Source organism: Hylobates moloch, unplaced genomic scaffold, assembly GCF_009828535.3.
Source record: "Hylobates moloch isolate HMO894 unplaced genomic scaffold, HMol_V3 SCAFFOLD_24, whole genome shotgun sequence".
NCBI lineage: Eukaryota > Metazoa > Chordata > Mammalia > Primates > Hylobatidae > Hylobates > Hylobates moloch.
Genome location: NW_026652299.1, coordinates 26,106,023 through 26,682,738, shown reverse-complemented (window position 1 = coordinate 26,682,738; position 576,716 = coordinate 26,106,023). Strand labels below are relative to the sequence as shown.

The 576,716-nt window shown below is 50.7% G+C and overlaps 1 protein-coding gene and 2 long non-coding RNA genes across 5 annotated transcripts; 1 reads left to right on the top strand and 2 right to left on the bottom strand.

The window, feature by feature from the left end:
• Nucleotides 1-118,067: 118,067 nt before the first annotated feature.
• On the bottom strand, nt 118,068-373,903 carry GLI2 (GLI family zinc finger 2). Its single transcript, XM_032145841.2, has 14 exons — nt 373,834-373,903; nt 312,941-313,118; nt 183,692-183,797; nt 159,983-160,185; nt 156,011-156,196; nt 141,795-141,996; nt 139,740-139,956; nt 138,282-138,404; nt 135,256-135,390; nt 131,784-131,933; nt 127,528-127,692; nt 125,679-125,951; nt 123,804-124,140; nt 118,068-122,210 (listed from the first exon to the last, which is right to left on the bottom strand). Exons 2-14 carry the CDS (start codon nt 313,086-313,088, stop codon nt 119,743-119,745), a joined length of 4,713 nt encoding a protein of 1,570 aa, XP_032001732.1. The 5' UTR covers nt 313,089-313,118; nt 373,834-373,903; the 3' UTR covers nt 118,068-119,742.
• Nucleotides 373,904-501,412: 127,509 nt separating this feature from the next.
• LOC131382420 (uncharacterized) lies at nt 501,413-517,636 on the bottom strand. Of its 2 annotated transcripts, none has more exons than XR_009211887.1 (4): nt 517,458-517,636; nt 517,225-517,290; nt 516,919-517,096; nt 501,413-501,500 (listed from the first exon to the last, which is right to left on the bottom strand). It is a non-coding gene; the product is annotated as an uncharacterized LOC131382420 (long non-coding RNA). The 2 variants fall into 2 exon arrangements; XR_009211886.1 differs by lacking the exon at nt 501,413-501,500 and adding an exon at nt 516,420-516,646.
• Nucleotides 517,637-546,921: 29,285 nt separating this feature from the next.
• On the top strand, nt 546,922-552,283 carry LOC131382446 (uncharacterized). Of its 2 annotated transcripts, none has more exons than XR_009211946.1 (5): nt 546,922-546,990; nt 549,703-549,852; nt 550,426-550,584; nt 551,319-551,513; nt 551,738-552,283. It is a non-coding gene; the product is annotated as an uncharacterized LOC131382446 (long non-coding RNA). The 2 variants fall into 2 exon arrangements; XR_009211947.1 differs by having other exon boundaries at nt 546,925-546,990; nt 549,700-549,852.
• Nucleotides 552,284-576,716: the final 24,433 nt, after the last annotated feature.

Below are 576,716 nucleotides of genomic sequence, written 5' to 3'. Positions count from 1 at the left end.
TGAGGTGTCTGTTCAGATCTTCTGCCCATTTTTTAAAGAGATTGGGATTTCACTCTGTTGCCCAGACTGGATTCAAACTCCTAGGCTCAAGTGGTCCTCCCAACTTAGCCTCCTGAGCAGCTGGGACTATAGCCGCACCTTATTGCACCTAGCTTCTTTTGTCCATCTTAAAATCTGGTTGTTCTTTTTTTTATTGTTGAGTTTTAAGAGGTTTTTTTGTATATGTTGGATAACAATCTTTTACCAGATTTTTTTTTTTTTTGCAAAATTTTTTTCTGGTCTATGGCTTGTCTTCTTATTCTCTTGAATAATTTATATTTCCCTGGAAAATAATTCCAATTCCTTTGGTGGAATTGTTTTCTCACCTCCTCTGAACCTGCACCACCAATTCACCTTCTTGGGCATTTACCTACTCTATATACACAGCATGCTAGACTTTCATTGGTTAAGTGCCTAGGTTAGTTCCCTCTTGCCCAACACATGCATAATTTCTTTTGAGAAGCTACTGTTCACCATGATGTAACAACTTCATGGTTTGGGTGGGATTCAAACATATCCAGCATCAGGATAGGCCCAGACTGGGTTAATCCAATCAGTGCAACTCATTCCCCCTGCTGAAGTTTGAAGGCCCATAGTCCCTGTTGTTGACAGTCACCTTGAGATCAAGAGGAAATCAGCCTGAGGATAACATCAATAGAAAAGAGCAGAGCTGAGAGTATGGCAAAAATAGTGGGCTGGAGCCCTGATCAAACCATGCCTGAAGCCTGTGTGATTCTGGAATTTTTGGTTTTTGCCAGCCAATAAATCTCTTTTATTTTATTTTAATGTTTTGGTAACTAAGTAACTTTTTTATTTTAAAAGTCTTAGACGTTCATAAAAGATACAAAGAACTCCTTCATAATCTATATTCAGATTTCCCAGTTGTTAACATTTTACTGCAATGCTTCATTGTTCCACCTCTCTCTCTCTTTCTCTCTCCCCACCCCCACCCCTTACATAATCCCTAAATACTCCAAGGTGTAGCTCTCCCAACACAAAGATGGTTCCTTACATTAAAATGATTCCTCCCAATCAGGAAATTAACATTGATACAAATCTCCCATCCAATCCAGAAATCTCATTCAAATTCCATCAACTCTCCCATAAATGTCTCTTGAGGGCAGGGGTTGGGTCAGGATCTGTTTCAGAATCTCACACTGTGTTTAGTTGCCCTGTCTCCTCAGTCTCCTTCCATCTGGAAGAATTCCTCAGCCTTTCCCTGTGTCCCTTGTCTGGAGAGTTTTAGAGAACCGAAGTTGTTCATTCCGTAGGTCAATCTCACCCCCAGACCCCCCAGTGTTCACTCGTACCCAGACTCTGGCTGTCTGGTCTCGAAGGCGGCTACGGAGGCAATGCCACGCCCTTCTCAATGCCTGCTCAGTGCCTCCCCAGGGCGCTTTACGTCCTCCCATCCCATGCCAGGTGATGCTCTCTTTCATCTCCTGGTCACACCGGTGCCTGCCAGGTTTCTCCACAATGAAGTCATCATTTCTCCTCCATATTTGATTAGTATTTTGTAGGAAGATAGTCTGATATTATGCAAATATTCTGTTCCTCATCAAACTTGTGCCCATCAGCCTTATGGCTCCTGCTGATACCAACTACCGGTGTAATGGCTGCCAAATGTGAGTGCTTAATTCTGTCGGTCCTTCTACTTTGTTAGTTGCCTTCTCTTATAAAGAAGACCTTGCCTCCCATTTTGTTCATGCACATATGTATTTGTATCAGTGTGGACTCATGGATGCCTATTTTATTTGGTAGGTTGAACTTTGAACCTACTTTGGTAGGTTGGGGTCACTGCTCCTGGGTGTCATTGCTTCTCAGTTCTCTCAGGGAACATATGCGTAAAGCAGAATGCACCTATGCATGTATCTCTGACTGTTTCTATATCTATCTGTGCCAATGTATTTAAACACCCAGGAGTTCATCTGACCCTTCCAATGCCATTCCAAGCCCTCACCATTCTTTCCAGCCTTCCCAAATCCCATGTTTCTAAATGCCTCTTCAGACAGTAAGAAAACTGGCTCCCATTATCTTCAGCATGTTTACTTATTTGCTTAATCGATTCACTGTTTGCTCAGGTAACACAACCTTCACAACCTGTCACCTCTGCCCTGGGTCCTCAGAGCTCAGGGAACGCTGAGGCCGAGGCAGGCCCCCTCCCTCCTGCTCAGCTTTCGTAGGTACAGTCGTCTCCATGCTTCTAGGGGAAGGAAAGGGATATGGGAAAGAAGAGAATGACATGAAGGCAGGCCTCCTTTTTTTTTTTTTTTTTTTGAGATGGAGTCTCGCTCTGTCACCCAGGCTGGACTGCAGTGGTGCAATCTCAGCTCACTGCAAGCTCCGCCTCCCGGGTTCATGCCATTCTCCTGCCTCAGCCTCCCGAGTAGCTGGGACTACAGGCGCCCACCACCACGCCCGGCTAATTTTTTTTTTTTAGTAGAGACAGGGTTTCACCATGTTAGCCAGGATGGTCTCGATCTCCTGACCTTGTGATCCACCCGCCTTGGCCTCCCAAAGTGCTAGGATTATAGGCAGGAGCCACTGCGCCCAGCCAGCAGGCCTCCTTTTTACAAAACAATTTTAGGATGGACTTTCTGTTATCGCATAGCCCTTGTATCTGACACTACTGGGACTAGTAACTGGGACATTTTTTTTAAGCTGGCTCAAGTAGGGATTCATAAAACATGGCTTGAAAACCACGAGCATGTGTGTATTCTTTAAATCTTTTATTTAACTTTCAAAATACAGTTGTACCTTTATTTCTTAATATTCTGAAGCAGGGCTAAGGCCTTTTATTTGACGTGGGTCTGTTATGAAGTTTTTTTGTTTTTTTGAGATGGAGTCTAGCTCTGTCGCCAGGCTGGAGTACAGTGGCATGATCTCGGCTCACTGCAACCTCCGCCTCCTGGGTTCAAGTGATTCTCCCGACTCAGCCTCCTGAGTAGCTGGGATTACAGGCATGCACCGCCACGCCCAGCTAATTTTTGTATTTTTAGTAGAGACGGGGTTTCACCATGTTGGCCAGGCTGGTCTCCATCTCCTGACTTTGTGATCTGCCCACCTCGGCCTCCCAAAGTGCTGGGATTACAGGCACCAGCCACCGCGCCCGGCCTGTTGTGAAGTTTTATATCATCTTTCATACACAGACCACACTTATTGGACACTGTATACAACTTCCAGTTATATTTCCTTAGCATGATTGTTAAAGATGTTTACAAATTCTCTGAATGCAAAGTTACTCTAAATTTGTACAATGCCTCCCAGCCCAAGCCTATATATCTCTCTTGCCTATACTCAATTTAATGGCAATGGTTTTTACTGACTTGTGTTTATTGAGCTTTTCTAGGGCAATCTAATTTTCATAGAACTAACATTTATTATCACAATCCTATTTCATTGACCTAAACACTAATTAATTAAATCATATGCTTGCAATAATAAACACAATTGGCACAACCAGGCTTGGAGACATACAGCTCCTCAGGTAGTTGGTAATTATAGAACTTAATGGGTAGGAGCAGAAGGATGTTATATTCTAGAGTAGACCAGGACACTTTTTTCTGAGGGTCACGTAGTACATATTTTTGACCTTTGTAGGTCCTGTGGTCTTTATAACAATGACTTCACTCTCACGGTGGTGAGAAAGCAGTCACAGGCCATATGTAACTGCGTCCAAGAAAACCAAATTTGGCCTGTGGGCTAACTAGGGGTAGGAGTTTGATGACCCCTACTCTAGAGAGTGGCCTATCAGCTATGACATTTGGTGTGTCCTGGGCATCCACTGCATGTTTTGGGGGTGGACATGGAGGATATTTGTTGGTTAAGTAGATTTCAGGCAAGATAATTTTTCCTGCCCTGTGCCAGAGAGAATCCTAACTTAAACTGCCCAAATCATCTTTTTGAACTCACAGACCTTCTAGTCCGGATTTTTCTGAGGACAAATATACATATATATTTATAATAATTTTTTTTTTTTTTTTTTTTTTTTTTTTTTTTTGAGACGAGGTTTGCTCTGTCACCCAGGCTGGGTGCAATGGCACGATTTGTCTCACTGCAACTCTGCCTCCACAGTTCAACGGTTCTCTTGCCTCAGCCTCTAAATAGTGGAATTACAGGCATCACCACCATACTCACTGATTTTGTTTTTTAGTAGAGACAGTTTTTGGCTTGAACTCCTGACCTCAGGTGATCCACCTGCCTTGGGCTCCCAGAGTGCTGGGATTACAGGCGTGAGCCCCCGTGCCCAGTCCTCTTTTATTTATATTTTAAAAAAACCTTTTATGATAGAACATTTCAAAGATATAGAAAAGTAGAGAGAATAGTAAATGAACCCAATGTAGCCATCTCTCAACTGAAACAGTCACTAATACATGGCTGATTTTTATCTGTCGGAACAGGGTAGCCTCTTGCTATCCTAGAGGTCTCCTGGTAGCTAAGGAAGGATTGTCCTGGGAGGGCAGCCAGCACAGGCACACTTGAGAATCCTTCACTATCAGGGTAAGCGGCCTGAGAGCCTGGCAGCTAAGAGCAGCTGAACCCCAAGTTCTCAGGGTCTACTGAGCTAATGCGTTTCTCCTCTTTGGGGTGGGGTGCTGTTTGTCTTTCAAGGACTCTCTCACTAAGAGGATTGATATGGTTTGGCCCTGTGTCCTCACCCAAATCTCATCTTGAATTGTAATCCCCACGTGTCGAGTGAGGGAGGTAGTTGGATCATGGGGGTGGTTTCCCCCATGCTGTTGTGGTGATAGTGAATGAGTTCTCATGAGATCTGGTAGTTTTATAAGGCAGTTTTCTCGCTCTTGCTCACTTCTCTCTCCTGCCGCCTTGTGAAGAAGGTGCCTGCTTCCCCTTCCACCATGACTGTAAGTTTCCTGAGGCCTCCCCAGCCGTGCAGAACTGTGAGTCAATTAAACCTCCTTTGTTTATAAATTACCCAGTGTTGGGTATTTATTTCTTTATAGCAGTGTGAAAATGGACTCATACAAGGATCAAAAGCTAAACATTTCCAGGTGGACACTTGAAACCATCCACCACCTTTGCCTTCACAAAATTCTTTCCTGCCTTCATTCCTTTTACTCTCTGCAAATATAAAATCTCAAGCAGGGCCAGGCGCAGTGGCTCATGCCTGTAATCTCAGCACTTTGGGAGGCCAAGGCAGGCAGATCACGAAGTCAGGAGTTTGAGACCAGCCTGGCCAGCATGGTGAAACCCCGTCTCTACTGAAAATACAAAAATTAGCCAGGTGTGGTGGTGCACACCTGTAGTCCCAGCTACTCAGGAGGCTGAGGCAGGTGAACCACTTGAACCCAGAAGTCAGAGGTTGCAGTAAGCCGAGATTGTGCCGCTGCATTCCAGCCTGGGCGACAGAGGGAGACTCTGTCTCAAAAATAACAAAAGCTTCAGTGTGCACCCTGGCCTTTCAAACAAAGATTTCTGAAGAGGCCAAACAGTGCAGTGGTCAAGAGGGGGCCCTTGGAGTCAGACTGCCTGTGTCTAGGTCCCAGCTCTGCCACTGACCAACTGAGGAGAAATCACATAACCCCTTGTGCCTCCATTTCCTCATCTGGGAAATGGGGATGGTAAAAACTCCTGCCTCAGGGATTTTTGAGAGGATGAAATAAGTTAGATAATACACATGAGGCACCTAGAACAGGCGCCGGCACAGATTCGGCACTCAATAACATTAAAATGAGAAAAAGATACAGAAAGATCCTACCCATTGGCCACTCGTGGTAAAAATGTTGACATCTAAATCTGGACTAACCACTGTCTGTAGAGAGTGGGCTACCATAAGGACGAGATCTGACCCTTGGCCATACTCTTAACCAGCTTGGTGACCATGGTTAGCCCCAATGCCTTTCAGGGCCTCCCAGCTCCCATCAGCAACAGGAGGTGTTTGAACAACCTGTCCCTTTCACCCTTTTATATTACTTTAGTCAGAAACTTGGAATCTCTTTGCATCAAAGAGACATTCCCACCCCACTGTGGGCCTCCTTAGGCCCTGGGGCTTATTTTTAATTAATCAACCACGACTTCAGGAATGCAAATGCTAACAGGTCAAGCACGGCAATGGGCAGCGGATCTCCCCGGGCCCCCAGCCTGCTGCTCCTCCTGCTATTCCTCCTCCGGGTGCAGATCTCCACTGACCAGCCACAGGCCTTCTCCAGCTGGCTGACTCAAGGTGGCCGCCCCTGCGGTTCAGCAGACTGCTGGCTGGACAGTTCCCAGGCTCTTACAGGGGCCCTGGCAGCTAAGAGGAGGGCGGGGACATGGTCCCCAAGAGAGAGGCAGAGTGGAACATCCCCAATCCTGGGAGCCAGCCCCCTTCACCTGAGTTTCCTCCCTCCCCTTAGACATGAGATCCTAGAACCCCTCAGTCTAGAACCCAAGGCCCCTAGAACCTGAGGCCCCATGGGCTCCAGAATCCTGAAGTTAGTCTGCAGGCCCTGGTCCTGAATAAACAAGGGCCTCTGGGCCCTCCCCTGACTGAACTCCTCTGTCTTTGGGGGTGCCCATGGAATAAAATGATGGTGCTAGGCACAGGGCAGGTGCTTGGCTGAATACATCCAAGAAGAAGGGGAATGACCAGATGCCAGGAATTATGAGAGCCATCACTGGCCAGGGGCATGAGCCAAGATGGTAATGATCATGGGCTCCAGTTTTCTCCAGGGGACTACATCTTTAAGGTCTGTGCCAGCTTTCCCAGGATGAGTCTGATCTGCAGAAGAACGAGGCACAGAGACCAGAGCTTCTAAATGATGCATTTCTGCAGCCTGGTTTTGTTTCAAGTTGAACCCGGGCCTTCCCCTTGCCCACTCCTGCACCCTTCCCTTTCACATGCTCCTCCCGTGAAACTGGCCTGACCACCCACCCATCCACCCAGCATGTTCCTGACATCATCTCTGCCTCTTGCAGCTTTAACGCCTTACATAGTGCGGTAGGAGGCAGTTAGGCAGAGTTCACTCCCAGGCTCTGTACATGCTCATGGGTCTCAGAGTGACCAGGAAGCATTTGAGGCCCACAGAACAGAGCTCTGTCTTTCACCCCAAGCTCTGAGGCTGAATGGGGGTGGGGCTCAGCCATCCCTCAATGGCTACACAGGATGACGCTCATCAGGTGGCCCTTGAGGGTCAGCCAAGATGAACTGGGAGGATCTCCTTGAATAAAAGTTCAAGACAGTCTTCATGTGCCTGGCTTGGGCACCCTTTAGAAACCACATATCCACCTAGAATCCCCCAAACTGGGCTCTCTCCATGCCCCCGAGTTTTTGAACATGTCATCCCAGCTACCAGTCGTTGGCAGCAGCCCACTTAGCACTCGGCTGTTCACTTCTCTCTCCCAAGGCCCTTGCCATAAAACCGGCATAGTTCTCAGTTTCACCTTTACCCACTGCATTTTCCAGCCAATCAGTATTAGCCCATCAAGCCAACAAACCACATTTGCATTGGGCAAATGGATTGCTACCCTAGCACAAGGGTCCACCCTTCCCCTCATTCTCTCTACCCGCACAAGGGTCCATCCTTCCCCTCATTCTCTCTACCCCAAAGATGCAGTATCCAGTGGTTCTAAGAGCCACATGCACTTAGACTTGAATTCCGCCGCATGACCTTGGGCTAGCTACATAAATCTTTCTAAGCCTCAGTTTCTTTATCTATAAAATGGGAATAGCAATAGTAATAATCGTTGGGTTTATTAATTGTATGGGTTTATTATAATAACCCCAGGAGATAACGTGTAAGATGTAATTTGCACAGTGCTTGGTTCAATGTATTTTATGTATTATTATTTGTATTCAGTTGCTCCTTCTCTTATCCCCAACCAAGTAGTGAAGTAAATAGAACAGCTTAAATTATGCTTCTGGCAGCCTATATTTGTAGAATGATCTATTTCTTAAGTTACACATTAATTCAAGGTTTCATTAAGTAGCGCAATGCCTTAGGCAACAGATTACTTATAAATAGCAGAATATTTAGTGGCTCCTTAGTTTTGCAGTCAGACATTATTAATGGTCCATGACTTCGAATCAGGAAGGAGTCTGAACACACATCCTCACACGCATACACACCTATGCACACACTGAATGAGAGAGAAAGGTGCTCCCAAAGCTGCAAGCAAATCTCACCATTATTTTTGGAATAAGAAGGATCGAAAACAAAGAGGGTGTAGACCCAGGTTGTCCTTCACCTAAGAATGTAGAATGGCATAGTCTAAGTGTTGTTAGTACAGCCAGTTTTGCTTAAACCTAGTTAGGGCCAAAGCACCATTTCAGGACACTTTTTTGCAAATGTTATGAGATATCATGGGTAATTTTCTTTGCCAACGTTTCACTTGTTAAAGAAAGTAATAAATTTCTCACAGCGAATTGAATCATTAGGTAATTTGGGTAGGAAGGAGATCACAGCAATTGAGTACATTCAACAGGATCATTCAGGCCATCACCCATCTTGGTGCTGCTGGTGTGTGTGATTCATCATGGGCGGACTGCTGGAAGACAGTATCGGTGGAAGAGTGTCACAAAGAGATTGTCACACAACCACGTGGAAAATACTTGACGCAGTGCAGCACCTGAGCAGGGGCTTTGAAGATGGCCTAGGTGTTCAAACTGAATCTTGGCTAAAGCTCTTTACACTATGCATGTTTTTTTGTTTGTTTGGTTTTTGGTTTTTTTCACTAAAAGGTCTGGAATGATTAGATTCCAGATGATTAGAGATGTGTTTATTCATGGGCTTCAAGCCCCTGGAAACTCTGTGAGCCTGAAGACCTCACCCCATCACCCTGCATCCTCCAGTACTGCCCCTTACACATGACCAGTGTAGCTCACGCTCCAGCCACCTGCCAGAGAACCAGCAACATGATCTTGTAGGAGCCAGGTCCACCCACAAACCATTCGCTTGCTTGCTTCCAGGTACAGATGCTATTTCCAGCTTCCAAGATAAGGCATACGGAAAAATCCCCAGCCAGAAGACCTCATTGCATGGCTTTTTGTAGAGCACACAGCTCAGGGTATCTTCCCAGGCTCTGGGGAAACCTGAGAATTTTGATCGTTCTTGCATCAGTTGTGCTCCTGGGTGATTCTTGGCTCACCTTCTTTCTATCTGCTTCTCAGTGATTCCCCAATTCACAGAACTTTACAGCTGGCAGAAACCTTAAAGACCATGTGGTCAAATCTCACAGAACTGCAGAAAGACAACAAAAGCTGCAGCTGTGGGCAGCACAGTGACCAGCAAGCAGGGCAGAGGCCATTTCTACCCTTCCTCATCCCAACCTTCTTCACCAGTTCCTGGAATCAGTTCCTTCTCCACCACACCCTGTGTCTACCTTTGTGTCTGTGACCAGAGTCAGTAAGAAAGTCTTGAGAGATGTGGTACCCCGTCTATTCCACCTCATCAATGATACTGAACAAATGCGGGAAAACCTGGATAAACCAAGTAAGCAGATACTGTTGGTGCTGCAGCTCCTCAGCATATCCGTGACTTTTTCTCTCTGCTTTCTGGGAGGTGGTGGCAAACGACAAATCCAAGCAGATGTTCCTGGCCCATAGCCCCACAATGCATCCAGCTGCATCTCGGCTGGAGCTCTCCCCACCCTGCGATGCCCAGAGAGCCTACCCCTCATGCACCAGCCGGCCCTTCCGTCCAGTGTGTCCCAGAATGCAAAGTGACTGGTGCTAGCTCTCCCCAGCCCTCTGCACCATAGCTGGTTTCCCCTTTTTCATACTGGGAAATAAAACAATGGTAAACAGTTTTGTTCAGAGATGATAATCCCTGATTATTCCCTCAGGGTTGACCAGGGCCTGGGAGTGAACATTTACAGGAGCCCGAGCCTGTGGCAGATAGGGTGAGGGCACAAAAGAAGGAAGAAGCCTGGACTGGACATCTGTTAGAAAAATTGAGCTTCTCCTCGGTTTGCCCTGTGAATCTCCAGGCACAGCTTCCACAGGGTCTCAGTTCCACCGACCCTCCACACTGCGGTGCTGGTAGGGCCAGAGAAATGCCTACCAACCAGGTCCTGGCGTCCCCGGGCCTCTCTGTGGAAGTCACCCCCATGGGAATAGATGGCTGTGTGTGAGTTCCCTGGAGGCAGCACCAACTTTACATCCCAAACACCGCCTGTCATGGTCTGGGTACACAGGGCTGCTAGAGAGCACAGGTGAATTCTCCTGCTGGAGATCAGGTGGAGGGTGACAGCTCCTCATCCACAGATGTTGCCCTGCCTGCTGTGGCCCCAGCCCCCACACCCAGCTGCCACCATGACTCCCTCAGGACAGGGAGCCAGTGTTTGCTGAGCCCCTGAGATGCACAGCTGGGGCTGGGGCTTCATGTCCATTGCTCCTGGTGACTGTCCTGTGAGGTAGGTATCATTGCAGCCTCTTATGGAGGAGGAAACAGGGGCTCAGGGGACAGCGGGAGCACTTTCCCAAGATTGCACATGTAGCAGGGCCAAGCTGAGAGAGAGTGTGAGGGGGATTTGTATAAATTTAGAGCTAGAAAGTATCTCAGCCATGCCTACCTTTCAAGGAGGGTTTGCTGTGTTTGAATTTGGGGCAGGCGACTTAAGAGTGACAGAAAGTGAGATTAGGATTGACAGAGACAGACAACGAGAGAGAAGAGAGAAGAGAAAGCGGGAGAGAGAGAGAAAGGAGAGCCCGGTGTTGTTGTAAAGGGAGGGCAGTGTGGTGTTGAGATAGCAGGATGATGCCGAGAAGGACACATCCCCAGGTGATGGGCATGCATGGGGAGCTGAAGGATGCTAGCTTCAGAGTCAGATGTCCTGCACTTGACCCAGACTGCGGGAACTTGGACCATTAACTTAACCTCCCTGAGCCTCATTTACTCATCGACAAAACAGAGCTATGAATACCTCAGTCACAGGCTAGTCAGCAAGAGTAACTGACGTAATATACAGGAAGGTGCTCAGCACACAGCCAGTGCTCCATAAATACTTGCTTCTTTCCGGCTGAGCAGAAGAGACCTGGCTAGCTTCACTTCTCGTGACAACTAGCAAGTGTTAGGACAGTGCCCCTGCCAAGGGCTCCCAGACCAACCCTCCAGGGCTTTTATGCCTCAGACGGCTCGTTTGCATACCCTGGTTGGAAACTGCTTAGCTGAAGAATGGAATGTTCTGGCCTCACCGATTTGATTTTCAAATCATTTCCCTCTGAGCAATAGCCTCCCCCAAGGGCAGAACCCCAATCCTCAGTTACACCCATGGACTCGGCCTAGTGATTTTGGGACACTGAGATTGGAGGGAGGGAAGGGGCTCACCCCACCCTTTCCACACCCTACTCCCAGTATGCGCATTTCTAGAAACCAGGTTAAGAAGCTGTAGATTTGGCGAGATGTCAGGGCAGGCTGAATGGGTGGCTGTAGGGAGAGGGCAGGATTCCTGCTCTGGCAGGGAAGGATGTTGTGTGTGCTGGTGGAGTCTCGGTCCCTATTTCTTACCCCAGTTGGCTATCTCAGGCTTCTGTCCCGGGGGAAAAGAGCTGACCGTGTCAAGCCTCAGGAACTCTCCTTTGACCCTAAACTGCCAACCTGCCTTCTTCTTTCCTGATGATGCCAGCAGAGGGCACCAGGAGCCAGGCAGAAACTGCGAGATGTCCTGGCCTCAGTGCTGCAGGGATGCTGCCCCCAGCCAGCCTCACCTGCAGACGGAACAGGGAGCCGCCTGGCTGGAGCCATCCCTCAGAGAGTGGTCCCTGCTACCTTGCACAAACCTTCCTCTGAGATCAGAAGCCCTTTCATGCAGGTCTCAATTTCCAGTTCTTTTCGGAACAGGAAACAGAGGGACTTGTGTGTATTTATACAAAATTGCAACTGAGAAAGTGGAGGCTCAGAGAGTTTAAGCCACTCGCCTGACACCATCCAGCTAGTAGGTGACACCACCAGGGTTTGCGCCCTGATCGGCCTGACTTCAGAGCTGCACTACTGTTCTATCCGATTATAAATGGTGCGTCTTAGACGGCAGGCTCACCAGAGAGGGTAGTAGGCCCTCTGGAAGGATGCGCTGGGGCTTGTCTGCCAGCCTGTCCCTAGCCCCTCTCCCAGGCTCCGCCCATGCCCTCCTCTCCAGAGGCCGTCTTATAACCGAAGGTCTGAACCTCCCTGACGATGCCATCCTGCTCCCAGCCCAGAAAGCCTCTTTGAACAGAGTCACCTTCCTCTCCATTCAGAGGCTTCTTAGCTCTGGAAGAAGGAAAAAATGTAAATGATTCCCAGAACATCGTGTGCAATGGAGGCACCGGGTTAATGTTGGAAACCACCGCTCCATGAAACCACAGTTTGATGCTGTGATCCACTGTTCCCCGAGAGCGAACGCTGGGCCACCAGGATGTGGGTGGCAGATGTGACGATCCTGCAGATGGGCTGCCACAGTAGGAAATCCAAGGGCAGCTCTGTCAACGTGCCCCTAGCGCACCCCTGGGCAAGGTTGGGGCCGAGGCTGTGTGCTGGGTCTGAGGTCTTAGGAAGCCCTGTCTTCCTTATGTCTCTCTTCAGGGCACTTTGGGTCTCAGGTGGGTGAAAAATGAGTTGGAGGTGAAAGTTCTCTGGGTAAACCACTTAATTCCCAGACGCAGGGTGTCATGTGGATGCAATGACCATCTCCGTTTTACAGATGGGGAAATGGAGGTTCATAGAGGAGAAGGACTTGCTTGAAGTCACACAGGGAGAAGGGTGTGAGTGAGGGGGCCCTGTGGCTTCTAAGCGGCTGCTATTGTTGCTGCCTCCCAGTGTTCACATACTCGGCAGGGACAATAACGAGAGCAACCTTTTCCAACCAAGTCACCATATGAGTTTCCGGTTGTTCATGTGACACATAACCACCAACTCACTAGTTTTAAACAACACACATTTATTATCGTGCAGTTCTTTGGGTCAGAAGTCTGAATGGGATGAAATCAAGGTGTTACTGGAAAAAGGGGTCTCCATCCGGACCCCAAGAGAGGGTTCCTGGATTTTGTGTAGGAAAGGAATTCAAGGTGAGTGGAAAAGTGCAGGGAAAGCAGCAAGTTTATTAGAAACTGCTCCGTCACAAAGTAGAGTGCCCTCAGGAAGCAAGCAGAGGCATGCACCATCTTTGCTTTAAGTTTTTCTTATATAGGGATCTTGTGTCTGTAAAGACTAAACCAAAGCTGTGCCTACCTGCCGGTGGGCTGACAGCATGACATTTATTACTCCACTTATTGAAAGAAAGCTATCCTTGACATTTTCCTACATCAGCACATGAGAGCACAATTATAATTATTTTGAAAACCTATACTGTTAAGGGTATTGGGACATCTGGACTTTCTGTTGCTGGAGGAGTGTGTCCTTGCAGGCACTACCAAGCTGCTTCCTTAGCTGTAAACATCTTAGGACCATGGGTAACGGCTGGCAAGGAATGTGCCTTGCTAGTTTTAAGATAGAGTTGATTTTATTTATATGTATTTATTTTTGAGACAGGATCTCACTCTGTCGCCCCAACTGGAGTGCAGTGGTGCAATCTCGGCTCACTGCAACCTCCATCTCCCAGGCTCAAGCGATTTTCCTGCCTCGGCCTCCAGAGTAGCTGGGATTATAGGCTCATGCCACCACCGACCGACTAATTTTTGTATTTTTAGTAGGGAGGGAGTTTCACCATGTTGACCAGGCTGGTCTTGAACTCCTGACCTCAAGTGATCCACACACCTCAGCCTCCCAAAGTGCTGGGATTACAGGCGTGAGCCACTGCACCCAACCAAGATGGAGTTGATTTTAAAATGGTGTCACTCTGGCTCTCCTATGCTCCTGCATCCCTAACAAAGGTGCTGGCAGGGCTGGTTGCTCCTGAAGGCTCTGAGGGACAATGCATTTCCTTGGCTCTGGTGGTGCCAGCTTCTAGGGGCAAGAAAGGCCATATCCCTTGGCTCACAGCTCCTTCCTCCATCTTCAAATCCAGCAGCGTGATGTCTTCAACTCCTTCTCTGACCCTCCTGCTTCCCTCTTACGAGGACTCTTGTGATTAGAGGGCCCCCCTGAACAATCCAGGATACCCCCCCCTCCAGGTCCTTAATCTAATCACACCTGCAAAGTCCCTTTTGCTCTGCAAAGTAACATATGCCAGGACCTGGGGATTCAGACAGGGATAGCTTTGGAGGCCATTATTCCTGTGGGTTAGGAAAAAAGGCCTCAGGCAAGCAACCTGACCACAGGGGCCATCAGAGTCCTCGGAGCTTGGCAAGCTTGGTCTCTCAGGTCGTGGGAAGAGGCAGGGAGACAGCGTGCCAATGCAGGAGCATGCCAGTGCAGGCAGGGGCTGTGGGACTGAGACTCGTCCACCAAGACCTACCTCCTTCTTTCCTGAGCTGGCTCTGAGTCTCCATTGGCAGCCTCTGGTTAGGTTATGTGGACATAAAGCCCCCACAGTTCCAGGCTCCCTCTCTTCCTTCATCTTCTAGGTGGACGTGTCCCCAAGCTGACCTAAGCATAAGAGTCACGTAGGGCGCTTGCCAGACACTGGTTCCCAGCTCTCCCCTGGAATGAGAATGTGAATATTAACATGCGCCCAGAGATTCCCATGAGCTGAGTTTGGCAGACACTGCAGCAGATCATAGTGTTGCTGCATCATTCCTTGCAGCAGGGTGGGCATGGGGAATCCACAGGGAGGCAATGTGGGGGAGCACATCCCCCACCCCTGCGATGGAGTCAGAGGGTTGCATGTGCAGTCCTTGGGCTTGGCCTCTGTGGGCTCCCTGAGTTGATGGAGTCCCGTTCCTGCAGAAATGGAAAGTGTCTGCTTTCCTGTATCTGATGGAAGTAACTTCTTCGAGCAGCTCACTTTTCTCCCTTGCCCAAGAGGGTTACCTGGGCCAGGTGAAGGCAAGGGAGGGAGCATGTTGCATGTGTCGGTACAGAGCCAGGCTACCCATTGCCCTGCAGCACCCTGGAAGCATTAACAAGTCCCCCAAATAGGAAGGGATGGGAGGACTTCAAGTAGGGTGGGAGGACTCTGGAATGGGATGCATGCAGCCTTGCCCCTCTGAACTTCAAGCACACCTCTGCAGAGCTACATCGGCTGGGGATCAGTCCCCCAGGAGTGCTCACAGCTATTTGACAGGGCTGAGAAGCAAGGCTTAGAGAGTGAAGGGCTCTGTCACCCAGCCTCAGACTGGTTCCCCAGGCTGAGCTGGACCCACGCCACCTCTCCACTCAATGAGCATGGCACTGTGCCCAGACAGAGCTCAGGGGCTACACCTGCACTCCAGGGTCTCTGACACATGAAGCTGTCTGCCCCCTCCAGCCCCCGCACCGAGCATTGACCTTCACAGGGGGCAGCCCCAGGAAGGTTAGGGACACTTCCACCCCAGACGTCTCATTTCATCCTCAAATGTCCCCTCACCCTTAGTCAGGCAGGACAAGCCTTGAAGGTGCCCCATCTTCCAGGCAGCCCTCCCAGTCCAGCAGCCTGGCTTCTGGGGCCACTACCAGGGTCAGACTTACAGAGGCTTGGGCAGAGCATCCCACATCCCGCTGTCACTGCTGTCTGCAGCCTGCCTCTCCAAACTGAGCACCGAGGCTGCCAGAAAAAGAAGCCATTTGAACTCCAGGAGCTCCTGGGAAATCCAGCAGAGACTCGCATTTTTGTCCGTGCACTGCCGCCTGCTGGCCAGCAGGTGTTGAGTTGTGGAGAGGCTGGAGGGAGGCGGGATGGTCCAGGCTGTGGAAGGTTCACCTTCCAGCTCCACCTCTCCTGCGCTCAGGACTGGGGCCCAGTCCCTGAGGGTGTGACTGACCTACCACATTTCCCCTCTGCTCCTCCTGTCAAATCCATCTCACATGCTGTGACCTTGTTGAAAAGACTGTTAAAATAACTCACATGGAGGTGTTGTGACTGATGATGACTTTAATTTTATCCTTTACCCAGCCCCTCTGAGAAAAAAAAAATTTGGAATCTAATTAGGACGAGGTTTACCTCCAGATAAATGACTCTGTAATTGTGGAGTTTCAGGCTGTGCACTGAAACTGTGTTTTGGACAGGCAGGGCTCTTCCCAAGCATCTCTGGATCTCTGAGTATAGAGGTGAGTCAGTAGGGCACATATCGTACCTGTCACCGCAGGATGTCATCACAGAATAGAATATTAGAGTTGGCAGTGACCTTAGAGACCCAGCTATTGCACAGATGAATCCAAGAGGGGGAAAGGATTTGCCCACAGGGAACAAACTGGAAACAGAATCTCTTCCCAAAAGGCTTAGGTTGAGGAAAATTCCTGGCTGATGGACATTCTGATAATTTTTTTTTTTTAGACGGAGTCTTGCTCTGTTGCCCAGGCTGGAGTGCAGTGGTGCAATGTCGGCTCACTGCAACCTCCACCTCCCAGGTTCAAGCGATTCTCCCGTCTCAGCCTCCTGAGTAGCTGGGATTATAGGCACGCGCAACCATCCCCAACTAATTTTTGTATTTTTAGTATAGACGGGGTTTCACCATGTTAGTCAGGCTGGTCTCAAACTCCTGACCTCATGATCCACCCAACTTGGCCCTGAAAGTGCTGAGATTACAGGTGTGAGCCACTGTGCCTGGCCCATTCTGAGAATTTTAAGGGGAAGCATGATATTGAAATCCCAGAGAACAGCCTTGCGCCCCCTAACCCCACCCCATTATCCCCTATTCCCTCTCAAGGACGATGCAAGGGCTGGGCAGAGGGAGGCATCGTTTGGGCAGAGGGAGCACTCCTGCCTACTCCAGCTCAGTGTCTGTTCTTCCGTCCATATCTGCCTGCGGGACATGATCCAGCTTACGGCTCTTCTCCAGAAGGGCTGGAGAGGAATTTATTTTCCATCTCTTTATCTCTCTGAGCTACATTTATGGATGATTCCCTCGACTTTTTTTTTTTAATTTATGAATTCCTTTGCAAATGTGCCTAATTGATGTTTATGCCATTTTTTACTTTTAAAAAGTTTAATAATTATATATTTCATTTTGAGATGTATTTGGTGTCAAATCTGTTAGGTCATCTTGGATACTTTTATGTTCCCTGCATGTGTGTTTAATTTCCCCTTTTATTCTCATAAACATTGAAAACACAACTTTGAATCCTGTTCCTGATAATCCCATAATGTGACATCTTTGGTGGTCTAATTCTGACATCTGCTGCTCCTGCTGACACTTGCTCATGACGGATTGTTTCTCTTGTGCAGGCTCAGTTTTTATGGTGAGCTCATGTTTTGCAGATCTCAGTCTGTGGGAATCCTGACAGGCCTGTGCTGAGGGTTAGTCCTCTGGAGAGATCTGTCAGGAGCCATGGAGTGCTTGTTTCCATCTTGGAAACACATTAAAATATTTCTCAGCTTGGATATTCTTCAGGGAGTGTAAATCCAGACCCAAAATCCATGTGAGGATGGCCTTTCCATTTTCAGGGGGAGGGAAGAGTGAAATCTCTCTTTTCTTTTTCCTCTTCCTTCTCTTCCCCCTTCTCCTCCTCCTCCTTCTTTCTCTTTTTTTAACCCAAAGCTGAAGCCAGGACAGACACACTTTCTTGTTAGCTTCTTTTTCTATGCCACCTTTTTACCAAGAGTTAGCTCTTCAAGGATTCTAGCTTTTCCAAGAGTCTCAGTCCTGACACTCCCTCCTGCCTGCATGGGTACAGGGCCCTGCCTTCTCTCTTTTGTATGGCTGTTAAAACCAGTGACTATAGGTTTCAGATATTTCCAGGTGCTTCTAGGGCAGCCCACAGCATCAGGGGTCATTTCCCATTCTGGTTTCAGCCTCTTCTTCGGTTTTGGCCTTTGTGAGTTTCCTTACTTTCTTATACATTCAGGTAGTCATTTAAAAGATGTTTGTTTAGTTTCAATCAACATGTCTAGGTATTTGTAGTGGAGTTTATTTTTTCCCCAGAACATCTAGCCTAGAAGTGGAAGTCCTAATTTTATATTTAAATGTTCAGATGTTTGCCACATGTGAAGAGTTTAACCAACTGTGAAGGTGGAGGGAACACAGCCCACACAGAAGACCATGCTCACTTCCAACACCAATTACAAGTTTAGGGGTTCCCAAGACCACCTCTTCTGATACCAAGTGCAAGGTTGGAGAGACTAGTTCCCCAAACCACTATCAGTTTTGATAACTTGCTAGAAAGACTCACAGAGCTAACTGGAAGCTGTTAGACTCATCCTTTTTGTTTTGTTTTGTTTTGTTTTTTTGAGACAGAGTCTTGCTCTGTCGCCCAGGCTAGAGTACAGTGGTGCTATCTCGGCTCACTGTAACCTCTCTGCCTCCTGGTTTCAAGTGATTCTTCTGCCTCAGCCTCCCAAGTAGCTGGGACTACAGGTGCATGCCACCACGCCCAGCTAATTTTTGTATTTTTAGTAGAGACAGGGTTTCACCATATTGGACAGGCTGGTCTCAAACTCCTGACCTCACGATCTACCCACCTCAGCCTCCCAAAGTGCTGGGATTACAGGTGTGAGACACCACACCCAGCAAGACTCATCTTATACTTCTGGGTGCAGATGAGCATCAGCCAAGGGAAGATGCCCACAGGGTGTGTCTAGGGACTACCCCATGCACAGCTGCTGTGGTCCTCCCTGTCAGGTCAGCCTCCTGTTCCCAGCATCCATGTGTAGCAGAACATAGGCATGCTGGCAACCAGGGAGGTTCACATGAGCCTCAGTGTCCAGAGTTTTTCTTGGGCTTCATTGCATAAGCATGGCAGATGGTTCACATGCTGGTCTCCATCTCTAGCCTGCAGCCCCACTGGGTGTGACTCAAAGCCACCACCTTACATTATTGGACTTCCCGGTTTGACCAGTCCCTACCCAAAATCACATTGTTAGCTATTCAGTGTGACCCACAGCAAACAAAGACACTCCTATCAGGCCTGATAGTCTTAGAGCTTAGGGATTCCCTCCCACAAGCTGAAAGCAAAAACCAGACCTCTTTTTGGACAAGGTGAAATTATTTACTACATATCACAGGAGTTTTTTTGCTTTTTTTATTTGGTTGGCTTTTGTTTTGTTTTGTTTTGAGACAGAGTCTCTGTCGCCAGACTGGAGTCAGTGGCTCACTACAGCCTTGACCTCCTTGGGCTTGATGGATCCTCTCACCTCAGCCTCCCTAGCAGCTGGGACTACAGGCGCACCACCATGCCTGGCTGATTTTTGCATTTTTGGTAGAGACGTGGTTTCACCATGTTGCCCAGGCTGGTCTCAAACTCCTAGGCTCAAGTGATCCACCTGTCTCAGACTCCCAAAGCGCTGGGATTATATGTGTGAGTCACCACCAGACTATAGTATTTTGTCAAGCTTCTCTATTCTAGAATTCTTCATTTTGATTCACTTCTTTGGTTAAATTAAAAAAAAAAAAAAGAGAAAGGGTATCACTCTACCCCAGGCTGGAGTGCAGTGACATAATCATAGCTCACTGCTGCCTCGAGCTCTCAGGCTCAAGCCATCCTCCCACCTCAGCCTCTTGAGTAGCTGCCACCACAGATGTGCATCCTATGATCAGCAGCCTTTTTTTTTTTTTTTAAAGAGACGGGGTCTGTGTTGTCCAGGCTGGTTTTCAACTCCTGGCCTCAAGCTGTCCTCCTGCCTCTGCCTCCCAAGTACTGGGATTGCAGGCATAAGCCATTCCCCCAGCCCCTCTCTTCTTTTCCTTTCCAGAGCTCTTCTTGCTCACCTTGCCCCTCTTTGGGATGTAATCTTATATCTCTGCTCCAATCTCTTTCATATCTACTTTAAGCCTCCTCCCCTAAGGAGCCATGTTATCTTTCCTGGTTTTAAATATGAACAACTACGTATCTGATTTCTCCTTTACTCTGTTTCCCAGGGGTCACTGGGAGGTTCCTCTTCTGATGTGGTGTTTACTTGTCTTTTGCTCATCCTCCCGTCCTCTAGCTATGGTGCAGCTTTTTTGTTTGTTTGTTGCTTTGTTTTGTTTTGAGACAGGGTCTCACTCTGTCACCCAGGCTGGAGTACAGTGGCACACTTGCAGCTCACTGCAGCCTCGATCTCCCAGGCTCAAGCGATCCTCCCACCTCAACCTCCCGAGTAGCTGGGACTACAGGCATGTGCCACCACACCCAGCTGATTTTTGTATATATATTTTTTTGTAGAGACAGGGTCTTGTCATGTTGCCCAGGCTGGTGTTGAACTCCTGGGCTAGAGTGATCCGCCTGCCTCAGCCTCCCAAAGTACTGAGATTCCAGGCATGAGCCACTGTGCCTGGCCTGGTGCAGCATTTTTGAATGGGAAGTGCTCTGGCCTTCTTCACCCTTGAGAACTTTGTAGACCCCATGCCATTGTTAGTGAGATTCCTCCACCTGGACTTGCCTCCCCCGACTTTGAGGCTGGTCACAGAGGATTAACGGGGACACCAGTGCCCTTGCAGACACTGCAGTTGGCCCTCTTGGTCTCTTGGCAGCACTGCTCACGTGTGCCCACTGCGCTCTCCTGGTCCTTCCCCCTTCTCTCTGCCTCTCCCCACCCAGCTTCCTCCTCAGAAGGCTACGATCAGGATATAATGAGGGCAAAAGCGAGGCGTGCGCGATGCACTGCTGTTACAGGTAGACAGGCATGAGTGGGGCAGGAGAGGGCTCTCCCCACCCCCCAGGAATGTCGGGTAATCGTTCCACAATGATCATATTGCCTCTCTAAAACTGACAAATTGGCAGCCGGTGCCAGGGAGAGGCCATTTCCTGATGGTCCACACCTGTTGCACTAAAGCATTAATTTAATGTAGACGCTCAGGAGGCAACTTCCCAGGCATGCGCATTAAGAGACAAAATGGCAGAGTGTGAGCTTCTAGGGGCACGCCACCGGAAGAGGGAGGAAAGCCTCAGATAGGCATGCGTACACCTCCCAAGGGAAAGAAGGGCACTGTGCATGCAGGCAGCCCACCCTAAGGGAAGAATCATGGGAAAGGGGCCAGTCTATAAAGTCCTAGGGTCAAGGTTAAAAGTCGCACTTGACCTTGGTGCCTGCTTGGGTCTCTTCCAAGCGCACTTTCTTTTCTCTCCTGTTCTAAAGCCTTTTTTTTTTTTCTTTGAGACAGAGTTTCACTCTTGTTGCCCAGGCTGGAGTGTAATGGTGCAATGTGGACTCACTGCAACTCCACCTCCCAGGTGCAAACGATTCTCCTGCCTCAGCTTCCCGATTAACTGGGATTACAGGCACTCGCCACCACACCTGGCTAGTTTTTGTATTTTTTTAGTAGAGACGGGGTTTCACCATGTTGGCCAGGCCGGTCTCACACTCCTGACCTTAGGCGATCCGCCTGCCTCGGCCTCCCAAAGTGCTGGGATTACAGGCGTGAGCCACTGCACCTGGCCTCTAAAGCCTTTTAAAGTAAACTTCCACTCCTGCTTTGAAACTTGCCTCTGTCTCTTTTTCTGCCTTGTGCCCCTCAGCCGACTTCTTTCTTCTGAGGAGGCAAGAATTGAGGTTGCGGCAGACCTGTACTGGCTGTCTGGACCCTCTATTTGATCTCTGATTTCTAACGAACTGTTCGTTCTGTCCTCTACTTTTTCCTGCATGTGAACTTCTTATGAGCAATGACCCTGCCGTATGCACCCCAGGGCCCATCTCCATGCCTGCTGCCGAGGCCTCCCTGGGTATTGCCAAGTGGGCTGACTCAGAGGCAGTTCTGGGGCGGGGAGGTGCCCACCGTTTCCCACTCTGGGCCAGAGCCTGCGCCTGCAGGGATGCGCTCCGGTGGCTTCCTGGAGGTGCCTCCTCACTCAGGCCTCACCGCAGCATCTGGTAGGACCCCCAACACCTCCTTCCCCAGTCTCTGCCCCACCTGCCTTCTCAGCAGGGCTGTCTGCATGGCTTTGCCTGAGCTTCAGGCTCCAGGCTTCTGTCAAGGGGGTGGAGGACCCCTGACTGCAGGATAGACACAGGCAGCTATGGACAGCTCACTGGTGTTAGGTCGGCTGTTCCCTGAGCCTGGGCCTCTGAAGGCAGCGCTCAAGCCCTCCCCTCCCCTCAGTCTCCCACAGCAGCCTGCACCGGGGCCTCTGGCCTAGACAGCCCCGAGCCTGCGTCATGGAGTGGCATGATGAATGAAGCTACAGCCGGCTGAAATCTGGCTAAGAGTTGGGCTGACTCCAAGGAGCCCCTTGAGAGTTCCTGGGGGTGGCCAAAAGTTGCAAACAGCTGCCCAGACATCTGTGGGGGGGCACAGGTAGGCTCAGGGAGGCAGGGGGAGGGAGCCTGACTGGCCGTGGTGTGTGCCATTCCCCCTGCCAGGAGCTCACCGGCTTCACCCAAGCTGGCAGCATTGTGCCGGCAAAGGATGTTCTCGGCTCCGGCCTCTTTCCTCCTCTTCTGGGGAGAGAACATGGATCCTGGAAGGCATTGAGCCGCCTGTGCTCAGCCCCTGCCCATCCCTTCCACCACTTATCTGTCCTGTAGGCATACTGACGTGGCTTTCACAAAATTGGAGGCTCCGAGAGGTAAGTGATGTGCCCACCCCGCACAGCTGGCAGGAGGTGCCGCAGGGCTCCCACCCAGCCTGGTCTCCAGGGCCCTGGCCGCGCTCATCACTCCTGCCTCTGTTCCTGTCCTTCACAACTTAGGGCCTGGCCAGCTGGGCACCCAGGCCTAGGACTGTGACCCCTCTAGGGGCCCTGAAAGTGGTTTTGTTTATTTTTTTCCCTAGAAGGAGTGTCACTCTGTCTCTCAGGCTGGAGTGCAGTTGTATGATCTCGGCTCACTGCAACCTCCGCCTCCCAGGTTCAAGCAATTCTCCTGCCTCAACCTCCCAAGTAGCTGGCTCTACAGGCCCTCTCTACCATGCCTGGCTAATTTTTGTATTTTTAGTAGAGACGAGGTTGGCCAGGCTGGTCTCAAACACCTGACCTTGTGATCGGCCTACCTTGGCCTCCCAAAGTGCTGGGATTACGGATGTGAGCCACCGTGCCTGGCCTAAGTGTTTTAATTTTAATATATTTTAAAATCAAAGGAAAAAAGAATATGACGATGAATATATGCAACTGAACCCAGCCTAATTATATTTGTATTTACACCAATACAGTCATAAAATGTGATATTTGTTACTTAAAGTTCCTGGGGCCCATGAAGGTGATAATGGGACCCTGGTCCCAGTGCCCAAGCCTCACTGAGCCCCTCTCCACTGCCACCACTCCTCCAGCCCACCCTCCCTCAGCCTCAGAATGGGGCTTGTGAGACCTTGGGGTTGCCTGGGCTGTGGGTGCAGCCCTTGGGGCAGCTCACACCTGAGCAGGAAGCAGTTTGGGTTTTGTGATGGGGTCAGCCCTGCCGGGAGCAGCTAGGATAAGTGGAGAGAGATTTGTGGCAGGAGTCCCAGCTTTGGCTTCTTATATGTCCCTCCTCCTCGGGTTTAGGCATGTTCTGGGGTGTTTAAATATGAATGGGTTGTCCCCACCAAGAATCAACTTGCATAAAGGATGGAGGACTCTTCTGGGAAATAACTGACCCTAAGGGGAGAGAGAGCACCCTGGCCTTGCTTGGTTGGAGAAAAACAGGCTGGGCAGATTGGAGAGGATAGTGGGAGACAACAGCTCCAGGTCACCCGACTCGTGACCCTCCTGTGTGCGCTCATCTAAGAGAGTGGTCAGTGGCGGCCAATCCTTCCAAGCACCCATGGTGGCTCTGGTACCTCACCCACGCTTGCCCACGCCCTGGAGTGTGGCTTCAGGAGCTGGCATCCCATTGAGTTGCCATGTGATGTGGGCCTGGTGTTGGAAGATGTGGTGCCTTTTTCAGGGGCAGCCCCAGCTCTGGCCAGAACAGCCTACAGAGGTGACCTCTTGGGGGTGGGGGCTGGGACAGACAGATGGACAGATGGACAGGGGGAGGAGGCCCAGATCTGCTGCATCAAGGAGCCTCCTGGGGAGCATGGCACCATTCAGTTTCCCAGGCCCGCTCCAGATCAGTGAGCAGAGCCTCAGTGAAGGGCCAGGTGCCCCTCTAAGTGTGGGAAACACTGCTTTGTGCCACCTTACCCATCTTCCCTCTACATCCCTGACGCTGTGGGGAGGGCCCCTGTTCCTCCCATGACTCTGATAACAAAACTGCAGCTCCGGGAAATGAAATGCTGGGTCTAGAGGCCACAATTGGCAAAAGACAAAATGAGGATGTGACCAGGTCTGGCCAACTCCCAAGTCCATGTACCGCAGGGCACTGGCCGTGCCCAGGCTGGGAGAGGAGCATGTGAGCCACGCTTTGTTGGTGACTGTGGAGTCGGGCCATTCTGGGGGCTGCCTCAGGCAGGAACCCATGGGGATGCACTCAGGCCACGGGGGACGGGGAGCTACAGCATGCAGATGAACCCTGCTTTGGTGTCGTCAGCCAGCTATGTGACCTTGAGCAGGTAATAACCCTTCCTGAGTCTCGGCCCTCCATCTGTAAAATGGGGGCAATACATCACCCGGTTTTGGGGAGAGGAGCTCAAGCCCAGAGCCCAGCTCACTGCCAGCCATCAGAGGGTCGGCGAGCAGTAGCTGACACGCTGGGGAGCAGGACACTGTCTTCTTCAGGACCCTCCTCCTCTACTCTGGCATCTCTTCCTTGCCTTTTATTCATTCCCTTTCCTGAAATCCCTAGTCCTTCTAACCTTATCCAAATCCAAGATGCCTGGAGTGGGGAACGGGGTGGAGGGGGAGCTGAACGTCTCCCCCGACTCTGCCAGCTCCCCCTTCCTTCTGCCCCTCACCTCGTGGCACCAGGTGGGTCAGACCCAGCTGGAGGGGCAAGGCTGTTTTTAACAGAAACAGGGACCCCTTGAAGAATTCTGAGAAGAAGCCTTAAAGGGGAATTCCCTCGCTCTGATGTCATTTCAGTATTTCCTGGGGGAGCGGCACCCGCTCTTTTTCTGACACCTTCTATAAGAGGCTCAGCCTTCACCCTTGATGAGGGGAAAGGCAAGGCAAGGGCGACTGCCATATGTAGTGCACAGCGCAGTCTAAAATCCTTGCGCACAAAGCCAGTGGCACTTTGGCAGAGTTCCAGTGGGCTTGCTGGGGGAGAAAAGCCCGGGAACTGCATTTGCTTCCCTTGGTCAGAGAGCAGCAGCCCACAGGGTGCATGTTGCTGTGGCTTTCCTCTGTCCTCAGGGATCTGCTGGTTCTACCAAGCTGGGCCCTGGAGTCAGGGGCCCTGGGGTCAGGTCTCCGCTTTGACCTCGACCCTGAAGGCAGAATGTCCTGGTAATGAAGAGCTCCAGGGTCAGCGTCTGATACACCTGGGTTCAATCCCCAGCTCTGTCAGTCACTAGCTGAGTGACCTTGGGCAAACCCCTGAACTACTCTGAACCTCCAAATACCTTCCTCATGGGCTTGTAAGGATGCTTAGATGAGATTTTAAAGCTTCTGGTGGGCCGGGCGCAGTGGCTCATACCTGTAATCCCAGCACTTTGGGAGGCCAAGGCGGGCAGATCACGAGGTCAGGAGATTGAGACCATCCTGGCTAATACGGTGAAACCCCGTCTCTACTAAAAATACAAAAAAATTAGCTGGGCGTGGTGGTTGGTCCATGTAGTCCCAGCTACTTGGGAGGCTGAGGCAGGAGAATGGCGTGAATCCAGGAGGCGAAGCTTGCAGTGGGCTGAGATTGTGCCACTGCACTCCAGCCTGGGTGACAGAGCGAGACTCCGTCTCAAAAAAAAAAAAAAAAAAAAAAAAGCTTCTGGTGCCCAGATGAAGTACAGCTGGTATCCAAGATACTTTACCCACGTCCCTCCTTCAAAGATCCTCCAATACCCTGCCACCCCCACTAAGGACGGCAGGGTGAGACATTAGGGTTATTTATCCTGGCTGATGCCACCCTCTAGTGGCAGGGCACAGCAACACAAGCCACCACAAACAGGAGCATTTCACCTCCTCCTGGAAGTGTCTGAACAATGGTTTGTGGTCCAAAAAAACCATGATTTCTTACTGGAGTTAGGAATATTATATGCAATACTACATGAAGGAAATAATGTGCTTTCCTTTGAAGGCCCATTTTTAAAACATTTCCAATGCATGCACATTGACTAGTTCTTTTTTTGTTGTTTTCTCTCCTTTTGCCCAGGCTGGAGTGCAGTAAGTGGCACAATCACGGCTCACCGCAGCCTCAGAATCCCAGGCTCTAGGGATTCTCTTGCCTCCCTCCCAAGTATCTAGGACTACAAGCATGCATACCACGCCCAGCTTATTTTTAAAACTTTTTTTTTTTTTTTGTAGAGGTGGGAGTCTCACTTTGTTGCCCAGGCTCATTTCAAATTCCTGGCCTCAAGCGACCCTTCCACCTTGACCTCCCAAAGCGAAGGGATTACAGGTGTGAGTCACTGCACCTGGCCAACAAGTTCTTAATATTGATATTTTTTTCCCCAAATACTTCCATGTGAGATTGACTTGCTGTTACACCTCGAATTTCTTACATACTGGAAAACCCAGCAGCTTCCTCTCCACCATTTAGAGCCAACGTGGCCCCCTGGCTAAGTCACTTCATTTCGCTGAGGATTGATGACAGTCGCAAGAAGGGCGAGGAGGATGGGGATCGGCTCATCCACCATGTGCGGCCATTTTGAAAAGTCTGTTTTGGGCCGTGACCAAGTGCTGAGGCAGCAGCAGTGTGCCCCTTGGCAGTGCCACCGCCCTCATAGCTCACACTCCCCCTTCTCCTCCTGGGGATTTAGAGCTCCCACTCATCATTTGGCTGAAGTGTCAAGGATTTCCTTTCCTGGAGGAAATTAACTTGCACTTTACACTTCACACCTATAGAAATTTAATCATCCGCCAATTGTTGGCATGACAGAGAGATGGCTGCCGGCCCCACTCCCATCTATAAAATATGGCCTTCCCTACAAATCTAGGGGGGCTGGAAGAGGGGGGCTTTGACCTCAGCAGAGGGTGGCTCCTTCTTTTTTTTTTGAGACAGAGTCTCACTCTGTCACCCAGGCTGGTGTGCAGTGCCATAATCTTGGCTCACTGCAAACTCCGCCTCCTGGGTTCAAGTGATTCTTCTGCCTCAGCCTCCTAAGTAGCTGGGATTACAGGCAGGTGCCACCATGCCCGGCTAATTTTTGTATTTTTAATAGAGATGGGGTTTCACCATATTGGCCAGGCTAGGGTGAGGGCGCATCCTTCTAAGTCTGCCTCTGAATACAAGCCCCGGAGTCAGTCGGTAGGTAGAAACTTACAGCCAGCAGGCATGACCGAGGGAAGAGAAGACTAGCAGCATGCATTGGTGTCCATCAGGCAACCCCAGGTGTCCCCAGTGCCCCTGTGCTTCATCTCAGTGGACTCTGGAGTCAGGCACCTGGGGTCCAACCCTGCTCCACAGTTGGGTAGCTTTGGGCAAGTCACTTAATCGTTTTGTCCTTCAATACAACAATATCAGGGCCAGGCGTGGTGGCTCATGCCTGTAATCCCAGCACTTTGGGAGGCTGAGGTGGGTGGATCATTTGAAGTCAGGAGTTCGAGACTAGCTTGGCCAACATGGTGAAACCCCATCTCTACTAAGAATACAAAAACTAGCTGGGCACTGATGGCACGTGCCTGTAATCTCAGCTACTAGGGAGGCTGAGGCAGGAGAATCACTTGAGCCTGGGTGGCGGAGGTTGTGGTGAGTCAAGATCGTGCCACTGCACTCCAGTCTGGGTGACAGAGTGAGACCCTGTCTCAAAACAAGAACAAAAACAAAGCAAAAAAACATCAGGTTGTTGAATGTATTAAATGAGTTAATGGAGTTAATGTATTGAACACAGTAAGTGCTCAATAATTGTTAGCATTTCTTTTTTTTTTTGAGACAGAGTCTCACTCTGTTGCCCAGGCTGGAGTGCGATGGCACAGTCTTGGCTCACTACAACCTCCGCCTCTTGGGTTCAAGCGATTCTCCTGCCTCAGCCTCCTGAGTAGCTGGGATTACAGGTGCGCGCCACCATGCCCAGCTAATTTTTTGTATTTTTAGTAGAGATGGGGTTTCACCATGCTGGCCAGGCTGGTCTCGAACTCCTGACCTCATGATCTGCCTGCCTCAGCCTCCCAAAATGCTGGGATTACAGGTGGGAGCCACCATGCCTGGCCAGCATTTCTATTAATGTGATTTCTTCATCACCATCAGGTCTTCATAATCTGTCTCCAAATAAGTGCTGCCGCCTCCCTGTTGGCCCCTGCCTCCAGCCTCCCTCTTGTCCATTTTGCACTCAGCAACCACAGGATGCTTTCCAAAGGAGCTGTCTGAGAGGCAAACCGGACCCTGCCCTACCCTAGGCCTCCAGACTGCCATCCCCCCCTCGCCCTAGCCTGGCCCCTGCCTCTCCCTGTTTCTCAACCCCTCCCCAAGCTTCCTGTGGGTCCCAGCTTGCCCCTTCCCACCCTGGACCTCTGGCAAGCTTCTCTTTGAACTTCACATTCTCACTTTGGTGTTGCACTTCTGCAGGGAACATCTCCCTGGATCCCCTCTCTTCCAATGGACCTGTGCTATGGTCTGAAAGTTTGCGTCTCCTGGAAATTCACAGTAAGCGCTCAATAATTGTTAAGAACTAACTAATAAATGTTGAGAACTAACCCCCAAGACAATGGTATGAGGAGGTGGGGCCCTGGGGAGGTGATGAGGTCATGAGAGATCCACCCTCCTGAGTGGGATTTGTGTCATTATAATAGAGGCCCCAGAGGCTGCCTTGTCCTTTCCACTTCATGGGACACAGCAAGAAGGAGTCGTCTGTGAACCAGGAAGCAGGCCCTCACCAAACCTGCTGCCATCTTGATTTTGGACTTCCAGCTTCCAGAGCTGTAATGAAGAAACTTCTGTTGTTTATAAGACACCCGGTCTATGGCGTTTTGTTCTAGCAGCTGAACAGACTAAGACAAACTGTGTGCCTTAAGTGTGATTGTGTTACTGCTCAGGTCACCCGGCGTGTGGGGCAGTCATGAGTGAAGGTTCTGTCTCCTCTACTGGCAGGTGAGCTCCCCGGAGACAGGACCAAGGTCTGCCTTCATCCTGGGGTTTGCAGGGCAGAGGCCCAGATCCCGCAAAGGTGATATGCTCAGGAAGCCACAGCAGAGCCCCAGATGCACCATGTGAGTCACGCTGGTGCCACAGGCTTGAACTCAGCTGGACACAAACAGCCTGGGGGGTGTGGAAGTGTGCTTTACCTCTGTGCTGTTCTTACTTGGGGCAGTGTCTCCAATATCCCTTTCCCATTCAGCAACTGTGCAACACCTGACTTCAGAAACAGATGTCTAGAGCCCTGCCTGAGGGAGCCAGGACCAGCTTGCCTGGTGGATCTGTGCACTGGGGACACGTTTGGGCTCTAGCGCAGCACGTGCTGTAGAGCCAAGCACACATGAGGTGCACTGCCCTGCAGACCACAAATGCAGCCCCAGCTCACCATTGGCATATGCCCGCAGTCAGAACTCTTTATGCAGCACTCCAGCCTCGCGTTCTCTGCCACACCCATTGCCCCACTCACCCGGCCCTCTCCACTCACTGCAGCTGCCCGGCATCCTCATCCCTCTCCTAAGCCAAGTGCCTTCCTCCCCACATCCAACATCTTTGCCTGGAATGAGTTTTCCTTGCCCAACTCTCTACCTATCCCTAAGGCCCAAGTAAGGGGAGAGGGAGAGGAAGTAGGGGGTGGGGGAGTGTTAGATAGTATTGATGACCTACGTTCCAACCCCTCAAGAGGCACTTGACATCTGGTCCCTCAAGGACTCTACTCTGTGGGACATTCCTTGGCTAAACTTGTCCCCTAGACTAATTTCTCCCCCACACACAGATCCACCAGTCAGGCTTCCCCCATTACCTCCAGGCACCCCTGGAGAAATTTGTCCCCACCCACCCATCCCCAAGACTTGAGTCTTATTCACCAGTGATCAGTGACTCACTTTAAACCACCGCTGTCCGAGATATAGGATGCCAGCAATCGATGTCATTTAAAATTTTCTAGGAGCCATATTTTTAAAAGGAAAAAGAAACTGATTATTCAACAAAGAATATCCAAAAATGATCATTTAAACGTGCATTTAACATAAACACTTATTAATGTGGTCCTTTACTTGTATTTATACTGTCTTTGAAATGCAGCGCACATTTTACACTTTGAGCTTATCTCCATGTGAACCAGCCATTGTTGGCGGCACCTGGTCAGTGGCCACCGTCTGGAACAGTGCAGGTCTAGACTTTCTGTAATTCCCCTGGATGCAGGGCACCACGTTCATGTGGGAAGTCTCAGGTTCCTCCTCAGTAGAAGGGTGATGGCAGCGTGCCTACATCATAGGGCTGTTTGGGGCAATGTAAGTGTTCCATGAATGCTGGCTGCTGGTGGGCATGCGTGTCTGTATGCTCACACTGGGGTGTGTGTTAAGCATTGCCCTTGTCAGGTGAACTACTTTCAGACTGAGTTTCCCTTGCTTATTCACTCAAGAGAGTATTGCACATCTAGGACATGTCAGGTGCTATTCTACGTGTTGGGTCACAGTGAACAAAATGGACACACTCCTCGCCAGGAGCGGGCATAACACTGAAAGTTTGTAAGCCTAGAGATTCTGCTCAGCCCCCTCCCTGCACAGCTGCCCTCAGGGTTTCCAGAAGTTCTCACCTCGGCCACCTCCTTTCTGGATGTAATGTGGAGGAACGTACACTAGGTGGCGCTATTTGGCCACATTCAGCTTTCAGCTCCCAGCTCTCGTCCGTCAGATCCCAGACCTTCCAACTGCCAGAGCTCCAGATTTCCCAAGACCACCAAGACTGAGACTCCAGACTCTCCCCAAATTCCTGTCTCCTAGATTCCTCATCTCCCAATTCTGCACCCCCCCACCCTGTGACTTTCCATATGCTAGATTTCTAAGTTCTCAAACCATCCCAGAGTCCCAGAGCCTTAAGACTGAATCCCAGAAAGCCCCAGACTCCATAACCTCCAAGCCTCCAAAACTCTCAGAACCAGATCCCCCAGGCCCCAGCACCTCCAGCTTCCCAAACCCTAGTTCTTGGACCCCAAACCGTTTATCCTTCCTACCCTCCAGACCCTCAGACCCCTAGACTCTACAAACCCCTACAAACTGCCCCCAGTCTTCAGACCCTTCTAGACTCTTTACACTACTAGGAACCATCACAGCCCTGAAGCCCCCGCAATGTCCTAGACCCCTGGACTCTGCACACAGATACAGATCCTCAGGCATCAGGCCTCCCTAGACCCCTCAGATCCCCCAGATCCCCCCATCCCAAGATCCGGGACTCAAGACTCTCTCTACTTTCCAAAAGAGTAGAGCTTAGTGAGGAGAGAGTGGGCGCTGATCACCCTCTGAAATGGAGAACGGGGCCCCTGCCTCCACTTGGCAAGGTCCCAGACACCGAAGCTCATGAATGCCACAGCTGTGAGGGACCCCTATCTTGCACAGATGAACAAATCCGGGCCCAGAGAAGGCAAAGCCCCCAGCATGTGAGTAGCTGAAATCCAGACCTGTGATTCCTGGGCTCACAGTAAATGCTCAACGAACGCTGGCCATGATCAGTGCATTGCTATTACCCACGCACTAAAGCACCTGTGGCCTAGCATCAGCCCAGGCTGACCCCTCGGAGGCCTGACGTGGGACCATTCTATCTTCCGGGGACTGAACGATCAGAACACCACCCAATTTAGCAACATCTGCAAATTTAATTAACAATCTGTTTATCTTCCTGGCTGAGCGATTAATAAAGGCGTCAGGCAGAACAAGGCCCTACACAGCTCCCTGCAGTGCACTGAAAATGCCCCTCCTTCTGCTCAAGGGGCCTGGCCATTTATCAGAGGTATGGGGAGGGACGGGCTTGCAGGGACCAGAATGCAAAGGGGGGGAAAAAAACAGGGAGTTTCCCGGACTCACCACCCAGGCATCTTGCCCTTGTTCAGCCACGCAGCCAGTGAGCACCCAACCCCTACCGCATGTGCCTGGCACCGTGCCGCAGAGACATTCAGCAAACACAGCACGTGGTTAATTGTCCCACCAGAGCTGTAACCAGTAGCAGGGAAAATTGAAAGTGCAAACTGAAGTGGTCTGTTTCTTTACCAGAATTAATCAGACAGACCACTCACCAACCATGACCAGTCAGGCCGCCATCCCCAGGACAGTGAATTGTGACCTGTGGACCTGCTGCATTCGGAGCCGGACACACATTCAATGAGGAGCCACAGGAAGCTGCGGCCTCCGCTGTCAGTGGTGGCATCTTGTCAGTCCCTACACATTGGAACTTTGCAGCTACAATCACCCTAAAATCTAATAGATTCTGTTTTTTTCTAGAAGCGTCTGAAATGAGAGGAATAGGTCCTGTGCAGCTGCAGCTGGCTGCAGTCAGCATTGCTCATGATCAGACTAGGGCGGTATCTGGACATTCTGTCTCTGTAGCTTAAGGAAGAGTCTCCTTGACATGTAAAGATGGAAACAGACTTACTCAGCCCAACACATGCCTCTTGCAGGAAACAGGGGCATCTGGAGGTGAGTTGGGGCTTATCCAAGTTTACCTGGTGACTTCGAAGTGCAGTCGCATCTAAATGTCACCCTAGATGCTCACTCTGGAACGAAACGCTACCCTTGAGCCTCGTGATAATGCCCTACCTCCGCCCTGACCCCAAGCCTGGGCTGTGCTCTAGGCCTTGGCTGCTCACCCTGACGCGTGTACATCCTGGGGAGCCAGGGTGTGCCTGAGCAGGTGGGACGCCGGAACATATGCTCAGCCTGATTGAGGGAAAAAAATCCCGAGACGCCCCCATAGTGTTCTGGGAGACTTTTCCTCATCTTCACTCTCCCCACAAAGGCACGGCAGCCTCTTCTTTCTCCAAACTCTCAGGCTGATGCCTTTGCTTTCGAGTGCACTGGAGAAAGAGCAATCCGAGCAAATATGTCCATGGAGGGGCCACGTCTTCCCTGCTGTTGGGATGGACAGACTGTCCAGGCTCCCTTCCAAGGCCCTGCCTGCAGTCTAGCCCATCCCATGATCTGCCACGCCCCTGGTTTCCCTCCCATCCCCACAGCGCCGCCTTGACCTCCTTGATTTGTTCTTCCCATCTCTCTATCTTAAGAGGGTTCTCAGGGCTCCATCCAAACACCTCTTCTCTTTTCTGCCCTTAGGTGAACTCATCCAGGCCATGGCTTTTCATGTTGTCCATAAGCAGGTGGTTCCCAAGTGTATGTTTCCAGCCCGGCAGCTCCCTGAGCTACAGGTTGGTAACTATGCATCCTTCTGCGATTGGATGTTTATATAAGACCTCAACTTTAATGGGGTCCCCAAACAAACTCTCGATGCTCCCGATTCCTCCACAACCTGCTGTCTCCCATGTCTGTCTGCTGCGTGACCAGTTCCACGTGGCCTTGGCCAACCTCACACAGCTGGGGTGGACAGCACCTTGCACCTGGCCCATGTGGGGTATGGTGAAGCTGTTCAGACCCCACGCCTGTGTCTCTGGAAGTGTGGGGCCACACCACGGGGCCACCCTCGAGCGGCAGGGGCAGAAGCAGCTGGGCAAAACTCCCTCCTTCATCCCCAGGCCGATGGTTCTGAGATGCATCCCAGACTCTGGAAGGTCTCCCCCAGCTTTCTTCCCTGATGCCTGTGTCAGGCTTTCTTCTCAGGGGAACTCAAGCTAAGACCCAAGGAGATGGCCGCTTAGACTTCCCTTCAAGAAAGGACTGATGCCCAGCTGTGAGCAGGGGTCCAGCTGTTGGCTTTGCCTGTTTCCGAGCTGAAGGCACACTATTCTGGGGTGGCCCCAGCAAGGACTGAGCAGGGCAATGATCCCCATCCTGGCCCCTTCCGCGGCCGCAGGCCTCCTGAGATGGAACGGGCGGGCTTTGCTCCGGCGCCCTCTGCTGGCGGGTTCAGGTTGTGCAGGGAGGATGCATCAGGATGGCCGGCCCCGCCCACCTGGCTTCTTCCCTCTCGTCTTACAGGTGGTGCTCCCCGATACGCTATTGCACCCCTCACTCCCTCTCAGCGTCTGCTTCCCAGACAATCCCACCTGAGACATAGTTTGATAAGGAGTTGGAGAATGAGGATGCCAGTGAACTGGACTGAGTGGGGAGAGAGTTCAGACTTGGGGAGGGGGGGCGGTCACCTGAAGACAATGTTTAAATATTTAATGCCCCAATATTATTATTGGGCTCCTGCTCGGCTGTGTCCCAGGACAGATGGAAGCCAGACTGTGACCACCTGGGATTTGGGAATCTTGAAGAGACGCCAGGGGACTGCTTGGGTAGGGCTTGGGCTAGAGGCTCCACACCTGAACGAGCCAAGAGTCTGAGCCAGCGAAGTTAAGAGGCAGCGTCTGACCCTGCCTGACAGTGCAGGTCACTCTTCCTGTCTCCTAGAATAAGCAGACGTTGCGATGGGACAAGCCCCACTGGCAGGGGTGGACTTGGAGCCATCTTTCCAGGTGGAATACTGTGTATCTTAAATGAGGTGGCCCCTGGATTGAATGCTCCTCTCTGCCTCTCCAGACCTGCCTTACAGCAGGTGGTCATCCCGGGCTGCCAGGTCTCCCTGGGCTGGCGCAGAGCCTGTCACGGGATGCAGGGAGCTCATGGGCCTTCTAGCAATCAACTCAACTCAGTGTGCACTCACTAGATGCTAGCCATGTGCCAGCAGGCACAGGGCATGGCAGGGAAGAAAACAGCTCCTGTGCCAAGGAGCCCTAGGTCCTGGGAAGAGGGGTGACAAATCCACAAACACATACATTCTTTGTCACACCCAAGAGAGGTGCCAGATCCAGGAATCACGAAGGCACCAAGGAGGTCTGAGGGCTTCCCTGAGGAGGCAATGAGCCCTGAGTCCTGAAGGGTTGGGGAGCCAACCACGGGAGGTGGGAGGGAAGGCTCCAAGCAGGGGCACTAGGATTCCCCAAGCCCAGAGGAGGGAATAGCAGGTGTGTGGTTGTGATGGGGCAGGGAGGGCCCCAGGGCAGGGGGAACAGGAGGCAGGGTTTAGACTGGGTGGTAGGTGGGAGTGGTGCCCGGGACCCCAGGAAAGGCTGCAGCCAGGAAGGCTCTGGATTTGTGCCCGAGGCTCCTGCTAGCAGCTGACGGAATGGAGAGGGCAAGGAGGTGGGCAGGGAGGCGAGCTCGCAAACGCCAAGCTGGGCAGAGGCAGAGGCAAAGGAGAGGAGAGAAACTGAGGGGGCAGGGTTGGCAAGAGATGGGGAGGACTGGGTGGGTGCCAGGAGATGGGGGAGAGCAGCCATGCCTCCCCTCCTGGCTGGGGTTTTTTCATGCTGGAGTTGGAGTTGGGGCAACTTTTGTCCTCTCTGCTCCTTGATCCAGGGCAAAGCGGGGGGTGGGAGGGGAGCGGTGAAAACAAGACCTAGCCCCTCTCAGTTTTAGAATCAGCCACTATCTTTTCTGGTTAGAAATCGATGGCGGGAAGCGGCTGGGAGAAGTAAGATTTAGCCTCCCAAACAGGCGGCAGGGAAGGAAGGGACCAGAAGTGCTCCCAGCAGCTCATTTGCATTTCAAACAGCCCGTTTGTTTTATCTCCTAATTAGCATACTCACCCTCAGCTGAAAACGAGTCCATTAAAGGAGACTCTGCTCCAGGCTCAGCTCCCCCCCCCCTTTAAATATTTTTAAAATGCATGATTAATACACTTGCTTGGGGTCTACGTGGACTGTTCTGGGGGGTCAGAGGGCAGGTAAATGAAAGAGAATGGCTGCACTCAGCATTGACTGGCTGATTAATCACTGCCTCTTTTCTATAAATCATGGCAGATGGCAGGAGTTGGCTGCAGACCCTCATGGGGAATGAGGTACCACAGGCAGGATGAATGGGGGTCGTGGGAGACCCTGGAAGGCCCCAGTTGTGTCATGTTTTTTTCCTCGGCCCAACTGACCTCGGTGTCCACCCCACCCCCTGCACTTCGTGGCAATTCGCAAGTTCAAGAGCAGCGGTGTAGCTGCTGGAAGACACAGGAAATCTCATTTCTCTCAGATTTTTTAGGACCTAGATAACGACACTGTCAATTTTGGGAATGGTCAACTTTCGGGTGGGGAGAGTCAGGTCCAGTGCAATACTTGTATATATTTTATCTTCAGTTCTCCCAACAACCCCATTTTCTAGACAGGAATTGTGAGGCTTGGCAAGGTCAAGGCCTCGCCTGAGATTCAAGGCAGACACAGGTATTGTTCCCAGCTGGTCCCACCCAAAGCCTGCTCCTCGAAAGCCTCCCTTTTGCCCTCCCCAGGGGAGCATCATCAGCCCAAGGCCCAGAAGTGAAGGCCCTGGAGCTGGCACAGCTGCCCCCTCCCCGGGACTTCAGCCCTCCCCATCCCTGGGGGCCACTGCAGTCTTCCCCGGGTACGGGGACACATTCTCCCCATCAGGCCTGCGTGGCTATTGCCCACCTCACCGTGCATATTCAATGGTGTTTTTGTCTCTTGACTTGTCTTTCCCAGGAGATGATGGATTTCCTGGAGGCAGGAAGTGTGGCCACCACCGGGAGTAGCCCCAGGACCCGGCATGGGTCAGGCTCTGGGGTGGTGTGACAGATGTGTGTCCGGTCAGCCTAGGTGAGCTGAACTGCAGCACCCAGAACTCCCTTCCCCGCACAGGCTTGGGTTATCTGGGGCCCCAGGGGAGGGTCTGCATACAATGCTGGGGCAGAGGGAGCAGCAGTCGTGTCTTCCTTTTACACTCAGAAGGCGAGAGGGGCCGGTGCCTCCCAGCACACAGGGGACTCGCAGGTGCTGCTGATTTCAGGAGATGGATTTGGTGTCCAGGCAGCTGGGGCATAGCTCTTCCGGCCCAGCCAGAGCCTCATGTGGCCTTCCTGACTCCCAGGCCAGGTGTATGCTTAGTTCATGAAGGTGCCGGCTTCTCCCACGGGGTGCCCATCCTCGAAGGTTGAGGCTCAGAGCAGGGGACAGATTGACGTGGGGTCCGCTACTTCCTGGTGGGAGTTCCAGCTCAGCCTGTCAGGTTCCGTGTGTCCTCCTACCCCACTTCATGGTCATCCCCTCTTCCCCACGCCCGCCCTGCCAGCTCCACGCACCAGAGAAGCAGCAGCTGCCTTACACCGGGTGGCCAGCCCCCAAGGTTTCACAAGGCCAAGTCCCTGTAATAGATCGTGTGTGTGTGTGTCTCTGTGTGTGTGTCTGTGTGTGTGTCTGTGTGTATACGTGTCTGTGTGTGTCTGCGTGTGTGTCTGTGTGTCTGCATGTGTGTCTGTGTGTCTGCAGGTGTGTCTGCGTGTGTGTGTCTGTGTGTCTGCATGTATGTCTCTGTGTGTTTGTGTCTGTGTGTGTGTGTCTATGTGTGTCTGTGTCTATGTGTGTCTGTGTGTGCGTGTGTGTGTCTCTGTGTGTGTTTGTGTCTGTGTGTGTGTCTATGTGTGTCTGTGTGTGTGTGTCTGCGTGTTTGTGTGTGTGTCTGTGTGTGTGTGTGCACACGCATGTCCTCTCGCGTCCCAATGTTCCACTTCTCTGAACTCTGACTGGTGCAGGTGGCAGAGCCTGTAGGAATGGAACAGGAGGAGATGGGAAACCCTTGCGGGATGGGAGCTGTCTAGTCGGGTTCTGCAGACTACGTGGGAAAGTGGAGCCCAGTGATCCTGGCAGAGGGAACAGCATGTGCAAAGACCAGGGGGTAGTGGGGCACAGTGCCTGAGAAGCCGTGAGTTCCTGTCCCACCCAGAAGAGAAAAGATCTGCAGAGGAAGCAGCGGCTGCCTGGGTGGAGCCTAGCCCAGCCATGGGCAGTGGGAGCCAGGCTGGGCTTTCCTGCAGGAGGCACCACATGGTTGCTGCAGATGAGAGAGGGTGATGCCCCCGGGAACTCCAGGCTGGCAGGGGTTAGGGACGGAATTGACGTGGGCTGTACGGCGTTGACCTAGTTCCTTGTTGGGCATACTATCAGGCGGGAACGGCCTGTCCCTTAGGATACAATGACTGGGCTGTAGCAGTCATGCTCTTGATCGAGTTAAAAAGTGGCTGCTGGTATCACTGGCCCCCACCGAGTCAGGGAAGCCCCGCTCCCATCACTCTGGAGAGCTGTGTATTTTCCCAAACTCCAAGCATTGGTGCTGAGACCGCCCCCTCCCAAAAATGCCAGAGAAGGATAGCTGGGCTTCCCCCAACTCCAAGGGGTTGAGCTAGTGACCCTCCAGGAGTCTCAGAAGACCCCCATTGTGCATTCAGGGAAATGGGAGCCCAGGGAGAGGATGGGCCCTGCCTGAGGTCACCCAGTGAGTTGCAAGAGCTGGTGAGAGCCCAGGTCTCCAGATGCCTGCCCAGCAGCAGTGCCAGGGGAAGGGGACGTGGGGCCAAGGCCTCACTTTTGCAGAGATCAGGAGCAAGTGGTACCTGGGAGAGACTACCCACAGGGGAGCACCTTCTCTGAGCTCCAAGGAGCCACGGGCCCTGAGCCTCTCTCCCTCTTTTGGGAACTCACCACCTTGAAAGAGATGGACCCAGAGGTAAATGACAAGATGACACCATAAATGCCACAACGCAGGCACTGGAGGAGAACAGGGGAGGCAGCCACCAATCCTCCCTCATAAGTGTTCAAATTCCACTCATTCCTTCATGCAGTAACTAGCTACTGAGCACCTAGGATGTGCGGGGCTGGATGGGGCTGGGGACACAGAACTGAACAAGACAGCCCCCCTGCCCTCATCTTGGAGCTTGGCATCCTCGCACATACTAATATATAGTATTCGCGCACGGTGTAATGTGATGCTGGTAATAACTTCCATAAAGGTCCCTCACAGCAGTCTGAGAGGGCGGAGTGATGGGGACCAGGGACCCTTGGCCCAAGAAGACAAGGACAGCCTCTTAAAGCAGTTGCCATTTGAGTCAAGAACTAAAGGCTGAGAAGGAGGAGGCATGTGGACATTTGGAAGCAGACTTTTTTAGGGAAAGAAAACAGCGAATGCAAAGGCCCTGGGGTGGGATGAGCTCAAAGCTTTGGAAAGAAGGCCCAGTCAGCTAAAGCGGAAGGAGCAGAGGAGGCCCTAAAAGGTGACCTGGGGACATAGGTGGGTTGGACTGCAGAGCCCCGTGGCCATGGGGACATGTCTGATGTGCATTCCAGGGAGCTCCTCTGGCCGCTGTAGGACAATGGGCTGTGCACCTACCTGGTGCTGATGGGCACCAGGGCTCTGTTCCATGTTTGGGTACTCAGTTGGAAACCCAGAACTTCTGAGGTGTTACAACCTGGGGCGCCTGTGCCTTCAGCCTGTCTAGCAGTGTGGCCTGGGCAAGGCCCTTCCCAGAGCCCAGTCTCTGTCAGGCTGGAGGGTGGGTGATCCAGCCACACAGTCACAGTAACAGCCTGTTCCCTCCGGAAATGGCCTCTGTGACCAGGGACAAGCCGCTTTCCCCGCTGTGTGAAGTGCTGAGGCTGGATGATCGGCAGGAAATGGGCGGGCGAGGGCTTTGACGCCTCTGGGCTGGAAGCCCTGGGCTGTCTTGGGGAAGCCCTGAGGGAAGGGGAGGGGAGGTGGTGCTGGGACTGGGACCCCTCCTCTCCCCTTTGCCCTATGCCGGCAGTCGGCGCCGGGCACCACTGCCCTTCTCTCACCAGGGGGCGCTGGTGGGCTTTTCAGTCTATTTTCCTACCTCTCCTTATCCTTTTTTTTCTTTTCTTTTCCAATTAAAAATCATCCTTGTAGGGTCCATTTTCAAACAGATTTTGGAACAATCTCTTTGAGAAAACCAATGCACTTTTTTTTTGAGACAGGGTCTTTCTCTGTCACCCGTGCTGGAGTGTGTGACGTTTGCTTACTGCACCCTCAACCTCTGGGCTCAAACAATCTTCCCACCTCAGCCTCCCGAGTAGCTTGCACTGCACCACTGTACCCAACTGATTTTTTGTGTTTTTTTTTGTAGAGACAGGGTCTTGCTTTGTTGCCCAGGCTGATCTCAAACTCCCGGGCTCAAGTGATCCCGCTACCTCAGTCCCCCAAAGTGCTGGAATTACAGGCGTGACCAATGTACTGTTAACTCTGGGATTCAGAACTAACTCAGGAGTCCAGGAAGGTTCCAGCCACCCAGCTGAAGGCCAGGCCTGGGTCTCACCCGGTAGCCAGATCCTGGCAGGGGGCGGGTGCAGGGGCGGTTCTGGGATCCCTGTGGTCTGGGCCCGCAATGCTGACTTCTGACATTTGTTGGTTTTTTTTTTTTTGAGACGGAGTCTTGCTTTGTCAACCAGGCTGGAGTGCAGTGGCACAATTTCAGCTCACTGCAACCTCTGTCTCCTGGGTTCAAGCAATTCTCCTGCCTCAGCCTCCTAAGCAGCTGTGATTACAGGCGCCTGCCACCAGGCCCGGCTAATTTTTGTATTTTTAATAGCGATGGAGTTTCACCGTGTTGGCCAGGCTGGTCTCGAACTCCTGACCTCGAGTGATCCACCCACCTTGGCCTCCCAAGGTGCTGGGATTATAGGCGTGAGCCACCGTGCCTGGCCTGACATTTGTTGGTTTTAATAAGCATGAAGGAATTCCAGGGCACCTGTCCTCCACTCTGCCCAATTGGCTGGCCTTGAACCCCAGCGGAGCCAGAGTTGGACAGTATTTTCTGTGAAAGATTTCCTGAGTTTCGGGGACACATTGGGCTACTCTCAGGAGTAGGAGACAGAATGGGGTGCGAGGCGGGGGCAGGGGGCCTTCCTCATTCTACTTCCTGCTCGGAAATATTTTAGGGACTTGCTATTTTAGTAAAGGCATTAATTGGGCACATATTTACCATCCTGCTGTTTTTAATCACAATGTCTGTGAATTTCCCTCAGTGTGAGGCCCAGACTTCGATTTCCTGTCCCTTCAATGCTTGCAGAAGAGGGAATATTCCAGCACAGGTGCAGGATCCATGCTAACTAAAACATAGTTATCCTCCACCATGGAACCACAGACAGGGCACAAGGACAGGGGCAGCTGAGGGTGGGTTCCTGATTCCCAGCGTGGGATGGGCATACCCCACCCCCTCCACCAAGGCATGGGACTGTGTTTGCAGCTGACAGTATGGTCATGCGAAGGAGTTTTGCAAATGACCTTGGCCCTGGAGGCGCAATGACTGAATGAAGCTTGAACTTCATCACTGAACTCTGCAGGACCTGCAGGAACAAGTTGGAAGCTCAGTTTCCTCATCTGCAAAATGGGGGAATAATAGTGACTGCCCCATGAGATGACGGTGAATGTTAAATGACATCGCCCATTGTTATCAGGGTTTTGGCTGTCACTATTCATCGAGTACCTCCCTCCTGTCCACTAATGCTTTACACACCCCGAGAGAAGCTCTTGTGGATTAGAGGTGTTAAGGGAGCCGCCTAGGTTGGCACAGCTTGGCAGAAGGGTGGAGCCAGGGTCCACCTGGGTCTGTAGAATTCCTCTGCTCTCCTTGGCCTGTCCTCTGAACTCCTGGGGATTTGGCAGATTCTCCTTTCAGGAGAGAAGTTAGAGGTTGAGTCTGCGCTTTGCATTCTGCCAACCCAGAACCCTGGGGCAGGTTGTGCCTGGGCCTGGCTGCTGGCTGGCACTGAACAGCAAAACAGTCCCAACCAGAGCCGGGCACCTGGAGGCCGGTGGTGTGCAAAGCCCTTCCTCCTGAGAAGTGCAGGTTCACTGGCCCAGCCCACCCAGCCCTGCTGCACCAGGCAGCGGGCTCCAGAAGAGGAGGGATGAAGCCTCAAGCCCTGCCTACTGAGGAGCCCAGTATTCCCCCTGGGATGGCAACAAATCCTGCCTGCCACGGAGGTGCCAGGACCCACCGCAGAGAGGGAGATGAGAGAGGGCCCTAGAGAGGACTACAGAGACCACTTGCAAGGAGTAGGGGATGGATGACAGGGATGAGTGGGACTGGGGCGAGGAGGAGGGAGGGAATTGCTCAGCAGGGCAAGGACACAGGATTGAGTGCTATGTGGGGTGGGGGCACCTCAAGAGACAGAAGAGAGGAATGGGTACCGTGGCAAGGGTCAGGGGGCATTCACTGACAGAGAGAAGAGCCTGCCAGGTTATGCATGGTTTGAAAGCTGGAGTTTAGACTTGATGTGATAAAAATGGGGAGCCACGGTAGCCCCTTGAGTGAGGGAAGGCTAGGGATGGGCTGAGGAAGGGGTAGAAATGAAAGAGACAGGTTACAGATGCCAGTCTCTGTGCCCATTCACGACTGGTCTCTAACCCACTTCATCCCCTGGCTTCAGTTCATTTACTAAGTTACCCTTGGGAGCTACCCTCAGAAATCCCATTTTCAAATGACGTGAGAAAACGCTCCTGGCATAACACAGAGTGAAAAGCTAAGAAGCAGCTGAAGCTGTGCTTTGTAATCTCGATTTGGTGAAAGAAGTCTGCACGTGTGTCTGTGTTTGTCAGGACACCACTGCCCCGGGCTTTCTTGGTGATGTTGGTTTTTTGTCCTTTTTCTTCTTCTTTGACAAAATTTCCTTCACCTTGGGAGGGTTTCTCGCCTTAGCCCTCTTTGCCTTTGGGGTAGGAGGCGCTGGCTTCTGGTTACAAATGACCCAGGCTCTGGATTTTGTGGTGTTCCAAGTCCATTAGGGAAGGACAAGTGTGGCAGGGAGAGGTAGAATGTCAGGAGAAGCAGGTGCTGGGGAGGGCTCCCCCAAACTTTCAGGAGTTTCTCTGTGCCTGGGCTGGCCTTGGGGAAGAGGGAGTCAGTGGGCCTCTGGGGGCTGCTCCACAGGTGCCAGTTTCCAAATTCTCCTGAGACCCCCATGCCTGAGAGAGACACACACCACTGCAGAGCCGCGGTTCCTCCTGAAGTCACCTATATGGACAAACGCAAGTGACAGATGACCCAGGACCCCTTGACATCCCTCCCCGTCCAACACACCTTGGCACTGTGTGGGATTCAGAACCAGGGACCATCCAGGGGTTGGGGGGAAGCTCAGAATCCACACTCAATGGATTCCAGGCCAGAGTGACGTGCTGCTTCCTACAGGCCCAAGCTGGTGGCCCGAGAGGTCTCCGCATTAAAAGTGCTAAAAACAAAAACGAAAAAACAAAAAAAAAAACAGAGCCTGGAGGGATTGCACCAACCCTTACTAGCAATTCTCTCTGCAGGTCTGTAGGTGGCATGATGGTAATTTTTCTTTTCTTCTTAATAATGAACTATATTTTTCTAATTTTCTACAATGTGCAGATGTGAATTCTAAAATTAGAAGAGAAAAGGGAAACTAAAGCAAAACTAGTCAGAAAGACTAGCTCTGGTGAAGCCAGGCTTAGGGGGACCAGGACAGAGAGGTTTTGCGGGAGGGCCAGGTTCCCAGTGTGGCTTCCGCACTGGCCCCAGGGGCAGAGAGACTCCAGAGCCCCACGTGGCATGTACACACTCCTTGCCCCACTGCTCAGCTGCTTCTCCCCACCATCACTCGCTCCTGGAGGCCAGACAGTGCTGCCACCATGCTCCCAATTAGAGCCATCCCCATTACTGCCCAGTGGAGGGGCACCAAGGGCTGTGCTGTGCACCCCCCACCAGCCCTGGCCAGGCCTCATTCTTCAAAGTGCGTTAGAGCCCCAGGTTTCTTCTGAAGACACAGAACATCTTACCCCTCGTAGACCCCTCTGCCCCACCTCCTCTCCACCCTTCTCCTTCAGGGTCTCCTGCTCATAATGTCATCCACATCCTTCCAGTGTCTTGATTACAAGATTTGTTCCTGCTAGCCAACAAGACATTTAGTCCTAAGAATCTGACCTCACAATCCCTCTCACCAGCCTCTTCATCGCCTGTGTTTCCCCATCTCTGACCTTCCTTTTGTTCATTCCAGTGGGCCCCTTGCTTGTCTCCTTGTCTCCTCTCCATCTACCACCCACAAAGCCACACCAGGAAAGAAAAAGTACTGGGATTGAACTTCTCTGTTCAGAATGACTTTGATGATATTTTCCTTCTATCAGTGCTTATAGGATCAGATCCAAGTTCCCTTTCCTGCAGCCCGAAGGCCTCCGTGATCAGTCCTGGGAGAGTGGAATGCCTGGGGCTTACTACTCCCAGCCCTGGCTTCCAGGGCAGACATTACTAATCAATGGCAGCACACTCCCCCTGCTAATCCAGGATGTGGCTTCCAAGTCCTCTTCAGCAAAGGTATCAGGCACCCCGTAACTGATCAAAGTTGGCCATCTCATATCCGGTTATAACCCACAGGCCTACACTTCTTTCTCTTCCCTATCCCATTCCCCTACTGTTCAGCCACATGGGATGTATTGGCACTCTCACATTGGGATACTTGAGGAGGTTTAAGGATTTGACCAACTACAGGTACTGGCAGGCGAGGGGTGATGTGAGGGATGGTGCAGTGCTGCATGACTAGCTTTGCTGCTACCACCCCTCTGCCTAAAGGGGCAAGGATCCCAGAAGGGGAGAGTTGCTTTGAAAAGAGTCATCTGGCTGAGGGACACAGTGAACCCCAAAGCAGCCCCAAATGGTCAGAGTCAGGGAATAAGTGCCCTGGCCTCCTTCTCCCTCCCCTGCCTGTGGTCCCATTGTCTGAGTCCCGCTAAAGCTGGAGGGCGGGAGAGCCTCTTGCAGTAGATGTCACAGGGCGAGCACGGCTTGGGGGAACTGGGCACCCCCAGAAGCGTCCAGCCCACAGCAGGATACCCTGCTCGGCCCCACAGAGGAGACAGAAGGGACAGGCCAGGCTCACGGACAGGCTGTCAATGTGTTACCCATTCCATACCACCGTACTCTTGCCACCAAGTTCCGTCTACCTGTCTGACTGTCCTGCCGGGTTCATTTGCCAAAACCTACTTCTCCTTCCAGCCAGCCTCGGAGCCACCTCCTCCTTGAAGCCTCATGGATTGCCCTTTCCCCAGTTACAGGTCATCATTCCTTCCTCTGGACTTCAAAAGCAGTTCCGCAGCAGGGGACATCTGCGGGAGCCAGGCCTGTGCAGTGGGAGAGGAGAAGCCATCCTCCCACGCGATGGACGAGGACTCAGAAGCTGAGAGAGTGTTTCTGGTGTGGTCAAGGTGGCTGGCCCCAAATCCAGCATCCTCTCTCCACAGAGCCCTCGCCCCTGTCTTCAGCCAACGTCCCTAATATGGCTTCCCACCCACCTGGCTGCTGGGCACACCTCGCACCATCCCACCTCCAACCCCGTCTCTCCCCCACAACCCCACTGCCACCCAGACCAGGAGAGCAGGTTTGAGAAACGCCCCTTGGCTGCTGGTGGCACACAGACTTGCAGCAGACCCTGAGGCTCCTCAGCTTTCTTCTGGTGTCCTTTGGGGACCTTGTCCTATCGACTTGGGGATAAGTCACAGAACTCTTGCAGCCACCTTGAAGAAGTACATGAGCCAACCTCTGGTGAGGCCGACTCTGCCACCGCTGGACCTGTCCCTGGGCCATTGCCTCGTGTGCTCACTCTGAAAGCCTGCCTGACCCTCAGTCTCTTCTTTTGCTGCCCCCTAGCCTCTGTGACCCACCTGTGGACAACTGGTCGTGATCAGCTGTATGTGAGTGGACCCGGGCTCAAGTCAACTGAACTGAACAAACATCTGAGAATCTGGCATGTCAGGCTGTCCTGGGCACTGGGAGTGTCAAGGTGACCAGGACACAGTCCTTGCTCTCTGGGTCCTCACATCTAACCAGAGGGACGGCATGTGACATGTAAAGGATACTAGCATATGCCAAGAGCAATAGTACTAACAGTTACACAGATAGAACAGGGAGAATGGATGTTAATGTGCATATTATCAGGGAAGGCTTCCTGTAGGAGGTGGTAGGGCTGGGTTTTCCAGTTAAGATAGGGGTCTTGTTCTATAGCTGCTCTAGTCTTCATATAGAAAAATAATTTCTTTTCTCTGGATGGCTAGAGTGGGCAGGGTGATGTCCTGTATGAATCAAGGTCTGGGGCTCAGCCACAATCATCCTGCACAGCTGGTGGGAACTGACCCCAGGAGTGGCATGGCCACCTTCCTCATTATCAGGGTGGAAATTACCAGTGTCCCCACATCATGGCCTTCATACTCATAACAAATTGTAGTGTCTCAGCCCCCAAAGCCCAGAGCGGCTGGGCATATTAACAAGAACCTCAGCTAGCAACAATATGCTGCCTCAAATACAAGCTTGGCCCTAAAGCCCCCTGCTCCAAGCAGCCCTCTCCTGTTTATTTCCATTCCTTACCTAAGCCAACCTCATTAGTCTCCCCAAATATTCCCCCTAATTATGCTCCAACGGAGGTGGGGGGCACATGTCCTTATGGTCTGGGCAGCCGGGATTCCTAATAAAAAGTCATCATAATAATTAAGAACAACGATTAGGCTCCTTTCCGCTGCCGGGGATCATTCCAGCCCCATCAAAACTGGCTCCAGACCAGGTGCTAAGCTCTGCAGCGCTGCCCAGGCATTTATTCCGAGCATGCTGCCCTGGCAAGCGACTCCAGTCCTCCTGCTCCCCACCTGATAACGAACATCTGCTGGTGCTTCCTGGGAGTTCAAGGACTTTGGGAGAGGCGGCTTAGAGGTGGTGTAGTCAGAAACCAAAACTACTTCCATCTCTACTCCCAAAAGCATGAAGGAACCCCATCTGTGCCTTTGGGTCCATGCTGTCCTTACCCCAGGGATGTCCTTCCTTCCCACCCCCCCGTTCATGTGGCCCAGCCCTCTCGGTATTCCCATACTCAGCTCTGGGCACCCTCCTCTGGACGCGTATCCTGGCAGCCCTGGGCGGCCTGGTAGGCACCTCCCCTGGGCTCCCACAGCCTGCCTTGCAGCCGCTCCTATGGCGCTCTCGCTGCGGTTCACTTGTGTGTCTCAGAGGTGCAGGCGCACTCATTTCTGCCTCCCAGGGCTGAGCTCAGTGCCAGGCAGTGAGTGGGCCTCATTACGAGTCCGTTGAATGAGTGACGAGAGCTATAAGATGCCCAAGAAGGAATTTCAGAAATAAACAGAATTTTAACATCTTCTTCTTCTCTCCCTTTGGATAAAGGTTCCCAGGATCTAAGCTGAGCTCCTAGAATTAGCAAGGTGGAGGGTAGTCATTCATGCTCTCCCTCTGAAGACATTAGTCACACTTGGCTTTAACCACAACAGACACAGCCAAAGTCTTAATACTCTCATGACGATGGCCACAGCCCAAGGGTGACTGCTGCAGTTTCAGGCTGATGATCTTCCAGCCCTGCAGGCCGGGGCAGCCGTGTGGCTGGGGGTAGATCAGCTGGGCTTTCTGTAGCATTTCTCCGTCTGCACAGTCTTTGAGTGACAGCAGGTGGTGGGATAGGGGTCAGGGCTCCTTCTTCACTTGGGATATCCCAAGCGAAGTGGGGAGGGTTTGAATCTTCCCTTTCCTCCCCACAGGGAGGCAAGTGGGGAAGAATCCAGAGAGGGTGCTCTGTTTCGTGCAAGCAGCCAGAAACTTGGAGAAGAGGGCGCTTTCGAAAGTCTGGCAGGGTATAAGGGGCCAGGCTAGCCCTGGGTGAATAGAGTGCCTTCCCCCTTGGGATTCCAGAATGACCCGAACTCTCACCACCCCTCCCCAGCGGGATCATGTGGTGAGGGGCAATGCCAGGGCTGTTTGTCCTGGCTGTGTCATCTCCATCCCAGGGTCAGTAGAAGCACATGCATGCACACACACGTGCACACAAACGTACACACACACGTGCACACACACACATAGCAGGAACTTTGGAACTAAAAACATTTTAAACACTCACTATTATCCTGCGGCAAAGCACCTGCCCTCCTAGAGAACAGGAAGAAGTTCATTCATCGGCTCAGCAGGCATTCTCTGAGCATTTGCCCAGGCCAGGCAGCAGGCTAGGGGCTGGTGCAACTGTGAGCAAAGTGCACCCTGGCTGGGCCTTTGTGAGCCTTGCAGGGTGGAGGGAGAACCAGGCCTTAAACAAGTACACAAAGCAAAGTATCGTTAGAAACCAGGAAAAGTGCCATGGAGGAAAGTGCCGGAGCAAAGGGAAAGCTCGGCATGGGCCTGGCCTTGTCCGGGGTCAAGGAAGACCATCTCTGACAAAGTGACTTTGGATGTAAGAGCTGAAGGACGCTCGGGTTATCCAAGTGGGCGGGGAAGGGGCGGCAGTGGGAGTAGGGAGTGAGGTTCTGGGATGAGAGAACCACCTGGGCAAAGCCCCTGGGGCCAGCTAGAGACGCATAAAGTGGAGAAGCCGGTGGGATGGGCAGCATGGAGAGACAGGAACCAGAAGGGTCGCAGGGGTCATAGCACCAGGGCCCGTGGGTGACAAGTGACTGCTGGTCCTTGTTGTGGGTGCATGGGAAGCATGATTGAATCTCCTGGCTGTAGGGCAGAGAGCGATGGGAGGGCCAAGAGTGGATGTGGAGGATGAGTGAGCGCTCTTTACCTGACCCTGGGGAGAGGCCAGGGTGGCAGTGGCGTTGCCTCACTGGGGGATGGGTTGACCAGGGAGATTCCAGAAAAGGTGGCATCAGGGATGCTCCCTGACATGCTGACTTCCATAAGGGATGGATGGGAAAGCCGAGGCAGGGGTCTGTGGGGCTGCTCAGCATCTTGAGCTGAGGCTGGGAGTTGGGAAGAAGGCAGAAGGGGTTCATGGAGAGAGGGTGCTGGGGGCTGGGCTCCAGGGGCACCACATACTCCCCGCCTGCTCTCCACCTCTCCGTGAGCCCCGTCCCCACCTCCCTCTGACCTCCAGAAAGAGGGGAGAGAGAGGAGCACATCTTAAACCAGCTCTAAAAGCAAGCAACCCTGTTTAAAAAACACTTCCATAAGATATGGCCCTTTTTAAGCCAAAATATGAAGGATATTCAAAATAAGTAACAAACTATGAACAGAAACGTGGAATGAGAACTTGAAAGGGGAATAAACATAGCCAAAAAGTATGAATGTGAGGCTGTGGCTGAGCCCCTCCCCGCGAATGTGCTGTCCCAGAGCCCTCCTTCAGCCTCCCGCTGGCAGATGGCTCCAGCCTGGGCTTGATCCCGGCGGGGCCTCCCGGGGGTTCTGGTTACCTCCTAGGGAGTTCTTGAAGTGTGTTCCCGGCTCCAGCGGCAGCAGCACCTGGGAACTGGTTAAAACTTGAATTCCGAATCCAAGGCTCGGGGTGAGCCCAACAAGCTGTGGGACTTTCTCGTTATTTTGGTTTGTTTTGCTTTTTAAAAAATTGAGGTGAGTTGGCCAGGTGCGGTGGCTCACACCTGTAATCCCAGCACTTTGAGAGGGAGAGGTGGGCCTCAGGATCACCTGCAGTCAGGAGCTGGAGACCAGCCTGACCAACATGGAGAAACCCCGTCTCTACTAAAAATGCAAAATTAGCCGGGCGTGGTGGCACATGTCTGTAATCCCAGCTACTTGGGAGGCTGAGACTGGAGAATCGCTTGAACCCAGGAGGCGGAGGTTGCAGTGAACCGAGACTGCATCATTGCACTCCAGCCTGGGCAACAAGAGCGAAACTCCATCTCAAAAAAAAAAAAAAAAATTGAGGTGAAATTCACATAACATAAAATTAACAATTTTAAATTGTCCAATTCAGTGACATTTAGTGAATTCACAATGTTGTACAACCACCAGCTTTCTAGCACCCAAACAGTATTCTCACCCCAAAAGAAAACCCATCCCTATTAAGTGGGGCTTCCCCAGGTCCCTACCCCTAGCCCCCCTCAATCAGCAATCTGCTTGCTGTCTGTATGGATTTGCATATTCTGGATATTTCCTGTAGATGGAATCATGCACTGTGTGGCCTTTTGTGCCTGGCTTCTTTCTCTTAGCATCATGTTTTTGGGGTTCACTCATGTTGGAGCCGCATCAGCACTGGTAGTTTGTGTGGCTGAATAATAGTCTATGGGTTTTATAGACCACATGAATCTGTGTTTTTACTAGTCCTCTGGGTGATTCTGATGCACACTCAAGCTTGGGAACCACCACCCTACGACACCAGAACTGAAGCGCCAGGAAGGCCCTTTCTCTCCCCTAGCAGGCACTGCCCACCCCACCACCTCCATCCACACACCTTGGACACCTGCAGAGCTCACCCACGAGTGCAGCTCATGACAGAGCATCCGGACCTGCAGATTCACATCCAACACAGTACCTCTCAGGGCTCTGCTCAGAAACATTTTGGATGTGTTGTGATTAAACTTAAATGTAGTAAAAATGAATCATTTTGAAAATGTTCCCCTGGGTCAGACCACTTGTTAGTTGAGAGTGGACATTCTTTCCCCCACAAAGCCAAATTAGCCAGCAGGGGGTCCGTGGCAAGGAGTCAGGGGGCAGAGGGACCAACAGCTTTAGAGCCCTGCTCTGCGCTTGAAGCCTGGCTCTGTCACTAACTAGCTATCTGTCCCTGGGCAAGTCTGTATCTCTCCAAGTATCAGTTCCCCCATCTGGAAAGGGCGGCAGTGAGGAGTACCCAGAATGAGGCTCTACAAATAGAAGCTATTATTTGCCATTTTCATAGCTTCAACAAAGTTGCACGCACACTGGGACAAACTTGTGTGGTTAAGAAGCTGGGATTTTATCCTGAACACAATAGGAGACAATGGAAGGCTTTCGGCTTTAGGCGAGTGAGCAACAAGAGCCCATTTACCTTCTAAGACGATCCCTCTGGTTTCTGTGGGGATCATATTATAGTTCCCAGTGTCATCCCCTTAGCTCACGCCCACTGGCACCCCCCACCTCCACAAGGCCACTGCACCTCCCAGAGCTGTCTGAGCCTGGGGAGGACCCAGCTGAGACCCGCATAGACCCCCTACCCGCAACCCTCACTGATCAGCCATCACCTCTGTGAGATGGTTGCTTCTCTGACCCTGAGTTTACAGATAAGGAGACCAATGGCTCAAGAGACAGACTCAGACCCAGGCCCATCAGCCTGCCAAGGCCAGGCACTTCCCCCAGCACACTGTGCTGGCCTGCGGTATTAGAAGGGGATGCCCAGAATCTCTGGTCCAGGCCTCCTGGTACCCAGACCTCTGCAGGCCTCCACAGCGAGGCACCTGGTACTCAGGTCCTCCAGGCTACCGTCAGGGCTGGGCAGGCACCTGGTCACCATCAGAGAAAGAGCTGGGAGCCAGGGGTCCCCTCAGGCACTTCCATAGCACCCTATTAAATGCTTCCGGGAGTGAATCTCAATTTGGACACACACTAGCTGTGTGACCTTGGCCAAGCCACTTAACCTTTCTGAGCCTCCACTTCCTGACCTGCAAAAACAGAATAATAATAGCTGCTAGCCTTCAGCATTATGGGGAGAATTAGGTATAAGAGTGTATTTTCTACTCCAAAAGGCTGGTGAGGCAGGGTGCCCCTCTGCTGCCCCCTTACCCTCCCACCTACTGCCCGGCCACTTCCAGCCGCCCAGCCTAGGTTCCTTCCACACAAGATGAAAACAGTCCGGTCTGGAGGCTGCCAACAGCATCACTCCCAGCTGCAGCCACCTCTGCCCCAGGAGCCCGGGTGAAGGGCAGGTGGTGACTTGAAGGGGAAATTGTCCTGCACGTTGTCCTCGGAACCTCAAGGAAGCTGGGGACACACCGGAGTGTGGACATTAATGCAATCGTTGGGTAATTCAATCACTTTATAGAAGTTGATCTGTCCTTTTTATTACAATTACTGTCGGCTGGGGTGTTTCGTTCCCTCACTGAAAATAAACATCATTTATCATACTTGTAAAGATTAGCCCCCGACAGCTACAGCTCTTGCTTTGCATAAATGTGTATTAATGTTGGCCCTGCCCGCAGTGTGGGGAGAAGTCTATATTTCACAAGACTGATTAGGCCCTGTCACCACTGCTTTAAGTAATGTCTTATCATGACTGATACTCCCCGACTGCAAAACAGGGGCTGGGGGAGGGCGGGGGCTGCTCCAGGCAATTTATGGTGGCACCAGAATGAAAAACAGGCCTGGGAAGGTGGGCATCTGTTTCTTCTGGGCCTGAGCCCATCCCCGCAGCTCGGTCTGCGCCTTCTCCCAAGGCCCCTGCCTCAAAAGCAAAGGCTGCCCATAGGGGTGTCGGGGCCCAAGAGTTCCACGCCCACGGGGGAGTCTCATTCCAGCCTTGTGTGTCCTCCTCTGACACCACTGAGGTTCTGTCTCTCCTTTCCTCTGCTGCAGGGAGGCGCATCTGTGAGGCAGTTATCTGTCAGGAGCTCCTGTTGCATCGATTGCCCTCCGCTCTGCCATGCCCGCTGTTGGCACCCAGATTGATCCCAGCCCGGGCCTCTCTCCTGTGCTCAGCCTGGTACCCACAACCTCCTACCTTGCCCATTTGCCCTCCACATACACTCCGGGACTCCATGCCACCCATAGGACAGTGCCCAAGCTCCTCAGGAGCCAAACAGAATCAGGCTTTTGGGACCTCCAGGGGCTGCCTCCTGCCACCCTCCTCCTGCTGCCAGACCCTCCCTGGCCTCAGGCACACCGGGCTCCTCCACTCTCCTTCGTGCTCGAGCCCACCCTGTGGTTTCACATGTGCGTGCTTCTGGACCTGAGCGGACGCCTTCTCCCTGCATCCACCCAAGCACCCACTCAGAGTCATGGCTCGGCTCCGGGCCTCCTTTTCCCCCCCGCTCCTTGGCTGGGAATGTCAGTCCCTGTAAGTATTCCAACCAGGAACGTGGGCAGAAATCCTCTTAGTCATCCCCAGGTCCCAGCACCCTGTACAGTGATTGGCACAGGGTGGGTGCTGAATAAATCGTGGCTTCAAACAAAACAAAACAAAACGGTATAAATGATTAAGAACTCGTTTTGCTGAAGAGACTCTTTTTTTTTTTTTTTTGAGATGGAGTCTCACTCTGTCATCAGGCTGGAGTGCAGTGGCGCAATCTCGGTTCACTGCAACCTCCGCCTCCCGGGTTCAAGCAATTCTCTGCCTCAGCCTCCCAAGTAACTGAGATTACAGGCACCCACCACCACGCCCAGCTCATTTTTGTATTTTTAGTAGAGACAAGGTTTCATCATGTTGGCCAGGCTGGTCTCGAACTCCTGACCTCATGATCCGCCTGTCTCAGCCTCCCAAAGTGCTGGGATTACAGGTGTGAGCCATGGTGCCCAACCTCTTCCATCTTTTTAAGAAGGCTGACCTAGATCCTGTAGAGCTGTGCTGCCCAGTAAGGTAGCCATGAGCCACAAGTGATGATTTACACTTAAACTAATTACAACTAAATGCAATTTAAAGTTCAGTTCCACAGCCCACTAATGACATTTCTAGTGTTCAATAACTCCCGTATTAGACAGCACAGACATAAAGCACTTCCATGGTCCTCGAACATTCTGTGGGTCAGTGCTGTTGGACGGGGTTCCGGGGTGCCTGGAAGGAGTGGACCGGAGTGTGGTGGGGCTGGAGAAGGGCCCCTGGTGGCACATTCTACCTGAGGATGTCAGCAAGCAGATTCAGGTCACTCACGGAGCACGATCTGAATCATGTGGGAGGCTGGACTCAAAGCTAAGTGTCACCTCGAGATTTTGGTGCACAGATGGGTGCTGGTGTGAATGCCAAAGTTGGTTTTGAGTGACACCACTGTTACTGTCATGAGCTGACAAAAAAAAAATAGGATGAAATGACAAAGCCTGGCTGGTGTGTCCAGCAAGGAGAGGCATGTGCCACGTGAAAGCCTGAGCACCCCATGGAGCAGGATTTCAGACAGAAACTGTGGAGGAAGGACTGACTTCGGAGTGTCCACGCTCTGCAAGACAGAACATAGGCACAGAACACTAACATTTTCCTTGATTTTACGGTGTACTTGATTACATTTGTAAACTCATCTGGGCTATACAGTTCTGTAAGAAAAAATTTATGTCTTGTTTGATGCTCCCCTATTTTAAAAACATAATAACTGTAATGTAAGATACTTGAACGTTTTTCCTTTAAGGTGTCCATTGCTGAGCAGGCAGAGATTCTTGTCTGTGCTGTCCACCTGCACCCCAGCACCTGTTGCAGTGTGTGGTGCATAGTAGATGCTCATTAAATAGCTGGGAAATGAGTGTACAGAATCATGAGAGGACAGCCACGTGGAGGGTGAGTGAAAATCTTGGAAGCACAAAGTAGATATCAAATGGATGTTTGCTAAGTAAGTCACTGAATGAATGAGCAAATTTATGAACAAATGAATGAATAAATGAATGGCTGTCAGGCAATGGGAGCACGGTTGAGGGAGGTAGGAGCAGGGCTCAGTCAGGCATCTGGCTGCATCTGTATCTCACCTGGACCTGGAGACCTTGTAGAGTCTGCGGCTGCCTCAGTGTTCCCAGCCTCTGCAGGACATTGCCCTCCCTTTGTGCCATCCTCTTTCCATCCCCACTTGCCTCCTGCTGGCTCCTGCTGGCTCCTGTGGGCTGTTAGGAAGAGTCTGGGCCTGTTCTACATACTTACGCCACCTTATAGGACAGAGCAGCTGCTCCCCTGCCAGACAGTAGCAAGGGCATTCACACACCAAGCAATTCATCCCTTTAAAATGTACAACTCAATGGTTTTTAGTGTATGCACAAGTACATGCAACTATCACCACAGCAAATTTGAGAAGGTTTTCATCATTTCAAAAAGAACCCCTATACCCTTCAACTATCGCCTCTATGGCACCTTTCTCCCCCTAACTCCCTGCCCCTAACAACCGCTAACCTACTTTCCGTCTCTCTAGCTTGCCCTGGCATGGGTACTCATGTGAGCAGGGTATACGGCATGCACCCTTTTGTGAGTGGCTTCCTTCAGTCAGCACCATGTTTTCAAGGTTCATCACATATAACATGTTGGTTCCTTTTTATGGCTGAATATTGTATGGATAAAACACATTTTACTTCTCCATTTGTCTGTTGGTGGACATTTGGATCATTTCCGCCTTTTGACTATTATGAATAGTGCTGCTATGGATGTCTGGTTCTGGTGGATGTCTATTTTCAGTTGTCTCAGACCTACCCCTTGTAGTGAAATCACTGGGCCCCGTAAAGGAAAAATAGTTTCCCCAGTATCCATGTCTCAGCATCCCTTCCTCAGCCTGAGAGAGAGATCTGCTGTGGGATGACCCCAGGGAACCCTCCCCAGGCCCCAGGAAGCCACGACCAGGTAGGAGTGGGGCGCACACTGCCTGCTGCTGCGGGAGGTGGGAGGCTCATATTCACAGACACAATTTTGGAAGCTCCCAGTTTTCTCTAGCTAGGTCCCTCAAGCACCCTGGCTTCAGATCTTCACTTACAACGACTGTGTGTTGCTGAAGCTGTTAGTGGTTGGGTTGGTCCGTACAAACCATTTTGCCCGCTGAGCTGTCTGTGGGAGTCAGGTGTGTCACTGCGGGCTGGAACCCTTATTTGCTGATGGGAGACCCCTCCCTCACTCTCAGTCTCTCTTTCCATCTGCCACCATGAGCGGTGATGTTGGAGACGGTGGCTTCTTTATCAGCTTGGGTTCCTAAGTGACTCAGGAGCAGATGCAACAAGAAACAAACCCTTGATGTTGTAAGCCACCGCCATAATGGGGTTGTTTGTTATTGCAGCATAACCTGGCCTTTTCTGATGGAAAATCCAGATGCCTGGACCTCCTTCCTCCAGTCCGTGGGCATCCTTGCCAGCAGCTGGTGCAGAGCACTACCTCATTCCCAATTCCAGATGTGTGCAGACCCCCTAACTCCTCGACCCAGGACTGGGTGGGATGGGGCTCCATCTCAACATCTGGAGCACGTGGACGGGCCAAAGGCATTTCTTGCCTGGGTTACTCATCACAAACAGACCCCTCCCTGTGAACATCATGGAATCCACAAAAAGTCCTCCCTTTGGAGGGTCTTGCATATTTATTCTTTTTTTTTTTTTTTTTTGAGACAGTCTTGCTCTGTCACCTAGGCTAGAGTATAGTGGCATGATCTTGGCTCACTGCAACCTCTCCCTCCAGGGTTCAACCAATTCTCCTGTCTCAGCCTCCCGAGTAGCTGGGACTACAGTGCATGCACCACACCCAGCTAATTTTTTTATTTTTAGTAGAGACAGGGTTTCGCCATGTTGGCCATACTGGTCTCGAACTCCTGACCTCAGGTGATCCACCAGCCTCAGTCTCCCAAAGTGCTGGCATTACAGGCGTGAGCCACTGTGCCCAGCCAGATCTGGACTTTCTACCTCCTTTCACAGATTCCATGGTCTGTGAAACAAACAAACAAACAATAAAATCCCTATTTAGTTGAGGCTCTGCAGTCCAGTTTCTGCTCCTTGGTCCTAATTGAAAACATAAACTGAAACTCTGATCAGGCCACTTCCTTGCTCAAGAGGCAGCACAAGGACGCCTGTCTTCCACCACATGAAGTCTAAATGCATTGGCCTGACATTCATGGCCATCTGCCACCCTTCCCCACAATCCATTGTGTCTCCAAGTTGGATGGTTTCCCTTGCTCCTGGCCCCTCTCCGTTCCCCAGGTCCACTTGGCACCTTCTCCCCACGGGAGCTCCTCTACCATTTCATCTCCTCCTTGGAAAACTCCCCTCAAAACTTTGACCAGCTGAAATGGTACAATGCCTCCACTCCCCATTCAGGATCAGCTTCCAGAGGGCACAAGCCAAGTCTCTTCCTCTCTGCAACTCCTGGGCCCTGGGTGTCATAGGTCACCTATGTCATGGCCCATGCATGTCATAGGTACTCCACAAATGCTTTAGGGATGGGTGGTATGTTAGGCTGTTCTTGTACTGCCATAAAGAAATACCTGAGGCTGGGTAATTTATAAAGAAAAGAGGTCTAATTGGCTCATGCTTCTGCAGGCTGTACAGGAAGTATGGTGCCGGCATGTGCTTGGCTTCTGGGGAGGCCTCAGGGAGCTTTTGCTCATGGAGGAAGGTGAAGTGGGAGCAGGCAGGTCACATGACCAGAGCAGGGGCAAGAGAGTGGGTGGGGGAGGTGCCACACACTTTAAACAACAGGGTCTCCTGAGAACTCACTCGCTATCTCAAGGACAGCACCAAGCCCTGAGAGATCCACCCCCATGACCCAAACACCTCCCACCAGGATCCATCTCCAACACCGAGGATGACATCTCAGCATGAAATCTGGAGGGGACAAACATCCAAATTATATCAGGTGAACACCAGTGATTCTGTAATGCTGTATTATATATGATATGGAACATACTTTATGTTATACATAAAGGTATCAGTAAGTGTTACTTATTGGTCAACTATTCTGTAAAAAATACTGTAGTAGGCATTTAATTTTTTAAAAAAATTATTTTCTTTTGTATACCAAAAGAATAAATGTTATCTGTTGAATATAAAAAAATACATTAAATCATGTATCCAAGCCCCTGCACTGGTAACATTTGGATAAATATCTTTTAAGATAGACATGGTATATTATATATAGACAGACAGGAAACGATAAAGAGGGAGAAAAGGGATTGCTATATAATAATTTTTTACTCAAATTTCAAAGTGCCGGCTACCCTTTTACTAGATATTTTAGATTCATAGCTTCATGCATATCCACATTTTACACATGAAGATACTGAGGCTGAGAGAAGCAAATTCACATACCCAAAGTCATGCAGCTAGGGTAGTAGCAAAGTAGAAATTTAACAGAGATCTGTGGAACTCCAAAGTCTGTGTTCTTCCACTCCACTCAACTTACATCACTTTACATATATTTGACATCAGGTATTCAAACAAAATCAATCACATAAAATGCATGCCACACCATTTATACACTAATGTAGCTGTTGGCAGGTTTTGCTTGCATCTATACGCACAAACCTGTGTACCTTTTGCCTGGAGTTTTAATCTGGAGTCTATGGGCCTCTCAGGACACAGACGGGCTTTGGTGGCCCATGAGCCCCCTGAAGAATTGTTTAAAGTTTTCTGTGTAAGTCTGAATGGCAAGTTTTATAAGGGAGGATTTATAATTTCATGAGCTTTTTACAGGGCCTGTGACCTCATCCTGGCCAGGAAACACTGACATATTGTATGCAGGTGTTCATACCAGGTTAGAGGAGGCATAAACAAAGGCACTTGTCACCCAAGTGTGCAACTGTGTGCTGTGCCTGACACAGGCCTGCGAGTCCAGCCCCCAAGCTCTCACATCCGGTGGGACTGGCCTGGCTCAGCGTATGGAAGTCCCAGAGGTCCCAGAGTGAGTGATCAGAGAAAACCAGTGCATTTGGAGCTGCTGCACGGGCCAGTGGGGACAGGACAGGGGACATGGAAACAAGGTGGGGCTTGTCACAGGTGAGACACAGCTCTGAGAGGGGGTCCCCTGGAGACTGAGCCACTGACCCAGGGCCAGTGCTTCCTGGGAAGAGGGAGGTTTTCCTTCTGGCTCTAGCTGGGCCTCAGAGGGGGCAGGACATGGAGACTGGGCATCTGTGGGCTTCAGCACTAGGTCTGGTTCTAGCATGAACTACCCCAATCTTGGGCATCTCTTCAGGTCCCTAGGCCTCAGTTTCCCCATACATAAAATTAGCTGCCTTGGTTAGAATCAAAGCACAACTAAAATATCATGCTCTTAGCTAAAGAGCCAGGCGCTGCGGCCAAGGTCCCAAATCAACAGTGCTGGCTGGCCACGATTGATTAGCTTGTTCATTGGTTTCATAACCCAGAGGCACTGATAACGCCAGCCCAGTCGTTCCCCAGAGGTTGAGAAAGGAGGCTGCAGGACGACGGGAGAAGGACATCTGAGAGGGGTGGGTATGCTGGGGGAGGCTGTGAACTTTTCAGATAGAGACATACCTGTTTCTTTCTCCACTGTAACCTCAGCTTCGAGAATCCTGCTTGGTGCAGTCGGTGCCTGTGTTAGTTCCTAGGGCTGCTGTAAGAAAGTGCCAACAACTAGGTGGCTTAAAACAATAGAAATGTACTCTATTACAGCTCTGGAAGCAAAAAGGTCTGAAATCAAGGTGCCTGCAGGGCCTCACTCCCTCTGAAACCTTTGGAGGAATCCTTCCTTGCCTCTTCCAGCTTCTGGTGTGGCCAGCAATCTTTGGCCTTCTTTGGCTCGCAGTGGCATCACTCAATCTCTGCCTACATATTTGTCTGGGATTCTCCCTGTGTGCCTGTCTTTGCATGGCGATCTTCTTATAAGGACACCAGTCATACTGTATTAAGGGCCCACATTCAGATTATGGCCTCATCTTAACTAATTATATCTGCAATGATCCTATTTCCAAATGAGGTCCCATTCTAAGGTATTGTCAGGTTAGGACTTCAACATATCTTTTTTGAAGGAAGGACAACATTCAACCCATAACAGTACTCAATAAATATTTAGTAAACAAGTGAGAGAGACAGATGGGCACAGGCTCTGTTCTTGGCAAGTCTTTGCTATGAGAAGATTGCCAAGGAGATAAAAATGAGCTTCTTGGGATATAATATCAAATAATTGCTACTCCTTGGGAAGAAGCCACAATTTGCTGTGCTGGAATTATTGAATCACGAGTGGAGAGTAAGGTGCATGTGAATGAAGAGAAGCAATGCTATGCGCGTATTAACCCGAGCACTTGACTTTGAGGACAGGACAGCAGGATGTGGCTGAGTGGAGGTGGCAGGAGACACATGGGACCATAATAGTCGCTGTCTTATTGCTGTGGCATTCTTAGTGCTGTTATTTTTGTCATTTTCCTAGCTTGATGCAAAAAAATTCTTTTTTTCACTTCTGCAGAACAAAACAGCTTGTGTTTTGTAATTTGATGTAGCTGATTTTGTGTACCTTTGACAATTCAGTCACACTTTGGACATAACATTTCACCTTGTAACTCATTTTTTTTTTTTTTAAAAACCAGCCTTAATAAAAAGCTATTGTTTTAGTCAGCTGTGGCGTTTGAAATTATCTAGGCTCCTTAAACCCTTTATTCTGGGGTTCAAGAATTCTGAACAGCTGCTGTATAAAGACCATCGCATAAAATGAAGGCAGGTGTCACTTGGTCCAACTCTGTAGAACAGTGGTGATTGAGGTCGAAAACTTCTACTTCCAGGACAACTCGTTTAGACCATGGGGCTATTTATATTTTAGAGATGCCCAGACAGTTGCTCTGATTTAGGATTTACCTGCTCCAGCTGTTACTGACTCCTTGCTAGTCCAGGTTGAGTGTAGGGAACCATGCCAGGTACTTTAAGCAGGAGGGGATTTAATACAGGCACTTAAAGATTTACAAAATCATCTGAAGAGGCTGGTGGCTCAATTCCAGTCTGAGTCTCCAGGAATGACTACCAGAATACCAAGGAACAGGAAATTAACTTGAGGAACACACCGTCATAGCTGTGACCCAGGGAATCGGGAAGCTGGGATTAGGGAGCTGCCAGTGCCCATGGGCCTAAATCCTCAATCATAGAGACAGCTGCCTTTTGACACAGAAAGCTGATGGCTGGCCACGGGGATGCTGAATCCAGCCACTGCTGCAACTGGAGCAGGAGGCTGGACACTGGTCTTTCCTGTGTGCCTTCTGTCTTCTAACGTCATGTAAGTGCTTCTCTTGCAGAACTGATTTTGTAACCAGGACCCTAACTGCAAAGGAATATGGGAAATGTAGTTCAAGCTTTCAAATCTCTGTAGTAGGGGGAGGCACTCCAGAGAGGAAGGAATAAATGCCGAGGCTCATGACTGTGTCCTGCTGATGACCCTTTCTTTGTTATGGGCCAGAAACAGCCATTCCCTAGACAGAGAGGAGGCATAAAATACATGACGTGCTCCAAGGAGAGAGAATGCAAGGATTACAGCCTCCTCACACCCACGTGGAACTGCACATAGGAGCTCCTTTCTCTAAGCTGGGCAGGGCTGTAAGGGCATTAAAAGGATGGAAGAATGCCTTAGAGCACAGCTGTCTGATGGAACTTTCTGCAATGATGGAAATGTTCACGTCAGTGTCATCCAATACAGTCATCATTAGCCCCAGGTGGTGCTAAGCACTTGACATACGGCTAGTATGACCGGGTAACTGAATGTTTACTTATCATTAATTTAAATTTAAATTTACTTAGTCTCATCCTAGTCCCATGGGGTAGTGGCTAGCATACTGGACAGTGCACTCTGAGGGGTGTCCAGAAAGGTGAGGCCAGGCGCCCTGACTTCCCAGCTATACTCGAGGTTGGATCTGGTAGGGCCTGGAGAGAAAGCAGCAGAGACCGGCAGAGCCACCTGAAGAGGGAGCAGGACTCCTAAGGCAGGGGTGTCAGAGGCGTCTCTGAAGTGGCTGGTGTGTTAGACGCAGGGGCAAGGGCTCACCCTAGGAGACCAAGCAGAAGTCAAATCTTCAGTCTGAAGAAGATACTGGGGTCCAGGAGGCTGGAACGTCAGGAGGAGAAATCAGGGAAGAGTGAGGCGGGAGCATAGCAGGAGCAGAGTCTGGGGGACCCACAGCCAGGCCTGTATGACATCAGCAACGGGAGGGGACAAAAGATTCACATTAGGCCACACCCTGGTGGCCTGCAGATGTGGCAGGAGAACTCTTTAATTAGTCACTAAGAGTGCCAGTTTCCCATTGCTGCTGTCACAAATGACCACAAACTTGGCAGCTTAACCAGCACAATTGGATTCTCTTACTGCTCTGTAGGTGAGAAGCCAACAAGGATCTCACTTGGCTGAGTGCAAGGCGTCTGCAGGGCTGTGTTCCCTCTGGAGGCTTCGCAAGAGAATCCATTCTCTGGCCTTCTCCACATCCCACCGGCGGTCTGCATTCCTCTCCCGTGGTCTCTGTGTGCGTCCTTAAAGCCATCACTGTGACCTCCGCCTCTGTCGTCACATCTTCTCTAACCCTGCCTGCTACCTCCCCCGTGGTTGGACCCCATGATGCACTGATGCGTGATAATTTAGAATAATCTCCCATATCAAACTCCTTAATTCAAAAAATACTTCTTTCTTTCTCTTTCTTTCTTTCTTTCTTTCTTTCTTTCTTTCTTTCTTTCTTTCTTCTTTCTTCTTTCTTTCTTTCTCTCTCCCTTTCTTTCTCTCTTTCTTTCTTTCTTTCTTTTTTCTTCTTTCTTTCTTTCTCTCTCCCTTTCTTTCTCTCTCTCTTTCTTTCTTTTTTTCTTTCTTTCTTTCTCCCTTCCCTTTCCTTCCCTTCCCTTCCCTTCCTTCCTTTCATTTTTTGAGACAGGGTCTCACTCTGTTGCCCAGGCTGGAGTGCAGGGGTGCCATCACAGCTCACTGCAGCCTCGACCTCTTGGGCTTGAGCCATCCTCCTGCCTCAGCCTCCCCAGCAGCTGGGCCCACAGGCGCATAGCACCATGCCTAGTGAATTTTTTTTTTTTTGGCAGAGACAAGGTCTCACCATGTTGCCCAGGCTGGTCTCGAACTCCTAGCCTCAAGTAATCCTCCTATCTTGGCCTCCCAAAGTGCTGGGATTACAGGTGTCAGCCTCCGTGCCTGGCCAAAATCCTTAATTTGGTCACATCTGAAAAGTCCCTTTTGACATGTAAGGTAACATTCATAAGTCCTGGGGATTAGGCCCCAGGACATGGTCATCCTTGGGGGCCTATTATCCAGCTGGCCACTCCCCATTCTCCATCCCATGCTACCCCTGGCATTCCTCTTCCTCCCCTGCCCCAGTCAGCCTTCAAGAGTTGCCTCAGAGAAGGACAGCAGGACAGTAGAAGAAGGGGAGTCATTTATTGCCTTTCAAGTGTTGGAAGCCCAGGCTTGAGGCAATGGACAACAGGCTAGGAATGGAAAACTGATGGCAAGAGGCAGGCCGGCATCAAAGAAAACTCCCCCTGGTTGGGAGGGCAGGTGTCCCGAGAAGACAGTCTTCCACTCTGCTCCTTCTTGGCTGAGCAATGGGGCATATTAGACCTCAGGTTGATCTGGAAGGTCAAGAGTAGAAGAAACTCGTGTCTCTGTAGCAGTCAGGGTGGTAGGGTCGGCTGCAGTAACAAACAACCCCACCTTGCAGCGGCTTAACAAGGTAAGGTGAATTTCTCACTGTCACTCCACATCCATCGTGAATCAGCAGGGCCTCACCCTGTCTGCTTACTCTGGGAGCCCAGCTGACAGAGCAGGTGCCACCTAAAGCTTCACACTGATCACCATGGCAAAAGAAATCACACTCTGGCTTCCAAAGCCTCTGCCAAGAGATGCCCCTTGTCACTTGTTTCCTTTCACTGGCCAGAGCAAGTCACAGGACACAGTGAAGTCTTAGGGGGTTCAGCCATGGTGCTCTGAGCCTGGAGGGAGAATTGGAAATGTTTGGCTATCAGAGCCAGAGACTACCAGGGCTCCCAGTCCTGAGCAGAGCTCCAGGGAGGTGGCAAGGCCGAGGAAAGAAGTAGCCGCTCAGGAGGTCACAGGGGCAAGGGAGCCCTGGGTAAGCCTAGGGGGTTTCCCGGTCCCTGGTGACAAGGTGGCATTAGAGAAGGGATTTGAAGGGGCTGGATAGAGGCCAGGCCAGCAAACCATCAGCAACCAGAGTGAGGGTGTCCCTGCCAAGGCTGGAGTGGGCCTGTGGCAGCTTTGGGCTCCCAGGAAAAAGCTGGGAGATTCTGCATAAACTGAAATGACCACAGTGGAGTAGGGGCTCTAAACGGAAGTTGAGTTTAGATACAGGAGAGTCCAGGTATGTTTCATTCGTAGCCTGAACAGTGAACCAAGATTCCCACCACCCTGTACCTGGAGAGAGACAATGGCTGACATTATGGGTCAGGTAGGTAATGTGGCTGACTTAGGCCTATGCACCACTTGACATGCTGGTAATGTTACCGAATGTCAGGGCTTTGATTTTGGTCCTGTAGCTCACCACACAGAAAGCCAATCACTGAGACTACGGCCAGAGAAGAAGGCTTTATTCAGGTGATGCAGTCAGAGAGATGGAAGACAAGCCTCAAATCATCCCTCCCCTCCAATAAAGTTAAGGGTTTCTGTAATCCCAACACTTTGGGAGGCCGAGGTGGGAGGATCACTTGACGTCAGGCATTTGAGACCAGCCTGGCCAACATGGTGAAACCCCATCTCTACTAAAAATGCAAAATATTAGCTGGGCGTGGTGGCTCATGCCTGTAATCCCAGCTACTCAGGAGGCTGAGGCAGGAGAATCGCTTGAACTGGGAAGCAGAGGTTGCAGTGAGCTGAGACCACATCACTGCACTCCAGCCTGGGCAACAGAGCAAGACCCTGTCTCAAGAAAGATTAATTAAAAAAATAAAGTGAAGGGTTTATATAGCTGGAAGGAAAACTGGAGGAGCAAGGAGGAGGAGTTGGTCAATAGGCAACAGGTGGTCAAATGAGGGGCGTAGCATCTCACTGTAACCACAAGCAGGAAAACAGGAATGAGGGAGCAGCCGGGAAGAGGCGTTGGTTAACACGCAGTGGGAGCGTAAGTTTCTCAAGCTTCAGTTCTGTGGGCATCTGGCTTGTTGGAAAATCATGCCAGTTCCAGTCATGCCTATGATGACCAGCACTTAACCACATCCTTCTGCCATTTTAACAACTATCCTTAGTGAGTAAAAGTTTTAACAATGATTTAAATCAGTTAAAATTCAAACACAACTGACTCAACACTATCCTTATTTGGGTTGCTTTGGGGAATCTAGACCAGAGAAGGAGATGAGATAAGGGGCAGAAAACGGGGTTGTGGAGGTTCCCGTATGTGCCAGGGACTGTGCTGGGCACCTTGGTAGACCCAAACTCACGTAAGCCTGTGAGGAAAGTGGGGCACAGAATGTTCACGAACTAGCCCCTCCTCACTCAGCCACCAGGACCAAAACCAGGCTCCATCTTACATGGGTGTGCTCATCGGCCCTCCACTGGTGCGGACCCTCACTACAGCTGTGCCCTAGAAGAATGTGGCTGGCCAATGCCCTCCGCCCACAGACTCCCCAGTGTCAGGGTCAGAGCAGAAACCCCTGGCAGAGCAGTCAGGGTGAGGACAATGGGAGGAGTAATAGGGTGACGGCCCAGGTCTGCCCCACCTCCCGTGTGCCCTGCACTTTCTGCAGACGATTGGTGGTGCTCCCATGGGAGGCTGAAGAAGGATGTCCACAGTCAGAAGCAGAACTTTCCAGTGCAGAAAGGTGGATCTAGGTTAACATTTTGCAGAGTGGATCTCAGGCAGCCCTGTGCAGAGGGGCCCTGAGCTCCCCACAGGGGGAAAAGGGAAAGCCAGGGAGGCCAGCTCCACTCTGCTCCAGGCGTGCATGCTCCCCACTGTTCTGTCAGGAGCAGAGGGGGTCTGTGGCCTAGCGTGCCCTTGCACCACCACTCTGTCCATGCCAGGCTTGGGAAGAGTAGGAGCACCAGCGTCCCAGCACTGGGGAGTCATATCCAGTGGCCTGGCGCTCCCCAGAGGTCCGGATGTTCTGCCAGTGGGCAGCCACCACACAGGAAGCCCTTTAACTCAGGAATGAATCTGAGGTCCTGGAGCCTGACGACCAAGAGAGCTGACGACAAACCACCCCAAACCCCGTTGGCCACGGGGTGGAAGGAGGCCCTCGAGTCCATCCTGGTATTCTGGGTGCTGTGGTCCCTGCAACCCTCACCACAGCACTGTCTGGTGGGTTGAGCAGGTGTTTCCTTTTTGTGTTCACTGATTTTAATCCTGACTGTTCAAAGGTTAAATCCAGGCACAGAAAGTTGGTGGCCACATTACAGAGACAGCTCTGTGGAGCTTGGAGGTCCTGGGACAAAGGATTGCTGATTCCCTGTGGCCTCAGTGCTCCCCTCTAAAGTGTAACTAGAATATATATGGGGCAGGAATACTTCTCAGGCCTGGCAGTGGGGCCATAAAAGAGGCCCCGCTATGCCCATGGTGCATTACCACATTGGTCTGGAGGCAGAGGTGGGCACCCACGGTTGGGACCTTGGCCTTGTCTGGTCCTATAGATCCTCCAGTAACAGAATCAGCTGGAAGAGCCAGCCCTCAGTGGCACACTCAGGGCTGGGCTGGGGGCCTGCAGCTTTGGCATCTCCTGGGGGCCTGTCCCAAAGACAACACGGAGGAAGCCCACTTGGCCAGGAGGTGACAGAGTCTCTCTTCCCATCAGAGAATGACAAGAAGGAAGCCTTTCCTGTCTCCCCTTGGAAATTAGCTCCCATGCCACACAGCTTCCCCAAACAATCCACTAAGGACAACAAATTTTTCCAGGCACTATTGTTTTCCAGGCACTATTGTTTTCCAGACACTGTGAGATCCTTACCTGCGTGGGCGTTAATGCTCACATGTCCCAGTGCCTCCTTCACTGGGGCTTGTGTGGCATGGGCATTTGTGCATGGCAGGGGCACCCTCTCTTTCTTGTCTCGTGAGTAGTATCTCTAGCCACCTGCAAGGGAGGTGAAGGTCAGGCAATGATGGCGCCATCTGTGGGGAGGGCTTCTAGCTGAGAGGGGTCAGCTACTGCCCTGCTGTGCCCAGGCAGGGGGTACACCCCTCCTCCACCTGTTCGGGGTGCTTCCTGAGCCTTTTCCAGAAGCCAGTGCTCGGTGGACCCAAAGGAAGGAATGTGTGAGTGGCAGAACCAAGGCTGTTCCAAGCTACGAACTTTTCTCTTTGGGGCTATGCAAGTGTAGAAGCCTCTCTCACTGTCCTGGAACTCCTGGGGCCTGGGAGTGCTGTCCCTTAGAAAGCCCCTTTCCTGGCCCCTTCCCCTTCCCTCTTCCCTTCCTCACTTCCTGAGTGCCTCTCTTTATACCTCTTCCTTTCTGGGGTCTCCTGCTCAGCCCTCTTCCCCAGGCTCCCAGAGGCTTCCCCAGAGCCTGCTCTGGTCGGGTGGAAAGTGTGCCTTGCAAGTTGGACAATCTTGCATGACTGTGGCTGCTCTCTACCATAACACCGAGGCTAAAAAAGCACTTGCTCCATCCTCAGCCCCTGGTGGTGGTGGTGATGGGGCAGTCCACCACATACAGATGTTCTGGTTGTGTACTGCACAAGGGCTTTACACCTAATATGATGCCATTCTCATCAAAGGCATATACTACCTTGTATGAGAGATGTGGGGGGGTGTTGGGAACCCCAGCCTCCCATTCGGGTACTGAAGCTGTGCGGGGGAACTGACACGGGGCAGTCTCTCTCCCAGCCCCAACAGTGTGGGCCAATTCAAAAAAAGTACTCTTCCTATGTCCTTTACCACCACCTGCTGGGGGAGGTTGCAGCACCCAGTATATTGGTTGGCTCAGGCTGCTGTAACAAATACCACAGACAGGGAAGCTTAAACAACACACATTTATTTTCTCACAGTGCTGGAGGCTGGAAGTCCAAGATCAAGGTGCCAGCAGGGTTGGTTTCTGGTGAGGGCTCCCTTCCTGGCTTGCGGATGGCCACCTGCTCGCTGTGTTCTAACCTCTGTGTGTACAGAGAAAGAGAGGGGTAGAATGCAAATGAATGTTCTGGTGTCTCTTCCTTTTCTTTGAAGGACACGAGTTCTATCAGATTGGCACCTCAGCCTTATGACTTAATTCAACCTTCATTACCTCCTTAAAGGTGCTATCTCCAAATATTGCCACATTGGGGGTTAGGGCTTCAACATAGGAGTTTTGGGAGGGACACAATTCAATCCATGGCCTCACTATACAAATGTAGGATGGCCAACGTCCAGGATACCCCTGAGGAGTGCGAAGCACAGCCTGCCTGGGGCCGGCCCCTCTGGGGCTGCAGGCACATACTTGCCTGCATGTGCACACGCTTGCCACAGCTGCACTTGCCTCCCAACCTGCCCCTCAGGAGTCATCTGGGGTCTTTCTCTCCCTAGACCCCCGGGCTCCTGGAATCCAACTCACCTGGTGGGGTGGGGGTGTCATAGCCAATCACATTGCAGGTTACACACCTGAGGGTGTGAGAAGTCTGAGCCTATGGCCTTGGTATCCCCACCCGAGACAGCTCTGGAAATGTCCTGTGAGCCCGACCAGGCAGAGCCAAGGCCCCCCATACAACAGTCACTCTGCCCAAGTCCTGGCAGGGTGCAATAACTTAAAAAGGATTTTGATTTATATGACTGCTGTTCTGATGATTTAAGCAGCATCCTATGGATAAAACCCCACAGCCAGCATCCCAGCCCTCACCCCCAACTCATCTTTACTAGAGGGACCCTCCCAGCATCACCTCACCTGGCCGGAGGGGAGGCCACCTGTGGTCCCCCAGGCCTAGTGACAGACAGGCCTTCCCATGTATGCACACACTCCTCTGGGCCAGGGCAGCATCCTTGCTTTATCATGTAGGCTCTGTTGCAGCGGCCCCAGGCCTCTCCCGCTTCTCTTGCAGAAATCCTATCCTCTTCTCTAGAAGGTTCCTCTTCTGTTTGAGGCCCCTGCCTCCCAGGCGGATGCTGCCCCTGGCAGGCAGGCATGCTGCTTGGTGACACAGGCACCAAGGTGTGGCCCACTAGTTTATCTGAGACAAGACATGACATGGTCCCAGGTATGGCCCACTGGTTAATCTGAGCCATAATGGGTGTTCTCTCCGTCTGCGTTACACTCAGGGTTCCATGCGTTTCAATTCTTTCTGTCTATACACAAGCAGCCGTTTTCCTAGAACCTACAGCAGGAGGTATGGGAAGGTTGGGAGTTGCCATAATCACCCACAGACCCATGGCCAGCCCCAGCAGTCTCCCCCGACCCGCAGACCTTGGGCTCCTCTTTCCCCTAAGGTGGGTTTCCTTCCTAGGCTTCATGCGGGTTCCTGGAAGCTGGCTTTGAGCACAGCCACCTTAGTCAATCAGGCATGTTTTTGCCTCTTTAAAAGCCTTTGGAGAAGGGTCAGGCTCCTATGCCCTTTCTTCTCTGAGTAACATCAGGGAGCAGGTGTGTATCTTGAAGAAGGGGCACAGCTCCTCCACCTGGCTGCATTCAAATCCCAGCAGGAACGACTGTGACAGGCAGTAGTGACACCCAAGTCCTCCCCAACCGCACACAGCCCAGGCCCCTCCACAGTGGCCTGTCACATTCACCACATTCCAGAAGAATAAACTTGGTAGGTCTCCTTCATTTACTCAACAAACTTGCTTTGTAAAGGCTGTCCATGCTCAGCACTGTGGGTATGAGATGGAAAAGACCCAGTTCCTCCTCTCAAAGAACTGACAGCCTGCAAGGGGAGACAAAAGGGTGAACTGGTAATTACAGCACATGAGGCTGCTGCTGAGCTTCCTGAGGGAGTCAAGGAGGACTTCCTGGAGGAGGACACTTTTAAACTGATTCTAAATTTTTTTTTTTTATTTTGACATAATCTCAGGCTTAAAGAAAATTTGCAAGAATAACAAGAAAAATTTCATACAGCCTCATCTAAATTCCCCAAATACTAACATTTGACCACATTTTCCACATCCTTCTCTCTCTGTCTACCTAACCACAACTAAATACAACAACTAACAACAAAAATATTCCTTTACGTAATCATGGTACAATGATCAAAATCAGGAAATAAACATTGATATAATATTATTATCTAATCTACGGACTTCATTCAGATTTCTCCACTGGCTCCAATCATGTCCCTCAAAGCAAATGCAAATCCAGGACCACGTATCCCATCTCTGTGGTATTCTTTAACCTGGAAGAGTTATGCAAACTGTCTTTGCATTTTGTGACATTCTCACCCTTGTAGAGTACAGGCCAGTTATTTTGTAGAAGGTTCCCTGATCTGAGCTTGGTGATGTCTCCCCAGAGTTCCATCCAGGTGATGTCAGGAACCCCACACAAGGGAGATACGTTCTACTCAGCACGTCTCATAAGGAGGCATGGGCATCCATTTGTCCCGCTGAGGGTAATGTTCATTCTGATAACTTGGTTAAGATGGTATCCTCCAGAGTTTTCCACTATAAAGTTACTGTTTTCCCCCTTGAAATTTTTTTTTTTTTTTGAGATGGACTCTCACTCTGTCACTTAGGCTGGAGTGCAGTGGCACGATCTCAGGTCACTGCAACCTCCACCTCCCAGGTTTAAGCAATTATTCTGCCTCAGCCTCCCAAGTAGCTGGGATTACAGGTGCCCACCACCACGCCGGGCTAATTTTTGTATTGTTAGTAGAGATGGGGTTTTGCCATGTTGGCCAGGCTAGTCTCAAACCCCTGACCTTAGATGATTCACCTGCCTTGGCCTCCCAAAGTGCTGGGATTACAGGAATGAGCTACTGCGCCCGGCTCCCTCTTGAAATTAATCAGTGGGTGCGCTTTAAAAAAAATAAAGGCTGGTCCAAGGGCAGAGGTGTTTACAGCTAACTGATCACAGCCAGTTACAGATTTCCTTGTTCCTTTTCCACTCCCACTGCTTCATTTGACTAGCCTAAAAAGAAACAAACAAACAAACAAAAACAAGACATAGTCCTGGTAACAAATCCAGTTAATAAAATAAAGCCATCTTCTCTAATCCTGTGTCTAAAAGGTAACTCTTAACAATTTGGTGTGCATCTATATTTTTTCCAGAATTTTTCCCAATAGGTATGCATTTTTTAACAAATAAGAGTAGTGTCATCTTACATGAATTTTTGTTTTTGCAACTTAGCTATTCTACTGTTAAAATTATAGTATTATTTATTGTTCATCATTGCTTTAATTTGTCTTTTAATTATGACTAGTGAGGCAGGGCACGCTGGCTCACTCCTGTGATCCCACACTTTGGGAGGCTGAAGTGGGTGGATCATTTGAGGTTAGGAGTTCGAGACCAGCCAGGGCAACATGGTGAAACCCTGTCTCTACTAAAAATACAAAAATTAGCCAGGCAGTAGTGGCACACCACTTTAATCTCAGCTACTCAGGAGGTTGAGGCAGGAGAACCACTTGAGCCTGGGAGGTGAGGTTGCAGTGGGCTGAGATCACGCCACTGCACTCCCATCTGGACGACAGAGTGAGACTCTGTCTTAAAATATATATATATGACTAGTGAGAGTGAAACTCCTCAAATAACCCTTGACTACCAGCATTTCTTCTGTGAATGAATGCCCTGCTCATCTCTGTTTGTTAATTGGCCAGTTTGTCTCAGCCACACTGTGCTGCAGGCATCATCTGGACAGTGCCAATAACCCAGCCTTAAAGGACAAATGGGTTAATGAAAGGACTTCGTCCTGCAGGAAGTGGAAGGTTCCATGCGTGGGATCTGCTCAGGTGGCCTTGACTTCTAGAAAGATTGGTGTGCCTCCTCTGGAAAAGGATGAGGTACGGAGGAGACCCTGTCTAGTGACATGCTTGCAAACCAAGAGGTGAGCAGGCTTTTCAAAGCCCCTTTCAGTTGGGGGGAAGTTTGAGGTGGTAGAAAGCAAAGTTCTGGAGAGCTCCAGGAAAGTGGCCATTGGAGACGAAGCTGGACCCCAGCCCTAATGGGCGTCTTTCATTATCACTGCCCTCATTAGTGCTTTATTGTATTAGTTATAGCTAATTTACATTTTACCGAAGCATTGAAAACAGATTGCAGATGTTTGGAAACAGATGTTATCCTAATGTTAAGGCAAAACCATGAATATTTATGACGATTATTGCCCAGATCAAATTACCTCGCTTAACCAGGGAGGCAGGCATGTTCTAACAGCTTTGGCCGGGACCTGGTGAGGGAAAGACAGAAAAGTATTGATGAAGTTTTGGTTGCACTTCAATTTTCCTTCACCTGGGATTCATTTTTTTTCTGTCTTCCTGTGGACCTGAAAACAGAGATTGGTTGTTATGGAACCAATTTAGGGATTTTCCTGCTGCTCATATTAATTGGCCAAGTCAGGATTTTCCATCTATTTTTTTCCACACTGTGTCTTAGAGAAGGGCCTGCCAAGGCCTCTCCAACCTAAGCAGCCACGGGTACTTCCCAGGCTGTAGGGGGAAGGCTGGGCTTCACTGCCTTTCTCCCCGCCCACCTGCCAGGACCCAGGGAGCCAGCAGAGGCCAGGTGGGGCCTCAGGGGCAAGTGGAATTGGCAGATGTCCCCACAGGAGATTGAGAGGGCTCCAGGCTGACTCACTGCCAAGCAGAGCTCATTTTTTTCCCACCAGCCACCCCGGCAGAAATGCCAACAATAGAGCTATTTCTCTGCCGTCGTCAGGAGAACCCATCTTGGATTCTGGAACAAAGTTGAGGAGCCTTTGCTGAGTGTAGGGGATAAGGATGCTTGATCCAGGCCTTTTGTGCCCCCTGCCATGTGCTTTCGAGACTACCCTCACAACTACAGCTCTTTTTGGGGAGGTGGCACCAAATGCAGAGAATCAAGTGCCTGGAACTGACTCCCTACCCTGCCCTCCACCCTTGAGGGCTGGTTGGAGGGAAAGCCCAGCTCTTCGGCTTTAGGAGAGGCAGGTGTGAGGCACTGCTTACTTTCCACAGTCCCCCATGACCAGAGTCCCTACAGGTGAGGTTGAACCTCCAGCCTGGCTTGGCCCCCTCCCCTTCTATCCTTCCTTGTCCAGCTTCTTCATGGGAAAATGCCAGGAAAGCCCCTGCTCTGGGGCTCTTGTCCCAGGCCTGTTTCTGGGGAGCCCCAGCTAAGACACTGAGGGTCTCTTCTGTGCCAGCCCCATACCCATGATGGACATGGGGAAATGATGAAGGGACAGAGCTCATGTGTGAGAAGCTTTATGGGCAAGGGATGGAGACAAAGAGGCCCGCAGACCCTTTCAGCAGCGGAGAGGCAGGACCCTAGGGTGGGATGCATGCAGCCTGTGCGGTCAGCCCATGGGTGACTGCCAGCAGCACCCGCCGTGCCCCTGTGCACCCACTGCGGGCCACACACGGGCCCAAGACCCTCCCGCCTCATAGGAGCGCTGCAAGGTGGATGTCATCAGCCCCACTTTCCTTCCGAAACACCTGGATCTCAGAGCTGTTGAGAGACTCACCCAGGGATGTTCTTTTATTCTTTTAATAAACTTGTATCAAGTGCCACCTAGGGGGTCAGCGACTGTGCTAGGCTCTTGGAAATGACGACCAGCCAATGGAGACTATCTCTGTCTTCATGAGTAGACTCGATGGAGAAGATAACTGTTAACATACATAGTTAATATGGAAATGTATAATAAATATGTAATTCCTAGCTGTGATCAATGATGTGGAAATGCATAGCACATTGTGAGAATATATGATGGGCACGGCCTGAGGAGGTGACCTCTGGGCTGAGAGTGCAAGATGAGCAGCTGGCCTGGGTAGAGGACTCGGAATGAGGGCCCCTGGGCAGAGGGACAGCATGGGCAAAGGCCTCAGGTAGAAAGAGCTCAGGGCATCCCAGGAACTACAAGAAGGACAACGTGACTGGAGATGGTGGGATGGGAGGGAAGTTGGAGAGGCTGGCAGGGGCCAGGCCATGCAGGGCCTTGTCATGATGCCACTGGGTGGCTATCACTCTGAGAACCAATGGGGCATCATGGGGAATCATGAAGGAAGAGAGGGAGGGGAGGATGAGGGCGGAAGAGAGCTAAAAACTCAGCCATCCTAACAAGAAATCAATAGGTAATGCTAAAATGGATAAATCGATAAAGTAGACATTAACATATTACTCCACAGCAAGGGTCAGCACGAGAAGAAACAGCTAAAAGAGTCAAGAATCAAAAACAAATCCAGGGCCAGTTGTGGTGGCTAATGCCTGTAATTCTAGCACTTTGGGAGGCCGAGGCAGGAGCATCACTTGAGGCCAGGAGTTCAAGACCAGCCTGGGCAACATAGTGAGACCCCATCTCTACTAAAAATTTAAAAAATTAGCCAGGTATTGTGGTGAGTACCAGTAGTCCAGCTACTTGGGAGGCCGAGGCAAGAGGATTGCTTGAGCCCAGGAGTTGGAGACTGCAGCGAGCTGTGATCGCATCACCGCACTCCAGCCTGGGCAACAGAGAAAGAATCTTTCTGAAGAAAACAAAAAAGCCATTGCTTGTGTATGTTGGCAGGGAAGGGATTTAGAGGGCTCCTGCATAAGCCTTTTAGTAATAGTTGATTCAAAAACTGTATGCATATACAGTATAATTTTGGTAAATAAAGTTAATTCTAAACAAGAAAATTAATTAAAACAAAAAGTTGAGGAAATGAAACATTGTGAGTGTCATATTGTAGGAGGACTGCCATGACAATATCAGATCATGCTAACACTCCTCCATCCCATGCAATTCTTCCAAGCGATCTTTCCTGCACCTGGGAGAATAGATGGACAGCTGAGAGCTGTCCCCAGAACAGGCTGCCAGCTCCAGTCAAAAAAACACAAAAAACAGAAAAAACCTTTTAGATGTTTTGATTGTTTGGGCAAACAGTCAATCTACGCAAGAGATAAGTGTCTTTTAAGAGATAAAGAAAGGCTTTGGTGGATGATCCCTTCCAAACACTTAAAATAACCGCCCTTGGTCAAACAGTCCCACGGCAGGGCCATGGATGTGTGATAGCAGGTGGCTGTGTAAACAGTAGCAGCAACTTGTAAAGTGGCTTAGTGCATGGCCTTTCCCTCTGCTACTTTCTTTAAAAAGCAAGCACTCTATTTACAGATTACGCAGCTAGAGGGCTGATTCAGGAATTTCATGTCATACAGGTACGAAATAGCCAGGCAAATATGGTGTCTTGTACAAAGTCATTTGTGTTAACACTGTAAATACATAACTAGCTACTATAGTTACATAGCAAGGTAAGGCTGCATGTTGATAGCTAGGCAAACAGAGTTCCTTATAAGAGGCTGTTTGTTCAGTTCTGTATTTATCTAGCTAGCCCCTGTATTTTGGTAGTAGGAGATTCTCTGAAATGTAAACGTAATATGAGTTTACTTGAAACAAGCCCTGGCAGCTCTGCAAATACAGCCATTAATTGGTTTTTACAGGTTGAATTTGCAGATTTCGTATTTGTGAATTTGACTACTTGCTAACATTTCTTTGTGACTTCCAACTCCATACACACAGTGCTGTTCCTGCCACGTGCAAACATGTGTATGGCGGCAAAATGTGGGTCCTCCCATGTGTCTTTTCCCAGCCGGGCCGAGCAAGGCGGTGCTCCACTTTCTTGTTCCAGCTCTCATACCGTAACAAGCGTCCTTTCTGCAGTCTATTTAGTGCCACATTTTCTACACTTTTTGTGTGTGTCTGTGTGTGTGTGTTTTGTCAGTGGTTTTGCCATTTAAAATTGCCCCAAACCTAGTGCTGAAGTGCTGTTTAGTGTTCCTAAGTGCGAGAAGGCTGTGATGTACCTTACAGAGAAAATTAGTAAGTTAGGTAAGTTTCGTTCAGGCATGAGTTGTGTGCTACTGGCTGTGAGTTGCACGTCAGTGAATCAACAATATATATTAAATAAGATGTCTTAAACAGAAGCACTCAAAGAACAAGGTTACATATTGATTAGTTGGCGAAGATGTTGTAACCAAGAGGCTCAAAGGAATCTAATCCTGTATTTTCCCTGAGGGGCAAAGGCTCAGTATGCGCTAATTTGGTGTCTGTCATGACATTGTAGGTGACAACTACTGAGTATCATGAATAAACTGTGATTGGTTATATTTAGTAAAAGACCATGTGGTTGTGTCCCCCAAATCCACACCACCCTCCTCATGTGAAGCAACCAGTGCAAAAGCCTGGGTGGACTTGACGGCACCTTCAGATCCAAGGTTGGACCTTGATTGATCTAATCAAATCCTTATCCTAAGACACTTGTCACATCACTGTGTGTAGGGACAAGACAGTGCTCTAAGTTGGTCCAATCAGAGTAAAGTTCATCTTAAATTAGGTTTCCTAGAGGTAGAGTTGCCAAAAACCAACAACAACAAAAAACATGCTGTCCAATTAAATTTGAATTTCAGATAAACCACAAATATTTTTTAGTATAAATATGTCCCAAATATTGCATGGGACATAGTTATACTGAAAATTACTTGTTGCTTCTGTAAGATTCAAATTTAACCAGGCTTTTGTTTATTGTTATTTAATTTTAATTTTTATTATTACATATTATTGTTAACTGTGTCTTTATTTGCTAAATCTGGCAACCCTACCCAGACAGACTCTGAAACAAGGATTCCCATTCAAGGGCCTTATTAAGGAAGTGCTCCCAGGGAGTGATCTTAGGTTAGGTCCTGCAGTGGATAGTGGTTCTATAGGGGAGTTCCAGGAGCTGTGCTGTAAGGGCTGCCCCTGGGAATTAAGATTTCAGATACTTCCAGTTCTTTGCATAAGCCTCTCCAGTGGCCTCAGGGCAATCCTCCAGACACAGTGTTAGGTGCAGGCAGTGAAAAGCAAAGGGACAGAGAATCAGGGAAAAGGATCCAAGGGCGTGAGGTAGAACAACACCCACAATAACCACCCTAGAGCTTGTGTTCAACAGTCGGGAAAGAGACTTGGATGTCAGGCAGGACCTGCATCCCGACTTGCCACTGCGGCCATCCTGTACCTCCAGGCAACCGGAGGAACAGTGTCCTCCAAAATTCATATCCACTGACACCTCAGGATATGACCTTATTGGGTGCTATGGACTGAATGTACCCCTCTGCCATCAATCTACATGCTGAAACCCTAACTCCCCAAGGTGATGGTTTTAGGAGGTGGGGCCTTTGGGAGGTGATGAGGTCATGAAGCTCTCATGGAAAGGGTTAGTGCCCTTGCAAGAAGAGACAGGAGCGAGCTGGCTTTTTCTCTCTCCTCTCTCTATCATGTGAAGATACAAGAAGAAGATGTCTGTCTGTAAACTAGGAGGAGGGCCTTTATCTAGAACCGTGCTGGCACCCTGATCTCAGATTTCCAACCTCCAGAACTGTGAGAAATAAATGTTTGTTGTTTAAGCCACCCAGGTCTGTGGCCCCATTAGATAGAGGGGTGGCTAGGTGGCAGGTCGGGGTCAGAACAGCATTCTCATGGCCCCAGGGCTCTCTGCATCAGACTCCTGTGGACAATACCACCCGGATGCTGCCACTTTCTCCTCCTGAATTCATAAGCAACATTTATTGGGAGTCTACAGCACACGGAGTCCTCAGTGAGCACTGAATTTAAACGCCATCTCTAAGTAACAGCCGCAAAGGGTCTTAGCAGGTAAGCAAGCCCCCCTCAATTCAGATTCAGCCCAGTGGACTACCTCAGTGCTTTCTGAGCCACCCCAGGAGACAGGGCAGGAGGCCCAGATCAATTGCTGACTGAGACTGTTCTCTTGCCTGGCAGTGTGCTCAAGTGAGAAGTCCCCAGTGTCCCTTCCATGGAGTCCCAGAACTAGTGTGGGAAAATACATGAAGGAGGCTCTGTTCCTCTTCCTTCTGCAGGCCCAGACAGTCTGAAATATTTATACGATACAAGAGCAGGAGACTTCTAGGGAGGAAAGGCAAAGAGGGCTGAATTCCAGATGTGGAAAAAAATACGCAGAAACAATTGAACTTTTGCACGTGACCAGTTGAAGTTTATCGGAGCTGATTTTGACACAGAAATCCCTTTGAGGTCCACAGAGTGTAATCGAAAGATTGTAAAAGTTCAATTTTCTGAAAATTTCCCTTTTAGAATGAAGATTATTTAAAGAGGCCTGGAGATGGGATTTAATTTTGATTCTGTTGCTTATTAACTGCATAACCTTGGGCAGGTTAATTACTGTTGTTGAATCTGTTTCATCATCTGTAAAATCAGGATAATAGTTTCATAATCTGGACTGTTGTGGTAATTGCATGGGCTAACTAGGGATTATTAATCCCCACCTCCTGCAGGGGCTCAGGGCTGGGGGTCACTTTAACTTTTTCATATCTGTAACTGGGAGCCTCCAGGGTCTCGTCTTAGATTTATTCATTCTTATTCATTCCTAGAGATGCACAAACAGGAGCTCAGTGTAAGTAGCTGTTGATCTCTAAGTTAGAAGAGGATATGAGAAGCCTCTTTGCTCAATCTCTAACTCTAACAGGGCATCTTCTTTGCAGCCCCTGACACATGGCCCTCCATCCTGGGGCAGGACATCCATCCAGTGGTAGAGAACGCAGTGGGCAGGAAACCCCTCTCTCAGCCGAGCTGAAGATGGCTCCTGTAACTGCTGACACCTGGATTCTCTGAAGAGGCAACACCTATTTCCTTTGCCACAAGCTGCCTCTTCAACTCTCAGAAGAGCCCCATGCCTCTGTGCAGTGGTCTCCTGCCAAGTACGGTTCACGAGTGTGATCTGAGGACCCTCCCCATCTTCCTGGGGGAGAGGGGATGGGGGGGTGCTGTGAAATGCAGGTCCCAGGGGTACACATCATGCCTACAGATTCAAATACGCAAAAGCAAATCTCTGTTTTGGGTGTCACTTGATTTAATTTCTGATGCTCAGCCCCTCTTCTGTTTGACACCAAAAAAGAATCCTAATTACTTATAAGTAAACTGAGTCAAATGCAGGGATTTCTTAGCTACTGTGGGCTTAAAACTCCATCGATTCAAAAACCCCTCCCCCATCCTCTACCCCCTGGGACAGAGATAATTGTGGAGGAGGAGGAGGGGGTGCTAGGCAAATGCCCTGAGAGGGAGTGTTTCCACTTCTCAGTGGTCACGTGGCATTTACAGAGCTAAGATGTGCAATGTCCCATCCAGCCTCGGCTTAGGACATGGGGAGCACTGCCTTGCCACTGTCTGTGGGTCCCAACTTGACCCTTCACTAAAGTCTTGGATAGAGCTGAGCCCCCATCCTGGCTCCCAGGCAAATGTCTCTGGGACATTTCCAGATCCAAGACCCCCAGTTCTCTTACAGGCCTGTTCCTACAGTCAAACTCAGCTACCCACTTCAGGCCCATGAAAATGTATAGGACCTGCCACACCACTGCACAGGGAGGACCTCCTCTGGGGCTGTCTATGGCCCTCTCAGACCCACTTGGCACCTGCCACTCTTCTGCATTCTGCTGTCCTGCCAGGCCCTGTGGGGTTACGCTTCTCTCAGCCCCGGCTGCCACAGCCTCCTGGCTTGTGAGTGGGTATACCGAGCAAATGCAGAGGCAAGCTTAGACTGCCAACCACAGGGCACCAAGAAAGCAAGGGCACCAGAGGGTCAAGGGCAAACACCACTCCCTCCCTCCTGCAACGGACTGCCGGCTCTCCGCTTCTGCCCAACTCTGCAACGCAGCTCCATTCTTTCTGTGGACAGGCTTTTCCATAACATGCATGGTGCCGACTCTGGCTGATCAGGCAGGAAGTTCTTTCAATCCCCTCCACATCACCCACATGGCCCAGCTGTTCTGGCTTCCCTGCCCATCTGGTTGGCCACGTTTGCCCATGACTGCACTCTTGGACAAACCTGCAGTAGCCAGGAGACAGGGCCCTGGCAGTGGATGTGAGTGTGCAGGGAGTAGTGAGCATTTCTACCACCCTGCTCCGGAAAGGCAACTGCATGAATCTTGCCCAAGGTCGCTCATCAGTAACCAGTGTCCTGGAGACAAATACCAGCACTTACACCATTTCCCGAAACTCCAGGCTGCTGCCCCTGTGACTGCTTTGCAGTTTTCGGGGAAGATCAGCTCTGGTGGCGATGGCCTGGTCTCTGTATCTGCACCTATCGGTGAGCAATTCACACTCCTACCCCATCACCTTTGCGATGACACTGCCCTCCAAGCCCGAGGATGAGCCCTTCCCAGGTTAAAAGTTGTTTATATGCACAGGCAAACCTTCCTCTCTGAAATGGCAGAATGGCACTGTCCAAGGGCCTCTAGAAAGGACAGTTCCCGGGGTTGAATGGCAGGTTAATTCTGATGCACAAATTAATTTTGTCTCTTTGTACATCAAGGGTGTGCGAGACTTATTTAATTTAATTAGAAATAAATGTAATTATAGAAATGAATGAGCTATCAAAATTTTAAACATATGATCCATCAATATTGGCATGATGTGAGTGGCTGGTTATTATAAATAAAGTGGGTCTTTGGCAATATGGAATTCAATTTCCCCCACAGTGTGTCTCATTACGTCTTGACATCTGGGTTAATGCTAAATTACAATCCCTAATTTCCAAATCGGAGCTTAATTTCTAAATAGCAGGTTAACATAAATAAACTCGCCAGCTGTGGGGCTTCTGGGAGCTCTGGGAAGAGGAACTTCAAGACAGAGCAGTCTGTGGTTTTTTTGCAGTTATCTACTCCTCTAAATTTTCTGCCACAAGTCAAGTACTGGATGCAGGGGCAGATGTAGGAACCATGGTGGCCAGTGCCTTCCAGGCTGGGTGTTTTCAGATGCTCCCTCTGTCTGGTGTGACTGGGCCTGAGGCAGTGGAGAAGAGCAATGGCATCCCAGAGAGATGGACAGATAGACAGTTGCTCTGGTGCCTGTGCATCCAGGCATAGCAAGTCATCCCAAGGGGATTTGTCCAGTGCTACAGCCCAGTGCTGCTATCCAGCCCACTGACTATTACACAAGGGGACTTCATAACCCACCCCCAAGGGTGAATTGAGAAAAGCAAACTTCTCCATGGAACCTATGGAAAATGCTGCAGAGCAAGAGGAAGGCAGATCGTTCTGAGGACTCAGAAGAAAAAGACTCCCGAAAATGGTTCATCGCAAGAGTCCGGATGAAACCTCAGAAAATTGTTTGGAAGCCTGAAGAAGATGCAAGAAGACAGGGTGTCCAGGAAACAAGGACCTGGAGGAGAAGAAGTTGGGCTGAAAAGCCAGAGAGGCACGAGGGAAATGGGAGGGAGGGTGATGAAGGTATCACTTGTAGGAGAAGAATTGAGGTCCTCACCACGGCAGTAAAGAGTCCCATGGGCTGTGACAAATCAAATTGATGATGTAGAGGGCATACTTGGCATGTGTTCCCAGATTGCTGAGAAAAAGGAAAAAAAAATAGATGCCAATGATGAACATTAATATACTGCACACTTAGGGCAGAGAACAGATCCACTTCCATCATAAACATCTAAAATAAGTGTTTCTGAGAAAGGAAGAGGGCACTGCCAAAATGCTCCCTACCCCTAAGTCAGGTCCTCCCCACCCACTGCATTCTCCATCCCCTCACATGGCTCTATTATTCTCCAGGGCCCTGCTAGCATCTGCTACAGAGTTCTAGTTTATTGTTTTCACTTGTTTATGGACCATTTCCCTTACTAATATGCAAGCTGCCTGAGGGCAGAAATTTTCTCTTGCTCACTACTCTATCCCCAGTACATGGCATGGAGGTTTTCAATAAAGATTTTGAATTAATGAAATCATGTAGAAGTAGCAATCGGATACAATATTAAAAAAAAGATTTCTCAGCTAAAGAGTATGTGGATCAAAAAGGATAATCTGAAAACAAAAACCAACCAAAAAAGACATTTATACAGATTGAGTATCTCCAGTCCGAAAATCCAAAATCTGAAGTGCTCCAATATCCAAAACTTTCTGAGTACCAACATGACGCTGCTCATTGGAGCATTTCAGATTTTGAATTTTCCAATTAGGGATGCTGACATGTTTATAATTACCAGTTGTATTTGAAATAACAATTCAAATTTCAAAAAAGTCAAAAATCCAAAACACTTCTGGTCCTAAGCATTTTGGATAAGGGATACTCAACCTGTATTCACACTTTGCAAAACTTTTGGGATTACATTATAAAGAAAAAAATTTTAAGCACCTAGGCAGAAAAAGAAGCCTTACCAGTTACATCTCGAGGAACAAGAATTGGGCTAGCCTCAGAGTTCTCTTCTGCTGCTTCAAATGCCAGAAGGCAATGAAGACACGAATAAGTGATTTTGGAGAAGTTGTAAAGCCCAAGTCATCACAGCTAGATCAATCACCTGCCAGGAGTAAAGAGTCCTTCTGATTCTCAACCGAAAGAGTCCTTCTGATTCTCAAGAGCTCCCGAACCTCCAAAGAGGTTCGAAGATAATTTGCTGAAAACACACTCTCTAGGCCACCCTAAAATTAGTTCTGAAAGAGCTTGTGTCAAATTAGTATTATTTCTTTCGCAATAATTTGATAGGATTCCCCAGCAAAACCTTCTTACCTAGAGTCTTCCTTGTGGAGAGATTTTTAAATTATAAATGTAATTTAAAAAATAAACATAGGGCTATTTAGATTTTCTATTTCTCAGTCAAGAACTCGAGTCAAGAACTCAAGAAAGTTTTGTTATCAGCAAACACCAGGCTGTCAGCTCAACAAGCCTAACGGCACCAGGCACACCATTGTGGCTTCACGAATATGGCAGGGCTGGTGCCTCCTCCATGGGAGCCTCTGCCTGAAATGTAAAGCAATTTAGTTATGAGGGTGAGAATAGACATCATGGTGAGAATAACTGTGACTGACTGTAAAATAGTCCACTAGAAACTCCCCTCCTGGGGCAGGCAGGATTTAATAGCAACCTCGGAAGTTCAGTTGAAGATGCTTGCAACTATGTAATAACAAAAATGGAAACAATAATGACTGTGGCCATAACAGATACAAAAGCGATGAGAAGAAGGAAGAGGAGGAGAGGGACATAGCTAACACTAAATGGACTTTCCACAAGCTAAGAGATTTTTATTTCATTCTCACCACAACCTTGTTAGATCAATAATATCGTCCATTCCTGTTTTACATTTAGGGAAACTGAGGCTCACAGAAATTATGTTATTTGCTTAACTCATATGGCTAGTAAGCAGCAGGCCTGGATTGATTGAAGTCTGGGTAGTCTGCAAAACACATGTTCTTCCTAAACGCATATCAAGTGTTTATGAAGACAGGCTGTGAAAAAGTTCTCAATAGACTTCAAGAGATTAAGACCTTATAGAATATATTTTCTGACAACAATAAAATTTATTTGGGAATAAAAAACCCAGAAAATCCCCAAGTATTGGATGTTAATATACTTGTAAACATCCAATAGCCTAAAGGTCAAAGAAAAAAATCATGAAGAGAAATTACACATTCTTGTAATGTGTAATTGAACTGAATTATAATGAAAACATTTATCATTATCAGAAATGAAAAGGGAAATAGCACTGCACATTTTACAGACGTTAACAAAATAAAAAGTAAATAGTATAAACAATTTTATGCCAATAAACTCAGATAACTTAGATTAAATGGGCAAATTTCTTAAAATAACATTCCTGATCAAAGCTGACTGACTGAGAAATAGAAAATCTAAATAGCCCTATGTTAATTTTTTAAATTACAATTATAATTTAAAAATCTCTCCACAAGGAAGACTCTAGGTGAAGACGGTTTTGCTAGTGAATTCTATCAAATAGTTGTGAAAGAAATTATACTAATTTGACACAAGCTCTTTCAGAAAATGGGACAGGAAACACTTTCTAACTTATTTTATGAAGCCAGAATCTCCCTGATACAAAACCTGACATTTTGGCATGAAAATAAGAGAAAATTACAGAAAAATATTCCTTATGAATTTAAACACAGAAATTCCTGTACCTGTTTCTAATTGCTGCTGTAACAAATCAGCACAAATTTGGTGGCTTAAAGCAATACAGATTTATTCTCTTGTGATTCCAGAAGTCAGAAGTCGGAAATCAGTTTTACTGGGCTGAAATCAAAGTGCCGGCAGGACCGAATTCCTTGAAGTTCCAGGGAGAGAATCTGTGTCCTTTCCTTTCCCAGCTTCTGGAGCCCCGGGCTCGCCCCTCCATCTTCAAAGCTACCCAGCTGAAGCATCTTGCTCCAGTTACCATGGTGCCTTCTTCTGCCATCAGATCTCCCTCTGTTCCCCAGGATAAGGACACTTGTGAGTACATTTAGGGTCTGTCTGGATAATCCAGGACTATCCCTCCATCTCAAGATCTCCAACTTATCACATCTTCAAAGTCCCTTTTGCCATAGAAAGTCATAATCAGAGGTTCAGTGGATTAGGACATGAGCATATCCAGGGTCACTATTCAGATAACCACAGTCCTTAATAGAATATTTAATATTAGCAAATTCAAGCCAAAGGTAATAATCACAATTAAGTGTAATTTATTTAATCACATTAAGTGTAATGTAACCAGGACAGCAAGATTGGTTACATCTGAAAAATCAAACAAGGGTCTGGAAGGGAAGATGAGAAAACTCTATGGGGGTGTTAGAGACATTCTATATATTGACTGAGGTGTTAGTTATACAGGTGTATGCATGTATCAAAACATATCAAATTTAACGTTTAATGCTACAATCTCCTGTAAGTGAATTTTACCAGAAGCAAAACAGAGCAAAATATCAAAACTGAAACTACCACCACCACCACCACAATTAAAAAAACCCAAACAGAAGCCAGAGAATCATTCACACCTTTTGGGCACAGGCATCTAGGTGAGTGATGGTATTATTTACACCACTGAGGACAGTTGAGAGGGAGCCAGGTTTGGAGGGAAACCAAGAATTCACTTGTGCACATGCTATATTTGAGATGAGACAGCCAAGTAAAATGTCAACTAGGCAGTTGCCTGTGGGGACAATGGGAGGGATGGATGAGCTTGTGACTGGATGTAGGGACAAGGATGAGGGCCAAGTTTCTGGCCTGGGTGACTGTGTGGCTGAAGGGGCCCTTCACTTAGATGGACTTAAGAAGGATGGTGAGCCGGGCGCGGTGGCTCACGCCTGTAATCCCAGCACTTTGGGAGGCCGAGGCGGGAGGATCACGAGGTCGGTAGATAGATACCATCCTGGCTAACACGGTGAAACCCCGTCTCTACTAAAAATACAAAAAATTAGCTGGGCGAGGTGGCGGGCGCCTGTAGTCCCAGCTACTCCGGAGGCTGAGGCAGGAGAATGGCGTGAACCTGGGAGGCGGAGCTTGCAGTGAGCCGAGATCGCGCCACTGCACTTCAGCCTGGGAGACAGAGAGAGACTCTGTCTCAAAACAAAACAAAACAGAAGGAGGGTGATGTGGTTCTCCCTGGGGCAGCTGCCAACCTCTCCGAGCCAGGGGAATACAGACAGTGACTGCTGGGCGGCATTCCCACTTCTCTGTGTCACAGCTGCCTTCAGCTGACATGTGGCTCTAGGCAGCCAGCTGCTGGCTCCACCAGGAGCCCAGTGCTCAGGTGTGTACCCTGATCCTTTGCTTCTCACCAGCTGCTGCTTGCCCACTCACAATGTGGCCACCACAGAGACCACTCCGCCTTTTCTCACCTGTCGACTCCCTGCTTGGGGCCTGCCCTGAGCCAGCTAGGCCCTTTTCCTAACACCAGTACCTCATGGAGTGCTCATCCACTAACTTGGTATGAGACATTCAGATGCAAGTGCTTGACACAGCCACTCTTTCTCTCAACATTTTATTTGAAAATAACTTCACACTTAGAGAAAACTTCCATGAATAATACAAAGAACACTCATAGGCCGTAAACCCAGACTCACATTTTCCCTTTGCTTTATCACTTGTGCCCTCTCTCTCCATATATATGCTCTTTATTCTCAGTAGCAACATCCTATAACTTCACCGTGACCTCTGAAGGCACATACAGAACCACTGCTCCTACGTGAAATATAGAGTTAGGTTCCCCTAAGCTTCTGGTCACGATATTTTGTCCACTGATCTATACATAACCTTATTTCTGTTTAAAAACACCTTTTCGATAGGTATTATTTATCCACTGATACATATTATTGATCACTGAACTCACGGTTGAGAACATTATAACTCATGCCAGAACAAAGCTACCTAACATACACAGTTTCTCTGTAAAGCACATCACAGCCTTCTTGTGCTTAGGGACATTAGAGAGCATGTTGGCATTATGTGCAAAATCACCAACAAAACACAGAAAAATGTTAAAAACATGGCACTAAATAGACCACAAAAAGGACACGTGTTTATAGGATGAGAGCTGAAACAAGAAGGCAGAGTGTCATCTTGCTCTGCCTCAGCTGGGAATGTGTGCGTCAGGTGACTTCAATTTTTTGACACTGCTGCACATGTTGGCAAATTGACCACAAAAGCACCATGAGCATTGGTTTTGGGGTTACAAAGAAATTTCACCAAAGAGGTAAATTTGCAAATATGGAATCCATGAACAATGATGATCAACTCTATGTGTGCATGTGTGTATGTATGTACTACCCCTACTACCATATACTACTATGCTACTACTGAATACACACACACATACACACACACACAAATACATATGTAGGAAATGAATACCTATGCATATACCTGTACATGTGTATATACATTTACAACATGTATATGTGTATATGCATAGGTATTCGTCTCCTATATATATGTGTGTGTGTGTGTGTATATACACACACACACACACGTACAGGTATATGCATAGGCATTCATTTCTTATTACTGCTATAACAAATTACCAGAGCCTTGGTGGCATTAAACAACACAACTTTACTCTCTTACAGTTCTGGAGGCCAGAAGTCCAAAATCAGCTTCACTGGGCTAACGTCAAGGTGTCAGCCCTTGTTTCTTCTGAAGCTTCCAGAAGACAGTCCATTTCCTTGTCTTTGTCCTGCTTCTGAGGGCCATCTGCATGCCTTGGCTTGTAGCCCCTCACATCCATCACTACGACATCTTGCTTGTCACATTTCCTACTGCTCACTCTGATCTACTGCCGCCCTTTGAGAAGGATCCTTGGGATGACACTTAGGACCTAGCTGGATAATTCGGGCTAACCTCCCAATCTCCCAATCTCAAGATCCTAAACTTAATCAGATCTGCAAAGTCCCTTTTGCCATATAGGGTAACATCCACAGGTTTTGAGGACTAGAATGTGGATATTTTAGCCTATATACACACATACACTATATTACATACACACACGTATACATACACATACACACATATATACACACATACATGTATATACTCACACACATATACATACAAACATATACATACACACACGTACACACACATATACTCACACATTGTTTTTTTTCCTGAACCATTTGAGAGTAAATTCCATACATCATGTCCTTTACCCTTAAAAACCTCAGCATGTATTTCCTAAGAATAAGAGCTTTCTCTTACATAACTATAGTATATTTAGCAACATCAGGAAATTTTAGATACAATACTTTAACCTATTGTTCTACCGTGATATGCCAATTTTGTTAGCTGACCCGATGCCACCCTTTATAGCTTCGTTTCCTTCAGTACAGGATCCTGCCTAGGGTCACATATGGCATTTAGTTGTCACATCTCTTTATCTCTAATATGGAAATATCCTCAGCTTTTATTTGCGTATTGCAATGTGGATTTTTTTTTTTTTTTTTGATACTGGGTCTTACTCTGTCACCCAGGCTGGAGTGCAGTGGCATGATCTTGGCTCACTGCAGCCTCGACATCCCAGGCTCAAGTGATCCTTCCACCTCAGCACCCCCACGTAGCTGAGACTACGGTCAAGGACTACCATCCCTGGCTAATATTTTTTTTTTACTTTTTGTAGAGACAGGGTCTCACTATGTTGCGCAGGCTGGTCTCAAACTCTGGGCTCAAGCAATCCCCCCAACTCTATCTCCCAAAGTGCTGGGATTATACGAGCCACTGCACCTAGCTAATGCTGACATTTAAAAAAAAAAAGTACAGAACTTTAAATAAAAAGAATGTACTCATTTTAGGATTAGCTTTCTGCAACTCTGGCTAGAATACTACATCAATAACTTTGTATCCTTCTCAGGACTTTTCATCCAGAGGATACGTTGTCCATCTGCCTCTCATGGTGACATTAATTTTGATCACCCTAAGATGTGGTCTCAATGCTCCCCTTTATAGAGTTTTCCTCCCTTGCAGCAAATAAGCATTTTGTGGGAGACACTTTGGAACATGCACATTTGCCTCCTCCTCGCTCAAATCCATCCCTTGGGTTTAGCATCCAGATCCAGATGATTCTTGCCTGAACCAGTCTCTATGATGATAACTGCAAAATGATAATTTTCCTTTTCTTTCTTTCTTTCTTTCTTTCTTTCTTTCTTTCTTTCTTTCTTTCTTTCTTTCTCTTTCTTTCTTTTTTCAGACCCAGGCTGGAGTGCAGTGATGCGATCTCGGCTTATTGCAACCTCCACCTCCCGGGTTCAAGCAATTCTGCCTCAGCCTCCTGAGTAGCTGAGATTACAGGCGCCTGCCACCATGCCCCGCTAATTTTTGTATTTTTAGTAGAGACGGGGTTTCGCCATGTTGGCCAGGCTGGTCTTGAACCCCTGACCTCAGGTGATCTGCCCGCCTTGGCCTCCCAAAGTGCTGGGATTACAGGTGTGAGCCACCATGCCCATCAAAATGATAATTTGCAGCTCAGGTGCACCCTCTATGTTTGCCAATCAATACCCACTGTTCTACTGTAAGCAAGAGCTCCCACTTAGTTACTTATCTGTTTATAGTTTTACCATCACTGTAAATGAGAGTTTCTCAACCTGGGCACTAGTGGGATTTTGGACCAGTGAATTGTCTGTTGTGGGGACTGTCCTGTGCACTGCAGCGTGTTTGGCAGCATCCCTGGGTTCTTCCCACTGGACGCCAGTAGCATACCTTCCTCTCACTTAACAACCAAAAATGTCTATGGACGTGGCCAACTATCCCCTGGGGACCAAAGTCGTCTCCAGTTGAGAGCCACTGGTATAGACTCAAGGATTCATATTTTTCTAGTGGTTTGTGACTGCTTTGGCGCTCGAGTTGTCCCAAATCTGGCCAGCAGGAGCCCCTTCAGGAAACTCCTGTGTCCCCGTGGCCTGCCCCTTCATTTTCTGGAGCCCTTTCTCACTTTCTGCTATAGCAAGTTATCCAGGCACAGCGTGCAGCTTTCCTGCCCCAGCCCTTACCTCAGCCATCTCTCCAGGGAGCCTGACACCACTGTTGTGACCCAGATTGATTAACAAAGCTGTGGCCAACTGTAACCTCGGGAGTTTTCAACTGCATCCAGTAACGTTCTGGGATCCCTGAGCTATGCACTCTTCCTGACTTCACCTCACCCTTACAGTTCCCCTTATCCCCTGGCTCTCCCGGAGTCTGGCTCTGTTTCCGGTTCACGTCTGTCCCCTGTTTTGTGGGTGGGCGTGGGCAAGAGGCTGCTGCCTGGGGGTGAGCCAATGTCTGTTTCCATCATGCTTGGTAATATTTTTGGAAGCTGCAAGTTTAATGTTTATTTTTCAGGGTGGATCAAAAGAACTCCATGAAAACAAGTGTGTTAAAATGCTTCCGTCTTCAAAATGGGAAGTAGCCCCCTAAGACTGCATGGAAAAGGCACCTACCCATTTAGCACGAGCCTCAGCCCAACACCCCTGCACTCAGCAGCCTGAGCCCACCCGGTGCGCATTTGCCCCCAGCACGCCCTGCCTCTGCCCTGCCCCTTCCATTTCAGTCTACTGCCATTTTCTCCCGGCTGGGGGCGTTTTGGGAGGAATTGATGTTTTTAGTGTTCTAAGGGCAAGGACTCACTCTATGACTCTCCTATTTCCCGGAGCCCTTCAAAGGGCCAACTAAACCAGGGCCTGGGTCCTTAGGGGCTGGCATCAAGACTCTCAGGGCCACCCTCAACCCTGGATATAGGGAAGAGCCTATACATTAGAGGACTCCCCTGCCCTGTGGCATCTCCCTTGGCGCCACATGGTGACAGTCCCTTCCCTTCCTTCTGGCCTATTAGACAGCACAGAATAGCCAACCCATAGAAGCTGCTATTTGGTATCCTAAACTTGGAGTGATGTGTCTGAAGTCAGAGAGAACCGCTGCAAGAGGGGCTCCTGGCCTCTCCACCAGGGCATCCGTAGGGAAAAGCGTACCGGTCCCTGGTCGTGTAGGTGTGTTTAACTAAACTCTCTAGACTGTGAGTCTCTTGATAGGGATTCTATCTTTCTATTTCTCCAACTTCTTATTATTAAAAATTAAAGGCCAGGTGCAGTGGCTCACGCCTGTCATCCCAGCACTTTGGGAGGCTGAAGCCCGAGGATTGCTTGAGCCCAGGAGTTTGAGCCTAGCCTGGGCAACATGGTGAAATCCCGTCTCTACAAAAAACAGAAAAATTAGTCGGGTGTGGTAGCATGTGCCTATAGTCCCAGCTACTTGGGAGGCTGAGGTGGGAGGATGTCTTGAGCCCAGGGAGGTGGAAGATCATTGAGCCCAGGGTGATCAAGGCTGCAGTGAGCCAAGATGGCGCCACTGCACTCCGGCTTGGATGACAGAGTGAGATCCTGTCTAAAAATAAAATTAAAAAAATTAAAAACAGAGAAAAAAGTTAATAGTACAATGTACTCTTGCAAACCTTCCATCTAGATTCAACAATTGTTCATAATTTGCCCTATTTGCTCTGACAACATGTATCCATAGATGGATTTCTTTTTTTTTACTGACCCTTTGAAAGTGAGACACAGACATAAGGACATTTTTCACTTGAATACTTCAGCCAGAGTGCATCTCCTAATGATAACAACATTCTCCTACAAAACTATTGTCACACCTAAAAAATTAATAGTTTCTCTAATATCTTCTAACACTCAGGCCATATTCAAATTTCACAGATTGTCCCAGGACTGTCCTTGATAGTTGTTTTTTTCTTCTGAACGAAGATTCAATCAAGGTTGACATTTGGTCACTGGGTCTCTTTCATCTCTTGTATCTAGAATACACTACACCCCCTTTTTTTCTGAGGCTACTAGCTTCCTGAGGAGCTAGGCCAGATGTCCTGCAGAAGGAGGGACCGTGTTTGTGTCACCCCTATATCCTCAGTGCGTGTTGGGGGCTCCAGAGACCAGGCCTGGGCTGATGAGCTGGGAGGCCAGCCCCTTTGGGGAGGAGCTTCCCACTGAGCTCGGCTCAGCCTGCCTCCAGTTCCCCATGCCCCGCTCAGATGCCTGCCTGACGGCTCCTTCCTACCCACGAAGCCTTCACGCCCAGGGCGACATGGGTTGATGGTCCACATACTCATTCCTTGGGAGGTTTAATCTGTTTTATTGAATTTTCAGATTCTCAAATCAATACCCATAATAATGCCCAACAGAAATAAAATCCCGCTCCAGGTATTTTGCCAGATGGTTGATATTTACACATAGCAGGTTTCCCCTGACGGCTTCAGATAGCTTAATAAGTCTTGCCACAGGCAGTATATCCCAGCAGTTGGCCAGTGCAGGGGCCAGGAAGCGGCCACTGCCTTCCAGGGGTCCCACTCCCCAGCCTCGGCGCTCAGGGAAACGCTTTCTGCAGGCCCTGGTGCACATCATTAGGCCTCTCCACAACCCCTCATTTGTAAAATGAGGGACGTAAGAAGAATAGGAGATTTCTGCATTAGACGGGACCTTTACTGTGCCAATCTGGCCCCAGTCTCCTAGAGGCACAGCCTGGGCACAGCAGGAGCGTGGACCAGGGAGACGGCTGGGTGGAAGGGGCAGGGGTTTCTGTCAGATTCTCTCAGTAGGAGAAGCTGCTGGTTAGCTGGGGGCCTCGAGGCAGAGAAGCTGTGCTGGGGGCATGCAGAGGGTGCAAGCAGACCGGGCTAGGCTGGAGCGCCTCAGGGTAGGGGAATCCCCCGCAGAAGAGCTGGCAGGAGGCCGCTAGGCTTCTGAAGCACAGCCTTTGTGGAGTTCCAGGCCCTTTGAGGGTGGCTGCTTGTTCTGAGAGTCTTACGTTCCTCCTTACGAGGCTTCCTTAGTGCCTGACTTGTTGGAGGGACGAGGCGCCTCTGAACCCACCCAAACAGGACGGCCTGAAAGGCTGCTGTGGGGTTGAGGTGAGGCGATGCCTGCGCAGGGCCAGCCATGAGGCTGGCGAGCACTAGGGCAGAAGGCTCCAGTCCCTCCCGCACCTCCCAGCCTCAGGGGCTGCTGCGGGCGTGAGCAGCAAACTCCACTCATCTGGAAGGGCTGGACGGCAGCCGCCAGGCCAATGGGGCGTTTGGCTGTCGTGTGATCTCCTATCGCCTGGTTGTGGCCCTCTCACGAAGGTTGACTGCTCTTCCTGCTACCTTTCCCCCCTCATTCAGCAGCCCTGAGGGACCAGAGTGTTCTGCTGGGTATGGCGGGAACAGAGCCGGAGGCCGAGCACCTCCCAAGATGCCCGTCATGACCGGGGCTGGACAGTAAGGACCCTCGAAGGGCCCAGCAGGACCCGAAGGCACACAGGCGGCTGTGCGTTACGCACCCCATTCTGGAGACGGAGGAGGTGGGCGGGCATCTTGGGGAGGTAGGAGGTGAGCTGGGTCTTAAATAGCGGGGGGAGGCAACGAGCTGAACGGACAGCCCAGGGGTCCTGAGAATGGTTTGTGCTGTGGAGCAGGACTCTCAGAAAGCTGATGCTTTTAGAAGACCAGGAAGGGCCCCTGCTTTCATCTTACCCCCTCCGCAGAAGACGCTGAAAGGCCACCTGAGGCCACCTCAGGACCGCAGGCAGGTGGCAGGAGGGGTCCACTCTCAGGACAGGCAGTATGCAGGTGCAGGAGCTGTGACAAATTTAAAAGTAGTAATAAGGCCGGGCGCGGTGGCTCACCCCTGTAATCCCGGCACCTTGGGAGACCGAGGCGGGTGGATTACCTGAGGTTAGGAGTTCGAGGCCAGCCTGGCCAACATGGTGAAACCTCGTCTCTACTAAAAGTACGAAAAAATTAGCTGGGCGTGGTGGCGCGTGCCTGTAATCCCAGCTACTCAGGAAGCTGAGGCACGAGAATCGCTTGATCACTTGAACCCGGGAGGTGGAGGTTGCAGTGAGCCAAGATCAAGCCACTGCACTCCAGCCGGGGAGACAGAGTGAGCCTCTGTCTCAGTTTAAAAATAAATAAATACAAGTAGTAATAAAACAGACTAATAATTGGTCTGCTTTTATTGGTAACCTGCACCAGCCATTCTAACCAATGTCAATAATAAGATTTTCCTCTGAGAAAAAAATCTTTTGCTGGTAAGTTGTAAATTATTGCTGTGGTTGAATTTTAATAATGCATATGTGTAAGCTCCAAATGAGCACACTTTTATTAATTACCCTTTAATAAACACTGGGTTCTACATAGAAGACAATTTGAGGGCTCCAAGTTGTACAATTGGCCTCTGTCACTCACTGGCCCAGCTACACCCATTGCAAGCCATGTTCAGATGTCCTGGAATCACTGGACTTCCTTTCAGGCACAATTGTGTTTCCAGCTGCCGCTGCAATACCCTGCTCAGACATGGTGGCTGCAAAGACTGACGCAGAACTTGAGGCGTCAATTAGTGTTCAAAACTGAGAACAGTGAAGCAGCGCAAACTGCTGGCTGTAATGTTTTTGTCTGGTAAGCGCAGGTTTTAGCTCATACATGAACTATTTGGCAGAATTTGAATAATGTCTTTAAAATCCGAATGTATATTTTTATGTTAGTCGGCTATTTTAAAACTCATTAAGTCAATAAAATAAAACACTACCTCATTGTACGATTTAGTAAGTGCCTACATTGTACACTTTGCAGATGTTTTGGTTTTGTTAAAATTAACTTATTAGTTATGAGACAATTCATTACACAAGTTAGTATTACCTCAACCTGGAACTAAAGGATTAAAGTTCAAACTGTTGGGTAGATATAAAAAGTGTTGAATAAATAGTTGAGTTTTTTCCTTTTGGGTACTGTAATTTTTGTTTTCTTTTCCTTTCTTTTTACTTTTTAAAAAATTGTCTTTACCTGAATGATTGTATGTATAAATATTATATTATATATAAATATATAGTTAATATTATATATTATATTAGTATATTATTATATAACATACCAAGTAATATATAAATATTATATACTACAATTATATATAATCATAATTGAACATTATATGTTTTTCACTAGGGGTGTTTCTTTTCTGGCTATTAATATTTTTCCATATTGAAAGTGATTTTTTTTTTTTTTTTGAGACAGGCTCTGTTGCCCAGGCTGGAGTGCAGTGGTGTGATCTTGGCTCACTGTAGCCTCAACTTTCTAGGTTCAAACGATCCTCCCACCTCAGCCTCCCGAGTAGCTAGGACCCTAGGCACACACCACTACATCCGACTACTTTTGAAATCATTTGTAGAGACAAGGCCTCCCTATGTTGCCCAGGCTGGTCTTGAATTCCCGGGCTCAAGTGATCCACCTGCCTCAGCTTCCCAAAGTGCTGGGATTACAGGCGCGAGCCAGTGCTCCTGGCCTGAAAGTGACTGTGTTGTTTAGGGGAGAGTGTGTTATAAATGACCTGCCATTCTCTCAATTCTCTCAGCACTTCTTCTTTGCCAATCAGGCTGTGCTCACCGTGGGAGCTTGGGCAAGCCAAGGGACCTTTCTGGGCCTCAGTTGATCTGTCTGAGCACTCAGAAGGCTGCTGGGAGCCCCTGGGTGATCAGTCTCCAAACTCCAGTTGGCCAAGTGTAACAAACAGGAACCCAGGCCTTGGCGGGAGAGCTGTGGTGTGGGGCTTGGGTTTTGACGTAAGGCAGGTCTGGTTTCTTCACTCTCTACCCAGGTGACCTTGGGCAAATATTTATCCTTTCTGAGCCTCAGTTTTCTCAGCTGTGAGGAGATCATAATAACTTTCTTTGAAGTTTGTGGGGAGGGTTAAATAGAATAACACATGCCAAGAGCCCAGCCCAGCCCAGCCCCAGGCCCATGACTGGTGTGCAGTCAAGAGAAGTCGGTTTCTGTACATCACACACTTTGTGGGGAGAAGCAGCCCTTGAGGAGTGATGGGAACCTTTGAGGGACTGGAGGAGTAGCAGAGAGGAAGAGAATCTGGCTTCCTGAGAGAAGGAGAAGCCAGGGCAGCTGAAGAACACAATCCAGCCACTTCCACATGCTGGCCCTCCCTGCCTTCCCAAACCCACCTCCACTCTCTGCACCGTGCTCCAGGCCCCAGTGACCCTGCACGGAGCACAGCCCAGACCTGGCTGCCCAGTGGAATCACGTGGGATCTTTCAAATCACTCAGATCCCCAGGCTAGAGAATCTGCTTCCACAGGTGTGAGCTGGGAACTGAAAGTCAGGCTTTTTCTATTGAGGTAAAATTCACGTAACATAAAAATAACTATCTTAAACTATTTTAAAAATAACTATTTTTAAGTTGTTTCACATAACATGAAAATAACTAGTGCACATTTAGTACATTTACAATGTGGGGCAGCCATCACTTTTGCCTAGTTCCAAAATATTTCCATCTCCTAAAAAAAAACCCATACCCATTAAGCAGCCACTCTGTCTCTCCTTCCCCTAGTCCCAGGCAGCCGCTAATTTGCTTTCTATCTCTGTGGATTTGCCAGTTCTGAATATTTCACATAAATGGAGCCATACAATGTGACTTTTTGTGTCTGGCTTCTTTCATTGAACATAATGATTTCAAGGTTCATCCACGTCGTAGCACATATTGACGCTTCCGTCTTTTTCATGGTGAGATTCTATTCTATTGTATGGATATGCCAACCTTCTTTACACATTCACCAGTAGAAGAAAATCTCGGTTGCTTCCACCTTTTGGCTGTTGTGAATAATGCTGCTGCGAACATTCATCTAGAAGCGTTTCTTTGAATACCTGTCTTCAGTTGTTTTGTGTATGTGCCTAATATTGGAATTGCTGGGCCACATGGTCACACTCTGTTCCACTTTTTGAGGAACGGCCAAACTGTTTTCCACAGCAAATTCCCCATTTTACATTCCCACTAGCAGAGTACAAGGATTCCACTTTTTCTATGTCCTTGCCAACACTTGTTATTGGCCACCTTTTTTATTCTAGTTGTCCTAGTGGGCATGAAGTGGTATCTCATTGTGGTTTTGATTTATGTTTCCCTAATGACTAATGACTTTGAACATCTTTTCATGTGCTTGTTGACTATTTGTATATCTTCTTTGGGTAAATATCTATTCAAGTAATTTGCCCATTTAAAAAATTCGGCTGTGGCCAGGCACAGTGACTCAAGCCTGTAATCTTAGCACTTTGGGTGGCCGAGGCAGGCAGATCCCTTAAGCTCAGGAGTTCAAGAACAGCAAGGGCAACATGGCAAAACCCTGTTTCTACTAAAAATACAAAAATTAGCTGTGTGTGGTGGTGCACACCTGTAGTCCCAGCTACATGGGAGCCTAAGGCAGGAGAATTGCTTGAGCCTGGGAGGTCGAGGTTGCAGTGAACCAAGATCACACCATTGTACTCCAGCCTGGGTGGCCGAGCCAGACCCTGTCTCAAAAAAAAAAAAAAAAAAAAAAAGAAGCAAAAACAAAAAACAAAACAAAAAAACCAAATTGGGTTGCTTGTCTTTTTGTTGTTGAGTTGTAAGTGTTCTTCATGTATTCTGGATAATAGAATATTATCAGATTTATGATTTGCAGATATTTCCCATTCTGTAGGTTGTCTTTTCACTTTTTTAATAGTATCCCTTGAAGCACAAACTTTTTTAATTTTGATAATGCTTAATTTATTTTTTTCTTTGGTTGTGTATGCTTTAGGTGTCATATCTAAGAGTCCAGTGGCAAATCCAAGGTTATGAAGATTCACTCCTATGTTTTCTTCTAAGAGTCTTATAGTTTTTGCTCTTCCATTCAGGTCTTTGATTCATTAGTATTAAGTTTTGTGTATAGTGTGAAGTAGAGGTCCAACTTGATTGTTTTCTATGTGTTGAAGACTCTATTCTTTCCCCATCTGACGGTCTTGGCACCCTTGTTGAAAATTTGTTTATTTCTGGACCTTACTTCTATCCCATTGATCTATATGTTTATCTTTATTACAGTACTACACTCTTTTGATGACTGTAGCTTTGTAATATGTTTTGAATCAGAAAATATGAGTCCTCCACCTTGTTTTTCTTTTTCAAGATTGTTTTAGCTATTTGAGGGTGCCTTGCAATTCCATATGAGTGATAGGATTAGCTTTTCTATTTTTCCCCACTTGTACTTCTGATTTTAGTAATTTGAGTATTCTCTTCTTTTCTCTTGGTCAGTCTAACTAAATTTTTTTTCAATTTTGTTGATATTTTCAAAGGACTAACTTTTAGTTTCCTTAATATTTTCCATAGTTTTACTATTTTCTATTTCATTTGTCTCTTATCTTTATTATTTTTTCCTTCTGGTACCTCAGAGTTTATCTTCTTTCTATGTTTCCTTAAGCTATAAAATTAGGTTATTGATTTGGGGTCTTAAAAATATATATGCATATACTATATATATAAATTTTTCGTATATATAGAATATATACATTTACAGCTATAGATTTCCCTCTTATCACTGCTTTCACCACATCTGATAGGTTTTGGTGTGTTGTTTAATTATCATTCATCTCATTTTCTGATTTATCTTGTAATTTCTTCTTTGACTCACTTGTTGTTTAAGAGTGTGTCGTTTAATTTCCAGGTACTTGTGAAGTTTCCGTTTCTCTTTCCTTTGCTGATTTCTAGTTTCATTCCACTATGGTCAACAAAGATTCTTTGTATGATTTTAATCTTTTTAACTTTACTGGAGAATGTTGCATGTGCATTTGAGAAGAATGTATATTCTGTTGCTGTTGGATGGAGTGTTCTACATATGTCTGTTGGGTCTAATTGGTTTATAGTGTTGTTCAGGTTCTCTATTTCCTCATTAATCTTCTGTCTAGCTGTTCTACCCTTTACTGAAAGTGTAGCATTGACGTCTCCAACTATTTTTGTAGAACTGCCTATTTCTCCATTCAATTTTGTTGATTTTTGCTTCATATATTTTGGGGCTCTGTTATTAGATGCATATATATTTATAATTGTTTTATATTCATGATGGATTGACTATTTTATCAATATATAATCTCTTTCTTTGTCTCATAATAGTTTTTATCTTAAAGTCTATTTTGTGTGATGTAAGTATAGCCACCTTGCTCTCTTTTGGTTACTATTTTTATGTAATACATTTTCCCATCTTTCATTTTCAACCTATTTGTGTCTTTAGATTTAAAGTGAGTTTCTTGTGGAGAGCATATAGTTGTATCATTTTAAAAATCTGTTTTGCCAAAGTTTGCTTTTCATTGGAAATTTTAAATTCATTTACATGTAAATAATTACTACTAAGGAAATACTTATGTCTGCCATTTTGCTATTTGTTTTTTGGGTGTATTAAACTTTTTGTTTCTCAATTCTTCCACTACTACCTTCTTTTGTGACTAATTTTTAGTGTACTATATATATACATATATATGTGTATGTGTGTGTGTGTGTATATATATATATACACACACACATATATATATACACACATATATATACGTTTGTTTTGTTTTGTTTTTTCTTGTTTTTTTGAGCTAGAGTCTCAGTCTGTTGCCCAGGCTGGAGTATAGTGGTGCAGTCATAGCCCACTGCAACCTCAAACTCCTGAGCTAAAGAGATCCTCCTGCCTCAGCCTCCTGAGTAGCTAGGACAACAGGTACACACCACCATGCCTGGTTAATTTAAAATATATATATATATATTTGTAAAGATGGGGTCTTGCTACATTGACCAGGCAGGTCTTGAACTCCTGGCTTCAACAAATCCTCCTGCCTCAGCCTCTGTTTTTGAGTCTTATTCTTAGTAGTTACCCTGGAGATTACAATTACCATCTTAACTTTATAACAATCCAGTTTGAATTAATACCAATTTTTTTTTTTGAGACAGAATTTCTCTCGTTGCCCAAACTGGAGTGCAATGGCACAATCTTGGCTCACCGCAGCCTCTGCTTCCCAGCTTCAAGCGATTCTCCTGCCTCAGCCTCCTGAGTATTTGGGATTATAGGCATGCACCACCACGCCCGGCTAATTTTGTTTTTTTAGTAGAGATGGGGTTTCTCCATTTTGGTCAGCCTGGTCTCGAACTCCCAACCTCAGGTGATCTGCCTGCCTTGGCCTCCCAAAGTGCTGGGATTACAAGTTACAATTGCACCTGGCCTAATACCAACTTTTAATTTTGATAGTACATAAAACTGATCTTTCACAGCTCTGTCTCCCCACCCCATGTTGTTATTTTCACAAATTACATCTTTATACATTGTGTACCCATTAACATAAATGTATAATTACTGACTTATGCATTTGTCTTCTAAATCATATGGAACAAAAGAGAAGCTACAAACCAAAATTGCAATACTATTAGCTTCTATATTTACCTGTGTAACGAGCTACCTTTACTGGTATCATTTATTTCTTCATGTGGCTTTGAGTTACCGTCTGGTGTCATTTCCACCTGAAGGACACCCTTTAACATTTCTTCTAGGGAAGATCTGCTAGTGACAAATTCCCTCAGTTTTTGTTTATGTGGGAATATTTTAATTTCTCCTTTATGCTCTCAGAATATTTTCTGGATATAGAATTATTGGTTGACTTTTTTTCACCTCTCAGTACTTTAAATATATAATCTTCTGGCCTTCATGATTTCTGGTGAGAAAATTGCTATTAATCTTATTGAGAATCTCTTGTCTGTGATGAGTCTCTTCTCTCTTGTTTCAAGATGTTTTGCCTTTCTCTTATGTCAACTTGCTATAGTGCGTCTCAATGTGGATCTCTTTGAGTTTATTTTGCTTGGTGTTTGTTGAGCTACATGTTGGATGTGTAGATTTATGTCTTTCACCAAATTTGGGAAGTTTTCAGTCATTATTTCTTCTAATATTATTCCTGTCTCTTTTCTCTTCTTTTGGAACTCCCATTATGATGTGTTTGTAAGACTGGTGGTATCCTACAGGTCTCCTAGACTGTCTCTGTTTATTTTTCTTCATTCTTTTTTCTTTCTGATCTTCAACCTAAATAATCTCAATTGACTTAACTTCAAGTTCACTGATTCTATCATTTGCCTGTTCAAATCTGCTGTTGGCCCCCCTAGCAGAATTTTTCATTTCATGTGTACTTTTCAGCACCCAAATTTCTTTTTTTTTTCAGAATAAGTGCTTAATTTTTTAAAATCTCACAAAAACTGAAACTATAATTTACATCAGTTGTAATAGCAATAAAAATTAGAAATCAATTTTCTATAACTCTTGAAAACACTTATAAAAACAAAACAAAATTAAACAAAAAGGAAAAACTATTCATTTTAAATTAAAGATAATCTCACTCCTTATGATATACCCACTTGCAGATGTATAAATAGCAGATGTATTCAAAACAGTGCAAGATTTAATTAATTTAGGAAAATATTCCAACCAATCCCAATGCAGGTTTTAAATTATGTGTGCACGTTTATATAGAATCATAAAAATAAACCTCTAATATGTGATCAGCTTATGCCAATTCAGAAAACTCCACACCAATACGACAACTGTGGAAATCACGAGATATGACTGGGGGGAGAAAAGCAAACCCTAGCATCAAAAGTCAGCACCTAAATTTCTACTTGATTCCTTTTATAATTTCTATCTCTTTAACAATATTCTTTATCTGGTGAAGCATTGCTCTCCTGCTTTCTTTTAGTTCTGTCTCCATAGTTTCTTTTAGCTTTTTGAGTATACTTATTTAAAATCTTTGTCTAGTAAGTCTAATGCCTGGGCCTCTCATGGACAGTTTCTATACATCTATTTTTTTCTATAAATGTACCATACTTTCTTGTACTTTCAATGCCTTATAGTTTTTTTGAAAACTGGACATTTTGAATATTATAATAGGGTAATTCTGGAAACCAGATTCCTCCCCATTCTCAGAATTAGTTGTTTCTGCTTGTTGTGGGTTGTTGTTGTGTGCTTGTTTAGTATATTTTCTAAACTATTTTTGTAAAGTCTGAATTCTTTGTCATGTGTGGCCACTGATAATTGTGTTCCATTACTTTGGTGATTAACTGATGTTTTCATAGCATTTCTTTAAATGCCTGGAGCCAAGAAAAAGCATAAAGTATAGTAATACTTGTAGACAAGATCCTCCAATGGATACTAAAGTTTGAAGAAAAAGAGGATTTGTACAAACTCCAAGTATATCTCCAAATATAATAATCACAAAGGGAAAGATAATAACTTTACAGTGGAAAAACCTGGCAGACACCAGCATAACCAAATGATCAAGGTTAACATGACCAGTAATAAGACATATCAACATCATGAATCTCTTGATGTGACACACTGAGAGGGACACATAATTTCTGCTGTGTCATTTTGCCAAAAATGCATAATTTAATTCCAATCATGAGAAAACATCAGACATGCCCAAACTGAGGGACACCGTTCAAAAGTGTCAAGGTCATGTAAGACAAGGAGAGACTAAGGGACTGACACAGATTAGAGGAAACAAAGGAGAAATCACAAATGCAACTTGGGATCTTGGATGAGATCCTGAAAGAACAAAAAGACATAGGAGGAAAACTAGTGAATTCAAGTAGGATCTGCAGTTTAGTTAAAAGCATTGTACTGATACTAAATTTTTGGTCTTGATCATTGTATTTTGGTTATTTGAGTTGTCACAAGTAGGGGTGAAGAGAATAATCTGTGCTATTTTTGCAACTTTTCTGTAAGTCTAAAATTGGTTCAATGGAAAAAGTTAAACACAAAGGTTATTTTAGTTAGCGGGAGTGAAGGGGTTGAGGGGTGCTAGAGAGGAAACCAGCAGTACAGGTGGGGCTGGATCCACAGGCAAGGAGTGTGGGTCTGCTCTGAGGGTGAAGATACACCACAGGAGGGCGCCACAACTGGCAATGATGCCACCTGATCAGTGTCTTAGGAGGTCGCTCCGTGGAGAATGGGTTGTAGAGAGGAAAAGAAAAGGCAGGGAGATTAGCGAGAAGGCTGCTGGGGTTGTCTTGACCTAGAGACAAAGAGAGGCAATCAGATTTTGTATAGATTTTTGGGATATAGGTGACAGAACTCAGTGGTGGATTGGTTGTAGAACGGGACTGAAAGAGAATAGTAAAGGATGGTATATTAATCTGTTTTCTCCAGAAAAACAGGACAGTAGTGTACAGTAGTCGCCCTTTATCCATGGTTTCAATTTCTGCAGTTTCAGTTGTTCATGGTCAATCACGATCTAAATATATTAAATGAAAAAACAAACAATTTATACATTTTAAATTGCACATTTCTCTACATAGTGTGATGAAATCTTGCACTGTCTGCTCCATCATCCCCAGGACATGAATGATCCCTTGGTCCAGCACCTCCATGCTGTGTGTGCTGCCCTCCAGCTTGGTCCCTTAGAAGCCATCTCGGTTCTCCCATCGACTGTTGTGGCATTGCAGTGCTTGTGTTCAGGTCACCCTTATTTTGCCCAATAATGGCCCCAAAGCACAAGAGTACTGTGCCTAATTTATAAATTGAACTTTATCATTGGTATGTATGTGTGTATGGTATGTATGGAAAAAACATAGCATATGTAGGGTTCGATAGGTCTCCAGTGTCAGGCACCCACTGGGGGTCTTGGAATGCATCCTCTGCAAATAAGGGGTACTACTATGTATGTATGTATATGAGAGAGAGAGAGAGGCTGATTATAAGGAATTGGTTCATGTGATTATGGAGGTGGAGAAGTCCTAAGATCTGCACTTGTCAAGCTAGAGACCTGGGAGAGCCAATGGTGTCATTCCAATCTGAGTCTGAGGATCTGAGAATCAGGAGAGCTGATGGTGCAAGTTCCAGTCCGAATCCAAATCCAAAAGCAGGAGAGGACTCTTGTCCCAGCTTGCAGATAGTCAGGTAGAGAATGAGAATTCTTTCCTACTCCATCTTTTTGTTCTTTTCAGGACTTCAATGGCTTGGATGACTTTCACCCACATTGGAGAGGGCAATCTGCTTTACTCAGTTAATCAAATGTCTCACCCAGAAACCAACTCTCACAGACACACCCAGAATAATGTTTAACCAACTATATGGAAACCTCATGGCCTAGTCAAGTTGACACTTAAGATTATTCGCCCCAACTGGCTCTTGGGTTCTTGCCTTAGTCAAATGCCAAATGGTGGTACCATTCACTAAGATAAGGAAGACTGGAGAAGGTGGTTTGGGGATGAATATTAAATTGGAGGTGCTGATGAGACCTCCAAGGGAGTGTCAAACAGGCAGTTGAATATAAGACCCTAAAGGTCATGGGGGAGTTATGCATTTGAGAGTGATCAGCACATAGTGGTATTAAAGCCTTGGGATTGCATGGGCACACCCAGGGAGAGAATGTGGAGGATCTGCTGAGGACAGAGAGCCTGGGAGCCTCCACCACTCAGCGGGCAGTGGGATGAGGGAGGGCCAGCAACAGGACCACAAAAGAAATGGCCTTGAGCCAGCCTATTCACCCATTCTCATTCTCAACACTGCCTAAGATGGGGTATCTACTAGCTGTAAATCTACTTACCTCGGCAGTCATTGATATGGTTTGGATCTGTGTCCCTGCCCAAATCTCATGTGGAATTGTAATCCCCAGTGTTGGAGGAGGGGCCTGGTGGGAGGCGATAAAATCATGGGGGTGGATTTCCCCTTTGCTGTTCTCCTGATAGTGAGATCTGGTTAAGAGTGTGTAGCACCTCTCCCTTCGCTGTCTTCCTCCTGCTCCAGCCATGTAGTATATGCCTGCCTCCCCTTCTGTCATATTTGTAAGTTTCCTGAGGCCTCCCCAGCCATGCTTCCTGTACAGCCTGCAGAACCATGAGCCAATGAGACCTCTTTTCTTATAAATTACCCAGCCTCAGGTAGTTCTTTGTAGCAATGCGAAAACGGACGATTACAGTCATCTAACCTTAGTTCTCTGCCTTGCTCAGTCCACACCAGTCCAATACCCATATCTAAGACCCTCCTATGTGTCAGTGCCTCAGTGCCTACCTAACAAAGACAGGGCCCTGCCAGCAAGAGGCTTCGGGTCTAACGGGGAGATGAACTCTTGGCGGACCCCTTTGGTGCCCAGGTAGCTAACTCTCACTTATTCAAGCATTCATTCCACAACCAGAGACTGAGCCTGGCCATGGTGCCGGCTGAGGTCAGGCAGCCTAGGAATGCAGTCAGATGAAACATGGCCCCGCTCTCCAGGAGCACAGAGTCTACAGGGAAGACAGACTGAAAACGGGCATTTCAGTAAAATGTTGCAAATTCTCTCATGGGAGGTGTTACCATTTGTTCTGCTGAGAGCTAGACCTACCCAAGGAGAAAGGAATCCATGTGGATTTGACAGGACTGACCACCCCTGGTCACCTGCCCCTTCCTCCAAAACCTCGTTGTCAGCATGTGTTGCAAAGGCCATACCCGGAAAGAAATGAGTCACTTTATTTCATTTCATTTTGGTAGTCAGCCTATTTAATGGAGCTTTTCTTGTTTTTCAATACTAGTAAGTCAGGCAGACGAAACTGAGCACACACAGAGTTACATGTGTGCATGCATGCAACACACACATACATGTGTGCACACATGCATACACACACACACACACACACACACAGACTCAGGCTGTTTTCTGGCTTCCAAATTTCTTAGGTATGAGGCCATTTTCCTCCCTGTCCAAATGGCTGTCTGCAGAGTGCTAGGGCGGCCCGTAAATTGTCCTGCCCGTAATATAAAACACAGCCCTTATTGACAGCTCATAAAGCAGGGCCCGGTGTCACTCCTGCCGAGCGGAGGCAATAAAGGGCACGGGGGAATTACCTCTAGCTCCAGCAGCTGGCCACGCTGCGGGGACACCGGCAGCAGGCCTAATGGGATCTCCTCCCTGCCTTGTAAAGCATTACATTTAGACATTATTTCTCCCCCGCCCAGGAACAATTTCTTTTAGGGAGAGAGGCAGCTCCTTGAAAGAGGCACTGTCTCTGGCACTCAACCTGGCGCTGGAATCACAAATGCCCAAATAAGAGGGCAGTGACGTCCTTGGATCCTCAGCCTCTTCTGTTTCTCTAAGGCTGCTGCCGCTCCCCAGTAACAACTGTCCCAAACTTTCTCCACCATTCTTGGGGCTCTGATTATCCCTCTCCCAGCAGACCACCTCGGTGCCTACATCAAGGGCTAGGATAGAAGCTCTCTTTTCTTCCCAGTCCCAAACCTACAAGCAATCTCCAATCATCCCTCTTCTCTTTCCTTCCCTCCTGTTCCAATAGGGGCATTTTCCATCCTGCTGTCTAAGGCCGACCCTCCCCAACCCCTTCCCATGTTTTGGCTCCCATCACGCACTCTGGTTATCTCACCCTCCACCCCCTATCTATTTGGCATCTCCCTCTCAGCTGGATCATCTCAGCGACTCTCCACATGCTTAAATCTTTCCCATTAAAAAAAAAACAACACAAACAAAACCCTCCTGCTATTGTTCTCTCTTCTCTTTCCCCTTCACTGGCAAACTTCTGGAAGGAGTGGTTGCTACCCGATTCTACTTCTGGCTCTTCCTGCCTCTCTCACACCTGACGCTGCTCCATCACTTGCCAACCCAGCACCTGCTTCTGTCACCAATGAGCTCATTTGGCAAGTGTGAATTACACAGTGATCTTGAAGCTTATTTGTGCGGTGAAAAAAAAAATACAGTAGGTAAGGAGATGGGGCTGGGGGGGTGGTATTCTAATTTTAAGTAGGGTGGTTAGGATAGCAAAGACCTGAAGGAGGTGAAGTGTCAGTCATGTGGATACCTGGGGAACAGCCAGCGCAGAGGCCCTGGGGCAGGGTGTGCCTGGAGTATGCCTGGGGAAGCAAGGAAGCCAAGCGAATGACGTGAAGCATAGCAGTGGAGCAGAGCACTGGTAAACCAGGAGGTGACAGGGGGAGGAAGGGGAATGAGGGCTGAGGGAGCCTGTTTGCTGGGAGGGACAGGAGCACAGCATCAGTGCTAAGCAGAGGAGTGACGTGACTTGGAAGAACTGCTTCGACTGGAGACTGAGCAAAGGCTATAGGAGACCAGCATGGGGGAAGGTGGACCCATAAGGAGGCTTGGTGAAGAGCTTAGAATAAGAGGGGGATACAGCAGGGGAGCAGAGGGCTGGTAAAACACCTATCCCAGAACGGGCAAGGAGAGTCCAGATCTGATCATTTCATGGTTTCAGGCTCCAGCATGCCATGGAGGCCCACAGGGTTATAGTGAAAAGTGAATAGACTCTGGATATTCTTTGAAGTTAGAGCCAAAAGGATTTCTTGACAGACTGGATGTGGGATATGAGAGAAAGCAATGGGCAAGGCTGACCCAAGGCTGCTGAAATGCATGGCAATGTGGGGTGCCAGCCGCTGTTGCCAACCCTCCTGGAAAGCCCTCTCCCTGGAGCCTGGGGCATGCCCCCCTGGTTCTTCTCCCCTTCTTCTTATGGTTTCCTCTCAAACTCCCTGGCAGCTGCACCCTTCTGGTCCTGGCCCTTCATTGCTAGTGTTTCCCAAGGCTCCTGAGCAGGCCCTCTCCTCTCTGGAGCTCTACCTTGCCCCAAGTGAGCTCATCTACAGCTCCCAGTATCTCTTCCATGCTCCAACTCATAGGTAAGTACCATGACCCCAGGCTCTCGTCTGAGCTCACTCCAGACCCACCAAACCTAATGCCTCTCAGGCCTTTCCTCTTGGGTATCTCAGAGGCACAGCAGACTCAACACGTCCAAATCGCAACTCACAATGTCCCTCCACCCACCCTGCCCCATATCATCCCCACCTAATCTCACTGGCCCTCGTCCAACACTCCTCATCACTAGGTCAGGCAAGTCAGAGACTAGGGCGTGCTCCATACCACCTCCTTCTCTCTTATTCCTCATGTGGAACCCTTGCTGAGTCTTGTTGATTACATGCCTTACGTAGCTCTTTTTAAAAAAAATCTATAAAGAAAATAGGTTTATTTGGCTCACAGTTCTTCAGGCTGTACAAGCAGCATGGTGCCAGCATCTGCTTCTGGTGAGGACTCAGGAAACTTCCAATCATGGTGTAAGGCAAGGGGGAAGCCCATATCCCATGGCAAGAGCAAGCAAGAAAGAGAGAAGGTAAGTGCCAGCCTTCTTTAAACAACCTCTGATGTGAGCTAGCAGAGGGAGAACTCACTCTTCATTATGAGGAAGGCACCAAGCCACTCATGAGAGATCCGCCCCCATGACCCAAACACCTCCGACCAGCCCCCACCACCAACATTGTGGATCACATTTTGACATGAGATTTGGAGGGGACACATATCCAAACCATATCATCCCACTCCTGGTCCCCCAAATCTCATGTTTTCTCACATTGCAAAATACAATAATCTCTTCCCAATAGTCCCTAGAAGTCCTAACTTGTTCCAGCCTCAAATTAAAAGTCCCAAGTCCCAAGTCCAAAGTCTTATCTGAGACTCCAGGCAAATTCCTTCCAGCTGAGCCTGTAAAATCAAAAACAAGTTATTTACTTCCAAGATACAATGGTGGTACAGATATTAGGTAAATGTTCTCACTCCAAAAGGGAGAAATCAACCAAAAGAAAGGGCCAACAGGACCCATGCAAGTCTGGAACCCAACAGGGCAGACATTAAACCTTAAAGCTCCAAAATAATCCTTGACTCCATGTCCTGCATCCAGGGCACACTGGTGCAAGGGGTGGGCTCCTAAGGCCTTGGGCATTTCCAAATCTGTGGCTTTGCAGGATGCATCCCCCATGGCTGCTCTCACGGGTTGAAGTTGAGTCCCTGCAGCTTTTCCAGGCTCAGGGTGCAAACTGCCAGTGGATCTACCATTCTCAGGTCTAAAGGGCAGCAGCCCCCTTCCCACAGCTCCACTAGGCAGTACCCTCGTGGGGACTCTGCGTGGGGGCTCCAACCCCACATTTCCCCTCCACATTGTCCTAGTAGAAGTTCTCTGTGAGGGTTCTGTCCCACAGCAGACTTCTGCCTGGGCACCCAGGCTTTCTCATACATCCTCTGAAATCTAGGTGGAAGCTGCCAAGCCTCCTTTATATTTGCATTCTGTGTACCTGCAGGCTTAACACTACATGGAAGCCAGCATATAGTGGCCTGAGCTGCACATGGAGCTCTTTGGGCTGGAGTCAGAGCTTCCAGGATCTTGACAGCAGTGTCCCAAGGCTGTGCAAGGCAGCAAGGCCTTGGGCCTAACACTCTCCCCCTCCCCCTCAAATTATGCCTTCCTCCTAGACTTCTGGGCCTGTGATGGGAGGGGCTACCCTAAGACTTCTGAAATGCCTTCAAGGCCTTTCCCCTTGTTGTCTTGGCTATTAGCACTTGTCATTCTTTCAGTCATGCAAATCTCTCTAGCAAGTGGTTGCTCTGCAACTCCCTTATATTCCTTTCTTGAAAATGATTTTTCCTTCTCTACATGGACAGGCTTCAAACTTTCCTTTATGCTCTGCTTCCCTTTTAAATATAAATTCCAATTCTAGGTCATTTCTCTGCTCTTATATCTGATCATAGGTCATTAGAAGCAGCCAGTTTACTTCTTGAACACTTCTGCTTAGAAGTTTCTTCCACCACATACCCTAAGTCATAGCTTTTAAGTTCAAACTTTCACAAATTCCTAGGGCATGGACACAATGCAGCCAAGTTCTTTGCTAGGCCATAGCATGGGTAACCTTCAGCTTCTAATAAATTCCTTATTTCCATCTGAGATCTCATCACACTGGACTTCACTGTCCATATTTCTATCAGCATTATGGTCACAACAATTTGACTAGTCTCTAGGAAGGTCCAAGCTTTCCCTCATCTTCCTTTCTTCTTCTGAGCCTTCCAAATTCTTCCAAACTCTGCCTGTACCCAGTCCCAAAGCCACGTGCACATCTTCAGGTCTTTATAGCAATGCCCCAATCCTTGGTACCAACTTTCGGTGTTAGTCCATTTTGCCTTGCTATAATATAAGGGAATATCTGAGACTGGGCAATTCATATAGAAAAGAGACCTATTTTGTTCACCGTTCTGCAGGCTGTACAAGCAGCATGATGCCAACATTTGCTTCTGGTGAGGCCTCAGGAAGGTTACAATCATTGAGGAAAGCAAAGAGGAAGCCTGTAGCACATGGTAAGAGGGAGCAAAAGAGCCCTAAGTGGCTCTTGAATCCACCATGACTCAATTTCTCCACTATCCCTCCCTGGATGCCACATGCCAGGTGGTGTTCCCTTGTACATCCTGCCAAGTCCTTCTCTGCCTTGCAGTTAGAGCTTTGCAACACGCAAGTCTTATCATGTCATTCCCATGCAAAAACTGCTCTAATGCTTTTTGATGCTCTTAGGAGAAAGCTTAAGCTTACCCTAGCCTACAAGGCTTTGCACTACTGGCCTTCTTCCCCACTCCTTTAGCCCTTTACCCTCTGCCGGCCATGCCTGCTTTTTTTACTTACTCACTGGCACCATGCTCTGCACTCCTCCCTCAAGGCCTTTACAGATGCTCTTCCCTTTTCCTGGAATACCTCTCCCTGCCCTTTTTGTATGGCCATCTCTCAGACCAAGGCTCAGTCACCATTTTCTCAGGTGTCTTCTCCAAACTTCCCAACTTGCTCAAATCTGCCTATTATGTTGTCTCATAGTACCATGAGCCTTCATGGCCCTGAGAGCTGCAGTTCTCCTTTATTTGCTTAATGCCACTTTCCCTCATTGTCGACGAGCCTCATTTTGCTCACCACTCTCTCAACACAGTGAGGTGAGGGCAAGGGGGTTAGACGGCCTGAGTCTAAATCCCCATCTGCCACTCAGTGGCAAAGTAATCTTGGACAAGTTAACCTAACTAGAGATAATATAGTTCCCACCTATTGTGTAGGGTTGTCGTGAGGATTACAGAACTCCATTAATGTAAACTGTCTATCACAGTGCCTGCCACAGACTCAATAAACACTGTGAGTGGTAGGCACAATCATTGGTCCCTGTTCATCACCTTGCCCGGAGTCCATGCCCTGGCCTTGCCTCCTTAAGTGTGGGATGAAATTCATTGCCTCTGTGACTTTGGGTCTGGCTATGTCACTTGCTTTGGCCAAGAGAAAGGGATGGAAGTAGCAGTGGACCAGTTCTGAACCTAGGCCTTAGGGGGCCTGGAAAATTCCTATGTCCTCTTAAACTTCTGCCATCACCACGAGAAGACTCTCCCTGAGGTCGCTGGTGACCCTTCAGTCTGAACTCCAAAATGTGGAGCTGGGCCATTGAGCCCAGCCTGGCATAGGTCAGCCCATTCTTGGGAAACCCATGGAGCAGTGAGAACAAATGATCATTGCTTTAAGCCTGTGAGTTTTGGGATGGTCTTTCTCCAACATTATTTCAGCAATATAATCTGCCCAAGAGAAGTAATGTGTATGGTATAGTGCTTCGGACACAGCAAAGACTGAGGGTAGCTCCCTGTCCACAGTAGCTCCGGCAGGTCACCAGGCTGGCCCTTGAGAGCCTTGCCAGACCTTCAGAGCTGCCTTCCTTCCCTGGTCATGTTATCAGCCACAGCTTAAGCAGGGACACAGGACCACTGTGATGGATAGATGGATGGATGGATGGGTGGGTGGATGGATGAATGGATGGATGGATGGGTAGATAGATAGATGTCAGACAGAGAAATCATGATAGATGATAGATAGATAGACAGATAGATAGATGATAGAGAGATCATACTAGCTAGCTAGATAATAGATAGGTGGGTAGGTAGGTAGATAGATGGATGGATAGATAGATGATAGATAGATAGATAGATAGATAGATAGATAGATAGATAGAGAGATAGATGATAGATAGATAAATGGAATGGATCTGCTGCAAGGACCTGGCCTTTCACAATCATGAGGGCTGGTCAAGCAGTCTCTGTAAGGCCTTTTTGCTCTGTCTGATGCTGGAACTCAAAGCCCACAGGCAGGTGGTCAGAAAGAGAAGATACCTGTAGACTGGGGGAGCAAGGACAAGCTGGAGCCCACGAGGACAGACTGAGAGCTGTCAGTGCTTGTTGCCTCTGGCCTTGGTGGTATGAATGTCTTCCTGAAGCCAGGGCCCCCACCATGGCACTAAATATACACACCTGGCCCCGAGGTGGGGCACCAGAAGGAGGAGGCCCAGATAGCTGCCCCACAAAGATGGGCAGAGCCTGTAGGTAATCGACTCCACAAATGGGCTGTGAAATGCCTGCTGCATCCCTCTGCCCCCACCCACCAAGTCTCCCACAAGAATCTCTCTTGTAATCCAACCTAATGGAAACACCCAGGAGCAGGAATTCTGAGAAGCATGGTTCAGCCCAGCCAAGTTGACATGTTGCAAAGTTACTGGGCCTCAAAAATACCTTCAGACCAATTTTTAGGAATGAAGTTACTGATGAAATGAGTTCTTGCAGTGGTGGGACTGAGGGTAATCTTTTCCAGGGGTATTTCTGTTCCAAGTCTATTAGCCAAAGGAATATTTCTGTGATGATGATATCTCTTGGCACAGAGAAAGAGGGGAAGCTTGTTGAACACCCACTAAGGCTGAGGAATATTACATATTTGGTCTCATTTCATCCTTGAAAGGGTTTTTGGGATGGGCAATTTATCAAACCTATATCACAGATAAGGACAGTGGCGTTCAAGGCCCCTTGTTAGTTCTCATAGGCCAGGCCTGGAGCTCTGTAAGGAAGTGAAGATTTATCCTCACAGTGTAGGGAAGAGTTGCTGCCATGCAGTTGCCTGGTGGCTGAATCTAATTGTGCTTAAATTCATATTGCCCTAGTGGCTAAAGATGGTGAGCAGCCTTTCCTGTGCTCATGTGCCTCCATATATCCTCTTTAGTGAAGCATCTGTCCAAGTTTTTTCCCCATTTTTAAGCTGGTTTATTTGTTTTCTTACCATTGATTGTGAGAGTTCTTTATATAGTCTGGATACATGTCCTTCATTGGATATGTGATGAAATAATATTTTCTCCCAGTCTGTAGCTTGTGTTTTCATTCTCTTGTCTCTTTCAGAGAACATATTTTTAAATGTTATGCAGTCCAATTTCCCAAATTTCTTCTTTTATGGATCATGTTTTTTGGTGTCATGTATAAGAACTTTTTGTCTAACCTCAAGGCATAAAGATTTTTTCTGCTATGGTTGCTTCTAAAAAATGTTGTGGTTTTGTATTTTATATTAGCTGTATGGTCTATTTTGAGGCAAGTTTTGTGAGGTATGAGGTTTAGGTCAAGGTTCATTATTTTTTTCTGCCTATGGATATCCAGTTGTTTCAACATCATATGTTTTAATCCTTTTCCTATTGAATTGCCTTGGCACCTTTGTTCAAAATCCATTGTTATATTTTGTGGGTCTATTTCTGGATTCTCTATTCCAAGGGTTGGCCAATGTTTTCTGTGAAGGGTAAAATAGTAAATGTTTTAGGCTTTGTGGGCCATATGATCTCTGCTTCATATGCTTTCATTATTTAAAAAAACCCTTTAAAAATGTAAAAACCATTATTAGCTCATTGGTCATACAAAACGATACCATGGCCAGTGTGTATTAGTCTATTCCCATGCCACTATGAAGAGATACCCTAGACTGGGTAATTTATAAAGGAAAGAGGTTTAATTGATACACGGTTCGGCATGGCTGGGGATGCCTCAGGAAACTTACACTCATGGCGGAAAGGGAAGCAGGCACTTCCTTCTTCGCAAGGCGGCAGGAGAGAGAAGTGCCAAGCAAAGGGGGAAAAGTCCCTTATAAAACCATCAGATCTTGTAAGAACTCACTCACTGTCATGGGAATGGCATGGGGATAACCATTCCTATGATTCAATTACCATAAAATGTTTTGGTTTTATATTTTATATTAGCTCTATGGGAACCACCGGATCCCTACCACAACATGTGGGGACTATGGGAACTACAATTGAAGATGGGATTTGGGTGGGGACACAGCCAAACCATATCAGCCAGATTTTGCCTTTGGGCTACAGTGCATGATCCTGCTCTGCTCTGTTCCATTGAGCTGTGCCTTCCCATCACCAATACCACCCTGTCTTGATGATGCCAGCTTTACAGTACATCTTAAAAGCAGGTTGTGTGAGTGCTTTATTGTCTTTTAATTGAGGCTTTTAGGCTGTTTTCATTTTATGTAATTATTGATACGTTTGGATTTAGGTCAACCATTTCATTCTTTGTTTTCTCTGTTGCTTCTTTTTGTTGTTATTATTCCTGTTACCCTTTTTTGCCCTCTTTTGGGTTATTTGAACATGTTTTTAGTATTCCATTTTGATGTCTCTATTGTGGTTTTGCCTACATCCTTTTGTATAGTTTGTTTGGTCTTTTTCTGATTGCACCAGGGATTAGAATACATATAATTTTGCACAGTCTGCAGATGAATACTTGCCCACTTCAAGTGGAATGTAGTTCTAGAACCCCATACAGGTCCTTAACCCTCTCCACTTATGTAATACTTGTCTTTGTGACACCTACATACATGGAAAACTCCATCAAACAATGTTGTACTTTTTTCCTCTTAACTGTTGAACGTATTTTAAAGAACCCAAGAGGTAGGAGTAGTCTACTGTATTCATGCAAACACTTACCACTTCCGCTGCTCTTCCTCCAGTCCTGATGCTCCACGTTTCCTTCTGGGATCACTTCCCTTCTGCCTTCTAGGGCAGGTCTATGGGCAATGAACCCTCATAGTTTTCCTTTATCTGAGAATGTCCATTTATCTCACAGTGTCTATTTTACCAAGGATATTTTCATGAATAACGAGTTCTGGGTTGACAGTTCTTTTCTTTCAGCACTTTAAAAATATTTCACTTACTCCTGGCTTTCATGGTTTCTGATGAGAAATCTCCAGTCCCCTCAGATGAACTCCTACTAATCTTTCAAAATCTAAATCAGATCTTTTTTCTTTTTTTAACTTTTATTTTAAGTTCAAGGGTACACGTGCTTGTTTGTTACATAGGTAAACTTGTGTCATGGGGGTTTGTTGTACAGATCATTTAATCATCCAATTAAGCCTAGTACCCTTCAGTTATTTTTCCTGATCCTCTTCCTCCTCCCAGCCAGATATTTTTTCTTATTCAAATCATTCTTATCTTTCATCCCTTCCCCATTAGTTGATCACTCCCTCCTATGGGAAAGAGAGAGAGAGAGAAAGAAATAAGAACAAGAAAAGAAAATAAGAAGAAGCAAAAGAAGGAGGAGGAGGAGAAGAAGGAGGAAAAGGAGAAGGAGGAGGGGAAGGAGGGGGAGGGAAAGGAGGAGAAGGAGGAGAAGAGGAAGAGGAGGAAGAGGATGAAGAAGAAGAAAGAAGAAAGAGAAGGAGAAAGAAGAAGAAAGAAGAAGAAAAAGGAACCCCCCTAGTGTTATCCTTTTCTGGGGGTATTTATTTTTTATTTTATAGAACTGGGGTCTTACTCTGTTGCCCAGGCTGGAGGACAGTGGTCCAATCACTGCAGCCACGAACTCCTGGGCTCAAGCAATCCTCTCGCCTCAGCCTCCCCAGTAGCTGGGACTACAGGTACATACCACTACACCTGGCTAACTTCTTCTGGATTTAGAACCATCTAAAATACAGACTCAGCAGACAGATGGAGGTTGCAATGTTGGTCTTACTGTTATAAAAGCTGGATTAAGGATGTGGTAGGTTGGATTTTTTTGTTTGTTTTTTTTGAGACAGGGTCTCACCCTGTTGCCCAGGCTAGAGTTGCAGTGGTGCCATCACAGCTCACTGCAGTCCCCACCTCCTTGGGCTCAGGTGATGCTCTTACCTCAGCCTCCCGAGTAGCTGGGACTGCAGGTGCATGCCACTATGCCCAGCTGTTTTCTTTTTGTAAAGACAGGGTTTCACCATTTTGCCCAGGCTGGTCTTGAACTCTTGAGCTCAAGCAATCCTTTGGCCTCCCAAAGTGCTGGGATTACAGGCCTGTGCCACTATGTCTGGTCTGGATTGTTGCTGGGATACCTGTCTCCCCTCATTGTATAGAAGTGAGCTTCTTAGTTCCACCGACCTGGGGCTCGGCCATATGCTTTGCTTTTGGTTCCTAGCCTAGGCCCAAAGAGTCTCCTGTGTTATTTCTTGCTCGTTTGTCCTTCTGCCGTCACTGCTAGCGACGAACAATCCTCTGGTCCCGGGGGGAGGAGTGGCACAGAAGCAGAGCTGAACTGCTCCAGCAAGCCCAGTCTCGCTAAGTCCACTCAGCTGACTCGCGGACTTAGGAGCTAAACAGATGCCTCCTGTTGTGAGCATTTTTTTTTCGAAGTCTCGCTTTGTCACCCAGGCTGGAGTACAGTGGTACGATCTCGACTCACTGCAACCTCCGCCTCTTGAGTTCAAGCGATTCTTCTGCCTCAGCCTCCTGAGTCCCTGGGACTATAGGCGCGTGCCACCACACCCAGCTAATTTCTGCATTTTTAGTAAAGACAGGGTTTCACCATACTGGCCAGGCTGCTCTTGAACTCCTGACCTTCTGATCCGCCTGCCTCAGCCTCCCGAAGTGAGCCACTGTGCTCAGCCTGTAAGCATTTTTATTAGACAGCACTACTGGACTGCAGTTAACTTATTCTGAAATTGGTACCTAGAATCGGAGGCTGCTGCTCCTAAAGTATGTAGCAGAGGTTTGGAACTGGGCAATGAGGAAATACAGAGGTGGCTAGGAAAAATGGCAAGAAAAATGGTGACCTGTGTTATGTGGTGGAGAAACATCTGGTAAAATTATTGCCTATGATACTTTGGGAGGGAGAAAATGTACCTATGAGTTAGTGGAGTTGGGCAGGATGGTTTCCAGGCAGAATATTGTAAACATGAGCTTTCTGAGCTGCAAATGATAAGGTTCTACAAGAGACGAGTTCTGAAAGGAACTAGCCAGTGTACAAGCAGAATTTAGAAAACAAAATCACTTCCCATCTCTGGGCTCTCCAGCCAGTAAAAGATCCTCAAATTAATATTAGGTTGGTGCAAAATAATTGTGGCATAGGCCGGGCGTGGTGGCTCACGCTTGTAATCCCAGCACTTTGGGAGGCCGAGGCCAGCGGATCACGAGGTCAGGAGATTGAGACCACGGTGAAACCCCGTCTCTACTAAAAAATACAAAAAATTAGCCGGGCGTGGTGGCGGGTGCCTGTAGTCCCAGCTACTCGGAGAGGCTGAGGCAGGAGAATGGCATGAACCTGGGAGGCGGAGCTTGCAGTGAGCCGAGATTTCACCACTGCACTCCAGCCTGGGTGACAGAGTGAGACTCCGTCTCAAAAAAATAAAAAATAAAAAATAATTGTGGCATAAAAGTAATTATTTTTGCACCAATCTAATATCTGGCCTGGGAGGCAAAGACCAGATCCAGAGCTATGTTGGTGAAGCATGCCTCAGAGTTGAGACAGCAGGGATGTACCCTTAATGGTAATGCCCTTTGTCATCAGGTCCTTGCAAGGAATAAGGTGACATCAAACATATCCTTTCAGCAACAACAGGGTGCCTACAAACTATCAGGGTGTGGCCTACAGCAGCCTGATGGGGGGGTACACGTTATCAAATGTAGAGAGGCATATTGCCAAAGGAATTTGGGTGTGGCTTCTGACACACAGTGGGCTGGAGTCAAATACACAGAAAACTCCTGAGATGCTTGAGGGTTCGCCCTGGGCAAAGGCATCGCCCAGGACTCAAGGAAACTGAGACTGTTTGAACCTAAAGAAACTTAGGTTCCCAACCTCCTACAGGCAGGAAGAAGCTGAAAGTTACTCCGCTGCCAAAGAGACTATTTTCCAACATCCTCATCAGAAGCTGAAAGGATGATGGAAAAGGAAGAAGGCCCCAGTGGTGGAAGCTAGAACCGTGGAGCACGATGGCTTGGGAGCCACTCAGGCAGCACCCCACCTCCAGAGCAGGGGCGTTGCAACATTTGCCCAGCAGGACTCAGGTGCCTGAACCAGGGACTGCTGTGTGCCTCCGTCTCCCTTTCTAGATGGGAGTGCTCGTTACTGTTATTCCAGCCCTGGTCCACCACTGTATGTTGGGTGTATGTGTAGGGTGTGACGGGCAGAAAACTTGTCTTTTTAGCTGGTAAGACTCTGGGTCAAGAAGAACCACACCCAGATATAGACCACAAGATCCTGGACTTGAAGCCTGAAGTCTAAGTCTGACTGGAGAGTTGTTTTTTTTTTTTTTTCTGGGGGTGTTGATTGGGTATATTCTGCATGTGGAACATGAATAACTGTCTCTAGGAAGGCAGGCTGTGGTAGACTGGATTACTTTCGGGAAATATTTGCTGTCTCCTGCTCACTTCCACAGGAGTACCCTTCCCCACTGCATGGGTGCTGGCCATGTGACTTGCTTTGGGGACCTGCAGCTGCTGGCTTGCCCTCCTGTGCTTCTGTCATTGCTAGTGTCTTGGTCCTGGGAGGAAGATGCGTCACACTGGGCGAGGCCAAGCCACCTAGACTAGCTGACCCCAGCTGAGCCACATATGGAGACAGCCCAGCCAAGCCCGACCCAGGGCAGCCAACCTTCAGACCTTCAGGTTCATGAGCTAACTACATGCTTATTGTTATATGGTGCTGAGGTTTCATGGATGTTGTTATGCAGCGCGACTGTGGCCATCGTTACCTGACACAGAGGAGATGGCTCGTCTGAATGGCCACAGTGGGCTCTTAATTCTGTGGCTCATGCAACTTCAGGTGGCACTGAACAACATTAGGCCTCACCCTCTCCACAAAGTAGGGCAGAGCCGCTTCCAGAGGCTTAACAAGTGGTGAAGCAGAGAAGGTACGAGCCCTGAAGGTGGGCTTTGGAAAGAAGAGGAGGGAAGGGCAGAGCTGTGCATGCTCACTTCCTCCCTGGGAGCTTGCTGAGCGACACTGCTCCTTGGGGAGGAGAGGGGCCTTTCCACTAGAAAATGTTGGCCAGAGAGGTGGTGGCCCCCGGATGCACAGTGGAGGCTGTGGGATGCCTGCGGAAAGGAAACCTGCTCAATTCTATTCTCCTTGGGAGTTTCCTGCAAGTGTCTTACCACAAAACCCTTCCTCAGTCCACGTGTCTCATGCCTTCCCGGCAAAGGTGATGTCCCATGTGGCTTTGGTGTCCACACTGCCCAGCCTGCATGCGAAGGCTTCTCTCCTGGAGAGGAGAGGGTAAAGGGGTCTGGGCTGGGCGTTCAGAGGCCCGGCGTGCCTGGCCCTTAGAAGGTGCCCTCTTACCTCTCTAGTTCAGTCCTGGGGCTCTGCTCCCTGCTCCGTCTCTGGCCCTACCCCCAGATGGGGCCTCATGACTCATTCAAGGGCTCCCTGAGGTTTACTGCAGGGGCCAACAGCTGACTGCTTGCCCACTGGACCCAGGCTCTCCCTGTCCACCTGCTGGGCGGCCCCCTAGAGCTCAGAGCCCCTGCTTGTGGTTGCTCCCCATGGGCCCCTTTGCCAAGGCCAACTGCCGGGCATCCTGGAGGTGCCACCTGCCCGCCCTGACTCCTACTTGCACCAGAGCCTTGGGGGTTTGCCCATCTCACCCCGCCCCACCCTGATGAAATGTGCTCCATCAGAGGGCCCACCAAAGGGAGGGTTCTGACCCTAGGAGTGTTTGGGTCTATACCCCGGTCTGCAATGCATACAGATGTTCAGAGTGGCTCACCGGAAGGGCAGTCAGATATTCACTGTGAAATGTCAAACCCTGCCCAGCCCCAAGGAGACAACAAACAAACAGCCAGTAAATGCCTCAGCATTAAATATTTCTTGGCAAAGGCGGGATAGTCAATTTTGACACTGTTAAGAAAAAATACAGCCTAATTTCTGCTCGAATGCACGAAATTTACTGCCCAGGTTCTCATTAACTACTGTCAAGGGAGAAGAAGATAGACAAGATAAATTATGAAAAAATTACTTTTTTAATGTACAAAAAGACTTATTTACAAGTTGAGCATTTCATCTCAATTCATAGCATGTAGAAAAAGCTAAAAATGTTTTGGAGATATAAATTTGGCTGGACGACTCACCTACAGTATATTCAGGGATGTCTTCTGTACAGAATATATACAGGTTGGGACTGGCAAGGGAAATCCTATCTCAGGAAGGCGATGAACACCACCGCAGAGCCACGGACCCTTAGCAACGTTCCCTGGCTTTCATTTGCAGTTGGCCTTGTCTCTGGACAGAGTTTGATGTGCTGGGACGCAGTGGGCCCAGATGATGATGTTGGCCTTGTCCTCAAACTCTCCTAAGAAGCTCCTCATTGAGGCCAAGGTCACAGTCAGAGTCACACTCTGAGTGGTGCTGTTTGGCAAGGTTGCCACACATTCCCCATGAAAAGGTTTGGGGTGTGTGTGTGTATGGTGGAGAAGATGCACCAATTCACCCTACAGTGTGTTCAGGAATGATGTCTCCTGAAGCCAGTTCCAAATTCCATTTCCAGGTGGGTCTTGGTCACACTGAACAGGAAAATTCAATGATGCTCCCTCAGAGTCCTGAGGATCAACCCCTTCCCCTTTCCACCCCCAACCACACCACCACACATGTCATCATTCTCTGCCCAGTGACTCAGTGGGCAGAAGGAAGGGAATCTGGAGGATACCAGGCATGCACACTGTGGCTTGGTGGAGAACACTGGGCTGCTGGTGAGTGTCGGGGGACTAGGCTGCCGTCAGGCCCTGGAGTTTTTCGTGGTAAAGTGGGTGGATGTTGCACTGGAGAAACAGGATTGGGTAAACATGCAACTTCCTCTTCCTACTGAGAGATCCCTAGGGCGGCCTGAGGCTGGGCCCCGGGTGCACCCTCACTCCACGAGGCCTCAGTCCATCCCTAACCCACAGCAGCTCCAGCAGCCCCGAGGTATTTAGAAACAAGTCTCTTTTCAGGAAGGGCTACATTCTACATGCAAACACTGTAAACACGGTCTGGCGAGGCCAGGGCAGCTTCTGGGCTTGCCCCAAGGAGTACATTTTTTCTTTCCTTTTTCTGGTGATACTTACATACTTTACTCATTCATATATACTTCAATGCTTTATTCATTCATATACACTTGGATGGGCTGCCAGTCCCAGACTCGGCTTTACGGAGTAGAAGAGCCAGCTCTACCAAACCTGGAATCAGAATGTGCTCCTGAATCATCCAGGTATAATGTGTGTTTTTCCTCTACGACAAGGTATGTTAGAGACCTCAAGAGTTAGGCTTCATAGAGGAATTCAGGTGGACCAGGAATTCCTTTTCCTTCCAAGTAGTAGAATAAAAAGCTCATCTTTCTGAAGCAGAGTATCCAGTATGGCGTTCAGATTCAAACCCAAATGCTCCCTACCATCTTTCTGCATATCCTTTGAAAGGCTTTGGCCAAAGTAATCCCTCGTTAGCCGAATGTCAGCCGTGAAGAAGCCGGAACAGAGCAGTCCTGTAAGCACCAAAGGCTGGAAAGCACTGTGTAAATAAGTTTTGCATTCCCTCCTGTCCTATGGAGACTTTTTTTCATTGTTCTGAGGAATAATCCAAAAGACCAGAGAGGATGCCCATAAACCTTCTCTTACAACACCTGTCATCTGAAGCGGCCATTGCGCAACAACCCCTCAAGCCTATTTAACACTTTTTTGGAAAAAGACAAAACAGCTGGAACCCCCAGGCTCTGGGCAGCGATGACCCCTCGGGGTGCACTCAGCACCAGGCGTTCGGGGCTCTAGGTCATCATGTTCAGGAACTTGTTCTCCTCGGCGAGGCTGGTGAGCATGGAGCTCATGTCCCCAACAGCCATGTTGCTGATGCCTGCGGGGATGGAGGGCAGGGTCAAGGAGTTTCGGGGGGTGGTGAGGCGGGAGGAGTTCTGGGAGAGGCTGTGGAGGAGGCTGGGGCTCAGAGCACCCGAGAACAAACTCGAGTGATCGCCATCATCCATGATGGCATCGAAGTCAATCTGCGGGGCCTCCAGGAGCTGGGAGTCCACAGTGCTGGACACCTGGTTGACCCCTGGTGAGGGCAAGGGCTGGGGCTGGATGCCGTCTGGACAGGCCTGTGGCTGTGGTGGCTGGGACCGCATGACCTGGCAGCCCCCGAGGTTCTCCAGGCCTCCATCCTGTTCATACATGTGGATCTGGCCATAGTAGTAGAGCATGCTGTGGTCTGGGGCCCCACCTGCATCCTGCGGAGGCGGCTGGGAAGGCACGGACCCCATGTTGCCCATCGCTCCCTTGGGTACAGCCTCTGCTGTCTCCTGACTGGATGGCATGGCAGCCATGGCATGGCCTGTGGCCCTGGCGTAGGCCAGCTTCTGCTGCACAGCACGTACCCCACTGTGGCGGCCAGCGGGGCTGGGCTCGACGGGAGGCCGGGGCTGCACTAGGCCAAAGCCTGCTGTAGCCACCCCCATCGGGCCTGGTTGGGGCTCCATGAAGCCAGGCTGGCGGGCAGGCAGAAGGCTGGGGACCTGGTGGTAGCCCTCCTGGCTCATGGGGGCTGCCAGGTGATGGCTCTGCTGTGGGTAGCTCTGGACTGGGTGAGGTGGTAGCACTCCAGCCAGGGCTGAATTGGGGACCCCAAGTTCCCTGTGGCGATTGCCCATCATGGTGGGGTCAGGTGCAACTTCTGTCTGCTGAGGGTGCCCCAGATGCCCTGGCTTGGCTGGCATGTTGCTGCAGGATTGGGGGAACTGGTTGAGGGCCCCACTGATGGTGCTGGGGCTCAGCTGGGGGTGGGCTTGGCCATAGCAGGCATGGGGGCTCATAGTGGTAGTCATGCCAGGACAGTGGCTGCCTGCTACTGGCTGTCGCAGCTGCTGCATGTAGTTTACCCTGGGGATGCCCTGGGAGGGGGCTCCGCTGCGGGGCTGAAGGTGTGGCTGCGTGCTGTCCAGGCCCCCAGGGCTCGCCTGTAGGCCTTGTGGACTGTAGCCTGGGTACTGGCCAAAGGCAGGCTTCTGCTGCACCACCGCCAGGTTGCCCTGAGGAAAGGGTGGAGGCTTCACCTGGCTGGCCAGGGCGTCCATGGTGCCAGAGCTCACCTCGTTCCACTGCACAGGCATGTTATTTTTGTTCAGGCTGGAGGGCGCCCCAAAGCCTAACTGGCATCCTCCCAGCACAGGGGCGGAGGGGCCCACGTTGGAGTCAGCAGCCACCATCCTGCGCTGTCCGTGCAGCCCCGGGCTGGGCAGTTTGGGGTTGTCAGAGAAGCCAGTGCTTTCCGTGGGATACACCTGCCCGGCGCCCTCGTCCAAAGCGCCACTGGCGTGCGCCTTGATGTACTGCACCACGTCGTCCGGCAGCACCAGGTCGTCCTCCGGCAGTCCCAGGTCGGCCTCGGGCCCCGCGCCATCCGCTCCTGCCGCCACGGCCTCCATCGCCACGTTCTCGCTGATGCTAGGCGGCCGGGGCGAGTAGGCGCCACGGGCCAGGCCGCCATCGGTGCTCGGGTGGCTCTGCAGGCGGAGGCCTCGCCTGTCGGCACAGGGCGGCAGCGGGCCGGGGTTCACGTTGTGGGCGCTGTGGAAGCGCTGCACCCGCGGCAGGCACAGGGCATCGGGCCGCCGCACAGGGTCGCTGGCCCGCCTGGCTCCGCCGCTTGGAGCCTCGTGGGGGAAGGCGGGCGCAGGCCCCGCGTGGCCGTGGCCATAGGTCGGCCCGTCGCTGTCACGCCGCGGCCCCAGCGGGCGTGGGCAGCCGGCGGGCAGCGTGCGCTCGGGCGCGTCCAGCAGCGCCAGCCTGGTCCGCAGGCTCATGCGCTCTAGGCCGGGCAGCGGAGTGGGGGGTGGGCCGCCAGTGGCTGCCGCGTACTTGGCCCGCAGGCTGTACTGCTGCGCGGGCGTGAGGTTGAGCAGCCCGGAGCCGCCGCTGCACTGGCTGGCCTCGCTGGAGCGCCGCGACGCGTCGGTGGAGATGGGGTCGTAGGAGTCAGCAGAGCTCGCGTTGTGCGGGCGGCCGGCGCCCAGGGGCGAGGCCTCGCTGGAGCGGCGGCTGGAGAAGTAGGGGGAGATGCCGGAGGAGCGGCGGCTCACGGTGTAGGCCGAGCTGACCGTGCTGGTGGAGCTGTCGCGGCGCTCCTGCAGCTGGCTCAGCATGGTCACCTCGCTCGCGGACAGCTCCGACAGCCGCGGGTTGGGCAGCAGCCCCGCGGGCCCGCCGCCCCCACTGCCACCGAAGTTTTCCAGGATGGAGCCTGAGGGAAAGCAGAGGGGTCAGCACCGGGACAAGGGTAGGTGGCTGCTTGCTTTGACCATGCTCAGTCATCCCACTGGGCCTGGAGCCCGAGAAGAGGGCCTGGAACACGGTGCACTCAGGCGATGCATGCTTTCTTTCTCTCTTTCTCTTTTTAGAGACAGGATTTCCCAGGCTGGCCTTGAACTCCTGGGCTCAAGGGATCCTCCCTCCTCAGACTCTGGAGTAGCTAGGGCACACGTGTGCCACCATGCCCAGTGAGCAGATGGTTTTTCAATTAAAAAGGGGAAGGAAAAAGCAATATATAAACAAATGGTGGCACTTATTGCTAAGGGTGGGTGAGGGGAAGCCAGGAGGCCTAAGTCCCTATCTTGACTTTACCATTATCTGTCTGGCCTTGAATTCTCCTTTCTCTGGCCCTCAGTTTCTCTAGCTGTAGATAAATGTGCCTCTCCATAGGGCTGAGTTACGCAGAGGAGGGGATGAGCAACTCAGGAAGGCCCAGGTTGGTCTCCTGGCACAGTACCCTCACAGTCCATGGAGGTGTTGCCACCTGGGCTTCCCTGAGATGGAGTTTAAGGAGCAGGCTATTACAGGGAGTACCCTGAGGTCCATTCCCATGGAAGGAAAGACAGGCTGCAAGAGTGGGCAGAGGAGATGGGAGCCCAGGATGATCTCACAGGGAGCCCAGGACCCCCAATGGCTCTTCAGTGCTGCCCTGAGTTGGGCACCTCTCTGAGCCTCATCTTGATGGCTGGGCCTTTACACTCTTGCAGTGACCAGTCATTGCATGTGGGGCTGCTGGGAAGGGGTGACATTGGGTGGGGCATCTGTCTGCAACCCAGGAGATCCCTGTAGGGGGCTGAGGGTTCAAGGCCATTTACCAGTAGTCCCCACAAGTTGGGACAACAAATCCTCCCTTCAAGTGAGAGCAGGTGGTACATCAGTGTTGACTACAGTGGGCAGCCCGGCACAATCCTAGGCACAGAGTCGGTACCCAAGACATGCTCGTTAAAGACGCCTTCCATCTCAGAGCCTGGCCAACACCTCTTGAGGCTGAGCACAGCACTGCCTCTGCCATGAAGTCCTCCCTGCTCATCCCCAGCTCAGTGTGCTTTCTCCTTCCTCTGCACAGCTCTACCCTAAGCTCTGGCTTTGGTGGTACCTGGCTTGTTCTGCAGTAGAGTGTGAATCTGGTGGCACAGCCTTCTAACCAAACACTCCTTTGGGACCGGAATTAAATGGCTCTCCTGCCTAAGGCCTTTGCCATGGTGCTCACAGCAAGTGCCTAATCAGTGAAGGAATGAATGGTTGAGGAATAGGATGATGTGCACAGGGTCTGCTTGCTTTGGGGGGTTATAAGGACTCAGCATGGTGCAGTTGAAAGAGCACGGGCTTTGGCTAATCTCACCCCTGCCATTGATTTGGGTAAGGCATTTCACCTCTCTGAGCCTCAGTTTCCTTTTCTGTACTGGGCTGGTAAGATCCTGTAGGCATCCGGTGAGATAGCACTGGTGCTTGGTGGGTGCCAGCCTAGTTGGTGCTGCCCCAGACTCTCTCCTGCCCCATCTGCAAACCCCGGGCCTTCACTCACCACTTCCCGGGAGGGGAGGCAGCTTGGTGTTCCGCGTGTGTGGAGTCGGCCCAGCCCATGAGCAGGAATCCTTGAGTGACTTGAGCTTCTCCTTCTTGAGCTGCTCGAACCGGTGCATGGTGGTCATGTGTTTGCGCAGCTGGAGGCCACCAGTGGAGGGGGCAGCCAGGGCTGAGGTGTCGGCCCCTGGGGGTGTGTCATCCAGCACCGTCAGGTCTCCCAGGCTCCCGGGCCCCGTCCCCGGCATCTCCACGCCACTGTCATTGTTGGGGGCACCGCCCAGGGGAGAGGGCTCGCTGCTGCAGGACGACTGGGCCCCGGGACTGGACTGACACAGCTGCAGGGGACGAGGCAAGAAGGCATAGACTCAGAGGGTGTGAGATTCCACCTGGTCCTGCCTCTAGGCCTGCACAGGCACCATACCCTCGCGCACCCTGGGGGGCTGGGGGTGAGGGAAGGAAGCTGCCTTGAGGAGGAGCATGTAAAGCATCATGAGTCTGTTTGCTTAAAATGGTCAAGTCACTTCACTTCTCTTAACCTTGCCTTCCCCAACTATGAGATGGACCTGAACTGATTCCGGTGCAGAGTTAGTGGGTGGATGGACAGCACGCAGCATGCAGAAGGCACTCGGTATGGCACAAAAGAAGGCACTTAAACACTCCCACCAACAGCCAGGTACCCTGATGAGGTGAGGAACGAAAGCCTGCTAACTTGGTGGCTTCAACCAGACAGGATGATCCAAAAAGGCCAGGGGCAGGTTGTTGGAAAGGGAAAGGATGACCAGGGAGGGGGACCTGTGGGATGCAGCCCTTGTGTAAAGGGCCACCCCAAAGCAGCCTTCCCTCTGGGTTAGATAGAGTGGGGCAGGGAGCTCATGGCACATGTACCCAGTGCATAATGCCACAGAACTCGGATGACATCCACAGAACTCTGATCTAGGCCCAGATGAGGCTTGCACCAGATGCACTACCTCTGGGCTCATTGTTAGGCCAAATGGCCCCAAATTCCAGCTTCCTTGGGAAGCTGTGATCTTCCTTCCCATGAGGACACAGACTTAATGGAAGCAGGGACCTTCTAGGTGTTGTCCATGGCACCATCCACATTTCTCTGCTTGGCCCTCAGGACCTTCTGCAGCCTAGACGCATGCCTCCCTGTCATTCTGTCCCTGATACAGCCTGGCGCCCCTGCTCCCCACACCTGCCAGTTCCACTCCGGCTGCCAAGGCCAATGGCCCCACCTGCAGTGCCCTGCCGTGTGCCTGTCTGAGCCCACCTGCCTGGGCCTAGGAGGCCTGGACTGACAGATGAGTCTCTGCCAGGCAGCAGCATGGACCGGCTCCCCAGCCACCCTCACTCCCCCAGCCCACCCACACATGCCCAGCTCCTTGGCTCACCTCAGTACCGTCTATCCTTAGGGGAGGTACAGTCAGGAAAAAGAGATGGAGACAAAGAACAAGTGGTTAGAACAAAAGGAGTGGACGCCAGAGGGGTGGGGATGCAGAGACAGGACAGAGGAGTGGGGGCTGGCAGTGGCACTTGGGTGCTGGCTGGAAAGGCACTTGGGTGCTGGCTGGAAAGGTGCAGGGGCCACCCCCGCCCTGTGCAGGCCCACCATATAGGGTGGCATCCCTGTCACCCAGGGTGCTGCCACACACCAGCAGGGGCCTGGTCAGAGCAGAATGGGACCTGGACAAGATAGGTTCCATGTGAGGCCCAAGGTGGTGAAGGGGGAAAGCCAAGTTGGAGAGAGGAGGGATATCGCTGTGCCCCTAGAGGGGGGCCTTAGGGCAGAGCCCACAACCGTGGTAAGGGGTGGGTGGCCCTGGGCACGGCTATGGAGTCGCCTTGCGTGGCTGGGCTGCCCAGCTCCGCTTACCCCGGAGCTCTCGGTCTTGATGGCTCTGACGTGCAGGCAGTCCTCCACGGCCTGGCTGGTGCTGCTGGCCTCGGTGCTCTCTGGGCCGCCAGGCTCAGTGCCGGCCTCACTGTCCCCATTCTCTTTGAGCAGCGGTGTGCGGAGGTGCACGTCATTGCGCTGCTTCTTGGTGACGTGGGCATCTGGGCCGTGGACCGTTTTCACATGCTTCCGGAGAGAGCTGGGGTCTGTGTATCTCTTGGTGCAGCCTGGGATCTTGCAGATGTAGGGTTTCTGGGGAGAGAAGCAGGCCTGTGTCATGGATAGGGGTGCAAGGATCAACTCTGAAGGGGCGCTCTCCCTGTTCTCCTGAAGCTACCCACGTCCCTCAGCAGAGCCCAGCTGGCAACGTCAGTAGGTGCTCTGTCAAATTTGCAGCCAGTGCTCTGTGGATGGAGCCATGCAGGAGCCTGGCCATAGCCTGGCTTATCTGCCACCTGTTCATGCAGTTAAGCACATGGCCACGGGGAGTCCTGCCACAAGAAGCTGGGGACACATGTGCCGCGTGTAATCACAATGCTGCTTCTCAGTGAACACGGCAGTGGGGTTTTTAGTACTAGTAGCAAGTGTACGAGCTCAGTGTACCCCGTGACAGCACTAGCACCCCTGATTTCTCTGATGAAGAAAGGCAGGATCAGGGAGGCAAAGGAACAGCTTCCAAGTCATCCAGTAATGGGGTGAAAAAACCCAAGATTTCCGAACCTCAGTCCTGGACGCATAAACAAGCACACACACACACACACACACACACACCCACACCACACACCACGTCTACAGAAAAACATACACTTACACATACACACATGTGCACACACACTCCCCTCTAAGGCTAGCTGTTGTCCATAGAGACTCTGAGGGGTTCAGATGCCTTTGAAAATTCCTCTAACTTCTTACAAGCATTGGAGCAAAGTCCCTTTGGGGTCCAGGATGTGTCTAAGCTTTGAAAAACATACATTTCCAAGTAAGCCTGAGCGACAGTAATTGTGTGGCTGGGCGAGGACACCACCGGCTCTTGCCCTGCTTTCGCCCTGGTTCTCTCAGTCCAGATAGGGGCTCTGCCTACCCAGGGAGACAGAGGCTGCTCTGTGCCCCATCTGCTGGGGCTGACAGCCACGGCAGGCCCAAGCAGGCTAACAGCTGGAGCATGTCACTGCTGGCTGCCCAAGCCAACAGGCCAGGGGGCTGCCAACAAACGCCAAGCTCAGACAGCACTGCTCTGCTTCCCCCAGGCAGCGGCGCAGCTGCTCCCCAGTGGAACACCTGCTTGTGGTGGAAAGGGAATTTGGGGGTGTGGAGCAGTGACCCAGGGTGTTTTCACAGCTGCAGAGGGATCATCACTCCTCTGGCACTGGGGAAAGTCACTTCATCTCTGAGTCTTCGTTTTCTCATCTAGAGGATGGGGAGGCAGAACCCACCCAGCAGCCCCAAGTAATAGGGAGCAGATGCATGTTAAACACTCCGAGATCAGAGGGGCCACTTCCCTGCTTCAACTTCAGCTCTCGAGGACCTCATCATGGCCTTTGGGGAGGGCACTATTATATTTATTACAGAGATAAGGAAATTGAGGCACAGAGAGGGTCAGTATGCCATGAGGCCTCACGGGGCATCTTTTAGAGGAAAGGATGTGGCACAGAGAAAGAGATCGGTCTGCCTAGGTCTCAGAGTCCTGGTCTGTATCTGAGGATACCTGGTCAGTGGTGGGGGCGGGACACCGGGCACCTGGCTATCTACTGGCCTACAGATGCCTGGAAGCCATGGGGTGTCACTGGAGCCCCTGTGTGCATGCCCAGTGCATGCCCCGCGGGGGTACCTCATTGGAGTGGGTGCGATTCTGGTGCTTGGCACGGTCCGAGGCGTTAGAGAAGGCTTTGTTGCAGCCCTCGTGCTCACACACGTATGGCTTCTCCCCGGTGTGGGACCGCAGGTGTGTCTTCAGGTTCTCCAGGCGGGAGTAGGCCTTTGAGCAGCCCTCGAACTAGAAGGAGGCGGTTCAGTCAGTCAAGGCACCCCAGGGGGCCCAACCTTGATGCTGGCTGCTGCTTCCTCCCCACCCCCTCCTCTACTCTGTTCCACCCCATCAGCACACTCAGAAGCATGCATTTTAAGGATGTTACTTTCCTTTCCTGAAAACATGGAAAGAGCTGAAAAGTACAAAGAGAAAAATGAAAACCACGGTCGCCCAGGGGCTGCCACTGCTGACACACGGGTAAGTTTCATTCTGGTGACTCTGCAATTCATCTCCACATGTCTTTAAAACCAAAATTGGGAACATATCAAGTATTCAGTTACATACTCTATTTTTTAAAATCAGCAGCATATTCCCGTATCATTAAACTCTACACTATGACTTTGAACTGTTTCCTAGTACCACTGTTGATTAGAATTTTTCTGTGCACTAAAATATGCTGAGAATAAAATTCAGTCCTTCAAGTCCTTGAGTGAGTCGGCCACCCTCACCTTCACTCTGGACACGCTGGCCTCCTTTCAGTTCTTTGACTCCACTAAGTTCTTCCTGGCTTGGGGCCTCTGCAAACTACTGACCCCTCTGGCTGGAAACTTCCACGGCCCCCACCCAATCCGGTTCCTGGCCCAGGTCCCTCCCTCTCAATCTTTTAGGTCATCTCCTCTGAGAGCATTTTTCTGATATTCTCAGTTACAACACTCTATCCTCTCTCCTTTATACCCCTTGGCTCGATTTATAATGATCTTAATCATTTTGTTACCAGCCTTCTTACTAGAATACCAGCTCCACAGAGCAGGAATCTTCTGGGTCTTGTTCATGGCTGTCTTCCTAATATTTAGCATCTAGGCACTCAAGAAACATTTTTGGAAAGGAAGGAAGGAGGAAAGGAGGGAGCAAGGGAGAGAGGAAGGAAGGAAAGTAGGTGGGGAGAGAGGGAAGAAGGGAGGAAGGGGTGAAGGAAGAACAGATCATTGCAGAAAGCTCTGCAGCTATTCCAAAGATACTGTGGTTGCATTGAATGGATGTACGAAAACCGCCCTCAGGAGGACACGTACACCCGGCAGGAGCTGTGTCATTCCTCCCATCCTCCCCTTTATTCCTGACCAGTCTGATTGAGCACGCTTGGCTCCAAACGCCTTTTATCTGTTTCCATGACTCACAGCTCATATCATCAAAGGGCTATGGTTTGCCACTACTGAGGATGTTAAGAAAATAACTTGCTGCAATGAACCCTGAAGAGCCAGAACAATCTTGCAAAAGGAGGACAAATTTGGAGAACTCATATGCCCCAATTTACTTCCTACAAATTGACAGTAATACAGACTGCATGTGGTACTGACATAAAGAGAGACATAGAGATCCAGGCAATACAACTGGCAGTTCAGAAAGAAACCCAGACTCTTAAGGTCGGTTGATTTTTGGCAAGGATGCCAAGACCATTCAAATGGAAATAACAATTTTTCAGCAAATGGACTCGGACAACTGCATAATCACATGCAAAAGAGTAAGTTTGGATCCCTACCTCATACCATGTACAAAAATTAACTCCAGGCTGAGCATGGTGGCTCATGCCTATAATCCTAGCACTTTGGGAGGCTGAGGCAGGTGGATCACCTGAGGTCAGGAGTTCAAGACCAGCCTGGCTATCATGGTGAAACCCCATCTCTACTAAAAATACAAAAAATTAGCCAGGCGTCGTGGCGCATGCCTGTAATCCCAGCTACTTGGGAGGCTGAGGCAGGAGAGTCACTTAAACCTGGGATGTGGATGTTGCAGTGAGCCAAGATGGCACCACAGCACTCTAGCCTGGGTGACAGAAGGAGACTCCGTCTCAAAAAAAAAAAAAAAAATTAACTCCAAATGGATCAAAGACCTCAATGGAAGAGTTATATTATAAAACTCTCTATACACACATATATTCTTTTTTTAATGTTTAAATTTTTCAGAGTGCCAGTATTCAATATTTCTATAAATAAAAGTCTATCTTTATAAACTATAAAACTCTTAGAAGAAAACATAGAGGTAAATTTTTGTGACCTTGGATTAGGCAACGGTTCCTTAGCTATGACGCTAAAAGCACAAGCAATTAAAAAATTGTACAGCCTCAAAATTAAAAACTTTGTGCTCTAAAAGAAAGTATCAAGGAAATGAAAACCCAGAGAATGGGAGAATTATTTGCAAATCATATATTTGCAATATATATGGGTCTAGTAACCAGATATATGAAAAATTCTTACAATTTAACAACAAAAAGACAACCAGATTTCAAAACGGGCAATATTTGGGTAGACAGTTCTCCAGAGAAGATACACGAATGGCCAATAAGCACCTGAAAAGATGTTTAACATTATTAATCACTAATTAGGGAAGTGCTAATCAAAAACACAATAAAATACTACTTTATACCCACTAGGATATGGCTAGAATAAAAAAGACAGGTAACAACCAGTGTTGGTGACGATTTGGAGAAATCAGAACCCTCATTCATTGTGGGTGGAAAGGTAAAATGGAGCAGCGTTTCTGGAAAACAGACTAGCAGTTCCTCAATTTTCATATGATTCAGCAATTCCACTCCTAGTTACACATACCCAAGGGAAGTGAAAACGTTCTGTCCATATAAAAACATGAACACACATGTTCATAGCAGCATTATTCATAATAGCCTCAAAGTGAATACAATGCAAATATCCATCAACTAATGAATGCATAAACAAAACATGGTCTATCCACACAATGGAATATTATGCAGCCACAAAAAGAAATAAAGTACGCGTGCATGCTACAACACAGATGAACCTTGAAAACGTGTTAACTGAAAGAAGCAAGACACAAAGGCACATATTGTATGATTTCCGTTTTTATGAAATTTCCAGAACAGGCAAATCCATACAGACAGAAAGCAGATTAGTAATTGTCCGGGGCTGTGGGAAGGACAGAATTAGGAGTGGCTGCTAATGAGTACAGGGTATCTTTCTGGGATGATGAAAATGTTCCTGAAATTAACTAGTAGTGATGGTTGTACAAATTTGTGAATGTACTAAAAACAACTAAATTGTACATTTTCTTAAAAGGGTGAACTTTATGGTATGTCAGCTATTTCTCAATTAAAAAACTGACTTGCCAACAAAGGTAGCATATTTCATTGGATCCTGGACACCACTGATTTTAAGACAGTCTGACTTCAGAGATATTAAGGTGAAAACAAAATGTATGTCTCAGAATCTATGAAACAAGAATTCACAAAAAGGAGTTCCCAGATGTTTCAGCTACAGCTGAAACCACGTGTGCATTTGTGGGGCAGCAGTTTCTGTGTGTTAAAAAAATAGTCTCTCCAACTATAGTCATAAATCCTGTTGACCTTCTAAAGGAGACCACAGAAAAGGTCTTATCATTGAGCTCACTTAAAAAAAAATAACTCAGCTGGGAGCTGTGGCTCTAGCCTCGAACCCCAGCACTTTGGGAGGCTGAGGCAGGCAGACTGCTTGAGCCCAGGAGTTCAAGAGCAACATGGCAAAACCCCATCTCCACAAAAAAAATACAAAAATTAGCTGGGTTGGTGGCATGCACCTGTAGTCCCAGCTACTCAGGAGGCTGAGGTGGGAGAATTGCCTGAGCCCAGGAGGTAGAGGCTGCAATGAGCTGCTTGGGTGGCAAAGTGAGACTCTGTCTCAAAAAACAAACAAACAAAAAAACCCTCAACCGTTTTAACCCATCATTGCTCAAGCTCTGAATCACCAATGATGCTTTTTTCTCTGCAGAGTGCTATGGAGCTGTCCCTCTGCCCAGTGTCACCCAGCCAAGCAAACTGCAGGGTGCAGATATGCCTTTGGACTCACAGTCACAGACACACCCACACATTTTTGCCATGCTTACTGAGATGCTCACATCCAGAGAGCAAGTCCATCAAGGTCTGGGACGGCATGAGGCGAGGGGCCTCCAGCACCCAAACAGGCAGGGTGGGAACAGGCTCCTGTCCCAGAGCTCCTGCTGTGGTCTGCTCCACGCAGGTGTGCCTGTGTCCAGCCACCTCCAAACACGATCCCCCTGGCCTGGCTGGCCGGCCGGTCTTGATGCTGCGGCGGGGTGGGGAGAAGGCCACTCACCGTGCACTTGTGGGGCTTCTCGCCCGTGTGCCGCCGCATGTGCACCACCAGCATGTACTGCGCCTTGAAGGGCTTCTGCTCCCGCGTGCAGGCCTGCCAGCGGCACACGAACTCCTTCTTCTCCCCGTGGATGTGCTCGTTGTTGATGTGCTGCCGGAGGGACATGCCCAGAAGAGGGTAAGCAGGGCCAGAGGCCCACAGACCACCCCCTGCTGTCAGCTGACCACCCTCACCAGCACCCCCCAGCCCTCCCCAACCTGTGTGCAGACCACCCACCCTGCTGACCACACCTATTATGTTCAGACCATGCTCCTCATTGCCCATCCCACCTACTATATGCAGACCACTGACCCTACAAGCCAGGCCACGCCTCCTCATGAATCATCACTAGCTGCCCTTAAATGAAGGCCTACTGCGTGCCGCTTATCTTCCCTGCATTTTCCAATCAGTCATCAAAATGACCGTCTATACTGGACAAAGCCATCCCGTGCACCGCAGCCTGGGCTCTGGGCTCTGGTGTGATGACACTCCCAGGCTGCAAACAGTAGGCACTAACCGCAGCGAGGCAAACGTACCCGTAGTGGGTGCATGAGAAGCCTCTCCTAAGCTTGCCCCTATTGTTTCAGAGGTTTGTAAATAACATATTTTGTTTCAATAGAAAAATAACACATGCTTATCTCTATTTTTGGCATTGACCCATGAGATAATGGCTTTGTCCCCTTTCCACAAAGGCACAGAGAGTTCAGTGGCCTGCACAGGGCCCTGGCAGTCGCCGTGGTGGAGCCAGAACTGACCTTAATGGTGGGCTCTGGGTACAGTGTGAAGCTTATCCTGGGAGAAAACGGCCCAGGCAAGTGAGTCGGGACAGCCAGCGCAGCACGACTAACCCCACCACGTATCTTGGGTCAGGCTGGGTTTGCTTCCCCAGCCCGATGGCGAGGCCAGGACACTCAGGTCTTGGAGGCCTCCCCTTCCTCCTCTGTTCTCAGTTTCCTCCCCGGGCTTCACTTCCTCCCAGCCCCCCTCCCACAACCTCTAGACCCAGACAGTCCAATGCAGTGACCACTTGCCCCATGTGGGGCTCTTGCACACTTGAAATGTGGCTGGCATGAGCTGGGATGGGCTAGAAGTGCAAACTACACACCAGTTTCAAAGACTTAGAATGGAAAAAAAGAATATACAATATCTCAATAACTTTGTTTTCTATTGACTACCTGCTAAATGATATTTCAGATATATTGGGTTGAATAAAAAATATTAAAATTAACTTCACTTGTTTCTTTTTACTTTTAAATGCACTCCTAGGAAATGTAAATTACATGGGTAGCTGGCATTTGTGGCCTGTAATATTGTTCTGCTGGACATTCTGCTGTGGAACTTTGCCACCAAAAAAGGCTGTCCCGAGAGCCGAGCATCAGGCACTGGCAGCACCTTGCCCCAGAAGACAGAAAACTGCCAGGCCCTCATGCCCTGTGTGACTTGCCCAACTGTCACGCATACAGATGCCCCTGCTGGAGCATGTGAAATCTTCAGCGCTTTGAACTTCCAGGGAAATCTTATCATATTAGCCTCACTTTCCAGTTTTAAAGACTTTCAAATGATAAAAATGCTTCCTGACAATGCCTTTCATTTTTTTCTTATTGGTTTACTTAGTAACAAATTGTTAATAATCGACCAGGGGCTCCAGCTCTCCTGTGTGCCTGCTTCATCCATCTTTCCAGGGAGCAGAGAGAAACAGAGAGAGAGACAGACAGACAGACAGAGCTGGGTGAAGGGGTCTGCTTTTTCCAGGGCCTGGTGGAGGTGGCCACCTATAGCTCCAGGACAGTCCAGGGCACAGGCAGAAGCCCCTGGCTAAAGCCCTCCTTCCAATTTGGGGACCCTCCGCATTCATCTGAGGAATTCCGTGCCTGCTCTTTGGGGCTGACCCACTTATCACAGAGCACGTCTTTGACATCCTCATCTGCATGCTCTGGCTTTGGCCTTCCCCTGGCCTGAGAGACTGTCCCTCTCTCCTCCTTTCATCTAACTGATTTGTTCTGCAACTCACAGCTCCACGGACCCTGCTCCATCGAGGGCTTGTTTACCCCAAAGAGGTGGTACAAGTTGAAAAATTAAGTTTGAGATCCAGAAGGGGTTAGATAAGACCCTGCTTCACCAGTTCTATGTCAGCTGCATTCGTTTGCTGGGAAGTTCTGGTCTTCTGGGTGAGAACTGTGTTTGGGAGGACAAACTCCAACATAAAAGAAACCTACAGTATTTGTGAACAAGTTGCATAAGTGGAAGAAGCAGAGGGAGTCGGTGTGTCCTAAATGCTAAGTTCACAGAGCTGGGGAGAAGCAAGCGCCTCTGGGACAGCTTCTGAATATGAATAGGAGACGTGTGCATGTGTGTGTGTGCACGTGCGTGTGTGTCTGCTCTTCCCAGCAATCGAGCTACTAATTTAGTGGGTTCATATTTACAGACACTCACTCACCAAGGAGTATGTGCTGGGGAGTTGGGAGGTGGCTTTCTTGAATTTAAGTTCTTCTCTGGATGGAGAAGAGAGAACCACTCAGGGTTGGTGTGGGGAACAGGCAGGAGGAGGAAGGAGGGAGCTGCTAGGTGCGGAATGTCTGTGAGCCACTAAGTGCTGACGAACATGATTGACCCTCCTGTGGGGTAGCATCAACCCCCTTTATAGGAAAAAAAATGAGGCTCGCAGAGGTGGAGTCATTTGCTCAGAACCACTCAGCTGGTTGTGGTGGGGACAGGTTTGGAGCCAGGTGTCTCCTGTGCCAAGCCTCTGCTCTGCACACTGCACACATCACCCCTAACTGCCATATAAGGGATGCTGTGGTATGAGAGTTTGGAATGAGGACCAAGAGGCATATCCTGAAGGTCTCGCCGGCTCCCATGGTCATCTCTAATCACCTGAGCTGTCAGTACTCAGGCACTGTTAAGCAGCCTCCTCTCTGATCTGGGTGTAGATGCCCACCTGCACCCATATCCACTGAGTATCTGTGAATAGTCCCCAAAAGGAAAGGATCAACTCCTTCCTTCACGGGAGAAGCTTCTTTCACTTATTATCGTGTAGATACTGGCTGGTTTAACTAATCGTATTTCCCTCTTTGCACTGCCTATCAGGAATCTCAGAAAAAAAAATGTGTATATAGAATATAGCTCAAAGCACTTGGTTTTTAATACTAACTCTATTCCTGGTTTCACTTTATTATTCTCTTTTCCCTGACAGTCTCATTTACTTATTTTTTCTTTTAATCTTTTGTATTACATATGTATTGGAAGCCATCTTAAAAACAGGCAGGGCACACATAAGTAATTATGCCTCCCACTTGCAGGGCATGTGGCCCAGGCATCTCTGGGGGTCTCTTCCTCCAGCCCCTTCTGTCTAGTAGAGGCCCTGGAAGGCTCAGCATTCTGCATAGCCTGGGCCGTGCCCCGGTTGGCGGGCTGCTGGGGTTCACAGGCTTACGTGCACCAGCTGCTCCTGGGTGTCATACTCCTTGGTGCAGTCTTCCCAGTGGCAGTTGGTCTCATAGATGATCACCTCAGCCTCCTGCTTACAGTCATCCCTGTCCAGATCTTCCTTGAGGTCAGCCAGCTGCTCCTGGGAGAGGGGAAGGGCACACCCACATGAGCCATGTCCAGACACCTGGCCCTGAAGAGAGGTCGCTGTTAGTCCCATGCATTCTGTGCCAAGGACCCTGGGCTGTTACAGGTGTGGATGCAAGTGTGTGTGTTACAGGTGTGTGTGCACACACACAACACGTGCATGCAGACACACATACAAACACACACACACACACACACACACACACACTCATCAGCCTTTTTAGCTCCTTTCCTCAACTCAGCCCCGTCCACAGCTCTCCTTGTCAGATGGCCTGTCCTGGGGCCCCTCCTCCTTCCTCTCCGGTGCATACTTGTCTTCATCAAGGTGCTGTGGGGAACCAGTTTTCCCTGCCACAGCCCTAACGCATGGGCATCTGCATTCTTGTACTATAGGGAGGATCCAAGGACCTCCCCACGAATACACAGTGAGCTCGAGGCAGCCTAGGTCTGGACTTGAGTTTCCTGACCACATTAGGGCCCATGCGGCCATTTTAATGAGGTGAAGGAAAGACCCCTGAGACATTCCTTCACCTGATCACAGGTACCTGAAATTCCCGTCAAAAAGGACAAAGTCTTTTTCTCTCAAACTGGCAACAGACTGAGAACCCACAAGACCATCCCTACCCTCACTGATGCTAACCAGGGGCACCCTCTGAGCAGAGGACATGAGGACAGGCAGGAGGTACCTGCCTGGGGTCGGGGCACAGGGAGAGGCTCAGATACACCAGGTAGGGACGGAAAGTCCGCAGAGGGCCTACAAGGGCTGTCAAGGACTCCCCAGTATTCCACTGGTCTGCTAGGCAGGCTGGGAACAAAGCCAAGCAAAGAGGCAGATGTTACCAAGATTGCTTCACATTTCAAACTCTCTCCAAAAACAGCAGGAAAATGTTGTCTTTCAAAATAACCTCTGGAGAAACATTATAGTCAGGCTCAGGGGGATGAAGGACCTCGCCCCATGGTCAAAAGGCCTAACGCCCACTGGCTCCGGGGACTCAGTGAGCGGTACCATAGCTGCCCAGGTCACGATTTCAGTCCTAATGCTGAGTCCCTTTCTGGGAGTGGCAGAAATTAGCCTCAGGATGCTCTGCTGTCAGTGGAGACTCAAACCCCACCTGACTTTCCATAAGAGCTGCAAAGACCTCTTCCAAGAAGGGATCCTGATTGTTTCTCAGAGGACCTTTCAACGAATCCACTTGTTCCAAACAGGAAAGCAACATGTCGTACAACAGCTCCAGGGGCTACACTGGGACCAAGTCAAAGGAAGGTGTGGGAGCACTTCCTTTCCAGATCTTTAGCAATGGGATTGTCTGGGGGCTGTTGGGGTGAGACCATGGGGAGAGTGGACCAGAGGGCCTCCTATCACCCTCTCCACTCTTTGAGAAAACCTGGAAGTCAGCCATCCACCTTACAAATGAGTCAGGGAGTCCTTGGTCAGTGAATTGGGACGCTGAGTGACAGGGGGACAACCTCCTCATGATAAACAGCTTTCCTTGCACTGACACGTGTGCAGAGCCAGGCTGGGCAGGCAGGAGGCCCTGTGTGGCCCGCCTGGGTTGGAGGGCGGGCATAGGGCCCTACCGGCGTGTGGCCGTGGGGCTCCCAGGTGCTCAGTGCCTGCCTGCCGGCCCTGTCCTCGCCATTCCGGCATGTTTATCTTCCCTGGATGTGTGCCGTCCTCATCAATTTCATCGGCCCCCGATGATGGTTGGCCTCGTGGAAACCATGCATCATGCTGAGACCGGCTTTGGTGTCAGCAAGGGGAGAAGAATTTGTCATCAACCCCTCTGCTTGCCTGACAATAACAGAAGCCAATATTTCATGAAAATTAAGTGCCCAGAGCATGCCTGATGGTTCACAGTTTTGATAAAGGATGGTCGGCAGATGCAGGGGAGACGGGGATAGGAGGCCCCGAGCATCCTTGGTGTCCAAGATGCAGCTTCTGTGGTAATGGATGAAGACTGGGCCACCATGAGAGGGCTTGGGGGACCAGGGGCTTACTTACCAGGTCAACAGGCATGGCATGCCCTTTACAAGACAGGCCCCTGCTCCAAGAGTGGGGGCTGCCTGCATGCTGTCTTGGAGCAGAAGAAATAAGTGGCAAGGTTTCCAAAAGGATCAGCACAGGGTCTGGGCCACACGATAGGCCTGCATTGGGCTGTGGGCTGCTCCGCTCTTCTCTCCCCGCTTGAACTTGTCCTATCTTACCCCCTCACCATGCCACTCACTGACTCAAATGTGCATTGAATCATTGGAAAATACTGTGTCAGTCACTGCACACTTGCACAAACCCTGGTGGCATGGAACCCAATCAGGCACTTCTCCCACAGTGCCACCTCTCCAAAGCTTAGAGTGTAGACAGGGAGACAGGTGTGCACACAGCACATGCCCTGAAGTGAACCCTGAGCTAGGCTGGGTGTGTGGGCCTGGAGCTAAGTCCTATTACCCAGGAGAATCAGGAAGGGCAGAAGTGGCAGCGAAGGAGCCAGGGTGGGGTAGGGTTCCAAGAGCGAGAGCAGCCTAGAGGCGCCTGGGCCATTCCGGGGACATGAGCAACTCAGCTAGGCTGTGGCTGGTGCTATGCACAGGTCAGGTGTGGAGAGAGAGAAAGATGCAGCCTGAGACAAGAGGGATGGCTAGGCAGAAGTTCATTCATTCACTCATTGATTCATTCACCATGTGTGATGGGTATATAGTGTGTCCAGGGTGCTGGGAACACAGTGGTGAGAAAGTCACAGCTCAGCATTCCCACCCAGTCCTCCCTGGGTCACTCATTCATCCACGCAGGCAGCCAGCCAGCCATCCGTTCACCACCAAGGGTACAGCCCCAAGGCAGCCCACAGGCCTGGTCCTAGCTGGAGGAAGGTGGTGCGGCTGGCAGCAGGTTACCTGCGTCAGCGCCAGAGGGGAGGCTGGCCGCAGGCCCTCAGGCTCAGTCTTGACCTTGCTGCGCTTGTGAATGGTGACAGGGTTGACAGTGCTGCTGACGGCCGACTCACTGCTCTGCTTGTTCTGAGGAAGGGTGCAGAGGACAGTCTGTTACTCAGGGGCAGGGCAGGGATATCCCAAATTTTTTTGGACTTTAACTCTAGGATCTCTCCGCACAGGCCATCTGGGCTAACCCTGTGTTTAAAGTATCAGAAATAGAGTCCCCAGCTCAGTCCTGCCGGGCCACATGTCTTGCTACAGGAGAGCACCCAGACCTGGGCATGCCAACCCCCACCTCTCCATCACCGCCTCCCCAAGACTTCTGGGAAATGGGAAAGAGACCTTCTCTTTGGAAAATGCGGGGTGCCCTTGCTCCTGTTCTGACCAGGCTCAACTTCTCAGCCCTCCAGAGCAGGGGACACTGTGGGTCTGAAAACAGGGCCTGGCCAGCCCAGGGCATAGGGGGCCAGAGCCCAGTTCCTCAGGAGAAGGGGCTAGAGCTAAAGTATCAGGTGATGTTTCCAGAGCTGACAGCCACTGTCGTGGGGAGGCTGTGGGGAGCCACCAGGAGCCCTGGGGTGGAGAGGGAGGACATTCTGGAACAGAGGACACTTCTAGAGGACATGGTGTCCTGTCTTCCTTCCAAAGGTGTAGCCACATCCAGGCTTTGCCATTTGCTGGTGGGTGGCCCGGGGTGGTCCCTTCACCTCTGGCATCGTCGTTGTCAGTGCTCCCAGGATCAGAGCCTATGGGGGCTCTGCACACACGAGCTCGTTTATATGCACAGTGACCCCACCTAGGCGTCAGGAATCCCACTTTGCAGATAAGTTAGCTCAGGCTGCGAGAGGGAAAGAGGTTTGCTGCTTTCAGGCAAGTTGGAATCCCAAAGATGGTCTGACTGATGCTAAGGCCTGTGCCTTTCCACGTCCTTATCTGTAAAAGAACACTTCATTTGCCAAATAATAATGGCACCTAGGATGTGCCAGGCACCGTACTAGGATGCCCAGGCATGCTCAAGGCCCCTTGGCAGGGTTGAATGAGGCAGTGTGTGAAAACCTGCTGCAAATGCACACTCCATAATGAAACTGCACAGTGTTATAATGATTCACTCACCCACCCATGCCATGTGCTGTGCATGGAGCACCTCCATGGTGCCAGGCCCTGGGAACTCGAGGCTTTCTCCATCTACTTATTATGCTTCTTGGACAGGAGACAGCAGAATGGAGAAGCTGGCAGCTTCCCATGGACTGAGCCCAGGTCTCACCCTTTCTGTAACGTGGCCTCTGCCCAGAAGGCACCCCAGCGGCCAGACGTGAATCCAGAGGCCCTCCACAAGTTCTTAGCATGAGCTGGCAGTGAACAGCCCTCATGCGTCCAGATGAGTACCCAGTGGCCATCCTGGCCCCTGCACCCACCTACCTGGTTGGTGTCACTCAGACAGTTGCTGCTGCTGCTGCTGAGCTGGGTGGGCGTGGCATTGATGGAGGTGAGGGCCATGGGCTGCTGGGCCAGGAAGGTGGGTGAGGGCTGGATCAGGGGTGGTGTGTGTCCAAAGGCTGACCCCAGACCCCTCTGCTGGCTCAGAATCTGCTGGTAGGCCACGGGGTTGATGGGGTGGGGGAAGGTGAAGGCTGGGCTGCAACAGAGCAGACAAGGAAGTGGGGGTGGGGGGTCGGGGGCTCTGTTAGGCTGACACTTTCTGGACAGAGAGAACGTTGCCCAGATGACAGAGATGAGCATGTTGCTAGCCCCACCATGACTGTGGCTTCTTCACTCAAGAACCAGCTGTGGCTTCCTACTGTCTGCCACTCACCTTCTGCGATCAGCTCCCAGATTCTGCCCCAGGATGCAGCCTTCACCCCTGGCAGGCTGGCCCCCGACAGGGACCAGACTCCATCTCATCCCCACACCCTGGCCCTCCACTGCTGTGATACCTAGATGCATGCCTGTATCACTGCTCCCTGACTACGTGAAACCCACGAGGCCCCCGAATCCTGTTCTAATGCCCCCTCATCCAGGAATCATGCCCTGAGCTCTCCAGCTTGCATTATTCTCCTCTTCTTACTGCACTTCTAGGCTCTGTCACACCACTTGCATAAGAGCCACCCTTCACAAAGCAGGATACCAAGGAAAGACTGGTGACCCCTGTGGTTGAGCCATAAAAGACATTGTGGCTTCCTACAGCTTCCTCTCACATCTCAGGCTGCAAGGTGGGCTGGGACCTGTCTGCCATGCTGTGAGGACACTCAAGCAGCCCTAAGCAGAGGCTCACAGATGAGGAACAAAGGGCACTGCTGAGAGCCTCGTGAGGGGGCATTCTGGCCCAGTCAAGCCTTCAGCGGGATGAAGCACTGGCTGACAGCTTGACTGTGGCCACCGAACTGGAGCTCAGCCTGTCTCCAATTCCTGACCCTTAGAAATGGGGTGAGATGGCCGGGCGCGGTGGCTCATGCCTGTAATCCCAGCACTTTGGAAGGCTGAGGCGGGCGGATCACGAGGTCAGGAGATCGAGACCATCCTGGCTAACACGGTGAAACCCCGTCTCTACTAAAAATACAAAATAAATAAATAAATAAATAAATAAATAAATAAATAAACAAACAAACAAATAAATAAATAACTGGGCGTGATGGTGGGCGCCTGTAGTCCCAGCTACTCAGGAGGCTGAGGCAGGAGAATGGCGTGAACCCCAGAGGCGGAGCTTGCAGTGAGCCGAGATCACGCCACTGCACTCCAGCCTGGGCAACAGAGCGAGACTCCGTCTCAAAAAAAAAAAAAAAAAAAAGAAATGGGGTAAGATAACAATTGCTTGTGGTTTTAAACTGCTACGTGTTGGAGCAATTCATTAGGCAGCAAAAGATAACAAATACACTTGTTATTCTTTCCATCTCCAGGTCGTTGGGACAAACTCTCTTGAAATTCCTAACACCTCCTGGCCTCTCCTGGAGGTGCTGGGGAGGCATGTGATTTTCAGTCAAGCTGGCTGGGGTCTGAGTCCTCAGACAGTCTAGAGCCACACAGACGGGAGAAGGCTGGCTGGTGTCAGTGAGGCTTGGGTGTGCCACCATGCGGCTACAGAGGGAGGCCTGCTGCCAGCCCAGAGGCTTGCTGACAGCATGGGCCATGTCAATGTCATATTTTGTGTGGTCTCCAAGGTTGGCCAATACTTGGCTGCTCCACCAAATTCAGTGAAATACTAGGAAAACCATCTTCGACCTCAAACACCTTTGATTTCACATTTGAGTCATTCGTGACAGGCCTGGTCCATGAAGATGTATTCAGATATGGGCTCATTTCAATTTGATCATTATTGGTTTTGAATTCATAAAAAAGGTGCAAGTATGTGGATTCACAAATGCCACAAGTCCTGTCTTTCTCCTCGGGTCAAAAGCACCCACTGAAAAGCCAGCCCCTCCCCACCGGGCCCTCAGCCCAGCTCTGGTCCTCAGCTCTCTGCTTGCAGGCGGGGCTCACCTGAGGGCACCCGCTGACAGATGCCCATAGGAACCGCTGGCCGCTGAGCTGCTTCGGGAGTTGTTGATGTAGGCCACTAGCGAGTTGGGTGAGGTGCGGATCATCCGCTGCAGGTCCAGGCTGGCGTCTGAGAGTGGGGAGATGGACAGCGCCCGCTTGCGGCTCAGGCGGGGCGTCACCCGTGGGCTGGAGAAACGGGACACTGTGGGATAGTCAACACAAGACAGGTCAGCATCACTGGGGATGGGGGAGGGGGTGACAGGTGGGTGGGGGACAGGAAGAGCCTGCGAGGATGGTCTAATGGGAATCCTAGCTCTGCCGACTTTCCAGCTGTGGGCTCTTGGGCAAAGGAAGTCACCTCTCGGCCTCAGTTTGTTGATCTGTAAAATGGACTGAGCAGCGCAGGGTGTGGTGAGGACTGCAGAAGTGCATGTAAGGTGTTTGGGCAAGTGAATATGAGCACTGAGCATAGTGTATTTACCACTGGGTGCAGAGACCAGGGCTGGAATCCAGCAATGCTTACCTCATGACAGGAGTGTGCACGAATCATAAGTGAGCAGTTCGGTGGCCGCTCACCAAGTTAGCCCACCTGGGAAGCCAGCCCCAATGGCCAGTGTCCACAGGCCCCCTCCATCTTCCAGCCCAAGGGCAGCCGCTATCCTGGCTTCTAACACACAGCTTAGTGTTGCCTACTTTTGAGCTTTGTGTAAATGGAATTTTTAAATACTCTTTCATATCTGGCCTCCTTCATCCACATGGTCAGTTTGTAAGATTTCTCCATGCTATTGTGTGTGGCAGAAGCTCGCCTGTTCCCACTGCTACGGAGAATTCCATGGGGAAGAGAGTGAATGGAAGTAAGTGCTCCAAGGTCACGGGTCACGTTGTACCTGAAATCACCACTAAAGTGCCCCCTGAGAGGGCATATTCCAAGCAGAGGCCTGGATGGCGGCCCCCAGACTCTTCGCGATGTCTGGGCCTTTGGCTGTCTCTCCAGAGCCTGTTGGGCAGCCTGCTGTAACAGGGCAGGGAGGACACGAGGACATGGCAGCGAGAGGCATCCTGACACAGGCAGGTGCTCCTGCATACTGAGGTCCTCAGTTCTAAGGTTGCCTGAGGCTCTGGGAAGCTGTTGCTTTGAATGTGCACACCACATGCATGCAGGCACACATGTACGCAGGTGCACACACCACCCATGCACGCAAACACCTGTGTGCACCCACATGCAGACACGTGTACACATGCATATGCACACATATGTGTGGACACATGGCTATGCCCTCAGCCCTCACCAGCTGCTGTCACACACCTACATAACTGTGGAAGGGAAGAGGGCTTGCCCCAGATAAGAGTACCCTGTACCCCAGGACCAAAGGCTCTTCCACTGTGGTTCCAGACTGCTCCCCCTCACGGTGCCCCCATCAGGATTCTAGGTCTCTGCCCTGAACAAACGGTGGCCTAGAAGTGGTCTGACAACACTGCTGGATGACTCTCCACAAGCCAAGCTTCCTGCCCTGTCCAGATCCCCCAGAGCCAGTCTCCTCTTTTTAAAGGGCTCTAATAGTGCTGACCACCAGGGCTGGCACGAGGTGTAAATTAGGCGAAGCGTGAGAAGCACCTGGCCCATGGTAGGGCACAGTAAATGCTTGGGCCTGTCCTTGACTTTCTGGACACCTGTATGGAGCAGCCTTTTCTCATGTCCCACTGGCCCCTGCCCACCCATCCTTTCCAGGCCTCTGGGTTCCCCATGGGCTGGTAGTGTCACCCATAAATGATGCTGGGGGTTGCTCAAGCACACCCATGTCTGTGCTTGGCTGTTCCTGGGCTTATGATAACTGCTTTCCTCCCTTCTGCCTGCTGAGACCCCTCCTGAGTGCCCCCTCCTCCAGGCAGGCTGCCCTGACTGCAGGGTCTGGCTCCGTGGGCCTCATGCTCACAGTCCACATGGCCTCTTGGTGGGTGCTCCCGAAGCTTTCCTGACGGCTTTGACCACTGAGCTTAGGGCCACTCTGAATCATGCACGTGGCAGTTCCTTATGTCTCCACAGCTGCAGGAGCACTGAGGGCAGGGGGTGATAGCCTATGAGCCTCTGAGCCCCCCACTCCATACCTACCAGTCCCCAAGAAGGCTGTGTGAGGGCAGAGCCCACACCCACCTGGGAACAAGCCGCACGCCCTGGGATCCATGCTGGCCCCCCCGGGGCAACCATGCCCGGCCCAGCCCCACGCTTGGTTGCAACCCTGAGGAGACCTAGGGATCCCTGGGGAGGCTCTTTCCTGCCAGGCCACCAGGAGAAGCACCTCTCTAAGGCATGGAGAGGACAGAGGACATCCAGGACCATTGGGCTGAAAGGGGCTTCCAAGGTTTTCTCTCCTAACCACCTCTTTCATGGGATGAGGGGAGTCTGAGGCCACAGAGGGGAGTAGACAGCCAGCAGCCTGGGATGAAGGGACTCTGGGTAGAGGGATGGAGACCTGGACTGGAACAGTGGCCTGCAGTGGGGTGAAGTGGGGCCTGCGCACTGGGTACCCTGGGCTGGAGCCATAAGTCAGCTGCATGACTTGGGGCAAATTGTTTTACCTGTCACAGACTTGGGGTCATCAATGACGCCAGCATAAAACAAGTCTCTGCCAGCTCTGGGGTTGCTGTGACCCAGTGGGATGACAGATGGGGAGGTGGCCTGGGCACTCCAGAGTGGCTACAGTTGAGATGCTCATGTGACCCAGTACTTGGTATACTTTATTTTCAACAAGAAGCATTAAGTGATGTTAGGAAAGCTCCCAGTTGAAAAAAAAAGTTGAGTTAATCAGAACATTCTTTTCTTCTGACATCCTTGTCAGCTAAACTTTATGCTTTCGCTGTTTATTCTATTGGGCTATGAAGACTGCGGCTTACAAATATTTTAGTAAGCAGAGCTACAGTGGGTACACAGAAGACGCTCCATAGTTGCTTCTGGGGATGCCTACTTGCTCTGACCCCACAGAGGGGCCAGGGCAGAGCAGGTAACTCACTCAGACAACTCCTCCTTTCTCTTACAGCAGGAAGGATCCTAGGCCACCTGCCTGAGGACAGAAAGAGGCCCGGAGGCCCATAGAGCAGGCTACTCCCCAGCCAGCTGTGAGGCTGCACTGCAAATGTGATCACCCACTCTAAATAGGGATCCTGGATGGCAAACAGGGGCATCCTGGCTGGAGTGTGCCCCTCTGCTGCAGCGTCAGCACTCTGGCTGGAGTGTGTTCCTCTAGTGCAGCATCTGCTTCCTGGCTGGAGTGTGCTCCTCTGATGCAGTATCTGGATAAATGCCTGCTTCTGAATTCTTATGCAAATAATGACCCAGTGACGACGACCGTTTAGTGACACTTAGACCCACTGACTCATTCAACAGCTACCACCATCCTCCAAGCAAACCAGATAAGCAGCAAAGCAACTATGCTTGAGAGGTCAGTGACTTGCTCAAGGTCACAGAGCTACAGAGGCAGGATTTGAACCAGGGTCCAAAGGAGCCCTGGTGTCTGGACTTTCTAAGGACTCTGTGTCCTCTCTGTCCATCTTCAGAGAGGTCAGCAGAGGCCCAGGGCCAGGAGGACGTCCCGTCCCACAAACAGTTTTCGACCTCCCACTTTCAGTGGCTCTGAAGAGTGAGCCTTCTCAGAGCCAGCTGCCTCCTCATCCTCTCCTCCTGTCTGCAAGGCAGCCCCAGTTCAGCACAGCCAGCCCCATACTCCTGCCCTGTGCCTGGACCAGCTCTTCCTACAGCACGTGCCTGCCACTTGCACAGTGGCAAAGCGGGAGACCCGGGAGTCGGCCTTCCCTCCTCCCCTCCACCACAATGGAGCCCACTTATGTGTGGGCTCATGAATGCCTCTCAAAATCTCTCCTTTCAAACTCCACCCCCAGCACAGCCCACCACCTGCTTGGATCATTCTGGGGCCCTCAGCTAACAGCTGTCCAATCCACAGTGCTCACTGCAAAGACAGATTTTCAACTTGGAAATAGGATCATGTCCCTGCCCTCTCCCCAGAACTTTCCAAAAATCCCCACTGCTGTTACAAAGAAGGCCTGGCGGTGGCCCTGTGGAATGCCCTCACTCCAGCCACCAGGTCTCCTTCCAGCCCCTCCTCCATATCACCTGCACAGGCACTTGCACGTGCAGCCTCCTCTGCCTGCTCAGACCTCAGCTGAACCATCACCTCCCTTGGGATGCCTTCCCTGACCTCCTGGAGTTGGGTAGATCTTCCCTACGCTCAGGCCTGTCTCTCCAAACAAGGGTGGGGGTGAGCTTTCATCCACTGTGTGGTTATCTGCTTGCTCCTGTCTTTCTCACCATGCATTAGGGACCCAAATCCTTTTTCCCACCTGACCATCCCCAACACTTGAATACGGCTGGCACAGCCATGAGCCCAGTGGGAGGTGCCAAGGGCTGACCCATGGCACAGACAGGACATGTTGAGAAAGAACAGATTCACAGTCACCTAAAGACAGCACTTACTCAATGCTATCATCACGTGCGCTAGGACTCTTCCAAACTTCAAAGTGGTAAGTAATTTAATCTTCACGACTGTCCCATAAAGAAGGGGCTGCTATGCTCATTTTACAGAAGACAAAACAAAGGACACTAAGTAACTTGCCCAAGGTACAGGGACACCAAAACCACCTGCCACAGGGCCTATGCCCAGGGTGCAGGGGAGGAGAGGTGTCTCAGGGTGCAGGGAGTATCACTGCAGGAAGGCACAGGGAGGGCCCCCTGCATGGGAGGGGGCCCCAGGTGGACACACACACACACACACCTCACTTGGACACACACATACACACTCAGGTGGACACATACACACTCAGGTGGACACACACACACACATACCCAGGTGGACACACACACACCTCAGGTGGACACACACACACACACCCCAGGTGGAGACACACACACACCCCAGGTGGACACACACACACACACATACACCCCAGGTGGAGACACACACACACCCAGATGGACAGACACACTCACCCCAGGTGGACACACACACACCCCAGGTGGACACACACACACCCAGGTGGACACACACACACACCCCAGGTGGACAAACGCACTCCAGGTGGATGCACACACACACCCAGGTGGACACACACACTCACCCCAGGTGGACACACACACACACACCCCAGGTGGACACACAACACACCCCAGGTGGACACACACACACCCCAGGTGGACACACACGCACCCCCCAGGTGGACACACACACACCCCAGGTGGACACACACACCCCCCAGGTGGAGACACACACACACATCCCAGGTGGACACACACACACACACCCCAGGTTGGACGCACACACATCCCAGGTGGACACACACACACACATACACCCCAGGTGGACACACACACATACACCCCAGGTGGAGACACACACACATACACCCCAGGTGGACACACACACACACACCCCAGGTGGACACACACACACACACCCCAGGTGGAGACACACACACACACCCCAGGTGGAGACACACACACACCCCCCAGGGTGGACACACACACACACCCCAGGTGGAGACACACACACACACACACACCCCAGGTGGACACACACACACACACACCCTCCAGGTGGACACACACACACACACCCCCCAGGTGGAGACACACACACACACACCCCCCCCAGGTGGAGACATATACACACCCCAGGTGGACACACACACACACACCCCAGGTGGACACACACACACCCCCCAGGTGGAGACACACACACACACCCCAGGTGGAGACACACACACACACCCCAGGTGGAGACATACACACACACACACCCCAGGTGGAGACACACACACACACACCCCAGGTGGACACACACACCCCAGGTGGATGCGTGCGCGCGCACACACACACACACGATGCAGAGACACACAGCCTCCGCCACTGTCCCTGTCAAGCCTGTCACTTTGTGGCTTCCTTGGAGCACATTTACTTAGCTTTCCTGAGCCTCTCTTTCCCCATCTGTACAATCAGGGCAGTGTGGCTTGCTTTGCAGGGCTGTTGTGAAGACACACATAGAATGCCAAGAATAGTGCCTAAAACCCAGTGGGCATTCCAAAATGAAATTGCTAATGAATGTGGCTTCTTCAAGGGCTAGGAGGACTTTCCAAGGGGCACGGTGAGCCTCCAGTCAATAATGGAGTGAAGGGCAGCAAGTCTAGGAAAGATGATTGGGCCACGCAGCAACACAGCTGTCATTAGACATTCACTCATCGGCTTGCATTCGGCGTCCTCTCAGCTTCCGGGTTCTTATTTACTGAGTCCACTCCTTGTCAATCCTCACTTCAAAGGAAACTCAAAGAAAGATGCAGAAGTTGGCTGGGCGCGGTGGCTCACGCTTGTAATCCCAGCACTTTGGGAGGCCGAGGCGGGTGGATCACGAGGTCAGGAGATCAAGACCATGGTGAAACCCCGTCTCTACTAAAAATACAAAAAATTAGCCGGGCATGGTGGCGGGCGCCTGTAGTCCCAGCTACTCGGAGAGGCTGAGGCAGGAGAATGGCGTGAACCCGGGAGGCGGAGCTTGCAGTGAGCCGAGATTGCGCCACTGCACTCTAGCCTGGGCGACAGAGCGAGACTCCGTCTCAAAAAAAAAAAAAAAAAAAAAAAAAAAAAAAAAAAAAAAAAAAAAAAGAAAGTTGCAGAAGTGAATTCTCTGAAAGCCTCCTATTACTTACAAACTGAGTGGCAAATGCGGTAATGTGAGGGGGAAAAACCATCTAACATGATATAAAGTAAGAAACACACACATCTTCGTAACACATTTTTTAAAAAAGAATCTGCTGCTAATATTTGGATTCCCACCCTCTCGTGTGCCCCTAACAAGAGGAAACAGGCCAAATCTGACAGTGATATTCATCTCTGTTATCCCCGCCTCTCATGGGAAATATGTTTATTAATGCACCTCTTCCCTTGATAAATTACTAAATAGAAAGAAAAGCCTGGCACTCATTTCCTGTGGTTTCTCCTGTGATTTATGACCGGGAACATGGAGTATTCATCTGTGGAGGCGCCTGTTTTAATGCTGGTCGGCCACGGGTGACTGGCCACCTGCCCACCCTCACCTGGGCGGACGCCGACACCACCTGCCTCTGGACTTTGCTTCACCCACTAGCGCTTTCTGTTGCTCATTCACATGTTTATTCATTGATCCATCAGCCCCTCGTGCAGTGCTGAGAGCACACCAGGCATTGATTGGACATCATGGGGACTCCGGGCAGGGAAGCCTCTGACCCTGTCCTCATGGAGCTCACCGTGTAGGAGAGAGATGAAGACAGTACTCCGAGACACCAGGCAGGATTTGCAAGGTGCCCTCTAGGCAGGATTATTCTAGAGACTCCCAAGGTGCTCAGGAGGGAGATCATTGTTTTCCCTGAGGCAGTGGGAAGGGCAGGAGATGCAAGAACAGGCCCTGGACTCAGGCAGACCCAGGTTCCAACCCTGCTTGCACACTCTGAACTGGGTAGCTTTCAGCCAATCACTGGTTGTCTCATGCAGAAGATGGGCTACCAGCACCCACCCCAGGGGTGCTATGGGCTGATAGCCAACATATCATCTATACCTGTGGGTAGACTTCCATGGAGTCGGGGCTGGGGATCCCCCCAAGGCCTGTGTGCCCAGGAGCCTGGGCTGAGGGGCGGAGGAAAGAGCATCATCCTGGCACCAGGTCCCAGGAGGCTTCTCTGTGCCAGATGCCATCCTCAGCCCGGGGCTGGGTGATTTTAGGTTTGATGGAGACAGAGACAGGAACATCCCCCTCAGACAGGGATTAGGTTTTCCATTGCAGGAAAAAATACAAGGCCAGCAGGACGCAGCCTGGTGGTGGGGCTCGGGTACCCTGAATCCTCACTGGCTAAGATGTGTTCCCTGCATAGCCCAACTCCCTCATCTAGATATTTTCTGGCTTGCCGAGGAGATGCTCTAAGGAAATCTGGCCTGAGGACCTTAATGCTCCCACACCTAGCCATCCACAGCCCTCTCACCTCCTCTGATGGGGGAGTAGCAAGAACAGAGAGGCTCAGAGTTGCCAGGACCACGGCCTAGCTAAGTGATGAACACAGAGAAACAGGCTGTGCCGCAGGCTCCTCAGCCGTGAGGCAGCTTCATGAAGCTGATGTGGCGGGACAGTCTGTGTGGGTTTACCAGATGACCCATAGACACCGCTTAGCCCGTGCCTGTACGCAGCAGCTCCACCACCTCACGCAGGGACCTGCAGTGTGGCTTCCTTTGCCTCAGTTCCTCTTCCTGTCTCGGGCTAGGCCAGGGATCCCTGCCTGACCTGGGCCTCTGGCAGCCCCTCCACCAGCTCTTCCTGCCTCTCTGGGTTTGATCAATGTAATTGGTTTCTGAAAACCCCCCGGATCCACAGGCAGCATAAAGAACAGGCGTCAGAATGGAGGTGACATCCGAGCCAAATTAGTGTCAATATGACAATAAAATGCACGGCTTGGAGGAAGTATGAGCTGTAAACAGACAACATTTCAATCGGAAACATCTCAATCTTCTCAATGTGGTGGAGGGGGAAAGGGGTGGCTGTTCTGTTGTTAAATCACCAATATTCAACAGCATAACATGAGAAAGTTCCATTTTAGGGCCCGGGTGACAACCAGTGAATTCCCCGCTCTCCAGGGAGCCGCTCAGCAGAATGATGACCTTGGTTCCCTGACTGGTTCTCTATCACCTTCCCACGCAGCAGCACTCCTGTCTTCCTGCTGTAAATCAGGACCCCTTTAAGAACAAGAGGAAATGGGCCTTCACCCACCACCGGGAGACCAGGGAGGGTGGGTTTTCATCAGAGCCTGGGAAATCCCTCTGTCCTGCCGGCACCCTGGCCTCAGTGCCCTGGGAGGAACGCAGGGCTTGGCTTTCCAATCCCCCAAGAGCCCCGTAGAGGCCTCTCTAGCTTCTGGCCTTTCTTCCACCACTGCAGTGTGTTCCCAAATAAATGTAGGGCCACATGCAGCCCAGACGAGGTGACTTTAGATTTGATGGAGACAGAGACAGGACCATCCTCCTCAGACAGGGATTAGGTTTTCCATTTCAGGAAAAAATACAAAGTTCCATCTTAAGAACCATTTATTTAACCCAAAAAGGTGAGTCTGTTAAAAGATATTATTAAATACACAATTGTGCAGGTGGCACTCAGCTAAGGTAAAAATTGGGCTGGTGGTTTGCAAACGGGTGTACTGGGGACAAGGCCCTGCAGGATGAGGACTCACATGGAGTTCCCACCCACTTCTCCCTGCTCACCCTCTTGCCTGGCAGAGCCCTCTCCACGCCTTGGCTGGACCTTCAAAACCTCCAGAAAGTTCTCTCCCCTACAGTGCTCCCTCCTCTGGGACCATGAATGAAGGTGCTGAGAAACGAGGCTGGGGTAGGAGGGGTGTCAGGTTAGACAGGCATTATTGGTCCCGCCCAGGAACTCACACAGGGCTGTACTGGAACTCAGGTACCAGGAAGGCAGGGCTTGTGTGCTGCTCATGATGCATTGCGTCCCTAGACCTAGAACCGGGCCTGGTAAATAGAAGGTGCCCAATAAACACCTGCCGAATCAACCAGTATGTGTGCATGAGACACAGAGACAGAGAAAGGCAGAGAGAGAAGGCCTGTTCTCCTTGGCTGTCCATGAGCTCTCCAGGCTCCCTGCGCCTGCACAGAGCTCACATGCTCAAGATGATGTGTATGGGGGCTTCCTGGTGTGAACACATATTCCTCAGAGAGAGCCAGGCCCCTTCCACAGGTCTCCTGAGCTGCACTGCTGGCGCCAGGGATGGCCCACACAATTTTCTCAGTGAGGATTTGAGCAAAAAGAAACCTAGTGGAAACGCTCATTCACATTCTCTGCTGTGTGGTCTGGAGCTTTCCGGGAGGGACCGGCACAGACCCATGGAGCAGGCATCCACCGAAAACACCTCCCCGGCTCCCACGGTTCACGGGAGGGGAGGAGCCAGGGGACACCCCAGAGACAGGTCCAGCCTCAGCAGCCTGGCTGAGTGCCCTGGTGTTGTGTTTAGCGTCTCTTAGAGACATAACGTGAGTAACCATCCACACAGGCCTCGGAGCTAAATGGAAGGGCGGAAAGCATTTTTAAAAGGTGAAGTGAAGGTTCTGGTTCTAGTTGAAACTGGTTTTGGAAAAAATGTATTAAGTAGCAATAAAAACAGAAGATAATCCTGGACTACTCTGATTTTCTTGGATTGTAACTGACTGGGAACAAAGGGAAAGAAGTCATCTGCTCCTGAAATCCATGGATAAGAAAAATGCCCCCATCCCCACCCCATACTGGAGCCAGAGAAACTGATATCCTTGCTCAGGCGGACTCTGGAATCTGGTGATGCGTCCCCGCTACCCCCACGTCCTGAAGCCAGATGTGTTCCCAAGGCGGAGGTGGAGAAAGCACGGCGGGTGGGGTGTGATGAGCTAACCAGCAGCTGCTGGAGGGCTGGGAGCTCTCGGCCCACTGCTGAGCTCACCTCTGTGCTCCTCTGCTGCTTCCCAGAGATGCTCAGCCCCAAGGGCTGCCAAATGCTGAGTGCCCGGAAGGCAAAGTCGCTCCCCAGCCCCTTCCAGTCCCCTGTGAGCCAACAGCTATGTTCCTCGAGTGCTTCCTTCCTTAGCTGGAGCGCATCTTTCCATTCCAGGGTCTTTTCTAAGTGCCATTCACTCATTCACTCACTCACCCAACAAACACAGAGGACCTGCTCCTTGCCAGATGTGTCCCAGACCTGACGGGGCGGGCCATCTGGCCATATGTAAGGAGAAGTCCCAGCCAGTTCCAGTTGGGGGCACCTTGGGTCCCGCTAGTGCAGTGGAGCTAGTTGGTGGCTTGAAAGGCCTGGGGCTGGATTCTTGTGGGGTCTCAGGAGAAGGCCTAGGGCACCGTGCACAGGACTCTGTGCAGGAATGAGCTCAGGGAGGTATCTGGGGACCTGCAGGTGGGGCAGCGCATGACAAGACCAGTGTGCAGTGGAGAGAGACGAGCTGGAGAGGAAGGCCTCTGGACGGGGGTTCTAAAGTCTGAATTTTATCCTGAGGGGGCTAGAAGTGGCAGGGGATGAGCACAGGATGGTGGAGAGGATAAAGATGGGGATGCTGGATGAGCAGCAGCCATGGAGCAGTGCTACGAGGGCGATATGTCACTGGCTGGCCCAGGAGGGTGACACGCCACTCTTGGAGGCCTGAGGGACAGGATGGGATGGATGGGAGATGGCAAGGCAAAGGTCTGGGAGAACCTGAGGCCTGGGCTTAGGCAGCAGGTGGACAGAGCTGCCTACAATGAAGATACACAATCCTGTAAGAGGGAGTGGATTTAAAGAGGGAAAGATATACTGGTGGAAAGAGACCTGCACCAGCATTATTCCAGCATCTGCTAGATGCCAGGCTCACATGTGCCATCTCAGTCAATGTGTTTAATCCACACAGCTTGCAGGGCTTGGCATTGCCACTCCACACCCCTTCAGTCCTGTCACCACCTCTGAGCCCAGCTACCACGGGGAGGACACTGTGCAGCCAGGCCTGACCCAGGCCTGCCCTGGAGCTCGCTGTACTACTTCTCCCTCTGGCTCTGGCCCAGCTGCTCTGGGCTGAGCTCAAGTCCACCTGGCCTGGCTGGCCCTCCCTGGGGCCAGGGCTCATGGCTGGTCAGGTGCATGTGCTGCTGAAAACTGCACCCCAGGGAAGGGCAGATGGTGCTTGTAACAAACAGAGCAAGGCCTGGGTCAAGCCGCTAGATGCTGGGAGCCCATTTGCTCATCTTAAAGTAAGGAGCATACTTCTACCCTCAGAAGGTGGCTAAGGGAGTTACATGGAAGAATGTGTGTAAAAGCACAGAACAGAGGCAGTCTGCATTCCAATTCACTGTCTCTCACATGTGCATGTACACACGCGTGTGCACACACACACACACTCACACACACAGCAGACGCTCATGCTGCAAATCACTGGATGGCTCCTGGCTGCCTGGCTTAGCCTTTCCTGCCCTGTGGGGACACCTGCCTCATCTTACCTCTCTTGGCCATGGTTTCTCTGCCTCATCCACTTTCCTATTGGCCTGGTGCCACCCTCTGGCCCTTGGAAGAAGAGTCCTGCTTGGAGGAAGCTGACATTTGGGTGTGGCAATTTGCACATGATCCTTCATGCACTCGGTTGCTGCTGTTTGGTTTCTAATATTGGCAAGGAGTGTATCTAGCACACAACTTTCTCTCAGCATCTCTGACACCTCACTGTGGCTCGTGGGAGCACTGTGTAGGGCTGCTGAGAGGAGAGGGGAACACAGCACATGGATGTGTGTGTACTCAGAGGGACGTCAATGTCCTACAGAGCTGACAGGTGTTGTTGAACATTTGGATGGTGTGCTTAATTCTGGACTAAACGCCATGCTGGGAAAGGCAAGGAAGAATGGGACAGACACAGGGACCCAATTCTGATGGCATCACTGAGGCATGTTATGGCCTCCCACCAGGGCCTGGCGAAGACCAGATCTCGGAGGTCGGCCGCCCTCTTCTCAGCAAAACTCTTCCTGGGAAGCAGGAGATGTTCAAGATAGCTGAGGAGCCACGTGAGGTGGCTGCTGTAAGTATGAGGTGGGCCAGGCAGAGTGAAGTAGCAGCCGGAGGAGGAAGCTGTCCCAGTGACTGAGGGGGCAGGGGAAAGGGAAGGAGGAGGCTTCCAGAGAGACTTCCTGGAGGAGGCAAGATGTCAGCCAGGCCTTAGAGAAGTGAAGGGCTCCCCTGGAACAGAGCCCTGCGGGAGGGTTGGGGTGACCAAGGCAGCAGCCCACCCGGAGTCTCATGGCCCTGCCTGGCCCCATGTGATTTCCCACCAGCCCACCCCAATCTGCTACAGGCTGCATGGCCCTGCAGGCACCAGGGCTGCCCCTGCAGGACGGTCGCCCTGCAGGCTTCTGTCTCCCTGCCGTGGGCTATCAGGGAGTGAAAACGCCGCCCCAGGCAGGGCTCAGGGAGGCTGGCTCTGCAGGAGGTGCCTGCCTGTCCCCTGCGGTGGCTTCCAGCTCTACTGGCTGCCCTGCCTCTCTGTGTGCCGCTGGCCAGGGCTCCAGGACCTGCAGGCGGAGTGGCACTGACTGGGGGATGGGAGGGGGCGCTGAGCCTTCCACCCCCTCCACTATTCCTTGAGACGGGCTCCATGCTGACCCCAGGCTCATGGTCCGAGGGTCACAGGTGTCCCTGTGAAAGCAGCTGTGAGGATGGCATTTGGTGGGTGGGAAGGACTTGGTGTCTAACAGGCACCAAAAGCTTCATCTACCCAGGATACCTGACTTCCCTCCCTTCTAAGACGGCCCCACCTATAGCCCCCCAGCTCAGTTACTACTCCATCCTTCAAATGCTCAGGTCCGAGACCCTGCGGTCAACTTCAACTCCCTTTCTTTCTTGCAACTCTATATTCTAGCTGGGAGCACATCCTGTGGTTATACCTTCACGGTCTTCCCAAGACCTGGCCCCTTCTCCCCACCTCTACCAACTGGACCTCCGGCCTCCATCTTGCCCCCAAATCAATTCTCACATCAGCACGTAAGGAGATTCCTTCTGTGAATCAGTCAGCTCTCTTTTATCCTCTGCCCAGCCTCATCTCCAGTGAAAGCCAGTCTCTTCCGAGGTGCACTGGCTGGCAAGACCCCGCCTGGAAACTCTGGCCTCACCCCCACTCCCACCCCTCACTGTCGGCACTGGCTCCTGGCTGTTTCTTGAGCTCGGTGGGCCCACTGCTGCCTCAGGCCCTTTGCACTGCAGTTTCCTCTGCCTGGAGCACTCACTCCCCAGATTTCAACTTCCCAGTGAGGCTTCCTCTGACTTCCCCATTCCAAACTGCACCCCACTCACCCAGCGCTAGCTCCCCGACCCCTGCTTTGTTTCGCCGGTTCATTTGTAATTGGCTACTTTCATATGTAATTCCTAGAGCTGCTTAGCATGTTTCTCCACATCGCACTGTAAGTTCCAGCTTCGTTCGCTGTGGTGTCTGCGATGCTTACAACGCCTCCTGGCCCTGGTGACTCAGTAAGTGTTGTCCAAAGATTCAGTGCCTGTGGACAGCCATCCTGGAAGGCATTGGGGTACAGCCCGACCTCTCCTTAAGGGCCCTTGTCCCCAAAAGAAACAGCGAGTGACCTTCTCAGCCTCAAGAGGAGATCTGCTAGCCCCATCCTCAGCCCCTCGGGGCCAGCACTCACCGTCTACGGGGTTGAGGTAGTCGTGGAGATGGGGTGCGCTGGCAGCACCCCCGCTCTGCATCAGCAGGTCCCCATAGGGCGTGGGGTGGCCTGCCACGAGGGTCATCTGGTGGTAATAATCTGAGGGGGTGGTGCCTGGAGCAGGAAGGCCAAACAGTCCCCTCTCCTTAAGGTGCTCCTGGGCCACTGTGGGCAGAGGGGAGAGAAAGAAGCCGTCAGAACCTGGCACTGGCTGCACCTTCTCCTGCCAAAAAAAAAAAAAAAAAAAAAGCAGAGAGAAATGCACACCTGGTGTGGGGGGTTCTCTCCTCGGCAGTTTCCCCCACTGCCCCACTGTTTGTGCTGGGCCTGGGCTTGGCCAGCATGAGCTGCGGTGTTGCTGCTGAAGGAGGCCAGACCCCGATCTCCGTACTCCCCCTTTTCATTAGATTCATTAACAATCTGTCCCTCCTCTGCCTCCATGCCCCTCAGAATCCCGGAGCCCCAGGCCAACAGGATCCATAGTCCAGCAGTCTTCAAAGTTAAAAGAAGGTGCAAACAGAGGCACTTCGGCGGCACGCGGCTGGGCCAGGTCAGTCTGTGCCTGAACATTCAGGGTGACATGGCTGCCGGGGCGCCAGGCCTGGCCAGATAAAGCTCCTGGTCTGCACACATCCTTATCCCTGCAGCGCAGAGCCTTGGGGCTGTCTGCTTCAACCCTGAGGTCAGCCCTGCCCAGGGCTTAGGAAAGAGGCAGCGAGGATGAAATTCAGAGCATCTGAGGGAGGCTGGCCCTCAGCAAGGTGGTGTCAGGAAACAAACGGGAGCTTGGAAACCTAGCACCCCCATCGAGAGTCCACAGGTGTGCAAAGAGGAGAGTCTGAATCTAGGAAGCAAGCTCCTAACCACTGTGCACTATGGCCTGTCTGTTAGCAGTTTCGACAAATTCCAAAAGAGCTCCCTTATGCGCTTGGCAGAGAGAGGAGACCAGGCCACGGAAGCTGCCATCCTCCTCTGCCTCCTTCTCGCCATCTCCTGCTGCATCTCCCAAGAGTCCAGGCCTCCAGCCAGGCTGATCGCCCACAGCCTCTGCCTCCCCTGTCCATGCCTAAAGTTCCCTCCCCTACTCCTTCCTGCCTACCCACCTTCCCTCAAAACCTTCCCTGGAGATCCCATTTGTCCCCAGTCACATGTGGTCTGGCCAACACTGCCTTGGATCGCTGATGAGCTTCTAAACCTCACATGACAGGCTCTGCTGGTACTGAGCAGGGCACACAGGACTCGAATTCAGACTTCCTGCCAGCTTGCTCTTGAGCCTGATCTGCCATCCTTGGTCACTTAGTAGCCCAAGGGCTGATGAGGCCTTGGCGTATCTGGTCTACTTCCTGTGGGAGTCAGGGCCATACAAATTAGCCAGGTCCCTGCTATGTCGTGGGGCTGTAAATGGGTACATGGGTGCTCCAGGAGCTACCTCAGTGTTTATCTTGAACTAATGCGTAGCATGGTGATCCATCAGTCGAAGGCCTCTCCTCCAGGGGCAGCTCTGTCTCACCACCCCCAGCTCCTTTTTAAAATTTTTTTTTAGAGAAAGGATCTCACTCTGTTGCCCAGGCTGAAATGCAGTGGTGCAATCCTAGCTCACTGCAGCCTTGAACTCCTGGGCTCAAGTGATCCTCCTACCTGGCCTCCCAAAATCCGATTACAGGCATGAGCCACTGTGCCCAGCCCACCCAGCTCTTCATTGGCTACACTGCAGTCGGGGGAATACAGCGTCCCTGGTTCCTCAGCATCTCCAGGAGGGTGCTCTGTTCCTTCCTCCCACAGACATCTCTACCGGCCCTCTGGCCCTAGCCCTGGGAGAGCAGCCAGGTTCCTTCCACCTCTTCCCTGGGAGCCCTGTTACCATGTGTATTAGTTTCCCGGGGTAAACGCTATAACAGATTAGCATAAGCTTTGTGTTAACTGTTGTTAAAACAACAGAACTTTATTCTCTTACAGTTCTGGAGGACAGAAATCTGAAATTAAGGGCTGGCAGGGCCACACTCCCTCCAGAGGCTTAAGGGGAAGGTGGTTCATCACCTCTTCCAGTTTCTGTTGGTTGCCGGCTTCCTGCTTGTGGCCATATTACTCCCATCTGTGCCTCTGACGTCACATCGCCTTCTTCTCTGTGACTCTGTGTGTGTCCCTGGGTGGGCATGAATGTGTCTGCCTTCTCTGTGTGTCTCTTGTAAGGATACCTGTTATTGGATTTAGGGCCTGTGCAGATAATCTGGGATGATCTCTTCAGCTTAAGGGACCTAAATTAATGACATCTGCAAAGACCACTTTTCCAAAGGAGGGAATAGCCACAGGTTTGGGGATTAGGATGTGGACCTGTGTTTTGGGGGGCACCCCTCAGCTGCCATACTAGGTGTGAGCATCAACCTGTTGTTCAGGAGTAGTATGAAGGAACGCCAGCCTGGTCACTGTCCGAGGGAACCAAGGCTGGGGAGTTGACAGTGTTAGCGTGAGCCAGGCAGACTCTGGAACCTGACCTGTGTCCTCTCACTCGTGGTCAGCCCATCATGGACTGGGCATGGTGGCTCACGCCCGTAATCCCAGCACTGGGACCTCAGGAGTGATGCGGACAGGGCTGGGCCCGCTGTCCACAAGACAGCAGCCAGGTGTAGAGGCAGCACAGGCCTCAGGGCACCCCAGCTTGGTCAAGGCCACACGGGGGACGCACGCAGAGTTTAGGGCTGAGTTCCGACCTTGAGGGGCCATTTCAGAATGGTGCCACATTCCAGCTAGCCATTTTCAAGCCTCCTGGCTACGGCCATTTGCCTTGTTTGGTTTCTGTTTGGTGAGAACCAGGCAAAGTGCAAACCTCCATGCCAGGAAGATGAGTCAACGCTTCAGGGAGTCTTTCTGCACATTTGAAAACTGGATGCCTCCTTTTCATCGTGAAATTCCAGCCTGCACATACTCAGAGCCAGGCCTCCGCTTCAACTCATGGTCACACCCACCAGCTGGAAGAGGATGCATTCCTCTCCGGGAGAATGCTGGTACTGATAAGAGACTCACTGGGACCACATTTCCTAGAGCCTCTGCCCATGGGGCTCTGAAGTTCAAGTTGCAGATGTCCTCTAGCCTGAGAGGTCAAGTCTTAGCTTCGTGTATTCTGAGAAGATGCACTTGGTTGCTTTCAGGGATGGGGACAATGAGTGGCTAACAGCACTGTCAGGGGCGGCACGGGGTCATGCCATGCTATGGATGGGGGTGCACTTCCCAGGGAGATGGCATGGGTGGGACTGGCCCCCAAATGTCCGGGTTATTAATATGTGTTTGCATGTGTCTGTGGGTGGGGTGGGTGGGGACTAGAAGTATAAAACTTTAGATCTGCTTTATACATATAAAGACATATTTGTACCATGTGACCCTGCCCTTTTCTGGCTGAAATTAGTCACACCGGGGTGGCCATCTGATCTCTGAGCCGGGCCAATCAATGTTCTCTCTCAAGCATCTGAACCGAGAGACACAATGCCACAGCTTCATCCCCAGAGCCCCAGGGCCTGGGCCGCCACTTGGAGGCCTCCTGTGTTAACCCGCAAGGGGGCAGATCTAACAGAGACGCAGGCAGCAGCCAGCCCACTCAGCCTTCCTTCTGCATGAGACACCCCGACACAACATCCCCTTTCCTAACACCAGCTTCTGCAGACTTTGGTTGGTTACAACCAGTGGTTCTCAGCTACACAGGACCTACCTGGATAGACCCTTACTGTTATTACTACAATAGATCATATATGGTTTGCATGCAAAAGAGTGCTTACCAAGGGATCTTTAATAAGCATAAAACCCAAAACTTGTTGTTTGGAAGTAGTGTGAAGGAACACCAGCCTGGTCACCGTTCAAGGGGACCAAGGCTGGGGAGTTGACAGTGTTAGTGTGAGAGAGGCTGGCTGCGCCCTGCCCCAATGCCCTAGCTGCCCCTCCCCATCCCCATACCCTACTCACCGTCAGCGGGGCTGAGGCCCCTAGCCGCAGAGATCATGGAGAGCGTGGGGCTGCTGTGCACAGAACGGAGGTAGTGCTCCATGTGGGGGTTCACGTACGGGTGGGGGGCGTTGAAGGGGGACTCCCCAGGGCCAGCCGGGTGCGGGGAAAGCCGGATCAAGGAGATGTCAGAGATGACAGGGCTGCCGCTGAGGGCAGGGGGCCTGCAGAGACAATGGGCAGCCGTCTAAGAAGGAGGACACAGAGGGAACCCCACCAAGACCCCAAAACCGACATGGACAGTCCTTGTCTCTCCTGGAAAGACTTTACAGAACAACCTGCACTTATTATTTGCTACACCGACATCCCCTGGTCATCTGTGAATTAGAATCTGAATTCTCAAGCATTAGCCAGCGAATGCAGAGTGAAAGCTCCATGCTGGTGCATGCGCCCACCCGCCAGTCCCACGCTGGAGAATGGACCTCGCACCCGCGACTGGACTTGCTGGAGCACAGGCACAGCAGGCCGCCCACACATCACAGTTGCACTGCGGCTTCCCCAGTGCCTCCTTGGGGCTGGGCATAGGCCTGCATGCTAGAAACATGTATCAAAATGAGTATGAAAATACGAATACCACGAGTAAAACTCAAAGAGCTCATACTGCTAACGGGATATGTGAAAAAGAGGGATCAGGAGATGTCCTGCAAGTGGAGAATTTCTGGCTTCAGTTGGATGGTTGGTTGCTGGTGTGACCAGCTTGGCCGCAGGGTCAGGATTCAAGGCGAGTTTTGAAATTGACGAGCCCTGACTAAAATCTTGGAATATCTCCTTGCTCTCCTTCCATGGAATTCCTCCTAGCGCTAACAGAACCACCCTTCTCAGGCGTGCATTGGGCTTGGTGCCGCTGGCTTGGGCTGGCATGGCCAGGGCCCACCCCCATGTCCCCAAGTCTGCCCACTAAGAGTCATGGAATCCATTCAATGTGACCTCAGGCCCTTATGTCAGGCCTGCTGACCTGGGGCCTCTATGCAGCTGCAGGTGTATTTTGAGGTAATCTACTCCAAAACTCACTCATTAAAGATGAATCAGACTTTATGGTGAAGCAGCTGCAAAACCACAGCTAAGTCACCAGCAACCACATTTACCAAGATTTCATTTTTATTTCTTTAGTCTATAATTTGACATTGTGCAAAGAAAAGAGTGTGTTAGAATCAGACAAACCTGAGTAGAATCCCAGCCAAATCACACTGTAACCTCTCCAAGCATTAGTTTCCTCATCTGTGGAATGGGGATCATAATCGTGTCTGTTTCATAGGGTTGTCGTGAGGATGAATGTCCCCAAAACTGTGCCAGAGACACAGCAGGCAGTCATGAAAGGAGAACTGCTGTTAGAGGGTTAGAACCACACTTTGAGGGCTAACCCAGCATTGTCCGGGAGACCCTCACAATCTTCACACTGGATTGATGCTGGACGTGTGAAAGGCCACTGCTGGAATTGGTTATTTCAGCAAGGAAATGATTTGTCTGTTGGTTGAGCAAACCAGAGATGATTACTGATCATGCTCAATATTGCATGAAAACTGGGCTTACAGTACAGTACAAACCAGGACCCAAACAGGTGACATCCAGATGTCCTCACATCTGGGTTTCACAAACTTCCGCCTGGGAGGCCGCTATGCCGGGCCTGGAGGGAGTCTTCTGCTGTCTGGTTGTCTAGCTTCAGCAGACGTGACTGCCCTACTCATGTAGATCCCAAGAACCTGCTTCTGCCTTTTTGCCTACACCAATCCTTGGCCTCCAATGCCTTCCTGCACCCTATACTGTGGTGGCAAACTCCTTCTCATCCCTGTCAGCCCAGCAGGTGGCACCCTCCCTGAAGCCCCTTCTCTTGGCTCAAGATCCCTTCCCTCTGCTCCCCTAGGGTGCACTGTTCCAGGCTCAGGCTGACAGGTGCATCTGCCAGGTTCCGGGGCTCTGCCTGGGAGCAGGGCATGTCAGAGGCTCTTCTGCATGCTCAGCACCTGGCATGGAACTGGCGCCATGCAGGTGCTCAGAGGTACCTTCAGAATCAGTGACAGCCACATGCCTGTGTGCCAGCCACTGAGCTTGATGGGAGGGAGACTGTGGAATAAGTCACAAGTCACAACCTTAAGACGTTCTCACTCACAGCCTGCCTGTAGAGGCGGGTGCCTCTGCATGGGAACTGCACAAAATGCAGGGGGCTTAACAGATAGTTTTAGCCTAGGCAGGGGCTGCTGTGTGTGCCTGGGAGGGGAGAAGTGGGACCAAACTGATGCACCCCTGGACAAGGGCAGGTCCTGTGGGCTCCGGCCTGTGACTGCAGCAGGATGACACTCACATCCTGCCACGGGATGGGTGGGTTGTGAAGAGAAGGCTCTGGGACAACATCACCTCTCTATGGCTCCTGGGGGCAGACTCGGGCTGAAGGATACAAGTTCTGGAAGGCTGAGTGTGGCTCAGCAAAATGCAGGGTGTCTACAGGCTGAGAGAATAGCTGAGGTACCTTCTGTCCTGACTTCTCGGTCCTCCCCAGACACTCCAGGCAGGGCAGGTTCCCAGAGCCTGCAGGATGCCGGCCAGGGTTTGAGGTCACAGTAGCCTGTAATCAGATGCCGGTGGCCCTAGGTGGCTTGCTCAGGTCCCGGGAATGCCAGCCTCCCTGGCACCAGGGTTGCCCTGTGGGGTGTGCCAACCACAGCTGAGTCCCCCTGCGATAGCCAGTGATCACATGGGGATTTCAAGCTACATGGTGAGGCCACACAGCAGGCCCAGTCAGTCCAAGGTGACCCGGATCCCCCTGGCCAGATGAGCCTCTCCTGAGAGGCCCGGAGTGAGGTGTTGTCATGGCCACATGCACACCACTGTCTGGGGCTGCCATGGAGGCAGCTGGGCCTGGAGATGGCAGGTGGGGCCTGGGTCACACATGGAGGAGCTGGGACTTTCACTTCCACAGAGCAGTTGCCACCGTTTGGGGAAGGTAGACTCCACCTCCTCCTTCCCACCGCAAGCATCACCCAGGGAATCAGGAGCCCAGGGGCAGCCGAGGGCAGCCTCTTCCTCTCTCAGGCCCTGGGCTCTGTAGGGACATCCAGGGGTCTCTGCAGGGGTGCCTGGACTATTTCCTCATGGCAGCCCCCATGAAGTAAGCACCGGCTGTGTGCCCTGCAGGTGGGTATGGAAAAATGGCACCAACCACTGCACTTGACCATGAGCACACTGCGTCCAGACAGGGGAGTCATTCTCCACGCTGTGCGGCCAGTGAGAGGCAAGCAGGAGCCCCCTCCAGTGGGCCTCACTCCCAGGCTGGGACTCCCTCATCCAGGTGCTGCCTGCCCCATCACAGCATTGCTGTCCAGGACTGCCTGTTCCCTTGGTGTGACCAGACAGGAAGCTGGAAGAGGCCACTGTCGTATCCCAGAACAGATTCTATCAGGGGCAGTGGAGAGACAGGCCAGCCTCCACAACAGGTCGAACTCAAGGGTACGGAGCAACCCTTGCTCTTCTCCTGTGCCAGGGAAGGCTTCAGTGCCGGGCCTGAAGAGGGGGATGTGAGCCACAGAGCCATCCCCCGGAGGCAGATACAAATGCTCTCGGAATGCAGTGGGGTGGGGCAGGATGCTGCACCTGGCACTGCCTGTCCCTTCAAGGGCACTGGCTTCCTAATCCTTCCCACTTAGCTGTGTGGCCTCAGCCAGAATGCTGCTCCTCTCTGGTGCCTCACCAGGGTGGTGTGAAAAGACCAGGGCCGGGCACCTGGTAGGGGGTTTATATGCATTAACTCCCTTTCCTTCTCTCCTCAGCAACAAGCCAACTTGGAATATAGAGTGTCTGCTGGCCCAGAAACCCAGGGCACACAATACCAGAGACAGGCCCACTGGCCAACGTAGCCATCAATGACTGTCTAGACACTTCCTCCAGGAAGCCTCCCGAGATGTCTCTTTTGCAGAGGGCCAGTGAGATCACAGCCGTGCTCTTACCTGGTATCTCCACAGGGTAGGGCTGACTGTGTGCCAGCCATCGGTGGGGGACATGCACATATTTCCTTTGTGAATCCAAATAAAACATTCACAACACAGGCACTTCATGCCCATCTTGCAGATGGGAACATCCCCAGACAGGCTAGGTCCCTTGGCCAAGGGTGTCAGATAGCAGGTGGTAGAACCACAACCAACCCAGGTGGGGCTGGGCTGGAGCCCCTGCCTGTGCCCTGGCAGGGAAGTGGGTGTTCTTGATGACATTGGTTGGTGGTAAGCAGGGCTCAGGGTGTGGGCAGGATCAGGGTGGGGGCAGTTCCTGAGGGCAGGAGAGCGTTCTCCCCACCATTTCCGCTCCTTCTCTGTCTCCAGTCCCCACCCCACCACTACCTGGTCATCACACACAATCCCACCCCACTCTGGGTAGGGAGCTGGAACCCCCAACCCCACTGTGTTGTGATGACCGCTAAGGATCCAGGGCACACATGTTCCCAGAGATGGTCATTTTGACAGACCAAACACAGCCAGAGGAACGGGCCAGAACTGGCAGAACTGCCAGCATCACACAGGCATGTGGGGCCTAAGGGTGCTTCCCAGCAGCCCTGAAACACGTCAGCATTGCCAAACCACACAGCAGGTCCTTCAGGGTCCAGAGCCCCTCTTTCTTGGACACTTGCCCCCATCCCAGGCCCCAGCCAAGGGTCTCATCATGCCTGGGTGTTGCCAGCGCCAGTGAGCAGATGACCGAGCCATGGAGACTCCACCAGGAAAGGCGACTACTGGTGAAGTCTGAGCCACCACTTCAGGCTGATCCTAGCAACAACCTCCCTTTCTTCCATTTCCACACTGCTGTACTGCAGGGACCTAGCCTTGGTGTAAGCTGTGGCCATCCAGGCCTTGAATTCTGACAGCTGGGCAGAGACTCAAAGGGACGGCCTTCAGGATGGGAGGAGGAGCTGGCTGCATTAGCTCAATTTAAAAGATGGCCACAGTCTCCTACATCACAGATACGCATGTGCACACCCTCACACACTCCCATGGCACAATCAACCAGTGGCACAGCCAGCCCTTCTGCAGGCCGCTCAGCTCAGGACACCACTCCTATGCATTGCCTTCTCCCCTCAGTCCAGCTCTGAGCTCCTCTGAGCCTGATCTGACCAGTTGTTCCTTTTTACATTTCTTCACACTCCCAACAGAGCTGTGCCTAGGGACCTGTAGGCAGCTCAGAGCCCAGGGGGAAAGAGGCAGACCCATGAAATCAGGTAATTACCAGGCAGTATGATAAGGGCTCCAGCAGAGGAGTGATTCTCTAACTGCCTGGAAGTGTGCAGGAAGGCTTCTCAGAGAAGGTGACATTAGGGCTGGGTCTTGAGGGATGAATAGGAGTTCACGAGGTAGTGCATTACCAACAAAGGAAGTAGCGTGTGCAAAGAAAGGGTGGAACACAAAGCTGTGTGTGTGTGTGTGTGTGTGAAGGTTACGCCTGAGGGGCAGGCTGTGACCCACAGAGTGCTTTGGGCTGGGTCTATATTGAACCCACTTCCTTTCTGCTGCTCTGGGCAGGGGACACATGACCTGAGCCCAGCTGATCAACGTATTCCATATCGCTAGTACTGTGATCAGTTCAGAGCCCAAGACAGAAGCTTTGGCTAGAATCTTTGGTTCTCTCTGTCCGCAAGGGTTGCTGAGCTGGCAGGGTGCAAGCATGGGGCTGCTGGAGGCCATGCAGGGGAGAGCCCAAGAAGGAAGATGATACAGAGAACATCAGAGCTGAGAGATGAAGAGCGAGTTTCTTGATTTGAGTCCCTCTGTCTAAAGCTAGTATCCTTGGCCTTCTCAGTTATGTAAGCTGAGACATTTGTTTAAATCACTTGGAATTAAGTTTTTATGTCTTAGGGAACTGCCAAGGCTTGTCAAGGCAGGCTTTGACCCACACAGCCTCCCACTGCCCAGAATGACCCTGGGCCTGGCACCCTGCAAGGCAGACCCCAGCTGTGACTGCGCGGGCCTGTCCATCCCCCCACCTGCAGAACAGGAGAGGGTCCCTGGACATCCTGCCCACAGTGGCCGAGGCTGGAGGGTGCAGCTGGGCATGTCCTTCTGTGTCTGGGCATGAGGCACAAGCAGGGGACTCTGGGTAAGTAGGACAACCAACCAAAGCCCCTTCTCCTCGTGTGTGTGTGTGTGTGTGCTGTGCACGTGTTAGTGACCAGTGGCAGCAGCAACAAGCAGCAGGAGCCCGGCCTCACGGCTGACTCTGCCGCAGTGGAGGACGCCTATGCTTCTTCCCGATGCTGGTTCTGGCCTGCTGGCCGTGATTGGGTCCTTGCCCCAGGAGGCTGCAGGCAGAGCCAGGAAAGGCCTCTCCTTAGCAGGATCCTTCCTCTTCCCTCTTTCCCTCCCTCCCTAGTGGGAGATCCCTGGCAAAGCCCTTGGATGGGATTTCAGGACCAGGCCCAAGGGTCAGCATGGTGTCTAGGGGAAGTAAGAAAAGAATGGAAGTAAGGAAGAGGGGAAAAGGGAGAACGGATAAAGTAAACTGAGGTGTCACTGGATGGCTGCTGTGTTAACTCTGTGGATGCTGCCACAGGGACGCTGCTGCTGCTGACAAAGTCGTCAGCATTTGCAGAACACCTACTGTGTGTAATACATCCAGCAAGCCTGCAAGGCAGATTTCATTATCTGCATTTTAGAGACCAGGAAACTGAGACTCAAGGAAGTCATGTGACTTGCCCACGGCTGCAGAGCTGGAGGTGGCTGAGCAGGAGCAGAAGGCCAGCCTCTCTGCCTCTGTGAAGTCGGATGGGGCACTGACATCTCTAATGGTCCACCCAGATGCAGGCTTGTGCTGGCTCCACCCTTGCTGTCTCAGTTCTCGAGAAGGTTGGCTTGGTGGTCCCCTGGCAGGCCTAATTTCAGCTGGTCCCCAAGGTGACTCTGGGGCAATGCAGACTGAGGGGGCCACCCCCACTGATAAGCAGAACCTGGAATCTGAAGTCACAGATCTGGGTCTGAATCATGGCTTTGGTGCTGTTGCAGCCTCAGTGCTATGTGCCCTGAGCCTCAGGATCCCATGCCTGCAGGTGGGGCAGCTGTGAGGTAGGATGAGCCAAGCATGGAAAGCATGCAGTGTAGCACCAGGCACTTAGTAGGTGCTCAATTAGTGCTCACCCCCTCATCTAGCAGATGAGCAAATGGAAGCGGCTCAGAGAGTGGAGCAGACCCAGGCCACACCTTTCAGCATCAAATCCTAGGACCCTTCCCCACCTGCTGCCATGAGATTTTTGGTGGGAGATAAAAGATCTGGGTAATGAGCACCCTGCACAGCCATGGGTAACTCAGCATGCAGCTGGCTGGGCCTAAGCGAGCATGCCAGACCCTCAGAGTGGGTGCTGTCCCTGGGAGTGAGAATGATGGGGGAAGTGTACCTGGAGGGTGTGTAGCTTCTGCCTGAGAAACAAGTAAGACTTAGAGGGCTGGGGAGGAGAAGGGAGGGCATCTGGCCTGAGCACCACCTGAGCCAAGGTGCGGGGGCAAGAACCGGCGTGTTCCTTAAGGTGTGAGAGAAAGGGAAGGAAGTGCAGGGATTGGGGCCCCCACACCCCAGCCTCGGTGCCTGCTTGGAGAAGCTGAACAATGTGGAGCTGAGGGCTGCTGACTCACCCAGACTCAGCACCAGCCATCAGGGCGGGCTGTCCCACTCAGGGATTGGAGTCAGAGGAGGAGCCCACCCTTGGCATGCCAGAGATGGCTTTGCTCTGAGATCTGTGCTGGTCAGTGGGGCCCGACACAGGCAGGAACAGGTCCTTCATGTCCCATTTAACAGACAGCACTGCTGAGTCCCAAAGCACCAGGGGCATGGCCACAGTGAGGCCAGCGGCGGCAGCAGGTGGGAACACGGGGACCTGGATGCCCCCAGACTGGTCCAACGGCTGTTGCTGATGAAGAGAAAAGGAGGCCCAGTCACTTGGGGGTATAAGCCTACAAACCTCACCACCTGCCTGCTTCTCAGGGTGACTTATGACCTCAGTGGTGGCAGGCGAGGGGCCACAATCCCATGTGGCCAGGGCCTGCCTCTCCCCTCTGTGTCCTGTATGCCACTCTCCGGTCCTTGGCCATGCTTGCCCCTCACAGCTTTGCCCCTTGATGTCTGCACCTCCAGTCATGCCCTTCCCCTCTTCATCCCTTCCCCCAGTTAACCCTGTTCTCCTCCCAGAGGTGCCAGCTCAGGGACCTCTCACCCAAGGTGCCGCCTAGCCCCAGGTCAAGGTCAGGATCCTCCTGCGGTGCTTCTGTGTTAGGTGGCTCCTTCCCCTGACCTGAGCACGTCCATCTCAGCTGATGACCAGATATCCTCAGCTGCGAGCTCACACACATCCTGTCTCCTGTACCCGTTTCTGTTCACACGCTGGCCCTGCACCTGGCTCCGCACATGCCAGGGACATAGAGCATGCTCAAATACGTGTCTGCTGAATGAATGAATGAATGAATGAATGAGTGAGTGAGTGAGTGAACGAATGAGTGAGTGAATGAATGAATGAAGCAGGGAGCGTGTCCAGGGAAGAGCACAGACACTACTGCGGAAGACATGGGTCCCGGCTCACCTCAGCTCACTCCTGCCTGGGAGCACGTATGTGCCCTCTCTGAACAGTTACAATAGTGATCTTACAAATCTGTTGTGAGGAGCAGAGGGAAGGCACATGGGGGGCTCATGAGATCTCCCAGGGATATGTCCATGTTCCAGCCCCAGAACCTGTGAACAAGAACTTACTGGGAAAAGGGATTTGACAGATGTGATTAAGACAAGGATTTGGAGATGAGATTGTGGGTTACCCGGGTGGGCCCTACATGCCATCATGGGGTCTTTAGACAGCTAAGATCTGAGACACAGAAGATGAGATGGCCATGTGACAGGGAGACAGAGACTACAGGGAAATGGCCAGGAGCCAAGGAATGCTGGCAGCACCAGAAGCTGGGAAAGACAAGGACAGAGTCTCCCCTGGGGGCCTCTAAGGGTGCACGGCGCTGGTGACACCTCGATCTTGTTCCAGTGATACTGATTTTGGACTTCTGACCTCTGAAACTGAGAGAACACATTTCTATTGTTTGAAGCCACTGAGTTTGTGGTACCGTGTTACAGCAGCCCCAGGAAATGAACTCGTCATGGAAAGCGTGTTGCATTGGCCTGGAGTTGGCCCTAGGGAGGTGGCAGACATCACCGTCACTAGTGCCATCATTCTTCTGAGACTAAACTCTTGGCAGGGCTTCTATTATTGCTCGGAGTAACCAGGTTCCAGTAGATGCTCCCCCTTTGAGGCAGGCTGACAGGGTAGGGGAACTCCTATGCTGGGGGGAGGAAGGTGTCTGAACCCTGTGTTCCCACCCCATGTGTACAGGGCTGCGGAGTGGGCTTTCCCACCCACCGCCTGGATTTCATGGTCACTGACTCCCCATAGCCAGAATCCACCCAGCACACAGCCCCAGCATGCCATTTCCTCCTGCTTCGGAACCGCTGGCTTGTGTACACCAGCCCTGCCTTTGGGCCAAGATGCCTACCACCCACCAGGATCACAGGGCCATGGGTGGGGTCCACGGAGCTCCAGAGTGGAGACGCTGGGACCTTTTTGCTGTTGCCGAGCTGCTCAGGACCAGGTGCCCACTTTCTCAGAAATGCTGGGCAGGCATCCTCTGGGCCCACTGACCTGCTGGAAAGGAAGCTGGAGTCCCCAAAGCTCGCCTTGCATCTCTTCCTCCCCAAACTGGAACTTCTTATTGCCAGGACAGGGCATGCATGTGTCTGCTCTCCCAGGGCCTCCCTGGAGAGCAAGGCCAGCTCCTGCCACCCTCGGCTCTACCGACAAATAGAAACAGAGCTCCAGAACGCTCCTCTGGATGGAATTCAGTCTCCTTCCCAGGGTTTTCGTTTGTTGGTTTGGGTTTTGTTGTTTGGTTTTGTAGGTGAAACTGTACATTGGCAAGCTTGCTTACCGTGTTTCCCATACATTTGCTTAAAAAAGTTCTAGAAATCAAGTCCTTTCCAAAATGTACTAAGGGGATTTGCATTTTTTAAGAGCCATACAGCAAATTCTTTTGGAAAACAATGGAAAACTGTCCCTTCCTCAAACTGAAGTGCAGTCCATGTCTTTTATCAATCTGCACTCTACTGTGTGTCTGGTGGCAGTATGTCCTCATGGGGAGGCTCTGTGTACGGGAGCTGAGGCCACAGTTTCCAGACATTCATTGCTGATCTGTGTCTGTGTCCACACATCACTCCCCCCGAACAGCCAATGTTTACTCAGCATGGGCCTCTGATGGCACTGATGGTGGGGAGCTGGGGGTCTGAGGCAGACTTGGCCAGGGCCCCGCATGCACCCAGGTAGTGAGGGGGCAGGTGGCTGCAAACCTGATTGACAAGTGTTGCGCCCCACATTCCCAAGGTCTACTCTGAATCCACAAGTACACAGATCTCAGCAGACCACTTGAGTGCCCATGAAGCCATGGTGATGGTAAGACAGGGTGCTGCTGCTTGGCAGACACTCCCAAGACCAGTTACGAGCTCAGGAAATCACAGGCCCTCAATCCCATAGTTCACACTGGTGCTTTGGCCGAATCACCATGCCAGGACCTCTGGGGTCACAGAGAGAGAATGGACACTGACTATAGCCTTCTAACAGTACACAAGGTGCTACAGCAGGAAGAGGGGTGGGAGGAAAAGAATTCACCCACTCTGTTGGTGCAATCTGAGAGGGCTTCCTGCAGGAGGTGGCATCTGAACTGTGCCCAGACTCTTACAAGAGAATGGAATGGAGGTGGTGAGTAGTATAGGCCTGGTGTTCTGAGATGGGAGAATAGCTGAACAAGGGCACGTTGTATTGGGGAACACTATAGTCCAGAGGCTGAAGGTCTGACCAGACATCTGGGTGGGAGGAGAACACGTAGGGAAAACCATAGTAGAAATGTTGGTAACCTACCTGAGCTACTTTACAACGGGAACTTCTCTTCACCCAAACCTGCCATCAAGGGAGTGAAGAGACCAGGCACAAACTGGGAGGGGATATTCACAACACATGTTGCTAACCACATAATGAGTAACCTTAGTGTGCAAAATACTTACTCAAACAATGGGAAAAAGACGACCTCATAGAAAAATGGGCAAAATAGCCAAACAGGCATTTCCCAAGAAGGAAACATTAGTGGCCAATAAGCATGTGAAAGAACACTCAAGTTTCATTAGTAATAAGGGAAACAGAAAATTAGAATCACAGAAAAGAGCCATTTTGGCAAAAATTAAAATGTAGAGGCCATCACCTCCAAAGTGATGGGGCAAGGATATCACAAGGATACGGGGCAAGGCCAGCTCTCAAACTCTGCTGGTGGGAGTGAGTGTTGGCAAAACCAGCGGGCGAAGTCTGGCAACGTCTAGGAGGGTGAGAACATGAATCCCCGGTGACTCAGCATTCCATTCCCAGACATGCATTTACTTTAAACAACCCCGCACTTGGGGCCCAGAGGATGGTATAAAAGTGTTTCTGCAGTCATGTTCAAATTAGCAAAAACAGACACATCCCAAATGCCAGTCAACACAGACTGCTTCAGAGCAGCCCAAATAAATGAATGAAGAGCTCTACACATCAGCAGGAGAATCTTCGGAACAACGCGGAGTGTGAAAGCAAATTCCCGAAGAATACCTCTGCAATGATTCCATGTATATAAAGCATGACAAAGCAAAACGAATTAATATATTGTTAGGGGAGTCAGATACAAGGGAAAACTGTCATAAGATGTGAGGCGTGATAAACTCCGAATCACAAAGAATGGTGGTGTGGGAGGACCTGAGGCAGGAGATTGGGGAGCACACGGGACCTCAAAGGTGCTGGCATGCCCCCAGTCCTTAGAGTGAGCAGGGGATAAGGGTGTATATGTCATAATTACTCAGATATCTTAAACACGCTTTTGTTGTTCTTTTTTTTTTCTTTTCTGAGACAGAGTTTTGCTCTTGTTGTCCAGGCTGGAGTGCAATGGCGCCATCTCAGCTCACTGCAACTTCCGCCTCCTGGGTTCAAGTGATTCTTCTGCCTCAGCCTCTCCAGTAGCTGGGATTACAGGTGCCCACCACCACACCCGGCTCATTTTTGTATTTTTAGTAGAGACGGGGTTTCGCCATGTTAGCCAGGCTGGTCTCGAACTCCCGACCTCAGGTGATCCCCCTGCCTCGGCCTCCCAAAGTCCTGGGATTATAGGCGTGAGCTACCACACCTGGCCACTTTTGTTGTTCTTTTGCATGTTTTCAATAATTAATAAGACCAACTTGTTTTTTTAAAAGGATAGCTGGGTAGAAGTAGTCTCTGGTTTAAGTTGGCTGAGTGGATAGGGATTCCGGGAGCAGGACGGCTGCAGGGCTGGAGCCGGTAGGGAACTCAGGGTTGGTGATGGTGGTGAATGCGTGTGACTGCTGGAAAGCATCTGAGGCTCAGTCGTCTACATGATCACTCCATGGGCCTCTTGGCCACAACATCTAACTGTTGTCCAGGCTCCCTCCAGGCCAGCCCTAGCCCCGTCTGCAACATACACTCATCCCCTATATTCAACCTGCACTCACCCTGTTCCCATTACAGTCCCGGACACCACACCAGACCTGGCCAGCTTTCAGCTGTCACTCCCTATGCAGAGTTGTAATAAAGAAATCACTGTTTTCAGCTGACAAAGAGCAGATTTCTTACTAAGCAAACACTGATGTTTTGGTAGGGAAATTAAGTTATAAAATTGTGCCTACAAAGGAGGTAATACAGATAGACTTGGTTACAATCTAGCCACATGGTCCACAACAGTTGATTCATTCACTCACCCTTTATCAGTTTTCCCCTGGAAGCAGAATAAGAAGGTTATCAGTTTTTGCAAACAGAAAACGCAAAAAGCATAAAAGATAAGAGGGGATTATCAGGGAGACATTTTTCCTAGCAAAGTGAAGACTTTGGTGGAGCAGGGTAGGGAGGGGAGGAATGAGGTGCAGGGCCTGGAGGAAGCCTTGGGTTTGCTCCTTCTGTCCAGTGGAACCAGGAATGTGTCCGGGTCTGGGGAGGAGGCCCTGGGGGAGTCGGTCCTGCTTAGGCCCTCTCCAGGTGAACTGCGCCACTGACTTCCGAGTACAGGGGGACTTTGTCTGTAATAGAAGCCGCCATGGGCTGAGCACTGCTGAACCAAATCTTCCAGAAAGTCAAGGGTCTAAAGCCATGGGTGGGAATAAGGAAATAGGAGAATAAGATGTGCAGTCTTGGGAGTGGGGTTTGTGGGGGGAGGCCTTCGTTAGTGGGAGAGATTTCATTGTATTTCGCTAGAGGCCTGGGTTTTAGTGATGAGAAAGGGCCTGGGTGGCCGGCGGGCTGGACAGAAACTCCTCCACAGTGAGATTCTTAAACTCTGGCCCAGCCTGCCAAAGTGGTGTGTGGAATTTCCTTTCCTGGATGCCTGTCAAAACTAGCTGGAGAATCCTGAGCAGTTCAGATATAGCTCTTCTTCGAGGTGGTGTGCTGCTGACCTTTACCAAGCCTTCATGAGTATGTGCTTTGAAAAGATTCCCCTCCTTAGTGGCACTGGTGTCTGCCTGGAAGTGGAGGCCCCTCATTGGAACAGGGCAACCCTAAGAAGGTGGTAGGGCCCCCAGTGGGTGGGGTTGGGGAAAGGCTGGGACGTGGAGGGAGGCCTTCATGCCTCTCCACTGATAAACGCTTTCTGTTCCTGTATTCCTGGTGCTCTGGGCTCCCCACACTCCCCCTTCCAGCATACCACCCTGTCATTGGCCAATTTCTGCCCTCTCCCCAACCAGATCATGGGGTCTATGTGGGCAGCAAGACTGTGCCTCCTGGAGGTGGAAGGGGCATGGAGTTTGAGAAATTGGCAGGTGCAATGCACACTATTCAGGTGATGGGTACTCTAAAAGTCCTGACTTCACCACTACAAAATCTACGCATGTCACAAAATTGGACTTGCACCCTATAAATTTATACAAATAAAAATTCTATTAAAAAAGACTGTGCTTGGGCCCATATCCCCAGTGCCTGGCATGAGGCTGGCACACATGGTCCCTGGGTGAGTGTCCTCAGAGGAACGAGCACTAAGAACATTCCTCACTGAGTTAAGAAACTCTGAACTCTTGCTACTTTGTTTGGGTAGGACAGGCCAAGTGTACATTTCAGAGGTGCAGTCCGTGGAAGGAGAGGATGGAGGGATGGGGCTCCTGACGTGTCCAGCACACTTCTTGATGGGCACCAGACATACCATCAGTGCTGCAGTGCTGGCTGCAGTGACAGAGGCTTGAGGGCAGCAGCAATTTCTGACCTTTTTAAGCAGTGCCTCAGGGGCAGGGCACTGCTCACGTTTTCCCTCAGCAACACCTTGACTCGGGCTGGCAGGAGTGGCCTCAAGTGACAGCACTTGGGATACAATAAATCCAGCAACAATGAGTTTGGCTGAATAAATGAATGCATCTGGCAGTGGCGTCAGCTTCCACCGAGTGGACAATCTGAACATGTGTAGTCTAAGAGGACTCCCCACCTCAAAAGCCAATCCACCCCACCAATGCCTGAAACTTTACTGTTAGTGATTAATTCCTTTGGGTTGATTACTGCTCTGTTTCCATGTCTGCAGACAGAAACAACACACTGCAGCCCTGAGAACCATGGCGAGACTCTCTTTCCTCTCTGAGGACAGTCATGGCACAAGGAAAAGCTCTGGCTTGGTGAGATCTCACAAGCTGGGCAATCTTGGGAAGTTCTTAAATTCTGGCAATGCCCAGTTCTCTCCTCTATGAATTGAGGAGAAAATCCCCCACCTTACAGGGTGTTGGGACGACTGAATAGGACACCGCTGGCCCGGCACCCTGCAGGGTGTCTGCAGTGAAACTTGGCTTTCCTTCTAATGTCAACAGGGCAGTGATGAGAGCAGGGGACTGTCCGCCACTCGGTATGTCCCAGGTGTCCTTCTACATGCTTTACAGACACCCATCTAGTCCTCACAACAGTTTCACACGGGGAGCCACTATGTCCCCATTTTAGAGATGGGGCCACTGAGGCTTGTGGGGCTAAGCAAGCCCAAGGATGTAAAGAGTATAAGCAGCATAGGCAAGATGTGAGCCCTGGCCTCAACCCTGTTCTGTCTACATCCTGGGGGTGTGGAGGGGAAATGTCCGAGAGTGGGGGCCCCAAGGGACAGGAGAGGAACCGAAAAGGTCATCCCGATCCTGCCGCAGCCCCTCCCCCACTGCACGCCCGCCTCGGCCTGCACATCAAGATTTGCTCCACTCCCCGGCCCCTCCTGCTCTCGGCTGACCACCACGGCTCTCTCCAAAGCCCAGAGCCAGCAGCTCCTCTTCTGCGAGGGCTTGGCGTTCAGCAAAGATCAAAGACCAGCCCATCTTATCAGACACGCTCCTCGTTAAACTTTTACAGGCCAGATTCCATTATAAATGAGCTGTCTGTCCCACGCAGCCCAGCGAGTGCATTCTTGGCTTTGGGAATCTGAAGCTCTCAGAGCTGGGGAGGATTTTAGCAAGGGGTGGGTGGTCAAAATGCCCAGTAAGTAATCTATGCTGCTCACTGGGAGTGTGTCACTGGAAAAGCAATCAGCCTTCCCATGCCTCGGTTTCCCCAATTATCAAGTAGGAGTGATTATTGGGGAGTGATAATCCCACTTGGCAGGGAGGGTGACGTGACGTAAGCCGGGGGCTGGGCACAGACTCCTGCTACTGCTCCTCTGCTGGTCTGACCCAAGTATCCCACAGCCCAGAGATGGGGAGGGGCCTGCCTGATGGGGTCTCAGGGCCGTTTACATCACAGTGAGCCAAGGCTGCACATCTAGTCGGTCTACCCTCAGACAGCCGTGGAAGGAGGATGTGCTGCCGACACATCGCCTGCACCCAGGGTTTCTGGGTTCCCTGTCCACCTGTTGTCCAGTTGCTCTGAAGAAGTGGTTAGCAACAGCCGGTTTTAAGGAAGAGCTCCCTGGAGATGGAGAGGCAGTGTGGACCCATGTGGAAAGGAGGGACAAGTTGCCTGGTGGGTGACGCTGGGCCCACCCAGCATCTCATTCCAGGGGGCAGGTGGACATGCCTTTCGGAAGTCTCCTCCTTCCTCCAGGCTCTGAAAAGAAACAAGCATGTTTTCAGAGGGAGGAGAAGGTTCTTCCCAAAAAACAAACAAAGCCAATCCTCTGTGAATCGTGAACCTCGGGTGCTGTGCCAAGAATCAAGAAGAAAATATCTTTCTGCTCAACCCACCCGTCTCAGTGAATGACTGAGGACAGAGTCATAAGGGCCCGGGATGACACCGGTGAGTCACAGGCTGAGCAGGCTGCTGTGTTCATTAATCTCATGGCGAACGGTGCAGTCTTTATGGGACGCTGACCTTGGAAAAAGCAATCTTCAAATCCCCCCAGACTGGAAAGTTCATGAGTTCAGCCCTGTAGCAGCAAAGAAACTACTCTCTTAAGTGAAGGCACACCGACACCCGGCTAAACATCCCCATTAACATGCAGTCTCGGGGACCAAGTGGGGCTTCAGACACTCTTAATGCTGTCTCTGGAGGCCCTGGGTAATACGCATTTTGTGTGACCAAGCGTGCAGATGAAAGGGAGGTGAGGCCCCCATGCCCACCAGCTGGCATTCACTCTATTGCCCTAACATACCTGGGCCTGGGTTGATAGCTACAACCCTGAGCCATCTGTGCCAGCAAGAGCCCTCTCGTCTCTCCTCCAGGAAGGGTGGCCTCGGGCCGTGACTGCCAATGCAGTGCAAACCAACTACAGCTCAGGATCAAGAGATCTGCAGGAAGCCATGAGCAGTGGTCAGGTTGGGGGTGGAGTCATGGATGTCAGAGGTCAGATGGTGCCAGGCAGGAGGAGAAAGGAAGGCTGAGATACTGCAGCTGTTCCCACCCCATACACTCACTGCCTTTTGCAAACTGAGAATATGAATAGGTTTAGGTCAGCATGGAGGGACTTGTCTGTGAATGGGTTATCATGAGGAACCAGGGGATTTTTAACAACCCGTGTTTTGGCGACGAGGCGCTGTCAGTGATGAGTCCAGAAAGCCAACAAGCAGCTCTGGGCCTGCTTTCCTGGATATCAAGCAAGCAGGGGGGCCTGCAGTGGTCCCCAAACTCTGGCCTGTGCACGCCTGTAAATAAGCATATTTCCGGGATTCACCCTAGTCTGAAAGTTAACAAGAACTCCCGGGGCCAGGGCCTGAGAATGGGCATCTTTAAGACGCATCCTGTTTGTTCAGATCTGCAGCCAGGTTTGGGAACTGCTGCATGGGGAGTATCCACACCTCCTTCTGGGCGGGAAGCAGCTGAAATTGGTCCTCTCTGAAGCCCCAGAGAAGGGCAGGGCAGGGCAGGGCTGGAAAGGTCCTCAAAAGCAGCATAGGGAGCTGAAGGTCCACCCCTGCCTCCCGAACCAGGAGCATGGACTTCTACATTCCCCTCCAGGATACAAGTTAATGCTGGCCCAGGGCAGGCCGGACTCATGCTTGTGTGACCGCATACACTGAGGAAATGGGGAACACCGGCTTAGGGACCTTTCCTCGCCACACCTCAGCCTTGCTCCCTATGACACCCCGGCAAGCCTATTTCTGGGAGACAGGGGGCCCAGAGGGCGTCCAAAGAGCTTCTCTTTCCTGTGAGTATCACAAGGTTGGTGAGACTGCTGGGGGTGTGTGGCCCTATTCACAGCCAGCATTCTCTTCTCGCCCTTGTACAGACTCTTGGAGACTTAGGGATGTCCCCATGGGGGCCTCAAGAGAACCCTGCTTGACCAACAATCACACTCCTGCCCCATTTGTCTCCCCATCACTTGTGGTTTGTGCAGCCCAAAGACGCTGCAGCAGCAGTCCACGGGCAGTGACTTTCCTTCCCCGGAACCACGTGAGCATCAGTAAGCCATGCAAGCCTGCTGTGGGTTTGAACCTTAAGTGATCGGGAAGGGTGCTCTGCAGAGGAGTGGGCTTGGGTGTCTATGAGGAGGCCATCGAGCTGGGCTGGGCTGCAAGGCTGTCCTCACACCAACCTCCATGCCCTGCCTTCCCCACGTGCAGCTGCCTGTTTACAGCTGGGTGGTCAGCCCTGGTCCTGCTCCTCTCTCCCCCGGGCCACTGTGGCAGCTCTGGCAGATCCTCTCGCCACAGTTCCCACCCTTCTCCTGTCCATTCCCTAACGACTGCTGTAGTTGTCTGAAAATAAGCCTGACCACTCCCCACTGCTCTTGGTTGCCAAAAGGAGGAAGTCCAAATTCCTCAACTGGGGGAAAGAAAGACCCCCTCACACTGCACCACAGTACTCCTTCAGCCCCATCCCCCACCTTCCGTGCTGCAGTCCCCGGACAGTCAACTCTCCCAAGGACATGCTGTGGCCGGCCTCTGCCACCCAGTCTCCCAGCCTGCCGTGGCCCCCTTCTCAAATCAGCAAGTGAGGATAACAACAATGATCATGATTGTTGCTCATATCCATTGAATGTTTCCAAAGTGTTCTAGACGCTTTACTTACATTACCCTGTCTCCTTCTCAAAATAACTCAGTTGGCTGGGTTATGTGGGTTGTCTCAGCAGATCTGGCCCTTCTACAGATGAGAAAGCTGAGGTGAGTTAATTCATGTTAATCACAGCTAAGGAGGGTTCAGCAATGGGTCCCAGCGTGGGTAGCCTGGCAGGCTGAGAACTGAAAATGGCAGGCTCTTGGGTGATGACCAAGGTACTCCCGAGGGGCAGAGGGCAGGGCAGAATGAGAGAGTGCAGGGAACACCTCTCTGGAGCCTGCACACACGGGGTGTGCCCTCCCTGGAGCTATCAGGATCCCGAGAGGGAACAGGGAAGGGGTCTGGGTGCTTGAGCAGTGGAAAGCAGGAGGTGCAAGGGCTGAGTGGCGGGCGCACCCACGAAATGGTCACCGGCTCAGGGCAGCAGGCAGAGGCTCAGGCTCAGCTGACACAGAAATGAGATGACACCGCACCTCATTTGCTGTGCAAACATCTACGTAATTAGACACATTTGGTGCTGGCAGGGAGAAGCGGGCTACAACGTGGGCTTGATGGATCGGGATGCTCCGCCGGGTTCCAACCACATTCATCACGGAAGCCACAGCCACGGGGCCATTTTCCTCACAGGCTTTGCCCTGGTTCTCACCTGGGACACTGGGGGTGGAGGAGGTGAGGGTGTGGGCTTTCCAGAGCCCAGGGCCAGCCCTGAGGCTCTTGTTGTGTCCCCCACCCGGTCTGGCGGGAACCAACTGTCTTGAGGATAGTGTGGAGCTGCTGGAAGCCCACCCTAGCAGGACCGGGTAGGGACGGGGGCCTCTGGGAGCACCATGCTGCTGCCCATCACTGGGGCTTAACCAGACTAGCCCCTCCTTGGCTGGGGAGGAGATCTGCACCCCACAGCCTGGTCTCCTTGCCCTCACGGAAGTAACTACCTTGCAGGGATGTCACATAGAAGTCACTGTGCCTCTCTGAGCCTCAATGTCTGCATTTGCAAGATGAAGCTTAACCCCCATCTCACAGAGCAATCAGGAAGATTCACCAGTACAATACACCAGGGCCCAGGGCCGTGCCTGGCCTGCTGCAGACCCAAGCAAATTATAAATATGCTTCACCGTATTCTACTGGCTGACTCCAGACTCCACACTGGGTCTCAGTGATCCCAAATAACCTGAGTAACGGCCCCCAAGAACATCCACACCCTAATCCCTGGCATTTGTTAAGTGTTTCCTTCTACAACAAATAGGACTTTGGAGACGCAACTACTTTAAAGATCTTGAAATGGGAGCCACAAGTGGATTATCCCAGTAGGCCCGAAAGGCAATGGTAGGTGTCCTTAGGAGAGAGAAGCAGGGGAGGAAACTCCCACAGACCAGGAAGAGGGTGAGGTGAGGACAGAGCAAGGGGGAAAAGGTGATGTGTGTGAGGATGGGGCTGTAAGCCAAGGAATGCAGGCAACCTCCAGAACCTAGAAATGTCCAAGAGTCTCTCCTGGAGCCTCCAGAAGGAACTAGCCCTGCGAGCTCCTTGATTTGAAGCACCATAAGACTTATTTCAGACTTCTGACCTCCAGAATGATATGAGGATAAGTTTACATTGTTTTAAGCCATGAAGTTTGTGGTAATTAGTTACAGCAGCCTTAGGAATCTCTTCAGGAATCCAACCAGTGAAAGAGCTATGTAGCCCATGAGGGACAAGGCTGTCTCTGTGGGCCTCTGGCTGGGCCACCCCTCCCTGCTGCATGCCAGCATCCACGGCCTCCTCCAGGTGCTCTAGCTCACACCCCACCCTCACTGGCCAGGGAAGGAAGCAGGCCCTACCCAGAGCTGGAGCATGGCAAAGCCTGGTGAAGACCCAGGCCCCTTCCCAGCCCAGGGCTCCCACCTGCACAGGGAAGGATGGCACTGAGGGCCTCCATTCTCAGTAGGGGCTCTGCCTGCAGCCAGGGCTCTCAAGCCAGAGCCCACAGCTGCATTACCTGCAAGGCATGGCACACATAGACATAGGCCCCTTCCACGGAGTCTCTCACTCAATGGGGCTGGGCTGTGGCCTGAGGATCTGCAGTACCGACAACAGACTCCCAGGGGACACCGCTGCTGCTTGGCCAGGGGTTCTGGGAGTGATTGGACTCAGGGCAGTGCCCTAACGGAGGGCTGAGGTGCTGTCAAGAAGGGCTCAGCTGGACTCGTCAAAGGGACCCATGGTCCATACTTATGCTCCCACAAGAAAGGCCAGCATGCAGCGGAGGGCCTGAGCTCAGGGGGCTGGAACTTGATTTCTAACTTCCAAAGTGGGTGAGCCATAGGGTTAGTCATCTACCGACTCTGTGCTGCTTTGGTTCCTTCATTTGTAAAATGGAAAAACACAAAATGACTCTTTTTTGGGTTGTTGAGAGGATTAAATGGCATGAACACATAAAAGCATTTACAGCAGGGCCTGTTCACAAGGTCAGTTATGATGAGGAAGGCAGTCATCACTGTTGGGGTCTTCCTACGCTTCTGGTGGTGCCTCTACACACTTCAGGTGTATAGGGAGAGGTGAGCCAGGACATTCACCTGCAGGCAGAAGCACTCCAGCATGGACTGTCTCTGCACGAAGCTCTCAGCATTGCCCAGGTCTCCTGACCAACATCCCGTGCAGGGAGCACTTTGAGGCAGGCCTGCTATTCCCAGGATCCATGTCACTGAACCAGCCAAACATGACTCATGAGCGAGAAATCAGCAACAGCAACCCCCTCCCAAATAGGGACTGAGCTCCCTGGATGCTCCTAGGAGTCTCAGACACCACTGACTGAGCAATTTTTGGGTGGCCCAACTAGTTCCAAACACATGCACTTTCCAGAGGTTTCTCCGGCTATGGTCTCAGCCACCTGCAGGTGGAGGGGCCCTGGAGGTGAGCAGAGGGTGGAAATGACCCCAACACCCACCAGGCAGACATAAGGCTGCTGCAGTGGATCCTAGTCAAGTGAGAACCAGGTATGCGCACTGAAAGAAAACAAAAAGTTCCCAACATGTCAATAGGACACAGGACAACTGGAAGGGACCCCAACGGCCAAATCTGGGACAAGTGGAACAACACAATAAATATTGATAGTAATAGAGTATAACCCATAGAATCATACAAATGACCATGCATCCATGTGCATAACAATAGACAACCAAATATATAAAGAAATGTGGGAGGCGGGACAGCTTTTCCTTACAGGAGAATTCCAACCACTCAATGTGGACAAAGTGATAGAAACAGAAAATCGCCATTTGGCAAACACTAGTAACGACTGTTTCTGGCAAGAAGCATCGATGGATGTATAAGTTAGCAGATGGAAATATGGTAAGAAACAGGATATTTCCATATCCTCTAAGTATCACCCCACAAAATACTTATTAATTACGAACGGGATGACTTTAAAGTGGAGAAGCCAGCAGACAGCCCCACAACCAAGTGGTCAGCATTTCCAGCAGTGAGAAGCGTGAAGATCATAGGCCTCCTGACAGGATGCCTGGAAAGGACACACATCACTTTTATAGTATTATTCCCCAAAACGCATGATCCGAATGTCATCATGAAACAGCATCAATCAGGCAAACCCAAACCCAGAGACATCTTATATAGTAACTGGCCAGTACTCTTTAAAACTGCCAAGGTCACGAAAGACAAAAGAGACTAAGGAACCATACCAGACAGGAGATGACGAAGGAGTCTCGACAACCAAGTAGCACGTGGAATCCAGGACTGAGTCTCGAACCAGGGAAAAAAGACACTAGTGGGCAACTGAGCAAATTTGGAAAAGCTCTGTGGGTGAGTGAACAGCATTCTGTCAGTCTTGGGTTATGTAAGATGTCAACATTTCAGGAGCTGCGTGAAGTGTATACAAGAAAGCCTTTATGGTTTTTGGAACTGTTTTTGTATGACCTTAATTATTTTAAAGTAAAATATTTAAAAGTAAAACAATTTTTAAAAAGAAAGTAGAAGTCCCAGGTTTGCTCCGTCTTGGGGAGGCAATGGGTGTGCGGAAACAGGACTCTGCTGAGGCACAATGCTGTGAGCACAGTGAGGGCCCAGCGAGTGTTGACTGACTTCACTGGGATGGGAGACGGTAGAGGCAGGAGGATGCGCCTTCACAGGTGGCGGGCGGGGAGAGGCCCTCCACTCGGCCAGCACTGGTTGTACACCTATTCATGCCAGCGTTGAGACACAGAGGTGAGAGGAGAGCTCAGAGCCGGCTGGGAGGCAGGTGGAAGAACGGATGATGATGCTGTGGATTGAGGGCAGCAGCCCCCGCTCAGTGTGAAGGATCACAGTGCCCCTGAGGAGGTGACTCCTCGGTTGAGGCTTGGAGGTGGCCTGTTGTGAGGAGATTCCAGGCACATTGGGCAGGCTGCTGGTCCCAGGCACAGTGACATGGGACAGAACCACAGACAGCACCTTGGCATGAACAGGTGAGGGGGCTGGAGGGTGTGGGCATGAAGATGCTGGGTCGAGAGGGGTCTTGGGGCTGGCTGACCTTTGCAAGAGCTCTCCTGGAGGCAGGTGCAGGGAGCAGCAGAGAGTTTGGGGGTAGGGAGAAGGAGGGGCCCTCTTTCCTGGAAGGAGGACGGATGGGATAGCCAGAGACCAAGACTTTGAGTCCTAAAGGCCAAGAAATGACACCAGCCAATGGTCTTAGAGGCCCCAGGTGGGTATGACGGGGACAGTGTTAGGCAGGTGGAGACCACAGGGTGACCCCACACCTTCTACCTGGGGACCTCAAAGCTGGGAATAGGAAGGGCCCCAAAGCATCACTTTGAGCTTGTCCTTTTAAGTATAGTGACTATACAATTTACTATTCAAAGGGGGACACTTGAAGAAGTAAAAAAGGGTGCTCTGAATTATTATGCTGGAACAACATTACTTATATGGGATCTTAGACCTAGAGAGGATTCCCACTTCGTGGATGAAGAAAGAGCTCCAAACCATGTACAGATACACCAAGGAAGCCCAGAGCCTTATAAGTGGTGATGTGGGCTCGGGGGTGGTTGGTGTTTATATGCTGCCCACCCACACGCTCACACAGGTCCCAGGCCATGATAGCACAGGTGATTGCCCGCTCAGGACAATGTAGATCAGGAACCCCCAAAAGAAAGACAGAGGCAGGAGATGTGGCTGAGGCTGCTGGCCCAGCCTCCCCATGGCAGGTGACTGCACGCCAGGAGCAGCAGGCAGAGGGCAGGACTTACCCGTGCACACCGTGGACAGAATGAGGCTCGTAATGGTACCTTCCTTCCTGGTGTCGCATGTCAATCGGTAGGGGCACATGGAACGGTGGTAAGAGATGCTGCGGCACTGCAGAGGGGGAGAGAGAAACAAGACTTCAAAAACTTTTCCCCTCCCTCAAAAAGCTACTTTCAAAGGCCTTTAAAGCTCAATGAATTTCATAGCAAGAGCAGCCAGGACAAGGGGCTCGGCGGTGCCCGCGCGATCACACACCCATGAAGGGGGATGAATAAATAATCAAAGTCTGCCCGAGAATCCTACATCTTCCACATAAAAGATCCCCAACTGTGCTCTTGACAAAGACAAGCAGCTAAGCACTCTTTGAACTTGGGGAGATTACAGGCAGGGCCACGAAACTGGGCTCAGCCCGCAAATCAGGGCTGACAGAGCGACAGGCTCCAACTCCGCCGGCTTCTGCCCATGCTGGCCCCGGCTGCGTGTGGCTCCAGCAGCACCAGCTTACGGCATCTGGATGCTGCAGTGCACGCAGGCTGGAAGTGTTGACCTAGAGCCATTTGTGACGGCAGGGCCCGCAGACCGTGCCGCTAGCCTCAGGAAGGCCAAATCCCACCCAACTGCTGTCCCGTTTTGCTGGCAGTATAAAGCGGACATCTATGTGGATCTGTTAGTTCTCCAGCTCTTAATATTAATTCTTGATCCCTAAATGCTGTCGGGTGCCCCCAGGATCGAAAACGCCAGCACGTGCGTGTCAGTTTCCAGAGCTGAGTCAGCCTCCTGTCTGAACTTGGTCTGCCTTCAACAAATCATCATGATAATTGTAGGATGCTCTTTGTTTATTAAAAAAAGATTCCTGGGTACCCTGGAGGCAAACATAATTATAGGCTTTAGGAAAACAAGGCTTTTAACAAAGTAGTTATACTGGGAAAAGGGCTAAGAAGTGGGGATTTCTTAGTCGACTCTCCCTCGGTCTGAAGGCCACAGGCCAGTGGGGAGCAGGGTTAAGTTTGGATTTCTGAATATTTTAAAGAAATGTGGATGGGTTTGTGATACGTATGTACAGGTCAGCTGACTGCCAGGCTAAGAAATGCAGACAAATTTTTAGGAGAGATGGCCAGGTTGGTCTCGAACTCCTGACCTCAGGTTATCCATCTGCCTCGGCCTCCCAAAGTGCTGGGATTACAGGCAAAGAGCGAAACTTTATCTCAAAAAACCAAAAAAGAAACAAACAAAAAAATGTAGAAAAATAATGCTACTAACTGTTTCTGTGCAAACAGATTCTGGTACAATACCATAAACACTATGAATTCTTATTTTTTTCTTCTTGTAGTAAAGACACCCAAAATTTACCATTTAAATCATTTTTTTTTTTTTTCTTTTTGAGACGGAATCTCACTCTGTCACCCAGGCTGGAGTGCAGTGGAGCGATCTCGGCTCACTGCAAGCTCTGCCTCCAGGGTTCACGCCATTCTCCTGCCTCAGCCTCCCGAGTAGCTGGGACTACAGGCGCCTGCCACCACAACCAGCTATTTTTTTTTTTTGTATTTTTAGTAGAGACAGGGTTTCACCATGTTAGCCAGGATGGTCTCAAACTCCTGACCTCGTGATCTGCCCACCTCGGCCTCCCAAAGTGCTGGGATTGCAGGCATGAGCCACCATGCCCGGCCCATTTAAACCATTTTTTTACATGCACAGTTGAGTGGCATTAAGCACCTTCCCATTGTTGTGTAATCATCACCACCATCCATCTCCACAACTGAAACTCTGCACCCACGAAACACTAACTCCCATTCCTCTCCCCCAGCCCCTGTGCATTCACCATTCTACCTCCCGCCTCTATGAATTTCCCATGCTAGCTATTTTGTGCAAGAAAGATCATACAGTATTTGTCCTTTTGAGACTGGCTTATTTCACTTCGAATAATGTCCTCAAGGTTCATCCATGTTACAGCCTGTGCCAGAATCTCCTTCCTTTTTAAGGCTGAATAACAATCTATTGTATTGGATAGGCCACATTTTTTTTTGTCCATTCATCTGTCAATGCACGCTTGGGTTGAACACAATGGATTCTTAATGGGAAGAATCTTTTCTCCTGAAATTTTAACTTTAATTTTTACATGTTCAACTCCATCTTCATAATTTCACAATACTGGCACTTTCCATGGGGAGCAGGAAAAACAAAAAGCAAATTTTCTCACCCTGATTCAATCAGTTTGCCCAACTCAGACTCAAAGAGGAGTTGGTCGCAGGCACGTGGTCCAAGCCTCTGGCCCAGCTATCACTTCCAGAGCCACCGGGTGCTGGAAGGACAACCTTTTCTCTGAGGCCCTGGCCCCGCACAGGTGAGCCGGGCATGTGGCTGTGACTAAGGCGGCTGTGACAGGACCACCAGGTGCTCTGGAGGCTGGGGAACACGAGGGTCAGAGCTCACTCACCTGCTGCATGACTTTTGTAAGTTTCTTTGCCTCTCTGAGTCTCCATTTGTTCATCTGAAAATGGATAACAGTAACTACCTACATGGCTGCTGTGAAGATGTAAAAGCCCACACAGAGGAGGCGCTTCGCCTACAGCCTGTGCAGATAGGACGCACTCAACAAGTGTCACTGCTGAGGAGGACAAGTAGCACTCATGTTTGGAGCCTCCAAAGTCCATCATCAAACTATGAATTTAGTAATGTGGGGCACAGGACAAGTGGCTCATACTGGTTGCAAACCCTAGGGAGGGTGGGGGGCCAAGCACTGCTTGCTCACAGACCAAGAGACCACTGGATCCCCAGGCAGTCAGCAGGGAAACAGTGTTCGCTTTCCCAAATGTGTAGAAAAGGGCCTTAAAAACATGGCAGGGCAGACCAGATTCCAGTATTTTGCCAACAAAATAAAAATGGTTGTGTGTGTATGTGTGTGTGTGTGTATTTCTAAATGTTTCCTTACATCCAGAAGCCCCCTGATGCAACTAGTGTTACTATGCCCATTAAAGAGATGAGGAAACGGAAGCCAAGAATGATTCATGGCCTTACTCAAAGTTGTAGGACTGAAAAACGACAGTGCCAAGAGGAGAATCCAAGGCTCTGAATGGCTTTTCCCTCCACCCAGCCTAAATGACACTCAGAGGCAGCTCCCAAGCGCCAGGGTGATCCTAGGCCCCCATCGCCCCACCACGTCCCCACCTTGCTATGTACTTTAGTTAACAAATGCACACACAGTCCATAGCTCTGCTTTCAGCACTTGGCAAATACCAGCTCCTGGGTCTTCCCAGCGACCCCAGGAAGCTGCATTCAGCCCAGGATTCCTTGGTCTTCACACAGGCCATCCCCCAGCACCCTAGTGTGCCTACCATTCATGGTCTTGCTCCTCCAGAGGCTGAGCGGGGGTCTCCTAATGCCATCAGAGCCCAGACCACCCCACCCTACCCCCACCTATGAGCTGACATGCTCTACTCAGGATTCAGGATTCAGGCAACTTCACCCAGGTCTATAAAGTCTATGGAACACTGTGAGCTTCAGGGGTTTACCAGGCAAACATGAAGTACAGGTACCACTGAGGCTGCCCCTCTGCCCCACAAGACCAAGCCATGGTGTGTGTGTGTGTGTGTGTGTACGTGTGTGTGTGAGGTGTGTTTGCATATGTGTGTGGTGTGTGTCTGCATGTAGCGTGTGTGGGGTATGCATATGTGTGTGCTGCACGTGCATGTGTATGTGCAGTGCGTGTATGTGTGTAGTGTGTGGTGTGTGTCTCTGTTGTAGTATGTGTGTGTCTTTATATGTATGTGTATTGCTATATGTGCATGTGTGTTGTATGTGTATGTGCGTTGCTGTGTATGTGCATGTGATGTGTGTGTTGCTGTATGTGGATATGCTGTGTGTTGTATGTGTATGTGTGTGTTGTATGTGTATTTATGTGTTGCTGTGTATATGTTGCTGTGTATGTGTGTGCTGTATGTGTGTGTTGCTGTGTGCATATGCATGGATGTTATATGTGTATGTGTGTTACTGCATATACGTGCACGTGTATGCTGTATGTGTGTGTGTTGCTGTATGTGCATGTTGCTGTATATATACATGTGTGTTGCTGTGTATGTGTACATGCATGCTGTATGCATGTGTGTGGTATGTGTCTGCTGCCGTGTTTATGTGCATGTGTGTGTTGTATGTGTACATATGTGTTGCTGTGTATGCGTGTGTATGTGTATATTGCTGTGTATGTGTGTGTGTGTGCTGTTGTGTGTGTGTTTGCTGTATGTGTATGTGTGTTGCTGTGTGTATGTGGAGGTGGTGTGTGTATGTTGTTGTGTATATGTGTGTGTGTGTGCCGTGTGTGTGTTGCTGTGTGTATGTGCATGTGGTGTGTGTTGGAGAAGGGGCCTGAGGCTTCCAGAAAGAGGCCTGGGGAGGGGACCCACAGAGTCCTGCTACAGTGGGGCCTGCCCTCTGTTGTCTAGCAGCTCCCGGGGTGGAGGCTGTGGAGGTAACAGGAGAAGCACTTTCTCTTTCTCCAGGCAGGCAGGGCTGCAGGTGGCACCTCTTACCAGCTCTGCTGCTCTCCAGGAGCCTGGGTCACCTGTGGAATGTGCAGGCTGCACCCGTGCACTCCTCTCTCACCCCCTGGAATCCCCAGGAGGAGCCTGGGAACATGTGTTAGTGGGTCCTCCTGTCCTGGCAGTGATGTGTGAGGTTGGCCAGGGCAGAGTGGCAATGTGCCTACTAGGGTTGATGTTGCGGGGGCTCGTCTCCAGCAACGTCTGCTGCCTCATGGGGCTTTGCTGACAGCACCTTTACTTTTACCATTAACCTTGTTCTTATTCCCATTTTTCAGGAAAGAACATCAAGGCTCAGGGTGGTGTGACTCTACTTCCATAAGAGCAATGATCCATCGGGCAGTAAGTGACTGGTGGTCTCATAGTCTTTTCCCCACACAGCCCACCCCAGCACCCAGCATGCAGCAGGCCTTCAGTGAGTAGGGCCTCTGGCACTGCTATCCCAATATAGTAGCATAGTGTTTGCCCCAGGATGGACAGGGATGCATAAGGCCAGCTAGTCCAGGAAGGTGCAAGGAGTAGGACCAGGGACTTGCCCGGACCCTTCTGCTCACCCTCAGAGAGAAGACCCCATCTATTCACATCAGCAGTTGTGAAGTATGAATAGCTGTCATCTAGAAATATTCATTCAAATACTCATTTATTTATTTATGCATGCATCTACCTTGTATTAAGCACTTGCTATGTGGCAGGCACTGTTCTAGGCCCTGGGAATAGTGTTGTGACAAGGAAGCCCACACCACGGCCCAGTGAGAAGAGGCAGGTGGTGACAAGTCAGCAAATATATTTATAACATAGTGTCAGAGGGGGATGAAGCTAAGGAGGAAATCTACCAGGGAGAGGGAACAGAGGAGACATGGATGAGGTGCAGAGGTAAGACAGCCCCTTTGGAGAAGGAGCTTGGGGCAGAGAGAATAGCAAATTCAAAGGCCAGCTGTCAGGAGAACTCAGTGATTTCAGCATGAAGGCTAATTTGCCAGGCACAGAAGGATGGATGGAGGTGGAAAGGCAGGAGAGAAGGTCCTATCACACTAGCCAGGCTGTGGGAAGAACCTTGGGATTTTTTTCTGAGCAATCTGGGAAGCCCCTGGGAGATCCTGAGCAGGCAGCCACCTGCTCTGATACAACTTTTGGAAATGCTGTACAAAGAGGGTCCAGTGCTGTGGGGCAGCAGTGCCCATCCGCCAGGAATCCCAGACTGGCCCTGCCACTAGGTGGCCATGGGACTTTGGGGAAATTATGTCCCTTCTCTGGGTCTCACACTCCCTGCACAACGGGGATTAGAGGAGCTCTGAGGTCCCTTCCTACTGGCACATTCCTGCGATCTGTAAATGGTTACCCACTTCCCAGGCAAAGGGCCTTGCTTATTCCAGCCAGTGACACCCCAAGGCTTCAGAAGGGACCCTCTGAGCAGGTCCAGACCAGGGCTCTGGGTGCAGGTGCTGGCTCATCTTTGTGGCCTTGTATGTATAATGACTGACCCAGCGGCCCTTCTAACCCACTTGACACACCAGTCCCAGCCCCAATCCTCTGAGCCCAGCTGTAATAGGACAGCACCCCAACACACACGCATACACGTGCACACACAGTCTCTACAGACCAGCTTTTCTTCCCAAGTAACCTGAGGAATAAAGGTTGACCCTGACTCATTGGTGGTCTCTTTCAGACCAGCACGGATTGTCCCACAGCCCCCGATGGAAACATTCAGAAGTGAATGCCCTGCTCAGGAAGCCCCCTGGCCGGGCTGAGGAGGGAAAAATTCTGCTTTCCAACTCTGGCAAAAACCGCTGCATCCAGAGGCTGCAGAAGCCCACAAGGAGCATGAAGATGCGTGGGAAGAACAGGCGCTGCCTTGAGTGACATCCTGAGCCAGACCCTTGCACACACGGCTTTCATTGTTGGCTTTTATGTTTTTTTTTTTTTTCAAGTAAAAGAAAAAATCCAAAATTAATCATGTCCTTCCGGCAGAGGGACAGACACACCATCCCCCCGCAAACATACACACCCCATATGCCATTTCAAAGAAATGACCCTCTTTTTAAGTTTCTGAGGAAGAAACTCTAAGATGGGAATTTTCAATGGATCATCACTCCCCTCTGGAAAAAAAAAAAATGCACATTTGTTTTTGATCCTACACAGAAAGCCCAACAGCCTGAGAAGCTGAGGGTGGCGGAGTGACGGCTTTTTCTTTAAAATCCTGGAACTTTTCTATGCCGCAGTTTCAACACCAAATGCTTCTTGCTGGCGGTCCCAGGGTGAGCGGACATTGGTGTGGGCAGTGTCCTGGGTGTAATGGTCTTCTTGTGTTAGTGAGGAGGGCAGTGAGGGGGCAAGGGGACAGCCCTTCCCCGGAAGCCTGGCTCAAGTTAATGCCCCATTAGAAATGATCCTGTGGATTCCTGGGGGAGAGAAGGAGGTAGGGGTCTGCAGAGTTCAGACAAAGAATCGGGAAAACTGGGTCATGGAAACATGACCGGGCGGCCTCCGTCAGCAGCCAGAGGAATTCTCCTCGGATGAAGTCATGTGTTGCCACAGCACAGAGGCACTGCCCCGTGGCTGGGCTCCCAGAGAGGCCTGAGGACCTGTTCCACGGCAGAGAGGCCAGGGAGGTGAAAGCAGCCACCTCCCAGGACAGATTGGCTGTGTTGGGGATGCCCTGGCCCTCTGGGCTGTCCAGTCCTAGAGATTAGCACCGTCTCCAGTTACCACGGTCTCTTCCATCAGGACTGCAGGAGGGAATTAGCTTGGAAGCATGTGGCCGCTGTGCACCAGGCTGGCCTGGACCAGAGAAGAAATGGGTTTCAGAGAGAAACCGAGTTGCCCCGGCACTGATGGAGGGAAGGTGAGGCCCAGCCTTGCACGATACAGGTCTGTGTTACGACCAGGCAGTGCAAACACATCTCAGTGCAGCTTGTGGGCCCAGGAAGGAAGGCAGTGGCACGGCTGGGGCCTGGATCCCCATCCTCCTTGGGCAATTGGCCCACACTCCAGGGTCACCATATACGAGGCCAGTGCGGTAGCTGCATCCATGACCAGAAATCAAGGAAGGGCGCATGAGGCCTTTGGTTCCAAACGCCAGGGCCCTCAGCCCCTTGGCGGTGGCCAGGATGGGGAAACCCGGTGATGCTGAGTGTTGCTGTGGAGGGTTCCAGGGATTGGCTCCCATGCTGCAGGTGTGAATCTCAGGGGACAGTGCTGGAGCCATGTGGAGAGAGACTCCTTTGGAGCAGCCATGCTGCGTCCACTGGGCGGGCCCCATATCAGGACCATAGGTCCCCATGCCCTGTCCACCTGCCACACTCAGGTGGCCTCTGTGATGCCCACACACACCTTCACAGCCTTCAGGCCAGGAGGCTTTGATCTGTGTGGGACCCTGGCCGGCACTCGCACACAAAGCACTCCTGGGGTGCCTGCTCTGTGTCGGGTCGGGCACTCTTACGTGAGGAGTGGACTCCAATCAGCTGAAGTGGAGGCATTCTTACTTGGCATGTCTCTGGGATGACTGGAGAAGGGCTTTTTGACATCCAATTTTGTTCTCACTATGGGGGACTTCGGGATTCTCCAGTTAAAAACTAATTTATCATGTTCCTTTAACTTAGAATTCCTTGCATATTAAGTAACATCCAGCATAGCGTTATTTTCTTAGAAGTAAACAGAACTTGGGAGTCATGGGAATGAATTCACACTAAAGTGTAGATGGCTTACTGGTTGCTTTTCTCCTAATGGAAGGACCTAGGCACAAAATACACCAGTATCTTTGGCAGAAGAAGGCGCTAGTGTAGAGGAAAGAAAAAAGCAGTAGACGGGCGGGCTGGAAGTCAAGGTAACCTTTACAGTCAGAGTGAAGTCCAGCTTGCTCCAGCATCACACATCAGCCAAAGGACAGTCCTAGAGGACATCACCTGTCCCTGTTGTCTAAGGAGCTTGGGATAGGAGCAGAACACATCTGACCCATGAATCCAGACAGACCTGAGTGTGAACCATGGCTCTGTCATTCGATAGCAAGTAATGAGTGTTCCAAGCTTCAGTTTCATCATCTGTAAAATAGGAATGACATCAACCTAACTGCTGTGAAGAATATTTATGGTGGGCCAGGCGCAGTGGCTCACGCCTGTAATCCCAACTCTTTGGGAGGCTGAGGTGGGTGGATCACCTGAAGTCAGGAGTTTGAGACCATCTTGGCCAACATGGCGAAACCCCGTCTCTACGAAAAATACAAAAATTAGCCAGGGGTGGTGGTGCAAGCCTGTAATCCCAGTTACTGGAGAGGCTGAGCCAGGAGAATAACTTGAACCTGGGAGGTGGAGGTTGCAGTGAGCTGAGATTGCGCCAATGCTCTCCAGCCTGGGAGACAGAGAGAGGCTCCATATCCAAAAGAATATTTATGGTGTCCATAGAGTAGAAACCTAATAAGTGATAATGCCCTTCCCCATCTCTGAGCAGATGTGACGAGGGTCCCAGTGCTATGGTAATGAAAGGAACTTTTCCTCCATTCCCAGTATAAGGGACATTGAGATGTATCAGACCGAAACTCACATATGGCATCCACCGATGCTCCCTCCTTCAGCCATCCAGGTCTGATCTAGGGATATGATGTAGTTCAGACACATTGCCCCACTCATATGGCCTTGACATACACAGGCTTTGGGCTCCACCCAGCTCAGTTCTGCAGCTGTCTCTGGAATCCATGGCAGAGCTGCTCACCACCCAGGGCAGAGTTCTCCATGCACAGATGTGTACTCTGTGCAAACTCACTGCTTGACAGAGTGAGGATGCAGGAACTGACAGAAGCCATGGCTTTGCAGGGAAGATCTTCTATAAATTAATCCCTGCTGGCCGCCCACCCCTATTCCCAGATGACCAATTCCCAGGAGGCTTAGGCTGGCTACTACAAGCTCCGGTGTTTCCCACCATTCTTTCCCTAGTGTCTGTGCCCATGCTGCCCGGAGAAAATAAGCAGGGGAGGGAACTTGCAAGGTGGTCTGGGAGTTTAGGTGAACACTGTTGTGAATTCTGTTTAAAAGGAGGGCTCCCACTCTCCTTGTCTGCATTCAGCCACACACCCCATGGCTGCAGCAATAACTCCCTTCTTGGGAAAGTCAGCAGCAGGAGAAGCCCAAGGCAGAAGGGATGTGACCAGGTCCCAGCCTGCGACATCTCATGAAGGCTCCTCCTGTGTACTGCAAGGCAGCAGCAGTGCAGAGGATGGGGTCTCCTCTACAATTCAATTATTTTACACCAAACCCAGTACTACTTCCCTCCAGGAAAGGGGGCGCATGGATGGCCTGGACAAAGTTGCAAGGAGGGCAAGGCTGGGCAGGGTACTGCATCTTCATGTTGCTTCTGGGCTCTGCCATGAAGCACAGGCTCAGGAGAACAGAGTGGGGCCTGAATGCACACATGTGCCTTCTAGGGGCCCTGGGCCAGGTCTGAGTTGTCAAATAAGAACAGATGCAACACTGGCTACATGGTCGTCAATGACTCTCCAGTCTCAACAGAGAGAAAGAAAGTGAGAGTGATTGCTACTTTCCATTCCACGCTTAATGTACAACTTGGTCAGTTAAACCATTTAATCCTATATGAAACAGGAATGTGAAGACACCTTATGAAATGAAAAATGTTAATCTCATGGGTAAGGATGGCGATCGGCACCGTCATTCTGGTGATGAACCCCAGAAGGCCAGCGCCCCCCCACCCTGATGATGCTGGATGTCAGCTTGCTGTTTGCATGGCTAAGGTCGCTTCTGGCCATTTATTCTGGGCTTGTCACAAATCCCATGGAGCAAGACTCTGCTCTCTCCTATTCCTGTGGAGATCCCAGGCCCAATCCCCAGGGAAGTCGGACCTAAAGGCTTCCCAGAAGATACCAGAAATGATGACACCAGCTTCAAAGAAGAGGCTGGATGCTCCCTCCTTCAGCCATCCAGGTCTGATCTAGGGATACGATGTAGTTCAGACACATCGTCCCACTAATACAGCCTTGACATACACAGGCTTTGGGCCTCACCAAGCCCGGCTCCGCAGCTGTCTCTGGAATCCACGGCGGAGCTGCTCCCCACCCAGGGCAGAGTTCTCCATCCACAGTTGGAAGTCACAACCACACACCCTGCTGCAGGTCAAGCCTTCCCCTACTCGCTCAATGTAAGAGGACGCTGCTCATGGGCTCTGGAGGCCACAGAGAAGAAGAGGCATAATTCCCGCCCACAGGGAGTGCCCCGGGGTGCTGCTGTGTAAGCCACTGCCACAGCTGGAGAGCCTGATCCTGTGATTTTCAGCGAGGCCCACGCAGCACAAACTGCCCAAGTGGCTTAAAGTCAGGAAAAGATTTCCATGAGGTCTGGAGCAGCCAGGAAGGCTCCCTGGAAGAGGCCAGACCTGGCAGAGCCAGAAGGAAGGGGGAGGATGGCAGGCTCTTCAGGCTCGGGGCAGTGTGGACAGTGAGCCCAGGATGTCCAATTATGCCCTGGCACTGAACCGAGTGAAGTGTAAGCCCCAGTGCAAAGCATGTGGCCTCTCCTACACATACAGGATGAGGAACATCTCTTGCTGGTGTCCTCAAGAGGAACACATGATGTAATACACATAATAAGAGGTACACGATGAAGCACCCACTCAGCCCTGATATCGGGGTTTCTCAGGCTGTTGCTGGGCCCTGTTGCCAGAGCTCCTGCCTCAGTGAGCCTGGGCATGTCTAACAGGTTCCCAGTGATGCAGATGCTGCTGCTCCAGGGACCACCCTGGGAGGGAGACTCACAGGCCCTTTGGCATTTCCACACTTGCTGTGGCTCTGTAGTTCCCAGTTGCTCAGTAAGGAAGGGGAAATCATTTCTCACGTCAGTGCGCCTACTAGGCATTGTACTAACTGGAGAAACTCAACACAGAAGATGAGAGAGGCAGGAGTGGGGGAGACATCTGAATCCTGGTGACCATTTACCAGGGCTTCTGAGCAGCAGCTGCAAGGGGTCTGGGTGCCGCTGGGAATGCAGGTTTGGAAGGCATCCAGGGGTCTGTGCTTTTCGATGGTACATGAATGAAAGTGCACACCAGGGCTGGGAGAGGCTGCCAGGGACTTTCTCCCCTTGCTAGGGAGCCTTGGTCTGCTCTGAGATCCTGACACTTTCAAAGGCCAGCCCTTCAGCCACGTGAGCCCAGATGACCAGGTGTTCGCAAATGAGGACAAAGTCACTGGCCTAAGCATCAGAGGTAGGAAGCGCCAAAAGAGCACGAATCATGGAAAGCCTCCTTCCCCAGGGCCTTATGCAAATGGCACCATGATTTTCAGTAATAAACCACAGGACAGGAGACTTCCAGAGGCCCTCCCGATGCCCAGCCACCACCCCACAGGAAGCATTTAATAAGAATAATATCCTGAATGGCCACCCCACAACGTGCAACTAAAAAGTATTTCTGTCTCACTTGGGGGAAAAAAGTGGGGGGAGGAATTAAAATCAGACAGGAAATTCCAACACCACGAGCTGGCTGGTGTCCGGCTGGCTGAGGCCCAGGCCACTCACGCAATCAGGCCTGCCCTGCAGACACAGCCTAGCAGGACCCGTGGCCTCTGCTGGGTCCGCCCATGCACACTGCCCACCCCAGGCTGAGGTGTTACTTGACAAATTAGCTGCTGAAAGAGAGAGTGTGCTGGGCTGGGGCCAGCACAGCCACTCCACGCCGGGCACAGAGTCCTGAGACTGGTCTCCTGGTGAGGGCAGGCAGGGATGCAGAGGGACCTGCACATTGCAGGGTGAGGAGTGTGCTCCAGCCAGTGCCACGGGAGAGGCCGTGCCATTTGGGTCTCACTGCTCGGGAGCCAGGCAGTCATGGGATCTGTTCCCTGCAACAGTGGCCTTGAAGTGACAGGAGACAGGCCACAAGAGGCGGCATAGTGTCCCGTTGGACAGAGCTGAGGCTGCTGCCAGTGCCACAGCCAAGTCTGGCTTGATTGCTGACTCACTGAACCTTCCCGTGCCTCGGTGTCCTTATCTGTAAAATGAGGATAGGGACAGGACCCATGTCAGAGGGACACTGTGAAGTGGAGACGAGCTAGTGCAGGGCCAGGCACACAGTAGGGACCTGAAGAGTGCCGGTGTGGCCATCCCTACAGACCCCTCTGCTGGACTCCTGCCCCTTTAGCAAGGGGTGGGAGACTGGGGTGAGCTCCAGAGGGACAATCGGGAGATCCCGCCATCACAGGGAATGGGATGGGCTGCCTGCCTGTCTGGGTAGACACGTGGAGTCCCAGATTAGAGAATTATAGGGCTAGAAGAAACAATAGGGATGGTCAAGCTTGCTTAAGGTTGAAAACTCTGTCTTGGCCACAGAATGTTTCTAAAAAAAGTAGTGTGCAGCCTCCTCACTGCAAAATGCAACAGATTTGATGCCCAGAGGACTGTGGCTCCCAGGGACCCTGGCACCTTGCAGAATCCAACGCAGAAAGCAGGAATCCAGCCCAGGAGCCTGAGGAGACGGTGCCCAGGCCCTAGGGCTCCTTCCACCTGTCACAGGCCAGGGCTAGGCCTGGGATGGATTCAGGCTTTCCCCTAAAATCTTGCTGCCCCTTGACATACTCACTTGACAGCATACACTGGCGACCCCGTCAGCTGGTAGGGACCTTGTCGGCTAGCTATTGCAATGCTGACTGGTCCCCGGCAAGAAGCCCACTTGTCACAGGTGATTTAGCCCTTTCAGGAGGATGACCATGCCGTTCCTCTGTCTGGTCCCCACGGGTCCTGAAGGTGTCACTTGCCATTCTGTGTACTTAACCAGCATCCAGCCCCTTCCCCGCAGAGCCCAACAAGAGGTTTCCTGATCTGGCTTATAGGTCCTGCCTTGCGTTCCGCCGAGAGCACCAAGCCCCGGCTTTGCACTCTGCCGTAGCTCTTGAGACGACAGCGAGGCCACCATATTTGGTCTCCACCAGGCCCTGGTGATGGTTTCCCAGGCTGAGCCAAGGCACCTCTTTATTCCAGGCTGCATTCTGAGGCAGGGCCTGCCACAGACAATCAATGACCTTTAAAACCGGGCAGCGGAATCAGCCGCCTGGACAAGCAAATGAGCACTGGAGCTGGATTTACTGTCTCTCTGCAATCAACAGGCGAATGACAAAATGCTCCCCATTCCTTCATCCAAGCAGGTCCCATAAGGGACACTTCCTGGGAGCCTCTTATCAGTCCCAATAATTATGTTACTCAAAGGGACCCTTTAACATTTTCTCTGCCTTGGACTAGAATCTTCCCTAGGTATCCACTCATCCAATGCAGCCCTGGTCAACAGAAATACAATGCGGGCCACACACGTTATTGTAAATTTTCTAGGGGCCACATTTTAAAAAAACTAAAAAGAAACAGGTGATTATTTTAATAACACAATTTAATTGAACCAGTACATCAAAAATACTATCACTTCAACATGGAACCAGTATAAAAACTGTTAAAGAGATGTGTTACGTGCTTTTATTCCTACTATGTCTTCAAAACCCGGTACCTCTCTTGCACTCACAGCATATCTCAATGAGGATAGTCACATTGCAAGCACTCAGCCACACACAGCTCATGGCTACCTTACTGAACACCTCAGGCCTAACTCGTTATCATTATTGACTTTCCACCGCTTCGGAATTCTAGTCTAGCTTAGTAAAAGTCCCATCGATACACAAAATATGGTGATGAGAATTCTCCCCAAACCTCAGTCCGTCCCCACCTCTGAATCTTAGCTTCCTACAAACTTCTATTTGGTCGCTTACATTTACTGATGAAAACACAGTTATTTTTCTTCCCTCCTTTCCTCCCTCCCTTCCATTCATTTAACTCACAAGCATTCCCAGGGTCTTAGGAGGGTTACTTGCGATTCTGTGGGTGAGGCCGGTGCCCCCGCCCAGGAGAGTAAGTCAGCCTGTGCCTCTCTCCCCACCCTTCCACACCCTTGACCTCTCCACGCAGAGTTGGTTGACAGCACCTCCCTTGTTCTGCCCTGGATTGCTGCCCGCTGTGTTCTTGATAAGCTTGGAGTGTTCCCAAACACAGGAGTGGGTGTGTGGACTCCCAAGACCTTCGACAAATAAGAGGGTCCCCAGAAAGCAAAGCCCATGCCGGGGTCATGAGGGGCAGTGTGGCAGGACCGTGGAGAAACACTGGGCAAGCTGTGTTACACTTTCGGACGCCTGGCTCCCTGCCCGTGTGATTCTGGACCCAGTTAACTGAATGATGGTTGGAGCACGTGCCATTCCCACCACCCTCCCCACTCTCCCCACCAACGACCACTGTGGCGCATGGAAACAGTATTTCTCTTTGCTGGGATACAGTGTCCACCAGCAGAACTGGAGGCCAGTCCATGAATCCGTGGGAAGAGCCTGCTCCCCTATTTTGTTGGTTCAGAAACTGAGACACAGAATATGTGGTCTCATGACCCAACCCTCCAGCCCTGAGCGGTGCCCAGAATCTTGTTTCCTAGAATAAGACTGTAGAAGAAAGGGAGGAGGAAAACACGCCAAAGCCTTCCTGACATCAAAAAAAAAAAAAAACCTCTTGCAAAACAATATTTTGATGAGCTAAGCATGTGAATTAAAAACAAACGGAGTCTACTTCGTTTTAAATAAGCAAGGTTTAAGATCTAGGGGAAAACTCCCAAATACAATGTATTTCGGGGCCAGAGAAACCAGAGCTGCCCTTCCACAAACCCAAGAGCAGCCTGGCCTGTGCACTCTCATCCAGGGTGTTTGTGGGCAAAGGCCCTGCTTCGTGGGTCCAGTCACACCTCAGTAGGGGGACTGGGAGGAGGGTCCGAGTGACTGACAGGTGGTCCCCAGGTCCTGCCATTGCCAGCAGAATGGAGTCAAAAGCCCCAGCCTGGCACTCAGGACCCTCCAGATTCTGCCCCACAGACTCTCCCAGCCCTAGGGTCAAATGACAGCCTCGCAGACCCCATGCCTCCTACACTGCAACCTGCCTCCACCCTGCCTAGAAAGCCCCTCCCCACCACACCCCCTCATCCTCATCACGCCAACTCAGCCGCAGTGGTTCTAACAGCCAGTGCACAGGGCTTCCTTCACACTGGAGCCTTCCTGAGCATGTCGCATTTGTTAACTCATTTCATCCTCATAGCAATTGATTAAGGTATTGTTACTATTGTCTCTACTTTAGAGATGAGGAAACTGAGGCACAGGAGAGTTCAGTAACTTGCCCTGGGTCAGTCAAATGGCTAATCTGTGTCACAGCCAGACCTCATGCCCATTTCTCCGAAATTCCAGACACGGGTGGAGTAGGGTAGGGCGGTGTGAGCTCTTCTTGGACCAGGAAGAAGAAATGAGGCGGGGGGAAGGCCCAGGTCCCAGTCTTTGCCCGACTCATCCCCTGTTCTCCTGGGTGCCTGCTCCACCTAGGGCAGCCTGGGCCAGGCATCAGTGTAATAAGGGTCACAGGTGTGTGACGGAGGAGGACGCAGCACTCTGTGACCCAGGCCCTGGTAAGGAGGTGGAGCACCAACAAACTCCAGGAAACACAAGGCCAGCCTTGGTATTTCCACTTCATTCGCGGTCTGTCCAAAAGGAAATGTAACCCCTTAAAACAGAATGGGTCTCCCATGCAGCAGCATCTAAGTGCTGCCCAGGTACCCGCAAAGTCGGAAGCAAGTCCAGGAGGGACCCAGGGGAGGGGAGTTATCTGTTTCCCCAGCTGTGTTCCTGGTGGCTGCTAATAACCCCCATGGATCATTCTGCCTGGCTCTGAAAACATTCTGACTGGCGTTAAAAATGGGCCCCTCTCCTGCCCGTGGCTTGGCGCCCCTGCAGCACGTGCGGGATGCTGGTTGTTAGCATGCTGCTTGTGTAATTAGGGTAGCGAGGATGGCAAAGAGCCCACCCCGGGTCCCCAAGAGTGATTGCAGTTCAGAAAAAGCACCCACTTGGTTCTGCACTGATTAATGATGGACCCCGCTAATAGCCCTGCTTAACACAGGAGTTTGTCAAGATTAAGTAATTGCCTGAAACAAAAAGTGTATTATCTTTAAGGCCCCACTGATGAATGACTGGTGCTAGGAAATGGGGTGATGGATGTCTGTGACTCCCTGCCACCATCCCTCCCCCATTTGCATAAATTAAAACCCATCCCTTGATTAGACAAGAAACCCTGACAGACTGTGCCAAGGGACCAGGTGGCTGAGGGCCCTGCCGTCACCCCTGGCTCAGGCCTGCTGACCACTGGGAGGCCCCAAACTGCTTGGTAGCATTATAAGTTGTGGGATGGACATAGGCCTCATGGGCAGGGGTGGACCAGATGCCCCAGGGGGATCGAGGTTGGGACATGACAGCTAAAAGGAGGAAACCACAGCACAGGAAAACGGAGGGGACCCAGAGGGAAATGGGACCCACAGCCCCAACTATGACTGGACGGAGGCTCACTCCACCCTCAGCTGGGCCTATATGGAGGAGCTGTAGCTATGGCTTCAGTCATGGGTCCCTTATGGAATAAATCTGTAGGAAGGCCTATGAAGGGTCTGCTGTCCCCAGAGTCGTGGGGTCCCCACCTGTAAAGTGGGTATTTTATTTTATTTTATATTTTATTTTATTTTGAGACAGAGTCTCACTCTGTTGCCCAGGCTGGAGTGTAGTGGCGCGATCTCGGTTCACTGCAAGCTCCGCCTCCCGGGTTCATGCCATTCTTTTGCCTCAGCCTCCCGAGTAGCTGGGACCACAGGAGCCCACCACCACACCCGGCTAATTTTTTGTATTTTTAGTAGAGACGGGGTTTCACCGTGTTAGCCAGGATGGTCTTGATTTCCTGACCTCGTGATCCGCCTGCCTCAGCCTCCCAAAGTGCTGGGATTAGAGGTGTGAGCCACCGCACCCGGCCTAAAGTGGGTTTATAAATGAGGGGGTGTGCATGATCTAACCACAGTCACAGAGGCATATTTTTATACCTCTGGGCATCAGGTTGCCAGGTCTGGGGCCATGAAATCAATGTCCTTTGAGCATTTCTTTCCTTCTGGATGGCACTTTGTAAAAGACGGTTCACAGCAAGGGACAGAGCCAGGTGCGGTGGGAGGAAGCTGACACTGGGTAGGGCTGACCAGAGATAGTGGCTGAGGGAAGGGCAGCAGGGGAGGGGAGCTGAGCTTGGTGGGGAGGGAGACAGTAGGACCACATTTGAGAAGAGGCTGCAGGGCCCAGCCAGGCAGGGAACACCAGGTGGGAGGCACCTCCAGGTGATCTCTCTGTGGGACCCAACCAGGAAGAGCACCTTGGGCAGGAGCAAGCCCTCCCCACATCAGCCAAAAGGTGGAGGGTGCATTTATTCCCAATGAATGACAACAAAATGCCACAATCCCATGGCTTCTGGTGGCTCAGGGGACCGGGGAACTGGGGGAGCCTTACAGCCTCTCTGCTGGAGGTTAACTCCTCAGCACAAGCCATAGACAACACTGCACCCCAATTCCCCACCCTGGGTCAGGGATGCATTTTCCAGGCACAGGCAGACGCGGGGGTGATCTAGACACTAACTTGAAGCCTTCTCAGCCTGCATCTGACTCTCGCAAACCGTCTGTCCTCCAGCCATCAGCCATTCAACACTCTCCTTAGTGGTTGGCTCCCCGCTTCCTTTCTGGGCAAAATAAGATTCCCAAACCAAACCACCCACCCTGAATCTGCCTCCAGGCTGGAGTGACACAAGCTAGAGCTGGGAGCTGTTCCCGTAACATTGGTTTTCCCCTAAACCACAGCTTCAGCTTCAGAACACATGCTATGTGTGGCCCACTGGTGGGAGGGGCTGGAGCCAGGGGGCCCAAGCAGTGGCCAGGTCTGTTGGGGGGCAGGGGGTGTCTTCCCTCCTAGGAAGGGGAAACTGCCTTCTCCCACATCACGGATGGCTGTAGGGCCCCTGCCTCACAGTTCTCAGCCCAGGACCCAGGCTTCTTTTCCCTTTTCAGGTGCTGAGAGGGACCCACAGTGGATGACTCTAGAGAATGAGTCTGCAGGAGGAGCAGATCTAATGCTCAGAGGAGGGGGCCTCCATACGCAAGCGGCTTGGGAAAGGGGTCTCCATGCAGCTGCCCAGCAGAGGGGAGGCGAGGATGCCACTTCTCTTGTTCTACCCAAGTGTTCACAAATGAGTCACCCTGAAACCCATGTCCATGCCACGCTCTGGACAGTCTTGGGCACCTTCCCCAATGGCCAGCCCCACTCAGGCCAAAGCCAAGCACAGCTGAGTGCACAGACCACCAAAGGGCATGAAGGGTCACCCCTGGGTAACAGGCCCCCCAGGCCACGGCTCCTCTGCTGTAAGAGTCCCCACTATCAACCGGTCCTGCTGACCCCAGAGTGCCGAGGGCAGGTTTAATGACCTATAATAGGGCCCCATGTGGGCATGAGGCCATCCTGTGCTGTCCACACCAGGGATCCTGAGGACAGTCTAGCCCCCTGCTGGGGGCTTTCACCAGGCGGTGAAAGAGGATCAATTAGTTCCCCCTTGAGGGCAGCACCCACCACAGCTGCATGGTTCCTGATAGTAAGATTGCTTTTCCATGCCCAGAAGTCCGGTGGGAAGCACTCGGTGTAACACACAATGACAAAAGCTGCTGCAAGTGCCCCTGTGGGCACAGTTGTAGGCACTTCATATTCCTGTGTTGATTTGCCCTTCATTTCAACTCCGTGTGTGTGTGTGTGTGTGTGTGTGTGTGTGTTGGGGGGGTTATGATCACCACCCCCATTTACACTGAGGAAACGAAGGCTTGAGGAGTACATGACCCATCCAAGACCACACAGTGAGGAACTGTCAAGGAAGGTCTGAACCCTCGTCTGCGATTCTCCAGCTTGCAGGCTTAAGCAGCCACCTGCCCTGCCCACTGGCTGGCGAGGAAGATGCCATGCAGATGGTGACTGTTCTTTCCCATTATATAGCCTGGCTGAACAAGGCGAGAAGCAAAAGCCCCTGACTACAGAAAACGCACTCCCCATGGTAATGGATAAATCAGCCCTGTGGGATCTCCCCATGAGAGGCCACTGCCACCCAGAGCCCCAGAGTCTCCAGGCTCCTAGTTCAGTCTCCACCGTGCAACCCACGTCTTCAGGTCAGGGAAGTTTCTCTGGTTTATGGACCTCCAGCAGGATCTTGGGCCCAGCCTCTGCTCTAAAGATGTACAGAGGAAAAAGTGCTGGTCCAGGTCTCAAGGACCACCCAGGGCAGTGGGGAGATACCCGTCAACAGGTGAAGCCAAGCCAAGGAGAGGGCCAAGAAGGCACACACAAAGGCGCAGGGATGAGGAGCAGCGGAGTGTTCTGGGACTCCGAGAGCCCCGTGTGGTCACAGCATCAGCGGCAAGGCAGCAGGTGAGGGCTGGGCTGCAACTAGGCTTGTTTGATGTAACAACGCTGGGCACAAGTCTGCTGGTGATGGAGAGACATTAGGAAGGTTTATGCAAGGGGGTGACAGGGCCAGGTTGGTGTGGAGGGTGGGGTGTGTGTGTGATGCTGCAGACAAGGAGATGAATTAAGACGCTGGTCTTACCTCGCGACCACTGGGTGACAGATGGAGGGCCTCTACCAGGGCGGGAAGGGCAGAGGCGGCGAGGAGGGAGGGGTGCACTCACACTCAATGCAGGATGCAGGGCCAGCAGGACTCTGCCGAGCGGGGATGCAGGGAGGGCGAGTCAGGCATTCTGGAGGAAGGATGCTAACTACCTTAGGTGGGTGGTGGTGGCCTCAACTATGAGAGCGGACACAGGGGAGAAGGCCTGTTTTGAGGGTGAGAAAGTGCTGAGTTTGAGATGCTATGGAACACAGAGTGGCTGTGTCCAGAGACTAGCTACAGAAAGGAGGCCAGAGCTGGGGGCACGGCTCTTGGTGGGAGGCTGTCCTCTGGGAGACATTGGGTGGTGGCTGCAACCTTGAATGAGGATGAGATTGTACACGGCCAGTGTGTAAAGAGAGGGAGTGCGCTGGAGCCAGAGCCTGGGGACGGGGCTCTTGCCTGAGCTGCCTGGTGCTCACCTGGCCCCTTGGTTTCTGACCCTGAGGCAAATTCCTGAGCTGCCAGCCTTGCCAGCTGAATCGGGACCCTGGTTGCTCCACTCCTTTCCAGCCTGCCTGGAGTCCAGGGCAGGAGAGGGCGAACCCCATGGTCTGCACCCAGCACTCCGGGCTCTGGGCCTGATGTGTGGAGTGGGCCTCATCACCCACCTGTTGGTACAGGCAGGGAGAGGGGAAACCACTCAAGGGATGTGGCCCCCCAATCCTATTCCCACTGTCCCCTCAAGTCAGAGTCAAGGAGTCCTGGTCACCCCAGGGGCCCTGACTTCCTATTGAACACCTTGCCTGCCCCCCACCGTGCTGCCTGAGACCAGGTCCCTGGCCCAGCTCCCCAAGTAGGTGTGGCTGCTGGCCGGAGGCTGGGCCCAGGTGGCTGTGCCCACAGCGAGCAGGGTATGCCCTCTTGGTGAGAATCGCCGGCCCTCCTTGGGACTGCACAGCCCCATCCGGGCGAAGGGGAGGTAACCGGAGCCCAACAACGGGCAGGGGACAGGATAAGCTGAGTGCACGGACCACCTGGGTGGACACTGGGGCCCATGTGGGGGCAGGGGGGGCAGTGTGGCCCTCCCCCAATCAGCCCCTGGTAACCTCAGGGCAACAGCCAACACCTGCTTCACAATCAGCTAAGGTGTGTTGGGCACTATATTGGGTCCTGATGGAATAACAAGAACAAGAGAAGCCTGGGCCTTCCTGGAGAACGTTTGTTCCTGCTGAAGGGCCCTCCAGATGTGGGCCTGAGCTATGCCCCAAGCCCAAGCCCTGAGGAGCCACTGGGCAGTGGGCAGAGGCCTGCCCAGGTCAGCCTGGCCTTTGGCAACTCCCTGCTCCCAGGCGCAGAGAACTCATCCCAGGCTCTGAGTGTCTGGAAAGGAGGAGGGCTTTAGCTTCCTAATCCTGACATTGCCACTTAACAGCTGGGTGACCTTGGGCAGATCACCCAACCTCTCTGAGTCTCCATTTCCTCCTCGCAGGTCAGCAGAAGCAGGATCACACACCCATAACCTCGCGCCCTGGTTGGCTGGATGTCGGTACGCTCGCCCCTCTGGTAGGCAGTTCTCCCACCCTCGAAGTCAGCAGCTGGAGTATGCACAGGGACAGGCACCCACTGATGCTGTGGGGCGCCCTGTTGAGGATCCAGCACTTTCCCCACAGCAGTAGGCTGAGTTTGGGCTTCCCCTCCCCTCCTCCTTCTCTCCCTCCCTCCCTCCTTCTTTGCAGGAACTGAGAGCCCCCTTTTACAGCCCCTCACTGCAGGCCCCAAGGGAGCCTGAGGCTGCCAGAAATGACTGCTAATACTTCCAGCCACATTTACTGAAACCTTTTGACACGGAGGATATTTTTATGAGATAAGTGCCCTGTGTCGGTATCAACTGGCAAGTTTCATTGCTCACATTTCAGTCCTGCAAAAAGCCTTTTTCAATCACTGTCCGTGGCAACGATAAACTTTAATGGCTGAGGGAAAGCCTGCAGCCCAGGTGCTCTGTCCTTCCTGCCTCCCTGCCCCACGCAGGCCAAACTCCCTTCACTCTCTCTGCTGGGCCAGAGGCCGAAGCATAGGGGCCAACAGAGTTGGGAGAGACATCATCTATCCCCACCTCACCTCCTTTATTTTCCAACTTTGGTGGATCGCAGGCCCTGGAGGCACAGGAGAAACACCAGGGAATCAAGAGAGGCCAAAACCCAGCCCAGTACAAAAGCAGACTCTCTGGGGTGGCTCCAGGGCACCAGCGTTTTAAACAGCTCCCCAGCGGATTCCATCGGGCAGGGGGCGTTGAGAACAGCTGCGCCTCCACCTGGGAAGGTGGGTCCTTCCTTAGTCACAGTGCCACTTCCCTTGGCAGGCCACTCCATGGCTCACACATGTTCACAGGGACCCTGTCCTGCACCCAGTAGGTGCCAGGCAGACGTTCTCCACTTGATGGTAGAAAACCAAAACCCAGAGCTCGCGAGGTCACAGAGAGCCAGGGACCGACAGGCGCTCAGAGCCCAGGGCCCTACATTCCCACCGAAGCAGGCAGAGTTTAGAATGAGCATCTGGGTGAAGACTGGTCCTGGGCTGCCCCACAGCAGGCACAGGTTCATGCTCAAGGAATGAAGAATGAGTGAATGAATAAATCCATGAATTATTTTACCTACAGTAACTGATTCAGCCATCTCAGTGTCCTACAGGTAAGGATACTGCTTGGTGTTCCAAATGCTCTTTCCAGAAGGGCCTAGAATGTTCCAGAACTCAAGGGTCTCCATCCTCCCAGTCACTCTTGGCACCATTTCCAGATCCGTGCCCACTGCCCATGGCTGTCCTCATGCGATAAACATGCCTGGGGATGAGGTGAGCTGGGGGGGACAGCCTCCTCCCCACCCTTGGATCACACTCCATGCTTGCCATATTCCCCCAAAGCTCTGCACTGCCCACCTGCCCTTCCCCAATCTCCCCTTCCTGAAAGCCCACCTGCAGCAATGAACCCCTGAGTTTCTTGGCCCATGTGAAGTCACCACAGTCACCCGCCCTCTTCATAAGTTCTTGGTCTTCATCCCTCTGGAACCTTGGGGAGGAACACATCTGGGCTCAGCAGGAAAGAGGGGCAGAACAGCAGCAGCCAAGGGCAGGAAGCACAGAAGGGTTTGGGAAGGCTGCTTGTCACTTTGCTGTCACCACCCAGCTGTTACTGTGTGTTGTGTAGGTCTCCCTGCATCTCAAGTGGACAGAGACTCATCCACCTTGCATAGTACCCGCTCTGGAAATGAAGGCAGGATGTGAAATAAAGGACCAGCGAGCTAAGTCTGACTCCAAGAGCCTGGCTAATTTTTCTCAGGCATCCTTAGCCAACCTGCCTGTGGTTATGCCAAAGTCCAGGGATCTAAGGCTGAGGGTCCTGGGGACAGTCAGTCAGAACTGACAGTGGGACTTTGTCTCTCTCAGTGAGGCCCAGGCCTGCCTGGGGGCTCTCAGGGGCAGGGTCACCGGCACCCAGAACCCACAATCAAGAGGCTGGTGGACTGTTTAAAGAAACTGTCTGAATTGCAATTTTTTTTTTTTGAGATGGAGTCTTGCTCTGTCGCCCAAGCTGGAGTGTAGTGGCGTGATCTCAGTTCACTGCAACCTCCGCCTCCTGGGTTCAAGCAATTCTTATAAGTGCCTGCCACTGTGCCCGGCTAATTTTTGTATTTTTACTAGAGGTGGTGTTTCACCATGTTGTCCAGGCTGGTCTCAAACTCCTGACCTCAAGTAATCCACCTGCCTCAGCCTCCCAAAGTGTTGGGATTACAGGAATGACCCACTGTGCCCGGCCCTGAATTGCATTAAAAAAAATTTATTCCCCCATGTTGTCTGGTCCCAAATCCTGCCATGGAGAAGTGGCTTCAATAAATGCCCCCTCTGCCATTCATCACTTGAGTCTCACTTCCCTCTCCCGCCTCAGCTCATACCATTTATTACACACATAGTCTCCAAATGAACAACTTCTGCAACTTACAAATATACTTGAGAGCTCCACCTGTCCTCCCCAATCCATCAAGGCAACAAAATTCATTTCTCCTTGGGAGCCTAAAGAAGCCCAGGCTTGGGGACTAATTAAGCATTTCCTTTGAAATGCATGCGTGCTGTAGATTGCTGAGGGTGAACTCCAACCTCTAATAAAATAGGAACCAGATGCCAGGAACTGGAGGTGCACAGCATCCTGCTATCATGGCCATCGCCCAGGAGGGACCCGGCGAGGGGCAGCACAGCCTCTGGAGGGCTCTGGTTAATGTCAAAGCTCAGGTTCACAGCACCAGCTGGAATTTTTATTTTGGCCATCATCTACAACAAGGAATGAGTGCCTCCTGACACCCCCATGGGCACACCATACCTCCAGCCTTCACTCCCCCTTCCCTCATTTTGCACACTCTGGGGAATCTGGCTTGAGCTCTAATTCTCCTGCAAAGCCCTCCTGAAATACTCAAACCTTGAAGGGACTGCTTCCCCTCCCACTACACCTGATGAGTGCTGCAAAGATACAGCCCTTGGCCACAGAGTGTCAATTATTATAATGTTAACCATTGCTTCTTCTCTCACTGGACCCTAGGCTTTTCTTATTATTGTGTGTTTTCCCAGCAAGTCCTCTATAGCCAGTTGTTAAGTGGCTGCAGTGGTGTACAGACAAATGTTAACAACCAGCTTTTGGGGGAAGCAGTGGGGCAAGCGGTTGGGGGGCGGGGGGCGGGTGTCAGTGGCTTGTAGCATGTGCCAATTTCCATGGTGTAAATGATCTCACTGTGGCTGATTTCAAGGTACCAAGGAGAAGACACTGAGCATATAGTTCGGGAGAGATGCATAGAACCAGCTCTTACAAGCTGGTGTTAGCTGGTATGAGCTGGCTCCAGGATGCCCCTACCAAATTGAGTCTCCACAACCCTCTTTTTATTAAGAAAAGGCAAAAAAAACCCTGAATTTCCTGCAAATTAATATGATTTTCTACCTAAAAAAATTACAAGTATATGTTTAAAAATGAGAATACCCAATGCTGAAAAGAGTGTTGTAAAGAATCTTGCTGGAAACAGTTACTCTTTGTCAGTAATCTCACCTCCTTAATCTACTCCAGGGTAAAAATCTAAGTGGTAAACAGCACTGGAACAGAGATTTTAATCACAGTGGAACTTCTAATACCAAACAATTGTAGGTAATCTAATCTAAAAGCTCAACAAGAGGGAAGTGGTTAGATTCAGTCCAGAATCATTCTTTAAGATGATATTGCAAGGAATTCTATCACAAATAATAAGAAACAGGATGTGCACTCCGTGGATGTTGCCTTTCATTGGTGTCTTTCTCCTAGTGGTCTATGAAGACCCCTGGACCTGTTCATGCTCCCCAGTGGCCTGGCTGGGGGCTGGGGCCAGGAAGACCTGCAGAGGCCACAGAGTAGCACCAGCCCAGCGGAAGCCGCCTCTCCACCACTTGAGGCCTCAAGTCATATGGGCCGGCCAAACAGATGGGATAAATCAATGCCAAGGACGCTGTCACCCCAGGCAATCCGGCTCCACTCAATTTTCATGTGAATTTAGCAGCTCTGCATGGTTTTTAAGAACCCAATTGTATCCTGACACTTTTTAAATGATGCCTCTTTAGATCCCGCCATAATTTATCTTTTACTTAGGACCAGCTCTGCTTCCATAACCGTCTGGAAGAAAAAAAACACACACACAGTGACTTCCCTTAATTTACAATAGTCTGCACTCAGTAAAACACGGATGGCAGGGGTTTGCCAAATGTGAATTTCATGTCAGCGGTGCATTTTGGTAAAGCTTAAGTGGCTTTATTTTGAAAGAAAATACACATTTAAAAGCTGTTTACCTATGCAAGTGGGGGTGAGGGTAAGTATGTGGGTGTGTGAGAAAGTACGTACGTACCCTGGTACAAACAAACCCCAAAGCCAAGATTTACACCCGCCAGCCAAGAGCGCTCTGTTCTCCCTCTTACAAAGAAAAAGGATCGAATTCTTGAAAAGTGCAAAGGAAAGTGAGTGACCAGGTAGATTCTCTGATGGATCCGCATTCTGAAATCTGAACCCACAACTCTGAACCTGAACATGGAAGTCAGCACACGTGGGGCCACCTCCAGAGCCGCCTCTACCATCCTGAGCAAACCGCTCAACATCACTGACCTCTGCTTTCTGGATACAATGTCTGTCTCCACGCACATCCCTTGGCTATTTTACCCAGGGACTGTGAAAGTAAAAGACAGAGGAAGACAGCAAATAATGTTTATCTAGAGCCTAAAAGGAACTGGGTGTTGTCCCCTCATCTTGTTTCTTCCACACGACCTTCATGGGGCCAAGGGTTAACATCGCTAGGGTGCAGAGGGGAAACCGAGGCAGCAAGTTCTCAGATCCTATGCACAGGGTCACCAAGCTACGTAATGAGAGCTTCACGGAGAAAATGCCATTTGAGTTTGCAAAACAGAAGTGACTTTACTATTTGGAAACTGCCTGTTTTGGTCCTTGCTCCTCAGCAGCTGCAGCAGTGGCCATCACCTGGTGTGTGTTTAAAATGAAGACTCCCAGACCCCACCCTGGACCTGTGGATTCAGAAGCTGGCAGTTTAGCAGGATCCTGGGCTGATTCTTTTGCACACTGAAGTTTGGGAAGCAATGGTTTAAGGGACATATTCTGTTAAAGAAGGAACAAGAAAGAGCCGGAAGGGAAAAGAGCAAGGCAGCCAGGATATCCACCATTCGAGAGGCAATGGGGGCTGCAAACAAGCTGGGGCCTCATTTTGTAACCACCCCCCCACCCCAGGAGATTCTGCCTCTTCTGCCTCGCCTGCCTCAGAACTCAAAGTAAAGCAAACTTTCCCCAGCAGTTCCCAGTGTGGCCCCCGGCCGGCAGCCTCTGCATGTCCCGGGAGCCTGCTAGAGACGCAAATCCTCCGCACCTTCTCCGGCCCTTGGAATCAGAAGCCGGAGTTGAGGCTCAGCAGTAACAGGCTTCTGGGTGATGCAGCAATCCTAGCAAAGCTCACTGTCACAATGGCCCTTGTCCACACACAGGGTCATTTGCATTTTACTGCAGGTCCACACCTGGCTTGGACACCAGTAAGAATAGCAGCCTGCCTTTGTACTCGCTGTACAAACCTCATTTCTAAAGCATATTTTCATCGATGACCTTACATAACCCTCAGAGTAGCCACAAGAAAGAGGAAGATGGGCACCGCCATTCCTATTCTGCAGAGGTGAGACTGAGTTCCATTATATACAGATCCCAGGCGGGGCTGAACAGGGCCTTCTGAGACACTGCTGTGACTCCCACAATCACCCTCAGTTCACTGCAAGTTGCATCACACAGCCAACAAGACCTTTTCGACCCAGACAAGACTGGGTGATGGCCTTCCACAGGCTCATCTAGGAGCAGGCTCGGGGCACTCGCCTTCCTTGGGGAAGCTGCAGCCTGAGGAACAGGCTGTGGGGTGGAATGTGTGTGCACGTGTGTGTGTGTACACACAAGTGTGTATGAGAGAGAAAGAGAACATACTTCCAAAAAAGGAAGCCCTGGAAGCAAATCCCTAAAGTGAGAAACGTGCTCACCCACCCACCCATCCTTAAGTGTTTGCTTCTATATTACAGGGATCTGCAAAACCCATCTCCCACCAAGAAGCCAGCTTGTAAAACACAAATGCACAGATGAGGCCCAGCTGCAGCCTGGCTCACAATGAGCCTGCTCTCTGCAGATTGATCTCCAGGAAAGAGCTGTCCTGGCGGGGTGCAGGAGGCTTGCTGTCCTTCAGAGGAGTTTCCAGCGAAGGCCCCAGTGTTTGGAGAGAGGCGTAAATGCGTGAGCAGCCAGGCCCTCCCGGAGGGAGTAGAGGAAAAAGGACTCCACCGCAGACCCTTTCGTTTCTCTCTGTATCTGGAGATGCCACGTGCTGACAATTTCCACAGCTCCTGGCTTTTCTAACCCTGGTCCTGGGTTTAGAAAAGTGTTAGCACCAGCAGCCATGTACGGATTTGTTCCATAACTTGCTCTTTCATTCTGGGTGAGAACGACATCCAGCTCCCCCAACTGGTAACTGTCATTTTGGACAAGTCACTTCACCTCTCTGAGCTGCAGTTCCCTCATCTATTTTCTCTATCTGAGAAAATAACAAAGGACACTTTGTTATGATACAAGCAAAGGATTTCAGATTGGTGATGTCATCCAGAGGAGACTAGAAACCAACAGAATCCCCTGGCCTCTGAAAACCCTGTGCCCACCATCTTTGCCCTCCTTACAAAGTAACACAGATACTCCTTGCCACCCAGGGCCGGGTGGTGATAAAATGAAGCTCTCTTTGTAAAGTGTTGAGCCCACAGTGGATGCTCCATAAATGTTCATTTCCCCTCCCTGAAGCATGGCTCTGCACCCTGAGCTGGAGAGAAAGACAAACGCACCCCAGTTCAGTGCGAATCCAGGCATGCATGCCCCAAGTGAGGCAGCTCTTGCTCACATCCATTTGCATTTCCTCCTGTGAGTGCTCCAATTTTAAAAGCTTAACATTGATTTAGATATTTATTTTCACTGTAAATACAACACATGTTTACAGAGGTATTTATTTTTCTCTGTAAACATGGCAAATGTCTGGGGAAAATATAATCCCAAACTCACAGGACTGGAATGATTTTCTTTATGACAATCATTTTGTGTGTGTGTGTGTGTGTGTGTGTGTGTGTGTGAATCTATATCAGTGCCTCATGCCATTGCGTTTTAACCGTGATTTGGAGGGAGTAGGATGTGGAGGGGAACCACTCCACACAACAGCAACAAGAAAAGACGACAGGTGAAGGGGACCTCGCTGGGAAAATCACAGTGTATCAACTCCTCTGAATGGTGGAAAGCAGAAAGGTGCAGTTCCCAAGGTCAACATCAAGACAAGTCTTGCTGAACATGACACTGATGTCTAATGAGCAATAAAATGTCCCTTCATGGGGTAGAGTTATTGGATGATATGATGAGACTAGGTGAGAAAAGTCTCATAAAATGTTAGCACCTTAAAGAAGTGACCATGTTATATAAACACAGGATAAAAGATATCAGCTCAACGTATCAGTTAAACCCACTCATTGTACACAAAGGGAAACTGAGTCTCTAAGAGATCTTCAGGCCTTTCTGAGATCACACATGTTAATGGCGAGGCCTGAATGGGTATTTTTTTCCAGAATAGAGTGGTGAAGATGTGAGTATCTGAGAAAATAACACAAAGTGTCCTTTGTTATGACACAGGTAAGGGATTTCAGGTTGGTGATGTCATCCAGAGGAGACTAGAAACCCAACAGAATCAATCCTCTACCCTGTGCCCACAATCTTTGCCCTCCTTACAGAGTAACACAGATAGTCCTCAACTTACCATGCCCCGGTAAACCCACAGTAAAGTCGAGCCACTGTAAGTGGAGAACTGTCTCTACTGTGATCACCTTTATTGCTTCAAAATTTCTTTTTAGCCTTTAGTAGGAAAGCGGTAGTGTTCAGGCTCTTAAGCAAAACTGAGGGACAATTCTCTGAATCTGACAACTCTGGGCAGAGTGAGGGAGCAGGGGCCCATGCTGTTTCAGAGATTTAGGACCCAAAGGATGGAATCCTCGTTCCCCTAACAGGAAGTCAACACGGGGAGTTTGCTACTTCTGAGGCTGACCCAGACAAGATCAGGAGCCCCGGCCACATTTGTGATGGAGAGGGCGTGGCGGCCGGAGCGTGTCAGTGGGGGCGGTGCTGGGTAGAGGCATGCGCACACAGGCAGCCCCATGGGGAACAGTGCAGGAATCTCTTCCCCCAGCCCCTCTCCCTCACACAGGCCACCTGGGACAGAGGTGGACACCTTCCTCCCCTGCCCCTAGGCAAGCACGGGCCTCAACTTCAACTTGTTAATTTCTATTTCACGATCCCCTTTTCTTCTTTCCCCTGATCTCCTCCACTTTTTGTTCAGCCCTATTACACACTATGCATTTTTGGAGGCTGCCTGTAGAACTACATAGGGTAAAAATGAATAAATGAGCTTCTCAAGAGTTAACTCTTGGTGACTCTTGAGGGATTAATGCCCAAACTGGGGATTCCTTGAGAAAAAGGGCCAAGGCCTCCGAAGAAGGCTGTGTGTGTGTGTGGGGGGGGGTGGGGGTGGGGGGGTGGTGGTGTGTGTGTGTGTGGGGGGTGTGTATGGGTGTGAGTGTGGGGGGGGTGGGTGTATGTATGTGTGTATGTGTGTCTGTGTGTATGTGTGTGTTTTTCAAAGGAAGCCATGGTAGAGACCTGTTGACACTCCCACCTTCAAAACAAAATGCCAGTTGGTGGTGGTGCTAAAACTTTTACTGCTGTTACCACGACACCAGCGCTAGGGCCTTCAGAGTTTCACCCTTCAGAACAGAAACCACCTCCTTATTACTGTCAATACCCCCCCACCCCAACTTGGTGGGCCTGGCTAATACTCATATCTCTGAGACATGCCGGATCCCATCCTGCCTCAGGCAGGGAAGACAGGGCCCCTCTGGACTCCCTCTGGACCCCAAACAGCCTTCTAGGGTCATGGCCCTCGCCTACCCACACCCCTGCTGTGTCTGAGTCTCCCACTAGGCCTGGGGTGGGGCTAGGGGCTGCCTTCAGGCTGACCTCAGTGTGGGGCGGAGAAAGGGTGGGGGAAAGAAGAGAGAGAGAAATCTGAGCCACACCTAATGCTATGAGATCCACAGACCAACAAGGCAGGTGAGAACCAACCTGCCTAAGATCACTCAGGGACAGAGAGGGACAGGAAAACTATGACAGTTCTAACTCTTGGCTTGATGAACCACAACCCTAGAACCTTCACACAGGTCCAGGGCACCCTGGCCCTTGTTTGCCTTCTCCAATCTCAGTTTTCTCACCCATAAAATGAGAGGGGAGAGTTGTATCTGTCTCACCAGGAGGTGATGAGCAAGAAACAGCTCTAATGACTTCAGAGCCCTTTGCAAATATCAAGGTGTTGGTTAGAAAACCATAGCAACCACACTGGGCTCAAACCTTTCCTTTTAAAAAGAGGCAAGGAAGGGATTACAAAACGAGGGGAGACCAGTGACCAGACGAAGTGTCTCTGGGTTCCCAGGCTCACTATCTTCCCTGAGGCCTGTCCTCCCAGGGAAACCTACTGAGAAGCATATTTTTGTTTTTGTTTTTGATATTGTTTCTGTTTTTGTTTTTTGTGACGGAGTCTCACTCTGTCACCCAGGCTGGAGTGCAGTGACGCAATCTCAGTTCATTGCAGCCTTCACCTCCCAGGTTCAAACAATTCTCCTGCCTCAGCCTCCCAAGCAGCTGGGATTACAGGCCCATGCCACCACGCCCAGCTACTTTTTGTATTTTTAGTAGAGACGGCATTTCACCATGTTGGCCAGGTTGGTCTCAAACTCCTGACCTCAGGTGATTTGGCTGCCTTGGCCTCCCAAAATGCTGGGATTACAGGTGTGAGCCACTGTGTCCAGCCCTGAGAAGTATGTATTTCTTACTCATAATGATTCACCCCAATTCTAAGGAGAGACTACTTCACTTCCCCTTCCTCCCCTTCTAACAAAGGACTATTCCTTCCATCAGTTCCTCGGTGCCACATCCAAGCAAAACTTTTCTGCTCCATACTTACAGCCAAGTTCACACGTTTAGTTTTGTTGTTGTTTTTTCATTGTTGTTGTTTTTTCCTTCCCAGTTTCCAAAGAGAGAATTGCTGGCTGCAGACGCTGGAAAGGTTGTCACAGAGGGAAGCCAGGCCAGCCTGTGGGGGTGGCTGAGGTCCATGCAGTGTCCACAGCCTGGTGGCCCAAGCCTCCACCGGGGAGCCTCTCCCCTCCCCTCCCCATCGGCCAGGTCCTCAAGGAGGCACCCATTGAGGCACTAGAAAGAAAACCATACTGGGCCGGGCACGGTGGCTCACGCCTGTAATCCCAGCACTCTGGGAAGCCGAGGCGGGCAGATCACGAGGTCAGGAGTTCAAGATAAGCCTGGCCAACATGGTGAAACCCCGCCTTTACTAAAATAGAAAAATTAGCCAGGCTTGGTGGCAGGCGCCTATAGTCCCAGCTACTCGGGAGGCTGAGGCAGGAGAATCGCTTGAAACCAGAAGGCAGAGGTTGCAGTGAGCCAAAATCGTGCCACTGCACTCCGGCCTGGGCAACAAGGGCAAAACTCTGTCTCAAAAAAAGAAAAAAAGAAAAGAAAACCATATTGCAGGAAAGAGGTAAAATGGAAGTGGGGGGATTTATGGGGGGCGGTTTGAAATCACTGGTACCCCCACCCAGGGTTAATGCATGTCTTCATTTGTGGTCCTCAAGGACACAAGACACAGATTAGCCCCTACCCCTGGCAGTAAGAACTGAGCCCACACTGGCGCTCCAGAAAGAGAGTGAGATGGGAACAGAATGCTCAGGAGGGAACAGAGCAGGCACTCTGAGCACTGGAGACTCCCAGGCTGCTTATACTCAAGGCTAAAGTCCCCCAGAGGCATAGCTGAAACCCAGCCTGCGTCAGCAGAGCCACGCGGGCCCCAGGCAGCTATCCTTTCTAAGGGGTGTCCTTTCTAAGGGACAGCTGTCACAAAAACACATTTAAAAAATATACTAATGAGTTTTTCTTTCAAAAAGTGCACAGATCTGAGAGACGGACAATCGCTTGGGAAGAACCAGGAAAGCAAGCTGAGCTCCAGGGTGAGATTGGGGCCTTCCCGGCAAGTCAGAGTGAGCAGCAGAGAGAAAGGAACTCAGCTGGAGCTGCCACAAAGCCCCAGGAGGACCCGACTGTCCCCACAATAGGCCTCTCCGGCCTCAGCCTTCGGCAGTGATTAACATGCAGCGGGCTGGGAAGAAAGCGAGTTTATTCTGCAGGGGACGTTGGGAGGGGAAGGGGTCAGGTGGCTCCCCCTTAAATCACGCTGCTGTCAGCCCCACACAATTCCCTCCCCTCAGGCTGGGTCATTACTCGGGTTTATGCAAAATAAACAGCTTTGCTAAATATTCCCCCAGACCAGGTCCACAAAGGCCTGGACTAAGGAGGCAGAATGCACTCGAAGACCCAGAAAACCATCCGCTTCCTCGCCCAACTGCTTTGCCAGGGAGTTCGGAGGCCCCCTGTCCACCTTAGTTTGCTAAAAGTTTATCTTTCTTCTGTTTTGTCGGGGGTTGGGGGGAACTTGGTTTTGCTTTTCTTTTTCCCTTTTTTTCTTTCTTCTTTTTTCCTTTCATTTCTTTTTTGGTAATTCCTCCCGAGACACTGCCACCAACCCTGTGCACTCATTCTTGGCCAGCTCTGACTCACTCCCTTCACTTTCTTTCTTGAGCTATGTAAGACTTACAATTCCTGGTTTTCTATAGGGGAACTGAGCCATGAGAAATCTCTTATAAACGCTCCCAGAAAAGGAGTCCGTTCTCAGAAGATCCTTCAAGACAGGCTCAGCAGCGGGGCCAGTGGGGGCTGGGGGCACCCAGCAAGAATCTTAATTGTGCCAGAGCCACACACATACCCCAGGTGGGGGAGGGGATGCTGGGGGCGGGGGGTGCAGGGGCCACCAGGGTTTGAAAAGAACTCTCCCTTCAGGGGCTGAGTTTGGTTATTCACCTTGAGCCCACCCTTCTCCCTCCACGTCATCCAACAACAAGGACAAAAACTAAAATAGGAAACAAGAAATAGAAGCCCCAGCTATTCCTAGCCATTCAGCCTTCCTGCCAAACTACAGAGGACAGGCTGAGCTGCTGAGATATTTGAGACGGCTATGGCAAGATGGCTTAGTCAAATAAATCATAACTATGCATGCTGGGGGCAGGAGCTGTGTCTGCCAGGCAGGGGTCATGGCCCACATTTCAAACTGGCGGCCACTCCTCAGGTTAGCGGTGGTCTATCCTTCCTGACTTCAAATCTGCAGCATCTATCAGAAAAGTGGCATCAACCCCATTGGGTTTGGGTCCCTTAGGGGCAGAACCTGAGACAAGGATGTGAGTGCAAGTGGTTTATTTTGGAGACGACGGGGCACCTGAGGACATCAGGAAGAGACACTACTCAGGGACAAGTGACCGAAGGTGGTGAATCGGGGACAACAGCACACCCCCTACCACTTTGGGCAAGGGCAGCTGAGCTCAACACAGAACTTCTGAGAACCAGAGTAGACCCGGCTGAGGGGTGAGGGAGCTGGGGTATTTACACACCAGTTCTGCCATAGACATTTGTTAAGTAGGGTTATTGATTATCAGTGTCAATTTCCTGGCACCCTGAACTGCCACCAGGGCAGCAGCAAGAGAAAGCCCCTCAGGCACAAACATGCAGGTGCAGGATCCAGTAAAGTGGTCAGGAGGTGGTGGCAGGAGGGGCAGGGCATGATGGCTCCTGCTGCAAACACTAACCATCCAAGCTGGTACCGGGCCAGCACCAGAACTCTCCCCTCTGCAGCCCCTTCCTAGCTGGGACAGGATTTATGCACAGAGCAAGATTTATGCACCCACTTTCCCAAGGGGCAAACAGAGGCCTGTGCCCTGCCCAAGGTCCCACAAGGGCTTCCAACTCCACATCAACCACCAAATGGACCACGTGGTTCCTCAGCCCAGACCTCAGCCCTCCCAGAGCAGGCGGCTCAGGCCCACCACCTGCAGAAACCTCTCGTGAAACAAACGTTTCCCTTGTCATCCAGAACCTCCAACAGGTCAAAAAGAAGGTGGGGACATCTCTGTCACGTGAGCAAAGAGACCAAATCTTCCCTTCCCTGGCTGACAGGGGAGAGAGGTGGATGGGGGCCTGACAATGGGACAATGCTTTTAATCAGCGCCTGATCAGATGTCAAGCTTTGTCCAAAGTGTTGGGGTTAAGTAGTCCAAGGCAGTGACCACAATCTGCAGGGCCAAGCAGGAGGTCACAAGGTGCAGGGTGGGGTGGGATGGGAAGGGGGCTTCACCCAATGTGCTCAGTGAAGACTGGCATTGGTCACACCTGGAGTACAGTGGAAAGAGGGGTCACTGGTCCAGGAAGGTGCATCCAGCTTCACACAATCTCCCAGGTATGTGGACTGAGCAAATGAGGACAGCCTGGTGTGCAAAGCCCCTCTCTGCTGCTTTTTCAGTGGGATCAGGGTGCATGGAAAGGGCAAGTAAGGAAAAGAAGGGAACAGTGCCTTCCCCTATAAAGAAAGCATGTGTGGTGCCCTCCACTCTACCGAAGCCAGGAGCATAGCTGGCTCCCCAGAGGAGAGGCGCCCACAAGCGTCCAGGGGAAAGCCAGGCCCTGCCCTTTGCTGCTCCCCCTTCCCTTCACAGTCTGTACTCCAGCTCTGATTTCTCCCAGCATAGCCCAGGCTTCAATCACATTCTGTACACCCCTTCATCCATTTGTGTTATTTAATTTATCAAACACTTACCCAGCACTCGCCATGGGCCAGGTCCTGAAAAATGTGAACTGGTTTGATCCACATTATGATCCCTATAAGGTAGGGTCCCTTTTTGCCTTCATTTCATGGAAAAGGAAACTGAAGGAGAGAAGTTAAACAGAGACCAAATTCAAACCCAGGCAGCCAACTCTTAACCACTAGGCGACACTGCCTCTCAAGAAATTCCTTCTCTGCCTACACCCACTTGTTGTTCAACAGGCAGCACAAGCACCACCACCTCCAGCAAGGTTCCCGGATTTCTTCTTTCTCCACCGGACCCCCTGCCCAGTGCACCCACTCCTGAGTGAGGGGTGCGTGCTACTCTCTCATAGCACCTTCCTGTGTGGCATTCAAGCCACTGCCTGCTCCCCACCAGCCATCAGCTCCCTGATGCTCGAAGGTCCATCTTTGCATTTCTGTGGGCTCCGTGTCTGGTGCCCAGTGGGTGCTCGAGAAATCCCTGCTGACAAACGGACTGATGAATGAATGAATGAACAAATGAACACAATCCTGGGAAGGCATTAGGAGAAGCCATCCCCAAGATGCAAACTCGAAGAGGTGAAAATGACTGAAGGAGAAGTGGAGGACACACATCCTCTCTCCTCCCCACTACCTGGGTACCAGCTTCACAAAGCCAAGCTTTGGGGGGACCCGTGACCCCCACCTCTCTATAGCCCACCAGCCTCCAAGTAAGCATAGGTGTCCCGAAGGAGGCTCAGCCCCTTGGGAAACAGCATGGCTTGCTTACTTGAGGACAAGCCAGTGAAGACACGTGATGGAATTCACCTTGCATATATTAATTACCTTGTTTATTTTGAGTTAATTTGAGATTCAAATGCAGCTGTAAGAAGTAACAGGAAGAGAGCCTGTGTATGGTTTACCTAGATTTCCCCAATCATGTCTTGCAAAACTACAGTGCAATATCAGAATCAAGATACTGATAGTGATACAATGCATCTGCCTTGTTCTAATTTCCTCAGTTTTACTTGCATGCATGTATGTATGTGAATGTGTGTGCATTTAGTTTTATGTACATGTATATGTGAATGTGTGTGCATTTAGTTTTATGCAATTTCATTAAAGGTACAGATTCAACATCTACCACCTCAGTCAGGATACTGAACAGTTCTGTCACGATGAGGACCCTTCTGCTGCCCTCCTCTCCCTCACCCCTACTGTCATTAAACCCTGGAAACCATTGATCTGTTCTCCATTTCTAAAATTTCATCACATCAAACATGTTACATAAATGGAACCATATAGTTTGTAACCTTTTGGGATTGGCTTTTGCACTCAGCATAATTCCCTGAAGATTCAGCCAAATTGGTACAAGCATCTGTGGTTTGTCCCTTTTCACTGCTGAGTAGTATTCTCTGGTATGAATGTGCCACAGTTTGTCTAACTACTCCACCATGAAAGAATATCTAGGCTGTTTCCAGTTTGGGGATATCACAAATAAAACTGTTATAAATATTTGTGTACACGTTTTTGTGTGAATATAAATTTTCACTTCTCTGGCATAAATGCCCAAGGGTGTAACTGTTGGGTCCTATGCAGTATGTTTACCTTTATAAGAAGCTTCCAGACTGTTTTCTAGAGAGGCTGTACCATCTTACGTTCCCAACAGCAATGTGTGAGTGCTCCCGTTTCTCTGCATTCTCACTATGAATATTTTTCTTTTAACCATTCTGATGTATGTATAATACCTTGTTCAGTTATAATTAGCATTTCCCTAATGGCTAGTGAAGTTGAGCACCTTTTCCTGTGCTTATTGTTCATTTATATAATCCTCTTCTGTGAAAGGTCTCTTCCTGTTTTTTGCCCATTTTCTAATTGTATTGTTTCTTTTCTACTGTTGAGTTTTGAGTACATATTCTATGTACTAGTCCCTTGTCAGGTATGAGGTTTGCAAATATTTTCTCCCATTCTGCAGCCTGACTCTTCACCTTCTCAACAGGGTATTTCGAAGAGCAAAATTTTTGATTTTGGTGAGGTCCAATGTGCCAATCATTCCTTTTATGAATCATGCTTATGTTGTCAAGTCTAAGAGTCCCGTGCCTGGCCCGGGACTGTGATTTCTCATCCTTCCTCGGTGGAGGAGCTCACTCTCTGAGCTGGAAAGCATTCTTTCTCCACCTTTACCACCCAAGGTGTGTCGCTTGCAACCATCTTCTGAGGGCTGGCTCAAGGTGGGGTATGAGTTGACAGGAAAGACGTGATACAAAGAAAGAGCCATTTGAGTTTCCTTGAGCATCTCAGCAGGCCAACATCACCCGCAGAACTTCCAGCCCTTCCAAGCCTTTTCTGAGACATGGAGGAAGAAAAGGGCTAAAAGAGGAGACTATGGCCACTGCACTTCCTTCTTTCGGAGGACCAGATAAAAGGACCTGTTTCTCCGGGGTCCTGCAGCGCCCAACCCATCACCCTTGCTGGAGGGGCCCTTTCTGGACAGAGTCCTCATGGCCATCTAGCCTGGCCTCCTTCACTCTACCCTCCCCACTCCCAGGGAAAAGGAAAGACTTGGCCCCTTCTTAGGGACAACTCAACTGTCTCCATTTTAGCCATCAACATGGAGAACTAGAAATGCGAAGTCACCACTAACTGATAAGCCTTTGAAGCGTTGGGTTCTCCTGGAAAAAAGACTTGCTACTGAGATGTCAGCCAACGCTAGCCATGAGTCCTGACCCAGAACTGGAACATGCAAGCAGCGACCCTGAATAGAAGGCCCAATAGAGGAAACCCGGCATCGCCGATGCTAGTCAGCTTTCCTCACACGTTTCTGAATGAAGAAAAAAAAGAAAATCCCTGATTGCTCTGAAGACTGGTTGCGATAAAAAAAACTCAACAATCTCCCCACCCACCACACCCAAACCACACACAACCTAGCAGGCCCTGTCGACACCAAACACTGGGCTTGTTAGGGAACATGGCCCCCACGGCCTGTGTGTCTCTCACTGGTGCCCACCCTCCCCTGAATCACACTGCACAGGGTCTCTCCTGTCTGAAGAGAGAAAAACACCATGAAAATTAAGAAGATAAAAGTGATGGTGGTGCTGTTCAAAAGCAGAGAATTTGGAACCCTTGGGCTTTGTTCCTAACGCTCAGCGACGATGTCCCATTGAGAGAACTCATGGAGTCAACAGGTGTCACAGATGTCCCAGGAAAATACCAAAAATAAAACGAAAACACCTCTCGCCTTGCCAAACGAGAAAGCAACATCACTAAACTGCAGGGCATTTTGGCAACTAAGAGTGTTTATCCCCAGAGAAACAGCTGCCCTTGCCCCAGCGGGCAAAACAGGCCTCCCTTCCACCCCTCCCCGACTCCCTTCTCCGTCTGGAGGTTTCTTTTCGGCATCCAGCCAGACAGAAAGAAGGCAGGTGACGGAGCAGGGGCTTAAGAGGTCCCACACAAGGCTCAGCTGGGGAAGGCCACTCCAAATCACTTTGGCAAACTTGAACTGAACCGCAGGCCACCGCAGCCGGGAAAACAAACAAGAGCCTGCTGGCCAGGTCCTGCTAGCTGCGCCCAAGCCGCGGCTCCCCTCTCTCTGGCTTGGAGTGGAGCAATAAAAGGGGTTTGTGAATGCATGTCCCAAGCTTCTTAGCGCCTGTCATATTGATCTAGCACTGCGTTAGGATCCCCGGGCCCTCTCAAGGACCTGGGCAAACGCTGGTATTAGCGCTCCCCTTCCTCTTAAGAGTGTGCTGAGCAGCCACTCCACTGTTTCCCAAGGAGGAGACCCCCGACCCTGACAATCCATCAAGTGAATGCAAATTGTGGCCCGGACAAAACCAGGCAAACAGCACCCCGCTCTGGGATAATGGCCTCTGTGGGAGAAGGGCGCTTCCAACAATGATTGCTGTGTACATATCCCACTAAATACCCAAACTTCTGATTAGCCCCATCATGATTTGTGTGTGCACCGCCTCTTTTGAATGGCTCCCAAGTACATGGTACAAGTTGACTCAAGCCTAACCTCAAACAGTGGCCTTCCCGGGCTTCACCAGCATGGGGAGTGGGCTATACATAGCTCTCTCTGCTGTTGATTACAAGCCTTTTGGAAATCCAACACGCAGCCCAGCAAGGAAAAGAGCACGGTGAGAGGGTGATAATCACAGGCTCCAGGCTCCGGCTGGAATTGATCTAATTTGGTGAGCATCAATTCAGGTTCACTGTGGGGGAATATTCCCAGGTCGCCTGAGCTGCGCATTTGCAGGAAGAGATCAAAAGCACCAGAATGGGATGTTCCCTCCCACAGGCAGGCTGGGGGATCTTGCGGGCGGGGGGTGCTCTGTGGCTTGTGACATCTACCACTTGCCATGTGGGAGTTTTCAGGCAGGGCATCTGGCCATCTGCTTTCAAGGACCACAGGCATTGATCGGGGGCCAGCGTCTGAGGTGTGCTTGGGAAGCCAGGCATCTTCCCACAGTGTCACTGGCACCTACGGAGGAAAAACGCGGGTGTGTTGGATGAGTATTTTCACCATGTGTTTCTGCATCTGCGTCTCGGGCCCGGATCTCTCTTCTGAGCCCTGGATCTCTCCGTCCAGCCCTCGCGTGAGCCCCAGGCATCTTGGATGTGCCTCGCCTGACACAGACAGACCATGGCATCTTCTCCCAGCACCTTGTGCTTGCTCCTGGGCAGGGTCTCCTGCCTCAGCAAGGGCACCACCATCCACCCAGCCAGCAACGTCCGGGGTTCCTTGGGGCCCTGGGTCCACCCACCAGGTGCAGCGTGGGGCCAGCATGCAGGCTACCGCGGTCCCACTCCAGGCCCCTTTATTTCCTGTCTGTCTCAGCAGCTCACTAAGCAGGCTCCCGGCCTTTCCACCTCTGCCTCACCCTCTCATGCCCCTCAGGAAGGCTAGTATGAGCTCTCTGGAGCGCAGGTCTGACCCTGCCACCCCCTTTGATAAACACTTTGGGGCTGTGCCCAGTGGTTCATGCCTGTAATCCCAGCACTTAGGAAGGCCAAGGTGGGAGTATCACTTGAGTCCAGGAGTTCGAGATCAGCCTGGGCAAAATAATGAGACCTCTTCTCTACAAAAAATTAAAAAACTTAGCTAAGTGTGGTGGTGCGCACCTGTGGTCCCAACTACTCCAGTGGCTGAAGTAGGAGGACTGCTTAAGCCCAGCAGGACAAGGCCGCAGTGAGCCATGATCAATGACACTGCACTCCAGCCTGGGCAAAAAACAAGACCTTAACTCAAAAAAAAAAAAAAAAGAAAAAAAACCCCAAAACCAAAATACACACACACACACACACACACACACACTTTGGAAAAATGAGAGTAGGGGTTCCAAGACCCTGTCTCAAAAAAAAACCCCAAAACCAAGACACACACAGACACACAGACACACACACACTTACTTTGGAAAAATGAGAATAGGGGTTCTCACCTCCTGAGGCCAGTATGAGGATGGCACGCTAATGCGTGTAAAATGATCTGGTATATAACAGGTGCTCAGTAAATGGAGTTACTTCCCTTTTTCATTTTCTTAGAGCCAAAGAGTGACAGAAGTACGGTTTTAGCTCATGGCCCTGTGTGATAATAATGATCCCTTGAATGTGAATGATAGTGTCCCACACGTGAGGCCCCGCCCCCACACATGACCAGGTAGAGTGGGGTTTGGTGCTAGCAGATTCTCCCTCCTCCTGTGTCTGTCATCCTCCAACTCCAAGTACAGAGGCCTCAGCTTCCAGGGAGCAGAGGCGATTTTATTTTTAATCCTCCCCGTGGCCTCAAGCCTGAGTCCCTCTGCCCACCTGCTAAATGCCTCCTGCTACCAGCAGCTGCCTCAAGGGCCCTGTGTGCCCGAGTGGGCACTGGATGCTGCCTGTTGCTACGGCTGCCCTGGCCCTGGCCCCGAGGCCTCTGAGGCAGTCGGTGAGATGAACACGGGATCAGTCAATGAAGGGCCATGAAACCACACGCTGCCCCAGAAGGGACGGGTGGAAAGGCCTTGTCGGGATTTCTGAGGCTGGGGTGGCCAGGCTCAGGGGAGCCACCCTCAGAGGGTAGCCTCCCCGGAGGCCAGCTGTGAGACTACAGCTGCTGCCTTTTAGGTTGAGGGGCCATTTACAAAGCCCAGTGAGCTTGGCGATGTAGCTGCAGTTTCACTCTCTGGAGCAGGCATCTGACAACATGGCCCTGTGACAATGACAGTGTCTACTTACTGGTTCTCTTCCATGGGCCAGGCCCAGCAACAACCGGGCATACAGAGAAAGGCTCACCCCCTAGGACCTGGTCTGCATGAGGTGCAGAAGGGAGATCTCTTCCCTGGGGGTGATGAGATTGGGGAAAGCCTCCTGGAGGTTGTGACATTTGAGCTGGATTTGAAAGGCAATAAGCTCTGGAGGGGCAGTGAGGTTGGGGTGGGAGGATTCAGCAGATACTGAACACTTCCAAGATGGAAGTCAAGAAATGAATGGAGAGGGAGCCAGGAGCAGCCCAGCTGTTAGGATAGTGGGGAAAGCAGGAGTGAGGCCGGCTGATGATGCTCCCACCATGGCAGCAATGGTAGGAGGTGGGGGCTGTGGGAGAAGATGACACGAAGACCCCCACCTTCTGGCCCAGGGGGTGAGCAGATGTTAGGCCCCCACCCACCACTCTCCCAGCAAGGAGGCGAGGCAAGGCTGGGCAGAGGCCTGTGGCTGGCAGGACAAACACTTGCTGGCTCCGTGCTGCCCACTCTAGCTGGACTCCGACGGCTGCCCTAATGTCACTCAGCTTAGGGGCGGGTGAACTGCAGGGACCCAGCCTGATTAAATCCACCGTCTCAACCCGGGTCCAAGCTGTATATCTCCAGCGTGGGGGAAGTGACACCTAACAGCCTGCACACAGCTTCATTTCCGAAAAGAATGTGTGAGGGGGAAGGTCAGGAGACAGGCACAGCCATAAATTTGATGGAAGGTTTAGCTGGAAACCCCATTAAATCCACACACGGCTCAATGCTGGGCAATGTCCTTCCTCCGAGTCTGCTGAATGGGGCCAGGGAGGTGAGGGACTCACTAAGTAATGTCCTCATTTTTTGGTGTCTCCTATTACCCAGGGGATGAAAAACCCATTACCCATAAGGTTTAGTGGCACTTGGTCCCAAGACTGCAATACTGTCCTTTACCTACGCTCTCCCCTTGGCCCGCACATGGGCGCGCAGCCTCTGCTGGCCTCTCTGTCCACTCCACCACCCGTGCGGACGACCTCACTCTCCCTGCAGCCCAGCCCACAGACCCTGGCTCCTGCTCCCCAAGGGTGGGCGCTCTCTCCCCTTCATGGTGTGGCCTGGCAAAGAGTGACCTAGGCCAGGAAAGCTGGTGTTCTATGGTTGTGAGCCCAGCACTGAGCTGCCCATGGACCCTAAAGTCTCCCCCAGGGCTGGGGCTGCCCTAACTTCAGGTGGTGGCTATGCAAAAGTACGAGCAGCAACACAGGGGTGGCCTGCGGAAGGGTGCAAATCCCCACTCGCCAAAATCAGGCCTCCACACACTCATCTGCTGGGGGGGGAGTTTGGAGCACAGACAATTTTCCTTGGAAGGGAGTCCCCCTGTAGAGATAGGGGCTAGAGGCCTGGATTTAGGGGCTTCCTTCTACCTCCCCCACTCTCCTACTCCCTACCCCCACCACCAGGGGCCAGAGGCTACCTATCATTGTAAGTATCCCTCACCCAAGACTCAGCCAAAGAACCACACAGAATAGTGAGGATGACAGAAGTGGGCTCAGATCTGAGCTATGTGACCACAGTGAATGACTACACTTCTCTGAGCCTCAGTTTCCTTATCTGTTAAACAGGATTGCAATAACAACTACCCTCATGAGACTGCCGTAGGGACTTAAGGGGTCAATGTAGCAAATGCTCTACAAATACCTGCATACACCAGAGCTTCCTGTACAGTGAGGCTGTCTTCCTCAAGGTTATCGTGGGTTTGTTTGTTTTTTTCTTTTGAGACAAGGTTTCACTCTGTCACCTGAGCTGGGGTGCAGTGGTGTGATTTTAGTTAACTGCAGCCTCGACCTCCTGGCCTCAAGTGATCCTCCCACCTCAGCCTTCCAAGTAGCAGGGACTATAGGCACGTGCCACCATGCTCGGCTAATTTTTCTTTTTTTTTTTTACATAGAGATGGGGTTTTGCCACGTTGCCCAGGCTGGTCTCAAACTCCTGGGCTCAAGCAATCTGCCCACCTTCACCTCCCAATGTGCTGGGATTATAGGTGTGAGCCACCAGCCCGGCCAAGGTTATCTTCTAGGCTTGATAAAAGCATAGACCTTTTCATGAGAGCAGGTGCAAACAAAAGGCTAAACCCACTGAAGGAACCTGTTACTTCTCTCTCAAAAGCCCCAGCTAAACATACTTTATGATGCCATTTACGTGATATTCAGGAAAAGGCAAAATTGTAGGGACAGAAAACATAATAGAGTGTGCCAGGGGGTGTGGGGGGTAGGAGGGTGGGAGAGCAGCTACAGAGGGACAGGATGCCCGCTCTGGGGAGAGGGAACTGTTCCGTATCTTGGTTGTGATGGCTACACAACTGTATACATTTGTTAAAATTAATAGAACTGTATGCCTCAAAAGGGAGCATTTTACTATATGTGACTTATACCTTCATAAACCTGATTTTAAGATAGACAAAATGAGAAGAAAAAAAAAAGACCCACTTAAGACCAGATGTGAGACCAAACCAGCTATCTCAGCCCCGGAGGGCAAGGAAGACGAAGTGGTTCTGGAGTAATGCCAGCAGGACCCAGAGGGGACGTCCTGGATGGCAGTCAGATCCCCATGTCCAATGAGGGACAGAAGACCAAGGGAGCCGACAGAGCAGGGTGGGTCCAGACACCTGCACTCAAAGACAGCCCAGCCAGGCCTGCTGCCAGTGCTCGTCGGCTCCGCATTGCAGCTGAAGCCACCGCCCCCTCCCAAGCTTGACCTTCCCTCCATCTGCGTTCCACAAATTCACAGAGCTTTGGAGGGACTCCAGGGACACACACCTACATTTCACAGGTGAGTGAACTGAGGCCATGAAGTGAGGAGCGCTGATCACATCCTGCGGCCAGCAGCAGCTGACACCTGTAGCGGGCGCCCTCCAGCCCAAGCAGCATCTCCTGGCTGATCCTTTGCCACCTTCGCTCCTTCCCTGTGGTGAGCTGCCCTGGAGACCCAACCCAAGGCCTCACGCCATGGCTGCCTTCCCTCACGTTGTCCATGTGACCTGGCTTCCTGGAAGGAGGATGTGGCTCCTGGAACTTCCTCCTTCCAGAAGCCAGAGACCCTAAAAGTCAAGTTCACTGTAGGCAGCCACTTGGGTCCAGAGACCAGATGAAAACTCACAGCCAAGTTCAACTCCTGAAGTGGTGTGAATTGTTTGATCTGCAAGTTATAGCCCCTGCACCCTGGACCTGGATAGTGTATTCTGGAATCAACCTACAGGGCCTTAGTGGTCCCCTGTGACATTCCATCCCAAAGGACCTGGACCATTCCTTGCCAGCTATCTTTGGTTGCTAGGCTGACATTCAGAGCCCCAACGCCCTTTGCTATTCCACAAGTTCATGATGTCGCCAGCTCCACCTGCCCTCCTTCCCACATGCCCTCTCTCCCACCTGTCCTTGCCCTCTACTGTCCCCACCACTGTCCTCCCCCCACCTACCTTCCCCCTACTTTGTACCCCCCACCTGCCCTACCACTGTCCTCCCCACTCTTTCCTCCCCTGACTGTCTTCTCCCCACTCTCCTACCCCACCTGCCCTCCCTCCACGGTCCTTCCCCCACTGTCCTCTCCGCCACCTGCCCCCCCGCACTGTCCTCTCCCCACTGTCCTCCCTTCACTGCTCTCCCCTGCACTGTCCTCCCCCACTGCCCTTCCCCCACCTGCCCTCTCCCCACTGACCTCCCCCGATTATCCTTCCCCCACCTGCCGTCCCCACACTATCCTCCCCCAATCTGCCCTCCTTGCACTGTCCTCCCCCACCTGTCCTCCCCCCCACCACCCCAGCTATCCTCCCGCCACCTGCCCTCCCCTACCTGTCCTCCCCACCTGTCCTCCCCCCACTGTCTTCTCCCCACTGTCCTCCCCCACCTGCCCTCCCCCACTGTCCTCCCCACCACTGTCCTCCCCCAACCTGTCCACCTTCCACAGTCCTCCCCCACCTGCCCTCCCCTACCTATCCTCCCCTCACCTGTCCTTCCCCCACCTGCCCTCTCCCCACTGTCCTCCCTGCCACTGTCATTCTCCACCCATCCTCCTCCCCACCTGTCTGCTGACATTCAAAAGCAGGACCCTGGGGAAGGGGGCCAGGCCTTTCACAAGCAGATACTGCCCAGCCTCGGTGCTTCTAGGCATGGTGTAGGGAACTTCAGGGATGTGTTGACTATGACAGGGTATTTGGAGTAGGATTCAGAAGCCCTGAACTTGAGTTGCCTTTCTTGAAAGTGTCATATTGAATATATTGGAACCTCTGTGTGCCTGAAAGGGTGTCAGGTGCTTTAGATAAATTTGCTAAGTTAATTCCACTGACCATCTTATAAGGTTAGTGACTTGCCCCCATTTTACAGATTCAGAAATGGAGGTGCACAAGGTTATGTTATCATGGTAACAGGGGGTGCTGCCTTCGAAGGATGGCTAATAAGAAAGACAACTTTCACATTTTGCTCCCTGGTGGGGGTGGGGGGGCAATATTTGCATTTCCATCCATGTAGCTAGGTAGATGCTATTCTGGGACTTGTGTTCAATGGCTGAAAACAATTATTCGACACCCCAGATTAAGCTCATTTTCACCTCACATACCAACATTTTAATTTTCAAAAGCAGTTCAAATCACAATTCTGCTTGAGAAAGACATAATTTAGCCACGAGGTACACATTTATAATCTCTCACATACACGGATACCTCAATTGTCCTAACCTAGCCCATAGCTGCTTTTTTCTGGTTTTCTTGCTGCCTGGGGTGTTTCAGGACCTGGACAGAAAAACCACAGGCTCAGCCTCTTGGTGGGGCAAAGCAGAGCTGTGTTTGTTTGTGAATGACCACAGATGTGACCTGGTTTCCCCTCCTGCGGGCAGAGCCGGGGGCCGGAACAGGTGGTGGAGTTGGAGAGAAAGCCGTTGTTTGCCAGGCGGGGAAGGAGGAAGGAGGATGGCGGGGCGATGAGGACTTCAGGCAATGGGGTTAAACCTCAGAGGCTGGACTTTGGTGGGGCAAGATGGATGAATTTAATCAGCCCCCTTGCTTCAAATTGGAATGAAAAGTAATGAAGTTTGCCCAATTCTCTAATTAAAATTCCCAACTAGCAAAACCCCAATGGCTGTGCAGTGGAAATTCACGTAAAACAGAGAGAAAACGAAGCGTCTGGCTGATGGGCTCTAAGCTGGCGACCGCTCAGCACTGCCTGTTTGCAGAGAGAAACCTTTCATTTTTCTATCCCTTGCACTCCAGGGTCCTTTAAGACAACTTTCTTTCCCCCATAAGAGCCCCCCGCAGTATGAAGGTTGGGAAGTCAGACACAGCCCAGTTTAATACTGTGCACAGAGATGGAATAAAGGAGCTTGAAGTGGCATCTCTGGACATACCAATTTATTTCTACCCTCGTCTCTAGCACGATGTGCAGAAATATGAAAATATACACACTTCCCTATATGAGCATTTTAACCAGCACTTAAAATCCTAAATGCTGAAATATGGCTGGCCGTGGAGGCTCAGCTAGAGGCTGGAGAAGATGACTGGCTGGCTTCTCTGGCTCAAGAGCCCGCCTCCCACGGCAGACGGGCTCTCATAGGTTACAAGCTTCTCATTAGAACAGGCGCGTGCAGAGTTTAACACACTCAATTGGAATCTACTGCTTTTTGTCCACAAACTCCTAAGTAGTAATTATGGGTTACTGCAGGGTGACAGCCCAGCCGTTAAGTGACTCCAGCCTGAGATTCATCCAGGTATCCAGCCCGTGGCAGGGCCGCAGCCAGAGGCTGGTAGGTGGCCAAGTGTCACCTGAGAGTGCTGTCCAGCCTGCCGTGGCCTGGCTGGGGTGCCATCTGACCACTGTGGACACCGTCCTCCTCCTAACTGCTCACGCTGTCTCCCCACGCACGGGCGAGGAACTACTGCCCTGATCGCAGGTTATCTCCTGCCTGGCTAGGAGGTCTCTCCATGTTCACTCTGGGGCTCCCCCCAATCCACCAGAGTGAGGATTGTAACGCAAAAACCTGATCAAAACCCAAGCTCTGAAGCTGGGCACACAGCCCCTCCAGGCCTGGCTGCAGCTGACTCTCCAGCCCGTCCCAACACTCAGCTGCAGCCACTAAGTGCCTCCACTAGTACCAAGCCCTTTTCCATCTCACCCATTGTCCTGGGAACAAGTCTGGGCTGCACAGTGCCTGGCGAAAGGCCTCATGCTGGGCCCCAGGAAAGCACAGAAGCCATAGAAAGTGAAGTCCCTGCCCCTTCTGGGGAAGGAAACTGATCCGCAACCGAGATCCATGAGCTAACGCCAGGCCCAGGCAGCCAGTGCCATTCCAAACCCCACAGGGCAATGCCAGAGGAGACACACACTATCCTCTCCATGCCTGCAGACTGAGCTTCTGAGGAAGCTGAGAGAACAGAATTGGGCAAGAAGGGGTGAGCTGGAGAACTGCAGCCAGAAGAAAGAATTTTTTTTTTTTTCGACATGGAGTCTCGCTCTGTCACCCAGGCTGGAATGCAGTGGTGTGATCTCGGTTCACTGCAACCTCTGCCTCCCAGGTTCAAGCGATTCTCCTGACTCAGCCTCCTGAGTAGCTGGGATTACAGGCACGCACCACCATGCCCGGCTTATTTTTTGTATTTTTAGTAGAGACAGGGTTTCACTGTGCAGGATAGTCTCGATCTCCTGATCTGTGATCCGCCTGCCTCGGCCTCCCAAAGGGGTGCTGAGATTACAGGCGTGAGCCACTGCGCCTGGCTGAAAGATTTTTAAAACCAGAAAAATGAGACCAAGTGTTTTTTTTTTTTCTTTTTGCGACAGGATATGAGTTTAAAAAAATAACTTTATACTGTGTATGTAATTCTGTATCCTTTTTTCCTTTTAATATTGTACTATGTCATTAAGATTCTTCATAAATATTTTAGTGGATTCATACTGTCTCAGTCCATAGCTAGACACTAATTTATTTAAACTTTCCCCTTTATTCAGCCAAGCCTTTAAACACCATAAAGTGACTTTACTACAACCATGATTCTGCTTAGACAGCTCTTCCTGAACCTAATTTTTTGTATAAAGAGATGGGCTTCCTCAGTTAGAGCCATTATTGGCAACAAGAAATAACTAATATACATTTGACTGTGGTATCGTAAGGAGGAAAGATTGTCTTGACTTCTTTGCTCTGCCCCTGGGAGGGAGGATACACATAATGAATATCTGTGGCTGAAGGAAGAACAAATAGGTAAGTGAGGGAGTCAGTGAGTCACAGAATATTCCCCCAGGTCTATTTTTCTGAAGTTCACAATTCTTCAGTTTCTCATCAGGGACCCAGGCTCAGCCAACACTTTAATGTATCCATTTGATCTCAACAGTTTTTCCTAGATGTTAATATAAAAGAATGTTTAAGAAAATAAATCTTTTAATAGCAAATTCCAGTATCAAAACTAAGGCAATTGGTACAACCACTTTGGACAGCTGGCAGTATTTATCAGAGCTGACCACATGTGCCCCCTATGACCCAGCAGTTCCATTCCTAGGTATATGCCCGGGAAAAATGCACATATACATTCATCGAGACCGTACAAGGATGTTCATAAGCAGCACAGAATAGCCCCAAATTGGAAACAACCCAAATGCCCATCAACATTAGAAAAGGTTGGTATATTGTGCTATATCCACAATAACAGGAAAAAACATTATTCAACAATGAGAAGAGCAAACCACAACTACAGGTGATAACACGAATGACTCCCCTAAACATAAGAAAGCAACCAGATAGAAAAGTGCACACACTGCATAATTCCATTGACATAAAGAACAAAAGCAAGCAAAACCAAGCTATGCTCTCAGAAGTCAGAAGTATGGTTGTCCCAAAATGGGGGAGTGGTGGCTAGTCACTGGGAGTGGGCACAGGGGGGCTTCAGCTCATGGTCATGGTCTGTCTCTTGATCTGGGCGCTGGTTACGTGGATGTGTTCAGACGACAAAAATTCACCACGCCCTCCACTTAAGATGCATGCACTTTACGGTTATGTATGTCGTATTCGCATACTTCTTTTGAAGGACGCGTGGCCATTTTTAAGCCACATCAAAATAGTTTAAAACTTTCTCAAATATCTACACGCAAGGCCCTGGAGAAACAAATAAGAGACCCAGGGTCTGTGCATTGGGCCCACGGTCTGATCTCAGGGAGTTCAGACTGATGTGGGGTGTGATGGGCAAGCTGGGAAGAGCTCCAGGGACAGTGCTCAGGGGCAGGCTCTGGACCTGCTGGAGGAGGAGGGGAGGCCAGGCAAGCCACCCCAGGGTCATGCTGAGGAGCTGGGCCAAGCCCCACGCAAATGCATCACGAGCCGACCAAAGGTCGAGGCCCCGCCCCTCCCAGGCCTTCTCAGGCCTCTTGTCTTCCAACTTACTGCTGCCTACTGAGTGAGCGGTGGACCAGCCCAGGTTCCATGGGGCCTGAAGCTTACACGGTTGGGGGCACGTCTTAAGTAAAAGAATATTAAACAAGGAACCTACAGTTAAGCACAGGGACCTGGAAAGGGCCGTGCAACCAGGGCCCAAAGCCTAAACATCATTCCGCAAGTGCATCTGCCTTTTCAGAATGAGTCTCCACCTGCCTCGGACCCCACGTGCCTGACCCTGACATGGGCGGCCTCAGCAGGGCCAGCAGAACCTTGCTCCTCCCTGCCGACCCACTGGGAGCCGGCACGCAAAGCCCCAGTGGAGCCAGGCCTTCCTCAGAGGGCATGTGGCTCACCTGTGTCCCTCCTCCCACCCTGCCAGCTGCAAATCCCGGCAAGAAAAGTCCCCCTCCTCCACCTTCTGCCATCCCCTACTTGTCTGATTTCTCCGGTGACTATTTTAAACCGTATTAAGTGATTTTTAAGTCTTCCTCCTGGTGAGATCTGATCTCATTTATCTTTGCCGCTGGGAGAATATCAGTGAGCTTCCAGGGGAAGCGCGGCTGCTGGAGCAGCTGAGTGGAGGGACCCATCCACTGCCACCATTTTGGGTGTTTAAGAAATTCAGCTCCTGATTCCACTTTGCGTTTATTTATTTATTTATTTATTTATTTATTTATTTATTTAGAGATGGAGTCTCGCTCTGTCACCCAGGCTGGAGTGCAGTGGCGCTATCTTGGCTCACTGCAAGCTCTGCGTCCTGGGTTCGCCCCATTCTCTTGCCTCAGCCTCCTGAGTAGCTGGGACTACAGGCACCCGCCACCACGCCCGGCTAAGCTTTTTGTATTTTTAGTAGAGATGGGGTTTCACCGCGTTAGCCAGGATGGTCTCCATCTCCTGACCTCGTGATCCGCCCGCCTCGGCCTCCCAAAGTGCTGGGATTACAGGTGTGAACCACCGCACCCAGCCTGCATTTATTTTTGTAAGGAGCATTTAGCATGGCTTTAACTTTTCTCCTCCATAACCAATTGTCTTAGCACTGCCTACTGAACAGTCCATTCTTTCTCTACGATTTGAACAGCCATCCTTGTTAAAAGAGAACGAAATCCCCAGTTGTACTCGTCTCTATTTCTGGCCTCTCCGTTCTGTCCCAACACTGTGTTTTAATCACTACAGCTTTATGGTATGGTTTAGCATCTGGTAGGCCAGCCCCCCCACCGTATCCCCCATCACTGTCATCTTTTAGTCCTGGCTCTTTGGTGTTTTGTTGCCTTCCATGTGAATTTTATAGTCAGCTTAGAGAATTCCACTAGAATCCTCCTGGGGTTTAGATCGTGCCTGACCGCCCAGAATTTATAGGTAATAACACACGCAAGGGTGTCCTGAGGCGAAGAAGAGGAATACTGTCTGCAGAGGCCTGGCTGCAACTAGTGCTCCATAAACAGCAGCAGCTATTAGCACTGCCGTTAGCACTCAGCACAGGGCGGGGTCTGCAGGACAGGCTGTGTCTACTGTAACTCTCCTTGCAAATCCTTCCAAGACCATCCTCTTCTCTGCCTGGCCTCATGGCCCATTTCCCCACAGAGAAAGGACTTTGCTCCTTCCCCATATACCCTCCCCCAAGTGAGCAGCACCGTGGTCCCTTTCGTTCCCAGAGCTTGAATCCCTAGGCTATGATGGCCAGGCCGAGGTCACTTTTGGGCCTTCCCTCTAGATGTGGTCCACTTTTCCAGGCTCCTTTGTCCACACTGTGTCTGTTAGCACCCAGAGCCAACAACAGACACTGAGTCAGCCTAACTCTGCTCAGACACTAAGTGCCGACATGTATGGCACATGCCTGTCCCCGGGTCCCAGCTTGGGAAAAACACCTGCACATACAGAGTAGCCCCATGCCAGGCACAGGCACCACCAGCAGGCTCCCTGATGCCATTTACCCAGCACAGAACACAGGCCACTGCTGAGTCTCAGACACCCACAAAGGCAGAGGTCACCTCACCATTTTATGGGTTAGGAAACAGGCTCCGGGAGCCGAGTGTTTTGGGCTGAAAGTGTCTGGGAGGCTAGGACCCTAACCTAGTTTGCTTGACACCCCCAAGACGTATACCTCCTAGAAATGACTGGCACCAGGGCCAAACATCAAGTCACCTTCAGGGCAGACACTCAACTGAGCTGAGGTTCCCAGGCACCGAGTACCCTGCACCCCCAGCTGCGGCTTCTCCTAGCATTTCCTACTCTTTTTTCTTCTTGGCTGGGACAGCAGCTGCCACAGCGAGTGGCTGTTGACAAACTAGTCAGCACGCTGCCGAGGCGTCTTTCTGAGCTGCCTGCATCCTCCTGAGCAGAGAGATACCTCATTAGCGTGCTATATTTCAGCCCCGAGAAAACAATGCATGCCGAGAGACCATAAACAACAAGTACAAATGCTACAGGTCATGGATGATAGATGCCACCCGTAGACATTCAACGCCGGCCTGTCTACACAGACAGGAGCAAGGCTCGCTTCCGGGCACATCCGTCTTTCCCCAAACGCTGACGCAGGGAGAAGCCAGCATGGCCAGGGCTCTGCGCACAGACGGGGGCTGCGGCTGATGGGTGAGCTGCACTGTTTTGTGACAACTTTCAATGTTGCTCCAAACCTTCACCATTCTACTTTGACTACTGGTGCTTTTGATTATTATTATAACTTTTTTCCCTCTTGCTACAGGCCCAGAAATTTTTCTCTTTGGAAAATAAAGTTTCAAAACACCCAGCCGATTTTTGAAAAGGACCGGCCAGCCAGTTAAGAAGCCAGGCCAAAGCCAAGGCAAACAGGGGCTCTCACACAGACCCACGGAGCCCGCACAGACCGGGCTCTGTTGGCTGGGAGGGGTGGTTCTGAAAAAGAGGCACCAGGCGGTTGAACACCGTCCCTCTGGCCAGCTGTGTGCAGCCGGGAGCCTCTGGGGTGAGGACAAGGCAGGAGTTGGATTGTTCCCCTGTGACCAAAGTCCTAGAAGATGAGCAAAGCCCACAGAACCAGACCCCCAGGCCTTGGGGGCAGCAGATTGCCCCTGGAGCAGGTTCCTGACATGGGGACCTGGCCACAACACGTGTGTTCTAGGCAAGATGATGCAGTCTCCTGGCTGTCTCCCCACAAAGATGATTGTGAGAAGGTATGGAAATATTCTCTGTGGTTACGAACTCTGCAAACAAGCGAGATTTTATGTCGGTCCATTTCACAGTGACAGAGAGGAGAGCTCAGATGCTCTGTGGACACAGGTTCGGTCAGATGAGGATGCCCAGGGAGCCTGTGTTTGCTGGAGGGATGTTCCCAGCCCAGCCTCAGGTAGGAAGGTCAAAAACATTCTGTAGGCATTAAAAAGGGGACCAAAATGTAGACTGCAGAGCCCTGGGGTTCCCCAAGACTGCCTCAAGGGGTCTGCAAAGTCAAAACTATCTCTATACTAATACATTATTTGTGTTTTTCACTCTTCTTCTCTCTTGAATAGACACTGTGGGTGTCCAGGGGCTGCTATGCAACAGACCCAAGGCGGAAAAGCTAGGAGAATGCATCCTTCTACTAGGCCAGACAGCAAAGAGGTCTGTCAAATTGAAAAATAATGCCGTCTTTCACATTTTTGTTGTTGTTCTGGAAAATATTTTTCATAAAAGTTGGTTGTTTTCATGAACATGAAATGGGTCTATTGCTATTAGGTTTAAATAAGTTTAAAATATCTTTTAAATTTCTCAGTTTTAATTTCTAGAACGGTAAATACCAATAAATACACACTACAAAAACAAAAGCTCTTTGAAGCTACCAATAATTTTTGAGGGTATAAAGGGGTCCCGAGACCAAAAAGTTTGAGACTGCAGCTGCAGAACAACTTGAATGGAAAAGCATCAGTAATGACCATATCCATTCTCAGGTGGAAAGGTTACGAGGTAGCAAGCACAATATAATCCCATTTTGTAAAACGCAGGCAGATGTGTGTGTGTGAATAATTGTGCATACACTATATACAGCACAGAAGACTGCAAGCATATATTCCAAAATCTTAACTCTGGCTCTCCCTGGGTGGTACACTGAGGGTAGCCTCTTTCGTGTCTGTCACTCACATTTATTACTATTGCCATCAAATGAAGTGACTAATTAATGTTTCGAGTTTAGCCTGTCACGTTCAGAGAAGCCTACTGAATAGTAATTGAACAAGTGACATATTTGAGCCCTTACCACGGGCTACCACTATGCTGAGTGTTTCAAGCACAAGACCTCATTTAACGCCAGTAATACCTATGGATTATCAGCCCCATTTTACAGAAGAGACACTGAGGTTACAGCAAAGTTGAGCATCTTGTCCGCAATCACACAACCAGCAGGTGACACCTGGACTCCAATCTGGGCTGGCTTGTCACCAGAAACCTGTGTTCCTGATCACTGGGCTAGGTGGCCTTCCCTATGGACTCCTCCAGCCATGGAGCAGGGCTGTGTGCCAGGGCCTCAGCCTGCCCACTTCTTGGTGTTGACCACACACAGCCAGCATGCCCACTTTGCAGTATGACCTTCATCTCTGGTAGGCAGGACCCTAACATTCTATGCATCCTGCAGCCCCTGTGTCCACCCCTAGTCTGGGCAGGTGGTGAAAGGACAGGACTAGGCAGCAGCCGCTCCTCACTGGGGAGTGCACCATTCCAGGAGACCCCACTGTAAGCTGGTTAATTCCAGCCACCGCTGTCTCTCATGGGGCACACCCTAAATCAGAACCCAGGCCCAGCCTCTGTGGCCGAAACTGCCAATACCTTGAAAGTGAGTTCGTGGCTTAGGGGCCACTCTGGAAACATCCACCACCTCACCTCTGCTCCATGACCACAGCTATGGGCTTGGAGCAAGTGTCACAGCAGGAGGTCACTCTACCTCCTCCAGCTCTCTGACCACAGCTGTCAGCCCACCAGCCACTGACCACCTGGCACAACAAACTTTGTGCTCCCTTCCAGGGCCCCTCACCCGCCTGCACAGGTGGCTCCTGTTTCTTTTGCCTCTGGCACAATGTGACTTCGTGGTTGTCATGCCCAGACCCCGGGGGTCCCTCCATGCTCACCCTGGGAAGGGCCACAACTCTCAGCTGATTTCTGAACTGGTAGGCTTGCTGTGGGAGTTGAGAAACATAATAAATGGGCCCGGCTCTGTTTGCAGCACCTAATTTGCAATAATATTGAAGTCTCCAACAATAACTCATTTACTCTTATAATAAATATATAAAAAAAGACAAATTGCTACACTGAACATGCATTTTCTTCACTGCAAGTAGCTGCTACCCCAGGGAGAAAGCCCTGTGCTGCTAACTAATAGTAAATCCTTTGGAAAATCATGTGTCATAATGATGGACAACCAGGGAAGAGGTATTAAATAGATTTAGAGGTTAGCTACTCTAACAAGAACAAAAGACGTCCTTTGCAAACCATACCTATAAGAGCACAGATCAGCCCATGATTAGCACCCACGGTCTGACAGCTCCGGTACACAGGAGGAAAGAAAAGTTCTGTCCTGGTCTGGGTGTGGCCAGCCAGGTGTCAGGACAGAGTGGCAAGGGGACGAGGGAGCATGGGTGACGCCTGGGCGTGGGTTCAGGCAGCTGTGTTCTCCAGCCCTGAAGTCTCATCTCCGTTTCTCAACATCAGCCAGCTCCTGTGCATCCTCACTGAGTAAACACTCATGGAGTGTCCACCATGCACAGCTCAGTGTGGGCACCGGGAAAGCAGGGAAGTACAGCCCTGTCTTTGAGAAGGAAGCCATGACATTGGGATAAAGAGGCTCCTATGGACATCCATGGCAGGCGCTCTGGGAGCACAGGCCAACCTGGCTGCAGGTAGCTTCTGCAGGGGCTGCTGCCTGAGTCAGTGTTAAAGCCCAGGCTCTGGCCTGGAGAAGAACAGGGCTAAGAAAAGGACTGCCTTATTCTCCTGCTTTTACCGTAATATTTCATGCACTAGTGCAGCCATGAGTCTTCCCAATCTACTTATTCAAGTCCCAGGTTTTGCCTTTCTCAATTCAGGAATAGGGGTTGACAGCTGTGTCCAAAATCCTGAGTGTTCCTTGCCTTCCCACCCAGCTCCTATCTAACTTTGAGTTTCTATGGCGGCCCAGGACCTGGTCTAGAATTGGTGCCCGATGGCTGCTTGCTGGACTGAAGGTGGGCATGCAGGTTGCATATATTACACACCAGGGTCTGCAGGAAGAGTCTCTCATGTCACAGAAGAGGAAGATGAGGCTCAAGAGGGTTATATGACCTGTGGAAAATCACACACCTATGATGACAGCAACCACAGTCCCACCCTAGGCTCTGGGATCGGTCTGGGAGCAGGTCTGAAGGTGGCACATGGCATGGCCACTTGAAATAATCAAGGGCAAGCGGTCAGCTCAGCAGCCTACACTAAGCAACACAGGTGTGAGCCAGCGCTATCCGTGAAGTTCACATTCCAGCAGGTGTCACTGGAAGTCACACCTCGGCTGGGCCATACTCCAATCTCTTTCACCAATTCCCTGAGACCTGAACCAAGTCGCTGCCCTCTCTCGGGACTCAGTTTCCTCCCCTGTGAAATGAGGGCGTTGACACCACACAAGATCTCTACAGCTTCTCATCACTCATTCATCCATTCATCCAATGGAAGAGAATGTTTCCTCCTGAACTGATGATGCAAGTAATCTACAGCCATGAAGTTACTCATCCAGACTAAGGCAGTTCCATGGAAACAGTGCTGCAGACCTTGTGTTGGCCCCTAAAACGTTAGTTTCTCCAGCATCAACTATCAGATCAGCCCATGATGAACACTCATGGTCTGACAGCTCAGCGTACAGGAGGAAAGAAAAGTTCTGTCCTGGGCTGGGTGTGGCAGGCCAGGTGTCTGGACAAAGGGGCAAGGGGATGAGGGAGCATGGGTGAGACCTGGGCATGGCCTTGATAGCTTTGCACTTCAACCCTCTTATACTTTTGAAAAACTTTGCTTTAAAAGCCATTACTGTATATTAGCCCAACATATTTATACATGTTAGAAATTGGAAAACTTTCCAAAACTGTCTAGAAAGAGAAACAGAACACTAAACCTACTGGTGAGAGCTCTGCAGCACCCTGCAGAGCCCTCTGGACAGTCCCCCTGAAGAACCCCCTGGACTGAAGGTCCCCCTGCAGGGCCCCCTGCAGCCTGGAGCCCGGGAGGGGGTGTCCTTTGACCATGGGGAATGGGTTTGCTTGCATTTCCTTCCTTCCTTAGTACCCTGAGCCACTCTACTCCCCTGTCTTCAGAATACAAATACAGAGATTTGATTTCACTGGTGCTTTATGCCTTTGGGATTGCCAAATTGTTCCCTCTCTGGCTTCCAGCATCTCACTTCTGGAAACCTTTCTGTAGTTTAAGCAACACTGCCTGGTGATTGATGACTATTTTGCAACTGCTATCAGTTTACTATTTTAACCAATCTATCATAAATCAGGAAGAGGAATGCTGGACCCAAGTGGAGAGTGTAGCTTTTGCTCATTACCTAGGAGGATTATAGCCATTTCATAAAATCCATTATCTAGGGAAAGGATCCTATTGGTGAGGGCCAGCAAAATTCATTTCATGCTTCAAAAGTTTGTGATGGGGCTAGCTAGGGGAAAAAAACTAAATTGTTTGGAAGGTGGGGATCATGATTTGTTTAAAACTCAAGAACAGCCAAGACTGAGCTGTGCCCATTATACCAAGTGGCACTTTGTGTTCAAATGCAAAGGCACTGTTGCCCCAGGGCCCAGCCCCCTGACCACAGCCCTCCCAGGTCTCACAAACATGGGACTGGCTAGGGACGTGTGCCCCAGGTTGCTTCTCTCCCCTCCCTGTCCTCACTCGGGCCAGGCTGCTCTCATGAATTCCAGGCCCAGAAATGGTCTCCTTTGTGACCTCCCTGCCAAAACAGCATTGGTACAAAAACAGGCACATAGACCAATGGAACAGAATAGAGAACTCTTGGCCCAGTCCTGTCTCAAGATAGCAGCTGGAGCCATGTCCCCCACACGACCACCTGGTCATGTCCTTCCCACTGCACTGAGAGGATCCCAAATCTCATGACCTCCAATACCATGTGCCCGCCTCTGCACCTTGCTTCCTGCAAGGTCCAAGGGCAATGACCTTTCCCCTCTTCCTTGAGCTCCTCTTTCCCTCTCAGAAGATGCCACATGTTCTCCTTGCCTTGGCCTGGAAAGTCTCCCCCCAAAATGCACAGAAGGGTCTTTCCAGGACACTGCTGCTGCATCCCTACCTGTTACCTGAGGGTTCCCGCCACCCGCCCCCTCTTCCCTCGACCATTTCTCTTCTAGCAAGTCACACTCTGACATGATTTGAGGTCACAAACACCAGTTCCCAAAAGGCAGCTCCCAGGAAGGTCTCACCTCCTTACCTAACTTTATTTCTGAATGGCAAAGGGAAAATGCACGTGTCCCCAGGAGGGAGGGGGCCAGCTGCCCCTGCCTGTTCCTTCCCTGCAAGGCCTTAGGGGCAGCATCACCTCCCACTGGAAAGAGTCCTCCCACTTTTAGGACCTCTGGGGCCCAGAAGGCAGGGCTGGGTAAGGCCCTTTAGGAAGTCAAAAGAAGAAAGATTCCATAGATGTTACAAAGAAAAAAAAACGATGAAATAAATTGTCTTCTAGATTTTGCTAAGCCTCTAGAACATTCCTGTTCAATATGATTTTGTTTCTCTCCTATACTTAACTTTCCCCAAATTCATTCCTCAGGCGAAAACAGCATGGTCCCCGGGGAAGCTGTTTTAACACACACATGTTTTTCTAAGTAACCGTGAGCTGGGACTCGCAGACAATAAAGCTTCTTGTCTGGAGTCCTCCTTGCAGCTCAAACCGCGGGGAATTGAAGTGGCGAAGACGGAGCTCTCAGAAGCTCGGCTTTGCCGGATCTCAGAAGAAACTCTCAGTTCAAAGTTCTCACTGGTACCCCGAGACTTCCAGGGGCTCGGAGTACATCCGTTGCGGGGGAGGGGCAGGAAAGAACCCCTACGGCTGACAGTGTGAATCTTCCAGAGCCCCCAATCCCTGGCACGGTCGCCTGGGTCCACGCAGGAGCCGCCTAACTTTCTTGCTCCATTTTCTCGGCAGTGCCTCCATGCCTTCCCGCACATTCCCTCTCTCTCCTCCCCTCCAGCTGTGTCCACCCAGTTCCTTTCTTTCCTCCCCCATCCTCCCTCCCTCCTTCCCTCCAGCTCCCCCCCGCCTGAGGCCCAGCACAGCCTCCCTGCTTTGGCGCCTACTTATGCTTGCTGGCTTCAAACTTGGAGCGCAGCAGACAAGGGGAAGGGACGTGGGAGAAGGGCGCTGCAGGCCAGGCCTGCACACACAAGAGCGGCCTCATCAGCACTCCTTTCCAGGGAGCGTCTCAGGAAAAGCTGCCGTCCTCCTTCAACTTACCCAGCGTGCGGGGAGGGCGGAGGGACGCAGCACCCAGGGGGGCGGCGGTGCGGGGAGGGCACTGCCCAGCGGCGGCACTGCCCAGCGGCAGGAGAGGCGGTGGACCGCCGGGCTGGAGCGCAGGGAACATCAAGTGGCCGCCGAGGGAGGCGGGGCTGCATGAATCATTTATAACCGGCGGCGGCCAGGGTTTAGGAGCGCTCGCTGGCTGGCTAACGGAAAGGCTGGCTGGACTCGGGGATCCAGCCACTGCTGGCGGGCAGCGTGCTGTCCTTCCTGCGGGTGCCTTTCTCAGACTCGGGCCCGCATGAATTCCGCCTCCTGGGAGAAGCTGCCGTCTGCATGCCTTCCAGGGGCAGCGGCTACCCTCCAGGGTCTGGAGCTTGGGGGTCATGGTGCCTCGAACTCCTGACTCTGTGGCCCCAAGAGAAAGAGGAAGCTGGGTAGGATCTTAGGGGCCATGTGGACTAGAAAGCCCACTGGGTAAGAAGGGGAAACTGAGGCCCGGGAAGGGAGGGAGACTTGTCCAAGGCGCACAAGGCTGTGAAAGACGTGACTGGCCCCCAGGCCACTGTGCACCCTCTGAGCCGGCTCCCTGCAGTTCCCTGAGGGCACTGAGAGCCACAGGGCCAGGAAGTGGAGTCCCTGTGGGCAGTGCAGGTGAAGGTGGCTCCTCACACACAGGGGTCATGGGGGGATCTGAACCCACATCCCCAGCCAGCCTGAAATGTCACTCATCGAGTTTCAGTCTTTTGAATCAAGCTGTGGAAAATCACCCCCACCCTCTTTTCCCTTCCACAGGGAGTGGACACATGAAAAGTACTTTGGGACAAGGAGTTCCAATCAAACAGAAGATTGGAACCTCAGCACCTCCAAAGCTCACGGACCTGCTGGTGAGGCCTGCCAGGACTGCTGATTCCACTCAGCCACTCACCACCCGCCCCATCTGCCAGGTGCCACATCCAAGGATGCTGCATTTTCTGCTAATGGGGGTGGGGGATGGCAGGAGACATAATGGGGTAGGGAGGGGTCATTGCTATTGTCATCATCACTCTTTGCCACCCCAATGACATTCTATACCTTCTTTTGCATCTGATCTCAAGGCATCAAGAATAGGAAAAACAGCTCTTCTGTCCCCAAAAGGGAGAACTTACCTTAAGCAATGGGATTACCATTAAGTACAAGACATTTGACAATAATCCCAGGACAGGATGGGAGGAAGGGCCCTGACCAGGAGGGGGGCACTCCAGAGTCGGCCACCCGCTTCCCTTGCCCTGACCTGTCCCGTAGCTCTCCTCGTCAGAGGCTCAGACACCATGTCCCTACCCGAGACCCTCTGATTGTGGCCAAGCTCCAGCCCTACCCTATCCCCAACACCCTCTGCTACATTCCTGCAGGAGCGCAGGCTGAGGCCTCTGGAGTAAGACATGTTTCTTATGCAGGACGCGGGGGGCTATGGGACCCCATCTTAAGCCAAGAAATCAGCTCAGGCCTGCATGGGCCTTCCTCGAATCTTGAAGGAACTGTGGACATCTTTCAGCATGGGGAGCAAGAGTGAGTCCCATAAACACCAACTGCATCCCCACTCTGAGTCTGGGCAGTGCTGCCCACAGGCACAGGGTGTTGGGCTGGAAATGGCCTGCCCTTCCCTCTCTTGAACAGGGCAGGTGCCAGGTCCGGAGAGAGAGCCTGGCCTGCCTGGGGTACCCGGAGTGGGACGCATGGCAAGGCCTTGAATGCGGAGGGGCTGCATGAGCAGGCGTTGGCTGGCACTATCTGAGCACTGCATATACCCTTCCCACGGCATACAGCAGCCCTTGAGATGAGTCAGGTGGCTTCCTGGGATGGGCGGGATGGGGAGAAGATGGTCAAACCAGACGCCGCTTCAGTGACACTTCTACAGGGCCATGGGGTTGCAAAGGGATCAGAGGTTTGTCCTGGTCAATTACACAAAAAGCTCAACCCCAACGCTCCCGGGTCAGCAAAACTGAAAAGCAGACCCCCTTCTTGGGTGGTACCGCCTCCAAGGGCACCGCAAAGGCCACAAAAGGAAAACAAGGGAAGGGAACCGAACTTTGTCTCAGCCTCGGGGGAACACTAGACCACGCTGGAGGCTGGTGCAACGGAGCCTCCAACTCTTTCCTGATGGGACCCTTGCCAGAAGGACCCCTTCCCTCCTAGTGGCGAGGACAGAACTCCTTAAGTTCAGAATCTTGATCCTTCTGACAGTAGTCGGGTGGCAACTGTGTTACATGGGGGGCAGGGCGTCTACGCAGACAGTAGGACCTGGCCCAGTTACTGTTTGTATGCAGTGAGCTCATCAATGAGGCTCCTCTCCATGCAGTGGCTGCTCTGGAACCGCGAAGGGCTGCACTGACACAGGCAAGCGCTCAGACACTCGAGCCACGTTTAGTCAGCCCTCCTGGCTCAGGCTCCCCAGCCTCGATACTACCCATAGATGGAAGTGAGTGAGGCCTCGGGCAGAATCCCAGGGCACCATCACTAGCCATTACCCTCAGCTTCCCCGGGGCAATGTTCAGGCTCAGAATGAGGCATTACCGAGTTGGAAGAGACCTGGTTGGACCCCAACAGTGAATGCCCCATAGAAAGGGCTGCTCTCTGGACCCCATGGCCATCTCCAGAGAGACCCCTTCCCAAGGTGTCTGCAGCCTGGGCCAGGCCTTCCATAGGCAGTGATGATTCTGAGCTGGTTCTCTTCAGCCAGGCTTAGAGGAGGAGGGGTTTGAAGAAATGCCCTTCCATGACATACAAGTGCCCCACAGAGAGCCAAAGCCCTGCTCAGGTAAGAGAGGGTGGGGCCGGGCCCGGTGGCTTATGCCCGTAATCCCAGAACTTTGGGAGGCCGACACGGATGGATCACGAGGTCAAGAGATCGAGACCATCCTGGCTAAAAATACAAAAAAATTAGCTGGGTGTCGTGACGGGCACCTATAGTTCCAGCTACTCGGGAGGCTGAGGCAGGAGAATGGTGTGAACCTGGGAGGCGGAGCTTGCAGTGAGCCGAGATCGCGCCACTGCACTCCAGCCTGGGCGACAGAGCGAGACTCCGTCTCAAAAAAAAGAAAAAGAGGGTGGGAGCGCCTATGGCAAGCCCACTCCAATTCCCATTCAACCCCCACCTTCAGCCATCAAGACACATGGGCTCTGCACAGAGCAGGACTTGCAGGGGCAGAGGTTGGAGAAGGGATCAGCTGGAGCTGCCTTGGCCCTGGGCAACCCATGTAAAAAACAGCAGGTGGGAAATGGACACAGCCAGGCAACAAAACTACAGTCAAGGCCAGCCTGTGTGCTCTTGTCCCGGGGGACAGTGTCTCCCAGAACCACCTTTCCCGGAAGCAGCCCTCACGTCTGTGTGTGCCGGCCCCGCGGGAAGACCATGGCATCCTACCAGTGTCCCCACACGGGCCCTCACAGAGCCTCCTCCTGCAGGCTGCCACCAGGACTCTCCACACCCAGAACTTTCCCTGGCTTCACCAAAGCCCAGTAGGCAACCTCTAAGTCTAGTGACTGCCCTTGGGAATTTGTCTACTTCTCCAGCCGCCCTCCACACACAAGTCATTTTGCTGCCAAACTGGCCTTTCCATTGACCCTAATATGCCCACAGACGCAGCAGACACAGCAGACGCCACCCTCTCTCCTGTTCACATTGACGCCTCGGCCCCATCAACTCCTCCTCCAAGCAAGAGGCTTCCTGGAAGGGCTGCCGTGGCCTCGCCCTCCTGTGACTCAGCTTATCTGTGCTGTTCCCAGGACATATCAGACCCTTTATATTGTTCTGAATACAGGCTATTCCCACTTACAAATGAGCTGTGTTCTCAAAGGTCAACATATTACAAATCAATGATTTGGAACTTAAATGCATTTTCCCATAAAAAATAATGTAACATAATATGAGTAGCTTTCCATGTTAGCCCACAAATGGCCAGATAACCCACATTGTGGCTAAGATACTACATAGATGCAGTTAAAACCTCTATTTAAAAAATACAATACTAGTAATTAAGCAGACTGAAAATCATTAAGCATCTGATTAAAACAGAATAAAGAACTGTGTGTTATTCACGTGGAGTCCTAGTGCTTGAAGCAAGGCAGGCTCTCATCATAGCAGGAGAAATGGCCCATGGTGGATTCCACAGCCCTGGGGTTGTGCAATCACAGGCGTGGGGTGGAGACCGTGGTCAGGAAGAGGCGAGCACTGACTGGGTCAGGCAGCCCTTGACCAGGGGCAACACGGGCACTGGCCGGAGCCAAGGCATGCAAGGGTCCTGAGGGGCAGTAGTCGGCTGCCGGAGAAATGCCTGCAATTGCTCCTCTCTGGGGAACTTGTGGGCTTCATGCTTCCAGGGTCTCCCAGAAACTCCTCTTAGTCCATCAGCAGGCAAGTTGTCCTCTCATTGGTCTTGAATAAGTCCAAGTTGTGAGTTGTCTAAGCTGAGTCCTCCAATGGCTCAACCACAGCAATAGCCCCTTCCAGGCGCTCTGGTCAGGCCTATGAAGCAGATGTTGTTAACACGGATGAAAACCCAAGACTTGAGTTTTTGCAGCTGGCAAGGGGCAGAGCTGATTCCCAGCTGCTCCACTGCCTCTGGAAGCTCCCTCCGACTGGGGAGCCAGGGAGGGAAAGAGATACGAGCTACAATCTCATGCTACCAATGAACACAAAGTACAATTTGCCACCAGCCCTATTAGCTGGAGGTCTGAGCAGGCTGTCCTCTTAGGCGGGAGGAGCCCCGCTCTGAGCTGGGGCCAGCCTTCCACTTTTGCTGTATTGCTAACCCCACACTCGCTCACCCGGAACCTCAGAGTGCCCGCCCTGCATGGGTACCGGTGAAGTGATAATGAATAAGATATTGTGCATTTCCTCAAAGATCTGAGAAGGCCCGGGCTTGGCCCCCCGCCTGCCCAGCTCAGCATCCTCACCGGCCCACCTACAGACTAAGTGCTCACGATGGACCCACAAGTGCTTCCAGCTCCCACAGCTCTTGCCAATCCACCCGACAGATGACAGAGAGATGGGGTCAGGCCCAGCTCAGCATGTTTTACAGATAAGGAAATGGGGGTGTCTGAAGTCACACAGATACCTTAGTGGCAGGGCAGACATAACCAAGGAGTCCCGGAAGCCCCCAGACAGCAAGGCCTGCTGTGTCCCCAGTACCTCGTGCAATGCCTGGCACACAGCAGGAGCCTGGCGGAGGGGTGGGCGAACTGCATCCTTATGTTAGGAGGCATTTCCTGTGTAGGCATTTGTTTATTCCACAAACATTTAGCAAATGCCTTTGGGCCAGGGCTCACCCCACATTCATTCCAGGTCTCCTTGGAAGCCCTCCTGCATAGACATCTGCCCTCTATGCGATAACTTCCCTTTGCCATAGGGCCGCCTCCCCTTCACCATTACATAGCCTGTCACCCAAGCCTTGCCTGCCAAAGCGGGAAAGCTTTTCTTACTTGTTTCTTGCAGGAAGAAAGAGGAAGAAAAGACTCACACACGGGCCACGTCACCCCTTCTGTGGTGCCTGCACATCTCCGTGTTCCTCCTCCCCATCTGGGGTGGTTCACCCCTCAGATGTATAATGAATCAGGCACTCGCTCATTAATAAAAAATGACAAGCGATCATCTCATTGAAATCTGCCGAGCTGCCAGAGCCTGCAGACACAACCCCTGCCTGGCTCTGCAATTCCTCTGTGGTCAAGCGGTAATGAGTCTGTGGGGTGGATGGGCCAGCTAGTGAGCATCTTAGCACTTACCGTGCAGGCAGGGAAGTCACCTTTCTGCAGTGGACAGCCTCAGGACGGGCAGGTTAATGCCTTTTTCGTCTGTATTAACAAAGGGCTCAGCTCAGCAGGCCCCGGTTCCCCCAGGGTCAGCGAGCTGGGAGAATACCACGGGCCATGGAGGGTTAATCCCTGCTGTGGCAATCAGCAAACCCCTGTGTCCAAATTCTCAAGAGGGCCCAAGAGCAGCCCAGGCTTGGAGACTGAACCACTTGGGTGCTTTTTTTGTTTTAAAAAGCAAGTTAAGTGAGCAAAAGGTCTTGACAGGAGACTGGATGATTATAGCGTGGGCTACTCCAGCCACAGGCCCAGGACCGGGACCCCTCCCAGGCTCCACCTGGAGCTGAATCACAGGGGCAGCAGGCCCATCCAAGGGCCATACTACAGGAGGTGCCTCCAGGAAGCCTGCAGGGGCCTGCTCAGCTTCTCTCATGGGGCACACTTGCTATTTTATATTCACTTCAGCACCCACTACATATGGAGTTTCACAGGCAGGGCTGCAGCCTGGTAGAATATGAAACGCACTGAACAGACAGCACAGAATGGAATTCACACTCCGTCACTTATGGGCTACATGGCCTCAGAGACATCAGGAACCTCAGGTTCCTCACCTGTAAAATGGGTGATACAGACTCTCTTGCAGAGAGTAAATGGGCTCTAATCATCACCCAGTCATTGCATAATAAATGACAGCTATCACGATCAGGGTGGGAGTCTAGGGCTTCAGGATTTTAAAGGCAGAATGGTCCAGCTTCTGCCTCATTCATCATCATTTATATCATTTGCAACACCATTGCACACTCCTGTGTGCCGGCCATAACGGATCTCTAATTTTCGCAACAATCCTTGGGCCAGGTACATTAACCTTGGCCATATTAGAAATGGGGTAATCCATGCAGGGCCTCAGGAAACCAAGTGGCAGAGCCAGGGTCTGACCCTAGCTCCTTTCTCATCACCATGCGTCTTGTACCTGGGCTGCCCCCTCACTACTCTAGAGTCCCAGACGGCTCCCTGTTAACAATGGGCCAGGCCCAGGATCCATAAGGAACCCTGCTTCTTCCACACAGGGCGTTCTTGCAGGCAAATGGGCTACACCCAGGTCCCTCCTGCATCTTTTGACCCACCAGAACCATTGCCTGAAATGCCCTCCCCAGATCTCTCCCTGCAGCTCAGCCATTCATCCTTCAAGCTAGCCACCTCCTCAAGGTGGCCCGTGACCACTCCAGGGTCAGTGACTGCTGCTGTAGTCTGCTCCCAGAATCTCAAAAGGGAGCCAAGTCCCAGGGGGCCCTCTGAGCTTCTGCAATGGACACTGATAGCTGGCCTGGTCATGGGCAGCCCCAGGGCCTGTGTTGGGGGCCTGAGAGAATCTCAGGACCTGAGGACAGTGAGCCCCATCCTGCAGATGAAGAAGCCCAGGGTAGGTGATGGGATGAGACGAGACCTTCATGCAGCTCCTTGGGGGTACTGGAACTGACCGATGCCATCCTCAGGGCATGCTGTGATACTGACCGCTTGACCTTACTTTAAACACCTGAAACTGGAAGTCAAATCTGAAGCCCACCCCGGTCCATTACCTCTGCTTCTTGCCTAGAGGACCTTAATGATATACTCCGATGCACTCTCCTTGGTCCCCTTCAATCCACCCTCACACCACAGCCAGGAGGAGGGCACGCACCTGCCTGACCACCGCTGTGACCTCTGGGGAGCAGACAGAGGGGCAAGGCTTGTGTTTCTGCACGTGCTTCAGTACTGTTTGCACATGTTCTAGAAAGTCTGTATAACTTATTAATAACAAAAAAGGGAGTATTGGCCGGGCATGGTGGCTCACGCCTGTAATCCCAGCACTTTGGGAGGCTGAGGTGGGCAGATTGTCTGAGGTCAGGAGTTCCAGACCAGCCTGACCAAGAGGCCAGGAGGCGGAGGTTCCAGTGAGCTGAGATGGCGCCATTGTGCTCCAGCCTGGGCAACAAGAGCCAAACTCCATCTCAAAAAAAAAAAAAAAAAAAAAAGAGGGAGTATCTGTAGGGCTGTTGTGAGGCAGAGCTGCATTCACTCAACACAGCTTCCCTGCTCTTGTTTCAGGAAACAGCCCTTCCTTCAAGAGGGGAAGGGGCCACCCTTAAGCTCCAATGACATTCCAAGACAAAAGCAGATGAAGCAGAGCAAGCTCTGCATTTGCAGGCGGGAGGCCTAGGCTTCTGCCTTTGCCATCAACTCAATGTGTGATCTCAGGGCCTGAGTGGCCTCACCTGTAAAAATGACAAAGGCCTCTCCCATCCCTGACATTTTCAGATGTTTTGGAGATCCTAAGGCAGAGTCCCAGAAAATAGCAAGTAACTTCAGAAGCCCAGCCCCGGGCAGTCTCCTTTAGAAGACAGAATACTGCTTAAGAAAGCCCTTGTAATGAGGCTATTAGCCAGGTCGAGGGGAGGGGGCACCCGCTCTGCCGTGCCTCCGGAAAGCCTGGCTCAGGCAGAGGCACAGCCAGGGCAAGAACGCTCCGGTCCTGCCCGAGCCTGGAACACGCACGCAGGAGACAACTCATTGCAAAACCCATGGCCCCGGGGATAGAGTCTGCCCTACATTAAGAAACACTTTCCAAATGAGATAATTATTTAATAGGTAATAAATGGAGTTGGAGAGAGGACAGTGGGAATTCAGTTGATTAAATGCCTGTGCCCCCCAGCACTGCAGGCCCTCCCCAGAGCCCAGCCTGCTGCCCCACACCTCCTGACATCATCTCATGCTCAGCTCACCTCCACCATTTCCTGCTTATGGATAACCAGCCTCCGGCCACTGGGCTGCACAGAGGGCCCGAGCCACAAGGTCCACAGCAAGGCAGCAGGCTGAATCCAAGCCATCCTGCCCGCCAGCAACTCAGCAGCTTGTGTCTTCCCCCATCCTGCCCAGGGGACTAGCAGGCCGGTGGCCAAGAGGATGAGACACGACAAGGGTGGAGGCGAGAGGCCAGAAACATCAGAGGCTGCCCATTGTTGTTCACTAGCCTGGCCCTGACCCAGAGCCAAGCTTCACCTATGCCCATTTTAACTCAACAAAGTAGCCTTGATCAGTCTTCAAATCTATGGACATGGCGGGGGGATGGGGAGAGACCATCACCCACTAGCCACATGCCAAGTACCACAAGGAGTACTTACATGTGCATTTTACATGTGCTCAGGTTTGTTTATATTTTGTTTCTTGACAAATAAAAACACTGAGACTCAGAAAGCTTAAGTGACTTGTTGAAAGCCACACAGCTGGCATCAACCCCAGGAACAAATCCCACCCCTGCCAGCTCCAAACATGGGCTCTTTCCCCAGCACCAAGCTGTCATTCTCCCCCACCCCCTGAGCTCTCAGCAGGTGTTCACCTAGCGTGAGCTCCCTTCTCGCCTCAACCACCCTACACAGAGGCCAGGTGATTCCAATATCAAACAACTGACGTTTCCCAGTAACCTTTCCATCGACCCACAAAAGATGCTCTAAGCGACTCCTCCAAGGAGAGCTCTAAGAAAGATGCGAGGGAATTAGAAGCAACCGCAACTCTGAGTGAAGGAGCTTACTATCTCAGTGGGCCACGAGGAGAAACAAGCAGAGTATCAGAAAATGGGAAGGAGGGTTTACGAGGGCCCAGGGCCATCATCAGGCTGTGAGTGCAAAAAGAGATCAGAAACTGGTGACGGGGGGTGGGGTTGATGCCCTGTGGGCTACACTGAGGTGGGACCTAGATGAAAATGGTTGGAATATAGCAGGTGACTGATGAAAAATGCATTGGATGGGGGGTGGCCTGGTGGGTAGATGAATGGATAGGTGTTTGGGTGGGATGGATGGGTTGATGAGTAGGTGGATGTTTGGGTGAGGTGGATGAGTTAATGGTGGGTGGATGGATGGATAGGTGGGTGAGTGGGTGGGCAGATGGGTAGGTAGGTGGGTGGGTCGGTGGGTGGGCGGGCAGATGGGTAGGTGGGTGGGCAGATGGGTAGGTGGGTGGGTGGGCAAATGGGTAGGTGGATGGGCAGATGGGTAGGTGGGTGGTTGAATAGATGGAAGCTCTCTAGTCAGGATATTTCCTCTTCTCATCTCTCTGTCTCTACCCTCCTCCCCACCTTACTCCTCTTTCCTCCATAGCCATTTCAGTTTAGATCTTTGTGATGTGTAGCTGCCCACAGAGTGGGCAGTGGCTTCAGAGATTAAGATCCACAGCCCTGCACGTCTTGGGTGCATCACTAGGCCCTAAGCCTTCCCCTGGTCTTTAGGCTAGCATGGCCAAAAGGCATGGAAGGATGAGCTTTTCTGCCCAGCTTTCCCTCCACCCCATCTTCCATAAGCCCCGGCCCACACCTTTATTATCTCTACCTGCCCAGGCAGCTCCCACCTTGATACAAATCAGAGGGCCTCTGGGGACAGTTCAACCCAGAGAGGGCTATTCCCTCCAGGCCTGAAAGTGAGCCAGGCACACCAAAGGCCCAAGTCCTCATCAGAGGCCTTTCCGTCTGGATTTTATCCCCATTCCAGCCACACGAGGCTTCTTCAGACGCCCCTGAGGAATGCAGTGGGGCAGCCAACAGAGCAGCCCAGGAAAGTGCTGGTCTGCAGAGCCATGGGAGGGCAGCAGTCAGGAAGGTAGAATGACACAGGGCTTGGGACTGCAGTCCCTGGAGATCAGGGGGCCCTGGAGTTTCCGGTGCCATGAGGGTGTTCTGTAGGCAGATGAGCCAGCTCCCTTACACAGTGGCTGGTCCCAAGTCAAAGCCAGGTCTGGGCACTGCAAAGTCTACAGGCAGTGGAGATCGGGAAGGTGGGCAGGTCCACTTTAAAACGAGGCCCATGACTGTGAGAACCCCATCTAAATCTCTACCTAGGGGCTGTCCTGTTTTCTGGCCCAGGCAGTCGGCCCAAACCTGCCATAAATGGGAGGCCTGAATCCCAACCCGGAGCCCCAAAGGAAGGAGCTAGAAGGTGCAACAAAGGGTGGCAAGGTGAGCGGCACGGCAGCTCTGATCCCAGAAGGTGCTGCCAATGCCCACATTAGAACTTGCCTGAGCTGCTTCAAGTGGGCACCCCCTGCCCTCTCTCCCTCCTGGCTGGCATCATGAGAGAAGCCAGGCAGGCAGAACAGGCAAGCTTCTCAGCCTGAGGTGTTGGAAAATAAGTGCGGGATGGACAGCAGGGAGAACTCAGGCTGAGGAGTCAGCAGCCCAGGGTTCAGTTCCAGTTGTACAGCCCTGCTCAAGTCACCTCCCTCCCTGAGCCTCAACTGACCCCTTTGTAAACTGGGGACAAGCACAGTGACCTTGCTTTTATCAAGAGGGCATGAGATAATACAGGTCCCCAGATCCAAGTAGGCGCTGCACAAATGGTGCCCGCCGGTGTTTTAAATAGGGTAACTGACTTTCCTTAATGAACCTAATAGAACATATGTGTGCCTTCCTGAGTGCAGAGGAGGCCCAGCACAGAGGCTCAGAGCACAGGCCCAGGGTCAGAGAGCCAGGGCTGGAAGGCTGCTCCACCACTTAGCAGCTGTGGGACCTCACGCCCATCACATCACCTCTGTGGTCTCCATTTCCCCCACTGTCCAGTGAGGATTATGGGACAGTTACCAGGGCTGTTGGAGGATTAAATAATCCAGTGCATGGAAAACCAGGCAGTGCCTGGAACCCTAAGGAAAGTGAGCTCGCAGTAGTTTCTCATCTCAATTCCCCTGGGGGGCTCCACGGTTTCTCTGGAGAGCGCCTTTGGGAATCCTGCTTTGGGGACTGTTTTTAAACCTTGTGAATATCCTTAGTGATGGGAAGAGAGTGTCACTTCACTCCACCTTCACCCATTCTGTAACTATGCTGAGTACTGGAGACACAGGGCCCTGAATTCACAGCACTCCCCTGGGACACATGCTAATAGACAACACACTGTGTAGGCCGTCTGGGTAAAAAGCAGAGTGCGTCTGTGAAGCCACCTGACCAACCAAGTTTCTTGAGTGGCTCGCTCACTGGCTTTGAAGACAGCTCCAAGCACGAGAACAACCATGGTGCCACAGCTGACAGCCGCCTCCAGGGTCAGCGTGCAGCCGGGAAGCCCTCTGGGACCTCCCAGGGACCGTTTTCTCATAGGAGCTGTCTGCACAAACTCCTTCCTATAGCCTCTTCCCTGATCATCTGCGAATTGTTTATTTCTGTGAGTTTGCGTGTCTGGTGGGTTCTATGTTTTCCTGTGCTCATTTGCTGTGTTTTTTATTATTCTTGCCCAAATAAACCTCCTCTCAAATTAGATGAGGAAATCAGGGTCATTCTGCGATGACCTCGAGGGGAGCCTGCTCTGTGTGGAGGGTGTGCAGGGCTCCTGCCAGCCCACGAAGGGGTCCTGCCCCGTGCTGGCCCTGGACAGGCCGGAGTGCCCAGCCCTGGGCTGAGCCAGAGGCTTTCCAAGTGTGTTCTGGGCCAACAGCAGCAGCAGCAGCAGCATCGGGGGCTTACAAATGCAAACTTTCAAGCCCCATCGCAGGCCTGCTGAGTCAGAAACTCAGAATGGAGCCCAGAATCTCATGTTTAACAAGTCTCTTGGGTGATTCTGATGCACCTGACAATTTGAGAACCCCGTGCTAGGCAAACAGCGGGCACTCAAGAAGTCCATTCTGGTGCATATGCCTTCCTTCTGGTTTCTCCTCATCTTCAGGTGTGTCCCAGGCATCGAAAGCAGAAAACCTCAGAACATACACATTGTGGAGACCAAATATAATGGGTGACATGAAACACGACCCCTTCTGCAGCTGTAGCCCCTCAGGGTTCCAAAGGTTCTTCTGGGATCCTGATTTCACCTGATTGATTGTCACAGCCTGTAGGGAAGGGGACTGCTCACACACTCAGCAGATGACTGGGGCAGCCCCCACTCGAAGCAGCACCGGGCGGGTGATATGACACATCCTGTCGGCCTCAGGAAAGGGAAGGCTATGCGCGGCTGGAACTGGCAGGCAGGCCCTCTTAAAAGTGGGACCCAAGTGTGACCAGAGGATGGAGGTGAACTGACAGGGCCTGCCAGGGTCACTGCCTGTGCCTTGGCCTTCACACTTGCTGTCCTCTTTGCCTAGAAATTTTTGACCCTTTGGCAAACTTCTGCTCCTCCTCTGAGACTCAGCTCAGGAGTCACCTCCTCCAGGAAGCTCTCCTTGACTCCCGGCCCTGCCCTTGGGCTGCCCTTTTGTGCTCTTACCTCTCTACATTGTAACTCCTACACTCTTGGCTGGTTTTTTTTTCCACCAGAATGTGAGCAGTTGGAGGGCAGGAATCTGTCTTATTTCCCACTATAGCCCTTGATACACAATAGGTGTTTGATAAATGCTGGTTGAATGAAGGAGGAGACAAAAATGGGCTCGGGGGAGCCACAGGCCACCATGGACAGGAAGTGCCTGTACATCTTGGCTGTTACCCCCAAGCTGCTCCATCTCACAGGGGACCCACATCCCCACTACCACCACCATGCAAATGCAGCCCCCTAGACCCACCCTAGCCAGCTGCACCTGTAACCATGCCATTCAGACAGCACCCCACAGAGATGCCAGGAGGCGACAATCAAAGCGAGTCCCCAGATGGGGACCTGACCCCTGGGGCCTGCGAGGAGAGAGGCTCAACACAAGTCGTACAGAAACCATGTGCGTCTTTCTCCTGATAGCAACGATTTGGAAAAGCAAAAGGGAGACCTTCATTGGAAAATGAAGAAAAGCATGATGATGTCATCTTTTGGGTTTCACTCTCCTCTTTCTCTTAATCTGCAATGGACTAGTGACTTAGAAAAACAACAGATCCAAACAGCCAGAAAGCTCAGCATTGCAATCCCATGCCAGCCCTTGCAGACTGGCAGGCCTGCTGCTCCTGCTAGACAGGCCCAGGGCCCTTCTCAAGGGAGACCCCTCTGAGCTGCAGGAGAATCTTCTCCCCAGAACCAATGGTGGAACCATGTCACAGAATTTCTCTTCCATGACTCCACCTCTCTCCCCAGGCCCAGCCCCTAGTGACCTGAGGTGTCATTCTCTGAACTCAAATCTCCAGCTTCTGTCCTGGATCAAACTGCTCTTGGCAACCCCATGCCTCACACCTTTGTGCCAACCTCCTCCTTGGCCTGGTCTGCCTGCACCTTCTCTGTCCCTTTGAAAGTCTCCTGGCCCTCCTTTCAGCCTCAGCTGAACCTAGACCTACCCCCCTCCAGCCCCGGCAGAAAGCCTTTACCAAAGACTCTCTGAGGGCCAGCACCTTGCTGGCCTTCACTCGCCTTGCAGAGACAGTGTTGTCTACTGTCTCCTGAGCGATCATGTTGAGGGCCAGAGAGGGTAGGGGATTTGGGATTTTCAATTTGCCCAAGGATGCACATTGCTGTCTTCTCTGTGCTCCTCTGTTTCTGGCCACTCTCTCACAGAATTCATCACACCCTCATTATCCCTTCCTGCGTCTGTCTCCCCCAGAGTGGGTGGACAGCACCTGACCCTCTTCACACACCCAGAACCATCACAGTGGCCGCACACTGGGCACAGCGAGTGGCTGTTCTGTTGAATGGCAAAGGTCCTGATGACCTACCAAGGCATATGGGGTGCTCAGTACCAGTGACAGCTCAGGGATCACCCCCTCGCTGGGATGTTTGTACTGCAAGCCAAAGGAATGAACCTATAGTGGTGGAATTCTAGGCTTCATCCCAAAGTGGGCTGGGGAGGCAAGGAGAGGTATCTGTGGGCAGAGAAGCCTTCCTCAAACCAACCACGTAAACAGCTACCTCCCCTGTCTGTGTTTACAGGCGGCCCTGCCTCTGGAATGCTGGCACTGGTCCTGGATGCCATCCCTCAGAAACACACTCGTCCCTCAGTCCTGCCTCGACTTCATTGGCACGGACACGACGTATCATCTGGGGGTCTTGTCGGAAAGCCAGCTGTCCCCCCAGCACCTCTGGTGGGGGTAGGCAGGAGTGCTGCGTGTTCCAGCACCTCCTTTGGCCTGCAGTGGCCCCACCCAAGCCCAGCACAGAGCTGGCCCGAAAATGGAGCTCAGGAGGAGCCCCGCAGCACGGGGAACAGCTCTCTGCCCATCCGTCTCTGTGCGATCCGTAGGCCTAGGCAGGGTAGGGATGACTCCATGTGCTCCAACCTGTCCTCCTCCTCTCTCCAACTCCTGAAAGATTCCAAGCTCAGGTTCACCTTCCACGCAGGTGAATGCCATCTGGGTTCTAATCCTACAACTCCCTTAGGGCCTTCCCCACTCACTCTGGGCCTGGGACTTCTCGCCCTTAGTGTGGAGTCAGGCTCCTTGTCCCGCCTCTGGCCTGCCTTTCCAGTCTCAGCTCACTCTTCAATTGACTGGTGTATTTCTCCAAGACGTGGCAATGCCGCCCCTGGCGGACCGGCCTGCCCCTCCTACCAGATGGCACCACTTGTATTCTCTGCAAACCCGCTTCCTAAGGCTCACGCTATCTAAGCTTTCAGTTCTCAAATGGGACCTCTTGGGAGAGGCCTCCCCCAGTACCCAGTGGGGGGCATCTCCCAGTTACCCTCTCATGCCCACTCTATTTTCTTCAGAGCACCTCTCCCTGAAAGTGTTTCACCTGCGTGTTGACTTGTTGATTGTCTATTCCTCCTCACAGGAACAGGAGCACCATGGAGGTGGGGACTGCACTGGTTTAGCCCAAGCCCACTGCCTGATGCCCGGCTGGCACTCACTGCCTCCTCTGTGTTCGGGGACAGTGTGAAGACCTCCCTGGTGGGGCCTTTCACTCTGCCTGGAGCTACACCAGACTCCAGTTCAGTATCAGCCAGGGCCCAAGGGCAGGGACCAGGCCTAAGTCACACGCAGGTCATCCTAGGATCTAATGACCCCTAGGCACGCAGCAGCCTTGACCAGCCTTCCTGGTCATGCTGCATGTCGGACAAGCCCGTCCATAACCTGCAGGCAACAACAGCAAGGGCCACCTCCAGTCCCCTGGCCCTGGGGGCCCACAGGCTGCATTTTTGCGTATTTCCAAAAAAAGTAAATCCAAACAGAGCAACATAGAACTGAAAACTCCTCACACTTGAGAGGTCACTCCAGTCCCAGCCCAGCCTGGCCATCATGACCTCCCTTAAGGACGCCCAGCCCGTGGTTCCAGGAGCACCACTGAGAGGCCTGTTCCATGCTGCCCTGAGTCCACCCCCATGAGTTCTTGTTACAGACTGGGGCCCATGCAAGTTCTTTCATTTTAATTTTCATGATTCTTTTTCTTTTTTAAAAAAAAAAAAATCTAAGCAATCCTGCATATGATTTTTACACTTGATCTTAGCCAAAAGGCTGAGAAACGATCTGCGTGTGATTTTTTAAAGAACAAATAGCACCGAAGGGCTTATAATGAAAGGCAATAGTCCCCTCCCTGTGCCCTGGAGGCAACCACTTTTAACTTTGAAAAAATGTTCCTGCTCTTAATTCCTCTGGCAGCTATCTGATCTATATAAGGAAGGTATTAAAATACCACATTTTGATTCTTTAATCCTATGCGCTTAATGTTTCTGATTTATCAGTTATTTATACAGAGGACAACTCAATTCACTTGGACCTCCCCCACCACACACAGAATGGTGTATAAGGCTAACCCCTGCCTCCCGCACAGTGATGACAGCAGCTCTCGATCCTCCACGGGCACCAGGGCTGCAGCCCTCTTCTGGAGTCCCTCCCCTGGAATCCCTCAAGCCTCTGCTCTGACTGTAGAGACGCGGCAGCTACACAGCCCCGGCCTTGCTATCATTCCCTTCTTGGGGGTCTCCCTCCTGGGACCTCAGGTCTTCCCTGCATTCACTTACTCCCTTACACTGTAAGAGAGAATCCTTAAGTAAAGGCCAAAGATATACAGAAGGTAAATGCTTTGAGTCCCTCCTATATGACTGAAGACAGCCTTATTCTCCCCTCCCATCTGCCTGAGAGCTTGTCTGATAGTTTCATTGATAATTTCCCAGGGCAAATTCACTGACTTCACACACTCACTGCTATTGATCAAAAGGGTAGTAGTTTAGTACTCCTTCCTTTGCAGATGACCTAGGCTGTTTTGTTTTGTTCTGTTTTGTTCTTCCCTTCTCTAGAAGTTTTCAGAAGTGTTACTTTATTCTTGGTTATTTGAAATTTCACAATCACATGTCTAAATTATTATTTTTTTTCTTTAAAAGTGCTGGGCACACTGAGGGATGTTTTAATGTGAAGATTTTTGTCCTTCTGATCCAGGCAATTTTCTTGTATTGTTCTTGTATAACCTTTTCCCATCTGTTTTCTGTTTCAGTTTCTGGAACTTCCATTAGTCAAATACTCCATCACCTGCCTTTGTATTCCATCTTTCTCAGCTTTCCTTTCAGCTGTTCCAGTCTTTGCTTTCTTCTTCTTCTTTTCATGAAATCTCATGTATCCCTTTAATGAACTTTTCATTTCAACTATCATATTTTTAATCTAAAGCTCATTTTTGTTCTCTGAATATTCTTATTTCATAGCATCCTGTTCTTGTTTTATGGATGCAATGCTTTCTTGGGCCTTTCTGAGGATACCAATGGGTGGGAGGTCAATTTGCCTGCTTACATTTTCATCTCCTCCTGAATTCTGCTGCTTTGGGAACCATGCTTTCCCAGTCGTCCATGTGGACGTTGCTCTTTCACATAGCAGCCTTTCTTCAGATGTCAGTCAAACCCTGGATGTCCATTCACATTTAAAGAAGAGGGACTGGAAACTTGGTTGGAAATTCTGCATAGATGAGTGGGCTTGTCCGATGGTAGCTTTAGCCATTCCATAGGGAGACCCCCAAATGCCAGAGTGCTCCAAGCTTGGCACTGGGATCCAATAGCCACAGGGTCTGCCCTGGTACCCCAGAGAGTTACCTTACTTTCTCTACAAAAGAACACAATTGCCATCATCATCACCACCATCATCATCATCATCATCACTGGTATAAAGATAAACACCTGGATTCTAGTCATTCTATATGGGAGGTTGAGAGGAAGAGAGGAGTCAATGACACCCATTTAATTTTTTAAAAACTATGGTAAAATATATATAACATAAGATCTACCATTTTAACCATTTTTAAGTGTACAGCTCAGTGGCATCAAATACATTCACATTGTTGTGAATCTTCAAAACTTTTCCATCTTCCCAAACTGAAACTCTGCACATTAAACATTAACTCCTCATTCCCCTCTTCCCCAGCTGCTGATAGCTGCGATTCTACTTTCTGTCTCTCTGAATTTGACTACTCTAGGGGCCTCATAGAAGTAGAACTATGAGGATGTGTCCTTTTGTGTCTGGCTTGTTTCACTTAGTGCATGTCCTTGAGGTTCATCCATGTTGCAGCATGTGTCAGAATCTCCTTCCTTTTGATGGTTGAATACTATTCCATTATATGGTAAGCTACAGTTTGTTTATCCTTGCCTTCATCATCCACTTAATCTTAAAGCCACTTAGAGTAATACTTGACGGAGTGTGCAGACCTGTCCTTGTCACACAGCAGCAGGAGTGCCACTCAGCTCTCCAGAGATGGCATCCCAGCCCCTTCCAGCCACTCCTTCCTTCTTCCTAAGAAAAGTGACTGTCTGTGAGCTTCTAGGCCTCTCCACAGAACGTGTGGCCCAAGGCCCACATCTTGCTGTCCCCAGTCCCCACACCCCAGTGTGGGTGGCCTTCTTGACAGAGGACTAGCTATTTTTAGTAGAAATGCAGAACTGCCACCATTTTTAGCAGGAAAGGCAAAGGTGCCAAGGAGACTTCTTTCTCCTCCAACTCTTCCCTCCCCAGGGTCTCCTTCCTGCCAGCGCCTTCTGCAAAAGTTGCCAAGAATAGGATGAACAATGAAAAACAGACCTAAGTTTTCATCCCTGTCCTGAGTACCCTGCCTCCACCCAAAATAGAGAGAAAGGCTGAGGCAACAGGGACAACCCCAGGGGTGAGTCGGGAGGCAGAGCACCACCCTGCTGCGAACTCCCTGTGTGGCCATCCCCACTCTGCTCGCCGGTCTCCTGGTGTGATAAGATGAGGGGTGAGGCCGCGTAGCTCCCAACGCCACGGAGCTCTTAATGGAGGAGCCCCATATTCTAGCTGGTGCAAACCCACGGGCCAGGGCAGGAGGCTTCTGCTTGCTCTGCCGCCCCTTCCAGGACTATTGCAACCAGGCGGCGGAGTCAGGCCCATCCTGGGAGCTTCCTTCTCAAGTTCAGAAGCCAGAGGCACTCAAAGTGCTTGCTCAGGTGTGCGCTGCGCGGTCTGCGGGGGCCCGACAAGCTCCGTCAAGATGCAGCCTGCATTATTCATGCCTTCTCCCTCTTCCCACAGCTTCTGAGGGAGGCCGCCACCATGGCCCGCTCACAAGGGCTGCTCTGAGCACTGCCCCTGCCTAAGCGCCTGCCTTTAATAAAAGATATACAAGAAGTGCTGTGTGGGGACAGTGACATCTGCTGCACCCCCTCCCCACAGCGGGTTTCTCCCTTTCTGGGATTTGGAGCCACATGCGGCTGGGAAAGAGGACTGGCAGGGATCCAGCTGCAGTCGTAGGCTCCATGCTGGGTCCTGGACTCAGCTGTATTAAATCAATTCCCTGGCTCCAAATAGGAACCCCCACCCCCCGCCCCTGCCCCCCGACGCAGCCAAGGCAAGAACATCTGAACACCAGGATCTCCCAGCTCACTCTGGGAGGCCAGTGGCAGTTTCCAGGGCTGACATTCAGCCTGCTGCAATCCAACCCTCCAATCCAACCCCCAATCCAAGTTCACCAACCCCCCAGTCCAAGTTCTAGGTGGTGGCGGGCCCAGAAACAGCCATTGCTCCGCTTCCTTCCATCGCTGGAAACTCAGGAGGAGCCTCGCAGGAGTTCTCTTTGGCTGTCTTCTCTCCCTCCTGATCCTCAAGAGACGTGGTGGGCAGGGGGTCCCTGGGTGCAGTGGTCTCTCCCAGAGCTGCATGGTGCCTCTCATACCTCTAAACGCTTTTGCCTGTGTGGACCTCCTCCTCCATAAGACACATTAAAAATTATATTTTACTAATGTGTTGGTTTAAAGACGAATATAATCCAGGCTTCTGGGCTGGATTATATTCATTTATTTTCTTCCGATTATTAAAAAATTAAAACTTTTTGGCCCCATCCCAGGATGATGAGCCCTTAGCACGGTGCCTGCTGAGCCTGATGGAGCAGTCAGCACTGTTCTTCCTTGCCAGAGCCTCAGGTTTTCCTAGGACTATTCTAGGAATTCCCTAAGTCCCAGGCAAACCCGGATGATTGGTTGCCCTCCCCGCACCTCTTGTTTCAGACGCAGAGCCCCCGAGAAGCAAGGACAGCCACGACAGTCTAACCATCACAACCCCCAAACCTGGAGACTAAACCAGAGTAGCTGAGCTCTTGCCACAGGCCAAGACTTTATTAGGAGCTGGAAAGACACAGCTAAAACCCACGCTTGCTCCCAGGAGCTGCAAACAAACAGCTGCAGTGCCCGCTCTGTGCAAGGCCTGGGCTGAAGACACGGTCACTGTCACTCCTCTGAACACACGGACGCTTCCATCTGCACAGCAACTCTGAGATGCAGCTAGAAACATGGGTTTTATAGGTGAAAAGAGAATCTCGGCCGGGCGCAGTGGCTCACACCTGTAATCCCAGCACTTTGGGAGGCCGAGGTGGGCGGATCAGGAGGTCAGGAGATCGAGATCATCCTGGCTAACATGGTGAAACCCCGTCTCTACTAAAAAAATTACAAAAAATTAGCCAAGCGTGGTGGCGGGCGCCTGTAGTCCCAGCTACTTGGGAGGCTGAGGCAGGAGAATGGCATGAACCTGGGAGGCGGAGCTTACAGTGAGCGGAGATCACGCCACTGCACTCCAGCCTGGGTGACAGAGCGAGACTCCGTCTCAAAAAAAAAAAAAAAAAGAGAATCTCAGGGAGGTCAAGGAACTCACCCAACTGGCTTTGAAGGGGAAGGGCTGAGGACCAAGCCTGGGGCTGCCCAGCTCCATGCCTGAGCCATGGTTTTGCAAGAGCCAGACTCATTGAGGAGAACCAAATACGGCTGCCTCTTGACCTGGTACATCGGAGTGGCCTGGAACAGACAGGCACGACAGGTGCTTCGGCATGACCAGGGGCTGTTGGGAAACAGCCTGGAGAGGTGCCAGCCCCTCAGGACCCCTGCAGAACAGGTCAGTACCAGCATCTGTACACTTAGCCCACACCAAATTGCCACGTGCCTGGAGACCCAGCAGCTGTGAAGAGCCCCCCTTGGAGAGCTTGCTCTAATGATGCAGATACCTGGGCACCTCCCAGGCCCAGCCAGTTATGGCTGAGGCCTACAAAGGCTTTCACAAAACCTCTTCTGAGTGATTTTTGCTGAGCAGCCAGAAACAGAGAGCCCAGAACTCCACCTATTTCTCTCCAGACAGATGCACATGGAAGGTCCAGGGACCAGGAGCATACTGCAATTAGCTCTGTCCAGCAAGCCAGGAAAATGACCCCAATTGGGTGGCTTTGAAGAAGGTGGAAGGGAGGCCACTCCACGGCAAGAAACCATAATGACTGACGGGGGAGATCTAAACCAGGCCCACTCCTCAAATGACAACACATGAGTAAGTCTAGTTGTGCTTTGGACCCCCCTAGTGACATCTCCCAGCTGACCTGGGGAAAGGCAGAGCCCCCAGTGATGTCCAATGATAGACCCAGATCCTGGCTCTGTCTCTAACCAGCTGACTGACTTAGATAATTCCCCTTAGCCTCAGTTTTCCTATCTGTAAATTAGAGAGCGTTGTTGTGAGGATCAAATGAGCTAACCTGTGTAATATTTAGTCTGATGCCTGGCAATCAGGAAAACCTCAGCAACAATATCTACATAATACTACCACGTATTCCAGGCACAATACCTGGAACCTAACAAGTAATGAATATTAACTAAGTGGATGATTTGCCACAGAAACAGAGGTATCCATGCAGGTACCACCCCATCCATGATTCCAATCAGGAAAGAGTCCAAGCAGTGTCCCGAGTTCATTAGTGGTAGAATGAGCCAAGTCAGCACAAGAAGCTCACTGGGGCTCCCGACTGCTGTGCTGTTTGCTTTCCAGGTCTCCCAGGGAGCACCTCTCCAGTCCCCAGGCCACCCAAAGGTGGGCGGAGTGTCTGAGAAGGAGACTGCAGGCAGCCAGCCCCAGCCAACTGGCAGCTGCAGCATGTGAGCGCGGCAGAAAGTCCAGGCCCATGTGGGCGTGCCTGGGCCTTGGCTGAACCAGGACTGATCTAGTTCCTTGAAGCCAAGTGGGGATGTTTCCTCCCGGTATAGCACATCTTCCCTTGGAACAACCACAAGACAAGTAATCGTCTTAATGAAGCCCTAGCACTGTTTGCATTTCCAAAGCATCTCTTTCTCCTTTATTTTTAGTTTATATCTTTGAGACAGAGTCTTACTCTGTCGCCCAGGCTGGAGTGCAGTGGCACGATCTCGGCTCACTGCAACCTCCACCTCCCGGGTTCAAGTGATTCTCATGCCTCAGCCTCCCGAACAGCTGGGATTACAGGCGTGCACCATCATGTCTGCCTAATTTTTGTATTTTTAGTAGAGACGAGGTTTCACCATGCTGGGCAGACTGGTCTCGAACTCCTGACCTCAAGTGATCCACCCACCTCAGCCTCCGAAAGTGCTCGGATTATAGGTACGAGCCACCGTGCCCAGCTTCTTTCTCCTTTTTTCCTCACCTGCTCCTCCCACCCAATCTACAAAGGGGGCAATTCCAGGTGGAGAACAGGAGGCTAAAGAGGTTAACGTTCATCACCTGGAATCATGCAGCAACTCACAGATGAAGCCTTCTTTTCAGGACACTATGTGGGCCAAGAAAGCAATAAGGATTATCCCTACCCAACTGGCTCCTGAGGCTGAGGGATCTCTGCTAGGATGGGGTGCCCCAGAAAGTAAGTGCCCTTTGGGGTGCAGATCACAACACCAAATTACCCTATCCACTTTGTCTTGGTGACCAAAGACACAAACTGAAACCACAACCTCCAGGGAAGAAAAAGTTAATTTCCTTTCTAACTAGAATTCAGAATATTTTGGAGCTGGAAAGAATCTTTGAGAAACCATAGTCCAGTCTTCCCATTTTACACATGGGGGAAGTGAGGTTCAGAACAACAAAGGCTGCTCCAGGCTACAGAATCAGTTAGCAGTAGGTCTTCTGACTTCCCAGCCAGCAAAGTGACAGGAAGGGATGGAGACCCTCCAAGCCTCGCCTGCACCCACTATAAAGACACAAGAAATGGAGTTTGTACCCAAGTAGGGCTGGATGTACGAATTTTATGCAGATTCCGTCTAATGCTATTAGGCAATCAAAGTAGGGATTAGCAAACTACAGCCTGAGGCCAAATCTGTCCACTGCTCATTTCACTGGGACAAAGCCCTGCTTGATCATGCACATACCATCTATGCTGCTTTTGAGCTCCAATGGTAGAGGAGAGTAGTTGTGACAGAGACCATATATATGGCCTGGAAAGACTGAAATCTTTACTCTCTGGCCCTTTACAGAGACGTGTGCTGACTGCTGATTTCGAGCTGGGGAAAATGTCAAGCACCCTCTGCTAGGAGCTACTCAGGGCTCTTTGGTGACATCAGATAGGACCCTTACCCTGATGTAAAAGGTGGGAAACAGGCCCAGTGAGAGACGGGTCCTGCCAGGGACCACACTGCAGGCTCCAGCAAAACCACACCCCTGGCCAGGCACGGTGGCTCACGCCTGTAATCCCAGCACTTTGGGAGGCCAAAGTGGGCGGATCACTTGAGGTCAGGAGTTCGAGACCAGCCTAGCCAACATGGTGAAACCCTGTCTCTACTAAAAATACAAAAATTAGCCAAGCGTGGTGGCGTGTACCTGTAATCCCAGCTACTTGGGAGACTGAGACAGGAGAATCGCTTCAACCCAGGAGGCAGAGGCTGCAGTGAGTCGAGATCGTGCCATTGCACTCCAGCCTGGGAGACAGAGGGAGACTCCGTCTCAAAACAACAACAAAAATAAACCACACTCCTCCCTGCTCCAGAGCCCCTCTGACACCCGCGGAACCTGCAGAGTCCCAGCTGCCCTGCAATCCACTATACAGACTTTAACCAAAGCGAGGTATTTGCTTTCCTTTTCAAAATATTTTCATGGAAGAAACAGGGGACATAATGTCCTTAAACGGCACCTCAGTTACCCTTGTAATCTCGTTTGAGGTTATTTTTGTGAACTCCAAAACACAGACTGGGTACAGCTATAAGTATAGACAGATCTGGTCCTGATGTCTAAGTTCGAAGTGTGCCTGGGTAGCCACAGTGACGGGCTCAGCTCTGAACAGCACTACCTCGGGGCTGGAAGCCTGGTATGGATCCTGCCTATGGGATCTTGGGAAAGTGACTTCACCGCCTAAGCCACAGATGTCTGCAAAGTGGCGGTAACAACAGGGTTGGGAGGACTAAATGGGAGCATCTTGGCGGGGAGGTAGCTCCATAAAGGCTGGCTGCCAGCATTCATTCACTCCCACTGCATTCTGGAATATTAAAAGGAAAATGAGGCCTTTATTGAAGGGCGCCTTCCAGTACACACAGCAGATAAGGTCTTATCTTGGGTTACGTCAAAAACAAAGTCTCTACCAAATGTGATGCTCACATTATTTTAGTGTCATCATAAATGATGTTATCTTTAATCTGGTGCACCAACTTGTACAACCCAGGGAATGATTCCCCAACCAGACTCCCAGCCGGGCCACTGAAGGTCTGAGTAAGCAGCTCTCATGGAACGTATTCATTTCAAAAACAACAAGAAAACTATTATTTGAATTCACAGGCAGATGGTCTGTAAGTCTAACAAATAAAACTATGTCCTATGCCTTCCGCTAAGGGCAATTTCTCTGAAGTGTAAGTATTTTCATTCACTCATTCAGAAACTACACATTGCACATCTGTGGCTGAGGGGCTTAGGAAAATTCTTGTAACTATAGGTTTAGCCCATAGGAAGCTTGGAGGCCAGGCCAGCCCACGCCATGTGGGGCAGCCTTGCTATGGAGGGTTGGTTCTCACATTAGCATGCCAGGAGCTCCCTGTAAGCTACATCCTGCATCCCACAAACATGCTCTCAAATGTGGGACGCACCTTGGCAAGATGATTTCTCATGGCATTGTTTGAAAATAGCGGAAGATTGGAAATCTAAATATCCATCAGAGGGGGACTCGTTAAATAAATTACAGTCTGTCCATATAATGGAATACCAAACAGCCATAAAAACAAATGAAGAAGCGCTTCAGGTCTGATATGGACCAATTTCCAAGATACATTATCATGCAAAAAAAGCAAGATGCTGACAATTGCATTAAAAAACATATGTATGTATGTATGTGTATAAATTTATAGATAAGCACACATATATAAATATTCACAAATAACGTTTTATTTATGTGTACACATCTAGAATCTCTTGCAAAGGATATGTGAGAGGCGAGGAACACTGGTTGTCTCCAGGGAAGGGAACCAGGGGGCTGGCTGAGAGGGAGATTTTTCACCATATAACCTTTAGTAACTCCTGAATTTTTTTTGGTTTCAATCTCATCAACTTTAAGCAAAGAAGTCTGTTTTTTTTTTGTTTGTTTTTTGAGTTGACAAATATGTAACTATTGAGTTTGAATCATGTAAATTACTCTAGCTAAAATAATAAAATAAAATAAAATAAACTTACCAAAAGCCAAATACCTCCAATAGTTCATCCAAAAGTGAACTGGAGTGAAGAAGGGCCTTCATTTATCTTTCCCAGAGCCCAGCAGTAGCACCACAGACACACACACACACACACACACACACACACACACACACACACCCTCCAGACTGGCTTGCCATAGGTCCTCCTACCAACTGGGGAACCAGAAACCCCAGCTGGCCCATGCATTCTGCTCTGCACTGGAATCTAGGGACAGGCCTCTCCCCCACCATACTCTGAGCAGGCTAGGAGGCAAGTCCAGTTCTCCTCTGTGCTCCCAGCACCTGGCATACTGGAGGCAATGAAGAAATGTTTTAAACAGTGCCCAGGACAGTGCTGGGCACACAGAAGACCCTCGGTAAATACTGTTGAAATGAATGAAGACAGAAAATCTAGAAGAGTCAAGAAGTCATCACTCTTGACTTAAGCTTGTGCATTCAGTGTCTGGGGGGAACTGCCATTACAAAAATAGTAGTTCACTGATAAGGATGTGCTCACAAAATGGTCAAGTGTCCTGCAGAGATCACACAGCAGAGCAGCGTGGAGGATGGCCCTAGGCAAAGCGAGATGAAATGGGCCCTCTCCTCTCTCTTCACTAGGCCCTCTGTAGAATCCCTCACATTGTGCCTTAGTATGGAGCATATAAGCCTTGGTCCTTGTCCAAGAGGGCTTAGGTGGTGAGTGACTTAGCCAGTGGATTTTGGAATAAGGCAGATGCCAAGGATTTCCTCCTCTGAAAACCGACCACTTCATGGGTCCTTTGCATGGAGTGGATAATAATTACACAGTTCTCTCTCAAAATGTGTGTTTCTTTCTCCATCAACTTCATTTTCTACCTTTAATTTTGCATAGGAAAAACAACAGCGTAGTGACTTCGAGTTTCAGCCATACGATCAACAAGGTAAACTAAAGGCCCTCCAGCTCAATAAACAGCATGAACATCTGTTTAGATGCACATTTCAGCTGGCAAGGAAAGAGGCCACCTGGGGCTAGATAACAAAGGGACCCCAAAGACCAGAGAGACAGCTGATGCTAAGCAGCCCAGGAGTGGGTGTTGGCCTCAGTAACCCAGTGGGTCTCTTTTTAGCGACCATGCAGTGAGAGGACAGGAGGCCTGGAGTCTGGGAGAAACGAGAAGGGGGATCCGAGACCTCCACATGCAGTCAAGGACATGGGATCGCTGCATCTCTAGTAACAGGCTGGATACCCTTCAATGCCCACCAGCACAGGGACACACCAAGATGCTTGGCTTCTCATGCCTCTGCTGGGAAATGGGCAGAGGAGCTGAAAAAGTATCTTCTGAGTGTTTGTAGCCACATGCTTGCCTTCTCGCTCAGTGATGGTTCAAATTTATAGTCCCCATGTGGTCCAGGACCCCTAAGCTATGAAAAGAATACAAAATTGATCTCACATCTGTGCTACTCCTGAAGAACCTGGTAGTCACACAGAAAAGCACTTTGGAGGGACAGCCTCAACTCATGCTGCATAGGTTTCCTTCAAATAAATCTCCACTCATTATCTGAAATTACAAAGTGCCCATGCACACGTGTGCATGCACACACATGCGCGCACACACACACACAAGAGTCACCAGATACCACAAAGAGCATTATCAAGTCAGCTTGAGAGACGATTAGAAAATGCGTAACAGAAAGACGGATAATATAAAAACGAGGTGCTGAGACATGGAAGATAGAATAAGAAAGTTCCAGGAAGAGAGAATGGAGAGAAGAGGGGAAAGGCATAATTTGAAGAGATGGTTGGTGGAAATTTTTCAAAACTGTACAAAGACATGGATCCTAAGGCTTCAAATTTAATAAAATTGCCAAGTTTCAAAATGTGTGGGATGTAACTGAAGCATAACTTAGAGATATGTTTATATCAAGAAGAGCAGAAAAGTAGGAAGGCTAAAAATCAATCACATAGGTGCCCAATTCAAGGAATTGGGAAAATAATGTCAAAGCACACCTATGAAAGAAAGGAAACGACATAATGACATACTAAAACAAACCAGTAAGAGAGAAAACAAAGAAATGAGAAAGATAATCAACCAACTCCTGAATTAGACCTTTGCAAAGATTAATAAAACTCTGTGAAAAGGCTGGGTGCGGTGGCTCACGCCTGTAATCCCAGCACTTTGGGAGGCCAAGGCAGGTGGATTACTTGAGGTCCAGAGTTCATGACCAGCCTGGCCAACATGATGCAACTGCGTCTCTACTAAAAATACAAAAGTTAGCTGGGTGTGGTGGCACACACCTGTAATCCCAGCTACTCGGGTGGCTGAGGCAGGAGAATCTCTTGAACCTGGGAGGCAGAGGTTGCAGTGAGCTGAGATCGTGCCACTGCACTCCAGCCTGAGTGACAAGAGTGAGACTCCATCTCAATTAAATAAACAAATAAATAAATAATAAAACTCTGTGAAGACTAACCAAGAAACAGGGAAGGGACAAATAAACAAAGAGAATGAAAAAGGGGATATAGTTATAAACACTGCTGCTAAATTTAAAAACAAGAAAAATGAACACATTCCTGAAGACAGAGGTAGATTGATTGATTGAATGAAAGATGACACAAAGAAATAGAAAACTGGAATTACCTCTAACCATTTAATAAACTGAATTAGTAATTTTTTAAAAAACGTTAAGAAACCAACAAACCCAGGCTGAGGTTTGGTAGTTTGGGTTTTTCCAAACTTTGTAACATGTACAAATATTTGACAACAATCCTTAACATATTGTTGACATATACAAATATGAACATATACAAATATATTAAAATATTTGAAGATAATCCATACAGTATGCAAATATTTGAATATTGGAAAGGAAAGCACTCCTTAGGACATGTTATGAGGTTAATTTAGTTGAAAATTCAACTAAATAAGGAGAAGAATGGAAATTTATAGGCCAGCGTCACTGCTGATGGAATGACACAGCAAGAAGGCCCTTGCCAGATGCAGGTTCCTCAACCTTGGACTTCCCAGCCTCCAGAACTGTAAGAAATACAGTCCTGTACCCCTTAATGACAGGGATATGTTCTGAGAAATGCATCACTAGGTGCATCACTAAATGTATAGCCTACTACACACCCAGGCTATATGATATAGGTTCTCCCTGGAACCTATTGACCCTGGGCTACAGCAGGTTACTATAGGGAATATTGTAGGCAACTGTAACACAATGGTAAGGATTTGTATATCTAAACATATCTAAATCTAGAAAAGGTACAGTAAAAACATGGGATTATAATCTTATGGGACCACTGTCCTATATGAGGTTCATGATTGTCCAAAATATTGTTATGGGGTGCATGAGTGTAAATGACTGTTCTTTATAAATTTCCCCATCTATGATATTCTGTTATAGCAACACAAAGTGGACTAAGACAATGTGGCTATCAGAAATTTTAAAATTAAATGTGGTTCACATTATATTTTTATTAGACAGTGCTAATCTAGACAGCACAGTAAGATGCAAGAAAATAACTAAAGAGAAAAATCGGAAAGAAAGGAAAAAGCTATCACCATTTGTAAATGACAAAACTAAATAAAATGTCCATAAAATTTGTAGGGACACATTTAAAACTAGTAAAAGATCAGCAAGATTGCTAGAAATACGATCAATATATAAAATTTAACTACATGCCTAGATGCCAGCAATAATGAACTAGAAACTGTAATTTTTAAACATATATATATGTGTGCGTATATATATATATATATATAAAACATTTACAGCAGCAAAGAAAACTTCAGGATACTTATGAATAAATGTAACAAAAAATGTGTAAGACCCTTATGATACAAATGATAAAGCAAAAAGACATAAAATAACCAGTAAGTATAGGGAGAAAGACTGTGATCATGGGTGGGAAAACTCAAAATGACAAAGATGGCAATCTTCTCCAAATTCATTCACAAATAACTCAATTCTAATCAAAACCCCAACAGGGATTTTCAGGACTCTAACAAGTTGATCCTAAAGTTCTCATGGTAGAACAAGGGCAGAAAAAGAGCCAAGACCGTTTGAAAGAGGAACACATGAGGGGATTTTCCCTACCCTACTTAATAGAAAGCTGTAAGACCTAAGACAATGTAAGATGGCACCAGAAGAAACTAATAGACCAAAGGAACAAAGTAGGGAGCCCGGAAACAGAGCTACATATGCAAGGAAAATTGACATGTGACAGTTTTTGCATTTAAAAAATCATTAAAAATTAAGAAAGAATAATTGCTACTGAGACGATTATTCACATAAAGTAAAACAAATTGGATCTCTACATAATGTCAAAGACAAAACAATCTCAGCTAGATTTAAAAGCTACATGTAAACACATAATTTTTTAAATTTTAGAATAGGAGAATAGCTGTATGACCTCAAGGACAGAAAGAACCTCCTAAAATACAAATACAAGCCACAAAGGAAAAGAATCATATGCTTGACTGTGTTAAAATGTACAACTGTTGTCTCAATAAACCATGCCGTATCCAAAGACAATGGCCAACAGAAGATTGAGAAATTATTTATAACATGTCTAAACAAGATTAAGATTTTTAAGATTAGTATCTCTTAAAAGTATTTTCAGAAAAACACAGCAACCCAGTAACAAGCGGAGCAAAGGAGATGGATAGGCAAATCAAGGAGAAGCAGCCCAAATGTCCAATACCTTGCAAAGGGGCAGAATGCAAATGAAACTAAGATCATTCACTATTAGACTGGAAAAAAATTCAAGTCTAATATTATCAACCATTTCATGAAAAATGAGGCTGAAGAAACTGTGCAGCCACTTTGGAGAGCAATTTGGCAATATCTAACAAAGCTAAAAGTGTGTACACCCAACAGCCCAGCACATCTACCCTTCCACTAGGGCTTGGGCTTCTAAATGAGCAGCGTGATACAGAGAAAGAAACACATGTTGTGTTGCAATGTCCTCCAGGTGTCCATGCACACACACAGGCACACACACATAAATAAAACAGTCTGACAAAACTTTACTACTTGCAATGTACAATGATATTTTCTATTTCATCTTTTTAAATGCTGTTTCCCAGGAAATTGATTTTATAAACCCCTGCTGTGAAGAAAGTTCTCCCACAGGGACACAAGGGGAGGTGTGCCACCCATGGCAACGATGTCTGCAACAACAAAAAAGTGTAAACAATGTAAATTACCTCAACAGGAGAGGAGAGAAATCGGCTGTGGAATATTCATTTATTGTGGTGTCTACAGAGCTTTCAATGAGCAAATCAGAGCTTCAGGTAATGACATGAATACATCTCAAAAACATAATCTTGTGCACAGAAAAAAATATATACATATACACACACATAATAAGATAACATCTTAATCAACTTTTGAAACACACCATGTATGGGCATTTACATATAAAGTAAAAACGGGGAAATATGCCAGAGGGATGATAAACACAACATTCTCTGGTCTGACGCTACTCCTGGGGGGCATAGGATAGAAGAGAGTGGTGGAATCAAGGAAGAGCAATAGATAGGGGTTTAAATCAGGGTTTAACAGCCCGGATGGGGGGGCCATGGGATCAGACTAATCCAGTCAGGGCTGTGTTATCACTGACATAGGTTAAAATTGCCAGGACATAGTAATAATATATAGTAAACTGTTAGCTAGTTTGATTATTGCTTTTGAATTCTCTATAAACAATGCACACTCCCTACTGTCTGCACCCAGGGCAGAACATCCCCTACCTTGACATGCTGCAGACTAAAAATGGCAAAAAAAGTTAAGCTGCATGGAGGTACATGTATTGGTTACATTTTTTGGTGGTTAAAATATTAAATATTTAAATATATATGTATACACACACACATACACACACACACACACACATCTCTTTCTATGCATATGTGTGTCCTCCAAAGACCAGACATGCCAAGGTAAGATACTTCCAGGGCAAAGTTACATGTAAAGTCAAAACAGATAGTCTGGGCCGACGCGGTGGCTCAAACCTGTAATCTCAGCACTTTGGGAAGCTGAGGTGGGTGGATCACCCAAGGTCAGGAGTCCGAGACTAGCCTGGTCAACATGGTGAAACCCCATCTTTTCTAAAAATACAAACATTAGCCAGGTGTGGTGGCGGGCGCCTGTAATCCTAGCTACTCAGGAGGCTGAGGTGGGAGAATCTCTGGAACCCAGGAGACGGGGGTTGCACTGAGCCGAGATCATGCCACTGCACTTCAGCCTGGGTGACAGAGCGAGACTCTGTCTCAAAAAAACAACAAAAAAAAAACGTCTGGTGCCTGTGACTGGCTGGGGCCTGGAGGACTGACACCTCACCTGAGCAATAACGGGAGCCAACCTTCCCTAAGGCTACATCTCATCAACTCCCACCAAAGCCTGGTATTGGTTGCACTCAGCTCCTAGGGAGCTCTGTGGGCAGCTCTGGGGGCAGCTCTGTGGGGCACTGCCTAAGCTTCTTTTCCTGCTTCAGCTTCTTTGTCTATCAAATGAGTACAGCAATGCCACTAAAAGACCATTGGCCCCACCCATACCACCCCCAAATCCTGGTTTTCACTGTTTGATGATCACTTTCCTTCCCTCAGAGAGATTGTCTTTTTTTCAGTTTGGTGTGTTTGTCAAAAACCAGTCAATTTATCAAAATAGTAATGTTTGCCCCAAAAATGATAAGGTTGCCTGGTCACAACTCCACCCAAATGTCGCACAAAAACAGTGGAAAACTAGCTGAAGAGTGAGGACCCATGTGGGTTTAGCCCAGAGAACCTGGGGTGCAGAGCCCCTGAAATGCCACATGAAGAGTGCACCAGAAGGTCCTTACACATGACCTCTCAGCCTTGAAACCAGAACAACATCAGGATCATGCCTTGTGCATAACCCCCCACAGAAAGTTAGTGATGACTTGGATGACACGGTAGCCATCACTGCAGGGGGACACAGGTATCTGAAACGGGGTGCAATAGAAATCCAGGAAAAGGTCTGTGAGCAAAGGGGTCTGCAAGAACCCAGGCCCCATCTCACAGCTCCTGATGATTGGTATTAACTCTACTTTCTTGTTTTCTGTGTTTCTGATGCTCTCACATCTGGGGCTTTGATGACTGAGGGAAGGCAGCCCCTCCCAAGGCTGGCTGAGTGACAGCAAAGCACTCACCCAGGAGTGAGCCTTTTCGTGTGCAAACCAACTGATCCAGAGTCCATACTCCATCTCCTCTACCTGGCTCTACACTCTGGGAGGCCAGATGCCTCTGCCCTAACACCTCAGGGCCAGGTCTCAGACAAAGAGCAATGGCCCCTATGGCCCAGAGACCGCTAGAATCATTCAAACCAGCCAACCCTAAGCTTCTGGCCCTGCCCTGACAGCCCTTCCACAAAAACCAGTGAAGCCTCCTTCCCATGCTCTCCCCTCGATCCCTCACTGAATGACCCTGATGCATCCCCAAGTAGCCCTGCATGGTGTGGGGTGTCCCCCAACTGGGAAGTGTGAATAACAAATCATCTTTTCAATGGCAACTCTCCCCTGCTCTGCTGGCCTCACCATACCTGAATCATGCTAAAACCTGCATTTGAAAACATTTTTGTACATTGTGCAGAGGATGCTGAGCAAGATGATGTGGCGGGGACAGGGTGGGGACTGAGCAACCCCAGAGCTGTGCAGCAGCATCACAGGTTACTCTGAAGCCAGACTGAGAGTTAGGCCAGTGTGCTGTGAGCTCTGACTTCAGCTGAGCCAGACAAGCCAATGACAGACCCACTAGGTGTTACTTTGCAAGTTTAAGAACTGCACTAAGATGACTTTGAAGGCTTGTGGATTGGTTTCCAACTGAATTTTAAACCTGGGTTTGTGGGTTCTACTGAAAACAAATCTTAAGTTCAAATGCTGAATGTCCCTAAATGGCCTCCATATTTCCTTCCAGTTAGCAGGTTTGGGGAGCTAAAGGATGCTCCCAGCCCAGGAGTCTTGGCAGTCCTGTTGACGCTGCTGCCCTCGGTGGTGGGAGGTGGCTGTTGTGACGTCTGAACACCAAAGTCCACGGAGAGCCAAAATCTCTGTGGGTAGCTGCACATTTGAGGGGTCTGCTCATCCAAGGTTGGGGGATGAGGCTTCCAATCATGACAGCCCTGCAAAGGCAGCCTGATTCTCTGGGCGCTCTAGATGGGGAAACAGGTCTCAGAGAGGTGCAGTGCCTTGCCCAGGGTCACACAGCCAGGGCACAGAGATGTGAGAGGCAGGCCCACGCCTGCTGAGCTGGTTCCCAGAACTTGGTATAGATCCCATGTTCTGGCCCCATTGCAGACCCTCACCTAGCTCAGGGAGGGAGCAGGGCTGCCCTCTGCAGGGGGAATGTTCCTGGGGTTCACAGCCCTTAGGAACCCTCCCCAAATGCCAGGCCCACAGCTATATTGCCTCTGGCCCTGAGAATCCCCAACAGGCAAACACCATCTCATAGGCCCTGGAGGCCTTAGACACAAGCTGAGGAGGAAAGAAAAAGGAGCTAGAGCAGGGAAAGGAAATGCAGGAGGGTGGACAGGAGAGAAAGGCAAAGGTGGGGAGAAGAAAATGAAGGAGGCCTGGAGGTGGGCTGGGAAAGGACGAGTCCCAGAGCAATCCAGGCTGGTAAGAGACCATGGGCAGCCACGTCCCTGGGCTCCAGGCCCCAAGTCTCCATGTCTGACCTGGTCCCTGAGCACACCCTAGTACACCCCATCCTTCAGGCAGGAAGGTCCTTTCCAGCTGTTCTTGGCCAGCACCTGGCTGAGGAAGGGTCTCAGAGAGGAAAGAGACCAGCAGAGCCCCTGAGCCACCTGCTGCTGCCCTATGGAGGACCAGCCCTTCCAGGGTCTGCTGCCACCTAACAGCCCACCCGTCCTCTTGAAGACTCCACGGCCTGAGACTCGGGGAGTGAAGTGACCTGCCCATCACACAGCCTGCAGGGAAAGAGCTACCTTCCAGCCCAGCTTTGTCTCTTCTCAAAGCAGAAAGTCACAGATTTTCTCATTGCCCGAACACACTCCAAAAGAGTCACAGCCAGCCTCACCCTGGGCAGAAGCAGCAGCCCCAACGGGCCTGAGGTCTGCTCAGCCCTGGGCTGGGGCTGGGAGAGGGACATATTGTTGCCTTACAAGGGCCTGAGTGTGCCTAGAGGAGAAGCAAGCGAGGCTTAGAGTTCTCCGCCACACAGGGATGACTGACCAGTGCCCAGGCTCAGGCCACATCAGGAAGGGGCACAGCCTGGGCCTCAGCCCCAGGCCCTGCTGCCCGGGTCAGCCTGGTGCCGCCCCCTGCCTCAGGTGGCCTCTGCAACCCTTCCTAGTGCCTCCTTTCTTCCCTCTGCCATCTCTCTAAAATTCTGGGTCTGTGGGGTAGGGTGATGGGGTTCTGGGTGCTTCATTTTCAAGACATTGACCCCAGGTCTCCTGGATATAAGCCCCAGCACTTGCCAGGGGCAGCCAGGGTGCTAATTCAAGACCGACGAGCTCTTAAGACACGGAGATGAAGTGCTCAGTGGCCGGGGCTCTGACTCCTTGTGGGACCAGATGGTGCACCCTGTGCCAGGTGGGCATGGACTGGGGCCCCAATCCATGCTGATTCCTCTCCACCAAGCAAGTACAATGCTGTGTACCTGGTGTTTACTGCTGATTGAAAGAACAAACCAAGAACCACCCCGCCTTGTGGTGCCCCATATGGGAAGCGATGGGTGGGCAGCAGACGCAGCCCAGCATAGGTAATCCCACTGGCACTCCAGCCCCTGCGACTAAGTGATAATCTTTGAAACAGCCCTGACACTAGTGCCATTGATTTCATCCTTACTCCATGCAGGTACTTTGAGAGCATGACCTCATCGAATCCTCACAACAACCCATGGACAGATGCAGAAACTGAGGCCTGGAGAGTTGGGTGAGTTGGTAAGAATCACAGCTGGATACGCTCCCAGCCACCAGACCAGGAGGCGCCTCCCTTCCTACAGACTGGGACAATAACCTGCACCACCGGGGGCTGTGTGACAACCAGAGATAGCACACGCAAAGCTCCCTTCACAGGCCCCAGAGCACTGACACTACTCTCAAAATGGAATCTACTATTTTACTGACTATCCCCAACCATAACAAGGAATCAAGTACTCTGAGCCTGGCTTTATTTTCCTGGATGTGAGCTGCCCTGCTTGTGGCCTGTCACCCAGGAAAACACAGGTGCCCTCTGGCCTGGCATTAGCATCCCAGTGGATGCTCCAGCTGCCCCTGGACAACCTATCCCCACACTGTGAGCCCTGTAACCTCCAGGGAGGCCTGGTGCCCACAGCAGAGGACCCTGAGGGTTTTCTTCGGGAGGAGCACTTGCCAATTGCCAGGTTAGTACAATTATCAAGAGCTGGACTGAATGCACCGGAATAACCTCAAGTCTTTCCAAGATGCCTTTGGCAGAAGAAGGGCCAGGCATCGGGACAGGGCCAACCTCCCAGCTGGGAGCAACCTCGGTGTGCAGAGACAGACAAGGAAAGGGAACAGAGAGACAAACATGCAGAATGACACAGAAAGAAAGAGAAAGAAAGAGAGAGAGAGAATGGCAGAGAGAGAGAGAGAGAATGACAGAAACAGAGAGAGGGACAGGCAGAGCTGAAACCAAGGACCAAATGAGGGAAACAGAATGACAAGAAAACAGAGACCAAACAGGCAAAAAAAAAGACAGAGAGAGATACGGAGGCAGAGCGAAACCAGGACACAGAGACAGAAGACAGAGAGACACAGAGAGATCCAGGACAGGGACCAAGTGAGAGAAACAGAATGAGAGAGAATAGAGGGACAGACAGACAAAGAAACAGTGAGAGAGACAGCAACAAAGTCAGAGAAGGACAGAGAGAACCAGAAAAGGAGGCAGAGAGAGTCACCCAGAAAACAGAGGGAACATGGGGGGGACCAGGACAAGCAGGGAGTCTCACAGGTCCAGCCAAGAGGTTCTGGGAAGGGCACTCCCCCAGCCACCTGCACATTCTCCAGAGGGCTCACACTCCCTGCCCTCCCCTGCCCTGCCAGAGCCCCAACAGACAGGCCCCTGTCCCTGCTCTGCCCTGAGCTCAGGCAGCCCAAGAGGCTGCTGTTTGGGGAACATGTTACCAGCACGTGCTCCCCTTCCCATGGATGGACGTGGGGCCTGGTGGGCATCCGTGTATGTCCGTGTGTGTCTGTGGCCACTTCTCTTTATACACCAGCAGGTGCATGAACACAAACCGACACGCACACAGGCTTGGCAAGCAGGCTGCCCCGGCAGGGCCAACCTCCTCCTCTACTCACCCTGTGCCCTAGACTGAGGGCCCCCTATGTGCCAGGCACTATGCCCACAGGGCTAGGGCACAGCCAGGATGCAGGGGGCACAGTGAGACCCTCTGAGGGCAGAGAGAGCTAGGCTAAGGCCACTTAAACAAACAGGAGGGCAAGGAGGGGCCCAAGACACGACCCGGTGATGGCACTGCACAGTGCAGGTGGCTGCACCAGGAGCCCGCCCAGGGCTCACCCCCTGGGATGGCAGGCACTCAGACTGAGGGGCAGAGCGGGCCCAGGGTCCTGTGGCTGGTTAGAAAGACCACCTCCACCAGACTCCCACTCACTCAACAGCACACTCTAATCCCCAAGCCTGCCACACTTTTCACCCAAGGCACTTCTGCTCAAAAGCTACCTCTTCTAAGCAAACTTTACACACACGTGCATACACACACACACACACACACCCGCAGGCACACCTGCCCTTACCAAAACATGCGCCCCCTCCCCTCTGAATGCCCAGCACAGCGCTGAACTCAAAGGGACCAGAGCTTGCCTGCAGAACTGACATGAACTCAGCCCTGCACTTCCCTCTGAGTGCCCCCAGCCCTGAGAACTGGGGAAGGTGCCCCATGAAGGACTGGGTCCTGGCCAGGAAGCAGGATCTCAAGGCCCACACAGCCCCTCCTGCAGCCACCCTGGTGGACACAGTCCCTTTCTCCCAGGCCCGGGCCCACAGCTCCAGCCAAGTCAGCACTTGGAGAAGGGATGGGACACCAGCATTACGGATTGGTGATAATAATGACGATATCAGCCAACTCAGATGAGAACCTCCTGGGAAACAGCTGCTAGGCCCAGCCTTATTTATTCCTCAGATGTACCCTATGAGGTCAACTCTTCATTATCACCACCTAGAGATGGGAAGCTGAGGCTAGGGAGCTCCTTCTACTTGACGAATGTCACACAGCTGGTAAGTGGCTGGGCTGGGGCTCAGCCCTGGCACTGTCCAACTCCTGGGCCTGAGATCTTAATCATGACACTACCTTTGAGCTAAGTCAGCCTCAGAAAGACATTAACCGTGGTCAGAAACTTAAGACACTCACGATGCGCCCACTCTGTACATGATTTGGAAAGAGATCGTTTATGGAAGTACTAACATGCTCTGAGGCATACTGCCCATGGGGCTCTGTGTCCCTCTGTGACTGTGACTGTGTGACTGCAGGCGTGTGCGTGTGAATGTGTGCATGTGTGTATAAGTGTATGAAGGGTGCGTGTGGGTGTTAGGTGTGCACGTGGCGATGATGTGTGTGATAGTGAGTGCGTGCATGGGTGCAGGTGTGTGGCTGTCCTTGTGTGCGTGCATGCATGCATGCGTACATGTGTGTGACTGTGAGCATGTGGTGAGTATGGGTGACAGCATGTCATTTTGGGTGACAGAGTGTGTCAGTGTGCAGGAGCAAGTGCTATGTGCTTCTTCCAAGAGCCCTGAGCCCAGCTTCAGCGTGGTGAGGCAAGGAGGACCTTTCAGAGAAACTGTGAGGAACAGTGGCTGTGGATGATCTTTTTTTTTTTTTTTTTTGAGCTGGAAGTCACGGCCTCAGCACAGAATCCATTTTAGTAACAAGAGAAATGGAATGACGTGGCAAATTATAGTGTCTGACCAAATAAATTATTCCTTTCATTTTACCGTTTTGTTTGGAGGAAAGCTTTAAACCTCATCCTCAAGCATATTCAGCAAGTGCTTACTGAGCGGATTTGGCTGTAATTAATATGAATTTAACTTTCTTTTCTTTCCCAAGGCACTGAACAGGAGGAGAAACGGGGCAGGGCAGATTCCTCCGGGCTGTGGGTTGGGTGAAGGTTGAATAGCTTCACAGACCTGTGCAAGCTGCAAGGGCAAAAGGCAGAGGAAAAATATAAAACCTTTAATTGCTACTTCCCAAAATAACCTCAGTCTGCCTGTAATAAGCTTATGATGGATTTTGATTCTTTTCACAGAGGAGAAAAAAATCAGACTCAGATTTCTAAAACCAACATATTTTCCACAGGTTCCACCCTCAGCGTCTGTCTGGGGTTGAGAGCTCGAATGTCCTAGGAGTCTCTGGGCAGGGGCTCAGACAAGAGGCTGGTCTCACAGGTGCTTTCTCTGGTGAGAGGGGGGGCAGAACTAACAAACATTTCCTCAGAGAAGCCACCTGGCCCAGGGGTCTTGGCTCAGCAAGCTGCTCTCATGCACAAAGAGGGCACTGAACCAGGGGGTGACGCACTGGTCATCGATGGTGGTGGAACCAGGAGGACCCAAGGTTCATGGAAGCTTTAGAAGTCCATGCGCCCCCTGTTGCAGGTGTTTAGACCTGCTTCCCAGGCTCTCTTGAATAATTTCATTTTCTAAACTTGTAGGAAAATATACAAAACATAAAATGTACCATTTTCATGACTTTTAAGTGTACAATTCAGAGGCATTGAGTACATTCACGTTGTTCCGCAACCATCACGACCATCCATCTCTAGAGCTTTTTCATCTTCCCAAATTGAAATTCGGCACCCATTCAACATGAACTCCTCACTCCTTCCTCCCTCCAGCCCTGGCAACCACAACGCTACTTTCTGTCTCTATGATTCTGACGACTCTAGGGACCGCGTATAAGTGGAATAAACCAGTGTACGTCCTTTTGTGACTGGCTTATTTCACTTAGCATAATGTCCTCAAGGTTCATCTGTGCTGTGTCCGAACGTCCTTCCTTTTTAAGGCTGCATAACAGCCCTTTGTATCACGCACCCCATCTTGTTTATTCATTCATCCATCAATGGACACTTGGGTTGCTTCCACTTTTTGGCTATTGTGAGTAAGACTGCTATGAACATGGGTGTGCAAATATCTCTTCAGGACCCTACTTTCAACTTTTTTGAGTCTAAATCCAAAAGTAGAATTGCTGGATTGTAAGGTAATTCCGTTTCATTTTTCAAGGAACTCCCATACTGCCTTCCAAAGTGGCTGCACTATTTCACATTCCCACCAGCAGTGCACAAGGAGGCCAACTTCTCCACATCCTCACCAGCACCTGTTCTGAGTGTTTTTCTTAATAGTAGCCATCCTATTCACATAGTGGGTATGAATCCCCACTGACTCTTCATCACCCGCTCACAGGTAGAGGCACTTCTTAGGCGGGGCTCACCACTTAGCAAGAAGCATATCAGCAGACACTTGGGTTTGGCTATGCCAACTCCACTGTCCTGAAAGAAGACAGCCATGGGCCTGGGCAACATAGTCATATGTTTGTGTTTCTGGGCTGGCTCTGAGGGAAGCCTAGAGGTCCCTGAAGCACTCATCTGGTCATGGATTTAGTCAACAAACCACTGGCATGGGAAATGCCAGGCCCTGTTCTAGGAGTTGGGGACACAGCAGTCACTCATGGACCTATGGGAGTCACCACACAATGAAAGCGAAATGGTGGGAGGCCCACTTGTCCTGGGAGCCACCAGTGGTTATGCGTGGCTGGGGTGTGGGGAGATGTGGCAGACTGGGAAGTCACGATGGAGAATGTGCCAGCATTTGAAGGGGCGACAGAGGAAGCAGGAGCCGGGCAGGCTGCCCAGGCGGATCTGAAACAGGCTGTGAGCTGTCACTGGGGACCACAGGTACAGAGGGACTGAACTGCCTGCTTCTCAAATCATTCCCAAAAGGCCTGGGGTCAAGAGGCCATGGGCTTTGGAATCCCATGGGCCTGGGTTCAAAGCCACTTCCCCAATCTGTGTGGCGCAGAGTACATGCTCTCTGAAACTCAGGTCCCTAATCTGTAAAATGGCAATGCAGGGAATCTCATCTTTTGTCAAGATTAGACACCAAAGACCATACATGAGATAAAAGTCTCCACCACTCCAAAGCACCTCTGCCCACCTCAAGCAAGGTCCCACAGGGAGGGGAGCCCACTTCCTCCAGAGTGCAGTCCAGCAGTCTCCTCTGTGTGGAGACACACACTACCTCCCAGATCGAACAGCAGCAGAGGGAGGGGGCTGGCTGGGTTCTGAGCCTGTGCATGAAAACTGTGTATGTAAACATCAGAAGCTGAATAAAAACTCCAGCTCTGGAGCCTGCAGTACAGGAGGCACGAGTAAATGCAAACAGGACAGCAGACCCTCACGCCCAACCTGGCTCTGGCACATTCAGACGGGGACAAAGGCACCGCTTCAGCTGCATGCACTCAGCCCCTCTCTGTCTCAGCTTCTCCCCTCTCTCCCTCTCTCCTCCAAGCTGAACTTGCTAAGTTGGGTGCATGCAGATGCATGCCAGCCACAGCTCCCTCCCACCCCACCCAGCCGGGTTGGAAGCATCGCAGCTGTTTCTGGACAGAGCCTGGCCACGGCCCAACGCTCTGCTCTGTCATAACAAAGGCGGCCGTCACCAGGCAGCCTCCCATGGTGCCCAGCAGCAAGGGCCTGTGGTGTTCTCACCCAGCATCCTATCCCTCCCTGGGACACTGCTGGGCCGCAGCTGGAGTGCAAAGCTCTGAGCAGCCAAGGCTTGTGCAAGGCCATCTGCGAACCAGCAGCCACGGGAAGGAGCGCTCCTGTGATCCCTGGCCAGATTATCCAAACATCTCCTGGCCTTGGGGCTCAGCCCTGGGGGCAGGGGTAAGACTTGTCAGAAGACACCCACAGGGATCTGATGTCTGCAGGAAGCACCAGGAGAGGGACATGGAGGGAGGGCTGTCATCAAGGCAGGCTTCCTGGAAGGAGCAGGCAAAGGACAGGCATCTGGGCAGAAGGAGCTCACAGCCAGGTGCACACTCACAGCCAGGTGCACACTCACAGTCCGGTGCATGCTCACAGCCAGGTGCATGCTTACAGTCCAGCACACACTCATAGCCAGGTGCACACTCACAGCCAGGAGCACCCTCATAGCCAGGAGCACACTCCTTACAGCTAGGCACACACTCACAGTCAGGTGCACACCCACAGCCAGGTCACACTCACAGCCAGGTGCACACTCACAGGCAGGAGCACACTCCTTAGAGCTAGGCACGCACTCACAGCCAGGTCACACTCACAGCCAGGAGCACACTCCTTCTAGCCAGGTGCACACTCAAACCCAGGTGCACTCACAGCTAGGCACACACTCACAGCCAGCCACACATTCGCAGCCAGTTGCACACTCCTCACAGCCAGGCACACGCTCACAGCCAAGCACACACTCACAGCCAGGTGAGGTTGTCTGAATGTGAGGGCAGTGAGTGGCTGCACAGGTGGACAGGGCCAGGCCTTCCTTGGGCTTTATCATGTATTTGTAAAACCTGAGTGATAAATGGGCTCCTTAAAGAGGAAATGCATTCTTTCAGATTCTAAATACTTGCTTCAATTCTCCCAAAACTCCCAAATCATGGCAGTACCAATGGCTATGAGAAATATCATGGAGGGCCAGACACAATGGCTCACACCTGTAACCCCAGCACTTTGGGAGGGGGACCACTTGAGGTCAGGAGTTCGAGACCAGCTTGGGCAACATGTTGAAACCCTGTCTCTATAAAAAATACAAAAATAAGCCGGGTGTGATGGCAGGCACCTGTAGTCCCAGCTACTTGGGAGGGTGAGGTGGGAGGATTGCTTGAGCCCGGGTGGTCGAGGCTACAGTGGGCCATGATTGTATCACCGCACTCCAGCCTTGAGCAACTGAGTGATAACCTGTCTCAAGACAAAACAACAACAACAACAACAAAGAAATGCCATGGGGACATCCTTTGTCAGGTGTGTCACTGACAAGGGAGTTCAGGTCCTGATGTCCCACTTGGTTGGAACATCAGGCTGTGGGGACATCCTTTGTCAGGTGTGTCACTGACAAGGGAGTTCAAGTCCTGATGTCCCACTTGGTTGGAACATCAGGCTGTGGGAACACCTTATCTCAAAGCAAGGCCCTCAGGACAGGCTCACATCCTCAAAGACCAGCTGTATCATTTGGGGTACGTGACTTGCCCTCTCTGACCTCCTCAGAGTCAGTTTGACAGGTGCTGGTGTAGACCCAAAGGGGGCCCAAAGGGGTTTACAGCCAGAGATGGAGCAAGGGGCAGTGGCTAATGACGAGTACCTGGAGGGACACTCTGGAGCTGCCGTTCTGCCATCTCTGAGCCCCAGCGCTCGTGAATGTAAGAGCCAAAGCTCAGAGGGTGGGCCTGAGGATCACCAGCTTTCCGGGGTGGCAAGGGACAATCACCTGTGTCAGGGTGGGGGCCCACACTCCTGTAAGGGGGAAGGGTGCTGCCAGCGCACCACTCCATACGGTCTCTCTGGCCAAGGGGCAAACTGGTAACAGTCAAGTTCGACACAGCGAGTAAATATTTTGCTACCTCCCTCTTCCTCCCTGTCTATCCCCCTAGTTACCTTCCCCATAGGACAGCCCTCCACTCAGCCTCCACAGGGTCTTTATCTCCTCCACCAGCGACGTGATGTGGGGTAAGTGACTTAGCTTCTCTGAACCTGGGTTCCACTGGTGCTTTAGCTGCTATACTGCCTCCCACTGCTACAAAGTCATCCCAACGGAATCCACCCAAGATATGAACGTTTAGATCTCCAGAGCAGACAAATCAGAAAAGCCTGGTTTTTTCTTTGTTAAATAAAGCTAATTCACCATAGAATTCCATTAATTAATGAACTGCCTTTATGCCCATAAAATATGAATAATTTTGGTCCATGCATGGTTTTACAGGAATACGGCAAATTACACAGTGACGTGGAATGGCAGGGCCACCAGGAATGTGAACCCTTTTGTGGGTGCAGAAAGGAAACCCCTCCCTTGGCATGCGTGGTACTGCGCCTTCGCCCAGGCCTATCGGAATCCCACAGGGCTTCACTTCCGCACATGCCACAAGCTCCCAGTGAATGGCTCCATCTGCCCAGAGACATCCCCGGGACTCCACCCCGAGGCCCAGCTCTCCTCTCCACAGCCCACAGCCAGGAGATCTTCCCATAAGAGAATCGGGGAAGGATTCCGATCCCTGCCTTCCAATGCTAGGCATTCCATAGACGTCCCCAGGCTACCCCCTTCTGTATGCTCCCCACATCCCACAGCAAAACTGCTACAAGAGGGCAGATCAGAAAGAATGTCACATCACCCTCTCATCCTCTCCCACTAGCAGCTCCAGCCCGAACGCTCTGTGGTGTTAAAGCACACTTCAGCGTGCACTGGGCGAGAGATGTCCCTCTCTGCCTCCTCCACACCTGCCCAGGGACTGCACCCAGAAACGTGAGTTTACTTAATGATGGGGGAGATTTCTCCCCCCAGCCCCACACACAACTCCAGTCCCTTCCCTCCACCCTATGGCTAAATTTATAGATTTGGGATTGCTGTAAATTATAATGTAATTATATCACACTGGGGGCAGCTTCCCACGGCAGAAATTAAAAAGCAATTCAGGTAAATGATCTTTAGCTACAGTGGAGCGTCCCTGCAGAACTTATTAAGTCCAGGGACCAAACAGCATACCAAAGACGGTGTGCGGCCGCTGCGTGTCAAACACAGCCTCCCCTGGGAAACACACAGCCGGGTGGTGAGGGTGCGGGGGGCGGGAGCAGGTTCCCTGTTGGGATGTCCTTCATCCACCTCTCACATCCGCCTCTGTGCACACCTGTCCAGGTGTCTCCTCCAATGCCCCCTCAGCCTCCCAGTCCTAGACCACCCCTGCAAGATACCCTTTGGAGAAGGAAACTCAAGGTTGCCCGAGGAAGAGCTACGGTAAGGGGCAGAAGATGGGTTCAGAGTGTACTGAAAATAAAATCAGATGGGAAATTTGCCATTTGGGTTGCATTTGTACCATTTCCTCTGAAGCTTTGAATTTCAAAAGCCCAGGGAGTTATTTTTGTGTGTTTTATTGTTGTTGTATTTTAACGTCCTTAATTGAACCTTCCATTGGAAGGGAAGTATGGCATGGAAAGAAAGAACTGGAAAGAAACATACTAACATGTGAGTGAGGGTCATCCTTGGGAGGTGGAATCAGGGAAGAACATAATGATATGTTCATTGGGCTTTTCCATAGTCATCACATTTTCAATCACTTTAATAATCAGAAAAATAGTAAACAGGTGATTTGCGGAGGCATTTCCGTTTGCTGTCCTTGTGACCTTCAGCCACATGCAAAGGAGTGGAACGGGGGCAGCACCATCTGTCTTGGTATTAATTGTGTCAAGTTCATGCAAGGACCCTGTGAGGGTCAAGATTCGGGGGATACAAAGGTTCTGGAGCCTCAGGGCCCATCCGGCTGTTTCCTAACATGCTTCTGAAAAGGTCATTTTGTCCCTGTCCCTTGAGCTGCACCTGCTGTGCAGGGCATTATGCCCATAGCACACTGCCGGGTCCAGGGACCACAAGAAGGCTGCTCTAACCCCAGAGACACTTTGTTGAGTTTGTCACCTGCCAGGCACTATTCAGTGCTTCGCTGGGGAACAGCTCACTCAACCCGTGACAATCCTTGCACCCGAAAGGATGCCACACAGACAAGAACTCCAAGGCCACAAGAGTTCATGGCCTTGCTCTAGGTCTCGTCCAGCTGTCACCGGCATAGCAGGAACATGAACTCAGCCCACCGCCCGGTCTTAGCCACCACGGCCTCGTCTCCATGTCAGAGGTGTGGAACACAGCAAAGGCCAGTTGACAAGCAGCCTGGTGGCATCCCCAGTGCCACTTTCTCCTGGCCCCCGTGGAGTCAAAGGCAAACAGGAACACATACTGGGGGCCTTGGGTGGCAGCCCAGCCCAGGGGAAAGGAGGCTCGGTGTGACCCACCCCACTGCCATCCAGCTGGGCGGCTCTGGTGAAGAGCCTCAGCATCCTCATCTGTAAAATGGGGCTGTACCTGCCTCTGGGGATCGCAGCACAGGCTTAGGCAACCTCGTAAAGCACTGGTTGGGGCAAAAGGGAAAAGAGGGTCTTTCTGAGTCAATGTAATAGTCCCCAAGTCTATAGTCCCCAAGTCTATGCACAGGTACCTCCCCTCTGTTTATCAGAAAGATGAGAGCGTGAGGAAGGGCAGTGGACCAGGCTTACTGGGCACCAGGTGTCCCACTGAGAGTGCAGGTCCCCTCCCCAGGGCCCACCAGGCTCTCTCTTGCTCATCTTCATATCTGATGAGGCTAGGCCAGGAGCTGGTTTATAAGCCCATCTGAGGATTTGACAGTCTCGGCCAGAACGGGACCAAACTCCCTCCTCAATGCTGAGCTCCCCTTCTCTGTCGCCCATAAATGTCCGCCGGATCTGCTATTTCTTTCACAGTAGAAGTTCACCCAATGTTCTGCTCAGCTGAGCCACGGGCCCATCCCTAATTTGGACATTTTTCTCCTAACATCCAGTCAAATAGGAAAACAGATCGCACACCAGGCCTTTGCTAGTCCTAGTAAACTCTATCCATGAAGCCTAGGGGCCAAGAACCCCCCTGGTGCATCTGCACCTTTACAACTCGAGAGAACCTCCCCCGCACAGATGCCCCAGGAAACACTGTCCCCATCAGGTCCTGGTGGCTGCGAGCTCGGCCGCCCACGCAAGACAGGCTGCCAGTCAGGGAGGAGCAGATCATCCCAGGCTTGGTGTTCTGGGCCCTGAAAACACTTTTTGCATTTCCTCGAGGAGGGGGGTGGGTCGGCCTTGGCAAGGCATCTGAAACCACGGCGAGGCCACACACCAGTTACTGAGTCGGCACATGGCAAGCCCTTCGAAACGCCTCCTGGTCACAGACAGATGAAAAAACATGTTCTTAAGCCACCTCAGCAAACTGCTCCTCTGGCCACTCAAGACTGCACCCCGAGTGGCATAGAGAACCCCTGGAAGATGCAGCGTGGCCCATGTGCGCCTGCTCCGTGGTCACTGGAACACTTGAGTGTTTGTTTAAAGAAGTCAGTCCCCTTCCCACTAGAAAAAAAAGCTACGCTCTCCAGCGCTCACTCTTTCCCTCTCCACTGAAGTTTTTGCCACAGCAGAAGGCTAACTCTCACAAAGAGAAGAAACACACAGACATAGGGTGTGCACACACGTCCACACACTGGCGTGGCCAGCAGCCATCCCCGCAGGGTGTCCGGAGCCCACACATCCACAGCCAGCCTACCTGGGGGTCGCTGGGGCAGGGTCCCAGGCCAGGAGCCCACCCCCGGAGTGCCTCAAGGCAGCTCTCCGCCTCCTCCTGCCACCAGCTTCTTTGCCGCCAGCATCAGCCTCTGACGTTACTGCCTGGAGAGGGGGGGATCTAATGCTCACCAGCTGGCTTGGTGATTTAACCCTCTCGGCTTCCAGGGAACTCCGGCGTCCAACCAGATGAAACTGCACAGTCCCCCTAACAGGGGCCCCTGAGCAAATACGAGGGCGACAGCTGAGAGTTTAGAGTCGGCAAGAAAGCAAAGCCTGGGATGGCTGAGAGGAGGAGAAATTGGCCCCCAAACCCACTTTCGCTCCACTGTCCTGATTTTAAGGGAGCCAGAGAGAACTATCTTAGCTAAGAGAAAACCGGACAGAGGGCCAAAGGGACCAGTCTGGACCTTTCCTTCACTTGTCTTCATCAGCCTCACTCTTTCTAGGGGTGGATGCCTCAGTAGATGCTGCTGGAGGTTTCCTCCAGCAAAGCGGCCAACCGTCCCCTGGTTCCCATGGCCTTGGCGGCTGGCCATCCTGCTGCCTGTGCTCGTATTCTGTTCTCTGGGCCCCACTTTTCTGCCTAGTGAACCCCTATTCATCCCTCAAGACCCAGCTCAGGCTGGGTCTGGCCTCCTCCAAGAAGTCTTCCCTGCCTCTCTTCCCCCAGAAGCAGGACAAAGTATCTGGAAATGACTTCTCTTGGAGTCGTTACCACACTAAGATGCTGTCCTTGCACTGATCAATCCTTCTTCTTAGCCAGTGAGCTCCCTGGGGGCTTGGCCAGTGGGGTATTTGCCCCAGCATAAGGGACTGGCACAGTAACTGGTAAATGCCTGCAAGCAGATGAATAAACTGCCTGTGGCAAAGTTCTTCAGATTTCCGACTCTTGAGAACAAGGCTCAGGTTATAGAATTCTCTGTGCCTGCCGTTGGCTTTCAGCTGCTAAAGGAGGAATGGCAAAGGAAGATTAAAAGGGAGGGTGGATGGAAAATACAAAAACCAGTGGGGTGCAGTGACTCACGCCTGCAATCCCAGCACTTTGGGAGGCTGAGGCGGGCAGATCACCTGAGGTCAGGAGTTCGAGACCAGCCTGGCCAACATGGCAAAACCCCGTCTCTACTAAAAATATAAAAAATAGCCAGGCATGGTGGCAGATGCCTGTAATCTCAGCTACTTGGGAGGCTGAGGCAGGAAAATTGCTTGAACCTGGGAGGCGGAGGCTGCAGTGAGCCGAGATCGCACCATTGCACTCCAGCCTGGACAACAGAGTGGCTCCATCTCAAAAAACAAAAAACAAACAAACAAAAAATCTCTATTAGTGGCACTCTGTCACTCTGAATATCTACTGTCAGTACTTTTAAAGTGCAGCACAAATCTCACCCATCTGGAGGTCACTCACCCCTAAAAGGCAACTCTACCAGCTGCAGCCAGGAACCCAACAAGAGCCAAGAAGCCCCTGAGCCCCTAAACCTACATCTCAGAGGCTTTGCACTAAGAGTATATGATAAAAGCCCCCCTAGGCCCTTATTCAGTGCCTCTGGATTCTTAGCTTCGAAACTATTCTAACAAAATGATGTTTCCCAGCACGTAACCTAGAAGTGGGTATCAGCAAAAGAGGGCAGGGGACTGTGGCTGCTTCAGATAAGCAGGTTATCAGCATAAGGTGGGGGAGGTTCAGAAGGACTCAAGTTCAAATCCTGGCTCAAACCACTTACTAGCCGGGTGGCCCTGGCAACAGGCTAACCAGTAGGCCTTTCATAAACATCTAAATGCTTTTTGAATGAAACAGAATTGACTACTGAATTTGGCCTTGAAGGAGCCTTGGGATTTGACAGGGCAGAGGGCCTGGAGGGAGACATTGGGGGACTGGAGAGCCCCTGGAGAGACATGCCTGGGGCCCAGACTCACTTGGAAGATTCTCAAGACTCAGGAGTGATTCGTGTTGGGAGTGGGGGTTGGGGAGGGGGGGCAGGGAGAGACACACTCTTGCTTCCTCCCTGTGGTGCCCAGCACCTACTCGGTAAGGACTTAGCCAATGCCAGTGCCTGGCCCAGCTCGGCCTTGTGTGGTTCAGTCCTTCCTGGCTCTTGGCTTTGTCTGCACTAAATGCACCCAGACTAGGCCCAGCCAGTTCAAAGGGTCGGTACACACCATTTATCTCTGTCTCAGGCCACTGGCATGTCCACACTCATTCCCAGGGGCTGATTAGAGAGGCAGATGCTATTTTCTTCTTGGAGGCTTCTTCTTGGATGGCAAACAAGAGCCCTAAATGTACCCACTGGCTGTCCTGGTGTTAAGACTTCACTCTCCACACCCCTGCCCCACAGGCTTGGAAGAGGCACTGCCACCCCTCGGGGATGAAAGCGGGGCTCCTTGGAGCTCTCCAGCTCCTCCCACCACCTCTCTGCAAGGCCCCAGTGTTCAGACAGCTGTGACTTCAGCCAGACGCAGGAACAGGGCCACAGGGCCCTTGAACCAAGAGCAGGGTGCCTGGAAAAGCAAAGGAAAGGGTGGAGCACAGGGTTTAGAAACAGGATCCCATCAAATCCCATGTGAGGCCCTGGGCAAACCAGGGGACCCTTCTGGGCCTCATGTGTAATGGTAGGACATGGAGGCCGCAGGAAGCTGTCCTCAGAAGGTCCCGTGGGGATCCATCCCCTCAGCCTTGCCACATGGTTCTCAGGCCGGCTGGGTCTCTTGACTTTGCTCCATACGAGCGAGTGGGTGAGGATGCTATGCCTGCAAAGGAGTCTGGAGCGGGGCCAGGTGATGTGGGATGGGTGGGGAGGGGGCACTGTGTACACAGCCTGGGACATCCAGCACCAGGCAGGCCAGTGGATGAGCAGTTGGAGCTGATGAGACAGATATAGGGGTCTGGGCAGAGACAGCTGAGCGGGTCTCGCTGCCCAGGTGCCCCCGCGATGAGTTTCCAGGGAGAAGAGAAGAGCACTCAGGACAAAGCCTGGGGCCTTCACCTGAGGGAAAAGAGGCAGGCGGGAGAACACAAGGGGAGCTTAGAAGCCAGGGAAGGAAAGGGCTGAGGCGGAGTGGTGATGAAACTGTAAGAGGAGGAGGCAGGAGGACCCCCGATGGTCCACAGCGAGCCCATCAGCGGGGCCAATGGGGTGAAGTGAGGGGGCCTGCCCTGATGGGCATGTGATGGGAGGGGTGACAGGTGGGCAGTGAGCATGGCCTTCTCCTTCAGGGCACAAGCACAGCCAGACTGGGGGGCTGGGAGCTGAAGGAGAGACCCCATGGAGGTGGTGGGGGTGGCTTCACACCGAGGCCACATAGCCAAGCTGACATTATGCACTTCCCTGTGTGGTTCCGGGTGAGGGCTGGCCGCAGCAGAAATCTATGTGGGATTAGGAGGAAGGATGGCATAGAGCAGTGGTCCTCTCAAGAGATGGGCAAAGTCACATTTTCATAATAATCCTAAAACCTCATTTGTCTTCCTCATTCATTGTCTCCATATTTTCCAGTATAGCTTTGGAAGACCCGGAAAACTCTATGAGCTTCTAATTCTGAATGACTGATGCACGGTCATACAAAATAATGCATAGGCAAAAAAATATCCATTCAAAGTGCAAGACAGACCCATGGATTTTAACCAACAGTATGGAAAGGCCTTTGATCTATTTCAGATTCCATAATGTTGTGTTTTGGTGCAGCATCAAAGAACATCCAAATTAGGTGAAAAGCCTTTTAAAATACCCTTCTCTTTTCTATCTCTAGATCTGTGTTAGGCTGGATTTCCTTTATATATTTTAACCAAAACAACATACTGCAACAGACTCAATGCAGAAGTAGACATGAGAATCTAGCTGTCTTCCATTAAGACAGAAATTAAGGATATTTGCAGAAGTATAATCCTACTCTTCTTACTATATTTTTTAATTTTGGAAAAGCTGTTTTCATAAAAATAATAGTTGTATCATTGTTATTTTCAAATGAATTTGAAGACAAAATATTTTAAATAGTTCTCATTTTTTTAAGTTTTAAACAAGGTAAATATCAATAGATATAACCCACATTAAAAAAGCTCTTTGGGGCCGGGCGCAGTGGCTTATGCCTGTAATCCCAGCACTTTGGGAGGCCTAGACAGGTGGATTTGAGGTCAGGAGTTTGAGACCAGCCTGGCCAACATGGCGAAACCCCATCTCTACAAAAATACAAAAATTAGCCGGGCATGATGGCGGGTGCCTGTAATCCCAGCTACTCAGGAGGCTGAGGCAGGAGAATTGCTTGAACCCAGGAGGCGGAGGTTGCAGTGAGCCGAGATCGCACCACTGCACTGCACTCCAGCCTGGGCAACACAGCGAGACTCAGTCTCTTGGGGTCCTCAGTAATTTTTAAGTGTACAGGGATCTGTGGACCAAAAGGTTTGGAACTGCTAGCGTAGGATCCCAGAGGCTCCCTCAGTCCCCAAACATCATGATCTGTGGGACAAAGAGGGTTGGAACCTGCTCTTTCTCCCATAGAGCCAGGAGTGGATACACTTCCACGGGGGAGGCTCATACAACCCCCCTCCAACCCCATGTGCATCCACCTATCCATCATGAAGCTGGAAGTACAGGAAGGCAGGGGTGAGCTCTAACCATCCTGGTGGGTTCCAGCTTGTCCTTGCTCTCCCCCACGTCACACCTAACACCCCCTCGGATCACCAATGCCACTGACCTTCAGTGACTTCAGCCCAGCACCAGGTGCAGAGACCGTGGCTTTGCAGAGCTATCACTGCTCCCACGACTGGGCAGGAGCTGATCCTATCACCACCCTGATTCCAAGTCTCTCATGGTGATTCTAGTCCACTGATCGGACTCTAACTGGTATGGGGTGGGCATTTCGGTAGCCGTCCCAGGGATAGAAAAGCAGGGGAAGGCGCTCTGGAAGTGGGGAGCGCTGTTAGAGGTGCATAGGCACAAGGGCCAGAGAGGTGGGCCAGGGCGCACGTGACCACAGAGCTCGGGCTCAATCCTGTGGTACTTGGGAGCCACAGCAAGACGGCTGAGCCACACACGGGGCAGCACAGTCCCTCTATCAGTGGAGGGAAGGGGCTGGCGGGGCAGGCAATGCTGTCTACATGGTAGCAAGTCAGCTTTTACTCTCACTTCCATCCCCAACTTTTGGACAGAGTCGTCTGCGGCCCCGCAGGTGATTTGCAGCTCCTGTTACAGATGGGTTGCAGCACCATAAAGGCTGAGGTGCTTTCTCTCCCCGGCTTCATTGTGTTTTTTTATGAGTAAACATTTCCCGATAAAGACTTACTGTCTGCAGAGACCCCTTTATACCCCAAAGGTAAGGGTTTAAGTGGCCTGAAAACTGCCGTTACTTATCTTTACAGCGGTCAGCAAGAGCCTGCTCAATGGCAGAAACTTCCATTTCACTGTATATATTTTCACTGACTGGTTATAGATCAGGCTTGCCCCTGGGGCTCAGGGTCTGGGGTCTCCTCCGTTCTAAAAGGCCTAGCTGGGAGAACCATCGCCCTCTCCCTGTCTCAGGCCCCTGGACGCTGGCATCGACAGGACAGGACAGGACAGGACAGGACACTGGCCCTTGTCTTTGAGGATACACTCAGGGGATCTCCAGGACCATCACGCCCGTCTCTGACCTCATCCTCCAAGAGGCAGCCTCTGTCCTGCCCTCTACCGCAATGGTCCCGAAGCTTTTTGGCACCAGCGACCAGTTTCATGGAAGACAATTTTTCCAGGGACCAGTGCAGCAGGGGCGGGGTGCAGGGCGGGCGGGGGTGGGAATCTCAAAACTGTTCCACCTCAGGTCATCAGGCATTAGATTCTCATAAAGAGCATGCAACCTAGATCCCTCAAATGCACAGTTCACAATAGGGTTCTTGCCCCTATGAGAATCTAATGCTGCTGCTGATCTAACAGAAGGTGCAGCTCAGATGGTAATGCTCTTGCCTGCTGCTCACCTCCCACTATGCGGCCTGGTTCATAACAGGGCATGGACTGGTACCAGTCTGTAGCCGGAGGACGGGACCCCTGCTCTACCCCACCCAACACTGCTCTCAACATGAAATCTGATCAACTCATTCCCAGTGAGGCACTGATATCTGACAACAGCCAGGTGATCTGCCTAGAAGTATCCATTTTACCATACTCACACACCTTTCAGCCATCAGCATTCATGTTTAACCACAAAATCATACAGACAGACACAGAAAAGGCTTCCTAAGCCCCCAGAAATCAGGCGATCAGCACTTACCACCCCCATCTCTGTAGGGCACATCCTGTTGATTCCCACTCAAATCCCGGTGCCCTTACCCCTTTGGTGCACACATCCTTTCCAACCACCAGCACCGTGGTTAACTGAGGGTTTTTGGTCTCCAAAGCCCACTTCGCCCAGCTGTGCAACAGGTCTGGAGTGCGAGAGGAGCCCTCAGTGGGGCACTGCCAGCAATTGGTGTTTAGAGCTGCTTCCTTTCTCTGGGATGGGATAACCTTGCCAGCTCCGAGAGTCCCCCCAGGGATGAAGCTCCAGTTCTCGGGGGCAGCTGACTCTCTAAGCCTCCCTTTACGGGTGCTTTCCTCCCATCTCACCTCACCACTCCCTTCCCTACAACTCCAAATAAACCAGGTACACCAGAATCCTTCTGTTAAGAGCCTGCTTCTAAGAATGATAATTAAGACACCATAAGTTGAAGTAACCTTAGAAAACGCATCTTCCCCTCAAATCAGGGGCACAGACTTCCCTTGGATGGTGGGGGAGCTGAACATGACCTTCTCAGGACAAAGTAGCCCACTAGGCTGGCACCATCTTCCCCACTTGTCTTGGGGACAAGACTGCATGCAAGAATGGCAAGAGATGGTGGAGAAGTCAGCAGTGTGGGGCCAGGGTGGTGGTGGGGGACCTGGAGATCTGGGGCCAGCTGTAGCTGCATGTACAAGAACATTGTCAGGAGAATGGCCTGGCAGACAAGTATGGCAGCACCCATCGCCCCGGGCAGTTACACAGCTGCAAAGTCCTTGCACAAGCAGGACTCAGAGTTTCAATTGACCCCTGGGGCTTGGCTCTCCCTCGCCCAAGACTCAACGCAGCTGAGGGGATCAGGCTGTTCCTCTGTGTGCAGCTGGGCCATTCTGGGATGAGGATGCTCAAGGGCATGTGGCAGCCATCACGTGGACTGCACGTCCACGGGCACCCACGCCATCCCCCACCTCCTCCAGGAAAAGCTTTCAAAGGGGGTTCTTGCCTTTCTCTCTTCCCCAAAGCAATGCAGCTCTTAGAACCACAGCACAGGGAAACATTTTCTCTGGTTATTTTGTTTTGGTGTGGTTTTTAAGTCTTCAGAAGCCTCCAATTCCTCCTTGGGAGAAGATGCACTAAAGAAGCATGTTTCGCCACCCCGGCCCCGCCAGGACATTGTCCGTATTAGTGGTGCTCAGGCGCTGGCCAGGAGTGCCAACACTTCACGTCCTCTGTGTGGCATGCTGAAAATTCTTCGGGACCCTTTCACAGCCATCGTCTGGGGACCTCACAGTGCTGGGCGTCCATCTCCCACCCCAGACCAGCACTCTTTCCCTACCCAGGAAAGGCTCCACAACATGGCCAGGTGTCCCCACCTTCTTCAGTGGGGACACACGGAAAGAACAGAAGACTCTCGCCCTCATTGCTGTGAAGCATCCCCCATGTGGAAGAGAGAGAACAGAGCTCACACACTGGCAGGATTGGAGTGGGCGCTCACCTGGGCCAGCCCCAGAGGTTCAGAGACCTGAAAAACACAGCCCAGGAGAAAAAGTTCCAGGAAAAGAGAGTTCAGAGCCCGCATGCCAAGGATGGCAACAGAAGAAAGGGGCTCCCCAGCAGCCTGAATGACTAGGAAGGGTGATGTCCCCAGAGAGAGACCATGGGGTCCACCATGACACCCCAGGGCGTGAGGGTAGGGAGAGGCCAGACATGCCCCCAGAAGGCCACTCTGGCAGTCATGACCCCAGCGATGGAAAGAAGGGCCTCAGGTCCCCCATGGTGGCAGCGTGGTCAGTCCTTCCAAAACCCCTGTGAGGATGACCCTGTGCATCGTAATCTGGCCTGCGTCTCAGCTTCAGCCCTGACCACGGCCCTAGGAGGGAAGTCCTCATCATTTCCCCATGAAAGACAAGGATGCACGGGAACCGCCACAGCTCCCACAGCGGGCCCAGGACCCAGGGCATCTGCCTGCACAAGGGCACATCCAGTGGCTCCTGGAGACGCCCGACTCCCAATGCAGTGCGGGAATGGGGCCGCGACATATGTGTGTGTCCCTGCCATGCTGTACAGGAGTGACCTGAACCCGCTCTTCAGCCTGCAGCTGGCTTCGGGGTGAGTTTCTTCTCCTCCCACAGCAGAGGAAGTGGTTTTCTATTGTGCCCTAACCAGCACATTTGAGAGACACAGTGGCTTCAACAACCCTGGGAAAAGCGTTCCTGTCTCGAGGAAGGCTGAGGCCACTGAGCCCCCATCTCTCCCTGCCAGAATACCCAACTTACATCCTGTTCCACAGGGTCATTGATTTGGGCACTTGCCTGTGTCTCCCAACTAGAATGTCAGTTCCAGAGAAGTGGACCTTGCCCGTGTGTTCACTGCTGCCACCCAGGGACTACACTGCCCGGCGCATAGTAGGCCCCCAGTAAACACTTGCGGAAAAATGGAGGAGAAGGAAAGGGGGGGAGGAAGGGAGGGAGGGAGGAAAAAGAATCTTCTGAAAAGCAGAGCTGTCCAGCAGGATTTCATCTGTGGGTATGGAATGCTTCAAACCAATCAGCAAAGAGATGCGCTGATTCTAAATGCCCCTCCCCTGCTCAAAGCCCTTCAACGGCTCCCTACTATCCCCCGTCCAAATTCCTCACAGGGCATCCCAGGCTCCCCACAGCGATTCCAACCTCCCTTTCCAACTGCACCTCTCCTCCTACCCCAGTGTGAAGCCTCCTCTCCAGCAGGCGCTGCTCCCTGCCCTGGCGTGTGCCCTGTCATCCACCCCCCGTTGAGCCTCTGCTCACCTCCACCTTCCCAGTAGCTCTCTCATTCTTTAAGGAGCCCTCCTTAGCAATGCTACCCCTGGAACTTTCTAGCATTTCCTCTCCAAGGCTCTGGTCTGGCACTTCTCAGGGAGCACTTTGTGTACCCTTATGGGGAGCTCAAAAGGACAACTGGGGAGGGGGACAGCACCCCTGGTACAACCCAAAGAATGAGGCTGGGGGGATGGAATGACCAGAGGACTCCTTGCTGCTTCTGAAGGGCCCAACTCTGACCCCACCATCCACCAGTGGATGTCTACAGGTGCCCAGGCCTCTCCGGGTCTCCTGCCCACTCCTCCTGCCATCTGGCTTCAGGGAGGCAGACGCTGGTATTTGGCTCGACCAGCAGCACATGGGCCACCCTTCTATGCACAGCTCCAGCAGATAAGGGGGCTGACCTGCCCCACTTTGTACAGGTATGCATGGGACCCCACAAAATACTACATGGCTCGGTCACAGTGGATGGTTCACAAGGGTGCCTGGGACCCAGGCCTAGCCAATAAGTTGCCCCCAGGACTTTTGCTGGAATCACCTGGAATGAGACACTCCTCCATCTGAGCTCACCAGTATCAGGCCCACATCAGCAACTCCACCTTCTGGTGATCAGAGCTATCAGAATGCCAGGCCAGCGGAAAGCCAATCGGGATCACGGACAGAAAGAGACATGTCCCAGTGACGTCACTGGAGCCTCAAGCTTAGCTAGTCCTAAAAGCAAATCTAACCCTGAACTTCTGAGTTATGGAGGACCAGAACCCCACGCAGCTTCAGAGAGCCAGAGCGGGCTTCTGTTGCTTGCACCAAGTGTCCTAACTCAGTTTCCATCGAGAAGATCTGTCCCTTCAGGCCAAGGCACTGCTGTCTCCCTGTATCCTGATCCCTTCCAAGCGCCCCTATAAGCGCATCCCATTAAGCCTGGGAGCCTGCCCATCCTCCACATCCTGAGGGGTAGCACAGGGCCAGGGAGAGGAGAGAGGCTGTCGGCTGGGCCTGCCTGAGGACAGGATGAGGCCATGAGGTAGAGGGAGGAGGGACAGCAAAGGGAAGGGACTAAATGAGGGCTCCAGGCCAGGGCAAGGGAGATGGGCAGGTGTGCCAGAGAGCCCCAGCCCACACCATGCCAAAGCTGGTCAACGCTGCCACTTCCCAGGGCTACAGTCTGCCTGGGGCTTGCTCACTGCAGATGCTGCTCTCAACACAGAAGATGGCCCAGCACACCTGGACTAGGAACACCACTCCCAGAAATCTCCCTACCAAGATCTGGTAGATGCTCACCACGTAGCATTGGCAAGACCAATCCCCTCCTTGGACCTCAATGGACCAAATGGCCCCTGAAGCCACTCTGGCTCAGAAGCCTGGCCCCCTCCAGCTGTGGGCAGCAAAGCCGTGAGGCCGTCCCTGAGACCTGGCTCCCCGCAGTAGAGTAGTTAATTTCCAGCAGCACAGGGCCCCCGCCCCTGGGGCTCATCCACCTGGAGTTAGGGCCAGCAGGGTCACCCTGAAATGCTCACAGGGCATCTCTCTCAGCACCTGCCTGACCGCAGCCCCCACCACTGCAGAGCCTGCCACCAGCCACAGTCAATGATTCCGGTTCTAAGGAGGATGTAATCTGGTGATAAAGGAGTGGAAGTTAGCTGGAGGCTGGCACTCTTTCTCAGTGATTTACTCAGCTCCCCTCCAAACTCGCACCCTTAATGTAATTATTTACTTTGTCATTAAACACCCTCCTTCCACTTCAGTTATTTTTAGAGCTTCTGGGGCCTATAGATTAGATGGGAAGGCTGCTTATTGGCCAGGGGAAGCAGGGTCCTCCCTGAGGGGTAGCGGTACACAAGGCACTTGGAGATCCCAGGGGCTGTGGGCAGCAGCACGGCCAGGCCCCCATGCCGCCACAGGCACCCTCCCTCCCCCGCACTTCCTTCCTCTTTTCCTTCCTTCTGCCCTTTCTTTCTCCTCCCTCCCTTCTTTTTTAAACAGAGACATAATTCATGTACCATAAAATTCACCCTTTTAAAGTCTACAATTCAGTGGTTTTTAGTATATTCACAGGGCTGTTGCAACCATCACCACTATCTAATTACAGAACATTTTCATCCCTCCAAAAAGAAACCCCATGCCCATAGCAATCATTCCCCATTCCCTCTTCTCCCAGCCCCTGGCACCTCCTCATCTCCCTTCTGTCTCTATAGATTTGTCATTCTAGACAATTCATGGGAATGGAATCCTACAATATTTGTGCTTTTATGCCTGGCTTCTTTCCCTTAGCATAGTTTGCGAGGTTCATCGGTGTATACCATTGATCAGCACTTCACTCCTTTTTATGACCCAGTAATATTCCATTGTACATACATACCACATTCTGCTCATCCATTCATTAGCGGATGGATGCTTGGGTCATTGCCATTTCGGGACTATCGTAACTAACATTGCTATAAACACCCATATGCAAAGTTTTGTGTGCACATAGGTTTTCAATTATCGGAGGTAGTTCTTGAAGAGTGGAACTGGTGGGTCCTCCCTCCCTGATGGCCTGGAGCTAGAAAATCTGGGGGGCCAGGCATGTGGGCGCTGCTGAGAACTATGGGCAGCTGGGAAGCTCCACAGTGCCCTAGCCACCGAAGACACAAACCGCCTCAGGTGCCTTCAGGCAAGGTTCGCCACTATCCCATGAGAATAACAACAGCAGCCCGCTGCCCACATGCCAGGTCACCCTGCACTACAGAGTTGGCTGAGGGGAGCCTTGTCACCCCCATTTCACAGACAGACAAGGCAAGGGTGGCCCCTGCTCCTACACCTAGATGTGAACTCACGCCTGTCTGTCCTCTAAGTGAAGGTGCCTGTTGCTTTTCTTGTCACCAACATGGCGTAGAGGGCCATTGACTCCGGCATGGAGACCTCACAGTCTGGGGACTGGCAACAGGACAAAGATCTCACTGACATCGAGTCTCAGCAACTCACCGAGTCAGCAAAGTGTGTTGGCAAGTTTTTCTTCCCTCCCTGACCCTCTTCTCTCCTGGGTGAGCTTCCCCAGGCACAGGTACTCCAGTGCTCAGAAGCCTGGCCCTCTCCAGCTGATCCAGGAGCCACTGGGGAGAGGTCACAGGAGGATGACGGACAACAGGGACCTTTGCACAAACCCAGAGGTAAGGTGACAGCAAGGGGGTAAACACCTGATGGTGGGATTGCAGCACTCGGCGGGGGCAGGGACTTCCCCACCCTGGCCACCATCACACCACACAGAGACCACATGCTCGGCCCTGCAAGGGGCTTCTCCTGGACATCCTTCCATTTCTAGAATTGCAGGGATAATAGAAGGTGCAAAGCGGTGTCCACTGCCCGGCTCCACACCAAACCCAAACCTCCTCTCAAATATCGCTGCTGAAAATGAGATGGAAAGTCAGACGGCGGATGAGGCCTTGCTCTGCCCAGAGGCCTGGCTGTCTGGTGCCAGGGCTTCGAGCTTCACAATCCCCCACAACACAAAGCAGAGGTCCACGCCCTCTGACAGCAGGGCCAGCCAGGACATATTCAAGGGGAAAGAGCCAAGGGCGGCTTCTCAAGACAGAGCCCTTCTGGCTCCCTCCCCGCCCTGCCCACCCAGAAGGAGAAGCAGCCAGATGCTGAGGGTGGGGGGGGGGTGTGGGGGGGGGGGGGTCCAAGCAAGGCGTGCACACAGGGCCTGGCTGAGTCACCGGCATCCACGTGTGGCTGTGAGCAGAGGGAGGACACAGACCCTAGGAGGGGCCACTAGACTTGGCCTCAGATGTGAGCTTGTGCCAGGATCGGGGAGGGAAAGGAGCCCTTTGCCAAGGGGCTGACAAAACCAGCCTCATCTGCCAGTGGTTCCCGCTCAGCTCAGCCTCTCCAGCCATTCTCAGACCCCAGGACCTTTGCCCATGCTGTTCCTCAGGCTAGAGTGTGGTTCCTCCTTGCACATCACAGGTGAACTGCTAACTCATTAGAGACTCAGCTCCTTTATTTGCTCTCTCAAATATTTTTAAGGAACATATGTGCTATCCTCAGAAAACAGTTCTTGAATTAAGAATCGTAACAAGAGCAAGAACCATAATACTAACAGCTGCAACTACCATTTACAGAATGCCAACTGTGTGCCAGGGGCCCTCTAAGTACTGGAGTCTCATTATTGGTCCCTCCAAAGATATGTATTTTGGCCTGCATTTAAAATGAGGTCACTGGGGTTCAGCTCAGCACAGGATACCCAACCGAGAAGGGGCAGGACAAGGGTTCAAACCTCACCTGTCCAAGCCCAGGCCCCATCCCCCAGACCATGCTGGTGTCCTGGGGCTGATGGCTCCCTGCATCGTCCGCAGGGGGCTTGCCCAAGCCCTGCCACACTTTGCAATCACACTTTGGTGACCCCCTCCCCAGCCCCCTGATCTGAGTGCACAGTGGCTTTCTGTGGGACTGACTGAGCAGCCAGGTCACAGGGCTGTACACAGCAGTGCTACCAGGTCCTCATGAGACCACAATCCTTCCCTAATGTTTTCCTGGATCACTGCAGGCAGCAGACAATGCCAACATCAGCATCGTAACTGGGGTGTCTGGTTTCTCCATGGGGGAACCACAAGCTTTTGGAGACAGGGCCATGGCTTCTGCTTCTTAAATGCATCTCCCCCCACTTCCTATCCCCGTCTGGTGTCCACACAGAGCTTCATAGAGGACAGCAGCTTCAAATGGAGCTTTCCCTCCTTACCCCTCAGTGTCCATTCAAAGAGACTTCAGTGGAGCCCCCGGGACCTTGGCCTGCACCCTGGATCAGCCATGCACCCACCTGGGTGCTAGCCACCTCTGCGCCTCCCCACAGGGCAACAGGAGCCTTGTCCTTCAGACCCCACATGCCAGGCAGGAGACATATGGACTCAGGCAGGAGACACACGGACTGAGCCAATGGTGCCCAATCCCCCCTCCCCACACTCCCAGGGGGCCACTCTGCCCCTCCTCCTCCCACCAGGGCCCACCCACCCTTTCCTCTTTCCACCTGGTGAAACCCCGAATGTCCCTAGGCTCAGACATTGCCTCCCCCGTGAAGCCCCATGGGCAGGATTCGTCACCATCTCATGAGTATCACCTCTAACTGGAAGCTCCTAGAAGGCAGAGGCAACATCCCTGTCATCACCACCTCTCTGATCCATAGTTCGGGACCATCTGTAGGATGTGCACATGAATGCAGGGAACCCAGAGGCACCCAGGCCGGGGCGCCCCACAGTCCCCACCAAATGCAGGGCTTCACTTCATTATCCTCAAAATGGTCCCAAGATCAGAGGCGGTGAGACCTGGCCACAAACATAAAATAAATTATCTCTTTCCCCCCCTCCCAAGCAATGATAAATGGTTCTATTAGCAATCCAGATTGTTAAACTCTGATATAACAGAACGCAGGGAACAGGGGCCCATCCATTCTCCCTCCGGCGCATACTGAGTTGTAAATAGGGTATTTTGTGTGTAAATAACACATTAAAACACAGCATTAGCTGTGTCTTTTGATAGAGAGGAAATTGTTACAAATAAATAATTCTGGACAGGAATGTAAAATAAGCCAGATTTAATAGTGCATGCCTGGTGCAGCCGTGTTAAACATGACTAAAATGATAAACCCCAGAATATACTAATAGTAAACTATGCACTGACATCAAAGTAATGAGGCTGTATTTTTACCAAGCTTTAGAAATGCTAAAATTAGTTTTGACAGAACCAAACGTCAGAAAAATGTTTCCAACATAAACACAGTCACTTGGGAAGTTGGGGTTTAAGCCAGGAGGAGGGCCAGGTTGAGGGACAGCTGTGTCCCACGTGATGGAATGTTCCTGGGGGATTGGTTTCCAGTCTAAGTAATATCACTAGGCAACCCTCTGCATTTTGTGTCTCTGGGCCTCAGTTTCCACATCTGTAAAATGAATGGATTCAAACTAGAGGATTTCAAAAGCTTCTTCCAGTTCTGTAAGTGGAAATGACTTTGAAGCTTCACCCAACTCTGCATCAGCTGAACATTCACAGTGAACCGCGAGAAATGAAGGAGTGCCTGCCAGGCATGGCCAAGGCCCCAGGGAGCACACAGGGGCAGGAGCCACCTGCGCTGTCCTCTGACGCTGTCATTCCAGGCAGGTAGGGTTCACCAGCTTATAGGCACCAGCCAGAAAACAAAGTGACACAGAGGTGACATGCAAACATGTGTGCCGGTCTCTGCAACCAAGGGGAGCAACGGGCAGGGGCCAGGAGAGCCTCCCAGAGTCCAGACCCCCGGCTGGGGCCAGAAGCAGAGAACAAACCTGTTGTGCTTGGGGAAATGGGGTGGGCAGGCTGATTCTGGACGGCAGCTGTTCTGAGTGGCAGTGAGTGTGAGGCCAGGACAGGCCAGAGGAATGTTCCGGTTTCCGTTATGTGGATATTTACTTCCTCCGTGCCCACATGCTCAGCTAGCCACCCTGCAGACCTTGTCTCGCTTAATTCCATGGTAGCCAGAAGTAGTGACCACTACCATCGCCCTTGCACGAATCTGAGAAGTTCCCTGACTTGCCCAGAACACATGGCTGGTAAGCAGACGGTAAGAAGAGCCCAAATCTGCCTGACCCCAAGCCATGCTCTTCCCACTAGACTCTGCTGGGAACAGGAAGAAGCCTCTAACCTCATCCCCCCGCCCCAGGCATCCAACCTTGAAGTATACTCCTGAACCATCTGAAAAACATCTGGGTAGTCAGCCTGCACCCCGCTTCCTGGGTGAGCCAGGCTGTCAGGGGAACTCAACTCTGCTCTCTGCACAAAGTCTGATGGGAACTGGTTGTTCTGGGTGGCTGGGCCATAAAACAAGCCCAGCAGCATCAACAGCCATCCTGAAAATCACTTAAATAAGAGTAATTGCCCACTTAGTCACACCTGGGTGCATCTCCAGGCCCAAGGCAAAAGTGTGTGGCCCCAGCAGAGAAACTCGGATGAGCCAGGGAAGCTGGCCCACTCAGCTCCCTGCTGGCCATGGGGCCTAGCGGGGAGGCCAAAGACCAGGGCTAGCCTCAACTGACCCTTATACCCAGAGACAGCTGACCACACCAGCCCACCAGGAACACCTCTGGCATGATAGCATCAGATTCCATAATCATGTCTGCTGCAAGGGGGGATGTGGGGAAAGTGGTGAACAAGCAATGTCCTGCCCACATGGACATCCTGGAGGCACAGAAAAAGACAGAGTGCAAAGACACCAGGGACTTGGAGGTACGTATCAATGAGGGGTACTGGACAGATTCCTAGGTGTGGTAAGGCAGGTGGTGGGAGGGGATTTTCTAGCTCTGGCCAACTCAATGAAAATGAGTCATCTAAATATTCTGGTATTTGCACAGCATTCCCATATAGACATGCATGCCTCGCCACTAAGCAAAACTGTGCCTCAGAAAAACTTTCCAAGAACCCAGCAGGGCCAATGAAGAAGACAGGAGGGCTACCGGTATGAGTAGGTAGCACAGAGGCCTCCTGGAACACTGGAGCACTGTGCTGAGAGTCATCTAGTGCTTGACCCTAGCTATGCTAGCCTGGTCACAGCCCCGCCAGTACCACCAGCTGCAAACCGTAGTCTCCCCACCTGAAACTCTTTAATACTCCAAGGGATCTTGTTCATGCCTTGGACGGACTGCACCCAATGACCTGTGAAGCGTATTAAAAATACATATGCCCAGGCCCCAGCCCAGGGGCTGCCCTGGACCCTGCACTTTACACAGTGATTGTCACGAGAGTCTAAGGCTTGGCCAGCTTTAGTAACCTTTGGTCTGGTCTGGTCTCCAGTGTGCTGGGGAACAGACCAAGTCAGAGAGGCCAGGAGCCCACTCGGGGCAGATATCCACGACAGGCCCTGGGAGCAAAGCAAAGTGGGACAGGAACCCAGGTCTGATTTCCAGCCTAGGGCGCCCACCACTCTCAAGTAGGAAGTCACCAGAAACCTGGGCTTCCCACCTGCTGTCAGCCTCAACGGGTCAGTGGGCAAGGGTTACCAGTGAAAGGGAAACTTTCTAAGTCAGGCAGAGTATGCAGCTCTAGAAAAGGAAAACTGGTAGGAAGAATAGCAATAGTTCATAAAGCAAATACTCAACTTGGACCTCACACAAAGCCACCTCTGTGCCCAACACTTTTCTAAGCACTTCCCATGTGCTAACTCAAGGAACGCTCACAACCAAGATCGTGTCCATTTTATAGATGAGAAAAGTGAGGCACAGATCTGCCTAAGGTCAACAGAACTAGGACTTAACCAGGCAGCCTGGTTCCAGAGCCTGGGCTGCTTCTCACTACTTCCTTGGCACTGCCTGCACTAAGAGAGGCAGTGTTACAGCTACTATCCAGGAAGTGCCTTGGCAGGCCTGTGTAAGCACATCAGAATTCTCCTGTAATCTCTGCACTGCAGCTCTGTGTCTAACTCCCATTTTACGTATGGAAAGACCCACCCTACCTCATGTAGTCAGAACGTGCGGTTCTCCAACTTAGGAGTGTATCAGAATCACCAAGAGGGTTTGTGTAAACACAGCTTGCCGGGCTCTACCCCCACAGACTCGGATTCAGTAGGTCTAAGGTGGGGCTCAAGAATTGGCATTTCTAACAATTCCCAGGGGATGCTGATGTTGCTGGTGCGGCCCACACTGGGAGGACACCTGGCCCAGCACACAGTGGATGCTTCATGGAAGAGGTGGGCGTTGGCCATTGCAGGTACATCCCAGGATGTCTAAAGCCTGTCTGGCTGCTTGATTCCAGAAACTAGCAAAACTCATGAGATCAGACCCGGCTCCGGGTTTCATGGCTCTCTGCCTTTCATATTATCCCAGAGGCTCTGAGTAGTCCCTGGTGCTCAGTGAGGCACACAGAGAGGTTCAGAAATATTTTTGAAAGAGAACCCACAGTGAAGGAGGAGAATACAACAGCATTTGGACAGTTTCAGTATAAAGCAATGAGAAACATCTGAATCAAATTGCTTTTAAAATTACACCATTTTAGAAGTTAAAGGAGGGGAAAACCTCTGGGCCAAAATGTGTTTTAAAAGATTTATGGCCTCCAAAGTGTTAGCGCAACAGCAAAAGAGACTGGGAAAGAACTCGCCCTCCCAGGCTTCTGCTGTCTGCTCTTATGAACTGCTCCAGCCAGATGATTAAACTAACCTTTCCCCAGTCTGACCACAGAGCTGCTTTTTCCTTTGGTCCAGCTCGGTCCAGCCCAGCCATGCTCTGTTCTGCAAATATGTTTCTCACGCATATTCTGGCACAGGGAAATAGTGACTCTAAGTGGAAACACCCAGCCCCCAACAGGTCCAGCCTCATGGACTCCTAGGGGAAGTCAGGCAACAGAGGCCAGTCGAGGTAGGTGACTTTGCAAATAACTCACAGCCCCAGACCTCAAAGAACTGGCTGTTTGGAAGACAGCAGGAGCCATCAGGGCCTGGGATGGATGAGGGAACTGAGGCATGAAGACACACGAGGAGACCTTACCAAGGCTGGACGCTCACCCGGGGTAGCAGTAGGACCTAAATTAAGGCCCAAGTCTAACAGCAATCTAAACAACAATCTAAAAGCAAATACCTGAAAGAGACTCTCACCATGTGAGAGGCAGGAGTCCCAAGCCCCGGGCCCAGCTCATGGTTGAAGCAGCTGGTAGCCTTGGGCAAGCCCCATGCCCAAATGGGCCTCAGTCTCATCTACAATACGGGAGGTACTGAAGGAGAGGCTCTGACCGCAACAGCCTGGCACCCAGGAGCTCCTGCCTGGGTTTCCTGAGCTTTCCTGCTGGGGCCTCCCACCTCTTTCATGTCCCCTCTCCTCACTCTGAACCTTCACTTTTCTATCTCATTGCTAGGGGGGGCTTGAGATCAGTTGCACCTTCTTTTTATCCCACTTAATATTAGAATATAAGCATGTTCCCATCCTGTAATTGAAAAGTCTTAATTAACATTTTCAGTGGCTACATCGTGTTCCATTCAAGATGTTCCATAGATGAACCAATCCCCTATCAATGAACAGGTAGGCTGTTTTCAGTTTTTCACAGATATAAATAACTCAGAAGTGAAATCCCACGGTGGCTCACGCCTGTAATCCCAGCACTTTGGGAGGCCAGGGCAGGCGGATCACTTGAGGTTAGGAATTCGAGACCAGCCTGGCTAACATAGTGAAACCCCATCTCTACTAAAAATACAAAAATTAGCCGGGCATCATGGTGGGCGCCTGTAATCCCAGCTACTCAGAAGGCTGAAGCAGGAGAATGGCTTGAACCCAGGAGGTGGAGGTTGCAGTGAGCTGAGATTGTGCCACTGCACTCCAGCCTGGGTGACAGAGTGAGACTCTATCTCAAAAAACAAGCAAACAAACAAAAAAGTGAAATATTTCTGCCTGCAGGTACGTGTACTGTTTGAACCAACTGAAGCCATACAATTCTAGCCATGGAATGGAAGCTCTCGGAACTGGTGACAGTGAGGGGTGGGGGAGGCTGGATGAGAGGCCATGAGCTGCAGGGGAATGCAGGGTGCCCCTACATCTGGATACCTTACAGATGCCGGGAAACAGCCCCTGACAGCTTGCAGGATTTGGTTGTTTCCTCACCACTGTGCCCCTGACAACCTCAGACAGGACCCACCCACCCCACACCTCCTCTGATGTGTAAGTCAGGAAACACTAAGCTTGTATAAGTCATCCCTTTCGGCCGGGTGCGGTGGCTCATGCCTGTAATCCCAGCACTTCGGGAGGCCGAGGCGGGCGGATCATGAGGTCAGGATATCGAGACCATCCTGACTAACACAGTGAAACCCCGTCTCTACTAAAAAATACAAAAAATTAGCTGGGCGAGGTGGCAGGCGCCTGTAGTCCCAGCTACTCAGGAGGCTGAGGCAGGAGAATGGCGTGAACCTGGAAGGCGGAGCTGGCAGTGAGCTGAGATCGTGCCACTGCACTCCAGCCTGGGCGACAGAGCAAGGACTCCATCTCAAAAAAAATAACAAAATTTTAAAAAGTAATTAATTAAATAAATCATCCCTTTCCGCCAGACAGCAAATCAGGGTGTGAACCATGGGGGACAATGTCATGGGATTTGGAGGAACGAGCCAGGCCTCAGAGGAGCCAGGTGTCTAAGTGGTCACCTGCACAGCGACAGGTAAATTGACTCAGTCTGCTCCTGCCGCCAGCAAACAGGCCTCAGAGCAGCCACCCAGACCAAGATGATTCGTCTTCGCCAGAAACAACTCGAGAAGAGGGGCCCCTCAGCAAAAATTCTCAGCTCCCCTCACCCTTACAGCCACCCAGCGTGCACCCTGCGGCACTGTCCCTCTCCCAGGCTTGGTACAGTCCCTCACAGCACAGCCCCTCCTCACCCACTGTCCACACCCAGCCCTGTGCCTAAAGGCTGAGTGCCCAACTCCTCACTGGCTGCAGCAAATGCTTCTGGCCCATGAAGACTTCCTCCTTCACCAATGCCACCCTTTCTCCTACACCATTCCAGTCCCAGAAGACCCTTGGGTACCCCTCATGCCAGGCCCAGCACCAGATGCCGAGACCTAGAGATGAGCGCAAGAGCATCCCCGCCCCTGAGGGGGACCCACGCCAACCACCTGCAGCTTCCAGGCACCTCCTTCCGCACATTCTCCTCACCTGCCGACAGGTCTGTACTCCTGCAGGCAGTGAGGCCCACATCCGCAGCTCTTTGGAGCCTTCTGGGGGACTCAGGGTTGCTGAGTACAGGAGGATTCTTGCTCATGCACTTCTGCAACCATCCAGTAACATTTAAGGAATATCCAAAGTTCCAAGATCATAAAGAATGTGGACAACACCTGTCAAATCCACTCTCGACACAGATTAGGAAAACTGGGACCCACGCCGGCGCACCTCCCATCCCATCCACGAATGCAGCCGCCGCGTTTCACCAGCACCAGGAGACTCAGCCCACGATGTCCCTGCTTTGTGCCACGCAGGAACAGCTGCTCTCCCCTGACTCCAGGAGGACCCTTCCCAAAAAAGCTTCTCAGAGACAGGTGCAGGGAGCAGCAGTGGGTGAGGAGGCTCTGGGGTCCTTACGACTCTTCAGCAGCAGACACATGGCCCAAGACTGCTCCGAAGCCAACGGGCCACCTGCCCTGTGGCAACTATGATCACGAAGGCTGGGTCCACCCTCTGCTGGAACCTCACCAGCCAAGCCACCCTGCGGTCAGACAACAAGGGCCTGCGGGGTGGGCAGGAAAGGCATCAGGTTGGGCTGCAGTGGGGTGGGGTTGGGAGGTGAGGGCCTTTGTGGAGGTGCTATACTCCAAACTTTGGGCCTCCTGCCTGGCCCCTACTCCCGCCACAGATCGAGAATCCCTCAAGCATCTGTTGCTATTGCACCAATAATGAGAACTCAGCCTGACACTAGAGGGGCTCCCCCGCAATTACATTCTAATTACTGTCTAATTACTGCCTAAGTCTGTCCTCTACTGCTGTGACACATCAGGAAATTGCACCATGGTGGTTCATGATCCACTCATGGCTTGGAGAGGCAGGGTGCAGGGCAGAGGGATGGGGGGATGGTTCCTGCTGAAAACCCTGGGGCAGGCCAGACATACACAGAGGTCAGGCTTCCTGGAGCTCACAAGGCCTCAGAGCATGGGCAGAGGGCCAGCTTGAGGTGCCCCCACAGGCCAAGGATGGCCCTGACCCAGGGGAAGGAAAAGACCATGTGTGGCCCCAGGACCAGGGCCCCTCCACCCGCTCTTCCCCTCCCTGTGCGCTTGGCTCCTCCCGCTCCACCTAAGAGCTCTTCCTCCACCCCTAGCTGACCCCTCCTCACAGAGGGAGGGCCTAGAGAGTCCCTGTCCAAGGGGCATAGGGTGGACAGGCATCGTCCAGCTCAGAAGGCCACCTCCCCAAGGGGCCTGAAGGTTGACCTCAGATCTCCCTTTCCTGACATGGGCCACACATCCCAATAATGACCTCCCACTTAGAATCACAGGAAAAATAAAAGTAAATATAGTAACAATCCCCCGCAGGCCCTCAGGTCCACTCTTAGAAACACCAACTCCTAAGCCCCTCCGAGGGTCTTTCCGTGTTCCTGGGCTCCGGCCCCAGCGTGGCCTGTGAACCAGCAGCCCCAGCATCATCTTGGCACCTAACAGAAATGCAGAAACTCAGCCCTGCCCCAACTTAACTGAATCGGGGTCTGCACCGAAACAAGCCCCCCACAACTGTGTATACATCAAAGTGTGAGGGGCGCTGACCAAGCACCGTCGGAAGAAAAGGCGCATTCTCTTCCCTGGCTTCTCTCTGAGCTGTGCCTGAGCCGTGAGAGCAACAGGGCCTGACTAAATGCACTGGAACAAAAAGGGAGGAAAAGAAATCAAAGTCTCTCCATTCCTCCGAGACAGAAATAGTTCTGTGGCCTCCAGATGGACTGTGCAGACACAGGGGAGGTCTCGCCTTCCCGCCAAACTTTCCCAATGGGATGCTGGCACGGACGGCCCAGTGGAAACCAGAGAGTCTTTCTCTTTGGGGCAGTAAAATGAGAGGCTGTGGCTCGTGTAGTCTCTTTTGTTATAATTAAGTTGGCCAAAAATTCACCTAAGATAGTAAATCCCGAACCTGACCCTCTAATTAGAGCCAGAAGGCATCAGGAGACAATTACTTTCCAAAACAGTCCTTGGCGGGCAAGAGGCAAGAAGTTCTCTGGGCACATCTCAAATGTGCCAGCTGCACGCACCCCAGGGCTGCCTGGCAGAGACCACGCCCCTCCTCCCTCTCTCCCATCCCAGTACTCAGGCCCCACCCACCGCTGTCTGAGGCAGCTCAGCCCCCTGGACTTGGGGTGGCCAGACCTCCTAGCAAACTCACAGGTGACCGTCATGGTGCCTGGGATTCCTGGGAGCAGAGGTGCTCTCCTCTTCGCCCTCCATAAACCCAGTGTGCCTCCCTGATGACATGGGCCACCATTCTAATTAAATCCTAACAGGCTAATGAAAAACACCCCTGCTGCCCTCCAAGTGTGCGAAACAGAAAGTACCTCCTTGGGCAGCTACCGCTGCTGCTGCCGCTGTGGCCACCACCAAAGGAGAGGCCTTTTTACCCGGGTCAGGGAAGCCAGCGGCCTCCAGGATCCCACTTTTGGCTTCTTGCTTCTCGGAGGCAGTGGCTGAGGCAGACATCTCCATCTCAGCCGCTCATCGTCCTGGGTGGCAACCCTAAAAGAGAAGACAAAGACACTCACCAACACTGCGCCCAAACCCAGCCGGGAAACGCCGACCCAGATTCACACCGCCGCTCACTCCTAAAGCAACCAACTTCATTCTAATTCTCTTATAATTGGGAAGGAGGGTTTAATTAATTTTGAGAATTATTAGTCCTGGGATTCGTCTGGTCTTCTGAACGACCTCACGGACAACTGCAGGCCATTCTCATCATCTTTTACCCAGATTTAAAAAATCTAAGTAACAAGTTCCTACTGATATGAGTGGCAGGTAGCCTCTGATGAGGGAAATAAAGTCAGAAACAATGACCTCTGTCTGCGAATCATGGGGAAAATAAAAATAAATATAGTGACAATGACCTAGAGGCCCTCAAAGAAAAGCCCTCATTTTCAGGTGGCTTCCCTGCTCACCAGAACCTTTCACTTATTCATCTGCATGTTCGCTCATTCCTTCACCCATTCATTCAATAAATGTTCATCCTCTATTGACTCACATGCACTCAGTCAACATATTTTTAAGCCCCTAGTATGCATCAGGCATCACGCCTGGTGCTGAAGATACAATATGTGGAGTTTACATTCTCCTTGGAGGCAAACAAGGGGAAAATAAATGTAGATTTAATTTCAGTGAGTGGGAGGTGGCTCAGGAAAAGAAAGCAGGACAGAGAGGTTGCAGGGGCACAGCAGGGCAGCGCTGCCAGTCCTCTCTGGGGTAGGGATGGGATGCCTGAGGGGCCACCCCACTTCAGTCAGAGGGCAAAGCCAGGAGCCAGGGGCCATGTGGGAGGAGGCTGGCTTCTTTGAGTAGTGGCCAGAAGGGAAGTGCATGCATCAGAGGGTCTTGAGCAGGGGAGGGGCAGGACTGACTCCGGGTGTAAAAGGATCACTCCACTGTTGTGCGGACAGCAGGCTTTTCGGGGAGAGGGGGCTACTGCAGTGACCCAGGGAGAGACAATGGCGGTTTGGGTTAAGCAGGTGGCGGTGGAGCTGGTAAAATGTGGACATGGTTTGAAGGCAGAGCCAACGGACCGGGCTACAGACTGGATAAGGAGGGATGGAAAGCGGCTGTGAGCAAGGGAGGAACACCCAGCAGGATTCGGGGCACAGGCAACTTCTGTCTCCAGCTAGGTGGTGGGTCAGAGCAGATACTGGCAATCCAGCCTTTATATCAGAAGAGAAATCTGGTGGTCATGTTTGTTTTTTGTTTGTTTGTTTGTTTTTGAGACAGAGTCTCGCTCTTGTTGCCCAGGCTGGATGCAATGGCGCGATCTTGGCTCACCGCAACCTCTGCCTCCCAGGTTCAAGCGATTCTCCTGCAATCCTGAGTAGCTGGGATTACAGGCATGTGCCACTAAGCCCGGCTAATTTTGTATTTTTAGTAGAGACAGGGTTTCTCCATGTTGGTCAGGCTGGTCTCAAACTCCTGACCTCAGGTGATCTGCCCCCTTCGGCCTCCTAAAGTGCTGGGATTACAGGCGTGAGCCACCGCACCTGGCCGGTCACATGTTTTAAAGAAGGTGGTGGGGAAGATAGCTGGCATTTTTGGCTGGACACCTGGAGGAGTGGGGCAGAAAGGTTATGGGCAGCTGTGTGAAGGTCCTGCAGAGAGTGTGGGGACAGGGGTCACAGTGTGCAGACACCAGTGGTCGGCTCTACTCCCGGGGCCCTCAGCTAAATCCACATTAGTAGGCCCTATAACTTTTCTGTTTTTATGTTGTTGTTGTTGTTTTATTTTAGACAGAGTCTCACTCTGTCACCCAGGCCGGAGTGCAGTGGTATGATCTCAGCTCAATGCAACCTCCACCACCCAGATTCAAACGATTCTCATGCCTCAGCCTCCTGAGTAGCTGGGATTACAGGCGTGCGCCATCACACTCGGCTAATTTTTGTATTTTTTAGTAGAGACAGGGTTTCACCATGTTGGCCAGGCTGGTCTTGAACTCCTGGCCTCAAGTGATCCACCTGCCTCAGCCTCCCAAAGTACTGGGATTGCAGGCGTGAGCCAACGAGCCCAGCCAAGAATTTTTCTTTTTTAAGAGACAGGGTCTCTCCTGTCGCTCAGGCTGGAGTGCAGTGGCACAATCGAAGCTCACTGTAGCCTCAAACTCCCGGGCTCAAGTGATCCTCCCGCCTCAGCTGGGACTACAGGTGCACACTACCACACTCGGCCTAGAATTTTATTTTTTAAATCCACACAATACGCCCACATCTTTTTAACTAGAAAAAAATGAGTACACAAGAACAATGGAGGGGCCACGTGAAGGATGTCCACACACCAGCCTGGCCAGTTTCCACAGTCTTTCAAAACTCCCTGCCCAGAAAGCCCAAGAGAGTCAAGCAGATGGGAGAGAGAAAAATCTCCTTGCTGGTGAGTCAGGGGCCTCCTTTTGGCCTAGAAATTCAGGGATTGCTGCCTGCTCTTTTAAGCCCACTTTAAAATCCGCCCCTTAAGATTCTGGCTATCTGAATGGCCTACCAGTACTATACACTGGCTCGTGCCTGCTGTTCCTCTGCCCCTTACCTGGTCACAGGCACCACCACACCAGCCACCCGAGCTGCATCCTTGAGACACCTTCTTCCTCTCCTCCCCATGCACACGAAGACTGTGAGCCCCATCACTTCACCCCACATCCCCCAGCACTCGCACGCCTCACCAGCACTGCCTCTCCTGCTGGCTGCTCTGTGCCAGGCACTCTTCCCCTCTAGGTCTTGGCACTTTTCACACCTCTGGTCCACTCCAGGTAATTCCCTGTGCTTCAGCCAGGCATCTTCCCAGAAACCACATATCACTTCATCCCTCCCCTGCTGAGCCCCTTGGCCTTCAGGTAACGTCTTCCCATGTCTACCTAAAGCCTCCTCTCCCTAACAGCTCCCTGGCTGCCTGACCCTCCTAACAGGGATAGCTGGCTCTGCCCTTGCACACAGCCAGGCTTCTGCCCAAGCTATGCCATTCACTAGAAACCCTTCACCTTTCTGTGTTTGATGATCTCTTACTCTTCCTTCAAGATGCCACTCAGATGTCACCTCCTTCAGGAAGCCCCCCTTCCCCTCCTAGCCCATGGTTGGAGCTCTGAAGCAGTCAGATCATGTCCTTACTCAACACCCCCGTATTACATTCATCACCTTCAGGCCAGGAGCTCTTCAGCACAGCATTCCCATAGCCAGGCCCAGCCCAAGCTAGTAACTAGAAGGCTCCATCCATGAAGAACAGACCCAAAACACAGCAGCTGCAGCTTCCTCATGGCAACCCCACCTATTCACTTCAGCACAGCAGATGTCATCACCAATTCTTACAGGGGAGGAAGCTGAGGCCCCCATGGGGAGTGAGCTGCCCAAGGCCACTCCCCAGGAAGGCACAGGGCCAGGCCTACAGTCAGATCCTCCAGCCAAAATGCCTCCTGAGACCTCAGGGTGTGGTCGCTCCAGAAACAGGGTGAATGTAGTGAGGGAGGAGGGGCATTTATTCAGATGTCCACCTCCCAGACCGTGGCTCAGGGAAAGGATGTGCACACAGATGCACCCGAGGTTTCGTGAATGCCTGAGGGGAGCAGATGCAGCGGGGGGATTCCAGGCAGTGCCCACTGCATCTGTGACCTCGCTTCCCACCCCTTCCCAGGGAAGAAGATAGTACACAGAGCCAAGAGGCTGTGTAAATCACAGGAATTAGCGGGATTAGCACAATTTCTAGGTAAACACCAGGCGCCCAGGGTCCCAGGCAGCCACTTTCACTCCCCAAAGCTCATCTGAGGCAGGCCCGTCAAGCCCTGCAGCCCCAGCAGATAGTCTCATCTGGGCCTCCAGGGGCTGCCTGGGGACAGCAGGGAGGGTCTCTCCAGGGATGGCTCCCACACGCTCCACAGAGCTCCAGAAAAAGAGGGACTGGGAGTCACAACACATACCACAGGGAAGGAGAAGAGTCAATTCCTCACTTTACCTTCGAAACACACAGCTCTGCCGCCGTCCAAATAACCACAAAGGAAACACAGCCACACTCTCCAAAATTCTGCTAAGGGGGTGGGAGCGGGCGCCCGGGACCCAGGGCCCAGAGGAGCCCCCTGTCCGTTAGGAGGTTCACCCAGGTCACCTGCCCTCTGGGGCCTCAGCAGGGGCACTGGTGACAGCAAGAAGCTTCAGGAGCATTTCTGGGCCTTCCCCTGGAGATTGTGCTTCCCCAAGTCTAGGCAGGGGGTGGCAAGAAGAGCTGCATTTCTGTTAGTTCCACAAGTGTTTCTGATACAGAAGCAGGTATATGAAAAACGGAACGGGGTGCTCATAAGGTCCCTTCTGGCTTCCAAGTAATCTACAAGTTCAGCCAGGTGTGGTGGCTCACGCCTGTAATCCCAGCACTTTGGGAGGCCGAGGCAGATGGATCCTGAGGTCAGGAGATGAAGACCATCTTGACCAACACGATGAAAGCCCGTCTCTACTAAAATACAAACAATTAGCCGGGCATGGTGGCGTGCACCTGTAATCCCAGCTACTTGGGAAGCTGAGGCAGGGGAATCGCTTGAACCTGGGAGGCGGAGGTTGCAGTGAGGCAAGACTGCGCCACTGCACTCCAGCCTGGGTGACAGAGCAAGACTCTGTCTCAAATAAATAAATAAATAAATAATCTACAAGTTCCAGTTAAAGCAGGACTGTCTAACCTGATGAAAAAAATACAGTTTCATCTTTGCTAGTTTGGAGCTGAAGTTGGTGTCTCCCTCAGGTTGCCACTGGTATGAGTCGCAGATATGCCCACGCTCACCGCGGTGTCCCACTTACACTAGCCATTCATTAGCCCCCACCACTGACCTTGCCCTTTGATGTGTCAGTAAAGCAGCACATGTATTCTTGATCACAGATGCGGTGCCTTGAACATTTTAGACATCGCATCATCGCTTTCTTTCTTAGTCCTATGTCTTTTCTTCTATGCATTTATAGCATTATTGTAGGAGTCCACGAACTTCACTTGGTTGCCAAGGGGCCCACAGTGCAGAAAAGGTTAAGAACTCTGAGTTAAAGGACTGGCTTGAAGAATAAATTAGTAATCAGGGCAGAGTGAGCGAATCACCCCAAAACCTGAAATCCCAGACACCCTCCTGCCACCTGGTTTCTTTGAACTCCTCTAACGAGTGACTCACAGGAATTAGAGCATTGTTCCCCAGGCAAAATCAATCTCCAGGAGAGAGATGAAGCCTCGCCTCTCAGCAATCACAGCCACCACACAGCCATGGTGTTCTCACCTCTGCTGTGATCTCAGCCGTGCGGCATGCGTGCCCAGGACCCACACGCATAGGCACACATGGATGCACACACACATGCAGGCTCACACACTCACACAGCACACAGAACATACGCCGACAAACCATATACACAGCCACACACATGCATACACCTGCACGCAGGCCACATACACACATGCACACCACATTAAAGTCACAGACGTGTGCATGGGCACACACATATATAAAGTCACACATGGTCACATGCACCACACATACACTCACAGCACATATGCAGCCACACACGTGCACACGTACAGGATACATGTAGTTACATGCAGAGGTACATGAACACTCACACATGCACGTGTATATCTACAAGGACACAGACCCAGGCAAACACATGCACATACACGAGAGATAAACATGTGCCCTGCCTTGATCACAGACTTATTTTTAAGATCCAATGCGATAAAAAGTGAAAGTTCCTGGAGTGAAGAGCACACTGCCACCCAGATTAAGGGAAATCGTCATTCTACCCTCATGACAGCTAAAAGGGGAGCAGCCGACTCACAGCCTCAGGCCCTGAGGACTGTCTTGTATCGACCAGGAGCTGGGCACCAGTCCTTTCCTCTCCCCTCACACCACTGTCTCCACTGGGAAAATGACCTCAGGGACACCAGTCCAGTGCCACAATGCCAAGGCTGGCAGCCTAGGAGCAAAGGGGGCTCTGACTCCCCAGGTCAGTCCCCACTGTCCCATCCAAATTTACAATCACTCCTCCACCCTGAAGGAGATAGGGACGTGGGGGAATGTAAGGGTTCCCCAGGACTTCTGGCATTTTACTGCCAGCAGCAAAATAATCCTATTTTAAAACATGAGGCATTGAATTCTCCCACAGTGAGAGATGCATGTGTGCCTGGACCAGCATAGTCTGCATCCACTGTGTGTCTGTGGCCATGTTACTTCCCCTATCGGAGCCTCAGTTTGCTCCCCAGTGATGTAGAGTACCCTCCCTCCCAGGGTACTGGGAAGACAGTCAGCACATGAAACCGAAGCCTGCCATGGCTTCACTAGGGCCCAGCAGGGTAACAGCTCCGCAGAGCCCCAGAGAGCAGCACCAACAAGGAGCTCCAGGACTGGGGCCAGGCAGAGCTCAGGAAGGTGTGACAGGCCTTCCAGAGTGTGGAGGGGTGGGCAGCTGTGTCAAAGGCCTTGTCCCTGGCTCCCCCTCTTCCAGCCATACCACACTGGGAGGGGAACCGCAAGCTCCTACCTGTGCTGGTCCCTCTTCCACCACTCCAGCCAGGGACTCCCACAGCCCCCAGCCTCCACTCTGGGTCCTTTGGGGAGATGGCAAACTCAGGAGGGGAGCCCAGACCCTACAAAAGATGCCTGGACTGGTCAGATGCGGGGAGGCAGGGCCGTGGGGTCTGGGCCAGCCGCATGCCGCTCAGGCTCTACAACCTTGACCTTGGCTTCCCACAGACAGTGAGGGGGATGCACCCCCAGCAAGATTATCCAGAAACTTGAAGGTGGCGATGTATGTGAGGCACCAGTGCACAGCCACTGCTCCCAACAGACCCCCCTGTTTCTCTATGGATTTGGTGCATGGCCCACCAACCCACCTGGTACCCAGTAGGCCGTGAGGACAATGAAGGGAGACACATCTGGAAGAAAAGAAATCGCTCTTCCAAAATCCCCTGGGATCCATGGTTCCCATGTTGACTCAGAGGAAGGGTCCTCTTGAACTGCTCTGTCCTTCCTTAGACCCCCTCCTCTGCCTAGGGTGTCCCTGCACCGGGAGCCCCATGACTAGAGACAGACAACAAAACCTTCAAGCACACGTAGGTGTCCCGAGCCGGCTAGCTCCTCTCCTCAAGTAATTCTACCATTCACAGCAGCTACTCCTACTGGGCCAATATCTCGAACCTTGCTTTCACTTAAAATCAGAGGCCCAGAGAGGATAGGTAAGCTCCCCAAAGTCACACAGCTAAGATACGGCAGTGCTGGTGGGCCAGTGCATGTCTGCTGGATTCTAGTTTTCTACTTTCTCCATCGTGGCCAACTTCTTTGCGTGCATAGATGCCTCCCAGGCTCCAGAATTATTATAGGGGTGTCAAAATGTATAAAAGCACAGCTATAGACACACATGTAAAGAGTTGTTGAGGCAGGCACTTGTGTAGAGAGTGCTTCAAAGTCCAAGGCAGTATATGCTAAATGTCAAATAAGCAGCAGTGAGTTTCTACTTGTGGGAGCTCAACAAGGGTGGGCTACCTGAGGAGGTCAGAGGAGGCTTCCTGGTGACCATCCAGTCTGCCCTGTGGCTTCCAGTCAGAGAATGAAAGGGTCCTGAACTTGGCCTGGAGAGCACAAAGGGAAGAGCACTCCAGGGTCCGGGAACTGCATGAGCAACGGGACGGAGAAGCCCTTGGCACACTCCAAGGCAAGACAAAAAAAAGCGTTCCCACAGGGAGATGGAAGTAGGTGAGGCCGGGCGCGGTGGCTCACACCTGTAATCCCAGTACTTTGGGAGGCCGAGGAGGGCAGATCACCTGAGGTCAGAAGCTTGAGACCAGCCTGGCCAACATGGTGAAACCCCGTCTCTAATAAAAATACAAAAATCAGCCAGGTGTGGTGGCAGGCGCCTGTAATCCCAGCTACTCAGGAGGCTGAGGCAGGAGAATCACATGAACCTGGGAGGCGGAGGTTGCAGTGAGCAGAGATTGTGTCACTACACTCCAGTCTGGCGACAGAGTGAGACTCTACCTCAAAAAAAAGAAAAAAGAAAAAAGAAACAGGTGATAAGCCAGACTGAAGGGGAACCATGGGGGCCGTCAGGGTATCTGGGAAGGGCAGACTAGGAGGAGACTGAGGTTTAGGAAGGCCTCCAGCCCCTGGGTGTCTGACACGCTTCTGCAGCACAGCCTGGCCAGCCTGTGCCTGCTGTCCCCACCTCTTCCAGGGGATGCAGCCCAGGGGTCTGCAAGTTGAGGGGGTGGCCAAAGCCCTCACCCTCCTGGTGTGGCCAGGGGCGGGCACCATGCAAAATCCCCATCCTAGCAGGTGCACCTGCTTCTTTATCGCTCCTTGAATTTGTTTTTCCAAGTACAAAAGCTCCCCTAATTTGCCCAGCTCCTGGGCCTGCTGGTGTCCAGGAAAACAGATAATTAACCCTAATTCACTGACTTGCTGGGCTGGAACTGGGGCCAAAGAGGGCCCCAATGGGAAATGCAGGCCCCTCCACGGGCAGCCAGCCTCCGATAAGAGTTGATGAGTATCAGGAGGACTTTTTCTCTCTGGGAGGCTGTGGGTAAGACCTACTTTGAGGTTGACACTTGAGACGGCTTCATGACTTCCGTTTGTTTCCACTAGGGTTTACTCCCTGAAAGCCAGCAGGCCCTCTCCGATCCCCATGCCTTCCTGCCAGGAACATTCTTCCCTCTGCTCTACTGAGGATGCCATGCTTTAAAATCCAGAAAGCTCGCTCTCACACCCTCCTTCCCAGAGTCCTAGACAGAGCTCACCAACCTCTTTGTGCTGTGACTGAACTTTGAGACCACACTGTGCACGTCAGTGGTTGTCACATTCAGCAGGAGGCCAGTGAGTGCAGACTCCGGAGAAGGAACAGCCATGTTCACCTCCCAGCTCTATCAGGAACTGTCGACAAGAATCAACTTCTCCCTAAGCCTCGGTTTCCTTATCTGTTAAATGGGGATGAACAGAATGTCTCACATGGGGCCTGGCACACACAGGCCTGGTCTTATCGTCCCTGCAGCTGGAGAAGGCCTGCCCCTGAGCAGTGCCTGGCAGCTGCCCCACCAACAGAAAGCTCTGTCCAAGAATGGACACAACAGCCCCATCCAGCCATCCTCCTCCACCCACCCCGGTGCCAGTGCCTCTACAGTCTGACGTCAAAAATCTCGGGTTGGCATCTGTTTGTAATGTGCCTGTTACACTCGGTTCTAAATTCCTATTGTTCATCACCTTCCTCCCTGGAGAGTCCTGAAGCCTAGAGGGTCAGGGTCTCTCCCTGACACCACTTCTCCAGCACCCCCGACCCAGCAGAGGGTTGGGACGTGCTCTGAGGCCGCTGTCTGCAGGGGGAACAAGGGGCCCACTGTGTGGCCGGCCCGCCAGACCCAGATATTTTAACAGCTGCTTTGTGTATTCCTGAAGCGCGATTCCTGAGTGTGGAGGAAAAACAAGGCTGGCCTCTGCCCTGAGGAGGGAAAACAGACTGCCCCAGGCAGGCTGCGGGCTGGGGCGAAGGCCTCTCAGGGGCCCAGGGTGGAAGCAGACATCAGAAACAGACCCCAGCAGCCTGGCACACGGGAGCCACAGGCACCCAGACCCATGCCAAGGCCCCCTTAATCCGAGGCTGAGGAGGCAGGGAGTTGGGGGTAGGGGCAAGGACCAAGGGCCACTGAGGGTGGAAAATCCTTGCAGGAGACTTTGAGAGGGGACAAAGGACCACGAAGGCAGTGACTGCCCACAGGATAATGTCCAAGTCACTGTCATGGCCCCAAGGCCCTGCCTCAGGACGTGCACCCCCAGGTTCCCTGTTCCACCCCTGTTCCACCACAGTCGTGCTGTCTGTGACTCTGATCACACGGTTCCTCTGCCTGGAATGCTAGTTCCCCAATACCCACTATGACACCCCCTCAGAGAAGCCTCCCTGGGACCACCCCCTGCCAGGCCAGGCAGGGGTCTGTCTTGCCTGTGTGCCCACTGAGGTCAAGGCTCCTATCCCATTGTGTTTTAACTACGTGTTTACGTGTCCATCTCCCTTTATGGCCACCCTAGACACAGACACCATCAGTGTTTGTTGACTGACTCAGAGACCAACTGAACACATAAATGCTCTCAGGCACTCAAGTCTTCAAGAATCCTTTTCTTCTGCGAGCATCCCCTCAGGCTTCAATGCCCCACAAAGTCCAGGTGGTGAGCAGCTTCTAGACCCTGAGACCCACAAGCACCCTTAAGGGAGGGCTGGGTTGGAGAAGGCATCAGGCTATCTCTTAGGTCAGGAAAAGTGCAGTAATCAACTCCTAATGTCTGCTGCAGGAGGCACACTAATCAACTTGTACTGTCTGCCATGGGCAGTGTTTGCCAGCACTGCATAAGAATGCCTTCCTTCCCTTACATTGTAAACCCCTTGAGAGCAAAAGATTTGCCATGCATAGTACTTAGCACTGAAGCCTATACATATTAACTGAGTACCTGCTGTGCTCTAAGCACAACCATTTTCAAAATGAATAAAAAAGTGTTTATCTCTTAAAAGCGCTTTTTGAGCACTGACACACTCAAAAGAGCTATTTTCTCAGTGGAATTGCAGGTTGGGCGGGGGTTGGGGGTGGGGGTGGTATTTTGGGGTCAGGGGAATGGTGCAGGTGGCCTTTCCAGGCCCTTCCAATTAGGACCCAAACAGCAGGGATGATGGCGGTGGGGGGAGATGTCTGCAGATCAAGGACAAATCTCACCTCTTCAAACAGTGTGATCAAAGCGACACCAAGTCACAAAGTCTTCAGAAAGGAGCTGGGCTGACCTGGGACCCTGCCTGGTTGGCAGCACTCTGGGCAAGCTACAGGGAGAGGAGTTTCCCAATGGCCCATCACACCGCTCCTCAGAACCTGGGGATGGGCTCTGACACTCGCTGAGAGCCGTCCAGGGTGGTGGGGAGAGCTGCGTTTTGATTCCTCTAAGTTTGCCCTCTTACGGATCCTGGGATTGTGAGGCTGCCTTGCCAGGAGCCACCCCAAGCGCAGACCATGTGTTTCTAACCCCTCTGTCTTCTCCCTCTTATGCCAGAGTCTGGCACCCAGAAAGGCCTCCAGGGGTCATCTCATCCAGCCCCCGGGCAGCTCAGCCCCCAAGCAGTCCCTTGCCAATGATGCAGCAGGGCTGTCACTGGGCCCCTTACCTGGTTTATAACCACAGCAGCTGGTTGCAGTTAACCACATCACTAACCCAGCCCAGACTGGCAGCGCAACTCTGGGTGTGAGATAGGCAGGCTGGACCCCCAGGGAGTACAGTGTTATGCCATGATTGGATGGAAACAGGAATTTTGACATGTGAGGGGTGCATACCAGGATCCAAGTGCGTGGATCCAAGCCACCTGCAGCCACGAGCCAGCAGTCTCCAAGGCCTGAGGTCACCCTCTCCATGGGTGGTGCTGGGCTTGGGACAGGGGCAGGGCAGGGGTGGGAGTGCTGACTGCAGATCCAGGGTGGCAGCTCTGCCTCTCAAGGCTCCAGGGAGAACCGGGCTGGTGTGTGGCCCTGGCATCTCCTGGTTTGGTCTCCTGCACCGACTTGCCCAGCTGCAGCCCTCCCCACACCTCCCAGGTGATGCCTGCACCCAGCCCTTCTGTCTGTGCCTCTGCCAGCCTCAGCCACCAGCTTTCCTCCAAGTCTGCCAGCAACCAACAGCCAGTACCACCCTGGCCAGCAGAACACCACTTTTTCTTTGCAATGAAGCCAACAGGAGTGCCCTGCCTTCAGCTGGGATCTTAATGATGAGGTAGGAGGTAGCTCACGTGCTAAGCTGGCCCCCGATAAGCCTCGCTCCTGCCTGGGCCAGCCTCTCCCAGGCCCTGGTCTTCCTCTGCATGCCCAGGAGGCCATATGCCCTCAGCCACCCTCCCTCCCTCCTGGCAGCCACCACATCGCAGCCCAAGCCAGGTGTCTGGGCCCCGGGATCCAATAATGTGGTCTGCTGCAGCAGAGGGTTCAACCAGCTCCATGACTTGAGACAAGCTCAACATTCTTCATTCAGGTGGCACAGGTTTCCTGAGGGCCTACTGTGTGCCAATCTTGAGTCTCCATCCTTGACCACAGAGGTGAGGGAAACACAGTACTACCGCCCCAGAGCTTCCAGTCCAGGTGTGGGGTGGGGATACCAGCATCAGAGGAAACAGGTCATGCCAACCCAGAATAAGCCTCCCAGCAGGGATAAGCTCTGGGGGGCTGCCAGTCTTGCTAACCTGAGGGAGTCAAGGAAGGCTTACTGGAGGCAGGGATGAATGAGCATTTTCAAAGGAAGAACAGTTCCGGTCCAGAAAGGCCTGCTAAAGCAGAGAGGACCACAGTAGATGGAGGCTGTGTCTCGGGGAGTGAGCAGGAGGCAGGGCAAGCATGGAACCCTGTGGCTCTGAGTCCTGGAAGTGTCCAGCAGACTGGAAGGGTGTGCTTACCCCTCGGGACTCCCCACTGTCTGCAGAATGACATTCAAACTCCTTATCTGGGCCCCCAAAACCCCCAAGGCCCGTGCCCTCCCTGCCTCCTCAGCCTCACTTGCCACCAACTCAGGACTTGCCCTTTATGTTATTTCTAGAAGCCTGCAACCCCCAGACAGGGAGGTTGTCACGCCTTTGCGTTCATGCCCTTCTCCTTCAAAAAACAGTTGTCTGGTGAACTCCTAAGGGCTAAGGCTGGGATCTCCTCCCCCCAGCACACGCATCCCAGCCCTCCTGCCCCAGGCAAGGGCCTGGTGCTGCCACATGGCCCCATGTTAGCCTGGCAGACCCACAGCACAGCACCGGGTGAAGCTTCTACAGTGTGCTTCACTGCCTGTTCCGCTGGATGGCTCAGATATTTGACTTTCATTCCCAGGCCCCTGGCACACAGTTGGCATCCAGTAAGCATGCCATGAGTGAGAGCCATCAGAGTGAACCCAGTGTTCTAAAGTCAGCTGTCTCCTGGATTGCCCCCGCACATCATGTCCACCAGTGGCTGCCACCCAGTAGACAGCTGGTAACGGATGTTTAACTGATCCCAGAGAGCCTCACAGGAAGCTGCAGCCTAGCTCATCGCTGGTATCTTGGAAGGTGCCAGTCAGATCTCATTGGCTAAACAAAAATCACTCCGACACCCTACCTGAAATTCTACCACTGGAGAGTCACTTCTTTGAAGCTTGCTAGTTTTCAAGAATAACCTATCGAAATGCAAACTGCCCTGGAATAAGATCAGATTTTAAGTGGTTTTCATATAAAAAGTTCCTTTCTCTTAAATCAACGTGGATAGTATGGAGAGGGATGGACGGAGGAGGAGGAAAGCAAGGTGCCAAAAACTCTTTGCTGCCAGCTGTCCCTGGCTGTTACTGCTAAGGACACACCCTGCTGATAAAAGGAGCATGTCTCCTGCTTGTTCCTGCACTTCGTGGTTTCTTGGCATGATACTGTGTGCAGAATTAAGTGCCTTTGCCATGTGCTACTTGCTCTTCCCCCCTCTCCTTTAGATGACTCTCTCCAAGACACAATCAATCAAGCCTCTTTTGTTCCCGTGGCCTTTTGAAGGCTTCCGGAGAGGAAATGAGAATGCTCTTTAAAGCCCAGTCTACACGGAGACTGCAAATCCAATCATGGTCTCCCTGCCAGCCCCCACTGTGGCCTGGCTTTGTGAGACCAGGTGCCACAGGTGGGCTTGGCTCTGGGTTCCTTGGCCAGGACTGTCCCTGGAAAGATACTCAAGGATGTCCCCAGCCCACGTGGGAAGCCAGGGTGCCACATGAGATTTCCTTGCACCACACAGCCCTCCAAGATGGCAAGAGGCTGCAGAGGAGGTCACAGGTTTAGGCGTCTCTTGGTCATGAGGCTGCTAGGCAAGGTCATTACTGGGAGCCAGGTCCCCTGCCCCAGGGCTGATGATTGTTAAGCTGGGTGCCCCAAATTTGGGTCTGCGCATGGAAGAGGTGCTCCAGGCTTTCTCCTGAGCCTGCATCCCATGACTCTTTGCAGTGTGCTGCTTGCTCGTTCCCCCTCTCCTTTCGATGGCCTCCCCAACAAGTCTTTCCAATCAATGGCCCACTGATGGGGACAGTCTGCCAAGGGAGCCCACCAGGTAGGGGAGCCTCATGGAGGTCCCAGGGATTGTAAGAGAGCTGCAGTCAACCTCCTGTCCTACTCAGGAATCGTCTACAGCAGCAGTTCTCAACTGGGAGTGAATTTGCTACCAGGGGACATTTGGCAATATCTGGAGACATTTCTGACTGTCTCCAAATTGTGCTAGCGGTGGCCAGTGGGTTGAGATCAGGGATGCTGGTAGATATCCTGTAGTGACCAGGAAAGTTCCCACAACAGAGAATTATGCAGCCAGAATGTCTATGATGCCAAAGTTGAGAAACCCTCACCCAGAGTATTCTAGGCACTGTCATCCAGGCTCTGAGTGAATATCCTCCCAGGGATGGAGGTCTCACCACCTTAAGCTGTAAAGAGGCAGTGGTGCACACTGCATCTAAAGCCTGGGTCAGCCTCTTGCTGCAAACTGTGGGCAACTGACTCAGCCTCGCCACACCTCGGTATCTTGTCATGGAAAATGGAGCTAACGATTTGATGTTCCAGGGTTGCTATGAATGAGTTCATGGCAAAAAACCATCTAGTACTGCACCCCACACACAGAAGGCACTTAAACCAAAGGAGGCCTGCTCAGGGGTTTCTGGTTTTAAAACATAGAGCAGAAGTCTACATAGAACGAAGAGCAGAAGTCCAGCTATCTCTGGAGGAAGTCTACCACCTGCCATAAAACACCTGCTAAGTCCCTGGCCTGCCTCAGTGACACTGTCACAGATAAGAAGAAACATGTAAGATGTTCACTGCAGGGTTAAGTACACCCATTAAACCCTGACAACACCCTACATGTTTAACGGGAGGGAAACAATTCTTAATAAATTGCTATCATAGCAAGACAACAGGACAGTACTGCACCTATTTTTAGGTTATTATTATAAAGACTTAGAGAAATACAGAAATGTTTAAGATCACATGTAAGTGAAAATGAAACAAAATTACACACACACTATAACTGCAACTAGGAAAATGAACTATCTGTACAAGGGAGACAGTATATAAGAAAAAAATTTGTGTTTGAATAATGGGATTTTGAGTTATGCTGGGATTTTTGGTAATGTTCTTTTTTTTTTTTTTTTTTTTTTGAGATGGAGTCTCACTCTGTCACCAGGCTGGAGTGCAGTGGTGCAATCTCAGCTCACTACAACCTCTGCCTCCCAGGTTCAAGGCATTCTCCTGCCTCTGCCTCCCGAGTAGCCAGGACTACAGGTGTGCACCACCACACTCAGCTAATTTTTGTATTTTTAGTAGAGACGGGGTTTCCCCATGTTTGCCAGGCTGGTCTCAAACTCCTGACCTCAGGTGATCCACCCATCTCGGCCTCCCAAAGTGCTGGTATTATAGGCATGAGCCAGTGCACCTGGCCGGTAATGTTCTTTAATGTAAAACGTCATTCTGCTTTTTCCATTAAAATGCTACTTATTAATAAATACAGAGAAAATATTAGGAGAAACTATAAATCGAGCCTGACTCCTGACCTGAAGGGAAAGAGTGCAGGAAAAATCTCAGAAGTTGACTGTGTGCTCCGCCAGTCCCAGGGGGAGCATGCCGGGCCTCAGAATGGGAGGAGGGGACTGCTGCTCTGACCCCGGAAGGGCAAGGGAGGAGAATCTGCCTCTGCCCACCTGGTTTTGGCCCCTGGTTTGGCCCCTAAGCCCCAGCCTCATTCTTCCTGGGAGTTATGACCACCACCCTATCAGAGGCCATTTCTCCTCATCCCTCCCCACTCAAAGGACTGGCCCTCAGTGCTGGGCAGTGAGGGTGGAGCAGGACCAGGCCAGGCCGGGCAGCAACTGCAGGCCAGGGGCATGGCTCCTATTCTCTCATCTCAGCCTCCCACCAGGCCCAGAAGCAGGGACAGCTTGTGTCTCCTTTTATAGACTATGGAAAAAGGGGAAAGAAAGGTTTATGCCCAGGGCCCATGCACAGTAGAAGGGATATGGGAGCTGACACGATGAAGCCTCAGGGCTCGGATGCTCAGGACAGAGGGGTGAGCCAGCTCACAGCCCCAGGGCAGCTGGGGCTGCCACGACTATGACCCTGACATTCACGGACAGAGGTGGGGTGGGGTCACTTCACCGGCGTCCAGAAGCTGTAACACAGCTCAGAAATACAACAGAAAGCCTCCCAAGAGCCTTCACAGGACATCGCTGGGAGAGGAGAGAACCACATCTCCAATAAACGTGCAACAGACTGGCAAGCTCCAGAGTTCCAGGCTGGAAACGACCCAGGACTGGCTCTGCCACTTACCAGCTGGGAACCCGGGCCGCAGGCTTAACGTCTCCAGGCTGCAGCTGGTGTGTCTGTAGCGTAGTGGACAGTGATACCATCTATTGAATAGGACACCCGCCACGGGGCCAGAGGCCTCCCCACCAGCCATGTCCCTCATCCCACACCACTCTGCCTGCTGCAAACTCCCTCCTCCCGCTGGGAAGGGGAGCAAACGACACACCCTCACGCTGCTGGAAAATCTCGCACAGGTTCTGCCTGGAGCTGTGCTGAGCTTCTCTCTCTCCTTCCTTCCTCCTTCTCTCCCTGTCTTCCTCCCTTCCTCCTTTCACATTGGGCAAGGGTCCCTACATTTCAGTGGGGATGGTGGTCTCTGCTTCTCTCCAAGAAAGAGGAGAAGATGCCTGCTCCCAGCACAGGGCGAGCGCTCAGCCCCCAGCTGGAGCTCAGCAAGTGGATCTTCTTGGTCTCAAGACATCTGCTCATCTGAATTCAAGAAGAGTCTGCCTTCCAGCTGAAGGGGGCGTTATGAGTGTGTGTGGCACGCCCGCCCACATGCTCACTCCAGGCTTCCCTCTTCAGTGATAACTGCTAAGTAAGACCTGAGTAATAGATGCCTTTCTGAGAACCGAGAAACCCAAAGGTATTTATGTGCCTTGAAAAAAAAAAAAAAGAAAGAAACACAACCTGCTGCACTGAATCCACATTCCTTCACCATGCAGTGATGTCTACGGGGCTGAAAAAGAATGCGGGTGTTGTTTTCTTTCCCCATTTGCCTAAACACAAACACACCCATGACACATACGCACACACAAACACACACTCACACACATATACACTCTCTGAGCTGCCACAGCTCAGACCTGCACTCTCCCCGGCTGGGAAGGAGAACAGAGCCCGGGGCTGCCAGTCCTGGCCCGGGGAGGCAGGATGGTGGAGTGGTTAGGAGCAAGGCTGAGGCGGTCAGGCCACCCTAGTGTCTGACCCCGGCCCTGTCTTAATCTACTGTGTGCCCTTGGGCAAGGTAATTAACTTTTCTGTGCCTCAGTTTCCTCCCTGTGAATAGATAATGGACATGGCATGCCTAGCACAGAGAAAGCCCTCAGTAAATGTCAACCATTATTATGACTGAACAACAAGAGTCTAAATCCTCTTGCTGGGGAGGGATTAGGCCCAAACCCTCTGGGCAATGGCTCTCATCTCTTGGGCCATGTTACCGGCAGACTCACCCTAGTTCCTTCTCCAAGTCAGGTGTGTGGACTCTGTGGCACCTTTGCTGTCATGCACCACCATGTTCAACACCTGCACACCTTGCAAGCCTGTCCTCAGTGGCCTGTTAGGCCAGGAGTAAACTGTAGGAGGTCCTGGCCCTACTGCCCAGCACTGGCCAGGGGCTCACACACACCCTTGTGTAAGATCCTTTGTCAGCAGGATTTCAAAGGTCACAGCCTGTCTTAGGAGGCAATGGGACCTGCTGGCCTTTCCACATGGGACCTTGAAAAAACAGCTCAGGCCTCCTGAGCCACAGTTTCCTGACCTGTAAAATGGAATAATGATAGTGCAGACTTCACAGGGTGGGGAGATGTCCATGTGTCTGTCTGTAAAGGTTTCACATAAGCCAATGCGCATAAGTACTCCGGGCACTGCGGGCTCATGACAGTGCACAGAGGATATTACCTTGGTTTTTATTTTACATGGGAAGGGTGTGGGTATATAGGGAGGGGAAGTTGACGCTCTTCCCTCTTTATGCTTCCCTGAGATCCTGGCTCCTGAGACAGCCATGCTGGGGCCTCTTAACCCAAATTTTCCACTGTCCGATTTCCCCTGAAGCATCCCCAATCCCATCTGCTGGGCAAGCCTGGTGGCCCAAGTGACCATATCAACCCAGGGTTACACCTTCCCCTGGTTCAACCCAGCACTTCCACTGGCAAAGCCGGAAGCATATTTTACAAAGCCTCTTGTATTTGCAAGCCAATCTGGTGGCTTCCCTGTTGCAGCTTCAGGAGCAAGACAAGCAGGCCAGAGGCCATGGGTGTGCCAGGTTCTCCATCCAGCACTTACCTGGCCATGTGGAAGGTCTCTGTGCCCTGCCTACCTGGACCGGCCCCCAGCCTGCTGTATACCCCCTGGGCACAGACAGCTAGACAGGTCCTAGGGTGACTTAGCCCCGTATCACCCCACCAGCCACATGTAGAATCTGAAGTTCTTGCCTGTCTGCCACTCAGATGTCCCAGAACTCAGGCACAGCACCTGCCCTTGCCGTTCACACACCCCGTCACACAGTCCTGCGCCACATCATCTGCCCTGGGAATCTGGCAGGTAATCCACCGTGCCCCCTAATTGTTTTCTGTGGCTGTGTGTGGGTGATGGTATGAGCTGCAGGGACTGAATCAGGAGCGACGATGGGAGCACTCTGAGTCACAGGAAAGGAGGGACGCTGTGAGGAGCTAACGTCGAGTTCTGAGATACAAAGGAAGAGGAGGAGGAGTGGGCCAGGAAGCCCGGGGCTGCCAAGGAATTGGGCATCTCACAACATAAGGGAGGAGAGTCGGGAGCGAGGAGGCCAGGACAGCCCTGTCAGACCCCACTTTCTTGGCCATCAGCTGTGGGGGCTGCAAGGCTTCAGCAGCACAACTCATCAGTTAGGTGGCAGCGGCTCTGTTCCCCAACAGGGAAGGTGGGTACTGGGCCACCTTCCCTCCTCCAAACAAAAACAAGCCCTGCCCCATCACAACCATGCTGAGCCAGCTGCACGCTGCCAACCCCATGTTCGATGCCACCAGCACAGCTGGGCCTAGCCGGGTGGGGGCTGCCTGCCCCCCATGGCCTCCCAGCAACTTCTGTACCCCAGTGAGTCTCCGTGCTCCTACTCTGACCACACTAGGCTCTGCACCCCAGCCTGGGATCCAATGGCCCAAGTCTACACCCCAGATGCAAGTCCTCAATGGCCAAGTCTCAGGCAGCAGAGACCGTGGGCCACTCATCACTGTCCCTCCAAACAAGTAGCCCCCCAGAGGCAATGTCTGCAGAGACCCCCCAAGCTTTCCTCCAGCTGCTGCTGCCCCTCCCTGCTGCGCCCCTCCCTGCCGTGCTCCTCCCCAGGCTGTGTGGGCGCACGTCAGGTCTGCATATCCACGTGGGCTCCCACCCCTTGAGCCTGCAGCCCAAAGGGCACTGGAAACAGAGACTGGTGCCACTGCCTCCCTGTCCCTCATCTCGTTCAGACACGCCTCACCCCCACACACGCCCACTCCGTCTCCCACACTCACTCACACACGGCTTCTCACACACCTCCTTGGACTCCCAGGAACTTACACTGTCACCCTCACTCACACATAAACACACTCAAATTGACATAGCACACACACAGACATACTCTGGCTCACACTTACACACACTTGTACACTGTCACACACATGCATAGTCATATGTTCCTAAAGACACACACTAGTTCCCACTCTCACATTCATCCACTCACACATCAGACACACACTCACGCAACCAGCTGCACATGCTCAAAAAGCCATGCACTCACACACAGGCGTGCACACAGCTCCACTGACAGCACTGTCCCCTGCCCCGTGTCAGGTGCCCAACTCTCGCTGCTGGGGAGGTGGCCGGTGGGTCCTTCTGGAGACAGGAGCTCCCAGCTGTGAGAGGAGGGAGTTTGCACGTGGGAGAGGTCCTGGCCCACGGCTCCCCACGCAGTCCCTTGGGCCCTCTACACGCTGCACTCACAGGGTGGCTCAGAGGCAGTCCTCGGCCCACTGGAGCCTTCCCTCAAGACCCCACTCGGCCCTCTGGCTCCTCTTGGGAGAATGCCGGCTAGGATGCCTCTGCCCCGGCTCAGCCCCAGGCCTCCACAGCCCCGGAGCCAGCTGCTTCCTCTGCCCTCACAGCCTCACAGGCAGGGCTGGACTGGAGAACCGGAGCCCAGGGATAATCCTGGGTCCTGGATCTTGGCGAGGTCCCCCTGCATCCCACCCTCCTACTGGGATGACCCCAGCTTCCACCCAAGGTTCACTGTGGTGCCCCCAACCAATCAGACCCCACTCCACTGCCCAGGCAAATGTGACTAGGCCAAGGGAGGGGCTAGAGGCAGAGGGAGGGCTAGAAGTCTACTGGGAACCAAGAAGAAAAATATGCATCTACACAGCCACCAAACACGCCAGAGCAAGCAGGCAGGCTAGACTCAGCACACCCTGGACCTCACTCACAACCAGGCATCCCAGAGCCCACCGGGCCTCCCTTTGGAAGCTGACAGACTGGAAGGAGTCAGGAGCTGCGTTCCAAAGCTAATAGAGCCTCTTATGAGCTGTGCAACCCAACCTTTCTGAGCCTCAGTTTCCCATCTAGAAAGCGGGAACACATGTCCCGTGCTGGAAAGATTAAATGTGTCAATATGTGTCAAGGCCCAGTGCCCAGAAGGTGCTCCATGCCATCGCCTCCTGCCATCCCATCCCTCATCTGCCCAGGCACCTGATGGGGGTGGCCCGGGCTCAGGAGCTTCCCTGGAAAAACAGCATCCAGTTCAGAGGGCCAGCTGGGGCCTGCCTTGCTGACAGGACCATCCCAGCCCCTGGGCAGGCTAAGCCCAGGAAAGGGATTTGTGCCAGCCAGGACGAGAGCGTTAGAGGAGGCCTGGGGTCCAGGGCCGCAGAACGCAAAGGGATGGGAGCCCGGGGGAAGGCCGGGTCTGCTGTTCCTTGGCTGATGCCTCCTGCCCATCCCCTGTGCCCCTGTACGACATGGCATATGGGATCTGCCAGCCTCACATTCCTCCAGAGGAACACTCCCCTTCCCACCTTATAGGTGAGGAAGCTCTGACAGCGTGCCCACCCTCATGTTCCAAACCCAAGTCCACAGAGAGTTCCAGACCCCAGGCTCTCTCTAGCACTTTGTTCTCCTGCCTTGGAGGATCAGGTTTTTTAACTAGAAAGGCCATTCCCTAACTAAGCAAACCAGGGGCCCTCAGTTACTCTGGGCGGTTCTCTCCCTAGTGAGAACCCTTCGACGCTCTGCTGAGAGGTGCATGGAGGAGCAAAATGCCTCCGCCCCGAGGCAGGCACTGGGGGGCTCTTCCAAATGCCAGGAAGGGTGTCTCACCACCTCCGGAGCATTAGTGCACTGTTCGCATCAGAAGCCATCCAGCAGGCACACGTGAGACCACCACCAACTACCCCTGATGGACACCACTGAACGGCGCCGGGAGAGGTGAGGCTACATAAATAACACACGTGTCACGAAACATAATTATTAAATGTTGTCATTTCGGAAGAAAATTAATTAGCAATAGCTGTAGCTGTCTTGTGCCTGCTTAAGCAGCGTGCATCTCAATTAAAATTTAATTGCCACAGCTTCAATCACAGCAGGTTAAACGGCTTGAAATGCTGAGCGGGCCCATATCTACACAAAGCTTAAATTAGTGTGGAGTGGAGGAGCTGTCACAGAAGGGGAGGTGACAGGCAGGAAAGTGGGCAAGACAACAAGGTCCCGGCATACCCATGTCCCTATGTCGACCAGTCCTGACAAGGGGCAGCATTTCCAAGTGTAGAGATGGACATGGAGGATGCTTCCTGGACCACCCACACAGACTAGCTCTTGGGAAAAGAGATTTTAAGGCTGGCATGAATCTGGTGGGCTCTCATGGGAACCCGGGCTTTGGGCAGGGGGCCACATCACAGAATAGGATTTGGGTTGCAAAGGCTGGCAAACAGCTGACAGTGTGTCACCCCTCAGAGGAAGCAAAGGTCTCAGGCAAGGACTGCGGGTTCCCATACCAATGGAGTCATGCAGCAGGGCCAGCAAGCATGGGGCAATAGGGAGTGGTGAGGACTGTGGCAAACTGGAGCACACAGGCCTTGTCAAAAGCAGACAGCTGCTGCTCCCCTCTGGCCAGCTTTTCCCACACAAGGATGAGGACTCAGTAAACTAAACCCTCAAAAAAGTCAAGAACAGGGGTTTTATTTCAATTTTCCTGTATAGTAAAACAGCCTGGTGATGACCAGGCCATGGGTTACCAATTTTCCACTTCCTGTCTAGGAATTTGTGCAAATAAATACACATGAAAAGGTGTCATCTTAGATAGTAAATTAGTGGCTGCCAGGGATGGGGAGTGACTGCTAATGGGTATAGGGTTTTTTGAGAGGGTGATAAAAATGTTTAGAACTTAGATATGTGGTGATAGTGGTTTAGATAGTGGTGGTGGTTATTCAGCTCTGTTAATATTCTAAAAAGCACTGAATTGTACACTTTAAGAAGGTGAATTTTATGGTACGTGAATTACATCTCAATAAAGCAGTTATTTACAAAAACAGCAGGGAGGGGATGCAGTCTTTACCTCAAATGCACCCACAGCTGCCAGATTTCTCAGCAGAGCATCTTTCACTTCTACTTGTTATCAGAGAATGGAAGGCCCAGTTCAGCCAGACTCTAAGTTGAGATCTGGACAGACAGCAGGGCAGCCGCATCCACATTGCCTCCAATGCACTTCTAAATCCTCACATCCTATCGGGGTGCCTGCTCCTCACCTTGAAATTGTGCTGCTTTTAAGTGAAGGATGGTGGATGATGGGACGGAGGGAAGAAAGGAGGGAGGAAGCCAGAGAGGGACGGAGAGAGGGAGGGAGAGAAGGAAGAAAGGAGGGAGGGAGGGAGGGAAAGGACGGGAGGCAGGGAGGGAAAGGAGGGAGGTAGGTGAGGTCCCCCTGGCCAAGAGGCCCAACCCAGCAAGCTGCTAATGAGCCTCCAACACCTCAGAAGTACATCTCCCCCTCCATGAAGCGGCCTGGCTGAGCTTATTATCCTGCCCCACTTTAAGCCCCAAGGTGCCACCTGCCACCTGCGACTGTGCACATGCAGTTCTGCTGGCCCAATCACTTCCCTCACCCCACAGCCAACTGGGGGCTACCTGAAGGCAGATACTGTGCTGCTACTGTGACCAAGCACACAACAGATGTGCAGGGCCTATCATCCCTCTTCAGCACCAACCAATGCCCATCCTGGCACAGCTGGCAGCTGCAGACAGCATCAGGGTCCGGAATGGCATCTGAAAGCAGGGACAAGGCCCACATCAGCACGTCAGGCTGCACTGCCTGAATGAGGAGCCCCCAACGGCTTTCCCATCCCTGCCCAGGCCGTCACCGTGGGTGACAGGATGCCACACATAATGTGCGGGATTCTTCCCCCTCACACTGCAGGGCTTGGCTTTCCTCTCAGAAAAGCAGAGTCTCAGAATGCCACTCACCATCAGGCACACCGATGGGGACCTACCATCGGTGACCTACCTGGTCCCGGATGCTACAGGCCTACGCTCTAAGACTGGCTCTTTCTCTCCTTTTCCCCCAAAAAACTTATTCAGAGCTTAACAAAGTTCTCACTCTGACCCACTTGTTATACTTTGAGCAATCTACTCCACAGAGACCTCAAAAGAGCAGTCACCACAAAGTTGTTTGTCACAGGAAAACACATACTGTCAAAATAGTGAAAACAACTCCAAATGGCCAAAAATAAGGGGCTGGTTAAGTAATCACAGCATGTCCGCACAATGGGATATTAGACATTGAGAGCAATATTTACACATCGATATAATAACATGGGAAGGGCTTATGCTAAAATATCAAGGAGAGGGGGAGGGAAGGCTCCCCAGAGGAAGGAGACCTTGCGGGTTACCCGAGAATTTGATACCCAGATGCAAAGTTGCAAATGCAGGAGGCTGTCCTAATGGTGGCTGCATGCTGGAGTAGAGGCCCCAGAAGGAAATGTGCCTCTCACCAGCATTGCTGCTGAAGAATGGCAGGGTCAATGGCTTCTTTCTTCTTCATCTACATTTTCCTAAACTTTCTACATTATTACCTTGAGCACAAATTGTTTATAATTATTAGAAATATACTCTAAAACATTTGTCCACAGCAGAAGATATTCATTCTGCCCTCTCCAGCAAGGGCCAAGCGTCAGGCAGGCAGACCTGGGAACCTCTGGGCCTATGGCCAGACCTGAAGGGCTCAGCAGGGCTCCTTCCTATCACTAAGCCAGGAGTGGGCAGCCAGGGTGCTCCTGGGGACTCAGAGTTAAAACATTCCGTCTGCCATTGATGGTGTTGGTGTGCTCCCCGGCTGCAAGGCTCCACACCAGGCCCTATAGAGAGCAAAACAAGTGTGCTCTACAACCTCCAGAGGCTTGCCGAGTGGAAACAAACAAACAAACAAAAAACAAGACCAATAGTGACTTGCAAAACAGGGTGCTGAGTCTTGGGGAGCTGGAGATGGGGAGGGAAGGCTCCTCAGAGAAAGGAGACCTTGTGGGTTACCCGAGAATTTGAATGGCATCCAGTCTTGAGGTTCACACAGGACCAGCACTGTCTACCCTCTCCTGGTCCAAGGAAGGCATTGTTAATCAATCACAGTGCTTTTCCCAGCAGCCCCTGGGGTCCTTCTCATTCAGGGCCCCAGGCAATCTCTATCAATCAAACTGCCCTAGCACAGAGACAAAACCCATCCTCCATCACCCTGCATCCCCCTCCATCTGTGTGTGTTGGGCAATGGGAGTTTAAGTCAGGGAGTGGCATGACCTCATAGCATTTGACAGGGGTCACTCTGAAAACAAGGGTGGCCTGGCAGCAGGGAGGCCAGTCAGGAGAGAGTTATACAAATCCAAGCACTGGAGGCATAAAATAAGACTGTGCAGTCTACAAGCACCGTGGGCGTCGGCCATGGAGTAAGGTGGGAGGGCCACACCACCTACTTGGTCACTGGCTTCCACTCCCCTTCTAACTTTGAGGAGTCCTGGTCCAGCAAGCCCAGTGGCCCCTCAGAAAGGCAGAAGACTCAGTGCTTGGCTGAGCATCTGAATGCTGCTAGTCACAGCCCCTGTGGCCACAAGGTCTGCATCAGACAGCCTAAGGCTGGGACAGGCAGAAGGCCCCCTAAGACAGCTCTGGGCTCCAGCCCAATGACTCACAGCCTCCCGACTGGAACGGCAGTCAGAGCCACACTAAGTCACACTACTCTCCCAGAGCACTGGCTTTCAACAGCATATGTCCTGTCTTCACAGAAGATGGCAAAAGTCTTTGAGAAGGAAGGCCTTTGATCGACCCCTTAGAATCAAGAACTCTAAGTTGGAAAGAAGGATGCTTGGAAAACAGCCAGCCTCACCAGTCATTTTACAGATGCAGAGGCCAAGCCTCAGAAACATGAAACCATTTGCCTGAGGTCACAGAGCTGGTGAGGAGCCAGGCAAGTGTCTGCCCCAATCACATAGTATAGCTCTCATTCCTTGGGCCCAGAAGAGTGCTGAACCCAAGCGGCACGCACTGGACACCTGCCAATGGGCTGAGTGACACAAGGAAGGGTCCTGTCTGAGCTGCTGCCACCACCCTCTGTGCCGGCCCGCCTCCTCAGGCAGAGCACAGTGGAGAGGGCTGAGATCCTGCAAAGCCAGGACACACGCAGAGCCCACCAACGTACCCCAGGGTGGTATCCATGGCTGCCTTTCAGGTTCACTCTGGCAGGCTTTCCAAAAGTCTGCTTCACTGCCACAGAGCCACAGGCGGCCAGGCAAAATGCAGATTCCTGGTGAGTCTGGGCCTGGGCAAGTGGGGCAAAGATGGATGTCATAACCAGGCTCTGAGCTCAAAGAGTTAACTCAGGCTTGGCAGGTGGGAGTCTAAGGGCGTGGACGGTGTGGTGGGCATGCAGAGGAGGCCCTTCCACCAGGTCCCAGCAGCCTGGAGGGTAGGTGGTGAGCACTGATGGCTGAGCCTAACCATAATCATTATACTTTAAGAACACCCACCAGGCAACCTGGCCCGCTGCTGAGCACTTTCCACTGGTGACCATCCCTGAGCTGCACAACGCTCTGTGCTACCAGCTTAATTCACGATGAGGAAATTGAGGGTCCCTGAGGTTCATTGCCTTGCCCAAGACCTCAGAGCAGGATAGAGGCAAGCCAGAAACTGCACCCGTGTCCCACCTCACATCATTCTTGGCCATCAGGAAGCAGGCAGCGTGTGGCTGTCGTCCAGCACTGGCAGCCCAAATCCCAAATACACAGCACCTTCCCTGGTGTCATCCAGTCATCAGCAACAGCTCCTGGGTCCCTTGATGCCTGCATCAGGCACCAAGATGAGACACACACACAAAACACTGCTCCCACCCTCAGTGCACTCCTGGTCCAACTGGGAAGACAGACAGCTAAACCACCATGGGTCCTGAAGTTGGGCCCAGCGCTCGGAGACCAACCACAGGGCATGGAAGGGTAGGAGACGGGGGCAGATGAGGCATTCCAGCAAGAGACAGCCAGGCAAGGCCTGGACAGGAGGAGGCTGGGGATGGGGGATGGAAAGCCAGCCATCAGGGAGAACAGTGGATGTGTTTGTGTTTGGAGCTGGGTGCTGGGAACATGGAAGCCTCATATCAGGCCACCGAGGTGTTCAATTCTAGGAGCCGCCAAGCTATATTCTATGTGATTTGGACCCCTGAATACAACCTGGAAACAGGGAGTATTACTAGGGGCTGGGGCCAGGAGAACTGAGCACCAGGCTTCCTTTCAGTCAGCATGACCCAGGCAGCTGGCTCCTTCTGCAGGGCCAAAATGAGGGGACAGGAGGCAGCAGGCACCTACTTGTCAGCCAGGACCTGTCCAGTCATGCTGCCTTCTAGAGGCTGTGCCCATACATGCACATGCACACACACACACAGTGTGCACGCAAACTTCCACACACTTAAAGCCCATGCACAAGCAGACACACATTCCCAACATACTCCCAAACAGGCAGAGGCGCACACTCCCAAACAGGCAGAGACACACATTCCCAAACAGGCAGACACATACTCCCAAACAGGCAGAGGCGCACACTCCCAAACAGGCAGAGCCACACACTCCCAAACAGGCAGAGCCGCACACTCCCAAACAGGCAGACACATACTCCCAAACAGGCAGAGACGCACACTCCCAAACAGGCAGAGACACACGCTCCCAAACAGGCAGAGACGCACACTCCCAAACAGGCAGAGACGCACACTCCCAAACAGGCAGAGACGCACACTCCCAAACAGGCAGAGACGCACACTCCCAAACAGGCAGAGACGCACACTCCCAAACAGGCAGAGACGCACATTCCCAAATACATGCACACTCAGAAATGCACTCACATACAGATGCAAGCACATGCACACAGCAGTCACAGACACACCCCTACATTCACAAATGTGCCCAAACACACACACGCTCTCACACAGCTGCACAGCACATGTGTACATGCATGCACGCACATGCATGAGCACTGCAGGGGCAAGACTCTGAGCTTGCCTTCTGTAAGTTCTTTCCTAGAAGGATCTAGTGTTAAACCCTCATTGTCACCTAGGGTGGGCATGGACAATCCCCCAGTAGCTGGGAGGGCTGGGCCAGGTCTCTAGGGCCTGGAGGGGTCCTTCTGCAGACACAACTTCTGGGAGAAAAGGGGCTAAATACACAGAGCAGTGAGGTTCAGGGGATGCCCCCAGGCCCCGGCACCCATGGAGCCCTGGAATCCCCCATCCTGCAGCAGAAAGGGCCCACTGGACTGGGACAGTGCTTGCTGCCCAACACTGGCCGTGGGCTCACCAAAAAGTTAGGGGCCTGTGTGCTTTAGCCCTTCCTCCATTCCGCCCATCTACGGCTTTGTCCTTTCATTCAGTCAACACTGGCGGCGGGAGCTAGTGCCAGACCACCATGCTGGGCACCAAGTGGGGGCTCCAGAGAGAGTGGATTCTGGAGGTGAGCAGTGCTCTTTGGGAGGAAGGAGCTACTTCCTGTCAGAGATGCTCTTGCTGTTGGATCGTTTTCAAATGAGGACCCTTGTCAAGTCTTCATCACTGAGAAGCCACAGGAATAGGGCCTGGCCAGCCTGGGGAAGGCTATCAAAGTTCCTGGTTGAATGAATGAAGAGCTAAAAGAATAGTCAGCTCCCCAGGTTCACCACCAATCTGTCAAACAGTGCCAGCCCACCACCCTTCCAGAGAGCCCACCCCCAGAACTTGCCTACTTCTGGTGGGGAGGAGTGGGGCAGGGTGTACACACACACACACATACAGGGGCAGGGGCCTCTTTCAGGCAGGAGGAGGCTGACCCAGTCCCTGACATCCTGGGAGCAGGACCAGAGGTCTGAGCAAGTTCCAGGGCTCATCCAGCCAGGCAAGGCAGGGGAGGAGGGGCTGTCCAAGCCACTACTATTATTTCGTCTTCGAGACTCCCTATGAGGCACCAACAGGACCTCCCTTCCATAGTTGAGGAGACAAGCTGAGAGGGACGCAGAGTGCTCAGGTCATGCCAAAGGCGTTGGAGAATGGCCCCTCATTGTGCAACAAGTCACTGTGTAGACGGAGCCCCTTCTGTTCCCAGCAGCGGCCCAGAAGCGAGTTTTGTGGCCTCTACCCTCTCTCAGCCTGCAGGCCAGCTGGACAGAAAACACAGTTTCTCACCTGCAGTTCAACAGGCCCACCCACAGTAGCCCACCTCCCCACGGAAAGTCCCTGCAAGCAGGGCTCAGTGGCCTCGCCAGGAACCCCAGCTCTGAGGGCTCTTCTCCTCTCTGGCTCAGTGCTTCCTCTGAGACAGGGATAAATCCGCCCACCGCACAGGGCAGCTGTGAGGATCGAATGGAAAAGGCACAGGGGCTCTGAGCGCAGGGCCTGGCAGCTGATGCCGGGTAAAGGCGGGCTCCTGTGATCATCAGTGCTAGTAGAAATACTGCTATTCCAGGGTAGATGCTGCAGCTTTTAATTTTAAAAATATGCCAAACTCGAGCTTCAGACAAGAGTAAAAATAGTTTGGGGAAGAAGAGCCTGGGGTGGATTTGAGGTTCCAGGAGTGTCGGGACAGACATGAACTGAACTCTGAGGGACAGTCAGCAGCACTGACTGTGGTGGCAGTGGTGGCAGCCACCAGGCATCGAGTCCTTCTGATGTGACAGGAGCCTGCACTTCCTAGATTTATCTGTCTCCCACAGCACAATGTCCATGGGAATTGAAGTGGTACTGAAGTCTGCTTTTCCAGATGAAGACAAGAGGCACAGACAGGCAAAGAACTTGCCAAGGGTCACACAGCTGGCTTGCTGGACAAGGGCCTGGGTTGACGCCCAGGTGGGGCCAGAGCCCACGCAGGCCACTGAGGCAGGGGCACAGTGACCCAGGCGAGGCAGCGGGGGCTGGGCAGAGGGGCATGGCCTCTCAGAGCAGGGGGCGCAGGGAGAGGGTGGGGAGATGCTCCCGCTGCTCCCGTGCCCCTGTGCCAATTTGGTGAGTGTATTAAAAAGTTTCTTTTCAATTACCTCTTTCTTGAAAATTACTAATAGCGCTCTGATGGAGATGCGACTTAATTTCCCAGTTGGCTTGGAAATGAGGAGACCCATAATTGTTTGACCCTCTCACCAGCGGCAGACTGGGAGAGGGGGCTTGGCTCCTCAGAGGCCGAGCGTGAATAAAAACATCCCCGCTGAACATGCTTGCCACCCGCCCCCGCCCCCAGCGCCAGACTCCGGCCACCAGCACCCAGCCCTGCACCCTGCTCAGCACATCCAAGAGCCCAGCCTCTCACTGGGCTCTACCCTTGGAAAAGCGATCAGTGCTGGCGGCAATCTCCACAGGGGCCCCAGGCTCTGCCTGGCCTAGTCTCTCCCAGCAAGGAGGCAGCTTCCACAGGGCCCCAGCTCCTGCCTTGAAGGCAGGCAAGCCCAGCCCCTCTGGAGGAAAGAACAAGTTATTTAGAGGTCAGTTAGAGCCTGCTGTATGTCTGTCAGGCTTTCCCGGCAATTTCGCACCTCACACTTGCAAAAGCCACAAGAGAAGGGCATGATTATAGCCCTGGGCAGCTAAGGGGACCAAAAGCCAGGTGCCCACATTCCTACAGGTGTGGCCTTGGTCTGACCCTGTCAGTTTCCCCAGCCTCTCTCTAGCTGCCCTGTCATGGTCCCTGCCCAGTGACACTGCAGACCTGGGAACAGGCCCTCCACAGCAAACTGCCCCAAGTACGGCCTCTGGAATTAGTCCCAGGAACTTCACTGAACTCTTAAGAATCTGCTCACACAATATAATGATGATGGCCACTGGTTTCTTTAATGTCAACTCTCTCAGGTCATGTTTTCTCAGTGACTCCTAAAAACCACTCTGCAAGGATTCACCATTATGTCCCCATTTTACAGATGCAGAAACTGAGGCATAAAGACCTTAAACAGAAGAGCCAGGATGCCACCAGGCCAGTCTGAGCATAGAGCTAATGCTCCCCGCTGCCCTCACCACCTCCTGGCTTCCTCCTGCTTCTGGTGAACACAGAACCTCAGGCTATCAGGGGAGGGCCTGTCTTTCCCATTTCTGTGGTGTGGTCCCTCCTGACCACTGCCCTTTCTTCTCTGCCCAGGGCTGCCTCCATACACTTCTACTCAAGGGCTTCCCCCACAATCCTCTCCAGCTAGGAAAATGCTCCAGGAGCCATCTTCCCTCCACAGGTGGGGAGCCTAGGGTCAGCCCCAGGGGGATGAGGCCCTCTCCGTCCAGTGGATGGGCACGTTATGGGGCCTGCGAGGGCATGCTGGATGCTCTTCACACTGCCTGGGTGGCAGGAAGTGACGCGCTTGCCCGCTGCATTTCCTGGAGGGACTGGTGTGTCCAAACTGAGGCGCCACAGCTGGACCGAAGGCTGCAAGGTCACAGAGGGTCAGCTGGCTGCAGACATGCTGAAGAACAGCAGGGATAACTCATCCCAGCCCCAGCCTTGCCGCGTGAACTGCTGAACCCTCCCCATCATGATGCAAGGAAACGCGATCCAGCCACGCAAGAGGGGAGCTGGGCAAGAGCTCCAGACGTCTCCGAGACCTTGCCCACAGAGGGACTTTTGTTTAGAAAACAGGCGTTATCACTGTGACAAATGCTGTCTGAATTCCAGGAGGAGTGCTTTTCCCGCTGCTCTTTAAATTCCACATTCTCTCTTCACATCAACGTCTCCTATCTCATTCCCTGAGTCTCCTGCAGCCGCCTTAGCACATGCCAAAAGGAAATCAGGCAGTGAACTTCAAAAACACAAGGAGACAGCGGTCTCAAAGACGCCCGATGGGCTCTTCTCACCTCCACCTGACTGCAATGGAAAAAGAGCTTTGCTAGGCCAAGGGGGCCCAGCCCACCCTGCAGAATCTCCTGTCTCCCTGAAGCCTGTTCCCCAGACCTGCCCTAACAGGCCCTGATGGAGGGGGCGTCAGCTCCAAGGTGTCACTGGCAGGCAGGGGAAAGGTTCAGGCACATCCCTGAACCAGATCCTGAGGGGCCCTTCCAGCCCTGGCCTGGGTACAGACCAGCCCCCTGCCCAATCAGCTGGGCACAAAGCCAGCCGGCCCTCTCCCTTGGCGGCCCTCTGTTCCGGCTCTCCCAACACCAGGCCTTCTTGCTGCCTCCAGTTCCTGCATTTGACTCCCCTGGGTTGATCGCTCTTTAACCACTTATTCATACCTCCGGGCTTGGCCTCATGCAAAGGCATGAAGAGGCCACCACCAAAGTCAGCCGTTGGCTGTGCAGCCCAGGGAGACTCTGTCCCTAGAAGTGCAGGGAAAAGAACAGGTGGCCCGTCTGCCCTCTCCTAGTGGCATCTAGGACTGGGCTCAGGGTGTGAAGTGGGGTTTTGTGCCCTGAGGGCACATGAGAGAGGCCCAGGGATCCCAGACTGGGGTCTGGAGAGACAGTGGGACCAGCAGAGAGGAGCCTCAGCCGCAGGGGCAGGGGTTGGTTCAGGGAAAGCCTCCTGAAGGGGGTAGGAGGAAGGGAGGGCAGGAGTCATGGTGCCTGGAACTAAGGTGGTGCTCACCACATATGGGAAGAGGAGTGATGACCACCTCTGCCACTTCTGCTGGGCAAATGCTGCATGAATGGATGGTGAACAAATGAACAAAATGTTACAGCTCTCCGTTTCCTCAAGAGACACAAAGGCAGAGCTAACACAAAGACACTAGAGCTAACTCAGAAGCCTTTTATTAGACAAGCACAGAGCTCTGGGACACAACAGCTTCCTGTTCCCAGTCAGATGTTCCACGTTATGTGAATTTTAGAAATGCTGGGCAAACATGCAAAAAGTTTCTTTACTGCAGGATTTTTCAGAGTCTTCAAAATAGCAACATGCACTTTTAAGATCTGGAAAAACCACAGAGCATGTGGCTTCTCCCAAATTCACATGGACCCCAGCCCTTTCTACCTGCAGCAGCCTGTGCAAAGGGGAGTGAAAAGCAAACTCTGGGCAACCCTGTTCCCTTCTACAACACACAGCAAAGGACACCAAGCCAGGCTTGCCTGCAGCCAACGATCCCTCCAATACCCAGCTGTGACCTGGACACTCACTCCCACTCAAGTAAGGGCTACAAGTGAGGGTGACATGAAAAGGCAAACCTGGAAGTAATCAGTTCTTTTTTTAAAAGATTAAAGCATTCACAGAAACACCTGAAGTGTACCTAGCTTAGCAAATTGCTGGGGACACATCTCACAAGTGTATCAAGAAGCTACAACCAGAAACCCTGCTCCTGACCACCTGGAGGCGAATTCTGGGTCTCCTCTGGACAGTCTTGAGATCCTGTGACCTCCCACCCCAGCACAGTGGAATGTGTCCCCTGCAGCCTCCGGCTGCACCACGAGCCCGCCAGTCAGCTCTGCCACTTCGCTGGCGCCTCTTATGTGCCCAGCGCCATCAGGGCAGAGCCTACCCTCCCTGAAGCTCTGAGAATCAGCAGGCATGTCCAGGTGACAATGCAGGAGAACCCAGGGGGCTTCTGCCCAGCGCACAAGGCCTGGGGGACATGGAGGGCCCACATCACCAGTGTGGCTCTTCTTGGGACCCGGTAGGAAAGTTCTTAGAGGGAGATGTCCCCACAGGGCTATGCAATTATCTCCGTGGACACACTGGCTTCACAAAGCCCTGGCTGGCTTGGGAAGCATAAAAGGTCCACTTGTTGACAAAACCCACTCCTTTGATGGATCCTGCCCCAAAACCTTTGAAAATAATTTTGTTTTTGGTCCTGACTTGCCTTTCACAGCCCCAACCACAGACACATCAGTGGCAGGCCAAGTCCATGCTCCACCCCTTCAGCAAAGGGGTCCTGAGAACCCGGCAATGCTCCTGGGTGTGGGGAAAGAGGGCACAATGGCTACAGGGCGTGGCTTCTTGTCATTCTGCCCAGAGGGCTGTGAGTAGAAGGCAGCCCCCTCTGTCTGCAGGGGAGTGGGTGGGTAGACCCACAGCACATGGGGTTTCTGAGCTGGCCCCTACAGCATTCCCCAAGGGCCAGACAGCAGCGAGCCCCCCAGAGCACCCACTGGATGCCTGGTCTTGGCTGCCACCAAGCCTGCTGCTCAGGACAAGCCCATCCACAGTGATGGATCAGATTCTTGCCAAGAGACAGTTCCCTTTATCCCCACTTCCCCAGGCTTCCTCTGCCTAGTGGCCCTGCCACTGTGGAGGCCTTCAAGTCCCCTCAATCCAACAAATGTGTCCATCCATTCCATCTATCCATCTATCCATCCATCCACTCATTCATTCATCCAATCGTTTATTCAGCAAACACTGATGATGGACAGGGGCTCCTTTAGGTAAAGAAAACACAGAGATCTGAGAGCCAGTTAATCAATCAAAAGCATAGCAGCAATCTGATAGGAGTCAGACCCGGAGGAGAGGGAGGCACAAGAAAGGGCATGGCCAACTGGGCCTGTGGTGGGGACAGGAAGGGCACATTCAGAGAACCCAAGACAAATCCAGGTGACAACAGAGCACAGTGGGAAACAGAGAGGGGGCAGGGCTGCCCCTCAGTCTGAGTATGCCAGGCTCCAGAATCTCCCAGGGCTTTGCCCATGTGGTCCCCCATCTGGAAAGCCCTGTCCTTCTCTTCATCCTGCCAACCCCTAACCTTGGCCTCAAAGTCCTCCCGAGTCCCCAGCCACTGAAGCCTTTCCTCCTAGGATCCCTCCAGCGCCGAAACTTCACAACACTCAGCTCAGGACTCCACTTCTGTCCACTTCTGAACCAAGGGCCCTCAGGTGTCTCCTTAGCCCCGTGCCTTCACTAAACGGAAAGAAGCCAAGCCCCCAAGGCAGCCAGGCCCAGCCACGTCTCTGCAGGCCTTCCTTTCATGGTGGGATGAGCAAAGACAGGGGCCAGGGCCTGGGGGCTGGTGCTGAGCCTACGCTAGCTGCAGGCCCTCAACACTCTCCATGGGGAGGCCTGTGACCTTCTCAGGGAGACGTGGAGGCACAGGAAGGGAACGGCTGAGTCTGTTGCAGGTGAGACAGGGCTCCCCACCAGCTATAAGGAAGAGGTGTGCTTGTGTCTTCCTGGGACCTACCCCTTCCTGTGACTCTCCTCCTTCCTGTTTCAGTCACTCAGCTGTGGACCCTGGTATTGGGGAGAGAGCCCAGCCTTGGCACCAGCCGACCTGCCTGCAAATTCCAGCGGGCAGGCTTACAGCTGTGTGGTCCCAGATGGGTTCCTTAAGGATGTGGCACCTCCATTTTTTCATCTCTGAAACAGGTCTACCAGCAGGAACCACCACGCAAGTTAGGTGCTGAGGTCACTCAATGAGAAACACAGGCAAAGTCCCTAGCAAGCTCTGACCCCTTGCAAAGGCCAGACTCAGGCCCATCCATCCCCCAGAGCCAGGGACCCTGCCCCAGTAGAAACCCCTAAGCCGGAGACCCCTCCTTAGAGGCCATGACTGCCACCAGCTTGGGCTACTCGGTCTCATTATGTCCCTGGGTATGGGTGGCAGCCACTTCCCTGTGCCCCAGCAGAGTGTGGCACCAGAACTGCCTGGCTCCGTGGGTGCATCTCATTATCTGAATGTCTGCCATCAGCTGTGCTGAAGCAAAGCGGCACTGGGGACTCACTCTGTACTTTTGCCTAATGTTCTAATTTGCCCCTGCAGAAGGGGAACAACCCTTTTCTGGAGGCTGCTCCCTCTGGCTAAGGACCAAGAGGGTGCAGAATCTCCCCACAAGCAATCACTGCCTCCCCAGAGCCCCTGTCTCTGCCCTAAGCCATACACCAAGAAAGCTGTCCTCGGCACTGGAGTAACACAGAGCCCTGGGGAGAGAAGGGCCTGGCATCCTGGAATTGCACAAGCTGCTCCTTCCTGGCACCATGGGGCAGGCAGGAAGCTGGAGGAGCAAACAACGGGCTGGCAGCTTGAGGGAGGCAGGAGAGGTGGCTCTCCCGGGCTGGGACTAGGTACTCTCCCAACCCCCGACCCTCCAGACCCTTCTGCCTCTGCCTCCACACTCCTCCTAGCCCTCTCTATCCCACTACGCCCTCCACCTCTGCACACGCACTCCCTCTGGGTTCCAGTTGCAAATTCCTCTGTCCACCTTGTCTAGAGCCAATCTGAGGGGGGAAGAAAAGAACAGGGAGAGAAGCAGCCACCCCCTGGGCTGGGCCATAAGAATGCTTGGTCTCACCCCCTAGGCTGGGCCGTGAGAATCCTTGGTCTCACCTCCTGGGCTGGGTGGTGAGAATCCTTGGTCTCACCTCCTGGGCTCTGGGATCTCAACAAGTCCAGGGCTGCTTTCCCAGTTCTTCACTCCACTCAGGTCCACTTGTGTCCCCACCCAGACCATATGTCCTCATCCCTGGGTCAAGCCCCAAGTTTTCCCGTCTAGCCCAGATTCTAGCCTGAATGCAGCCAGTGGAGTCTCATAAATAAGGTGATCTTCGTCCCTGGCCACCTGCCTTTCTCCTGCCACTTCATTCTCCTTTATTTTGAAAACCTGTGAAACTACACCAAGATCCAAACCAGCCATAGATAGAAAGAAATGTCTAGCCACAGCATTCACTGCAGCAACCCCAAGGTGTGGTCGAGGCCCAGCCACTCTGCTCTCCTTCCCGCCCTGCTTTTCCTGTGCAGGACAAGGCCCGCCTCAGCAGACCTCACAGTCACTAGGCTGCCCAGCAGGATTGCACAAGAGGGCGTTCAGGGTCAGGAGAACTTTCTCGGGACAGGCTTGGAGGAGAAAAGTATGCCTAATGAAGAGGAATTAAAGGGTGGCATTCCACAAGGACCTGAAAATATTATGACAGTTTTGTTTTGATTTTTGCAAGGAGGCAGACACCGAACTTTGGGGCATGAGAAAAAAGAGCCAAAAGAGACAGAGACGAGGCCTGAGCTACTGGAAAAGATTGGCTTCTGTGGTCTAAGAGCTAACCAAGGCTCAGTGGCACCAAGCATGCGGGCAAGTGGACGGGAGGACGCTGCACCCCTGGCCTGAGACAAATCACCAAGGAGCTCAGGTGATGATTCAAATGTGGTCACCTCCCCAGAAACATCTAAAGATATGTCTCTACATACAGGTGCCAAAGGGGAAGAGTCCCCCAGATCTCCTAACACAACCTCCAGAAGTCACTCCAGGCCCAGGGAAGGGTCCACCCTGCCTCCACTGCCTGGGAAATCACTTGTCCCTTCCAGTCCTGGGAAGGTTCAGACTTTCAGTTTTCCCTCAAAAGCACAGCGATGGCACTTGGGAGGCCCCAGACCTCCTTGGACACCACATAAGACCACCCCACTGGCCTGGCATCCCTAGGAGGACCTATATCCCAGGAAAAAGGGAGAGCCTCCGAGAAGTTGTACAGTTGGGATGGGCCCCAGACTATCTAACACATCCCATTTATCAGACAGAGACAGCAACTGAGACCCACGGGGGCCAGGGCCTCCCCTGAAGCAGCAGAGCTGGCCCATCACCATGCCCTTGGGAGTTTACCCAACACTGCCGGAAAGGAGGCCGGGGGATGCTACTGGGGAATCTCACAAGGGGCAGCCCTAGGGCTAAAGCCCCTCCCTCATCCAAGAGCTCCCATGGGTCTCTCACCTGAGGACACACAGGCTGAACTGTCCAGCTGTGATAGTGTAAAAAATATATTTTGTAAAATATATATTTAGTCTTCCTCCTGTTTCCTGGCATGAAACCCTTGGAATCTCCAGAGAAATGAGTGTCTTTTTGTATGCTGATGAGTTGACTTTAACTAGGTAGGCCCTAGGTAGTTTCAGGATGGAAGCTGGTCACCTGAAAATCCAAGGCAGAGGAGAGAGAGGGTTAGGACTTTCCAGCCCTACCTCCAACCTTGGGGTCAGGGAAAGGGGCTGAAGGTTAAGTTGATCACCAATGGCCAATGGTTTAATCAGTCATGCATATGTAATGAAGCCTCCATAAAAACCCAAAAGGACTGGGTTCAGGAGCTTCCAGAGATAGCTGAGCACGTGGTTCCTAACAGGTGGTGCACCCAGAAGGGCATGGAGGCTCTGCACCACCCCCCATGCTTCACCCTGTGCATCTCTTTACCTTTATCCTTTGTAATATTCTTTACAATAAGCCAGTAAACAGAAGCGTTTCCCGAGTTCTGTGAGCTGTTCTAGCACATTAATCAAACCCAAGGAAAGGGGCATGGGAACCCAGATTTATAGCTGGTTGGTCAGAAGCACAGGTAATTGAAGAACCTGTACTTGAGACTGGCATCTGAAGTAGGGGCGGTCTTGTGGGACTGAGCTCTCAACCTGTGGGATCTGATGCTGTCTCCAGGTAGACAGTGTCAAAACTGAATTGAATTGGAGGACACCTAGCTGGTATTCACGGCAGAAGTGCTTGCTTGCCGTGGGTATGGAGAAAAACCCCCACACATTTGGTCACACATGTTTTCTGTGTTGACTGAGTGAGAGTGTAAGAGAAACTGAGTCTGTTTGTTCCTACATTCTCAGACCAGCTCTGCTGTTGCATTTGCTCGTGAGGCCTCACACGGCCAACCACAGCTCCATGAGCAAAAGGAAACCTGCCAGTGTGGGGGTGGGGGAGGGTGCAGCGAAGATCATGCAGGATTGGGCACAGAAAGGGCCTGGCCCCCAGTCATCGTGTCCACTTCCTCCAGAGGGGAGAGGAAGGCCAGCTGCACCTCAGCCTTGATCAGGCTGTATCTCCCTGGAAAAGTCACCACCACTGCCCCTCCCCTTCTGTGCAACAAGATGGTAGGAGTGGCCAGTCTCGGGGGCCCGCTGACCCTAACTCTGTCTCTCCCACGGCTGGCCTGGCCTGACCTTTGGATGGTGGGCTCCCCAGGGCCCACCCACGGCCCTCACCCCCAGGCCAAGGAGGCCCAAGGGCAGCTCTCACAGCCTCCTGGATGATTTACAGCCACCCCGCCCAAGGCTGCAGGCCCAGCAGATATTTTCCATTTTCCACTGTGTGGCTGAGCTCAGACGTTATAGGGAGCCCTGGGTCTAGGCCTTGGGCCTGGCTATGGCTTCCCCTCTGCTAGGCATGTAGGCAGGCCAGGGGCCCAGGCTGAACATCTGTGCCTAGGCCCCAGCACTCCCTCACAAGGGAGGGTCCTCGGTCCTGCAGCCAGGTCTGAGAGGCCCGCTCAGGGGGAGGAAGCCAGGCCTTCCAGCCAGCACCATTCACATAGGCCCTTCCCACTTCCGCTTTCCCCTCTCCCCATGACAGCATCATGGAAGAGTGCCTTTGCTGGCAAGCCTGAGCACTCTGGGGCTTTCTGCTCTGATGCAGCTCCCACGCTCAGCTGTGCACAAAGTCCTCGGAAAAGCTGCTGAGATTGTGTGTGGTGCTAGGAGTAAAATGCAAACCTCCTGCCCACACAGATGTTCTGTGAGGCCTAGTCCCTCAAGGCCATGCGGCCTGGATAAGTGGTGAGGTGTCCCTGCCCCTGTCAGCTTCAGGTCCCTCCCCAGCCATCCCTCCTCACACCCGCCGGCCACACCAGCCTCTCCTGTCGGGTCATAAAAGGACTATCCCTACAGTGGAACACTTACACCACTTAAAATTAGAAAGACACTGCTAGTGAGAAAAGTGCAAGGTGAGCTCTCTGCTTCGGCCAAGATGGCGTAACAGGGACCAGATGTAACCTCCCTCCCGAAACCATCAAATAACCAGCAAAACCATGGAAACAATGGCTTTTCAGGACAACGAACATCAGGCAATGAAGGAAGGAAAACCAAAGAGGTGAGCCTTAGCCTGCCCCAGCTTCCTGTCCAGAGAGTGTTTCCAGGCCACGGCACAGGGAGGGGTAACTCAAGCAGAGCCTGGTGGATTCCTGAGTTAAGGAGATGGAGATGGAGTTGGAGGTGAGGGAGACCAGGGTAACTAGGGTTTTGCATGGCAGAACATCAGACCAGTGGGAAAAGCTGAACAGAAGGGGAACGTTGGTGAGCTTGCAGGGGGTCCCCCTGGGGCACTGCAGAATAGAATCAGCACATACTGTTCTTTCCCCAAGGCCAGGAAAAGAACCAGCTGAGAGGATGAGAGGGAAGGGTGCCCAGTGTAGACAAGGCCAGTGCCTATGCCCACCAGCCAGACTGGAAAACCTCAAAAGTCACACAGCCTTGGGTAGAGAATTCTGAAGGATTTTACCTCAAAGCAAGGAATTATTAGCCCTAGGCTCTGGTCCCATCTAACAAATCTAAAAAGATTAAACTTTCCAAGTAAATCAATCATATCCTAGAAGAAAGCTCAAGAATATTTATAGTAAGACAAAAATATTCAACACCCAATAAGATAAAACTTACAATATTCTAGCTAGCATCTAGCAAAGATTACCAGACATGCCAAAAAAAAAAAAGCAGAAAAGTACATGAGGAAAATAAACATCAATCAAAACTGAGCCAGAGCAGGTACAAATGTTAGAATTGGCAGATGAGAGCATGAAAACAGTAGTTATAACTGAATTCTTGTGTCCAAAGAGTTAAGTGGAGACATGGAAGATATAAAATGACCCAATCAAACTTCTAGAGATGAAAAATCACTAGGTGGAATTGGTGGTAGATCCAGACATTGAAGAAAAAAGATCTGTGAACTTGAAGAAATAGCAATAAAAACTATCTGGTATTATAGACAGAGGAAAACAATTAAAAAAGAGCATATAAGCTGTGGGACAACTTCAAGCTGCCTAATATACATGTAACTGGAGTCCCCAAAGGAGAAGTGGAACATAGAGGATAGAAAGAAGAAATATTTAAAGACATAAAAGCTAAAAATTTTCCAAATTTGATAAAAACTACAAACCCACAGAAAATCATAAAAGCAGCCAGAACAAGGAATACTAGCAGAAATGATAAAGAAAGTCATTTGATACCATGACAATCCTAAACATCTATGCACCTAATAACAGAGTTTCCAAATACACAAAAGAAATTTTAAAGAATTGTTTTAACAGTTGAAAACCAATTAATGAAATTTATTATGTTATCCAATCTAAGATCAAAAACAAGATAAGAACTCTCACTACCTCTAGGCAACATTGTACTGCAGGTTGTAGCCAGTGAAAGGCAAAAAACTAAATAAAAGGAATTCAGATTATAAAGGAAGAAGTAAAACTATCCGTATTCACTGATGACATAAACACTCATGTATAAAATCTGATAAAATCTACAAAAAGCAGGATATAAAAGCAATATGCATAAACCAATTATATTCTTTAATATTAGCAAATTGAAATTTTAAAATAATACAACAGTATCAAAAAACATAAAATATCTTAGCATAAATCTGAAAAAAGATGTACAGTACTTGTACACTAAAAGTTATAAAACATTGCTAGGAGAATATGAAGAAGATGTAAATAAATGGAAGGACATACCTTGTTCATGGGCCAGATTACTCAATATTATTAAGATGTCAATTCTCTCCAAATACATCTACATTCACCACAATCTCAATCAAAATCTTAAAAGCAGGGTTTTTAGGAGAGATTGCCAAGATGATTCCAAAATTCATATGAAAATGCAAAGGACCTAGAATGCAAACTCTGAAAAAGAAAAAGAATACTTAGAGAGCTAAGCTACCTGACTTCAAGACTTGTTATAAAGCTACAATAACCAAGAAAGTGTGCTGTCAGTGTCAATATACACAAATAGATCAAAAGAACAGAACAGAAAGTCCAGAATAGGCCCACACATATATGGGAAGCAGATTTTTTACAAAGGTGCAAAGGCAATTTGATGCAGAATAATCTTTTCAACGAATGGTGCTGGAACAATTTTTTAAAAGAACTTTGATACACACTTTGTACTACATACAAATATTAACTTAATTTAATACATATCATATATTAAATTTAAAACCTAAAACTTTAATACTTCTTAAAAGAAAACATAAGAGAAACTCTTTGTGACTTCAATTTAGGCAAATATTTCTTAGATACAATTCCAAATGCATGATCTATAAAAGAAAAATTTGATAAACTGGAGTTCATCAAAACTAAAATCGTTTAGTCTACAAAAGACACTGTTAGGAAAATGAAAAGATAAGTCACAGGCTGGGATATCTGCAAAAGACTTCTATCCAAAATATATAAAGAATTCTCAAAACTGAGCAATAAGAAAACCACCAATCCATGTTAAAAAAAATTGAGCAAAAGATTTTCTTAGACTTTTCACTAAAGACAATATACAGGTGGCAATAAAGCACACCAAAAGAATCACGTCACTAGTCATTAAGAAAATGCAAGTTAAAACCACAATAATATATCACTATACACCTATAGAAGTGGCTAAAATTCAAAAGACTATTCCAAGTGTTACCTAGGATGTGGTAGGAATGGAACTCTCATATACCATTGGTGGGAATATAAAATGGTGCAGCTGCTTTATTAAACAGTTTTGTGGTTACTTAAAAAGTTAAATAGGCTGTGTGTGGTGTCTAATGCCTGTAATCTCAGCACTTTGGGAGGCCAAGGCGGGTAGACCATTTGAGGTCGGGAGTTCAAGACTGGCCTGGCCAACATGGTGAAACCCGTCCCTACTAAAAATACAAAAATTAGCTGGGCGTGGTGGTGGGCTCCTATAATCCCAGCTACTTGGGAGGCTGAGGCAGGAGAATCGTTTGCACCCGGAGGCGGGGGTTGCAGTGAGCCAAGATTGCGCCATTACACTCCAGCCTGGGCAACAAGAGTGAAACTCTGTCTTTAAAAAAAAAAAAAAAAAAAGGTTAAATATACCAACCCTCTGACCCAGACACACCTACCGTATGATCCAGGCATTCTACTCCTCCATGTTTACCCAAGAGAAAAGGAAAGCATATACGCATACAATGACATACAGAAATGGTCAAAGCAGCCTCACTTGTAATAGCCCAAAACTGGAAACAACCTAAATGTCCATCAACAGGCATCTGGATAAACAAATTATGATATATCCGTATGATGAACTACTACTCAGCAATAAAAATGAATAAACTGTTGATACGTGCAGCAATATGGATGAATTCCAAAATAATTGTGGCGAAAGAAGCCAGACAAAAATGAGGACATCCTGTATGGTTCCACTTTTATAAGCTCTGGAAGATGAAGCAGATCAGTGGTTGCCAGGGAAGGCCAGGGGGTGGGGTGGGGGGACAGATTACAGAGTGGCATGAGGAAACTTCTGCGGATGATGGGTATGTCCATTATCTTGATTATGGTGATGGTTTGCACACCAAGTCAAACTTTATCAAACTGTACATTTTTTAGAAAACTCCACTGGAAACGTAGTTTCTCTTCCAACTATCAGATTGGCAAGGATCGACAAGTTTGATAACACTCCCTGTTGATGTGGATATAGGCAGATAAGCACTCTTGTACGTTGCTGGTGGGAGTGTAAACTTCTGTGGAAAGTGATTTACCAATATCTGTCTAAAGTACAAAAACACCCACCCTTATGAGAAATTACCAAATGGTTATAATGTACCCTATCCGGTGACGGTTGCACTAAAATCCCAGACTTTACCACTACACAATATATCCACATAACAACACGGCACTTGTACCCCCAAATCTATAAACATAAACACAATTTTAATAGAGATGGCCCAAGAAAAAATGTTTGTAACATGTGAGAAGCAGAGGAAATAGATTTTTTTTTTTTTTGAGATGGAGTCTCCCTCTGTTGGCCAGGCTGGAGGGCAGTGGCGTGAGCCAAGATCACTGCAAGCTCCGCCTCCCGGGTTCCCGCCATTCTCCTGCCTCAGCCTCCCGAGTAGCTGAGACTACAGGCGCCCGCCACCATGCCCGGCTAATTTTTTGTATTTTTAGTAGAGACGGTGTTTCACCCTGTTAGCCAGGATGGTCTTGATCTCCTGACCTCCTGATCCGCCCGCCTCGGCCTCCCAAAGTGCTGGGATTACAGGCGTGAGCCACCGCACCCAGCCTGGAAATAGCTTTAATTTATGATAAACATACAAATCTTTAAGAAAAAACAAAGACACTGATGGAAAAATTGCTAAGAAACACAAGCAACTAACAAACACACAGGGAAATACAATGGAAAATAAAGTATTTAAATATTTAATATTACTGATGCTAAAAAATGAAAATCGAAACAACCAGATTTTTTCTTCTATCAAACTGCAAAGATTAAAATCCGTGGAGAGGCCAGGCACAGTGGCTCACACCTGTAATCCCAGCACTTTCAGAGGTCGATGCAGGTAGATCACCTGAAGTCACGAGTTTGAAACTAGCCTGGCCAACATGGCGAAACCCTGTCTCTACTGAAAATACAAAAATTAGTCGGGCGTGGTGGCAGATGCCTATAATCCCAGCTACTTGGGAGGCTAAGGCACGAGGATCCCTTGAACCGGGAGGCAGAAGTTGCAGTGAGCTGAGATCGTGCCACTGCACTCTCCAGACTGCGCAACAGAGTGAGACTCTGTCTCAAAAAAAAAAAAAAAAAAAGTACAGAAAAAAAAAACACCCACCCTTATACCCAGAAGTTTTACACCCAGAAGTTCTAGGAATTTATCTACAAAGAGATATTCATGTATGTGAAATGACATAAGGTTATTCAATGCAACCTTGTTTATAGTGGCAAATGTTCATCAATAGCTACTAAATAACCGATGGTATGTATAACCATACCACTGTATGGTTATAGAGTGGTATCCCGCCCAGACACATGGAATGGGAAGCTGTTTATGTGCTTACAGGAAAAGGTGAGTGAAAAAGGCAAGTTCCAATACAGGCTGTAAAATATGCTTCCATTTGTGTACAAAAAAGTAAAAAAGATTATGTATACTCATTTCCATGCCACTTACACAAAACTTATTTCAGGAAGGATACACAAAAAACTAGCATTCTTGAGAGGTTTTGGGTGGCTAGGCTACAGCAGTGGTATGAAAACTTTATAATGTATGTATAACTTCATGCTTTCTGAAATTATTAACCATGTAGGTATATTACTATTCAATAAATAAGTATAAATAAAAATTAAAGATAGGGCCAGGTGCGGTGGCTCACTCCTGTAATCCCAGCACTTTAGGAGACTGAGGTGGGCAGATCACGAGGTCAGGAGATTGAGACCATCCTGGCTAACACGGTGAAACCCCATCTCTACTAAAAACACAAAAAAGTTAGCCAAGCATGGTGGCAGGTGCCTGTGGTCCAGCTACTCGGGAGGCTGAGGCAGGAGAACAGCTTGAACCCGGGAGGCAGAGGTCGCAGTGAGCCAAGATCGCGCCATTGCACTCCAGCCTGGGCAACAGAGAGAGACTCCGTCTCAAAAAAAAAAAAAATTAAAGATAGGCGAGAAAAAAAGTGAGTGAAGTTGATCTACACACATATACATACATGTACACACGTGGATAGAATGCCAAGACATATTGCTAAATGACCACAAAGAAAGCAAACTGCCAAACACTGTAGTAGTATGATCCCACTGGTGTAAAAATAAATGATAATAATAAAACACTGGTCTATATCAATGGAGAAATGGAGACACAGGCATACTCACTATCAGCCGTTCTCTCTAGTGGGGTTCCTCCTCACTCAACACTATACATTTCTGCAGGTTTAACCTTTTGTATTGCGTTTGCATCAGAAAGAAACTGGCTTCATGGGCCGCCTTCCCCTTGGTAGTTACATTTTTAATCACTTGCCCAGAAACATGAATAAAGAGCCTTAAACATGATCTCACCTTTGATCAAGAATTCTACCTCTAGAAATGTATTCAAACAATGTGGTCAAAGACGTATCTGTGGGAAAACATGACACTAATACAGTGTTAAGATTGCAAAACAATATGTGTGCTATGATCCCAAGAGCCCAGAAGATATTCATAAACATAAATAGAGAAAGGCCGAGAAGGAACTCACCAAGATGCTAGGGCATTACCCACAGAGAACACCAACGTGGGCCTGGAGTCCAGAATGCCTTCTTTTCCTCTTTTAAAGAATTTTCTCATAATTATTTTATAAAAGATCTGCTTTTATTTAAAAGAGAAAGTTATGCACACTAATAATCTCAGAGTATTCATATACAAGCGTGTTTGGAGAATAATTACTTATGATAAAGAAAAATTGGCTTTTATGTCCAAAATAGAGTAATCATTTTGTCAGGGCCACTACAAATGCTTATCAAAAAGTATTAAGTAAAAAGTATGAGATGCAAAACTGTAAACCATACAATCTAAAATCTGTAAAGTTTGGGGGAAAGGGGAGAACGGTGGAAAGGATAAATATTCACAGGAAAAAAAAGACTAGAATTAAACAGGCCCAAAAGATAAAACAGAAAAAAAAATCTAGAAGAACAAATGTTATTTTAATATTTGGGCCATCATGATCCCTAAGTTGGGGTAAAGATGGGAAAAGGCCAATTTTGGGCAAGGGATCCTTCCAGGGCCGTTTCCAGCTGTCCTATCCTTCAGAATTCACATTGAGTAGCTGCAGGGGGCTGGCCCTGTGGGAGCCAAACAGTCAGTACCCTCAGGAGGCCACGTGTACCTTTTCCAACCGGCAACAGTCTCCACAGCTGGAGCAGAGTTGGGGGCCACCATCCTGGCTTCCAGAGGGATCTGGCTGGAAGGCCCGCTTTGGAGAGGCCTCTGCAGAGCAAGGTAGAGGCAGGCGGTACCGGGGCATCCCCCTCGGGCCCAGTGCAGCCTCCAGCAGCATGAAGGTGGAAAGGTAAAATGCTGTACCAGGCACATCTTAGAAGCGCTCCCTGGTAAACATCGGACCCCTTTCCTGGCCACAGAAAAGAGCGCAGAAGTATCCAGGTTCTGAGAAGGGCAGGCTCTGCTCCCGGCCAGGATGTCTTTCCTTGTTAAGGCCCAGCAAGATGGGAACTATGGTGTAAACCAGCAGCGCGTGCTAAATGAGAATGAGGACTTTGCCTAACGAGAGCCCAAATGAGTCACTAGAGTGGTAGCTGCCAAATATATCGTGCCCACACAGACTGCCTTTTTAATAATAACAACCAAGATTTATTATGTGCTTACTATGCACCAGGTACTTGTCTCATACTAACTCTTTTACCCTGAGATGGGTCTTAGAGTTATCCTCATTTTACAGATGAGAAGATGGCAGGCCAGAGCTGGATCTGCAGTCTATCTCCAGTGCCTGCTCTGAGCCCCTTGCTCCACAGAATCTTCCCAATGAAGGGGCTGATGCACCTGTCCCTTCCCAATGGCCATGCCACAGCTGGACAGTCCCCCTCGGGGGAGCACTGGCTCTGGGGCCAAACTGATGCCCTGCTGGCTTATGTGGAAGTGCAGCACCCAAACTTGCCCCCAAAAGGGGGTATTGAGCTAGCCTGGGAAAGAACTAGCCTCAGCCCTCTCTGAGAGAGCTGGGGACACAGAAGGAACGAGTGGATCTCCTCCTGGAGTGGGAGGTGCTGAGGCTCATGACAGGGACACATGGGGCCACCCAGGCAGAGGGTGTCTCTGCTGAGACAAAGCCTGCGCCCTGCCCTCCCCCCAGAGGATGAGGCAGAGCCTCATGTCCCTGTAGATATCCTGGTGGATGAGAAACAGACCCCAGGGAGGAGAGGGAGCTGTGACGTTGATGTTCTATCTTTGGGACTTAAAGCAACTCCAATAAAACCACAAAGCCTCAGTGGCATCTGTAAAATGCTAGTGATAATACTGACTGCATCAGGCTGTCACCACTGCATGATACATGTCCTATACCTAGTGGTGGGGGCTGATGCGGCACTTGGTCTCCAAGGTCCCCCTCTTGAGATGATGCAACAGCATTTAAAGACATGAGCACTTCTCGAGGGACTACTAAGGTCAGGGGCTGCTGCCTTATTCAAGTACATCAGTGAGACGACTGTCAATGAGTCTAAAAACTCCAAATACAACCCTCTGTAATCACGAACAGAGCAATTATGATCCCAGGCTTTGACTGTCATAGCTTACAGAGTCCTAGAAAAGATTTGTCCTGAGAAATGAACAAGCGGAGACCCAGAGAGGCACAATGGCCTGCCGCCTGAGGTCTCATGTTAACTCACAGGCAAAGCCAGCCTGGAACTCTGCTTATCTCACCAAGTTTCCAATTCCTCATCCACCAAAACATCCTGCCTCCCACCTAAGATCCCTCCAAAGGGCATAAGAATATTGTACAAAGAGATTATGTGTGGGGTCCAAATGAACTATACCACATGCTTAGATTTTTTTTTAAATACAGCTCTACTATATTAAAACTAATCACTAATTAACAATTGTGCTCGCTTTCTCAAACCAAGGAGGTCAATCTGGAGACTACCTGGTTAACTTATATTTTTTAAGAGAGATGTCAAAGAAAATGGAAAAATGCCATTTTCTTCCCTTGAAACATTTCCCAAAATTCATTTATAAACAAACATGTGTTAAGCACAAATAGACAGTGGCAAGGCAGTATTAATGAGTGTTATAAGCAAGGGAAATCCCAGAGACAAGTGAGAGCCTAGGGCTGTAGTAGGAAATACTTTACAGAGGACACGACCCTTGGCTTCATGGATGGGGAGGAAGGGTACACTAAGGACCAACAGCAAAAGCCTTTAAAATCCTTGCAGTCAATGAATGTATGATGGATGGATGGGTGGAAGTGTGGGTGGGTGGATGGATGGATGGATGGATGGGTAGATGGATGGATGAATGAGTGGATGGATGGATGGATGATGATGGATTGAGGATGGATGGACGGATGGATGGATGGATGGAGAATGCAAGATCACTAAAATCTTAATCTCAATCTATAATCTTGACTGGGGATCATAGTAGAGAGCATTCTGAGAACCACCACCCACCAGACAGAAAGATATAACTTTAGAAACTGAGCTAAAACCCAAGATGGGGAGAATGAGAAGGCAAAGCTGATGATCAATCGCATTGCTGCACATCAGGATCCCAAATGTTCCAGCCTCGGAAAGAACCTGGGCCCTCTGCACATTTATGTCCCATGACCTGAAGCTAAACCATGGGTAGGCAGAGGAGTCACCCTGGGGGACCACAAAGCCGCCCCTTGGAGGCAACCCCACGCTGACCCTCCCACATACCAGAGGCTCCAGAAATGCCACACCCTGTCCAGCACTTGCCCTATGAGTTCCTCTGCCCAGACTGCCCTTCCTTCCCCAACCCCTCTGCTGGCAAAGTCCTCCTTCTGGAAGACCCAGTCTGGCCCTCTCTTGGAGGAAGCCTTCCAAACTGCTCAGGCAAATTGGTTAATTAAAAGAGCCACTGCTCAAGGCCTTCACTCTGGGGCTTTTCATTATACTGACAGAACTCTGCATTCTCTGACTAGTAGCTGCAGGCATAGCTCAACAGAAAATTCATTGTGAAGTGGAAATTTGTCAGCCTGGAGCCAGGAAAACAGACCTATCCAGGGTCTTGGGGAAAACAGTTTGGGGGCAATTCCTGCTCCTGGCCAATATTCCCATGATGCCTTTCCAGATCATGCCTTTCCTAAAGTAGGCTCCCTCCTAGGCAAGGGGGATAAGGAGGAAGACGCACATTTGAGAAACCTGCTGGGATTTCGGAGACTGCCGTAACTAAGTTAGCAAGGTGTGCCTACAGCCATGAGCTTAATAAGTGCCAGGCACATAACAGATGTTCCAGTAAGTACTGGCTGATTGACTGATGGATTACACAAGGAATTCCTCTTGATGGCACCTGCCACACTGTTTCAAATTCAAGGCACAGAAAAGGTTTAAGATTTCCAGCCTGGTGTGAGAACTAGGTTTGAATAAAGTACTGCTGCCTGCTTTGACAGCCCCACTGTCGGAGTCCCTGGGAAGCCCCAGTGGCAGAGTCCTGTTGTGTCAGTAGGGGATGTGCCCCCACCCAGAGTTTCTGGAGAGCAGCACTGCTGACATTTGGGCTGAAAATTCTTTGTCGTGGGCTGCCTTGTGGTTTACAGGATGTTTAGCAGCATCCCTGGCCTGTACACACTAAATACCAATAGCATTCCCCTAAAATGTGTCCAGACAGGTCAAATGCTCCCTGGAGACACTGCCCAGTTGAGAAATCAGTGCTATAGCCCTTGCTTGAGGCAAACCAGCTGCTCCCAGGGCAGCCCTCAGGAGCCAACTCTGGGAGAGGGTCCTGCTTGGGGGTCAGCAAACCTGATTCTGCTCAGAGCTCTGCCCCCACTGCCCAGGTGAACGTGGAGATTTGCCAGTGTCTCTGAGGCCCTGTTTACCCATCTGCAAACTGAGGCCCTATTTTGCAAGTGGCTTGCGTGTGTCTGAGCATGCAGAAGGCACTCAGTAATTGTCTTACATTGGCTTGTACATAGCTGTTCCGAAAACCTCTAGCTAGCACCTCCCATCTCTTCCCCAAAGCTAGGTATATACTGCTGGAACTCCATTAAGGCCTAACAAGGGCCTGAAAAACAGCTGTCCAAATATTCTAGCTAAGTTATTCCACTTTTGGGAATCTAAGGAAAGAGAATTTCAGGTAAACATTCAGACACAAGGATGTCTATCCCAGTATTATCTATAATAACAAAAACTAGGAACAATCTAAATGCCCAACGGTATAAGGATGATAAAATAAAATACGAGAGAGGCAGACAAAGGGATATTATGTAGCCAATAAAAATCACACTAACAAAAATTATTAATAACATGAAAGATCTCCATGATATAATGGATTATGTATTAATGTAACCTCAATTTTGTAAGAAAGGATAGAGCAAAAAAAAATTTTATATTAAAAAACAGAGACTGGGAGGAAATTTAACCAAGTTTTCCCTTTTCTGCTTCTCCTTATTTTACATTTTCAATAAAAAGGTATGTCTTCATTTTAAAATCTTTGGGGGCAAATAATGTTTTGCTGCTGTTTTTAGTATTTTTACATCAGGAGAAAGAGGTTTGCTTGAATCCAAGTGCTAAACCAGAGTCCAGACCTTGAATACAGAGACCAGAGCCCAGCAAAGAGATGGATCTTCAAACTTAAATAAAGGAAAACCCAAGAAAACAGAAGCAGAAGAAAGAGGGATAGGCATGGCCCTGGGCCACTGGGGAAACCAGAGGCACCCACAGGGGAGGAGAGTTGGCTGGGGAGTGGACAGACTCAGGCCTCTCTCAGGCCTTCTACTTTCTGGCTGGGCAGGTGGCTGGGCAGCTTCTGGGGGGGTGCAGCTCAAGGTGGACACAGATGCTCCACAAGGCTGCCAGGCACCGGTCTGGGAGCTTCACTTCCCACTGCCACAATCACTGTAAGCATGAGAACAGGCCTTCCACCACCAGGGCAGGCTTGGGACCCAGAAGCCCAGCCCACCCAGGCTTCCAAAGGAGCTGTCAATCTTTTGTAAGCTGAGCCCTGCTCCAGCTTTTCCTGACCACCCATGCAAGGTGGCCCCTTGAAGACAGAGAGAGATGGCACTGAAGAAGCAATGCACTGGATCAAGGGGCCTCCGCTGCTCTTGGTAAAACAGCTGGGCTGGGCACCAGGTCCTACGGGCCCAGGGGCTGAGGGCTGCACCTGCAGAAGGATGCAGCACCCAGGTCTTGCACACCAGAGACCCAAATGAGATGGAAATTGCACCAGCCCACATCCCACCTCCCTTCTCATGGGGCCCCTAGTGTCAGGAAGAGCCTGCAATCTACCGTACATGTCTGCCTGCACAGAAGAACTGCAAAAATGTGGACAGAAGGAATCCTGAGCCTCTTCAGACCAGAAAATCCCACCACATGGCCACCAGGTGAACCAGCTGCAGGGTGGATGAGGACCCACCCACATCGCAATTTCAGATGTTTCCAATGTGTTCTTCCATGCACTCTTGAAGTCCTGGCCCACGTGCACTTATAACATTAGCATCAAGCAAATGAAGTCTGCAGTGCAGAACTGTACGAATCAAAGCCCCAGAAGCCACCCCACATGGTGACAGCTGCGGGTGTGGAAGAGCCCAGGTCTCCAAGGCCTGCAGGATCGTAGTGACAGGAAAAGTCTGTTCCCAGGCCCCTGATCATGAGTGAGGGCTCTGCTCACCCTCAGGGCAGGCTCCTTCCAGCTCCCAGGCCTGACGCCACCACACAGCATCCTCTCCTGCAACTTCACTCCTGTCGGACAATCTGTCTCCTCCCTACTTTTCTTAGGGACCATAAAGGTGTCCACAAGGCAGGCCCTTCAACCCAACCAAGTGTGGGTCAAACTTCCAAAAGACCTACTCAAACTGTCCAATGCCAAACTGGTCCCACTTCAGCCACAAAGCATTCTGATGGCGCTGCAGTTCCTTACATGGAAAAAGAAAGGAGACATCCCAGGGACACTTGGGACAGAACCTACAGCACATAAACCAACATGTTAACTTCATATACTCTCTTGCTTCTCTTGGGGGCCAGTAAAAGCAAGTAACCACCAGAGCCACCTTACAGTCTCAGCCACTGTCCTGTGAAAGAGAGACCCTGCCCTAGAGCCTACTTCTCAGAGCTGTTTCGGAGCAGAAGCACCTCTGTTTTCAGCTAGTTTCCTTGCTGCAACAGCTGTCCAGGCAGCTGCAAGTGCTGCAATTGGCTGATAATCCATTCCTGGACTGTCCCAGATCTGAGGGACATCATAGTAAAAAGACATTATTCCTCATCACCCCACCCTAAAAATCCTGGATAAAATGCAGATTCCTGGACCCACTCTGCAGGAGTTCTCATTCAATGGGTTCTCCCTGGGGAACCTAAGATTCTGCAATATTTAACAAGCTTCCCACCTGAATCCCATCCACCAGGAGGCCCACGAACCCCACCTAGAGACCTTTGCAGCCTTATTCTCAGATGTGCCTCTATTAACTAATTTCTTGTTCTTGGGTACAAGCACATTTTAGGAGAAGAAAAAAATTAATTCTAAAGGAATCTGGTAGTTAACGTTTTAGCCATATAAATGTCTATCAGCATAAATACACATGTTGCACATCCCTCATTCACACTGAACAGCAGGAAGGGTAATCTAACATACTATACTGTGTATGTAAATTACTATATTATGTACCACATCTTCGATAGATGAATGTACCTGAATTACATTCAAACCCTACAATCCTGTTCCAACTATTGATTCACATACCTGAAAAGTATGGAAGTAACTGAGTAGCTGAGTCCAATTTTTTCTTTCAGTACATAAACAAGGCAACATATGCATTCTCTCAAGCCCAAGAGCACCAGAGATGTCCCCTCACCTTGATCTCCACAGACAGCGAGGGCCAGCCCTAAATATACTGTCACTGCCTGGACACACACAATGTATCATGACAGCACAACCCACGGCTGTCTGCAGAAACGTCTGAGTGATGTGCCTTCAACCTGTCATCAGACTGCAACGACCTCAATTTTTTGAGAAGTGAAGTCAAAACTCCACCCTTATCATCTTCAGAGATCCAAGACAAACTTATGTGTCAGCCCTTCCTTCACTGATCTTCAGCCTCGGGGAAAGTCTGAAAAGACCATCACAAGCTTCCAGCTCTCTACCAATGTTCCCAAGGCCACTCCCATTTACACTGACCCTGTGACCACATCCCAGAGGTACCTGAGCACAGCGGCTGGCTAGGAAGAGTGGCCAGCAAGGAGAGGCAGGACATATTCCTTGAGAGGCACCCAACTCTCCCCAGAGGGTACCCAAGACCCTCCCTTTCCCCAGACTCTGATCTTCCCACCCTACCCACTGTCTTGACTCTTAGAGACAGCTGTCCAGCGGGCAGGGTGTGCTAGCTCTGAGGGTTTTGAAGCTGGGAGGACCTGAGAGATGACATCTACCAAGCCCCACCCCCCTCCCAGAGATAGGCAAAGCAACTTGCACAGGGTCATCCAGCTATTGAGTGGCTGGGTCTCCCTGTCCCTGGGGATAACTCCAAGGGGTTCGGGCTAATTATCTTTATAGTGCAGCCATCCATCACTCCTGTGCATTTCCTCAGCTTCTTTCAGAGGAAAACAGTCGGGAAGGATAGTATATATAAGAAAGTCTTCCTAACAGTTATCTGGGTAGTCCTCTGGCCCAACTTTCTACACCAGGGTCACCTTCATAGGCAGGTGTTTAATGACTGGCTCTTAAGATGATTTCTTTTTTTATTATTTTTTTTTTTTTGTAGAGACAGCGTATCGCTATGTTGCCCAGGCTGGCCTCGAACTCCTGGCCTCCAGCAATCCTTCCATCTCAGCCTCCCAAAACCCTGGAAGTACAGTGTTAAGATGGTCTTAACTAGCAAAGGACAAAGGACAAAGAAGCAGGAAGGGGAGGGGGGAGGTGGCACATCAGAGCCCTTTACCCTTCTCTACCTGGCAGTTACAGTTATTCTTCAAGATGAATTCAAATGGGAAGCTTCCTTCGTCCCCAAAGCCGAGAGAGTTCAGTCCCACTGGATATGGTACATTGATGGTCACGATGGAATACGTAAATGCATTTGTGTCCTCCCCCAGACAAAACTTGGTAAGCCTTCTTTCCCCTGCTCCTTAGGCCACTTGGTATGGTGAGCTGCAGATTCCCAGAGAATCAACAAATTAAGAGCTCTTTTCTGGTCATCAAGGGCTGCTGCACTGCAAATATTTGCATACTAATCTCCCCATCTCAGGTTTAAAAATATGGACTTGCTTTTTTTAACTCCAACATAATGAATGAGTTTAAATATTAGAAGTTGAAATTATCAAGTAAATCATTTCACCTGTACAGCTTCTATTTGCATAACACTAATTCATGGTGGCAGCTAAAACAAATTCATCACATTCTATATATTAGAAGCTGATTTATGTAGGAATTGAAAAGAAATCATGAGCTCAAAATTATGTTGACATGATGTACGCGCTCAGTGGAGAAAGATTTTTCTCTTTCCCTCTTTCCTTTTTTTTTTAAAAAAAAGTCATCCTAACAACTGAATTATGGTGAGACGGAAAAGGATTTGAGGAGAGAAAGGACTGGCACCTCGGAAAATGAATAATGCTACGGCCTCACGTGTGTGGCGGGCTCTCGGCGTGCGTACACACACACTCCAGTTATTAATGTCAAGTATGCCAAGGATACGCTGGAAAATCATTACCATTCATCGCCACTAACCGCCATTAAATTTCAATCAATTCAACTTAGCACAAGTGTACTTGAGCGGCCCTTACAGTTCCTTATAAATGTGGCTCAAAAGTCTGGCTGACTTACTGCATTGTCCAGCACACAAAGAAGCATTGCTAAGCGTCTGCTGAAGGGGCTATCTTGGACCCAGGGATGCTCTTTTAACATCAGGCATTCAAAGATCTTTTTTCTGAGCGCTTAGAGGTTTCGAATCCCTACAGGTCAAGACGAATGGAAGAGAGGACCACCCTTCCTTTCCCGTCGCCGGGAGTGGACAAGGGCAGAAGGCGGCCTTAGTGATTACTGTCTGCAGATGCCTTACAGAAAAAGTTTCAGACGCCATCAAAAGTTTGGTCACGGGGCCTCTCTCTCTCCCGGCTCCCGTGGAGTGCTCTCATTCACTTCGCCAGCTGTAAAGGCAACTGGAAACTCCTCCTGGGGAAGCAGGCAAGAGGGCAGGCCAATGGGAAACCGGGTCGAGGAAGACCCGGGGCGCCCCTCGGAACCCGCGCCCTTCCCGGGTGGGAGCCGCTCGCGCGCTCCGGGCGCGGCTGTGGGGACCTGGCCCGCTGGCTTTCTTTCCGACTCGCCACGAGCAGAGTCCGGCCTCCCGCCACTCGCCGGCGGCGGCCGGTGTGCGGCCGCGACAATGTGGCCATTGTTCGGGAGCTGCAAACCAGGCCGGCGCGCAGGTGGGAGGGCCGCAGCCGCGGGCCCGGGGCGCTCGGGGCACGGAATGTTCCCCGGCCGCGGCACGGTCGGCGCCGCCCGGACACGCGGCCTCGCCCGCCAGCGCTCCGCGGGGCGGAAAAGCCGGCCCGGAGGGAGGGGAAGGTCCAGACGGCGGGGGCGGGGAAGGGCGGAGCGAACGGGAGGGAAAGATGGGAAAAGATGAGAAAAGATAGAAAAGAGAGGGAGAGAGAAGGCGGAGGAAACGGAGGAGGGGGAAACGGAGGGAAAGAGAAGAAAGGAGACGGGGAGAGAGAACGGAGAGGGAGAGAAAGGAGAGACCCAGAGAGAAGACGGGGTGGGGGCAGGACAGAAGAGAGAGAAGGCGTAAGGAGAAAGAAAAAGAAAGAAAGGACAGATAGCTGAAGGGAGAGGAAGAGAGCCAAAGGAGGGGGACAGGCGGACATGTGTACAATAGAGGTGCACCACAAGCTGCCCAGGAAACCTCTGGGAAGAGCAAGAGTTCACCCTGTTTCCTAGAGGGAATGGCTCCAAACCCAGCCGAGTCAGCAAAGCGTAATCACATCAGGCGCTTTGCTTAATTACAGGTTTGAGCTGGGTCTGGAGGAAGGGAGATACTTAACTGTGTCCCAGGGAAGGCCCAGCACTCAAATGCTTTGTAAGTCTGGGAAATACAAACAACACCCCCCCGCCCCACCTCCCCCAAGCCCACTGAACCAGGACCCAGGAGGACATGGCGGATGAGGGCTGCGGCGTGGTTGCATACAGGCTCAACCGGCACAGCCATCGCGGACAAGCTTTCAGAGTTCACTTGGGACAGGAGTGCAGGACTGCGCCCGTGCTGCTCAGCCTGGAGGCCAAAGGCCTGTAGAGTCCCCGCCACAGGCCTGTAGAGTCCCCGCCTCAGCCCGCAGCCGGGCCACCCTCCCTCCTCCCTCTAGCTGCCTGCAGGAGGCCTGGGGCCCTCGGCTGCCCAAAGAGGAGAATCAATCCCAATCCCGTGCTAATGAATAAAAAGTCCCCTTTATTTCACTGCTGTTTTTGGTTCATTAAATTTTCCACAGATTTGTAGAGAAGAAAACATAATCAATAAACCTTGACAAAAGTGAACGTGTGAAAAAGGCCAGAGAATGGAAAAGCAAGATAAAAGTGATATCCGATCACAGATTTCAGAGGCAGATGACGAGCTCGGGGCTGCAGAAGAATCTCAATGGACCATCACCCTTTTGCGGCTTTCCTTCCCTTTGCTGAACTCTTCATTCAAGACAATGGCAAACGCACTAAAACTTGTTTTCTTATGCTAATAGCTGAAACCCGGCACTCACAGTTAAAACACACTTCCCAGCAACCTGTTTTTTTTTTTTAAACAACACACATGTGCAAGCACACACACAAAACATTACTCAATTTAAACTCAAATCCCCAAAACAGTTTAATAAGTACTCTTTGGTCACATCTTAAATGAGTTACTTTCCCCCATGTGTATGTTTTTTAAGAAACCAGAAACAACACAAACAGGATTATTGAGAATTACTGTGCTGATGAAAGAATTGGGGGAAAGTAAGATATTAAATGCGCAGAAAGTGTACTGTTATCATCTGTGCATTTTCCCAGGTTTTAAATACACTTTCGTGGGTTAAGGATGCTTTTGTCATCCTCTAAACCTAAAAATAATAATCAATGATTTATTTTTTTTTAATTCTTGATATTCCACAGCAAACCCTCAAATTAATTTTAGAGAAAATGATTAATGTTGAATCCGGTGTTGTGTGTTTATTTGAAAACCAGAAAAGTGTTGAAGGTGCCACTCTTTTTCAAAGGACACTCTCAAACATCAATGTCAGATGACCCTTTCTCAAATCTGTTAAACAAGCCTGAGGAAACAATTAGAGAGCAGTTTTTCCTCCCTGATTTCTTTAGAAGTACAGGAGCAATTTCAGGAGCAATTGAAATCACTGTACATTCTGGTTGTTGGTACAATCATCTATTCTGCCTCTGAATTTTCTGGAATCTGAGAACACTGTTTCTCTCTTTGGCATTCTTCACGTGTTTCACTTGTCCATGCCGCTGACACTTGGTGAAAAGAAGAAAGGGGGGAAGTGCTCCCCCGGGTTCCTTTTCAAAGGGCCCTGGCCCAGCGGGAACAGCTGCAGCTGTCCACAGCGAGGTCCACCTGGCCTGGCTGCCCCTTGTCCACTAGGAAACAGGCTCTGGCCCAGGTAGACCCCTTTCTCCTCCCCACAGCCTCCAAGAAGCAAGGCTGGTTTGCTCCACCTCCCTGCCGCAAGCGCCATGCAGATGAAAGGAAGCTGGGCTAAACACACGTTCCCCAGGAAAAGGCCAGCTGCCCTACCCAGAGAGTACACAAGGATGTAGGACTCCGATTCTAGGCTTTAACAAGCCAGCTGGGTGTGAGGGGGGTCACACAGGCTTTCAAAGTGCACATGACAACCTCCTACTCCCATTTAAAGGGAACTGCTGGCATCTGTGGAGTGAAGTTTTCCCCTGAAGTACCCCCGGGGCGGGGGCGGGGGTGGGGGACGATGGAAGAAGGGTGTTTATTAGGCAAATATCCAATTTTGTCTGACTGCCTGCTGAATCCCTGGTTTGCTAATCCAGCCCCAGGGGCTGCACTGTGTACAGGGCACTTGTGGGAGTACAAAAAGCGTGAAGTATTTGTGTATTTTTCAGTCTGCAGTGCAAACAAGCCAGCTACAGTACACAGTCCCCAAGACCCCCGCAGCCAGGCAATGAGCCGCTGACCAGAAGCCCTACGGCCCCCTCTTCTGACCAAGCAAGTCAAAGGATTGACTCTCCATTCGGTGCTGTCTCCGCCAGTGGACCAGAGCATCCCTGGGAGAGTGAAGCGGCACTCCACTCCAAGGCTGCCTGGCCACAAGGGCCTCGCTAACTCCACACAAGCTTCAATGAAGCCACGAGACAACAGTTCCCTTCAAGGCCGGAGCAGAGTGAGTTTGGGAGCAGCCCGGAAGTCTCTGCTGAAGGAATCTGAACCCTCTGCAAATTCAGTCAGATCAATTCCCACAGAGGATAAAACCATCTCTAGCAGTCTTACCTTCTTCCTCGGTGGCTTGGGAGGCTCTTTCTACTATCATTCTAATTCTTTCTACCTATAATTCTAATTCTCTCCAAGAGGCTTTGCAAATAGACTGTTCTGACCACAGTCTCTCACTCAGATGCTAGCCCAGCTGAAGGCTGGTTCACCTGAGGGATACCTCCTGGGCAGCTGGGGCTCTTTCAAATGCACGATCTTCCCTTTATTAGCTTAAATCCCCTAAAATCACGAAACAATTTCATGAAGCTGGCATATTTCTCGAAGCAGAGGAGAAAATAAAACCACCCTAAATCTTACCGAATATAATTAACTTTAAAACTCATCAGACAAGCGACAACTTTCCATATGGCTGGGCTTGATTGGAATTCGAGGGAATTCCAGGGAAAAATATCTCCACAATTTCCTGTAACCCTCAAGAAAGAAGCAGCAAGTCTAGGAAAACAAAAGCAAGAACGATGAAGAAAGAGGCACAAGAAGCATAGTCAAAAAGAAGAGAAGGCCCCTGATGGATCTGGATTCCACATTCTAGAATGACTGCCCCAGGACAGACCAGAAGCTGGGAAAAGCCTAAATAAAGAGCCTCCAAACTCAAAGCGGCCAGGCATAGCCAGGGTGTCCCCCCTCCCTGCGGAGTCTGGCCCAGGTAGCCACACCGTGAGCTTCCCTCTAAACAAGCAACTGCAAAGCCGTTCCCAGGCCCCAGGGAGGGCCTGCCCCCAGACACAGGGAAACCCAGCCAAGGGAACTCCCAGCAAGGTAAGGAAATGGGCGGAGAGAAAGCTGGCAGGTGAGATGGCTGGAACAAACTGGTCTCATCAGGGAGGCCTGTGACAAACCCGCCTATTCCTCCGCTTTCCCCGCTGTATATTTTGGATTTCACAGTTTATTTACTTTACTTTTTGGCACCGAGCCCCCTGAGCATGCCAATACAATATTTGTTTAAACACTATTTTATGCCGCTTGCGAGGGAAACGTTTACTTTCAAATTCTCCTACATCCCCCAGAGCCTCGTCTGCAAACAGCCTATGAGCGTTTTACAACTGCTCCCTTTATCTGAAGCTGTTGGGATTAAACCTTCACACGCCCGGCAAGGGCGGCGGAGAGGGGGCCCGGGACACCGCTGCGGCCACCGAGCTGCAAAGCCCGTGCCAGAGGTCGCGCACCGAGCGGGATGCCCGGGCTGGGGGACAGAGGGGCGCCTACAAGACTCCCAGGGCGCGGGACCAGACAGTAGGGACAGGTCTACTTTTCCAGCTGGGATCAACTCTAGGAGCCACAGAACAATTACACAAAAGAGAAGGTAGTGGAGAGAGGCACCCTGCGGGGGGCTCGAGGTCCCCGAGAGCCTCAGCGACCGATCACCCAGGGTGAGGCGCACGGGCTCCATCCCCAGCTCCCCGCGCGGTAAAAGTCGGGTTTCCTAGGAAATGACAGCAGTTACCGCCGGGCTGAAAAGGCGCCGAGCTGGGTGGACTCCCAGCTCCCCGGCGCGGCGGGCGCGCTCACACTCACACACGCAAGCACACGCTCCCTCCCAGCTCCCCGCCCCCGCCCGGTCCGGGGAAAAGACTCCCCTCTCTAAACCCTTAATAGGATTGGCGCCCAACTCTCTCCGCGCCTCTCCCCATCCATCACATACAGATCAAGTTGCAGTAGTGGATTTTTCAAATTCCTCAGCAAATATACTTGTTGAGAGATTGTCGGGGGTGGGGGGAGACGATGAGTAGGGGGTAGGGATGAAAGTGAGGTGGTCGGGGGGAACCGGAGGACCCGGCAAGGGATTACGTGTGGATCCCTTTGGGAAGTCAAGCGGATCTCAGGGCTGAGGGCAGGAGAGGAGGAGAGAGGCAAAGGGGGGGGGGGGGGGGAAGGAGTGAGGAAGGAAGAAAGAAAGGCAGGGCTCCGGGACGCGCAGCGCGGAGAAGTGGAGTTTGAAGTTCTCAAGTGGCTGGCTGCAGCCCCTCCGCGCTCAGTACGCCCGCAGACACGCTCCCATGCCCACCTACGGCAGCTTCGGAGCATCCCAGCCTCCGAGCCCACCCTCCACCCCCTGAAAAAACAGCCCCCCGCCGGCGCGCGAAGGCCGGCCCGCTGTGCACCCCGAGAAGAGTGGTGCTCTCCCCCAGGTAGGGAGAGGGTGCAACATCGACCTCGGGCCACGAGCTCCAAGCCCCAAGACTCTCCTTACGTCCCCGCCCTGCTTGTCCAGAGCCCCAAGCGGGGTCGCGCCTACTAGCCTCTAGTCCCCCGAAGCCCAGTGCCCCGATCCCAAGGCCTAGGCGCCGGTACCCGGCCGAGGGACCCCCCGAGACGGCGCAGCATCCCAGTCGGCCCGCGCTTGGCCGAGGTGGGAGGCGCTTCGCCACGAAAAGCAAGCAAAAGAAGGCCAATGCAACTTTACCGAGGGAGACAAAAGTTTGCCTCTAGCACGCAGGTGGCCTCTCGGGCGCCGGGCGGTGGCTGTGGGCCCCCATCCCACCTTGGCTGGCGCGGCGACCCTCGGCTGGCTGCCTTGTGCCAGGGCTCCGACCAGCCGGGGCGGGGCGGGCCAGGCAAGAGAGGGGACCGAGAGGCGGGCGGGCGCCGCGCAGCGCCTACCGCCGGCGAGCAGGCGGCTTCCCGAGGCTCTGGCGCGCCGCGCGGCCCGCGCTCTTTCCTCCGGCTCCTCCTGCGGCTCCTGGCCTTCCTCCGCGTCCGCAGTCGCCGCCGCCGCCGCCCGCTCCTCCTCGAAGTCTCATTGATGGGAGTTTGAAAAAAAGTCCGCGGAGCCGTGCTGCCTCGGCTGGCGAGCGCCGGCACTCCTGCAATCCATCAGCGCCGCCGGACGGCGCAGCGCCCCCGCGCGCACGGTGCGGGCACACCCGGGCCCCAAGAACCCGCCAGCCAGCCCGCCTGCTCCCTGCCGGGGGACGCAGAGGGACCCGAACGCCGCCGGGGCAGGGGGAGGGGAAAGGGGGAGCACAGGGACTCTCCCTACCCAGCACCAAGGAAAGAAAACGCACCTACAAGGAAAGTTCGAGAAAGGAACCAGAGGACGCGCCAATCTCCGACACTTTTTTTAGACGACGAGGTGGGGGTTGGGGGTGTCGCTAACTCAAGTCAGATGAGCTCCGGAGCTGAGGCGCAAGGGCTGCTCTGTTTTCAATCTCTGAAATCCCCCCGCCCTCCCCACCTCCCACTTCCCTCCACAGGGAGATGCCTGGGTCGCTGTTCCCAGGGCGCCCGCTTCTCTGGGCGCTGGCGCGGAAGCCGGGGACGCCAAAGAAGAGACGCGGGGGCTGGGTCCACGCGGACCCTCTTCCCGCGGGCAGCGAGCGCAGGTGCCGGGGGTCCTGAGGCGTCCCCCGCCGCCGCTAGCACTCGTCGCCATCTGAGCACACGCTGGCGAGAAGCGAAGCAGCCTTCTAGGTTTGGTGCATGTGGCTTGCAGGGTGGGTTTTTGTTGTGTTGTGTGTTTTAGAGACTCCACTCGAGCCGCTGAAGCCAGATGGAAGTAATCAGAACCCAACAACAACAGAAAAAGAAGGAAGAAAAAACTCATTGAATTTTCTAGCCAAAGTGTATATGGGGCTGTGTGTGAAAAAACTTGCTTAAGCAAACTCAATGAGGAGCCCTGGGCCCTCAAGCCACACCACAGCCCGGAACTGGGCCGCCAGGCTTGGAGGAGCGTTGGGGGCAGCTGGCTAAAGTGTCCTCCCCACACCCCCGGGCCTGCCACCCTCTCCAGGGCCCCGGGGCCTCGCCCGAAGAGGGTCTTGGGGGGAATTTCTGGTTTTTTTCTTCCTAATGTTCGTAGAACACTCTACCAAGTGCCAGGTGATGTTATATTTTCTTTGCATTATTGGACTTTCACGGCTCTGTAAGGAAGGTTCTCTTCTCGTCTTTTTGCAGGTGGGAAGACTGAGGCTTTAAAAAGTTAAGTAACTTGTCTAAGGTCAGAGCACTCTGCCGTCCTCCCAGAGCTTCGGGTGGTTGTACTGTAAATTCAGTTAAATTTGCCCTGTTGGACCGGGCGCGGTGGCTCACGCTTGTAATCCCAGCACTTTGGGAGGCCGAGGCAGGGGGAACACCTGAGGTCAGGAGTTCAAGACCAGCCTTGCCAACATGGTGAAACCCCGTCTCTACTAAAAATACAAAAACTTAGCCAGGCATAGTGGCGCGCGCCTGTAATCCCGGCTACTTGGGAGACTGAGGCAGGAGAATCTCTCAAACCCGGGAGGTGGAGGTTGCAGTGAGCCATGATGGTGCCACTGCACTACAGCCTGGGTGATGGAGCGAGACTCTGTCTCAAAAAAATAAGTTAATTAAATTAAAATTTTTAAAAATTGCTCTGTTTGTTGAGGTGGGTGGAAGCATCTCTCCCTTCAGCCCCTATTCCTAAAATTGCATTGTATTTGAAATTCAAGGGACCCAACGCTACCCTCCCTGAGGGGACGTGACCTACACAGGCCCATTTCACTGGTGCAACCCTTTTTGTGGGTGGCTCTCTCCACATACCTTTTATCCTCTGCTAACTTTTTTCTTTTACTTTTTAGTCAAAGAGGATGCATTAGAACTTCATTCCTTAAGATCCTCCTTCCTCCTCCTGACATTCACTTATATGTTGGAGCAACAATTTCTTCTTGACCTAGAGAAAAAAATATGCAGAAAAATATTAGAACAATTTGATGCTAATTTTGTTTTGGGGAAAAAAGCCGGCAGCATTTTTAAAAAGCGAAACTTGCAGAAGCCAATGATTTAAAGAGAAGTTTGAAAGGGGCTTTTTCTTTAAATATGATCAGATTCACCATTCCTCTGTGCTATTTGTTTAAATTCCTGCTGAGCTTTCAGAACACAGACTCTAAGGAGACAGAAAAAGTAAACTCTCCCTCCCCTCCTTGGCCATATTTTAATGACCCTATTCATATCTGCCCCATGACATGTAGGGAATCATTTCTCGTTGCTGGAATATTAGCCACGTTGGCTGATTACTTCATTACGAGCTTGTCTCTGTTGATTTCCTTGTGTTGTAAAGTTTGTGAAGAAGTTTAAACAAAACGTTTTAGGATATTTCCTTCTTCTCTGTTTTTCTTCTCAGACCAGCTCAACTCCTGCTGGACTCCAGGCACTCACATAACCTTTCCCGGCTTATTTTGGCAAGAAGATGGCTGTCGAGATGAAGACAGAATGTTCTTTGGTTGGAGGAGAACTCTGTAGACACCGTGCCTGAATCTCTAGATGGCCAGAAGTTTGGGCGCTGAAAAAAGCAGCAGAAGGTTTGGAGTGGAGGCAAACTGGTGTGGCCAGGGAAACCTTCGACTGAGCGCTGGGACACCAGGTCCTAGTCCCAGATCTAGTACTAAGTGTATGACCTTTGGCCAGTCTGGTTCATGCAGTCAGTACCAGGCACTGTGCTAAGTGGCTCAACACCACAGTGAGCAACACCTACAAGATTTTTCCCCTTGGGGAGCTTATGTTTCATTAATAACCACAAACAAACATATAATCACAAACTAGGTAAAGGAAAATCCATCGTGCTGTGGGAGCCGGTGATTGGAGACCTGAGCAAGCTGAGAGGTGAGCTTGAGCGGGGGAGTGGTACAGAGAAGGAGAAGGCTTTCCTGGGGAAATGAGGTTGCACTGATAAGAAGGAAAGAGGAATGAGGGAGGGTGGACTAGGAGAAGGGGAAGTGGAGTGTTCCAGTTCTTCCTTCTCCCTTTCTGCGAAATGGGCCTGAATGACAAGAAAAACCAGGCCCAAAAAGAAGCAACTTGTTCATTATTTCCCAGTGTTCTAGTGACAAGTCATAGAACAAATCACCCGCAAACTCAATGGAAGGAAACAATCATTTCTTATGTTCGCGGCTTCTGCACATCAGGATTTTGAACGAGGTATAACAGGGACAGTTTGTCTCTGCTCCACAGTGTCAGTCCTCCACTGGAAAGCTTCAGGGCTGGGGCTGGGATCCTCTGAAGACTCTGGCTCCGCTGCTTGGCGGTCTGTGCTGACTGTTGGCTGGTGGGGGCCCTCAGTTCCTTTCCATGCACCTCTCCATGTGGTCTCTTTACTCAGGCTAGTTGGGGTCACTCATAGCATGGTAGTAACTAATACACAGGGTGAGCTTAACAAGAACCAGCCAGGGAGAAGGCCTTTGGTCTTCTATGAAACCTCGGCAGGCACACCATATCACTTCAGCTGCACTCTATTCATCAGGGCAGACACAGAGATCTGCCTAGGTTAAGGAGAGGGAAAATAGACTCCATCTCTCTTTTTTTTTTTTTATTTGAGACAGAGTCTTGCTCTGTTGCCCAGGCTAGAGTGCAGTGGCGCCATCTCTGCTCACTGCAACCTCTGCCACCAGGGTTCAAAGGATTCTCCTGCCTCAGCCTCCCGAGTAGCTGAGATTACAGGCGCGCACCACTACGCCTGGCTAATTTTTGTATTTTTTAGTAGAGATGGGGTTTTACTATGTTGGCCAGGCTAGTCTCGAACTCCTGATCTCAAGTGATCCACCTGCCTCAGCCTCCCAAAGTGCTGGGATTACAGGCATGAGCCACCACACGGGGCCAGACTCCACCTCTTGAGGGGGAGTGGCACGATTCTGAAAAAGCACCTGGTAGCAGAAAGTTGCTGTGGCTGTTTTTGGAACACAGTCTGCTACACATGGCTAACTGGAGACCCGTGGAAGACTAGATAGGCTCTGAGATAGGTGTACTGCTTCATGGTTTGGCTACAAAGCCTGTGTCTTCATCCACTCAGGCTGCTATAACAAAACACCCTAGACTGGGTAATTTATAAATGACAGAAATTTACTACTCACAGTTCTGGAGTCTGGAAAGTCCAAGATCAAGGCACCAGCAGATTCAGTGTCTGGTGAGGGAGTGCCCTCCTTCATAGATAACACCTTCTTGCTGAGTCCTCACGTGGCAGAAGGGGTGAACAAGCACCTTCTTTTGTGAGGATACTAATCCCATACATGAAGGCTCTGCCCTCATGAGCTAATCACCTCCTAAAGGCCCCACCTCTTAATACCATTGCATTGGGGATTGTTTCAATGTATGAATTCCCTGGACATGCCCCCATGTCCATGGGGACGTGAACATTCAGACTATGGCAGCCTCATAGCAAGCACTAGAAAGAATCAAGAGACCCAATCCCTACCCTTAAGGAGCCTACACTCTCAAGAGATACATAGATTTGGCCATGATTAAAGGACGCAAAATGGTGTACTAAGTGAGGAATGGGCTGGCTGGCCAGTTCCCACCTGGATAGGGTGGACTAAACAGCCACTCAGTAGCCAGAGAGGAGTGGCAGGGAGGGTGTCCATACAGCAAATACGGACCAGTCCCCAGCGTGGATCCTGTCCATCTGCTGTCCTTTCAGGGCTCCTGAGATGGCCCTCAGCCTCACCCTCCACTCCACCTCCCACAGATGCTGCAGAGTCTGGAGCCACTAGTCTCAGGCTATGTCTGTTTTCACAATGCAAGTACATCTGAGAGGGGCAATCCAGAACCTTTCGGGTGATACTACTTACCACTGTGAGGAAATTTACCAGACATTTTCCAAAGAGTGGGCTTCTAAAGGAGTAAGAAAAATGAGGATGCTACCTGTGGGGGCACTACTACAGGGACAGTTACACAAAGGGAGGATGCCAGGTGGGCCAAACACCAACAAGCATTTCTCGTTTGCAACCTGAATTTTCAACCGTCTCACAGACAACTTTGTGGAATAAAGCAATGTGGGTTGTACAAACTTGGAAGATGTTAGAGACCCCCCCCGCCCGCCCCGCCAACCACAGAAGCAACTGGCAAAACCTCTTTCCTCTTCAGGATTGCCCTACAGGACACAGCTGGGAGAGAGTCAAGTGCAGATGTGCCAGAACTCTTTGGCTAATGAACTCATGCACACATCCATGCATTCATTCATTCATTCACTTAATCATCTGTGTTGAGCTCCTACTATGTGCTTTGCACTTTAGAAATAAAAATATCAGGCGGGCGCGGCGGCTCACGCCTGTAATCCCAGCACTTTGGGAGGCCTGAGGTGGGTGGATCATGAGGTCAGGAGTTCGAGACCAGCCTGGCCAACATGGTGAAACCCCGTCTCTACTAAAAATACAAAAATTAGCTGGGTGCGGTGGCGCGTGCCTGTAATCCCAGCTACTCAGGAGGCTGAGGCAGGAGAACTGCTTGAACTGGGACCCGGGAGGCGGAAGTTGCAGTGAGCCGAGATCACACCATTGCACTCCAGCCTGGGCAACAAGAGTGAAACTCTGTCTCAAATAAATAAATAAATAAATAAATAAATAAATAAATAAATAGATCAATGAGCTATGGTCCTTGCCTGTCCTCTACCCTGTAGTCCCCTGGCTGGGTAATACTCTCACAGGCCCCTCTGTCAGCCCAGAGTGAAGGGCCATGAGGGTAGATTATAAGTGGGAGGGACTAGGGAAGTGGGCCAGAGGACACTGCCACAGGCGTCCTAGGGAGGGGAGGCAGCAAAATCAGCAGGGCTCAGAGATCCAGTTCCCAAGAACTGTTCTCAAGCTACAATGGGTTTCTTAACAAAATTGAAAAAGATAGCATCCTCTCACAGCCACTAATGATTCTAAGAAATATCAACAGTCCTCACTACCACATGATAATGACAGATACTATTTCAAGATAATTTAAAAAGGAATAATTCAAAACATCTAATGAAAACATGATGGAATAGTTATAAGGTACTAGACTGGCCTCCACGTGGATCTAAGGATAGCCACTCCCTGCCCATTTGCGGTGTATCAAATTGCATGTAAGTGAGTCACCTCTCTTAGGAGGGAGCAATGAAGAGGCAGCGTGGGAGATGGCCGGTTTCTAATACTCCCACTTGGGTTCCATCCTCTCCACTCGTCTCCAACAGAAGAAAGATAACGTGGAAGTCACCTGAAGACTTCATTAAGGTGCATTTAAATCCGAACCTCCCCAAAATGCATATAGATCATTTTTCTCCTTCAGCACCTCCTCTGTTACTCATTATTTTATCAACATTTCAACTTGTCTTTAAATGTTCAGTGTCAGAGGTTTGCTTTGTGTCTGTGTTACTTGGTGAGCTTTGTTCTGCCAGTAATCAACTGGGGAGAGGCAAGTTCTCACTGTCTTTTGAATAAGTGGAAGGAGAGAGAGAGCTGGAAGAGTCCCAGATAGCAAAGTAGAGGCAGAAAATTGGTTCACAAAGGCAGAAGTTGGTCCACAGCTAAGGCTAGCCCACATGAGTGTGTTGGATAGCAAGTTTTCTCCCTAAAAATTAATGTATAAATCAAAGGTTTTTATATTAATAAGTAAAACCACTTGAAGATAAAACAGAAGATCCCAATTATGATAGCAAAGGAAATGAAAGTGTAAACTAGCTAGACTCGTTAAAAAGAAGTCCAAAACCTATATGAGAAAAACGTTAACACATTACTGAAACACATAGAAGTAGACTCGAACAACTGTAAAGAAATATATTCTTATTTAGGCAGATTCAGCATCATAAAGGAGTTAGTTCTCCCTAGATTAATATATAAGTGATTGCAATCCAAAAAATAAAAATACCATCTTTTCTTGGAGGGGAGGAGTAGGCTAGATAACTTAGTTGTAAAGTTCATTGGGATGAAGAAAAAAGGAAGAATATCCAGGAAAAATCCTCAAAAGAGAAGCAACTTGGAGGGAGGGGAGAGCCCTTCAGCCCTACCAGACCTTAAAACATGTTATAAAGCCTCCATCGTTAGAACAACTTGGTAATGATGAAGGAATAAAAAAACCAATGAAATGGAACACAAAATTCAAAAACAGACCTAATTGTGTATGGAAATTTCCATTTTGATGAAGGCAGCGTCCTGAATGAGTGAGTGAAAGATGTGCTTTTTAGTAAGCTGTATTGGGATAACCAGATAACAAAATGGAAATGAAAACTTTGATGCACGCACACAACTTGCATCACACTGCACACCTGCATAAGTAAAACTTAGATCACGTTGTACGCCAGTATAAATTCCAGATGTAATCATTATTTAGATGGAAGAAAATTAAACTGTGCAAATACTAGAAGAAAGCATGAGTAAATTCTACTAGAACCTAGGAATGGGGAAAATTTTCCTAGCTATGACTCAAAATCTAGAAATAAAAATAAAAATATTAATGTTAGATTACATTTAAAAAAATGTGAACACCTTCATGGGAAATACTAAAAATACTAAAAAAGTAAAAAGTCAAATGACAAACTAGTAAAAACTATACGTAACTTATTACAGAGAAAAGTTACTATAACTTATGTATTTAAAAAAAACTTCTAAAAATACAGAAAAATGTAACAACGTTATACAAGATGTCAGTTCTCAGAAAAAGACCTACAAATGGCTCTTCTGTATGTGAAGAGATGCTCACTCTCTCATAAGAGGAATGCAAATTAAAGTTAGACCAAAATACCATTTCTCACATATTAAATGCAGAAAACCCCAGCCGGACACGGTGGCTCATGCCTATAATCCCAGCACTTTGGGAGGCCAAGGCGGGCAGACCATTTGAGGTCAGGAGTTCAAGACTGGTCTGGCCAACATGGTGAAACCCCATCTCTGCTAAAAATACAAAAATTAGCTGGGCGTGGTAATGGGTGCCTGTAATCCCAACTACTCGGGAAGCTGAGGCAGGAGAATTGCTTGAACCTAGGAGGCAGAGGTTGCGGTGAGCCATTGCACTCCAGCCTGGGCAACAAGAGCAAAAATCCATCTCAAAAAAGAAAGAAAGAAAGAAAGAAAACCGGAAAGCTTCACTACGTACTCTGTTTGGTGAGGCTGTAGGGAAACAGGAATTCTCATACACTGCTGGTGGAAATGCAGTGTATGAGAACCCCTATCAAGGGAAATTTGGGAAGTCTAGTAAAATCACTTATGCATTTACTGTTTTGACCTACTCATTTCTAGGTATCTATCTCAAACACAATACAAAAAGTCATACAGAGAAGACTATTAATAGCAGCCGTATTCATAATATCAAAAAACTAGAAACAACCCAAATATCTTCATGTGAGGATAGATTGAACTATAGGTGCTACATAGTTATAGTATATTATATCTTCACACTGGAATATTATACAGCTGTAAAAAGAAAAGAGAAAATATCTTTATATGTATTGTGAAAGAAGTAAGGTGGGGTAAAGTATATAGTATATTAGTGTTTTTTTAAAAAATGGAGCCTTGCTCTGTGGCCCAGGCTGGAGTGCAGTGGTGCAGTCTTGGCTCACTGTAGCGTTGACCTCCTGGGCTTAAGCAGTCTTCTTACCTTAGCCTCCTGAGTAGCTAGGCCTATACATATGTCACCATGCCTGGCTAATTTTTAAATTTTTTGTAGAGATGAGGCCTCTCTTTGTTACCCAGCCTGGTCTCAAATTCCTGGCCTCAAGCAATCCTCCTACCTTGCCCTCCTAAGGTACTGGGATTACAGGTATGAGCCACTGTGCCTGGCCATATACTACTGTTTATACACACAGGATTTGTTTATATTCTTAAGTAGATAAACCATAGAATGTTTTAAAATTATCTGTGGGGGCAGTGAGGGAATAAAATGGAAGGAACAGAAATAGAACCTAGACTTCTTTGAATATATCTTGAGTTTTTAGACTTGACTTCAGAAACGTGAAAAGAATTTACATGATTATAATATTAAAATTTTATTTTTTGTAGTATAAGGGCAATATATTATTTTTATTTTATAAAAGTAATATAATTATTTTTTAAAACGTAATCCCCAAAAGTGAAAGTAAAATGAAACAAATGAGCATAAATATGTGTCTAGTTAGTAGATACAAAGGGACAAAGATTCTATGTGACTATCAAACGTAGTAATTTGACTGCTCATTCCTGTGGATATGCTTTTAGGACAAAAAGAACTTGTTATGGGGAAAACAAACTGTTTTCAGTAATTATGTTGCTGGTAGAGTGTTGATATTGTTCTCAGATAATGAATATATAGTATGAAATCATGCAAATTAGTAATTATGTTAGTATGATGGAGAATTAGGATTGTTCAGCATGGGAGAAAGGAGATAGAGAAGTAAAATTAATAAAGCTAAACTCTATGGTTCTAAATTTGAATTGGAAACATCATTATGAACTCATAAGTATTTTATCTTTTTTAAAAATTATGTTTCTTAGCCCTGTCCACTGAAAAGTCTTAAAAACAGTGATCAACCCAATAGCAATGAGCACCCTGAGAGTCTAGATTTGGTTTCTAAATACCATTTCCCACTATGAAGAACCAGAACTCCTTGGAGAAATGATGGATTCTAGGTTTGGGAAGAAAATGCCCAAGAGGAGCCTGCTATGTACCCATGTCTGTGTCCCCCACAAGATTTATATGTTGAAGCCCTAACCCACAATGTGACAGTATTTGGTAATGGAGCTTTTGAGAGGTAATTGGGTTTAGATGAGGGATTCATGATGGGATTAGTGCCCTTACTAGAAAACCGAGAGATTTTCTCTCTCCCTGTCTCTCCCTGCTCCCTCTCTCCATGCATAAGCACTGAAGAAAGGCCATGTGTGCACACAGCAAGAAGGCAGCTGTGTACAAGCCAGGGAGGGGACCTCAGCAGGAACCACATCTGCTAGTACCTGGATCTTGCACTTCCCAGCCTCTAGAATGGTGAGAAATAAATTTCTGTTGTTTAAGCCACCATCCTATGGTTTTTTGTTACAGCAGCCAGAGGTGACTAAGACAAAACCTGATATTGTCATACCAGAAAGAAAGGCAGCTGTCAAAGACAACTAGAGTTGTGTCAGAGGACTCAGGGCCAATTAAAGAGGCTTCCCTGACCAAATGTGGGACATGTGAGTTTGGCAACGGATTGTACACATCACATGTCTTTAGATCCATGCACATAGAAAGCCACTTGGAAAAAAGTTCATCTCAGTGATTTCCTTGGACCTGTGCTGTTCATTACCCACTAGCCATGCATGACTACTGAGCCCCTCAAATGTGGCTAGCCCAACTGAAGAACCACATTTATAATTTTAGATGTAAAAGAAAATCTTTTAAGTGTGTTTGGAACTACCTGGGTATGTGACTTTACATTTTCCACTATAAATTTTGTGAAATCTAAATGCAAGTCAACTATTTCTGATGAACATTTAAGATCTGAATTGAGTGTAAAATACACACTGGATTTTGAAGGTTGAATACAAAAAAAAAGATGGAAAATTGCATTTGTTTAGTGTTGACTACATGTTAGAATGATAGTACTTTGGAAATACTGGGTTAACAATATATCATTAAAATTAATTTCAGCTGTTTTTCATCTTTTCATAAGACAACTAGAAAATTTTAAATTACATATGTGGCTGGCATTATATTTCTGTTGCATAATGTTGTCTTAGAGGATGCTATCATGATTTGATAAGTAAGAAATAAAGTGGAAAAATCAAATGTTTGTCTTGATTTTCCTGTACTAACTGTACCTCAGAGTAACCAAATAGTTGATAAAGGTAAGTTTCTTCTTTTAGAAGAAGTATTCTAGTTAATAAATGAGGAGGGAATGACAGGATCAGACATTTTGCAACTCCTAATGGCTTGATGGATCTGGGCTGCCAGTACCCGCCAAACAGGGACCTGTGAATCTCCTGATGGAAGGAGATGGCACACCTATGAAGTATTCTTGTTGAAAAAAAAGCAAACTTGTTTCTGGTCATCGTATGGAGCCTTTTAATCTAACTGAAGTTTAGTGGAAGTTTAGGGGATAGAAGAACGTGTTAAACACGACCACAGAGACACAGTACAGTCTCCTCCATAAATAAATTTCAAAGGCAAAAAAAGCAGTTGGAGGCAAAGCTAAAAATTTAGAGATTTAAAAGACATAACAACCAATTGCATTGATGAATCTCATTTAAACTAAATGAACTGAAGAAAAAAAAAGTATATGGCAATAGGGCAATCTGTACCCTGACTGGAGGGTTGTCGACAGTAAGGAATTATTGTTGATTCTTTAGATGTTGCCATTGCTATGGTGTGGATATCTGACCCTCCAACTCTCATGTTGAAACTCGATCCCCACGGAAAAACAGTCAGTGGAAAAATTAAAAACAGAAAGAAAGAGAGAAAGAGAGAAAGAGAAAGGAAAAGAAAAGAAAAAAGTTTGTTCCTCAGTGTTGGAGGTGAGGCCTATTGTGAGGTGTTTAGGTCATGGGGGCAGAACCCTTGTGCGTGGCTTGGAGCCCTCCTGGAGGTAATGACTGTGTTCTCTATTAGTTCCCAAGAGCCTGGCACCTTCCCCATCTCTCTCTTGCTTGCTCTGTCACCATGGGATCTCTGTCCAAGCTGGCTCATGTTCCCTTCCACCATAAATGGAAGCAGCTTGAGGCCCTCACCAGATGCAGATGCTGGTGCCATGCTTCTTGTACAGCCTGCAGAACCATGAGCCAAATGAATTTCTTTTCCTTTTAAATTACCCAGCCTCAGGTTTTCTTCTAGAGCAACATAAAAACAAAGACAGTCATGTATTTGGGTGTTTTTTTTTTAAGAGTCCTTATCTTTTAGCCATACATATTGAACTATTTATGAGTGAAATTATATAATGTCTGGGATTGGCTTCCAGATGAATTTGGATGGAGTGAGTGGTGGAGATACAGATAAAATAAGATCAGCCATGAGTTGATAGTTGATTCAGAGTGATGGGTTCATGCAGTTTATTGTGCCTGACCTGTTTGAAATTTTCCATAGTAAGATTTTTTTAATTCGAAAAAAATAAACAAATAAATAATGAAAATGGGTGAGTCATATTTCAAAAAAGGAGTTCTGGAATAAACACCCCACTGGTTTCCCTGGCTGCAGGATCATCTTCCCCCACCCTGGCGACCTAAATATCCACCTGAAAGTGTTACTTCCCCTCTCTAAATTCTTCAGAAGGCATGCAAGGGGCTTCAGGATGGGGTCCTGTGCTGCTGTCTCATGTAGCACACTGTGATTCCCCTGTCCCCACACCTCTGAACTGGTGCTGCCTCTCTCTGAAAGGCCCTTCACCATCTTTTCTACTGGAGAGCTCCTGTGCAGCCTTCAAAGCCCTGCTCTATGTTCATCTCTTCTGGGATGCTTTCCCTGACTACTCCAAAGTGAGGCAGTCCCTCACTCTGTCTCTTTAGGGAGTTTGCAGGAGCTATGACAATGTGTTGTTGACCTCTGGAGGTCCCACCCCTACCGTGCTGCCTTCACTTGCTCTCTGAAAGTAAGATCCTGTTAAGAGCTCTGCTCAGGTCTCTAGCTTAGAGGACAGTGCTTACCCCTCAGAAGGTTCTCCGTGCAAGCTGAGTGAGTAAACAGGTATTCCACTCTGACCAGCCGCTCAGTCCTGACTGCAGGGCACTGCAGCTTTCCGCTTCCTTCGGTGCTTTGTTTAACACATCTAGCCCTGCTACATCTCGCCTGACTCCAGTCTAGAAACCTTCATTTCCTCACAGCCTGGCTGTTTGGAGTATTGGATTCACAGGCATGACCACAGTTTGAAATTCCAAAGACGGGGAACAGTATCTTTTTATAGCATGTTCAGAGGGACAGAGACAGTGCTGGGGCCAGTGGTTCCCAAGGGCAGGAACATTGTCTCGTTTATCTTTGTGGTGTCATTTCCTGGATGACCCCCAGTGGGTGCTCCCTGAGGAATGTTAAGCCAGACATTGAGGAAAGAGAGAATCACCCGATTCTGACGTCGCACCATTCTAAACAATACTAATGATCTTCAGCACCAAGGGGGCTGAACAAATAGGAGTAAGAGGAAAGTGGCCTCATCGTGGCTGAGAAGGTCATCAGAGAATTGAGCCAAGATGAATAATATCTTTTCCTCACGTCCGGATAAATCACAGTCCAGAGGACCATGAAAACTTGTGGGCAGGGATGCAGAATTGCTCCCTACAACTCTCTAGGAAGTGCAAAGCCTGGGAGACGGGCCGGAAGATGGAATAAATGCCTGGGAGAAATGCTCTCTGCTTCTTCAAACGAGGCAAAGATGCAGACTGAGAACAGATAACTAGATTGCTTGACGGTAGATCTTGACACGAGTCCCGGATGGCGGATGGTGTATGAGCCCCTCCCAGAGCCCCTCCCCCGGGGGGCGGGCAGGAGCAGGAGAGACACGGTCGGTGGATTTGTAGCTGGAGATAGTCCAACAACTGTAGGTGGGTGAGGTCTGGGCAACGAATTGCTGCCCCGAGGAGCCAGGCAGGAGTGTCACCTGACTGCTCAGCCCTGCCCTGTTCTGCAGTTTTGCTAGTGACTTACATGAAGACAGAGCAAGACTGTTGATCATACGTGGGGATGACACAAAGCTGGAATTTAATTCTTGGGATGTAGAATCAAGATTTGAAAAGATAAAGACCCATCACCCTGGAAGAATGAGAAGAAACTGGCAAAATAAAATCTAAAATTCTGAGCATCACACAACCCACTCTACAAGGAAAGAATGGAGAGCTCTGGCTCAACACCATGCTTGTGCAGGTAGCAGGTGGGGGGAGAAAAAACTAAGTGTCCTCAATTCAACCCAGACTTTTAAACACTGTCACGAAAGCTGGTGGGCTGCACTTTAGAGCAGCGTCCCAAACCTGTTTTCGTGGGCCACCTCCATGACTGCAGACCACCTGTGCTCTTGGTAACCTTTGTTTACTCATTTATTTATTTATTTACTTTATTTGATTTTTGAGACGGAGTTTTGCTCTTGTCACCCAGAATGGAGTGCAATGGCGCTATCTCGGCTCACTGCAACCTCTGCCTCCAGGGTCCAAGAGATTCTCCTGCCTCAACTTCCTGAGTAGCTGAAATTACAGGTGCCCACAGGCTAATTTATATATTTTTAGTAGAAATGGGATTTCACCATGTTGGCCAGGCTGGTCTCGAACTCCTGACCTCAAGTGATCTGTCCGCCTCAGCCTCCCAAAGTGCTGGGACTACAGATGTGAGCCACTGAGCCCAGCCTCCTCGTAACCTTTAAGTCATCTCAGTTCCTTGTAATGGAAACCCTAGGTAAGGCCAGAATGCTTGCCATAAATAGGAGACATGCAGACATCCAAGGGCCAAACTACTGCCTTTAAAGCATTTGTCTGTGGACACCTACAGGTCGCCTCCCCTGCTACCTGTGGTTTGTGTGCTCTCTCTTGGGAAACAGAGGCCCGACCCAGGGGAGTGAGAGCCTGCTCCTCTCTGCCCATCAGACCAACCCCAGGGCCTTGTGTTCAGGGAGGGGCTGCATTCCAAGAGAAGGGGAACAAACTGGAAGTGCCCTGACACTGATTGGAAGAGAATGGCTCAGAACTCTGAGCCATGGCCAGCGGTGGAATGAACTGGAACAGAGAGACCGACAAGTGATCTTGAGCAGGCCACTTTGGTTACCAGCATCTGGTCACCTCACCCGCTCAAACCTGAGGCTCTTCATCAGAAAAACCAGAGGGAGAGGGACCCACCTTGTGCAGAGAGTCGGACAGGCCCTGCAGACCCCTGCCTGTCTCTCTTCACAGGGTGCATCCAGGCTCCACCTCTCCTCCTCTCGGTGCCTCTGATAGGGACGGATGGCACTGAGGTGCAAGCCCTGGGCCAGGCTCACCCGAGCTCTGATGCCAATTCATTGTGCACTCCGATGATATGTCCCCACCCTCAGGACCTCGGTGTCCTCATCTGTAACACCACAAGTTGGGTGGGACAATTCACGGGCTGCTGGCTGTTTGAAGCCTGAATCTGGCCCACAGATGTGTTTTGGTTGGCCTGAATGACACTGAATAATTGTATTTTATTAAAAAAAAAAAAAACTTTCTTAGAAATAGAGTCTTGCTCTGTCACCCAGGTTGGCATGCAGGCATCAATCATCACAGCTCACTACAGCCTCAAACTCCTGGACTCAAGCAATCCTCCCGCCTCTCTAGTAATTGGGACTACAGGCACACATCACCTTGCCTGGCTTCTATTTTTAATTTCTTGACAACATTCGAAAACCAGGAATAAACACATATACAGATTTCTTTATTCCCCTGAAAAACTCAAAAGCTGTGGTCACCCCAGGCCTGCGTCTCAGCATAGCACCGCCCAGCTGGCCCTGAAAAGTGCCCGCCCCTGTAGAAGGAGCCAGAGTGCCTACCTGCAAAGCCACTCAGCCAGTGCCTTGCCCAGCCCTCGCCTGGCATGGGGCTCCTCCTGGGACCAGCAGGACGCACTTGGAGAGTTGCCATGCACTGTACAGAGCCAGTCCTCCACGTGCCCTTTGGGACTGTCCCTTTCTGGCCCTAAGGACGTGGCCAGGCCTGGACTCTACTTCTCTCAGGCTCCCATTTCCAAAGTGCCAAAAGTGACTGGGGAGGCTTTTCTGTAAATTTCAAGACATCAGAGGACACTGCTAAAGCATGTGAAAGAAATTTTCAACTTTTTGGATGAAAAACTATTTTCCTTGGACAGAGTCAGCAAATCTCATTGTTCTTGTTAACTGGTCCTACAGAACCTCCTCGCTGATGTGGCAGAGCTGGGTCTCTTGCCTTGGTCTGCGGTTTTTAAGCAACTGAGACAACCTTCTATTCTTTCTGCGTCTTTGCATTTCACATGTCTCTTTGCCTAGTTCTGGAAAAGATGGATGCCTCCATGACCTGGGAGCCGCGTCTAGAGCCTGTCTCTGACATCCCACCAGGAGCCCTTTGTAATCAGGGTGTTCTTAACTCCATGGGGGCATGAACAGGACCCTGGGCTCCCTTCATACACCGTGTGGTCGTGTTGTTTCATTCACTCATGCGATGAGGTTTCTTGAGCCGCCCAGGTGCACCTTCCCTGGGCTGCTCACCACTGCATCCCAGCACCAGGGTGGGTGCTGGCACCCCACGGAGGCCCTCTGGAGGTTGATGGGATACATGAAGAGGCTGGGCCTTGGCAGGGACTGTGGGCAGGGTGAGGTGCAACCTCTGCTCTCATGGAGACCCAGCTGCCAGCCTGACAAAGTGCATTCTGTGTAGACGTTACATCGGGTCAGCACAGCAGTCTGAGAAGTGTGACCAGAGCCTTCCAGACCCATCCTGGAGCGCGGTGGCACAGAGGAGAGGGGCCCTTTGAATCTCCAGGGCAGCCTGTGGTGGGGGGACCATATGATATATCACCCAAATTGGGACACGTCATGAAGGATGTTGCCAGGAGAACATTTGCAAATGGAACTTTCCAGAAGACCTGGGATGAGTAAGTCACAAGAACTTTAAAATGGGTCGTACTCTTAGGCCCAACAATCCTGCCTCCAAGAAATGCATCCTAAACCAGGGACTGTTTTATGAAGAATATGTCCATCAAAGTACCATTTACAGCCCGGTGCAGCAGCTCACACCTGTGATCCCAGCACTCTGGGAGGCTGAGGTGGGAGGATTGCTTGAGGCTGGGAGTTCAAGACCAGCCTGGGCAACATTGTGAGACCGTCTCTACAAAAAATGTAAAAATCAGCCAGGTGTGGTGGCATGCAGCTATAGTCCCAGCTACTCAGGGGGCTGAGGCAGGAGGATCGCTTGAGCCCAGGAGTTTGAGGCTAGAGTGAGTCATGAGCATGCCACTGCACTCCAGCCTGGGCAACAGAGCGAGACCTAAGGGTCCCACCATGGGAGAGTCATTCAGTCAGCTAGAGTATAGCCATCTGCACAACAGAATAGTGGGTAGCCATTTTAATAAATAAAAGCTGGGAACTGCTCTCACTTTATAGCAGAAAATGAGGACTTCAGTCCTGCAACCACAAGGAACTGAGTTCTGCCTGCAACCCAAGTGAGCACGAAGCAGGATGTCTCCCAGAGCCCCCAGGATGAAGCTCCCCTTGCTGATACCTGAATTTTACTCTGGTGAGATTCATGCTGGACTTCGGATCAGCAGGACAGTGACATTTAAAAAATGTGTGTCATTTAAAGCCACTACATTTGTGTAATTCACTATGGCAGCTGTAGAAAATGAACTCAGACACAGACAGAGCACAGGCTGGGAGTCAGGATGTGAAATCCAGGCCTGGCTCCACCACTAGGAGTCTGTGTGTCCTTGGTGAGCCCTTGGTTCCTGGGATTCCTTCCACATGGTGTGGGGTGACCCCTTAGCTCCTCCCAGCTCTGACCCTCGGTTTTGCATGTGTGCCTCATTGGCCCTGAAATCTGAAGAGGAAGAGGGGTTTTTCCTGCTGCAAAGCCTGGGATCCCTAGCCTCATTCATTATATGGGATGTGTGGGGTGTGGACTGGAGCAAGAGAATACTGGAGACAAGGGCCTCCCGTCCCAGAGCTGTCAGGAAGGGCCACACTCTCTGGCCACAGGTGTCTGGCCAAGCATTGAGTTCTCTGCATCTGCACTTCAAGGTGAGGTCAACATTTGCTCACAGATGCTCCTAGACTGCCCCGCAGTTTGCTTCCAGCCTGGGCATGGGGCTGGAGGACAAGTAGAAGTTTGGGGGCAGTAGGTTTCCACTGGGCAAGCAGAGTCCCTAAAAGAGACTTGCTGGGGCTCAACAGCCTCACCTCACTATCCTCCCAGACCTTTGCTGGGGCACCGAGTGAGAGGGGGGGCCTGGCTTGGGCCAGGGGAGGCAGGGTGGCTCTCTGTGGCACCCCAGAAGCCACCGCCCTGCCCTGCTCTGCAGCCTCCCACCCAGCGCTTTGATCCTTGCAGACAGCCCCCCAGGTGCTCCCTGTCTGTTCGTGTTGCTGGGCCAGAGCCAAGTTGGAATGTGGGAAGCCTGCTTAGCTTGGGGCTCCCCACCCTGCCCAAGCTGCACACCTTATCCTGGGGTGGCCCGTGCAGGCCCGTGGGCCCCTTCTCAGAGTGAGATCCCAGAGTCTCAGCCTCAGTTTCCCCAGGGTCAAACGGAGATACTAAATTGCATCTGCCTCAGAGGGTCATGACAATGATAGAATCAGAACATTACTAAGGGGCATTTAATGTGCCAGTGCCTGGCGTACCATGAGTAAATGGTCAATACATGTCAACTTTTAAATTATTAATTATAGTGTTAACCAAATCATTAATTCATTGTACGCACTTGGGCAATTCCCTTCTTTCTCCAGGCCTGTTCCTACATCTAACAGGAGCAAGTTGGACTTGCTGATGATTTCTGGAGCCCAGCCTGCCTCTGAGATTTCGAGTTACCTCAGTTTCCCCACCTCTTAGTCTAATGGGCATGCATCAGGCACGGACAGAGCCCTCAGGAGACAGCAGCCCCCAGGAGGCTGGTTCCTGATCTGCTGCCTGCTGCCTGCTGCCTGGGAGGGCCCATCAGAAAACTGGGGCTGGCAGCATGTTAGATTCTCCTGCGCCTGTCCCTGCCTGTTTTCACGAGGCACCCTGCAGGCTTGGCCAGGATGGCGGCTGAGGAGTGGGGAAGTCTAGGGAGGCGAGCTCAGCCGAACTTCTGTGCAGGCTGGGCCTGGCGCTGCTGGGGTCAGCCTTCATCAGGGTCCCTGGCTCTGGCCTCCACTTCTCTAGCGCAAAGTCCCAACGCTGTAACGGCCGGGATCTGCCCCTCCCCGCATTCTGCTCTTGATGGGAAACATGCCCATCATTGGGTGTCCCAACCAGGCAGCACTCCTTTCATTCTCTTTGTCTTTCCATGCACTATTTGACTTGCCTGGAGTGCATCTCCCTCGCCCCCTACAAAATTTCCCTCCCCTGGAAAGCTCCCTGGTGACTCCCCAACTCTCCCCTCTGGATGGACAAGGTTAGATGCTTCTCCCAAGCTCCCATACCTGCCTTCTCAGCTTCTCCTACACGTGTCCACCTCCCTCACAGATCATAAGCTCCCCAAAGGCAGGGGCTGGCACCACTTTATCTTCACGGCACTTAGCCCAGAGCCTGCCAGAAATGCTTGTCATATAAAAGAACCAACAGTGAACACTGCATGAATAAATGAGTACATGAATCGTGTGGGCATGTGTGAGGGCACATTGATTGCACAGACCATTAGGGTGGGCAGCTCAGGGAAACTGTTTGTCCAGGGATGGGCTTGCTCTACAGATGCAAATGAGCAGTCAGCAGCAAGCCAGGGCGTGACCATCCAAGGGGCCAGGCCCGGGCTGAGGGTAGAACTCCAGGAGAGGGGATCTGAGGCTGGGGAAATGCCAAGCCCCACTTTCCTCATCTGCATAAAAGGGAAGAATACTAATCCTTGCTTTGGAGATTTGTGGTGAAAATTAAGCAAAATAATATCTGCACGGAGCCCGACAGACCTGCTGTTCTATAAATGGCAGCTCACCTGGGATTCAGATCCCATACTGGTTTTCATTTTGTAAAAGTGACGTAAAATTTCCTTGGCCAGGAATTTTCCCTTTGAAAAGAAAAATACGATGTTTACTAAGTGCACGGGTGGTCTAAAGTGATGAGAAAACACAGTAAAGCTGGCACATGTGACAGGGGAGGTCTGGGGACGCATCCTGGGTCCAGTGTCTGCCACAGCTTCTGGTGCAGCGTGGAAAAGTCCAGTTGTCGTTGAACTATAGCTACTGCCTCTCCCTATGCTGTGTGCTCACAGCAGACACTCCTTACTCTCCAGGTGGGTATGTAACTTTGAGGAAAGCAATGTGGGGTTCTCTTTCAACATTTAAAGTAGGTGGATGTCATTTCACCAACACTTGGACCTCTGGAAACCTGTCATGTGGATCAGTGTACTTTGTGTCCTTTGTGGCATTCCTCATAATAGCGAAAATGGAAACAATGTATATGTTCCTCAACAGAAGCATAATTAAACACATCATGTTACATCCACGGGGCAGGCTATTACAAAGCCCTTGAAACAAATGGTACCGATCTACATGCTGATATGGAAACGCATCCAAGAAGAAAGGCAAGTGTCAAACAATATGTGTGGGAGCAAGGAAGACCAGCTGGCCATGACCACAGCCAGGGGATGCCTCAGGAGGGCCTCTGTGGAGATTTGGGGACAGAAGCACTATGGGTGCCCTATGAGTGCAATTCCCCCAAAGGAGATGCAAGCACCAGGTGTGGCCCTATCGATGGTGAATATTGATCAAGTCTGGACAGGGCTGGTGAGGAACCGTGAGACTCATCATCACTCCAGCCCAGTGTCACGGTCTGGACTGCTAAGTTGTATTCATGGACTTGCATGACCTGCACAGCTTTGGGAACTGGGACAGTGGGCAGAGGTGCTATGTGGGTACCCTGCCCACGTTCTCTGACCGTTTCCGTTATGTACATTCTGGCCTGGGTCTGACTTCCACGTGTTTGCATGGGAGGTCTCTCTGGACACTGGAGGCCACTCTGCCTGCACACCAGGTGGAAGCCACAGGGAATTGTCTCATGGGAGCAGCTTCCACCACTGACACATGGGATCTGGTAGATAAATATCTCAGCTCCCTCACCCCTCGGGTTCTTCACTTTCTCAGAGTTGCCCGTGGGATCCCAGCTGCCCACAATGAAGACTTGCTTGGTAAGAGCTCATCACCAGCTTCCCTTCCCTCCCTGTCTCCCTTCACCCCTGTTGCATGTTGAATTGTGCCCCCAAAGCTTACGTAATGAAGTCCTAATCCCTAGCACCTCAGAATGTGACCTTATCTGGAAATAAGCTTGTTGTAGATGTAATTAGCTCAGTTAAAGTTAAGATGAGATCATGAAGGTGGGCCTTAATCCAGTATGACTGGCAGCCTTCTAAAAAGGGGAACCTTGGACACAGAAACAGGGAGAACACCATGGGAAGATGACATCAGATCAGGGTGATGCATCCACAAGCCAAGGAATGCCAAAGATGGCCAGCAGCCACCAGAAGCCAGGAGAGAGGCATGGAGCCGGTCCTCCCTCACAGCCTGCAGAAGGAGCCAACCCTGATGACCCCGTAATCTTGATCTCTGGTCTCTAGAACTGTCAGATAGTAAATTTCTGTTGGTCAGGCCATCCAGTTTAGGGTACGCTGTCATGGCAGCCCCAGCCTACTAATTCGACCACCACACTGGTGTTTTCCAGCTTGCCAAATAAAGAATTTGCACTCAGTTTTTGTCTCAGTGTCGGGAACTAAGGGACAGGGGAGAGGACAGAGAGGCTCATCCAGCAGAGCAGGAAGATACCAAGAGGCAGTATAATTAAAACAACTCAGGGAACTGGGGGTGAGGCAGATCAAAGGCCACACCCTCACCCTCTGAATCAGAACCTGGGGATGTTCCCTGAATTCTGTGTGTTCAGGTAGAGGACATCAGGGTGGGGAACTGGCTCAAGTTGGCAAGGCAATTGTTCATTTAATATCCCCCGACCAACCGCCTGCCCATGACTGAGGGAGGCAGGACTGGGTGGCCCACTGAGGCAGGGTGAGGGCTTGGTGGTTCACATGAGTGCATAGCAGGAGCCTCCTGCAGAGACGCCGGCCTCCTGCTGCTGAAGACAGGTATGCAGCCAACACGCCAGCTCCAAATGGGGTCCCCTGAGGGTATTCCTGTTTAATAAGGCAGAAATCACTGGCAAAAACGGAGACAAAAACATCTTATAGTACAGTCGTGGGAAAATGAAAAATTTGATTTTTGTTAAAAAATCGAAAGTTACTTTTTGGGAGCCAAATGTTCATCGTGAGAGGAATAATTAAGTAGACAATAGTTCCCATTTCTGACTTGGCCAAGGGCTTAGCTTGTATGCTGCCACCTCCCGAACCCTGGTCCCTTCTTGATGGATGACCTGGCTCCAGGTGTTGGCACAGGTGGTGGCTCTGTCCTGGCTGGATATCCAGGGCTGATGACCGCAGAAAGAGAAGGGTTGGAGGCTTGGCTGTGCCAAACCTAAGTCCCTGCAACTTGGGCCTCAGGTTCCCTCTCCTCAAAGCAGACACAACACTGAAGGGGTGCAGCTGGTTGGGTGGAGCCTCTTGGCCCTTCTCTGAGATCCTGCCCACCCCAGTCATGGGGAGCAGGCTGCGGAGGCCCCTGAGGGTGGAGTGATGGTGGGAGGGTAGCAGGGAGGGCTGATGTGGGGGGGAAGGCAGGCTTGGGGCTGAACGGCAGGAGCTGATCTGAAACAGCCTGTGGGTGCTGGAGACAGAAAGATTCTTGGTGGTTTGGGTGTAACTTGAAATTCTGCCATCGTCTCTTCTTATCTCATCATCGGAAGGAAATCAGACAAAAGAGCATGAGCTCATGCTAATAGAAGCCATTTTTTGCCCTTCTGGTTCCTATCAATTAAATTCTCTCCCTTCTGTGGATCACCTTCAGAGGCGCTCTGGAAAGCTTTTCAGGACCAGACAGTGCAAAGCTAGTTAGGCTGGCAAGCACGTGTTAAGGGCTGTCTCTGCAAGGGCCCAGAACAGCTTCACGGCCTTTGACACCACTGAACTTGGATTTGAAGCTCAATTCTGCCATCAGCCATCCGTGTCACTGTCAGTGGGGTACTTAGTTGAGACCCTTCTATGCAATACCTTCTGGACATCACTACTTTGGGTTGTACAGAAACCTCAGACTCAACTTGTACAAAACTGACTTGACATCTTCCTCCCCAAGCGTGCTCTTCCGATTCAGTAAACAGCCCTATCACCAGCCAAGTTCCACACCCGACGCCTTGGGCAGAAAGCTGTAAAACTAACTGATTATCACTTCCTCCAGGAAGCCTTCCTGGACCACAACCGATCTCCTGGATCACAGCCCATCTCTCCAACAACTTCCACGCCATCGTGTGTGTCTGTCTGATGCACTCAACACTTTACATTTTGATGATCTGTTGGTGTGTCTCTCTTACTAAATTGTGAGGCCCTGGAGGGCAGGAGCAATATCTTAAGTTTTGGGAATCCCACGACCTAGCAGAGGGCTTACTTTAGACAGTCTGGGGGAGTCTAGACTCCCATTTTCTCCATCACTCCCTGCTCTTTCCTACCTTCAAATAAACAGTCAAGTCACATCATAAAACAGTGGATCTGCTTCAAACAAGTCCCTTAACCATAACCCTGGACCAGACTGCAGCCCCAGAACCTTCCAACCTAGAAATCCCATGCTGCCACTGAGGAGCTCAGGAAGACACATGGCATGACTGGTGAATCCAGGAGTTCCCTTAGTGCCCTTCCTTTCCCTCATGCAGCACATCCAACTAACTCAGAGTCCTTGCCCCCTTCCTCCTAAGCCCGGCTGCTGGGTCGCTCTCTTCGTCTGTCCTGCCCCATGCTGGCCTAGGCCTCCAGCTCCACAATCCCCCCAGTCTCCTCCAGAGTGGGAAATGCTTATGACCCTCTCCAAGGACCACGGTTCTGATCAGGGCACCTGTTTGTTTGTAATCCCCTTCCCTGTCTTCTTCTAAGGAAGTTTAGCTCAAAAATTCACTGTTCCCAAGGGCCCTGCCAGCCCTGTCCCCTGTGCCTTCAACTGCCTCTTCTGTACTGACCTGTAGCACATCCCCTGGGACACATAGCTGTGTGGTAATGGCAGCTCTGCCTCCCTCAACCATAGGACCAAGGTCCCAGCATCTGATGCTTAGTAGGCCTTCAGCTCTTGTCTGTTCCCTTTATCATCTCTTCTCTTTCCCAGACACTTGGCTCCTAGGCCTCCTCAGCAGTGACCTGCTGTGTGATTTTTTTTTTTTTTGAGATGGAGTCTCACTCTGTCACCCAAGCTGGCATGCAGTGATGTAATCTTGGCTCACTGCAACCTCCACCTCCCGATTTCAAGCAATTCTCCTGCCTCAGCCTCCACAGTAGCTGGGACTACAGATATGTGCCACCACACCCAGCTAATTTTTTTTGTATTTTTAGTAGAGACAGGGTTTCACCATGTTGACCAGGCTGATCTCGATCTCCTGACCTCAGGTGATCCGCCCACCTTGGCCTCCCAAAGTGCTGGGATTACAGGGGTGGGCCACCACGCCTGACCCTGCTGTGTGATTTCAGCTCTGCCCTCGGCGTGCTCATGAATCACGCTGGAGGGCCCTGTGTGGTCCTTCCACGGCTAACACATCATGGGCCTGTTCAGGCACTTTTCTCCGCTTCACTCTGCCATCTGTGTGTGGGATGACGAGGAAAGACCACGTGAAGCCATTGTTTCCTGCCTGTTTATTGAGGGCTCCAGAGTGCTCTTCAAAACCATCGTCTTCCTGCCCTTTTCAGCAGACAGCAGCATCTCAGGGATGCCTTCTCCTCCCAGAGGGGCCGGAGGTGGGCAGGGAACAGAAACCTCAAAGAGTCCTGCAACTCTCTCAGCAGGAAGCAGCCCCAGCCCTTCTCGAGGCGTGCGCCCGAAACGCACTTCTTCTAGCTGGAGCTGGATATCAAATCCTATTGTACATTCGCCTCAGAGTTTCAGTTCAAAGATGGCACTCCCACAGATAGAAATTTCAAATTCTTAACAAAAAATAAAGAAGGGCTCGTGTGAAGGAGGCATTCTGAATTTGACAAGGTGTTATCTGGCCATTTACCACCTCCGTCCTCCTCCAAGCATGGTCTCGGGGCCCACGGTAGCGTTGGCATCACCTGGAATACGCACTGGAAATGCAGACTCCCAGGCCGCACCCCAGATCTGCTGAATGGGAGTCTCTGGGGTGGGGCCCAGCAGTCTTTGTTTCAGCAGCCCTCCAGAGGCTTCTTCCAGCTTGAGAAGCACTATCCTAACCTACAGCTTTGAGTATTTGGAGGAATTACCTAGTTCTGAAATATCCTGGGAGAATCAGGACAAGGGCAATGAATGGCTTGCTTTCTTCTTAATTCAAGCCTAAACCAGATGTCCTGAAATTAACATTAGCTGCATCAGAATCCCTGGAGGGCTTGTGAAAGCACAGCTTGCTGGGCCCCACTCTCAGAGCCTCTAATTCAGTAGGTCTGAGGGCTGGAGGGACCTGGGAATTTGCATTTCCAAGTTCACAAGGGATGAGGATGATGTGTTGCTTGTCCACATTTTGAGAACCATTGTCCTAAGCAATTTCTGAAATAAATCGACTGTCGGATGGACACCAGCATGGACACTTTGTACTGAGCATCAGATTAGTACTCTGTTGGTTGATACTCTATTCTTTCAGGGGTTTGAAAATTTTTGTTTGTTTTAAAAATAAGGCCAAAGAGGCCAGGCACCGCGACTCACGCCTGTAATCCTAGCACTTTGGGAGGCCAAGGTGGGCGGATCACTTGAGATCAGGAGTTCAAAACCAGCCCGGCCAACATAGTGAAACCCCATCTCTACTAACAATAAAAAAATTAGCCAGAAATCGCTTGAATCCAGAAAGCAGACGTTGCAGTAAGTCGAGATTGTGCCACTGCACTCCAGCCTGGGCAACAGAGCAAGACTTTGTCTCAAAAAAATAAATAAATAGGCCGGGCACGGTGGCTCATGCCTATAATCCCAGTACTTTGGGAGGCCGAGGCGGGTGGATCACCTGAGGTCAGGAGTTCAAGACCAGCCTGACCAACATGGTGAAACCCTGTCTCTACTAAAAATACAAAAATTAGCCGGGCGTGGTGGCACACCACTTTAATCCCAGCTACCCCGTACGCTGAGGCAGAATTGCTTGAGTCCGGGAGGCAGAGGTTGCAGTGAGTCGAGATCGTGCCGCTGCACTCCAGCCTGGCTGACAGAGCGAGACTCTGTCTCAAAAAAATTAATAAAATAAAAATAAATAAATAAATAAATAAAAGTAAGGTCAAAGGCTTTTAGTGGTAATATCTCATTGTGCCTCAGCTTACTCACCTGTATAATGGGCAGATCACAGTACCTACCCCAAAGGATGGTTATGAGGCTTAAACACACAAATCCACCAAAAAGCACCTAGCTGTGTGTCTGGCACACAGGCATATCCCCTCTAAATAGTAGCTATACTGTTATAATCTCACATTTGTATTGGACTAGAAAATGAGTGCCATGATTCCTCGTGCAAATCCCAAATCATACGGAACACATATGCAAAGTGAGAGTGAATTGCATTTCTGTTCAAAAGAGTGAGTGGGAAGAAAGTTTTTCTCAGCTCTTGTGGGCATGTCTCTGGAGGCAAGTGTTTACACATGCTCGGCCATACTGGGCTGAGCCAGGGCTTAGGGCCCCAGAGATGAGCTTCAGACAGAACAGCATGGATGGGCTAAGAGTTAGAAAAGGTGGTGTTAAAACAGAAGGTTTCCCAGGCCCAATTTTTATTTAGTGGTTTTTTTGTTTGTTTTTTGTTTTTTTTTTTTGAGGCAGAGTCCTATTCTGTTGACCAGGTTAGAGTGCAGTGATGTGACCACAGGTCATTGCAGCCTCGATCTCCCAGGCTCAAACAACCCTTCCACCTCAGCCTCTCGACTAGCTGAGACTACAGGTGCGCACCAACATGTCTGGCTAATTTTTTATTTTTTGTGGAGATGGGGTCTCACTATGTTGTCCAGGCTGGTCTTGAACTCTTGGACTCAAGCAATCCTTCCACCTTGGCCTCTCAAAGTGCTAGGATTACAGGTGTGGGCCACAATGCCTGGCCATATTTTTTTGTTATTATAAAAGCAATATACACACTCATTGCAAAAAGTGACCAGGTTACAGGCCTCTGTCTCCTTCAGGGTCCCGGGTGGTGGCCACTCGTGATGTGTTGGGTGTTCTCCATTTTCTACTAATGCAGAAGTGTACAAGAATAATATCCTTGTTTTTCCTCCTTTGGGGCAAGTTGAATATCCACAATACTGATCACAGATGATCTGCGTTGGTCTTCAGAAAAGTGCTCTAACAGATATGAGTTGGTGGTTTCAGTGATGTTTAAGGCCTAAAAAGTGTCTGCTCCCACGCTCCCTGAAAATCAAGACATCCTAATAACAAGTCAGGATAGGGAAGTCTTTCCTCTTCCCTGAGAGGCCGAAATGTGCTCCAGCCCCAGGCGACTGAGCTGATCAACAGAGCTCAGTTGAGTCATGGAGAAAGGGTCAAGCGATCCCCTGAGGGGAGAGCCTCACTTGAACAATGCCTCACTGGGGAAAAGAACCACCAGCTTCATGTGAGTGGAGAAGCTTCTCTGCTCCCTGCTTTCTCAATTCTGGCACATCCTGTCTGCAAAGTCCTGCAAAGTCTGCCCCCAAGATGTCCCTGTGTTACAGACCTGACTGCAGGCCAGGGGTCACGGGCATTGTACCAGCAGCAAAAGCAAGTGCCCCTGGCAGGATGGAGGCTCTCTGGACCTACTTCAGAGCAGCCTGTCCTCTTGACAGCTCCTGCTTGCCTTCCCAGCCTGCCCAGGCTGCAGAACACTTCTGTTTCTCATTTCCTTTTTAAGAGAGAGAGATTATCATTATCTTTTCCAGCTACCCACCAGCAATTCTACATTTTACCCTGTCATCCCTTCATTTACAATCTCTATAAGGCCCCATCTTGGTCTTAGCACACCAGGTCCTATAGGAACCTAGCCCTTCCTCCCACTCACCTCTCCTGCCTCTGCCCTCCCACTTCAAGCTCCAGACCCATTATTTGGGTCATTTGTGCTCCCACCTCAGAGGCTTCACACCTCCATTCTCCCTGCCAGGATCCTCTGGTCTGCCCTCCACTTTTCCCCCTTCCAGCATCAGCCGAGATGTCTGCCACTCACCCCTGGAAGCCTCACCTTTTAAGTGCTCCCATCGTCTTCCCCTCCACTTTCCAGAATTACCCATCCTTTCAAAAAATATATAAACTGGATTGTATTATCCATATTGCTCTGAAAGTTGCTTTTCCTTTGGACATTTTTCTTGACCACTCAGAGCTGCCTGGTATCCCACAGAAAGGAGGTACCATGATGTAGTGGCTGATTCCCCTGCTGATAGACACTTAGGGTTGTTTCTATGTCCATCAATACAGAGAATGTTGCGAAGACCATTGGTGTGCACACACCTCTGCACAGATATGGGAGAATTGTTTAGGAGAGAGACCTGAGGGTCGAATTGCTGGGTCAGGCGGTCTGTGCACACTTCGCATTTTTTTCAAAATGCAATTTCCAAGTGCTCTCCAAAATGTTAAGTACCTGTTTTTACTTCCACCAATTGCAAAATGGCCTTCACTTCTTCACTACTTCAAGGCTGAGTAGTAAAGCCTGTTGGAATTGAAAACTGGAACCCTGCTTTGATAGGGATAGTTGGCGGTGTCTCTCAGCAGTTGAGTTCCCGTGACTTTTCCTCTCCTTCCCACTAGTAGGGATGCTCTGGGCTTCAGGATCAAGACCGTCTTTAGGGGGCTGGGGCACAACTGAGATGGGGATTAGAAGAGGAACCCAAGACCTTTAGTACTTTATGGAAAAACCATTTTGTTTTGGTGATTGACTTGCAGGAGTTCTGCCAATGCCTTTTGGTTTTGTTTTGTCATTTCTGTGGCCTTGGAAGTGGCAGGTGCCCAGATAATGTGCATGTGAATCTGCCAGTGGGTCAAAGGAGGTGGCAGGTAGGGAACCTGGTGGTGGCAGCCACAAAGGCTTCAGCCTGGAATAGCTGTGTCGGGGTCTCATTTTCCTGCATTCACGCATTCATTCGTTAAACAGTCCATTCACCCCTAAAATAATTACTGAGTGCTTTCCTGTGCCAGACACTGTGCTTGACTTTGGGATGCAGAGTCATTAAAGGAAAAGGCGGGCAGCTGGCAGCAAGGAGAGGGTGTTCCTAGCCCCAAAGTAGGAAGGTGCAGAGTGTGGGGATTGAGAGGAGGGTAGGCAAAGCCAGGGCCCCCAGCTTTTGAAAAGTGTCACAAGAACAGTGAGAAGCCACTGAAGTATGTAAGCAATGGTCAAGGAACAGGATTTGGTTTGTGATATTAAAAGACCCCTACATTTACTCAGGGACGTGAGGGCCCAGGACTGCAGGCTTGGAGGAAGGAGCCCAGGGTCAACACTGGCTCAAGCCAGGAAACCCTGGGCAGTAGACTCGCTGGGTTCCATCTCCTCTGGATAATCTGAATTCCTCCTGTGTTCCTGGCGTCGGGCTAGAGTTAAATGACCGTGGCCTTGGAAATGGGCAAGTGCTGGGAAAAGGGCTCCTGGCGGCCAGCCACTATACTCCCAGGCCCACGGATGTGTGCTCCATTTGTCCTTGGAGAAGGGCAGGGAAAGGACACTGGAGGGACCAGCCAGGCGGGACAGTAGGCCTGGAAGCATCAGGGTTTCCCTTTTACACCCCTACCCTTCCACTCTGCCCACCCAAAGACCAGGAAATACAGCAGAGGTTTTCCAACTTCACTAGGCAAAAGTGTTGCAAAATGCAGTTGCAGAACCTATCTGACATCACAGATTAAACTAGTCCCTGCGCCCATTACCTCCTGTAATGCTCAAAGCAGCCCTGCAAGAGGTGGCACGTTCCCTACTTTAAGAAAGGAGCAGCCGGGCGCAGTGGCTCACACCTGTAATCCCAGCACTTTGGGACTCCGAAGCGGGTGGATCTTGAAGTCAAGAGATCGAGACCATCCTGGCCAACATGGTGAATCCCCGTCTCTACTAAAAATACAAAAATTAGCCAGGAGTGGTGGCATGCACCTGTAGTCCCAGCTACTTGGGATGCTGAGGTGGGATAATGGCTTGAACCTGGGAGGTGGAGGTTGCAGTGAGCAGAGATGGTGCCACTGCACTCCAGCCTGGAGGCAGAGCGAGACTCCATCCAAAACAAAAACAGAAACAAAAACAAAAAAACCCGGGTCTAATTGGAGTCTCCTCACCCTTCTCTGGCCTCTCAGAGGCTTGGCCAGAAAGGCCTTTCCAGGTGTCCAATGACAGAAGGGTCCTTTAGGCCCCTGACCTCTGTCCTCAGCTGAGCTGCCCATGCTCACTGTCCTGGTGGTCAGCACATGAGGCCCCTCCAAATGCAGGTGAACCTTGGAGGCTTGTCACCTGCTAGCTCCCTGGAGTGTGTGCTGCTGGAAGACCAGCCTCTACTGGGACTCACCTGTCCCTTCCCCCACCACACTGGAGCCTGGCCTGGCACAGAGCAGACCTACAAGGGTGCACAGTGAGTCACTGTGGGGTCACTGAGAGACCTTGGCAGAGATCCTGGTGACCTGGTGTCTTTCAGCATGGCCTAGTGAAAAGTGAAAAGCCCAGGTTCTGAGCCACAGCTGGAACCCCTGGATTCCAGGAGTGCAGAGATAAAGGCTTCTGTGGGGGAGGGGGTGGAGTGCTTCAATGCATGGCCTCTGGGGCCAAACGCGGCCATACACTAGTCCTGTGACTTGGACAAGTCACCTAGTTTCTCTGTGCCTCAGTTTCCCCACCAGTAAATGAGGATATATTAGAAGCTACCTCATAAGGTTTCCTTGAAAGGAAATGCATTAACATGTACACCATGCTTAGACCAGTTAACTTGTATAACGTGCTTAGACTAGAGTCTGGCAAACGCATAGTTTTTAATCCTGTCCTGCCCTCAGGGGCGTAGAGTTTAGCCAAGGGACTGATACACAGCTATGAGAGCGTAGATACACTCCCCAAGAGGGGACCGCGTCCCTGGCATAAGCTTGGACCTTGCGTTTTTGAAGCCATGGAGGCCCATTTTCAGACCCCGATAGCTTCTGATTCTAATTGGGGAAAGATTGCTCTTTGCTTTGGGAATGTTTAAAAGTCAAAGTCAGAAATCCTATTTCCGAGCTGAAAGTCTTCACCCCGAGCTCAGTTGTCCTGTTTGTAACTGTAGATGGTCATTCTCACTGGAAGCACTGTTGGGTCCAAGAACGTGAACTTGATGACAAGGGAGGAGAGCCCGTCACTGGGAATGAGGTAGGCACTGTGTATGGCCATTGACGGGCAGAGAGAGGGCTGGGGGCAGGGCAGGGCAGGATCCTGGTCCCAGGGATATGGGCCAGGTAGTTGGCTGCCCCGGTGCAGGGCAGCAGACCAGCCTGTGGAGCACCCCATGGACTTATTGGGTGGGCCTGACCAGCAGGCCACAGAGCAGGGGCCCTGTCCAATTTGAAGATTTTTCTCTTCTGCACCGTAATTCCCTCCTGCCATTCTCAAACCTCTGGAAAAGTTTGTATCTGGTGCTTGCCATGTTTGGGGAATCATGGAGCCACCTGTGGCAGTGGGACAAGGAGGCGAGGAGCAGTGAGGAGTGAGAGATGGCAGGACAGAAAAGGTGGCTCCAGCAATGTGTGATGTAGCCAGCAGCAATGACAGTGTCAGCAGCTGGGCCTGAAGCTGTCCTCAGAAATACTCGGGGGCAGGAAACCAGGCAATGGCTGGCCTTCCTGGGGTCTCAGCCCATTACTCCTTGAGCATTAAAGGGAAGGATGGCCTTGAAGGCTAGAGAACTGATGAGGTAAAGGGTGGATTCAGAATTGACTCAGCTGCAGAGTGAGGAAGGCCAGGGCTCAGAGGGCTTCCCAGAGGTGGTGACTCATGAGCAGAGTTTTGAAGGATGAATGGGAGTTTGGCAGTAAACCAGATGAGGGATGTTATTCCTACTGCTCTCTTCAGTTGTTCCCCATTACGCCTCAGCTGGAAAATTTGTGCAGGCCTTTAAGAGACCCCCAAATCCCAGACGAAGGCCCCCACCCACTTGGAGCAGAAGAATGTGCCTTTTTGAGTTGTCTGTAGGGAGGGACGGATTTCTGGCTCCCCTGGGCTCTGTTGGGCTTTATAAGTCTGGCAATGAATACCATTCTCAATCCCATCTCAGGCATTTCGGATTCAGTAGAGTGCTTATAGATTGCTTTTGTCAAAAATGTGTGAATTCTCCTGGGGGCGGGGAGATTTATTCAGTCTTCCTCTTTGCCGAGTTGGCTCTTATTTGCCGTTACCTGCAAAAATATATTTCTTGGGCCCAGTTCCCAGAGGAGCGATGTTAGGTCATTACTCCATGAATTGTTAGGCTGTAAAGGAGCCATTCCTCACTCACCCTCTACTCCACAGTGGTGGCTCGGCCCCCAGGTCACTTCAGGCCCTCCTGTTATGACCGTCCATTGTGGTGTCACGCAGGTGATGGCTCTGCATGCGCAGAAAGTGGACACTTGGGAATTATTTGTGGGTGCATATTAACCACTTCACTCCGCCTCTGCTTTAATATGTGATGCAATGGAACCAGCCACGGCAGAGGAAGGAGCAGAATGATGTCGGCATTCAGAGTTGGTCAGAAACTTTGAGTGTTTCTGCCCACGATCCCTCGAGGGGGAAGTCACTGGGTACGCTGGCGCCCATCTGCATTCTTTCCTCTTCCAAAATGTGTCAGGGTCTGCAGGCCACCAGGGCCTGGGGGTGCCACTCACACCCCAACCAACATCACCCTGTTACTGGTGAGCTGTGAGTGAGCAGTCCATATGGAAGTTGTCAAGGCTGGACACAGAGTCCCACAGCAGGTCAGGAATGTGGGTTGCTTCCATTGTCACATTCCTTCCCCCTACACAGCAGCCCCTCCCCAGTGATAAGCCCTTTGCATCCACCCCTCCTCCATCAAAGCTGGCCTGAGCAAGGACCCCTGGCCTCAAGGCCTGACTGGGGTCCATGGAGAGACCCACTGAGCAATTAATTCTCCTCAAATGTTAATGGCACCCTGTCCCCTCCAGGGATGTTCCGTCTTCAGTATTAGCACAGGCCTGTAGTTAAACCAGTGGTTCTCACACAGAGCATTTTGCTCCTCCCACCCTCACTCCCATCTCAGAGCAATTTGGCAAATGTCTGGAAACATTTTTGGTTGTCAAAACTCAGGAAAGGGAGGTTATTGGCATCAGTGAGTAGAGGATGGAGATGCAGAAAAACATCCTACGGTGCACAGGACGGTCCTCGCCGCAAATAATTATCGGGGCCCAATGCCAATAGTGCCAAGGTTGGGAAACCCTGAGTTAGAAAGAGCTGGTTCCAATCTGGCAAAAAAAAGCCACCTTCTGTCCCTTCAGGGAGGGTGAGCCTAGGAGGAGAAGCAGCTGGAAGGCAGGGTAGGGAAGGGACCTTTGCAGCCCTCTATCCCATCCTCAGGTTGCAGGATGGTCAGGGGCTCCTCTGGGTGCAGTGCTGGCCAGTAGAAGTTTCTGTGATGGTAGGAATGTCTCATACTTGGGCTGTCCGGCTTGTGAGCCACTTGCCACCTGTGGCTATTGAGTAGGGCTGCGGGTAGAATTTTTACACTCATTTAATTTTGATTAGTTTACAAGTAAGCATAAATAGCTGCAGGTGGCTAGTGGCCGCCCTATTAGACAGTGCAGGTCTAGAGCCCTCAAATAGTCCCTGCCCCAGTGTGTCATACCCGCTGGGAGATGCTGCATTCACATGAGGTGCTAATGGCTGCTAGGGAAAAGTCCAGTCCTCCTTCCCACAAGATTTCCATCTGAATGAGGGGGCTAAAATCAAAAGTCCCCGAGTAGGGACACCTGGGCGCTGCCCGTGCAGTGTGATGTGGCCAGCTTACCTGTTGCAGCCTGTATGGAGGTGCCACACAGCCCCAGACCTCAGCAGCTCTGTCTGCAGAGCTTGGACCCAATTCTGTCCCCAGGAGGCCTAAGGAGCTTTCAGAGCTTTTTGGAGCTTTCACTCCCAGCCAGTCACAGAAGAAGGTTAACCAATGGAGCTGGGGAAGATAGTCTGTGGCCAGACGCAGGACTTCAGGGAGGATTGAAACCTACGGGATCCCAATGTTGACCTGTTAGATGTTGGCTCCAGCTCCCCCGCCACTGTCACCCCAGGGTGAGGACACCAGAATTCCCTTAGAAGTGTAAGGCGGCTGAGAGGTGACCCCCTGCTCTCCCCACCAGGCTCGGAGTCTGGATGTTCAGATGACAGCGAGACCCTCTCAGGCTCCATGTAAAACTTAGATTTTTTAAGGAGACTTAGATAGTTTATAAAAGACTTTATTCTACCTTTGTAATAAAATACTAATACTGACAAGGCAAGGGTTAAATCCCCAAGGGAGACTTGATTCTGGCAGAGGAGTTGGGGGATTAGTTCAGGCTCTTCCTAAGGCATCTGGTACTACTCTTCATAATAATAATTTTTAAATAACAGAGAGCATGGTGGCTGGAGTCCCAGCTACTCAGGAGGATGAGGTAGGAGGATCGCTTGTGCCCAGGAGTTTGACATCAGCCTGGGTAACATAGCAAGACCCTGTTTCTAAAAGTAAGTTTTTTTGTTTGTTTGTTTGTTTTTTTGAGAAACAATCTGGTTCTACTGGAGTGCAGTGGTGTTATCTCTGCTCACTGCAGCCTCGACCTCCTGGGCTCAAGCAATCCTCCTGTCTCAGTCCCCCAAGTAGCTAGGACTACAGGTGTGTGCCACCACGCCCGGTTAAGTTTTGCATTTTTTGTAGAGATGAGGTTTCGCCATGTTGCTCTGGCTGGTTTCCAACTCCTGAGCTCAAGCGATCCATCTATCTTGGCCTTCCAAAGTGCTGGGATTATAGGCATGAGCCACTGCGCCCTTCCTAAAAAATGTTTTTTAGTTGGCCAGGTGTCATGGTGTGTGCCTCTAGTCCCAGCTCTCAGCTACTTGGGAGGCTAAGGCAGGAGGATGGCTTGAGCCCAGGAGTTTGAGCCTGCAGTGAGCTATAATTGCACCATTGCACTCCAGTCTGGGCAACAGAGCAAGCCCCTGTCTCAAAACAAACAAACAAACAAATAAAATTTAAGTGGAAATATACAGATTTCTGCATGGTGTTAAGGAAAAAAATTATTCAACAACACTTCTTCAAGCTCGGTAAGGAAGACTTTCCTCAGGACCATTGAGAGAGGTAGAGGGGCCACTGCAACAGGGCCCTGCAGTGGGGGAGGGGTTGGGTTCAACTCCAAAAGCAGCACAGGCAAGTGGGGCTGTATAGCCGAGAGGCCGCGTGGGGTCAGCAGATGGAAAATTACTAAGAGGCAAGTTCAAGGGTAAGGGGAATCCTGGCTAAACCCAGCCAACAGGATTCTTGATGAAGGCAGGCCAAGGTGATCAGACATCACCTGGGGGAGGAGGAACCCTATTGAATATTAAGGGGAGCATATGTTGAAAGTGAGGGCTCTTGCTAAACTGGGTTAGCGGGGTTCTTCCTAAAACTGGATTTTACAAAGAAGTACACTAACGGGCCTAGAGAAGGTTCAGGAGCTGGACTGAAGTTTGGTTAAGCAAAGACCCTTTGTCAGTCACTAATTTCCCAACTGCCTTTATGTCTTTGCTCAAATATCACCTTCTGTAAGCGGTCGGCCCTGACCACACCCCCAGGATGCCTGGGCCCCTGCCTCACTCCCGTTTGTTTTTCCCATAGCACGTCTCATGCCACAAATCCCTCTAGAATGTACTTATTTACTCAACGGATTTCTGTTGTCTGCCTTGCCCCACCAGCACCCAAGCTTGACGAGGGTGTTTCGTCCCCTTCAGGAGCCTAAGTGTTAACAGTCACATCTGCCAAGTGAATGACCAGATGTCAAGTGCTGTGAGTGAGCTGATGTGTGCCACCTCCTGGCTTTTGTCACACCAGGAGGAGGAGCCGAGCTTTAGTGACCTGCCCAGAATGACACACCCACCGTGCAGGAGTTAAGCCCCTGTGCCTGCCCCTGCCCACAATTCTCCTGCCTCCAGGCCCCTTGCAGGAGCAGCGCAGTCACAGCCATGGCACTCCCTGTGGGCCTGGCAGCAAAGTCACACATACCTCACCTCTCAGAGAGATTTCGAGCTTCCAGGGAAGGGTAAGGGATGTTTAAACTACTAGAAGTAATTGTCCAACAGAACATAACCTGAAAAAGCCAAATGAACAGAACACAGCTCTGAAACAAGAACAGGAATCAATGAGAGAAGAAGATTCTAATTATAGAACCCTGAATCTACTCACAACCTTCCCCAGAAAGCATCTTTTAAGTTGAGTAAGGCCAACTTCATTTCCAAGCACTGACTCAAAGGATGTTTCCAGAGCAGAGAATTCTAGAATGTTTCTTGATAATCCAATCTGGGTCACTCTTAAAAAATATTTTAAATTTACTTCTTATCTATCGCTGTAGAAAGCGAGAAGAGAGGTGGTAAGTCCAGGAGATGTGAATGGGGAGAGAAAATGTGCTATCTGTTGAGATATTTCAAAAGGACACCCATTTCCACACCCATTTCCACCTACATGTTCCAGTTACTACGCTGCATAATGCGTTGCCCAGAAAATTCACAGCTTGGAGCAACCTTCTTAACATGCTCACAGATTCTATTGGTCAGGGCTTCAGACCTGTTGGTCAGGGCCCAGCAGAGGATGGCTCATCTCTGCTCCATGCTGTCCCGACCTCAGCTGGGAAGACTCCATGCCAGGACTTGAGCTGGAGCTGCTGAGCCGAGCATCTTCCCGTGGGCCATCTGTGACACTTGGGCATCCTCCTAGCACGGCCACCTTGAATGGTGCTCAGACGTCATCCTTGACAGCTCAGGGACACAAAAGCTAGTGACTCCGCAAACAAGCAGAAGCCTAATCAAAGACCTTTTGAGAAGACTTTTCAAAGGGACCCAGGGTTGGAAGCCACTCTGTGTCACATCTGCCACACCGTTTGGGTGACAAATTAGTCACACAAATCCATCCAGATTCAAGCTCCAAGGGGTAGAGATCACTTGAAGAATTTGTAATCATACAAAGGAAGAACAAACAGCTCTGAATCATCACCCCATTAAATTATTTTTTTAACTAAAGACATTGTCTTCAGTCTTTTGTTTGCTCATAATGTGAAAATTATTTTATTTTTAAAAATTGTGTTAAAACATATGTAACATAAAATTTACCATTTTAATTTTTTTTTTTGAGAAGAAGTCTCGCTCTGTCACCCAGGCTGGAATGCAGTGGTGCGATCTTGGCTCACTGCAACCTCTGTCTCCCATGTTCAAGCAATTCTCCTGCCTCAGCCTCCTGAGTAGCTGGGATTACAGGTGCCCACCACCACACTCGGCTAATTTTTTTGTATTTTTAGTACAGATGAGGTCTCACCATGTTGGCCAGGCTGGTTTCAAACTCCTGACCTCAAGTAATCCACTCGCCTTGGCCTCCCAAAGTGCTAGGTTTACAAGCGTGAGCCACAGTGCCCAGCCCATTTTAATTATTTTAAACTGTACAGTTTAATGGCATCAAGCACATTCCCATTGTTATGCCACTGTCACCACCATCCATCTGCAGAACTCTTTCATCCTGTAAAACTGAAGCTCTGCACCCACTAAACAGCAACACCTCGTTCCCCATCTCCCCAGCCCCCAGCAACTGCTATTCTACTTTCTGTCTCTATGATGTTAACTACTTTACGATCCTCACATAAGTGGAATGAGGCAGTATACATCCTTTTGCGACTGCCTTATCTCACTCAGCGTAATGGCCTCAAAGGTCTATGTTCTGGCATGTGTCAAAATTTCTTTCTTTCTAAGGCTGAATGGGATTACATTGCATGGAGAGGCCACATTGTATTTATCCTCTCATCTGTTGATCCGCACTTCGGTTGCTGTACCTTTTGGCTACTGTGAATAATGCTGCTATGAACTTCCGTGTACAAACATCTCTTCTATCTCTGCTTTCAATTCTTTTGGGTATATTCTCAGAAGTACAATTGCTGAATCCTATGCTAATTTTATTTTTATTTGTTTATTTGTTTGAGACGGGATCCTTCTCTGTTGCCCAGGCTGGAGTGCAGTGGCATGATCACAGCTCACTGTAGCGTCTGCCTCCTGGGCTCAGGTGATCCTCCCACCTCAGCCTCTTGGGTAGCTGGGACTACAGGCATGCACCACAATGTTTGGCTAATTTTCTGTATTTTTAGTAGAAACAGGGTTTCACGGTATTTCTCAGGCTGGTCTCAAACTCCTGGGCTGAAGTGATCTGCCCATCTCAGCCTCCCAAAGTGCTGTGATTACAGATGTGAGCCATGACGCCTGATGGTAATTCTATGTTTAATATTTTGAGGAATAGCCATATGGTTTCCACAGCAACTGCACCATTTTACATTCCCACCTACAGTGTACAACAGTTCCAATTTCTCTCCATCCTTGCCAACTCGTGTTATTTTCTGATTTTTTTATGTTAGCCATCTTAATTGGTGTGAGCGATTAAATGTATTTTATTTATATTTCATCCTGAGAAAATCTCTTGAGATACCTACTATGATGATCACCCCAAGTCTTAGAAAAAAGAAAACTAAAGAGAAGCTGGTAAGTGGTGTTGCCAGGATTCAAATCCAGGCCTGCCAATCACAGTCTCTCCTAGTGGGGGCCGCTTGGAACTGAAGATCCCTCAAAATTCTCCAGTTCTTCTGGGAAGCCCCTCCCTCCCTTCCCCAGCCCCTGTCCCATCTCTCTTGCCTCGCCTGGCCACTCATCCTGTCTGAATTCACTAACCCGAAACCAGGTACTAGTGGGACTCAGTGATGGCCACACTGACGTAAGCAGCCAAGGGAAGCAATATAGTGTGGAGAACAAGAGTCCCGAGGCCACAAATCAGATGCTAGGGTTGAAGGCTAGAGTCTGAGTGTGAGATTTCAGGCATTTACCCAAGAAACTCAACCACTCTGGAGCTCAGTTTGCCCTTCCACAAAATGGGAGGAAGCAAGGGGGTGGTGAGACCACAGGGAGATAAAATGAAGTGCTGAAATGACATGCAACGTGAGCCTTGTTGTTCGCAGTATGCCATTTAGCTGTTGTTTTGGGGCGTTTTCCCTTAGAGGCTTCAGCTTATGCCTCTGCACTCCTAGCTGCTTTCTGCCGCTGGGCCGCAACTCCGTTTCTGATGCCACCACGGAAGGGGAAAGCCGAGCAGTCCCTGTCATTTCGTGCTTCTAGGAGGCAGCACAAAATGTGCTGGGCAGAGCTTGGACTTCGAATGCAGATGACTGGCTTTCTGATTCCGCCTCTGCCACTGAGCAGCGGGGTGTTACTCTGCCCGGCTTCCTCCGCCACAGAATAGGCTTCCAAATGCCGTTTTGCGGGGCTGCTGCAAATGGAATCTGCTCATAGTTGTCCGAGGCCCAGCACTATGTCTGAAATGCTGTAGATGCTTAATAAATGCTGGGTTATTTCCCCTGGTACAGAAAGACGGCCGCAGGGTGCAAAGTCCAAAATACTCCAGGAAATATGACGCTGAGCTGAGAGCGCATTGCTCCCTCTAAGGTCAGATCCCCGTCCCGCGGTTTTTGCGGTCCCGACTATTGCTGTCGGAGGACGGCAGTGGAGCGACTCTGTTCTTAATTCGACTCTTCCACCTGGTGGCGGATTGCTAAAATGCACTTTCGGAGTTGGGATCCAATTTAAATGCCCTGCTCAGAGCAATTTGAAGACTGGAGCCAGAATTGTCATTCTGTTCCACCCTCTAGCCATCCACCCACTTAGTTATTTCAGTTGTCCTCCGGGACTCTCCTCTTTCCCCAGGCCCCCCCAGCGGAATAGACACAGCTGTGAGGCTGCAGGACCGGAAGATTTGCGGTGTTCTTCCCCAGTGGGCTTTCTATGCCCAGAGATCAGAAGGATGGGAGAAAGAGAAGGGAAGGATAGGGGCCACGTGGACTGAAGGAGTAAGAAACCCGGGTCTGGAGACAGAGCTTGCAGTGAGCCGAGATCGCGCCACTGCACTCCAGCCTGGGCGACAGAGCAAGACTCCGTCTCAAAAAAAAAAAAAAAAAAACTAAACAAAAAAAGAAGAAGAAAAGAAAAGAAAAGAAAAGAACCCAGGTCTTCTGGGGGCTGACGGGTTTCCATGGGGGGCCTTCTCACTTTTTTACTCCGTTAGGAGAGGCAACCGCCTTCCTTGGGGGCCTGGTTTGGAGGCTTCTCCACGGGATCACGGAAGTTCTGCCAACTCCCCAACCTGTCCAATGGGTCCTAGGCTCTTTATGCCTTAGAACAGAAGTCAGGGGACTTGGACACCTTGTGGAGTGATGGGACACTCTCTCCTCTTAGAAACAGATGATCCTCCAAGAGGGGCCAGCAGTGGAACACTGTCTGGAGCATTTTGGGGTCCTGCTTGGAATGCTGTTATAAGACTGGGGCGTTCTGGGGTGGCCACCTGGCAGCTTTTGGACCTGAGCCAACAAGTCTCTGTGATTTACCTCGTAGGATCATTCCTTGTGGGCAGTAGGTGGTGAGAAGAACAGTGTGAGGACATCAGCCCGACCAGCTGTGGTTGGGAGCAGGAGACAGGGGTGCCTTGCACGTGCTCTCCAGGCTGTCCCCACCTCCTTCCATGTGCGATGTCAGTGCCCTGAATCAGAGTACTGGCTGGAAGGCCTTCCCCCCGAGCCCCTGCCACTGGAGCAGGTGGGAGTGTGGGTGTGGGGGGACCCTGGAGGAACATCCTCAAACCTGACACCCTGGTATAGCCCAAGGAAGAGGGGCTGATCATGGCTTCTCTGCCTATCTGAGCTCACTCCGTGTCAAAAGCCCTTTCCAGGCAGCCTGGAGAGCACCTTCCCACCAGGATGTCTTATTAATGAAATCAATAATGAAATCATTACCGAGGACATTATCAAATGCTGCTGCCTCCTCTGGAAGCTGCTGCTTAGAAAACAGAGGAAGGATGGGCTTTTCCCAAAACTCATGCTAAACAGTTTCAAACATCCAGAAAAGTTGAAACAACAGGTATATGTCACTTAGATTCTACAATTCTTGATATTTTGCCATGCTTGGTTCCTTTCCACCTTTTCCATAGATGTAACACAGATATATGTAGATCCACACACACACGCATGCACACATGTTTTTATGTGTGTGGGTCAATTTGAAAGTTGCTGACTCGGTGACATTTCACCCTCTTTAACAGATATCTCCTAAGAATAGGGACGTTCTCCTCTGTAACCATGAGACCATTATTGTACTTAAGAAAGTTACCACCAGTTCAGTAATACCTAATATTCAATCCATTTTCAAATTTTCAGAGTTGTTGCCTAAATGTCTTTGATGGCTGATTTTTTTTTTTTTTTTGAGCTGGGATCTGATCAAGATCACATATTACATTTGCTGGTTATGGTCTTTTGTCTTTAGTCCCTTTTAATTTAGAAGGATTCAGCTGGGTGTGGTGGCTCATGCCTGTAATCTCAGCATTTTGGGAGGCTAAAGTGGGTGGATCACCTGAGGCCAGGAGTTCAAGACCAGACTGACCAACATGGTGAAACCCCGTCCCTACTAAAAATACAAAAATTAGCTGGCATGGTGATGCACACCTGTAGTCCCAGCTACTCAGGAGGCTGACGCAGGAGAATCACTTGAACCCGGCAGGCGGAGTTTGCAGTGAGCCAAGATTGTGCCACTGCACTCCAACCTGGGTGACAGAGAGAGACTTTGTCTCAAAAAAAAAAAAAAAACAGAAAAAAATTAAAAGGATTCTCTAGCCTTTTTTTTTAAAAAGAAGTTTTTCATGCCATTGGCATTTTCAGAGCATGCAGATCAATTGTTTTGCAGACATTCTCTCACTTTGACTCTGTTGGGTTTTTTTCCTTCATGACTAGAATCAGGTTTTCTGCACAAATCCTATGTGGGAAACGTGGGGTCCTTCTTGGTACATGGCTTCAGAGGCACATGAGGCCAGGTTGTTGGACTAACAGTGATGCTGGGTGATATCTCCTGGTTAGGGTGATGGCAGACAGATCGATGTGTCATCTCCATCAGTATTGTTTCTGATATCCTCATGGACCCAGCATTAGTCAGTGGAAACCCATCAGACAACTTTGTATGTCCGTTTATCCTGGCCCTGATTAGTCGTCAATAACACCCTTGTTTCTGGCACCAGACATCCAAGATTTGCCTTGTGTCTTCCAGCCCAGACCTGGAACCACCTATTTCTCCAGGGAGGCCTGGTTCTTTGAGTGGAGAAGGGTATTTAAAAATCCAAGACTGGGACCTAACTGTGCTCCTCACTAGTAGACAGAGCTGGGCAATGGGCATATTAACTCAGGAGTGGATGCGGGTGCCAGGAAGAGGGTGTGGGACCCAGGGCAGAAGCACAGTCAGAGGTGTTGGCTGAGTGTCCGAAACCAGGGTCTGAGAAGGTCTGGCGTTGCTGGGGGAGCTGATAGGCGCCACCTTTGGGATTTTTCCTGACTTCAAAGTCGATGACTCCATAGAGCCTGTGGCGAGATGCCTAAGTGATTAACTTCTGAGCAGGACTGGAAGAAAGGCTCTGGGGTGCTGTGAGGTTGAGACCTTGGTATAGAGGGAAATGTGGGCCTGTACTGCTCACTCAGCCTCTAAGATGGGTGGGATGCACACAATCACCCCTTCCCGGTCAGTGCTAGAGCTGGGAGCGGGGTGGGGAGGAAGTCGAGGGCCAGTCAGAGAAGGAGGGGTGAGGTGGTGCCCCGCTGTGGGATTCCTGCAGTTGGGACCCCCATAAAGAGGCATCAAAACAAACCCGAGGCCAGGCGCGGTGGCTCATACTTGTAATCCCAGCACTTTGGGAGGCTGAGGTGAGTGGATCACCTGAGGTCAGGAGTTTGAGACCAGCCTGGCCAACATGGTGAAACCCCGTCTCTACCAAAAATACAAAAGTTAGCCGAGCATGGTGGTGCATGTGCCTGTAATCCCTGCTACTTGGGAGGCCGAGGCAGGAGAATTGCTGGAACCCGGGAGATGGAGGTTGCAGTGAGCTGAGATCGCGCCACTGCACTCCAGCCTGGGCGACAGAGCGAGACTCTGTCTCAAACAACAACAACAACAAACAAACAAACAACAAAAAACCCCCACAAACCCGAGCATCACCAACAGCTTCCTAGGACTCCCAAAAGCAGGGTGGGAGCCAAGAATTCTCCATGGAGGGGAAGAGGTCCCAAGCCCCCACAGACTGGGGCTCCACTTTGATCTGTCTCAGCTGGTGGGCCCAGCACAGCAGAAGGGCCAGCAGAGAGGAGCACGTTTACAATGAGCCGTGCACCTTGGAGGTTGTTTTGTGGCTTGCACAGAGAGGCGTCTCAAGCTTCTTTATGACTGCAGCATTCCATTGTGTGGATTTACCAAATGTTATCCCACTTTATCCAACCAGCACCCTATTGATGGCTATTGAGGCTGCTCCCAGAGTTTTTTGCTATTACAAACTGTATTCTGATGAATAGTCTTGGACATGGGTTTTTGTGCATTAATAAGAGTTTGTCTTGGGATACATTCCAACAAGTTGAAATGCTGATTCAAAGGCATTATTTAATTCCTCAAGCTGCCTTCCACAGTGGTTGAACCACCCTCCTACTACCACTGGCAACATAAGCGAGTGCTTGGTTTGGAAGGCTGGCAGAGTAAACACGTTGTGGTCCCTACCAAGATGGCTGCTGTGGTCCCTACCAAGATGGCTGTTGTGCTCCAGGCTGGGTGAGCACACCAGATGTGCACAGAATTCACTCTTGTTACAGATCAGGTCTCAAACACAAAGGCACAGGTGCCCTTCCTGGCAGCTGCTTCCAATGGCAATGCCCTAGCAGCTGCCTGTCTCTCCCAACACACTTAAGGGTGCAGGCCGAGGAAGGCCCAGTGGGCTGTCTGCAAGTTGAGGGAGGCACTCAAGGCAGAAGTCAAGTGCTCCTGGGTTGGAAGCCTGGAATAAACTGGAATGGTTGCTAGGATGAGGAGCCTCATGCAGGCAGGGGTGGCATGTTTCCAATGTAACCATCATGGAATATATGTAATCATAGCAGTGTAATGATAATGCTATGCAATTTTTGTCTCCTTTTGACTCCAAGTCCACGCTGGGGGCCAATTCTTTGCCTAGCCCTTTGTTAATTTCAGAGCATTTCCCCATGACTTTTCTTGTCACCCTTAGGTAATAAAAAGTACTCTGGTTCCCTTAAGTCATATGAGACAGACCCAGTTCAGCATGAATGTGTTCAGTTCAGTGTAATGAGTAAAACTTTCATTAATAGGCATGCTTCTCAATCCCCATCCTGACACACTGGCCTCCTGGAGGTGGGTGGGAGTGGAGCTGCTTCTCTCCTTCCTCCAGGAGCCCCTTGCCTTTGTCCGCCACCTTGTCACCCCTGTGCTCTGGGGTGAGGCTGGAGGGAGGAGAAGTGTGCGGGGGAGGGCCGGGGGGAGGGATTCTGACACGCTGATCTGACCTTGGTTGGGCACTTGGGCTGGCAGGTGGTGCAATCTGGCATTTCGGTACAGCGGCTCTCTAGCTCCACCTTCCCTTGACAGGCTAACGCTGCTCTCTGGCTCATTGCTTACAACTCTCTCCGTAGCCCCCAGGCATCCAGCCCTGTGTCTGTCTTCCCCGGGTAATGTCTTCTAGCCTCTGCAGGAGGCCTTCTCAGGCAGGAGCTATGAGGAACCCACATCAACCTCTTTCGTCCCAGCATACTCTGAGTGCCGCCGATCTCCCCATGACAGAGCAGCCAGCAGACATCCTTCCTGTTCCTCAGGTGTCACCCAGACGCCTGCCCACTGTGCCCAAACTGCGGCTCTCCAGCCATCACCTGAACATCCCTTGTTTTCGACTTCTGGTAAAGAGAAGAGCTGCCAGCACCCCAGTGACGTTTTCCAAGGAAATCCCTGTCCCCTCCTCCCTGACCTCCACTTCCCGCTAAACTGCTTTTTGAATATGCCTTCTTTGCAAGTCCTCGTGGGGTTCTTGCACCTCACCTGTACCAGGTATAACTCTTGTTTTGTGGCCTCAACCAAAATGGAAACCCAAATGGCTGGCAATGTCTGAAGAGGGACTGACATTTCAGATGACTATAAATGAAGTTCTTTGGCGTCATTTCCATCATAGCGCTTACCCTGTGGTGAAATGAGCTTAGTGAGCAGTTCTCATGGACAGCCAGTCTTGGGGTCACTTAGGGTTTTTTTTCTTTTTCTTTTTTGAGACAGGGTCTCATTGTGTTGTCCAGACTTGCCTGGAACTCCTGGGCTCAAGAGATCCTCCCGCCTCAGCCTCCCATGTAGCTGGGACTACAGGTGTGCACCACCACGCCTGGCTCCTAACTCACTTGTGTTTAAAAGACCAAAAATACACATTTGTTTGCAGGGTTTCTTAACTATCAACGTGTCCAGCTTCAGGTGGAAATTGACTTATGTTTCTGCTTTTTAAAATCTGCAGGGGGGACGTCAATTATTTCAGCTTCCTGGTACATCTCTTCCTCTTTCTGGAACTCTAGGGAGGAGCAGCTTTCTTTCTGCTGGGGTTGCTGAGCTGCTGGGGTGTCAACGAGGAGATGCTGTGGGCCCTCTTCACCCCTCATGAGAACAGCCCGCCCGACACCAAAGGCATCTCAGAGAAAAGCAGAGGCAAGAGGTGGAGAGAATCTGAGCTGGTGCCTGACAGCACTCGTACACTCAGATCCAGCTATACCTGAAGCCGTGGATCTACCCAGGGCTTTTCATTGAGGTGAGTCAGGATCCAAATCCAGCCCTTTCCTTCTTTCCTCCTTCTTAGTACAATCATGGAATCTAACATTGCATGAGACCGTCCATATTTGTTGAGCTGATATTGACTAAACTGGATTCCACGTTCTGTGGTAGGTCCTGTGCTAGACACTGCAATCCAGCACTGAATCAGACACGGCCTCTGCTCACAGGCAGCACCCAGTCCTGTTAGCAGCCAGTATTCGCCTCCAGGCTTCTACCTTGACTCTAAGCCCTCAATTTTCAAAATTGGACTTAGAACTGGTGAGGGTTCCACAAAGATTCCTAAAATTTGCTTCCGCATTGGCTTCACTTGTTGTTATTGTCCCTCCTTACAGATCTCTTCATATCTTCACTCCCAGCCCAGGGAAAGAAGACAGGAAAATAAAACACAGTGGGCACTGGTAGGGTGGGATCTTGTGACCAAGACAGCCTCAGCCCATCCTCCATGGACTAACACTCCAACAGGTAAACCAAATGGTGGTAAACGTAGCAGTAGGACTTATGATTGAACCATCAAAAGTTCATGAAATTAACTGTGTAGTTGGTGAAACATATTATAGTTCCATCTGTCCTGGGACAATGCAAACTTCACAACATTTTAATCCTGAGTGCTGAAATGAAGGTGTTGCAGCTGGAGAGGTGTGAAATTAATGAGAGAGCATGGAGGTGAACCAAGAAAATAATGAATCAGTCCCTTCTCTGCTCTCTGCTGGTTTCAGACTCCTGAGGGCAGAAGTGCTTGAATGGGCAGACATTTGTCTGGTAGCTCTTAGGTGAACCATATGGAACTATCGATACTCAACTGTTGATCTGCAAAAATCGCAATTTCATATGGTCTGAGCTACTCCTGCTATAATCTTTTTTTTTTTTTTTTGAGACGGAATCTTGCTCTGTCACCCAGGCTAGAGTGCAGTGGCACAATCTTGGCTCACTGCAATCTCCACCTCCCGGGTCCACGCCATTCTCCTGCCTCGGCCTCCCAAGTAGCTGGGACTACAGGCGCCTGCCACCACGCCTAGTTAATTTTTTGTATTTTTAGTAGAGATGGGGTTTCACCGTGTTAACCAGGACGGTCTCGATCTCCTGACCTTGTGATCCACCTGCCTCGGCCTCTCAAAGTGCTGTGATTACAGGCTTGAGCCACTGCGCCTGGCCTACTCCTGCCATAATCTTGCAAAACTGGATATTCTAAAGGAAACCAATCCTGATTGATAAAGTGTGGAATTCAGTTGCTCTGTGGATCTCCTACCACAAACACCAAATTTAGTGTCAAGGACATTATGGTGGTCTGGTAGGTGGGGTGAGGAAGTAACAGTACATCAGAAACATCCCTTCCCCATGCTGTGTGTAAGGTGGTCCCATGAGGGCCTGACTGGGAGAAGACCCTGCAACAGGAAGACTCATAAAGACTCATAGAACCTTGCAAAGTCTCTGCTTCAAGTCAGCCTTAAAGGGGAACATGGCCCCATTCTCATGATATGGTGTCACCGCATGGCTAGAGAATTCCAGTGGCCTCCACCTCCTCTGGGTCATCGCTTTAACTAAGTACGGATTGAATTCTTAGAAGTAAAGGATGGTTAAGCCCATAGCACGGGGTTTGGTGTATAACAAGAGCTCGATAAGCCTGGCTACCATTATGTTGATAGTAATAGTTTTTAGACACATTCTAAATTTCTCTCAGGGTTGAATCAGGGAGGATAGGGTGACAGACATGGGCTCAACATAAAGAAAAATGTTCTCCCAGTCAGAGCTTGCTAAGGTTGGAAAGGCTGCTCCACAGAACAGAGCATCCGCCATTGCTGGAGGAATGGAGCCCAGTTGCTTTCTGTGTGTAGATGCTGCAATAAGTGCTTTCTATCTGTTACCTTAGCTCGTTTTTCCTAAAATCTTCAGGCACACAAAGATGGCACAGCTTGAAAGTAATGAGCCAGGGTTCCAGTCCATAGCCCATCAATAAGCCACCACCCTTCCCACACAAATGACAGCATGAAGATCTGTGAACAGTACAAGGGGACCTGTGGTCATTCGGAATGAACACAACAGAACATTACCCAAAGTTCTTTTTAGGATTGGTGTGGGCAAATGGCTCAGCGGAATGTAAAAGATGGTGTTCCATGTATCTTTCAGGAAGTGTCTTCAAGGGAGGCGTTGTGCCTTGCTTGATAGCTTTCTACTTCCTACATGCTGGAATGTGGATGTGATGGCTGGAGCTTGAGCAGTCAATGTGGCCCATGAGGCAATACCCTAAGAATGGCAGAGCAGAAAGAGAAAAGCTACTTGAGTCCTGAAAACTTGCTGGAGCAGAGCTGCCTTACCAGCTCTGTGCTGCTCATCTCTGCACTTCACTATGAGAAAGAAAGAAACTTCCATCTGGTTTTAGCATTTGTCATTTCAGTTTTCTGTGACAAGCAGAGTAATCTAACTGAACCGATGTATTGTGTGAATACGGACGGTGGTCATTTCTACTGACGGTGGTCATTTAGGTTGGATCCACCATTTTGCTATTACAAACAAGGAAGCTCTGAATATCTAGGCACTTGTCTGCCGCTCTGCTAATAAGAAGGTTTTGCTAAGGTGTTAGCAGATGTTCATCTTCAGCTACCCCAAACTGCAAACGCTTTGTAATGCAGTTGCACAAATCTACCCTCCCACTAGGGGGTGTGCGAACCGCCTCCTCCCAGGGCCTCTTCTCCCACCCTGGGTATTGCCAGACTTGGGGCCGGTTATTTATACTCCTGATACATTGAACGCAACTTAAAATTCCTATAGGGTGAGCCTGGATAAGTAAATTACAACTCTATATGATGAAACACTTGGCAGCCATGAACAGGATGCTGTTTTCCAGGAACGTCTGACGATGGGAACATTGATCTTAATCATGCCAGGTGAAAAGCTTGAGGAGCCGTGCGCACAGCTGGTGAAACGATCATCAAGGAATAGGCTGTGGCAGGCTGGACGGTAACGATGGTGACTTTCATGTTCTTCTTCATCTTTTGTATTATCCAAGTTTTTCACAGATAGCCCCATCCTGTTTTGTTATCAGAATAAAAGGGTAGAAATGATGATGATTTTTTTTTTTTTTTTGAGACAGAGTCCGGCTGTGTTGCCCAGGCTGGAGTGAAGTTGCATGATCTTGGCTCACTGCAACCTCTGCCTCCCGGGTTCAAGCAATTCTCTGCCTCAGCCTCCCGAGTAGCTGGGATTATAGGCGCCAGCCACCACTCCTGGCTAATTTTTATATTTTTAGTAGAGATGGGATTTCACCATCTTGGACAGGCTGGTCTTGAACTCCTGAACTCTTGATCCACCCGCCTCAGCCTCCCAAAGTGCTGGGATTAAAGGTGTGAGCCACCACGCTCGGCCGATGATTATTTTAAAACAGCAGCCCCAGGTGGGTTGACAGACAGGAGGGAGAGCCCAAGGGGCTGGTCAGAGGGAAGTGCCGCACTGGGGAACAGGCTCCGGGGTGTGTGCGGGAAGCGGCACCGTGGCGGCGAGGCAGTGGGCTCTGTGCCACTCCTGCTCCGTGCCAGCAAGGCTGGGCCCTGCGCAGGGGCGTTCACCACCCCGTGGCTCAGTTTCCTCACCTGTGAACTGGTCACAGTGATGGCGTTTACCTCATGGGCTGTGGTGAGGCTGATAAGATGCTGAGGGACAAACTCCAATGCAGATCATTCACTCCAGGGTCATAGCCTTCGACCCAGCCCTCCACAGGGCAGACAGTGGAGGACTTGAAGGCAACTCTGTGGCCGAATGCCAGGAAGGGATTTCAGCACTCTTTGTGGAGGGATATTGGAGTAGAGGCTTGAGAAGCTGAGGCTGCAGGGATCTGATGTGCATCGGAGGGGTGGGGCTCTGGAAATGGACTCCTCTCCATGCCCTTGGGGGCTCTGTTGCTTCCTCAGCAAATAGAGCCTCGCAAAGCCTGCAATTGCAGGCATCCATCAATATCTGCCAAGCACCTCCGTGGGCCAGGCCCTACTGTGGGTGTGGCCATGGAACATGGACTGAAGAGACTCGAAGACCCCTTGTCAGGCTGGAACTGCAAGGTGGGGCTGGGGCTGTGGGTGTGGCTGGGGCCATGGGAGAGGCTGGCTTTGCTTGCTTGTGGCCCCAGTGAGAAGATTTGGAAAGCTCTGTGCCCTGCAACATTTGTCTGGGCCTTCTCCGGCCCTCAGCTGGGATCCCTGCTGCCCCCTTCACACTCCCAGCCCACTCCCCGTGTATAAAATGCAGGTTGCCCGGGACCTTCAAAACCCGAAGCTAATCTTATGCCTGGCCTTGGTCATGGATGGTGACTAATTCCAGGATGATCACAGGGAAAGGAGGCCCTGGGACCCAACACCCCCCGCAGCCTCTCCCCTAGCCCAACACCCCCCTGCAGCTCTCCCCCAGCCCAACACCTCCCTGCAGCCTCTCCCCCAGCCCAACACAACCCTGCAGCCTCTCCCCCAGCCCAACACACCCCTTCAGCCTCTCCCCCAGCCCAGCACACCCCTGCAGCCTCTCCCCCAGCCCAGCACACCCCTGCAGCCTCTCCCCCAGCCCAGCACATCCCTGCAGCCTCTCCCCCAGCCTAACACCCCCCTGCAGCCTCTCCCCCAGCCCAACACACCCCTGCAGTCTCTCCCCCAGCCCCTGTCCTGTGTGTCGTTGCAGTGCTGGGACCTGTGGTGGGAGAGATGGGAAAGGTGCTGTCACGCTGGGGTGTACAATCTCGTCTCTGGCCAGACTTGGACCCCAGCGTGGCTTGGCTTCTGCTCTGCCTTCCAGCCATATGACCCATAAAACCTCCTTAATCACTGCTGCCAGATCCTTCTGTTGGCTGAGAGGTGACTCCTTTTAGGAGGAATGTCCTGGAACTTTTCATGAGCTAACAACCAAATGAATAACAAGTCAGCGTTTATAAAGTGAACATTTTCACTCAAAAAAATGCTGCCTGGTTTTATTCAACAGAGCATTCGTGGAGTGATTTTTTCCCCTAGAAAAAAATGACAATTTATAGCTCAATATAAGTGAAGCACATCAGATGTGGAAGAAATAAAGAGCCAGACAAACCGAATGCTGGCCCGTGTTTTGATCGTCAGCTGTAAATATGAAGGTTGGGAAACAATTTGTGTGAAGTGAGCCTTTTTTTTTTTTTTTTACTTGCTTTTCTGTGCAATGGGTGGAGATTTTGGCAAGATGGATAATGCAATCCAGTTCATTTATGTTATGCTTCTGATTCTCCAGAAAGTTATGTAAACCCCTGTGAAATAAAACATGCTAGTCTCCAGATCACGGAGAAGAGACTGATTGTGACTGAATTGTTCAGCAGTCAGGGCTGGATGCGTAGGGAGCTGACAGAGTGGGAAAAGGTTAAACGGACCTAACTCACCAAAGGGAGACATGGAGTCTCCAATTCTGAGGTGTTAGAGGCAGAAGCCGAGGCAGGCAGAATTCTGAGATCGCCTTGCCAGGTCCCCAGTACACATGCCCCATAGGATCCCCTCCCCTGGAGTGTGGACAGAACTGTGAATATTATGGGATTTCCTCCTGTGATTAGGCTACATTATATGACAAAGGCAAAGAGATCTCACAGATGTAATTAAAGTCCCAGATTAGTTGACTTTGAGTTCATCAACAGGCAGACTATCTCAGGTGGGCCTGACCTAATCAGGTGAGACTGAAAAGGGAGTGTGACAGGAAGGAAGAGCTCTGAAGCCTTGGAGACTGTCCCGCTGGCTGTGAAGAAGGGAGCTGCCCTGTGGCAGTGGGGGGGGGGGGGGGGGGGGGGGGGGCATATAGTAGGAGCTGAGCGTGAGCCCAGCCAGCAATCACCAAATCACCAAAACCAATCCACAACCTCACAACCCTGCATCTCTTGTCCCTGGGACCTGGCTAGCCCCATGCAACACCTACTAACATCTCTGGCAGCTGGGAGGAAGCTGGAAGCAAGGACAGGTGGGAGCTAGCTGGCTGGACAAGGCCAGGATGGGCATCCACAGCAGAGGGAGAAAAAAAGGCCAAAACCAGTTTCATTAGCACACACCATCACAAAGAGGTTCACGTCACAGTATCATCCTTCTAGGTGGCTCAAAGTACCACTTGTGGTTTTCCTACTTTGTACATATAAGTCTGTGCGACAATTGTAAAACATTTCGACAACTGTTTTTCAGGATCATTGGTTTCCCTTGCTGTCCTTGTGTCATTTCAGAATCTAAACACACTGATCTGAGGAAGGCACCATAGGCTCCCAGAGGGGCCAGAAGCTACAGGACACAGGGCAGGCCAAGAGCCCCAAGGCAGGGCCAGAGAGAAGACGGCGGGAGCCAACTGCAGCTTTGCTATGATGCTCTGATGGCCTAGCATGGGATGGAGAAGGCGACAGAAAGGAAGGATGCTTTAAGCTGTTTTAAATTAAAGACTGCCCTCAAGGCTTCAGACTAAAGCAATGTGGTCCAAATACAAGTGACCAGAACATTGACCAAAAAAAAATGTAGCAATATACAACTAAAAATTGGAATCTACCACAGTGTTAACGATTAGAAAAGAGGCGAGAAATAAGTGAATTAGAATCGTAAGTTACAAATAGTTCTAGGAATGTCAAATTTTGGAGAAGCCTGGAGATCTTCTCAATTTCTGCCCCTCATGGATCGGGGTCCATAAACCCCAATCCAAAACTCTTGGGGCCAGCTGTGGTTTGGAACACAGAATTTTCGGATTTTAAACAACACTGCCAGTCACAGAACACCCTCAGGGGGGCCTGGGGAGCACCGCTCATCAAACTCGCCAAGCTTTCTCCTCCTACAAAACAGGATGAGTCAGACCAGAAATGGCTGCAGTTTGGGACAGGGCAGGTGCCGCTACCTAATGATTTCCTTTAAAAATCGAATTTGGGGCCGGGCACTGTGGCTCGTACCTGTAATCCCAGCACTTTGGGAGGCCGTGGCGGGTAGATCACCTAAGATCAGGAGTTCGAGACCAGCCTGGCCAACATGGTGAAACCCCATTTCTACTAAAAATACAAAAATTAGCCGGATGTGGTGGCAGGCACCTGTAATACCAGCTACTCGGGAGGCTGAGGCAGGAGACTCGCCTGAAGCTGGGAGGTGGAGGTTGCAGTGAGCCGAGATTATGCCATTGCACTCCAGCCTGGGGGACGAGAGCGAAACCCCATCTCAAGAGAAAAAAAAGAAAGAAAAAAGAAAAAAACATTGAACTTTGGGGGAGCTCTTTGGATTTCAATATTGAGTATGAGGAGCTGAGGATCAGGAACAGAGGATAAGTTGGCCTGTATCTCTCCAAAGTCTGACTCTACCAGAGCTAGAGCTGGAATACTCGCTCAGCACTGATCGGTGTCTGCAATTCACAAAACAAGGTTACCTGTGCGGTCTCATCTGATCATGCCCCAGGTAGATCAGGGCAGAAACCCCAAGCAGGTGTCTGGGGCCATAGGTTTTCAGCCTCTCACCGCGCCCGCAGTCCCTCCTTGTTCCCCTGCGTGACCTCTGCCCCACGCCTCGGCCCACGTGGCTTCCGCTGCTGTGGATGCCTGTCCTGGCCTTGCCCAGCTAGTGAGCTTCCTGAGTCCTACAGAGGAGCAGCTCCTCTCTGCTGCTCAGGATGTGAGCAGGTGCTGCATGGGGCCAGCCAGGTGCTGAAGAGAGAGTGTGGAAGATTGTGAGATGTCCAAGATGGGTTTGGCTGGTGAGTGGAGTGTGGACCCAATCTCTCCTCCTAGGCAGTTCATGCAGGCTTGGGTAGGGCAGCCTGAGCTATAGAGTGAGGTTGGCTGGTACCCGGGGTGCCTGCCTTCTCTCCTTTGGTGAGCAAGCATCCTCTCACTACCACAGGGAAAACCTCCCCAGGAACCCTCTGAAAGCCACTGGCCATATCATCCCTTTCAAATGAGGTATAATTGTGGACAGGAACGGGGGCCTTGAGGCTTATAAGGAACGCACATTCCACATCAGGGCTTTGCAATTGGGGCCCACTTTTACTGGCTGCACCCCTTGGGATAAGCCCAGCCCAACCCTCAATAGCTGGCAGTGACCCATTTGGCCGGCCCCTGGGCTGCTCCCCAATCCTCCCCTTGCTCTGTGCATCTGCAGAGGCCTGAACGCCCCCTCAAGGCACACTCCGGGCCCTGTTCAGGCAGACCAGACCCCACATTGAGCTGGCCCTGCTCCCATCCTGCCGAGCCTCCGTTAATGCTGTTTGGTATGGAACCAGCTCCAAACAGACTGCAGCCCTCAGTTAAAAGTATGAATAAAGAAGGCACTAGACCAAGCACAGCAGCCAGGGCTTGTGCTAGGCTGAGGATGGGTGCCCACTGACTCCAGGGAGCTCCTGCTGTGAGTTCAAGACTGCACTCGGTGGTGAGGGACATGTGAGGCGGGAACATGACTGAGAGGCAGCGGGAAGAAACAAGAGCCATCCATCATGAAACCTGTGCCCTCGTGGAGGAGCTGGCCTTCCGTGTGAAAACAGCACTGCTGACCACGCGTAGAAGAATCGGTGGTAGCTTCAGTTTATGACCACCCTCCAACAACCCAGTAACGGAGGGCATATTATTATTATAAATTTTACTATTATTTTTAGGAATGAGGTCTCACTCTATTGCCTTGGCTGAAGTGCAGTGGCACGATCACAGCTCACTGCAGTCTCTTACTCCTGGGCTCAAGTGATCCTCCTGCCTCAGCCTCTCTAGTAGCTGGGACTACAGGTGTGCACCACCACAGCCAGCTAATATATTTGCTTTTTTAGAGACGGGGTCTCACTATATTGTCCAGCCTGGTCTCAAACTCCTTGGCTCAAGTGATCCTCCCACCTCAGCATCATGAGTAGCTGGGATTACAGGTGTGAACCACTGTGCCCAGCTCAAGGGAAGGAATACTAATTATGCCCATTTTCCAGATGAACAAGCAAGCTCACAGAATTTAAGTCACTTGTCCAAGATCAATTACTAAGTAAGTAGCAGAGCTGGGCTTTGAAATCCGGTTTGCCAGGCAGTAAAGGCTACTCATTTCCAAGCTGCTCCTGGCGAGTGGCCCATTGAACTCAAATGGGGACGGACACACACACACACACACACACACACACACACACACACACACACAGAGACGGGTTCAGGAGGAACAGTACTATGCATATTGACCACCAGGTGGCGCCCCAATGTCACAGTTGGGACACCTGACTCCACAACAGTTTTCCGAGGGCCGGTCTGGAAGGAAGGGAGGGAGGCCCGGGACGGTGGTCTCTGTGCGTCTGACCTAGCGCTTGTCCAAGAGCCCAGGTGTGTTGGAGGCTTGAGTCAGGATGAACCCGGCATAGCAACAGACACCGAGCACAGGGGCTTCATCTGCAACGGTCTATGTTCCGGTTGCTTTCCAGGAAATGGCAATTTACAGAAGGAAGGCTTAACAATGTGGGAATTATTCCTTTAAGAATTAATTTTAAAAGTTCAGTATATGTGTTCCCAGATCCCCACCCTTCAACACTTCGTATCCATCCACACTGCCCCAAACATATTGAATGACAAAAGGCACGATATATGAAAAAATAGTAAAAGAAAAACAAATGCCAAAAAACACCCAAAAACCCATAACACACTTTAACCTTTTTTCAATCAAAGTTTGCATAGATCAACCCACAAAAAAACTGCCTACATAGCCTCTGCCTTGTGCGTGTGGCAGGGAGCCCCGCGCTGGCCTGAGTTTCCTGGTCGGCTGCATGTCTGGTGTTCCTGGCTCAGTGCTGAGCCTACAAGGCCGCCTGCTTCATGGCAGGCATTTCATGGCACGATGCTGCCTCCTGCTTTCTAATCCTTTAGAAAGCACACACGCAGGTGTGCCAGAGGGGGCACTTCGTGTATCTCCCAGAGCTGGGCGTGGATTCTGTTTCTTGTGTCTGCTGCACCAGGACGCTGGGCCTGAGTGCATTCTGGTTCCCGCCACTCACTGCCATGGGCTCTGTTGGGTGATGCTGCAGAGCGTGAAGAGCTGTGAGGAGCGCATGTGCGTGTGTGAGCACCTGGTCTTGGATGTTCTCAGAGGCATCCGTGCGTGAGTTCCACTGTGGCTGTGCCCACAGGTCCTTCAGGCCCCCAAATTCCCCTGCAGCTTCTCAGCCACCCTAGAGGCATGGGCAAGGAGAGCATGTGATGGCTCCCGTGCCCCTGGATGGCACAGGAATCTCTGCAGTGCCAAGGTCATCTTCCGACACTCAGGCACTGCATGGGGCACAGGCTCAGTTCCCCTCTGCCCTAGGGTCCTGAGAGCCCATCTTGGGCTTTTCACCTTGGGACCCACCACATGCCTCCTCCTGTGGACCCTCCCTGTCTCTTCATTCTCCCCTCGGCCTGGGCACCCATGGTCCGGTCTGGGTAGCGTGGAGAGGCTGATGTTCTCCCACTGCCCCTTCCCCAGCATTTTATTGCACCAGGTATGTGCTCCCTCCTGCGACAGCAGATTTTTGGCAGATGAAGACCAGGAAAGGCCAGCATTGCTGTTCTTCATGCTGTGCACACATTTTTGGTGGTCCCAGCGACTTAAGATATGGACAGCTTTTGGGGGGTGTCCAGGGATGCAAAGCATCCTGCAATACAGAGGAAGGTTAGAACTACAAAGATGGGGCCTCCTCTGCACCCCCACCAGGAGCCGGCTGGGCCAGCTGGGCACTCTCACGCTGCAGCGTCCCTCCCAGGGGAGGAAGAGGAAGCACGGCCAGGGGAGGGGCTTCTGGGAGGGGCCAGGGACCTCAGGTTAGAGTTCATTTATCCCATAGGGGCAGGGGCAGGTGGGTGGAAATGAGGACCCTCCACTGAGGGCATGTGCCTCTTGAAGCAGGATTTGGGGGATCAGGGTTCAGCTTGGAGAGGAATCTGAAGAGGTCCCAGGCTGGCTGGACAGGGCCTGGTGGGGACAGACACTGAGAGGGGAGGGACTAAGGGGCATGGCAGGGAGTAGAATTAGCCATCCGTCAGCCGTCTTCCTTCCCCTCCTGACCAGGCCAAGAATTGCTTCTGGAGGGTTTTGTTTTTTTCATTTTTTTTTGTTTTGTTTTCATAGAGATGGGATCTATGTTGCCCAGGCTGGTCTCAAACTCCTGGCCTCAAACAGTCCTCCTGCCTTGGCCTCCCAAAGTGCCAGGATTACAAGAATGAATCACTGTGCCTGGTTTGGATGTTTTTTTTTTTTCTTTTAATTCATTTTGGAGAATTGTGGACCTACACCAAAGTGAACAGAAGAGAATAATGAGCCCCGGGCATCCACCCTCTAACCTCACCAACCCTAACCCCCTAAACCCCCGGCCAGTTCTGTCCCATCTGCACCCCCCACCAACTCCCCTCTCCTGCATTACTTAGAGGCAAAACCAGGCCTCACAGCATTTCATCTGGAAATATTCCACTACACATCTCTAAAAGGCGGCAGGGCCAGGCCAACATCATCAGAGCTCAGGTTCCAGATGTTTCGTCTGAGGGTGGCAGAATTTCCTTTCCAGTTTGCTTGAGTCAGGCCCCATACCAGCTCCACCCAGAGTGACTGAGTGTGGTCTCTCTCCAGCCTCTCCTTCTCTTTCTTTTTTCACTTTTCATTTTGAAATAATTTCAGACTTACAGGAAAGTTGCAAAAATAGTACAAAGAATTCCCATTATACTCTTCACCCAGATTCTTCAGATATTAACATCTTACATAACACAGTACAATGATCAAAATTAGGAGAGGAACACGGGCACGATACGAGTACCAAACCTACAAATCTCACTTAGATTTATCTCATTGACAGGTCTCATTTAGATTTGCCCATTTAATTGTCTACTTTAGTCTGAAAGAGCTTCCCAGTCTCGCTTTATCTTTTTTTTTTTTGAGTACTGGCCAGTGATTTTGTAGAATGTCCCTCCATCGGGTTTTGTCTGATGTTTCTTCATGATTAGATTTGGGTTATGCATTTTTGGCAGGAATCTTGCAGAAAGAATGCTGTTCTTCTCATTCTTGGAGGGCTGGGATGTCCAATTTCTCCACTATACGCTTACCATTCTTTCCCTTTGTAATTAACAACTATCTGTGGGGAGATAATTTGAGGCTATGTAAGTAGCTTATTTCTTATCATATTTTTGCCTATTAGTTTTAACATCCATTCATGATTCTTGCTTAAAACAATGACTGCTGAGGTGTTTACGGAATAGAGATTTTTCTATGTTCAGCATTCCTTCTACATTTCATTAGTGAAATTCTTCTGTGAGTAAGAGCTTTCCTTTCTGCCTCATGTGTGTATTCATTCATTTCTCCATATCCATATAAACTTATGGATTCTTATTTTATTCTATGGCTATGGACCATGACTTTTGTTGTTCAAATTGTCCCAGCTGTGGCCATCAGGACCCCCTTCCCATGGCTCCTGTGTGGTTTGCTGTGGCCATCAGGACCCCCTTCCCATGGCTCCTGTGTGGTTTGCTGTGGCCATCAGGACCTCCTTCCCATGGTTCCTGTGTGGTTTGCTGTGGCCATCAGGACCCCCTTCCCATGGCTCCTGTGTGGTTTGTCATGGCCGCAGCATTTTTGGGAGCTTCCTTGCTCTATAGCACCAAGAGAGGCTGCCAACTCCTCCTGTCCTTTCTCTGACCTGGCCCGGGAATGAGCTGTTTCTCTTGGAAGCTCTGGTTCATTGTATTGACACTGGTGTTTAGAAATCAAGATCTGGGTGCCGGCTGTGCTTATTGCCACCAGGGTCTCGTTACCTCTAGGCCCTCCCAGCAGCTAGACTAGGAAACACACACACACACACACACACACACCCCTGTATATACGTTAAAAACCATGAGTTCTTACTGACGCCCCTAATTCCAATCCAGTATCACAGGGTTCTCCGTCTTGGTGTATCTTTGATCTCCTTATCCATCATCTATTGATGGATTTGCTCAGTTCCAGAAGACACGTAAAATAGTTTCAGAATCAGTGACCCATACCCTTGTGAAAAATTGACCTACCAGTCATGGTATGATATGTGTATATAGGTCTTTTCATTTTTAGCCTTCGAGGATGCAATAAAAACACTGTTTTCCAAAGTTTCTTAGGTTAGTTCCCCCATCTTTTCAGTGGAAGCACATAAATCATTTGTAAAACTATTAGTGTCACTTATTTCTGTTTGTATTATATTTGGGGTTTCCTCTCATTAAAACAAATTTTTAATCTAGTACATGGAATATGCACATGATTCTAAAAGTCAGAACGATTCAAAAGATATACACAGTGTCACTCCCTCTAATTCTTCTGTGTCATTCCCATCATCCACCCTTTTCCCACCTACACCCACACCCCACGGGGAACCACCCCCGAGAGGCAACCAGTCTTATTGGTTTCTGATTTATCCTTCCTCTGTTTCTTCTGCACAAAAGAACAGGTTTTGTATATTTTATTTTCCTTCCCCTCTTCCTTAGATGAAAAATAGCATGTTACAGATATTCTTTAGCACTTTGCTTTTGTATTTAAATGATATAATCTGGAATCACTCTACTCTGAAGTCTCTTCTAACCCAAATATTCCCCTCCACGCTTCCATTTCCCCTGTGTCACTGAGTTGTTGGAGAAACTGGCAGTCTGTCCTGTGGAGCTTCCCACAGTCCGGACTTTGCTGACTGTACCTGCAAAGTGGAGCGTCACCCATCCCCCTGCCCTGTCTTTTCTTTAACGGGTCATTGGATTTGGAGGCTTGATCGGAGTCAAGTTTGCTTTCTTGGGAAAAGACTCAGAATTTAAAGAGAGCCTTGGCAAAGCAAAGATAACTTCTGCGTAAGTCCAATGTGTGTCCACAGGGCCCGGCTAAGCATGCTTCCAGATACTGTCGACCTCTGGGCCACTCCCTCTGCACAAGCTCTGGCCTCTTTGTCTAAAATGGGGGTTCCTTTCCTCCTGATGAACTTTGGGGTGTCGGCATATCCCTGGGGATTTGCACAGAGTTTCTAATTCCTTAAAGCAGGTGGGTCAGGCCATCCTCGCTTTCATCCTTTCTAATCTGCGGGAGCTGGAGGAGAGGTTTTCACGTCTCAAGTTATTGTTGTGAAAATGCAACAGGTTCTGCAATTCCTGCCTGTAATGTCCGACGTGGCCGGTAGAGGGGGGTGTTACTCCCCAAGAACCGCCTCTGGCCTCGGCTGGGCTGTCTGGCGGCCTCCCTCGCTTCTCCGACTATTGTCTCGGTCATTACCTGGGTATGTCTGCAGGGACAGGCCGGTGCCTGCCACGCAGGGGTGTCCACTCCCTTCTTGGTAAGCCGCACCCCGTGGGGCTGACGGGGTGTCCTCGAGCTCACGGGGAAGGATGGTCACATGGGCCCAGGGAAGGAGCGAGCATGACTGAGGGCGGCCGTCTTCACTGTCACCAGGTTCCTGGGGCCGGCTCTCCCCTCTCCTCCACTCCCCTGCACCCGCCGGCTCCCCCCATGCCTGGCCTGGTGCAGACTGGGCTTGGGAAGTGAGTCAGGGCCTGACTATTTGTGATAAAGAGAAGCTCCTTGCTTTTAAAGGACAGTGAGGGGGTCGTCTTACACTTAACAGCCCGGACAGAATTGATTTTTTTACAGACCCCTCTGTGGGCGAGTGTCTTTTATGAAAAAGGCAAACATATTGAATAAGAATGAAACCCCCGGAATGGTCCCGGGTCCTATCAGAAGCGGGAAGTCTCCTTTTTAAATGGTCGCAGGCATCTCCTTTGATCACATGATATCACTGAACATGCAGTCCCCACACCCCCAGCTTCATTCTCACCTCCACGGCGCACGCCAGTCCCTGACAAGTGGTGGCCCTCTCTCGAGGGGGTGCTGGTGCCTGACTCCTTTGGACACCCTGTGAAGGCAGGGCCGGACAGGTCCCAAGGGAAAACCATCGGTCAAGGTGAGTGTTGCAGGCGCCCTGGAGGAAGGTACCGTGTTACCTGCTGGCCCAAGGGCTTCCAGAATGTGGGCTCAAAGTGCACCCCACGTGCCGCCTATGAATTACAACAGAGAATGCATCTGCCAAGCATCCTAGACCCACGTTTCTGGCCGGCACAGCCTCGCCCTCTGTGGAAATCAGCATGAAAGGAGCCACACAGAGGCTGCCTGGAGAGTGGGCTGAACAGGCGGAAGGAGTAATCCCTCACGGCCCCCTCCACCCTCACATCTCCATCCCTGCCACGTGGGGCCTGGGGCCTGCGCTGCTCTCTGGATAGCCAGGGCTGTGCTAGGCGCTGCTCAGGCTGGGCTCTCTGATGGCCCCTGAGATGTCAGCAAGACCTATGACACCGCCCAAACCCAGGGCCCTGAGGACGGGAGCCTTGTCCTTCCAGAGCACTGGCTCTGGGGCCTGTGCAGGTGGTGCCCCTCTCTGAGCCTCAGGCTGTAGGAGGGTGAAGTTGAAAGCAGGCCTGAGCCGCCAGAGGCCCTGGGTCTGGCCCGCCACATACCTGGGGAGTCAGGGACTGCCTGTCCCCCCAGCAGCTGCCCTCCATGCCCATGTGCTGGCCGGAGAACCCTGGTCAGGGGCCGAGACAGTAGTGTGCCGGCGGTCACTAATACTCACTGTCATTAAACATTTAGGAATGCTGACATCCATTGTTACAAATTAAATTCTACAAACTGATGATTAAATAAATTGTATTAAAAACAAAGGTAGCAAATACTCCACTCCCCATCCTTCCTGGTCGCCTTTCTGCATCGTCTGTGCTCTTACAGCGACGTCTGCTGCTGGGTCCCTGGTGAAAATGCTGTATGAGGCTGTGCTGCTGCTCTGCCTGCAGTGACGTCTGGAGACAGCTGCAAATGGACACATGAGCAAGCCAGAGGACTGACTGTCAACCTGTCACTGGAGTGGGCCTGGCTTCCACGGCCAGGGGAGGGGCTGCCAGCCTGGGACACACACAGTCCTCACAGCTCTGGGAGGGGCCGCCAGCCTGGGATGCACACAGTCCTCACAGCTCTGGGTCCCAGCTTTCAGGGAGTCTTCCTGCAGGGTTCTGTGGATCCTGCTCTATGCTCTCTCTCCTTCTGCTGAGGCGTAGGACTCCTCTGCTCGCCCTGGGCCAGAGGAGCCAGGCAGCTGGGCAGCGGAAAGCTCGGGTGCCCTGGACAGGCGTCTGCCTAGTGCTGGCTGGCCGGGCCCAGCCAGACGCTTGCTGGCTCATCCGCACAGCCACCCTGTGGGTGAGGGCTTGGTCTGTTCGAGGGATGGGGGACCGAGGTTCTGGGAGGGGCTTGCCAAGTCCTGGCAGTCAGCAAATGGCAGGCCAGGACCTGAGCCCCTCCACTGGATTTGAGGTCAGTGCTGCCCCAAGCACCCGGGGCTGCCTCCAGTGACAGGAGCAGGGTGGTGATGTGGGGAGAGGTACAGCTGGAGGCAGCCACACCACGAAGGGACACTAGGGCATGGTCCAGGAGCCCTGCACTGGCTGACATGCACTCCTGAAGTTCCACCATTAGAGACTGATCCCTCACAACACCCATCTGCCCTCTCCTTGAGTCCTCTTCCCACGCGTGCGTCCCCACGAAGATAAGCATCAGGGCACCAACGTGCTACTCAGGGTCCTGGGGGCAGCAGCATCAGGGGAAAGGAGACCAGCAGGCAGAACATGGCTGTGGGTGACCTGAAACAGCCACCACTCCCTCCCCCTGGAACCCTGAGGGCCAAGGGAGCAGGAGGGCCTGGCCCTGGGCAGCCTCCCTTCTGCAGGGAAAGGCAGGTGTGGGTGGGCAGCACTGGGGCCAGACAGATGGGGGTGGGCTGGTCTTGGGGGCTCAACTTGGAGGGCAGGGCCCTGCCTGGCTACGTGGGCATCATGCAGAGGGCCGTGTGAGGACAGCTCATGGAAAGTGCCCAGAGTGGAGCCCTGGCCCTGGAGAGCAAGGGATGCTCACGCACGCTACAACCCGGACGAACCTCAAGGACATTGTGCTGAGTTAAATAAGCCAGACACAAAAGGCACGGCCTGCACGATTCCACTCACATGAGGCACCTGGAGTAGTCAGATTCATAGCTGGGAAGTAGAATGGCAGTTGCCAGGGGTTGCGGGGAGGGGAGTTAGTGTTTAATGGGCACAGGGTTTTCGTTTTGCAAGATGAAGAGTTTTGTGGATGGGTGGTGGTGACGGTTGCTCCACAGTGCTAATGTACTTAATGCCTCTGAATCGTGCACTTAAAAACGGTTAATGGCTGGGCAGGGTGGCTCATGCCTGTAATCCTAGCACTTTACCAGGCCCAGATGGGAGCCTATCTTGAGGCCAGGAGTTTGAGACCAGCCTGGGCAACATAGTGAGACCTCATCTCTACAAAAAAAAATTTAAGAATTAGCTGGGTGTGGTGGCACACTGGTGGTCCCAGCTACTCAGGAGGCTGAGGTGGCATGGGAGTGGGAGGGGTGGTGGGGTGCTGGGGAGTGGGGAGGTGGTGTAATGCAGCACAGCAGGGTGTGGGAGGGTGGGGGGATGGAGGTGGGTGTGTGTGTGGAGGGGGGAGAATCGCTTGAGCCCAGGAATTCAAGCTTACAGTGAGCTGTGATCCAGCCACTTGAATTCTTTTTATTATTTTTTAAGACAGAGTTTCACTCTTGTTGCCCAGGCTGTAGTGCAGGGGCACGATCTCAGCTCACCGCAACCTCTGCCTCCCAGGTTCAAGCGATTCTCCTGCCTCAGCCTCCCGAGTAGCTGGTATTATAGGCATGGGCCACCATGCCTGGCTAATTTTGTATTTTTTAGTAGAGACGCGGTTTCTCCATGTTGGTCAGGCTGGTCTCGAACTCCCAACCTCAGGTGATCCACCTGCCTCAGCCTCCCAAAGTGCTGGGATTACAGGCGTGAGCCACCGCGCCCAGCCCAGCCACGTGAATTCTTAAAGCACAGCTTGCCTTAGGGGCTTCATAATGGCCCTAGCTCCCCTGGGGCATCACCCACAGGGTGTGAGGACCCTCCCCTCACCTCCCTCTCTCCCTGCCTTACTTCCTTCTTTCCTCCCTCCCTTCCCTCCTCAATTGAGCCCCCTACTCAGTGCCAAGCCCTGGGCACTCTGCCTGGAGGAGTGGGCAGAATGACGGGAAGGCAGGCGAGTGTGCTGCAAGAGGCGAGCCATGGGCTGTGGGGCACTGCAGGCAGACAGCAGAGGCAGGAAGCAGGCCTTCCTTCTGGGAGGCAGGAGGAGCCCGGGGAGAGTTGCTAGCTGTGGCCTTCTCAGTCCAGGCCCTCTAGCAACTTGGGGTTCGAGGGTCAAACTTCTTTCTTTAGGTAGGTGAGGATAGATGTGGAAGCCTCAGAACCCTGAGTTCAAGTCTGATCTCAGCTTCTTGCCTACTGCGGTAGGGCAGTCGCTTCTCAGTGACTCAACTTTCCCAGCCACAAGATGAGTCCAGGAAGAGCCGCTTGGGGAGCAGAGGGGCCGGGAGGATGGGGTGAATAACTGCCTGTCTGTGGATATCTGCAGCTCCTGCTGGCAATCCTTCTCACCCGCTCGGTCTCCAGCCAGGGAAGAGGGACCTGGGGTCCGCACCTCAGCCTGAGGTCCAAGGCCGTCCTTGGAGGAGGCCCCGCATTTGTCCCCCAGGTTGGTGCCCACGCCTGCCCTGGCATGAAGCCACCCTTTCTCAGGAAGGCCAAGTTACTGAACAGATAAATCAATCTGTCAAGAAGCCTTGGAGAAAGAATCTCTCAACTCGCTCAGCCAAGAAGCTCAAAAGGCGAATTGTTCCCAGAGATGGAGGAGGAAACAACAGACACCTTCTTCCCGGGCTCTGCCTGCGGCCCTCGAGGCCCTGCCCTCCTCCCCCTGCCCCCAGAGAGCACCTGTAGGCTCAGCGCCAGCCCAGGGAAAGGCATGGCAGCCCCTCGCTGGCTGCTGGGGTGGCGCCCAATTCCAGAGCCCTGTCTGGGGAAGGAGAGGGCCGAGAGCCACTGTTTGGCTCCTGCCCCAGACCTGACTGGGAGACCTTCTGAAAAACTCAGCCTCGTGATCAACAGAGGGCAGAAGACCTGAGCCACTGGCCTCCCCATGGAAGAGGCACTCAGAGCGGTCTGAAGAGTAGTGCCCACCCTGGACAAACTCCCGGAGTCAGTATGACCGTCGGGGCCGGAGGCTGGGGTGATGGGAGCCAGGGAGATCCAGCAATGGCTCCAAGGTAGTGAGGAGTCTCTGGAGGCCAGATACCCTCAAGATGGAAAAGGAACATCCTTGGAGGATTGGGGTGGCTTCTTCTTGGAGGGAGGAGGGACACATGCCGGGATCACAGCCAGCTCTGCCGCTGACCAGCTGTGTGACCTTGTGAAAGTCACTTGATCTCTCGGCGCATCAATTTCCTCACCGTTGCCTGAGCCTCTTGTGAGATCTTCCTCATGGCTTGCAGTGAGGATTGAATGAGTCGATCTGTGCCCTGTGGGCCCAGGACATTGTGAGCATGTGGTAATGGCAGCCGTTTTATCCTGTAGTGTAATAACGATGTGCTGCTAAACATCACTCTGGGCACCTTTTCTCACAGAACTGTCACTGCCATGCTGCAGGATGCGGATGGTTGTCTTCACTCTCCAGATGAGGAAACTGAGGCTCAAGGAAGGGCGGAGCTGCCTGAGGCTTGACAACTCGAGTCTGCAGCTGTGAGAGGGGGCTCTTTCTGGCCCACAGCTTTCCCTGGTTCTTGTGCGCTCTGCGAGCAGGAGGACGGGAAGGGGCTCAGCCGCTGAGGGAGCAGGAGGGGTTCGACGCAAGCCCAGCTCCCAGCACGGGAAAGCCAGGTCAAGAAACACACGGCTTCTGCTGTGGGGCTGATCACAGCTTTGTCAAAGGGGAGACGTGGGAGGGGGGAGGTGAAGGGAGCAGGAAGAAATGAATGTCAGAAACATAAATAGCCCTGGAACTGAGGGACAGTCTGAGATCTCAGCGCAGACCTGGGCGCCTGCAGGCTGCCACTCAAACCTGAGCAGAAGGGTGAACCCGCCCCCACCCCACCCCCGGTTCCCTACACGCCCCAGGAAAGGGCTATTGTGAGCGGAAGGCATTCGTCGAAAACTGGGAAGGTTGCCTAAGAGAGGCAGAGCGGGAAGCCCTCCGTGGGCAGCAAAACTGGGTGAGTCAGCCCGTCGGAGGGTCCCCCGTGCAGCAGGAAGGGGAGACACAGGGACTGGGCTCGGCCACCTGGAAACACAGGCGGCAACAGCTGCTCACGCATGAAAGGTGACAGCTAAGTGTCATCAGCCTGGGAGTGCCAGGATAACGTCACCGGGGCGAGGTGGGCCGCGGGGGTGCAACACAGGCCCCCTAACTTCCCAGGGGAAAAAGCTCACCACTGTCAGGGACATGAAAGGACTGTCAAAGAGCCATGAAACCAGCTATGGGGATTGGGAAACTTCAGACTCACTTCTGTTTGTTTTGTGACAACATGGAAGCCACAGATGTTCTCTCAAGATAAAAAGAACCACCAGGGACCTCTCTTGGTGTGACCTTCATCACCTCCCCTATGTCACCTGTCTCCGCCTCCTGCTTCTCCCCCAGCACATTCCAGTAGGGCCACACCCATGCCTGGAGTTTGCGGCAGGAATCACAAGAGGGGAGGGGCTGATGGTGGATCTCAGGGTGGGGGCAGCAGGTGCCATGTGTCAGGAATCAAGGCTCAGATGAAAAGTTATATCACGGCAAAGGCATGTGGCTGCTGAGGACCAGAGGCTAAGGACTGGTCAGTTACCAACTGTAAAAGGCAGGCCAGAGGCCAAGGAAGAGTGACCAAGAGTACCTTGAGCTAGGAGCTGCGAGCAAGAGGAGGGAAGGGAGGGTGCACATTTGAAGGACAACCTCTGAACCAGGTGCCATGCCTGAGCTTCCTTTCCATGCTTCCATTAGTAGTTCCTCCTCCTGATCTTGGGAAATGAACATTATTATCTTAATCTTGCAGATGAAGAAACTGAGGCTCAGAGAATCTCAGTAACTCACTAAAAGTCTCACAGCTTCTAAGTGACAGGGTCTGTGTGACAACACAGTGAGAAGTCGGGCTACAGAAGGGACTGGCCAAGGGTCAGTTGTCATGGGAGGATGGTCTGTATCTTGAGAACAGACTCAAATGATGGGCTTCTCTCTGGAAAGGAGGGGCATGCCTGAGGTCAAGAATTAGGAAGTCATTTTATCAGAGAAATATGGAATCCATCATTTCTAGACCAGGGATTCCCAAAGAGGTACTGATGAGAACTAATTATGGCCAGTAAATAACAAAGCACTATTTTAGAGAGTGCATGACCCATTTTGGAGCTCACTACTCTAGAAAATGGTACAGGCTGGAAATCAGAGAAAGGTTTCCAAATAAATTTGTGATAGGAGATACCAGAGAGACCATGAAATGTCCATGGCATGGAGAGATTCTGAATGGGAGGCACAAGGAGGCTGATCAAGGCTTGGCACCTGGGTTGCCCGATAGGAAGAGACAGGCTTTCAGGAAGAGGTGGGTTCCCTTTTGAAAAGGACAGCAAGTTTTTCTGCTTGACAGTATCCATCTCCCTTATCTGGTGTAAGCACTTCTTCTTCCTTAGGGACTATCCCTCCTCAACTCTCAGACTGTGTGGCTCTATGACATTGACCCTGTCCCCTGGCTCCAAAGAAGCAACATGACCCAGGCATGGCCAGGGAAAGTGACCATGTTGAGTTTAGGGAAATCTAGTCAGAAAGAATTAGCCCCAGGGCTGTAGTGGGAACCTCTAGGAAAGGAACTTTCTGGGCCGGGTTTGCTCATTGATGGAGCTATTGGGGAGCAGTCATCTTGGTGTATGTGCAGGCAGGTATGCAGGGGGACAGGATGTAGAGGGGGAACTCATGAATCAAATAAAACTTCCCTAGCATCTGTTGTTCTTTCCTCTTCCAATGGCTCATTTGGTGATACCACTCCTCCATACCAAGCAGACTGATGGGGCTCCACCACAGGTAAGGCCAACTAGCATATCTCATTCCCATGACTACAGTCATTGGTGCAGAGATGGGCATGTGATCTAAACTACACTAAACAGAGTTGATCTCAGGATGTTTAAAGGAACTATTAGAAAGAAGATTCTCAGCCAGGTACAGTGGCTCATGCCTGTAATCCCAGCACTTTGGGAGGCCGAGGGGGGCAGATCACAAGGTCAGAAGATCGAGACCATCCTGGCTAACACAGTAAAACCCCATCTCTACTAAAAATGCAAGAAAAAAAAATTAGCCAGGCATGGTGGCGGGCGCCTGTAGTCCCAGCTACTGGGGAGGCTGAGGCAGGAGAATGGCATGAACCCAGGAGGCAGAGCTTGCAGTAAGCCGAGATCGTGCCACTGCACTCCAGACTGGGCAACAGAGTGAGACTCCATCTCAAAAAAAAAAAAAAAGAAGAAAAAGAAAGAAGATTCTCTTGCTGGCCATATTTGAACCTGGGAGGATGGCAGAATCTCTGCTTCTGCAGCTCTTTTGTCACCATGAGGAGTCATCTATCTGAGAACAGAGCCAGCACAGAAGAAGTGGATCCAGGAGGTCGAGAAACAGAGAAATTAGGCCCTGGGTTTTGGTCCTGAATCAAATGGACTAACTATAACTACAACTCTGGACTTTTCAGTCATTAAGACAATTAATTCACTTTTTCTTAGAACTGTTTAGGTGGGCTTTTCTGTTCCTTACAATTAAAATAATCTTGAGTAGAGCAAACAAAAAGAGGACTCTTATTCCAAGAACTAGAAATGATTGAACAGTCTAGAATTTAACAATGAAAAAGAGAAATCATAAAATAAATATGATTAAAACATTAAAAAGATAAACTAAGAAAACAATCATAAAATAAAAGACAAATGTGAACAATAATCAGATTTCAAGAAACAAACAAAAAATAACATTAACAACTCAATAGATCAGTTAAAGAGATGGTTTGGTATAGCTGAAGAGAGAAGTGGGGAGTTGGTTGGTAGATCTGAAAAAAACTGCAAAACACAAAGTTAAGGAAAATGTGGCAGTGATGTGAAGAGACTGGTGGACAGAATGAGATGGTTCAGATGCATATTCTCTCCAGAATGAGGGAATAGGGGAAAAAGGTCAAATAAGCCCATCAAGTTCCAAGCAGGTGAAATATAAACAACATGTAGACACGTCATTATAAAACTGCAAACACAGCAGACAGAGTGAATGAAGAGACAGACTGATGAAAAAGGAATGATAATTAAGCTGGCAGCAGACCTCTCAGCAGCAACAACTGATGCCAGGAGACAATGGGATAAGATCATTACATAACTAAAGATCTGACTGAAAAGCACTGACATCCACTAAACAATCATTCAAGAATGAGGATGAAATAGACAGTTTTGAAACAAAGATTGAATGGATTTATACTGATAACCTCTCACTGGAGAATTAGAAAAGGATTTTCTTCAGTAAAGAAAGCTGAATCCAGAAAGAAGGAATATGATGAAGGTGGCAAAGTAAGCAAATAAATGAGTCAGCATGTTGGTAAGTCTAAGTAAGCATTTATTGTTTTAAAAAATACTAATTTATGGGGACAGTTAAAGGTCAGGTGAAAGTGAAATGCTATGTGGGAATAACATGAAAAATGTTAAATGATTTATTAAAGTTGAATAATTGTAAAGCCCATTTATCACTTGGCTGAAGGATAGAGATGTTGATTAGCCTTAGATATGCATGCTAAAATGTAGGAGTTTGCACTACAAGAATAGAAATAGAAGGCATAACTTTCAACCAAGTGGAATGGGGAAACAGAAAGGAACAAAGGGAACTTAATCAATACGATGAAGACAAAGAAAGAAAAAAAATGAGCAATGGAAAAGGACATATAAAGACATCATAAAATTAGATGATGGAAATAATTCCAGATAAAATCTCCTAGAGTTCTCACGAATGCAGCCTCATATCTCTTCCTCCATGCCTGTATCAGAGTTTTGGGCCCAATGTTTGCCTCTTTGTCTTCTCACCATTACTACATGTCAGGCTCTCCAGGAGTGAAGCCTGTCCCATTCCTTTCTATGGCTCCCGCCCCATGTAGCACAGTGCCTGGCCCACAGTCTGGTTAGGTTTGTCTTTTAAAAAAACCTGCTTATTTATCTGAATTAAATTGAACAAAGGAAGCAAACAAAGAAATGGAAAACTAACATCTTAGTAAATCACTGCCATAGTAAAACAATATAAGAGGAAATTCAGTGTTAAAAAATTCATTAAAAATTCAATCTCACTGGAAATAAAAAATAGGTGAATTAAAACTAAACATAAAATTGTACTGTTTTGCCTTTCAATCAATTTGTAAATGACAATATGGAATGTTGGAGAGAGTAAAGAGGTCTTTGTAGGGGAGTGGTCACTGTAGGGTAGATTATAGATTGTTGCAAATTTTCTGGAAGGCAATTTTATTTCCAAGATTTTATACCACTTGGGGTTGTTTTGGTTGCAAGTGACCACAAACTAATTCAAACTCACTTAAGAGGGAATTTATTGTCCCAATAGTCAAAAAAGTTGTGTACGTGTGTGTGTGTGTGTGTGTGTGTGTGTGTGTGTAGTGGTGGTGTTGGTTGGTCGGGGGGCTATCACTGGCTTCAGGGCATGCCTTAATTGGATGATCTAATGAGAGCAGGACCCACTTTCTCTCTCTCTTATGGTGTCACCTTCCTCCCAAGGCTACCCTTTTATGCTCACAAAATAGCTGCTGCAATTCCAGACCTCACATTCTACTCCCCAGGGAAGATGAGATCATCCCTTCCAAGTTCCCAGAAGCCCCCACAAAATGTTGCTTCTTGTCTCACTGGTGTTGTATGTGGCTAATCTCTAAACCATAATTGTCATGTAAAAGTGGAAATTAGGAAAAAAAATTATGGGAAATAGAATGGGGAAGGCAAAGACAAAAGAACCCAGAAGCTTGAACTATTTGGAATGGATTAAATGGGAAGAGCACATACATGGGAAAATTCTCAGCACTTCCCCCTTAGATAGGGCTCCTGCTCCATTCTGCCTCTTATCTTCTCAGATTCCAGGTAGAAGCGTTTTATCTTCTCTGTATCTCATATGTCTTTTATGCTCTTTTCTATTTGCTCCATCTCTTTGTTTCACTGGGCTTTTCTCTGCATATTTTCTTCTGATGTATTTTCCATTTCACCAATCCTCTCTGCAGCTATGCCTAATTGGCTCTCATATGCATCCATCAAATTTTTAATTGCCTTTTGTTATTTTAGAAGTTTTTATAGTTTATATTCTCTGCTGAAAATTTAATATTGTCTTTCATTTCCTTGAGCATGTGCAACAGGAATTTAAAGCCTGCATCTGATTACTCCACTATCTGGATCTCCTGTGGGTCTGTTGTTTCTATTGGCTATTTTTTTTCCTAGTTTTTGTTATGTCATCTGGTCTTTTCAAATGCCTCATTATTTTTGATTGCATGCCAGACACTGTATTTTAAACACTCTAGTTTAATTTGAACCCCTGGATGATTTTATAATTTTTAAGAGAGGATTTACGCTTGATCCTAGCAACCTACTAGGCTAGGGGTCCCACAATTCTAGGTCACCTGAATACAATCTAATGTTGGGCTTCAGACTCAGTGAGAGTGGGAAATGTATTTGGTTCACTCTTATTCTTATGGTATGGCCCTTTGGGTTTCAACTGGAGGCCTACTATATTTACCAGTGGGCCCTGAATTCCAATATTTGTTCCAGATCCCTGTGAATCTGCTAAAAGCCTGAGTCAGCCTGTTATCTCTGTCCTCAGTTTCTTCAGGGGCTCCCGGAGAAAAGCAACCACATGCAGGAAACAGCACCCTGGGCTTCTCTGCACTCCCAGATCTTGGAACTACAATTCCCCACTGCTTGGGAATGCTCCAAAGCCTTCTCCATAGATGTTTACTTTCCATTTTTCTAGCTTTACTGGTGGTTCTCAGCAGGAGTCTGCTATCACTAGAGTAGAGGTCATAATGGACTTCAGGATCCAGTTAGATATGAGTTCAAATTTCACCTCTACCTTTCAATAACTGAGTAACTTTGGATGTTGTTCAAAGTTTCTGAGCCCCAGTCATCACTCCATAAGAAGGAGAAATGCCTGCTCTACAGGACTGATTCAAGATATAGAAATTGTATATATGGCCGGGCGCAGTGGCTCACACCTGTAATCCCAGCACTTTGGGAAGCCAAGGCAGGCAGATCACCTGAGGTCAGGAGTTTGAGACCAGCCTGACCAACGTGATGAAACCTCATCTCTACTAAAAATACAAAAATTAGCAGGGCGTGGTGGCAGGCACCTGTAATCCCAGCTACTTGGGAGGCTGAGGCAGAAAAGTCGCTTGAACCTGGGAGGCAGAGGTTGCAGTGAGCCGAGATCGCACCACTGTACTCCAGCCTGGGCGACAAGAGTGAGACTCCGTCTCAAAAAAAAAAAAGAAATTGTATATGTGACACACTTAAGAACGTCTGACAAGTGGCAGGTACTCAAGACATTTACTTTGTTATTGTTGATGTTCTAATTAGTTAGCCTGGCTCCTTCCTCAGAGCTTTGGTGTCTGAGATGGAACCTGGGGATTTTGTTTGTGTGAAGGTCCAGGAAGTTTCTAGGGGCAGTATTAAGTGGCTGGGGCCTTTTTGCTTGCTGGGATGAAGTTGATGAAACCATGCTTCCTGGGCTAAGGTCACCTAGGGGTCACTGGGGCTTGTCTGGGCCTGGGGAGGTGGGCAATGACGGGCTGAGAGATAATTCATACTCACAGGAGGGACGACAGGTCCTGGCTATGGGAACTCTGGCGTATGAGGAAGCTGAGGCTGAGTGGAGGCTGAGAAGGGAAAATGAGTCAGGAGGTCACATACAGGGGCCCAGCCTGCATCAGAGACAGGCTGGGAGGCAGGAAATGGGCTGGGGTGGAGTTTCGGGACTGAAAGTGGCAGTGCAGGACACTGCGGGCCCCACGGCTTCCCTGGCCTGCAGAGCGGGGGGTGAGATGAGGTTCTCCATCTTCGCTCTGGCTCTGCTCCTTCGATGCCAAGGCTGTGATCCTAAAACCACTTGAAGATTTATATTTTAATAGGATGATGTCAACACGGATGAACTCTCATGAAGAAACTGTTTTTCAAACCAAATCCCATGCTAATTTAATCTGGGTTTTTAGTACAGTACAATTACCCTTTCTGTTATACTTTCTTTTGATATTTTATTGAAACGATTTTCATCAAGTAAGTTTTCTGTTTAATTTTTGTAAGAAAATTTTGCAACTAGTTCATAGATTGGTTTTGTCCATTTATAATTGTACTGATTATAGCTTCTGCTATTGAGAATGTGTATGTGAATGCGTGTGTGTGTGCATGAATGCGTGGTGTGTGCATGTGAGTGTAAAAGTGTTTGTGCATGAGTGTGTGTGTGTGTTAGCCATTATTTATGCCAAGTCCAATGTCCTTTGGTCACATTGTGCAGGTCTCGGCCTAATAAGGAAGATTCAATTGTTGGTCAATTGTACTTTTTCCTTTAAGTGCTGGTTTCAACATGGCCTTGACTTCCTTTGTGTGAATTACTTCTGTAGACAATTTTCCTTATTCCTTGCCTAAAAAGCAGATAGAGTTCTTTGTTAATCTATCAGAACCATGTGAACAATTTTGCGAAATGGAGACAGAAGGGGAAGAGAAGGAGGTCCGGTCAGTGAGGAGAGGAAAAGTCCAAAGGATTCATTCAATGCGGATCCAGACCCAGAAGCTGGGGAGTGGCTGAGCGGAGACCTGTGTGGACAGAGTTGCCAGCCTTGGGGACTGCTGGGAGAGGGCCCCAAGGAAATACAGACCCCAGTATCAATCTTCTCCCTTCCATCCCTGCGGGGGCTTCCCAGGGCCAAACCCAACCGGGAGGCAGAGGGCCAGGGCGCCTGCTGGTTCTGACCAGACAAGTCTGTGTCCTGGGGCAGAGAACAAGGTGGGTGGAGAGTGGCACTGGGCTGCAAACTGTGGATGCCTAGCACAGACCAGGAGCGAATTCTTTCCTGTGCCTGCCTCTCTCAGCACGCAGCGCGTCTCCAGGCTCTGGCAGGTAGCCTTGGTCGCTGCAGAGCCGGCTTGGGTCTGAGAAAGGCTTGTCCCATTGGGCTGTTTCCCAGTGGGCGTGGCTCGACCATCACGTTCTTCTTGGAAAGGTCAGGGGTAATGTATTCCTCCTCTCACAACTCAAGGCACAAAGCCGACTGGCGCTGCTGACCCCTCAGCGTTTCAGGTTTTGAATAATTCAGGCGGGAGTATGGCTGAAATTTATCTTTGCTGTATTTACACAGAAAGACCTTAAAACGCTAGTCGCTTGTGTAAACAAGGATAATTATAATATTTCAGAAGAAAGGGTTTAATGTACCAAAGGAGGTGGGGATTTTCCAGCACAGCAGTCAAACCCATTCTGGATAATGAGAGAATTATTGGTTGTCCTTTTGGATAACAACTGCACACATGTGATCCCATACGATAAGGCAGATAGGATGTAGTCCTATTTGGTCAGTGCCCTAAGCAACTGATACCCAGCCCTGGTTACCAGCCCAGCCGAAGTCAAAGGCAGGCTTTTTCCACACAGAGGGGTGGCAACAGGGAGAAGGAGCAGTCCATGGACCCAACGTATCTGGGATGGAATCTGCCTATCTTTTGGGGTCCTGTGATCCTGCTGAACCTCTGTTTCCCCACTTATGAAATGGGTGAGGCTTTCTCATGGGCTTCCTCTAAGGCATACCGAGATCTTGTGGTGACAGCCCTGGAATACAGCAGGTCCTCTGCTCCTAACCCACTCCCCGACAGGTCACTGAAGGAGGGGCTGGGTGTTTCCTGAGGACACGCCCAGTTTCAAACCCTCCACCCCTACCTGGCTCTGCCCCCCACCTGCAGGCCAGCCAAGGAACACCAGCTGGGAAGCACAGAGGTGGCCCACCCTGTTATTTGGCTCAGGCCTCACCCAGCTCCTCCCCGGCTTTGAAACCAGCCTCTGGGTTCTGTTTCTGTCACAACAAACTCTGACCCTCTGAATCACATGGGCAGAGTTGCTCCTGGAAAGAGCATGGTGGGCTTGGGAACCAGACAAGCGTCGTTTCTAATCCCAGCTCAGCCACTTACCTACCAAAGAGCAAGGTTTTTAACTTCTGCAAGACTCTGGGTAAGCGAGGTGGCCAAACCTACTTTGCAGGTGGGGTAAAGTGCCCTGCACAGCACGTGGTCATTGTAGTGACTGTGTTGTTGGTGGCTGTTATTATTGCTATTGTTTGTGTGTTGTGTTTAGGCATTTTTTAAAGGCAGGGTCTTGCTTTGTTGCCCAGGCTGGAGTGCAGTGACGCAATCTTGGCTCACTGTAGCTTGGATCTCCGAGGAGGGACTCAGGTGATTCTCCCACCTCAGAGATTCTCTCCTGAATAGCTGGGACCACACATCATCATGCCCAGCTAATTTTGTTTATTTTTTGTAGAGATGGAATCTCACACTGTTGCCCAGGCTGGTCCCGAACTCCTGGCCTCAAAAGATCCACCTGCCTAAGCCTCTTAAAATGCTGGGATTATAGGCATGAGCCACTATGCCTTCCCTGTTCAGGCATTTCAAAATTGGTCAGAAATCTGGCTTTGCCTTTGGGGGTTTTCCCTTGATAGGAAGTTGCAGGCTGTCGAGAATCTGCTGGTTTGGGGGAGAGGTGATAGTGGTGGGGAGGGATGTTGCGACTCACCGCAGTGGCCCGGAAGGGGCCTGTGTTCATTTGGCCTGAGCCATGCTTTCAGGCAGGGACACACTGAGCGGTCAGGCTCCCTTCGAGTTAGAGCATCTGAAGTTCTGTTCCCACATCCTCTGTTCCCAAAGATGTGAATGTGGTCCTCAGGGCTTGCATCCCGGCTAGAGGAGCACAAGACACCCCCTTTGCATGGTGACCTCCCTGCGGAAGAGATGAGTAATGAAGCTCAGCAGTCTGCCCAAGCACCGTGGAAAAAGGCGTCCATCATCTTAATGGTACCTTTGAGCTGTCTGGCTGACCTGCGGCCTCTTCCTCATAGGCACCCCTCCCGAAAGCATTCGATGTGAGCTATTCCTGGCATGTCCTGTGGTACAAAAGTGCGGTTCATCTCTTCAAGGAGACGTGAGGAGGTTGAAAGTCAAAGCCATTGGAACAAACCTTGGCTTTGGAGAAGAGTCAAGTGCTTATTATGCAAGTCCCTGCTCTCCCTCAGCTGAAGGCAGCACGATGAGCAAAACGGAATTTTGGGGGGATTTTGGCAATAAGGACAAAAAGGAAACAAGATCTATGCAGTACATACCGTCTCCACAGGGAAAGTTGTGGCTCTTGCGCACTAGCCCACCTAGAGCAAGTCAGTCTCCACATCACCTAGGATAACCCAGGTAGGGAGGGAACACGTTGGGTCACTCTGCCCCGGAAAGGTCTGGGGGAAGAGTTAGGGTTCAGCATGGCCTGGCCTTGGAAGAGAGATGTGTATCCCTGCTCCCATGCCCATAGCCACCATCTTCATGCATGCAGTGGCTGATACTGCTGTGAAGACAGGCTTGGACTGGGGCTGGAGAAATCTCTACTCTTGTTTTACTGAGAGCTTGAACCTCTTTGAGTCTCTTTTTACGTTATAGGACAACAGGCCTTATATATACTAGTTTCCTTCTCCACCAGAAAGGGGCCAGAAGCAAAGGCTGATAACAGTGTCTTTTGGCAAAGAAGTTATTTTAGCATCCCAGGAGGGCTTGCTGAACCATGATCCTTTGTCCTTTGGAGAAGGAAGGCAGGGTGTTGCCCATCAGTGAGGATGTGGGTACTGGGGCCACCCAGGGCTTTGCTTACCTACTGAAGAAGAGAAGGTCCTCAGAGTATGTGACTTTTCAGGGCTGCTAGGGGCACAACTCCACACTGTGGCCAGGATTCTCTCTGGATTAGGGGACTGTGGATGAACAAAGTCTGCTGTGATTTTTTTTAGGGAGGAAGAGAGAGAGAGTTAGATCTGGGAGATCAGATGGAGAGCTCATTCATTTCCCAGGGGCTGCTGCAGGGGCACATGGCAAAAGGAGAGCTTGGTCAGGCCTCCCACTGTTTCAAAAAGAGAGCCACTGTGCTTTTGTTTCTTTGACATGTCAGAGATCTAATTATGATTTCCAGTGGGCAAAGGATTCCTTAGCTAAGTTTAGAAACTGCTGCTCGAAACTATTGGCCTGTTGGGCAGGAAACTCCTTGAAAACCTCTTGCTTCTCATGCCAGGGCCTCTGTTCTAATTTTCTATCACTGCATTACAACACCACCCCCACCCCCAAACTTAGTGGCTTACATTAGCAATTTATTGCTCTTTCATGGACTGACTGGGCTCAGCTGAGCGGTTTTCACTTGGTTGCAGTTAGACTGTGACTGAAGCTGGAATCCTGAGCCTTACCTGGGCAGGTCTTCCCACATGACTTGTCACTCACGTGTCTGGTGCCCTAGCCAGGATGGCTGGGAGGGCTAGCGACTAGCCAGGCAGCACTCTCCATGGGGCCTTGCTATGGAGACTTCCTCACAGCATGGTGGAGGCGGAGTAGTTGGGCTTCTCACATGGAGCCTGGCTTCCTCCAGAGTGTGTGATCCAAGAGACCCTGGCAGAAGTTGCAAGGCTTTTTACCACGTAGTTTTGGAAGTCACAGGCATCATTTCCACGACATTCTGCTGGTCCAAAACTAATTACAAGTTGTGCCCATCCGTATTGGAGGGGAGGGGACTATGAAAGTGAATACCAATAGACTAAGCTCCTTGGAGGACCATCTTTGGAATCTAGCTATCCCCATCCTGGAAAGAAGGAAGAGAACATGCCCTTCCTCTGTAAACACTGTCAGAAGTTGGATTTGGGGATCTCAGTCAATGAAGAACTGTCCAAGCTCCAGAACTGGGGTCCTCAGAATGGACTAATGGAAGTCCACCCCTTACTACTTGTCTAAAGTTCTTTTTATAGAGAATAAAGGCTTCTGTTGCATAAACAGTGAGATTTTAAATGCCGCTACCCTTTCAGAAGAGCAAACCCAAACCCCTCTGCCTCAGAAGGCAAGTCACATTTCCAAATAAATCTCTAATGGAATTAAGCAGGGATGTCTGCTTTCCTGTCCAGGCTGAGAGTCATCCAAAGCTGGCCTCTTATTTCTGACAACTGCCCCTTTGGCAAATCTAAAAGCAGGAGTCAGCTCGAAGGTGAGCAGGAGAGGGAAGCAGGGAGTGGCCTGGTCTTCCTTGCCAGGCCCACACTAGCAGGAGACTCCTGGCTCCCTGGAATTCCTGCTAAAACTCAGACTCTCGTAATAGTAAGCTTCAGACACTGTAATTTTTCCCCAGTAATTTTTCCAGGACCAGTTCAAAACTGAATCCCTCGTTTTGCTTTAGCCATCATAATTCCCAGGGACTTAAAGGACTCCCCCAGACAGCCAAGCGCAATCATCATTTGACAAATGCATGTTTTCAGCAGATTGTTAGGAATATCAGTGTTCCCTCTGTCACCACCATCCACTGATGCCCCATGACGCCTGAGAGCCCACCTTTGGGGAAAATGTTTGTGCATGGGTAAGAGGCACAGGTAGACTGAGAACACTGGGAGAAGAGCTGCCTGCAGATGTGACTATGGCGGCTGCGGTGGGGGATGCGGGTGCAGATCAGGGGCAAAGGTGCAGGCTTATGTCCTCTCTTGCTAAACCATGGGGAGAGCGCAGGGGGCTCCTGACTGCTGTGGGCCGCACAGGCATTTTCAGGGATCCCAGCTGACCTCTGATGTCCAGGGCACCCACTCTTTCCCATCCCACCAGGAGAGAGAGAATATCCTCCGAGTGCCATTGCTGCTTGGAATCGAGTAAGCAGAGAAGGGAGAGGGAGAGGGCCTCAGGCCCCATGAAAGCAGCTGCCACTTTATCTTAGGAGGGGACCCCAGGGAGCCCTTGAACCCGATGTCATTTCTGTCATGCATAGGGAGAGGCGCGGGTGAGCGTGTGCGGGGAAAGAGAAATGCCGAAGAAACAGTTAGCCTCTGTTCATATTTGATAGGCAGCCAAAGCACTTTTGTTCCCAAGCCCGGCGAGCTACCCGTGAAAAAATAAATTGCTTTTCAAGAACATTCATCACAGCAAGTGGCTCGTTTCCTTGTCCTCAAACAACCCCATTCCTAGGCCCTTTCCCCCATTAAAAACTCCTCAGATGTGGTAAAATAAATAAAGAAGCCCAGGGGAAGTGTGGGGCGGTGCCGGGCGCTGTGGGAAGGTGGCAGGGAAGCGGCAGACACCCGGGCCGTGGGATGAGGCCCTTTCCCAATTCTCCTCCCTGAGCAGAGGGCCCTGAGCTCCACACGTGAGATTCTGAAATTCAGGAGCAATGTGGTGACCTTTACTAGGCCTGTCCTCTAGATCCCTGTCCTCTCGCCTGCTCAGAGGGTCCCTCTGGAACACCCCTCTGTGGGGGAGCTCTCCCTCCCTGTCACTCTGTTTTGTTATTCTGCATGCTTCCTTCATGATCTCCTCCCGGGCTTAGCTAGTGGGTGTGAGGGGCAGCTTGCTACAGAGCAGGTCACTGACCTGTGGTTTCATTGCATGAGCTTGAGTAAGTCACTTCACCTCCCTGGGCCTCAGAGTCCTTTTCAATGAGATGAATCATTTACCTTGTGGCATTTCTGTAGAGGTTGTCGTCGGTGTGGGGAACATGCAAAGCCATTTTGATTATGAATTTGATAACCACGAACTCTCTAACTCAATAAAATATCAATATAATATTCAGGGATTTCTGGGCATCTAGACCATGATGGCTCTAGAAAATTCTCCAGGTCTGAGATGTTGGCAGGAGCTCATTTTCCTTTTAGGTGTGTGCAAGAGCCACACAGGCGCATTTAGACTACAGCTTCACTCAGGCTGGCATTTAGTAGAAGGACCCCACCTTCATATATCCCCTCCATCAATGAGGATTTTCCTTTAGGTGGCTATGGAGAATAAGGCTGTTGGTCAGATTGATCTCTCAGCAACAAGAATGGTTCCAGAAGGGTCTAGGGCACCTAGTGCCATATTTTGGATTTGTTCATTCATTCAACAGGTATTTGCTGAGCGTCTGCTATGTTCCAGGGTATACACCTGTGAACAAGGCTGCATGATGCCACCCTGATGGAGGTGGCACCTAGCTGGTAGACCACAAACGAATGAATGAATGATTGCACACTGACATTAGCCCGTAAAGGAAACGCAGAGTGACTGATGGAGAGTGAAGGGGAGGAGAGCTTGCGGCCTGAAGCACAGTGGGGAAGGGCTGGGTGCAGAAAGGAGGCCAGAAGGTGGGCGGTGGACAGGAGGGGCAGAGGTGGGCTAGTGGGCCCTGAAAAAGCTACAGCAAGGGCGAGGTTCTGACATCCGCAGTGCCAGTGCCAGCCCTGCCTCCTGGTCCCTTCTTAGGCCGGCGCAGGGGCACAGCCAGGCAGAGGGCGGGGGAGTCCGGAGCCCGAGACGGGCTGAAGCCCCCTCCTACCAACACCCCGGTTGGCCCCAATCCAGCCGATTCTCTTTTCGCCACAGCTTAGCAGAGCAGAGAGCACCTGGCTCCTGGCCAGGAGGCTCCTTTGGGCGCCCAGCAACCCGGCGACTGCTCGGGCCACCTCTTGCAGCACCGGGGGACCCACATCACTGTGCTTGGGTTTGAGAACTAGAGACGGACGCAACTTTGTTTTCTTAGTAGTCAGAAAGGGCTCCTTTTCAGGCCCTACTAAGAATAGCTTAATTTACTCCCGCTATCTCCGGCTGCGAAGCGGGGCGTGGTGGGGCCAGTGGCTGGCCTGGAGCGCGGCCTGCGCTGCGGTAAAAGAGCCGGCCAGGCGGGGAGGCCCAGACGCTCCCCGCATTCAGACAGGGCACTCAGCCGGTTCCGCCCCCAGCCTAGCTCAGGCCCCGCCCCCGGCCCCACCGCCGCGTCCATTGGCTCGCTCGCCGCCTTCCGCGCTCTCATTGGCTCTCAAGAGCCCTCCCCGCAGCTGCCTGACCTCTGCGCCGTCCACTGCCTCGCAGGTGAGAGCAGCGAGAGGCGCGGTCTTTAGGTGTGCGGTGGCAGAGAGAGAACACGCGTGGAAGGATGCTGACACTGACCCAGTACAGGGCTAGGACCGGGCGGGAGGTGTCAGGGAGCGCACAGGGACGGCTGCCATTTACTATCTCCCACGCATCCCAGATTTCCCGTTACTTCATTCAGCCCTTACAACAACCCTGCAAAGCAGATATTATTATCCCCTCGGCTTATAGATGAGCAACGTGGTGGTCGAGAGTTAATGGGCTTGCCCACAATAACACAGCTGGCACGATTCAGAGGTATGATTTGACCGCTCTTGTGTATGATTTCAAGCACTGCACCCCCGTGGCACCTAATAGGGTGGTGCGCCTGTCCTAGGGATTGGAGGGATGACAACTGCCGAACTGCCGGAGGGTGCACGGAGGCACCGCCACACTGGGTACCGGCTTGGTCTGCTCAGAGGAGGCATCCCAGGGAAATGACGTCCCAGGGAGATGGAACTCACCTGCTTTTTGGAGACACAGTGGAATTTAGGGTGGCACTGACAGCCAAGATGCCATAGGAACAAAATGGGTCAGAATGGGCCTTCACATGAGATCAGTCATTTGGCGACTCAGTCAGTGCCAGAGTCACCACTGACATGGGCACTGAATATTCTTTTTGCACAGCACTTTACATCTGAAAATCCCTTCACCTCCATGGTCTCATTTAACTACAGTACCAAAACACTTCTGTAAAGTTGGCATCATCCTAATTTTGCAGAGGACCAAACGAAGGGCTAATGAAGACTGATGAGGACAACGTACTGTTTCCTGTATTTGGGGAACTTTACATCTCACATAAGTCTCACCACAGTCCTAGGAGGTAGGCATTGAGCAAACCAAACTCAAGGAGGTTGAAGAACTTCCTTAGGTAACATGGGGGTTTAAGAGCAAGGTTCTGCCTGACTCCAAATGCACTCTCCTTCAATCAGTTATTCTACTGTTCTTTCAGATCGTGAGCCAGCCTAAGGAATAGATGAAGTCAGTAGTTACTGAATGAGAAAGACTTGAGGAATGACGATAAGGCCCTATGCCCTCAAATACCTTTTCCCCCTTCAACTCATTGTAGATGGCTGAAACACTACCATTGACAATTGTTTTGTTGGGTTAAACACTGAGCCACAAGAATCTTAAAATGCAAACTTCCCTGTATGGGAGGAAGGCAATAATTCCATAGCATGACTGAAAGGAAAAAATGTTTGGAAGTTCCACTAGAGTTATTCACCTAGCTAAAGCATCTGCTGAGTTATATTATTGTCTTGACAACTGTCACCCATTTCACCACCTCCTACATAAATAAGGATAGTCCTGTGATAGATTGCAGTGAAGACAAGGCATCTAGACAGGTTCCACTTTAGGGTAGAATGTAGTAGGTAGCAGCAAACCTCATCCTGTGGCACCTAGAAAAATTTGAGTAGATTACATAAAATGTATTTTGAAGACATTGGAGATCAGTGGAAGTTAAGTGGGCAAGATAAAACTAAAGTTCCAGAGATGGGAAAAGCATTGCTAGCTGAGTCGACACTACTGGTCCTTTTTCTACTAGATATTACTAGAGGCCATCTGCTGACTGAGTGTTGGGCTTGCTGTAAGCAGGGAGGGTTCCTGGGGGAAGGAGATAACAGCAGAGATTTTGACAGCCAGGTGGACTGGCCTGGCTGGCCAGAGAGTAGTGAAGCCTCAAATTCACTGCCAGCTGTCCCCATAGAACATGGAGTGCTGGGTGTGGGGCTACGATGATGCTGGAGGACTGGGTTACCAAGGCAGAGTTTTCAGTCCTTGGAAGGAAAAATTCAACTAGAGTAAAAGGCCTTCAGGAAACACGTCATAAATATCCTCCTTAAAACATTTGCCAGCTATTTTCCTTGCATGTGCAAGGAGGCAAAAGAGCTAAGCTCAGAACCCTTGAAGAACAGAACTTTGAAGGCCAAAGAGACAAAGTCTGGTCTCGCAGTCAAAAACTCAGGAGGGTCATGCTTGAGAAGGAAGCTGAGCCTCATAGACAAGTGGTGCTTGGGAGGTAAAGTCCTACTAGAAGGAGGAGGCTGCGAGGAGCTCATGACATACCTCATCCCTGAGACATTGGAAACCAGAGCTGGACTGACTCTGACACCAGAATCCACCTCCAGCTGGGCTCAGCTCCTGATTGGATTGGAAGGATCAACCCTTCACCTGACCTGGCTAATAGGAGATGAGTGACTGCTCTCTGTGGAAGAATAATAATGACTTTAGTTTTTAGAATTCTTTTATACATAATGTCAGAAATTCATTATAAAAATTACAAGACAGAAATAATTAGGAAAACATGACCAAAAAGCATAACGCATAGGGAAAAATAAAACAGAAATTCTCAAATATGAGTAACATTTTCATATGCTCTTGGTGCGTGTGTATCTGTGTGTGTGTGTGTGTGTGTGTGTGTGTGTGTGTGTGTGTGATGTCATCAGTCTTGACACTGAAACCAAATTTGGGGTTTGTCTGATTACAAGTCTGTCTGAGTCCACTCAGGCTGCTGTAATGGAATCCCATGAACTGGGTGGCTTAAACTACAGACATTTATTTCTCACAGTTCTGGAGGTTGGAAAATGCAAGGAGCAAGGTGCCTGCAGATTCAGTTCCTGGTGTGGGGCTAAATTTTGGCTTGTAGCCTCCTAGCTTCTTTCTGTATGCTCACATGGTGGACAGAGAGAAGTCTGATGTCTATTTCTCACCTTGTAAGGGCACTAATCCCATCACAAGGGCACCACCCTTATGACTCCATCTAAACCTAATTACCTCCCAAAGGTCCCACCTCCACACACCATCACATTGAGGGTTAAGGCTTCAACATATGAGTTTGAGGAAGACATAAACACTTAATCTATAATGTAGATTGTCATAAAGAGTCTGATTCCATTAAACATTTTTTAAATTTCTTTTCTATTCTTTTCTTTCTTTCCTCCTCCCTTCCTTTCTTCCTTCCTTCTTTCCTGCCTTCCTGCCTTCAGGCCTTCCTGCCTTCCCTCCCTCCCTCTCTCCCTCACTCTCTCCCTTTTTCTTTCTTTCATGGCTAGCCAAATGAAGCAGTGGAAGTGAAGAAGGAACAAGTAGATCTGTTACTGATTATGATCAATTAGTTGTACATCTGACTAAACTCAAACCACTCTGATTCCATTTTTGATATTTGAGTGCTGACAGTTTTAAAGCTCCACCACCTTCTCTTTCTTTTACATCAGGTCTTACATCTGGGCCAACTAGTAAGAAAGCCCAGGTACTCCCTCCTTTAGCCTCAGCAGGAAGTTTAAACTATGCAAGCACTGGCCCATGCATGGAAACCTTCACCCTCAGCTCCACCATCTAATAACCCCAAGGTCAGTCTCCCTTTTCAGCTATCTGAAGCCATTTTTGGTCTTTCTTGAGAAGGTTCCAGGCTCTTCACAGAAATTTTCAACTATGAATAACATTTTCATATCCTCTTGGTGTGTTTGTATGTGTATGTGTGTGTGATGTCATCAGTCTTGACATTTAAGCCAAATTTGGGGTGAAGGTGTTTATCTCACCACTACAACACAGATGATTCAGCTATTGGAATTATTAGGAAAGAATCTGAACAAAGTTATTATAAATAGATAGAATATAGAAAGATAGACAAGATAAATAAAAAGAGAATTTCTACAGAGAATTGGAATCTATAAAATTCAAATAGACAGTTCAACAATGGATTGTTCAACAACAATCTGAAATTAAGAATTCATTGAATGGATTTAATGGCAACTTGAACACAAAAGATGATAGGATTAATGAGCTCAAAAACAGGTATACAGAAAATACTTAAGCTGAAGTACAGAGAGAGAAAATAATGAAAATAAAATATCTGAGTAAAAGACACATACTGGGACACAATCAAAAGGTATAACACACACATAACTGGGTTCTTAGAAAGAAAGGAGGGAGAAATAATAAGGCAAGTAATATTTGAAGAGATAACAGGCAAGAATTTTCAAAATCAGATAAAGAAATCAACTCACAGATTTAGAAAGCTTAGTAAATTCAAAGGAGAATAAATACAAAGAAAATTACACATAGAAATGTCATAGTCAAACTGTGAAAACTAAGACAAGAAGAAAATGTTAAAAGTGGCCAGGAAAAATAAAACACATTACATTTGAAGAAGTGACAACGAGTTATGGCTGACTCGTTAATAGCAACTATGAAAACCAGGAGACAATGGAATGGCATCTTTTGATGCAGAAAAATTCTATACCCAGTGAAAATTATCTTAAAAAATGAGGGCGATTCATGTTTCTCTTTCTATTGCCTTCCCTTTTCTTCCCTTCCTGATCAATCTAGTTCTAAAGCCATTAGATGGGGCAGAGCAAGGTAGGTATCTGTGGTTTTGAGGTAGGGGGAGTGGAGGAAGTCACCACAGCTCAGAGCAGGGTGCCAGGGTCAAACAGATAGGGGCAGCCCAATGTGGGATACAAGTGACTCATCAGGATGAAGAGGGAATCCACTCAGAGAGGCTGGCTTGGTGTGGTGTGGAGAGTCAAGGCCCAAGCAGGGTGAGGAGGGAATCCTTTTTTTTTTTGAGACCGAGTCTCATTCTGTCACCCAGGCTGGAGTGCAATGGCGCAATCTCGACTCACTGCACCCTCTGCCTCCTGAGTTCAAGCGATTCTCCTGTCTCAGCCTCTCGAGTGGTTGGGATTCCAGGCATGCGGCACTATACCTGGCTAATTTTTGTATTTTTAGTAGAGACAGGGTTTCGCCATGTTGGCCAGGCTGCTCTCAAACTCCTGCCCTCAGGTGATCCACCCACCTCGGCCTCCCAAAGTGTTGAGATTACAGGCGTGAGCCACCATGCCCAACCAGGAATCCTCATGTTGGGGGAAGCAGGTTCAGCTTGGGGAGTGAGAGAGAGAGTTATGAAGGAGAAAATAGAAAGAACTCTGTGATGTTGGTTTGGAATAGGATATCTGTGTGGATTTATGAATACATACGCACACACACATATATAATATACATACATACACATACATACTTATTACCCAGATTTTGGCTTCTAAATAACATTTTTCACTAAAAGGGAACCAGGAATCCTTGGAGAAATGGCTAATTTCAGGACTGGGGCAGGGAAAAGATGAGTCCACAATACCTGGTGCCAAAATGCAAGGAAGTGCCCAAAGAAGGATGGGGACATGTCAAAAGGACACAGGAGCCACCTCAAAGTGTCCTCCACTGGTCAAACCAGGCACAATCTGAACATCAAAATAAATAGTAACAATGGATTATAACCCTTTCTTTCTTCCTCTTTTTCTTTTTTTTTTTTTTTTTGAGACGGAGTCTCGCTCTGTCACCCAGGCTGGAGTGCAGTGGCACAATCTCAGCTCACTGCAAGCTCTGCCCCCCGGGTTCCTGCCATTCTCCTGCCTCAGCCTCCCGAGTAACTGGGACTACAGGCGCCCACCACCAAGCCCAGCTAATTTTTTTTGTATTTTTTTTTTTAGTAGAGATGGGGTTTCACCGTGTTAGCCAGGATAGTCTCAATCTCCTGACCTCGTGATCCTCCTGCCTCAGCCTCCCAAAGTGTTGGGATTACAGGCGTGAGCCACCATGCCTGGCCAGATTGTAACCCTTTCAATAAAACAGGAAAACATGAGCTTTATAGCTTATACAGCTATAAAGAAAATAGGTTGGACACGGTGGCTCACGCCTGTAATCCTAGCACTTTGGGAGGCTGAGGCAGGAGGATTACTTGAGACCAGGAGTTCGAGGCCAGCCTGGCCAACATGGTGAAACCCCATCTCTACTAAAAATACAAAATTAGCCAGGCATGGTGTTGGGCACCTGTAATCCCAGCTACTTGGGATGCTGAGGCAGGAGAATGGCTGGAACCCAGGAGGCAGAGGTTACAGTGAGCTGAGATCATACCACTGCATTCCAGCCTGGGCAATAGAGAGAAACTCTGTCTCAATAAATAAATAAGAAATAAAGTTCAGTGAAGAGTGGGACTTTTAATATAGTTTAAAAGCACCTTGACTGGGCATGGTGGCTCACGCCTGTAATCCCGCACTTTGGGAGGCTGAGGCAGGCAGATCATGAGGTCAGGAGTTCGAGACTAGGCTGACCAACAAGGTGAAACCCCATCTCTACTAACAAAAATTAGCCTGGTGTGGTGGCACGTGCCTGTAATCCCAGCTACTTAGGAGGCAGAGGCAGGAGAATTGCTTGAACCCAGGAGGCGGAGGTTGCAGTGAGCCAAGATCACGCCACTGCACTCCAGCTTGGGCAACAGAGCAAGACTCCATCTCAAAAAAAAAAAAAAAAAAAAGACATCTCCACAACATACTTACACAAAGGGGAAAAGAATAACATTATGTTAGAGAAGACCGGCAGACCACATTTTAATCAAATGATCAAAGTAAACATCACCAGGGATGGGACAAATTGCTATGCAACACCCGCTAGGTTGCAATGAAAAGAATGCAGCCCCCCCTTCCTTGATAGGTCTGCTGAAGACGCTTCCCCTGAATATAATGCGGGTGCAGATCAGATTACGAGAGAAATGCAAGTTGAGGGCCATTCGGTGAAACATCTGGCCTGTAATCTTCAAAACTATTAAGGTCAGGAAAGCCCAGGAAAGATCGAGAAGCTGTTCCAAACTGAAGGAAACTAGAAAGACATGGTGACTCGTGCTGAATGATTGCAAAGCATGATTCCTTTTCTAAAGACATCATTGGAACGACTGGCACATCTTAAACAGGATGTCAGCTAAGATGGTAATGCATCATTGTTAATTTCCTGATGTTTAAGGTTGTACTTTGGTTTGCCAGAGAATATTTAAAGAAAATATATGCTACAGCATTCAAGGTAATGAGGCATCAGGCTGGCAAAATACTCTCAAATGATTCAGTCAAAAAAAATTATTCATATTGGACTTTGTACTTTTATATAACTTTATGATTGTTTCAAAAATTTAAAAAGGCTAAAATTTAAAGAACAAAGGCAAAGAAAAGACATTTTCATACTAACAAAAGCTGAGAGAACTTAAAACTGGCAGATCCACACTACAAGAAACAAAAGGAAACACCCCAAATGCAAACAGAGCCACAGAATGGAGCAGAGAGCACCAGGAAGGTAGGTATGTGAACAGATATAAGAGGAGTGATCATTTGAAGCAGCAATAATAACAGTGTCTTGTGGGATTTATAACATATGTAGAAGTAAAATATACAACAACAGTATTACCAAAGGCAAGATGGGGACACATGGCTGTCAACTGTTCTAAGCTTCCTCTATTATTTGGGAAACAGTAAAAGTACCAATTTAAAGTAGACTCCAAAAATCAATGATGCGTTTCTAGTAAACCACTAAAAATTAATTTAAAAAAATTAAAAATTTAATAGAAGAGGTAAAATGGAACACACACACCCAGAGGCAGAAAAAGAGGAATAAAAGTTTAAAGATGAGATGGGATAAATTTTTTGTAAAAGTAAGATGGTACATTTAACCTGCCCTCAACACTCCTATTAAAAGACAATATTGCCAGGCTAGACTGAAGAAAAACAATTGTGTGTTGTCTCTGAGATTCACTTTTTAATTTAATTTTATTTTTTGATACAGGGTCTTGCGCTGTCACCCAGGCTGGGGTGCAGTGATACAATCATAGCTCACTGCTGCCTCAAACTCCTGGGCTCAAGTGATTCTCCCACCTCAGCCTCTTGAGTAGCTGGAACTACAGGCACATGCCACCAAGCCCAGCTAATTTTTTTTTTTTTCAGTAGAGATGGGGTCTTACTGTGTTGCCCAGGCTGGTCTTGAACTCTTGGCTGTGGTCAAGCCATCCTCCCATCTCAGCCTCCTAAGTGGCTGGGACTACAGGCACGTGCCACCAGGCCCGGGCGAAGACACACTTTAAATATAAAAACATAGAAAGATAAACAGTCAAAAGATGGCAAAAGTTGTGTCGTGCAAACACTAACCAGATGAAAGATGTGGCTAAAATAATATCAAAGTAGACTTCGTGCCAGAAGTAGTAATGGAGTTGAAACATAACATTTCCTAATGATAAAAGAGTTAATTCAACAGGAAGACATAACAATCAGAAACTTGTATGTTCCTAGTAAGAGAGCTTCAAAACAAATGAAGCAGAAAATAGAAGAAAGAGAAGTAGGCGAATCTGTAATCATAGTTGGAGATTTTAACAAATCTCTTTGAGCAACTGATAGGAAAATCAGATAAAAGGTCAATAAGTATACAAAAAAATGAACAACAGAATTAATCAACTTGGCTTTACAGACATTTATATGGAACACTACACCCAGCAACTAGAGAATACACATTCTTTTCAAGTGCATATTTACCAAAATAGAACATGTGTTGGACTGTAAAGCAAGTCTTAACAAACTTCAAAAGATGAAACCATGCAGGGATGATATCTGACCAAAGTGGAAATAAACAAGAAATGAACAAAAGAAAAATTATTAGAAACCCCAAATGTGTGTGCGTTAAGCAGAACACTTCTAAATAACTTGCAGTCAAGAAAAAAATCGAACATAAAATTGGAAAATATTTTGAACTGAATGCAAATAAAAATACTACATACAAATACCTGAGATAAATAGCAAAAGCAGAGATTAGAAATTTGTAGTTTTAAATGCATACATTATAGGAGAAAACAGTTTAAAACCAGTATCTAAATTTCTAGCTCAAGGAGCTAGAAAAATAAAAATGTAAACCCAAGGAAAGAAGACAGAAGGAAATAAAAATAAGAATAAAAATTAATGAAATATAAAGCAGATATAGAACAGAAAAGTTTAGCAAAGCGAAGAGTGGATTATTGAAAAGATAATAAACTTGATAAACCCAAAACAAGAAAAGAGACAACACATTACCAATATCAGCAATGAAGGAGATCATGTAGATATTAAGAGATAAAAAGAAGTTATTATTACCAAAAAACCTATAATTCTGCAAGTTAAAGAATTAAGACTGGGCTGGGTGCAGTGGCTCATGCTTGTAACCCCAGCACTTTGGGAGGCCAAGGCAGGAGGATTGCATGAGCTTAAAAGTCTGAGGCCACTTTGAGCAACATAGTGCTACCCCATCTCTCCAAAAAAATAATTAGCTGGGCATGGTGGTGCAAGACTGTAGTCCGAGTTACTCAGGAGGCTGAGACAGGAGGATTGCTTGAGTGCAGGAGGTAGAGGGTGCAGTGAGCCATGATCACACCACTGCACTCCAGCCTGGGTAACAGAGCAAAACCCTGTCTCAAAAAAAAAAAAAAAAAAAAAAAACCAACCAAAAAAACCCTGACTAAACATTGATGAAGTCTAATTTACCTAATTTTTCTTTTGTTGCTGGTACTTTTGGTGCCATATGCATGAAATTATTACCAAATCCAATGTCATGAAGCTTTCCCCTTAATGTATTATAGTTTTAGTTCTTAAGTTTAGATTTTGATCCTTTTGAGTTAATCTTGCACATTGCATAAGGTAAAGATGCAGCTTCATTCTTTTGCATGTTGATATCTACTTTTCCCGATATCATTTGTTGAAAGGCTGTTCTTTCCCCCATTGTGCGGTCTTCGCATCCCACATTGTGCGGTCAAAAATCAATTGACCAGGCCGGGTGTGGGCTCAAGCCTGTAATCCCAGCATTTTGAGAAGCTAAGGCAGGAGGATTGCTTGTGGCCAGGATTTCAAGACCAGCCTGGGCAACATATAGAGACTCATCTGTATAAAAAGTAAAAATAGTAGCTGGATGTGGTGGCCTTTGCCTGTAGACTCAGATACGCAGGAGGCTGAGGTAGGAGGACTGCTTGAGCCCAGGAGTTCAAGGCTGCAGTGGGCTATGATCACACCACTGCATGCCAGCCTGGGCAACAGAGCGAGACCTTGTCAAAAAAAAAAAAAAAGAGAAAAAGAAAAGAAAAAAAGAAAGAAATCAATTGACCATATAAGTAAGGGTTTATTTCTGAGCTCTCTATTCTACTTTCATTTTTAGCAGTGTTTTTCCATATACAATTGCCCTTGTGCCAACACTACAGCATTTTATTTGTTTTTTATTTTTTATTAAAAAAATTTTTTTTCAGACAGAGTCTCACTCTGTCACCCAGGCTGGAGTGCAATGGCGCAATCTCGGCTCATTGGAACCTCTGCCTCCCGGGTTCAAGCGATTCTCCTGCCTCAGCCTCCCAAGTAGCTGGGATTACAGGTGCTCGCCACCACTCCCAGCTAATTTTTGTATTTTTAGTACAGTCGGGGTTTCACCATGTTGGTCAGGCTGGTCTCGAACTCCTGACCTCGTGATCAGCCCACCTCAGCCTCCCAAAGTGCTGGGATTGCAGGCGTGAGCCACTGCGCCTGGCCCACTATAGCATTTTAATTACTGTAGCTTTGCAGTAAGTTTAGAAGTCAGGAAGTGTGAGTCCCTCAACCATTTTTTAAAGATTGTTTTGACTGAGGCTCCTTGCAGTTCTATAGGAATTTAAGGACCCACTTTTCTTTTTCTGTGAAGAAGCTATTGAAATTTTAATTGGGATTGCATTGAATGTGTACTTGGCTTTGGCTTATGTATGTAATCTTTTAAAACACAGGACAATCATATCTATTATTTATGATCACACACATATGTAGAAAGAATAAAACCCTGGACACACCAAAGTCGAGATGGTAGTTCCTCCAGGGGCGGTGGGGTTAAGTTTAGGGAGGGGAAAGGAACTGAGTAGGGATTCACAGGGACTTCGAATCTACCTGTAACTTTTTGTGCCTAAAAAATTGGAAGCAAACACTGCTATAATTGTCACTACTGAGCAGGTGAGAAATGGCCATGGCTAGGACTAGGCTTATCTCTCGTGTAAGGATGCATGACCCTTTCTTGGTCACCTCTCTCAACTTCTGTCCAACTTCCCAGGTTAAAGGCATGGAAACTGAAGCCCAAAGAGGAGCAGCATCGGGCCCAGGTCCCCACCAGACGTGTGAACGGAATATTTCCACGGTGCCTGACAGCATCTCTGGATTAGGCAAGGCCCCCGAGGGAACATGGAGCTGTACTTGCTCAGAATTCTGGGAGCAGAGGGTGGGCTTACGTGAGAGAAGAAGGGCCCTCAGAGCCGACGCCCGTTAGGAGCTTCTGCAGACCCCAGGGCAGGCTGGACACTGTGCAAGAAGCTTCAGGGCTGAGGGTAAGAGGCAGGTGGGCACCCCAGGGATAACGGTGAAGGGTCTTTAGGGCCACTGGAGTAGCCCCTCAGGACTTACCTGAATCACCCATTTAGGAGCTACAGAGTCACTAGGGAATGAGCTGCTCCACGTCCGTGAATGTGGTAGACAGAACAGTGGCCCCATCAATGATGCCCACGTCCTACTCCACAGAACCTGCGAACATGTCACCTTACATGGCAAAGGGACTTCGCAGAGTAAGAGGTTATCCCAGGTGACCCGGCTGTTCCCTATGTCATCAGGAGGATCCTTATTAGAGAGAGGTGAGAGGGCCAGCATCAGAGGAAGGAGGTGTGACAACAGGGGCAGAAGTTGGAGTGACGTGCTTTGGAGACAGAGGAAGGCCAAGGAGTATGGGAGATCCCTAGAAGTAGGAAAAGGCAAGGAGACAGATGCTCCCCAACACCCCCAGAAGTAGCCTGGCCCTGCTCAACTCTGGATTTTGGCCTTCTGACCTTCAGAGCTGTGAGGTAATAAGTGTGTGTTTTTATAAGCATTAAACTTGTGATTATTTGTTATGGCAGCAATAGGAAACGAATACTGTGATTTTTCCAGAATATAGTATACTCAAGTATTGTGATAGTTTGTATCAAAAATTACTGTAGGCCGGGCACGGTGGCTCACGCTTGTAATCCCAGCACTTTGGGAGGCCGAGGCGGGCGGATCACGAGGTCAGGGGATCGAGACCACAGTGAAACCCCGTCTCTACTAAAAATACAAAAAAAAAAAAAAATTAGCCAGGCGTGGTGGCGGGCGCCTGTAGTCCCAGCTACTCGGAGAGGCTGAGGCAGGAGAATGGCGTGAACCCGGGAGGTGGAGCTTGCAGTGAGCCGAGATTGTGCCACTGCACTCCAGCCTGGGCGACAGAGCAAGACTCCGTCTCAAAAAAAAAAAAAAAAAAAATGACTGTAACAACATTTCCAGTCCCACTAGCTCTTCCAGAGTTTTGACACTCCTCCATTAATGGTAGGGTCTATTCTCCTTCCTGTGAAACTGTGTGGGCCCCTGTGACTGCTTTGAGGAAAGAAATAATGTGACTTTCAATACTCAATCATAAACATTGATATGGCCTCTGCCCAGGTTGTTTTTTTCTCTGAGACATGAGCTTTGGGAGCCCTGAGTCAGCATGTTAGAGATCCACCTGCCCTGAAACCCCCATGCTGGAGAGACCATGAGGAGAGAGCTCACAGGGACAGAGAGAAGCCCAAGGGGCTCCAGCCATGCAAAGCCCAGACACCAGGCAAGTGAGCCAGCCTTCATCCACCTGTCTTCAGGCTGCCCAGCTGCTGCTGAATGGAGCAGAGATGAGCTGTCCCCACAAAGCCCTGTCCAGTTTGCAGATTTGTGAGCAACACAAATGTTGTTTTAAGCCACTGAGTTTTAGAGTGGTTTGTTCCACAGTGGTGGGTGGCTGGAACAAGTGTCAAAGGCCCACCCATATCACCCCAGGTGAAACTCAAGGAACAAATCCAACCCAATGGAGGGTAAGAGCTTCCTGTCAATTTTCTAGTGTTCCATTCTCAAATACAAACACATACGCTAAGATTACCTGACATATGAGGAAAATTCTGACATAAAAGAAATAGATCAAAGAAAATAAACAAAAGAAAACAATCTGAAAGAACAGACTATGCAGAAAGAAGAAAACTTTTAAAGAAACAAATAAACCAGAAAAAGCCACCAAAATCAATAGTATTCACATCTTTAGATTCCTAAGGGAAGACACTACATCCATAACATAAGCCCAAGATACTATCAAAAGGAAACACTTTGCAAAAGCAAGAACAAAAAGGGGGAATAAAGAACATACAGAACAAAAAATGAAATACAAATCTTATTACAAGATGGGAAGATAAAGATATTACCCAGAAAGCGAGGTAAAAAATCACACAAGTGGAAAGCAGAGGAAAATCAAATGGTGAGTAAGAAAGTAAGAACTCATCCAGGGAGTCCAAAATGTGAATAATAAGGAATTTTAGGAAGAGACGATAGAGAAAATAGAGGGGAGGGAATTGTCAACAAATCAATTCAAGAAAATTCCCCTAAACTGAAAGATAGGCCCATCAGGGCCCCAGCACAATGGAAATGGCAAATGCAGACCCAACAAGGCAAACCAGTGGGCACTTTTAGAACACCTGGGACGGAGAAGGTCATGTGCAAAAATTCAGGAATCAGAGTTGTTTTGGCTTTCTCAGTAGCAGCCCCAGAAAGCTAGAGGGCCTTAGAGTAAAGCTTTCAAAACTATGAAGGAAAAGGATTTACAACTAGATTCATTGTCTATTGCTGCATAACAAATTGTTCTGAAATTTAATAGCTTAAAACAACACACATTTGTTATCTCACAATTTCTGAGGGTCAGGAATTCAGGAGCAGCGTAGCCAAGCTGTTCTGGCTCAGGGTCTCCCATGCGGTTGCAGTCAAGCTGTGTGACAGAGTTGCAGTCATCTCAGGGATCAGTAGGGGCTGAGCATTTTGCTTCCAAGCTCACCCATGTGCTTCTTGGCAGGAGGCTTCAGGTCCTTGCACATTGGCCTCTCCATGGGCTGCTCCAGATGTGGCCTCCCCCAGAGGGAGTGATCCAGCAGATCAAGAGAGCCCAAGACAGTCTTTTATAATCTAATCCCGGGAGTGACATTCCACCACTTCTGCCATGTCCTATTAGTCACAGACCAATAGCGCTGGGGACTATTACACAAGGAGTGAATACCAGAAGGTAGGAATCACTGGGGCCATTTTAGAGGCTGCCTATACTATACCAACTGAGAATTCTATAGCCAGCCTAAAGCATCAATCAAGTGTGAAGGCATAATAAAGATATTTTAAGACATGCAAGGTCTCAAAAATGTTACCTCTGTAACACCCTTCTTAAGAAAGCTGCTTGAGGACCAGCTCCACCAAAACAAGGGAGTAAACCAAGAAACAGAAGAGCCAGCACAGGAGAGAGATTGAGGGATTTCCCCAGAAGAGGGACTGAGAGATTTTCCCAAGATTATGGAGAAGAGAGATAGCAGGATGAAGCTTTGTACCCAGCAGGTCAGAAGTCTCGGGGAGGGTCTTCTCCATGCTGACAAAATTGACAGAATACCTGATGGGAAAGAACAAATGCAAAGATAGCTAGACAATGGAGAGTTTGGTATTGAATTAGAGATCGGTACATAGAAAACAAACAAAACAAGATAATTATTAACTCTTGGGGTAGCGGCAGGGGGGATGTGCAGAAAGGAAAAGCAAATGTAGTTTATTAATAGCTCAGTTCTGAACAAATCGCCATAACACCATAGACACTGAATCTTTATCCAACCAATGTCCCACAAATCTCTGCTGGGAGTTTGAGGGAGAGGCAAGTGTGTGTGGTGGGAACAAAGGGTGGCGATGTAGGGATGAGGAAAGCTAAACTCACATCTTCTTATCTCCCAGAGTTGGGGTCAATGGATAATGCCTAGAATGAAAGCATCAGGAAGTAGCAATACTCACATGTTTTTTGTAGAGATGGAGAGATAAATAGCTAAAAGGGTTGGCATGATAGCATGTAGCAAAAAGGGAACAGGAGAGGGTAGTGGAAGAGGTCTGGGGAAACTTCTTTTCTTAGCAAATCCAGTAAATCTAGTCAACCCTTGTTGACTATGTTCTTTTTTTATCATGCAAACATTTTAAAATATTAATTCTCTCATATCAAATATCCAGTCAGTTCAAAATTTCAATTTTTGAATGCATGTTCCTTTTTAAAAAGTTTGTTAGAACTTAAATCAGGGGCCAGGCGCAGTGGCTCATGCCTGTAATCCCAGCACTTTGGGAAGCTGAGCAGGTGGATCACCTGAGGTCAGGAGTTCAAGACCAACTTGGCCAACATGGTGAAACCCCGTCTCTACTAAAAATACAAAAATTAGCCGGGCGTGGTGGCACACGCCTGTAATCCCAGCTACTCGGGAGGCTGAGGCAGGAGAATTGCTTGAACCTGGGAAGCAGAGGTTGCAGTGAGCCAAGATTGCGCCACCGCACTCCAGCCTGGGAGACAAAGCAAGACTCCGTCGCAAAAATAAAAAGAACTTAAATCAGGATCCAAATAAGGATCTTTCTCTCTCTTTCTAGTTCTCATTCTCACTTTTGTGCATTCCTCTCCACTTCCGTGCCAGCTATTTGTTTGTTGAAACAGGCCATCTGACCTACAGCTTTTGCTGGATTTTTTTTTTTTTTTTTTTGAGATGGCGTCTAGCTCTGTCACCCAGGCTGGAGTGCAGTGGCACCATCTCGGCTCACTGCAAGCTCCATCTCCCGGGTTCACGCCATTCTCCTGCCTCAGCCTCCAGAGTAGTTGGGAATAGCAATGGGATCTCATGCTCAACCTCCTGGTGGCTAGAATTTAAAAGGTTAATTAATGCTGTCTAGGGCTAATAGGGATGTGGGAACGCGCATTCTCATGCCTGGTCAGAGTGCAACCGCAACATTCTGGGGAAAGGAATCTGATAATTTATCCAAAGTAAGATGCACTGACATTCTGACTCAGCAACCACATTTATAGGAATATATTTTCTTCAGAAATAACACATTGTCACTTCATTCAACAAGTGTCCTTGCATCAGGCACTGAAGGTGTGGCCATGGACAGATCAGACAAGGCCCTGCTCACACAGAGCTTACGGTCTCATGCGAGAGGCAGACCACAAGTCAACAATGAAAGAAGGAAACTAGAAATGGCTGCATCGGGATTAGGGCTGTGAATTCGGCTCCTAGGGCTGCTGTAACGAATGATCACAAACTGGGTGGCTTAAAAGAACAGAAACATGTTCCTTATAGCTCTGGAGGTTGGCAGTCTGGAACCAAGGTGTTGGCAGTGTGGTTCCTGTTGGGAGTTCCAAGGCAGAGTCTGTTCCATGCCTCTCCTAGCTTCTGCAAGTTGCTGGCAATCCTTGGTGTCCTTTGGCTTGTAGACACGTCACTCCAGTCTCTGTTGTCACATTACATTCTTTTCTCTGTGTGTCTTTTTGTCCAAATTTACCTCTTCTTATAAGGACACTAGTAATTTGACTAGGATTCATTCAAGTTCAATATGACCTCATCGTAACTTGACTACATCTGTAAAGACCCTATCTCCAAATAACGCCCCATTCACAGGTACCAGGGACTTCAATGTCTTTTTAGAGGACACAACTCAACCCACACCAGGCTGCGCAGAGAACTGAGAGAACAGAAGAGAGCGAGGACGGTCACTTAAACTTGGATGGGCAAGAAGACCTCTCCCAAGAGGTGACATTTAAAACCTGAGCTCCAACTAAGGAGAAAGTAGTCTTTAAAAATCAGGGAAGAGCATTCTCAGAGAGGGAACAGCCAGCCACGCAGCAGCCTCAAGGCAAGATTGGACTTGGTGAGCTTTGAGGACTTGCAAAACGGCCAGCGTAGCTGGTGCCTAATGAGCATAGAAAGAGTGTTACACGGTGAGCTCAGAGCAGGCAGCAGGCTCAGGTCACGCAGGCTTGAACACCAACGGCAAAGAGTTTGTGTTTTGTCTTAAGGGAGTCAGCGTCGTGAGCTGACCTGTGTTAAAAACTGTTGAATATAAGAACATACGTCCGTGGGTGTTTATTACATCACTATTTGCAAAAAGCTAAAGCAATTTGTATGTGCATTAATAGGTTGGAAAGCTATGTTCTATCCATTCTACAGATTATGAGTTTCAGCTCTACGTATTCACCCGGAAAGGTGTTCTTGACATACGAAGTCAAAAATAAGTGGTGCGGCAAACTGTCTGGTATACTTATATACTAGCCCCCATTGCTCTCCAGGTGTGGACACTGGGTTTCAATGTCCAGACAGGTGTGGGCCAGGTGCTCCTTTACACAGGGATAGAAGAGGTCCTGGTGCCTGCCTGGCCGGGGGAGACAAGGAAGCCAGGAGACTCGAGTGTTTGGAGGCACTTTCATAAAAAGGACTGAATTAAATAATTTCCAACTAACTCTGAATGAATCCTCCTCCTTGGCCCATCCCAAAGACCGGAAGCCCTCCATGACCCGGAGCCTGAGGCGCTATGTTCATGTGGCCGTGCGTGCTGGGCATGACTTCAGACTTTCCAGATGCTCAAAAAGTCTTTGTTGATCTCCTGGCCCAGAAAGTTAAATGACCCTGAACCTTCATTCTCTGAGAGGCCCAGGAATGAGCCCCTCAGTAGGACTCCGACTTCTCTGGTTTCCCCACGTTCAAGTTGCTTTTACTGGATGGTAAAAATCAGACATCTTCTTGGAAACTCTGGTAACACAGGAAGGGTTATTCATAATCATCGCCACCTGGGAACAACCCAAAGGCACATTCACCATGGAATAGATGGAATGGAACCATGGAATGGACATGTCCACTGTAGTGTGGTCACACAATGGAGTCATCTACAGCACCGGAAGGAACCATCTCAGCCACATGCGAAACAGGATTTATCCTTGAAACTTACATTAAGTGAAAGCAGCTAAACTCAAAAGAACATGAAGGTATGATTCCATTTATGTAAAGCTAAAGGAGGTGGCAAGGCTGACCTGTGCTGTTTCCAGTTGCGTACCTTGTTGGCTGCATAGGAGTATAAAGAAAAGCCAGGACTTCCGGTCAGCCTGGGGAAGGGGAGCTGCTGAGGGGGCTTTGGCAGTGCCGTCTCCTAGCTCTTGAGCTGGCCGGGAAATTGGCTTACTAAGTAATTTGGTAAGCTTTATGTTTATTTTTATGCACGTTTCTCTCTATGCATTGTGTTTCAAAATACAAAAGGCTAAAAAAAGTCCATACATTTTAAAAAGGAACGGGATTTAATGTAAGATTTGTGGGGACCAACCCTGGGGCCCTGTGGAGGTCGTTTTGGGTGTGGATAGATCTCCCTGCTCCTCAACCTTGTCCTTTTCCTCTTCCCTCCTTCCTTAGCACCCTTCCTCTTCCACTCTCCTGTGTCCACCACAGAAAGCCCCTGCATCCCCTCCCCTCATCACCATTTTGCTTAGCACCGCAGCCCTCACACCCAGACTTTCACCTCCTGTGAGAGCTGGCAAAAGCTTTCCAAGTTCACATCCACAGAAAAGAGCACCCAGGAGCACCAGCCACTCCTGAGTCTGCCGCCCTCTGTCAGGCCCCTGCCATGGGCAGGGAAGGGGAAGGGCGGCAGGCTCTGGCCAAACCCTGGCAGCTTTGGGAGAGAGCTGAGGTGGCCATGTCTCTGAGAGGGCTGAGCCCCTCCCCACACAGCACAAGCACAGTGCAGTGTGGAGCTGGGCACACGGTGGCCAAGGGCAGTAAATCATTTCATGCCTGAGCAGGAGCAAGAGGCCCATGAGGCCCAGAAGAACGCAGGACCCCTGGCTGCCCGGGCTCTCCCTGCCTGCTCCGAGCTGCCTGGGTGCAGAGCTCCCCAAGGGTCCCTTGAAACCTGGTCTCACTCCAGGCCTGTGTTCACAGTGAAGCCTGCCCCTCCCTCTGTTTGTGTTGGCAGCTGTCTCCAGGGGCCAACTCCCACCTCCTTCCTGGGGGAGCACATCCACTGGTGGCAAATATTGGCATCTCCCCAAGAACTGTCATTTTTTGTGTTTTAAAAATATTTCTCTTCTTCTCACCTTGCCAACGTCTCCCCTCCTCCCTCTCCTTTTTCTGAATGTCAGCCGGGCAGGGGCGGGTTTTCCTTATGAACACTCCTGCTTCTTCCAAGGAGCGCTCCTTGACCTCCCCAGTCTCCCCCACCACCCCTCCCTACCCCTGCAGCTGCCCAGAGAGCCTTTCCCCACCAGGCCCTCTCTGCAGCCCTGTGTACTGGCCGGAGCCATCTCTCCATTTGCAGCTCTGTGACGCACGGTGAGCTCCGCAGTGACGGTGGCTGTTACCACCAAGCACCGGCAGCCACAGTGTGGGCTTCGGCACACGGAATCTCTTCATATTCACAGTGCCCTGCCAAGGAGCAACTTCCTCTCCTGATTTTGTAGTTTAGGTTTAGGGGGGTTCAAGAAGTGTCCTCAAGGTTCACCGGCCCACACATGGTGGGCACCTCAGACCTCATCACCGCCTGAATTCAAGGCCCTTGGTTTATCCATGCTACAAACTTCTACAGGGCGCTCTCTTACACTCATCTCCTGCTTACCCCTGCGAGGCAGGCCCTGTTACCGTAATTCTCTTCTTACCGAGATGAAAACTGAAAATCAAACAAATGGGGTGACTAAGGCCACACTCGGCCCTCTGGTTTCCAGGCCTGAACCTTTGCTCTTCATTGCTTTCTCCCTTCCCCAGCTCCTCTGTGCTCCCCTAGGGACAAGAACTGCCCTGGATCCTGCCTTCCATCCTTCCTTCCTTCCGTGTTAACTAAGCCCATTATGAACAAATTACTGTCTTAGTGTCAGAGGGTTGGATCTGTCCATCTATCCATCCATACATCTACCCATCCATCCGCTCACCCACACCCATCCATCATCTTTCTCTGTCTGTCAATTCTCCCATCCATCCCCCATCCATCCATCCATCCATTCATCATCTCCCATTCACCCATCCACCTACCCATCTATCCATCTGTCTATCTATCTACCTCATGGTCCATGTCAGTGCAATCAAGGAATTCACAATCAAGCAGATAAAGACAGACACATGTATACCTCATATACAAGCATGTATATATTCACAGACATACATATAGAAATAATTACTTATAGACATGTTTAAAATACTGCCCAGGAGAGGTGCACGTACTGTGCCATGGGATTTTGAACTTTCACCTAGCAATAAGAAGTCAGAAAAGCTTTGTTGTTTTAGCAGCCCTGTCCTGGGCCCCTCACATCCCCAGCCAGATGTGGTGCTGGATACCAGGAAGACAGAGAAGTGAAGCAGACACGACCCCAACTCTCAAGGAGAGTGCCTCAGACTGACGCTGTTGTGGGTTTTGTGGGGAGGGGCAGGAGGCAGCACCAGCATCAGGGCCCTTATTTATTTCCTAGGGAGAGGCTGAGAAGTGTCTGAGCAAGAGGTGGTCCCAGCCTGCCTGTCACTTGCTCTGGAAAGGGACATAGCATCTCTGGGCTCAGAGCTCTGGTTTCTGAGTCACTTTACCAATGTCAAGGAAACTGGGCTTAAAGGGAGGAAATGAATGAGAGAGGGGCACCCCCACCCCGCCACCCTAGCTCAAGGCCTGGCTCCAACAAACCTAGCACCTCACTTCTGTTGTGTCCTCCTGTCAAAGCAATCCTCAAGCCAGCCTGTACTCAAAGTTGGGGAACAGACCTCCTTGAGGAAGGTGCTGCAACATCCTTGACTACAGTCAGGGAGAAGTAAGGGATGTGGCCACTGTCTGCAGTCTCCCTTTGGTCACCACAGCAGGCTCCAGCCGACACCCACTATTCCACCCGCAAGCCCAGAAGGGCAGAAGCACGAGGTACCACGTGTGGGAAGAGGCCTGGGTGGAATTGCACCAGGGCCTGGTGACTCCAAATCAGAATTTCTCTGACTGGGTCAGCAACTTCTCTCTGAGAATTTAAAAATGCTGTGTTTTCATTTTCATGTTCATCTAAAAACACATTTAAACACGTTCTAGGCCATCTGCAGAGCCTTGAGCCCCAAGAGGAATTTCAATGTACTTGGGTCTGCATTTCTTTCTAATCCGTGGTGCCAGAGCCAAGCAGCAACATTTTCATGGTCTTGGGAAATTGAAGAAAGAAGCAGCCAGATGCCACCAGGATGCAGGGAGTGAGCTCGGCTCCTTGAGAACTTCAGAAGAGCAGAGCAGGGGGAAACTAGCCCTAGCATGCAGAGCTGAACCGGAAGAACTTTCTCCCAGCAGCTAGGAGTATTTCCACTTCACTGTGGCAATTTCATACCCACCAGCTTCCTCTCCAGACATCTTGAAGGGGGGCTGTTCATGTCTGGCAGCAGCGAGGCTGGGAGGAAACACTGGGTGGGCAGTGAGGGGACACGTTTGGACAGCACTCATTTGTGAAGGAGACTGAGGGTGGTACCTGGGTCTCTGGAATAGATGAGCACCCCTGCCACCCTCCCGCAACAGCTTGACCACATGAGGACTTTGAGGGCTGAGTGCTAATTCTTCAACAACCTGGCAAGGGAAGTGGTGCTATTCCCACTTAGCAAACAAAGACAAGTTCAGAGAGGTTAAGTAAGCTGCTCAAAACCACACAGCACTGTAACCAGCTCTGTCCTAGATAGCCAGGCCTCTTCCCAGCCCCAGCTCAGCTTCCTGCCCAGAGACGCTTGTATCCTGGGTTAGGAGCCCACCTCCTGGGACTTCTCAGGGCCAGGCAAGAGGCTGAGGCATTTGCCCTACCTTACCTCTGCCAGCGTGTCGGGCAGCCCAGCTCATACTTAGGTAATTAAGTCTTCGAGTAAACACTGGAGAAGTCCAACCTGTTTTTATGTCGTTTAAGGAAAACGAAGTCCCAGGAGCTTTCCAGAAAGTTCAGAGAGTAAACAGGGCTTGAGCCCTGTCTGTCCCCACCCTGCCACCCCCTTACCTGGCTCCTTGGCTCATCAGTCACCAAATCAGCGTGTCATTTGTTCCCCAAAGAGTGCTTGGCCTGAGCCTGGGTTGGTGACAGCAGCCTGTTTCCTAGGGGCTTTGTGTTTCCGGGATTCCCCAGGTCAGGACTTGAGGATTTAGGGATGTCAGTCTGGGCATTTGGAACACTTCAGGGCCAGCCTTGGGGGTCAGCAAAGGCCTCAGGCCACAGCGTTTTCTGGACCCCCGACGTCCAGTGCGACGATGGACAAAGGGTCAATGCTGGAGAAGGGTTCGTTGAGCAAAGCACCATTGAAGCTGCCTCACGCAGAGCACCGCCTAGGGCTCAGAAATCCCCGCTGTGGGGAGACCTCAAGCTGGCAGTGGAGAGGGAGGGGCCCTTTCAGAAATCCACCCCAGGATCCTCGCTTATGCTTTCTTACTAAGAGACAAAGCCTTCATCACCAGAGGGGAGGCTCAGAGGCTGCTGTCTGGGCCCCGAGAGCAGACTGGGGAGCTCTCAACAGCCAGGAGCCCCTCCTGGAGGCTGTACAGACGGGAGGGGGAGGGCGTGAGGAGACTGGGTCCTGCATCAGGAGAGGGAGCAGGACCCAGGGCAGCAATGGGCACAGAAGGAGCATCACCCACCCCCAGGACAGTCCAGGTCTGGCACTGCCAGGAGCTCTTGGTCCAGAGATTCATTTTTCCACCATGTTGGGGAAGGACTCTTCTGGAGATGCCTCAGAGCAGATCTCGCAGCCGCCTTGCCTGTCCCCCTGACCCCTCTGATTTGCATGAAGGGCTAGCTCCTGGGCCCCACAGGCTCCTGTGCTGGCTGTCCCCCACCTGGGGCACCTGCCACCCCATGTCCTAATTATCTGCAGACTTACCTGTCTCCCCACCAGCCCTAGGCAGCTGGAGGGCAGTATCCACATGTGATGTGGCCCTAAATCTCCACCTCAAGCCCAGCACCTGGCAGGTAGAGGGTCTCAGAAGCCCAGCACCTGGTAGGTAGGAGGGTCCCAGAATGCTTCTGTTGTGGAGTGATTGACTGCTGATGATGGAGATGTGTCCATGGAGACAGCACTGGACCAGGCATCAGGAGAGCCGGGTTCTGCTTCCTCCTTAGTCACTAGCTCACAGTGTGACCTCAAGTAAAGCATTCTACTTTTCTGTGCTTCAGTTTGCCCAGCTGTGAAAGAGGGGATCAGATGACAGTGAAGTTTTTCTACATTTCTGATAGTATGTGTATCAGTCAGGGTTTCAACCACAGAACCATTGGAGCAAATGACTACAATAAGGTGGAGATTTTAGATAGATTAGATAGGTAAGTGGATGGATGGATAGATAGATAGATAGATAAATAGATGATAGATAGATAGATAGATAGATAGATAATAGTAGATGATAGATAGATGATAAAGGATAGATGATAGACAGTAGATGATAGATAAATAGATGAAAGGTAAATAGATGATAGTAGATGATAGATAACAGGCATATAAATAGATAATAGATGTAGATAGGTAGATAGATAGCAGGTATACAAATAGATAGATGATAGACATAGATAGGTAGGTAGATAGATAACAGGTATATAAATAGATAGATGATAGGTAACAGGTATATAAATAGATAGATGATAGATATAGATAGATAGATTTATTACAGGGAATTGGCTTACACCCATTGTGGGGGTTGGTTAAGTGTCTCCATGTCTGTTGCTAGATCTTGATGCCCCCAAGGCAGCAGTCAGGAAGGGAAGACCACGAGCAGGCTGGAACCCCAAGGGCACGATGGACTAGAACCCCACAGGATGGACTGAAACCTGTGTCCATTCTTGTTACCTTTGACCTTGGTGACAAGAGAACCTGGTAGAAGCTGGGGCCCTTCATCTAACACACGCTCATGTGACCCAGCTGCTGCTTCACACCAGTGAGGCAAGTCAGCAGATCAGCACTCTGTGTGCTACACAGCAGTGGCTGCCTTCCTTCCTCCCTCCAATTCTCTCCCAAGAGAACATCCCTTATAGCCCATCCTAATCAGAAACATGCAAGAAAAAGAATTCTGGGAGACAGAGTTCACAAAGCTATCACAGTGTGGTTATGATTCATTTCTTGTGTAAAAAAATCATTAAAAGAAAGTTTGGGGGAAAAAACTATCATTCTGAAATTTCCTTAGCAAATGGAGATGATCACCAAATACATTTTCTAACGTGCAGCTCCCAGGTCATTAATTCAGAATTAGATACAGCCATGGATTTTTAGCTCCCTTAGGATGGGCCTGGGTCTCCTTCTCCTATAACCTCCATACACACAGGCTGTACAGGCTCTGTTCAAAGGCGGGCTGATAAAGTGTGTTAAAGTGGCCTTATTTATTCATCAGGGCTGGTATGCAAGTTTGTCTCATTTCATCTCCATACCAACATTTTGAGAGAGACACTAGGTCCCCGTTTTACATATGGGAAACTGAGGCACACAGAGAGGCTAGTAATTTGCTCAAGCTTACATAGCCAGTAGGTAGTATAGCCAAGATTTGAACCCAGGCAGTCTGCCTCCAGTGCCTGAAGCCACACCACACCATACACTGCCTCTGAGACTGAGCACGTGATGCTTGTCGTTTTATAAGACTTGCCTTAAAGTGTACTGAGGGATTGTGAGCAGAAACTGTCAGGGCCAGAAATGTGGTCCATTTTCACATTTGTCCCTGGAAAACTGAAACAACTGACCCTGATGACAAGGCAGTCAGTGAATGTCTGTGATCCCTTAGCCCAGCGTGCTGTGTGCTGGGGATTACCAATTGCCTCCCTAGTTAGGTAATATACCTTACCTAATTCTTCAGTAATAGAACTCTCAGTTTTGGGTTGAGCATATGGTTGCCTATAAAATAGGCTATTTCCCAACAGCCTTTCTAGGTGGACATAGGTGAGGCCATGCGGTTGAGTTCTGACTAGTGGGATACTAGTGGAAGTGTGCAAATTCTGATGCATTCTTAGAAGGAAGGGGCATGCTCTTCTGCTATCAGGTCTTGCTTCTGGAGAAAGGAGCAGGCTGAAATGCAAATGTAATGGCTGGAGCTCCAGCAGCCATTTTGGACCCCGGGAAGTGCCTTGGTCCAATGGGAGTCACACATGGGAGCAACAAGTAGAAGGAATGTGTGTCCCTTACACTACAGAGCACCACACCAGCCCTGGACTGACTACTTCTGGACTTCAAGAGCATGAGGAAAAATAAACTATTTTGTGTACGTGCTTACTACTCAAAGTATGCTCCAAGGACCGACCACAATGGTGTCTCCTGGGAGCTTGTTAGAGATGTACAATCTTGGGTTGCACTCACACCTTCTAAATCAATATCTACAGTTTAATAAGCTCCCCAGTGATTTGTATGAACATTAGAATTTGAGAAACACTGATTTAAGCCACTGTTATTGGCTGAACCTAATTCTAACTGACTGTGGCCATGACGGCCCTGCTGATGCTGGCAACTTGAGTCTCTCCTGTTATTCTTAGAGTCTATTGAGGCTGTGGCTTCTGAGGAAGCCACCCATGACTCAGGGGAGCCATTCTTCTGACAGTCCTTTCCTCATCCTGATCTTGCTGTACAGGACTCTGCGTGAAGAATGGACCCATTGAAAGCATTGGGAGAAATCAGGAGTCCCAAGGCTGTGTGTGGGTGTCTGTGCACATGAGTGGCTCTGTGTGGGCCTGCATGTGTGTGCGGAGAGGCTGGAGAGAGGAAGGGTGTGTGTTTACCCACTAGTTGTGTATGCCAATCTGTAAGGAAATAAGAAGAAGACAAGATGGGGACATCCAGCCTATGGAGAAATATGATTAAAATCAGATTGGCTCTGTGGTGAGCGCCTAACTGCAAGAATTCTGTGAAGCTAGGCATCTGGGAAGGTGCCATCATGAGAAACAGAACTGGGGACCTAAGTGGAGCGGGGCAGGGATGCTGGCCCCTTCTGAGGATGGAGGCCATGTGGGCTGAGAGGCTGATGCTCCCCATCCATGGCTATCGGATGGCTATCCACTGGCGCAGATCATGGATGTTAACATGTGGCCAGAGGGTAGGTGCAGAGCATGGTTTATGTGTGCTGGCCAATGTTTCCGTTGTCACTGGTGTTTCTACATCTCTCTCACCCTCCTTTATCCCTCTTACAAGAATTCCTTAACGCCTGATAGCCAGAAGGGCCCCTGGTTCCGAGAAATGTGGGAGGCGGTGAGGCTGGTGCTGTTTGTTTTCTTGCTGCTGGCAGCTATGCCAGCCTCCCCTTCTCTCTAGGAAGGGAGGGTAGCAGCCATGGACCCAAGAGGTGATATCATGCGACTGGCAGGTGTGGCAGCTGACCAAGGGGTTCTGGGATGGGTGCTTGTTTTCATGGGCAGTGATCGTAGTCACTTTGCTGGACAAACACACCCCCTGGACTCTGGCCCAGAAAAGCAATGAATAGCCAGGTGGGAAGGGCCAGCCCGCACCTGGAGGCCCAACCCCTGGGCAGATTCACAATTATAAATAATTGCAAGGCACTTTTCTGCCATAGAGGAAGTTGCTGTGTGACTTTGGGCAACTTACTTAATCTCTCTGGGCCTCAGTGTCCTCACCTGTAAGATGAAGATGATAATGTCTCCTTCTGGAGTTGTGAGGAGAATCTGAATTAATAGATGTGAAGCTCCTAGAGAGGTGACTGGCAACGGTAATCTTGGCAGTTTCTCCCAGCTGTTATTGATCACTGCCATTACTACTATTATTGCTAATATTCTTATTACAGCTAGTTCAGGGTCCTAGAGAAGTTGGAGGAGGGGTCTTCCATGTAGAGGGGCAGAGGGAAGGTAATGCTTTCCAGTGGGGCTGAAGATAAGCAGAAGTTTGCCAGGCAGAGAGAGGGGAGAGCACTGAGGTCCAGGGGATGGATGACATCTGCCAAGGCACGGAGGAACAAAGTTGTGGATCGGGAGGAAATCAGGCATGGCAGGGATAGAAAGATCAAGGGCAGGCCAGAAGTGTGGGCGGGGCCTCATCCAGAACCTCTCTCCTCTTTGGATTTTCCAGATGGCCCAGCCTGGAGCCCTCTGCCCTCCTCAGCTGCACACACCCTTGGTGAGGACTCTCTCATGGTCTGGCTGCCCCTTGCCCTGTGCCTGCCTGGACCGAGAGCTCCAGAGGGCTCAGTGCTGCCGACCCTTGGTGGTCTGATTCTCTGCTGCAGCACAGGGCCTTGATGCCGGATACCTCCATGAGGTTTTGTTAAATAAATCAGTGACTCTCCCTCTCGGTCCTGCCAATGCCCCAACATCTCCCCACCACCCACCTGCAATGCCCTGTCTACTTCCTCGGTTGCCCCAAATTTTCTAATTCTTTGGGACTCAACTGTCCTTTGCACAACATCCTCCAAGACGGCTCCAGATTCTCTCTGACCTCCCGTCCTCTCCTGTTCCATACCTGCTCTGAGCCTGGGCCTGCCCCAGGCTGCCCATGAGCACTTCCTTCCTTGTGTGGGCCCTGCAGAGAGTGGAAGGCTGGGTGACAGCATTGGGCAGAGGAAGAAGCCTGCAGCCCTGGGGCCCTGCCTGTGCAGTTCCTGTCCCCCAACCCCAGACTAAGCTTAAAGACCAGAAGGGCTAGAAGCTGGTGAGCACAAGGTATTACTTTCCTTACAGCCCAGCGTCACTGTGCTTCAACACTGAGGCCTTGCTTGCATCCTCAAGCACTGACTACAGGTGGCTGTGGTCACAGTCCTGTTGCCGACTGCTGGGGCCCATCTGGGGCATTTGGCCATGCAACCTGGGCGTGTGCCAAAGGGGAGCATGCAGAGTCCTCCCAACCCACCAATTTCTGACTTATTCCTGTGCTTCCTGGGTAAGGTGTTTTGTTTTCCTTTCAAATCCATCTCTGCTGGACTAATAACCCATAAAGAGGACAAGAACCTTGCCTCAGCTAACAACCTGCCGGGCTGAAAACAGCAGCCTCTGCAGGGCTAATTTGCTTGCTTCTTCTGATGGACAGGCAAGTTTGTGCTGTGAGGACTGGGTGGTCTCAGGACAGGGCTTTGCCATCTGGTTGCTGTCACCAAGAGTGGGAGTGCTGTCATCGAGCTATGAGTCGGCAAGTCAGTGTCCCCTTCTCTCCTCTCTGCACTGGCGGCAAGACCCAGAGTCACAGTGGATGCTCACGGGGGAGCTGGGATCCCAGCACTCACTCCTCATAGTTTCCCCTTCCGTCAATGGCCGTGGGAAGCAGCATCCACCTGGGCAGTCTGCATTCCTGATGAGCTGAGATGGAGTTTCCGCCAGGAGGTTCCATCTAGAGGGGCTGCACACTGAAGCCCATCACTGTGTGCAGGGCAACTTACTTGAATGTCGAATCCTTAACAACATGGCAAGTGGATCAAATAGCTTTTGGTTATTAAAAGACACCTGGCTGGTTGAAACCTTCCATCCCAAATGCAGCATCCCTTCCTTCACTCCCCCACTCAGATTTGACCCCATAGTGGGGAGGGCCTGAAGTAAGATGGGAGGGTGTGGTCTCTTCTGAGACGTACAGTCCCTCCCACCCCACCCTGCCTCCTGGACATGGCTACTGTACGGATGGGGCAGGAGAGAAAATGCTGTGTCCCGGGACCTTGGTCCATGCCGGTGATTGGAGGCCTCCCCACTGCAGTCTGTGGCTGGCACAAGCCTACGTGCTCCCTTCATCCCCATGGACAGGTGTTCTTCTTCACCTCAGGACCCTCTCTCACTGATATGCTCCCCCAAAGGGACAATCATGTGTGGTCCCCATTCCTGGCCTCCACCCTGGCCCTGTCTAGGTGGGATACCTCCTCACCCGGGCAGCCCACAGCTCTAGCCACTCTGACATTGGCGCTTCTGCAGGTGGAGTTGTGGAGCCCCTGGGATCTTCCTCCATGCCTGGCCAGAGCTTTTTGGGTTTGGGACAATGCGGGGACTTCCCACACTCCCCTCAGCCCTCAACCTGCAGGGGGTTCTCTGTTCAGCTACTGAGATTACACTCATGGAGCTTCCAGCTTCAGAAAACTCCAAAGGGGAAGAAGGAGCTGTGGTTATGCCCATGGCCTCCTGAAATGCTGGGGCCATGGCCAGCTCTCACAGGAGGCCCTTCACCCTGCTCCATGCTGATAAACAGCCAGCATGGAACTGCAAGTGGGGAGCAGGGCGCTGATGACTCCCTTGGCAACCTGCATCATTTGGCCTGGCTCAATGCTATGGTCGGGGCAGGGCAGGTGGGGAAGTGGCCCCCCTCTTCCCAGGGAAAGGAGGGGCAAGCTCTCACCACAAAACCTTTCCTTCCACAAGCCACCCTCATTCCTGCTCCCTGCCCCATCTCCAGTTGCTGTCCTGAGTGATGGGGCTGAGCAGAGGCGGATGACGATAGCAGGCCACAGCTCTATTTCTGGCAGGAGGAGCCTGGCTTCCGTGTTCTGCCCCTCTCTTCACACCACGGGGCATTTAGTGCCTCCTCGAGTTCACCTATAGACTCAGTGACCAATTGCTGAGCACCAGGAAAGGTCCGCCTGGATGCGGCATTCAGCAAGATTTGCTGAGTCACCAGGCAGGACACTACAACAGGATATACTATAGACAGGTCATCTTGTATTATACCCAGGTAACTTTTCAATAACTTTCACTAACACTTTCTCTTTTGATCCTCTTCACTGCCCTGTGAGATAAAGTCTCAGTGCTGTCATCAGTCCTTGGGTAGGCGTAAACAGTTAACTAGCGTGCCTGAACTTCAGCGGCTTCATCTATTGGCCGGGGCCAACAGAACCCATCACACACTGGTGTTGAGAGAATTCACTACAAAGAGGTATGCAAGGGCTTAGCATGGAAGCCTCAAAATGACCATGGAGGCACAGTGAGTGCATCTGGGACAGGGCAGGGCTGGGGAGGAGGCAGAGTGGGGAAGCAGGAGAGCTGGAAGGGGTGAGGTGGCAGGAGCGTGGCTCGGGGACCAGGCACACATGGACTTCAATCCCACTTTGTCACTTATTAGTTGTGTGATAAGAGGCACGTCACTTAAATCCTTTAATCATTAGTTTCCACTTCTGCAAAGTGGGCACACCAGCATTTACCTCCCTGTTGCTGCTCCTGTAGCTTTGCCCTTGTCACTAGGCAGCATGCCATCTACCTAGTGTGAAAATTTACCTTGTCACTAGATGACATGCCATCTACCTAGTGTCACTCGACAAAACCTGGGAGTCACTTTGGAAATCTTCTTCTCCTCACACCCCACATCCACCAGCAATCCTGTCAATTCTATTTCTAAGCACCTTCTAAGCCAAATGGCTTGCAAGCGAGTAAAATTGACTGTATCGGGGTCATTTCCAGAGATGCAGGTTCACTGTGCAGCCTTGGCCAGCTGGGAGCCTTTCTTGTCTTTCCCTCTGCTGGGTGATGGAAACCCGGACACAGGCGTGGCATACATTGAAACACCAGAAATTCTTTATAAAATTATAGTTCTGAAGTGAAGTTATTATGCGTGAACCTCTCTCTAATTTTGTTCCCCAAGAGGACACAACTTTCACTAGAACTACATTGGTGAGGAGAGTGCTGGTCCCATTGGGAAGCAGGATAATGGCCTTTCTCCGAGGGCCGGAGATGCAGGTCAGAGAGAGTGTGGTGGAAACAGGCTCCTGATTTCAAGATGGAAGATCCTAGAGGGGTAGAGACAAGCAATGGTGCGTGACCACCAGAGACAGCAGCAGAGAACATCAGATGGAACCATCACAGAGAGTCGGGCTGGAGTGATAATGGTCTGCCCCACGGGGATCTTGGTTATGGCTCTTTGGGTTTAGGAACCTAAAGACTGAAGTAGATAGGTCGTCTACTAAGGTTCCTTTGGATTTGACTGGAGTCATCGCGATAGAAAATCATGGCTTTTCAACCAATCCCTAGGTAGGCTTGATTCAATTCACAGATTCAATCCCCCCAGGAATAAATCCACTGGCCTTAAGGCAGGACCTTGTAATAACATGAATCTTTCTCCAGGTCTATCACAGAGTGACCCGGGCCATTTGTCAGATAATTCTGCACTGGAGAAAGAACTGTTGAACATTGGTTCTGAGCTAAGACTAATTCCTGGAAACTTAAAACATCACTGTGGTCTACCAGTCAGAGGATTTTGGCTAAGGGGATACTTGGAGTTTTGGCTCAATTCACCTCACTGAAGACAATGAGAACCCAAGCCCATCCCATGTTTATTTTCCATTTTCACATGAGTAGTTGGAAATGCTTACAAATTGACAGAATCTCTACACTGACTCCGTGATTTGTGGAATAATGGCTATCATAGGCCTAGTATAGTACCGGGATGGGCCAAATGGAAGCCTCTGGAATTCTGCCTCCCTAGCAAGTTATTAGTCCATACAGTTCCATATCCTTTGGGGAATTTCAGATATTAGCGCCAACATAAAATATTTGAAAAAAATGCAAGAGTGGTGATTCTTATTTTATTCTCATATAACTCGCCTGTTTAGTTGATATAGAAGACAGGTGGATCTTGGAGAGTAACCACAGATTATTGTAAATGTATTCAAGTGGTGACCTCAGTTGCAGCTGTTATTTTAAGATGAGGAATCTTTACACATTTACACAGCCCATGGGCATCACAGTTGATCATTTAAAGAAAATTCATGTGAACATAAAAGCATCAGGAATTCAGTAGTTTGATTTACACAGCTCATGGCATCATAGTTGGTCATTTAAAGAAAATTCCTATGAACATAAAAAGCTGCAGGCATTCAGTAGTTTGATTTCACCTGGAAAGGATAGCAGTACATCTTCATGATCTGCCCTCCGATTACATCAGGCTTCTGGCTTTGTGGCACAGTTCACTGTAATTGTCTCACCATCTCCCATGATGCAATGTTCATCTCCTACATTGCAGGCATCAAGCTAGGAAACCAGGGAAAGTAGAAAGTACATGTACTTACATGCCTTTGTAAGGCATATGTGTGATGTAAGATAGATGATAAACTCCATACAAATACAGGGCCACCTCACTGAAGTTTCTGGGATTCTGGTGGTCTGGGACATATTGGGATATTTGCTCCAAAGTGAAGAAGTTGTTTCACTTTATCCCCTTGTACAAAAAGGAGGCATGAGGCTTTGTGAACCCCTTTACACTTTGTAAGGAGCACACCCTGTTTGGTTGTGTTGTGTTCTTCTGACTCGTTTATGAGTAAGCCATAAGACTCCCCGGTCTGGGTGGGGCTCTCAGCAAGAGAAAGCTCTTAAGCTGGCCAAGGCTATAAGCAGCTCAGCCCCTTGGGCCTTATAACCCAATAGATCCAGTGGTGCTAAGTTTCTTTAGTAGGACTGGGTGTTGAAAGCACTGATAGAAAATCGTAACTTAAACCCTAAGATTTCAGAGCAAAGCTCTGATCTGTTCAGTAAGCACCTATTCTTTTGTCAATTAGCTCCTGGGAGAATACTGGGCCCAAAGAGAGAAACTGAATACCTGACCAAAAGATGACAGATGACAGATGACAGAGAGGCCTTGTGCCTCTCCTTATTTGCTGGGTGTTATCAGCTCTGCCAAATAGTAAGACTGAGCATGCCTGCAGCATTCCATCACTACCTAAGAGGGATCTAAACAGGACTGGACCCTGTGCCTGGCATATCGAGAACCAGAGTCAGAGGTGGACTGGTAAATATTTAACAACCAGCTCTCTGGGGGCTCCAGCACTCATCTGCGGTGTTTGCAGATTTCCATGGTGTAAATACTCCCATTGTGGCTGATTTCAAGCTACGGACACAGAACTGGGAAGAGACCTCACCATCAGTTGTCATGAGCCACAGCAAGCTGGCTCCAGCACACCACTGCCCAGAGTAGCTCATGTTTTCACATCCCTTCCATTATATACAGGAGTCTCAGAAAGTCATCATGAAATGAAGTCGATAATAATAATGGCTAGCAAAGAGGTATAGACAGTGAAAGTTTTCTTTCATTGAACTTTCTATATGTAATATATATGTTATGCCGGTTAAACATTTTCTTAAATAAAAAGTAAAATTAATATGCAGTATGAAAGACAGATCATGAATTAATACTTTTAAATAAAAATTTTTTTTGAAAAAGGGAAGAATCTTTTTAAAAAAACATTGGTCTGTGACAGTAATCAAGAACATCACAGATTTTTATTTTGAGCTTTAACTTCTGCAAGTTTGTGAAAGACTTCATCAAAATTGATCTTCTTTGAATATTAATATTCAGTGAACACTATAGCCAGATTTGGCATTCTATCTTTGTTCATAGTTGATTAACAAACATTTTTATTAATCTCAATATCAAAAAAATTTGTACACATGAAGCAAGATACAAACAAATAGTTTTGTACATAAAGTCTTATTGGACCATAGACTCATACAATCACTTATGTTTTAATGCGGCTGCTTTTATGCTGCAATGGCAGAGTTGAGTGTTTGTAATAGAGGCCATATTGCCTGCCTGCCGTATTTATTATCTAGCCCATTAAGAAAAAGTTTGCTAATGCCAGCTTATATGATGAAAAATAAAAGGTGATTTGCATTTAATGTGTACAAAATTTGAATTTATTTTTATCAAAACCCCTAAATTATGGTAAATAGAATCAAAACATTTAAAAATTTATGTTTTCAATAAACATCTTCTTTAAAGTATTTATAATTCTCTGTGACAATTGAAAGAGAAAATATAATCATAATTAATGGATAGCAAAATCTTAAAATTGTTTAAATAAAGCTGAAGTTTTTAATTTAATTTTTTGAAAATTTAGGAAAATCACATTAAATGATTTTACAAAACAAAGATTATCCACAATTCTGGCATTCTGCATGCATCTAGTCACTAACAGAAAGCACTGGTATTACACTTCATCATATTCTTCTTTTTTTTTTTTTGAGACGAAGTCTCGCTCTGTCGCTTGGCTAGAGTACAGTGGCATGATCTCGGCTCGCTGTAACCTCCGCCTCCCGGGTTCAAGCGATTCTCCTGCCTCAGTCTCCTGAGTAGCTGAGACTACAGGCACCTGCCACCACGCCCAGCTAATTTTTGTATTTTTAGTAGAGACGGGGTTTTACCGTGTTGGCCAGGATGGTCTCGATCTCTTGACCTCGTGATCTGCCTGCCTCAGCCTCCCAAAGTGCTAGGATTACAGGTGTGAGCCACTGCACCCAGCCACATCATATTACTTCTAATGTAGACCTACATATATACTAATTGAAGAGTAAAACGAATTGTTTAATATTGCAATATATTTCTCAACTGCTCATGCAAAATATCCACTCCACCATTGTGAAAGATATGCTAATTATCAGGTGCCTTCAGAATCATGAATTGGAACAGGAAGAGAAGGAAATAGATGCTCAGCGTTACTAGGAAACAGTATTTTGTTACTAAACATAAGTCATTAAAAATCTATTGCATTTATGCTGAGAGGATTTAACAAGTGAAACAGTTTGTATTTTCTCTTAGGGAAGAGCTTCCACCATGCAAATTCTCCTTCCCTCTGGAAGCAGTGTCTGCCTGACATCTGCAGAGGTATAACTCACAAATTTTCTGGCATTCAGATGACTTTTGTGTTGAGAACATTAAACAAGAGATATAGAAATGGATTTCCCTGGGGCCTGAGCAGTGCCAGTCATGAGAATGGATGTTTACCCTTGTTATCTACCAGCACCGAGGCCTGGATCCTGTGTGTTTTTAAGAAGTGTGTGGGGACGGACATGTTGGCTCACGCCTGTAATCCCAGCACTTTGGGGGGCTGAGGAAGGCAGATCACCTGAGGTTGAGAGTTCCAGACCAGCCTGACCAACAAGAAGAAACCCCCATCTCTACTAAAAATATGAAATTAGCCAAACATGGTGGCACCTGCCTGTAATCCCAGCTACTCGGGAGGCTGAGGCAGGAGAATCACTTGAACCCAGGAGGCGGAGGTTGTAGTGAGCCGAGATCGTGCCATTGCACTCCAGCCTGGGCAACAAGAGCGAAACTCTGTCTCAAAAAAGAAGAAAAATTAAAAAAGATGTGTGTGTGTGTGTGTGTGTGTGTGTGTTCATAATATGCAGGGCCCTCTGAAGCCTGGAGCCGGGGCAGCAGCCCTTCTTACTGGGTCTAAGGGTGGTATGTACATCCCCCACATGGTAACTGCCCATGATCACAGTGTTGGGCTGTGAGCGATCATGCTGCCACAGGGAACCTGGCCCCAGGAAACGATTCATTGAAGGAGACACTTGACCCAAGTTGCCCAACATGCTCTCTCTCTCTTAGGAATTTGGAACTGTAACAGAGGGACTAAAAGCCAAATGGAGCTCATGCCAGGGTTCTGGATGAAAGGCAATCCATTTCCACCTCTGAGATCCTCCGAGCTGTCCTGGACAATCTTGGATTCTGTTCTTCTGGGATTTTGAGTTCCTTCAGGCCTCTCAGTATCTTTCTAATAAAGTTTTTTTCTTTTGCTGGTTTGGCCTCTATTACTTGAAATCAGAAGAACTGTAACTAACACATCATGGAAGGAATTATCTGCATGCCCAAATTGTAAGGTGGGGTTGTGCATAAGCCAGCCTGTGAAGAAAGCCTCTGTCCGACATCTGTAGAGGTGGCCACTTTATGGGGCCACTCTGTGGTCACAGTGTCCACACTCTGTAAGAAGTGGAGTCCACACCCACGTTCTATAAGGAGTAGAGTCTATCTGACTCCAGGAGACCAGGGCTCAAGCCCAGCCTGAAATTCACTTACCCAAGGTCCTGGCTCCACTACTCACCTGTGGTGTGACCTTGGGCAAGTGAACTTTTCGGAGCCTCAGTTTCTCCCTCTGAAAAATGGCACCATGCCTCACAGGGGTTAGGTATCTGGGAACTGCCAACCTATAGAACATCTTTGCATGAGTTAGAAAAAATTGCTCCTCTGGGCACAGGGCGTGGGGAGTGGACTGCAGGCTGGGCGCAAGCCCTGGCCCCCACCCCCAGCTTAGCTATGTGCTGGGGTGCAGTGCCCGCCCTGCAGTGGTGACACCTGTTTTGCAGGCCATCTGGGAGGTAAAGTACACAGAGCCTCTGTGAGCAATCACTGTGCTTCCCTCTTCCTTTCCTTTCCAGAGTCTCAGGCTAACCACAAACGACAGAAAACCAGCTCACAAGCTGTGGATTTGGGGACAAAAGTAGTGAAACGATTATGGAGAGGAGTACTGTGTGAAGCTCCCTAACAGTTGGTCTGGGCTCCACACCACGCCGAGTCATCATCTGTCTTCTTGATTCCTTCAGTACTTAGTTCATCATCTGGCCAGCGTCAGGGAACACCTGTGTCCAGGCTGGTTGTACTGGCTGGAGAAAACCCAGATGTGAAGCCTGATCCCAGCCCTCCTGAGAAGGGGACGCTGGAGGGGAAGGCAAGACCATTCGTCATCTTCATAACGGTCGGTTTCTGCGTGTGTGCACCCCTTGAGGGCAGGGAGCCTTTCCACTACTCTCTCCCAGCACGTCCTCACCCCAACTCATGAGACCAGTGGGATGGGGCCATTGATGATGCCATTTTATAGCTGAGAAAACGAAGGCTCCTAGGACTGCGGCGAATGCCCGCTTCATAACAATACTCTCTGAAGCTGGGCCTGGAACTTGGTTTTGGTGAGCCCTGGGCTTCCTCCGTGCACCAATCGTCTCCAAGAGAGGAGAAGCTCCTGCTCTAGTCAGATGGCAAAGCCCGCCAGTGGGCCACCTTTGCTGGTAGGCAGGGCGCTGCGCATGCAAACCATCCTCTGTGAACAGGCCGCCTCCTTTGCTGTCGTCTGTCTTTCTTGGCACGGGAAGAGGGTCCGGGTTTATTCTCAGACTTTGTTTTGTTCCTCTGCATGCAAAGTGTGTGGGTTTGGGCATGGCTGGCCAAAGAGATTTGGATTCATGTTCGTGGGGAGATAGGATGCCTCCCCACTCCGCAGGACCAAAGTGCTTTCTCTGTCTCAGCTTTCCTGGAACTCTGCACCAGGCAATACTGGACGAGAGGCCAGTTTTTAGTGAAGCGGTTACTAGTTTCCCGCTTGGTATGTCACAGGTGGGGTTCCCTGGAAAGCAGCTGAGATAGAGATTTGCACTGGAGGTGTGTCCCCAGCCTCTGTACCTCCGTGCCATCAATCAGCCATTGATGGGTCCCACTGAGGAAGGGGCGTGCTCTTGGGCAAGGGGGCTCTCTTCTGCCTGCAGGAAGAGGAGGGCGGGGGCGCTGGAGACATCTTAGCAGCTGGGGAAATAAGTCCTCCATTCCTGAAGTGGGGTCCTGTGACCACCTTGCTATTGGTCTTCTTCGTACACATCTCCTCAGGAGCCCCGAAGAGCGGCGGCAATTCGCAGAGCAGGAATCTTGCGTTGCTGGGTCCTCTGGCTAAATGCAGCACATGTTAACAGAACCTCCTGCTAACTCTGGACGGCGGGTGAGTGAGCACTTTAGGCCTTGGGCTTCGTGGGGCATGGGGATTTCAGGAAGGCCTGGGTGCTGGGATGAATTTGGGAGAGGCGATTGACCTGTGAGGGGGGCTGGGATGAGCGTAGGGAGGGGATGTACAGGGTCCTCCATCAGTCAGAAAGCCCTGCCGAGCAGGACAGGCCTGCTGGATGGGCGCCGGCGCACCTTTCTGCCCTCCCTCTCCTCTCAGGGAGACACAGGTTGCCGTTGTAGGGATGGGGACGGGCAATAGGTCACAGCCCTGGGGTGGCAGTGGGGACAGCCAGGAGGGGCCAGATGCAGGGGAGGGGCCCAGCTATATCTGGGTGAGCTGGCCCTGCTGCAGCAGACCTTGGAGAGGCGTGGAGGGGCTGACCGTGGTGAGTGGGGCCAGCCTGTCTGAATTAGCACAGCCGGTTTCCTCTAGCGCAGGTTTTTCCACAGCGGAAGAAGATTCAGGATGGCGGGGAGCGGCTGATTGCCTTTGGGGTCCCTCCGTGACTCAGAGCGTTTTCTAGCTCGTTGAAATGGGGCCATGCTGTGTGAAGTTTTCTCCTGACGCTCTGACGGATGCATAATGAATAGGGAATTTAATCCATATGCTGATGACTCCTCTACCCTGAACTCATCCGCATGCGCTCCTTAAGAGCCCTTTGATGTCCAGCAGGACGCACAGCCTTTTTATGAGATGTTTTATGCTCTCTCCCTGTACTCCTCACCCACCACTCGCCGGTTATGTTTGAGGAACGGTGGTTGTGTTTCTAAGAGTCTAAATAGACTCAAACCTTGAGAGACTCAAGTTCTAAATTTGAAGCTCGTGGGCTTCCCTTGGACTCGAGCCCTGGCAGCCCTTTCCCTTCTAGCCCGGGGCCTGGCGGCACAATTCCAGAGGCCTGGCTTTGCATGCACGGATGGCAGGCGGGGTGGGGCGGAGCTGGGGGAATCAGGGGCAAAGCTCTGGGCCTTTCTCCTCACCTTCAGGATGCTGCCAGCCCTGGGCACAGGCGGTGTGAGGGCGGTGAAGAAAGGAACTGGCCCTTGCCCTCCCTGCCCCAGTCTCTCTGCCATCAGCCACATCACCCATGCCATTCATTCCATTGGGCTAACGCATTTTCTCCCCCCATCTCCAATAGCATTGCAAATATGTATGATCTGCTCAATCCCGAACACTTATTACGGGCTCCTTTTTCAGCTGGGAGAAGTTTTTGGGCAATGGGACACAGGACGGCAAGTTTCCATGAGAGGACAGGAGTCCCTGTTGAGAAGAAGGGCATTGGAGAGGGGAAAGAGAATATTGGAGGCTGAAAGCCAGTTCTAGGACCCCTAGCTGGCCCTGGGATTTTGGGGGTCTGGACTGGGCCTGGGAATCAGGGTGCGGGGGGGTGAGGGTAGGACCAACTCAGGTTGCAGAAGATAGAGCCTCCAAACTAGAGTGGCCATGCTCAGAAGTGAAGACAAGTCTGGGGTGTGTGTGTGTGTGCACACACGCGTGTGCTGGGGCAGAGGGCGTTTTCCTGAGCTTTGAGTATGGACTGAAGTCACTTTTAGTAGCTGATTAGCACTTTGACCCGGGGAAGGATGGCAGCTGTTAAATGCTGGGGCCCAGAGTGGCACCAAGAATTTACTTTGAAGAGGGAGCAAGGAAGGCTCTCAGAGAAGAGAGAGTTTTGGTCTGAAGTTTGGAGATGTAGGGGTTCTCTGGGGATACAGGGGAGCCAATTTTCTGGTGTGGTCCAGAACAGCTGAAGAGCTCAGAGAGGGCCATGTCCTCAGAGGAGGCTCAGGATGGGATTGGGGTGAGCTTTGGATGAGCTTTCAAGCCTTAAAAAGGGGGTTTGAAATTGAGGGAAGACCAAAGCCCTTGAGAGACACCCCCTATCTCCCCTGCTCCCCTCCCAACCTAGCTGTGAGCCTGGCACAGCCGAGTGAACATTTGCAGAAAGAAAGGGAAAGGAAGGGGAGGAGAGAAGGGAGGCTTCAGCAGTCATTTCTGCTCCTCCCATGAAGGCAAGAGCTAGAAGGTGTCCTAGTACATACAACTCCTCTCGGCAGGCCCATGGGAGGGCCTCCGTGTCTGAGAGCCACACCCTCTACTTGCTGAGCACCTTGGGGGCTACCTCCCGCCCCTTGGAGGGAGGGATCCAGGACAGGGAGACTCCTGGTTGCAGGTGCTACAACAGCCAATTGAAGCCTCGATTTCTAGCTTCAAGGTGAAACCAGAAGCAGGTTCTGTCCATTTGGAACGATGAGCCTTTCCCAGAGTCAAAGGCTTAGAGGGGAGTGAAGCCAGGACAGACAGTGAACCCCACATGGGGACCTGGGGGTCGGGAGGGGAAGCAAGTGGTTTCTGAGTAAGGAAGCCAAGGGCTGCCTTCCTCACCCACCCAGACGTGGCCAGCACATGCCTATGGCAGAACCAAGGCTGGCTCAGCCCCGTCAGGAACTGGGGCAGCCTCAAGCAGCTAGGCACCAAGGATGCCTGGAAACAGGCTTGCCTTCTGTGGTCAAGGGAAACACACGTCCTTCAGGAGGGCTCAGCAGACACATAGCTGCCACTGGGCCAGGCGGGGTGGCTCGTGGCTCTGGGTGTTTCAGAGAGTTAGGCAATGTGCCCTTTCTATTCATGGGGCCAGCTGGGTGGAGTCCTGCCTCACTTTTGATGAAAAGGTTTGGGCAGCTCTGCCAGGCACAAGTGACTCCATGTCCTCACCAATCCTCTACAATTATATTGCTAAAGACCAGTCACAATATTGCACCATACCAAACACGGCATTGGGAACTAAGTTCAAAGCACCACGTCACAACTGACACGTGTCCGCCAGCTTTTCGGATGAAGCTTCAACCAATTACAGGACAGCTGGATGCCTCCAGAAAGGGTCTCATGACATCTGCGCATTCCTTTGGGAGGGCTGGGTCTCCGAAAGCCCCCTCCCATTTCGAGTCCTGCTCACCCCTCAGGGAGCATCACGAATGGTCCAGTGGGACAGCGTAGGGATCTCAGAGGATTCTAATCTCAGAGCTATGACTCTTCCAAAGTGGGACCTTGAGCAAGTCACTCAGCTCTCTCATCTGTCAAATGGGTAAATATCTCTGGGTCCACTGTCTTCCAGGGCTGTGAAGAGAATCAAATGAGCTCATGGATAAGAAAACTAATTTGAAAGTTAGAAAGATCTTTCCACAAGTCCTCTGCCTGAGCTGACGCTGAAATCTCTGAAAGCCACAGTGTTCATTTCCTGTCTGGGTCCGGTTCTGTGGCCCTCCTGGGCTCCTCTTAAAAAGCAAATGACACTGCAGCCAGGGGTTGGAAGGAACAACCCCATTTCAGCCCAGGTAAGCAGCGTATATATTCCTCCGCACGCCACCTCCTACCGAGGGTCATTTGACTTTCTATCAGCAGCTGCTAATGACATGAGGAGACATAACCCTGGCAGGGCCCATTCCCGCCCCTTCTCATGTGGCCTTGCTCATAGTTGGGGGAAGGGCCTCATGAGTCCCAGGGAAGCCTCTGGGCTGTAAAACAGTGAGACGATTCCTTGGCAGGAAGTGGATGCTGTCCCGGAGGGTGCAGACTTTTTCCTCATTGACCATCCCATGAAGATCCTGTCTTTACTGGGAGCATGGGAGGAGGCCCACACCTGTGGAGCTGGGCTTTTCTAGAGAGGTATCTCAGCTGAGGCCAACCCCGCTGGGCTGTATTTATTCTTTCCTGCAGGGCCTCATCTGACAGATGTCTGCAGAGCTCACACTGAGGAGCAGGCATCACTCTGTGCTGGACGGCATTAGCCCAGAAGGGCCCCAGGGGCCCAGCCTGTCTGACTCCAGATTCGCATAGCTTCCTTGGCCCTCATCTTTGCAGCCCTGGCCCCAGTCAGGGTACCCCTCCCCCAGCAACAGTCATTCTCAGGTGTGTGTTGCTGTGTAACCCTGAGGACCCAGACAAGGGCTGGCCTTCCAGCCTTGTTTGCATCCAGTGTGCTTGGGTGCCATAGGCCCTGGGACACTGTGGTTCTGAAGGCCCCAACCTATGTTGCCCTGGAGGCTGGCCACTTCTTCAACAGCCCCAAGTCAGTCTTCCCCTCTGGTGAGACTTGGTTTTGCTGTTGTCCACACTCACTCCACGACTCAAGGGTAAATCCTAATTATTCTAAGCCAAACATGGCTCTTCATCAGTGATTGGTCTAGAGGTAGGCCTGTGACACAATTCTGGCCAATAAGATGCAAGGGGAAGCATGCTTTGGGAAAGGTTTCTCACTGATAAAAAAGACACATAGGGAGGGGTGCTCTCTCTCTCCCTCAATGGTGTCATCTGTATGTGATGCTTGGAACACTGGCAGCCACACCCACACCATGAGGGGTGTGAGCCCGAGGACAAAGCTAACACACTGAGTGGGGGACAGACTTGAAACATGGAAGGAGCCTGGGCCCACCATGATGTCACTGAATTGCTAAATTAATCAACCCTGGTGCTGCGCTTCCTCAAGAGTTCTTGTCATGTGACATTTTCCTTGGTGACATTGGGGTTGAGTTTTCTGCTCCCTGCAGTGGAAGCCTCCACACTGCCTCAATCCCTGTCTCCACCTGCTCGCAGCCACTTTCCTCCTCTTTAGGAGCCACAGAGATCTGTCAGGTAGTCTCATACTCCATTAAAAACAACAACAATCTCAGCACTGTGGTTATATTGCGTGGAATTGCCCCAAAGATGTGTGGTTTGGTGATTTGGATGCTGGTAGCCTGAAGCCCCTACACCCCCAAAGGCCTTCTCCAGAGGGAAAGAGGGCCTCAGGACCCTCCCACTCCCTGGCCACCCCACTGTTTTCCAACCCCAGCCAGGGGTGAGAGCTGGGGGATCCTCAGGCTCATCCCCACCTGGGTGTTGGGATCATCCCTCTGTAGTCGGCCCCACTGTGAGCCTCCCTGCTCCAAGGGCTTCCGTCTTCCAAGGGGCATTGCAGCTGTTGCTCACACCCCTCACCCCCAGGGACCAGGGCTTTTCTATCTCTGCCACAGCAAGCAAGTGGGCCTGTCTCCCCACCATTCAGCCAGAGGTTGGATTCACCCAGGATCTCCTCCAACCAGGGAACAAGCAAGGTTTCTGGGAGAACCAGGGGTCATGGTCTCAGGAAAGCCTCAGGGATGGCAGAGTGCAGAGGCAGCCTTCTGTGGCTCTAGCTCCCAGGAGCTCCCTCAGGGGTGGGAGTGCTAGGGGGCAGCTTAGAAGCAAGGAAGAAAGCTGTGGTCAGGGCTGAGGTTCTGGTGGGGGACAAGCCAGCAACAGGGGTGACCCCTGCACTGGGAGCTCCTTGGGGTTGAGAATCCCATCCTTCTCTCCAAGCTGTCCCATGTCTGACAAGGCTTAGGATGGGTGTCCCATGGGTATAATCATTCATTCATTCAACATGCCAGACATAGGACTGCAATTGTGATCTCTCGCATCCAGAGCTGGGGCCCCTTCCCACACCCACCCTGCTTCCCTCCCCCACCTGCCTCTGCCCTCGGAGGACCTGTCTCCCACCTCACTCCTGAGTGTGCCCCTCCACATGGCCCCTCCTGATGGGGGAAAGATGGCAGACCCCAGGCCTGGGACAGCACCTGTTCCCTCCAGGGGAGGCATAACTGAGGGGACTTGGCCTGGGACCTCCCCTGTTCCCCCTCTACGCCTCAGCTCCTGCCAGCCTATCTTTGCTTGCCAGTGCCCCTGACATCCTGAGCCCCCCTGGGTTCCCTGACCTTGGGCACCCGGCCTGGCTCCCTTTACTCACAAGATTCCCTGGCCCAGGTTCCCCAAGAATGGGCTGACCTGTTTGTCTTTGCTGCCGGCTCCACGAGGACTGATAAAGATGAGTCTGGGAGGCTTCACTTGACACTTCTTAAGAAAACAATCAATAAAGAAATGAAAGGGACAGAGGGCAGAGGGCAGGGGCCCTGGCTGGGACCTCGTCCTTAGGCCAGGGCAAACTTGGACACCTTCCCCGACCCTCTGAGCTCTGCTCACGGGGTGGGGCCGTGATGCCTCAAGGCAGAGTGGCTGGGAGGACTAGCTGAGCTGTGCTGGAGGCAAAGTGAAGGGCTTGGTGCAGCTGCCTGTCTGTCTGCAGGGCTGTCGCTATGAGGTGGACCACATGGTCGGAAGAGAGGGCTGTGGATAGAAGCCAGCATGGGCATTTAGCCCGTGATTGCAGGCAAGCCAGGGAGCCACTCTGAGCCACAGTTTTGTCACCTGTAAAATCTGAATAACAGCAAGTCTCTGATGGGATAGTGAACAAAAGTGAGCTAAGCCCTGGGTAACCTGCCTGTCCTGGGTCTGACACTCAGCGGCGCATCTCCCCATTTCCGTCTGCTTGAATTCAATGCATTACCCATCCCCACTGAAGTTCCAAAAGAACCATAGCACTTTTCTCCATCCTCCTGCTCTGTGCCCTGGCTGCCCCTCGGGGATCAGCTCAGGCATCTGTCCTGAGGCTAGCCCTGCCACGCCCTCCATCTCTTGGTTTGGCTCTGGGCTCTTCACCCTGGGCCAGCTCTGCACACCTCCCGGACTGCCTCAAGGCGTTGGTGACAACTGTTTTTGGCTGACACGCTGTCACAGTCTCCCACATAAGGGGAACCATGCAGGCTGGTGCTCAGCCTCCTCTGGCTCAGCCTGCTCTTCTCTGGGTGGGACGCACTTGCTGCCCCTCTGCACAGCTCATGTGGTGGCGGGGGACCGACCTTCTCCAGAGACTGGGAGGGAAACATGCACTCCTGGCCTCCTTCTAACACAGGGCTCACAGCCTCAGTCCTGGTGGGTGGTAGGGAGGAAAGAGATGTCTGCAGTGGGTGGGTCCTGGGGAAGGTTTGACCTGGTGCTAGAGGATGAGGGTACAGATGGCCTTTGGAACATGCGGGCGCCTCTGTCCGCTGGCCCTGCTTGCTAGGGTCGCTATGGGTAGGGTCGTCTGCTACTCATAGCTGAAAACTCTCCTGGCAGGCTTCACAAGGGACCGCCTGACCTCATCCCCTCCCCCACGCCCTGGAGTGGCAGCTGTATCCTCACTGCCCTGGTGGCACCTGATGCCCCTTGTAGTGTTGAGTTGGGTGAGGGGGCAGATTCTGTGTATCCCGTTCTGGTGGCACCAGACCCAGGCAGCAGACCTGGGTGTCTGTCCAGGCTCCACCTCTCCTGGCCATGTGGCCATGGGCAGGTCACTGAACCTCACGCCATCATCCCGGAATCAGGAGAGCGTGGTCTGTGGCACAGATGTGTGAGTGTGGCAGATCATCAGGTGTGCCAGAAGCAAGTGACAGGCCCGCATCCCGCCCTGGCTCGGTGTCTGCATCCCTTTCAGGCTCTACAAGCAGCCTCTGCCCACCTGGAGAGCTGACAGGATCAGGTAGCGCCAACGGTCTTAGGAACAGAAATGGTGGTGATCAACAGCTGCCATAGGTCAGCGAGAGTCCCCCATTCACAGACAGGTTCATCGCCGGGCACAGGAAGTGCAGCAGGGACAATCCAGAAGATGCTGTATGTTTAGTAAACAGTGGGGTGGAGGTCGCTGAGCTCAGAGGGACAGACCCAACGGCATTTTCAGCCCTGCCCTGTTTCATTCACCCCAGCTGCCCTTGATGCTGTTGTTCCTCTTTTATCTGTTCCTTCTTGCTTATTAAAGATCTTCTTGTCCCTAGAATTCAGAGGTCTCATCTCTCCAGCTTCTCTTTCCCCAGCCCTCAGCCTCTTTCCTGGGGGACTCATACCCTGACTGTTGTTTGATGCTATTTATTGTTCCCTGGTCCTGTCACCGGCCCCATCTGTCCCAGCTTCCTCTCCCCTCCCTTCCATTTCTCTGTCCTCCTGTCTCCTTCCCTTCCTTCTCCTTTTCTCACCTCCTCTCTCCCCACTCCCTTCCACCTCACTCTCTGCACTGTCCCTGCTAAGCTCATAGCTGCTGGATGAGTGTGTGTGTGTGTGTGTGTGTGTGTGCAGGTACAGCTGGATGAATTGACCTGAGGATGAGGTGGGGTGGCGGGCAGGGGTGCTCTTCAGAGCAATTGACCTTGCTGCCATTTGGAGATGGATTGGAGGGGCCAGGCTGAGGGGAGTGGCCCAGGTTGCAGTTGATTTCAGCATCCAGGAGAGAAAGCGCGCAGTCAGGGGATGGATGTGAGAAGGTGTCTTCTGCAACTGTGCAGGGGTAGAACCCACGCCCTCAATGACCCACAGGCAGGTGATGGGGAGAGGGGCAGACAATAGTCAAGCATGTCCCCTGGGGTCTGCAGAGGAGGAGCAGAAGACTGGGGAGAGGGAAAGAGCTCATTTCGGGACACGTTGGAGTGAGGCTCCAATCGGGTGCCCGGAGGTGCAGGAGTTGGGGGTCACTGGAGGCCGGGACAGGGCTTGAACTAGAGTTAACCTGAGTCATTCTCAAATGTACACAGAAGGCCTACTGCCTGCCATACACTGTGCTGGCTATACCAGCTACACCACTGCACATGGGGGCAGTTAAGACCATAGGAATGAGAGTGAGGGGTGGCTCCCAGGCACCCACATCAAAAGGCTGATAAGGAAGATGTAGCTATGCGTGTGTGTGCACACACGCACATACACACACACACACACACACTGCACCAAAGTCCTTCATCTAAAGCTTCCAGTCAGATTTAGAATAAAGTGGCACTCTCCCCTGTGGCCTCCAAGGCCTGTGATCTGGCCCACACTCCTGTTCACCTTGAGCCGTGGGCTGCCTTGCTGTTTCAGTCCCCTCCCAGACCCTGGCCCTGCTGCCCTCTGTCCGCAGCACTGCCACCCTGGCAGCAGTGGGGCTCACTCCCCCGCACTATTAGCATCTCTGACTTAGACCGTCTTCTCCAAGGGGCCTTTCCTGACCTCGTCATTGTGAATATGGCCCTATGTGATGCCCTCCATCCCTGGACTCTTGCGTTTTCCCCACACTACCTGAAATTGCGCTAACTGCGGATGTTAGTCCATTGTGCACTGCTGTAAAGGAATATCTGAGACTGGGTAATTTATAAAGAAAAGAGGCTTATTTGGTTCACAGTTCTGCAGGCTGCACCAGCATGACACCAGCATCTACTAAGCTTTTGGTGAGGCCTCAGGAAGCTTTTACTCATGGTAGAAGGCAAAGGGGGAACAGATGTGTTACACGGCGGGAGGGAGCAAGAAAAAGAGGGGGAAGTGCCAGGCTCTTTTTTTTTTTTTTTAGTTGAGACAGAGTCTCGTTCTGTCGCCCAGGCTAGAGTGCAGTGGCACGATCTCGGCTCACTGCAAGCTCCGCCTCCCAGGTTCACGCCATTCTCCTGCTTCAGCCTCCCTAGTAGCTGGGTCTACAGGTGCCCACCACCATGCCTGCCTAATTTTTTGTATTTTTAGTAGAGACGGGGTTTCACCATAGCCAGGATGGTCTCGATCTCCTGACCTCGTGATTTGCCCGCCTCGGCCCCCCAAAGTGCTGGGATTACAGGCATGAGCCACAGTACCCGGCCTCAGGCTCTTTTAAACAATCAGCTCTGGCATCTCACTACCACTCATGGCCAAGGGACAGGGCTGACCCATTCAGGAGGGACCCACCCCCATGACTCAACACCTCCAGCTAAGCCCACTTCCAACACTGGGGGTCACATTTCAACATGAGATTAGGAGGGGACACACATCCAAGCCACAGCACCGTGTGTGTGTTTGTTTGTTTGCCCTCTGTCTCCTCCATTGAACACATCTTTCTCAGCACAGGGGCATGATCTATTCAAAGCAGGATCACCAGTGTTTGGTGCCTAACAAAGGCTCAAAACGTACTTGTAGAGTGATTGAATGAGGGACCAAGGGACGGGGAACGTAGGACATGTCGGGGCATCTGTGGATCCCAAGGCAGGGCTGGGTTTCACAAGAAAGAGAGTGTCATTCTGCCAAATTCATTTCAGATGGATGAAGGCTGTAAAAGGAAAAAACAAAACTATTAACACCACAATAGCAAACGAGAGGAGCATATTTTCACGATCTTGGAGAGGGAAGACCTTCCTAAGCAAGACACGAAATCCAGAAGCTATAAAACAAAAGCCTGACAGATTTGACTACATAAAAATAAAAAGCTTCTGGCAGGGCGTAGTGGCTCATGCCCATAATCCCAGCACTTTGGGAGGCCAAGGCAGGCGGATCACTTGAGCTCAGGAGTTTGAGACCAGCCTGGGCAATATGGCGAAACTGTCTCTACCAAAAATACAAAAAAAAATCAGCCAGGTGGGGTGGTGTGTGCCTGTGATCTCAGCTACTTGGGAGGCTGAGATGGGAAGATCGCTTGCGCCCAGGAGGCGGAGGAAGTTGCAGTGAGCAAAGATCGCGCCACTGCACTCCAGCCTAGGTGACAGAGTAAGACCCCATCTCAAAAAAAAAAAAAAAATACTTGTAATCCAGCACTTTGGGAGGGCTGAGGCGGGTGGATCGCCTGAGGTCAGGAGTTCAAAACCAGGCTGACCAACATGGAGAAACCCCGTCTCTACTAAAAATACAAAATTAGTCGTGCGTGGTGGCAGATGCCTGTAATCCCAGCTACTCAGGAGGCTGAAGCAGGAGAATCGCTTGAACCCAGGAGGTGGAGGTTGCGGTGAACCGTGATCGTGCCATTGCACTCCAGCCTGGGCAACAAGAATGAAACTCGGTTTCAAAAAAATAAGTACATAAAATAAAATAAATAAAAAGCTTCTGCATAGCCAAATACATGATAAACAAAGTTAAAAGATATCTGATGGACTGGGAGAAAAGACTGAAGCCATGTGCCACAGACAACAGATTAATATCATAGCATATAATGGGGTTCTATAAGCCAGTAAGTAGAAACTCACATAACCCGGTAGAAAAAAAACAGGTAAAGGAAAGAAATAGGCAGCTTGTAGGGTAAGAAATTTTCACAGCCAGTGAATGGCTGAATAGACACTTAACCTCCCCAGTCACCTGGGAAATCAAAATAAAACAGCAAGAATACACTGGGGGCAAAATTTAAAGGAATAGTAGTGCTGCACTGGCAAGGATGTGGGGCTCCCGGGATCTCCTATATTGAGACAGAGTGTGGTCCCTGTGGAGGGTGCAAGGCAGCTGGGCCAGCTTAGTGATATTCAAAAATGCACCCTCCTTGGGACCCAGAAATTTCACTTTTAGGATGTTCAGTGCCTCAGGGTTTGCACGAGCGAAGGAAGAAAGTGGAGCCACCTAATTGCTCGTCAGCAGAGAGGAGGTTGCACAACAGAAAACTATGCAGCTAACACAAAGTCTGCCCCGCTGGCATTGAGAAATGCTTCCAACTCAGCCAGTGAAAATAACAGCAAGATGCATGACAGCATAGGCAGCATGGGCTGGTTTGTGATTTTTGTAATCCTGCGTGTGCAGTCACACGGACATATACACGCACCTGCATATGTAACTGCGTGCAGTCATAGATATTTCTGGAGTGAAATGTACAACTGTCAATGGTAGGTAGCTCTGAGGAGTGGAATGGAACTGGAGGAGTGATTTCCATCTTTATTTTTTCACTATTGCAGAATTTAAGAAACTAAAATATATTACTATTATAACCTTTTAATAATGAAAAAATAACAGCACTAAAGAAGGGTGTGGCTGGGGTGTGGAGGGCTGTCAGGTCAAGGCAGGAGAGGCCTGAAGATTGTGCACCAGGTTGAACCCTCAGGAGCCTGCAGGCAGGCTGCTGGGCAGGGGCAGGGTGGGTGGGAGCCAGGCCACAGAATCCCCACGGGGGCCAGCCCGCTCCCAGGCCGCCCCACAACTCCGTGAGGCAGGCTCCTGTGTCTCCACTCTTCTGCTATGTAGAGAGACGCAACCCAAAGTCTCTTGGGCAGGGCAGAAGGTACAGAGCCAGGGCCCACCATGCCAGGCACACTCTGACCCTCTCCCGGTGTGGTCAGAGGCTTGGGACCTGGCAATGTGAGGTGGCAGAGCTTTCATTGCAGCAGCACCCTCTCAGCTCAGCAGTCCTGGGTGGGGTGCAGTTCCAGTGCAGCCTCCTCCGGCCCCTGGGAATTTCAGGATCCCCTTCCTGCGAGACAAGGGCTGTCTCCTTACAGCGGCCTCCACCATGCCCAGAGTGGTGCACAGCTCAGTCCTGGACATGTGGCTATAGCAATGGGTGAGGCCTCTGGGCAGATATCAAGCCAATGGATGACTCTGGACATCTGCACTTTGGAGGAGAGAAGCCTAGCTGGAGACAGACTCTTGGATGGGACTTGGAGCCAAGAGGAGGTGAAGACACCGGGGAGGGCGTGTTGAGAGGAACAACAGCCCAGCACAGAGCTCTGGGCTCCCCCATGAAAGCATAACCCAGGAATCATGGTCTCTGAAGTCCTGAGCTCTAGGGGGCAAAGACTCTGGAGGGCAGAGACTTGCCCAAGGCCGCCCAGATAGCACCTCAGTCTGCCTGGCTTCCTAACTTGCTAACCTCCACCAGTCACTCTCCTTGGTGTTTCTATTTCAGACTTTATATCTCATCTTTGTTTTATTTTCTTTTACTGCCCTCTTCCATAACAGCTAATTTGGTGATTTAAGACAGCTGCACTGTTTTGTCTTTTTCTGCCTCTGACCTTGGTCCTTGGGGTCAGAGGCTGATTGGCTGGAGGTTTGAAAGGTTGGAAGGAAATTGGGAACAACTGCTAGAGGCCAGAAACTGAGGAGACGCAGCCGGGGACAATGGGCAGACCAGTGCCCCGCAGTCCGCTCCTTGGGTGGGTGCTGACCAGGGGTTGAAGCACGGGGCAGCCCTGTCTGCTCACACAGCTGAGGATGGGGCTCCAGTATAGAGAAGGAGGCACACACAACAGAGCTGCAAGAGAAGCCATGGCTACTGCCTGCTGGACACTTGCTTCTCCTCATTTTGCCTACATAGCCCCACAAGGTGGGCACCATGGCTCTCTTGCCATCTGCATAGGGGTTAAGGGCACAGACAGCCAGGAAGTGGTAGGGCCAGGCCTGTCTGACCTTGAGTCTCAGCCTTATAACCACCAGTCAGTAGTGGCCCCAATATTAGGCTTGTGTCTGCATGTACATTTTTCTACATGTTTTCACTTAGGTCTTACAATGATCCTATGAGTTGGGTGTTCTGGGCTCCATTTTACAGACAATGAAACAGAGGCCCAGGAAGGTCAATTAAAGTCACCCAGCCAGTAGGCTCCAGAGCTTGCATTCTGACCCAGACCGCGGTCCTGCCTTTTTGGGTCTAGCCCAGCCCGCCTGCCTGGGTAGGGGTGCAGGGAAACGAGCAATGCCCGGTTGGTCTCTCTTCCTGATGGTACCCATGCTTTTTCCTTTTCCATTTCCTTTTCTCCAAACCTCAGTTTTCTTATCTGTAAAATGGGGGACAAGCTGCCTTCATTCTAGGGCTATTGTGAAGATGAATGCCAACGATGTATATAAATTTCTGGGCTCGCTGGCCAACAGGTGGCTGATAAGCATGGTTAGGAATATTTCTGAGGAGACTGGTTGTCAGGATTTTTTTATGCAGTGGCTTTAGGCAGAGCACCTAACCCTAGCTCTTGGTCACAAGGTTCGCGTGAAAGCATGAATGGCTCAGTGTAAATCCATCCTAAGGGCAGGGACAAAGGGCAGGGAGTGACTGGAGCCACCAGTGTCTGCAGGTGTGTCTGTGGCCTACAGGGGGCCTCTCCAGGGCAGGGCCTTGGCTTGTCGGCCTCTGTCAGCTGTCATGCACAGGAGGTATGCAATAAATCTTGATGAATAGGTGAATCATTGTCCACGAGTCCCTAAAAACAGACCTGTTTTCTCTCTCTCCCCTCCCTCGTCCTTGTGTGTGCATGCTCGCTCACACACGTGTGCACACACAAGCACACTGGCTCACTCACCTGGCTGGAGTCTTATTGCACGTCTGAGGCTGCCCTGGGAGAGTCAGGTGATGTCACTGTCTGCAGCGACTACCCAGCCCACAGGGACTCTAAGTGAAGCACAGAGCGGATGTTCATCAACTGTTTGTAGAGCTGCCACCTTGGGCCACAGAACAGGGTTCTAATGGCACTTGTCCTCTCACTGTCATTCCTAAGCTCCTGCTCAAGTGTGGGGAACTGCGGGTTGTCTGGCTTTGTGTTTTCCCCAGCAATCTGTACAGAAAATGCTCAGGACTCGTTAACTGGATGGATGCATGAAAGAATGAAATGGATCCAGTTGGGTAACTGATATGAATGAATTCTATGTAAGATGAAAATGGTAAGCCACGCGAACCGTTAGAACACAAGCTCACTATTGCTGTAAAATATAGGCTTGCTGTAAAAATGACAAAGTAACTGTCATGTAAACCAGATCAGAGTCTACTGGCCCCTCACATGGCAGGCTGAATGGAAGCAGGATGGGCTTATGTGGCATCTCCATGGCACCATGGACCCAGGCTCTGCTGATCACAAGAATCAGCTTTCACCACTCAATCTAAGGTGGTGGCTCCCCCTCCTGCCATCACGCCCACATTCCTGCCAGCAGGAAGTGGGAAGGGGAAGTGGAAGACACTCTTTTTTCTTTTGAAAACATGGACCAGAAGTTGCTGCTGTTCAAATCTGACCAATCAGACTTATTCCATGGGTCACACCTTGCTGTCAAGGAGGCTGGAGAAAGTGGTCTTTAGCCGGGAGGTCCTATGCCCAGCTTAAACTCAGAAGGGCATTTAATAAAGCAAGAAGGAGAGACTAGACATGGAGGGCATCTTGTTTGCTGTGCCCCACCTCATTTTGAAAGATGGAACAGCCTGTGCATTGGCATTGTGTAGTGGGGTGGAAGCATCATGCCAGTGTGACTCTGAGCTATGGGAAATGGCAGGAGAGGCAAAGAGGGGCATTGGTGTGAACAGACTGAGGGGTTCAGGGGTGTGTGGAGTCTCCCAGAGGTAAGATGGAGAGCCCCTGAGCCCTCTGAGAGTCGCAAAGAAGAGAAGAAGGCTGCACAACAGCTGGCCTGTGGACTGCCCCGTGCCAGCCTGTGTTCTAACCCAGACATACAGACAGAGGGCACGAATGGGTGGCACCAGACTGGAAGCTTCATGCACAGCAGATGTGCTTCATGGAGCCCCTGCCATGGCAGCTGCACTGTGTGTTGCCAGCAAATCTGAATGAGCTATCAGCATGTACAAAACTAGGAGTTTCCCAGTTTCTCTTAAAATACCAGCGACTCAGGCAAGGCCAGTCTGACTCTCTTCAGGGTGAGAGTTGGTGGCCCTGGGCAGTGGCTGACGGCCCTGGCTTTCCAGTCCCCACCACTCCCTACTGGCCCGCTTTCCTCCTGTAGACCCTGTCTGCCTGTCCAGAGGGGAGTGGGCCACCTTCTCCATGCCACCAAGAGGCCCCACTCAGTCACCCCAGGGTCTTGCAGGACACGTCCATCCCTGGAGAACAAACATTCAGCTCATTCCCAGGTACTCAATGCCAGGCCTGTACCCATGAGACGGGTGCTAGCAGAAAGGGTGGAGATCCCTTAGGAAAGGAGAAAGAAGCTTCTCTCTTGTGGAGAAGCAGTCCAGAGGGAGGCAGGCCAGGACAGACGCAGTGGGACCCCCGCTGCACCCTGCTCCAGACGCAGCCCAGGCCTTGTGGTCCACAATGGGCCCTGGCACCAGCCATGCTTTCTACATTCCAAGAAGTGGGTGCAGGTGCTTGCTACCTGTCCTTTAAGGAAATTTCCAGAAGCTCCATGTAGCACTTATGCTCACAGCCAGTGGGTCACTCAAGTGGCCACACCCAGCCACTAGGGAGACTGAGCGGCCCTGTGCTCAGTGAAACACTAGGCTTGTGTCTCCAGGGCAGCCAGGAGAATGCGTATGGGCAGGACTCTCTGCAGCCTCGGCCTGGGCCTTACAGATTTTTCTCCTTTTCTCCCCACCTCGGACCTCATGAGGTCGTGAAACACACATTCGCTGCACAAAACAGAAACTGTAGCCCAGAGAGGTTTCATAGTGTGTGAGGCTCAGCCTCTGAGCGGCCCGCATTCATTTCACACTTGGATTCGCCCCTAACATGGGAGCCCCCACATAGCCCTGCTTGGTGCTTCCATGGTATGAACCCCCTCTGCCGACACGGCGCTGATCCCAGAGACATCCAGACACCCGACAGTCACCGCTGACCTTTGAGGTTTCTTGCCACTGGATGGAACTGGTATTTTTTCTTCTTATTTGAGCTGGGTCTAGGGTATGATTTAGCCCGCGCTATGGAAAATGTGACTGAGTATATGTGTGGGATACTGAGGTCTGCCCTAGGAGCCCCAGGCCTGTGGGGACGCGGCAGCATCTCCAGAGCGGAGGAAGAGAGAGGCTGACACAAGGCTCTCCCCCTGGGGCAGAAGAGCTGCCCCAGAAGCTGAGAAACCTCCACAAAACAAAAACAGTTTGATTTCATCCAGCAACCGGTGACTTATTAGCTGCATTGTTTTCAACATCACCCCTGGCCTGAGCTCAAATGTGGCTTTATTTTGCAAGCGGCTTTGTGTGTGGAGACACATCCGGGGTTGATAATGTTGCAGACTGGGATATTTTGGTTCATTATTGAAAGGGAAGATCTTATTGCCACCGGGCCCCGCCTCACCCTCCAGATTGGAAACTATGTGACCCTTACGATGGGGTCCCAGCTGGACACCTCGAGCCAGATTTCCGAGCTGAAAGGAACACTGGGCCTCCGGGGCCAAACACATGCTCTGCACAGCTGGTCCCGGTGTTTTGTCCTGTCCGTTAAAAACAAAGCTTACACTGAGCAAAGACTTGCTTTCAAATCAAATATTTGTTGGCACACACATGTGTCCTGTTGGTGAGGAAACATGTTTTTTTGTTTTAAAATTAGATTTCCCTGGAAAGAACAATGGCAAAATCAAAGGAGACAAGTGTTTGGTAGGGCAGGGAGAACAAAATCTTTTGCCCAAAAAGTCTTACGGTTTGGTGAGCGCCAAGCTGTTGGCGGTGCCTGCTTCCTTGGCTGGTGTCACAGGATGGGGTTTGTATTTGTCGAGAACAGCAAAGCTGCCACCTGGGTCCTATGGGGGCCCTGGTGCAAGGCATACTGGAAGCTGCATCAGAGGCAGTGTCTCTCAGCTCTGGCCAGCCTCTGTTCCTCGCGCCTGGCTGTGGCGCTGCCTGAGGGTGCCCCGAGGGCTGGGAATCGCTGGAACGATCCTGGATGTGAGGGTTCTTAGACTGCTCCCCCCACACAGCCGAGGACTCTGCCACGCTGCTGCCCTGGGGAGGGCCAGCACCTTCGTGCAACCCTCCTGCTCTGGCCACAGCTGGGGAGGCCAGCCTCAGAGATTTGACCCAGGGTAGTTGTCAGTAGCCTGGCTCGAGTGTGGCACAGCGCCCAGTGTCTGTCCAGCCAAACAGATGCTGTCTCTTGGGGCTTTGGGCAGCAAAACACACAGAGAAGGATCCAGAGATTAGAGAGACTCGCGGAGAGCTGGCAGTGAGCAGTGGCCGGGGAGCAGCAGGAGCCACGGAGGGACACGCCATCCTGGAAGGGCAGAGGGTGGACCATGCAGGGGGCCAGGGAATGGGGAGGGCAAGGGCCTGAGACAGGCAGTGGAGGCCAGGCACAGGGGACAGCCAGGACTGTGGCTGGGCCTCTGAGCTGCTGCCAGGTGACCAGAGATGCTGTTCCATGGAGAATAGCTCCCGCAGCTGCTTTTTTGCATAGACTGAAATCTAAACTACCTGCTCATACGTGCTTGAGGGGACATTTTCAGGACTTGGGCTCTAAGGAAGGGGAGAGATGAGAATAGTCAAAGTGTACTCACAGACAGCTCATTCCTTCTAGAGTTGTAGTCCCGTCCCCACCTCTTCCAGGAAGCCATCCCTGACCACCTCCCTGCCTACAGTCCTCGGCCCTCTCTTTCCATGGCGTGTCCACAGAACTTGTTCCCAAGGGTTCCCAGCCTCCTGCTGTGGCTGAACTCCTCAGCTTCACGTTTTACCTAATCCCAGCCATGAGCTCCCTACAGGCAGGAATGGTTTCTGGGCATCCCTGGAGCACTGAGCGCAGGACTCAGGATGGCTGAGGCTCAGTGTGCACTCATAGGTGGGATGGAGAGTTGACCGGTACAGCTCATGGATGGGGGCCTATCTGCAGATCTTTCCCTTAAACAGGGAACACTAGCCCTAATGGCCTCACAGACAGGGACAGGAACTCTCTGTGGCCTCTGCTCTTCACAGAACAAAGAGGGGGAGCCCTGGGCCTCCACCAAACACCATGGCTGTGAGGAGAACAAGGCAGGGGCTACAGCCTCCAGCACATGGCTATGCATTCCTGGGCCAGCTGCCACCCTGCTTCCCAGCCAGGTCAGGTTCTTTTTGCTGCCCCACACCCCCAGGGAGCACAGAAATCGAATTCTGATCTTCTTGAAATGAGCATCTGTCCAGTTGCATTGAGATCAAAGGTTCATTCCACCATGAACACCTGCTTGGTTCTGAGATCTGGTCAGCCCCATAGGGTGGGCATGCAGGGCCCTGTGCATCAAAGAACAAAGGACCACAGCCAACAAGCATCCACTGCACCCAATACTGGGCTCAGCACTGGGCTGACTCTGGGTGTTAGGGTGCAGGGCGAAGATGCAAGAGACATGGGCCCCACAGACACAGAACAGCCATGAGAGTAATCAGTGACAGAAGCCCAGAGGGGCGGGGCGGGACAGGCAAATGGCATGTGAGCAAGGGGTCCAGGTGAGAGGCCTTCCAGAGGGGCGGGACTGTGGAGGAACCACACATTCATGCTCCCCTCCAAAGGGAGCAGCTGCTATTCAGCAACACCTGCTTGACATCTGGCAGGAATTGGCACCTAGGGTGGCCGGGTCTTCTGATTTTTTCTAGAGAAGGCAGAAATGCAGGGTGCGTATGTGTGTTATGTGTGCATGTGTGAGAGAGTGTGTGCCTATGTGTGAGAGTGAGAGAGAGGGGGGTCTCCTGATTTTTCAAATATTGACTGAAGGCTCAGTAAGTTTTGCTGCATTGAGTCCCCAGGCTGCCCCTCCACCCTCTGCAACAGAGACCCACCCAGGGACCAACTGATGTGATTCAGAAGGCGGTGACTGGGCTGGAGTCTGGAGCCCAGGTTTGTAACAGGCTGGGCCTATTCACTGCATTGAATAGGTTGGCCTCTTCATTACAGGCACCTGTCATTGGCATCTGGCATCATTGGCATCTGGCTTAATTCTCACAAGATGCCTCGGAGATAGGTGTCATGACTTTCCTCTTTCTATGGCTGAAAAGGCTGTGGTTCAGAGAGGTTGAGTCACTTGCACAAGGACACACAGCTTGTAAGCAGCCCCAAGAGATTGTGCTGAGCCTTAGAAGTGTTGGAGAGTGGGGCTCAGAGCAAGGCAGTGATTTGCCTAAAGTTACCCAGAAGCGAGGTACAGGTGGGGACCAGCTCCAGGTCTTGGATGGCCAAGCTAGTTGCTCTTTCCCTTGTATCCCCAGAGGTTTCCAACACAATTCCACAACAGCAGATGGGGCTAAATCTTCCCGGCAGGGCACGTGGATGGGTGGAATCCAAGGATGGTGGTTGGGGTTGGGGGTAGTTCCCTTTTGTACAGCAAAGCTTTCACAAAGCACACAATCACCTACCAATATATCTTCTTGCTAAGCCTGAACTTCAGTCCATTCAGTTTGTGCAGCCCAACCCACCTGCATTGCATTTCTGGCAGGATGTGGAAGACCTAAGACAAGGGAATCTCCCTGAGCTCATGGCTTCTGCGGGTAATTAATGACACTTGCTGCCTAAATGTAAACTGCTGCACATCTGTCCAATGTGGCTTGGGTAGATCCGTGCCTTGAAGCAGGGAGCTGGCCTCCATGGCCTCAGGTAACCCTTCCAGCTGGGGACAGCAGTGAGCAGGTGACCTCAGAGCCACTGTTCTGCACCCCTGAGAGAGGATGGACCTTGACGTCACTGGTGGGGTGGAAGAACTGCGTGTGCCTTTCTTTCTTGTAAAGTACGTGTCAATGCCCCATTCTCCTGCCAATCTTTAGGAAGCGGCACCTTCGAGGTAGGTGGACTGCAGCCTGGCCTCCCTGATCTCCTCGCCTAGCCCCCTTCTCCGCTCTCCCCACACCCCTCCATTCAAACCTGCTCTGAATCGGTTGCAAGGATCTCATAAACACATGCCCACACACAGAGGCACAGATCACTGAGAGTGGTTACACGATGCCCTGTCAAGGGTTATCTGCATTTCAAAAACTCTATGGTTACTTTACCCAAAGGAAGAAATCTCAGGTGTTGGCAACTATAGATTCTGGGACATTTTCAATTTCTACCTACTTTTTTGCAGTGCCTATCCTGACAGGCCCCCTTGTCAAAACATTTATTATTTATCCTTCTTCATATATCACCAGTTTTCAAAGCTTTTGCATCCATTAAAAAAAATACTTCTACCTTTCTAAAAAGAACTTGGGATGAAATCTGGTCTTGCTTTCACTCTTAGGGCCTTGGCACGTCCTTGCCGTCATTAGTAGGGCTTCTGCTTGGTGGAGCCCTGGTAAAGAGACACCCTTGGCCAGGCGTGGGGGCTCACGCCTGTAATTCCAGCACTTTGGGAGGCCAAGGTGCGCGGATGACGAGGTCAGGAGATCGAGACCAGCCTGGTTAACACGGTGAAACCCTGTCTCTACTAAAAATACAAAAAATTAGCCAGGTGTGGTGGCATGCGCCTGTAATCCCAGCTACTCGGGAGGCTGAGGCAGGAGAATCGCTTGAACCCCGGAGGCAGAGGTTGCAGTGAGCCAAGATCGGGCCACTGCACTCCAGCCTGGGCAACAGAGCAAGACTCCATCTCAACGCAAAAAAGAAAAGAAAAGAGACACCCTCTACTTGGTGGGGGCCAGCTAGCCACAGGAAGAGCCTCCCTCAGCCTTATGGCTGTGTCAGGAAGAGGAAGATCAACAGGCCCCATCTCTGGGCCAATGAAGTCCGCCACTGTCTGTGGACACACACGCCCATCTGTGGAGGACTTGGGCCATGTTTCAAGCAAATAATGTTTATTAGGTCCCAGGTCGGCCCATAAAAGCCCTTGGAATCCAAAATGTGCTTGACGCTTAGGATCATTAGTTCTGGTTTTCCAATACTTTGCTCGTTCATTCATTCAATCCCTCATTTAGTCAGCAAATGTTTACCAGGTGCCTACCAGATGTAGGTGTATACAAATTAGGTTTAGGATACAGTTATATGACCTGGGCTAAAATGACAGTGGCTCTAACAAGACATAGGCTGACTCCTTGCTTGTCAAAGCCACAGCTGGTGCATTGCTCAGGCCCCTCTACCTGTTGCTCTGCATTTCTGGAGTGAGCTCCTGTTTGCACGGTCCACACACCTCACACCTACACTGCTTATGCTCCTGCACCAGCGGGAGGAGGTGAAAGAGGAAAGGCACAGCCAGGCACCATGCACAGCCTGCTCATTCAGACTCCGTTGGCTGGAACTTGATCACGTGGCCACAACCTGCTGCAAAGTTACTGGGAACGGTGGTCTTTATTTTGGGGGAACATAGGCCAAGCTAAAAATCAAGAGATCTCTTACTGAGAGAGAGGAGGAGAGAATAAATCTTGGGAGACCACTAGTAGGCTCTGAAAAAATTGGTGAATAAAACAGATGTGCTCCTGTGCCGTGGATCTCACAGTCCTGATGGGGGGATGGGGACAGTATGAAATAACAAGTGACCCGAAGAGTGAGTGCTTCCCTCTGTGATGAGGGGTGCCGGGGAAAGTGCAGGGCACTCAGAGAGCAGTGAATAGGGCCTCAGGTCAGGCTTCTCGAAGGAGGGGGCATTAGCCTGCAGGATGACAGGCTGGAGGAAGGGGGGTACGCTGGGGAGGCAGAGGGAATGGCATATGCTAGGGTCCTGTGGCAGGCAGGAAGGCGGCTGGCCCCTAGGAGGACTAGGGAGGAGCTGGTATGGCCGGAGTTCATGGGCGACGAGAGGGGATGAGAGGCAGCACTAGGACAGGCAGGGCCTGTAGCCCAGTGGGGCATCTGGAGACCCTGCCCCGCCATCAGGACACTGGGAAACCTCCCTGTTGGAGGGTGGGGATTGGCTGGAGGGGCGACACAGCTGCACATGTAATTTTAGATCACTCCACTCTATTGCCTGTCTTCTCTGGAAACAGGGATCCCTGGAGCTCAGTAAAGGTTACAGGGGTAAAGCAGGGGAAGTGGTCCCACCTGCCCTGGAGGCAGAAGCATGGACAGAGAGCTTTGCTGGCTCTACCACACACTAGACATCTTGTGCCTAATTAGAATCCCAGAATGCTGGCGTGGAGAAGACAGACAAAGCATCCAGTCCTGCTCCTTTGTGTACAGATGAAGAGGCTGGGCCTAGAGAGGGAGAGGGGCCCACCTGGGTCCCCCAGCAGGGTGGTGGTGGTGCTGGAAACAAGATGGACTCTTTCTGACTCCCTTGGTGGTGGTAGTGGTGGGTGGCAGGACCTGAGCTGGGGTCACTGGGTCAAACTAGTGTCACCTGGCCCCTGGGAGCTACCTCTCTGAAGCAGCTCCAGAAACTTAAATTTGCTAATTAATTTATAATTCCAGCCCTAAGCCATAAAATCAAACCACACACTGAGCTGTCCACAGTTGCCTGACAGCTGGCCTGTCTGATCCTGGCTGTCTGCTCACAAATTGGTATTAGTGGCACCAAGAGCAGATTAACATGGTGACCAGGCACCCAGAAACTTGATGCCACCCGCTGGGCTCACTAAAGCTGTCAGTCTCCCCAGCTGCTAAGCTGCCCAGGCACCCATGTCTCCCCAAGCTTGGGCTGCAGAGCAGTCCTGGGCCCAGCAAGGAGGAGGACCTTTCTCAGCCATCAAGTGATGCCATTGGTCAAATATAAGTCACAGGAGAGAAAAGCAGGGAGGCATTGCCAGGAAAGCAGTACTCAAATTTCAGAGTTTGCACAGGGCTTGAGAATCAGTGGGGACCACGGGCATTCATCATCCTAGCCAAAGCCCACATTGCAGAGCCAGAGAACTGAGCCCAGAGAGGAAAGAGCTGTGGTGGTGTCATACCGCACAGAACTATAGCTCTGGCTCCCTCCCTGACAACCCAATGCTCTACCTGTTCCTCTAAGTGAGAATGCCACTTTCCCATCATCTCTGCCAACCTGCGTTTTTCTTTTATGTATTTGTTCACCTCATCAACTCCTACCTCCTGAGCACCTACTACTGTGCCAGACACTGTACAAGGCCCTAGGATACAGGAAGCAATCATTGTGGGAAGAACTAGAAACATGAAGAGTCATTCGTTGAGGTTAGTATGACATACATTAGTGAACAAAGGAGGGGAGGGTGGGAAGACATCTCAGACAGGATGAGCCATGACATGGGTTGCATTAGATAGGGTTGGAAAACACCATGGTACAGTGGTGTAAGCAAGGCATTTTTCCTCCTGTAAAATTCCAGGGCCAGTATGGTCACTCTGACCTGCAAAAGCCTTGGACACTCATGCTCCTTCTATCCACTACGTCTCTGGTCCTCATGGGTCAAGATGGTAACCCGAGTTCTAGCCATCAGGTCTGTACTCCAGGCAGCAGGATGGGAAGGACAAAGAAGAAGTGGGGAAATATATGTTCACAGAAACACTTGTATAAGAATACTTAGTGTCAAGAACTATAAAGGGTCTGAAATTTTACTCAACTTGCAAGGTAATGAGTTAGGCTCTTGAGAGGCTGGCAGAAGATGCCAGAACCATGAGTGAGAGACAAAGGATGTTATTCCTCACAGCACAGCAAGCAACATGTGTATCAGCATATTTGCATCACTTCCTTTTGCCCCAAGTCCCACAGAACAATGTGAGTGGGCCCAGATGGATTCTGCATTTGCAGTGAATTGCATTACAAGAAAGGAACCCTGAGCTTAGGGAACCCGGATCTTTTATAATGGGAAGCAAGCATGCTTGCCCTTTGCTCCAGAGGGAGACGCTTGATCTTCCAAAGCTCTTTGCAATACAAACATCCATGAAAAGATAGGTCAGTCAGTGCCTTACTCATAAGATGCGCAGAAATGCGAGAGACTCATGGGGAATTGTCTCCCAATATACAGCAGCTTTATTCGTAATAGCTCCAAACTGGAAACAGCCCAGACGTTCATCAACAGGAGAAGAGATATATTTATGCAATGGACCATATTTGTGCAATAGCCATCCTAATGGGTGTGAAATGGTATCTCATTGTGGTTTTGATTTGCATTTCCCTAAAGATGAGTGATGGGCATCTTTTCACATGCTTGCGGGCCATTTGTATATCTTCTTTGGAGAAATGCCTAAGTCCTTTGCCTCATTTTTTAATCAGGTTGTGTTGTTGTTGTTGTTAATTATAGAAGGTTTTAACCAGGGTGGTAACTTAGATTTATGTGTTTGGAAGATCCCTGTGGTGCCCTATTTGGAGTGTGAATTGAAGGCAAGAGTGAGAGTAGCATGATCAGGGCGGAAGCCACTGCAATGATCCAAAGATGATTGATAGTCTTCACCAAAACAGAACCACAGAAATGGAAAGGAAGGGATTGGGGAGAGAGGCATTAAGGAGCAAGAACGGGCAGGCTTGATGAGCGCATGGCAAGGGTGGGGAGAGAGGGGAAAAGTCAGGGCTGTCCAGGTAATTGACTGACGACCAAGTACATTACCACAGAGAGGGCATCCTATAGGAAAAATTTGCAAACCCTCCTCTGGTAACCCCTGCCCCCATGAACTCCTAAAGAAGCAACTGCACGGGACCAGCATCATCAACTTTTCGTGTTTGGTGATTGTGTTAAAATATCTCACCTAGCTCTGAGCACTCCCTGTTCGCCTACCTCTCCCTCCCACCCCTCCATCACGTCTGGGCACCTGATGCCCCTTATCTCTTGGCCCCAGTGCACGTGGGTTATCCAAATCTTCAGTTCCAGGCTCTATGTCTGTCCTCACAGATTGACAACCTTCAGAAATGTCTCCAGCTTTTGGATCCTGGCTCCCTGGACTGCTTTTGACTTTGCCTGCTGCCCAGGTTTGGGGTCCACTTGCGTAGTGGGTATCGATTGGGGTGGGTGTCCAGCTGATGGGAGTGTGTCCAGTATGTGACCTGCCCCTATTCATTGCCAATTAGCGCAGGGTGGGGCCGCTTGAACCAGGCTGAGCCAAGCAGAAGCCTTTACAATTCCCCATGCACAGACTGTCCCCAGACCAAGAGAACCCAGAGACCCCAGTGTCCAGCTGGAACTGGAGCCGGCACCCCCAGTGCCAGCCCTGGCCACCTCTGCCTTGTCTCCATCCCTCCCGCTTTGCTCCACACACCCACCTCCCTGGCCTCCTTATGCTGCAGCCTCAAGACCATTGCCTCTTCCCGGAAGTCTCTCTCACCTCCCTCAGGTCTCTGCTCAGGTGTCACCTCCTTCGAGGGGCCATTCCTGTCACCCTGCTGGCTTCTCCTGGAGGTTCTCTCGCTGGTGTCCTATGAGGCTGGAATCTCCTGTTTCGTTCCCTGTGGAAACGTCAGAGTCTAGAAGGGTGCAGGTGCGCAGTGGGTCCTGTTACATTTCTGGAATTCAGGGAAAATGAGTAAGGATGGTGCAGTAGTAGCGAGACTCACAGAACTCTGCCTGCAGGGGCCATTTTCCCCAGCGAAGAGAGCTGCTCAATGAAATAACAGAGGCCTGGGGCTCACACCTTAATGGTGAAGGGCTTGGTCTGGGCCAGGTGACGGTCTTCACCTCTCTGCCTCGGTTTCTTCAGCTGAACAATAGGAATAATCACCTGCCTCTTAGTGCGATTTTGAGGATTAAATGCAGGAATGCGAGTAGGCTTTGGACTTTAGTCAAGGCTCAGTAGCATAATAATGGGTCAGGAGCACGCAAGCTCCAATTCGAAGCACTTAGGGAATCGTATTATTCTCCCAATACCTGATTTATGTAATAACAGAGCTCCTGCTATCACCAGCTAGGCACGGTGGACCAGAGAGGGCCAGAGGCGACCCCAGGCTTGCAGCCGATCCGCCAGCCCGGGCCGCGGGTCGGGACCGGCGCCGGCGACCCCGCCGAGGGCGGCCGAGGGCGCGGCCCGGCCCGCGGGGCGGCTTTGTGCGTCGCCTGATTTCCATTTCCCCAGATAAACACGCGGCGGGGGCCGCGACCTCGCTGCCTAGCAAATGCCTCGGCTCCCCGCCCCGCGTGGGGCCCGCGAATGAGATGATTTACTCTTGTTTTGCATATTAATTGACCTAAATGCTACCGGTTCTGGGAACAATTAAGAGGCCCTTTGGCGCCCGGGGCCACGGGCTGGCGGCGGCGAAGTGGCGGGCGCCCCCTCGGGGCCGCGGGCCGGGACGGGGCAGGGGGATCCGGGGACGCGCGGCCCCCACCTCCGCCGGCCGCGGGCACAAAGCGGCCTTTGTGCGGGCGCCGGGCAGGGCGTTTCCGCGCAGACAAAGCCCCCGCGCCCTGCCCTCCCACCCTGCCTCCAGGCGCCCGAAGCCTCGCAGAGGACAGGCCTTCATGCCCTTCCCTCCCCAGCCCCGCGACGTGGGGTGCCGCTTTGATCTTCGCCCTTCCCCGAGGCTAAGTGGCTCAACTGGCTCACAGGTGGGATCCGCCTCCTACCCGGCCATGGCCGTGCCCTTGCCCTTGGCAGTGCGGGCGGCGCGGGGACAGCGTGCCTCGATCCAGGCCTCTCAGCCGACCTGAGCCGGAGCCACGGAGCCGGGGATGCCCGCGCAGCTCTGCGCCGTCACCCTGTGTCCAGGCGCACTGTAGAAGGGGGCCGACAGGAAGAGGCGCTGCGCCAGAACTGTGCCTTCCAAAGCACACCTGCTTCGTACCTTCCCTGGGTTTCCACCGTAGGAAACTGGCACCACCTCCTACCCCCTGCTGGGGCTGGAAGCCGCGCCTCCCCGCTTGACTCTTTTCCCTGTTGCCTATGACTCTCACCCCACTCCTTCCCGCATTTCCGCAAGTCCTGTGGGTTCCAGAATATCCCATGTCCTCTCTCCATTTGCACTACCTCTGCGTCTGTCACCAGCACAAGCGCTCCAACTCTCCCCAGTGGCCACTCCGGCCCTGTGGTTCCCCATTCGGGTGCTACTGGCAGGCTTTCAGGGGGTAAATCAGACCTAGCTGCTTCATCGCCCCACCCCCACGCCAGCCCTTCAAAGGTTTCCCTTTGCACTCAAATCTACTCCTCTTTCCATGGGCCCGGGGACCCCGTGGGAGTCAGCATTCCTGCTGTCCCTTGGCCTCTAGGAGCCTATTCCAGACCTCTTTTAGGAGAGCATATTTAAGAGGAAACCTGAAGGATGAAGAGGGAACTGGCCAGCTAAGGAGTCAGGGAAACAGTGTCTCAGGCAGAGGGAACAGTGAGTGCAAGGGCCCTGAGGCCAAAAAAAGCCCTTGGCTGGTTCTAGGATGGCCCAAGGCCTGTGTGGCTTGGAGTACAAGGGAGCACAGAGTGAGAGCAAAGGATCACCCAGGTGGGCAGGGGCCCAGCCTCTCGGGTAAGGGGTGGGCAGGGGGCCGGGCCTCTCAGGTAGGGTGTTGGGTTTTAAGCAGGAGGGTGACTGGATCTGGTCTACAAGTTCATGAGCATTTACCTCTCTATGTGGGCATCTTGGGGTGCTTCCTTACCTCCTCCTCCAACAGCTAGGCTCCCCTCCACACCCCAACACACACACACACACACATCTGTCCTCAAGCCCTGTGGGCTGTGGATTCAAGTCCCAAATTCCCTCCAGCCAGGCCTCTCCCTCCCATTCCCTCTGCCACGACTTCTCGCCTGGGTGACAACAACAGCCCAGGAACTGCCCCTCCCTGCCACAGCTGCAGCCTCATCCCCTCACCCCCTACCCCAGGGCTCTGGGCCCACCAGCCACTGCTCCCCATTACCTGCCTGTTCACTGGGTCCTGTTGGCTCCTCAGGACTCCCAGACCATATGCCCCAGCCCCAGGCCTTTAAAGGGCAGTGGCGCAACTGCTTGATCCATGAAGGAATAAGGGTCTAGTCTGCCAGATTGGTATACATTTTCTGGGGAAGCCCAAAATCCAGATTTTGATGTGAAATCTCCCTTGTAAAATATCAGACTAAAATAAAAACTATTTTAACACTGGTAGAACCGGACAAATGACATGTAGTGAGAGTTGGGCTGTTTGCATCTCCCCTGCTGCCCCCACCCTGCATATCTCATGTTGAAAATTGATCCCCAATGAAAGGTATTTGGGTCATGGGGGCAGATCTCTTATGAATAGATTAATGCCCTCCCTCTCAGGAGATTGGGGAATGGCAGACACGGGGGCAGTGTGAGTTCTCATTCTATTAGCTTCTGTGAGAGCTGGTTGTTCAAAAGAGTCCAGCACCTCCCTCCCCCATCTTTCTAGCCTCCTTTCTCCCCATGTGATCTCTGCACGCATGGCTCCCCTTCACCTTCTGCCATGAGTGGAAGCAGCCTGAAGCCTTCCCCAGATGCAGATGCCCCATCTTCCAGCCAGCAGAATTGTGAGCCAAAGAAACTCTTTTTTCTTGTAAATTGCCCAGCCTCTGGTATTCTTTTTTTCTCCTTTTTTTTTTGAGACGGAGTCTTGCACTGTCACCAGGCTGGAGTGCAGTGGTGTAATCTCGGCTCACTGCAACCTCCATCTCCCAGGTTCAAGAGATTCTCCTGCCTCAGCCTCCCAAGTAGCTGGGACTACAGGTGCATGCCACCATGCCCAGCTAATTTTTGTTTTTTGTTTTTTGTTTTTTTTTGTTTTTGAAATGGAGTTTTGCTCTGTCTCCCAGGCTGGAGTGCAGTGGCGCAATCTCGGTTCACTGCAACCCCTGCCTCCCAGCGGCTTCAAGCAATTCTCCTGCCTCAGCCTACCGAGTAGCTGGAACCACAGGCACGCACCACCACACCCAGCTAATTGTTTGTATTTTTAGGAGAGACGGGGTTTCACCATGTTAGCCAGGCTAGTCTCGATCTCCTGACCTCGTGATCTGCCCACCTTGGCCTCCCAAAGTGCTGGGATCACAGGCATGAGCCACTGCGTCCAGCCTCTGGTATTCTTTTATAGCAATACAAATGGACTAAGACATGTAGCAAATCTAGATCAGTGCCTGCAATGGGCAGCCACTGCTACAGCATCTAGTGCAGGACCTAATAGTCAATCAATCCATTATTCAGCCCGCAGTCCATGAGCTGGGCCTGCTTACTGTCACCAGGCCTTGAGCTGAAGTAAAGGCTCAATAGATGATCATTCCCATATCCACTATTTTCTTCTGGTTCTTTAAGAATTTCATTTAAACCTTTGATTCATGTAGAATTTATTTTGGTATAACATGTGAAGTGAGGATCTAAATTAATTTCTTTTACAGATGGGTAGCCAATTGTTCCAATACCAAATATGGATAAATCCTGTTTTAAGTGCCAACTTGATCATATGGTAACTTCCTATATATATTGGATGACTTCTAGTAATTTCTGAATTATGTGGCTATTCATGTACTTGTGCCATAGTTTTAATTGTTTTAGCTTTATAATAGATTTAAAATACAAGTAAATAATGAATGGGGTTATCTCTGCTTTTTACATTTCTGTTTTCAAACTTTTCCTGGATGCATGTATATTTTTCCACATCAACTTTAAAATCAGCTGGTATAGTTCCACAAGAAATTCTGTTAGTATTTTCACTGCGATTGTGTTGATATGTAGCTTAATTTAGGAGAACTGGCATCCTTATAATGTTGAGATTTTTAACCCAAGAATGTGGTGTAAGTTCACATTTGTATCCTTTGGCAGCATTTAAATGGTTTTGCACATTTTTTAAAAAGTTTATTTCTAGGTTGCTTTTGCAAATGGGGTCTTATATCCATTATATTTTAGTTCTGGTTGTTGTCTGTGTATTTGAAGGCCATTGATAGTAGAACACTAACTTTGAATCCAGTTACCTTACACAATTGTCATTTTCAATAACTATTTCAGTGGATTCTTGTGGGTTTTCCATGTAAATGGTCAAATAATCTTCAAACAGGGATAAATTACCTCCTCCTCTCCAATCAGATACCTCTTTCCTGGAGCATTGGCTAATCCTCCAGAGTAGTGGTGATGGTGATGACAGCATGGAAAGTATCTGCCCCTGGCTTAGTCTAGATATCAAATAGATGACTGGGCTAAAATAGATAAATGCCAATTTATGGAATTATCCATCTAGTCTAACTTATTAAAAGAATTTTTTTCAGAATAAGTATTAAGTGTTATGAAATTTTTTTTTAGAAACAAAAGATAAGCAGACAATCCTAGAAGCTTTTGGAGACTGAAAAAGTCACACCATGAGGATCAAGAATCAGAATGGCATCGGACTGCTTAACATCAACCCAGAACACCACATGCCAATAGAGAACTGCCTTCAGAATTCTGAGGGGAGATGATTTCCAACTGAGATTTATACCTCCAGCCAAACTGTCAATCAATTATCCAAAAACTGAACTCCCATATGCAGCCTCCAAGGAAGCTACTGGCGTGTATATTACAACAAAATGAAGGGAGTAAAGCAAGAAAGAAGATGACTTAGTATCTAAGAAACAAGGCACCAACACAGGACAGAGGGAAAGGGAATTCCCAGTGTAACGTTGAAGAGAAATTTCACAACTTCTGCTACAACGGCCAGGAGAGCAACTGATCCAGGTAGAAGCAGGAGGGCTCGAAGAAGAAAAACAGAACTGATAGGTTGCCAGATGTGTTTGATATATTCCGAGAAATTTTAGAGTTTTATCGTCACGGTTTGTGGGAAGAATTAGTAATCTTACATCAAAAACTAATTAAATTTAAAAACTGAGGTAATTACTAACTCCAAGGAAAAAAAAAAGCTGTACAAGACTGCAACTGTAACCATAATATAGTCCCTTGTTTAGCTGTGAATACTCTATATGTAGATATGATACGGTAAAAACAGTGTTGATTTAGCAACTGTGATAGGACTCTCTTGGAAGAAAAAGTGTGTGTTTGTGGATGGTGGCTGGTGGAGAACCAGCAATCTTCCACAGGAGGAAGCCAATACATAATATCCAAAAAATACATCTAGAGAATGATGTTTAGAAATATGAAAGGAAATGTCAGAAGGAACAGCTAAAAGACTTAAAGTGGCTTCCTCTGAGGCGAGGCAGGACTGCTGCATTTCATTATCAGCCTCGTGGCACCATTTGGCTTTTAAAATTTTGAATATACAATTTTTTATAAAATTAGAAATTTAATTTAAAAATTTTCTTGCATGTATTACCTAAAAATCACCTTTTGTACCAGCCTCATTCTTAGCAAAATGAGCTGACCAAAATTTAGACAGACCAGGATGCCAGTCCCAGCTCTAGAGATTGCTAGCTGTGCGGCCTTAGGCCAGTTGCTCAATATCTCTGAGCCTCCATTTTTTAACCTAGAAGGTAAGGATAATATTAGCGTCTACATCATAGGGTTACTGAAAGGATTAAATGAGACCATGCCTAGACCTGGCACATAAAAGCATCCAATAAAGGGTACCTGTTGTGATGGTGGTTGTTTTAATTTCACTTTCTTCAATTCCTAAGTGACTAACTGTGGGCGATTTCCCCAAGCCTCACCTTTAAAATTGGTAGAAAATATTTTGAGCCTCTGAAGAGATAAATGAGATAACGAGTGTAGAATACCTGGCACCTAATCTCTCTAAAACTCAAATATCTCATTTGCAAAATGGGAAAATCCTTTTAGGGTTTTCAGAGCATTAAGTGAGATGACATAGTGAAAGACACAGCCCAGTACCAAGGACACATTTATTTACTCAAAAAAGCTAGCTATGCATAAGACTGGGAACTTTTAAACATCATAAAAGTAATACATGCTGACTGTAAAAAGTGGGAGAAATCTGGTAAAGTGTAAAAACAAAAATTACCAGTCACTGCAATGCTTCTCGATAATATTTTTCCATCTATTTTGTATATTTATTATATCAGTCAATGTAAATCATAGTCCAGGGAAAACTGTACCAAAATCTCAGTAGTTTCAAGGCACAGAGGTTCATTTCTGCTCATACCCAGATCACAGGAGTCTGGGTGACTCTCAGGTGCTCTTTTTCGTATTGTGGCTCCGTGATAGAGGCTCCTTTGAGCTTCTGGGCCTTCAGAATCAATACACATTTCCATGACTGCTTAGGCCAGAGGACAGTGGGCTGGGAAGGGTTGCACCAACAACTGAACACCGCCACCCGGAAGTGACACAGGTTACTTCTCTCACATTTCACTGGCCAAAGCAAGTCACACAACCATCCTGATATCACGGGGCGAGGAAGGGAAATCTTCCAGGGTGCCTGGATGCAGTGGGCAGTTGGACCTGGGACACCGTGACTATGTCCACCCCACACATTCCCAGAATCAAAGACACATCGTGTCTGTGATTTTGCTTTTTCACTGCTTTTGTCTCTTCCCATTACATCACAAAATATTCTTTGAAAACATGTGGCACGGATAAAGCTGCAGATTTAAGAAAAGATTTTAAGTTGTATGGTGACACTATTTCCCTCTTCCTCGTTCTCTCCTTCCTCTTATTCTTCTAATTTAGGGAACTTTGTGTAGGTGGCAGAGATCCAGGCCCCAAAACTTTGCATGTCCTTGCTCAGAAATGCCTCCTCTTCTCTTCCTGGCCGACGCAGGGCAGGCCGGTTCTGCCATTCCTTCCTGGAGAGCTTGTGCAGTTCTGTGGGCATCTTTCCCTCCAGAAGTAACACGTTGGGAGATGAGGCCCAGAGAACCTGCTGAACAACTGCCGGATTAACAAGTCCACATGTGGGGTGTGGCTGCACGCGGCTCTGCCGGGGCCTCCTTGTGCAGACAGTCAGCTGGTGGTGTTAACGTGCAGTGTTAAAAGTGACACCAGAGTGGTGCCGGCGCCACTGTCAGCTGCTGCAAGAGATGACACCTGGGCCTGCGGAGTTGGGTGCGAGCTCAGGAGCGACAGCCCCTCCTCGCTGGTGTCCCAGGATCCCAGGGACCAGTGGGAAGGGGTCCAGGAGGAAGGAGCTTGGTGGGCCCACTCGAGAGGAGTGCTTTGTCCCAGGCATGCAAAGTATGGGAAACTGAGGCTGTGGGGACAGTGAGGAACGTGTCGATGTCAAGAGGCTGAGAACTGGAAGGAAGGGCCGGTCGAGTCAGCAAGAGCACTGTGCTGAGAGCTGCTCTGTTCCTTTTTCCCTCAACAAACTTGCTGCCGTGTGCCTGCTCTGCTCCTGCAGGGAGGGCACCTGCGATCTTCCTAAAAGAGATCATCAACAATTTCTGAGGTTTAGAATCCAGCTGTGAAAATGTTACTGACATACTTGGAACAATTAAAGAGGAACGCAAAGTGCACTCTTATCTGGCATTGGGCTGTGCAAGCAGGTGGCCTGGGTTTCAGAGGACTTGGCAGGAGGGAGAGTTTGCTGAGGGCATAGAAATGCTCCAAAGGGCTCCTTCCTTGTAAGCTGCCACCATCCACAGAAACCCCAGAGAGCAGGGGAAGAAAGCAAATGTGGAGCAAAGAAGGCAAGCAGGGAGAAGGGGATTATGTAATCCTCCAGCAGTGTGTGAGCTGAGCGATGCAGTCCTCTGCAAGCCCCTTTTGCCGATGGAGAAAGTGAGACCCAGAGGGCTAACCCACCTTCCTCTGGGGACAGCGCTACAACTGAAGCTGAGCTGGTCCAGCCTGGTGCCATCTGCAGAAAGACTAACATGCATTTTCCCTCACAAGCTGTGGATGAAGGTGTAAGATCTGACCCGTGCCCAGCATCGGCTGGGAGCTGGACCAAGATTTCATGGAAAGTAAAACTCAAGACATTCACTCCCTTGGGTGTGAAATAAAACAACTCATCTCTAGTTTGCAGAGCACTATCCTCTTTAGCATCTTATTTTCTTCTCACAACAACCTGTGACAAACACATTATTATTTCCATTTTGCAATTTCAGAACCTGAGGCTGGGAGGGAGAATGCGCTGCATTCTGCAGCTCTGGAGGGAGGAGATAGAGCCCAGGTGGAATCCCATTTCCTCTTCAAATGTGACCCGCCCCAACAAGCTCAGTCTGGAGCCCACTGGACTGAGTGGATTTGGAGGGTGCCACCCTTTGGCTGGCCAGCTGCCAATCAGATACTTCGGCTAGATCTGACCTAAGTCTGCACAGGGAGCTGGGAGAACTGAGGCACGATGGAAGGGATATGAGCTGGAAGTCTGCAGGTGCTCAGAGCTTCCCAGGTTTCTCCCTCACTCCCCTGCCTTCTCTGCCCCTCCTTGAGGCCCTGAAAGCTATGAGCTCAGGAGCTTTCTCTCTCTTTATCCAAGGTTAGTAGAGTTTCCTGTGTACATGACTGTGAAAGTCACGTACCCCAAGGCACCAAGGAAAGCAATCCTGTAGAATCCAGGGAGCCTGCATTCAGCTGCTGGGCCCCCAGTAACTGAAGGAAGGCCTTCCTCTCTTTGAGATGACAGTTCTCTGGGGAGCACAGTGCCTGCCTATTGTACATGCACTCTCGAGAGTGCTGAGGCCTGCAGCAGACATTTCCACCGCACCTGTGCTACCTGCTCTGCACCTGTCCTCACAGCCACCGTGCCTCTGTATCCTCACTGCACTCATGGTCTCGAGCTTGAGTCTCCTCTCAGTTTATGCATTTGTGAAATGTTAGCGGAACACCCTCTTTATGTCAGGCACCTTTTCGTGAGCACACATTTAGGTTTCCTCCCAGCTTCTGACCCTGGAATCAGTTTTCCTATTAGCCTTGCTGCTTGGCCGTGGCGCTGGGCCTTCCCTCGGCCAGAGTTTCTGCTTCCTCCTTCACGTATCATGCTCTGGGCTGTTCCTCTGGTCTTGCTGTCCTCGCAGATCTGAGTTAAATGCCACCATCGCCAGTGGATTCCTGGGAAGCTGGGTTGGGCCCATCCCTCTATTGGGCTCTGGGTACATTCCAGCCCTGCAAGCACAAACTGGCCTTCTGCCAGATTGGGTCACATAAAACAAGGCCAGCCTGGAGAATTCATTGTGGGCCAGGCTTTGAGATGCTGCTGCAGAGCCAGGGCCTGGGAGCCTAGGCCATTTTCACAGTCTTCAGATATTCTCATGTCCCTCATCCTACTCACCTTCCCATCTGTATCCCATCCCTCCTGCAGGCTCTCTCCTTTCCTCTACCACCAAATAATCTTGAAGATGTGGTCTCCAAGACCAACTCCATTTTCACCCCATTCCCTCCGCCATTCTGGGTCTGTCCCCACCAAGACTTCCTCTCCAACCCTCTCATGCCCCTACCCTTCCCCACTGGGACCCCCTCCTCCTTCCCCCAGGGCCCTCTCGGCCTCTGTGGCCCTCCCTCATTCTTCCCTACCCGGCCACACCTTCATCTTCCCAGGAAACACCAGTTCCCAGGACCCCTGTTTACAGATGGGAAGACGGAGGTTCAGAGAATACAAGCTGCCCGTGGACACACCACTGAGAAGTGGTGGAACCTCACCCAGGCTCTTCCCCTGCCATGCAGGCTGTCACTGAAATCACGCTGGGCCCTCACCATCCAAGCCAGTGGGCACCCCCCACAGAGCCACACTCTTGAAGGTGTTTCTTTACCCAATCTAAAGCAGGATGTCATTTTTCACCTCCACACTCCTGTCATCGTGCAGCAGGTTGCACATCTCCTCATTTCTGAGGAAGCCATTTGGGGCTGTGTTCTGTGAACGGCCTGTTGCTATTTGCTCGTGTTCCCCTGGGGTTGTTGATTTTCCACTGACTGTAGGAGTGCTTTAGCATTTAAGGAAACTCACCCTTTGCCATATGTGTTGCAAATATTTTTTCTAGTTTTTTTTTTTTTTTATAGTGGGATTTTAATATCACATGCAGTTGAATTTTCAATATTTATTTTCTGGCTTGACATTTAAAGTCAACCCAGCCAGCCTCCTTCTGTGGTGTTCCTCTGGGCTTTTGGGGTGCGAGGTTTTCCCTGATCTTGCCCTTGGCTGTGTAGATGGATGCTGTCCATTTTCAGCTCTGCAGTGCTTGGAAAGCCAGCCTTCCTGTTAATGCTACCTTCAGCTTCCTCAAAACAGGACGAAACCTACAGGTGAGCCTCTCCTCCTGGATTCCAGGTGAAGATGCCTAGAAACAGAGCAGGTGGCCCATGTAGGTCCAGGGCAGTCCTTGGGGCACAGCAGCAGTGAGGCTTCAGGACATTAGATTTAGGGATGGTGAGTAGAAGGAATCTGGAGAGGTCTGTAGGCAGGAAAGGTCTGACTATGCCCAGAGGAGAGCGGAGGGCATTTCAAAGGGAGCAACAGAAAGAACAAAGGCGTGCAATAGGGCTGCTTACCTGCAGGACAGGTCACAGGTCTGCCTTGGCCAGGACAGGTTTCTATGACGCGGGGCACACGGGTGGAGCACTGATGGTATAGCCTCAGGAGCAGCGAGGCGCCCTCCCACAGCGTGGGGCAGGCCCTGGGGGTCCCGGGGGTCCCTGGGGTCCCGGCAGTCGCGAAGGGGAGGAGCTGGAGCTTGGCAGGTCTGGCGATGCCCTAATTAAGCCGCGGGTACATTTCCCAGCCCAACTGTCAACCGTACGCGGTGCGAGCCAAGAATGAATATTCCCAAAGCGCCAACAGAAGGAAGTGCTTCATAAAAACGGAGCCCGAGGGCGTGAAGGGAAAACAAGCCCTGTTCACACGCAGGCAGCAGCATCCGCTCGGCAGGGCCCCCAGGAGGCGGAAACGCGCACGGCGACACCGCTGCAGGCGCCGGGAGCCCCCGGCGCAGATGTGGAGCGCTGGGGAGCTGGAGGCTCTTTTCCTGCCCAGCTCGTGCCCCCTCGATGGCCGCCAGGGCTCCCCGGGGTCTTTCGGGGACCCAGGACGCAGGCCACTGCCTCCGATGCCCCACGGGGCAAATGGCCCAGAGCAGACGGCCTGCCTGAGGCTTTCCCCTTGCTTGGGGGAGGAGGCCCTTGCGGCTCTGGGAGTCCTGGCCTGGGCCTTCTTAATCCACTCCCCCTGTGTCTTCGTGTGGTGTGACCTTAGGCAAGTCATTCTTCATCCCCCTCGGAGCTTCTCTGCTTCCTTTTCTGAAAAATTGAGTTACACTCTTGGGTGGTTAGAAGGATGGAAGGAGTCACATGAGTATCAATGGCTATAGTATCTCTCAGTGAATGATGGAGATTCCAGGAACGGGGAAGCAAAAAAGATGTTTTAAAAGGAATTTCTTTTCCTGCTCTGGGGAGTTCCTTCCTTTTCCGCTCTGCTTCTGTTCCCTCTTCCGGGTGCTGCCACAGTGGCTGACGGAAGACTCTGGAAAGAGCTGATCACAGGCCACCCTCGGTCCAAACTCCTCCGGGGTGCCTTTACCCTCAGAGCGGTCAGGTTTCTGAGATGACAAAGCCCCTTTGACAGGCCTGTCAACTTCCCAGGCACCTACCAGGGCCCCAGCCAGGTCCACATCTAGAGCTTCCAGGACCCGCCATGTTGCTGGGCCCATTACCGGCCCTTCTCTGTGTCTCTGCAGAGGCTTTATAGAGGGAGGCAGAAATGTGGGCCTCAGGGCCAAGGACCTGGAGTTGATCTGAGCGTGATGTCTGAATAGCACCTGGCCCACTGCAGGCCTCCACTGTTATTTTCTCTGTTATCTTCGCCATTGTTATTCCTTCAAGCTCAGTGTCACCTCTCTCTTTACCTGACAGGCTGTCTTGATTGGCAGCTTGTGGGGCAGGTGCCAAGCCTCATTCATTACACTTCTCAGCGTCTAACACAGTGCCTGGTGCACAGAAGATGAATTTAACCGGCAGCGCAAATGGTGTTCGTGAGCGGCACCCACAAGAACCACTCCCCGCAAAGATCCAACATCTAGAAAGCCTGAGGCTCCACCCCTGGTTCGTTCTTTGGAGGGGACTGGCTACATAATTTGCGGAATTCAGGGCAAAGTGAAAATGCAGGTCCCTTGTGAAAAAGTGAAAAATTTTAAGATGGCGACGACACAGGATTAAACCCAGCATGGAGTCCCCTTCAGGGCAGGGGGGCTGTGTACAACCTCACAGACCACACATCTCTGAGGCAGCCTGCTTTTAGGTCAGGGGGGTTAGGTGTCTGCTATTAAAATACTGCCCCTTGCTGCCATCTGAGACACTGCCTGCAATGTGGTTACACTCAGCTGAAGGGCAACATTTCTCTTGTTAGGAAAAAGCTTCTGAAAATCCTGGAATCAGTGGGCAAAGCCTTGGCCATTCTTCCAGACAGGTCAGTGAAACTCTGATTAAAAACAAAAAGGACCCTAAGTAAATTCTCCTTCAGGGTGAATCTTTAAGTCACAAGCTTCTCCGCCTCCCTGGCTTCCCCTTTGTCCTGTTAATCAGGCTTTCTTTCTGTGACTGTTATTTATTTAGAGACAACGTATTGCTCTGTCCAGGCTAGAGTGCAGTGGTTCCATCACGGCTCACTGTAGCCTCAATCTCCCAAGCTCATGCGATCCTTCCACCTCAGCCTTGTGACTATTTATTGCTGGGCACCCACTATGTGCAAGCACTGCACTAAACTCTAGGGCTAGAGCAGTGACCAGTGCCACTGAAGTTCCTGCCCTCCTTGGGGTCACATTGTAGTGGGGAGCACAGAGAATAAATAAGGAGATGAATATACAGTAAAAAGTGAGATGGTGCTACATGCTAGGTAGCCAAAAAAAAGGCAAGTAAGGAGCTAGAAAGTTGGAGGAGCCATAGTGGCGAAGTGATTGGGGAAGGCCTCCCTGAGGAGGGGCCTTCAGAGCAGACACTTGGATGAAGGAAGGGCAGGCCACACTGAGGTGGGCAGTGTGTTCAGGGCTGAGGGAAGATCAGGCACAAAAGCTTGGAGGCATGAATGTGACGGGCAAGGGCAGTCGGGGGAAGGCAGGGGTAGTGTGGGAGGAACTGAGATCAGAGAGGTCAGAGGGATCCACAGCTGGCAGGGGCTTGTAGGCTTGGAGGAGTTTGGATCTGACACCAAAGGCCAGAGGGCAAGAGATCCTTAGCATTATTGGCAGCAGGCAGGCACTTCCCCTCCAAGAGGTGACACTCAAAGTGTCTCTTTTCCTTGGCACACTGACTTGTGCTTCAGTAGTACCTCCTGGGAGCCAGGGAAGATGCAGGGGACACAGGAAATGAGAGGGTGCTGGGTTCAAAGCTGTCTTCTGCTGTGACTGCTTTGGAACTTGGGTCCATTGCTTACACTCTCTGAATCTCAGACTTTTGTGCCCTGCAGCTTTGTCAGGAGGGCTCAGGAACATGACATACCTTATGGGCAGCCTGGCACACACTGGGCACTCGGGAAACATTAGCTATTCGGGAAACATTAGTGATCACTCCTTTTCCCTTCTCCAGAGGGCTCGCTGTTGGGTTTAATCCCAGCATCACTAGAATTCCAGGTCCCCTCCCTCTTGGGGAACAATAGTGTTTTGTCATATGCATTGTCTTCACATTTCCTTCCTGGAGTTCAGGGGAGGAAAGGGACTTAAGATTTGTTCCATGCCAGCCCCCTTGCCTGACACCTGCTACACACAAGTCCACATCATCCCGAGAAAGCCCAGAAAGTGGATACACTCATCTTATTTCACGGGCAAGGAAGCTGAGGCTCAGAGGGGCTAAGGGATGTATGCCACAGCTCACAGGTGGCAGTGCCAGCGTTCCAGTCCAGGCAGGACTGCAATCAGCCTGGTGGTGCTGGAGGCCAGTTGACCTTGTGTGACCCCATGGTTTTCCCATGAAAGAAACGTAAGGACCAGTGCTTATACCCTGGGCCCCAGTGCTGGGGTCTGAATCCTGCCTGTGCTTCTTCTAGGGAAGTTACAGGGACAAACATCCAACATGCCTCAGTTTCCCCATCTGTAAAAGGAGAAGAATAACAGTCCCTACCTTACATGATTATTGTGGGAATGAAATGATATTACTCATGCATGTACCTAGGACAGTCTCCGGCACACAGTAATTGCTCAAATAACCTTAACTATCATATTATCTGAAAGTTGTGACCTGGCATTTTCTTAGGAATGCTTTCTGAATCAGATCCTTCAAGCCTACCCTTCCTTAGGCTACCCCAGAGGCAAGGAACCGGGTGCCCTGTCTGTGGCAGATTGTACTTTCATGGAGGACCACAGCAGCCTATCCCACCTCGCATGATCTTCTGCATTGGCACTCTGCATTCCCCTTCAAGAAGTGGAGTCTTATTCCCCTCCTCCTTGGACCTGGGGCCAGAAGTCATGTTCCATTCTTATGATGGGTGGGAAAAGATCACTCAGCTTCCCCTTGCTTCTCTTGGGATGCTTGCTCTGGGGGAGCCAGCTGCCTCCTAAGAAGTCCAGGTGCCCCGGGACTGTCATTGTAGAGACCAGGAGCAGGTGCCGGATGTGCCTGCATGGCAGTGAAGCAACACTGGACCCTCTAGACCAGCCCACCCACAGTTGATGCCATGGAGAGCAGAATAATTTTCCAGTGGAGCCCTGCCTGAATCTCCCAACAGAGGGGGAGCCCACAGGGTCAGCTGAGGTCGGTAACCAGACAGGCTCAGGGGCTCCAGGGCGCTCACACAGGGTCTGACCTGAATAGAAGGGGAGGCTCATTTAGGGCTGCCTCGGGGGATGACCCTGGGACTGCCCCCAGCCTGCTGCTTCCCACGGGGCTCCTGCCAGGGGCTGGGGGTGTGTTGTCCATCACAGACTCACCTGCTAGGAGGCCAGGGACTGGCAGCCCCGTGCCCTGGGAGAAATAGATGAGGAGAATGATTCATAGCCTGGCATCCTCCACACAGGCTATAGTGGCCTCTGCCAGTTACTGTTGCCCCAAATTGCAGACCTAAGCCCTGCCTCTCCTTCTCCTTGGTGCTGTGGATAAATGGGTGGGGCAGACCCCGAAAGGGTCTCCAGGAGAGATGCGCCATGTGCTGCCGGGAGGGGTGGGGGCCTGAAGGTTTCTCTAGCGCTTTCCTCCAGCCGCTGGGATGGTGTCAAAGCACTCGAAGGAGGGGGACCCTTCCAGGGATCCAGAGACTTGCCCTTCTCTGTGCTGCTAACTGGGGAGGGAGGTTTTCTGATGAGGGGCTGTAATGAGTTCAGCATTCCATGTCCTGGCCTCTAACTTCTCCGGATGTCACCATTTGCTCCCACAAAGAAGGGCCTCAGTGTGAGGAATTCCAGGAGGGCCTCCCCTGGCATCAGCCTGTGTTAGTTCAGCATTCACTCAGCTGGAGAGCACTGAGCACTGCCCCGTGCCAGGCCCTTCTTGGGTCCTGGAAGTGCCAAGATGAACAGGGCCTGTCTGGGGGGGTGGGGCACTGGAGCCGGCTCCCCACAGCTCCCAGAGCACTGCGTACCTCTTTCCAGCTCCACGTTCAGTGACAATCTTGTGGGTAACCTGACACTGGCCATGGGGGTATCCACCCCCCGCAAAACGGGCAGACACTGCGACTCAGGCTTCTCCTGTCCCTCCTCAGAACCAGCTCAGCACTGGGCAAGGCCCCTTTCCTCGAGGAGCTCTGAATCTCTTTGTGAGACAGACCTCCGGTGACCGCATCACCTCCGCAGACCCCAGGCCAGTTCCTCAGCGCTGGGGACGAGATGGGCCGTGTTTGCGGAGGAATTGGGTTACCATGTCTCCTGCTAACTGTTACCATAGATCCAGGGATCTATGCTTCTTTCCCACACAGTCCCAAGTTAGAGGCACGCCTCTCCCTTCATAGTTGGGCCAGTTGAGCCATCTGAAGGTCCAAGACCTTGTTAAAGTCTCTGCGGCTTGTTGGGCTGCAGACAAAAGTTAATCTCGGTCTATTGGGCTTTAGGGACCTTAGAAATCCTATGTCCAAACCTCTCATTTTTAAGTAGGCTACAGAATTCCAGAGTGGGGAGGGCACTTGCCTGCAGTCTCACGACAAGTTAGAGATAGAGGCAGGAGGGCAAGTCAGCCCCTAATTGGGGCCTTAGCTGGGACTCCTCCTGACACCCCTTCCCTGCCCCTGGGATCCCTTCAGTGGCCGTCACTACCTTCCAAAGAGACTCCGCTTCCTAGAATGCAATCTACAAACCCCAGGCTGTGGGGCTGGTTTGTGTATAGAGTCAGATAAAGGGTTGGCCCCCACTCTGTCCCTGACCCCAGGGCCCCAGCTTTGAGAAGTGCCTACTACCCTACTTGGCAGGGGTTGAGCCTGGTGCTTCCACAATTTGTACTTTGCATTCTGCTTTTCTCCTCACAGGGTCAATAGCGGCTGTTTAAAAGATGCTGTTTCCCGGTGCTTGAGGTTCTGCATTTTGCCCTGTCTTTTGGGTCCTGGAGTCAGGGAGATAGCCTGGAACCCACGGCAGCTACTGGGAAGACAGAGCGGCCTCAAGCGGAGATCTACTTAGGAGTCTTCCTGCCACGCCTTTTCCCCATATTCATATTTATACACATCCTCTTACTCCTATTCACATTTCCTCATCCAAAATGCCTTTCCTGAGTGCCAGCATCCTGCCAGGCACTGCCAGGGCTGGGAAGCAGAGAGGTGACTCAGCGAGGTGTGCTGCCCTCCCCAAAATCATCCCTCCACCTCCAGGGCTCCCTGTGAGGTGATAGCTCCCAGCATCCACTGCAGTGAGAGGTGGTCAAGTGACAAGATACACAAGAGGCACACCAGGCCCAACTCAAAATCCTCTCCCTTTTTCTGTCTTCCAGTTGAAATCTGAAGACCAGGCAGAGAGCGCCAAGGCTGCACCCAGTGAGACAGCAGCCCCAGCATGTGGCTGTTTAAATTAAAATTAACTGGTATTGAGTGAAATGAAAAGTTCAGTTCTTCTATCCCACAGGCCACGTTTCAAATGCTCGCTAGCCACACGGGCACAGAATTGCAGCAAGTTCTATTGGAGGCGCTGCTCCAAGGCCCTGGGGTCCTACTGACCAGGTGGAAGGCCACCCGCCAGCTGGGAACATCCACACGGAGCTTTGTGTGAGAGAGAAGTCAACTTCTTGTATGAAGTTAAGACGTGGGCTGGGGGAGGTGTTTGCCACTGCAACTAACAGCTATCCTGTTAGTTATCCTGGCCTGGAGGAAAGTTCCATCTGGCACAGAACAGAGATAAGTAAACAGCCCATGGTGGGTGGGGGGAGACACAGGAGCCTGAAGATCCCTGGGCCTAGATGCAAGGTGAAGTAATCAGAGATGGCCCCATGGAGGAGGCGGCACCTATCCCCAGCACCAGGTCCAGCCGAGGGAGAATGGTGAGAGGCATTTCGCCTCCATTTCTCTCCTGCAGTTCCTAGCTTCTGCTCTCCCTCTTTCAGGCACCAAAAGCCTCCTGCTGTCTTCTTGCCCACTGGCAGACATGGGAAACAGCAGCCCATCCTCCTTTGGGGCCCATACTCCCCCACTCTCGGTGCCTGCAATTGCACTGGGAAAGGAGGGCCACGCTGAGGCCGTGTCACTCCCTTGGCTGCAGAGCACTTGATTGTGTGATTCGAGATAGGCCAGTGGCAGGGAAGGAGGCAGGCACTGAGGCTAAGGGTGTTGTCTTCCCCCAGGGCCTTCTCAGCAGCCTGAGCAGGAGGTGGGCGTCTTTCTTGCCACTCTGGAGACCCAGCCCTCATAACCAGGAGATGGGCAGAGGCTGATGCGGAGGACCCTACAGGCCTTCGCATGGACTGCCCTGGGCTTCACAGAGCCCTTCCAGTTACCACTAAGAGTTGTGATTCTTACACTCTTCCTTTTATTGGGACATTTTCCCAGGTTGAGCTCTGATAAACTCATTTGTATACTGGTGCCAATTCATTCAGCATACCCCATTTGCATGTTACCCATGATCAAGGCCTCAGGCTGAGCCATGTAGTTAATGGTGAATTTTCAGGGCCATCAGTAGTAGTTGAGGGGGATGCTGGAAGTCAGTTTCAGGATGGGGAGCTTGACTGTGCCCACACACAGGTGAGAGAGAGAAGGGGTGCAGGGCATGCTGCACTCTGTGCTAGCCCACTGATCATTAACAGAAGGGACAGAAGGGGCAGACCCCAACGATGGGGTGGAGTGGGCAGAAAACCCAAAGAGGCAATTCCCCACAATAGCGTTGGAAGACTGAATAAGACAAGTGCCCTTCACATAGGCCATCAGTCCCTAGCCAGGGTGGGGACTGCTGGCCAGGAGTGAGAATATCCCCTAACACGCCAGGTCTGCTGGGGCCCAGAGCCCACAGCCCCTGGGTCTGGCGTCTCCTCCCTTGGGGGGCAGGCTGAGCTCCGTCTTCTCTGAAGAACGCCCAACTATTTGAGGTCCTGGGGTGCGAGAGAAGAGCAACACAGGAGGCAGGAGGCAGAGCCCAGGCCCAGGTGTGCCACTAACTCCAGAGACCTTGGGCAGCTCACCGCCCGTCTCAGGGCTTCAAGCGCTGGTCCATGAAAACAAGGGTTTTTATTCATTTGGCTTTGTATATTTTTAGCCACTGTACCAGTCAGGGTAACCGGAGGAAACAGACGACACACTCAAAGTCGAAGGACCTGAGAGTTTCATAAAGGAACTATTTACAAGTTGAGGCCAGGGTATAGGACACCACGAGGGGTCTGCTCCCTTCTCTAGGCCTAAAGGGATGAGGAAGCAGGGAAATAGTCCAGATCCCAGCAGGAGGACCGAGTGGGGAGGGCCTCCTGCTGGGCCAGGGCCTCCTGATGGGCAAGACACTCAGCCAGAGTGTGGCCACTACATGCCCCCTGCCAGGGAACCCCACTGGCCAAAACCAGCCAGCACCCAAGCACAGGGACTCGTTGATGTGGTCAGGCTCTGGGGCACAGAGAGGGGGCAGCGGGAGGGAGGCTCAGACGGGCAAGTGCAGGTAGTTTAGGGGACCTACTGCTTCGTGGGGCCACCGTGAGCGGGGGTGCTTTGCTAGGCGTTCCACAAGCATCATTTCACCAAAACTCAGCCTGAGAGCTGCAGAGAGGGCACCAAAGCCTGGCAGAGCCAAGTTCTTTCCATGGGGCCACATGGAGATTACTGCTGGCATTCTCCCGAAAAGTCACAAAGTTGTTCTGGAGCAAGTGAACTCCAAGCCTGTGAAAGGTGAAGATTGTTCCAACCTCTACATTCCTCGCTGTGGGTGCAGGGTCACCACTGGGGAACCCAGAATCCTTGGTTTCTTCAACCCAGGTTCCACCGGCAGAATGATTTAAATGGCAATGTTATGCAAGCAGAGACTGCCCAGGATAAAATCACAGCATGGGCAGGGTTTAGAGGTCGCTGTCCAAACTCAGCGACTGTGCTGAGGAACGCCTGGGGGCTGGGTCAGCAGCTTGGCAGGTTGGAAGGAGGCTGGGCCTGACGCAGCAGGAGGAGCCGGGAGCCCCAGGGGCTTGGCCTGCAGGAGCCAGTGTGGCCAGTCCTGGGGCTACTGCAAGGAGGCCACAGCAGGGTGCATCCTCAGTGGGTCAGGGCCACAAGGCCCCTGGGAGCACTTGGTCCAGGCCCTGCAGGGGCAGACAGAGAAGCCAGAGGGGAGGTGGGGGAGTCTCAGTGGCAGGCCAGGGCTCCTCAGCAATTATACCAGGACTGCTCTGTCCCCAGGGAACATATGTAATGATGAATGCACAAAGCTCTGAAGGTAGATGCCTGGTTTCCCATCCTACTTCTAGTAGTAAGTTACTTCTCAGTTCCTCAGTTTTCTCCCCTGTAAAATGGGAATAACAGCAGAATTTGCCTAATAAGTGGGAACAAGCTCATCAACAGCAGGTTCTTAGGACAACGTTCTTGCACATGTTGAGGCCTCAGGGATCCCAGACACTGTCATTAGCACCAGGCTCTGTGCTGCCCCCGGACCCATACCATCTCATTTATACCCCCAAGCACGTGGGGTCTGCCTGGTCCACAAGCCTGTGCTCAGAGCCACTGCCCTAGCTGCCTCCTCGCTGGGCGCCTACTCCACACTCAGGTCTGTGTGACACATTTGTCCATTGTCCAGGCTGATCTTTGCTATAAAATTGTTGGCTGTTTTCTTTTGAGAGACAATCTGGTGCCATGGAGGGAATCTCCATTTTCTCACCTGAGAAACACACTGTTATATGCTAACGTGTTGGATGCCATGCCAGGCTCCAAAAAGATCAAGTTTCCTTCCTTCTCAGTGGCACCTGCAGACTCTCAGGACAGCCGTGGTGCTTAGACTTATGAGCCCTGCCAGGCTGTGTCCCTGGGTTACTGAGTCAGGCTGTCTGGGGGGCAGGGGCAGGGGACTGCGATCTCCACTCTACACAAAACACTTCAGGTGACCCTGCAGGCAGGCAGCACTCTCCGCCTGTGCCTCCAGGCCAGGGTCTCTCAAACAAAGGGGCATGGAGGAGGCTGCGGGGAGGAGGCCTCATCTCAGCTGGGATAAAAGAGCTATGGTTGCAGGACGAGATGACACAGGCCAGCCTTGAAGTCGGGTAGTCCTGGTCTGCACCTGGGCTGAGCCACACACTGGCTGATGACCTTGGGTAAGTCATTTCACCTCCTTGAGTCTTGCTTCCCTCCTCCGCCAAATGCGGATAACCCCTCTAACCTTGTAGGGCAGTTAAAAAAGAAACCATGTAGGTCTGTGGTGTCTGGACCGGGTGGAAGCTCCGTCCCATGGAAGCGCCCTTTGGTTCTCCCTGCAGAGTGGATGGGGGTGTGAAAAGAAAAATGCTCTCTCCAGAGGTGGAATCTCAGCCCAGGTGCCCCTGGCCGGCTGGCAGAGGAGGGGTTAACGATGACTGTGTCCACAGAACAATAAGTGACCGGCGGTGGAAATGCTGAACTGTGATGATGGAGCTGACAGAGGCTATTTTCGGAGGCCAACCGCACGGAGTAATAGGATTGGAGCAGAGGCAAGCGTGACCAGAGCCGATGTTCTCAGCTACCGAGGCAACAGCCGGCCGGCCTGCGCCAAGCAAAACACTCCGCCGCTCCTTTCTCCCCGAGGGTTTTATCTTGACCTTCATGCAAGCTACCCTCGCCAGCACCAAGAAAAAGATTGCTTTAGATTTCCTAACTGTGGTGTTCTTCGGACTCACTGCTCCCACACCCTATGACTTCGGCTTGGTGTCCACTGTGCAGTGGGGAAACTCAAGTGGGGTGGGGCAGGGCAAGCACATCCCAGCAGAGGTGGCCTGGGGGGAAGGGAGCTCCTATGTCTGACTCCAGGCATGAGTCAGGGTAGTCTAAGGGCTGTCAGCCCCCTGTCTTCCCCGAGTAACCCGCAGCTTGATGGGTAGCCCAGGATCCAGCCCCCTTCTCTGTCACACCCATGCCTTCTATCTGTCAAAAAGCCATGCTGGGGAGATGATCCCTTTCTGCCCTATACACCTGGAAACTGCATCAGGCTTCGACTTGCTGCTGTCACTGAAATCTCCCTGGAAGAGGAAGGCATGGGAAACTCCTGTTCTGGGGGCAAATTCGGTCTAGCTGGGCATTAAGAGCAGCTCGAGAGGGAGTAAGACGAGGAGCATCTCCACGTGTGCCCAGTGGTAAGGCTGAGGCTACACCAGGCATTTACTCTGTTCATCCTCATACCTTTGTGACATAGGCATCATCGTTCCTATGCCACAGGCATTTGGCCACTTGCTAAGAAGTGGCAGGGGCCCTTTGCCCTCTACCTCTGATGCCAGAAGATCCTTGGGCCCAGATGGGGCCCCCTCCACACACTCCTGTGTTCACCCGGTGCTCTTACTGGGACATCTCCGGGGCAGATTGACATATACAATGGAATAGAACATTTAAAATGTGGGAATGCCTTTGGTGTTTTTCTTTTCTTCCCTGTTGGTGACCTTGCCACTAGTCTGCCAGAGGCTCAAGCCTCCAGGAGGATCAGGGTTGTTACAAGACACAAAGAGAAAGTGAGCGCCTAGCCAGGCTAGGCTCTCCAGGTCCACAGCAAGAGGGGTTTGAAAGCCAGGCTTCCCCACAGGGGAAAAAGCTTTTTACGTCTGCACATTGCCCTTTCTATATCAAGTGCAATGCCTGCAGGTCTGAGCGTGAGGTTTACTTTAAGACCGTGTAGGGTAGAGGACACAGAATGTGACAAGAAGGTGAACTGGAACTGCATAAGACATCAGAAGGGAGATATGTGAGGCTGCACCCAAGGAGGGGATAAGAAACTTCCTAGATCCAAGGGAATGCTGACCCTGACTCCTCCCCTGCCCCCTGTGCTTCTGGTGCTAAAGACCCCAACTCTACAACATCAGGCTGCTACCCAGAGTAGATGGTGGTGGGAGGTTCAGGAAGTACCAGAGGGGCCTTGCCTAGCACCCCCAGGATCCTAGGCTCCCAACTGTGTGGAAGGCGGACCAGAGGTAGCTGAGAGTGGCTGGTGCCCTATAGTCAAAACTGCAGAGCAGCCAGCCATGTCAAGGGTCATTGGGGTCATAGCTAGACCTCTGGGTGGCAGCCCCAGAATAGGGGACCCAGCCACAAGGCCCAAAGCAATACCCCTGCATGGCTTAGGTGTAGTAAACAGACCTCAGGACCCCCCCACTCCCCGCCCCAACCCTGCCAGCCCCAGGACTGCAGGGTGTGTTGCAAGCAAGATGGCCCGACCCAACACCCCAGGGCCACCGGGCCCCTCCACTGCAGCCTGGCAAAGAGGGAGTTGGAGGAAGGGTGTCCTCCTGAGAGCAGAGACAGCCCTGCAGTGTCTCTGACCTTTGAAAAGTCAGGTACTTAGCTATAAGAGACAGAATGAACTTGAACTAGGATGTTTAACTCTCACTTGCCCAGCAGGATGAGGTCGGGTGGGGTGTTGTTTGCGTGGTGGTGGTGGTGGGGGGGGGCATTGTGTACATTTGGAGCCCCTGCCCCAGCTTGGGAGGGCCAAACAACATCCCTGAGCTCAGCAGCAGCTGGGCCTGAGTTTACTCCAAAGCTATATCCGAGGGGCAGGTTTGCTGAGCAAATGAAGAATGCAAACAGGATTGCAGGGGAATTGTTTAAAGGCTTTGGGCGAACAAACTTCCCTAGCCCCTAGGGCTCCCCTGGAAGCACCTATTGGCAGGCAAACAAAGGATGCACTAATTTATCCCTTCACTGAGGCCCCGCCCCTAGGGACACTCACCCCTCCCCCGAGCCCCCACCACGGTCACTCGTTATCCTTGATAAGGCTGCAGCGTGGAGAGTTCTGCCCTCTGTTGTCCCTCCATCCTCCTGCCACAGGGAGGGTGAATTAATGAGGTGTCCATGTGACCCGCCCTCTTCTTGTTTAATGTACGGCAGAGGTCAGAGTCACAAAACAGTGGCCCCGTGTCGTCCGGGCTTGTCCAGAGGGGGAATAAATGGCTGATCCGGGGTTTTATGTTTCTATTAATACCTACCCGAGCACAAACGCATTGTGACTCAGCTTCCTCATGCCCAGGTGCTCAGGCACCAGTCCCTCCTTCCCTCTGCCCATCTGGCCCCCAGGGGTAGCCCGCTGGGCTGGCAGTTGGAGTGCAGTTTCTGCCCCCCACCAACTGAGACATAACTTGGGCAGTGGTTCCCTAAACCAGCATTTTAATAAGCATTTCTGGTGATGTTTCTGCTGCATACAGGAGTTCAGGAACCAAGAGCACCGTCTGGTTCTGGACATCTACTTTTTTTGTTGATTGAGTGAAAATTGACTGAATAAATGGAAGAAGAAATGAGCCATCCTGCCGGTCTTGCCAAGTGGGGTCCTGAGTGCTCCACGCTGACCAGCTGCATGGCCTTGAACCAGGTCTCCACCTCCTTTCCTCACATGTGGAGTGGGTTTGGGGGAAGGTTTAATTAGATAATCCGCTTAAAAAGCGTGCAGAGTGCCCAACACAAGTGCTAGGGAGTGAGAGATACATAACTTTATGGAGGTGTAATTCACATACATTAAAATGCACCCATAACTTTATGGAGGTGTAATTCACATACATTAAAATGCACCCTTTGAAGTGTTCAACTCAATGATTGCAATATATTTTATGACATGCAATTGTATTAGACATAGTAGCACTTGTATTAATTTCCCTTAATGCCCAGGCTGTCCTGAGTGGGACCCACAGGGCCTTTTGCCTATCAAGGTTTGAACACTCTTCTTAACGGGAAAGCCACGGTGATCCCTGAGCCCTAGAACTCTCCTTCTAGCCAAGTGTCTCATCTGGGGACCTGGCTTCCTGCCCCTCCCTGTAGCGGTAGGACCACAGCAGATAAATCAAGCACACTGTGAGGCACTGTGGGTCACCACATGGGAACAAGTGTCTGCACCTATACCCTGAGTTCCTCAGAGGGATCTAGGGTTAAATGGGTAGTGGTAGGGACAGGAATGCTGGGCTCCCTTCACTGCCAGGTCTCCAGCCATCCTGCCCTCATCCTGACCCTGAGGAGAGAGCACAGAGGGTGTCTTGCCCCTTCACTGCTGCCCCTTCACGGGGCTTCTGGGCTACAGAGGCAGGTCGCCTGAGGACGTCCGGAGAGGAGGCGTGGAAGGGGGCATCAGGGTGTCAGGGCGTTTATTTATTTTTTTATTTTATTTTTTTTAATTTTTTTTTTTTAAACAGAGTTTCGCTCTTGATGCCCAGGCTGGAGTGCAATGGCCCAGTCTCTACTCACTGCAGCCTCCGTCTTCCGGGTTCAAGCAATTCTCATGCCTCAGCCTCCCGAGTAGCTGGGATTACAGGCACCCACCACCATGCCTGACTAATTTTTTGTATTTTTGGTAGAGACAGAGTTTGGCCATGCAGGCTGGTCTCAAACTCCTGACTTCAGGTGATCTGCCCGCCTCTGCCTCCCAAAGTGCTGGGATTACAGGTGTGAGTCACTGTGCCTGGCCCAGCCTGCTCCTCTGTACTGCACAGGTGCCAGAGGCACGGGACTCTCTGCATGTGTGCAGGAATGTGTGCATGTGTGCATGTGGCGTGTGTCTGTAGGACTCTGTGCAGCACATATGGGATGCATGCATGTGTGTATGTGTGCATGTGTCTCCATGGGCAAGAATACACATTTGCAAACACACTTGCATACATGAGTATGATTTCTGGTGTGCACACACACATATGCTTGAATGCTTGAGCCTATGCACATGAGTGTGCAAGGGTGCATGTGCAAGAGGATTCTGTCTATACAAACTCTTAGATGATGCCAGGTGAGTGACGACCTCAGCTGTCAGACCAATGTTTGGGAATGCAGATGGCGAAGGGAGCCCCGTTGTGTCAGTGGAGGAGACAGTTCCCGCCTGGAGGGCTGTCCTGTGCCCTCTGTTTTCCCACTCCTCAGAATGTTAATAAATCTGTTGAGTCCAGATCTGGCACCAAACTAAGTGCTTTGCTGCACCATCTCATCTAATAATCATAGCAGCAACCTGAGGATGCATTATTATCCCCATTTCACAGATGAAGTGTCTAAGGCCCACAGATTAACTTGAAGTAGCAGCAGAATCAGATCTGACTGGTTTCAGAGTCTTTGACTTGTGTTGCTTTGTGTTGTTTGGGTACAGTGATTGGAGATAGACACACAGAGACACACACACTGTACATTTAATAGTGCAGACCCAGCACCAGTCGGTTGCTCTTATCATCTGTGAGGACATCAAGAGTATAGCGTTTGCTGGGAAGGTCAGTGAAGGAGGAGCAGGGCCAGACTTGAGTGCAAATGCTTAACTTGGAAAACTGGCCTGAAAGGGTGGGCAGGTAATGGACATTAGGGCTCTGTGGGAACATCATGCTGAAGATACCCCGAAACCATAGTGAGCAGTCTCCCTCCATTCAGAAGCCAAGCCCAGCCCCTGCTTGGAGGGCCCCCAGTGTAGTCCTGAACCCTAGGTGAGGTTCCCCTTGCCTGCTCTCCACCAGCCTAGGAGAGACCCCGTGGTGCCCCATCATACTTCTGTCATCCAGGCCAGCAGCCTCAGGAAAGAGAAAGGGAGGGAGGGACTCTGCCTGGAGCCCCTTGGAAAATAAACAACTGTGCTTTGTGCTGTTGAACCAAAGAGACAGGTCAAGCCACTAAACCTCCCTTCTCTCCTGTTGGCCATAAAACTAATTAGCCCTGGAGATGGTAAAGGCTATAAACCAAGTACCAGGGCTCCTTCAGAGGGTTCTCGGGTCATCACAGTCATAAATCAGCGTGTGGTGAGGCCAGCACTTGAGTTTCTGTGCAGCACTGTCAGAATGGGCACGGGCAGGGGTCCTGGCTCAGGTGGGGGCTCTTTCCACACCAGCTTTTTGAAGACTCTCAATTCCCCAGCAAGAAGATGGCTTTGTGCCCACTTTAGATGAGAGGTGGTGCCTCACTTGGCAAAGTCAATGAGGGTTGGGCAGAGGGGCATAAGCCGCCTGTCTGAGTTCTGCTGCTGGGGGGCGGGTTGCCCTCCATCATCAGGAGGTCCTCGTGGAAGGCCTTAAAGGGTCCTTGCAGCCTTTGCAGCGCAGGGATGAGCCCTTGGCTCCTCCACCATCCCGCCTCATCCCTCCTCAGAAACACCTCAGGGCCACAGTTCTGAGTCACTTTGGCTGGGCAAAAGGTCCACACCCACATAAGGGGCTCAAATTGGGTCCAAGGACCTGGGACTCTGGCCTTGCTCTGCCACCAAGCAGCTGGTGGCCTTGGGTAATGCTGCTGGCCCTCCCTGGTACCTGGCCCTGGGTGCCTGGGCCACACACTCATTAGAACAGGTGAAATTGACCACCAGCTCTGCATTTCATGATTCACAGGGTCCAGCTCCAACTCTTGTCTTCACACCCTATAGACTTTGCCTTCAAGATTGACCAGTGATGGGAGAGGTGGTGACGCATCCCTAGTGGGAGGTCATGGTCCTAATGCTGGCCTGCCCTCCCCAGCAGGGCCAGCTGGGTCCTCTGGAACGCAGGCACTGAGACTGACTTAGGAACCTGAAAGATTTGTCGTAGGTATGCCTGTGAACTATGGGGAGTGGGATGGGCAGGAGGCACTGATACTGCAGTGTAGACACGCCAACCTCTTGGCCAGCTTTACAGGGAGATCCAGAGCAAGGATGGCCCCTCAGAAGAGTCCCAGGTGGGTAGGAGTAGCAGGACCTAGTGCCCTGCCCCACCCTGCTCAGTCCGTGGCCCAGTGCTACCCAGGATGCGGGGCCTTGGCTGGAAAGTGGAGGAGGGTCCTGAAAGTGCTACAGGGAGCCTGGTGGCTCCTGTGCTCCCCAGTGCTCGAAGGCAAGTTGTCTCTTAAAAGGAGATTAAAGAGGCACCTCTGAGGCTGCCATCCCAGCCGTGTGACCCTTGGCATGTGAGGAACAGCTCTGAGCTCAGCCTCGTCATTGGGTGAGGAACAGTGCCTCCCTCCTAGCACTGTCAGAGACAGCGTCAAGGAGGCCCTCACACAGGACCCACTGCATGGTGTGGATGAGGGGCGGCTGCTATTATTATGACCATGGTTTTTAACTTTATTGGTGTGTTTCCCCACTGGCTGTTGAGATTTAAGTCCTGGAGAGAACCTTTGTCTCCTGCCTTCTCTCACCTTGGGCAGTCAGCTCATCATCCCGGGCTCCCAACAGCCATTCCTGCTCTGTGGGTGGCTCCATGCCCTGTCTGTCTCCAGCCCCAGGAGCTGGTTTTGGCTGGCAGAAAATAATTCTGGATCTGTGGTGTTATGGGCTAAATTGTGACCTCCCTGTCCCCTGTTCGTAGGTTGCAGTTCTAAACCCCAGTAGCTCAGAATGTAACTGTATTAGGAGAGAGAGTCTTTCAAAAGGTCATTAAATTAAAATGAAGTCATTGGGGTGGGCTGTAATCCAATATGACTGATGTCCTTATAAGAAGAGGACATTTGGACACAGACACATACATAGGGATGACCACGCAAAGACACAGAGGGAAGGTGGCCCCTACTAACCAGGGAGAAGGCCTGGGACAGAGCCTTCCCTCATGATTCAGAAGCAACCAGCTTTGTAAATACCTCATCTAGGACTTCCAGCCTCCAGAACTGTACAACGATACATTTCTGCTGTTTAAGCTCCCAGTCTGTGGTACTTTGTTATGACAACCCTAGCCGACTAATACATGCGGTTTTAAAAAATTGCATCAGTTAGAGTACCTTCAACTGCAAATAACAAGACATCTGATTAAGAGTGGCTTAAGCCACAGAGACATTTAATGACCTCATGCAGCAAGAAGCGCAGAGATGAAGAATTCTACAATGATGAACGTAGAATTGTAGAATGTCAAGGGCCCTAGCTCTTCCCAACTCTGCACTGTTTCCTGAGTTGGGCTTTTGGTCTTTGGACAGCTTTAGATGGGTGGTCTGGGAGGGTCTCGCTGAGGAAATGACATTTGACTAAGACCTGTAGCTTGAGAAGATGCCAGCCCAGGCCAGGCACAGTGGCTCACATCTGTAATCCCAGTGCTTTGGGAGGCTGAGAGAGAGGGATTGCGTGAGGCCAGGAGTTCGAGAGAAGGTGCCAACCCTGAGCAGAGCCAGGAAATGACCAGCTTCCATTGCTGTGGAGCCAGGACCTGCAACCCCCTGGGGCTGGGGCTGGATAACAATTGGCCACTGACTTTGACTCCCAGGCCAAGGCCACCTGGTTCAGTGCCTGCCTTCAGGCAGAGCCAGGCGTCCATCCAGCATTGACAGCTCATTATATTTGACTATTTTTCATTTCTGGCAACATTAGTAGAAGGATATGCAAATAAGAAAATCAACTGAATTTGTTTCTCAGAACAAAGAACGACATTTAATCAGCACAATAAACACTTACATGCAGCCATTTGCTGTGTGTTGACAGTTAATAGAGAAATAATGGGTAGAAGGAAAAGCGTGAAAAGCAGAGAAATAGAAAAGAAGAGGAATAGGAGAGACCCTGGTTGTAATAGAATGAATAGAAGATCAAGGCGTTTGGAGACCTGAGGTTGTTCATTCATTCATTCATTCATTCAACAAATATTTATTGCGAACTTACCAGGTTCCAGGAATTTTTTTTTTTTTTTTTTGAGATGGAGTCTTTTTCTGTTGCCCAAGCTGGAGTGCAGGGGTGCAGCTGCACAATCTTGGCTCACTGCAACCTCTGCCTCCCAGGTTCAAGTGATTCTTTTGCCTCAGCCAGCTGAGCAACTGGGACTACAGGTGCCTGCCACCATGCCCGGCTAATTTTTGTATTTTTAGTAGAGACAGGGTTTCACCATGTTGGCCAGGCTGGTCTCAAACTCCTGACCTCAAGTGATCCGCTCACCTCGGCCTCCCAAAGTGCTAGGATTACAGGTGTGAGCCACCGCACCCGGCCCCAGATACAGTATAAGACGCTGAAAACAGATTGATTAAAGCAGATACTGCTCTTGCCTCCCTAGGACTTACATCGCCATGGGAGTTGGAAGACATTCATCAAGCAATCTCACAAATACATGCATTGTGACATGTACTGTATTGTGACAGATAACAATGCATAATACGAAGAGGGCATAGAGGGACCTAGGCCAGCCAGGAGGGGAAGAAAGGCTTCCCTAAGGAAGTGATGAGAACAGCAGGGAGAGCAAGAGTCAATGAGGCCAAGAGATTGGGGTTGAGGGTAGGTGTGTCCAACACAGGGAGCAACCTTCGCAAAGGCCCTGAGGGAGGAAGAAGCGTGGTGCCTGCGGTCCCTGAAAGCAGGCCAGTGGGAGAGAACACAGCAGTGGGGCAAGTGAGAGGAGGGGATACAGAGAGGTGGTGGGGCCAGAATGCTCAGGGTCTACCGAGCTGTGGTGTGGAGCAAGGGTCTCTGTGCAAGTATAGTATTAGGATTTATGTTTTAAGATTATTCCAGCTTCTGGGTAGGGAATGGATGGTGAGGGCAAGATGGGGCAGTAGGGCTGATGGGGAGGCCTTTGAGCCTGTCGAGGCAAGAGACAATGGTGGCTTGGACTAGAGCAGATATCTCGGCCTCGGCACTGCTGACATGGGGTGCTGGACACTTCTTTGTTATGGGGGGCTGCCCTGTGCATTGCAGGATGTTTAACAGCAGCCCTGGCCCCTACCCACTAGATACCAGTATAATCCCCCCAAATTGTGACAACTGAAAATGTCTCCAGACATTACTGGAAGTCCTCTTGTGGACAGCATTGACCCCTGTTAGAACCCTGGACCAGGAGGAGGGTGGTGAAATGGAGAGAAGTGGATGGCTGGAGAGAAGAAAGTTAAGGGGGGAGTGAACAGGAATTGGCCATTGAATGTGTGGGAGTGGGAGAGAAGGTGCAGAGGGTGACTCTGTGCCACAGGATGGATGGGGGTGCCCCTCGCTGCCATGGAGAATGGCAGAAGTCAGTCCAGGCTGGAGTGAGCATATCTGTGCTGGCCATATCTGTGCTCTGCCATGAACTAGCAACATCTCAGGCACGTTATTTTCTCCTACTTGGTCTCGATTTTCTCACCCTCAAAAGACAATATTTGTGCTTGATCTAGAAAAGCAGATATGCAAAGGGGCCACTCTCCTTCCTGCACCTGAGGCAGACACAGCTAATCAATCACCGCTCTCTGAGCCTGGAGTCTTCTCCCCACAGTGCTTCAGGACAGCTGGCAGTGGAGGCAGGGTGTCAGAGAGAAAACCCATTTGCCATCCCTGAACTTGAAATTCATTTCAAGCCCTTCCAACTTACCACAACGTTGACATTTTCTTGATGACAATCAAAGTATGCTTGATAAATTCTGAGCAACAGTGTGCAGACCAGGAGCCTCCCCAGCCATCGGGCCAGTCCCATTCCTGCCATGTCATCCACCCCAAGGAGAGCGCTTCCTGCGTGCCTGTTGTTGCAAATACATAACAGGGCTTTGGAAGTCTCCAGCGACAGACTCCTAGAGGCCTCGGGGCTGTCCCATCCTCAGGGTCCTTGCTGCTGTCTCCCCCTCTTGCTTGATGTGTCTCTGAGATTGACTGTCTGCCTCAGTCTCTAGTTGACTGAATCCCCCTTCACCTCATCCATGCATTCTCTGTCACTGTCCCCAGGCAGCTCATAACAGAGTGGAAGTAGATATTTTATTGCTTTTTCACTTTTTTTCAAAAGCACTTTATGCTTCCTGTTAATGCCTTAAAAAGCAGATGCATGAAATGTGAATTTTTAAATATTTGTCTTCCTTCCAATTCCAATGATGTAGCGAATCCACCATTCGAATAACCTTATACTGCTGTGTTGGGTTAAATTGTGTCTCCCAAAGATATGTAGGGTCTTTGCAAAAGTAACCAAATTAATATGAGTTCACACTGGATGTGAGTGGGTTCTAATCCAATGATCGATGTCCTTGTAAGATGAGAGAAATTTGGACACAAACACACGAGGTGAACACTCTGTGACAACAGAGGCAGAGGTTGGAGTGGTGAGTCTGCAAGCCAAGGACCCCAGGGACTGCCCGCAGCCATCAGAAGCCAGGAGAGAGGCATGGAACAGATTCGTCTTCATAAGCCCCAGAAGTATAATAACAGTGATGTAATAATATTATTATATTATTATAGTAATCATATAATAATATGATAATCATATAATGATAATATGATGATTATTGCTGTTTTACAGCATTATTAACCTTGCTGACACCTTGACTGCAGACTTCCAGCCCCCCAGAGTCTATGAAAGAATACATTTCTGTTGTTCTAATTCACTTAGTTGGTGATAATTTGTTACAGTAGCTCTGAGAAATGAAGACAACATCCAGCCCCAATTCCCTGGAAATTAGGCTGCCATTTATGTTTGTGGTGTGCGTGGATTTCTTCCTCTCCAATTCGTGACTCACAATGGAGAAGCAGGTTTCCCTACCACTCACCTCCTTGCCCCTGGGCCACCTGCGTTGGAGACTCACAGGCTCTGAACTAGGACCATGCCTCCCAGAGCTTGGTCCCTGTGCCAGCCAGTCTCCAGGATGGCCTGCAATGACCCCTGCCTCCTGGAATGCATGCACATGTGCAGGGTCCAGCCTCATACCTGCCTGTCCCACCTCACTCGCCCCACCCAAATCCCAGCCGTGCTGGGTCCTGTCTTTATTTAAAAGATTGGTATTTTGTCACCATGGATGTTGTCACATTCATTTTTATTTTTCAAAATATTACTTGTTTTCACCACGGAGGTTTTTGTTACCCCTTTAAATTTTGCACCCAAGCAAGTGCCTCACTTAGTTCTGGCCCTGGTCCCCTCTCACATTGCAACAGGGCTGACCTAGCTGACAAATGGAATAATAATTGTGACTTATGAGGCTGGGTCACAAAAGCCATTTCAGCTTTCTCCTTGGTCTCTTGCCTCGTTCACTCCAGCAGAAGATGGTTGCCTGTCAGTGAGGACACTGAGCGTAGCCCTGTGGAGAGGCTGACAGGATAAGGAACTGAGGCCTCCCGCCAACTGCCAGCACCAGTGTGCCAGGCCTGCGAGTGAGCACATCTCACAGCCCCAGGAAGCCCCGTCAACAGGTGAATGTAACTCTGAGACACCCCTAGCCAGAACCACTATCCAGATTGTTCCCCAAATCCTGATCCACAGAAACTAAAAGAGATAATAAATGATCATCATCACTTTAAGCTACTAAGTTTTGGAGTGGCTTGTTTTACAGCATTATTAGTTAATACAATTCCCTTCTTCAGTGTCTATGATATCCTTCCCCTACTCCCCCTGGCTAGCTCCTATTGGCTCTTTGGATTGTCTCATTTCATGGAGCACCTCTTCCAGGAAGCCTTCCTGAATGCCCCCAGCTGTGTTAAGTGTCCTTTACACTTTACTCTCCAGCTGCACAGAACTACCTTTTGTTCCTAGGCTGGACCTTGCTCTCTTTCATTTCTGAGTCTCTGTACCCACCGCTCTCTTTCCCTGGAATGTTGCCTCTCTTTGCCTCTCATTCTGTCAGATTCAGCTCAGGCATCACCTCCTCCAGGGAGGAGTCCTCTGATTCCCTGGCTGGGTTGGGCATCCTCCTGTGTGCCTCTTTAGCACCTTGTGCAAACTTTTATCAGGTTACATTATGGTTGCATGACACTGCTTTCCTGCAGGGCTGCGTGTTCCTGGAGGATGGGAACTGTGTCTTATCATTCTGCTGCCCACCATATGATAGTGAATGAAAGATAGGATGTGCTGGGGACTCATATGAGAAGAGGAGGTTGAGATCTCTGCAGCAGACATTCCCAAACCTGGCGGAGCATCAGAACCAGGTGCTGAACTTTTAGAAAGTAGAGATCATGGTCTGGGAGACAGACATCTGGCTCCAAGGATAGACACCACATCCACAAACCTAAATTCAAGCTAAGTTTGGCACCTTGAAAGAGAGGACAGCCACAACAGGATGACAAAGTGGGAGCGCAAACACAGCACCCAGAGGGGCCAGAGGGTGATGTAATTTACTGATGCTGGATGAATGAACCAGATGGGGGCTGTGCCAGACTAGAGAAAAAAGCCCCTGCCAACTCCCAGCTCACAGGTCACCTCTTCAAGAAGGTGTTCACAGACCCCAGACTCCATCAGGTCTCTCTGTTAGGGGCTCACTTAACACCAAGCCCCTCTCCCTTGAAGCACTTCTTGTCACTGTAATTAACTAATTTCTTTCTTTTTTCTTTTTTAGAAATAGGGTCTCATAGGACAATGGCTCAGTACAACCTCAAACTTCTTGGCTTAAGCGACCCTCTCACCTCAGCCCCCCTAGTAGCTGGGACTACGGGCACACCACCATGTCTAGCTGGGACTACAAGCACACCACCATGCCTGGCTAATTAATTTTTTTTTTTTTTTTTTTTAGAGATAGGGTCTTGCTCTGTTGCCCAGGCTGATCTCAAACTCCCAGGCTCAAGCAATCCTCCTGCCTCAGCCTTCCAAAGTGTTGGGATTACAGGCGTGAGTCACTGCACCTGGCCTTGTAATGATCTAATTTCTTGTATGGTTTATTTATCAGGGTCTGCCTTCCTAACAGGCTGTAGGTTCCTCAAGGGTTGGGACCGTGCCTGTGTTCCGGGCACCTGCCCATGCCTGGCAATTTGAAGAAGCTCAACTGCTGCATGTTGAAGGACTGAATAATTGCATGAGCAACCATCGATAATTGCATGCTACAACCATCGAACTTGCAGGGTTCTTCCATGGAATAAGTGAGGTAATTATGTGTGGAAATGAATGAATGTTGTACTTGTTATAAAATAAGATCATGGGCTGGAGAAATAATCCAGCGAATGAGTGAACCATTCAATGGCATCAGCTGCCCGAGTGGGCGGAGCTTAGGTTCTTTCCACAAGAGAAGTTCCCTAGGAGTTTCCGTCGGTAGCTCCCGAGCACACCAGAGGTCTGGCCTGTGGATGAGATTGTTCCTTATTTCCCCAGCTTCAGCACCACAGAAGAGACCACAGCCTGCCTTACCAGCTCCTCTAGCACCGACCACGTGCCAATTCATGTCCTGAATGCTCACTTCACTTCTTCACCTTGCTTCACTTCACTTACAGCACGGGAACAGAAAAGCCTAGAGAGGATGGGTTACCTGTCCGGGTGCCTCCCACTGCAGAGTGGGCGTGTCTTAGGAGCTTCTCTTCTCCTCCAGCCCGGTGCGGCCTCGTGTCATCCATACGACCCACCAGCAGAGGGCAGGGCCCGCGAGTGGGGCCAGCCTCCTGGTGACTCTCGCCTCCTCTCTTCCAGCGGACGCTACCAGAGGGCGAAGGTCTGACTCTGGCCAACGGCCCAGAATTTCTGGCCCAGTTTTGCCTGAGGAAGCCAATTGTGCAGGAGGTCAGGATCCCGGTAGGGTGAGAGTGGGAAAGTTAACATTCCCAAGAGACTCCAAGCAACAGGATTTCCTGACCTGGGACTATCACCTTTCTCACATTACATGGCCAGATTTACTTCCTGCTATTATTAAAAGTATGAAAAAGATGAAGATATTTGTTTAATGGAAACAAGGGCAAGAGTTTGCCTAACTCTGGACTTTGAGGAGGCCGTAGGATCATGGCGCTAACGGCAGTTGGAGGGCTGGGAGGGGACTCTAGCCCTGGCTTTACCTGCCTTTGTCATCAGCTGGAGCAAGCAACTCTACAACCTCGGAGCCTTAGTTTCCTTTTATGTAAATGGCAGGGAGGGTGGGTGGTAAGTGCAATGCTGAATCAGAACTCATAGAGCTGCTGGGTGGACATGTGAGCTAAAAGAGGGGACAGGTTTTGCAACCTGAAGGATGCCATTTGCGTTTTCCTCATCAGTTTGATCTCCTCCTCCAATCATCCAGCACCTCCATCTGACCTTCTCAGCTGAGAGGTCCTCAGTGTTCCTGTGGCCTCCAGGAGAAAGGTCCCCCTCCCCGGCTGAGGCCAGGCTGATGGCAGGCTGCACGGCCAGCCTTCCACAGTCACCTGAAGGACAGAGAAAAGGAAGAGCTGGAAGCTTCTAGCAAGCTGCCGAACTGTGTCCTCCAGCTGCACCCAGCCCCCTGGAGGTAGTGCCGGAGCACGTGGTGGTGGCTATGTAGGAAGGCCCCTTTCCTGCCGCCCCATACTGTCTTTGGGATCTGCTTTTTACTGCCACAGCCTATGTGCTCCTGATTCTTCTCTCAAGCCCTGGATGGAAACCGGCCCTTGATCCCTGGCTCTGCTTCCTTGGAGGAGCTACTTAACCATTCAGTCCTCTCCGCAGTTAGCTAGTAAGGTTGTCCTGCAAACTGAAGCAGAGAGTCCTCGCAAAGGGTGCAGAGTAGAGCACCCACAGAGGAGCCTCTAAAGCACTTTCCATGAGGTGGATGGCTTCTCCTCCCCAGGAGACCCAGGAAGGAAAGGAGAGCTGGTGAGTGGGTGGGCTGGGTGAGCCCAGGGGTCAGCTTCCTCCCTCTGGCCCACAACTAGCCTCTGAATCCCAGTGTCACACACGACTCTAAGTTGGTCTTGGGACCAAATCTCTGACCCCTTTGGCTGCAAGTATGAGAAGCCTTATGTAGTGCTAAAACAAAATTTTCACTTCTCCTTTTTGGCCTCTTAGAATCCATCGGCTGAGAGGAAATGAATTCACTAGTGTCTTGGCAAGAATTTATTTCATTTATTGCAATAGCCTCTGTTTACATTTCAAAACCATGCAGACAAGTGCGTGTGAGAGAATGTATTCTGTCCATGGATAATGCCTGGGACCCTGATGAATTCTCTGGCAGGCCCCCTTGCTGGGCACCAGTTTTGTCACCATCCAATAAAGTCTTAATATAAATCTGGCTCTCAGGCATGAGCTATCTTAACACATTTTGCCAGGCATATATTATGATAAGCCCATTTTGCAGATAAGAAAAGAGAGGCACTGAGAGCTATTGTAACTGCTCAGGACAAAAAGATAGGAGAGCACGAGTTAGGTCTGGATGACCCCAAAGCCCATGTTTCCCCCCGTATTCTCCTCTGCCCCATGAGAGATAATCTCTGCTAATCTTGTCTCTGTGTCTGGGGACTGGGAACTCCTCAAAAGTGAAGTGTCAACTACCAGCCACATGTTAACATTTCCTGAACAGCCACAATGCTTTTGTATCCATTGCCTCGTTTAATCCCCCAAGAATTCAATTAGTTGCCCTGTTTTACAGAGAAACAAATCAGTCCTCAGAGAGGTTGAGCAACCTTGCCCAAGGTCACAGGTTTAGGAAGAGTCAGGGCAGGGATCAGAATCCAAGTCTGCCTGTCCCCAGATCCCTGCTGGCCTCTTTGCAGTGTGTGGGCTTCCCAAGGTCAGAGATAAAGAGGGCACACATAGCTAGCCTGAGCCATAACATCCCTCAATCCTGCCTTTCTTCCCCACTCACAACATGGTGAATATGAAAGAGTAAAATGAAAACCCTAATTGTTTGCCCCAGAGTTGGTCCTACACCTGGGATGACTAATCAGTCTCCACAGAGGGTACATTTAGGGTCTCTGGAATGAAGGAGAATGTGGACAGAAAAATGGGGCTTTTAAAAAAACCTCAACTGAAAGTAATTTTTAATGTGCCAAATATTTCAGACTCAATCCAATACACAGGTTTATTACACAGAAGGCCAAAATATCCTAAACAGGCATTATTTTGCAACGAGAAGAAATCAGAGCAAATCCAGCCATCATTACTCCCAGGAGCTAAGAATGTAATTGTCTAATGTGACTTATAATCAGCTAAGGTCTTGTCTTGATGCTTTAGCCCACCAAATGGCTTCTCCTGTCTCCAGGGGACAATAATCCCTGCGGAATTCTCCTTAGCACAGATGGGTTTCTGCAGAGATAACGGGTTTTATTGCTTGAAAGCATTTTGCATTCTGTACTGCCGTTCCCAAGAAAGAGCTGGAAGTGTCCTGCTTTGCATCTGTCTCTTCTTATTCCAGATACTTCCAGAGCAGCTCAGAATCCCTTGGGTTGGGGACAAGTCGAGGCAGAACATAGAAAGAAGCACTTTGTGCCAGGCAGAGATTCTCCACCCTTCCTGTTGTATGATTCTGAGCACATCACTCCTCATTCTCAGCCTTGGCTTCCTCTTCTGGAAAATGGGAAGAGGATGGTTCATTCAGATGCCTTGGGAATTGAGACTCCTATCCGAGTGCCTGGCACACAATAGATACGCTGTAGCCCCTGTTATTAATCAACAGCTTGACTGAAGCGTGGCCAGGGAGAAGCATGACTTCGTGCGTGGACTTGGGTGCCCTTGGATGGTTGCTTGGTCAGCTAAGTGCTCCTTGTCGAGCATCCCTTTGATCAAGCCACTTCCCTTCTCAAAAGCATTCATTGGCTTCCTGGCTCCCCTGAATGCAATCCAGATTCTTGAACCTGGCCATCGAGGCCTTCATTTCCCAAAATGTCTTTTCAGCCAACTTTTCCACTATCCAAAGAGCCACTTAATAAATATTTCAAGAAAGAGAAAATACAATGAATCTAGCATTATGTGGCTGAAAATCTTGGCCCTGTTCCCAAGAAACTCGTAAGCTAATTGGGAGCAGTAAGATACCAAAAGAAAAGGAACCTGGCATTGTTTCCTAAGTTATTTTATATTTTAATTAAGGGACCACCAGCTCAGGCCCAGAGCTCTAGTTCCATTTCTGCCCCATATTTGGAGGGCCTGCTCAAATGTGACACTTGGAAAATGCCACTTAAGCCACAGGCTAGGCACAGTGGTTCACGCCTATAATCCTGGCACTTTGGGAAGCCGAGGTGGGAGGATTGCTTGAGCATAGCAGTTCACGCCTACAATCCCAGCACTTTGGGAAGCCGAGATGGGAGGATTGCTTGAGCCCAGGAGTTTGAGACCAGCCTGGGCAACATAGCAAGACCCTGTCTCTAAAAAAAAAAGAAATCTAAAAATCAGCCAGGCATGGTGGCACATGCTTGTAGTCCCAGCCAGTTGGGAGGCTGAGGTGGGAGGATGGCTTGAGCCCAGCTGTTCAAGACTGCAGTGAGCTAGGATTGCACCATTGCACTCCAGTCTGAGCAACAGAGCAGATCCTGTCTCAAAAAAAAAACAAAACTTAAGCCACAGATGGGTGGTGCAAGTTGCTGACCACACCTCCCAGGCCAGGTGGGCGTGGCAGTCTCATGAGGAAGCCCCCACACCAGAATGATGACCGTACCCACTTCTGTTTCCTCCATTCACACCTCACACTTGGCCAACAATCATACAGAATGTCAGAAATGGGTGTTCGAGGGTGTGTTTCCTTTTTGGTAAAAATAGTTGCCTGTTAACCAGCATGATGACATGATAAATAAGCTTCCATTTGGTGAAAGTCAAGATACTCAAGGCCTGTGTGATTTAGAGACACTTTGCAGGGCTGCAAGAACTGTGTAGGAAGCCAGTGAGGCCTGGAGGCTCTGCCCTGTGGCTTTGCTGCCCGAAGCTTGATCCCCGTCAGTCCTGGGTGTAGTCCATCACCTGGGAGGACTTCCGTTTGCCTAATGTTGAGTAAGAGGCCCGTGGGGACAAAGAAGTCCTGCCAGGAACATTGTATTTGTTGCAGATAAGCACATACAAGCGGGTAGGAGCTCCTCAAAACGCAGAGGGCCCGGATTCCACCAGTGGCACTCAGGAGTTTATACAGCCATGTGGGGCTCCTCGTGAATGAATGCTAGTTTTCTAAATGTCTCCATGTGGCAGAATTTGGAGAGAATGCTTCCATTCTCACGTGGTTGTGAGGTTTGGAGAAGGAGCTAGCCCTCGCTCACTTCAAACTTTGACAGGAGCTACACTCATCAACCGAAACCAAAAGCAGCCTAAGGGTTGTGCATGACTACAATTTTTTTTTTTTGAGACGGAGTCTCACTCTGTCGCCTAGGCCAGCCAGCTCTGGCCTACAGGCGTTTGACACACTTATGCTCAGCCACAGGCCCTGGGTGTATGAAAAAGTGATCCTGATCAACGGGCACCTTAGCTTGGGGCTCAGTCAGTCATAAATGAGCCGACAGCTCACCTGTCTCAAAGGTGGCAACTTCAATAACTCTACCTCTGGGATATCAAAGCTGGCAAATGACCCTGGGAAACAGCTAGACAGCAGTACAACAGTGGCAGCTCCCGCGGCAGATGGGCACGTTCCCCAGGTCCCATCCTTCATCAGTGTGTGTCATTTTTGTTGCAGCTTCTGCCTCCCCAGCAGAGAGGGACCTTCCCAGAGAGGATGTCTTGCGCCCCACCTGATCTTGTTCTGAGAGGAGGAGACTAGAAGAGAAGCATTCAACTCCCCAAACACAGCTGGGTTTGTTTCATTTAATCTCCCAGCCTGTTTTTCTGCTGTCCTCCTGAAGAATGTTTAATCTCACAGTTAAAACCACCAAAAGCGACTTTTTTTCCCCCTCAACTGCTCAGTAACACCTGACCGTGGAAATTCATTTGGCCCCAGCGCCACAAGTCATAAAAGGCATCTAGTGGGCGGCATGAGTCAATTTCCATCAGGCCTTTGGACGGTGACGTAACCACAGCTTGTCAGTTTCCCCATCCAGGCAGCCCCAATCCCCCAGTGCAGACATCTGGAGCCAGGGATTGACAAGTGGATTCCAGGGCTGGGCCCTGCTTCCCGCCCTGTTCAGTTCCAGCCCAGCCATGGCCGCCGCCAACGAGGACATGCACTGTCTTTCTGCACATTCCCACGCACACACACCCCCGCAGCCCCCTCTCCACTCATTCCTGCATTTCCAGCAGTGCGAATTCTGACAGCTCAGGCCGTGTCAGCCTCTCCAGTGCATTCCTCGCCACACCACCTCAGTGCTCCTGAGCCTGCTGGCAGCACTCCCCCGCCCTACCTACCAAGCCGAAGGTGCAAGGAACCTCTTGATCCCCACTGTGTCTTTGTCCCAGGGCCACAGCAAAATAGCATCCCCCTCCCCCACACACCCTCTAGCCTAATTTATTGGACTTTTAAATACATTTATTTCCTGTGGTATCTACACCACACCAAACATCTGGAGGGAAACCGGGAGACAATCCACCAGGAATTTAAATGTTTATTCTGCACTGTAACTTTGAAAACTGAACCAGGAAAACTTGACATCTTTAGCCAATTGCCTGGTGGTGAGTAGACTTAAGCCAATATATAATCTGTAAAGGTTGTCCCTCTTTGCCCTCTCTCTATCCATGAAACTCATTCACCAAACAGCCCAGAAATATTTCTTTCTTCTCCTCTCAAAGGTATGTGAAGCCAGCCTGAATCAACAACACAGTTGTTCAACCAGCCTCACTGAGAACCAAGGCATTTCAGAGCTGGAAAGACGCTAGGGTCTGTGGTCTTATCTTCCACATTTATCTGCCTTGTTATAACCCATCCAGTCACCTTCTTTGTCCTTGCCTGATCTCATTGCTTACACTGCCACTACTGAAGGAGCATAATGTCTGTGACTTTTCTTTTTCTTTTTTTTTTTTTTGAGACGGAGTCTCGCTCTGTCACTGGGCTGGAGTGCAGTGGCACCATCTTGGCTTACTGCAACCTCCCCTTCCTGGGTTCAAGTGATTCTCCTGCTTCAGCCTTCTGAGTAGCTGGGATTACAGGCATGCGCCACCACGCCCAGTTAATTTTTGTATTTTTAGTAGAGATGGGGTTTCACTATGTTGGCCAGGCTGGTCTCGAACTCCTGACCTTGTGATCCGCCTGCCTCGGCCTCCCAAAGTGCTGGGATGACAGGCGTGAGCCACTGCACCCGGCCACATCTGTGACTTTTCTAACGCTTTAAGATGATGTCACCCATAGGCAGAAAGGCCCACTCATTTCGTGCATCTGCAGTCAGTCTTCTGACCAGGTGCGGCTCCCTTTTGTTCTATCAAAGAGAAAGCCAGTCTAAATTAATGGGAAACTAGGGAATTAGGTCATTTTTCAAGATGAAATTTTTGGTAGCTTAAGGAATCAGCTGCTTGAATTCCACGCTAAAAAAGTGTAACTCCTGAGGAGTGGGCTCTTTCTTCCTTCCATAATGTCAGGCACTAAGGAGGTTCAGAAACACAGAGCAGCACCTACCCCTTCCTCAACGAGCTTGCGGTCCAGTGCAGTTGGGCCTCATTCAACAAGTAATTACACCCATGTGTGAAAGGCCCAGTGGGGAAACAGTGTGGGGAGCCCCAGGCAGAGCCGATTCAGGCCTGGGGAGGCACGTGAGCCACATGTTCAGGGTCCACAGGCCCAGCGGAGTGATACTGAAGTTTCCAAGATGGTAAGCCTCTCTCCTGGCCCATGGTCACCAACGGGACCCCATTCCTAACCAGGCTTTTCCTCTCTCTCTTCTAAGTGTTCCAGGAACATTCCTACCCCTGCATCTTTGCTGAAGCCCCTCTTGCCTGGGATGCCCTCTGTCCTCTCTTTCTGCCCACACACATCCTGCCAGTCCTTCAGACGGGGCCAGCCTCATGGGCATAGGACCTGAGCAGTCTCACAGGGCCCTATGCACAGAAGGACCCCAAGCTCGGTTCATTGCTCCGATCTTGCCATCTTGAAACTCTTTGATAATTTTATCTTTGATCTTGGGTTTTGGGAGTGAAATCCAATGGGATAATGGGGCCTGCAAAGGAGAAGAGGAGATCGGCACAAACCAGTTCCTGGCTGCTGCATTCACCTCCAGCGTTTGTGATGCCCCTGAGCACAGAACTCCAGGGAACCCACGATGCAGGAAAGTTCAGCGACGTTCACTGAGTACAAGAGAAGTGAGTTACTCCTGCAGCTGAGCACGGAGGGCGCTGGCAACTGTGAGACGTCTGGCTTTCCATTCCAACCAGAACTTGCTCCCAGCGCAGACAGAAGGCCGTGGCATTCTGAGAAACACACATGATGAGGGAGCCCTGTCATATCCTCTCTTCCTTGCATCGCTTCCCTCTGTGAGCAACCACTTGTGCTGGAAATGATGACAAGGAAGGACGGGGAAAGACAGGGCCACCCGCAGTTCCTTTTCCTTGACGTCTTTCCTTTCTCATCAGCGAGCTGAGGTGGAGAGCGTTGGTAGAATGTGTGCATAACCAGAAGTGAAATAAAAACAGTTGAGTTAGTATTCTACTGTTTCCACTGTTCTGGTGAGAACAAAACACATATGCTGTATAGGCTTTGAAATACAAAGTGTGTAATTTTAGTGATTCTGCATAGGAGTTAAATGTTTTTATATTTGCATTTAAAACTGCCATTGTATACTATAAAGATAAAGAGTAAAATGTATGCTAATAGTTTAACTTTACTAATAATTTAGTTTTTACTTTTATTTACCTAGAATAACATTAAATAGCAAACAAACCAAACAAACATCACAAGTTGAGAGAGAAACCACAAAAGAAAGAAAAAAGCTTTATATGTTTGTACCTTGAGTGGCACTTTTTCCTGCTTTTTGAGTAGGGGTTCATGTTTTCCCGTTGCACTGGGCCTCACAAATTATATAGCCAGCCCTGCCTTAAAAGTGCATTCAAGTGACTCCCCCTTCATAATCACTTAATCCTGCAGCCACAGCCTTGCCCTTGAACACCTAGAACACTCATGGCCGTACCAACCATGAGCCATCCTTGCCTCTCTCTCTGTTGTCTTATTCTCGTGTCATCTGTCCACCTCACAAGACTGTTGGGAGGCACCAATGGACTTTGCAACTGGAGATCTCCCAACTGGATGATGTCACTGTTACGTGTAATTTGCACTGTGCACAGTAGGTACCCAGTCAATGCTTGTCGAATTCCATGGACTGGGCCTTATACCTCCGAGGATTTTTCACAGCAGTAGCACGTGCACATGCACAGAACAAGAACACAACCAATGCTTGTTTGCTGGTGAAGACCTGGTCTCAGTATTTTGCCCAGGAAACCCATTCTTCATGGACAGCATGAGGCAAGCTATGGCCCTTGCTGTAGTCTCAGTGGTTCAGCACGGAAGATGAAGATGACGGATAGTCTCAGAATATTAGCTTTAGAAGGGACTTTGGATCCTTTGGATTTTGGTAGGTGAAACGCTTTTTAAAAATAAAGAAAAGGGACTTTGGACAAATGCTCTCATTTTGTAAATGAAAAAGTAGAGACAGGAAGAGTAAGTGATTTGTCCAAAATCAAATAAAGTAAGTTGTGTTGCATCCTCTCCATCCGTAACCACCTTCGCCTTCCCTAACTGCTCCATGTGGCCTGGGAAAGTCCACTTCACCTCGTCTCAGAGGTGGGCTTCTGATTCGAGCTAAGCCAACTCCCACGTTCCGTTCTTCTGGTCATAGTGATTGATTTGGGGACCAGCCTGAGACCTAAGCTAGCCCAATGGGCGTCCCTTCTGCCAGGAGTGAGAGGAGTCAGGTCCTCTCTTCTTCAGGATCAGGCATGTGAGAAGATGTAGACTGGGATTGTTGCAGGTATTTCTGAACTCCTGAAGGGCCTGGGCCTGGGGAGAAAGCCCAGTACGCTGCAGGAGGAAGGACAAAAGGAATGGCAGAATAGCACCAGAGCCTGATGCTGCTGAAAATCACTGGGTCAACCTGTACCTGAAGCCCACAAGACTATGGGAGTTTTCGATTATGTGACCAACAAATTCTCTTTTTGAAATGTGTTATTGGGGATTTTGTTATTTATAACAGATAGCGTGCTGACAAACACAACAGAAAGGTGACGTGAATAATTCAGGACACACAGAGGCTAGCTTAGAACCCAGGTCTCCAGATTCCCATCCAGTGACCATTGCAGTAGCCCCATCAGAACTAATACTGATGGTAACAGTTGCAGTGGAAGCAATAGAAGCAATAGCAAACACAACAGATATGGTGCATTGTTGATACATTGTGAATAAATCAAGGATTCCAATGAATGTGATTCCTCCATTGAGGAAATGGGGGATGTCCTCCCTTTCTTACCTGCTCTGTCGCTTGGGCACTGCCCATTTACAATCCTGCAAGCAGAAGGCAGGTGGCATCTGCCCAGTAGAGTATCTGTGACAGCAGCACCATGGTGAGTGAAACTCAAGGTTTCATGAGGACACTGGGAGACGGGAGCACCTTCAGGGCTCTGTGGCTAACTCAGGGGCAATCTGTGCTCGATAACTCCAAATGATAGGCCACTGTGGGCCATGAGCAGCTCCCTCCTTCCTGCCTTAATGAGCCCAGTGTGGAGACTGAGGTTCAGTCTCCTAGAGGGATGGAATTAAAGGAATTGGGTCAGCCCACTCATCTTACATCTGGGAGTACCAGGCGGTGACACACCCAGGCTGCATAGCCACACAATTCGCACCCTTGGCTGGCCCAGCTCTGCTCCCCTCCAGGCCCAGCAGCCTCCTTCAGCTGCTGAAGCTGAGGGCACTGGGGTGCTAAAGTCCTCACGGGCTGATGCTTTGGGCAGGTGCTGGGGAGGCAAGGAAAGCCCATGGCACCATCTGACTTCTCAAGGTGCCCTGGAAGGGTCTCTTCCTGAGATCTCCTGGGGAGGTGGCCAGATCAGGGAGATCAGAAAGGAGGGCAAAACCGCAGAGGCCAGAGCTGAGCTCTCCATCCTGTGCAGTCATAGGCACTAAGGCCAGAGAGAAGAGGAGAGCCCTGAGAGCACAGTCAGTGAAGGCCTTGCGCAGAGGCGGCCCCTAGGCAGGACAGGAAGGATGGGCAGAGGGGGTGGCAGACGACAGACAGCAAGGACAAAAGGGAGGAGGTGGGAAGGTCCCCAGACGGCATGGAAGACAGAAAGGGAAGCCCCTCCAGCCATTCCTGCCGGAGACCCTGCCAGGGCCCAAGGGTGGGCTTGGCAGACTGAAGGGCTCCTTGCCAAAGCTGATAAAGGGAGCCTCTCACTCACTGGAAACAGGGGGCTTGTAGAGCTGAGAGCCCGGTGAGAAGGGTCTGGATTCTGGTGACAGGAAGACTGGCAGGGCTGGGGATAGTGGCTTGGAGCCCCCAGGGCCTGGTCCCAGAGGCTCAGACAGATACCGTTGTCCCAGGAGGCCCTTCCTCGCAGTAAGCAAAGATTTCCTTAGTTCTTTTGACTAGTCCCTGGGTCAGGTGACTTCACCTCTCTGAGCCTCCGTTTCCTCCTCTGTAAAATGGATGAGTAACCTGATAGGCTTGTTTTGAGTAGTCGCTGAGATCACAGGCCTGGCACAGAAAAGTGCCCTCCAGTTGTGGGCTCCGTGCCCCCTCGCCCAGCTCCCTGTGCACCCCTCTGGTTTCTCTAGTTATTCACCAACTCTGCCCCAGTGCACTGCCTGCCTAGGGCTGAATGGAGCAGTGCGGGGGTAAATCAAGCCCACATGTCTATCACCAGGCACTAAATCTCCCCAGGGACATTCCTTACTGTAGCAGTAATGCCGCCAGCTCCAGGGAACAGGGTTGCACCATAGGGCAGGCTCCCCACACCCGGAAGGCTTAAAGGGCCAGCTCCAGCAGGCCCAGCCTTAACATGGGCACAGACGTGTCAGCAACAGCAACACCCCGCTGCAAAAATAAACAAGCAGCACCGCCGCGTCCAGAGACTCACAGAGTAGGGGATCAGAGTTCAGGCTCTGAAGTCAGACCAGGTCTCATTCCCAGTTGAGCCACTAAGCCATGTGGCCTTGGACAGGTTACACTCCTCCCTGCTGGCCACCTCAGTTTCCTATTGGGCTTGCAGGTCTACGGTGAGGCCTGAAAAGCTGAGAGTCCCTGGCGCACATCAAACATTCCCTTGTAGCCCCATTGTTATTTATCAAGTGCCCCACACCTCATGCATTGTTATTTATCAAGTGCCACACACATGTGATTTGGTCCACTCCAAAGTTTCCTAAGGAGGACACTGCTATTGTCCTTAATTTCCAGAGGAGAAATAAAACCAAATCTTGGGCTTGTTTGGGCCGTGTGATCAATGGTCACCGTGGGACACTTGGCACTTGACCTGTGCTCCTTGCAGTGAAGGGGATGGGCCCAGGCCCGAGCACTAGGAGTCCTGGCTGCTGTGCCTGCTGCACCTGCCCACTGGCCTGTCCTCCTTGGCTCCCCACCACAGGCAGTTGTCAGGGCCGGCTTTCCCTAGCATGGTCTGATCACAAACCGGGAAGGACGGCACAAGAACTGATCTTTGTTGAGCCCCACTGGGTGAGGAAGGCCCCTTCGCTCCCGATCCTCCCCCAGCTCTGCTGGGAACCGCTTTGGAGAAGAGCAACTGGAGGATCAGAGAGGCTCTATGCTTGCCCTAGGTCACTCGGCTGGTGGGGGCATCGCCAGGAGTAGAGCCTGGCCAGCTTTGAAGCCAGTGTTCTTTCCTCTCTAGCCCACGTGCCTGGTTCAGTCTAAAGTACCCCTCACTCCTAGAAAAAGAACAAAAGCATTCAACACATGGCCTGTCTTCTGGGCTGTGAGGGACGGCCCTTTTATTTATGACAACCGGCTGGCCAAGATCAAAATGACCAGTGGGAAACACCAGTCTCTGTGGATGACTTTGTCATCAGATCACTCGAGAGAAAAGAGCGTTTATCTGTCAGAGGCTCACTCTTCCTCTGCAATACCTTCTGAAATTATTGAGGGGATTTAAAACAGGAAAATACAATGTTTTCCTCATGAAAAGAACATTTCTATTAGAGAAAGCATAGGAAATACAGAGAGATGGGGTTGGGGGAAGCCCTTAACCTCCCACCCAAAGGTAACCATTAACCTGTCTGTGCCTTCCTCTATCAGCTTTTCATTCTTTTTCAGCAAACATTTGTTGAGATCCTCCCTTCAGTGGTGCTGAAGAGCTGATTATGGTAGAATCTGTGCCCTCAAGCTCACTGTGTGCCAGGGTGCAGGGCTTTTGATTTTATAGGATGTTTCAGACACCTCTTGGGCACCACTTCAAGGGAGACTGGCTCCGTGTGGGTTTGCAGCAGCTTTGTGCAGAGGTGACGGCCCTTTGCCTGTGACCAACCTTGGTGCCTCTCCAATGCTGCAGCCGTCAGCCTTTGTGCATGGCCAGCCCAGAAGTGCGGTGTGCTCTGCGCATGAACACGACCCAGTGGACAAACGCTCCCCATTTTGTTTTCTGGGTGGCTGGTTCTGAGCCACATTTTACAAGGCTCCAGTGGGGCGGAGCCCCAGTTGTCCACAGTGATGGTCAACAGAATCACGTGCTCCTGGTGGATTGGTCTTCCCTCCCCTTTCTCTCTCCAGGTCCCTCAGGCTAGACCCTGGTAACTGTTTCCAAATAAACTACCTGCATGCCAGCTTTTGGCTCTGCCCCCAGGTTGAGACTGTGTGATCATGCTATACATGCAATTTAGGAAGGGGAGGAAACACATTTAAACCTTTGTTATTTGCATATTTCAGTTCCATAGCTTTAGTATTGACTAAATACCCACCCCCCGCAAGGCAGTCCAACGAGGTTGTTATAGTTGATTCCTCTTTATCAAGAAAATAAAAGGAAATGATGACAGAAACAGATGTTACTATCATCAGTGCACTCTCTTCACCTCTCACTGATTTGCTAAAGTAACCTAGGAAAGTAATCTCAGATATTTTTTATTTTGAAATGATTTCAAATTTACGGAAGAGCTGCCAGAGCAGTAGAGGTAATTCCTGTTATATACTTTTTAGGGGATGCTATTGCTTTTCCTGCTTTACACTGTAACAAGATTTCCCACGTGAGGTTGGAGGTCCTGCCTGCAGCCACCGTGGACATCATCTACAGCCGGGCTTGGTAGAGCCTGTCCCCACCCTGCCATGGACTAGTCTACATATGGGCCTACACCCGTTTGCAGGCTACAAGACCAAGGGGAAGTTTGTTGGGGGCCTCTTGGGTTTTCTCGATCCTGAAAGAGAAAGTCCCTGTTCCTCCTCTGGGCACAGTGGAAGCTGGATGGGATTCCCGGGCCAGCTGCTGCACCTTGCAACCCAAGACCAGCTTTAGGAGGAGCCAAGAGGAGGTATCCAAGGGGAGAGTTGGAGGGAACGAGGTCCCACGACCTGCCTCTGGCTCTGAGAGACAGCACACCCCTTACTGTTTAAGCCAACTAGAGCCCTCTGCTCTACTCAGATCATCCCAATGGCACACCACATTGTTAGCAATCCTTTTTGAGAATCATCTTATCAGCTGCCTGATATTCTATCTATCTAATGGATGGGCCGTAATTTATTTACCAAAGCCTCTATTATAAGACATTGAGGCTGTTTCTTATTTTTCAAAATAGTAAAAGACACTACGGTCAGCATCTTTGTTCATGAGTTTGGTCTGTATTTCAGATACCCTACATGCAGCTGCTGGATTATAAGCCATCATCCTTGTGAAGCCTCTTGATACCTATGGTCAAACTGCCGGCAGAATGAACAACACCCCACCAAGCAAACACACAGAGCTAACCTTATTACTGCAGCGGCTCTGAGTTTTCCATTTTATTTTATTCTTTAAATCACTGCCTCTTCAATAATTAAGAAAGAAAGATTGTTTGTTGCATTTCTTTAATTACTGATGAGTTTGGTCATTTCCCTTCTTGTTTGCTAATGGGCTTATTGCCGCTCATTCTTGTTGGTTTATATTGTTTCTTGAAGACTCGTAAGAGGAAGACAAATAGATGATATTGACTTCTAGGATGGAGAAGTCTTGGTCCCTATTATGTGCTGCATCCCACCTGTGTACCCTTCTCTGGATGATTGCACACTGCTCTTCATCCTTCCCCCAACATTTCTCCTGTCTCCGCCTACCCCCATCCTACCACCAAGGGCAGGGATGGAGGGAAGCTTCATGCTCCCCTTGACTGTAGCGGACAGAGGGCACGGCGCGGCCTGAAGCACTGCCAACAGTAGGATTCCAAGGCCACCCCTCTGTTCCTCGGGAAGATCTGTGACTGACGAGTAGTTAGAGACGACGTGTGGCTATGGAAGAGGGGGTGGCCGCACTTATGCCCCTGTCTTCCTGTTGTGGGGTTCTGCTCTCTGCTCACTGCCTAACCTGCCAAGCTAAAGCCCAGTCAGCATGGCAGACCCTGCCAGAGCCATGGCCTGTCAGAGCTAGAAGGGGCTTGCTCTGAAGAAATTTCTCCCAGCAAGTGTTGCCTGAGAATTTACTATGTGCAGTCTCCATGGTGTGCGATCCAAGAACACAGGGAAATTGGGGTCCCCAGGGGCTGGTGGATTCAAGGTGGCAGCACTGTGATTGTCTCTGTCTATTTGGGCTGCTGTAACAAAATAGATACTACTTTGTTTGGGTAGCTTATAAACAACAGAAATGGAATTCTTACAGTTCTGCAGGCTGGGAAGTCCAAGATCAAGGCACCAGCAGGTTTGGTGTCTGCTGAGGCCTGCTTCCTGGTTCCCAGACAGCCATATTCTCACTGCATCCTTAATGTGGCAGAAGGGGTGGCAGAGCTCTTGTATGAGGGCACTAATCCCACTCACGAGGGCTCCCCTGTCATGACCTGATCATCCCCCACAGAGGCCCCACCTCCTAATACCATCACCTTGGTGACCAGGTTCCAACCTATGGATTTTCAGTGGACTCATTCAGTCCAAGCAGCAGTGGAGGCCATGAGCCCTGCCTCAAGGCGGGAGTGGAAGGTGCCAGCCCTGTAGTGTGGCAATGGTGGCATAAATTCAACCAGCACTTTGTGACGCTCTGTGAAAGAGCCTGGGCTTTGCACTCAAACCCTGTGCTGCCCCCACCTCTGCCAAGGCCAGGGGGTGACCTTGGACCAGTGACTGACTCTGCTGAGTCTCAGTTTTTTTTTTCCTTCTGTAGCATTAACTCTTGTGTCAGCATTACTCTGTGCTCTTTGTAAACCCCTCTTCATTCTGGGTGGGCCCAGTGCAGTTTGGGAGGCTGCCTGAGGCTCCTGTCCCAGAGTACCTAACGTCGGCAGCCTGGCAGACCCTCTCGAGATAGCATCAGACTTTCCTCTGTCCTGGTGCACCCCCAGTGGGGAGAGATACTCTTCTACCTCCAAGGGGGAGGGGGTCTTTGCCTCTCTGGATGGTGTCAAGAGGAAGATTTGGGGGAGGGGGCTGGCTGGGCTTATCCTGGTGTCATGGCTGAGGAAGTGTCTCAGTTCTGGGGAGGGAGGCTGCTGCCCAGCCGCCCATGCACTGCCTCGAGCCTGCCTGGGGCAGGGAGCCCCGGCACTGATAGCTGCCTCACTGTGATAAGGTGCGAACCTCGGGCTTGCACCTGTCACTGTTCCTCAGGTTGGGGTCCTTGGGGTCCCAGAGGATCAGAAGAAAAATGCAGCCAAAAGCAAGGAGGACCCAGAGGGAAGGTCCTCGACATGCCCTCATGGATGTTTTTTGAGGGGTGACCGGGGGGTGTCATTTCTTCTCAGCTCTCCCTTTGGGCCTCTGAACCAGCCCAGCCGCAGGCCTGCAGCTGCCTGGACAGCCTCTGAGGTCAGCCCCACTGCCCTGCTGGTCCTAGTGGCTCCTAGGCTGCCCTCGGCTGACCCCGGCCCAGTGGTTTGACGTGGCAACCATGGTGGCCTCTGTGCCTTGGATCTGGCCTTGGGCTCCTCGGCTTCAACTGCACTTTACTTTTATAAGCCCTAACTGATGCCCCGAAGCCTGGGGGATCCCTCTCACTCTAGTTCTGGGACCCCCTGCCCCAGCCACTCACTGACCCCTTCTGGGAGGGCCATGTGGGCAGATGCAGGAGCATCCTAACTCCAAGGCAGATGTGGCATCTTTTGCCCATCCCAAGCCTTCCCTGAGCCCCACAGCGAGCTGGGCCGGTGAGGTGCCGGGATGCCAGTGTCAGTGACCCCAAGGGGCTCACCCTCAAGGCAGAGACGGTGCCAGTAGGCCAAAGCAGGCTGTAGGAGGACAGGCTCTGAGCCAGGGTGCAAGGCCAGGGAGTCTGCATTTCAGCTCCCCCCACTTCCTGGCCTGGCCAGAGCTGCCCTGGACACAGGTGAAGAGCACGGATGGAGCAGTATGGCAGGGCACCTAGAGGTATGGGCACAGGCAGGGCTGGGAGCAGGCAGCTGGGACTGGGAGGCCCCCGGCTCCAACTCACTGCCACAGACCCGAGGTGGTTAGAGCTGGAGAAGTGCTGAGAAACCGTCCTGTCCAACCCCTGCATCATAGCTGGGAAACTGAGGCATGGAACGGGAAAGACCGCACGGCTGGTTGGGAACAGGCGCCCTGATTCGCCACCCCGGGCTGTGGCCCCTGTGGCAGGCAGCTGTCTGAGCAGGTCCACTGGAGTAAAACCCCCTCAGGCAGGTGGTGACGCAGTGGATGGAGAGAAGGGCAGGAGGAAGAGCAAAGGTGGGGGAGGACGCAATCAGTCCCAGGCAGCTGTGGGAAGGCTGTGCCTGCTTGGCCTGTCCAGGCCCCAGCCTGTCCACACCGGGAGCTCAGGATAGGGACCAGGCCCTGATCTCTCCATGGGAACCCAGACTTCCAAGGGCTTCAGGTGCCACCTTCAACTCCCAGGGGCAGAAGCAGCCATTTCCTGGCCCCTGGCCCCGTGGGGAGATGGGTCCCAGGGACAGCTCCCAGCTTCCACTATGAAGGGGAAGGATCCAGACTTGGACAATCCCAAGGTCAGCTGGGGCACTTAAGGCTTTGGGTGACTTTCGGGGAAGTGGCTTCTTGCCTCCCACAAATGTCAAGTGTCCACCACGCCTTCCTCTCGGGGTGCAGAGGGGAGGGGCTGGCTGGCTGGGAGCCAGGCAGGAGGGACAACCAGCTCCCATGTGGTTTCTGCAGGGCCCCTCCCCAGCCCCCACAGGGCCTTTATCTTGTCCTCATCCTCCTCCTCCTCCTCAGCAGCAGCAGGAGAGTGAGCTCAGTACCCACCTCACTGAAGGGGGAGCCGCACCTCCACCCAGGACACCTCCCTCTTGTCAGAGTCCCCTACCCTTCACCTGGATGCACTACTCCCTTGCCCCCAGAATGAGATCCGACGACTTGGGAACAGCTGAGTAACACAAAAAAAATGTTCAGGCCCCACCCACACCTGCTGCCTCAGAATCTGCATTTAGCAAGACCTGTGGACACTAAGTCCACTTTTATGTCAGAGAGGTTTTAGATTTACAGTTCTGAAGAGAGCATAGAGAGTTCCCACATGGTCCGCCCTACTGCGACTCTGAGCCCACTCAAGTTTAAGGTTGCTCTTCTTCCACCTCCTGTCCTTCCCCAGCTCCAATCAATCCCCCTCCCGCCCCAAAGCTGAAGTCAACAATAGCTTATCAGAGCTCCCCTCAAGCCTCTGGGAACGCGGTGATTTCTCAGGGTGCTTTGAGAGGCTAGGGCTACTGTGCATGGAACGCCTACTCTCTTCCTGGTCTAACACTTGTCTAACACTTCACATACATGATTCTGTAATTCTCTAGACCTTTCTACAAGGTAGGCACTATAAACCATTTCACAGATGAGAAACTGAGACACAGAGAGTTTAAAGCAAAGCCAGGATTCGAACTCAGATCTGCCCCCTTTGAAGTTGGTGGCCTTTCCCTACCCACGTTGGTTTCCTGGTCTCAAAAAACCAGTCTGTTTTCTGGTGGCCATGGGCCTGGCTCCAGGAGCTCTGGCCCAGCCAGCTATGAGTTGCCCTATTGGCCTTCCCTGGGCTTTTCTGGTCTGCAGGTCTTTGAGGGAGAGGCTGGCCCCCTTGAAGACATTCAAGGTCAAGAAGTGGTCTCAGCTGCACGCAGTCCAGGGCAGCTGTCCAAACTCATGCGTCCACAAAGATCAGACACACATCTGAACTGATGGACAGAATGTTCTGGCAGAGGCAGACTTCCTGGGAAGGCAACACAACACTCAGCTGACCGAGATGTGTCTCCCTTTGGGGCAGTGGAGGGGGAAGGCTGAGGAGGAGGGGAGACTGAGTGACCCAAGGGAGAGGGAGAGGGGGAGCCTCTGAAGAAGGCCTCTGGCCCCTTGAGGACTTCATCAAGTTCACTTTCTCTAGGAAGCCTTTCAGAACGGAGGTCCACCCACACTGTTTATCCAACCACTGCCCACCTTCCACGTGCTATTCCATGGCTTCCCACAGGAGGGGAAGCAGGGCTCTGCATAGGAGGCATCTGGTAGGTGAAAACACGTGGACTTGAACATCCTGAATTTGAATCTTGTTTCCAACACTTGGCAGGTGTGCAGCTTGGGTACCTTACAAAATCTTTCTGAGGCTAAGTTTCTGCACCTGCTTGATGGGGTTATAGCATCCATTCCCTTGCCATGGCTCAGTCTCACCCCAATCTTGTGATCATTCTTACCGCAAATAAGATCACAGCAGTAATCACTAAAGTCATGTTTACAAATCCTTTAAAAACTAAAAAGGATGAGTGGAAGGGAGAGATGCAAGAACTTGACCTTCTGACAACATGGCAGACTGAATTAATGTAGACCCCTCTCTTCTGACACAAACATAGAGCAATGCTATATACAAGCTAACAGATCTTTGAGGGAATAGCTTTTGTGCAGTTTTTTTTTGCAGTGGTATAATACACATAACACAGCACTTACCATGTTAGCCATTTTTAAGTATGCAGTTCACTGGCATTAAGTGCATTCATATTGTTGTGCAATCATCACCACTATCCATGCCAGCACTTTTTCCATCTTGCAAAACTGAAACTCTGCACCCATTAAATAATCACTCTTCATTCTCCCTTTCTCCAGCCTCTGGAAACCATCATCTTTTTTCTATGGATTTGACTATTTCGGTGCCTCAGATAAGTGGAATCATACAGTATTTGTCCTTTTGCAACTGCCACATTTCACTTAGCATACTGTCCTCAACGTTCATCCAAGTTGTAGTGTGTGTCAGAATTTCCTTCCTTTTTGAGGCTGGATAGTATTTCATTCTATGGATAGATCATATCTTGTTTATCCATTTATCTGTCGATAGGCACTTGGGTTGCTTCCACTTTTTGGCTATTGTGAATAAGGCTGCTATCAACATTGAGTGTGCAAATATCTTTCAGGACCCAGCCTTCAGTTCCTTTGAGTATATACCCAGAAGTAGAATTGCTGGATCACATAGTAATTCTATTTTTAATCTTCTGAGGCACCTCCATGCTGTTTGCAACAGCTGCTGCACCATTTTCCATTCTCACCAACAGAGTCCAGGCATTCCAGTTCCTCCACATCTTCGCCAATGGTGTTATTTTCTGTTTTGGTAGTGACCAGCTTCAGAGGTGTCATGTGGTATCTCACTGTGGTTTTGATTTGCATTTCCCTAATGAGTTGTGATGTTGAGCATCTTTTCATGTGCTTAATTGGCCATTCGTATATCTTCTTTGGAAAAATATTTGTGTATGTCATTTGCTCATTTTTGAAGTGGGCTGTTGGTTTTTCTGGGCTGACTTTCTATTTTGTTGATAATGTCTTTTGATGTGCAAAATGGTTTAATCTTCCTGTTTTAAATATAGAGCTGATCTTAAAGAGAACTCCCTGGGCCAGTAACAAACACATAACGCAAATTCTCAGGCCAACACCTCAGATGCCCGTGGCTGTTTCCAGCTCAATCAGAGTCTGCTGGTGCTGGAAGCTGGGGTTGAATGCCCAGTGGGAGCAGGCTATGGCCTTGGCCTGTGCAGGTGGGCAACTAAAAAGGAGACCCTTACAGAATGCTAAGACACTTGAAAGGCAGCCACAGTCTGTGACAATGGGACTTGAAAATGCCACCCACTCACCCAGAAAAGAGAGTATGTTCCCTCTGCTTAGGGCTCTGAGTGGGATTTAAAAAGTCTTTGGTGAGAGTTTGAAGGCCCAAGCCTATGCCGTGCGGGGATGTGGAGCTTCAAGGCATGCCTGGCAGGAATCCCCAGCCAAGAAACTAACATGAAACCCAGTGCAGAGCCAGGGAAACCCATGGAGCCCTGGAAGAATGGAAAGCCAAACTGCTCTGCAGAGCTTGTTCCACCACCCACACGTGGGACTCTGAAAACAACCCCTGCTGAGACAAACAAGCACACACCCCATGAGGAAACAAACCCCAGATCCACGCAGGCACCCCAAGAATGGAAACGAGAATAACATGAAACAGACTACAAACTAATTGCGCTTCAAGTCATTACGGATAAAAGGACAAGAAAAATTAATTAAAAACAGGACACTATTAAAAAAAGAAGAGGTAAATTTGCAAAAGCATCAAATAGGACTTCCGCGAATGAAAAGCATGGTTATTGAAATGAAAAACAAATGGCCACAGCCGAAAAGAGAATTGATGAACTGGAAGAAAAAGAAGTGTGATGGGTAGAAAAATTTGCATTGCATGGAGGCCTGATGAGATGTCTCCGAATCCGTGTCTCTGAATTATAAGCTAAGCAAGGAAAAAGTATGTCTCTGTGTGCGCACACGTATGGAGATGTGTGTGTGTGTGTGTATGAGTGTGCATGTGCGTTCACATGAAGGATATGTATGTGCATGTACGTGTATGGAGGTGTGTGTGAGTGTGCATGCATGTGTGTGTGCACATGAAGGATATATATGTGTGTGCACTTGTGTACCCATGCAGGCTGGGAAAGGAGTCACAGATAACAAGACACTGTGGTCCCAGTCAGTTAAGAGATGACCATCATGACCTTGCTTTGAGATTATGTGTTATCAAGTAGAACATTTTCCAGCATGTTTCACCATTTAAGTGGTGGGCTTCAAGTATTTTTAACAAGTCTATCAAATCTCCAGCAGTTACGTTTCCCCCCTTCTGGGCTGTCAGGACTCGATGTTGGGACATTGTGGATTCACAGGGTCCCCATTAATGGCTTGCCTGTGTGCTGCCATTGGGGCTGGGCAGCCGCTGGCTGGCAGGGAGTTAGCACATTAAAGAGGCACCCCTGCAGCTCCTGGCTTTCCTGCCTCCCAGTCGATCCCAGAGGCTTCAGCCTTGCATTGCACCCACTCTGCTCTCATCTTTTCATCATCATCTTAACAGCCATGGAAAAAGCACCATTTAGCGAGCCTGCTGGGGGAGGTGGCGACTGCACCCCTGTCTCCCCGCCCATGTCTCCACCCTGACCTGGACAATCCCTCCAAAGAATAAAGACCAGGTTTTTTTCTGAACTAAGCAAACACGGTAGCAGTTATTGTGTCTTTTACGAATGTTTGAACAAGCTTGGTTGAGGCATGAAAGGAGAACATCTTCACCATGGACAAAATACAGCCCTTCGGGAAGAGCGAGGACAGGCATCCCAGTCTCTCCAGCTGTGTGGGTGGTGGCCAACTGTGGCTCATGCCTGGTACTCCAAGGCCTGTGTGACCTTGGGTAAGTCACCTAACTTCCCTGGGCCTCAGCTTCGTATTTGACAAATGGAGATACAAATAGTGTCCCCGGCCAGAGGGTGTGAGGACTGAAGGAGAAAATGCCTGCTGCTGCTGGTGGTGTTTCTCTTGTCTGAACAGCAGCATGGCTGGCCCTGTTCTCTAGCACTGACTTTGCCTGTGGGCTGGGGGCAGGCAGCCGCAGTGCCGCCACTCTGCAGGGCTGATTTGAGAGGATGGAGGTCTAGGCCAGCTCAGTGGCTGCCAGGCAGTGCTCACGGGAAGCACAGAGTTCATCCTCTCCCTACAGCCCACTTCCTCTCTGACCTCAGGGCTGCCAGAGTGCTCTTTAAACTCAAGAATCACGTGACTGCCCATTGCCTACCCCAAAACCTTCCAAGACTTCCCAGCCCCCTTCGGACTGAACCCACTTTGCTTCCATGGATGGATGAGCCCACCTCCCTTTCCAGCCTCAGCTCTTGCCCCTCTTCCTTCCCTCATCACATGCCGGCCACACTCCACCCCAGGGCCTTTGCACATGCCTTGCCTCCCACCCCAGCACTCCCTGTTCTAGTTTTTTGCAAGACTGACTCTCATCTGTCCTGTTTTTCCTAGGAGAAGCCTTCATCGGCCTCTCTATCTGGACCCTTCCCCGCCCAGACCGTCCTTCTATCTCAGCAGCCTGTCCCTTTCCTTCCAAGCCCTTGCCACAGTGTAATTACACATCGGGTATGGCTTACTTTGCCTGCTGTTCTCCTCCTCACATGACCCTGCATTCCATGAGGACAAGGACTATGTCTGCTTCACTGTCAGGGGTCTACAGTGTCATGTGTGGTGCCTGGAATACAACGAGCTTCAATAATTTGGCGTTAGAGTAGACTGAATTAACAAAAACAAAAAACATTGTTCCAGCTCAACTTTGGAACTAATTGGGAGGTTAAAATCCTGGCAGATGGAGATGAAAACACCAGTTTTGACAGGAAGAGGCTGGAGTGGAGGTTGTGGTTTTGTGAGGGGCAGCAACAGGACACAGCCCATGCAGGACTCATCCCCAGGCACCAGCAGCTCTGAGGAGCACAGTCGCTTGCTGAGTGTGTGTTCCCCGGGGGCCCCTCCCGCTCTGAGGTAAGAGGCGGGAGTTGGGGCAGGAGGCTGGGGGTGCTTGGCAGGAATCCCTCCTCCCAGGAACTGAGGAGTAGGGAAGAGGCATTGTACCCCCACCCACCACCCCCAGCCTGCACATCAGAGACAGCTGCTGGCTGACAAACATGGAGACCAAGGAGACTTCAGTGCAGTGGAGTGCTAAGTCCTTTCAGAGCAGTGCCAGGGACAGCGGGCTGAGGGGCTTCCTGGAGGAGGTGCCAGGTGTCATGGAGAGCCAGGCCTGGCCCTTACAGCCCTCTCTCAGGGCCAGCGGCAGGCTCAGTGTGCCCTGGTCCCAAGCTCAGTCACACCTGGAGACTCCCACGGCATCTGGGCAGGACGAGGGAGGAGTGAGTCCCTTCTTTCCAACAGCCATGAGACCAGCCACATCCCCTCTCCTTTCCAAGCGGATATTCCAGAGCGATCAGGCTCTGTGATTAGGGGATTGAATCATGGGAGGATTAGAAGAGCTCAGGAGCAATATCTATTAAGCTGTGACGGGAGGGATGGCGCCAGAACTGTTTACAAACACAAAGGTGGAACCTGGGTGCGAGGCAGGGCTAGCCCAGGCAACAACTGACTCCAAAAGACAGAAATGGGCACATCAGCATCCACGTGCACACACACACAGGCATTCATGTGCCCATGCTCATGTGCTGTGTGCGTTTATAAGGAATTTAGAGTAAACAGACTGCGTATTTATGAGTACATACACAACATACATACAGGACTTACAATGTGTGTTTATAGACAGATGTTCCTACAGCATATGCAAACACATGCTATGTGTGTGTGGGTGCGGACATAGTGCATACAGGTGCGCTTGTCCAGAGCTGACCTGCCTAGTTATAGAAATGGCACATAAATACCAGGTGCGTGTGTCTAACCACATTTACATAGAGTATGCATATACATGGTGCTTATACACAGATTTCATGTTAAGATACACATATACACACCAGGGTAAAGTGTCACCGTGTGTTGTGTGGGCACACTCCACAGATGGATGCCTGTATTTCAGATGTGTGCCTGGGGCCTCACTCCAGTGTGTCAACTGTGTTCATATGTATGTGTGACCTGAAATCAATCCAGAAAGGAAGATGCGCTGGAATCTACTCCGTTCCCTGAGAAGTAGCCCAGGAGGGCAGAGTAGCCTCCTTTTCCTCTTGCAGGCAGCATACGTTATTTATGCAAACGGTCCTAAACAATGAATCTTCCCTCTTCAGCAGCTGCCCACCCGCACGAATGGGCAGGTTCCCTTCTAGAAGCAGGGGATGGCGTCACTGCCAGAAGGAACAACGCGTCCCAAATGAGACCCTGGATGAGATGGAAGCCCAAGTCTATAGTAGGAAGCAGCCCTTGGTCCAGAGAGGGACTTTCTGAGGCTGGTGACAGCACAGTCGCAGCTTGCTCCAGTGCTGTGGAACCACACCCAGCAGGGAAAAAAGGGCACCAGGCCACTGAACTTGGTGGCTGCGGCTGAGGCATCCCGGCTTTTTCAGCCTTCCCCGGGGGCCCCAGCCTAACCTCCAGGACCCTCTCCTTCCACAGGTCCTGAGCTGTTTCTCATGGAGACTCATCGTACAGTGGGTGTGTGAGTCGCTGCAGCTGTGCCCTTCCCATGGGAATGGCCCCTGGGTGGGGCAGCA

Coding starts and splice junctions, on each gene's coding strand:
- GLI2 (XM_032145841.2), bottom strand. CDS start 313,088: ATGGAGATGTCTGCCTCAGCCACTGCCTCCGAGAAGCAAGAAGCCAAA. Junction 160,186..183,691: donor TCTGTCCACGGTGTGCACGG/GTAAGTCCTGCC, acceptor TTGTCTCTGCAG/GCCCCCTGCCCTCAGCGGCA. Junction 124,141..125,678: donor TCAAGACCGAGAGCTCCGGG/GTAAGCGGAGCT, acceptor CGTCCCCTGCAG/CTGTGTCAGTCCAGTCCCGG.